General features: G+C 38.7%; 3 protein-coding genes and 1 non-coding gene across 5 annotated transcripts; 2 read left to right on the top strand and 2 right to left on the bottom strand.

Annotated features, from left to right (window-relative positions):
• The first annotated feature begins 14,983 nt into the window (after positions 1–14,983).
• Positions 14,984–96,183, top strand: EDEM3 (ER degradation enhancing alpha-mannosidase like protein 3). Of its 2 annotated transcripts, none has more exons than XM_037825178.1 (20): positions 14,984–15,356; positions 19,966–20,011; positions 34,278–34,378; positions 34,894–34,933; positions 37,073–37,185; positions 42,050–42,203; positions 47,402–47,536; positions 49,766–49,871; positions 55,838–55,935; positions 57,559–57,684; positions 57,873–57,956; positions 59,251–59,334; positions 59,869–59,993; positions 64,569–64,734; positions 64,988–65,142; positions 66,072–66,228; positions 76,919–77,110; positions 78,553–78,718; positions 82,654–82,839; positions 94,029–96,183. In XM_037825178.1, exons 1-20 carry the CDS (start codon positions 15,196–15,198, stop codon positions 94,436–94,438), a joined length of 2,805 nt encoding a protein of 934 aa, XP_037681106.1. In that variant the 5' UTR covers positions 14,984–15,195; the 3' UTR covers positions 94,439–96,183. The 2 variants fall into 2 exon arrangements, with proteins under 2 accessions (XP_037681106.1, XP_037681107.1); XM_037825179.1 differs by having other exon boundaries at positions 14,985–15,356; positions 66,075–66,228.
• A 74,904-nt stretch (positions 96,184–171,087) lies between these two features.
• LOC119528252 lies at positions 171,088–171,194 on the bottom strand. Its single transcript, XR_005215572.1, has one exon. It is a non-coding gene; the product is annotated as a U6 spliceosomal RNA (small nuclear RNA).
• Positions 171,195–180,530: 9,336 nt separating this feature from the next.
• Positions 180,531–428,309, bottom strand: C2H1orf21 (chromosome 2 C1orf21 homolog). Its single transcript, XM_037825181.1, has 6 exons — positions 427,954–428,309; positions 328,711–328,929; positions 297,942–298,036; positions 208,432–208,508; positions 201,597–201,657; positions 180,531–183,095 (listed from the first exon to the last, which is right to left on the bottom strand). The coding sequence occupies exons 2-6, from the start codon at positions 328,802–328,804 to the stop codon at positions 183,057–183,059; spliced, it is 366 nt and encodes a 121-aa protein (XP_037681109.1). The 5' UTR covers positions 328,805–328,929; positions 427,954–428,309; the 3' UTR covers positions 180,531–183,056.
• A 42-nt stretch (positions 428,310–428,351) lies between these two features.
• On the top strand, positions 428,352–436,110 carry LOC119516376 (extracellular tyrosine-protein kinase PKDCC-like). The gene is made up of 2 exons (XM_037812722.1): positions 428,352–429,449; positions 435,792–436,110. Exon 1 carries the CDS (start codon positions 428,595–428,597, stop codon positions 429,105–429,107), a length of 513 nt encoding a protein of 170 aa, XP_037668650.1. The 5' UTR covers positions 428,352–428,594; the 3' UTR covers positions 429,108–429,449; positions 435,792–436,110.
• The last annotated feature ends 140,606 nt before the right edge of the window (positions 436,111–576,716 follow it).

Below are 576,716 nucleotides of genomic sequence, written 5' to 3' on the forward strand. Positions count from 1 at the left end.
GAATATGGACCAAGACCAAAATTATGTCCAGTCTGGAGTATACAATTCAATCCACCACAATTATGTCCATTTTAAAGCAGAGAAAACTGAGACTTAAATAGGTTGAGTAATTTGTGCAAAGCTAGTAAGAGACAGATACTGCTTTTAAACTCAGGTTTTTCTACTCCACTTGACGATACTATGCTCTCTCCACATCATAACTAGTTCTATTCTACAGCCAAGATTGTCAAGCCTAGGTGAAGGTTAGCCAGTGAAAGCCGCATGCATTACTATATATAGAAGTCCTTAAAATAGTGGCTGGCACAGAGAAAATGCTCTATTAACTACTAACATTTACTAAGGACACCTTATAACTGTTAAATCATTTAATCCTCCTAAAAACCCCATTTTACAAAGAGGAAATTAAGGCACAAAGACGTTCAGAATTCTGGTTACGGTCACTTGGCTAATGAAGGGTAGAGCTGGCTCAGAGGCAGAGTTCTTAGCCACTATGCTACCTGTGTGAAATGCTGTTCAATGGTGCTGAATTACAAGCTTGTGGCCAGACCAAAACGCTAAGCAGGAACTTCCTTGGTGGCCCAAAATTTAAAATTTAAAAGTTTAAAAAGAGGGTCCGGAGGCAAAATTCAATGCTTGTGAAGATCCACGTGACTTGGCATCGTTTCTGATATATAAACTATATGTCTACTAAATGAGAGAGACCTGGCCACAAGAATGAGCAAGGAGAAAATTTCTTGCTTGAGAGGGCTAGTGTCACTGAGAGAATTGAGATCATAATCTGATAATCTTGAAGATCCCAAATCATGATTACGAGGTGGAAAAAGCCCTGGAGTCATCCTTGTGGAATAGTGAATCATTTGAATTCTCCATTTTCTTTCTTAGAATTTGAGTAAGTCAGTGAGAAAGCCAGACAAGGAGTCAATCCACAACATTCACTGAGTACCTTCTTCATGAAGTATTCTTTCTAGGGCCTTAATTCCCCTGGTTGTGAAAGTAGAATAAGTACTATTTCTATTTAATGTTTGCCAGACCGGGTTCTTAAGAAAAGTATTCTGTAAATTCCACACACTGTTAAATTACAGGAAAAGTGATTTGAAGAATGACAAAATCACCACTCCCAAATTCCACACCAGAGTTTGCAGAGTAATTAGATCTAACCTGCTAAAGAATTCAAGACATTTAGAGGCGGGCAACTGCTGCTCTGTGACCCTCTAGCACAGCTGGTCCCAGCCTCCTGGGACTATTTCTGAGCTATAATATTAAAGTGGAGTCTCTTCTCTTACGTTTGTGAATCCATACAGTTATACCCAGGGCTCCTACCTCTACCTAACTCCTGACCCATCTTGGCAGGAAAGTAAAGAGGAAGCCAGGTGAGGATACATATTTACATAAGCTACAAGGCTGTGCAAACAAACTCTTAACTGGTTAAAGGGCATTTTATAAACGGCTCTTAATTCCTTCCATTTTCAATAGGTTTTGCACAACTAAAATCTGTTCCATAGTCTTTTTTTTTTTTTTAATCATCATTTTATTGAGATATATTCACATACCACGCAGTCATACAAAACAAATTGTACTTTCGATTGTTTACAGTACCATTACATAGTTGTACATTCATCACCTAAATCAATCCCTGACACCTTCATTAGCACACACACAAAAATAACAAGAATAATAATTAGAGTGAAAAAGAGCAATTGAAGTAAAAAAGAACACTAGGTACCTTTGTCTGTTTGTTTGCTTCCCCTACTTTTCTACACATCCATCCATAAACTAGACAAAGTGGAGTTTGGTCCTTATGGCATTCCCAATCCCACTATCACCCCTCATAAGCTACATTTTTATACAACTGTCTTCGAGATTCATGGGTTCTGGGTTGTAGTTTAATAGTTTCAGGTATCCACCACCAGCTACCCCAATTCTTTAGAACCTAAAAAAGGTTGTCTAAAGTGTGCGTAAGAGTGCCCACCAGAGTGATCTCTCGGCTCGTTTTGGAATCTCTCTGCCACTGAAGCTTATTTCATTTCCTTTCACATCCCCCTTTTGGTCAAGATGTTCTCCATCCCACGATGCCGGGTCTACATTCCTCCCCGGGAGTCATATTCCACGTTGCCAGGGAGATTCACTTCCCTGGGTGTCTGATCCCACGTAGGGGGGAGGGCAGTGATTTCACCTTTCAAGTTGGCTTAGCCAGAGAGAGAGGGCCACATCTGAGCAACAAAGAGGCACTCAGGAGGAGACTCTTAGGCACAAATACAGGGAGGCCTAGCCTCTCCTTTGCAGCAACCGTCTTCCCAAGGGTAAAACTTATGGTAGAGGGCTCAACCCATCAAACCACCAGTCCCCTATGTCTGTGGTCATGTTAGCAACCATGGAGGTGGGGTAGGCCAATACCCCTGCATTCTCCACAGGCTCCTCAAGGGGGCACTACATCTTTTTTTTTTTTTTTTCCTTGTTTGTCTTTTTTCTTTTTTTTTAACTTTCCCTTCTTTTTTCAAATCAACTGTATGAAAAAAAAAGTTAAAAAGAAAACAAACATACAATAAAAGAACATTTCAAAGAGACCATAGCAAGGGAGTAAGAAAAAGACAACTAACCTAAGATAACTGCTTAACTTCCAACATGTTCCTACTTTACCCCAAGAAAGTTACATACTATAGCAACATTTCAGTGAACTTGTTCCTACTACATCCATCAGAAATTAACAGACCATAGTCATTTCTGGGCATCCCCAGAACGTTAAATAGCTTATCTGTTCTTCTTGGATTATTGTTCCCCCTTCCTTAATTGCTCTCTACTGCTAGTTCCCCTACATTCTACATTATAAACCATTTGTTTTACATTTTTCAAAGTTCACATTAGTGGTAGCATATAATATTTCTCTTTTTGTGCCTGGCTTATTTCGCTCAGCATTATGTCTTCAAGGTTCATCCATGTTATCATATGTTTCACCAGATCGTTCCTTCTTACTGCCGCGTAGTATTCCATCGTGTGTATATACCACATTTTATTTATCCACTCATCTGTTGAAGGACATTTGGGTTGTTTCCATCTCTTGGCAATTGTGAATAATGCTGCTATGAACATTGGCGTGCAGATATCTGTTCGTGTCACTGCTTTCCGATCTTCCGGGTATATACCGAGAAGTGCAATCGCTGGATCGAATGGTAGCTCTATATCTAGTTTTCTAAGGAACTGCCAGACTGACTTCCAGAGTGGCTGAACCATTATACAGTCCCACCAACAATGAATAAGAGTTCCAATTTCTCCACATCCCCTCCAGCATTTGTAGTTTCCTGTTTGTTTAATGGCAGCCATTCTAACCGGTGTTAGATGGTATCTCATTGTGGTCTTAATTTGCATCTCTCTAATAGCTAGTGAAGCTGAACATTTTTTCATGTGTTTCTTGGCCATTTGTATTTCCTCTTCAGAGAACTGTCTTTTCATATCTTTTGCCCATTTTATAATTGGGCCGTCTGTACTATTGTCATTGAGTTGTAGGATTTCTTTGTATATGCAAGATATCAGTCTTTTGTCAGATACATGGTTTCCAAAAATTTTTTCCCATTGAGTTGGCTGCCTCTTTACCTTTTTGAGAAATTCCTTTGAGGTGCAGAAACTTCTAAGCTTGAGGAGTTCCCATTTATCTATTTTCTCTTTTGTTGCTTGTGCTTTGGGTGTAAAGTCTAGGAAGTGGCCTCCTAATACAAGGTCTTGAAGATGTTTTCCTACATTATCTTCTAGGAGTTTTATGGTACTTTCTTTTATATTGAGATCTTTGGTCCATTTTGAGTTAATTTTTGTGTAGGGGGTGAGGTAGGGGTCCTCTTTCATTCTTTTGGATATGGATATCCAACTCTCCCAGCCCCATTTGTTGAAAAGACCATTATGGCTCAGTTCGGTGACTTTGGGGGCCTTATCAAAGATCAGTCGGCCATAGATCTGAGGGTCTATCTCTGAATTCTCAATTCGTTTCCATTGATCTATATGTCTATCTTTGTGCCAGTACCATGCTGTTTTGGCAACTGTGGCTTTATAATAAGCTTCAAAGTCAGGGAGTGTAAGTCCTCCCACTTCGTTTTTCTTTTTTAGAGTGACTTTAGCAATTCGAGGCATCTTCCCTTTCCAAATAAATTTGATAACTAGCTTTTCCAAGTCTGCAAAGTAGGTTGTTGGAATTTTGATTGGGATTGCATTGAATCTGTAGATGAGTTTGGGTAGAATTGACATCTTAATGACATTTAGCCTTCCTATCCATGAACATGGAATATTTTTCCATCTTTTAAGGTCCCCTTCTATTTCTTTTAGTAGAGTTATGTAGTTTTCTTTGTATAGGTCTTTTACATCTTTGGTTAAGTTTATTCCTAGGTACTTGATTTTTTTAGTTGCTATTGAAAATGGTATCTTTTTCTTGAGTGTCTCTTCAGTTTGTTCATTTCTAGCATATAGAAACATTACTGACTTATGTGCATTAATCTTGTATCCCGCTACTTTGCTAAATTTGTTTATTAGCTCTAGTAGGTGTATCGTTGATTTCTCAGGGTTTTCTAGATGTAAGATCATATCATCTGCAAACAATGACAGTTTTACTTCTTCTTTTCCAATTTGGATGCCTTTTATTTCTTTGTCTTGCCGGATTGCCCTGGCTAGCACTTCCAGCACAATGTTGAATAACAGTGGTGACAGCGGGCATCCTTGTCTTGTTCCTGATCTTAGAGGGAAGGCTTTCAGTCTCTCACCATTGAGTACTATGCTGGCTGTGGGTTTTTCATATATGCTCTTTATCATGTTGAGGAAGTTTCCTTCAATTCCTACCTTTTGAAGTGTTTTTATCAAAAAGGGATGTTGGATTTTGTCAAATGCTTTTTCAGCATCTATTGAGATGATCAATTGATTTTTCCCTTTCGAGTTTTTAATGTGTTGTAATACATTGATTGTTTTTCTTATGTTGAACCATCCTTGCATGCCTGGAATGAACCCCACTTGGTCATGGTGTATGATTTTTTTAATGTGTCTTTGGATTCGATTTGCAAGTATTTTGTTGAGGATTTTTGCATCTATATTCATTAGGGAGATTGGCCGGTAGTTTTCCTTTTTTGTAGCATCTTTGCCTGGTTTTGGTATTAGATTGATGTTAGCTTCATAAAATGAGTTAGGTAGTGTTCCATTTTTTTCAATGTTTTGAAAGAGTTTGAGTAAGATTGGTGTCAGTTCTTTCTGGAAAGTTTGGTAGAATTCCCCTGTGAAGCCATCTGGCCCTGGGCATTTATTTGTGGGAAGATTTTTGATGACTGATTGGATCTCTTTGCTTGTGATGGGTTGGTTGAGGTCTTCTATTTCTTCTCTGGTCAGTCTAGGTTGTTCATATGTTTCCAGGAAATTGTCCATTTCTTCTACATTATCCAGTTTGTTGCCATACAGTTGTTCATAATATCCTCTTATAATTTTTTTTAATTTCTTCAGGATCTGCAGTTATGTCACCTTTTTCATTCATTATTTTGTTTATATGGGTCTTCTCTCTTTTTGATTTTGTCAGTCTAGCTAGGGGCTTGTCAATCTTGTTGATCTTCTCAAAGAACCAACTTTTGGTGATATTTATCCTTTCTATTGTTTTTTTGTTCTCTATGTCATTTATTTCTGCTTTAATCCTTGTTATTTCTTTTCTTCTACTTGGTTTAGGATTGGTTTGCTGTTCATTTTCTAGCTTCTTCAGTTGATCCATTAGTTCTTTGATTTTGGCTCTTTCTTCCTTTTTAATATATGCGTTTAGTGCTATAAATTTCCCCCTTAGCACTGCTTTTGCTGCATCCCATAGGTTTTGGTATGTTGTGTTCTCATTTTCATTCGTCTCTATATATTTAGCAATTTCTCTTGCTATTTCTTCTTTAACCCACTGATTGTTTAGGAGTGTGTTGTTTAACCTCCAGGTATTTGTGAATTTTCTAAGTCTCTGATGGTTATTGACTTCTAATTGTATTCCATTGTGGTCAGAGAATGTGCTTTGAATAATTTCACTCTTTTTAAATTTATTGAGGCTTGTTTTATGTCCCAGCATATGATCTATTCTGGAGAAAGTTCCGTGAGCACTAGAAAAGTATGTGTATCCTGGTGATTTGGGATGTAATGTCCTGTAGATGTCTGTTAAATCTAATTCATTTATCAGATTGTTTAGGTTTTCAATTTCCTTATTGGTCTTCTGTCTGGTTGATCTATCTATAGGAGAGAGTGATGTGTTGAAGTCTCCCACAATTATTGTGGAAACATCAATTGCTTCCTTTAGTTTTGCCAATGTTTCTCTCATGTATTTTGTGGCACCTTGATTGGGTGCATAGACATTTACGATTGTTATTTCTTCTTGCTGAATTGCCCCTTTTATTAGTATGTAGTGGCCTTCTTTGTCTCTCAAAACATCCCTGCATTTGAAGTCTATTTTATCTGAGATTAATATTGCTACACCTGCTTTCTTTTGGCTGTAGCTTGCATGAAATATTTTTTTCCATCCTTTCACTTTCAGTTTCTTTGTGTCCCTGTGTCTAAGATGAGTCTCTTGTATGCAACATATTGATGGTTCATTTTTTTTGATCCATTCTGCGAATCTATATCTTTTAATTGGGGAGTTTAATCCATTTACATTCAACGTTAAAACCGTGAAGGCATTTCTTGAATCGGCCATCTTATCCTTTGGATTATGTTTGCCATATTTTTCCCTCTCTCTATTAATATCCTTTATTGTACCCATACCGAATCTCTTTAGTACTGAACCTTTCTCCAAGTCTCTCTGTCCTGTCTTTGTTTCTCTGTCTGTAGGGCTCCCTTTAGTATCTCCAGTAGGGCAGGTCTCTTGTTAGCAAATTCTCTCAGCATTTGTTTGTCTGTGAAAAATTTAAGCTCTCCCTCAAATTTGAAGGAGAGCTTTGCTGGATAAAGTATTCTTGGCTGGAAATTCCTCTCACTCAGAATTTTAAATATATCGTGCCACTGCCTTCTCGCCTCCATGGTGGCTGCTGAGTAGTCACTACTTAGTCTTATGCTGTTTCCTTTGTATGTGGTGAATTGCTTTTCTCTTGCTGCTTTCAGAACTTGCTCCTTCTCTTCTATGTTTGACAGTGTGATCAGTATATGTCTCGGAGTGGGTTTTTTTGGATTTATTCTATTTGGAGTTCGCTGAGCATTTATGATTTGTGTATTTATGTTGTTTAGAAGATTTGGGAAGTTTTCCCCAACAATTTCTTTGAATACTCTTCCTAGACCTTTACCCTTTTCTTCCCCTTCTGGGACACCAATGAGTCTTATATTCGGACGTTTCATATTATCTATCATATCCCTGAGGTCCATTTCGAGTTTTTCAATTTCTTTCCCCATTCTTTCTTTTATGCTTTCATTTTCCATTCTGTCATCTTCCAGGTCACTGATTCGTTGTTCAACTTCCTCTAGTCTTGTACTATGAGTGTCCAGAATCTTTTTAATTTGGTCAACAGTTTCTTTAATTTCCATAAGATCATCCATTTTTTTATTTAGTCTTGCAATGTCTTCTTTATGCTCTTCTAGGGTCTTCTTGATTTCCTTCATATCCCGTACTAGGGTCTCATTGTTCATCTTTAGTTCTTTGAGTAGCTGCTCTAGGTGTGTCTCTTCTGGTCTTTTGATTTGGGTGCTTGGGCTTGGGTTATCCATATCGTCTGGTTTTTTCATATGCTTTATAATTTTCTGTTGTTTTTGGCCTCGTGGCATTTGCTGACCTTGATAGGGTTCTTTTAGGGTTTGTAGACCAGTTGAAGTCCTTATCTCTAATTTATCAGATCTACAGCTTCGTGGAGTACACTTTCTCTAACTAACCAGCAGGTGGCGTCCACGAGCCACGTGTTCTCCACAAGCCAGATCTCCCCTGCTTAGCCTTTTTGGTGAGTGGGGGGAGTGAGTCTTGTGGGGCCCAATTGGTGTACCAAGCTTGCGTGTGTAGTTGGTGTTGCCTGCCCTGTATGTGGGGCGTGTTTCTGGGCAGTCGGGGAGGGGGGGTGGCCCTAACAATCAAATCTCCCTGATGATCCTAGAGTTTTAAAGCTACTGCAATAGTCTAATCCTTCAGTTCAGTCCTGCCACAGTTTGTCTCTGCCACTGACCCACAAGTCTTTGGTATTGGCGTATGGCTCCTGAGACTTGCAAGTGGGCCCCTCTTCCAGGCTGTGCACCCCGGGTCCTCTGTTGAGGGATGACTGTGCTATGTCACAGGTGAGTGCCGTCCCCCCAGGGCAGTTCTGGGCTGCTGGGCTGTGTTGGGAGGCTCCCAGTCTGCTCAAATGATGGCTGAATGGGGCTCTGTTAATTCACACTGCTCCCCCTTCCCAGCTCTGGGACATTCAGCTGAGGTTGCAGGGAAGGCTAATGTCCACGCCCAGTTTTGTGTTGTGTGCCTGTTATTTGAAGCACTTCCGTCACACTGGGTTTTCTGGGGCAGCTCTGGGCTATGGGGCTGGCGATGGGCAGGAGTGTTTCCTGTCCACCAGGATGGTGGCTGTGAGCGGACACCCCCCTTTTCTTGGGAAGTTGTGTTGTTTAGTGAATTTTCTCAGCCACTGGATTATTGCCTTTTGTCTCAGAGCTCTCTTAGTTCTGCTCTTGACTTGACGTGCCCAAATTTCAATTCTTTGAAGCTTTCTGTATTGAGCTTCTTAGAGTAATTGTTTTAGAAAAAGCAAAAAGGATTTAAAAAAAAAAAAAAAAAAAAAGGGCCCTCCTCAGAGATCTAATGGGTTATTGAAATGCTAATAGACAAAGCAACCAGGGCCATTAAGGAAAGGTGCACAGGGCAGAGAGATCAGCCTTGCTTCGGGATTTGCATATGCGCCTCAAGGCCTGATCTCCGCCCTTCCCCTTTCTGTGTTCACCAGAACTCCAAAAATCCTCTGCTTTTATTTTGGAGTTTTTCGTGTTGTTTTTTTTCTATGCCTGTCTCCTCTCTGCTGGGCTGGCTGCTCTCAGAGTCTCTGGTGTCTGGTCTCAGTCTATCTATGGTTGGAGTTTGAATCAGTAGAATGAGTTTCCGATAAGAGCAGCCACTGCAATTCTCCCTTCTCCTTCCCGGAGCTGACAGCCCCTCCTCCCCCGGGACTGAGCCTGGCAGGGAGGGGCGCGGGTCCCCTGGCCGCAAAAACTTACAGATTTCGCTGATCTCAGCAGTTCCACGTTTTCATGAGTGTTGTATGAAGTATGCCCAAAGACAGATTGCTCTGTGGTGTCCAGTCCACGCAGTTTCTGGCTTTTTACCTACTTTCCTGGAGGAGTAACTAAAACATACAGCTCACCAGTCTGCCATCTTGCCCCGCCTCCTCCATAGTCTTTTAAAGTCCTTATTTGTATTCTCAAAGCTACCTACCATATTTTCCCCTTGTGTAAGTTTATCTGTCGATAAACTTATCCCCTTGTATAAGTTTATCCTAGTATAAGTTTATAAGTTTATCCTTGCATAAGTTTATCTGTTGATAAACTTCTATATCCTTTTTATTCCAAAGTGTGTAAGTTTTAAAATAATGTATTTAGGTTTATAACGAGTATAACTTTTCCCTAGTGTCCATAAACTGCCAATTAGCTAAGACTTTCCATTAATGGGTTAAAATGGGTTCCCTTTTTAAATGCCCTTTGTGAATTTTCTTTCACTTCCATGGGCTCTACATTAGATATAAGACAAAATATTTTTTAGGCCACACTAGCTTTTCTTCTTATGCTTTTGCAGAGATCAAGGAAAAATGGATTCAACCATTGGGTAGAAATTGAATTTCAGTAAGGGAGGAAAACATGCTTATTATTTAGCAAGTCAACTAAGAACCTTTTCTGTGGTCTCCATATACTTTTAAAAATGCAGTGTTAGCTTGAAAACAAACAAATAAACCAAGGAAAAAAACTCAGAAAATGCTAAACAGTAAAAGCCTATACTTATCTTTCTTGAGTACAATGTTTCTTAATGATAGTTAATTGTCAATTTTGACTTCTTATACAGGTTTGGAACATCAGAAAGGTAAAGAAAACTGAGTTATTGCCAATAATCCACTAGAAACAATTGACTATATTTCAATGTAACTGAAGGTCACTGTTTCTGTATTCTTTGTTCCTAGTTCTCAAATATTGGTTGATTGGCATAGACTTTTAGCTTGTCATGTGCCCAAAGCCAAGACCAACTCACATGTATTTATTTATTTGGCTATCTTCATCATTAAGGTTGCCGAACAGGATCTGAGATGGAACCAATGTAGGGTTGCAGGTCTTTCAAAAGGATAAAATTAAACACTGTACAGAAATGTGTTTTCACAGCATCCATGTAAATTAAGGGACTATATTTTTCCCACTTTATAGATAAGGACATTGAAGCACAAATAAGTATATTTAATATTTACTGAGTATATTCAATATTTACTAGGTGTCTGTAACAGGAGTTTTGGAACATATATGGATAAATAAGCTAAATTCCATTCTCTCCAAGTGGTCAAAATCTAGTAGACATGACAGACTGAAAAAAACAGTAATAGAGATACAGAATACAATGGAAGAACAGGGGAGAGGGTGACTTCTGACTGGAAGTTGTTGTTTTTTTTAATTTTATAAAGGGGGTTTATTTGATTACAAATTTACAGTCTGTGCCGGTTTGAATGTATTATGTCCCCCAAATGCCATTATCTTTGTAGTTTTGTGGGGCAGACGTTTTGGTGCTGGTTAGATTTGCTTGGAATGTGCCCCACCCAGCTGTGGGTGATGATTTTGATGGGGTGTTCCCATGGAGGTGTGGCCCCACCTGTTCGGGGTGGGCCTTGATCAGTGGAGCTATATAAATGAGCTGACTCAGAGAGAGGGAAGGGAGTGCAGCTGTGAGTGATGTTTTGAGGAGGAGCAAGCTTGCTGGAGAGGAACGTCCTGGGAGAAAGCCATTTTGAGGCCAGAGCTTTGGAGCGGACGCCAGCTGCCTTCCTAGCTAGCAGAGGTTTTCCAGACGCCATTGGCCATCCTCCGGTGAAGGTACCTGATTGCTGATGTGTTACCTTGGACGCTTTGTGGCCTTAAGACTGTAACTGTGTAGTGAAATAAACCCCCATTTTATAAAAGCCTGTCCATCTCTGGTGTTTTGCATTCTGCAGCATTGGCAAACTAGAACAGGGGGTTTATTTGGTTACAAATTTACAGTCTGAAGGCTATAAAAATGTCCAGATTAAGGCATTAACTTGAGTATACCTTCACCAAAGGAAGGCCAATAGTGTCCGGAAAACTTCTGTTAGCTGGGAAGGCTTGTGGCTACATCTGCTGATCCTGGGTTGTGTTCCAGCTTCTCTCAGCTCCTGTGCTTTCTTCAATATGTTGCTCTTTGGGGCATTTTGTCCCCTCTTAGCTTCTCTGGAGGAAATACTGGGCTAGCATCCCCAAAGTGTCAGCAAAAGTCTGCTTTCAGCTGCTGTCTCCAAGATGTCTGTCTCTCTGAGATGCTCTGGGGTCCTTCTGTTTGTGAGTTCTTTTATAGGACTCCAGTGATTAAGTCAAGACCCACCCTGAATGGGCAGGGCCAAAATCTCTATGGAAATAATCCAGTCAAATGTTTCACTCACAGTTGATTGAGTCACATCTCCATGGAAACACTCAACCAAAGAATTCCAACCTAATCAACACTAATATGTCTCCCCCCACAAGATTGCATTAAAGAACATGGCGTTTTGGGGGACATAATACATCCAAACTGGCACAAACAGCAGGATCAGAAATTTGGGCATCATCCTAGAATGCCTGACCCTCACCCCGGCCCCTTCCATCTGTTGCCCCACCCACCTGCTCATCTCCTAAATGTTATCAGGAACCGTCTTCTCTCCCCGCCCCTTCCATGCTCTCATCCAGGTCACCAGCATCTCTCAGCTTTACCGCTAGGCACAGATTCCTAACTGGCCTCCCCACATCCACTCACACTTTTCTTTCATGGGGTTGGGGGCCTTCAGGATTGTGGTTCCATATTGAAAAGCAGCTGCAAGATACCTGGTGAAAAGTCCCCATCTCACTTCTTCTCCCCAGGCACTGAGAGCTCTCAGGTTACCAGGTTAGCAGCTTCTTGTTTATCTCTCTGGAGATACAGTCTACATATTTGTAAGCAAAATTATATATATATATATATATTTTCTCCATCTCCTTTAAAAACTGAACAACCAACCAGAAAATGGGTTTTATTATCTTCTTCTCCCTCTAATAAATAGTTGTATGTGCTTTTACTAGTTACCCTAGAGATTAGAATATGAATTGTCTATTAAAATCAACTATAAATTAGTTGACCACAAATGGTAACTTACTATACACTCCCTTCTATAGCTTTTTTTTTTTCCCCCAGCTTGGCAATATATCATGGAAATCACTCTATATCAATTCACTGAGTACTTCCTCATTTTTAAATGCAATTTTATTGAGATATAATCACATAAACAATTATTCAAAGTGCACAATCAGTTGTAGACAGTATCGTCATATACTTGTGTTTTCATCACCACAAACTTTGAACATTTTCATTACTCCAAAAAATAAAATTAAAATAAAAAACATCCAAAACATCCCATTCCCCTCCTCCCTACATTGTTCATTTACTTTTTTTAATACCGTTTAATTGAGATATATTCACATACTCTACAGTCATCCACAATGTACAATCGATTATTCACAGCACCATCATACAGTTGTGCATTCATCACCAGAATCAATTTTTGAAATTTTTCCTTACTCCAAAATAAAAATAAAAGCAAAAAGAACACCTACATCTTTCCATCCCCTCCATCCCACCCTATTCATCATCTAATTTTTGTCCCCATTTTTCTACTCATCTGTCCATACACTGGACAAAAGGAGTGCCAGTAGTGACTGGAAGTTTTTGGAAGGGTTTTGTGGAGACAGAATCTGAGCCAAGCCTTAACGGATAGTAGGTGTTCCACAGAGAGATGATGGGGTAGCACAGGGTGACTTATGGTACGGCAAGGATTTAGGATGAAAATTTATTTATGTTAGTTATAATACAGAATTTAAGTCTCCAGAGGATTTGTATTGTCTTTGAATGCCAACTGTGGTGGCAATGTGAAGGAGAGTATGGGTGCAGGGAAGTCTTTCAGGAGGCCACTACAATGATTTAGGGAAGTGGCAATGAAGGCTGGAACTGGAGCAAAAGTGGGAGAAGCAAGAAAGTTAGTGATCTGAAGATAGCAGAAATAGATGCTGTTTAATTGGCAACTGATTGGGAGTGGACCATGAAGGCTGAGTTGAAGATGATTCTGACTGAGGTTGATGTTGTCATTAATTTGAAAGCAAGATCGTAATATGTTTACAGAGCTACTCACAGGCCAAACACAGACATTTCTATTAGGGAGGTGAAAATGTGGATCTAGAAATAGGGACAGATATTGATTTAGAAATCAACCTTAAAAAGATAATGGCTGAATCCATATGAGTAGAAGAAATCACCAAGGGAGAATAGAGTACAAAGAGAAAAAGGACAAAAAGAAAACCTTAAGGGAACCCGGAATTTTCAAAAGTATAGAAGGGTGGTGAAGGAAGGAGTCATTGATGTAGCCTCAATGGTCAGTCAGAGAGGTAAGAGAAAGATGCAAAGTGATAGAAGCCAAGGAAGAAGTTTCCAGAGAAAGCGCTGAATGATGCTGAGGGGAGGAGTAAGTAATTTGCTGTGGTCATAAACGCTGAACTCTGCCACTGAATTATCAAACAACAATTTTTTTTTTTTTTCAAGAGGGACCTAGTTGTCATCTTAACAATTGTTAACCTGGGTCTCAATCATCAAAACTCATCGCAAGATCCACTCTGCATCATGGAACTTCCTTTGATCACTGCAGCCCATACTGTGCTCCCTCAGCATTGAGCTCTTTAGACAATTACTATTTATGTTTTTTTAATTGTATGATACTTTTATTCAGCCCTTAATCCATGATAAAAATAATGGACAAAATAAGAGTATAGAAATAATGAATGACAGGTCAAATTTATAAAACCACATTTAACTCTGGATCCTGAAAATAAATCTTTTCATATGTTCATGAAGCATTCATAAAACAATATTATGCTATACAAGGTCTACAACTAAATACATCTTTGTGAAAATACCTGTAAAACAGGTACAAAAATGAAGTGATAATGAATGCACTAACCACGTTTTAACCCTCGATGCCCTCCTTCATCCGCTGCTGCGCAGTGGTTAAGTGCTCATTGGAATCTAATCCAGCAGTGTGATAAGGCCTTTTTAACGAACTTCTCTACGCCTCGGTTTCCTCATTTGCAAAATGAGGATGATAGTACTTACCTATCAGAGCTGAGAAGACTACATGAAATAAAGCAAGTAAAACTGTTACTACATTCCGTCAGAGGCTCAATTCATTTTGCTGTTACTGTTTTGTAAACTTTCTAAGGGCAGGGGACAACTTCAACACGATCCTTATGGCATTGTAGCACCAATCGGGGGACCTGTGAGCCACATCCTGCCAACTCTTAGGGCAACGTCATTAGCAGAAGGAGGGATACATAGCTGACGGGTTCCAGGGGACTCGGCAACCTACGGAGGACGGACAGGCCGCAGGGCGCCGGGAAAGAGGGGTCCCTGGGACCGCCGGTGACCCTCGGAGGGACCACACGTCCCAGAATGCAGCCCGTCCACTCCGGGTAGAAATTTAGCGAGGCTGCCCCCGAGTCAGAGTGGGGGAAAGAGTCGGGGAGGAAGCAGTGAACGCTGGGACCGGTAGTCCTCAGGTCGGAAGTTCACTGGTCTGGGGAGGGTCGAAGCGACAGGTCCCTCCCCAGTCCCGCCTTTTGTCCACGTCTCACTTCTCCCAGCCAATGCACTGTCCTGTCGCCGGAGCCAACCCCGCTCGGATCCCGGTCCAAATTGGTCCTGAGGCTCCACGTGTTCAGCCCTACCCGGAAGTAGCGTTGGGGGAGGCGGTTTCCTAGACTACGACACCGGAAAGCTGGGGGAGGTGCTTCCAGGTTGTTGAGGGCGGAGGGCGGTGGCAGCGCTGGCGCTGGGGACCGGCTTGGTGGCTTCTGGAAACAGTTCGGTGCCGGCGCCCGTCCGCGTTTCTCTGCATCCTGCCCTCCTCACGGCTTGCAGCCCCCTAGCCACCGGCGTCCGGCGATGTATTCCACCCGCCGGGCGTAGCAGCTGCGCGTGCGCGGAACCGTGGGGCCATGAGCGAAGCCGGCGGAGGCTGGGGCTGCGGGTCTCCGGTCCCCCAGCGACCGCCATGGAGCTTGGTGGCGGCGACGGCCGCGCTCTGCCTGGTATCGGCCACGTCCGTGTGGACGGCGGGGACCGCGCCCATGAGTAGGGAGGAGAAACAGAAGCTTGGGTAAGGATGCTTGGCTCCCTAGGGTGGGTTCTCCTTGAGGGTGACCACTGGCGAGGTGCCTGTCGTTGCGACCTGGGCGCGCAGTAGACTCTGCTGTCGCGACTGGGACGGTCGTCGGTGTCCGGCGACCCCGGCGGGGTTGGCAGGACCGGGAAGCTGGGGGCCGTCTCCCGCGATGTGACCTCGGGGGACTGTCGGGGTGTCGCCCGAGTCGTCAGGAGCATGTGCCAGTTCCTTGATGCCAGCCCCAGTGTGTCAAGACGCCTGCCGTGTCCTTGGCCGTGAAGGGGGCTACAGCCCGTGTCTCTGCGCGGGCGAGTGTTGCGGTTGCCTTTCGTCGGAGGCGTTTTTAGGTTTCTCGCATAAATGAGCTCCGATCTAAGAAAATGATGCTGATCTCACAGTAGTTAAGGGAAATAGTGTTTGCACCTGTTGTAGAAAAGGGACGTCTATTGGAACTTAAACTTTGCACGTTACTGTTTCCTTTCAGTATTTTCTTGCTTTTCGTTTTCATAATAGAACAGAATATTTGATGGTGGTGTTTAGAAGTCCCAGTTAAGTATTCCTATTTACGTAACTCAACATAATTTTTTCAGTCCTGGAGTGTCATCAAAGTTATCAGTTATTGTCAATATTTAATTCAGAGTCGATATTCTTAACATACAGTGAGATAACACAAATGAATAAGAAAAAAGCCAAGAACCCAGTAGAAAATGGGCAAAGGGCATGAACAGTTAATTTACAAACGGAACAGCAGATAGTTAATAAACATGAAAAGTTACTGAACTTCACAAATGTGGAGATGCAGATCGAAACAACGAGAGCTGGATTTTTGCCCATCAAATTAGTAAAAACGAACACGTGTATACAGTATTGGCTAGTTAAGGTGTGAGAAAACATTTGGTGGAAGTGTAAACTGCTATTAACTGGCAGTATCAGCTACAGTTTAAATTGTGTATATCCTTTGATTCATTAGTTGATTCTGTACCCTACAGAAATAAAAAAAAAAACACTATTATTATAGAGATAAGTGTACCAGGATGTGCATTTTGAAAGAAAAGAACTGTTCTTTGGAGGAAAATGGTAGAATATGGTACATCCATATTATGGAACAATAGTCAGAAACTAAAGAGAAAGTGGTAAATCTTTGGAAGTTATCCAGGATATACTCCCAAGACAGGCAAACAAACATACAGGTTCTAGAATATGTATAGTACTATCCCATTTTTTTTTTTTTTTAATTGTCTAAGCTGGGGGAAAAGTGGAAAGATGATTACCTCATGGGGTTAGGATGGAGAGGAGGGGGGACCTTCAGGTTTTACTGTATATACTTCCTTATTTAAATTGTTATAAGAGTGAGTCTTGTACTCACAAAGTTTTTTTGATGGAAAAAAGATAAAGTATCAGCTTTCAAAACAAAATGACCAGTAAACCCTAATAATTAAATATCTTAAATTCTCTTTTTACTAATTGAATGTATCATTGGTAACTTTTTAATTTAATTTAATTTTTTTTATTTTACAGAATGCCCCACTCTGTGCCAGGCACTTTGCATATGTTATCTCTGTAATCCTCACTATTTCTTAATGAGGCAGATGTGATAACCATTTTGCAGATGAGGAAATTGAGACTGAACGTTGACTTGTTCAAAGTCACCTAACTACTAAGTGGTGGAACCAGTATTCAAACCCATATCCGACTCCAGAGCTGATGTTCTCTTCATTGAGTTGTCTTATATTCCATAAGACTTGGAAAGAAAGTGAGCAAGTCTTAAGGACAGCAAGTATCTTATTTGACCACCACTCCCCATTCTTCCCTTGTTTATTAAAAATTGTTATTTGAAAAAAGCCTCTGGATAATTCAGTTTTAAAAGCATCTTATTTTTAAATAAGGATAACTCATTTTTTACCAAATTAATTTTTAACTGGAAAAGTCCAACCAAATTGACATTTCAGCTCAAATTTTGAGATCATATAAGAAAGTGAAATTTTAATTTTTAATTTTTAAAATCATCTAGATTGCCATACTCTAGAGTAATTTCCAACTGGGAATTATTGGGAACATGAACTCTGATTCATTAGGTTTACTTGTGTGCTTTTTTTTTTAAAGCCCAAATAATGATTTATGATAAAAAGGCAAGAAATGCTCCAACCCTTTTTCTAACCCCCAAACCAAACAAATAGTAATGGAATTTCACAAATAGTAAGCAGTTGCTCAGTTGCTTGCAGTTTATAATTGTAGAATTATTTACCTGGTCTTACATAGTCATCCTATCTGTGATATATTGGTTTTTTGTTTGTTTGTTTTTAAATGTTACAGCTGAAGATTTTGCTAATGTTACCTTTTCATTTAAAAAAGGAATTATAAAACAGTCCAATTTCTACAGCATGTTGGCAGGCAATGTAACTTAGAAAAAGCTGACTTAAAATTATTATTTTTAATAATGAAAGAACATAACATTTTACTAACTCACCATAAGTTTCCAAGATTCAGGAGTGACTGTCAGGTAGTGAGTTGTTTTGCAGAGACAAACTCAGAATCAGAATATTTCTTAACAATTCTAAGGCAGATAGGAATAGAAACCAAATAATCATTAGAAAAACCTGAAATGATAGAAATCATTAGAAATATCAAAGGAAAAGAGTATCAGTGTTTGAAAAACCAAAAAAAATGTGAAGCATTTGATATTGCTAAAGCCATTATATGCATAAGTCAGCAACAAATCAGCCTATCTCAAAGTAGACTAAGCTGCGTGTGTTGGTTTGAAGCTGTATGTACCCCAAAAGAGTATGTTCTTTTTTTTAAATGCAATTGTATTGAGATATATTCACACACCATATAATTCATCCAAAGAATACAATCAGCGGCTCACAGTATCATCATAGAGTTGTGCATTCATCACCACAATCAATTTTAGAACATTTTCATTACTCCAAAAAAATATAAAAAATAAAAAATAAATAGGAACACCCAAAACATCCCATACCTCTTACCCCCTATTATTTATTCATTATTTACTTATTTATTTTGTCTTTATTTTATTACTCATATGCCCATACACTGGATAAAAGGAGTGTCCGTCACAAGGTTTTCACAATCACACGGTCACCTCATAAAAGCTATATAGTTATCATCATCAAGAATCAAGGCAATTGGATTACAGTTCAACAGTTTCAGATACTTCCTTCTATCAATTTTAATACCCTCAAAACTAAAAAGTAATATCTATATAATGCATAAGAATAACCTCCAGAATGACCTCTTGGCTCTATTTGAAATCTCCTAGCCACTGAAACTTTGTTTCATTTCTTTTCCCCCTTTTGGTTAAGAAGGCATTCTCAATCCCATGACGCCAGGGCCAGCGTCATCCCTGGGGGTTGTGTCCCATGTAGGGGAGAGGGTAGTGAGTTTATTTGCCGAGTTGGCTTAGAGAGAAAGGCCACATCTGAGCAACAAAAGAGGATCTCTAGGGGTGACTCTGAGGCATGCTTGTAAGTAGGCTTAGCTTCTCCTTTGCAGGAATAAGTGTCTTAAGATCAAGGGCTTGTCTTATTAAATTGGGAGTCCCTAATGCTTGAAAGAATATCTGGAGTTCCCCAGGTGGGGAAGTTAAATATTTCCACATTTTTGCCACAGTCCCTCAAGGGACTTTGCAAATACTTTATTTTCTGCCCCAAATACTCTGGAATGTATCGGGGTATTACATTAACCTGTACCGAAAAACAGGATCTCATTCCTTATTCTAGGTTCCATGTAATTATTTTGTTTAAATAAAGTGAGCTTACAGGTTAAATTAGATAGTGTGCTACAGAAAATTTAAATTTTGTACCAAATAAGCATCTCTTCCTTTGGTCTCACACAGAAGTTGGAGTTTTAAAATACAGTCAATATCATCTTTTACCTTGTATTCTGATTTACCTTAGTTCTAAACAAGTCAATTTCATTCATATCTCTAATTGAAGTCTGATCTCTTTTTTGGCTTCTTTAGCAGTTGCTGGATATAAAATTATTTTTAAATGGAGGACAGACACGTAATTTTTGAACTGTGGGTCTGATTCCCAATACATTTTTTATCTAATTGTTGAATAGATATAAAACTTTATGGAAACATTTTTTGTTTGATATAGTAATTATGCTACCATAGTGCATTTAGATATAGTAAACGCATGCATACCATGCATATGCTTTCTTTTGATAAAGCATGTAGTATAAGCAATAAATGGTACCAATAACTGTTTCTTTTGGGGCTCTCCAGCAATATTCTCCTTGTCCAGACAGGTGAGTTAATTATCTTAAGAGGTCATTGTTTTTCAGCATCAGATTTCCTTCTCTGTGCATGGCATGCATCATTCATCCCTTTTCTTAGAAAAAACAGTAAGGTGAATTAACATAAATTACTAGGAATAGTAAAAGTTTGGCCCAACTCTGTGTGGTGAATTCATGAAAGCTTGTCTACTAACATTGGTTTATTTCTTAACTCCATGTTCCCCTCTAACTAAATTTTAAAAAAATTTTTGTTGGTGTATTTTTATGAGGGAGCAGTAACTTTTCAAAAGAAAACAAATAGAATGTACTTAACTTTTTCCCATTTCTGCTCTTTTAAAATTAGGAATCAAGTACTGGAAATGTTTGATCATGCTTATGGTAACTATATGGTAAGTAGAAAGCTTATCTTTACATATTATTTATGTGAGCTGACAGGGGACACAGTCGGTTTGGAATTTTGAAACCCGAATAGCATTTTAAAAAAACGAAGTCTTAACTCCAAGAACAGCAGGGCAAACATAGCCTAACACAGTATTCCTGATAATGGTTTTTAGGGAACCAGTTTATTGAATAGGTAAGAATAAATTGAAAATAGATTATGAAACTTTGTATTATAAGTTTCCTTTAAAGCTGTGAATAATGTTTACTGAAGGCTTTAGAGTTAGATATTGTGGATGTAAGAATGAGTAAGATGTTGTCACTAACCTTAAGAGAAATTATTCTCTAAAGAGTTCAAAAGGAAGCTTTACATGTAAATGTGTGTAATTTTGAAGAGTATAATCAAATTATCCTGAGAATTACTTATAACCTTATTTTTGCATTTTAAAACATGTCAGCAGATTTTCTTTTATGATTACGGCCTATAAAATGTGGTTAGGAAAAGTTTTGCAGAAAACTAACTTAATTTATTCTGCTTTAAACATTTTCCATCTGATTCTGTGATCTGTTTTTCATTATATATTAACCAAAATATGTTGTCATTATCTTTATCTGTGAACATTTAAGTGAATATACTTTATGCATTTTTGTATTCTTAAAGTCTTATATTTAGTAGTCCTTGGTCCATTTTATAGTGTGCATTTAAGAGCACATATTGAGTTTTTAATAAATGTTTTTAGAAATTAGTGGCAAAATTTTGGATATTAGCTCAATTTTTAATTGAAAACACAGTTTTACACTAATTTTTCAAGATCTCATCCATTCTTTTAATATTTCTTTTAAAATCATTATCCTTGTTTAATTCATTGGGGGCAGTTTAGCACATCTAAGCTAATGGTTTTGAGATGACCAGGTCCATGCAACACCCTCAAACCTTAGCCATGTTATACATGCATACTTTTGGTTCCAAAGTTGAATAAAATGGTACATAGCTGGATCAGTTCAATACATCTTGCTGTGAGTAGGATCTTCTCTTTATAAAGTGCAGTATCTTTAATATTTTGTCCCTTATACAGTAAACAGCAGAAAGTTACAGCAATACATTTTTTCCTACATTTTTTTTCTACTGTAGAATATACTTAATGTTTTATGAAGGGGAGGTGGAAGTCTTCAGAAGTTTTCTTGCCCCAGTTCTGTTGCAACCTAACTGGCTAACTTTCTGCTACAACTATCTGGGAGATCTGAGGGAGAGAGATTTCACCCCCAAAGACTGGGAGCCCTTGGGATTAACAACCCCTTCCATTTTTCCAGGGAGGCCACACCCACGTTTAATCCATTGCAACACGTTTAAAAGTGTTCAACTATTTTACAACCTGAGTGACTCTTGCAGTGTACTTGTGTTATGCTTAAATCATGTGAGGTTTGTAACCCAAGATTTAGTCTAGAATTCACACTTTGTCTTTTCAAGTTCTCATCTAACATGACACAGTTCTAAAATATTAAAGATCGTCCAAGTGGCTTGTATTTGTTATTTGAAGTCAGTTGAAAAAATTTTCCAGTTTTTATACTCAAAAACAGCATTAGCTTGCTATAGAGTAAAAGTGTCTAGGTTAGGGTTGGATGGATCTGAATTCAAATATTATCTCTACTATTTACTAGTATAATCCCTAAACAGATCATTTAACTCCTCTGAGCTGTGTCTTCCTCTGTAAAATGGGGATGGTTATAAATGGTTATTGTAGAGTTTTGAGAGCAGAAACCATTTCTTTTCTTTCTTTTTTCTTTTTTTAAATTCATCTTTATATGTCCTGTGCCTAGCATTGTGTCAGATATATAAATGCTTATTACATGTTTTTTGAACAAACCAAATTGAATTCTTGCAAGATTAAATCAAAGAATGTTTATTTTTTGCATTTAATTATTGTGATGTAGCTTTGCTGTTTAAATAAAAAAATCATTTAATAAACTTTTTTTAAAATTCAAGTTTTATGGTGAATTTTGGGGTCTATAAATCTATTTACTTAGTTGTAGTCAGCTGTCTACTGTGCTAAAATATAAAATGCCTAGCAGAAGGTAGGCTTTTAATAAATTTAGAGCACTTTTCTTCATTTCTCATTAGTACTTTCTAATGTTACTCTCCAGTCTAGTCTACAATTAGAACAATTGCTTTTAACCTTCTTGGTTCCCACCAATGGTATTTCCAAAGATAGGTAATATAATATGATTGAGAAGGAGACCTCTGGAAATGAAGCAGGACAGTCTGAGTGTGACTCTCTTGGCTGTGCTGTCTACCAGCTTGGTTACAATGGGAAAGTTACTGAGCTTCCTTGAGTCTGTTTCCTCCTCTCTGTAAGATGGAGGTAATGGTTTGCCTGCCTCACAATTTCATAAGGATTAAACAAGTTAATATAATTAAAGTGCGAAGAACTGGTGTCTGGCAAATAGGAGGCCATATGAGCTTACTACTACTGTACTATCACTACTGCTATCACTATTCATTCTTTGCCTGAGTTTGAAATTACCCTCCTAATATTCATCTAGGCTTTAACTCAGAACTTGTTTCCCAGATTATACATAGAACATCCTTAAAGTACACACATTCTTTCCTGTTCTGGGCATATGCCCTTTGAGTTTATTTTTGACTTTCTTTTTTTGTGAAGCCCCCAGATTCTATTAATGTTGTTTCTTTATAACACTGCCCTGCTAGCTTTAGGTAGATTACTACCTCTCTGCCATCCTTGGAGTTAAATCCAGGAATTTTCTGTTTGTATCAATTATTGGCATAAGTATTGATATTTTAATGACTGTATTTGATAGATCTCTAGCCCCAGACTGCACAGTTCATCCACAGTGAATTGCACAGATGGCTTTCTCTTTTTCCCAAATAACATGAAATTTAATGTTTGTTTTGGCAATTCTTGTGTGACCTTATTTAACCCTAGACCTTAGCCACTTTAGAGTTCCTATTTGGCATGTTTTGAGTATTTGTGCCTAGTTCAGTTTGCAGATTAATTTAGATAACAAAGTGACATGTATTTGGGCCACTTGAATGAAGAACTTTCTTTGTATCTGAGCTCTATGATTTGATCTTTGTTTCCCATTTTTTTTCTGTCTACTGTAGACAACTTAATTAAAATATTAGACTAGTTAGCAAAAACTACTTTGGTAAAGCCCAGTACCTTACAAATAAACTTGAAAAGAGTTGGTGAGCACATTTTCCTTTTAGTAGGAATTATGCTTAATAACCACTTTTAAGCTTTATTTTTTGAAACACAGTTCAAAGAAACAGTAGATAGGTCTTTATATCATTCAAACCAAAGGAACTGTTTTTTAAAAAATAACACCCTGTGGATTTCTAGAATTCTATAAGTTTTCATGGTAATGTTTCTTTTCTTTTCCTAATGCTTTTTTTTTTTTTTTTAATAGTTTGCTCATCAAAAAAGAATAATCCTAAACCAAGTCATTAGAAGTGGTATTAATGGTTGAAGGGAGGAAAGATAATTTATATTTGACTATTTTTGCATGGGACTACTTTGTATTAGTTGTTGTTCCTTGGCCTCTTCTCTAAGAATATCCTAAAACCCTACCAAAATTACATAAGAAATTTTTTAGTATCCCGTCATGATGTTCTATAATCAGACCCTATTTTCTAAACAAGATTTTTACTCAATAGGACTAGGCCTTTTTGTTTAATCAGCTTTAATGAAGTATGATTTATAGACAATTTAATTCCAATTCTAAGTGTACGATTCTGAATTTTGACAAATATATACAGTTATTTAACCATCACCACCGTCATGATATAAGAATATTTCTGTAACCTCCCAAAGTTTCCTTGTACCACTTTAGAATCCATCCCTTCTACCCACCCCCAACCCCTAGCAACCATTGATCTACTTTCTGTCACTGTAAGTTTTCCCTTTTCTAAGATTTCATATAGATGACATACAGTATATAGTCCTTTGATTTCAGTTTTTTTATTTAGCAGAATGCTTTTGAGATTTATGCATGTGGTTGGATGTACTTTGTTTCCATTTATTGCTCAGGATTATTCAGTTGAATTGATAGAATAACAATTTGTTTATCCATTCACTAGTAAATGAACATTTGGCTTGTTTCTGGGTTTTGGCTATTATGTATAAAGGTGCTATGAACGTGTGAGTACAAGCTTTTGTTTGGACATTTGTTTTCATATATTTCCCATCTAGGAATGGGATCACTCAATCACATGGTAAGTGTAAGTTTAACTTTATAAGAAACTGCAGAGTCTTCTGAAGTGGCATGTAAGATTTTGCATTCTCCACTAGGAATGAATGTGAGTTTCAGTTACTCTACATTGTCTTGAACACTTGGTATTCTGTCTTTTTAATTTTAGCCATTCTAGTAGGTGTATAATGGTATTTCAGTGTGATTTTAGTTTGATTTTCCCAATGACTAATGATTTTGCAGATCTCCATGTGCTTTTTTGCCATTTGCATATCTGTTTTGGTAAAGTATCTGTTCAAATCTTTTGCCCATTTTAAAATCAGGTCATTTGTCTTGTTATTCCTGAGTATAGTGTCTTAGTTTGCCAGGCAGTTATGACAAATACCACACAGTGGGTTGGCTTAAACAGCAAGCATTTATTGGTTCATGATTTTAGAGGCTGAAGTTTAGATGAAGGTGTTGGCATGACTATGCTTTCTCCTGGGGTTGTCAGCATTCCGATGCTGACTGACAACCATCCTTGGAGTTCTGTAGTTTATTAATAACCACCTCCTGACACATGATGATGTCGTCTCCTTTTTCTTCCAGTTTCCCACAGACTTCCAGCTTTTCTCTGTGGCCTTCTCTTTATAAGGTCTCCAGTAATTTAGATTAAGACCTACCCTCATAAAGTTGGGCCACACCTTAACTAAAAATAACATCTTCAGCAAGTCTTATGATGTGTTCACACCCATAGGAATGCAGATTAAATAAAAAATATGTGTTTGTTGGGGTACATGATTCAACCTACCACATATGGTAAGATTTATGAATTCTGAGTATCAGCCCTTTATCACATATATGTTTTGCAGATATTTTTTTCCCAGTCTATGGATTGCCTTTTAGTTTTCTTAAGAGTGCCTTTGCAGAGCATAAAGTTTTTAATTGTGGTCAAGTCCAGTTTAATCATTTTTTCTTTTATGTTTTGTGCTTTTTTGTATCCTACTTAAAATATATTTGCCTTGCCCAAGGTCACAAAGATTTAAAATCTTCTGTTTCTAGTTGTTTTATAGTCATAGCTATTCATTTAGCTCAGTGACCCGTATTGAGTGCATTTTTATGTGTGGTGTAAAGTGAGGGTTGATTTTTTTTACCCGTGTGGCTAGCCATTTATTCCCGCACCATTCATTGAAAAGGATGTCCTTTCTCCTTTGAATTACTTTGAGACCTGTGTAAAAAACATCAGTTGACAATATATGCACAGGTCTGTTTCTAGATATTTTATTCTGGTCCATTGATCTAAATGTGAGTTCATCTGCCAATATCACATTGTTCTTGTTTCTGTAGCTTTATATAATAAGTCTTGAAATCAGGCAGTACATATCTTTCAGCTTTGTTCTTTTTGCATTTTCATGTAAATTTTAGAATCACATCATCAGTTTTTACCAGAAAGCCAGCCAAGCATTTGATTGGAATTAATGTTGACCCTATAGATGAGTTTGAGGTTTGAGTTCTTAACAATATTGAGTCTTCCAATCCATGAGCATTGTATGTCTTTCCATTTATGTAGGCCTTATTTAATGTAAAAAAAAAAAATGTGGTTTTTAGTGTACAGGTCTTGAACATCTTTTGTTAAATTTCTCTCTCAATATTTCACATTTTTGAGGCCATTGTAAGTCATAGTTTTTCAAATTTTAATTTGCAGTTCTCCATTGATGTTATATTGTAATATAATAGGTTTTTGTATATTGCCTTTGCCTCCTGTAACCTTGCTAAACCCACTTAATATTTCTAGTAACTTTTACTTTCCTAGATTCCTTAGGATTTTCTACATGGACGATCATGTCATCTATAGGGTTTTATTTGTTCCTTTCCAATATACCTTCTTTTTATTTCTTTTTCTTGCCTTATTTCAGTGGCTAAGACTTCCCTTACTATGTTGAATAGAAATGGTGAGAGCCTTGTCTTTTTCTTAATCTTAGGGAAAAAGTAATCAGTGTTTCACTATGAAATACAATTTTAACTGTGTGTTTTTATAGGTGCCATTTAAAAGATTAAGCTCCTTTCTATTCCCAGTTTACTGATAACTTTCAACATGAAAGGGTATTGAATTTTGTCGAGTACTTTTTCTGCATCTATTGAGATTAACTTTTCTTTCTAATCTGTTAAAAAGATGGATTTATTTCATAACTTTATTATTTATTTAATATAACATTATTATTTATTTCATAACATTGCTTCATAAGTTCAGTTTATTGTCACTCACCAAAACCAAATTGATTAAGATATACTGAGGAATTTAGAAACGTTGTTGTCATCTAACTTTGAGTATAAATTTAAAGTAGGCTAGCTCTTTACTCTGTGGTGATTAATTTAAAATCTTTGAAACAACTGCATTTTTGTTACTTGTTTCTTCTCAGTGCTGAGAAATATTCCATAAAATATGCCACCTAAAAGAACAATAGATGTTCAGTGTAGGAAGTGCATCCAAAAGATTAATAGTTTAGATGAATGGGATCTTAAACCTGAAAATGATTTGATTAGTGAGTATGAATGGGGAACAAAAATGAATAGGAAAATTTGACTTGGGGGGATGAAAATAGAAATGATAAGTTGCTCAGTTTCAATCAGTAATTAGTATATGCTATTAGTATGTGATAGATGATTTATTAAGTATCATTTAAAGGAATTCTTTAGTTTTGTTTTAGGAAGGAAAGTCTTTTCTGCCTCAAAGAGGAAAATGTTTAAAAATAAGGATCTGGAATAAAACATTTAAAAATGCATATTGGAAATTAAGTAGAGTTTTGTGTTTTTAATAACTCACTTTTCTAATTAATGCTTTTGTTTTATTATTGTTTTCACTAGAATAAGGATTTTTCCTTTGCCTAGTTTTGGAATTGATTTTACTAAAGAATCAATTTTAATGCTGCTTTGACTTTATTATTTAGAGCAGAGTTATATCATCTCAAATACCCAGAAAATATAGAGTCTGCTGTGGAGGGTCTACTATTTTTGTTTTGCTTTTGGTTTTGCTCTTTTGAATATGGCTAGGCATATGTTTTACTCAATTTATGTAGCACTCTCATCACCTGAGTTTCATTTCTGAGTGATAATTTATTAAATGTTTTTAGTGGTTCTGAGTCCTATCAGTAGGAATTACTTCTTCCTAGTTCTTGTAATCCATTGTGAAGAGGAAGTATTACTGTATTTCAAAAGGCCAGAACTTTGAGGCCTAATAAGGCTGTTTGCCATGTATGCATTACACTGGATTTATGCAAACCACCTGTGGTTTGCTTTGTGGTTAACCTGACCAGTAAGCTATGGTTTTATTTTTATCTTTAGTCTTGAAACTGGGGGACAAAAAGTATTTTTACACCTGGTTCAAAACTGCCCCGTATGATTATTCTGGTTTGCAATTGCTATTGATATTTTTCTTATCTGGCTAAGCTCAGGGTTTGAATTTCATATTTAATTTGAGACTAGGTGTTTGTATTTTGTGAAACCCTAAAAAATAGTATGAAGCTTTCAAAGCAGTGGTTTAAATAGTAAGGAAATTTTTACAACCAAATTAACATTTGAATGATCTCTTACAAAGTATCTTTCAAAATATATCAGCAACTTTAAAAAATATTGCTTTTCTTGAGTCACTTCTAAGTGTTGCTTAATGGGTTAGATATGAAACTATAAAGGAATAAAACATGAGTATTCTGGGAAATCACGGTTCTTTTGAAACTGACACATGAAAAAGTAATTATGAATTTATGCTGACAAATTATATGTAATGTTAAAATTGCGAAGTATTTAATACAGAATTTAGTAGCTCTGTGTGAATTCTCAGTGTATCAAAGCATTTGTTCCCTGAAACCTGTACTCAGGAAATGAATCAATATAGAGTGCTGAATTTCTCTAAATACTTGAAGGTTGGTAGTCTTCAATGCTTTTTGTGTTCTTTAGCCTGCTTTTTGTTCATTATTTTTTCCCTTTTCCTTTCTGTTGGTATAAATGACTGCAGTAACTACAAACACTTCCAATAGCAACAAGTCTCAATTCAATTATTACTCCACAGGTTAAGGGCAATCCTCAATAAGATTGCCCTTTGGGTGCTATTTCCAAATTCAGGGTCCCGGGCTTATTATCATTTCTGACCAGTTGGCTACAGATTCGGAGTTTCCACCATCCCCTTGGGTTTGGTAATCTACTAGAATACATAGAAATCACAGAACTTGCTAAAAGCCCTATATTTAGGATTTTTCTAAAAGGATACAGGTAATAAGCCAGGAGAAGAGACAGAGAGAGCCAGGTCTGGGAGGTTCTCAAAGGCAAGCTTCCCTGTCCTCTCCAGGAAAGGTCAGGACTTATCATGGTCCTGGGATAGGGATATATGTTATCAATTGTGGAAGCTCACACCAAAGAGTTTTGTATATCCAGGGTTTATATAGGGTTTCATTATGTAACCATTGGTGGACTCAGTGCCCACATGATTGAACTCAATCTCCAGTCCCTTTTTCCTCCCCTGAGGTCTGTGAGGTTGGGCTGAAAGAAGTGACTCAAAGTCCCAACCCTTTCATCACTTGGTTGGTCTTTCAGGTGGCCAGTCCTGCTTTAAGACTGCAGGTATGGCGCCCTAGCATACTGAACTGTCAGGTGTGATCTAGAGGCCCATCATGAATAACAAAAAACACTCCTATCATGGGAAAATTCAAAGATCAGCCAAGGTCTTTATTACAATACAGTTGGTCATGCCTTTAGTATTCCTGGCCTCTATTCTGTTTTTCTGCTGTAAGTTTTGGATCCAAATGATTGAGTTGAGTGAGAGGCAGTAGGGTAGAATTGGATGTGGAATCGGGAGTAGTTTTGCTCAATTTCAAGAATTAAGAAAGAACACAAGGGCATACAAGTAGTAAAAACAAGTCGTATGCAAGGCATGAAATACCAGATTAGTTTTAGAAATTGACAAAGCACTGTCCAATGAATCTGAGAAGGGTGTAGAAGATTATCTTTAAAGGTCTGGTGGGAAGAAACTATATCTCAAGCTCTTCCTAAGGATCCAGATTGTTCTTCCAAGTATGAGGCAAGAGACAGAGAAATACAATACCCACAACCCCTCCTGTAAAACAAACGAACAAACAAAAATAAAAAAGCTGAGGACAAAATCTAGGTAACCAAAGGTGGCTAAAATGAAAAACTCAGGAATGAAGAAGCAATAGGAAAATTTGTGTGCATTGACTTTTTAACTAGAGTACTAACACCAGCAACTGAGAATTAGGATTACAGACCTCGATGTAAATGTTACAGATGTGGATGATAGGAATGTATAGGTGGTTCTTGCTCTGCATGGTAGTGTAGGACTGTAAAAATGATCTTACAAGCTGAAACAATGCAAAGCGATCTTTATCTGTGGGAGAAATTATGATTGTTCTGTTACCTTTAAAAATCTTTGTCAAAACATTAAAACCCTTTTACTGTTGGTTATAAATGTATGGGGAAATGGAAAAATTAGTAAAACTAACAATTGCTTAGTATACTGTAATTCAACGTTTTAGAGACATTGAGAATTAAAGTGTTTTATTTCTTTGTAAAAACTTAAGTTTGAACAATGCCTTTCTTCTTGTATAACTTAAGATACAGAATGAGCTTCTTTTCTGTGGCCTTTGTGAATTGTCATACTCCTTTCTAAATTTGGATCAGCTTCCAACATTTTGTTCTTTGTACTTTCAAAGTCATGAACTATCTCTGTAAATTCCTCAGATGGGAAAGTTTTTGCGTGCATTGCTTCTTCTAGAACATCTTCATCCTATACATCACAACCACTTTTCATCATTTATGTTGATAATCTCACCTTCATTAAATTTCTCTGGATACATGAGTAGAGTCTCTTGGATGGTGGCAGTGTCGGCAGTCCCATGATTATCTGTTTCTCCTGTAACCCTATTTACATTTGATTAGAGTTTCACTTCCAGTGTTATCACTCTGTTTTTTGTTTTTTGTTTGTTTGTTTTGTTTTGTTTTCGTTGTTGTTGTACTTTCATCTTTTTTGGCTAATTCCTTCTTTCAATTATACACTTTTGTCTTGTAGGTATATCAGTGGGAGACAAGAAGGCATCACAACTGCATGCTTTGCTGTCTGTTCATGAACTGAATAACAGATCCACAGTGATTAATCACTGATCATGATGAACATCGTTGTTTATGTAGTGATTTGTAGACTGAAGAGGTGGCACCAAAGTCTATGTTTTATTCAGTTATTTGCAGTTGTTATATCTTGGTATCTTAGTTTGCCAAGGTTTCTATGACATGTACAACTCAATGGGTTGGCTTAAACAACAAGCATTTATTGATTCATGGTTTTGAAGCCTAGAAGTCCAAAATCAAGTTGTCAGCAAGGCCATGCTTTGTCCTGGAGTTGGTGGTGTTTGGGAGGTGGCAGGTTTTCACATAGTGATCCCTCTTGTACTATTCAGGTTTCTACTGATTTCTGACTCCTCCTGCTTTCTGGTTTGTAATAACTGACTGCATCCAAATTTCTTGTATTTATAAGGCCTCTAGTAATACAGATTAAGAACAGCCTGGTTCAGTTCGGCCACACCTTAATAAATAATAACGTCTTCAAAAGGTCCTAGTTACAAATGAGTTCATACCCAGAGGAATACAGATTATGATTAAGAACATGTCTTTTGTGGGGTACATGATTCAATTCCCAAGGTAGCTGAAATTCAAACCATGTTGTTGTGTTACCAGACTAAGGCAGTGGATTCTTTTGCCTGATGCACTCAAGTGACCAATTCCTGAGACACTGGAGTTTCAAAGAGAGTTTATTGCTAGGTGTGAAGCGGGAGGACAGATGCCCTATGGGTCCAAAATCTGTCTCCCCAAATGGCAGTAATTCTGATAGTTTTATAGCATCAAAAGATGGTCAGGTTTTAGGATAATGATTACAGTAGCCCCAGATGATGTAATTAGAAGTGATTTAATTATTGAGCATGCACAGATTGACTACATGCTTAGTCACAGAACGTATGTAAGAAAATGGCGGCCTTCATATGATAATGGGCATGATGTAGTATTATAATGAGGTATAGGTGACTTGTAGGATAAAGTCAAAGCTGTGCATGTCAGGCGGGCCCATTTTGGTTAGATCCAGCTTTGGTTATTAAGATAGTTTTGGACTTAGGGTAGGTTAGTTCTGGGCTAACCCAAGACCTTTCATTAATAAACATGCCTGTCTTTAGTGATCATAAGACTTTGAAGTCGAAAAACTGGATAAATGGGTACACGTGAAGATAAGTCACAAGGTTTTTACAATCACAAGGGTACAACATAAAGGCTATACAATTGTTATCAGAGATCAAGGCAGCGGGATTACAATTCAGGTTTCAGGTATTTCCCTCTGTCTGCTCTAATACACCAGAAAGTAAAAAGGAATACCTATATAATGATTCAGTAATCATAATCAGTCCTTAAATCCTAACTTCTTGGTTACAGTTGGAGGACTGGTGGTATTTAACTAAATTATGGCAATTGAAACTCTTGCATAGCGAAATCATGCAAAGTGAAGACTGTCTGTGATAACATATCTTGCAAAAATCTTAAATTGACTGGAAAAAAGTATGAGTATGTTAATCCTATTATTCCTGGTAGGTAATCAATAAATACTGTCTAAAGGTGAAATTTAATTAGCACAGTGCTTCTCACCTCTCAGTGTCTCTTCTAATCATAATTTGTTAATTTTAGAGGAATCTTTTAGGGACTTTTTCCTGGCGAAGAAAATATAAAGTTCAGAAGTTTTTTTCTGTTTCTTTCCTTTTCGGTTAAGATCAGGGACCAGTAGGTGGAATATTCCAGCCCAGTTTCCCTGAAGTAAATACCTATCTTACAGAACCTAGTTCTGGCTTCTGGCCATTTATGTAGGACCAACAGCATCAACTCTCTTCCACTCTGGACATTAACATAACACTTACTGAATCTTGTCTTTATTCCTAGTACCCATGTTGTTCACATCACAGCTTAATTTCTTATAATCTACTACTTTCTTTTAGAACTTGCAAATTTCTTTTCTTACTCTCAAGCTCAGCTATATTTTAAAAATGTAGTCAGCATTTCAGTGTGTTTGTAGTGGGTAGGAGGGAAGATTTCTGTATGTGATTCATCACCATCTAGACTGGAAAGGCTATCATGGTCATTCTTAAAAAAAAAAAAAAAAATCCCTTTCATAAAAGTAACCAAGACTCTAAAGTACCTAGTAATAAATATTAATAAATATGTAAGACCTATAGGAAGAAAACTGTAAAACTTAAATCAATGCATAAAAGAAGACCTAAATTAATGTGGTGATACACTGTAATCCTAGCTAGGAAGACTCAATTGTTAAAGGTATTAATTTTCCCCAAAGTAGGTGCTTCCAATTGGAATTTCAGTGGAATTTTGAGGAAACTTTTAAGTTATCCAGAGAAGTAAATTCAAGAAGGTAGTTAAGAAAAATATTAAGAAAAACAATGAAGGGAAGAGGGTAGCATTGCTTTACCAAGTAGCAGAATATGTTGTAAATTAAGAACAATTAAGATAATGTGATATTGGAACAAGAATAGGCAAATAGGTCTGGAGAACAGAATGGAGACTACAGAAATGTGTAAATATACAAAAAATTTTGAACAGTTAAAGCTGGTATTTCAAACAGTTGAGGAAAAGGTGGAGTATTCAAAAAGTGGTTTTTAGAAAATTTGCTTAAATTTTGGGATGAACAAACACACTTGCATCCCTATTTCACATCATAAACAAAAATAGATGCCAGATAGAATAAATATATAAACATAAAAAAAAATCATAAGACTACATTTTCAGAGGCTCAGGGTGGCCTTCTTAAACATACCTGAAATCCACTACCCACTATTAGATTTAACTCCGTAACCAGTGCCTACTTTGAAAAGTGAAGCAAAAGACAGAAGAAAAATATTTACAATATTTGTAACAAAAGTAATCTATAAGGAGTCCTTTTGACCCATAAGGCAACCTACAAAAAAGGACAAAAGGTAGAAATAAACATTTTACAAAGGAAACAGTGGCTAATATAAAAAGTTGCTTATCCTCATTAATAGTAAAACTTCAGGTACCAAATATTTTTTATCCAGGATATTGGTAAAATTTAAGCCACTGATTATCTCCCGTGTAAGTGAAAGTATAGTGACAGTGTAAATTGGTATGCTCAGTTTGGTAGCATCTATCAAAAGTTAAATACCCATATCCTTGACCCCGAGCGTTTGTTTCTAGGGCTCTAGTCCACAGAAATGCTACCATAGGTGCATACGATATATGCACATGGATGTTTACTGAAGCATTGTATATATAGTAAAAAATTGAATTCAACCCACATGTTCATCAATCGAGGAATAAATAATTAAATTTTAGCATGTGCATTGCCTCAGTTTGAATTTGGAATACATCATTTACAAGTTGTATGACCTAGGCAGTTCACCTAACTTCTCTGTGTTTCAGTGTTCTCAACTGTAAAATGGAGGTAATGAGCCTAGCTTAAAATGTTGTTTTGAGATTTAAATGAACTGAAATATACAAAACAGTGCTTAGAACATAAGTACTCAATAAATACTAGCTAATATTAAATTGTCACTTTACAGTAGTGAAAAAGAGTAAATACATCTATAATATCAGATCATAGAAAAAAAAACAACCCTGTGATTTGTCAAGTAAACAAATTTTAGAGCAATATGTATGGCCTGAGACCATCTATAAATAAAATTTAAAAGTTATGTGTGTACGTGTATTTGTATGCACTTGTATATGGAAAAATCTGGAAGGATAAGTCGAATTTTGACAGTAGTTATCTCTGTCAAATGAGATTGTGGGAGGGGGCAGCAGATTATCAGTTAAAAAAACATTTTCTTGTATTGACTTTTTATACAAAGCATGTGTTACAATTGTAATTAAATTAAAAAAAATGATGCCACAGACTAAGGATAGTACAACTTTTAACCAGTCTACATTTCACTTTTATTTTTTGACTGTGAAAAGGTTATAATGGCTAAATGATGTGTGCTTGGTTTTATTTTTCTTAGTGACTTATTAAGGTTTTCCTTGTAGGATCATGCTTACCCAGCTGATGAACTCATGCCCTTAACCTGTAGAGGTCGTGTTCGAGGCCAGGAGCCAAGTCGGGGTGATGTTGATGATGTCTTGGGAAAGTGAGTATTTATACAAGGACTGGTGTGGCATCTCAAATTGCCCAAGTCTTAGACTTCTTGGAGGCAGTTTATGATCTGGGTATTATAATTCCTAGGGATTGGCTAAATTTTAAAGAGTGCTTTAAATACCATATTAAGCTCCGTTGTTCCCTTCTGTTATCTTTTGTAAAAAGTTAGTTTACCTCAGTGAAAAGTTTAGGTAGTTGTTAAACTGGATGCAGCTTTTAAAATGTATATGTAAAGTCAATAACGTATTACAAGGTACTAATGCTTTAAATTTTTCATTTGCTTTAAAAAGAGCTAATGAATATTTCTATTCATTTGAAAAGATATGTAGACATGCTGAACATAAATATAATGTTAAGGCTTTTCAGATTGGTGCTTTATCTGTATATTGTACTAGTTAATAGAAAGTACCAGGCAATAGGATGTAGATAAGTCTGCTTGTACATTCATGGATAAAATATTTAGAATTCTGATGTTTCTCATTGTATCTCATTATACTTGTTTCTTAGATTTTCCCTGACACTGATTGATTCATTGGATACTCTTGTGGTAGGTTTGATTCTTCTTGTATTTATTTTATAAATTTCTCAATATGCATATTAATACATTAAGAAGGCTTTAGAATATAAGATGTTCAGATTTTTGCTTCTGAATAAATCATTCAGACTGTCAGGAGTTCATACTATCAAGTTGATGTCAAGTGGAATATCTGGAATAATGGAGATAAAATAATTTGTAGGGCAGTCAGTTTATGTGTTGGCACCTTAATCAGAAAGTAGTAACTTAGGTTTTGTTCCTGTGGACAAGGAAGTTGAAGTTATTGGAAGAGTACTCAATTACTATTTTAGAAAATGCCATTGAGATTCTTGTTCTGAAATGACACGCCACAATGATACTGAAATTTTTAAATTAGTATCTTTGTATGCTATACTCATAAGTAAACATTTATTTTTCCCAGCAGTGATTTTTAGCACCAAGTGATCACTTCTTTTTTTTAATTCAATTTTATTGAGATATATTCACATACCATACATACCGTGCAGTCATACAAAGCGTACAATCAGTTGTTCATAATACCATTATATAGTTGTGTGTTCATCACCAAGATTAATTTTTGAACATTTTCATTGCCACACATACAAAAATAATAAAAATTACAGTGAAAAAGAACAATTAAAGTTAAAAAGAACACTGGGTGCCTTTTTTTTTTTTTATGTCCCCATTTTTTCTACTCATCCATCTATACACTGAACAAAGGAGAGTACGGTCCAAATGGCTTTCCCAAAAAGAGATCACTTCTTGGTGTTCCTTTTCAACCTCATGGGGCACAAAGTCATTTTAATTAATTCTGGTTGGAGATGGTTTGTGATGGCAGAGGAGAAAGATTGAGTTCCAAATGTCATGGTTTCTAAATATAGTATCTTTCTAATTTCTTACTCTTAGGTCATTTGTGGTATAAAAATTGAGCTTGTTTCAAGATTTTCCTTAAGGCATAATTCTCAACTCTGACTTAATATCCCAAGAAATGATTAATAACAAAACAAAAACAAAAACTTTGGGGTGTCATAAATTTTTCAGATTTTTTGCATATTGTACATGTTTTGGATATTTCAGTATTGTTTCTACATTATTTTTTCACTGGGACACTTGTTTTTGACCTGAGAGTCTCAACTCTACCAGCACCTGGGAAGTTATGAAAAACACCCCTTGCCTCTAAGATATTCTGATTTAATTTTTCTAGAGTGAACATGAGCATTATTATGTATTCTTTTTAAAGCTGCTCTTATGGTTCTAAAATGCAAACATAGTTGAGAAACCATTGTTTTAGATCTTTCATTTTCCAGAGATTAGTGGAATGTGCAAATTATGTTCTAATAATTATGGGAATGAGAGAGAATATGGTATATCTTGTTTTTGATTTAGTGGTCCTAGGCATTCAATGTGTAATAGGGAAAGACAAAAAAAAAATACAAAATATCCTGAGAAGCACAAATTACCACCTTGGGATCCACAAAATTCTTGGCTTAATAAGATTCTAGACCCACATGGTAATAATAATAGTAATAGGCCTTGTACTATAAGCACCTTATATAAATTATCTCATTTAAGAAAACAGCCCTATGAGAGCAGGTATTTCCTCTTTTTTGTAGATGAAGAAATAGGCTCAGAGACTTGGCTGGGTTTACATAGATTGTGAGTGAAAGGACCAGAATTAGATCAGAGCTTGCTCTTAATCACAGCATTGTACTGTCTCTTTAGTTAGGGGGTGGGGCATCCAAAGGCAGGTGGGATGTGGTTTAAGATCAGTTGATGATCCCCTGAAGGATGTGCTTTCTTCTGAGTAAACATCTTTTAAAATTACGTTTTGTGAATAGGATGGCTTTTTGTTCTGTTTTGACTAGGAAACCAAATCCCAGTAGAGCTTACCTCACGTAGCTTTAGGTCATGAGTTATATAAAGAAACCAGTAACTATTCCGATGTTGACTGTTTTGAAGTCTTAATGATATTTCGTTAAGTCTCAAAAAGATGCAAATAAAGATTCCATATAATATAATCAGGCATTTAATTGTTTTCAGTTTTAGATAACACATTTTTTAATATACTTGAAGAAAATATTGTTTTGTATGTGTCACTTTTTAGAAAACTTTGTAGAAAAGAATTTTATTTTAATAATTTTCTTCTCCTAGGTATTAAATAAAACTAAAGAATTTGAAGATGCGGTGAGAAAAGTTTTAAGAGATGTTAATTTAGATAATGATGTAGTTGTATCAGTCTTTGAAACAAACATCCGAGTTCTTGGGTAAGTGTGTAAGATACTACAGCTGTAATTTAATAACAGAAAAGTTTAGGTAATACTGTTTATTACTTGATGGTAAAAAAGCAAGAAGTTTCTTGTGTATAAAAGATTATGAAACATAGGCTGTGGGATGCTTTTGCATTGTATCCGTCACACAACAGCAGACTTTGGAAGTACTTGCAGACCCAAATCAAAGGTAATGTATCTGTGTCGTTAGGAAGGGCCTATAGGTTAAAAATTTGTCATATTCGCTACATCACAGGTTTGGGTTTTTTTTGTTTTTTGTTTTTTGTTTTTAATTAGTTTACATAGTTTGCTAACCTGAGTAAATATCTCTTCAGAGAATCTGAATGAAACTGAGCTTACAGGATTACCTCTCCACTAAACAGTTTGCAGTGTTCTTGGATGTTTAAAAATGTAGAATTACAGGATTTATTAATTCAAGTTTCAACATTATTAAATTTTATATTTAATGATTATTTTTATGTTATTGTATCCTGTTTCCTTTTTTCAGGCAAATAATTAAATTAAAAAATAGCTTTATAGCTTTTCAGAGTTTGTCTATTACATTTAATTCAGGGTAGGGTTTTATTTTTGTTTTTTTGTTTTACATTTTAAGAGAGTTGTGGGGTGATATGATTAACTTTGTTAAATTAAATTTAAAATTTGTTAAAATTAAATTTATCTAATTTGATTTCTAGGATGTTCATTTTAAGAAAACTTAAGGTATTCAAGATTATCAAACACTTTAGGTTAGGCATCCATTTTTTTTTTTTTTTTTTTTTTTTTTAATCATCATTTCACTGAGATACATCCACACACCACGCAGTCACACAAAACAAATTGCACCCTCGATTGTCTACAGTACCACCACACAGCTGCACACCCACCACCCAAATCAATCCCCGACACCCCCACCAGCACACACACAAAAACAACAAGAATAATAATCAGAGTGAAAAAGAGCAACCGAAGTAAAAAAGAACACTAGGTACCCCCGTCTGTCCGCCTGCCTCCCCTACCCTTCCACACATCGACCCACAAACCAGACAAAGTGGAGCCCGGTCCCCACGGCACTCCCAATCCCACTGTCACCCCCCATAAGCCACACCTCTACACAACTGTCTTCGAGATTCACGGGCTCCGGGCCGCAGCCTAACAGTTCCAGGCATCCACCACCAGCCACCCCAACCCTCCAGAACCCAAAAAAGGCCGTCCAAAGTGTGCGCAAGAGTGCCCACCAGAGTGATCCCTCGGCTCGTTTTGGAATCTCTCTGCCATTGAAGCTTATTTCATTTCCTTTCACATCCCCCTTTTGGTCAAGAAGATGTTCTCCGTCCCACGATGCCGGGTCTACATTCCTCCCCGGGAGTCATATTCCACGTTGCCAGGGAGATTCACTTCCCTGGGTGTCTGATCCCACGTAGGGGGGAGGGCAGTGATTTCACCTTTCAAGTTGGCTTAGCCAGAGAGAGAGGGCCACATCTGAGCAACAAAGAGGCATTCAGGAGGAGACTCTTAGGCACAAATACAGGGAGGCCTAGCCTCTCCTTTGCAGCAACCGTCTTCCCAAGGGTGAAACTTATGGTAGAGGGCTCAACCCATCAAACCACCAGTCCCCTATGTCTGTGGTCATGTTAGCAACCATGGAGGTGGGGTAGGCGAATACCCCTGCATTCTCCACAGGCTCCTCAAGGGGGCACTACATCGTTTTTTTTTTTTCTTTTTTTTTTTTCCCTTGTTTGTCTTTTTTCTTTTTTTTTTTATTTAACTTTCCCTTCTTTTTTCAAATCAACTGTATGAAAAAAAAAGTTAAAAAGAAAACAAACATACAATAAAAGAACATTTCAAAGAGACCATAGCAAGGGAGTAAGAAAAAGACAACTAACCTAAGATAACTGCTTAACTTCCAACATGTTCCTACTTTACCCCAAGAAAGTTACATACTATAGCAACATTTCAGTGAACTTGTTCCTACTACATCCATCAGAAATTAACAGACCATAGTCATTTCTGGGCATCCCCAGAACGTTAAATAGCTTATCTGTTCTTCTTGGATTATTGTTCCCCCTTCCTTAATTGCTCTCTACTGCTAGATCCCCTACATTCTACATTATAAACCATTTGTTTTACATTTTTCAAAGTTCACATTAGTGGTAGCATATAATATTTCTCTTTTTGTGCCTGGCTTATTTCGCTCAGCATTATGTCTTCAAGGTTCATCCATGTTGTCATATGTTTCACCAGATCGTTCCTTCTTACTGCCGCGTAGTATTCCATCGTGTGTATATACCACATTTTATTTATCCACTCATCTGTTGATGGACATTTGGGTTGTTTCCATCTCTTGGCAATTGTGAATAATGCTGCTATGAACATTGGCGTGCAGATATCTGTTCGTGTCACTGCTTTCCGATCTTCCGGGTATATCCTGAGAAGTGCAATCGCTGGATCGAATGGTAGCTCTATCTCTAGTTTTCTAAGGAACTGCCAGACTGACTTCCAGAGTGGCTGAACCATTATACAGTCCCACCAACAATGAATAAGAGTTCCAATTTCTCCACATCCCCTCCAGCATTTGTAGTTTCCTGTTTGTTTAATGGCAGCCATTCTAACCGGTGTTAGATGGTATCTCATTGTGGTCTTAATTTGCATCTCTCTAATAGCTAGTGAAGCTGAACATTTTTTCATGTGTTTCTTGGCCATTTGTATTTCCTCTTCAGAGAACTGTCTTTTCATATCTTTTGCCCATTTTATAATTGGGCTGTCTGTACTATTGTCATTGAGTTGTAGGATTTCTTTGTATATGCAAGATATCAGTCTTTTGTCAGATACATGGTTTCCAAAAATTTTTTCCCATTGAGTTGGCTGCCTCTTTACCTTTTTGAGAAATTCCTTTGAGGTGCAGAAACTTCTAAGCTTGAGGAGTTCCCATTTATCTATTTTCTCTTTTGTTGCTTGTGCTTTGGGTGTAAAGTCTAGGAAGTGGCCTCCTAATACAAGGTCTTGAAGATGTTTTCCTACATTATCTTCTAGGAGTTTAATGGTACTTTCTTTTATATTGAGATCTTTGGTCCATTTTGAGTTAATTTTTGTGTAGGGGGTGAGGTAGGGGTCCTCTTTCATTCTTTTGGATATGGATATCCAACTCTCCCAGCCCCATTTGTTGAAAAGACCATTATGGCTCAGTTCGGTGACTTTGGGGGCCTTATCAAAGATCAGTCGGCCATAGATCTGAGGGTCTATCTCTGAATTCTCAATTCGATTCCATTGATCTATATGTCTATCTTTGTGCCAGTACCATGCTGTTTTGGCAACTGTGGCTTTATAATAAGCTTCAAAGTCAGGGAGTGTAAGTCCTCCCACTTCGTTTTTCTTTTTAAAGTGTCTTTAGCAATTCGAGGCATCTTCCCTTTCCAAATAAATTTGATAACTAGCTTTTCCAAGTCTGCAAAGTAGGTTGTTGGAATTTTGATTGGGATTGCATTGAATCTGTAGATGAGTTTGGGTAGAATTGACATCTTAATGACATTTAGCCTTCCTATCCATGAACATGGAATATTTTTCCATCTTTTAAGGTCCCCTTCTATTTCTTTTAGTAGAGTTATGTAGTTTTCTTTGTATAGGTCTTTTACATCTTTGGTTAAGTTTATTCCTAGGTACTTGATTTTTTTAGTTGCTATTGAAAATGGTATCTTTTTCTTGAGTGTCTCTTCAGTTTGTTCATTTCTAGCATATAGAAACATTACTGACTTATGTGCATTAATCTTGTATCCCGCTACTTTGCTAAATTTGTTTATTAGCTCTAGTAGGTGTATCGTTGATTTCTCAGGGTTTTCTAGATATAAGATCATATCATCTGCAAACAATGACAGTTTTACTTCTTCTTTTCCAATTTGGATGCCTTTTATTTCTTTGTCTTGCCGGATTGCCCTGGCTAGCACTTCCAGCACAATGTTGAATAACAGTGGTGACAGTGGGCATCCTTGTCTTGTTCCTGATCTTAGAGGGAAGGCTTTCAGTCTCTCACCATTGAGTACTATGCTGGCTGTGGGTTTTTCATATATGCTCTTTATCATGTTGAGGAAGTTTCCTTCAATTCCTACCTTTTGAAGTGTTTTTATCAAAAAGGGATGTTGGATTTTGTCAAATGCTTTTTCAGCATCTATTGAGATGATCAATTGATTTTTCCCTTTCGAGTTTTTAATGTGTTGTAATACATTGATTGTTTTTCTTATGTTGAACCATCCTTGCATGCCTGGAATGAACCCCACTTGGTCATGGTGTATGATTTTTTTAATGTGTCTTTGGATTCGATTTGCAAGTATTTTGTTGAGGATTTTTGCATCTATATTCATTAGGGAGATTGGCCGGTAGTTTTCCTTTTTTGTAGCATCTTTGCCTGGTTTTGGTATTAGATTGATGTTAGCTTCATAAAATGAATTAGGTAGTGTTCCATTTTTTTCAATGTTTTGAAAGAGTTTGAGTAAGATTGGTGTCAGTTCTTTCTGGAAAGTTTGGTAGAATTCCCCTGTGAAGCCATCTGGCCCTGGGCATTTATTTGTGGGAAGATTTTTGATGACTGATTGGATCTCTTTGCTTGTGATGGGTTGGTTGAGGTCTTCTATTTCTTCTCTGGTCAGTCTAGGTTGTTCAGGCATCCAGTTTTTAAAAATATATATATTAGGTATGCAATTATAAAAGTTTGCCATAAAAAAAGTAATCAGGGTTAGGTAAAGAATTCAGTTCTTCTGTAGTCTTTCCTTATGTGTGCTAAATTGTTGATAACAAAATACCGTAACTCTTTTAGGTGGTGACTTTTAAGTGTCTGTAAGATGTGAATACTGTTTCATCTCTACAATCATAGGGGCCTTTTGGGTGGACATTCATTGGCAATCATGCTGAAAGAAAAAGGCGAGTACATGCAGTGGTACAATGATGAACTTCTCCAAATGGCAAAGCAATTGGGTTACAAACTATTGCCAGCTTTCAATACTACCAGTGGCCTTCCTTATCCAAGAGTAAGTAAATTCTGAAAAAATATGACTGTCTTTATGTACTTCCTTAGCTGTCTTTATATACTTCCTTAGCTGAAAAAAATGCTTCAAAGCTACATGACAAAATTATATTGATGTTTTGATTAGTTTATGTTTAAATGATGTGAGAATTTAGATTAGTGTAAGTTTTTATGTGTCACTGTGTAAGAAATTAGATTATGTTGCAGAAGGAAGAAACAGATGATAGACTAGAACTTGGGTACAGAAGATATACTTGAAGCTGTGAGAGTAGGTGTTAACTCTCCCAAGGAGAGGATATACAGAGAAAAACACAGGACAGAGAGTATGAGGAAGAAGTAGAGGTGGTGAAAAGGAGAGGAGTCAGAGACTTAAGAGTAGTGTGTAGTAGCATAAAAAGTCCAAAAGGAAGTACTATGGAAAACCTGAGAATTAGGTGCAAACAGAGCCTTGAAGGATGATGCAGTGTGGTAGAATAAAGGGGAAAGAAGGGTTCAGAATAGGTAAAAAGTAAGTAGGTATGGACCACTCATTTTGAGATTTCTTCTATGTTGGTAGTTAATGGAGATTTGGCAGCAGAGTCAGTTGAGAGAGATAAATAAATACATAGAAGTGGGAGTCTGTATATATTTAAAGCAGAGGGAAAGAAGCCTTTGAAGATGAAAAGAGCTCTTTCCTGATTTATCTCATTTCTTATTAACACTATTACTCTTTCTCTGTTATCAAAGTCAGACACCTCAGCTATTACCAAGCATTATCAATTTTTTTCTTTTCATTCTTATTCCTTCTATACTAATTGAGGCCCATATAATTTTATTCCTAAACTACTGTTACTAACTAGCTTACACCTCATGGTTTCTGCTTCAGAGTACTCAAAAAGCTTTTCTTACTAAGGCATAACTTTTTATCAAATTACTCTACCCTCAAATGTTTCACTGACGCTCTCTGTTGCATTGAGTGTCCTTTTACTTTCACAGTTCTTTGTGGTTTGGCAATAGATTACATTTCTGACATTCTATCATATTCTTTACATGAATGTTCCATTTCATCTGAAATGATCTATTAGCTGTCCCCCGAAACATCTAGGGTTTTTTCATTTCCATGCCTTTAGGCCAGTCATCTGTATTACCTATAATAACTTTTCTCTCAGTCTAAATCAAAAGTAAGGTGCATTTCCTCTGTCAAGAAGTCTTCTCTGACTGGAGATACACCATGATATGGGGTATTGCTTTTCAAATAAGCGGTCACAGTTGGTTGGTGTACCCATCAATTTAGTGGGTCATGATGAGCCCTTTTTATTTTTTTAGTGAAACAGAATAGAATTGCTTTTCTTAGTATTTAAATTTCTATTTTTGATATTTTTGAATAGCTTTTCTGTGAACATTTTTTGTAATAGACATCTTTTTTTTTTAAATTCAGTTTTATTGAAATATATTCACATACCATACAATCATCCATCGTTCACAGTACGATCATATAGTTATGCATTCATCACCACAATCTATTTCTGAACATTTTCCTTATATCAGAAAGAATCAGAATAAGAATAAAAAATAAAAGTGAAAAAAAGAACACCCAAACCATCCCCCCATCCCACCCTATTTGTCATTTAGGTAATACACATCTTTTTAGATATTTCTTATTTCTTCCTTAGGATAAATTACCAGGAGAAGAAATAATGTCACAGGGTAGAGAATACTTTTTAAGACTTTGGGAAATTATTGCCCAGTTGCCCTCCAGAAAGTTCTGCTTTTATACTTTTTCAGTGTTGCATAAGCATATGTGTGTCATTGTACTCATTCTTTGTCAATTTAATGAGGAAAAAAATGAAACCATGTTTTAATTAAAATTTGTGTGATCATTAGTGTGGTTAAATTTGTTGAGAATTTATTTTTTTCTTAGTGTTAAAAGCAGAGTTATTTAGAACAATATGTACAAATTTATTTAATTGAATTTATTTTTATTAAATAATTTTAGCTTTTGTTACAGATGGAGGTGCTGCATTTTGATGAATCAAGCATTTCTTAACTTTTGCCAAGCATAAGAAGCAGGCAAAGAATTAAAACGAGATAACCATGAGCATTACAGTAAAAAAAAGTTATTTTATTTTCTTAATATTCTCTGAAGTGCCAAGAAAATTTTAAAAATTCATTTATAGAAAAGTGCTACAGGAAAAAAATAACTGCCTTCTTGTCCTTCCTTATGCACACTTGATAAATATTTTTGACCATGAAATTTTGTGGTAATCACTCTCTTAACGCATACATACATAATTGATAGTATTTGCAATGTGGGTTTTAACTCAGAAGAATTTACAGACAGAAATACTGTAGTAATGGTTAATGATCTTTTTTTTAATGCAATTTTTTATTTAAAAAAATTTTTTATCTGTATTTTTTTATAATTCAGTTTTATTGAGATGTATTCACATACCATACAGTTATCCAAAGTGTATAATCAGTTGTTCCCAGGATCATCATATAGTCGTGCATTCATCACCACAATCAATTTTTGATCATTTTCATTACTCCAAAAAATAAAAATAAAGGTAAAAAAGAACACCCAAAACATCCTGTACCCCTCTTCCTTCTCTATTATTTACTTTTTGTCCCTGTTTTTCTACTCATCTGTCCATACCCTGGATAAAGGGAGTGTGAGCCACAAGGTTTTCACAGTCACATGGTCAATGATCTTTTTTTTTAAACTCACATATAAACCCATACTTAGAGCCAGTCCACATTATGTAATGCCATTCACTTAAAGTTAATTGAAAGCAACTTGCCAGCTTTTGAGGTTAAACTTCATTGGTCAAGTTGATTAGGTGATTATTACCATAAAATATAGGGCTAATAGGAATTCAGTTATGATTTATACACATGATAAATATTTGCCAATGTAGCAAATACATAGTGTAGGTAAATCTAAGCTTTTACCTTTCAATAAAAAAAGTGTTCTTTTTAAAAAACTCCTTGGCGACTCTAGAACATAGGGCCAGGAGGAACGAGGCTCCAAATTCCTTTCAAGTGTGAAACCTTAATTATACTTTCATCCCTTTCTGTCTTAAGCCTGTTGAAGAAGCAGGGCGATAAGCTCCTTGTTTTGATTTCTACATGAATAAATGGATGCTTCTACCAGTGCCCTCTGTACACTAGTCATTTGAGGCCTAGTCAGGATTACAAGAACCTATCTACGAACCTCTACATCAAAAGTCAGCAAGAGAGCACACATAAGAAAAAAGGCACTGAGCCCTTCTTCCTTGCCTTGTGGAAAAAGGGGTGCCCCTGCAGGCAGAAATGCATTTTGGGTTTGAATTTGAAAGTTGTTTAATGTCACTTTTACCTTCAGTGTAGGGGATTGAAAGGATTGAAGTGACCTTATACTATAGATATAGGTATGTTAAATCGTTGTTTTGTATAATTTTAGATTAGCAAAGGCTGCAATTTATTATACAACTATCTTAAATATTTTTAATGTACCAAAATTTTGATGATTCAAAATATTTCCTTTTTTCTAGGGAAAAGATGATAAAAATGGGATTAAGTTGTTTCTTCTGTTTCTCTTTTGCTTTCCCATGACTACCCCCTTCCATTCTTAGGTCTCAGCTACCCCCAATCCAATGATATTTCCTCTTCTGAATTTTAGATATTTGCATTTATTGTCTGTTCCATTATTTATTTATGACTCTGTTATTAGTTATCTTCTCTATTTATATATCTGTCTTATTTGTTCTGGATTTTAAGCTTCTTGAGGGCAAGGATATCCTGTATTCCTTTGTATCTTTACCATAACACATCACATAGTAGATACTAAATATTTATCATTGATTGCAATAAATAATAGAGCTAACCAGAAAATATTTTTTCACTGTTGACTCTTGTTGCAAGTATTTGTAAAATTATTATACTTTACATTAGTTTAATTAATGTAATTAAATCTTTATTTCATTATTGAGGAGCGATTCATTTTAAGTTCATTATTCTTAGCATCAATTTTTAATTACAGTTCTAGTAGATAAGACAGCAGGGGATGATTTTCAATCTTGTTCATGGTACAGAACTAACTAAAGTTAGTTCTTCTTCCAGAAGTGCAAACAGTAGAGATAATTATGAACTTGGTATAAATGCCTCAAGTGACATTCTAAGAAGATAGAATCGCAGTGCAGAATCCATCATGATTATCCACTCCCTATGTCTTACCTACATTTTACTTGTTGTGGTGGTGGAGTGGGTATTTTTCCTTTCTCCTCATTTAGAAATGCCTAAAGTTTGTTGATTGGACACTGTAAAGGTAATAGGCATACCCAGCAGTTGCATTCTGAATATTTCAATTGAAATATAAATCTATTTGAACTTTTCTCTGTAAGAGTTTGAATAATAACTGACCTGAAAACATACCCTTGACATTTTGTGTTTGATCTTTTTGTTTGCTATTAAGCTAAATCCTTGGCATATGCTTGCTTTTTTGTTGTTTATTTGGACTAGTTTTAATTAGATTCTGGTCAGTTTTGTTCTAGTTAATTCAGGTTTTTACTACAGTATATTTAGCTGTCTTTAGAATGTTAATAGTAGGATGGTATGTGGGAATCCTGTATTCTATTCATGATTGCTCTGTAAACCTACAACTTACCTAATCAAGGAAAAAAATGTTTACAAAAGAAATACTCCATTGAAAAAACTTTCCTTGTGTTGTTAGCCTGCCAACAAGACAATATAACTCTTTATTTCAAAACTTTTTAAAACTTGTAAATGAAATTTTAATTTCCTTTTAAATTCATATCGTAATAAGTTTTTCTCTATGACAAACTATTTAATATAGTCATGGTTTTTCACAAATTCTCAATTAAACCTAATTTTGTTTAGGGTTGCTGTAGTGCCCTGTTCTTCTGTTAACCAGTTCAAACTATCCAAAGACCAAAAATGTTATAGAAGGTATTTTTTCCATGTAATTGTTATATAATAATATTGAATTTTGATATTGTCATGGAACCAAAAAGAAATTTATTTACCCTATGAATATTATGTGCTTAAAATATATATCCCTAGATGTTGGAAAGCCACAAAGATCATCAGATTAAATTTCAGTGTTTAGTTATTTTATGAATTATTTTCATAGTTTGATAACAAGTCTTGATTGAAAAATAGCTTTTTATCAGAAAGTCATTTTATCTGAATAATTGCAAATGATAATCTTCTAATTTTGTTTAGATTAATTTAAAGTTTGGCATCAGAAAACCAGAAGCTCGGACAGGAACTGAGACAGATACCTGTACAGCTTGTGCAGGTACCTTGATCCTTGAGTTTGCTGCTTTAAGTCGATTCACAGGAGCAACAATATTTGAGGTTTGCTTTTCATGGTCTTTGATATTCCTGGGTGTTGGGTATAGCTAACTTTATATCCTTTGTTCATTGGTCAAGTATTAGGATTATCACTTGGACAATTACTTTTTTTATGTCTCTGTTTATTTGCTAGGCTTCCAGATGGCCTATCACATTTCTGAAACCTTCTAAAACAATCTTCTAAAACACAGTAAAAGTTTTGTACATATGTCTTGATTGAAAGTATAATCTGTAAACCTGTTTACTCCAAGGGAAATGCTACTCATTATCCAGAAGACTTAATATCCCCCAAATAGCTGGTTGTGGAATAGCTATGTCTCACACTTTTTCATTCTATGTAATTGCTTAAGCATGTTGTTAAAGTGCAGTGGTAACAGAAAGCACCCTCTTTTTCAAACATATGACTTAAGAGAATTTTTAAAATTCAACAAATGGCATGCAGGGGGCAAGAAGAAATAGGCAAAATATGTCAGTATTACAAACATTGAATCTGAGTGTAAATAAACCAAGTCAAATAGTCTTTGTGTGTATGTATGCATCTGTATAAATGTCTGTGTGTTTAAAGTGTCTTGACAGATTTATCATGTTTGACTGGGTAATCTTTTATACTTAAATTTTTGTTTTATAGCTTGCTGACTAATATTTTTTATTTGTTAAAAAAATGGATGCATTTTTACATACTTTCTAATGTAATATGTACTATATACTTTGTGAGATACTGATGATTTTACTGGTGAGGAAAGTGAAGCTCAAAGAGGTTAACAGACCTGCATAGCTAATGAGTGAATGAGTGGATTCAGAATCCATTCTTTATGAATTTAAAGCCTATACTCTTTACAATGAGCTATCCTGTAATTAAGAACAAATCTTTTAAAAATCCCATTTTTTTTTACTTTTTGATGTACAGTGATTTATTATCAGAGAAGCAACCTCATGCAGTTGAAAGAGCATCAATCTAATACAGGGTTGGCAAACTACAGTCTGCAGGCCAAATCTGGCCACTACCTATTTTTGTAAATGAAGGTTTATTGGATCACACTCCTGCTCATTAGCTTACTTTTGTCTGTGGTTGCTTTGTGCTATAATGGCAAGGTTGTGTTATTGTGACAGACTGTTTGACCCACAAAGCCTAAATATTTACCGTCTGGCCCTTTTCAGAAAAAGTTTGCTGATCCTTGGTCTAATAGAGATCTGAATTTTCATATTAGTTGTCTTATAATTCACTTTTAAACTTTGAAATTAAATCTTTAATTTCACTGGGGCTGTCTCCTCATCTGTAAAATAAGAATAGGGAAATACAATCTTTGTGTTGCTTTTCAGCTTTGAAATTCTACCATTTAATTAGAGTTGTAATCTACTTTGTTTTTAAAAAAAACTAGCATAGATAGGTTGAGTCAAGAATTAAAACTATTTTAGACCATACTTTTAAAGCTACTAAGTGACACATTTGTTTAGGAATTTTTTTTCTTTTATAGAGGTACTTCTACAATGCTAAAATATGTTCCTGCTCTGAAATTAATTTTATTTTAGAAAACATCTGTACATGCCCTTTACTTTTACATTTTGTAACATCTCTTCATCCACAGTTAAGAATTTGATCAGAAATAACTTTAATTTAGTGTCCAACGGATAAAAATAAATAAAAAAAAGAAAAGGAAAAGAAAAAAGAAAAATTTTATCATGAAGTTATAAGTGTGGTATTATCAAATCAGTACTCATTAGCCTAGTTGATTTACTAACCCTTCACTAACATGGTTGCATGCCATTAACAAAATAGGATCTGAAATGCCTGCTTGTATTTCAGAGATGGCATACAAACTTTGAGATCCTTGCTGATTTTCTAAATTAGAGTATCTAAGGAGATTTTCACTTTGCATTTAAGTTATAGAAATTATTTTAAGAGGCATGTTTTATTATGCCTGTGATTAATATAATTTAATAATACATAGTGTGTAAATGTGAACCTGTACTACAAGAGTGGATGAACATGGGTGATCTCAAAGTAAGATGATTGCCACTGAATAGCATTTTCAGTCATTTTTCTAGCTAGACTTGATTGGCCAAAAAACAACCAAGATTTGATTGTAAGGAAAATTTAATGTGTATTATAATTGGTTGTCTTAGGAATTTTACTTAGTCTTTAACATCCTATGGACCTTTGATTTTTGTTTTCTGTTTCCTATTTGCCAGTGACATACAATTCTTTTTTTTTTTTTTTTTTTTTAATTATAGGAATATGCAAGAAAAGCTCTTGATTTTCTCTGGGAAAAAAGGCAGCGAAGTAGTAATTTAGTGGGTGTGACTATTAATATTCATACTGGAGATTGGGTACGCAAAGGTATGTAAGTTGGGTGTTTAAAATCCAGACTTCACATCCACAGTGGTTGGGAAATTATGGATCTTCATTTGTTAAGATAATTTTGGGGACAAAATAGAGCATAGTTTCTCTCCAGATTGCTGGAATTTTTATTTATTTAGCCAAATTTTCTTCTTTGGTGCCAAAGAATCGCACAGATAGCTGATTTAATTTTCTGTTCCATGTCTTAATTGATGAAATAATAGGGTATATATGAAATACTAGAACTAATTACCTTTGAGGACTAGAGGATCACAAAATACCTCAGCCATCTCACATCAAGGTGGTAATCTGTATTTAATAATACTTTCTCTAATCCTTATGTTTTATCCTTCCTCCATAGATAGAGCATAGCGTAAAAGCTAAAACCCATGTTGTTGAAATTCAAAACTCAGCTTCTGCAGCTTGTTGGCTGTGGGATCTTGGGCAGATTTAACCTCTGTGTGCCTTTCTATCCTTATCTGTAAAATGGAGATGATAATAGTACCTGCTTCATAGAGTTATTAAGAGGATTAAATGAGTTAACCTATGTAAAGTGCTTAGAGCAGTGCCTGGCATGCACTACATTCACTATGAAACAAGTGCTCACTAATGTGAGCTGATATTATTATTATTAATAATGGTGTTTCCAGTATAAAGTCCATTGTTGGAAAACATCCTCTTATAGGAGATAAATTGAATAGACGACATTTCATCCAAAGTCAGGAAGTAACTTGTATACCGAAGTACTGTGTAGCTATAATGATTTGGGCCAATAATGGCAAATGAATTACTGCTGTTACAGCTTATTCCAGGTAATTAGTGGAAGCTTCATGCAGGGCTATGCTGAAGATTCTGAGGCTTTCTTGGAAAAAAGTTTCTATGATTAGTTAGAAATGTCTGAGGCTTATTGTCTGGGTTTATTGGACATAAAGTGCTATTATCAGTTATCACTGTTTATCATGCCATATTTGTATCCCTTTATAATAATATTTCTCCCAAAATGTACTGATGAATGAGGTTAAAATATTTAAATATAACACCTTAAGGATATATTGGTGAGGATGAAAGCCGTACCTTTTTATTTTTCTTTTTTACCTAATTAATTAGATTTTTTTCTCTTTTTTGCTTGCTTGTATGTTTTTATTTGTGTTTTAATTGGGAACACTGAATACTGGTGAAGATAAAGAAATGGGCACATTCATAAACATCTTGAAGTATACAATTCATTTAGAAAACAATTTTGGCAGAATGAGCTGGTAGCCTTAAAATGTTAGTGCCTCTAATTAATTATTTTACTTATTACTTATTGAGAGTCTTGCATAAGGAAATAATACAAAATGCAGAAAATTATTTCTTTCCAAAGGTGTTCATCACATAATTATTTATAATAGTGGAAAACTTGGAAGCATTCTAGGTGACCATAAATAAAGGAATAGCTAAGAATATTACTTTACATCAATGTTGGAATATTAAGTTATTAAAATGAATCATGAGGAGAAGCATAAAACTGTGTTATATGAGCAAACAGGATATAGGATTGTAAAAGAGTATGATTTTTATCTTTATAAAATAAGCATAGAAGAATGAAAATAGACCAGAATATTAGTAATGAAATTATCTTATTTGTACATTTCTCTACTTTCCAGCTAACCTTGTTTAAATATAAAAATATAAAAATTGCCTATTTTTAAATAAAAGTATTATGATTATTAATTTGAACATATTAAAATAAAATTATTTCCTCTATTCAGTACTGTATAAAATTTTAAAAAAGTTTTATCTAAATGGTTTCTAAACAAATGTAAATCCAGACTTCAAAATTCTGCAATTTGTTTTCCTTTTTTTCCATACTCACTTTAATCCTCAGGTACAAATTAATTGTAATTAATTTTTAATTAATCATAATCCTTGGCCTATGGCACTCATCTTTAGTCCATACAGAGTCTCTTTTATTTGGTCATTTTTAGTAATGTAATAAACACCCACAAATGGAACATCCATCATAACAGCAGCTCTCTTGTGCATATGGTCCTTAACTGTCCCCATCTCTGCAGTCTCACCCCTCTGTCTATCCCCACCTGAATTGACCATCATCCTCCTCCTGTGTTGATCATTCCCTTGCTCTCCTTTTAATAAAGTTTTATTATGTTACATCTATTTGTATTCCCAAAACCTATATATATATTATATACATTTGTTTTAGTAGTTTTAAATGTTATAAAAGGATATCATGTAATATGTAACTTGTTTGAGACTTCTGCTTTTATGTTATATTGCCAAGATTCATGCATATTGTTGCTGAAGTTGTAGTTCTTTTTTATTGCTGTATAATACTCCACTGGATGAATAAATTGCAGTTTGTAGACATTTAAGTTGTTTCCAAGATTTTGCTGCCATGAACAGCAGTGCTGTGAATGTTCATGTAGGTGTCGCCTGTTGTACATATGTAGGAGTTCCTCTGGCTATTTACCTAGGGGTGGGACTTTTAGATCATAGGAATAGCTAATGTTTAGCTTCAGGAAATAATGTCCGATTGTTTTCCAATGTTGTTATACCACTTTATATTTTCACCAGCAACACGTAAGAGATCCAGTGGATCTACATCCTCCCCAACACTTCAAATTGTCAGTCTTAAAATTTTTGTCAGTCAAATGGGGTACAAATAATACCCCTTGGTGGTTTGGTTTTATTTGTATTTCCTTGATCACTAATGATGTTGAACACTTCGTTTTTGTTGGCCATTTATGTTTTCTTTTCTTTGATATGGATGTTCTTGTCTTTTGTCCACTTTCTATTGGATTAGTTGGGTTTTATTGATTTGTAAGAATTCTTTATATATTTTTGATAATAATTCTGTCAGTTGTGTGTATTGTAGATTTATTTTGGTTTATATTTTGGCTTTTCACTTTCTTTCTTTGTAACTTTTAAAATAAAATTTATCAATCTTTTATGATCAGTGCCTTTGTGTAACTTAAGTTTAAGACTCCTTCCTTACTCAGAGGTCTGAAATGTATTCACTTTTACATTAAGGATTTCAAAGCTTTTTTTTTATTACTGATATTGAAGTCCTTAACTCATCTGCAGTTTTGTTTATATTGTGAGGTAAAAAAAATATGTTGAGATATTTTAAGACATTTTATATTTCTAACTCAATGTTCTATATTATATTTATAGTCTATGTGGTACCTATCCTTTGAAATTTATTGGGGTTTTCTTTTTCGCCCAGAACAGATCCATTTTTGCAAACGTCCCATGTATATTTAAGAAAAACATGTATTTTTGAATTGTTGGATGCAGAATTCTGTGTATGTCTGTTAGCTCAGTTTTAATAATATTGTGCAAATCTTTGCTGTTTTTATGTTCCCTTGACCCATCAATAACTAAGAAAAATGGATAACATCTCCAACAATGATAGTGGACTTCTTTATTCTCCCTTTAGTTCTACTTTTGCTTTATAATATTTTGGAGCTATTTTGTTTAGGTGAATTCATTTAAAATTGCTGTCTCTTCTTTGTTAGTTGAACCTTTTGTCATTGTGCAGTGACCCTCTCCATCTCTAGCACTCTTTGTCTTAAAGTCTATTTTATCTAATCATTATATAGCAACATCAGCTTTGTTTTGTTAAGTATTTGCCTGATAGATCTTTTTCTCTCCTTTTGCTTTCAGCCTTTGCATATGCTCATGCTATAAATGTATCTCTTGTAAAATGTTTAAATATTTAAAATCCAATTTGTCAGTCTTTGCCTTTTAATTGGTGAGTTTGGTCCATTTACATTTATTGCTGCTTTGAATAAATTTGGACTTATCTGTGTTTATTATTATTTCAGTGAGTCCCACTTTTTCTGTTTTTTATTAATCCTTTTGTGTTTAATTGATAACTATATCTAGCTCCTAATAAGACAGGAACTTTCGCATGTTCTTCCATAACTTTGTTTCCCCCACTCCAATCTTTATCCCCTGTTATGTTGATAGTATATAGATATTTGATTTTGATAGCAACTATGTATTCTCTTTTTTCTTTTCACCTTAGCACTCTCACTCTATGTAAAGATAAGCTTTATCAAAGCTTTTGATCATTTGTGCTTCATGTGTCTCTTGCAACACCTCCTGACTGTGTTTCTCTTCTTATTTGATTATTTCATCCCAGACTATTTTCAGTAGCTTTTAATAGCTTTTGAGGCTTATATGCCTAAAAAATATTTTTATCATGCTTTCATATTTTAGTGGCATTTGACTAGATATAATTTTAGGTTTAAGTTCTTTTCCTTCAAGTGTTTGAAAATACAACTCTGTTGTCTTCTTAAATCTTATTAAAAATCTGCTATCAGTCTGATTTTTATGCCTTTATATATGATCTACTTTAAATACATAAAAATATGACAAAAAACAAATTTCTAAAAATAATCACTATAATTTTTTTTTGTAGGTTTTTGTTTATTTCTCCTTTTTTGATATTCTGTGGACCCTTTCAATCTAAGATCTTCAGGTTTTTAATTGCTGAAATTTATCTCCTTTATTTTTTAAGATATTTTAACCTTTTTATTTTTATTCATCTCTCTTTCTGTAATTCCTACTACCTAAATCACTTCTACTTCTATTCTCCATATATCTTAGCTTGTATTTTATACTTTTTTATTTATTTGTCTTTCTTTTCTCCTTCTGAGAGATTACTGCATGTGGTGTTCCAGTTTGCGAATTTGTTTCTGAGCTTATCCTTTCTGCTATATATCCCATCTTTCATATTTTTTGTTTTAACTGTTGTATTTTTTATACTATATTTTTCTGCTTAAATTTTTTTTTTCTTCTTGTTTCGTATTGCTAATATCCTCCCTTATCTCTTAAATATGTTTTTTGGTCTTAATTTTAAATTCTCGGTTTGTCTGTTCTAATATTTCTTCTGCTGGAATCTTATGGCAGTACCTTGTTTTCTTTTTAAAAGTCATGCTTCTTAAAATCTTGTTTTGGGCCTATGAGTTCATGTTCCCTTATTACCTACTTTGTGGCAGGACCAGACCCGATTCCTGTTACCCCCAGAGATCTTAAGGATGAATTCTAAGTAATATGAGAAAACACTGATACCTGGAACCCTCAGAGTTTCTGAATTAATTGACATGGGGTGTGCACTGGGTGTAGGGATTTCTAAGATTGTGTAATCAAAATGTAGAATGTAATCTACCTGGCCTACAGTTTGGAGGGAAAACTGCCTAAAGTTAGTTAGTCCCCATGTCTGCCTTTCAGTTCCTTACACTCAGCTTCTGCGCTGTCCTGATTTTACTCCTGAGGATGCCTGGAGCAGAGATCTGAGGCATATCATGTGTTGGAGGAGACATTGTGATCCAAAGCAGTGGCAGAGGAGCCCCAGCAGCTTCCCTTCTCTTTTTTATCCTTCCACAGCCATACCTGGCTGCCATTTTTCCAGATGTTTCCTACAGTTTTGTTATAGTTGTTTTCTTACTTTGGTCATCTATGATATTTGATATAGAAGCCAACAGTTGTGCTAATCTTAACAATTACTGGAACCTCCAAACAGCAGCAGCCCTATTTTCATATTTTCACGTCTATTATAACTTTAAGATTAATGTCTTACTGGTTAATGGTCTAATCAAGAAAAGACATAATGGCAGCCTTTTGTGTTTATTCTTTGAAGTTTCTCACTGAGAAAATGTGCTTTTAAAAAATTCTTAAAGCTAGTATCTCGTTTTTAAATAATACCTTTCTAACTAATTTTTCAAAGTAAAATTTGTTTTAATATATAATTTGTTTTTAAAGCACATTTATCAGCAAACATACTGTTATTCATATAATGGGGTGAATCATTCTGTAAATGTGTAATTTTTACTTTAAACAGTTTCATGCTTAGACTGATTTTTCATTCTTAGTGTACTAGTAGTATGCTCACTTATACTATGTAAAGAATTTTTAAGACTTGTTTAATAAAGAATCACATTTATATGTATTTTCTGTAGATAGTGGAGTTGGAGCAGGGATTGATTCATATTATGAATATCTTTTGAAAGCCTATGTCTTGCTTGGAGATGACAGTTTTCTGGAAAGATTTAATACAGTAAGTTGATCCAGTTTTGTATTATTTTAGAGCTAATTTAATTTGCCAGACTGTGATAGAGGTTTAGTTATCTGAGTGACATTCTGGAAAATGATTTGTTTTTAAATATGTAGTAGTTTTCTGTCAGTATTCCAGGGTATACCGACAGGGACAGGGTAAAAGTTAACATACTTTCCAAAAATTAGTTCGCAGTTAGTTTAGAAAGTAGTTTTATTTTCCTCTCTTATCAGTTTTTCCAGATCTGCCAATAAATGATAAAATACGTAGATCTGAGTTTTACCTATTCTTTTGTACTAGGAAGAGAATTTATTGGAATAGGTTACTAGTTAACTTTCAAATTCCAGTTCTTTTTGAAATCTTGGCAGTTTGACCTAGTCCTTGATAACACCAAGTATTCAGGGCCTTAGACTTGGAGAAATTAGTGAGTATTCATTTCAAAAGCAGGTCTGTAAGTCTAGATTGGAACCATAGGCATATTTCTTGGATGGTGGGAAGGATTATTGAACCTTATTACATTGTCCTTTTCTGTAATTGAAGCAAACTGCGATTAATATAGCAAACTTACTAGCAATATCACTGCATTCTTTTTGAAATAATTTACCATTTCTTTGCCTGCCCATCAATTTGTCCCATTGCACCTATGAGACAGTTTGATATAGTGATTAAAAATATGGGAGTTGTTCTGCTTGGGTTAAAACCTGATTCTTCCACTTAGTAGTTAGTTGTGTGACTTTGGGCAGGTAACTTACACTATATGCCTCAGTCCCTTATCTGTGAAAGGGGAATGCTGTTACTATTTATAGGGTTATAAGAGGATTATGGGTTAGTGCATGTGGTGATCACAACTGTGCCTAACATATAGCAGACATGAGACACTTAATAATAGTTATTAAATAACACGTGTTGGTTAAAAAATAGTAAAAATACTAAAAAATCAATTGAATACTTTAAAAAACACTATCACATATATTGTTTATTAGATTTCAACAAGATTTTCTTGAGGTGAATGGGGACAGATATTTTTGGTAGCTTGTTACTATTCACTGACTTTAACAGTTCAACCTTGTGAAAGCTGAGAAGTATCTAGGAGAAAAAGACAAAAGAAGAGGAAGAGTTTCTATGCACATAAAAGTCAGAGATAGTGGACCTTAAAAGTCACAATAGTGAATAGTTGCATTAATTTAGGTGCTGGTGAATATTAGAATATTACTTCAGCTGAGAAGGAAAACACACTGCCTAAACAGGGGAGAAAACTAGAATAACTGTAAAATAGAAGCCTGTAACTATATCCTAAGAAGACCTAAGAGCATCATTGGGCCACCAAGGCATTCTGATCATTGCCTAATTCCACAGGTTAGGGATATTCAGATCTATTCTCAGAAGGGCTTATATTAAATATAGTGATTATTATACTGCATCTGAGTTAAAGAACATGGGGGAGGGGGAGTTATATATTTTAGAAAGATTTCCATCTAAAATAATGTAAGTATTTAAAAAGCTAATTGATGATTACTTAGTAAATTTATTTATGTATAAATAAAGGTTGAATTTCTATTTAATAAAATGTTTTGAATATACATCTTTTTGCATCTACTTTCATGAACGCATATTGTAATCTTTTAGCACTATGATGCCATAATGAGGTACATTAGCCAGCCACCTCTTTTACTTGATGTGCATATCCACAAACCAATGCTAAATGCTCGGACTTGGATGGATGCTTTGCTTGCCTTTTTTCCCGGTTTACAGGTAAAAAGAACTCTGCTCTTTTCTTAATAATAAAATGGAATGACTATTATTAAGTACATTTGTGATCTGTAAAATTAAATTACTAAACTCACATTTTGAAACTAATAATATACATTTTTCTGTTTATATAATGCTTACAGTTAAAATCAACTCATATTTTATTAGATAATTTTGTTATTTACTTCTAGGTTTTAAAGGGGGATATTAGACCTGCTATTGAAACTCATGAAATGTTATATCAGGTGATAAAAAAACACAATTTTCTACCAGAGGTAAGCAAATAGTAGTTGGAATTGTAATATACATATGTCATATTAATTGCTAATTTAGAGATAGAAAATACCATCTTTAAAACTTGTTTGTTCTTTTTAATTTATTTTTTCTTAAGTTTCTTTGATTAATTTATTTTTGGTTTGTACAGTATTATATAGCCTTTTCCTTTTCCTTGCTTATTAAGGGAAGGCTACTTTAGGGTAATGCTGTCATTTCATTAATTTTACATTAAAAAAAAAAAATCCCAAATCCTTTCTAATCTATGCCAATTGCAATATTGTCTCATTCTAACTTTTACATAAATGCACCAGTTAGGAAGAGCTTGTCACTTTTTATTTTCCAAAGTTTGTTTTATAAAAATGATATACATTGAATATAGTGTTGCTAATCACACATCCTCCTTGCAAGTTTGGTAAATGCCAGCTTTTCCTCATTCTGATTGAGAATTACTCTTTCTGGTTTTAAAACATTATATTAGTAACAAATATTCCTGTGATGGCAAGGTTTATACCATGTAAGATATAATATGTTCCAGAAATGTACCATGAACATTTTCCAAATTTGTGTATGGCTTCGTTCTATCACTGCTTATTGACTACCCTCTGAAATACCTAAGCATTCCACCAACTTAAGAATGCTTCCTAAAATGTTTGTTTTGGAAAATAAAGTTTTATGAGCCGTAAAGGGAGTAGGATTGTTAGCTCCAGGATATTTACATCAATACAGAATAAACTGAAGTTTCAACTAAATACATCTTATCACAACTAATGTTTTTATTTTGTTCTTATGAAGATTTTTGTTTACTCATTTTTATCCTTTTTTTAAAGCGCTGTAATTTAATAAAGTTGAAGTAAGACTAATTTTATATATTTTTAAAATTATACCCTTTCTCATTCCCCAGAGGAGTTGACATTATATAAAGAAACATGCTAAAACAGAAACATGAGAACTGGGAAAGTAAAAGTTAAGAGGAAAAAGTAAAGATAAGGAAAAATAAGAAAACACAATTATATAGACCTTCAGGGTCCATGTACTGGCATTACTGAGCTTCTGAATAGCCAAAATGATGATTTTAAAAAGTAATTCAATTTAATTGGTAAAAATAGCAGCCTTTGCAAAAATGAATTGTGATTTTAAGCCATGAGAATTGATGTTTTTTTAGATGAAAATTATGTCATGATTGACATTTTAATTACCTGTTAATGATCTAATTTATGTACTACTGAATATTCTAGAAGTACTTGTTTATTTCTGTAAAACCACATTTTTTTATGCTTAATTTGTTTTATGTAGGCATTTACAGCGGATTTCAGGGTACACTGGGCCCAACATCCTTTAAGGCCAGAATTTGCAGAAAGTACCTACTTCTTATATAAAGTAAGATGATTTACTTCTTTTTTGTTGTTGTTAAGCCCCTGTTCTCTGTTGAACACTTCACTAATTTATAATAGTAACTGGGTTTTCAAAGTCCTCATTTAATGTTATAATGGTTGTATATATCACAGTTCTTACTGATCTAGTCAGTTATTGAGTTCTGCAAGAATTGGCAACTAAGTTTTTTTAATCTTTTCAAAATATTTAACCATGTCTTTAGAGAGAAATTTTATATTCTAGAGCTGTTTTCTAAAGCATGTTTCTTGCCTTTCTTAAATCAGGCAACCTCTCTGGGCATTAGAAATTTAATCAAAAAGTCAAGGTATACTGTTGGAAAGCTTTCCATTGTATAGTTAAGAAGTGCTGTAAAGCAGATACACAGCTTATTTTCAGAGCTAGGTTCTGTGTAACACGAGTTCCAGTGCCTGATCGAGTACCTGGCACCTAGTAGGTACTCAATAAATATCTGATAAATGAATGGGTATATGGTAATATGTAAGCTATATATACATATATGTATATTCTCCTTTTTAATAGGCTACAGGAGATCCTTACTACCTTGAAGTAGGGAAAACACTTATTGAAAATTTAAATAAATATGCTAGAGTGCCTTGCGGATTTGCTGCCATGAAGGATGTTCGTACTGGAAGTCATGAGGACAGGTAAAACAACTCCTAACATCACCTTTCTTCAGGGTTAACAACTCAATATGACTACTAGTTACCATTCGGATAAGCTTAATGCTTTTACAAAGGGTATTTGAGGAAGCAAACCTTAGTTCATTATGTTTAGTTTTTTCCAGGCTCTCTTGAATACACTACTTTTAAATTGTTTAAAAAGTTATATTTTTTTTCATAGTGGCTGGCATATAGTAGGTGCTCAAATGATTTTTAAATAGGTGAATGAATAGAAATTAGATATCAGAACCTTGGCATTAGGAATCCAGTTTTTCCTGCTTTGTTAATAGTTTTTTATATTATATAAGTGTTAGAAATTATCCAAATGATGATGAATAATTTGGATTATGATTCATTTTCAGTCAAAAACTCCTCAAAAGCAATATTGTGGTTAGTGTGGTGTTCTGTTGTTAATTTGGAAGAGTGGGGAAGACCAATGGCAGTTTCTGCTTCAGTGGATACTGGATAGGTGTGGTTGACATTAAGTACTAAACTATAAAAATTATGCTTTGGTCAGTATGATATTCAGTAACATGCCAGTTATTCAGAGGTCCCTTGTCTGTTATTTTAACTGTCCAGAATACAGCAACACATCAAGGAATCCAGAAATAAGGGAGGAGAGCGAGAGGGGGTTGCTTCTGAGTAACTAGAATTGCATAACAAACCTCTAAGTGAGCACTAAAGCTCGTTTGTTCATTTGGTTAGCAACTGTTTATTCCACACAAATTTATTGAGGCTGCTTATGTGCTAGGAGTTATACTACTTTTTTAGGATTAAGGATATGAAGACATGTCCTTTCCTGTGTTGAATCACTGAGGACAGGCACATAAACAGACCTTTAAAACATTGTATCAGTCCTGTAAAACCTATTAAGGGAGCAAGAATTGCAAGTTGGAATCTGATACTCACTGAAAGTTTCCCAGACGAGGAGATCCTGAGTCTTGAGTGATGAGCAAGAATTAGAAAGAAGAAAAATGTCAAAGGAGTTTCAAGCAGAGGGACCAGAGACATGAGAAACACAGCACTCTTCATCTGCTCATAGAGTTGTCCTTTAGTCTGTCAGTCAGAGTATTTAGATAATAGTCAATTAAGCTTGGTACCTCCTTTCTTGATGACAGTGGATGAGAAGTGGATAGGTTTCTGGAAGCAGTCACATGATAACAGCAAAAAATGAAAGAGATAGCCTATTTCTTTGTAACATTTATTGGCTGCTGCTTATTTTCCAGAAACTTTTTCTAGGCACTTTATATGTTTAACTCATTTGATCCTTACAATATCCCTCTGAAGTGTAAGTTCTTTTATGACCCTCATTTTATAGATGGAGAAAACAAGGCACAGAGGAGGTTAGGTCACTTGCCCAAAGCCATGCAATTAGTAAGGTAGATTCAAAATTCTAAGCAAGGTAGGTTGGCTCTTTTTTTTTTTTTTTTTAATATTTTTATACTCCCCAGTTTATTTTGAAAACAACCTTTTCTGATATAGCCAAATGAATTTGAAATTACAGTTAAATTACACAGAAATTAATTACCTGTATTTTCCTATAAATGAAACAGTGATAAGAGAACACTTGACATATTATTTAAGGTCTTCAACATAACAGAATTCTCTTTTTCCAGTTTTTTAAACTATGTTTTTCAGTCTAACCCAATATGTAATATTTGACATTTGGGTTATATGTGCATATAAAGCAGACACATTTGTCAGTGAGCATAAGATGAAACAGCATACAGTGTCCTTTCTGAATATAAATTTTCAGAGACAAGGTGGTCCAAATGGGAACAAAAAACTAGAAATAAACTAGATAAGCAAAAATTAAGAATAATGCTAAAGATTTATTCCATACCATGAATCATTTTCTTTCCTATCCTTCTAACATACAAGTGTGCGCTCTGGGTATGTGTGAATCAAAATACTTCCAATCAAGATTATGACTAAGGATTTCTAATTCAATAAAAGGCCCTGGGGTAAAGAGAGAGTTAGTCTAGGTGACTGGAGGACATTCATACATCTAGTTATACATATCTAAGGTAGGTTAGGTCTTGACCACTTTGTTACATAGTTAATTCAAGGAACCATAATTAAACACCTCTACTATATAATAGGCACTGCACTTAGGTGTGAGGATGGAAAGAGAAATTGGAACCAGACCTTGCTCCTCTGTGACTTGTACTTAGTGAAGAAGATAGAAGGGTAGAGAAACAATCATGTGTGATAGGTACTATAGGACAAAGGAGTAAGAGGTTGAGGAATTACAGAGAAAGACATTATTTACTTTTTAGAGAGCGCCATTTTTCTAAACTTAACATCCTTTTTTATTTTCTCCATCAAATATTCCTTACATGACATTGTTTCTGAACCTCTTGCCACTGTCTTTGCCCCATGCTGACTTTATTCCAGTATATAAAGTATCTTTTGAGTATCATATCCAGAATTAACCATACACAAGATGTATCCAGCACAACAGCACTTTTACCATCTGGATTTAGATTGCTAATTCTCTGAAGGACTAAAGGGCTTATACAACCTTTTTTCAATTGAGAATCACTCCTTCATCAACTCACTGTTCCTCATGGGAATATTGTACCTCCTGGATGCATTTGGCCCAACAAAATATTGAGAACTACTGATTTCCATCATATTGTTACTAGATGTACTTTTAATTTCTCAGCAGTGTTATTATGTTCAACTCGCAGTAAGCTTGTGGTCATTGGCTGATCTCAGATACGTAATTATGGCTTGCTGAGAAATGGATATTTTCCATTCTGCTCTTGAGCTGCTGATTTATTTTTTAATGTAAACTTATAGCTTTATATTTATCTGGGTAAAATGTCATTTTATTGATTTCTTTTTTTTTTTCTGCTTCTAGACCAGAAAGGGAGCTTGACTCTAATCTCAGTGATATGATGTATTAGCTAAACTACCGGTTTTAAGTGATCTGCGGTTTGGCTAAGCATGCCTTGTGAAACTTTCCTCTAAATTGTTAGGAAGAATTTTGGATAGGACCGTGACCAGTGTCTCATGGCAAGGCACTCGAGAGCTTTCAGTTACAGACCCTTTGCAGAACTACTAGCACTATCTTCTGGCTCACCACATGCATCATATGCACACACTCAATTTTCAAAATAGAAATATCTATTTATTCCTAGTAAAACATGATCACTGAAAAGAATTCAAATGGCAAAAAGAATATGAAAATCTTTCTTGAGTCCCTCCCCCCTACCTGCCCTAACCACTGTTAGCAATTTGATAAACAGGCTGTCAGACATTTTTAATGCCTCTGTATTTGTGTATTTGATGCCCATTATTGTATAAATTGCTAGCTTTACCCAACTCATATTGTAGTTATCTTACCATGTCTCTATTTTTTTCAAAGTGTTTGAGAATCATCTGTTTCATAATCAGTTCTAGAATTTGCCAAAAACCAACATCCTGCTCATCAGTCTGCCATTCTCAAGATAGCAGTTGCCCATGATAATAGCTGTCAGTCGTCTAGAAAAGGTTAAATTATGATAAGTGTATGGCAAGTTGGCAGGGAAGTGTTTTATCCATTCTAAAAAGATTAACATCCAAAATGAGCAAAAAAGTTTTGAAACATTACAGGTGAGTTTTTGTTCCAAAATAAAAAACATTTATCGGAATGAGAATAATAGCTATATTTTTTGAGCTCCTACTGTATGCCAGGTGCTATACTAAACAGTTGATATATGGTATCTCATTTAGTCTTTGTTATCAGTGTAGTTATTTTTATGTCCCTTTTACAGAAAAATAAACTGAAGCTCACAACCCTTACATAATATCCCAACAATCACACACTAAGTGGAAGGGTTTTCTATTTCCAAAGTCCCCATATTCTTTATCATTGCATTCCATGGCCTCTCCAGCTCATTCTTTAGTAATGCTGTTTAAATTTGCTTTCAATTTAATAAACATTTATTGAGTGCCTGCTATGTGCCAGGAATTGCACTTGGCCAGAGATGTGAAACTGTATAACCTGTCCAGTAAACTACAAGTTATTGATTATAACTTGGATGTGCTGCTCTAAAACCTAGCATGCCTTGGGAAGCAGTAAATCTAATTAAATCTAATGCTACTTTAACTGTAACAGCTATGCTCTTGCTCTTTTCCTGCCACTCTTAATTTTATTAAAACTTTATCTTTAAAATATTTATTAAAACATTATAACATTAAATTGTTTTGTAAAGTAATGCATATTTTTACCCCCTTTATTTCTCTATATTCTTTTCCTGACAGGTACATAAATATTTGCAAAGTTAATAGTACATATGTGATTTTATGTTGTAGTGTTTTCATGTAACATTTTAAAAATAAAAGATATCACTTGCTTATCACTTAAATGGTTGCATAATCAGCTCCATCAAAATTGTATTACTTTACCAAGTTCAGTTAACATTAATTGAAAATTCCTAAGTGGTTCTCAGTGGTAAAATTCTTCAAAGTTAGCTCCTTAATGTTGATTCTCTGTAGAAGGATATGGTTTTCAGATAGTTGGCATTTGGATATTTTTATGTTCTTAAATTTATGTGTGACCCTTTATTTTAGAATGGATTCTTTCTTCTTGGCTGAAATGTTTAAATATCTTTACCTGTTATTTGTGGATAAAGAAGACATTATTTTTGACATAGAGGATTACATCTTTACAACAGAAGCCCATCTTTTACCACTTTGGCTCTCAACTACAAATCAAAATACGTCTAAGAAGAACACAGTGAGTTATGTTTTTGAATTAAATGTCTTACTCTTTTTAACATCTGTTTGTTTGTTTTCCCAAGTGAAAATAATTCATAATTAGAATTCAATGAATATAAGTATGGTAAGAGGAAAAGTACATTTAATGTTCTCTTATTTAGCTTTTTTGTTAATTGCATCTAGTATATACTTACATTGCATTAAATGTTTCCTTTTAACAAACCATAATGTTAAGTAAAATAATAATTTCATAAATTTCTTTTATATCATAGACTTCAGATTATACGGAATTGGATGACAGTAATTTTGATTGGACTTGTCCAAATACTCAGATTCTCTTCCCTAATGACCCATTGTATGCTCAGAGCATTCGTGAACCCTTGAAAAATGTGGTGGATAAGAGCTGTCCTAGAGGCATCATCAGAGTGTAAGAGCATTTTTTTACATTTGTTAATATCGAGGTTAATTCTTAGTAAATCACAGAGAACTTAAGGAACATATAACAATGGCCAGGAAGACATTCATTTAGACCAAAAATATTGAGGTGTATGTAGTTATCACTGATTAAAATAAAAATTATTAGTGAAGTTAGATGTAAAGGTTATTCTGTACTAATGTCTTTTTAAAAAATTATTATGGAAATTTTCAATATAACTTTTGTTTTAATGAATTATGTAGTAATAGTCTGGGCAACATAAAACAGTTTTTAACTTCCATAGCACATTTTTACCTAGATAAGTTTCATCAAATATTTCCATGTCTTGTATGTGTAGAAAATATTATCCTTATGCCTGTAGTTTCTGTATTGTGGAAATACAGTTTTTTGTTTTGTTTCATTTTGTTTTTTGAGCGATTGCTTGTTCTTGGTTATTAAGTAAAATTTTTTTGACTTAATAAGTGTATTTTCTTTTCCTTTGCAAATAGTTACGTTAGAAAGGCCATTGCAAGGAAATTAAAAAAAAAATTTTTTTTAAGTGAGCCTTGCCATTCACTGATATAAATATTGTTTTGCTTTTAAAACATCAAGAGAAAAATCTGTATTTTTAGAGCAAAAGATCAATAGTAACAAACCCCCAAACCAACCTGTTCTGTATCTTCATATAGTTTTAATGTTGTTGACTAATACTAGTTTATAGATGGTATGCGTTTGTAACTATGTAAGATATTGAGTTTGAAAGCTATACCACTTATTAGTAACCTAAATTATATGTAGGAAAATAGCTGTTTGTGGTTATTTCAAACAGGTTTCAGTTCTAAACCTGGCAGTGTTGCAAGTATCTAACACTATTTTTATCTGGCTTATGTTTTTCACCAGTTCTGATACATAGTTTTAAGTCTTGCTTATATTACTTTTAGCAGAGAGGAGAGTTTCAGGAGTGGAGCTAAACCCCCTCTGAGAGCCAGAGATTTTATGGCCACTAACCCTGAGCATTTAGAAATTTTGAAGAAGATGGGGGTGAGTTTGATTCACCTCAAAGATGGGAGAGTCCAGTTGGTCCAACATGCAATCCAAGTAAGACATTGCTATACTAATTAGATACCATCTCTTCTTTACCCTTTTGGTCTCATTAGCTTTAATAAAATAATGGCATTTGGCTTTTAAAAAATTTTTTTTTCCTGTAACAGTTTCATTGAGATGTAATTCACTATACAGCTGAATATCTTATTGTGGTGATGGTTATACAAGGCTACACATGATAAAATTACATAGAACTATACACACACAATGAGTGCATGTAAAACTGGTGAAATCGGAATAAGCTCTACGGATTGTACCAATGTCAATTCCTTGGTTTTGATATTGTACTCTAGTTGTATAAGATGTGAACATTGGGGGAGGCTGAAAGGAGCACAGGACTTCCCTGTACATTTTCTTGCAACCTCCTGTGAATCTGTAATTATTTCAAATTAAAAAGGTAAAAAATTGTTAAATGCAATTTTAACTGCCTCATCCAAAGTTCCACTCTTACCACCACTATAACTGCTTAGCCTTCTTTATTTTTTCTTCCAAGTATATGTCTCTACCTGACATTATACTTACATAATGTAATTTTTATATATAATATTAAGTGTAAGTAATTTATAAGAGGTAGCATATATTTGTATTACTCTGTCTTCTCCAGTAGAATTTAAACTTAGGAGGGCAGTATGTTTTATTTCTCACTGTATCCTCAGTGCTAGGATAGCTCCTGGCATATTGTATTCACTGAGTGAATGCATGAGTTTACTTGGTTTCTTGTAGGTATCCATTTCATTTATCATGTCTACACATAAATTGGCTCTTATATCCTCTTGCTAAAAACATGTTTATCAAGGTATCCATCTCATGCTCTCAGTTCAAAGGGTATTTCAGTTGTCTTCTCTGGTAATTGCAGTTTTTTAAAAAAGGCAGTTTTATTCACACTCCATAAAATCCATCCAATGTGTATAAGCAGTGACTCAGTAAATCAGGGTTGTGCTTTTATCACCACAGTCAATTTTAGAATGTTTTCATTGCTCCAAAAAGAAAAACCCTATACCTTTTATACCCTACCCCTCTTATTATTGACACTTAGCATTGGTCTGGTACCTTTGTTAAAACTGATGGAAGAATATTGTTATGTTACTGTTAACTACAGTCCATAATTTGCATTTGGTGTATTTTTTCCCATATTATTAACACCCTATTGTTTATACCTTGTAATAGTGACATACATTTGTTCTAAGCTTTTTCTTCTAGTGACATACACAACCCTAAACTTTCCCTTTCAACCTCAATCACACACATGATTCAGCGCTGTTAATAACACTCATAATAATGTGCTACTATCACCTCTGTCCATTTCCATACGTTTACAAAGTAAAAATTCTGCACAAATTAGGCATTAGCTCCTCATTCCATGCCCTCATCTATCCTCTGATAACCTGTATTCTAGATGTTAACTCCATGAGTTTGCTTATTATATTTAATTCATATTAGTGAGGTCTTAATACTATTTGTCCTTTTGTGTCTGGCTTATTAACTCAGTATAATGTCCTCAAGATTCATCCATGTTTTCATATAAATCAGGACTTCATTTCTTCTTACAGCAGCATAATATTCCATCATATACTTCATTCTGTTTATCCATTCATTAGTTGATGGATGATGAGGTTGTGAATAGTGCTGCTGTGAACATCGGTGTGAAAATGTCTGTTTGCTTCCTTCATTTCAGTTCTTCTGGGTACATACCTAGTAGCAGGATTGCCAGATTACATGACAGTTCTGTTCGTAACTTCCTGAGGAACCACCAAACTGTCTCACACAGCGGCTGTACCGTTTTACATTCCCACCAGCCCATTATGAGCACATTATTGTAAATGTTCCTATTTCTCCAAATCCTTTCCAACACTTGTAGTTTTGTGTTTTTTTAATAGTGGACTTCTAGTAGGTATGAAATTATATTGTGTTTCTGATTTGCATTTCCCTAATAGCTAGTGATATTGAGCATCTTTTCAGGTGCTTGTTAGCCATTTGGAAAAATGTCTATTCAAGTCTTTTGCCCATTTTTAAATTAGGTTTTCTTTTTATTGTTGAATTGTAGAATTTCTTTATATATTCCTTATTGGATATGTGGTTTCCAAATAGTCTCTCCCATTGAGTAGGCTGCCTTTTCACTTTTTTGAAAAAGTCCTTATCTCTGCCAAAAGTCTTCAGTTTTGAGGAGGTCCCATTTATCTATTTTTGAACACTACCTACTACAAGGTCTTGTAGATGCTTCCCTATAATTTCATCTAGGAGTTTTATGGTTCTGGCTATTATATTTGGGTTTATGATCCATTTTGAGTTAATTTTTGTATAAGGTATGAGATAGGGAGCCTCTTCATTCTTTTGAAAATGGATGTCAAGTTCTCCCAGTGCAATTTATTGAAGAGACTGTTCTGTCCCAGTTGAGTGGACTTGGCAGCCTTGTCAAAAATCAGTTGATCCTAGACCTGAAGGTCTATTTCTGAATTCTCAATTGGGTTCCATTGCTCAATATGTCTGTCTTTATGCCAGTATCATACTGTTTTGATCACTGTAGCTTTGTAATATGCTTTAAGGACAAGAAGTGTTAAGTCTTCCAACTTTGTTCTTCTTTTGCAAGATGTTTCTGGCTGTTTGGGGTTCTTTACTCTTCCAAATAAGTTTGATAATTGGCTTTTCCATTCCAGCAGAGTATGCTGCTGGAATTTTGATTGAGATTGTGTTAATTCTGTAAATCAATTTGGGTAGGGTTGAAATCTTAATGTTTGGTCTTCCAATCCATGAACATGTATTGTCCTTACATTTATTTAGGTCTTTTTAAAATTTCTTTTACAAAACACAGTGTTTTTTAGTTTTCTGTGTCCTGGCCCTTAACATCCTTGGTGAGATTTATTTCTAGATGTTTGATTCTTTTAGTTGCTATTGTAAATGGAATTGTTTTCTTGATTTTCTCCTCAGATTGCTCACTACTAGTGTGTAGAAACACTACTGAATTTTGCACATTGATCTCATATCCTGCCACTTTGCTGAACTCTTTAATTAACTTCAGTAGCTTTGTTGTAAGTTTTTCTAGACTTTCTAAATATAGGATCTTGTCTTCTGCAAATAAAGAAAGGTTTACTTCTTCCTTTTCAACTTGGATTCCTTTTAGTTCTTTTTCTTGTCTAGCTTCTCTAGCTAGAACTTCTAACACAATGTTGAATAACTGGTGACGGTGTGCACCCTTGTCTTGTTTCTGATCTTGGAGGGTTTTAGTTTCTCAGCCTTGAGTATGGTGTTACTGAGGGCTTTTCATATATGCCTTTTACCATGTTAGAAAGTTTCCTTCTGTTCCTTTCAAAGTGTTTTCATCAAGAAAGGATGCTGGATTTTGTTAAATGCCTTTTTTTGCATCAGTTGATACGATCATGTGGTTTTTCCTCTTCTTTTTGTTAATGTGGTTTATTACATTAATTGCGTTGAACCACTGTTGCATACTTGGGATAAAACACACTTGATCATGCTATTTAATTCTTTCAACGTGCTGTTGGTTTGATTTGCAAGTACTTTGTTGAGGATTTTTGCCTCTATTCATTAGAGTGATTGATCTCTAATTTTCTTTTCTTGTAGTATCTTTATATAGTTTTGGTATTGGGGTGATGTTGGCTTCATAGAATGAGTTAGATAGTGTTCCCTCCTCTTCAAGTTTGTTGGAAGCATTTGAGCAGGATTGGTATTAATTCTTGGAATGATTGGTAATATTCCCCTGTGAAGGCATCTTGGTCCTGAGGTTTTCTTTGTTGGGAGTTTTATGATGACCGATTCATCTCTTTACTTGATTGGTTTGTTGAGGTCTTCTATTTCTTCTGGAGTCAGTGTAGGTTGTTTTTGTGTTTCTAGGAAATTGTCCATTTCATCTAAGTTGTCTAATTTGTTGGCATACAGTTGTTCATAGTATCCTCTTATGAGCCTGTTTATTTCTGTGTGGTCACTAGTAATGTCCCCTTTCTCATTTCTGTATTTATTTATTTGCCTTTTCCCTCTTTTTGTCTTTGTCAGTGCAGGTAAGGGTTTGTCAATTTTATCAATTTTCTTAAAGAACCAGCTTTTGGTTTCATTGCTGTTTGTTTTTTTTTTTTTTTTCTTTTTTCTTTTTTTTTTTTTCATTTTCATTTATTGCCCCTCTAATCTTTGTAATTTTTTTTTCCTTCTGCTTCCTTTGGGATTATTTTGCTTTTATTTTCCCAGTTTCTTCAGGTGTTCAATTAGGTTTTTGATTTTAGTTCTTTCTTCCTTCTTAATATAGGCATTTAGGGTTATGAATTTCCTTCTCAGCATGCCTTCATTGCATTCCATAAGTTTTGATGTATTACGTTCTCACTTCCATTCATCTCAAGATATTTACTGATTTCTCTTGCAGTTTTTTCTTTGACCCACTGATTTTTTAAGAGCATGTTGTTTAACCTCCATGTATTTGTGAATTTTCTAATTCTCCAGCTGTTATTGATTTCCAGCTTCATTCCATTATGGATAGAGAAAGTACTTTTTATGAATTCAATCTTTTAAAATTTATTGAGATTTGGTTTGTGATCCAGCATGTGGTCTATCCTTGAGAATGATGCATGAGCACTTGAGGAGCATGTGTATCCTGTTGTTTTGGGGTGCACCATTCTATACGTCTGTTAGGTCTAGTTCATTTATCATATTATTTAAGTTCTCTTTTCCTTATTGATCATCTGTTTAGATGGTCCATCTATTGAAGAGAATGGTGTTGACATCTCCCCTATTATTGTAGAAACATCTATTACTCCCTTCAGTTTTGCCCTGATTTACTTGGGGGTACCTTGATTAGGTGTATAAATACTTATAATGTTATTGCTTGTTGGTGAGTTGCCCCTTTTATTAATATATAGTGTCCTTCTTTGTCTCTTATAACATTTTTACATTTAAGTCTATTTTGTCTTGATACTAGTATAGCTATCACAGCTCTTTTTTGATTATTGCTTGCATGGATTCATCCTGTCACTTTCAACCTATTTGTATCTTTGTATCTAAAATGAGTCTTTTGTAAACAGCATGTAGATGTATTATATTGTTTTATCCATTCTGCCAATCTGTGTCTTTTGATTGGGGAATTTAACCCGCTATCATTTAGTGTTATTACTATAAAGGCAATACTTATTTCAACCATTTTATCTGTTGGCTTTTATATGTTCTAATATGTTTTGGCTCTCTTTTTACCCTTTTAGTTTCCCTTACTGATAATCTTCATTTAGGTACTCTCCTCCAAGCCCCTCTCTTCTGTTTTCTTTTCAGCCTGGGCATTTGACAAAATCCCTTTAGTATTTCTTGTAGGGCAGGTCTCTTGTTAACAAACTCACTTCGTTTTATCTATGACTGTTTTAAACACCCCCTCTTCTTTGAAAGATGATTTTGCCAGATGATGAATTCTTGGTGGGCAGTTTTTCTCTTTCAGTACCTTCAATATCATACTACTACTGCCTTTCACCTCCATTGTTTCTAGATAAGAAATTGGCATTTAGTCTTATTGAGCATACCTTGTATGTAATGGCTCACTTTTCTCTTGCAGCTGTCAGAATTTTCTCTTTATCTTTGGCAGTTGATAGTCTTATTAGTATCTGTCTTGGAATGGTTCTGTTCAGATTTATTCTGTTTGGAATATGTTGCGCTTCTTGGATATGTATATTTATATCTTTCACAAGAGTTGGGAAGTTTTTGGCCATTATTTCCTCAAATATTCTTTCTGCCCCCTTTCCCTTCACTTCTCCTTCTGGGACCCCCATGATGTGTGTTTGTGTGCTTTGTGTGTCATTCAGTTCCCTGAAACCCTGCTTAATTTTTTCCATTCTTTCTCTTATCTGTTCTTTGTTCGGTTTTGGATGTCCTGTCTTCTAGGTTGCTGATCCTTACTTCTATCTTTTTTAATCTACTGTTATATACCTCTAGCTTATTTTTTTAATTCAGTTTTATTGAGATATATTCACCTATCATATAATCATCCATGGTGTACAGTCAACTGTTCACTGCACCATCATATAGTTGTGCATTCATCACCCCAATCTATTTTTTTGAACATTTTCCTTATACCAGAAAAAGTAAGAATTAAAAAATTAAAGTAAAAAAAAATCATCCCCCTCCCCCATTTTTCATTTAGTTTTTGTCCCCATTTTCCTACTCGTCCATCCATACACTGAATAAAGGAAGTGTGATCCACAAGGCTTTCAGAATCACACAGTCGTCCCCTATAAGCTACATTGTTATACAGTCATCTTCAAGAGTCAAGGCAACTAGGTTGCAGTTTGATAGTTGCAGGTGTTTACTTCTAACTACTCCAGTACATTAAAACCTAAAAAGGGTTATCTGTGTAGTGCCTAAAAGTGCCCACCTGAGTGTCCTCTCAACTTCATTTAGAATTTCCCAGCCACTGAAATTTTATTTTGTTTCATTTTGCATCCCCCTTTTGGTCAAGAAGGTGTTCTCAATCCCACGATGTTGGGTCCAGATTCATCCTTGCAAGTCATATTCTGTGTTGCCAGGGAAATTTATACCCCTTGGAGTCAGGTCCCATATGGGGGGAGGGCAGTGAGTTCACCTGCCGAGTTAGGTTAGCTGGAGAGAGAGGGCCACATGTGAGCAACAAAGAGGTACTCAGGGGGAGACTCTTAGGCACAATTATAAGTAGGTTTAGCCTCTCCTTTGCAGCAATGAGGTCCATAAGGGCAAAGCCCCAAGATAGAGAGCTTGGTTTACCAAACTGCCAGTCCTCAATGTTTGTGAGAACATTAGCAACAATCCAGGTGAGGAAGTCCAACATCTCCACATTTTCCCCTGGCTCCTCAGGGCCCTACATATGTATTTTTATTCTCTGCTCAAATTACTTTGGGATGTGTTGCTATTTCACACTAACCTGTACAAACCTACCAGGTCTCACTTCCTATTCAAAGTTCCATGTAATTATGGTGTTTGAGGAACCTGTGTGAGTTAGATTGTTTAGGAAATATAGATCCTGCACCAAATAAACATCTCTTCCCTTGGTCTCACATGGAAGTTGAAGTTTTAAAACACAGTATCGTCCTTTACCCTTTGGCCCAATTTGCCCTAGTCCTAACTAGGTCTGCTTCATTCGTATCTCTAATTGAAGTCTGGATTCTCTTTCAGCTTTTTTAACAGTTGCTGTATGTGCTAATACTGGCATTCATATCTGCTGAGCTCTAGCTCTGAGTTTCAGGTGTCACACAGATACCTAAAGTTCCAGGGATTGATCAGGTTATACACAAAGGATTCAGCATCTCAGAATCTAGAGATAGCCATTACAGTTCAGGTATAGATGTGACTGCTGTAAGAGCTTACAATCTAGGGACCATTACAATAAACGTTCCCCTAATAAGCTGTGCTTTAAGATTCAATTATGAGTTTACACATTGTAGTTAGTCCATATTGGTGAGGCATTATAGTGTTTGCCTTTGTTTCTGGTGTAGTTCATTCAAAATGCTGTCTATAGGATCTTTTTACCTCGTTGCGTGTCTCACAGCTTCATTCCTTCTTGCAGTTGCTCAATATTCAATTGTATGCACACACCACAGTTCACCATTCTGTTCCTCAGTCGATATACCCTTAGGCCACCTCCACCCATTGCAAATCATGTATACTGCTTCCATAAACCCCAGTGTGCAACTGTCCATTCATGTCCCTGTCTAGGGTATTTTTAATCTCGCCTATTATGCATTTCATTCCCATAAGTTCTGTTATTTTTCTTTGTATGCTTTCAAATTCTTTATGCTTACCTAAAGTCATCTTATCTTTTATCTATTTAGCCATATTTTCCTTCATCTCTTTGGTTTAAGAGATTTGTTTGAACATTTCTGATTAGTTGTTCCAAACTTTTTATTTTCTCTGACTTTTTAATTTGTTCCTTTGACTGGGCCGTATTTTCCTGTTTCTTAGTATGGCTTATTAGTTTTTGCTGATATCTGGGCATCTGATTATCTTGATGAGATTATTCTGAAGGTCAGTTTCTCTTTTCTAGGATTTTGTTGTTGATTGGGTTTGTGTTAAGGCTCTTCTTTGACCCTTGATTTGTCAGTGTTTCCCAGCTCAAACAGAGCTAGGAACCCACAGTGGAGACACAGTTCCAAAGGTCCCTGGAGAAAGGGTCAGGAAAGACACCAAAAAGCCTTTATTTTAGGTCCCCATGGGTGCACTTCCTGGTTTTCCCAGCAGATGGTGCTCTTTGCCAAGAAGCCTTTTTTGCCAGCTCAACTTGTGCTTTTGCAGTCTGCCCTGCAGGTAGCGCCCTTTGGCGACATATTCCCCACAGTCCTAAGAAGGCAGGGTATCTTAGCCCTCTAGTGACTCCACCTTTGACATGGGTTGAAACAGTGGCATGGCAGCACCTGTCTGGGACAGGCTAAAGCAGTGGGACCCAGCGGTCTTGAATTCACCAGCCAATACTAGATCCGTACTGGGCCTTGTCCCCTTCTGTTCTTTGGGCGGAGGGCTTCCATGGCCCTCCCAGTCTGCAACAGCCTACTGGCCAGGGACCCAGGCTACCCAAAGCTGCTTCTTTTGAGGGTGGAGGATGGGTGCCAGGAGCCTTGGCCATGGCAAGTTTCTCAGTCTCTTTGTCTCTTCCCTGGATGCTCTGCAGTACTCCCTGGTTTCTGGCATCCCAGAACAGTTGTTTCAGATAGTTCTGCCTGTTCATTAGTTGTTTTTGGAAGAGGAGTGTGCCCTATAACTCCCTATACCATCATCTTCCTAGAAGTCCTAATCTCGTCTTTAAAAACTTTCATTGTGTGGATTAGAATTAGAGAATGAGAATTTTAGGACTGAAAATATCTTGTAAAGCCGTCTAAATATCTTGTAAAGCCATCTATTCCAACCCCTTTGTAGTATAAATAACTAAATCAGATAGGTTGGGAAATTTGCTCAAGTTAATATCTGAGAAATATAAAACTCAAATCTAAGTTTTCTGTTCCTCAATCTGTTGCCTTTCTTATATTTTATTTATAGGTTAATCTTAAAAGCTAGTAATCAGTTTTAATATTTTCATCTCTGTATTTAACATTATTTTAGTTTTCAAAGAGCTACTGGATCTAAGTATTTTATTCATCATAGAAATAAAAATTTGCACTTATTTATCTATGCCTAGGAATGATAACATTGCTTTTGTGAAAATTTCTATTGATTTTATTTTAAGTTTTCCTTGTGTAGGGCCTTTAAATTACTTACCTTATCAGCACATTGATTCTGAGAAAACTACATAGTTTGTGATATAGTCCTTCAGCCTAGAACTATATTCATGTATCTCTTAATCTTAAATTCAGCCTTCCTACAACCTCATCATCTTCTCAGATTTCTATCTCATAAATATTCTTGCCACATCCATCTTTCATTAGAGTATTCTGCCTGCTTCTTTATGTTTCACTCATTCTCATGCCTAAGTAGTGGGAGTGACATCTCTAAAGAAGTTGCTTTCACTTGGCATACCAATGACATAATTGCCTTCCAGAGGCCTCTTAATCTTTGTGTGATTTAACTTTTCTGGAACTGTTGACTGGCCTCTTCTTAAAAATTTCCCTTTCTTGGCTTACAGGGCATTTCACCAATTCTAGGGCATCCCAGTGGTTATCTTTTCTACTTCTCTGTTCATTGCTTTGTAGATTTCTTTGTAACTCTCCTTCCTTAGCAAAACTACAAAGTGTAGGTAGGCACCTACCAAAGAGTCTGGATCATAACCTTTCCTTTCTGTCCTTTTCTTCAACAGTCTCATCTACTTCACAAGCTCAGCTATCATGTTTGTACACATATTTTCTTAGAGTCCTAGACCCTACTTTAATCTCTGTTATACATTGCAGTATCCCAGTCTCAAATATGTCCAAACCTGAATTATCTCTTCCTTCTTTACTCCTTCCCTACTTCCACCTCAGTGCATCTCTTTTCCTTGTGCTCTTCATCTCAGTAAACAATATGTTCATTCTCTAAGTCATTCTGGCTAGAAATCTCAGGATAGGTGTTAACTCCTATCTTCTAGTACCTGTCCTGCTGATTTTTGTATAAAGTGTCAGGAATCCATCCTCTTGTTTTCTCCTATAGTTAAGCACTCTTTAACTTTTCCTCCTTTAAGGCTGAATTCAAATCTCATTCTCAATCTTTTCCAGGTCACACAGGCAGAATCAATCATTTCCTTGTCTATATTCCTATTCCATGTTCCCTCTTGAGGAATTTTATCATAGCAAATTTTACATGTCTTTCTCCTCTAGATACAAACTTCTTAAACTTAAGGAATGTCTCCTCAGTGCCTAGACAAGTGCTAGGATATAAAGATGCTTGATACTTATTTTTTTAATTGGATTTAATTTTAGGGAGAGAAAGTATGAGTCAGCTGTGAAGCTTATTTCTTTACAAAGGAAGCCAGTGGACAAAATAAAGAAGCATTTGAGTGTTTAGTAGAAGTGCAGTAGTCAATGTGTATCAAAAGTGGTTTATAGAATGGTCAGATATTGATAAAAATCACAGATGAGTTATTTTCAGAAAGTGTAAGATCTGGAAGTAATGTTTTTGAGAATAAATTAGGCTGTATATATTTGGAAGGGACCTAAACTGAAAGGAGACATTTTAGTGTAGAAAATTATATAGGTCCAATAATATTTAGGAAATTAAAAATCATTGAAAGTTTCCAGAAAGGAATGATAAAATTAATCTGTTTCTTTTGTAGGCTGCAAGTTCAATTGATGCTGAAGATGGATTGAGGTTCATGCAGGAGATGATTGAATTGTCAAGTCAGCAACAAAAAGAACAGCAGCTCCCTCCTCGAGCTGTACAAATTGTTTCCCACCCATTTTTTGGCAGGGTAGTATTGACTGCTGGACCAGCTCAGTTTGGTTTGGATCTGTCTAAACATAAAGAGGTGGGTGCACTTATAATGTGCTTGTTAAAACTGTTTTTGAAATATTGTTAAATATTACCCAGTTTTTAGTCTCTGACAGTTTTATTTTAAAAACCTAAAAATCAATCCTACATATTAGATTAAAGAAAAAGCCTATCTTGAAAGTTGAATCAAAATTTATGAATGTATAATAATTTATGTATAATTTGCTTTTAGAATTTTATTTAGAGTTTCTTTCAGATACTGTCCAATTTCTTGGTGTCTTCCCTAATATACTACCTTTAACTTATTTTAAAATGGTTTTCAGACTTTCTGACAACTATCAGAACCTTTCTTTGAACAGAAATCTAATTCCAAAGTTTAATGTAGGAAACATTTGAAAGCAGGGGTGCTCTGGCTCAAGTGGCTGTGGAGGGCATGGGACCTGGAGGTTCCACCAAGTAAACTATGAAGACCACTAAGCTAGTCCATCCTCCTGGTTATAATATAGGAAACAAAGACCTACAGAGCTAAACATTGTACAAGTTAATCCAACTAGTTGCTTGCAGAGATGGGAGCAGAACCCAGGTATCCTGACAATCAAAAGTCCATGTACTTTCTGCTCTATTTCCTTTAATTACACTTTTTTCTTTAGGGTGTATTTTGAAGCTATGTAGGTTTTTAGATTGATTCATTCATTCCACAGGTATTTATTGAATGTTTATTCTGAGTATATATCCTGTATTCTGTATAAGATCTTGGTATGTTTCAGTTAACCAAACCAGTGAAGATCCATGCCTTCAAGGAGTTCACATTCTGGGAGAGAGAGGGATATTAAAACATGTTTACACTAACCTCTTTAAAATATCAATTATGTGGTAGAGTTAAATTTTCTAGAAAGAAGAACTGCTTGCAGTTTTATGTATGCTAAATCATTTTTTTCCTTTCAAACATTTTTCTAGCCACAAGTGATGGTTTAAAAATGGTTCCTATGGTAGGTATATTGGAACTGTGTACTTTCTGCATGATTTTTCTATAAACCTACAACTGCTCTAAAATGTAAAAAAAAATAAATCAAAGTTCCCAGCTGTTGTGTGGGCGTGGGTATAGAAAATCTGCTTAGAAGTCTCAACTTTACCACTTACTAGCATTGTGTCTTTGAGCAAATTACATGAGTCTCAGTTTCCCCGTAAGTATGATGGAAATATTATCTATATTGTTTGACTCAGAATAGTTATGAAGATCAAGCTTAGTAATTTACATAAAAATGTTCTATAAACTGCAAAGCACAGTGAAAATATTGGTTGGGTATTGTGATATGCAAAATAAAAAATATTAAAATAAAAATTTATGCTACATATATATTGGATATATTATCATTAGAAAAGAAGTGAGTTCTAGTTTCCTTAAAGTACTAGGTATTGAAGTTTAATGTGACTAGTGGTTTGAGAAAGTAAAAGAACATTTATTTTTCTTTTTAACAGACAAGAGGATTTGTTGCAAGTAGTAAACCATACAGTGGTTGTTCAGAGCTTACCAACCCTGAGGCAGTGATGGGGAAAATCGCTTTGATACAAAGAGGACAGTGCATGTTTGCAGAAAAGGCACGCAACATCCAGAATGCCGGAGCCATTGGCGGCATTGTTATTGGTAAGTAATCCTCCATGTCTTTGTGTTGACTAGCAGAATGTAATTTTTTCAGAGCTTTCCTTTTCTTTTCCAAAATTTTATCAAAGGATTTATCTTATTATTTTTAGGTAATTAAATGACTGTAATAATTTCTATATATCTAGTATCTTTTTTAAAGCGTAGGTTTAGGTTTCTGTATATTAATGTAGGTAAAAATACTTGGAAACAGGTGTGAGGGTGGGGTGGGTGGGGGATGGGAGGGAGAGAAGAGGTGAAAACACCCAGTACCATGCATAAGAAAATATGTCCATGAGATCCAAAAACCCTGTAAGGGAAGGAGTTATACTCTGCCATCTCCAGTGAGGGGCCCTGGAAGATTTCCATTTCTCCACCAAGATGCAGGCTTTGGAGTCAGATACATTTGAGTACAGCTCCTGCCTCTGCCATAGATCTTTGGCAAACTTCAGTTTCTTCAGCTGTTCATTCAGTAGAATATTTTTTGAGCTTCAGTGAAAATGGTAATAAATATCTTTTCCGTCATTGTAGGCTTTAAAGATTGTATGTATCATACAATATATATAATATATAATAGTATAATATCTATAATTTCTTAGCATGGTAGCTGACATATCATAGGTATAAACATTAGTTGATAGCAGACTTTAATCTCCTTGAATTTTTTGTATTAAAACTATAAATTGCCTTAAAGTCATAGTGCCCATATTTCAGTCAATAGATTTTATATATATTTTTTTTTATTTTTGAGGTGGTGGACTTTTTAAAAATAAATTTTTATTGTGGTATCATATATACAACATATTTCCCATTTTTACCATTCCCAAATATATAATTCACTGGTGTTAATTACTTTCAGTTGTTGTGCTGCTGTCACCACCATCCATTACCAGAACTTTCCTATCACCACAGAAACTGTACACATTAAGCATTAACTCTCATTCCCCACACCACCCATACCCCCCATAATCTACTTACTAGCTCTATGAATTGCATATTCTAGTTATTTCATAAAATGGAGATCATAAAACTCTTATCTGTGTGTGCTTCTTTCACTCAACATGATTCTTCAAGATGGGCTTTACTATTTTTCTTTCACAGATAAGAAAATAAGGAAATCACTTAATCATGATAAGCAGGTCATGACTATCAGGGGAAATATAAATTTTCTATTCTTTAAGTAAGGAGTTTACATTCAATAAGAACTGGGAAACCTGGAGTCACACCCTAATTTTGAACTTATTTCTTCTGAATACCTTCTCTAGCAGGGACAATCCATTTTGATTTAAAAAAAGTTTTTTTAAGGATGAATTTCCTATCTGAATTCAGGATAAATAAAAATTAAAGCATTTAAAATGAAATATTAGGACTTATTTCAATGAAAGATTGTTCACTAGTCCTTTTGCTTATTCCATACGTGTACTCCAGTGTTGATTGAATGTGTAAGTTTCATTAGTTAAGAAAGTATTATGAGAAATTTTGTTAATAACTGAAATCAGTGTTTGGCACATTACAGTTTATGGGTCAAATTCAGCTCACTGGTCTGGTTTTGTAAATAAGAATTTTATTGGAATACTGATTCATTTGCATGTTGTCTATGATCACTGTTGAGCTATAATTGTGGAGTTGAGTTATTGCCACAGTATGTCCCCCAATGCCTAAGTTACTTATTTTCAGGCCAATTACAGAAAATGTTTGCTGATTCCCAAGTTATATCATCCTTTTTACTTGGTTATCTTGCACACTGAAATTATTTTTATTGGAGAATCTAATCTTTTGCCATCATTGTCATCTTGAACATGTCTTACTTACTGAGACTTTAAAATATTTTATTTTATTATTCATCTGCCCATATACTGGTTAAAGGGAGGGTCAGTCACCAGGTTTTCACTATCACACAGTCACATGATAAAAGCTACATAATTATACAATTATCATCAAGAATCAAGTCTATTAGATTACTGTTCAACAGATTTAGTTAGCTGTTTCCTTCTAGCTATTCTAATACACTAGAAACTAAAAAGGAATGTCTGTATAATGCATAAGAATAATCTCCAGATTGATCTCTTGACTGTTTGAAATCTCTCAGCCACTGAAACTTTATTTTGTTTCATTTCTTTTCCCCCTTTTGGTCAACACAGCATTCTCAGTCCCACAATGCCATGGCAAGGCTCTACTCTGGGAGTCTTGTCCCTCATTGCCAGGGAGACTTACACCCCTGAGAGTCATGTCCCGTGTAGGGGGGAAGATAGGGAGTTTATTTGCAGAGTTGGCCAAGAGAAAGGCTGCATCTGGGCAACAAAAGAGGTTCTCTGGGGGTGACTTTTAGTTATTAGTAGGCTTAGCTTCTCCTTTGCAGGAATAAGTTTCATAAGGGCAAGCCCCAAGATTGAGGGCTTGACTTACTAAATTGGAATTCCCTAATGCTTGCATAATGTCAGAAAGTCCCCAGGTGAGGAAGTTTAATATTTCCACATTTTTTCCCAGTCCCTCAAAGGGACTTTGCAAATACTTTTTATTTTCTGCCCAAAGTACTCTGGGGTGCATCAGGATATCATAGCAACCTGTATGGAATAACAAGATCTCATTCCCCATTCTAGGTTTCATGTAACCATGTTGTTTAAATAAACTGACCATACAGGTTATATTAGAAAGCTGCTACAGAGAATATAAATATGTACCAAATAATAGTCAAAACTTAGGAATAGATGTGACTGCTAAGAGCTTACAAACTGCAGACCTTTACAACAAGCTTCATTGAACACTCTGTACTCTTGCATCGTCGATTGCCCACTCTCTGTCACATTCTATTCCCAGGTACCTATGCTTTCAAATTCAGTTCTATTAGTGAGGCCTTAAAATATTTGTCCTTTCGTTTCTGGCTTATTTCACTCAACATGATGTCTTCAGGGTTCATTCGTCTAGTTGCATGCCTCATGACTTCATCCCTTCTTGCAGCCATTCAATATTCCATATATACCATATTTCCCGCTTCTTTGCTCATCGTTTCCAAAATTGCAGACTCAGCCCTGTGTCTGTGTCACTTAACTGGACCACTACCCATAGCTAACTGAAAGTCTTTCTGTGGGCCGATTTCAGGTTCCCCAGAGAGACTGATTGCTCACTTTAGGTCAGGTAGCCATCCTTTGTCGAATCACTGTTGCTAAGAGGTGGGTCATACATTGTTCTTTCCATTTAGCAGGGCCTATGAGAGCAAGTGCACTGAGATGGGACAGGCAGGTTTTCCAAGGAGCCTGGCATGTGTAATTGGGAGTGGACATGATAGACATCTCCAGTAAAAGAGAGTATCAATTCTACTACCATTATTTAGCCAATGCAGAATAACAGTACTGTTTATTTCAGCTTAGAGGGAAGACCACTGTAGTCATAATTATTCTTTGTGAACATTATATAAAAAAACTTACCTGTTTATAGTTGGTAAAACAGTATAATGCCATTAGAGGAAATCATAAACAATAACAAAAATTCATAGTTCTATTATTGCAACCCAAGCCTTTGAATTTTTCCATTTCTAGGCTTTTTAATATGAAATTTTTAGTCATAATCATGGAATTTTGTGTTCTACTATTTTCATTTAATGTTATATTAATCACTTTTTTATATGTTCCATCAATTAGTTCATCATTTACTTATATTGGTTTACAGTTGTTCACAATTATAAGAAGCACTCCAGTAAACTTTGGGCATAGAACTTTTTGCTTCTTTTGAATTATTTCCTTAGGATAAATTTCTAGGAGTAAAATGAGTGGATCTGAAAAGTATGTTTGTTTTTATGGTTCTTAATACATAAAATTAGGGTTATATATAACAATTTAATTCAGGTTAATATGCCATCAAGAGGTAAAAACAGTAAAGATTGGTAGATAGAGCTTTTTAATGAAGGAATTTTTTTTATGTTTGCTGTATTTGTTTTCTGCTAGATGACAATGAGGGGAGCAGCAGTGATACTGCCCCTCTGTTCCAGATGGCAGGTGATGGAAAGGACACGGATGACATCAAGATCCCCATGCTATTTTTATTCAGCAAAGAAGGAAGTATCATACTGGATGCCATCCGTGAATATGAAGAGGTGGAAGTGCTCCTTTCTGATAAAGCAAAAGATCGAGGTAAGAGTAAAAACCTTTTCTTTTTTTCTTTTTTTTAAATTCTGCTTAGTATTTATTTTAGTAGTTTGATACCAAAAATGAGTTACATTTTTTTTGTTTGTTTGTTTCACTGGTAAAATAAGTAAAATTTTTATGAGATGGTTTTAAAATGTATTTTTCTTTTGGAAATAAGGGTAAGAAAATATTTATTTTGCTTTGCTGAGTTAGGATTTTTAGAATTATATTTTTATATGTAATTTAGTTTTTGCCGTGATTTTTCCCAGTGATAAAAATACAAGAGATTACATCAAGGGAATCATTTTAACAGCCAGAGATGTTTACCAATTTCACTATATTGCATCTTATATTTATCTTCTAAGGAAAAAAGAGATTGTATAGAATGGTGTTATATACAATGCAATAGTAGTTGGGTCTCACCAGGCTACTTATCATCAAATGACCACTGTCTTGGTTAAGACAATAGAAATCTAGTAGCTTCTCCCTACTGAGATCTAAGTTTATCAGACATATATTATAAATAACAAGAGTTATCAATGGCTGATGTCTAAAGAACAAGACAGCGTACTGTAATTCATGGGTATTTGTAGTCCTCTCTAGGCCAAAATATTTGTTAGTAATCTGAAAGCTCTTTGAAGCCCAAATGACTATATAAATGTGAGCTCTTAGTAATAGTGTTCTTTTGTTACTTTCATGGCCAAAGGATAGAGGAGAAATGCAGGAAAGTGAGCCATCAGACATAGGCTTTGATCCTGCTGATCATAGCAGCCTTTCTTATCCTTGGAGATACCTGTTGAGTGTGGTATTCCTCCCACATCCTTAGATGGATACAATTGTATAGTTCATACAGGGTTGTTATTTCCCCTGGGGTGTTTGATAGATATGTAGAAAACTGATTCAATTCAGTACAGCTTCCAACTGGGACATCTTTTTAAAAATCCAAATATTTAGTGATAATCTAGTGCTATCCTAAGCAGTGTTTTGTCTCAGCTCATCATCTTGTATTGCTTTACTCTTCTTTGAGTCTTTCATATGTCAACTATTTAAGAGCAATGGAGTGAGTGAGTAGGATGTATGTATATAAGAATGTGTAGATGAAAATGGAATAGACTACAAAGGTTTTCTTATCTTCTTAAATCCCTCTGTTGTACCTTATGTTTTTATCTATGCCCTTTTTCTAAATTGTGATCTTCTTTCCTACATATATGCATTTAGACACATCAAAAACATAGGCAAATTATTATTTCATATAACTCTTTAATGCCTTTGCTTTTTTCCCCCTACTTTGTGCTACCATTGGAATTTCAGCAGCAATATTAAAAGGTAAAATGATTCCAAACTACATTATAAATAGTAGTAAGTATCTTGTGTTTAATAATTCTTAAATTATATATTTATATATGTGTATGTGTATATATATATACATATATATTTATAGTTTTCTTTCAATGGATATCATGATAACATCTGGTTTAATGTAACTATTTTCCTGTCTAGTTAGCTGTCCCATAATAATAATTCTTTATTTACCCTTTCATAACAAATTCTATTATACATCCCATGTAAAAGAATAATTCACTAGTCCCATGTCCGTGCAAGAGTTACTCTAACAAAGCCATTGTTGTTTTGGCATTTATCACTTTTGATTACTTCCTTATTTGAGTGCAACATAAAATATTTTAAATATTGACTTATTTTAAAACCTCACGTATGTGGAGGTAGGACATGTAGGGTTAGGACTAGGAGATTATGGTCCTTAACATGCCAGAGAAAGGGTATGAGAAATGGGGAATTTTAGTAGGGGAAAAAAAAAGGTTCTTTGAATAGTATTCCCTTAAGGACCTTGTCGTAAAAGGACTTTTATCTAAATGATATTTTTAAAAAACTTTGTCTGTAAATCTGTTGAAATGTGATTCCGTTTAAGAGTGGTCTTTTGATAAAAGTCTTCAACAATCCCCTTTGTTTTTTGTGTGTTCTTTTGAGAACTTTACAACTATACCACTCAGTAACAAGTTGTAGAATAACTATGAATATTCATCAGTGTAGCAAAAAATCAATAATAGTTTTATGAAATCAACTCTTTATTCACTTAGGAAACTATCCTAATAAGTTTGTAGTGGTTATCGTTAATTTATTCTATACCATTAGATATCTGTTTCTCATCTGCATCAGAATCAGCTGGAGTACTTGTTAAAAATATAGATTCCTGTGTCCTTCTCTAGAATATTGAATCAGAATCTCTGAAGGTGACAAGAGGAATCTGAAATTTTAAACAAGGTTCCCAAGCGATTGTGAATTTAGCTGGTTACTCAGCTATACTTTGAGAAACTCTGAACAAGACCAAGAAGGCATCCCTTTTCTTCAAGCTATGTATCAGGCCATCTTATAACATCAGGGGTACTAGGTAGGATTATACAAGTACACCAAATAATAATATCCTTAATCCTCTAGATTACCCTCTCTAAACACTTCATTCTAGAAATACATTATTCCTTATAATGTCACACAGTACTGACTGACCAGTCCTTCTTCCTATATATGAATACAGAAAAATAGAAGCCCCAAAACAAGCTCCCACCCCCATCTTCTTATTCTGGTAAGTTCTTGTTCCAGTTTCCTAATGCTACCAGAATGCAGAATACCAGAAATGGATTGGCTTTTATAAAGGAGGTTTATTTGGTTACAAAGTTACAGTCTGAAGGCCATAAAGTGTTCAAGGTAAGGCACCAACAGTCTGGTACTTTGACTGAAGAATGGCCATTGGCGCCCAGAAAACCTCTGTTAGCTCAGAAGGCACGTGGCTGGCATCCACTTGCTTCCAGGCGATGTTTCAAAATGGCATTCTCCAAAATGTTGCTCTTGGGGCGTTTTGTCCTCTCTTAGCTGTGGCTGCTCTTGAAAGTATCACTCTCAGTTGCTCTCCAAAATGTCACTCTCAGCTGCTTTGAGGTCCTTGTGTCTATGAACTCCTTTATAAGACTCCAGTGATCCAATTAACACCCACTCTGAATGAACGGGGTAACATCTCCATGGAAATTATCCAATCAGACATTTCACTCACAGTTGATTAAGTCACATCTCCGTGGAAACACTCAAAGGATTCCAATTTAATCAACACTAATACATCTGCCCTTGCAAAATTGCATCAAAAAACATGGCGTTTGGGGGAACATAATATATCCAAACCAGCACAGTCCCAGCCATTAGTATAGGCATATCTAAAACAGTCCTATCTGCTAGCAAAAGTTTTCAGGTATCTCTTCACACATTCTTCAGAAGCTAAAGCCTTAGTTATTTATGAAGTAGAGATGTTGCTTCCTTGGGTCAAACCAGTCACACTTCTAAAAGTCAAGGTAGCTACAGTCTGTTGTTGAACAGAATTAATATCCTGCCTCTCATATGTCCCATCTTTCCAAAATTGTTATTTTCATTTATAAAGGTACTTACTTATAATTCCAAACCTGTGCCAACAACAAAAGAAAATATATTATTACCTTTAGATCTCAGTTGAAGCAGCTTACAATTAAGAATTAAGCATCAATTTTGTTATCTCAGTAACATTTCTCAAGGAAAAAAAAATCAGGATTTTTAAGTTCCAGTACATTATCATGCTTTGACTTACAGTGTAAGCCTACAGTGCTTTTAAGGGCTACAAACTAATGTTTTTAGCACTATTCCTTTATCTGTGTCTACCTGGTAAAGAGGCAGAGAAAATGGGGGAGAGAAAGGTCCCATGGGGAAGTCAGGCAGTGTCAGTTTTCCTAAGATTACCCCTACTTAACTTTGTTGGGTGAGTCTGTCCTTGAGTTGAACTGTGGCACTTAGGTTGCTGTTGGAAAGGATTCAATTCTGAGATGAAAAATCAAGTACAAATGCAGATAGATGGTCTGTTTGGTGAGGAGCATTGAAAACATTCTTAGCAGAATTGATGCCACTCTTCCTGTCTCCAACCATGCCATGTTTTCTCACACATTTTTGCATTTGCACATCTTTCCTGTCTTTTGGGAAATGCCTTATCAATCCTGATCCCCACCCTCATGGCCCTTTTCCTTTGAGAATACCCAGTTTCTCTGAGAATACACAGTTTAAATGCTGCCTTCTTTATGAAATTTTTTCTTTTTCAGCTAAGTAAAATTAAAGGAGTTTAAAAAATATAGCTTATAATACTTCTATTGTATCTCTTTACCTACTTCTCATCTCTGTATTCCTTATTGTCAGTAATGCTGTAGGTACGAATGAATGAATGAATGATTGTAAAAGGTTCAATCTCTAAGTCCTTACCTAGGATCCTTTTCCATTGAATAGCTTTCCTAAATATTGAAATTTACTAATTTTCTTTTCTTTGTATCTTGAGATTTTCTCCATTCTTTCTTTGCTTCCTGAGTTTTTCATATACCATTCCTGAATTTAACATTGTAGTTGTTATTCTCCTGTAACTCTGATACATACTCAGAAGGAAGATTTGTAGCAGTATAGCAGCCCCTAATTCCTTTTTTCTTTTTTATACTTCTCTAACTGCCATTTTTACTTTCCTGATTGCTGCTTCTATTTCTATAGTTCTTGAAGCCTGTGAAAACCAGAATATTATCTTCTGTGGGTATCTTCTTCAAAACCCTCTTTTTATTTACTTATTTATTTTTGCATTTGAATTCAGTTGCTCCTTGATGACTTTTCTTTGTATAGTGCCTCATTGCTGTCTTGATTTTGTTAGTTTTATAATTTAAAAATTTTTAACTTGTAAGAAGTTAAATAATTCAGAGATATATTAACAGAAGTTTAATAATCTCTTTTTCCTGTGATAACCAACAAATGTTAATAGTTTGATATGTAACCTTTCATACTTTTCTCTGTGCTTTATGCATTTTCAAAGTACAGATTTTTCTTTTTCTTGTCACCAAAATGGATTATATTATACGTCATTCAGTAACTTGCCTTTTACAGTTAACTCTCTTAATAAGACATTCCTCCAAGCCTGTAAGATAACATAACTTATTCTTTTGAAAAGTTGTATTACATTTTATAGTATGGTTATACAGTAATTTATTTAACCATTTCACTATTAGGCATCCAAATTATTTCCACATTTTTTTGTTTTGCTAATACAAACAGTGGTACAGGAAATACCCTTGTACATATCTTCTTATATATTGATACTTACCTACAATTTTGAGATTCCCTATAATGAGAATGCTGGGGAAAGGATATGGGTCTTTTTAATTTTAATAGCTGTTGTAGGATACATTCTGAAAAAGGTTGTGGTAATTCACATTCCTTCCAGCAAGGTACATGATTTGTACTAATTCTAGTCTATCCTGGATATTATTGCTGTTTTAAATTTTTGCCAATCTAATGAGTGAAAATAGTAATTTATGTTAATTTACATTTTGCTTTATAGGAATAATTTTCACTTGCTTTTTCTCTTTTCTGAATTGCCTATTAATAAGATTTGCCCTTTATAACATTTGTCTTTTTCTAAATAATCTATAGGACCTCTATTAGATATATATACATATATATAATATTTTCCCAATAGATTATCTTTTTACTTTGTTTATGATACTTTTTTTCATTTAAAATTTTGTGTAATCAGAAATATTAATTCCTTTAAGGTCCCTGGGTTTTCTTTCTTACTTCAGAATATCACCACCCGACCCCACCCCACCCCACCCCACCTCATTTTTACATAGTGTTTTCCTAAATTTTCCTCTGAAATTTTTGCCATTTTAATTTTTGCATTTTGGTCTTTAATTCATATGGAATTTATTTTTTTATGTGATATGTTAGGCTTCTAACTTTCTCTCCAGATAAATTATCATAAACTATCTTTATTTTCCTTTAGTTAAACTGCTATCTTTGCTATATATCAAATATTCTTACATAGTTGGATCTGTTTCTGGACTTGTTTTCCTGTTTCACTAACCTGTTTGTTTAGTCCTATGCCAGTATTAAAAGTTTGCTGTTTTTAATAAATTTTAATATCTGACCGGGTAAGTTTCCCCTTACTGATTCTTTTCAGACTTTCTTGACTTTTCTTTGAAGTATGTTCTTCCTTAGGAACTTTAAAATAGTTGGTCTGGTTCCAAAAAGAAAAGAAGAAGAAGAAATGGGATTCATTTTGGAGTTGCATAATTGCATGCCTTATATATAAATTGGGAATTTTTTTTTTTTTTAATTAAGACTTTCTGTCTAGGAACACACACCTACCTATAAATTTAATCAGATTTTGTTTTATATTCTTCACTAAGACTTTATAGGATTAAGCAATATGGGTCTTGTACCTTTTATAATTTAATTCTCTGTTCTATAGTTTTTATTTTTTTATGAAAAAGATATTTACTTGATTTCATTTCTAACTAATTATTGCTATTATAGAGGTGTTCTTGGTATGGTCTATACTCGTTATTCATGGATTCTGTATTTTCATATTTGCCTACTTGCTAAAATTTATTTGTAATGCCAGAATAAATACCTGGGATGCTTTTGTGATCATTCTTGGACATGGCAGAGTGGCCCAGTGTGCACGTTTCCAGCTGAAGTTGAACAAGGCAATACTCTGCCCCTTCTTGTTCCAACTCTCCTGTAAACAAGTGCCCTTCTCATGGTATATTTTAGTACTATGTTTTTCACATTTTTTACTTTTTATTGGTGAATTTGCTGTTTAAATTGGCCCTCAAGCATAGTGCTGAAGTGCTGTGTAGTGTTCCTAAGCTCAAGAAGGCTGTGATGTGACTTACAGAGAAAATATGTGTTAGACTTCATTTAGACATCAGTTATAATGCTGTTGGCTGTGAGTTCACTGTACATAAATGAACAATATATATTAAATAAGGAGTCTTTAAACAGAAACAAATATAAAAGGTTATGTATTTTTATGTTGATGAAAATGTTGTGACTAGAGGCTTGTAGAAACCTAATGCTGTGTATCCCCTAGGAGCAGTGGTTCAGTATTCACTAATTCAGTGTTCATGGAATTGACTATATTTGCATAAGTTGAACTTTCATTTTCCTATATTTACACTATTTTATTTTCTTATCTTATTGAGTTAGCTAGGTTTCCAAAATAGTATTGTATAATATGTATCCCTAGGAGACTTTTTGGCCGAAAGCACAATCTTTGTTACTAGACAAAACAACCCTACATCTTTACCTATCCTTCTGAGCTAGATTAATATAATCTAGAAAAAACTTGACGATTTTTCTTTTTGTTCTTTCTTTAACTCAGGGTAACCTAGCATAAATAAGCTCTAAGCAGACAGTTCCCTGTTTTCTCATCTTGGCTCCCTACCACCACCACCACCACCTTAGTTTCCCTAACTGTCCAGAAAAAATGCACCCCTTCCATCGCTCAGAAGAGAGAGAGAATGAATATGTAGTACTTCTTCTTCCTTCGCTCCACCCCCCCCCACCCCACCCCCCCAAAAAAAAGCCTACTAACTGAAACTCCCCTAGGTTAGGTAAGACTTCTGCCTAATCTGGATTTGTACATACGCACTCACCTGTACCTTCCTGCATGCCCACATTCTCTTCAGTTTGTCTGATTTTAAATGGATCCATCAACCGTCTTATGACCTCATCTGCAGGATGGAGTATTTTCCCCCTTTCTTCAAATCTTTTCCTATCTATTACTGATGAATAGGGAATATACTAAATTGTTTGATATATTAGATTAGCCCTTTTTGCATTTCTCTGCAAACTCCTCACTGCCTCAGCACCCATTGTGTGCTCTTGCTGTTAACTAGAACCTTTCCTGGGGAACTCTGGAATAAAGTGGAGTATGAGATAGGAGATCAGCAGTTTCTGCCGTGCTAATTCAATTTGGAATTACCAGTTCAGTTTTCTGGTACTTTTCAACTTGTTTTTGAAAACCATGAGGAAACAGTGCTGCATTATTTGCTACCTTCCATCTTTAGCCAAGTATCTTAACCTTTAGGTTAATCATAGATTGATTTTTGCCTACTGTTTGCCAGTCATATTCCTCGTTCTGAGACACACAAAACAGACAAAATCCCTGTTAGGGGTTGGGAGGGTAGGCTGTGCATGTTAGATGGTGTTAAGTAAAATATTTAGCATATTGAATTATTAGACTATTAGAAGTTATTAGCCATATTAGAAAAATAAAGCTTGTTCTTATTTGTGGTAGTCTTAATTATAATATACCTTTAGCTTTCTATTTTTAAAGTTAAATGCTGAGGAGAAATCCATTGTTTCAAGTTCCATAATTTTGTATGCATTAATATTCCTTGTTTCTCCATTTATGTAAAATCATGTACTTTGTGTTTTCTGCTTAGCACTTACTCCTGACTGAATTTTAATCACTACCAATCTAATTTCCTCTCACTCCACTGAGATGCTCTCATGATGCTTTTCAGTGGCACTAATGCAAGAGTGTTTTCTGGTCCTCATGTTACTTGACTCCTCTGGCACTCTCCCTCCTTTTTGAAACACCCATTACTCTTCACTTCATAACTCGGTGTTCTCCTGGACGTATGCCTGTTATTTCTGGCTGTTCCTTTGCTCTTCTACCTTGCTATTAAATATTGATGTTCTTCAGGTGAGATCCTCTCTTCATTGCATTCTCTGGCTGGGTAAATCCTGTCCTTGCTTGTGGCTTTGGTTACTGCCTTTACACAGTTGATTTTCAAATTTTTATCAGCAGTGCAAACCTGTCTCTGATCAACAGACCTATAGATCCAACTACCTATTTGGCATCTGTTGGATCTATCAAAAGTATCTCAGTTTCACCTAGCCAAAGCTATGCATCAAGTCTTTCCCTTCTCTTTCTCACATTCCTCAGAACAACAGCCACTACAAAAATAAATAAACAAAACACCACCCCCATTCACTTGCACAAACCAGAAACTTGGGAGTCATCCTTTATACCTCCTTCTCTCTCCCTGCCATCACCTTCCCTACCTCCATATGTATAATCACTAATTCCATTTACCCTTAAAAATCAAACCCACCCACTTCTGCCATCACCATCCTCATCTAAATTATTATTTCTGGATTTCTTGCTTCTCTTTAATCCATTCTTCACCCTTCAGCCATAGATATATTTTGAAATTATAAATTGGATCATATCATGCCTTTGTTTAAAATTCTTCAGTAATTTCCTGTTTCTCTTAGGAAAAATAAAAAACTGCGTATAATATGGCCTACACAGCCTCATGGTGTGTTCTGGATTGCTAAAGTTGCCATTATGCAGAATACCAGAAATGGATTGGCTTTTATAAAGGGGATTTATTAAGTTACACATTTACAGTTCTAAGGCCATAAAAGTGCCCAAACTAAGGCATCAGCATGTGCATACCTTCACTGAAGAAAAGCTGATGGTGCCCAGAACACCTCTGTCAGCTGGGAACAGATGTGGCTGGTGTCTGCTAGTCCTTTGCTCTTGGCTTATGTTTCAAAATGGCTTTCTACAAAATGTCCCTGGGCTTCTGTCTTTCTCAGCTCTCTGCTTGGTTCTCTTGGGGCGTTTTTCTCTAAGTGTCTGGGAGTCCTTTCTTAGCTTCTCCAGGGCAAACTCTGGGCTTCATCTCTTAGCTTAGCATCTCCAAATGTCTTTCTGTCTGCATCTCCAGTTGTCTGGGTCTCTCTTGGCTCTTAGCTTCTCCCAGGGACAAACTTTGGATTACATATCTTAGCTTCTTTCCAAAATGTCTCTCTCAGCTTCTCTGAGCTCCTTCTCTCTGTGAGCTCTTAAAGGACTCTAATGAACTAATCTCTGGATGGGTGGGATCACACCTCCATGGAAATGATCTAATCAGAAGTTCTCACCTACAATTGGATGGATCAAATCTCCATGGAAACAACCTAATGAAGATGTCCCACCCTAATCAAAAGACAAATAAGTCTGCCCCCACAAGATTGCATTAAAGAACATGGCTTTTGTGGGGCATATAATAGATTCAAACCAGCACATGGTATCTGGCTCACAGCTGTTTCTCCATTTCTCTCACCATACTTCTTTTTCTTTGCTCCAACATCTCTGACTTTCTTGTATTCTCACCCACCTTCTACCTGCCATAACACCTTCATACATTCTGTTCCCTTTGCCTGGAGTGCCCTTCCGTCTCTTCTTTGATTAACTCTACTGATCCTTTAAATCTCAGTTCAAGGGTCACATCGTGAAGGAAACACTTAAATCTCCTTATCATAAGCTTTCATAATACCATATAAGTCTCTTTCATAACATGTCACAGTTGGAGTTTTTCATTTATTTTGTGTGATTATTTGGGATTTTTCTTCCCAACTAGACCATAAGCTCCATAAAAGCAGGTATAGTATTTGTTTTTGCTCCTAATTTTATCCCTAGCACTTTGCACAGCGCCTGTCACACAGTGGACACTGTCGATACTTGGTTTTTTGCTGACTGTTGCAAAGGCAGAGATTAATGCAGGATGTAGCACATGGTCATCAGTGCTATTTTGGCACCTTTTTCTAGGAACCCTAAATAAAATGTCTCTCTTGGTTTCATTGTATATTCATTTCAGCAGGTTTACTACTAGTTAGCCTTCCAGTGGATGTTAGAATGACTATTATTTTATAATTCACAAACCTAAAATAATGAAATAGAATTTTTATAAAAGACCTCGGTTCTTTCTCTGTGAGAAAATTTTATTTGATCTGTCACATTAATACCCTTAAGTCATCCAAAAATCTTGTATTGTCTGCATCTTTATAGTTCACTGAGTGGCAATTTCACTTTTCAAAAGATCATTATCTTAAAATATAGCAATGATATGTTATGCTTAAAATTTATTCTATTTAGTATGTTCTCATGTTCAAGCTTTCCTGAATTTAGGTACTTAATAAATTTTAGATCTATATTGAAATTTTATATGCATTTTACTATTATTATTTATTGTATTTGTTGGCATTCATTAATAGCCATGGAAGGCAGTCTTGTCAGTTACTAGAGTCATTCCTTTCAGTTTGGAAGATCCAATTTGAATATGTATAGTCTATTTCTGATGCACATTATAAAACTATATACAGAAGAATGTAATTCCATTACCTTTAAGATAATTTTTTTTACTCCTCAGTGTTAATGTTCACCATTCTGCATTAACGTGATGCTCTGAATTTTTATTGCTTCATTTATTGCAAAAACTTGTATGCTTTTGAAAGTGTAGCAGTACATTTTTTTGAGGGGGGAAAGTAGCATAAAGTTTTTCTTTCTTATACAGATCCTGAAATGGAAAATGAAGAGCAACCACCCCCTGAAAATGATTCTCAGAATCAGAGTGCTGAACAGATTACATCAGGTTCTCAGGACGTTGATTTGGTTGACCAGGAGTCTCCTGAGGAAAGTTCTCTAAACTCTCACCCAGAATCATTATCTCTAGCAGATATGGACAACGCTGCAAGCATTTCTCCTTCCGAACAGAATTGTAATCCCACAGAAAACCATGAGACTACAAGTCTTGATGGTGAATGTACAGATTTGGATAACCAACTTCAAGAACAATCAGAAACTGAGGAAGATTCCAATCCTAATGTTAGCTGGGGTAAAAAGGTCCAGCCTATAGACTCCATATTAGCAGACTGGAATGAAGATATAGAAGCATTTGAAATGATGGAGAAAGATGAACTATGACTCTTTAAAGAATTTGGTGGTAGGTATTTAAAAAGAAAAGGTAAACTGTGGTTAATAGACACCCTAATTCCTCAGCAGGCTCTCTAATGGGAATATGGTGATGGGCAACCTCGTTCTGACTGGGATAGGCATCATCAGAATCCAGAGCATGCTGTGTTAGAATTGACCTTGTTTAAAACTGTCCTATCAGAAATGGAAACTCACGGTTCCCCCCCTCAATTGGCAGCATTGCACCACCCTGCAATACCTCAGGCTAGGAGACATTGTCGGGCATTCCTGAGAGCTATGTTGCTATAATCTCTTGATAGACAAGAAACAAATGCAGTTAATAGTGGAGTGGGAAATAGAAATTTATAAAGCCTTCTAGATAGAGGAAGGTCAGCTTTCTTGATTTGGGGGTTAGAGGCAATCTTGGGAAGACACATGAGTGTTGTGGGCATGCTGGTTATGCTGCCTTCACAAAAACAGTCTGAAGTGCCCTCAGTGGTCACGAAGCAAAAGCATTCTTGGTGAAAGCAGTCTTTGCTCATCACTTTCATTTACTTCATTCAGTGACAAATGATCAAGGTGGATTGGTTTTTCCCCCCTTCACAGTGTCCTTTTCCTTTAAACCAAAGGTGAAGCCATTGTACTTTCTCAGTGAGCTCTCTGCGTAAAAACTAAATCAGTGGGACTAGGTAAAAAGGTCATATATATTGTGGAAATTGGTTACTTAATGCTATGGAGCAAGGGAGAAATTATAATGTTGCAATATGAACTTCCCATTGGGCCTTCCATAGGGAAAACTATGACTACTCTGAAATGGAACTTTGTGTTATATCCTTGTAGGGTATTTTATAAAGCTTTTTCAATTCATTTCTCTTAGAGGAGGTTATCTCTAGCCATCAGCCTTACTCCATCCCATGTTTAGTATGCAATTTGAGCCACAAGGCCTGTATCGCCAACAGCTGAATACATTTTGTTCTGCTTTTCTATGTTTTGGAGCCATGATAAAACTGATAGTGGTCTAAAAATCCTGGGGGCGACTACTATTTTTTCTCCTTTGAAACTTGGTTTCTAAAGTTGTACCTAAGGAGTCTGTCACATTTTCTGTTGAATCATGGTTTTTAGGTTTGCCTTTTTAAAAAAAAAAAAAAAATATTCCTTCTGATATGAACCTGAAAAGTAGTCTCTAGTGACCTGTGTAAAAAGCTTATACCATTGCAATTAACGTATAGCTTAATGACAAGTTCTTTCTTTCTTTCTTTCTTTCTTTTTTTTTTTTTTTTTGGTGACAGTCTGGTGCTGGCCACGTTTAAGTTTAAAAAACTGTTGATATCTGTTAACAGCCCTGTAGTTGAAATCATGGCTTTAGTCATTTTATTTATTAATTTTTAAAAAACTTATCTGAATCACTTCTAAAAGAATATTTGAGAGACTTACTTCCTTTCTCTTTACCATTACATTACATAATAACCTTTTCTTAAAATACAGTTTTGAGGTACTGATGAACTTAAATTGTATATGGAGCTGACAAAAGAACAGCAGTGCTGTATTATAGTTATGTATATTCATGTACAGTATGTCTTAGATCCCAGGTAAACATATGCTTTTATAAGGGGATGAATAGCTGCTTTCAAAACTTCCAGCTAAACATAATTGGGTCAGTGAATAATAAATCTAATGGAAAATTCACTTTGGGGTTAAAAAAAAAAAAAAAAGAATAGTAGTACACAACATTTTTATCGGCCCTTAATTAAACCTAATGCCAAAATGAATATTTTTAATCTCTCTGCATGTGAAATTTGGTGTAAGAAGATAGAACTATAATACATACAGTATAAGGAAGGATAGACATAGTGCTTTGTTCATCTTAATTGCAAAGCTGCCAAAATAGCTGAAGCTTAATTACTTGACTTGCCTTGATTTATAGGACTGGGGCTTGGAGAAAAGGAGCAGATGTTCTTCTAAGACTTTGATTACAGAAGCCTTATATACATTGATTTGATTTTATATTTGTAGCTCATAGCCTTTGTTGTTTAAATTTAACTTTTCTAAGTCATCAAAGCAGCATAATTTTTTTTTCCAACAAGGAGAACTTAATGTCTTGAAGAATCTTGTGACGTGCAAGGAAAAGCCAGTTTACTGCCTTCCTTTGGCCATTAGGGGGAGCTATTGCCTTTCACTGAGGTCTAGAAGCAAATTGTTCACTTGTTTAGAAAAAATGAATCCTTAAACCAAATAAAGAAAATGAAAAAAATTAGCAGAGTACACAGTACACTTTATACCCAGAAGGAATGATACTTGATTTTTCCCTGTTTAAGAGAGTATAACGTTCAGCCTCAAAACCCCAACATTGTAATTGACTCTACATTCACTTACTTATTTGACGTACTGCCACAAATAGTTCACTATAGAACTCCCAAGAGCTTTTTAATTTTATTTTTCATTTTTAAAATAGTTTCTATAAACATCTTTATTTGCTTCCTAAAAATTCAGGGATTCTGTGAGACCCTGAATTTAGAAACATCTGGTCTACCTCAGTTAAATGTTGAGTGCTTAGAGATTGCGCTGTAGTGATCATCACAGCCATAAAATGGTTTGATTAGGAAGGATTTATACAATGTTTCAATGTTTACAAATCTAGAATCAAGTAAGGATTTTATCTGAAAGTTAAAATTTAGATATTAGAGCAAGTATTTAATTCAGGTATTTTCAAGTTTTAAAACTTCTTTACCTACTAAAAATAAAATAGCTATAGTTTTTTCTGCTTATCTAGTTCATTGAAGTGATAGACCCTAATTTTGCCATACTTTTCCCATAAAGTTTTAAGTGTGAAAGAATTATAATATATCAGAATATGTTTGGGGTGGGATATTTTGTTGGGTAGGTTTTTTTTTTCCTTTTTAATCTTTAATAGGCTTCCAGCGATTGTTTCAGAATAAATTATTTATTGATATTATGCTTTTCCATTTTTTTTTAAATTTTAGCTTTCCTAACATAATTACTTTCTGAAGAATTTTTTTTTAATTTAAATTACCTTCACACAATCCTTTTTATAGTAAAATCAGCATTTGTTCTCTCACCAAACCCCATGCCAAATTCATCATAAAGAAAGAGCATAAGTTATCATTCAAATAGTGCTCATAATTTTAGGGGGGGCAGGGAAGAACTTAGTAAATATTCCAACCGGTCGTTTTCTGCACAAGGCTTCAGTCAGAACTTAGGAAAAAAAAACATTCTGTGAATGAAATATTGTATGTTTAGATTTTATAAAAGACATTTTTAAAAGCCCAATTTACAGCCGTATATTTTCTTATGATGTAATTTATGAAAAAGATGTCTGTACTAACAGGTGCTGTAACACTACTGTTTTGGATTTCATTGTTTGGTGATAAATGTATACAATATTTCTAAGGGAAACTATGTACTGTGATGTAAAAGTCTGGGCAAAATGTATATAATCCTTGTATATATAATTGTGTATTTGATTATAATTACTGATTGTAAAGATTTAATAAAATATGTAAATATTCTGGTCTGGTTTTAATTTGGATTTTTAGCATCAGTGTGCATATCCTTATTCCTTAATATTTTAAAAAAATTTTTCCCCATTTTGTCTTCCCTTTTTAAAAAAAATTGCATTTTACTCCAGGGGTGTGAATTTGGGGGACATCTTACGATGTAGAAACTCATGCATTGAACTGTTCCACAACTCATCTAGTGCACAAGGGTCCTCAGAGTGGGGTTAGAGAAGTATTAATAATGCACAGTGTCAACATTGGTAACATTTTTATTATTCGGGTTTCCTTATATTTAATAAAATCAGTTGCCATCTCAATATTGTCATCAAAAATAAAGCCAGTCCTTCCTGTCAATTCCAGTGAAGCCATTTCCTTTCAGCCCATTTCAGATACTGTGGTACCGTGCTTTTCATTGTACTGTCCCAGGGTTTCTGAGCAACAGATACTTGAAAGGCTTAATAACAAGTCATTATCATTTAATGGTAATTGCTGTCTTCAAAGATGAGCAGACTGAGTCTTGAACAGTTCTAATCATCCTACAGTCCCACATTTAGTGCCTGTGCAATGGGATGGGAACTCTGGTCTAAATCCAGAGCCCATGCTCTTTCTAGTGAGCCGCACACACTCTTCCTTTCTCAACCCCTCCCACCACTCTTCCCGCCCCCCCCTTTCAGTTTCTTCTCACCTTTGGCCCAGCCGCTAGCTTCCCACCTGACCACTTTCCCCGTATAGGATTGAAGTTTAGAGATTGTGGCATCCATTCTTAGGCTTTGTGGGTATTAATCCCAGTCTCATTCTCATGTCTCTTCCTCCAGGGCGATACGCCAGTGTTTCAGAAAGAGTTAAAGGATCTGATAATGTCTCTTAAAAGATTTCAAAGGCGAGGTTGCTTTCTCCTCTGGGTGAAGCAAACTTCAGAGGCTTGTCTGCTAAGAGGGAGCTAGGTAATGTAAGGGTTAATTGAGAATGTTAACTTGTCAGTGTGTGCATGCTAGCAAAACTTAACACTTCAAATCTAAGGAGGTGACCTTGCTCTTGGTATATACCCTTATTAGCCTAGAACTCTGTACATCTACTCTCTTCAATAAAATGGTAGATAAGAGACCACCACTAGACTTCTGGAGATTCTTTTAATCCGTAATAGAATGGACTCATCATCCCAAATGGCAGTTGGAGAATTGCTTAAGTGCAGAAGTACTATGGTGTGTGCACATTCCCACTCAATTCACTCTCAGTGATACTGTCCTTAAGAAGTGTCCTGACGATAGTAGCAGCAGGTAATGCTGATAAAATGCCCACCCTGGGTCTAATAGTACAATGTGATTTCTCAATAAAACAAACCAAACCAAAAAATCAACTTTTTCTTCTGATTGTTAAAGAGACAACCAGTCCCTAAATAGTAGAATAGCCGAGATATAAGTACTTAATACCAAAGGACTGACTCCCCTCATACCCCCACTCCAGAACTGGAGGTTCACAGCAATATGGGGCATGTCTTACATAGGAATCTCCCCACCTTTATCTTCCAAGTCTCTTAAGAAAAGCCATTGACCTTAGGGTTCAAGAGGCAATCTGACAAATACTGCAAGCTAGCTTATCAAAGCTCCCACTTCTTACTCTCCCTTTCAGCAGTCTCCATCTGGAGAGTGGATGAATCTCTCAGTCAGTCCCAGACAACTGCTATTCTTAGAAGGACTAAACTGTCCATGCAGCTAAGCCACTCTCCTGCCTCAGATGAGGACTATTGTGCTAATTTTACTCAACCTCCAATCCCAATTATTTTATTGCATAATTTAAAAACATATTAAAAGCCCTGTGATCTCAGTCTCTAATCACTAACTTCCAATCTTGTCCACTCACTTGAACAATTGTTCAGGACCTCCAAGCTGTTCTACTCCTACTTTCTCATAATCCATCAATCTGACTCATAGCCTAACTTTGCACTTAACCCACATTATCCTCATCTCTATCGAATTAACCTGGCAAAACCTTAGATCTTATTAAACCCAGCTACCCACTGATTCTGCACCTAAACTTAGTAGCTAATGGAACTGGATGAAATCACACCCCACTGCTGAGCAGCCTTTCTCAAATGGGTTTAATGCTTTTGGAAATTCCACCCACATCTCTCTAGTTAATTTACTTTCCCACTTCACAACAGATTCACACCAACTTTCTTTAGAAATCTCCCAAACTCCCCTGTCCCTCACCTGATGACCTCATCACACTTTGTTGAGAAAATAGATGAGAACCACCTCAACTTCCACCAACCTTTCTGCCTGCTAAATGCACATAACCTATATTTGCTCTTATTCAGATAGGTTTCCTTGCTCATATTCTAGGTCAATTCCTCTACTTTTTCTACTTTGATTTTGGAGAACTGGAACCCCAGACCGAAACCAGATGGACTGAAAAGTGGAAGAATCAGACTGTCAGACTCAACCTGACTACAAAGGTGAAGGGACACTCCCCTCCCCCTACTAACTACTCCCTCCCTTGGAGCATGAAATTGCCTCCATCACTGGGCCTTGTAAATACAAATACTGGGTACCATACAAAAACAAGGATGCCACATCTGAGATCCTATAATTTGGAAAACGTGCTGACTTATATTTCTTTCAGAGAAATTGGGCAGTAAAATATTCACCAAAATGCTATGTAACAAGCTCTTTTCCTTATACTTTTTGTTTTTGTTTGTTTATTTTTAATTTATTTTTGCTAGCAGAAGTATAAGTTGGTACAATTTTTCTAGAAATTAATTCAGCAGCACATAGCTGCTCTTTATTTCCTTTTAACTCAGTCATCTATTGCTAGGCATCTAAGGAAATAGAGATGCAGATACAGATTTTCATACTAATTTTGTAAATAAGAGCAAAAATTTAGATACAATCCAAATGTCCTTAGAGTAATAGTTATGAAAAGTATGGCATATCAGTAGAAATTCATGTGCATTCATTTAAAATGAGGTTTACAAAGATTTTTTAGTAACTAAAAGCTTGCTTTTTAATGCTAATTAATTCAGCAGATTCATTGCCTTTCCTAAGTGCCAGGCACTGAACTAGGCCCTGGAAACACAGTGATGCTCCAGACCTTGTTCTCATCGATTTACAAATTCAGAAGCAAGAGATGGGAACAGGTAATACAAGTGTGATGAGGGTTATGAAAAGGGTAGGGTACTGATACTATGGGAGCATCTAGCCTGGGATTGCTAGCCTGGTGTGGGTCAGGAAGGCTTGTCTGAGGAGTGAGATTTAAGCTGAGATCTCTAGGAAAGGAGGTGGGACAGAAGGAACATCTTGTTTCAAAGGCCCTCAGACAGGAGATGGTCTGTGTTGTTGTATTGGCAGAACTTGAAAGAAGCCCAGCATGGCTGGAAGGAAGAGAATCGTGGGAGAAGGCTGGAGGTGGGCTGTGATGGTCACTGAGGGTTTTGGATGCTTTAGCTCCAGGGGTGAGAATGGTTGCCTTTCCAAAGACTAATGGCTTGTGACTATAGCAGGGATTTGGGACTTTTGTTCTAAGGGCCAATCAGTGAGAAAATCACTGAGGTTTTAAATAGGTCACTAGCATGATGAAGTATAATGCTAAGTGAAAAAACAATCTAGAATTGGTCTAATAAAGTATGATCTCAGCTGTGTTTTTATATATATTTATATTTATATTTATGTTTATAAATGACATTGACTCATTTATTCAACCAAGTCTCCCTGAGTACCTCTTGTGTACCAAGTGTTATTTTATAGCATCTGGGGGTTGCAGCAATGGACAAAACATAATAAAGAAGATAGAAAATAAAGTAGTAAGTAAATAGGAGAACCAGTTTTAGGAAGAAAATGAATTATGATGAGGGGATAGAGAGGAGGGATGGAAGTCCACATGGAGGTGAGGTTCTATTTTAAATAACCAAATATTAACAGTGGTTATCTCTAGACTGTAGCAACAGCTATTTTCTTTTATAGTTTTTCTGTATTTCATAAGTTTTCCAAAATGAACATTATGAATTTAATAATAAAAACACTCAAAGTTGGTTAAAGAGTTAAAAAAAGAAAAAAAAAGAAAAATACCACATCAGAACCCTCCCATCTGTGCTTCTGCACAATGGCTCCTCTGGCTCATTTTAATTCAATTCAATTTAGTTCCATATGTACTGCACATCTGCCATGTTCCATGGGGTCAGGTGCTGGGGGTAAAGAGAGAATCCAGTTCTTGGCCCCAAGAAGATAATCTACCACTAACAAAAAGTGTGCCATAATGCAATAGGAGCTGGGCTAAAGGTAAGTCTGAGGTGCAGGAAGCACCTCAGAGGAGCCCTGCATCTTGGAGGTGAGGGATGGCTTCCTGCAGCAGGTGCTGTTTGACCCGAGATTTGAAGAATGAGGTAGGAGTCATCTGGAGAAAAGTGCAGGGTGGGAGGGCCGAGAGGGAAAAGGAGGCTTTGCTGCCAGGTAGAAGGCAAGGGAAGCAGGAATACTTGTTCTAAGGAGCTGCACAGGGTTCAAATGATTGCAGTGGAGGGTGTGAAGTTTGGAAGAGGGGAGGCAAGAGGAGAGAGGGAGGGGGCACTACTTCCTGTGAAGCTGGACTGCTTTGGTAAGGAGACTCAATGGTAGCCCAAACACGGCGGGGAAGCTATTATGGGATTTAAACAAAGGAATGGCATAATAAATCCATGTTTAAGAAAGAGCTTTCTGACAAGAGCTTATAGCAGCATATTTTTTAAGCTTATAGGTTTATTTTATTTGCATTTTTTTCTAAACTTTACTGAGGAATAACTTACACACCATAACCATAAGTGTACAGTTTTGATAAAATTTTGGCACTTGTATAAATACAGTCATGTAACCACAACCACAATCAAGATATAAAATGTTTTCATCACCCCAAAAAGTTCCCTCGTGCCCCTTTTAGTCGATACCTCTCCCATCCCCAGCACTGGCTCTTAGTGATCTGATTTCTATTCTACTTGCCTTTTCTAGTCTTTTATATAAATGGAATCATATCGCATGTAGCCTTTTGGGTCTGGCTTCTTTCACTCAGTACAATGCTTTTGAGATTTATCCATGTTGTTGCATCATGACTGTTCATTCATTTTTATTGCTGAGTGGTATTCCACAGTATGGATATACTATAATGTATTTATCCATTCACTAGATGATGGACATTTCCAGTTTTTAGCTAATAGCAAAAAGCTGCTATGCACATTCATGTCTGAGACTGTGGACGTACGTTTTCACTCCTTTAGGAGTGGGACTGCTGGGTCATATGGTGCGTGTATTTTTAACTTAATAAGAAACTGTCAAGCTGCTTTCCAAAGTGGCTGTACTATTTTGCATTCCCACCAGTAATGAATGAACGAGAGTTCCAGTTGCTCCATATCCTCAGCAACCATCACTTGGTATCTATCTGCTAGCACAGACAATCAGGCAATGAATGTCAGCAAACATCTACCCTTAGGTGTGATTACTTCATTGGGATATATGACAGGAGCAGAATTGTTGACTTATAGGGCGTGTAAATAGTTTCTTATGTTTTCTTCTATTTACTTTATACGTTTTATAGTTTTCATTTAGGTCTAAAATCCATTTAGAATCCACCATGAATGATTGGGAAGAAATCTAATTTTGTTTTCCTCTACGTAGTGATTCAATTTTCTCAATATCTTCAACCTAGCAAATCACTCCCCCCCCATCAATTTGTGGTGCCATTTATGGCATATTAAGTATATAGATATCTGTCTCTGAATTTTCTATTCTGTTCTTTTGGTCATTGTCAGTTATTATACCAAGGCCATCATGTTTTGATTCTACAGCTTTTTGCATGACTTCATATCTGGTATGGCTATTCCTCCCTTTTAACTCTTCTTTCCTAGGTTTGACTTATGATTGATGGACCTTTTATCCTCTACATGACTTTTAGTGCACTTTATCAAGTTCCTGAAAAATAGGCAGCTGGAATTTTGATTGGGATTGCACTGAAAAAAATATGTATGTATGTATTTGAGAGGGAAGGAGAAGGGGGAGACACCTTTCAAATGAAATGTAACCCTCTGATACTGTGCAGTGTCTTTGCATGTATTCAGCTCATCTTTTATTTCCTTTATAAAAGTTCTAAAATTTTAAGTCCTCATGAGAGCTAAGGGTTAAGTCCTCATGAGAGCTAAGGGTTAACTTAGCCAGGATTGATTCCCTGCTTTAACCCTCCTTCACAGCTCTGTGGAAACTCACTACAGGGAGTGATCCGAGGCAATCCATTCTGATAGAATGCTGATTTGACATTTAGGCCACAATTTCTGCTACATTGAGATCAATGGCAATCACGTGGCATGAACCCCAAGCCCCCAATTTACTCTATGCTAGGGATTGGCATAGCCCTAATCATGTGGCTTAAGAGATGGAGTCCCTCTCCCAAAGTCTGACATCTGAACCTGCTAGATCCCAAAATGCTATAGCACACCTGACTCTCCCAATAAATGCTGCCCCCACAGGCCTAGGGAGCACCATCTGCTGAATTGCCTTTTTTGTACAATCAATGCAGATACTGTACAGTTTTTGTGGCCATTGTGAATGGTATCTTAGTTTTTATTAGGTTTCTTTCATTGACCTATTACTGCATAATAAATTACCCCAAACTAGTGGCTTAAAACAATAATCCTATTTTTGTACCTCATGATTTTGTAGATCAGAAATTTGGACAGGGCTCAGCTGGGTGATTCTGCTGCTCCACATAGCATCAACAGAGGCTGCTTGGTAGTATTCAGCTGACAGATGGACAGGTCTGGAGAGTCCAAGATGGTTTTTGTTCACATGTGTCGGTACCATGTCAGGGAAGGCTGGAAGGCTGGACGCACCTGAGATTGTCTACTGAAGCCACCTATGCCTTAAACACTGGCCAGTTTAAGAAGTTAAGACCTTAACAGCAGCTCAGGCTCCAAGAACAAGTATTCCAGTAAATAATGTGAAAACTGCATGGACATTTGGAAGTCACCTAGTGTCTTCTCTGCCATACTCTACTGATCAAAGCAGTCACAAACTCACCTAGATTCAACGGGAAGGGTAAGGAATTTGCAGCCATGTTATAAAACAGCCCTAATATTTTTGGTTGATTATTGCTGGCATAGAGAAATGCAATTTATTTTTGTTGGTTGATTTTGTATCCAGCAAACTTGCTGGATTCTCTTATTAGTTCTAATTGTCTGTCTGTTGATTCTTTGGTTTTCCAAGGGAGGTGATCATGTAATCTGCACATAATGCTCTTTTGTCTCTTCCTGGGCTTAGGGCACTCTGGTAAAGCAAAGCAGTCAGAGTGAGCATCCTTGTCCCTTCCTTGTCCCTGATTTTAAGTAAAAAGCATCTGAAATTTTTCCCTTAATGTGTCATTTACTGAAGTTCACTGTGTTAAGGAAGTTGTTCTCTTCTTAACTTGCTAAGACTTTATTTTAATCATAGATGGGGTTAAACCTTACCAAATACCATCTCTCCCCCCCCCATTTATTGATTTTTCTATTTTATCTAATGTAAATTATATTTATCCTTGAACTCCTGGAATAAATTCTATTTAATTGTGATATGTTATTTTTTAATATGTTGCTGAATTATTTGTTAGTATTATATCTAGAAATTTTAATCTCTGCTCTCGGTATAATGGGCCTAAAATTTTCTTTTCTCATATTATCCTAATCTGGTTTTGTAATTAAGATTATACTAGCCTCATAACCTGAGATGAGCAGTTTCATTCTTTCTCTTTATATTCTTGAATGATTTATATAAGATAAGAATTTGCTTTGTGCACTTGTGCGTTGAAATTTGGCAGAACCCACTCATAACCATCTTGGCCTGAAAATTTAGGGAAATGGAGGTATTTAAATGCCATCTAAATTTCTCTAATATTGGTTGGTCTAGTCAAGTTCTCTATTTATTATGTCAATTTTGGCATTTTATAGTTTTCCTAGGAATTTATCCACTTTTATCTGGGTTTTCAGGTGATTAGTGTTGGGTACGCATAATGCTCTTTTGATAATTTAAAATGTCCATGCTGTACCCAGTTATTTCCCTCTTTCCATTTTGTATTTTGTTTCCATATTCTAACCTTTTTTAAATGATAGTCTTAATAAAGGTCTGTCTACCTTATTAATTTTTTCAAAGAATCAGTTTGTGGCTTTTATTCCTGTTGTCAGAGGTCCCCAAGACCACCCTCAGGTTCAGTGATCTGCCAGAAGGAGTTGCAGAATTCAGAAAAGCTATTATAGTTAGAATTTATTACAGTGGAAGGATACAGATTAAAATCAGCAAAGGTAAAAGCACACAGGACTAAAGGAAAAACTAGGTATAAGCTTCTAGTTGTCCCCTCCCACTAGAGACTTACAGACAGTGCTTAAATCTTCCCACCACCTACTTGTGACAACACATACAGAATATTGTCAACTGGGGAAGCTCCTCTGAGCCTTGAGATCCAGGGTTTTCTTTGGGGTCTGTCACAGAGGCATGAAGCGCCTGCAGGCTGACCTTAGCTACTCAGTCTCCAGCCTATCCGAGCTTAAACAGACCTCAGGTAATAAAAGTTTCTCTCCTGAATCTAGTTCAGACTGTCCATCTTCTGGTCTGGCCAGACTGCCAACTCCGCTTTACTACAACTTTTTCCTTCTGTGGTTCCTGTGGGTTCCTTGTCTCTAGGAGCCACATCAGAGCTACATACCCATCTAAACTTCTGCTCAGCTCAACAATGGCTCCTTCAAGTTTCAGCAACCCCTTTAATAGACTACACAATAAATAATACCTTCCACACAGGCCTGATAATAAAAGGAACCACTAATTTTTGAAACCTCACAATGCAGTAAACAATTATATGGAGCACTCTATACAGATGATTCCTTATCCATATGACAAACTTGCAAGATATCTGTAATTTCATTTTACATATTGGGAAAAATAAGGTTCCGCAAAGATAAGTATTTTTCCCCAAACCATAAAGCCACTTAGATGGATCTGGGATTTAGCCCAAGATTAACCTGATTTCTACTACACAGGCTGCTTCTCCTAACCATCTAGAATAATTAGTTTGAACCAAGTGTAGTTTGGCTACCAATGAAGTCTAATTCAGAGATGCTTAAAACAACGTCCTGCTACCAACCAGCTTGCCACAAAGTAGATCCAGGAATTTGAAGTACCTAGCACTTATCAAAGAGGTGGGAACAGAAAAATAGACTGCTGACATCATCCAGATTTGGCCTTATGGTCTCTAAGCCAAATGGTATTTATCATCAACCCCTTAAAATGGTGGATAGAAGAGGTTGGTCTGCCTGTTTCCAAGACACCTATGAGCTTCTCTGGTCTTTGGCTCAAATATTTCATCATCACCTACAGTTAGAATAGCCAGACATAGGCAACATCTAGAAACCAAACAAGAAATCCACTCACAGACCATTTTATCAAAAAGAAAGAGGCATGTCTCACTTGTCACTGTCTGAGAAAAAGGAGATTGACCTATTCATTTTTGTCTTGCCTACACCAAGCACATACTTGGCTCTTAAAGCCACTCCCTAAACACCTTGTGGGATGAAACTGCATGAAATACCTGGCTCTGAATGTTCCCCAAATCACATTTATCCTAAAAGGGCTAGGATTTGCAACCACTGAGAAATTTCAAAGAAATGATGTAGCAACTTTGAAGACAGTTATATGAAGGTAATCCTAAAAATATATTTTTTGGAAGTCAACATTGAAGAGAACACAAATCATGTAGTAGTCTCAGAATTTTAGACCCAAAAGAATTTTGTGATCATTACACCACCAATTCTTCTCATTTGACAGAAAAGAGAAGAGAATCCAGAGGTGGGGAGTTAATTGACCAAGTTCATACGTAACCAGGATTGATTATGCCTTTAGGAAACTTAGAGGTTCTGGTGCATATTCTGCTTCAAAATCATTGCCAAGGGCTCTATAGCCTCAGTTCATCCATTTTTTTGTGTGTGTGTGAGTTTAATTAACATGCAGCCAGTGAGATAATTACTAACTTCAGAGCTGCCCCTGAGGTGCCTCTGAAACTCCAAGGCTCCATAGAAAACAGTTTAAAAACTACTAACTTAGATAATTTATTGTTCATTATTTAAACTTTTAGCACATTCAAGCAAACATTGCTTTTAATTCCTTGGAAAACTGGCCTGTTCTCACTAGCAACATGTATTCTTCCTTTCTTTCTTGGTGAATAAGCCCATTAATGAAATGAATACACCCATATACTTTCTTCGTGCCGTTATTGCTTCTGAATTAACTTGTGGGTGGGGGCAAGCTTAAAACAGCGAGGCCCAAACAACGGTCCTTCTCTGGGTGGAGGACACTGTGGGTCACAAACCAAGTGTGCTGGTTTGGAAGCTGTTGTGTACCCAGAAAAGGCCATGTTCTTTTAATCCATTCCTGTGGGTGCAGACCTGTTGTGGGTGGGACCTTTTGATTAGGTTATTTCAGTTGAGATTGTGACCTGTCTCATTCTGGGTAGGTCTTGATCCTCTTGTTGGAGTCCTTTATTAGAGGATAAAACACATACAGAAGCTAAGAGGTGAAATGAAGAGATGAAAATCAGAGAAGCACCCTAGAGAAGCTGAGAGGCAGAGCAGCCAGAAGCTGAAGGCAACAAAACCCCAGGAGAGAAGACCAGCAGATGCCACCATGTGCCTTCCCATGTGACAGAGGAGCCCAAGCTCATCAGTAGCCTGTCTTCAGAGTCCAGGTATCCTCCTGTCGATGCCTTGAGTTGGACATTTTCAAGGCCTAAGAACTGTAAATTGTAAGTTAATAAATCCCCATTGTAAAATCCAACCCTTTTCTGGGATATTGCATTTTGGCAGCTTTAGCAAACTGAAACACCAAGCTTTGTGGTGATGGCAGAAATTGTTCACTTTAGAAGCAACTCACTAAATTGGACAACATTTCAAAATTCAAAATTCTAAGAGAGAGTGCTCCAGGAATGAATGCTGAGCAACCTGGTACCATCACTGTTCCCCTTAACAATGAGGCTTAGCCGTTAGAGTTTTTAACTGCAACCAGAGAAAAAAACTCTGGCTGATTTAGGCAGGACGGGAAAAAAAACAGGATTTGGAGAGAGAGAAGTCTCTTGGAAGGTGTTAGTGGTGGCATGAAAGGAAGCTGAGGGAGGGCAGTTGATATTTTCTCAATCTTTATTGTGTATGATGTAGAATTAAGAGTACAAACTCTGGAGCCAGACTACTCAAGTCAGAATCCTGGCTCCACCCTTTGCTCCCTGTAGGAGCTTGAACATGGGGCCTCTCAGTTTCCTTATCTGTAAAATGGAGGCAATAATATTGGAATCTATCTCAAAGGATCACTGTAATTCAAAGCAGTTCGCTCAGTTGCCTCACTCATGGTAAGAACTCAACACATAGCTACAGCAGCTTTTATATAAAGGGCCATGTCAGTGTGCTTCCTTCTCCTCCCACTCCCCACTTGCACTCAGATGCTGTCCTGGCGCTTCTCACCTGTAAATTCCAACCATGAGAATGAACTTGTGTCATCACTAGGGCAGCTTTGGCGGGTGAGAAGGGCACCAGCTCCTGATGTACGCAGGTGGAGATGCTCAGTGAGTAGCCCACCAGGGAAACAGACCCAATTGTCTCAATCTCGAGGAAGACAGCAGAGAAAGATCCCTTGAAACAATACCAAGCTTTCAGAAGCCAAGTGTTTGGGGGAGAAACAATAAAGGAACAACCTGGGTTGTTTATGTAGGTCATGTGTGTCTGGAGACTGGAGTAATTGAATCTCCGAGTGAAACAAATGCACAGAAGAGAGGGCCTTTTGGCATGTCCTCAGGACATCTCCCTTTGTTCCTGATGCAGTTACTATCCTAAGAATCTCCAGGAGCAGAGCTGCCAAGTGGGGGTGTAGCTCTCCTAAAGCCACCTCCTAATAATGCTGGCAGTGATGAACAAGGCTACAGCCCAGGCAGCCTTCCAGAGGAGATCCTGTCACTGGGTAAAAAGTGTGCTATAGCAAGTGTTGTGTAGCCAGTGCTTGAGGGATAAGGCTGCAAAGACAAGTCTCTTTGCACTTTCTCCAAAACCAGAGAAACAGTTCGGAATTTGTCCAAGACCCTTATGGGGACTGAGGGGGAAGGGGCTTTAAACACAAATAAAGCCATTATTCTGATAAAGCACTGACTTCACAAGAAAAAACAAAGAAAGCTGCTTTCCTGGAAATTCTCACCTTACGGTCACAAATGGCCATTGCACAACACCATTTCCCTGGAAAAAGTGGGGGAAAGGGGCTGGGGGCCACACAGAGCCTTATGGATTCACAATGGGACATCATTTTTCCCAGTTCTTGAGGGCTGCCTCTTTTGTTGTTGTTTTTGTTTCTTTTTGTATTTTCACAAAATTTTCTCTCTGAGGTATAAGAACCAAAATTCTTAATTGAAGCCTCTAGTTCCCAGAGCTTGTGTAGGATTTGAACTTGGAGATGCAGAGCCACTTACTTGCTGTGTGAATTTGTCAAGTTGCATAACGTCTCTGAGACTTGGTTCTCTCTTCTATAGAATATTGGCTTTGTTTTGACCTGCATGCTTTCTTCATTTCCTCAGTAGCAGCCACCCCACTGACCACGGAAATGTCACTATAGAAATAAAAGCTATCAGATGCAGTCCTGCTTTGACAGCCTTCCTTGCAGCCTTGGGACAAGCTCATAGCTTAAATTCTGCCCTTCGGGTGCACATGCCCTGGGCCTTGCTTGAGTGAGGAGCTTTTGCATGCGAGACAGCCCCACGCAGAAATCCGTTTGGGTGACAGTGGTCCACCACCATGTTCAGTCTCCGGATACAGTGACAGCACCTGAGCCTAGGGATGCTGAGGGCAGTGGTAATATGCTGGGTCTATACCCAGTGTGTCAGTGTGTGTGTGTGTGTGTGTGTGTGTGTGTGTGAACACTTGTTTCTTATTCCACGTGGCACTCAGTTTCTCCCTGGCTCTCTGCTCCATCCATCTCTAGGTTACCTGGGTGGTGGGTTGGGAGCCATTCTGTCTTCAGAGAACCTACCTTCTGATCTACTTTCTACTATATAGTAGAAGGAGTCCAACCCTCTGAGAGGGAGACATGGTTGGGTGGGTTGGGAAGAGCCCGGGTTTTCTGGCTCTGCCCGTGATTGGGTAAGTTGGCCTAAATTTGGAATGAGGTGTTATCAAGTCCCACTTGGCCAGAACTCTAAGGCAGATTCCCCAGAAAAGCTTCCTCTGGAATAGAAGTGGTATTTTCATCTCCATCTGTCTGATTTCTGTGTCCTCCCTTTATCAATTGGTTTCTGATTGGAAGTGGAAGGAGGGGGTGCTTTTTATTGTATCCTTAAAACCTCAATCGGTAGTAGTGGAGTAAGTGTGTTTTCAACAAGGAAGCAATTCCCATAGCGTGATTCTGGGCTTTTTTTTCCGGGTAGCCAGCAAAGCAGGTTCTGTAAGATTCAAGTGAGCTGCCCCATCTTTTAATAACCCTCTTGTTCTGCTTAAAGTAGCCAGAGTTGGTTCTTGGTAGGTATAGCTAAGAGCTCTGATTCATAAGAGCACTTCTTCATAGATTTGTGAGGATTAAATGAAAGGGTATATTTGAAGTGCTCAGCAATAAAGCTCTGGCATATGGTGAACACTGAGTAAATGTTTGCTAAAGTGAATTTTCTCTGATCATTTCCAACCAGGCTATAATAATAGCTGATAATTGTTTCATTAAGAAAAGAACAGAGATTACAATCCAAGTCACTCTGATTCCCCGGGTTTGCATTTTAATTGCTGTGCAAATGTTTCCTAAATTCCATTTATTTGTCTACCACTGACATGATTTTTGCTATATTAATGCATTCTCATGTTAGTCCATAAATCCACCTGCTCTTTTAAGACTTAAGTTTATTTCAGAAGGAAATTTTATATGACCATCTTTAATGGAAGAGGGGCCTTAGTAACTTTAAGTAGGGGATAATCTTTAAATAAATACATGATATTAGGAAATAAACATAATCCTCTTCAGACCAGTGGTAAAGAATTTTACTGTGGGAAGTATTGTGTTATGCTATACTGCTTCTATACTGCTTCTGCTATTTTTTTTTTTTGTAATAGAGATGTTTATTCTTTTCCTGAGTTAAGAAATGGTCAACTGCATTGAAATAAGCCTTAAACACTATTCATACAACAGCATCAAATTAGTATGTTCTCATGGCAATTATGCAAAATCTACTCTCTCAATTATTAGTTTCCAGTAAATGTTGAAATCAATTAGACAGTGCAAGCCCTCCAAATTTCTTATTTCCCAGATTGTTTTGGATATTCTAGGTCCTTTGCATTTCCATATAAATTTTAGAATCAACTTGTCACTTACTTTTAAAAGGCATAGGCCTTTTAACAATATTGATTAATCCATTCTATGAATATGGTATTTCTCTGCATTTAATTAGGTCTTCTTTAATTTCTCTCAACAATATTTTGTAGTTTTTAGTGTAGAGATTTTGCATATTTTTGTTAAATTTATTCCTAAGTATTTTGTGTTTTGTGATGTTAGGGAATTGCTTTTAAATTTTATGTTCAAATAGTTTTTTGCAGTATATAGACATATAATTAATTTTTAAAGTATTGACCTGTCCTGCAAACTTGTTAAATTTACTTATTAGTTCTAGTAACTTTTTTGTAGGTTGCTTAGAGTTTTCTATGTAACTTATCATGCTGTCTTAAAAAAAAAAAAAGAAGACATTTTGGCTTTTTCCTTTCCAATCTTGATGCCTTTAATTTCAAATTTTGTCCTTATTAAACTGGCTAGAACTTCCAGTACAATGTTGACTAGAAGTGTTGATAGGGACATTCTTGCCTTGCTCATGATCTTAGGGCGAAGTATCCAATATTTCATCACTATGTATGATATTAGCTGTGGATTTGTCAGGGATGTCCTTTTTCAGGTTAAGAAAGTTTCCCTCTATTCCTATTTTTATTATGAATGGGCATTGAATTTTGTCAAATGCTTTTTCATGCATTTAAGGAAATGCACATGTGGTTTTATCCTGTATATTATTAATATGTGAATTACATTGATTTTCAAATATTAAACCTATTTTATATTCCTGGGATAAATTCTACTTGGTAATGATGTGTTATTCTTTTTATATATGGCTAGATTTGACTTACTAATATTTTGGTAAGGAATTTTTGTGTCAGTATTCATGAAGCATATGTCTGATTTTCAATTCTTATACTGTCTTTACCAGGCTTTGGTATTAGGGGTATGTTGGCCTCAAAACAATTGGCAAATGTCCCAGTCTGTATTTTCTGAACAAGTTTATTTAAGGCTTAGTGTTATTTGTTTCTTAAATGTTTGATAGAATTTATTAGTGAAGCCATTTGGACCCGGAGTTCTCTTTGTGAGAAGGCCTTGATAAATTCAATTTCCAAAAGAGATATATAGGTATTCAGATTTTCTATTCCTTCCTTTGTCAGTTTTGGCAAGTTATATTTTTTAAGAAATTTGTGCATTTCATTTCAGTTGTCGAATTTATTGACATAAAGTTGTTCACAATGATCCCTTGTTACCCTTTGGTCGTCTGTAAGATCTCAGATGATGCTTCCTCTTTAATTCCAATATTGGTAAACTGTGTCTCCTCTTTTTTTCTTTTAAGTCTAGCTAGGGGCTTAGCAATTTTATTAATATTTTTCAATGAACAAATTTTGGGCTTTGTTAATTTTGTCTATGGTTCTATTTCATTGATTTCTGTTCTTATCTGTATCGTATCCTCCCTTCTACATCTTTTTTTTTTAATTATTCATTTTATTGAGATATGTTCACATACCACGCAGTCATACAAAACAGATCATACATTGGATTGTTCACAGTACCATTACGTAGTTATACATTCATTACCAAAATCAATCCCCGACACCCTCATTACCACACACACAAAAATAACCAGAATAATAATTAAAGTGAAAAGGAGCAACTAAAGTGGAAAAGAACACTGGGCGCCCTTGTCTGTTTGTTTGTTTGTTTGTTTCCTTCCCCCACCTTTCCACTCATCCATCCACAAACTAGACAAACGGGAGTGTGATCCCTATGCCCCCCCCCCCCAATCCCACTGTCCCCCCTCATAAGCCACATTTTTATACAATTGTCTTCAAGATTCATGGGTTCTGGGTTGTAGTTTGATAGTTTCAGGTATCCACCACCAGCTACCCCAATTCTTTAGAACCTAAAAAGGGTTGTCTAAAGTGTGCTTAAGAGTGCCCACCAGAGTGACCTCTCGGCTCCTTTTGGAATCTCTCTGCCACTGAAGCTTATTTCATTTCCTTTTACATCCCCCTTTTGGTCAAGAAGATGTTCTCCATCCCACAATGCCGGGTCTACATTCCTCCCCGGGAGTCATATTCCACGTTGCCAGGGAGATTCACTCCCCTGGCTGTCTGATCCCACGTAGGGGGGAGGGCAGTGATTTCATCTTTCAAGTTGGCTTAGCCAGAGAGAGAGGGCCACATCTGAGCAACAGAGGCATTCGGGAGGAGGCTCTTAGGCACAATTATAGGGAGGCCTAGCCTCTCCTTTGCAGCCACAGTCTTTCCAAGGGTAAAACCTATGGTAGAGGGCTCAACCCATCAAACCACCAGTCCCCTATGTCTGTGGTCATGTTAGCAACCATCGAGTTAGGGCAGGCCAATACCCCGGCATTCTCCACCAGCTCTTCAAGGGGGCTCTGCATATTTTTTCCTTGTTTTTTTTTTTTAAAAAAAACACTTTTTTTTTTTTCCTAAATCAACTGTATGAAAAAAATAAAAATAAATAAAAATACAGTAAAAGAACATTTCAAAGAGACCATAACAAGGGAGTAAGAAAAAGACAACTAACCTAAGATAACTACTTTACTTCCAACATTTTCTTACTCTACCCCAAGAAAGTAACCTAATATAGCAACATTTCTGTGAACTTGGTCCTACTATACCCATCAGAAATTAACAGACCATAGTCATTCCTGGGCATTCCCAGAACATTAAATTTACCCATGATAGCTTGTCTGTTCTTCTTGGATTATTGTTCCCCCTTCCTTAATTGCTCTCTATCACTAGTTCCCCTACATTCTACATTATAAACCATTCATTTCACATTTTTTCAAAGTTCACATTAGTGGTAGCATATAATATTTGTCTTTTTGTGCCTGGCTTATTTCGCTCAGCATTATGTCTTCAAGGTTCATCCATGTTGTCATATGTTTCACAACATCATTCCTTCTTACTGCCGCGTAGTATTCCATCATGTGTATATACCACATTTTATTTATCCACTCATCTGTTGAAGGACATTTGGGTTGTTTCCATCTCTTGACAATTGTGAATAATGCTGCTATCAACATCGGCGTGCAGATATCTGTTCGTGTCACTGCTCTCCAATCTTCCGGGTATATACCAAGAAGTGCAATCACTGGATCGAAGGGTATCTCTATATCTAGTTTTCTAAGGAACTGCCAGACTGACTTCCAGAGTGGCTGAACCATTATACAGTCCCACCAACAATGAATAAGAGTTCCAACTTTTCTACATCCTCTCCAGCATTTGTAGTTTCCTGTTTGTTTAATGGCAGCCATTCTAATTGGTGTTAGATGGTATCTCATTGTGGTCTTAAATTGCATCTCTCTAATAGCTAGTGAAGCTGAACATTTTTTCATGTGTTTCTTGGCCATTTGTATTTCCTCTTCAGAGAACTGTCGTTTCATATCTTTTGCCCATTTTATAATTGGCCCGTCTGTACTATCGTCATTGAGTTGTAGGATTTCTTTATATATGCAAGATATCAGTCTTTTGTCAGATACATGGTTTCCAAAAATTTTTTCCCATTGACTTGGCTGCCTCTTTACCTTTTTGAGAAATTCCTTTGAGGTACAGAAACTTCTAAGCTTGAGGAGTTCCCATTTATCTATTTTTTCTTTTGTTGCTTGTGCTTTGGGTGTAAAGTCGAGGAAGTAGCCACCTAATACAAGGTCTTGAAGATGTTTTCCTACATTATCTTCTAGGAGTTTTATGGTACTTTCTTTTATATTGAGATCTTTGGTCCATTTTGAGTTGATTTTTGTGTAGGGTGTGAGGTAGGGGTCCTCTTTCATTCTTTTGGATATGGATATCCAACTCTCCCAGCCCCATTTGTTGAAAAGACCTTTATGACCCAGTTCAGTGACTTTAGGGGCCTTATCAAAGGTCAGTCGGCCATAGATCTGGGGGTCTATCTCCAAATTCTCAATTCGATTCCATTGATCTATCTGTCTATCTTTGTGCCAGTACCATGCTGTTTTGAAAACTGTGGCTTTATAATAAGCTTCAAAGTCAGGGAGTGTAAGTCCTCCCACTTGGTTTTTCTTTTTTTAGGGTGTCTTTAGCAATTCGAGGCATCTTCCCTTTCCAAATAAATTTGATAAATAGCTTTTCCAAGTCTGCAAAGTAGGTTGTTGGAATTTTGATTGGGATTGCACTGAATCTGTAGATGAGTTTGGGTAGAATTGACATCTTAATGACATTTAGCCTTCCTATCCATGAACATGGAATATTTTTCCATCTTTTAAGGTTTCCTTCTATTTCTTTTAATAGAGTTATGTAGTTTTCTTTGTATAGGTCTTCTACATCTTTGGTTAAGTTTATTCCTAGGTACTTGATTTTTTTAGTTGCTATTGAATGGTATCTTTTTCTTGAGTGTCTCTTCAGTTTGTTCATTTTTAGCATATAGAAACATTACTGACTTGTGTGCATTAATCTTGTATCCTGCTACTTTGCTAAATTTGTTTATTAGCTCTAGTAGCTGTATTGTCAATTTCTCGGGGTTTTCCAGATATAAGATCATATCATCTGCAAACAAGGACAGTTTTACTTCTTCCTTTCCAATTTGGATGCTTTTTATTTCTTGGTCTTGCCGGATTGCCCTGGCTAGCACTTCTAGCACAATGTTGAATAACAGTGGTGACAGCGGGCATCCTTGTCTTGTTCCTGATCTTAGGGGGAAGGCTTTCAGTCCCTCAACATTGAGTACTATGCTGGCTGTGGGTTTTTCATATATGCTCTTTATCATATTGAGGAAGTTTCCTTCAATTCCTACCTTTTGAAGTGTTTTTATCAAAAAGGGATGTTGGATTTTGTCGAATGCTTTTTCAGCATCTATTGAGATGATAATTTGATTTTTCCCTTTTGATTTGTTAATATGTTGTAATACATTGATTGATTTTCTTATGTTGAACCACCCTTGCATGCCTGGAATGAACCCCACTTGGTCATGGTGTATGATTTTTTAAATGTGTCTTTGGATTCGATTTGCAAGTATTTTGTTGAGGATTTTTGCATCTATATTCATTAGGGAGATTGGCCGGTAGTTTTCCTTTTTTGTAGCATCTTTGCCTGGCTTTGGTATTAGATTGATGTTAGCTTCATAAAATGAATTAGGTAGTGTTCCATTTTCTTCAATGTTTTGAAAGAGTTTAAGTAAGATTGGTGTCAGTTCTTTCTGGAAAGTTTGGTAGAATTCTCCTGTGAAGCCATCTGGCCCTGGGCATTTATTTGTGAGAAGCTTTTTGATGACTGATTGGATCTCTTTGATTGTGATTGGTTGGTTGAGGTCTTCTGTTTCTTCTCTGGTCAGTCTAGGTTGTTCATATGTTTCCAGGAAATTGTCCATTTCCTCTACATTATCCAGTTTGTTGCCATACAGTTGTTCATAGTACCCCCTTATAATTTTTTTAATTTCCTCGGGATCTGCAGTAATGTCACCTTTCTCATTCATTATTTTGTTTATATGGGTCTTTTCTCTTTTTGATTTTGTCAGTCTACCTAGGGGCTTGTCAATCTTATTGATCTTCTCAAAGAACCAACTTTTGGTGTTATTTATCCTCTCTATTGTTTTTTTTTGTTCTCTATGTCATTTATTTTTGCTTTAATCTTTGTCATTTCTTTTCTTCTACTTGGTTTAGGACTGGTTTGCTGTTCATTTTCTAGCTTTTTCAGTTGATCCATTAGTTCTTTGACTTTGGCTCTTTCTTCCTTTTTAATATATGCGTTTAGTGCTATAAATTTCCCCCTCAGTACCACTTTTGCTTCATCCCATAGGTTTTGGTATGTTGTGTTCTCGTTTTCATTCATCTGTACATATTTAGCAATTTCTCTTGCTATTTCTTCTTTAACCCACTGATTGTTTAGGAGTGTGTTGTTTAACCTCCAGGTATTTGTGAATTTTCTAAGTCTCTGATGGTTATTGACTTCTAATTGTATTCCATTGTGGTCAGAGAATGTGCTTTGAATAATTTCAATCTTTTTAAATTTATCGAGCCTTGTTTTATGTCCCAGCATATGATCTATTCTGGAGAAAGTCCCGTGAGCACTACAGAAGTATGTGTATCCTGGTGATTTGGGATGTAATGTTCTATATATGTCTGTTAAATCCAATTCATTTATCAGATTGTTTAGGTTTTCAATTTCCTTATTGGTCTTCTGTCTGGTTGATCTATCTATAGGAGAGAGTGATGTGTTGAAGTCTCCCACAATTATTGTGGAAACATTAATTGCTTCCTTTAGTTTTGCTAATGTTTCTCTCATGTATTTTGTCGCAGCTTGATTGGGTGCATAAACATTTATGATTGTTATTTCTTCTTGTTGAATTGCCCCCTTTTATTAGTATGTAGTGACCTTCTTTGTCTCTCAAAACATCCCTGCATTTAAAGTCTATTTTATCTGAGATTAATATTGCTACACCTGCTTTCTTTTGGCTGTAGCTGGCATGAAATATTTTTTTCCATCCTTTCATTTTCAATTTCTTTGTGTCCCTGTGTCTACGATGAGTCTCTTGTATGCAACATATTGATGGTTCATTTTTTTTTTATCCATTCTGCAAATCTATACCTTTTAATTGGTGAGTTTAATCCATTTACATTCAACGTTATAACCGTGAAGGCATTTCTTGAATCAGCCATTTTATCCTTTGGTTTATGTTTGTCGTATATATTTTTCCCTCTCTCTATTAATATCCTTTAATGTACCCATACTGAATCTCTTTAGTACTGAACCTTTCTCCGTGTCTCCCTCTACTTTCTTTGTTTCTCTGTCTGTAGGGCTCCCTTTAGTATCTCCAGTAGGGCAGGTCTCTTGTTAGCAAATTCTCTCAGCATTTGTTTGTGAAAAATTTAAGCTCTCCCTCAAATTTGAAGGAGAGCTTTGCTGGATAAAGTATTCTTGGTTGGAAATTTTTCTCACTCAGAATTTTAAATATGTCATGCCACTGCCTTCTTGCCTCCATGGTGGCTGCTGAGTAGTCACTACTTAGTCTTATGCTGTTTCCTTTGTATGTGGTGAATTGCTTTTCTCTTGCTGCTTTCAGAACTTGCTCCTTCTCTTCCATATTTGACAGTGTGATCAGAATATGTCTTGGAGTGGGTTTATTTGGATTTATTCTATTTGGAGTTCGCTGGGCATTTATGATTTGTGTATTTATGGTGTTTAGAAGATTTGGGAAGTTTTCCCCAACAATTTCTTTGAATACTCTTCCTAGACCTTTACCCTTTTCTTCTCCTTCTGGGACACCAATGAGTCTTATATTTGGACATTTTATATTATCTATCAAATCCCTGAGGTCCATTTCGATTTTTTCGATTTTTTTTCCCCATTCTTTCTTTTGTGCTTTCATTTTCTGTTCTGTCATCTTCCAGGTCACTGATTCGTTGTTCAACTTCCTCTAGTCTTGTACTATGAGTATCCAGAATCTTTTTAATTTGGTCAACAGTTTCTTTAATTTCCATAAGATCATCTATTTTTTTATTTAGTCTTGCAATGTCTTCTTTATGCTCTTCTAGGGTCTTCTTGATGTCCTTTATATCCTGTTCCATGCTCTTCTTGATGTCCTTTATATCCCATGCCATGGTCTCATCATTCATCTTTAGTTCTTTAATTAGTGGCTCTAAGTACTGTATTTCTTCTGATCTTTTGATTTGGGTGCTTGGGCTTGGGTTATCCATATCTTCTGTTGTTTTCATATGCTTTAAAATTTTCTGTTGTTTTTGGCCTCTTGGCATTTGCTTAACTTGGTAGGGTTCTTTTAGGATTTGTAGACCAATTGAAATCCTTATCTCTAATTTGTCAGGTCTACAGCTTCGTGGAGTACACTTTCTGTGACTAACCAGCAGATGGCGTCCGCGAGCCACCTGTTCCCCTCAAGCTAGTTCTCCCCCACTTTGCCTCTGTGGTGAGTGGGGGAGTAAGTCTTGTGGGGTCCAGTTGGTGTACCAAGCTTGTGTGTGTAGTTGGTGTTGCCCGCCCTGTATAAGGGGTGTGTGTCTGGACGGTCAGGGAGGGGGGTGGTTCTAACAACCAAATCTCCCTGGTGTTCTGGAAGTTTTAAAGCTGCTGCAATAGTCTAATCATTCAGTTCAGTCCTGCCACAGTTTGTCTCTGCCACTGACCCACAAGTCCTTGGTATTGGCGTCTGGACCCTGAGACTTGTGAATGGGTCCCTCTTCTAGGCCTTGCACCCCCTGGTCCTCTGTTGAGGGATGACTGTGCTATGTCACCGGTGAGTGCCGTCCCCCCAGGGTGGTTCTGGGCTGCCGGTCTGTGTAGGGAGGCTCCCAGTCTGCTGAAATGATGGCTGAATGGGGCTTGTTAATTCCCACTGCTCCACCTTCCCAAGTCTGGGACAACCAGCTAAGGGTGCAGGGAAGGCTAATGTCCATGCCCAATTTTGTGGTGTATGCGTGTTATTTGAAGCACTTCCGTCACACTGGGTTGTCTGGGGCAGCTCTGGGCTGTGGGGCCAGTGACAGGCAGGAATGTTTCCTGTCTACCAGGATGATGGCTGTGAGAGGATGCCCCCCTTTTCTTGGGAAGTTGTGGTGTTTAGTAAATTTTCTCAGCCACTGGATTATTTCCTTTTGTCTCAGAGCTCTCAGTTCTGCTCTTGTCTTGACCTGCCCAAATTGCAAGTCTTTGAGGCTTTCTGTATTGGGCTTCTTAGAGTAATTGTTTTAGAAAATGAAAAAAAGATAAAAAAAAAAAGAAGAAAAAAGAAAAAAAAAAAGGGCCCTCCCGGCAGATCTAGGCATTATTGAAATGCTAAGAGACAAAGCAATTAGGGCTATTAAGGAAAGATCCAGGGGGCAGAAAGATCAGTTTTTCTTTGGGTTTTGCAAATGAGCCTGCTGGGCCTGAGCTCTGCCCTTCCCCTTTCTATGTTCACCAGAACTCCAAAAACCCTCCGCTTTTATTTTTGAGTTTGTCTTGCTGTTTTTTTTGCTATGCCTATCTCCTCTCTGCTGGGCTGGCTGCTCTGAGATTCTCTGGTGTCTGGTCTCAGTCTATCTATGGTTGGAGTTTGGATCAGTAGAATGAGTTTCCGATAAGGGCTGCCACTGCAGTTCTCCCTTCTCCTTCCCAGCGCTGACGGCCCCTCCTCCTGGCAGGGACTGAGCCTGGCAGGGAGGGGCACGGGTCCCCTGGCCGCAAAAACTTACAGATTTCGCTGATCTCAGCAGTTCCACGTTTTCATGAGTGTTGTATGAAGTATGCCCAAAGTCAGATTGCTCTGCGGTATCCAGTCCACGCAATTCCTGGCTTTCTACCTACTTGCCTGGAGGAGTGACTAAAACATACACCTCACCAATCCACCATCTTGCCCCTTCTACATCTTTTGAGTTTAATTTCCTTATATATTTTTTAAGGTAGAAACGTAGATTATTGAGTTTAAACCTTTGTCTTCCACTTTCTGCCTGCTTTTTGTTGTTCTCTGGTGCCTTTCAAATGGTTGGGTAAAACATTTTGTCCATAGTTTATAACTGTTGTCTGCAGGATGATTAGTCTGGTAAACACTATTCCACCATTACTAGATCTAGATCTAAAGACGTGACTTTTAATCTAAGTTCTAAGCTTTATAATTTTGGGTAAGTATTGTAACTTGTGCAATTTCTGGCAAGTGGGGATAATATAAGATTGCTTGCCATGGAGAATAAATGAGGTAATGCATATGGAAATACTTTTGAAAGAATAACGTGATATATAAATTATATTTATTATCATAAGTGCAATAAAAAGAATTGCTTCCATGGCACACTTATATTTCCATGAAAAGTTAAGAAACAACACTGAGGCATTAAATTGTGTAGCCTGGCAGATGGGGAAAATAATCCTTATCCTCTTCTAGGTAAACTTGTAGTTGGATGCAGATTGATAGTCAACTGATACTGATCAAATGCCTATCATGTATGCATTAGGCACCTTTATATGCACTATCTCATTTAATTTGTTTCTCCCTTAAAAATAGTGCAGTCCAATTTATCAACATGTAACAATAACTTTAAAATTTCCTGCACCTTGATTCCACTCTTAGATATTTATCCGAAGGAAATGATCATATGGCATACAGATTTATGTGCTTACTGAAGCCTTATTAATAATAACAAAAAATTTGGAACAGCATAAATAAGTGTATATAAAGAATTGTATATAAAGAATTAGTCAAATAAATTATAATGTAATACTATTCAGCTGTTAAAACTCATATTTTCAGAGATTATTTTATCATTTGTGAAAATTTACATAATATAATATTAAGTGTAAAGAAAAAAATTACTGTTTAAACATCATGATTATAATTTTGTTTAGAAATATGAATTAGAAAAAATAATTGGAAGGAAATATACCAAAATGCTAACAAGGATTATGTCTGGGGTGATACAATTAGGGATGATTCTTTTTTCACATGCTTTCCTGAGATTTTTAAATTGTTCACAATGAATATATAACTTTGCTTTCTCTTTTCCCTAAATTGCGGGAAATATTTGGGGCACAGTATGTGATGTATAAAGTTATTGCTCCACTGACAGTTTTTCAAAAGCTTCCAGTTCTAGAAAGCTTCTTCTAGCAATGAAATGGGACAATGCGAAGGTGTGAGAATTTAGAGAAACTGTAGATTTTTGTGTCATGGGGATTCTTTCCAGCAGATGGTGAAATTATGCTGCAGTTCTGAATTAGACTCTTATTACCCACCCCCTCCCTTTCTCCCTCCTTCCCATTTACTGCCCCCCCCCACTCTCTCATTCCTAACTATAATACAAAACACAACCAGACACATTTTTATTTTTTGCAATGTGTACCTGAGATACATTCTTTGCAAGCTTCTTGCAAGCCTCAGAGAACTTTCCCCTTAGCTAGTGTGTTTTCTTTTTTCGTGATTACAAGGTGAAGACCTGCCAGTTACAGTAAATGGGGTGAGGGGTTCCCTGCACAAACACTGCAGAGAAAAAGAAATTCAGAACCATAAGAACTGGGAAGACTGTTTCAATAGTGGCACCCTGCTTGCCTCTCCTTTCAAAATTGAGCCCTAGTTTCTATCACTTCTCAGTTGCCTGGGATGTAATACAGAACACCAGATGGACATGAGGATGTGTGATTTTGCCCATCTAATCTAAGAAAGGTAGGCAGTCCTTTTAAAAATATATAGAAAAACAAGGGACAGAGCTGAAAACTTGAGAGCCAGTTTGATTCTCAGCCAGGATTATCATTCAGCGTACAGGGTGGGCTACCAGATGCTGAACTTCAGGGCAGTTTCCCAAGGTATATCAGCCAGTTCTGCTTAGCCAGGAAGCCTGTTGATTACCCACACCAGGGGGTGCTCACCTGTTGGCATTTTCCCTGCTGCAGCTCTCTTTGACTAGCATCACAGCATGGGACAGTGGTTTTCCAACTAGGTTCGGCAGGGTTCTCTCAGGTTTCTGGTGGGAGAGTTGGGTGGGGAGGCAGCTAGCATCCCACTCTATTTTAGACAGAGTAGCTTCAAAATACTCTATTTTACATATTTGGTTTCCAAATCAACTCTCCTTTGAAGAAAATGTCCTCTGCTTTAAAGAAAGTTTGGAAACCACTGATGGTGCTTTGGGACCTTGACGAGAGAAAGTGTAACAGAGATGTAGATCCTAAATCCCTTTTGGGACAGCAGAGTAGCATGGAATGGGATTAGATGTGGACTCTGTGTTATCAAGATGAGTTTCAGGTGTTTTCAAACAAATGAATTGGGAAGTAAACTTGCATCCTCTGATAAAAATTAAGGAGTCAAACCCAAGTCACTTGCCTCAGTAGGATGTAAGATTAATGAGGGCAAGGGTAGTACCTATTTTGTTCACCATTGTTGTCTTGTGCCTGCACAGTACCTGGTGTTGGGTATTAAATAGGATTTAATAGACTAGCTACTCACTTTCAGTTGACTAAGATAACAGCATAAGTGCTCCAGGATTCTTTTCCATCGCAGAAGCTTTGAACAACTAGAAAAAACTGACAAAGCCAACTTCCTCAAAACTCCAGAAAACAGTTAAAGAATTGTGGTAATTGGGTGAATACTGAATCAAGAAAACCCAGCTTTAAAAATAGTAGGAGAAGGAGGAGGGGCAAGATGGTGGCATAGAGAGGAGTGGAAGCTAAGTAGTCCCCCTGGAACAACTACAAAAAACCAGAAACAACTAGTAAATAATCCAGAATAACTGCGGGGGGACAAACGAGACCATCCACTCATCATACACCAACCTGAATTGGGAGGAATGCCCGAGAACACAGCATAAAATCTGTAAGTAAAACCTGCAGAACCAAGTCGTGAGACCCCCTCCCCATAGCCCGAGCTGCAAAGCCTCGTGGTGCCAGAGAGAAGCTCTCTCCCAGCAAGCGAATATAGCTCAGCTGAGCTCCAACTGGGGTTTTAAGTAGCGAGTGTGAACTGCTCACTACAGGTACGCATCCCCAAAAAACAGACAGAGGCTTTGGGTGACGACTGACCTGGGAGAGCCGGAGGGTCGCCTTGGACTCGGTCTGAAGGGGACTATCTGTTTCTTTTTTGGCTCAGTGGAGAAAGTCCCAGTCATTTTCAGTTTCCAGGGCTGTGACTCTGGGAAGGGTGGAAACAGCACAAGCAGAGAGCGAGACCATTGAAATGCTAATGACCTCCACCTGGGGGCTCTGTCTTCTCTAGGAGGAAAGGGGTGGGGCCCTTTCCATTCAGAACCAGACCCCAGAGCCTGGGGGAACATGGCCATACCTCCTCACACCAGTCAAGAATTATAGGCTAACAGGCATCACCTGCTGGGCAGAAAAGCACAGTGACCCGAGGCATCAAAGGGTGGAGCAATTTTCTAAGACACACCCGCAGGGAAATCAGACACTGAATATTTCTTCCCTCTGGGACCTGAGCCTATTCTGGTCTGGGAAAACCTGATTTGGATAACCAAGGAAACCATGCCTAGACAACAGAAAATTACAACCTACACTAAGAAAAACAAAGTTATGGCCCAGTCAAAGGAACAAACAGACACTTCAACTGAGATACAGGAATTTAAACAACTAATGCTAAATCAAATCAAAAAGTTTAGAGAAGATATTGCAAAAGAGATAGAGGCTGTAAAGGAAGCACTGGACATGTATACGGCAGAAATCAAAAGTTCAAAAAAACAACTAGTAGAATCTATGGAAATGAAAGGCACAACACAAGAGATGAAAGACACAATGGAAACATACAACAGCAGATCTCAAGAGGCAGAAGGAAACACTCAGGAACTGGAGAACAAAACACCTGAAAGCCTACACGCAAAGGAGCAGATGGAGAAAAGAATGAAAAAATATGAGCAGCGTCTCCGGAAACTCAAGGATGAAACGAAGTACAATAATGTACATATCATTGGTGTCCCAGAAGGAGAAGAGAAGGGAAAGGGGGCAGAAGCAATAATAGAGGAAATAATTAATGAAAATTTCCCATCTCTCATGAAAGACATAAAATTACAGATCCAAGAAGCGCAGCGTACTCCAAACAGAAGAGATATGACTAGACCTATGCCAAGACCCTTAATAATCAGATTATCAAATGTCAAAGACAAAGAGAGAATCCTGAAAGCAGCAAGAGAAAAGCAATCCATTACATACAAGGGAAGCTTAATAAGACTATGTGCGGATCTCTCAGCAGAAACCATGGAGGCAAGAAGGAAGTGGTGTGATATATTTAAGGTACTGAAAGAGAAAAACTGCCAACCAAGAATCCTGTATCCAGCAAAGCTGTCCTTCGAATATGAGGGAGAGCTCAAAATATTTTCTGACAAACAGACAATGAGAGACTTTGTGAACAAGACACCTGTCCTACAGGAAATACTAAAGGGAGCACTACAGGGTGATAGAAGACAGGAGTGTGTGGTTTGGAACACAATTTGGGGAGATGGTAGCACAACAATGTAAGTACACTGAACAAAGGTAACTATGAATATGGTTGAGAGAGGAAGGTGGGGAGCATTTGAGACACCAGAAGGGAGGAGGAAAGATAAAGACTGGGACTGTGTAACTTGGTGAAATCTAGAGTATTCAACAATTGTGATAAAATGTACAAATAAGGTCTTTTACAAGGGAGAACAAGCAAATGTCAACCTTGCAAGGTGTTAAAAATGGGGAGGCAATGGGGGAGGGATGCAATCAGCATAAACTGGAGACTGTAACTAATAGAATCATTGTATTATGCTTCCTTTAATGTAACAAAGGTGATATACCAAGGTGAATGCAGATAAGAGGGGGAGATAGGGGAGGCATGTTAGACACTTGACATTGGTGGTGTTGTCTGATTCTTTATTCTACTTTGATTTAAGGTTATTTTTCCTTTTGCTGCTTCCTAGCTGTCTTTTTTTTTCCTCTTTCTTTTGCCTCTCTACCTTCTTTGACTCTCCATCCTGCCTTGTGGAAGAAATGTAGATGCTCTTATATAGATAATGGTGAAGGTGGTGAACACATAAATGTATGACCATGCAGAGAACCATCGATTATTTACTTGGGATGGAATGTATGGTGAGTGAACAAAACCATATTAAAAAAAAAAATGGGTTGATGACAAAACCTCGAGGGCAATATACTGAGTGAAATAAGCCAGACACATTAGGACAATTATTGCAGGGTCTCACTGATAGGAATTAATTATAATATGTAAACTCATAGACATGAAATATAAGGTACCAAGATATAGGACAAGGCTTAAGAATGGGGAGTGGTTGCTTTGTATCAGCAGAATGTTCAATTAGGATGAACTTAAATGTTTGGAAATGAACAGGGGTGTTGGTAGCAAGATGTGAGAATAACTAACAGCACCGAATGGTGTGTGAATGAGGTGGAAAGGGGAAGCTCAGAGTCATATATGTCACCAGAAAGAAAGTGAGAGGTCAAAAGATGGGAATGTATAAAACTGAATCCTATGGTGGACAATGTCCATGATCAACTGTACAAATACTAGAAATCGCTTCCATGAACCAGAACAAATGTATGACAATACAATTAGAAGTTAATAATAGAGGGGCATATAGGGAAGAACTATATACCTATTACAAACTATATACTACAGTTAGTAGTATTTCAACATTTTTTCATAAACAGTAACAAATGTACTATATCAATACTAGGAGTCAACAATTGAGGGGGGTTGGTTAGGGATAGGGGAGGATTAGAGTTTCCTTTTCTTTTTTTCTTTTTTTCATCTTTCACTTTATTTCTTGTCTGGAGTAATGAAAAGTTTCTCAAAATTGAACAAAAATTAAGTGTGATAGATGCACAGCTGTATGAGGGTACCCAGGGGCAAGTGATTGTACACTTTGGATCTTTGGATAATTGTATGGTATCTGAACAATCTCAATAAAAATGAAAAAAAAATAGGGGAAGCTTACAGAGCCCTTGCTGTCCCCTCCCTGTCTCCCTGGTGCACCTGGATGACTTCTTTTTCTTGCCTAATTGCTCTAGCAAGAATTTCCCACACAATGTTGAATAACAGTGGTGACAGTGAGCATCCTTGTCTTGTTTCTGATCTTAGAGAGAAAGCTTTCAGTCTTTCACCATTAAGTATGATGTTAGCTGTGGGGTTTCTTATATGCCCTTTATCATGTTGAGGAAGTTTCCTTCTATTCCTAGGGTTCTACATGTTTTTACCATGAAGGGGTGCTGCATTTTGTCAAATGACTTTTCTGCATCAATTGAGATGATCATGTGTTTTTCCCTTCATTCTGTTAATGTGCTGTATCACATTAATTGATTATCTTATGTTGAACCACTCTTATATACCAGGGGTAATTCCCACTTGATCATGATGTGTAATTCTTTTAATGTGCTGTTTGATTCAGTTTGCTAGTGTTTTGTTAAGGATTTTTGCATCTTATTCATAAGAGTTATTGGTCAGTAGCTTGCTTTTCTCATGGTATCTTTATCTGGCCTTGGTATGATGGTGATGTTGGCCTCCTAGACTGAATTAGAGAGCATTCCCTCTGCTTCAATTTTTTGGAAGAGTTTGAGCAGAATTGTAGTTAAGTCAGTTTTCTTGGAATGTTTGGTAGAATTCCACTGTGAAACTGTCTGGTCCTGGGCTTTTCTTTGTTGGGAGGTTTTTGATGACTGACAATTTCTTTACTAGTAATTAGTTTGTTGAGATTTTCTATCTTTTTTTTCTTGACTCAGTGTAGGTAGTTTGTGTGCCTTTAAGAATTTGTTCATTTCATCTAGGTTATCTAATTTATTGGTGTACAATTTTTAAGAGTATCCTCTTATTTTTATTTCAGTGGGGTTGGTAGTAATGTCTCTTTTCAGTTCTGATTTTCATTATTTGTATCCTCTCTCTTTTTTTCTTTATCAGTCTAAGTAAAGGTTAGTCCATTTATTGATCTTTTCAAAGAATTAACTTTTGGTTTTGTTGATTCTCTCTATTGTTTTGCAGTTCTCTATTTCATTTATCTCCACTCTCATCTATGTTATTTCCTTTCTTGTGCTTACTTTGGGTTTAGTTTGCTCTTCTTTTTCTAGTTCTTCCAGTTTTGAGGTTAGGTCTCTGATTTGAAGTCTTTCTTCCTTTTTACTGTAAGAATTTAGAGCAATAAATTTTCCTTTCAGCACTGCCTTCACTGCCTCCCATAAGTTTTGATATGTTGTATTTTCATTTGCATTTGCCTCAAGATATTTCCTAATTTTGCTTCTGATTTCCTCTTTAACATATTGGTTGTTAAAGAATATGTTGATTAATTTCCACATATTTTTGGATTTCCCATTCTCCCTCTGTTATTGATTTTTAGCTTCATTCTGTTGTGGTTGGAGAAGGTACATTGTATGGTTTCAATATTTTTGAATTTACTGGGACTTCTTTTCTGACCATACATATGGTCTATCCTGGAGAATAATCCATGTGTATTTGAGAAGAATGTGTATTCTGTTTTGGGTAAAGTGTTCTTTATATGTCTGTTAGGTCTAGGTGGTTTACAGTATCATTTAAGTCTTCTTCTCCCTTATTTATCTTTTGACAAGATATTCTAGCCATTATTGAGAATGGTTTATTAAAGTCTCCTACTATTAATGTAGAACTGTCAATATCTCCCTTTAAATCTGTCAGTATTTGCTTCATATATTTTTGGGCTCTGCTGTTAGGTGTGTATATATTTATAATTGTTTCATCTTCTTGTTGAGTTGTCCCCTTTATCAGTTCATAATGACAATTTTGTCCTTCATAACTGTTTTTGTCTTAAAGTCTAGTTTGTTCAATATTAGTATAGGCACCCCAGCTCTCTTTTGGTTACTACTTGCCTGGTATATATTTTTCCATCCTTTCACTGTCAACCTGCTTGTATCTTTGAATTTAAGGTGAGTCTCTTGCAGACAGCATATAGTTGGGTCATGCTTTTTTTTTTTTTAATCCATTTTGCCAATCTCTGCCTTTTGATTGGAGAGTTTAAACCATTTACATTTAAAGTTACTACTGATAATACAGGACTTTATTCATTTTTCTTTCAGTATGAAGAACTCACTTTAGCATTGCTTGTATGGAAGCTCTAGTGGTGATGAACTCCCTCAACTTTTGTTTATCTGAGAATGTCTTAATCTCTCCCTCATTTTTGAAAGAAAGTCTCACTGTATATAAAATTCTTGCTTGGCAGTTATTTTCTTTCAACACTTTAAAGCTTTAAACCCAGTGCCTTCTTGCCTCCATGATTTCTGATGAGAAATTGGCACGGAATCTAATTAGGACTCCTTGTGTATAACTTCTCGCTTTCCTCTTACAGCTTTCAGAACTCTTTCCTCATCCTTTGCATTTGAAATGCAAGTTCTCTTGTCACTATTTCTTTGTGTATTGCTTCTGCCTGTTTCTCTATTTTTTCTCCTTCTGGGACTCCCATAATGTGTATATTGGTGCATTTGGCATTGTCCAAGAAATATCTTAGGCTATTTTCATTTTTAATATTTCTTTTTTCTTTCTGTTCCTCAGTCTGACTCACTTCAAGTGTTATTTTCTTCAAGTTCACTGATTCTTTCTTCTGCCAGCTCCAATCTGCTCTTGAAACACTCTCGGGCACTTTTCATTTCAGTTATTGTGGCCTTCAACAGCAGTAGTTCTGTTACTTACCTTTTAAAACTTCTATCTTGTTACTAAGACTCTCATATTGTGCATTCATTGTTTTGCTGACATCCTTTAGTTCTGTCTCTATAGTTTCTTTCATCTCCTAGAGCATTTTTAAGATCATTTTTTAACAGGCTTTGTTCAGTATATCCAAATTCACATCTTTTTTGTTGGTATTTCTGGATTTTTATCCTTTTCCTTTGGACGGGCCATTATTTCCTGTTTCTTTGTCTTGTACACTTTTGTTGTACACTGTACATTTTAATATTTTAAAATGTTTACTCTGGGATTTATTTCCTGGGATTCCTGTTTCTTATTTTTTTAACTAGCTGGTGATAAGACAGAGGTTTTCTTGAGCTTCAGCTCTTCTGTGAGGAAGGTCAGCCCAAGGTGAATGTAGTGTGAAGTTTTCCCTGTCTCTCAGGGCCTCTGCCTTGTCCTGAGCTTTTGCTTTTTGGTTGTTTTGGAGTTCCCCTTTTTACATGAATTTTTTTGTCTCCTTTTTTCCTAGGGACAGACCTCCATCTCTGTGTTTGAAGTCATCAGGCCTTTGTCTCAGACTGTCTCCCTCTATGGTTTTTTACATTCCTTCATTGTCTTAAGCTGCTTTTGCCTGGAGGGTAAATTCTGGAAGCAGGGCTCACTGGAGAGGACTTTCCTGAGTCATTCTTACCCAGCCAAGACAGGGCCAGGGACCCACCAAGGGTGCACAGACTTGCTTCAAAGTGCCCAGAACGTATCAGCTTCTTCCTCCTGCTCTTTCTGGATGCTGTATAGTGTTCTGGTCTCTGGAGTTTCAAAATAGTTGTCTCACTTCCCCAACTGGGGAATTATTAGAAGGCTCACAAGCATTGGGGACTACTAATTTAGAAGGCCAAGCTCTCAATCTTAGGGCTTGCCCTTTTGAAGCTTGTTACTGCAAAGGAAAGGCTAAGCCTAATTATAATTGTGCCTAAGAGTCACACCCAGAGACCCTCTTTCTTGCTCACTAAGCCAACACTGCAAAAACTCACTGCCCTCCCCTCTATGTGGGACATGACTCCCAGGAGTGCAAATCTCCCTGGCAACATGGGACATGAATTCCAGGGATGAGTCTGGTTCCAGCACTGTGGGATTGAGAAAGCCTTCTTGACCAAAAGGGGGAAGAGAAATGAAATAAAATAAAGTTTCAGTGGCTGAGAGATTTCAGATAGAATCAAGAGGTCATTCTGGAGGTTATTCTTATGCATTATCTAGACATCCCCTTTTAGTTTTCAGTGTATTGGAATAGTTAGAAGGAAATACCTGAAAACATTGAACTGCAACCCAGTAGCCTTAATTGTTGAAGATGATTGTATAACTATATAGCTTACACTGTGTGACTGTGTGATTGTGAAAACCTTGTGGCTCTCACTCCCCTTCATCCAGTGGATGGATAAATGAGTAGAGAAATGAGGACAAAAAGTAAATGAATAATAAGGAGTGATGGGGGGGATGGGATGTTTTGCGTGTTGTTCTTTATTTGTATTTTTTTTCTTGTTTTTATTTTGGGGTACTAATGAAAATGTTCAAAAATTGATTGTGGTGATGAATGCACAATTATATAATGATACTGTGAACAATTGATTGTACACAATGGATGAATGTATGGTTTGTGAATATATCTCAAGAAAATTGAATTTTATAAAAAATAGTTGTTTCAGACAATTCCTTCCTGTTTAATAATTTTTTGTTGTTGTTATTGCTGGAGGACTGAGTCCTGGAGCTCTCTACTCCACCATTTTATGACAATCCAACAAATTACATTTAAAAGAACATATGCCAAAAGTGATTTGGGTTTAGCTGTTATTGTCCTAAGCCATCGTATCTGAAGGTAGAGAGGAAAAGCTCCACTCTTGGTCTCTCATGATCATCTGAAGTGTAAGAGAGCTTTCATCTTTCTATTTTTAACAGCAGGTAGGTGGGAATACAGGCATTCAGTTGCAGTGATCAAAAAGGGGCTGGATAGCAACACCCTTTATAAACAAAGGGCATAAAGCATTGCTCCACCTGGCACCACTACAGTCACTGACCCCAATTCTGCAGGTGGTATTATGTGTTAGTTTGTTATAGGGATCAATTATTGGGCTTATATTTTGAGTACAAACAGCTAAATCCAAAATTAGTTTCAATTCAGAGACAAAGTTTGAGGAAAGTTCAACATAGTGACAGAAAAGCATCTTGCATATTGTTCATGAGAAATCCCTGCATGAATTTATAAAGAGGCTATCAATTCTCCATAGGCCTAGAATCATGCCTGAAGTCTACTGACTTCTCAGGCAAAATAACCCCCTGTTAACTTCAGATTGGCCCTCACCAAGAAGGAAATGAGCCACCATTTATGTAATATGTTCAGTAAAATGATAGGGCAATAATTCGAAGGAAGTAGACTACACTGGTAAGCAAATTTGGAACCTACTTATCACAGCAGACCATGAACAGTTGTTGAGCAAAGAAGTCTTTATTAGATGATTAATAAAAAAACTTTTGAAGTTTTAAAATGAAACAAACCATGAGAAAACATGACCAGATTCCAATCAGAGAGGAACCTGTGATCTACAAATTTTAAAATATTTGTGCTTAGGTTGAAGAACTGAAAAAAGAAGGGTGTCAGTCTGGATTTGGACTTTTATATTGCAACTCAATAAATTCTTGCCTGGTTGATTATGTCCCCAAATCTTACCTCATTCACAGCTGTAATTGCCAAAGCCTGGTTCTCCTATGAAGATTTGAGTATTCTGGATGTAGTAAGAAGTTTATATAAAGATTTGAAGCTGATAAATCCTAAAGTGGACTCTTCCAGAATCTATTAATTCATGACCTCAGCAGTTTAGCCCAAGTTTTTGGTTTTGTTATTTCCCCTGCCTTGACAAACCAGCAACATGTGGGTACAACCTACATTCACCCAGACTGAGATAGAGGGAACTATGCATCCATTCCACACATGTATTTATGAGTTTATACTCTGTGCCAGGCGCTCTTCTAAGTACTGACCACCAATGAACAAAGAAAAGGCCCTGTCCCCTTGGGCCTCCTTCTTGTTTTAGTCAACAGTTCATTGAAAGAATAAAGAGAAAAGCAGAATGAATCTTGAGAGACCTGCGATGGTGTTTCTAAAGACCCTCATTTGGCAAAAATCCACCCTGAAGATTAGAAGTTTCTCTCCGCAACTTATTCTTCTCAACTGCTAATTTCACTAGTCTGTGGGAACAAACAGGCCCCAGCACAGCTGTAACAATGACAATATTTACCTGCTCCACATCTAGACCCTAGAAGAGGTAAGTAGAGATGGATTAATTATAATGCTGACCCCAGTGATAATGATAAAATTTCCTCTAGAGAGTCCCCCATTTCCAGATTATGTTCATTAATAGATTTGCCATAGACGAGAGATTTTTAGGTATAGAAGGTGCAAGTAGACAAGACATGATCCTGGGAGAGCTTCAGATCAGAAGCAGGGTAACCAACTTGAAAGGTGAAATCTCTGCCCTCCCCGCTACGTGGGATCAGACACCCAGGGGAGTGACTCTTCCTGGCAACGTGGAATATGACTCCCGGGGAGGAATGTAGACCTGGCATCGTGGGATGGAGAACATCTTCTTGACCAAAAGGGGGATGTGAAAGGAAATGAAATAAGCTTCAGTGGCAGAGAGATTCCAAAAGGAGCCGAGAGGTCACTCTGGTGGGCACTCGTACGCACAATTTAGACAACCCTTTTTAGGTTCTAATGAATTGGGGTAGCTGTGGTAGATACCTGAAACTATCAAACTACAACCCAGAACCCATGTATCTTGAAGACAATTGTATAAAAATGTAGCTTATGAGGGGTGACAATGGGATTGGGAAAGCCATAAGGACCACACTCCCCTTTGTCTAGTTTATGGATGGATGAGTAGAAAAATAGGGGAAGGAAACAAACAAACAGACAAAGGTACCCAGTGTTCTTTTTTACTTCAATTGCTCTTTTTCACTTTAATTATTATTCTTGTTATTTTTGTGTGTGTGCTAATGAAGGTGTCAGGGATTGATTTAGGTGATGAATGTACAACTATGTAATGGTACTGTGAACAATCGAATGTACGATTTGTTTTGTATGACTGCGTGGTATGTGAATATATCTCAATAAAATGAAGATTTAAAAAAAATGAGGGAGAGATTAACACATTCCCAGATAAACAAAAAAAAAAAAAAAAAAAAAAAAAAGAAGCAGGCTTACGATGTGTCCTTAAGAACACTCAATACTTATTAACGGGCAGGTCAATGAGGAGCCCAATAAGAGAAGCGGTGACAGAAGCAGGATATATACCAGCCACAGGTTGTTTTCAGAACCCAGTCTCCTGAAAAGTTTCCAGCCATAGTTAGTGGCTAACCATGCAAGGGGGATATAAAGGGCTCATGAGCTAAAACTTAGAAAGTGTTCTTTGGGTTTGGCTAATAGTTCCTTTGTGACAATGGAAAGAACAGTTTCAGCCAAGAGATGGAAGGAAAGCTTGGATAGCTGCGGATAGAGGAAGAAACAGGTGTTGAGGCAGCAAGGGCAGTGAGAGTAGATTCCCTGAAGGATGATTGCTCTCACCTTCTGACTGGCTTCCTTGCCTCTGCACCATCCTGGACACCACTAACTCCTAGCATACAGTTGCCTAGGGTCAAAATTCTTTGACAGCATATCACTTGCACAATAAATGCCACATTTCGTGCAGAGACAGCTTTCACCCCACTGTAACCCAAACCTGAGGTTATAGTTACTTGCATAATTGCCAGTCTTTGCCACTGAATTATTCTCTAGCAGACAGTGTCCCTTAAGGCTATGTAACATTTCTTATTTGGCATTATGTGTCACCCCACCTCTGTCCATTATAATATGGCATATGATAGGCAATCAATGCATGTGGTTGAAAGAATGGAAAAATAAGTGAGAGATGGGATGAATGAAGGAACTAAACCGACACTGACTGACTTTGTAACAAGGGATTTCTTAGTCACAATATGGAAGTTGAAGATAATGCCTAATTCTCCTTTGTGAAATGTCTCAGCAAGTTGAAGGAAAGATTCCCTCATAAATCCAACATTCTCTTGCTGCTTAGTCACTATTGAAGCATTTTATTTTGGTAGTTCAAGTTACCTTGATGTTTCCTCATCATAACTAGACAAGTTCAGTTGACATGGAGTTCTCTGATGGGAATAGGATTCTCTCTGTGATATGACAAATGCTTCTGGAAGCACAACCATTTAGCATGACACTGAGACATAACACCTGCCCAATTCTGTCAAATCTCTGACTAGCACATGTGGAATTCCCGGATTCACCAGGATGATAATTGACTTTGCTTTGTGATTCCTCTGTTGGCACATTTATTTTAGCTCTTCTGGCAAAGCTGGAGACTAGCTCTACTAATTCACTATGAAGTTGTTTTCTAATTAGGTGTCTTGACACAGCAAGCATTCCAGTCTTGAACACATTTCTTTTGTTTCTGTAATGTGCCAGCAAGCTGTCTGACTTTTAGCTGCCCCATCTTTCAGAAAGAAATGTATAATGTACCTGCACTATAGAATGAGATAACACACATAAAATACTAACACAGAACATGACACCTGAGAAGTGCTTGAGAAACGTTGATTACATTCTCCTGTTTCACCTCTTTGCCTTCTCACATTCTGGTGCTTTAGTTATTCTTGGAGAAAAAATAAGATATTACCTTGTTAAGGCTAACATTTTCTTCATCCCAGAAAAGAGTCCAGCAATTCTATAAAAATAATGGTCAAAATTTATTGACTGCTTTCTATGTGCCAGATGTTTCAACATTTCATTTCCTTTCATCCTCAACAATTCTGATTCTTCTTTCATTTTAGAGGAAGAAACATTAACTGAGAAGTCAAGTAGCTTGCCCAAGGTTACAGAGTAGGTCTCAGTGAGAGAGGTAAGACAATAACCCACATCTGCCTGTCTCCAAAAATCATCTGCCTGAACCACTACTCTCTACTGCCTTCCACAAACAGTCTCTCAGTGGCCAGCACTGTAGCAGGTACTGTGCATGGCAGAAAGATTGAGAAGCCACAGTCCTGCCCTAAAGGCATTTTCTGGGCTGAACAGAAATATGACTGGCCCCTGGTATAAGTGCCAACACTCTCTGGGCCTGGAAAGATGCCAAAGTCTTCCCTTGCCATTCCTCTGGGACACCGTACTGACCCCCATCTGGAACATGGAGGAAGAACTTCCTACAGTAAATGCTCAGCCGCACCCCCTCCCTCCAAGCCCTCTCTCTACAACCTCATCCCCACTTGCAGCCCAGAGAGGAGAAAACAGCGGGTGCTCCTCCTGCCCTGAGTGTTCTGGAAGCCGATTGTCTAAATTTGTTTAGCCCGGCCTGCTTCTTTTTGAGTCCTGGGTGCGTGGGCTGAGTACAAGCTAATTGGCGGGGCTGCTCCGCGCACTAAAGAACGTGGTGCTGCCTGTTCACCAGCGGGAGGCCCGTGTTCTCAGCGTGCGCTCTGACATTTTCTGGGGCCAGGGCGAGGCCACCTGCCTGAGAAAGGGTAAACACGGAAAATCAGGTCCTGACAGCTTGGCAGAGATAACCCCCAGAGGAAGGAACGCAGCTGACATCCATTTGCCCAAGATGCCTGGTCAGCAAGGAGGAGACGCAACTTGGGAAAACGGAAGAGTCCCTGAAGGGACAGAGGAGAGCTTGTCCTCCAGCTGCCTGCCAGGCCCTTCTGGAGCTCGGCAGAAGGAGTGCTGATCCCATGGGTTGCTAGGAGACAAAAGGGCAGACCAAGGAGAAGGCAGCTCCCAGCTCCCCCAGCAAGCACGCTCACTGCATGAAGACAAAAATGAGATGGGGCTGAGGACTGTTGGGGACGTTGTGCTTCAACTGTAATCAAAGTTCCCTGACCTGGACAATGAAACTCCTCACAGAGCAGAGAGCCCGGGTGGAGAAAAGAAGCAGTTTTGCATAGCGGAGACAGAGTGTGGGCTTTGGAGCTAGATTTATGTGTTCAAATCTTGGCTCTGCCCTTGCCTGCATGACTGTGCCTGTAGCTACCCTTTACTGGGCATTGTACGAAGGACTTTTTATCACTATATCATTTAAGGCTCACAACAACCTTGTGAGGAAAATCATCTTTTCATCCTTATTTTATAAATAAGAAAATATAAGCTTAGTTCACTCCTTGCTCACAGAGACAAACCGGGAAGTTGCCATGCCTGGCCTAGAATTTAATTCTGCCTGACAAAAGCCCATGTTCTTAACCGTTAAGCTGCCCATAAAATGATGCTTGGTGTAGGGACAAGATACATAGGACAGGACCTGTCCTTATGGACAATGAGTTTCTCAGTTTTATCTTCTCTAAAGTGGGAATAATGATATGCATTGTGCAGGGTTTTTGTGAAATATTGTAGAAAGGCACATGGAAAAGGTCCTTGGTGGGTTAAGCTACAGGAGAGACCTCAGCCCCTCCCAGGGCACTTAAGGGGATGTGCATTACATAAGAGTCCGTGAGGTAGGTTTCTCCGTCACCTCTGCAGACTGAAGAGCCAGTGCTTATTGCTGTTATTTCTTTTAAATCAAATCTGTATTTAAAACATTAATTAAATAAAAATGGAACAGTTGTTAAGTCTGAATGGCAAGACCATGGGTTTTATTTTTATTTTTACATTTTCCAAATAAAAATAACATGTTATAATTTCTCATTATAATTATATTGTGTTGTATTAATTATGGAAAATATAGAAACTAAAAAAGAAAGTGAGAAAAACCTTTACTTCCTGCTGTAGAGAGACAACTACGGTTAACATTTTTTATTTTCAGTGTTTCAAGAATATATTTGCTTCTTTCTACATGTGTATGCTATATCTTGCTTTTTAAATGCAATACACATAAACATTTTACTGTGACATCAAATAATATTAAATGAGATTTAGTCATTGCTTTCCAATTTTCTTTGCAAACTGGTTCATTACTTTTTTTTAATTTTATTTTGAAATAAATTCAAACTTACAGGAACAGTTGCAAAAACAATACAAACCCCTACACAGAACTCCAGCATACCCCAACCTCCCTCCCCCGACACCCTGAGCCACCAACTTTAACATCGTGTCATGCTACCATTTCTTTCTTTCCCTCCCTCCCTATCTATCATCCATCATCTACTGCTCATAACATATGAGAGCAAGCTGCACACATCCTTGAACAAACAATATAATTCACATATACATTTCCCATGAACAAGAACATTCTTTTATGCAATCCCATTAAGCGCAGCTAAGAAGTTCAAGAAATTCAACATTGATACAAAGCTTACATTCTATATTTCCTATTTTTTTTTTTTTTATCTTATGTCCCATTTGTGTCCCTTTGAGCCTACTCTCCTCCATCCTCAGATCCCATCCAGGATCATCCTTGGCATTTAATTGTCATCTATTTAGATTGTCTTTTTTTTTTTTTTTTTTTCAATTGTGGAAATATGTATACAGCCTGAATCTTCCCATTCCAACCCCTCCCTAGCATTCCATTAGTGGGATTAATCACATTTAGAATGTTGCAATGCTATCGTCTTCCCACCATCCATTACTAGATATTTCCCTTCACCCCAAACAGAAACCCTACACTCATTTCTTAACTCCCCATTGCCCTTTCCCCCACTTCTCGTAACCCATACTCTACTTTCCATCTCTATGGTCATATTCTCTGATACTTTCTTTGTGTTTACCATGTGGCTTAAATTTAACCTCTTAAATCTATAACAATGTTGTTTTTTTTGATACCAACTTAACTTCAATAGGACACGTAAACTATGTTCCTATACTCCTCCACTTCCCCCGCCTTTATGTAGTTCTTGTCAAAAATTACATATTTTACACTGAGTCCAAAACCACTGATTTATCATTACAGTTTATGTATTTTAGATCCTGTAGAAGTAAATAGTGGAGTTACAAATCAAATATACAGTAGTATTGATATTTATATTTACCATGTGATCTTTACTGGAAATCTTTATTTCTTCATGTAGTTTCAGTCAATTGTTTAGTGTCCCTTCCTTTCAGCTTGTTCAACTCCCTTTAGCATTTCTTATAGGACTGATCTACTGGTGATGAAATCCCTCAGCTTTTGATTATCTGGGAATGTTTTCATCTCCCCCTCATTTTTACCCCCCAGGTGTTATGAACTCTCCAAGTCTCAGATGGTTATTGACTTCTATTTGTATTCCACTGTGGTCAGAGAACATGCTTTGAACAAATTCAATTTTTTTTTTTTAAATTTATTGAGGCTTGTTTTATGTCCCAGCATACAGTCCATTCTGGAGAAAGAGCCATGATCACTAGAGAAGAATGTGTGTCCCGGTGACCTGGGATGTAATGTTCTATATGTCTGCTAAATTCTCTATATCTCTCTCTCCTTTCTTTGTTTCTCTGTCGGTAGGGCTCCCTTTAGTATCTGAAGTAGGGCAGGTCTTTTATTAGCAAAATCTCTCAGCATTTGTTTGTCTGTCAAAAATTTAAGCTCTCCCTCAAATTTTGAAGGAGAGTTTTGCCGGATTAAGTATTCTTGGTTGGAAATTTTTCTCTCAGAATTTTAAACATGTCAAGCCACTGCTTTCTTGCCTCCATGGTGGCTGCTGAATAGTCACTACCTAGTCTTATGTTGTTTCCTTTGTATGTGGTGAATTGCTTTTCTCCTGCTGCTTTCAGAACTTGTTCCTTCTCTTCAGTATTTGAGAGTCTGATCAGAATATACCTTGGAGTGGGTTTATTTTGATTTATTCTATTTGGAGTTTGCTGGGAATTTATGCTTTGTGTATTTATATTGTGTAGAAGGTTTAGGAACTTTTCCCCAACAATTTCTTTGAATACTCTTTCTAGACCCTTACCCTTCTCTTCCCCTTCTGGGACAACAATGAGTCTTAAATTTGGATGTTTTATTTTATCTATCATATCCCTGAGATCCATTTCGATTTTTTCAATTTTTTTTCCCCATTCTTTCTTTTGTTCTTTAATTTTCCATTCTGTGGTCCTCAAGGACGCTGAGTCATTGTTCAACTTCCTCTAATCTTGTATTATGAGTATCTGGAGTCTTTTTAATTTGGCCAACAGTTTCTTTTATTTCCATAAGATCTTCTATTTTTTTTATTTACTCTTGCAATGTCTTCTTTATGCTCTTCTAGGGTCTTCTTTATGTCCTTTATATCCTGTGCCATGCTCTTCTTCATGTCCTTTATATCCTGTGCCATGTTCTTGATGTCTGTCTTTAGTTCTTTGATTAATTGCGCCAAGTACTGTGTCTCTTCTGATCTTTTGATTTGGGTGTTTGGGTTTGGGTTCTCCATATCATCTGGTTTTATCATATGCTTTAAGATTTTCTGTTGTTTTTGGCCTCTTGGCATTTGCTTTACTTGACAGGGTTCCTTCAGGTTATAAAAAATACCAATCTCTAATTTGTCAGATCTACAGCTTGGTGGTGTACACTTTCTTTAACTAACTAGCAGATGGCATCCATGAGTCACCTATTCCCCTCAAGTCAGTTCTCCCCAACTTTGTCTTTGTGGTATGTGGGGATCTGATTCTTGTAGGGCTCAATTGGTGCACTAAGTTTGGGTGTGCTGTTGGTGCTGTCTGCCCTGAATGTGGGGTGTGTGTCTGGGTGGTTAGGGAGGCAGGGCAGCTTTAATAATCAAACCTCCCAGGTGTTCCTGGAGATTTAAGGCTGTTGCAAGAGTCTAAGCCTTCATTTCAGTCTTGCCACAGATTGTCTCTGCTGCTGACCCACAAGTCCTTGGTATTGGTGTAGGGTCCCTGGGATTTCCGAGCAGGTCCCCCTTCTCAGCCATGCTCTTCCAGGACCTCTGCTGAGGGAAGGTTGTGCCACATCACAAGTACATGCCAGCCCTCAGGGAAGCCCTGGGCCTCTTTGCTGTTCAGGGGCATTCCAAGACTGATATAAAGATGGTTGAATGGGGCGTGTTAATTTCCTCCTTTTCACACAGCTCCACTTTCCCAGCTCTGGGACAATTAGCTGTGGGTGCACTAAAGGCCACTGTCTATGGCTGATATTGTGGCATGTGTGCAGTGTTGCTGGAAACACTCCCTGTCCCACTGGGACCCTTGGCGCGGCTCTGGGCTGTGGGTCCGGCCCCAGGCAGGAGTGTCCCCAGACCACTGGGGAGATGGCTGCAAGGGGTGTGGTTTCTTTCTCCTTTTGGCTCCTTTGGCCCCTGGCCCCAAGACAATCAGCAGCCGGTGTGGGAAGGGCTATCCTCCATGCCAGACACTGAGACGTTGGTACAGCCCACTCCTGCCGTGCTTCACTGCGCGGTTCTCCCTGTTGTATCTGCAGCTGCTCCTGGGTTTTTGTTTTTTTTTTTTTAAAGAACTAGTCTATCTCCAAACACCAACCCACCATTTCCCCACACCACAGTGCAGCTGCCAGACTTTCCATGGCTCACTCATGTGTTTCAGAACGCAGACTCCCGGTTTCACCAAATGCACGGTCCCTGTGGATTTAGCAGATCTTGTCCGGCTGGTGCATCACTGGAACTGGTGTTCTGGGTCACTTTCTGGCTTTTATCTAGTATTTTTCATGGAGGTGCTTTTTTGCCCTGTCTCACCTAGCCGCCATCTTAGGTTCCTCGGTCCCTATGAAGACTCTTGGGGAGCCAGAGGGTCGTCTCGGACTATCTCTGTTCCTTTTTTGACTCAGTGGAGAAAGCCTCAGCCATTTTCAGTTCCCAGTTCTGTGACCAGACAAGGGGTCATTACTCTTTATAATGGAAAAAAATCAAGAAGAACAAGATAGGTGCTGGCTGGGAGTGAACTGGAGAACTGAAGGACAGCTGTGCCAGTGGTGTGCAGTGGCCAGCTTATACAGGCTCTTGAAAGCCAATTGTTCAATACCTGGGAACTTTGCAAGCTGGTTATTAAAAGTTGTTAAACCATTGGTAGCTTCAAATCTATCACAGTGGACATATTTATACCATAGAACTCTGAAATTGGCAAATGCTATAAACCAGAGCTAATTAATTAATTGACTAATTTTACAGAGCACTGGTTTATCAGCACAATGCTGGTAGGGATAATCCAAAGACAGGCTTTGCTGCTTCTCAAAGTGGTGGAGCCCTGCAGAAAATTTGTCTGAGGGCTTGTGTGGCCATAATAGGTTTTGTGAAGATGGTGAGTGATAAACATGAGCTGAAATCCTGGTCTGATTGTTCCTGCTTTAACTGGAAGGTGGCAGGGCAAAGCATCAATAGCATTGGGAACCTAAAAGGACCAAACAAGGAAGTTTTTGTTCATGCTCCTAAAATAGAAAGAACTGGATTAGGGGTTGAGACTGTAGGAGATGGTAAGACTTGTCCCCTGGAGTGAAAAGAGCCTATTAGTGTAAGCGAAGAGGAAGTTTAGGCCTGGGGAGATGCCCTTGCCCAAGATAAGGCTGCGGGAAGGAGCTGAAGAATGGCTGGATGCAGACGTCCCACTCCCCAGCTGCCGTAAGGAGCCACCTGGTGAGGATCAGTCATAGGGTCTGGGTGCTAGAAGGGCTTCCAGGTCACTGGCCCACCTTCTTCATCTGATAGGTAAGGAAGTAAGACCTAGAGCAGGTAGGAAACTTTTCCCAGATACAGAACCAAGGGCACTGGACTCCCAGCACAAGGCTCTTTTTAGAGCTGCCAACTGCCTAGTGGGGCTGCATACCTGGGACTATAAATATGAGTGGAATTTAAGGGGCCTTAAAAGCAGCAAAACCAAACTTTAAGGTCTCTGCAGGACAGTGGAAATGAAACGGGGGAGGAACCGTTGAAAGCTATACCATAAAAAGAAGGAAGAAATAAGAGAAGGAAAAACAATGAAAATTTGGTTTTTAGGTGTAAAATCAATATGTAATTGGATATTGGAAACTAGGTCCAGGTTTACTAGATAACATCCTATCAATACCCAAATTAAGATCTTCAGCTCCTGCTTGCTCCTGCTGACAGGAAATTTGCCCCTGTAGATTATGTCTAGGAGCCACCCAGGTACTTCAGGAACCAGCTATATCCTTCCTCTCACACCTCCTGTCCCAGCCAACACACCACAGCTTCTGTGCCCACTGCCTTGCATTTGGGTTCTCGGGAAGCAGAAGCTAAGGCAGAGTTTGGACTTCAAGATGTTTGTTAGAGAGCAACACCTGTGAAAGAAAGGGAAGGAAGGACAGTGCAGAGGAAGAACTTGAGTGCCGCCCCAGTGAAGCCTGAGTGAATCGGCAGCTCTGGAGGAGTAAAATAGAAAGAACTGGATTAGGGGTTGAGACTGTAGGAGATCGTAAGACTTGTCCCCTGGAGTGAAAAGAACCTATTAGTGTAAGCGAATAGGAAGTTTAGGCCTGGGGAGATGCCCTTGCCCAAGATAAGGCTGCGGGAAGTTGCTGAAGAATGGCTGGATGCAGACATCCCACTCCCCAGCTGTTCCCATGTAGAGCCACATCAGTCAGTCCCCAGGTGAGAGCTGCCCTGGGAGGAAGGCGGCTCCCTGCTGCTGAGGCAGACCCCGCGGGAGCTGACAGCTGGAGGCTGCGCTCCCACAGCCAGTTGCCTCAGGGGAGGCGGCGGGGAAGCGACAGCTCTCGCCTTTTCTCCTCCATCCCCAGGCAGGGAGCAGCCTCCTTCACTCCCCTCAGCATTGCTGGGTGGAGTACAGAGGTCTTTCTGAAGGTTGGGGACATCAGAAAGATATAGACACGTTTGTGAATATGTCATAACTGTCGTTAGATATGGCCATTCAGAGCACAGACGCCCCGGCTGGCCTCTCCGGGGGCTCCACAGCCTCCGCCTGAACGATGCCTTCCCGCCCAGGACCAGCTACCCCGGTCCAGGAGAGAACAAGTCGCTCTCTGCCTCACGAGCTCATCCCGCAAGGCCAGTTTTCCCAGGCTCCTTTTCTTGTCCTAGGATCTCTCCCTTCCCAGTATTATCCGACTTCATGGGGGAGCTCAATTTTACACCCACAAGCTGGGGGTGGAGGGGCAGATCTAGCTCAAAGGAGTTTCTCATCAGCAGGTTCTGGGTGTTTAAACTTACAGGCTGTCATTTTGCTGTCTCTTCTCAAGCATGATGGGAAACTTGTACCTGCCGTTTGGCCCTAATGCTTTAAAAGAAAAAATAATAATAATCCCCAGCAGTTCGTAGCAGGGTGCATTCTAAATTCATATAGGGAAGAGAAACATTTCTCTGATGTTTCTCTTTCCCTCCCTCTCTCCCTAAAAAACACAAAACACACTGCCCCCCCCCCCAAATGTAACCATGTCTCCAAAAACTGAGCTCTGGTTAGTGCAGATATGTGTTTGCATTACCCTGAAAAACACTTAGCTTAGTAGTGGGAATATCTGTATTTGGGAAAAGGATGATTTTGCAATTTTTTTCTGAATAACCTTTTATGAAAGCAAAGGGTCTATTCAGGTTATTTTCACAGAATGAAAGGATAGTCTACTGAAGGTGAATTTGAATTTCAATCTTTCCAGGAAAAAGTGCCTTACAATTTAAAAATCATTGTTTCTCAGCTTTTATTCACCAAATTAAAAAAACAAAAAAAAAAGGTGGACCAAAATCTGGCTACTGGATACCATAACAAATACAAATAAGTTTTAAAATTAAGGAAAAAATACCATGACTAAAATAAGAATAACTTGTGTGAGGAAGCTTTAAAAGTTTAAAGCAAAAGAATACTATAATTTGATCATATCAATAAATGTAACTGCAAAAAAATTGAAGAAAACATGAGCAACTAGAACAATATATTATAATATTCTTTGACTGATATTCTTTGACCAAACCCTAGAATAGGGTTTATTCCAGGAATATGAGAATGGGTTGATATCATTAAACCTATCAATGTTTCATGATATCAGTGAATTAAAGCACATTTTTTTAGTAAAAAACAAAAACAAAACTCTAAATTAAATATAAATAGAAGGAAAATATGTAAATATGATCTCAAGATTATCAAATATCAATAGCAAACAGCATTAGACTAGTGAAATGAGAAGGCCTTTTCTGTGAAATCAGGAATGAAAAAGACATGCTCATTGCCACCATTATAATTGAATGTTACTTTGAGTTTTGGTAAATAAGACAGTAAATTGAAATATTTTGTACACATATTGGAAAAGATATGAAATGTATCATTCATTAGTAATATAAATTCACACCTAGAAAATCCAAGAAATTTCATAAAACTATTGGAATTAGCAAGAAAATTTTGTAGGATGAATGGATATAAATATAGACAAGAAAGGCACAGATGCCATATGAAGAAAATGATAGTATTTTATGAAAGGATATAAAGGAAGATCAGAAAAACAATCAAAAGATATAGTATGGAAGGGAAAACTAACTCCAAAGAAAGGACATTTTTCTCAGTAGTAACATGTATAATTAATGAAATTCTAATTAGAATCTAAGTAGAGTTTTAATTTAATTGGATAGATAATATTAAAATTCATGTGGAAGATTAAATTTCCAAGAATAGCCATAAAAGTGATGAGGAAAGAATAGCGAAGGAGGAACTTCCTATCAGAAAATAAATCATTTGCTAATGCCATTGTAACAGTACAAATAGTACAGTGTGGCATAGGAAAAAATAAACAAAACGTAACATCACTGGAACAATGTAAAGAACCCAGAAATAGATCTCAATATATGTAGTAATATACTATATGAAAAAGGTACTACTTCAATTCAGTAGGAAAAGGATGGTTGATATACTGTACTAAATGGTGCTGGTACATGTACTATACATCTGGGAAAAAATAAAGTTGAATCACTATCTCACAGCATAAAATAATGAAGTTCTGATTGATTAAACACCTACAATAATTTTTAAAAATTTAAAAAGAAATTTAGGCATAGATATCATTATTATTATGCTAAATTATATTATATAAAATAATGTACAATATTTTATAAAATGTATATATCTGTGTGTGTGCGTGTGTGTGTGTGTGTGTATGTGTTTAGGGAGAACTTCTTTTCACATGGTAAAAAAAATACCATAAAATCAAAAGACAAAAGGTAAATTTAGGAACAAAGTGTTTGCAACAAAGATAGGTAACAAGTTTATAGTTAATATCTAGAAGAACAAAAAGCTCTTTAAATTGCAAAAAAAAAAAAAAAAAGACAATCGAATAGAAAAGTGGGCAAAAGATACAAATAAGCAGTTTATAAAAAAGCTATTCCAGAGTATCCAGAAAAACCTGAAAAGTGTGCAACCTCAGGAGTCCAGTGTAGTGTTTAAGAATAGGTAAGCTCTTCTAGAGCCAGAACACCTGGTTACATGATTTTGGAGAAGTTATTCAGCTTTCCTGTGCTTCACATTCATCATATTACAAATGGGGATAATCATGGTACCTGTCTCATGGGATTGTTGTAAAGTTTAAGAGTTAATATATGTAAAGTGCTCCAAACAGTGTCTGGCACACAGTAAGCCTGGTACAGAGTAAAGCATTATGTATGTGTTTGGTAATACTGTGAATCAGGGAAATACAAACTAGAACAGTGCATTAGCCCTCCTTGCCCATCAGGTTGGCAAATATTAGACTGCTGGTGGAAATCAACAGAAAAGGGTTCATTACTGGTGGAAATATACAGCATCACAATTGCTTTTGGAGTGCAGACTGGCAATACCTCTTAGCATTTTAAATCCACATACTCTTTGATTCAGCAATTCAACTCCTGGGAGTCTATCCCATAACCACTGGTACATGGATGTTGAAAAAAGATGTTCCCTGCAGCATTGTTTGTGGTGGGAAAAAAAACAGGAAACAAAGTGAGAACCCAATGAAAGGGGAATGAGTAAAATTATAGTTAATTCCCAACTTTGTAATAGTAAGCAATTGTTAACCAGAATGACTTTGAACTTTACCTGTTGGCTTGGAGAGATTTCCACAATGCATTTTTAAGTGATAAAAGCAAACTTCAGAGAGATGTATAAGGGCAAAACAGTTTTGTAAAACAAATATGGACAACTCTTATGTATATGTGCATGTATTTATTGTTATACGAACATGAGAAAGACTACACGGGGGTTGTTAATTGATTTTCTGACTTTATTGTATTTTCTGTTTATATATTTTTTGGGATAAATTCAAATGCAAAAGTGTATAAGGAAGAGGACTGAAATTATCTGAAATCCCACCATCTGTAGATCATCACCATTAAAATTTTAGAGACCATCTTTTATACATCTCTTTATGCATATTCCCAATTTTATGTAGAGGAGGTGAATGCTGTTTTGTATCGTCATTCCTTTATATACACAGAACATACAATAAATCTAGTTTCATTTGGGGGAAATCCCAATAAAATCTCACACTGGGTGTTTACTGCGCAAGTAGAGGTCTGGACTAAAAGTCCAAAGATGCTGAGAAGTGATGGCACTTGTCACTTAAATAACTATGTGACTTTAGCAAGTCACTTCACTTCTCTGGGCTCCAGTTCTTCCCATAAAATGGGAGTTAGGTAGATAATCTCTGAAGTTCCTTTCTGTTCCAGAATTTGATGTTCCCATAAATAGGGAAATAATAATTATAGAATTATAAGGATCAACTGGAAAATATATCCAAAGCACTAAGCAATTCTCTTGCTGATCTAATGCTAATAAAGATAAATTATTTTTAATAAAGAAATTAAAATAATGGACTATATAATTTCCAAAGGACTGCTTTGTCATCTTAAGGCAAAACAACATAAAAATAGAATGTGAAATTCAATGGGGGAAAATCAGCAATTGATGAAATAGCAGAATAACTTTGCAGCTTGTACAGAGAGCACATTTCTGAGCACTGTCTATTCCCAGAACAAGTTTGCTAATGGAACTTTTCTATATTGGAGAAGCTTGTCAAAATTTACTCAAACAGGTGCAGCTGAATAAAGCCTTTCTGAGTTTAAGCAAAATGAGACGACACATTTTCTCCTTTGTGCTAATGCTTCACATTTTCCATGAAAATAAAAGAAAAAGTCATGAGTGAAATTTCACCCACCAGGACATTTTATAAATGCAGAACTTGGACTTTAGATTTTACACCATTAATAAAATACAGAAAGCCATCTTTTCCACATCATGCTGCCGTCATTATGTACCTTCAGGGTTGCATCTTGCCCTGGGAGGAAAGCTACTTCATTTCTGGACAATTGTTTCCTGTGAGGAAGCCCAGCTACTGCTGAGAATGAATCTGTCTGAGAAAGTCCTTCAAAGTTAGGTCACCAATTCAATCAGAATCTGAAATATTCTTAAGAGTAGAAACAGGTTTCATCCTGCAGACTCAATATTGGCCCCACAGCTTTATTTATCATTAAAGATATAACCCTTTAAAAAATGAAAAACATTGTACTGGAAGATTTCTTAGACTGTATACCAAAAGCAAGAGCAACCAAAGAAAAAATAGACAAATAGGACCTCAAAAAAATTAAAAACTTTTGTGCATCAGAGTAATAATCATGAAAGTAAAAAGTCAACCTACACAATAGGAGAAAATATATGGAAACCATATATTCAAGCAAAAGGGTTTAATATCCAGAACATATAAAGAAATCCTACAACACAACAACAAAAGACAAACAACCCAATTAGAAAATGGGCAAAATATTTGAATAGACATTTCTCCAAAGAAGATATACAAATGGCCAAAAAGTATATGAAAAGATGCTCAACGTCATTAAACCATTAGGGAAATGCAAATCAAAACCAAAATGAAATTGTTTCACATCCACTAGAATGGCTCCTATTAAAAAAAATGAAAAATAACAAGTGTTGGAGAAAATGTGGAGACATAGGAATGCTCATTCATTGTTGGTGGGAATGTAAAATTGCGCAGCCTTTGTGGAAGACAGTTTGGCAGTTACTCAGAAAGTTAAGTATAGAATTACCATAGGACCTGGCAATCCCACTTCTAGGTATTTACCCAAAAGAATTAAAGGCAGGAATTTGAAAAGATATTTGCACATCAATGTTCATAGTGGCATTCCTCACAGTTTCTAAAAGATGGGAGCAAACCAAGCATCCATCAACTGATGAATGGACAAACAAAATGTGTTATAAACATATAGCCATAAAAATGAATGAAGTTCTGATACATGTGACAACGTGGGTGATCTTTGAAGACATAATGCTGACTGAAATAAGCCAGACACTAAAGGACAAATTTGTACATATTATGCTGATATGAAATAATTAGAATATGCAAATTCATAGAATCAGAAACCAGAATATAGGTTTCCAGAATAGAAATAGAACAGAAATAGAATACAGGGAAGGGGGTAGAGAATGGGAAATTAATGCTTAATTGATCCAGAATTTCTGTTTGGGGTGATGGATGAGTTTTGGTAATGGATCATGGTGATGGTAGCACAACATTGTGAATGTAATTAATAATACTGAATTATATATTTGAATGCGGTTATAAGAAGAAAATTTAGGTTGTATATATGTTACTAGAATAAATTAAAAAAAAACCCATAGGACTGTACAACACAAACAGTGAACCCCAATATAAACTACGGACTATGGTTAATAGCACAATTATAATGATATTCTTTTATCAATTGTAACATATGTACCACACTAATGCAAGGTGCTAATAATGGGGAGGGGGGTATATGGGAACTCTGTATTTTCTGCATGATTTCTCTGTAACCCTACAACTTCTTTCATTAAAAAATTATATTTAAGGAAAATATAGAAAAGAAAAACACTGCACAAATGGAGGGTATTCTTTTGAGCTGGCTGAGAGGTAGAGTCATGGCTTGGGTAAAGACCAAGAAAGAAAATAAACACAACACGATGGATGAATTTGTGGTATGATTTTTTTCTCTTGACATAAATTTATATAATTTATTATGTTCAGAGGACAGGAAAGTGTTGTATGGGCCAAGATGACCCTCTTTTACCAGCTACCAGAATGAAAAGTGAAAGAGAAACTTTATTTGTACCCAGGAAGAGAGCTGCTCTGAAGGAGTCAGGACAATTTTTTGTCTCCTGCAAAATTGTGTCTTAGGACTGTTTTCTAACTTGCTGTATTGGAATTCAACTCTTTTCAAAGAATTTTTTCCTTCTAAGAGTCTTCCTTTGACTTTTGCTGTGCCTTTATTTACCTACTAGGCCACAGCACTGAATAAAAAATCGTAAACTCATTCAAACAGAGGATTGCTTCATAGAACAAACCATCTAGTTTGTTTATTTATTTATTTATTTATATTGTAGTAACATACATACATGTATAATAAAATGTGCCGTCTTAACCATTTTTAAGTGTACAATTCAGTGGTATTAATTAAATTTACAATATTGTCATTTGTTTTTATTTTATTTGCCTACTTGATCCAAACACTGGGTGAAGTGAATTGAAAAGTATCAATTGGAAGAAGGGGAAGAGGGAATTTAAGGGATCTGCTCCATTTAAAAAATATGCATCATTACCACTAAAGAATTAATAACAGGCAGAGCTGGGAAAAACAAGTTCCCGGTATTTTGACCAGGTGATTAGCAATTGTTCAGATTACGCTCCGAAGTCTTTTGTTGGTGGTTGTTGTTCTTTTGTTTTTACTTTGTAATAGTAGTAGCTAATATGGGCATGCTGAGTTATAATTTACAAATTATTTTTGCAGGCAATACTTCCCTAATTTGATGTTCACAGAAGCATCTTGATATAGACACTATTTTACAGCAGGCCGACTGAGACTCTCCGAGATTAAGTGCATTCTTACTTCAAATTTCTTGCCTCTTGAAGAAGTTCTAAAACCATGGGCTCCTTGAGCTGAAAGGGACCTTAGAGATATTGTGGGCCAGCATTTCTCAAAGTTCGTATTGAGAATCCCTAATTCTGCTGGATGTTAACACTCGTTTCAACACAGCAAGGTTTGGAAACTGCCAGATTAATGGATGTTAAGTGGATTTCTTGACCACAGAATGTCCCAGAATCTTTATTATGCTAACACAATCATGGTGTCTTCTCCAGATTATTTGGTCATGAATCTCTTTTAAGGGACTGTCTATTTGAGTCCCACATCCTCAACAAACAGCCATTGAGATTCCTTTGAAGTCTTTTGTGTGGATCCCAGAGCGAGCAGAACTAGGTAACCCTCTGGTTTTAGACAAAACTAAGAAGAGTGGTGAAGTTCCCTCTGGATCTTTGGGCTTCCTTGTTAATGCTGCCTGTCATCCTGGGGGCTCCCTTAACTAGGACTGCACACACCAGTTTCCACAGCCACCTCGTGGCACTTGCTCTCTTCTAAATCCCCTATATACCAGGCTCCATAGTGAGGTGCTCTGTATTTCCCAGTCTTAAATCCTGGTTCCCCCATTCACTGTCTCTGTGATCCTGTGTCTCTGTGCAAGTCAAATAATAGTAGTACTAGCAGTAATTGTTTCGGGGATATTGTAGAGATTAAATTAGTCATGCATTTAGAGTATCAAGATTATTGCCTGACACCTAGGAAGTCTTCAAGAAAACTCACACTATTATTGCTCTCTTAATTTCGACACTGCATAAAAATTGCCAGAAGATATTCAGGTCATCTTCTTTTCAAGCCTCCAGATATCCCAAGCAGTCTCGACTCTTGCAGAAATGCAATTATTGAGCAGTGCTTTAAGGTCCTGCCCTCTGTATGTTCATGGGGTGTAATATACTTTATAAAAGTAGTGACTGTACCTCCCAAAGGGATGGTCTTACATCCCTCTGTGCTCACTATGAAGAGCTCTTCATGAAATGTCCCTTTCAGAATCAAGTTCTAGGAAAAATGTTTAGTGTCTCCTTATGAATTTGGTCATGTTTCTTTGCCTGCTTTGGACCACTTGGAGCTGAATTTTGGTGATTTGGAGCTGAATTTTGTCTCACATTGTTCTTATTTTCCCCCTCATTTTAAACATTTTTCTTTTTTGACTTGTGCTTTGCATTTTTCTGGGATTTTGTTTTTGAGTTTTTTAAATTTTGTTTTTAATATTTCTTTATTTTACAATTTGTATTTTGTAAGTGATTTTAAAATCTTTGGAGAAACAGGATACACACACATACACACACACACATATGTATAATATCCTAGAAGCACAAGTTGAGTATTGAACTAAAATCATTATATTGGATAAGCATCCATTATCATTTACATGATATATTCTTCATATCTTAAGTGACCTTCTTTAAGCAGTTTATCCATTTTTCTACACTGTACAGAATATTGATTTATAATTCTTCTAAAAATAAGGCTTTGCAGAGGTGTCATAGCATAATTTAATAGTACTTGCCATTTGTTAAGCCCTTAACATTGGCCAGAAGAGAGACTGACATGCATTTTCCCTATTTCTCACAGCATTTCAGCAATTCAGGAATATTATCTCCATGTTAAGCAAGGGAAAACTGAAGCACAGAGAAAGTCAGTGTCTTCCTCCAATTCACCCTGCTGGTAGTGGTGGGTTTGAGATTTGAGCTCCAGAATATCTAATTCATCAGTCTATGCTCTTTTCAGTATATCAATCTGCTTCACATAGTCAAGAACTCTCTGGCTCGTAATGGCGATTATGCCTATTTCTCCTGCTGAAGCTACTTTATCCACTTTAGATGGATGTGGTGATTTTAAAACATGTCCACAAGCTCTTTGATTCTCTTCCCTTTAGGAGGTGGAGTTAATACCCCTTCATGTGAGTATAGCTTTAACTTAATGACTCGCTTCCAACAGATAGAATGTGGTGGAGTGATGATGATGACTCCTGAGACCAGGTCGTCAAAGGTATCGGGGTTTCCTCCTTGCTCCTTGCTCTCTCTTGGAACTCTGGCTCTGGGGGAAGCTGGCTGCCAAGTCATGAGGACATTGAAGCAACTCTGTGGAGAGGCCCTGGTTGTGAGGAATTGAGGCCTGCTGCCAATGGCCAGTGTGGAACTGTCAACAGCCATGTGAGACAGCCATCTAGGAAGTAGAATCTCTGGCCCCAGTCAAGCCTTCAGATGGTGGCAGACCCAGTCAATGTCTTGACTGCAACCTCATGAGAAACCCTGAGCTCTCAAATGCCTGATCCACAGAAACTGTGAGAAGATTGATGTTTGTTATTGTTAATGTACTAAAATTTGGGAGTAATTTTTATGCAGCAACAGATAACTGAAGTAGATGATAGAGAATTCTGAGGTACTCCTTCTGCCCATGTTTCTGCTGAAGTTGGCTGATTTATTCTCTGGATGACACTAAGTCCAGCTCTTAAATATTTGTAGATGAATGATACTGCACTTCAATTTCTAGTAGCTAAACCCCAAAGCTTTCATTTCAAGCAAACTTGGAAACGTTAGAGTACTTGCTGAGGAGTCCAATGAAGAATTGACCCTGAATGAAAATTTGCCAAATCTCACTATAGGCCTCTGATGTTTGAGACCAGTGAGAGGATTTAATCCATTTTTAAATCCTCCATGTTCTGTCCTGGTATGAAAGTCTATATAAAAAGGCACATTATTTCATACTCATCAGAGTGTCTTCATGATTACAAGAGTCTCCTTTTTAAGCAGTGTTTCTGTGTCTTCCAAAAATCCTGGTTGAGAATTCATCCTCGACTCACAATTCAACTAATACATATTTAATGCCTACTAGGTCCAGGTACTACTCTAGGGCCTGGGGATACAGCAGTGAACAAAACAGACAAAATCTCTGCCCTCATGAAGCTTACAGTCTAGATGGGGGTGGGGGGAACGGACAACAAGCAAGTAAACAAATAAGTAACATACTTTAGCAGGGGTAAGTGCAATGGAGAGAAATAAACGAAGGTAAAGAGACAGTGCGGTAATGGGAAGGGGAAGTGCTGGGAGAGAAAACAAAAAAGGCAGGGATGGCAGCGCTGGGAGAGAAAGGAAAAAGGCAGGGATGGCAGCTGTGAAGGGGACACGTAGGCCGAGGCGGAAATGCTGAGAAACTCTGTGGAACATTCCAGGAAGGGAGATAAGTCCTGTGGCAGGAATGAGTCTGGCTTGTTTGAGGAACAGCAAAATGAAACTTGATGATTTCTGTGAAAAGATTTACAATAAATCCCCATTGAGTTGCTGGGTTTCAGGAAATGTTTGTCTCTGCAGACCAATTTGTGTTCTTTTTGTCTCCTTTTTGGCCTGGGCTTCCAGAAAGCTCGGAGCCAAATTCCATACCCACCAATGGTTGGTCATCAGCTCATCTGAGAGGCCTGAGAGCAGCTGCCCACTCTGCTCCTGTATAGTAATCAGTGGATTTCCCATTTGTCCTGGACTTTTCCAGTATATGCTGTGTGTTCACACATATGCCACCCCAAGTCAACTTGGAAGTGGGTAGAAGGATTAAGTTTTCATTGTCATTCCAAGAGATTTACCATTGGAAATAAGGAAGTAACAAAGTGGCAGATTTTATAATCTCATGAATTCCTTGCACAGACATTTATTAAATACCCACTGGGTTCCAGGTACCAGGTGAGGATCTGTGTTGACAGATGAAGAGGATGGTTCCTGCACCCAAGGTGTTCCCTCACATTCAAGGCTGCAATGCAAACAAAAAAGCAAATAACTACGAGTGTCTGATGTAAGCTGGCACAGGACGGAGCCCAAACAGGGTGACTCTGCAAGAGGATGGGATCTGTTCCTGGAGTCCTTGTCATGTCCTCATGGTAGCAGAAGACCACACAGGCAACATCAGTTCCTCCTGTCCCCCCTGTACACTCCCCACCACTCTCCCTGACTTCCCAGCCTGGCCTCCACACCTTCCAGGATCAATCCCAGCCACAAGGCCCTGGGGTCTGAGTACATGGCAAGAGCTTTCCTGACAGAAAGAAAAAAAAACAGATTAAAAATATCTCAGGCCCACATGTCCTATTTTTTAAATTGATTTGCACACAGACTCTTCAATCAAGATGTTAATATTTAATTGACCTGTCAGATCCGATCCTTCCCAGTCAGACAGTTAAAAATGGCTTGGCACAGAGGAGGAAATGAGGTTGTGGGACAGGATGAAATGAAGAAAAGGCAGTGTTTGCCTGGAAGGGATTTAACATACGAGGATGAGGAGGCCATAGACCCTGGCCTTCAGCTCCTGAGAGAAAGCACATTCTGCCCTCTTTCTGTCTGTCCCTGTCTCTTCATCACACACTTCTCTAAGCCCAACGGCACTTGTTCTAAAAAGCCACTTAATGAAATGTGTAAGAGTTTAGACAACACCACAGCCTGCTGAGAAAATGAGGTGTTTCTTCAACAAGAAGCCAGGAGGCTAGACTCTGCGGAAGGTTCCAGAAGATGAAGCGCCCACCATGCCCCAGGCTTCCTGAGTCTGGTGGGGGGCTGACTGGTGCACTGACTCTGGACCTCACTCCAGTGCACGTGAAACCTGACTTTACATACCCGTTTCTCTGAGAAACGGTGTCTGTCTTGGCTGCCTCAGTATCAAGAAACATAGAAAAATGGCTTGGGAATTATTTTAGGTAAAACACTTTCAGGAAAGGGGGAATAAATGTCTCAATGTGACTCATACAAAGAGGCTATTAATAGGTGGGAGAAGAGAGGGATAGGAGAACTGAATTCCATTCAGTTTCAACCTCTTGCTTTATGTCTACCTTCTTTTAAAAAACAGATCAAGAGGTAAAGTCTGTCTTCCCAGGATTCGAGTGGAGTGGGGAGAGCAGGGCTTGTCTGCTGTGCACCTCCTCCTCTTCTCTGAGAGTTGAAGGGAAAAAGCAATAACTGGACTCATCTGGGATGCTCTTTACAGCCTTTTCTGAACATTTGTGTTAAAAGCCTTTACAAGTCCACAGTCACAGAAAATCAAGTTTGGAGATGCCTCATTTTCACCAAGCTATGAATTAGAACTTAGAGTCCTATTCACAAAAGCCTCAGTATCCCCTTTTGCTTCCCTGTGTGTCTGCTTGGTTTAGAGCAGCCATTCTCATTGGTGAGCATCTGCCCCAAGGCGCCTCTGGAAATGTGGTTGTCTTAGTGGTTGGGGGTGGGGTGGTCCCGACATAGAGTGGGCAAGGGCAGAGATGCTAGACAGCTTGCAAGGCCCTGCAGGGTTTCACCTGACAAAGAACTGCTGTCCCCACTGTGCGTTCTTGACAGCAGAACAGGTCTGGAATGATCTGAGCCTAAAACCCAGCTCCAGTTTGCTCATAAATATAAACTATTTGTTGTATGTTTTCAAATACACTAATTTTTCCAGGAAAGCAACTGCTGTAGAAATCAAGAATGAATTTTGTTTTGTTTGGGACTTTACCAAGGGTTGTCCACTATATTACTGTATTAGTCAGGGTTCTCCAGGGAAACAGAACCAACAGGATATATATATATAAATAAAATGAGATGTATGTGTATATATATGTATGTATGCCAGGAGAGTTATTGCAGGAATTGGCTCACATGACTGTGGGGACTGGTGCGTCCCAATTCTGTAGGGTGGCTGAAAAGTTGGAAATTGTATGGAGGTTTCACTGAATTTCCTGGAAGAAGCTGGCTGGCTGAAGTAGAGATAGAAATTCTTCTTTCTAACTGCTGAAATCATCAGTTCTTCCTTTAAGGCCTTCAACTGACTTATTACTGAAGGCACTCACCGTTGTTGAGTGTAGATGTAATCAACCATCGATGCAATCAACTGACTAATGATTTAAATCCATGAAATACCTTCACAGTAACAATCAGGCCAGTGCTCACATGACCAAACAACTGGACACCATGACCAAGCCAAGTGGATATGTGAACTTAACCATCACATTCACCTTTTGGAAAATATCACATCCCCGATGGCAATGCCAACTTGCCGTATTTGAGTTACCAAGATTACATACCTGTGTCAGTCTGCATTTATAGCTGTCAGATTCATGGTGATTCTATTTCTGGATATAAGCATCTGACTACTCCATGATGTCATCTAATGCTGTCCTATCAAACATTTATATATTGAAACATTTATGTATTGAATCACATATGAAACCTTATCCAGTTCTTTCATTTTATAAAGGGAAAAACTGGACCAGAGAGCCAAGGTAACACACCATATATGCTAAACTGGGCAAAGAGTCCAGGTCTCCTTTATCTTTCAATGAGGACATTATAGTGATTTTTAAAATTGTGTGCTTAGGTGGGTTATATTAGTTCAATTTCAGGAATGTAAAGGGGACATTACAGAATATTTGTTTGCAGGGAGCATTGGTTTTGTCCAGATCCTAAACCCAGGTTTAGGTTTTAAAATAGCCCATACTCCTGGGAGGAGAGCCAGTTGGGTCATCTGCAATTGGACTCCCTGAGTTGTGTTCTTCTCTGAGTTACAAGTGCTTCAAATGAGTTTCAGGGCAGTTTTGAAAACACAGCTGCCTACAAGAATCAGGCAAAGCATGGAAACAAGTGAAGTGTCAGGAAAGCAACAGTGCCAGGGCCGTGACAGGGACACTGGCTCTGAGCCTCACTGGGGCATCTGTGGGTTCTGTGGCAAACAGGGATTTGGGGCCTGCTGCATGGCGCCTGGGAGAACTGCAGGCAGTGTTGCGAAAGTGTCTGTGTTTTCAGCGGAAGTCGGAAATCCACCGTTGACATCTGTATTAGTTGGGGTAAGGCTTGGCTGCTCTAAGAGAGCCAACAATACAGTGACTTAAGGGACCAGGACATTTATTTCCTTTCCAGGTCACGATTATAATAGGAACGGTCACATGGTCAAGGCTGGGCCAGCACCACGTCCAGGTTTCAGCCAGTAGAAGGGGGATGCAAGCATCTGCAGCATTACCAAGGCCTCGACTCCAAGCTGGCCCACCTCAGCTGCACCCACGTCCTGTGATTGGTGGGGAAATGTCCCTAGCTGGGTGGCCATGTGCCCAGCCACAGCACTGATGGTCTCTTCCAGAGCACCTCATTTAAACATTTAAAATACACCACCTGGACCCAACCTGTGCAGACCATGGAGCTGGACTTGGCTCAAGGGCTGCTAGTCCTGCCAGGATGGAATTTATAATTTAGTTGGAGATTTAAGTTCCACACATGGAGAAACAATTCAGAATAGAGGAGTGGAGTAAGGAGGAAGGTGGGTAATTAGGGCATATGAGTTGGGGGAGGGGTGGATACCCAGCAAAAACACTCTTAGGGGGTACAGCTTGGGGAATAATGGAGACATAGACCTTGAATGCAGGCAAGGGAGGTGGTTTTTTTTGGGTTTTCTGTGTTTTTTTCTTATTACTTTTTATTTTGAAATAATTTCAAGCTTGTGGGAAAGTTGCAAAAATAATACAGAAGCATTATGTAGAAATCCAACATATCCTCCAACTAGATACCCAGATTTACCAACTTCCAACATTTTGCCACGTTATATCATGCTATCATCTATCTATCTATATCATCTATCTATAGCTATCTAATCTATCTGTGTACCTATGTATACCTATCTGTTTTCTAAACATTTGAGAGAAGGTTTCACACATCATGCTCCTCTGCCACTTAATATTTCCATGTATATTTCCTAAGGAAAAGGATGTTTACTTAGGTAACCATAATAAATATGATGATCAAGTTCAAGAACTTTAACAGTGATATAAAGCATGCAGTGTACATTCCAATTTTTTCAGCTGTCCTAAGAATGTCCTTTTGGGCATTTTCTCTTTCATTATTAGAACCAGTCCTGGATCATATATTGTATTTAATTGTCATTGTCTCTTTAGTTTCTCTCTCTCTCTCTCTCTTTTAAAATTGTGGTAACTTATACAACATAAAATTTCCCATCTCAACCACTCCCAAGCATACAAATGAGTGGCATTATTCACATTTGCAATGTTGAGCCACCGTCACCACCAGGCAAGGGAGTTTGTATTCCATTTAACTCTTCCACCTCCACAAATCCCTCCAGGCTAGTTGAGGTGCTCCTATTATACACTTCCAAAGCTCCCCATACGTACTTTTCTGATAACAGCACTGATCACACTGCTTTTGCATACTTATTTTTGTCTGCCCACCTAGGTTACAATAATATATATACACACACACACGTATATATATATATCTTTTTTATATCATTTTTAAAATTAGAACTTACAGGTTTACATAAAAATCATGCAGAAAATACAGAGTTTCCATGTAATCCACCCCATGCCCCCATTAAAAAAAATTCTGTTTTATTGAGATATTTTCACATATATATTCATACATCCAGTCATTCACAGTGTACAATCAACTGTTCACAGTATCATCATATAGTGGTACATTCATCACCACAGTCAATTTTTGAACATTTTCCTTACTCCAAAAAAAAAAAAAAAAAAGATTAACAATAAAAGCAAAAAGGAACACCAAAAGCATTCCACCAGCACCCCCATCCCACCCTATTTTTCATTAAGTTTTTGTCCCCATTTTTCTATCTGTCAATACACTGGATAAAGACAGTGTGAGCCACAAGGTTTTCACAATCACACAGTCACACAGTGTAAGCTACAGTTACACAATCATCTTCAAGAATCAAGTCTACTGGGTTGCAGTTTGACAGTTTCAGGTATTTTCTTCGAGCTATTCCAATACACTAAAAACTAAAAAGGGATATCTATATAGCGCATAAGAATGCCCTCCACGGTGACCTCTCAACTCCAAGTGAAATCTCTCAGCCACTGAAACTTTATTTTGTTTCATTTCTCTTTCCCTTTTTGGTCAAGAAGATTTTCTCAATCCCATGATGCCAGGTCCAGGCTCATCCCTGGGAATCCTGTTCCTTGTTGCCAGGGGGATTTACACTCCTAGGAGTCATGTCCTATGTGGGGGTAGGGCAGCGAGTCCACTTGCCCAATGCATGTTCCCATTTTTAACACATTGTATTAGTATAGTACCTTTGTTACCATTGATGGTAGGTTGCAATATTATTTTGCTCACCCTTATATCCCCAGGGTCTTGCAGAGTAATTGGTAATGGTAGGTGCTCAATAAATATTTGATGAATGACAAAGAATCCTACAAACAGTAGAAAATTAATGCATTTTTTGAGTCAGTGCAAGGCATGGTCAAAGACATTAGGAAAATTAATCCAGTGATAATGTTCAGAAGACTAGAGAAAGCAGGAAACAGACTGGGTAATTTCTGAAGTATTTTGAGAGTGAGGAAGGAGAGGTCTTGAAGGAAGTGATGGGTTAGAAAGGCTGATGGCTTGGAGGGTCTGGGTGAGGGGTGGAAAATAAGAACATATGATTCTGAACATTTCAGCTGAACTTTAGTCCAGTGCTAGCAGAATTAGCTGCAGTACCAGTCACCAAGGGGAGCTTGAGTGAAGGAGACAGTAATAAGCAGTGATCATCGAAGGGCTGGATAAGTGCTGTAGCAGTTAAGAGGACATGATGTCTCCCAGAAGGGGTCTTCCAGAATTTGCTGAGTTCTGAGGGCCAAGTAGGGAAGGTGAAGGGGATCTAGGTATCGATGGGCTCAAGGACCTTTAGGACCTTCCAATGGCAAGAACCTGTGAGTCTGGGTGACGGAGAGCCCCAAAAGGAGCCACCCAAGTTGTCGAGGCTTTAGGAATACAGCATGAAAAAGACATCAAGACTGGAGATGGATTTAGAAATCACCCTCATCAGGAGGAGGCTGAGCTTAGGGAGCCTTTAGAAAGCTTGTCCAGTTCTTTCATTTAATAAAGGGAAAAACTGGACCAGAGAGCCAAGATCACACACCATATGTGGCTAAGCTGGGGAAAGAGTCCAGGTCTCCTAAAGCCCACAGATCTTTCCAGTGTCCAATTGGAGGTTTTCCATGGACCATGAGCTTCTGAAGGCCAAGCTGGATTCATACATCATAGTACCCCTGTGCTTAACACTGTTGTTAGAATATGGTGAAACCTCAAAAATACTGAGAACACAGAGGCATGAATAAATGAACGGATGGATGGATGAATGTCAACAGCAGTCAGAATTGCTTTCCCTCCCTCCCATCTTTGCAGTTTCATGGCTTTGTGCGTGTTAAAAATGTGTACATGATTGGAAATTGTATTCTTCAATCAAAAATTATTTGTTGAGCACCCACTCTGTATAAGTAGGAGGTCAGTATTTGGGTACCTATTTGCTCAGTGATGTCTAGTCCAGGAACATGAGAAGCCAATAAGCCTTCTGCTAAAGCCCACAGAGTGAGCTGGTTCAGGCTGGGTGAACAGAAAGTTCTATCCAGTGCAATTTGATTCCACAGACATTGACCAATTACCAACCCATGGCCAGGTACTGTGTGATTAAAAAAAATATGACTCCTGCCCTCATATAACTTTCTACATTCTAGTATATGGGAATAAGACCAGGGCATAAATCACAGTACTACAAGATAGAATATTATTGCTCTTGTTATGTATTACTCCATAATGAATCATGCAAAACTTGGTGGCTTAAACCAACAGTAGTCATTTTATTATTATTGTCGCTCATGGTTCTGGGGCTGACGGGGCTCAGCTTGGTAATTCTAACTTGGGGTCTTGTGTAAAGTTGCAATCAGATGGTGGCTGGGTCTGCAGTCAGCTCACAGGCTTCTTTACTCCCATGTATGGCAGGAGGTGCTGGCTGTCAGCTGGACATCAGCTGGGGCTGAAACACCTACATGTGGCCTCTCCATATGGCCTCCCTGCCTTTTCATGGGTTCCAAGAGTGAAAGGCCCAAGAGAACAAGGTGGCAGCTCTCTTGTCTTCTATGATCTTGCCTCAGAAGGCACATGACAGCATTTCCACTGTTGTAATTGGCTTGTGCAGATAACAGACTCACCTCTTGATGGGAGGAGTGTTAACTCACATTCTAAGAAGAGCATGTGAGTTGGGAGATCTGGTTGCAGCTGTGTTGAAAAATACAATCTGCCAGAGTTGCCTTCTCTAAAGAGCCAGAAAGCAAAGGCCTGTGGGTTCAGAGGTGGAGAGATTATACCTAGGTGCCTTTGCATACACTGGTTCCTCTGCCTGGGATGTCCTTTTTCAATCACCCCCATCCTGCTCTGTGTGGCAAACACCAGTTTGTCCTTCAAAATCCATCTCCAACAACACTTCCTCTGGAGAGCATGACTGCTCCTCTCCATCCTGCTAATTCCTCCTTTGTTTGTCTGTGCCAACTTTGGATACCCATGTACCCAAGTTTTCACATGCATGCATTGTCCTTGTCCATGCCATGTTAAACTTCACTTTATTTATGTATGCACCTGTCTTTGCTACTAGACTGTGAGCACTTTGATTTGTTTATGTATTAGCGTGGTTCTTCTGTGTTATATATTAAATATAACATATGTTTATATAACACAACAGATAACACATATATGACATGTGTTGTACATATACATAAATATATGTTCAATTGAATTAAAATAGAAATTCTAGGAGAGGTTTTCTGGATGAGGGAGCATTTATGATTGAGGCATGGCTGGAATGAGAAAAATGAATATTCTAGAAAAGAAAACCAGCTTTATTAATTTGCTAGGAATGCAGTAAGGGTTCAGGGAATATTTTTAAGAGTAAAAGGATAAATGAACAAATGGATGGATGGATGGCTATGACTTATACCAGACTTCTTGGAAATATGATTGGTGACAATCAGGGTTCTTCTCGAGTTAGAAAGCTTTTGGTGGCTATATCAGGCTGCAGCCACTCAATTCCATCAAAGAAAGCTGTGATCTCTGAGGAATATGGTTTCCCAGGGAAAGTAAGGGGCTCAAGGAAGAAGTATGGTCACTCCGGGCCTGAGCCAATAATCTCAGAGACACCAAGCAGGTGTCAGCCCCTGTGACTCTGCCTGACCTTTCCAATCACACCAGCCAGACTGTGAAGACTTCCTTAGCCCCAGGGGCTGGCAGGTAGCCCCGGCATCCACGATCACATCCTCAGTTGTGAAAGAGAGACACAAGTCTCCTATTGTGTGGTGGTGAGTGGGACTGTGGGTGGTGAGCCCCAGACAGAGAGCCAGGGCACATATGAGAGAAGGCAGGCCCCAGAGTCAAACAAAGGTTGGCTGTGTTAGAGGATCCCTCAGGGATTCAAAAATTTAGATTATTAGGCTTTTTGTGTGAACAGAGGAGTAGGTGCCCGGAAGTCACAGTGCCAAATCAAGATGTGTTTGGGAAGGCAAGATTGTGAGGCTCAGTGTGGCTGGTGGTTGGGTCTTGATGCAACCTTGGAGGTCTCAGGACTGGGATGAAGAAGGTTGAAACTTAGATTTATATCTTTGGGAAGGAGGCTTTGAGTGTGGCTGGTACCGAAGAGGAGATAGAGCACGATCATGCTAAAGGAGAGCTAGACTGGAAGTCAGAAGAGTTGGATTTTAAAATTGAGTTTTACCAAATAGCTGTTGACTGATTGTGCCCTCTTTTCTGAACCTTCTGGCCCAGTTTGTTGGGTGGGTGGAATGTAGAGGTGCAGATGGACATGCTTGGAAGAGGCACAGTGTCTTATACCACCATGATAGGCTAATGCCACCCTCTATTTTGATTTCCCTGTACTCACAAGCACATGGTGGTTACTCAGTAAATATGTAATAGCAACAGTTCCAGGCTCAGAGAATCCAACCTGGAATATTCTCTACTAAAATCAAATAACATCAAGGAACAATGGTTTCCTTTCTTGCAGCTTTAAGGATCAACTAGAAATTATGAAAGTTTGCACTTGAAAATTAAAAATTGAGATCAAAAGTTCTTGCACCCCAACATAGCTCATTCTTCCAAAGGAGATGAATTAAATAATCCGGATTCTGAATGAGACTGACAGAAGAACTTGGGAAATAGAATGGATTCCTTTGCTGAACTGATCAAGTATTTTTGAAATGACTATGAATGACATAGATAAATACCCAAACCTACTTCATGAATTAATCAACCAAAGAAACAGACATTTCCATTATCCAAGTCAGTGAGATTTGAAATTTAAACATCTCAGAAATACTAAAATGTCGCATTTGGAAGGGGCCTTTAAAGGTGAATTTAGCCCAACATATTTATTTTACAGATGAAGAAACTGAGGCCCTAAGAAAAGGTTTGAGTAAGACAAGAAAAATGCGTGATCAAAGTTTACCTCCTTCTATGACTAATGAGAACAGGTGGATGTGTCTAAAATGTGTCTAGACATGGCACCTGGCTGCCGGGGATACCTGCAAGGTTGATGTGGTGGGATCTATGGTTTTTATTTGCCCAGAGTCTCTTCCTTTGGAGGAATTTCTCCCCTTCTCCTGGGCCTGTCATGGTCTGTCCATCAGGGGAGGACACATGACCCAGGCTGGCCAATAGTCAGAGGGATTGGTCTGGGGCGGGACCTGTGATCCAAGCAGAACAAAGTCCTATCCTGTGATTTTTATACAGATGCTATGAGGGGTAACTTTTGTTTTGTTTTCCCTGTGGAGGTCCGGAGCCTATTTCCCGACTGGAAAGTGGAAGCTGTCTGAAGTGGGAGTAAATGAGACTACCTCAGAAGGAAGAAAGACTAAGATACGTAGAGAGAGGGAGAGATGGAGAATCAGCTCCTACACTTGGCTAATTCTTTTGCTTGAATTCATTTGAATTAAGTTTCTGTCACTTGCAAACAAGAAATTGTGATCAATAACAGCAGAAACATATGGGCCCTATGACTTTGCTAATGATCAAAAGTAGATAAATGGTGGTAGAGTGGGAAAAAGTGAGAAAGCCTTGGTGATCTTCTTCCACTTTCCTGAAAAACCTTAATTAAACTGATTCTTAGAAAAAAATCCACTTCCAAAAACTATTTCCTAAAAGCACCACCCTCTCACATGCTTTTGCAAATTCACCATCTCTTCTTTTGAGTTTTCTTGCCCTTTCCTTTCATGTCCCCTATCTGGTTAACTCTTACTCATTGTTCAAACCCAGACCTGACCCTCCCTCATTTATTCATTCTTCTTTTAGCAAGAATTTATTGAGTGTATCCAGGGTTCCAGGGGAGACCATTTTGTCCAGCTTCCTCCCTTGGGTGTGCTCTGCTGTGGTAGGAGCTGCTGATAAGGCAATGAACATGACATTCATTAATTTAATAGGTATTCCTTGAGTGCCTATTATGAGCCAGCTGCAGATTAGAAATGGAGAATCCAGTATAAGTGAGCAAGACAAGTTCCCTGCCCTCTGGGAGCTTATATTCTATTGAACTTTTTGTGTCTTAGCTAAAAAATCTTTATTTAATCCAAGGTCACAAAGGTTTTATTATCCATTTTTCTTCCAGAAGTTTTTAATTTTAGCTCTAACACCTAAGACTACAAACCATTTCAAGTTAATTTTTATGTGTGGCATGAGATAAGGGCCAAGGGTACATTTTTTTTTGCTTTCGGATATCCAATTATACCAGCACAATTTTTAAAAAAGTTTCTGCTTTCACCATCGAATTACCCTGACAACTTTGTCCCTTTGTATAAAGTCAGTTGACCATATATGTGTGGACCTATTTCTGGACTTTTATTCTGTTCCATTAATTTACATGTTTTTGCTTACTCCAGTATCACATGATCTCGATCACTGTAGCTTTATAGTAAGTCTTCAAATCAGGTACTGTTAGTCTCCCAACTTTGTTTTTCTTTTTCAAAATTGTTTCGGCTATTCTAGAAGCTTTGCATTTCCACATAAATTTTAGAATCAGCTTGCCAATTTCTAGGCAAAACTTACTGAGACTTTGATTGGGGTTGTGTGTATCTATCAGGAAGTTCATTTTGATAAATTAGATTAGTACCAACTTTGAGAATAATCTTTGAAACAAGTTTCCTGTTTTTCCATAAATTGGTCAGTTTTTGTTAGGTCAGTTTTGAATGTTTAGAAGCCTATGATTCTCACTTTCTCTCCTGATCCTAGGATGCAGTAAAATGAAGCATTGCTTTCTGGTGATAGAAATGCCCTGGAGTGTATCCAGGGTTCCAGGGGAGACCATTTTGTCCAGCTTCCTCCCTTGGGTGTACTCTGCCTATGTCTGCCATGGTGAGGTAAAAAACTGTTGCAGGCATTCCCAAACATCCACCCTTCCTCCAGTTGCCCAGAGCAAAGTTCATCTGGTTTAGAAAAAGTGGTCTCTCTCACAGCCCAAGAACACCACAGGCCCCAAGAGGAGAGTATTCTGGGAAGGGTTTGAGGAGAGGCGAGAAAAAGCCGGGACAAAGGCACAATCTTCCAGAAGTATTGTCACCAGCAGTAGAGGGTGTGCCAGATCAAATATCCAGACCAGGGGCCACAATTTCCACACAGGCAGCTCCCCACAAGGCTCCCCTCAGAAAACCAGCATTTCAGCAGCATAATTGTTGCCTGTACTTTATACTGTGAATTGTTAGCAGGTTCGAAACAGACGATTAATTTTTCCTTTTAGCACAGAAGGGTTTCACAGCTCCAAATACCACCACAGGCCTGAATGTTTCAAGTCAAAACATTCCCCAAACCACAGCGCTTGGGTGACAAACAGGGCTGGCTAAAGGCTTTGGAGAAAAAACAACCACCTACCAGCCTGGAAAGCACTGGGTATACAGGCGGCTGGGTTGTCGCTCTCACGCTGGCCGGGAGACTGAGAATTCTTACCTGATAAAGTCATCTTCCCGTCCAGCGCCTGCCGCCAATTCGCCGCCAATTCGCCTCTGTCCCAGAAATAAAACTAGTCCACCGAGTGTGGGCAAAACTGATTGGCTACTAGTCGTCACGTGGCTGCCTGCTCTCAGCCAATCAGCAGTGTGAGCTGCGCAGTCTGGAGGTGTAGGGCGGAGGTGGTTCTGTGGGTAGAGAGGTGTCAGCCCTCACTGTCCCTCAGCCCAATAAGGCACATGGCAAATGGAAACAAATTCAGTGAGACCACATTAACCAGTCTCTGCAAACAAGCCGACGGTGGTGGGAAGCCTCGGGCTGACACTGACTCTGTCATCGGAACAGGCTTCTCCTGATGGTCCGGGGCAGAGGGGGTGAACCCATAAGCCCTCCTTGGGGTGAACGATAAAGATCCCCATTGCCTCCGGGTCATCTGGCCGGTAAGGAGTGAGCAGAAAGCTTAGGAAGGCAGGGAGGCAGGCAGGCAAGGAAACCCTCAGAGGCTGGTGGTCGGATTCAAGCCAGTTGAGACAAATTTAGGATGGCTGTTTCAGCTGAGGGAAGGGAAGGCTAGAGCATAATGGAAGGAAGGTGGGGAAGGTGGCTCAATAGTGGGCAGAGTATAACCAAGGTGAGGTGACATGGGCATGCTGACCCAGCACCTGCATGTGAGTACAGGACAGCAGAATGGTCAGGAGCCAGGCCTCTGCATCACACGGACCTGAGTCGGCATCCTGACCGTACCACTTGCTGTGTGACCTTGGGCAAGTTACTCAATCTCTCTGAGGTATGGTTTCCCCAACTGTAAAGTGAAAGATCAGCACTTACTCTATAGGGGTTATCAGGGGGGTTACATGAGGGAACACTTAGTGCTTAATAATTGGTCCCAACTATTATGAGGGACGATAGTTTGAGGACCAAGCAATGGCTTTGATGCCAAATTTCCTGAATGATATAGACTTTGCCAGCTTTCAGCAGACTCAGCTTCTGCCAAGAAGCTCATTTCATTGGAACTCAAGGGCCAGAACTTAGGGCTGATCATGACCATGTTTCAGTGTATGACAAGGCTTTAGTTTGTCTCAGTATTCCTGCTTTTCTTGATGGCCCTACTTACTTATATATCAAAGGTTCTTCAAGCTTTTTCCTTCCAATTGTGGATGGGGGGATTGTTTGAGGCCACCTATGTGGCCTGTGGCAGGAGCCAGAGTGGCCTAGGCCATGAGAATCCCACTGCATTAGCAGAGAAACAAATAACAGACAGATTATCCTATGGATAAAAGCTGATTTAGTATGACTTGATTTAAAACTTCCCTTTTTTCTTCTTTTGGGCCATGGACTGGGGGGTGGGGGGTGGGTGGGAACTAAAAACAGACAGGACCTTGTTAGTGACTTGAATTTTCACTTGCAGAATGATGAAGCTTTGGGAAGGGATTTCTCCTCCCGCTTGCCCCTCCTATTATGTGCTGTCAAACCTGATCTTTATATCTAAAGCCCTATTTGTATTCCGGTCTGATCATGGGAGACTTGCATCCCCTTGGGCCCCAGCCTGGGTTTGTGACTGACAAGAAACATCCAGGAGAGTGTTTCAGTAGACACAAAAAGACTCTGGGGAAACCAGCCTGCACCCGCCCCAGCATCCCCACACCACAGCTGATCCTCTGCGGAGACGGATGGTGGCAGAGCAGCCTTTACAACAGTTTTTTATTTGATCTTCTCGGCATTGATTGTTTTCAAGGCTCTCGTCCCTGATAGGACAGCCAACCACAAGAATCCAGCGTCAGATCAGTGACCAAGGGAACCACTGCTGAGCATACCAATGACTAAAACTCTGCTAACAATGAAGCAAGTGCCTGGAATTCCAGCCTTGAGTCTGGCTGCTCCTCCTGGGGAGACCATCATGCCTTGGGTAACATACCATTTGGCAATTCCCAAACTCACCATGATGATCTTCCCAGGGTCTCCAGGAATTTAACCGCTGCAACCTTAATTATAATAATTATAATAACCCCCCCCCTCAAGGCACTTGGTGTAAATTCTGCTTTTTTGTTTGTTTGTTTATTCAGTTGAGAGTGCCCCAGCAGAGAGGATGAGCAGCTATTTCCCTCAATCCCTTGAAACCTGGGACTTCCCTTTACACTTAGGCTTTCCTGGGAACAGGTCATGTCTTCCCCGAGGTTTGTCTTGGGGGGAAGGGACTCGTTCCCAGGATGCTGTGTGCTAGCCAGAACCTGCCTCTCACAACTGGGGGTGTCCTGAGGGATGGGGAGCAGCTGGTTCAAGAACAGGGCAAGGCAGGAGCTGTGTTAGGTTGCTCTTTTGCGGTTGGATAAAAGAGGGATAAATGTCCTGCTCAGAGTGGGCCGACTGGCCTACGGGATGACAGGTCTCCTGTCAAAATATCACGAGTGTCTGTTCCTGCAGAATGGCTCAAGCAAAGTTATGGCTGGAGACCAGATGAACCCTTGAGGTCTTTCCTTAGCCTGAGCTCTTGGGTCTTCCAGGGAGTGACTTTTTCTGTTGTTCCACATGTGCCATTGGAGAGTCTCTAGGAGAACCTGCTCATTCTTGCCACCTTTCCCTGAACCATTCTCTCCAGGCCAAGTTGAGTGTTTTCTTTTCCGGGCTCTCATAGCCCTTGGTGTGTGGTGTTTACAAACCTGCACAACTATTCAGTAACTCCTCAGGGGCAGGGCTTTCTCTGTTCAGCTTTGTTTTGCTGGCACAAAGCTCGGTGCTGGGCAGAGCAGCCAAGTGGTCCTCGAACCCTCACTGTGCCCAGGGATCACCTGGGGAGATGTTTAAAAATGCCAATGGCTGGCCCTACCCCCCAGGGATTCTGATTTAACTGACTTGAGGTCTGGGCATTGGTCTGATGAAAAGTTTCCCTGGGTGATCCTAATGTGCAGCTACGGCTGAGGCCCGCTGCAGTAGACCGTCAATGAAAGCTTGCTTTTTAAATGAACCAATGAGGCAGCTTGGCCCAGGTGCCATCTTATTTTTTTATTCTTGGACTTTCAGCCCCTGCCCACCCCTAGCATTTATCCACTGTCCATACCATTTGTTGGCACCATAAAACTCTTGGAATTCTGGAAGGGAGTTACTGGTGGACACTTCCCCTCTGGTGTGTTTGGAACAGCACTGACCAACTGACTACGTCTTCTGAGATCCCTGCCCCCAAAAGATTGTATTCTCTCAATTGTTCTCTAGGTTTTCTCTATACCTGCCAAACCTCTTCCTCAACCCTTTTTCGACTGCAGACCATGGTTCCCAAACTTGGTGCCAGTCTGAAACACCCACCCCGGGAGTAACAAATCAGACCTTTCTAGGGGTCAGATGTGAGTCAGTTATTTATTTATTTATTTTTTAATCTCCTCAGGTGATTCTGACGTATTACATCTCAGCAGGTTAGCGTGCTTTTTGTCAAGTTCTGGAATCTTCTCCGTCCTGAGGGCCTCAGAGACTCTGTGGAAAGTGGTCATGGGCAAGTCTGAAGGTGCTGTGTGTGAAAGGGTCCAGGTGGGCCAAGCAGCCCTGAGGGGACACCCTGTGGGGAGGGGGTTTTGTGCTAAACTGGAAGATTGGAGACAGCCTCATCTAGGGCAAAAAGGATGAGAGAAATCCCTTCAGAAAGCACTTGTTGTGATTCACTTCCAGCCCAGCTCATTTCTCACAGCTGTGGAGCTTCAAAAGAAGGCAGAAAGCAGGACTTTAGGGAATCTCGCTATCATCTGGATGGAACAGTAGAGAAAAGAACATAGAATTATGAGAAGCAGCAAGATTTTAAATGGTACCAGAGCACTGGGAGGGGTTATGTGCATTTCTTGTTCGTACCTTTAATTTCTCACCCCTGGCGGACTTTTTTCCCTGAATCTAACCAGCTATATAGCAAGCTACTGACATGACAATGTGCCTTTTGTTCCTTTAAAAAATGATAAATTATTACAAGCACACAGAAGAGTATAGAGAATATTGTCCAAATATATAAATACTCTATTTTCCCATATCTGCTTCAACTAATGTTTAGAAAGACTAAAACACTGCTAACCACACCCCCACCCCGTGCCATTTCTCTCCTCCCTACATTCCCAAATTTGGTGTTTGTCTTTCCCGTGAGTGCTTTTATACTTTTTTTTCTGAAATTTCTATTTTATTCAAATGATGTTTTAAACTGTGTTGTAATTAATTTGTTGGTTTTTTAAAGAACGTGCATCAATATTTTTGAACACTGGCTTTAGTACACAACCAGTTAATGTCACAATAACCCCAATTACTATAAAAATATGGTATACTTCATGAATTTGCACATCATCCTTGTGCAGGGCCCGTGCTAATATTCTCTATATTGTTCCAATTTTAGTATATGTGCTGCTGAAGCGAGCACTATACTTTAAACTATACATGTAGGTATCTCTACACAATATATTATACAGTTTTACAAGTTTTCAAACACTATATAAGTAGCATCATATTGTGTCATCTGCATGTTTTTAATTCACTGCTGTGTTTTGAGTTTTATCCATGTTGATATGCAATTGACTACATTACAATTTATTACACATTCTTCTTTTGATGGAATTAAGGTTGGGTCCAATTTTCCCCTATTATAAATAATGTTACACTATTATTTATGATGTATATTCTGGAACATATTCTTTGTGCACGTGTTCCACTCTTCCTGAATCCCCCTCTCCATTACCATCACGGCTCTGGACCCACTACTCACCTGGACTAGGCGTTGCTGTGTGGTTATCCTCTCCACAGCACTGCCAGCTCTCAGAGTCAGGGAGTTTTTGAACTTGGCTTGGCTTCTAGGCCTCGTTTTGTGCTTGGAAACGCAGTCTTCCACCAGTACTCTCCCTGGTTGAAACCTTGTCGTGGATTCCTTCTACTCCATCTCCATCTCCCCACTCTCAGCTGGCCCCTCCTGTAAGGGAATGCTCTTTGGCAGGGAACATTGATGTGTCTTCGGGTCCCAGGACAAGGCCTCATACAAGCCATAAATTTTAACTGGATCATAAAGGATACTCAATTTACGGTGAGGAAGAGAAGAGGAAGTTTCTCTCGGAGGAGGAATAGCAGGAACCAGAGTAGGGAAATAAGCATGGCAGAGAAGTATAGAGGTGAGGAAGGGGCAAAGAGCAGACTGGTGGACTGGAAGCTGGATTCTGTTGGAGAAGAAGGTATTGGATTGGTAGCATCATATTAGTTGAACAAGTTAAAGCTTTGTCCCTACTGCCAGATCACTTCTTTTGAGCTTTCAGGAAGGAACATAGTGGATGGGCAGTCATTGGCAGGGACAGTGACAGTCTGGAGACCCCATATGAGGAGAAGCATCCATCCTTCAAAAGTTACTGGATGGATGAGGCTGCGTTAGTACTGACTCATTCGTCTGCTTTCATGGTTTGCTCCTTTATTTTTCTCCAACCCATTGAGTGTTGAGCTTCTGTTGAGTTAAGCTGGGCTTTTCCCTCTCTCCATCACTTGCGTCGTACTTCCCACCATTCTTGCTTCCAAGTAAGAGAGCTCCAGGCAACTAGCCTTGGGTTTCAGTCCAACTATTGCCAATAAACTGGAAACTGTTTTCTCTAACAAGAGCTTGGAGTACAAGCACTAAGAGGGGTTCAAAGGTCTCCTCCTGAGTCTGATGACTCTTCAGCATGTGGTTAAAGGAAGATCCCCAAGTCCTAATCAGGGGTAAAGTGACCAGCGTGTGTGTGCGTGTTGCGGGGAGTGGGGAGAGTTAGGGACCTCTAAGCTTGGCTGGCCTTTACGATTTCAAGTGAACCACTGCTGGGAAAGACAGGTTTGTTGTTTTTCAAAGAATAAGCTTGGGTCCAGGGTTTACTTTGGGCAAAAGTTTGGGCTTACTGCCTTGTTTGGCAGCCCATAAAACTCAGCAGCAAATTTGAACTTCTAGCTTTATTGCTTGGGAGAAACAGTCAGAATTATTATCAACTTCTTCGCCCCTTGCTGGCTGGCCCTCCTCCCTTCTCCCACCACCATCCCACCCTCACTCACCACCACACCATTGGGATATCATGAAGCAAATCTGTTCCAAAGAGGAGGAGTGGAGGGAGGAAGGCTGACTGGGCTGGCTCGTGGACCAACACTTGAACAGTCTGATGCCACAGGGAAGACAGAGCAAAGGCAAACTGAATTTGGTTTCATGCTTTGACAAAGTGCTCTGTGAATGTGTGTGCATGTCTGTGTTTCTCTTCAGTAGATCCTGGAAGGCCAGTGCAGTGGGAGAATGAACCATTTCAGCCTCCAAAATGTGCTGCAGGTGGCTATCACAGAATTTGAGGGCTGGGCATGTACAGACGTCATTATTCATACTGTCCCTGTGACCTCTGACTTTGGAGTGAGGAATTACTTCAATCTTCACATCTCTGACCCCTAATTTGGAAACACCAGTGCTCGGCACACACTATGCAGTGAACAATGTTGACTGGCTACATACATGAGTGGAATAAATGAACAAAAAAGACCCCTGGTGAAGAGGGGAAAGGGAAATGAATCATATTTCTGTTTACTAAACATTACTCTGGGATCTGCTAAAAACAGAACAGTGAGTATTTATTTTTTTACTGGTAAGATACACTAGACTCAGTAGAAAGGTTAAGTAACTTGTCCAGGGTCCACAGCTAGGACCCAGTGGGTGGGGCGGGGGGAGAAGGAGAGAGACACAGAGAGAGAGAGAGAGAGAGAGAGAGAGAGAGAGAGAGAGAGAGAGAGAAAGAGATAGAGAGAGAGGCTGAGCGGGAACATGCAAGGAAAAACATTCAGAATGGCATCTTTTTTTTTTTTTTAAATCATTGTCCATTCCTGCAGCGTCATGTTTGTGAATTTGAGGAAGTTGATGGGACAGACTGGGCTGTCCCTGATAGAGCCAACGAACACAAGGCTGAGGCATTCCAAGTGGGTGCCAGATGTAGAACAACATCTGTAAAAACAAACCAGAAGAACATAAAGGAAGGGAAAGGATATGCTCTTATTACATAGACTAAGAAAGAAGGGAGAAGACAGGAGGGACAAGAAAGTCTTTTTCATTGATGTAGAAGAAACCCTCTCCCGTCCCTGAGATCCAGAAAAGAAGACAGACACTGAAAACAACAAAGCCAAACCAACTGTTAAAAATTATTTAATAGAAAGTTCAATGTCAAAATGTAACAATAAACAAAAATACACATGTATAAATATGTATTTATAATTAAACCTGTACACTTTCTCAGACCCTTTTCAAAATGGAACAGAATCATCATAACATCTTGGTGGTCAAACCAAAAATAATATTCAAGCTATGTGGGCCCACTGGTGCTGTGGGGAGCAGTACTGCTGAAGCACTTAAAGGATTCAAAGAATTCAAATCATGAGAGCTGGAGACATGGCAAAACACCCTTTTCTGTAGACCCAGGAAGGGAAGATGAGCTTCCTCCTGGACGGACAGTCCCCTGCTCTGTATAGCATGCCCTGACCTTTCCTCCGCTCGTGTAGCTGCTGCTGTCTCTGGGCAGCTCTCCTGGTGGGATTTTGAGTTATTTAAATTTATGTTGTCTGTGATTTTGCTCGCCTGTCTCCAAGAGTAGGAGCTCCCAGGGGTGTTGCCTCCTACCTTACAGGCCTAGCACTGGCACAGCGGTTTGGGACGCCTCGCCGGTGTGCTGATTTGCTCTAAAGCAGTGATGTCCAAAGTGGGGTGTGCACACAACAGGGGGTACTCCAGGTCCCCCTTCAGGGTGGAAAGAGAGAGAAAATATCAGAACTTCTGTCTGTAATATTTTGTCTCTTATTCTTTTAAGATTTCTATGTTGTATACTGTTCGTAATTTACCTAATATGTTAGTACAGGGGAACATGAATATATGCTATAAACAAACAGACAAACCCAGTTTGTTACGGGGGTGCATCCCACAAAGATTTTGCTGATAATTGTGCACAATCAAAACAGACTGGAGCCCACTGCTTTGCAGAATTCACATGCAGGCAGAGAAGAGGGAGGCCGGCTTCAGTGCTCACACGCCCACTGGCTGACGCTCTTTCCTGGGCGGAGAAGTGCGATGCCCGAAGCGACCTCCCCAACCTCCTTGGGGAATGGATGCCTTTTAATTCCTGCCATTATATTTTCCAAGAAGATAAGGCCTTGCTCCTAAATAAAATGTAAATAGCCTTGGGTGTCTTTGATTCTTTCCTGGTGAGAAGGTGGAGGTGAGTGAGCAAGGGGCAAAGATCCCTGAGGGGGGCGGGGTCCGGCTAACTGGCCTGGGCAGGAAAGGGGGATGAAGCGCCTGAAGGTAAACTGTGCCTATATTCCTTGACCACATGCCCCTAAGGGGAACTTCCAGGGTCCTAATTTTAAAGAGAGTGTGTGTGAGGCTAAATGTTGTGTTGGTTTCCAGCATCAGGACTGCCACAGGCCAAACGCTACTGGGATATTAGAATGGAAGCCACAATACACAGAAATTCCAGAGCAGTATCTAGGAAAAGAGTGGGTGTCGGAGCCACAATACTTGCATGGATGCAGAAGGCCAGTGCTCCTGCTGACTAGACCAGGCCGCGCCCAGAAGGGAAGGTGAAGGGGCGGGGAGGGTCAGTCCCAAGCAGCAAGGGCCTTTTGGGGCACCGGAACAGAGGCCAGAGTGACTCTGCTAGGAAAACTGCCTTCAACCAAAAGTTCCTCCAACTTTGTAGGGGACTTAGGTTGCCTATTTGAGCCCTTTCTAGCAACTACATCAGCTCACAGCTAGTATATTTTGAAGCACTGAATTCTTTTTCTTCCTCCTCATAAAGTTGTTAAATTATTTTTCTAGGAAACAAAAAAGGAAAAAACAAACATTGCTCTAAACTGTGAATACAGACAGGTTCTCTGGAAAACCTGAAAGGCACTGCAAGTTGTCTCTATAAAGGGTCTCGACTTGTCTGAACCTTCTCTGGCTCACACCCCCCAAGCTCCAGTGACCTCCCCATCCCGGGCACACACCCATCACGAGGTCCATGGCAGCTGTCTAGGTTGTGGGTGTTTTTCATTTGCAGGCATTTCATGTGTGTTTTAGAAGTTTTTTTTCCAAATCTCCCCTTCTTTGGCAGGACTCAGTTGTGCACTCTGGACATGGCAGAGGCCTGGACTCAGGGTGACCTAACTTGGAGTGCTGTCAAAGGGCAGCTACCTTTGGTTCAAATGAAGGCATCACACACTAAATAGGGAAGTCGTCTGCTGCTTCCCATGTATTTATTTCAGGGTGTACCCTCGTCCCTGGGTCTAGGTCAGCCTGCTCCCAGGAGGTATTTTTAGTCTTGGTGGCTCTGAAGACAGGAGAGGATGACCCAGAAGTTGTCCCCTTTATGTCTCCAAACCAGATCCAACCCAGGTTAGAGCCCTTGAATTCAAACAGTTTATGGCCAAAGGAAGGAGTTGTCCCCTCAGCAACGCTCGACCTGACAAACTTGAGCTCTGATGTCACCTCTTTCAGGTAGGCCCGCCGGTTCTCCCAAAAGCCACTCCGAGATGCACCCAGAACTCCCACAGCACCCAGAACTTATCCCTCCAGTGCCTAGAGTGGCACTTCCATGCGGCCTTCCCTGTAACTGAGGCTCCGGAAGGGTGGGAGCTGTGTTTGGTTTAACCCTGTATTGCTGGCGATTAGCTCAGTGCCTGGAGTGTATCAGGTGTCCCGTAAAAAAAAAATCTGTTGAATGAATGAATCCTTGAGACCAGGACTGGCCCAAAATGCCACTCCTGGGCCCACTGAGGTCAAGGGGCTCCAACTCCACACACTGATGTCGGAGCCTCCTGTGGAGCTGCTGAAATGGCACAGTCACGCCCACAAGGATGAGTAGGAGTGAGCGAGAAATGCTGTGGCTATATATGGCTGTACCCGACACATATCCCAAAGGACGTGTCCTTATGCACCCGGGACTGGGGAAGGATGCCAACCACAGTGCCCGGGCTAGAGGCTCGGATGAGCCAGGGTCAAACAGGCGCTCATGCAGGACACCCTGGCACAGGGGGGCACAAGGCGAGATGGCGGGCCAACCTCGATTGTCCCATTCGAGTCTCTGCTCTTAACACTCTCAAGCATGATCACTAGCACCTCCTGTTTCAGTACTATGAGGGTTCCATTAATACATTCCAGGACATTATCTCTGAGATCACATGAAAGCAAAATACAAGCTTTCTCTTGAAGTATTTTAATGACAAAATAGTTATATTTTCTTTCTCCATGTATCTTTGTGTATGTATGCATGTGTATGTTAAAGAAATGGACTCAAATTTAGAAAACTAATAAGGCAGTTGCCTGGTTCTACTCCAGGAAAACAGATACACATTTTTATGAATTTGTTTCTTGCTTTGGACGGAAAAGTTGGCTCAAAATCTGTTGCAAAACTTCCATTGCTCACTTGACTGTCAAAAGAAAATAGACTGAAATGCCAGGTGTCCAGCAGCTGTTCTATCACTTCTGGGTCCAGGCCAAGCTGCCCTCCAAGGTTCTAGAGCTGTTTGTCACCCTAGGGACCCTAAGGCAGTTCTGGCTGAGTTTATGGGGTTCTTTTTACTGTCTCCAAGTTTTACTAAACCAAGTTCAAAGCTCTAGGCTAAAAATAAACCCTGGGACTGGAAGAAGGGAGAATTCAGGGCAGAGAAGACAGGCAATATCAGAATGGGGCCTTCTGTTTGGGGAAGAATCTTGTTGAATTAAAGCAATTCTCTGGCTTCCAAGAGACAAGAGTCATTTTCCATACCATCATGAAGGAATTTGGCAGCTGCCAGGTTAGAAAGAGGCAGAATTTGGGGAAGAGTTTTCAAAGGAAAACTGGACTTGGTGCCCCTTTTATCCAAGGAAATTCTTTTGATTCTTTCAAACTAAGTTAAGTGGGGGTGGGGGCAGGAGCCCGTCTAGGCAGCACCTTTAACAGCTGCTATGGACAGGTGAGTCATCTTTAGAGGATGAGCCTTAAGAAGTAAGGGGAGGACCTCTAAGGAGCTCTTATGTTCTTCCGACCTTGGAACAAGCTTTTTAAACGACTAACCAAATCACTATACAACTATTCAAAGAAACTCGTATCTAGTTTCAGTGATTAAGCCTGCCTGAAAAATACAGATCCCCAGTCCAAAGATCAAAAAAGAGATCTCAAACCCCACCCCACAAGAAACAGGCAGTGGTTATGTGAGAATTTCAGTGCAAGTCAATGGTCCAGACACTATCTTTCCTTGACTGTTGGAGAGCAGATGCTCCCAAACCTCTCTGCAAGGTTAAGGCTTCTGAAGGTCACCGATGCAGGCTGTGATGACACAACCAGCCTCGGGAAGCCAGGAGAGAAATCGCAGCACCCAAAAGCCTGTATGGCTGCAGCTGGTATTTAACTGCAGAAAGACCAGGTTCCTTTTCCAAGTGCCGAAAGGATTTCGAGGGGAGGGACATGTGTCTACATTTCCAAAGCCCTTTCCTTTGGGCACTGAAGCCCTCCTGTTAGCCAGCGGCCTCTCCTAGTTTGTGTGTAGCTCATCAGAGGCAGGATGGCCAAGCAAAACATTTCCCAAGAGGAAGCCAAACTGGCAATGAGTCAGAGATTCTGGAAGGTAGATGCCCCCGGAGGATTGTTTTCACAGTGTTGCAAACGGCATAATGGTAATTTGGAAAATATTTAAATGACATTTTCCTTCTTTCAACATAGGCATTTAAATTGGATAGATGAATTTTACACTGAAGATACACTTCTTTGAACATGGGGGAAATAGATTCACTTCACAGAATTATTGTGAAGATTACATAAAACAATTATAAAATGCCTAGCACAGTATCTGGCACATAGTGAGTAAGTAATAAACATTAGCTCCTTTTTCCTCTTCCCCTAAGATTAGATTAGATTAAAGTACAAGAATCATCTGAAAAACAGCATAGCTAGGGTCCCAAGGTGTGTGACAAAATTAAATACAGTCACCCACAGCCCTCATTTTGTACCATAGTTTTGACTCTTTTCCAGAGACGTACAAAAAGGTGACTGCTGAAGTTAAGGACATTTTTTTGCCCCTTGGAAAAATATGTTCATTCATTGGCAAAGGGCAAGTCATAGAACTCATTCATAAAGTCCCAAAAGGTTTATTGCAGGGATATTTGCAGTGTGAAAGCCAATTAATTGTCTCTCCCACTTTACATGGGTGCACTGGGGTTCTGTAATCCACCTGAAATATCACAAACCCAAAGTTTCTGCTTCAAGCCACCTTTTCACTACATCCTTAAATACATGTTCTCACTCTGCCCTCCTAACCTTAAATATACATTCTCACGTTATTTTTCTATTTGGTTTTAAGTAACTTAGTGAAAAGTCCAATTTTTGAGAGGCACAAAGAAGTAATGCTCTGAGAAAGCCTTTCAGAAAGACAAGCATAGAAAGCAGATTTCATGTAAAATTATAGAGTGCAATCTAATACTTTTGTGAGGAGGTGAGAGGAGGGAAGTGTAAGGAGGAGGGAGAGAACCTTGAACACTGATTGTTTTGCCTTTCTAAAGAATATTTCAGAGTCCTAGAGTCCAAGACTCAGAGTCAGTATTTTCCTGGGTTAAGAGTTTGTTCTTTCCTACAAAAACCAATCTACTTAACCAAGTTTCCTTTCCAGAAAAGGTAGAACTGGAGCACTCTTTTAAATTCTTGTTCAGTGTCTAAGGAGGACTTGGGATCAATAGGCCAACCTGTCTTGCAGGCTACTGAGGTAAAATTCCTAAGAGGTATAATCTCTGTTTTTAGCGGGCAGACCCTGGCTCATAGGAGGATCTGGCCCTAAGAGAAAAAGAGTGTTGATGGGGTTAGGAGTTAGAACTCAAAGCCGGATGGGATGGCAACAAACGGAACCAAGCAGTGGGCGCCTTCAGCCCCAGCCTGTCAGGTTGCAAGGATGAGTGCTTTGGACACAGCATGGCCCTCGGTCAGCTCGTTGTGGAGGTGCTTCCCGGCCATAGGGGCGGAGGCTGGGGCCAGCGCGGGGAGCCCAAGAACCCAAGAACCCAATGACTCCTCAGTCAGGTCCATTCTTACTTTGAGTCATCAAAGCCTCATCTCAGACCACGTGTGATGCAGACGAGGAGAGACCTGTTCCCAGCAGGCTGTTGGGGGGCGGCTGCTGTTTCTGGGGGCTGACCTGGTTTTCCCGTCTTGGGACTTTGTACCTCCTTTGCCCCTAAATAGAGCACAACACCACTCCATGTTTGCTGCTGGGTCTGGGGCTCAGAGGCATCACGGAGGTAAAAGCTTCTTTTTAAGTTTTCTGCCAGTAACAAACGGATTCAATTATAAGAGCAGTACTCCCTGATCCTGAATCCCCGCCAACCAAAAGAAAGCTGCGTACACACTCCTGAACTTTTACAACTCTACAACTCAAGAGCATGTAAGGTGTGTGTAATACAGCTGTAAATCTTGCCAACAGTCGAGCCCCACCCACTGGCCGCTGGGAAGCTGTGCTTTGAATTGCACCCGGCACACAGCCATCCTATCAACTCTCTGCTAAAAGCCTCTCCATTGCTCCATTTCTCACAACTTTTTTACTTCTATCCTGAGTCCTGCAGAGATAACAGCCACCAAAATTCACCAGCATGTACACTGGGTTTTTCTTTTCACTATATCTCAGACAATCTGCTCCATATTTGGATAAATAGGAAAAAAAAAAGGCAAAAATTTTTGCTTTAGATCCTCTCAGAAGGCATAAAAAAATGAAGTACAAACACAAGTCACTTGACAATTTTATGATTAATACCAATAAATGGAAAACAGACAGTTTTGAGCGTTGCTAACATAATCAAACTTTTCATGCCAACCCGCTCAATCACCCCATTTCTCGGATCTATTTCTAGAGGTACCAGATCTGAAGATGAAATCACTTTTGCATATCAAAGATGTATCCAGGATTAAACACAGGAGATAGAACTCCATGTGAAAAGCCATTGGTTCATGGGAACAACACTTCTGGTTTAATTAAACACTCAAAAATCGGGTGCCCAACAAAACGCTTGGTTTCTGTTTACATGTGTAACATGCCAAAATGTTAAATGTGAGTAGGAGAAATGAGATGAGGCTGTTTCATCTCTGAGTAGAAGGTGGAGATTTTCTGGGAAGACACTGTCTGAGGCCCAAGTAGTGTTGTCAAATGGAAGACGTGTAGGGTTTGCTTCATTCTTGCTTGATAAGAACAAGAAATCCCAGGGAAAAAGGTCATCCACATAAAAATGAACAAAGTCCCCAGTGAACAAGTTTGGGGTGGGGCTTAGCAGTTCATTTTACAGTTGGGGAAAACTATTTTAGTCATTTGGCCAAAAACCGTATGTGGGGAGGGAACTTAAAATGCTAGGCTATTTGACTCTCCCTGCATTTTTCTGCTTGAAGCAGGATAAAAAGCCTTAAATTTTGGCTGCATCTCTATTTATGTAACAACCACAGCTGCTCCCCAGAATAGCTGCTGCTGGCTGAAAGAACTAAGGGCTTTTGTTGCTACATTTGAGTCCATATTCTAAAGCACTTGACTGAATTTCTTTCCCCTCACTTTTGCTGCCCCTTGTCCAACAGGAGATGTTGTCCTGTTAGCACATCAGTGTGCCGTCAACCATGTGGATGGATTTTGAAGTCATGGCTCATCTTCTCAGCAAGAACACATTTAGCTCCTTATTCTATTCTGTGGCAGGTGATGTCTTGACCACCTGAAACATCGTAACTACCCACCATAGGATGGAGGCAGTGTGGCTGATGCAGAGGCCCTTCAAATCCACAATCCCAAAAGAGAGAAGCAGACAGGGCTCCTACAGGGTTTTTTTTCTGGGGACAAACCCAAACCTAGACTGCTGGCGTGGCATTTAATGTGGTGCTCTCCCCTAAAAGTAACAAAGAGAACCCTCGTGAAAGCTATCAAACTTGTTAAAAAAATACAAAAGTTATTTTTTCCTTTTGATCACTATTTACTTGTGACAATATTTGTTAAAAATATTACCTCTGTCTTTGAGAAGAGATCATTCTCTTCATATAACATGGAAAAATAAACTCTACAGAACACACAGTCAACATTCCCCACCCCTGCCCAGGTGCTTTTGGCTCTCGCATCTCCAAATACCACCACCAGTGTACATGGACTATGTTTTCTAGTAGGCAAACACTTTTCCCTGTATCATCCAGTGCTGGAAGAAGGAGAAAAAGGAAGTGGCAAGGATCATATAGCATTTTAAAGGGAATAAACAGGGAAATAGGATGGTCTACTTGCCAATGAAATGAAAGCTACCAGCGCAGTTTCAAGCCCTCCTAAAAAGTCATGGGATGTCCCTTCACCTCTTCTCACCACTTCAAGCCCTGCTGATGCTTGTTAGGATATTAATGGAAGGGATAGGAAGCCATTTAGGCCAATTATCAAAGTCACTACAAAGGGAGGCTCAACTTTACACCCAGGATTATTTTTAAACACTGAGCTGGATGAATGGTAGAAGACAAGGATACATAAAAACAGTAAAATGTTTATTTTCTTAGAAAAAAAAAAGTGGGGAAGAGGGATTCAAATTGATTGTGATCACACTTCCATTTGCATCTGAGCAAAGCCAATGTTGCAAGCTTAAAATCCTTGATTAATATACCTATTAAATGAAACGACCTGCTGCTGGCTCCTGTGTCACTCCCAGGAGTCACGGCACAACATGCTTTTAATCGAGAATAGCTTCTCTACTTCTTCTTAGCAGAGAAACAAGGCTCGCCATAGCAACCATCCCATCTCCAAAGCTCAACACTGCCAGTGAGAAGCAAGGCTCAGTCCGTCTCTGGACTGCTCAGGTGAGACGGGGAGAAAGGAGAGGGCAGGGAGAGACGCTTGTCTTAGAAGCAGAACCTTTCTAGAATAGAAGTTTGATATCTGAGTTCACCACTACCTCATCTTATAGAAAATAGGTTGGAGAGCATCTGTAAAACCAACAGTATTTTTAAGGTGAAACTGCAGAATTTTGCTGCATACCTGGACACAAGAGAAGTGAAAAGTTGCGACAAGTTTTAACTAGCAGCAACAAAGAAAGTTCGATAACAGTTTTTTTTTTTGTTTGTTTTTAGCAATATTCCTTTGCAAGTTCATTAAGAAACACTGTAATTTAATGGGGCATATGGTATGGAACGATCTTCTTTTGCTATAGTGCGCTGCTCATTGCAGAGAACCGACCTTTGCAAAGATTTCAACGGGGTAGTGTAACCTATTTACACAGTAGTAGCTCCTGTTTTGAGTGGTCGAATCGGTGCTATGTGATATCCTCTTCTTCCGAACAGTAATCCCGACCCTTGGAGAAAGAAAAGAACAACGCGTGAATGAGAAATTCAAAGCAGAATCTGAAAGTAACAGTACTTGTAATAAATTTTTTCAGTACATGTTTCTTTGAGACAGAATCCATGCTTTACCAGTGATTAATGCAAACAAGGTTGATTATTTTGTAATATGTGTTGGCTGATCGAATAATCAATTTTATGTTTGTTATGTAAGAATTTATACTATACTAAACACATACAAGACTCAGCCTCTCACCAAGAAACGTCAAAAGGATAACCCATTCAGGAGACCAATTTCTCATCAGGAAGAATGAACACATCCCTTTCAGTTTGAGCTGGGACTGCCCACATTCTAGCACTACATCCCCATGCCTGGAACTTACAATTTTACAGAAGAAGATGATATAATCCAGGGATGTCTTAGTTTTAAATCTATTCTAAATTAAAACGGATGAAAAAAACAACAACCCTGCAAGATAAAAGTGGTGCCTTGTTACTTGTGAGGAAACTTCAGGGAAACCCAAGAACACAGGCTGGATCTTGCGTTTTCCTTTACACCCGTAGTGACTTGGTAAGTGAATTAAAATTAAAAAAGTTTCATTTTTATTATTATCGTTCTGTCAGCAGCTCTGAGAACCAAATATTCTAGTAGCAGAAAACTTGGAAATACAAAACACATCAAGAGTAAGAGCTACCATATGGCCCCCCAGTGCAGATCTAAGAAAGGAGAAGACAAACCCTGTAATCATAGGGTAGCGAGAGAAACTAAAATCTCAGCACAGCACCCCACAGGGGTCCAAGCCTCACATTGGCCCTACCCGAGGGAGAGGAAGAGAGGAAGCTCGCTCCTACAACATGACTTCACATCTCATTTAAATTTTTAAAGAACTATGTTAAAAAGAGACTCTTAAAGCCTCAGGGCCGTCAGGAGGCAGGAAGTGGGAGTGAGCCCGGCTTGGGGGATCTGCAGCAATATCCTTAGCTGGATCATGGCCTTTCCTCCTAAAGCAACCGCAAAATAGAAGTCTTTGTAAAGACCCTTTACACAGTTAGCATTAGGGACCGTTAGGCACAATTCTACTCTTGTGCAAAGGGCACCCTGAAAGCTACAGAGAGCAAGATCCCCAGGAGGCCCCCTGCCAGCTATAAGGACGGAAATGCCTGATGATGCTGACAAGGAAGGGTTGTTTGAAAGAACCACAGGGGCACTTCGGTGCAGCTCAAAAACCCTGAAGGAGCACTTGCCTAGCAAAATTTCTCTGACCAAGCAGGCTTTCATGTTCTCTTCAGCTGTCTGTATTATTTTCCTGTAAAGTTAAAGAAGTTTACATCAACTCGGAACATTCATTTCTAGGGTCCCAAGGTAAGGAGGTTTTATGTTTGTTGAGATGTCTAGGCTGAGAATTGAAGAGTTTAAGGAATAGTGAAGGAAAGGACATTATCCTAATTTTAAATTCTGCTCATTTCAAGAGGAACAACTCAAAGAGTGACTTCAAGTAAAGAAACTCTTCCTCCAAAGGGCCTAAAGTACTCTTTCTCCTCAGGTTTAAAAGGGACAAATATTCTGCAACTGTCCACCCAATTTAGGGTGTGATTTTTTTTCTAGAAATCTTTAATACATTTCTCTACATGTGTGTGCATTTAGCAAAATGCACACATCTTGAGTAAGACCTTAAGAATTTAGCAAATGGCTGTGAAATGAGTATCTTCGCATTGAAGAAGACTAGACTTAAGTTACTGGGGAGAAGCACTAACTTATCAGTTTCCTCATCTGTAAAATGAGGACAATAAGACCTAACTTTTCTGGTTGTTGGGGGAATTAGAAGCAACACACATAAAGCATTTAGCAAAGTTTGCCACATAGTAGTTGCTTAATCAATTATAGCCTTTATGATTATATTGAAAATTGAGATCAACACTTGTAGGTCATTTGTAGGTAAGAAATTGGGTCCACATCTGGAAACATCAGTTATGTACAAGTCCTCAAACAAGCTGGGAGTGCTCCCACCTGAGGGCCTGGGAACTTGGTTTTCCTCCTTCCTGGTTGGCTCCCCCGACCCCCAACCCATCCATTATTTTCCATCTTCTAGATCTCTGCTCCCATGTCTCCTCATGAGAGAGGTCCTCCCTGAACACCCTGTATAAATAGCACTTCTTACATCCTGCTCTATTTTTCTTTATATTACTTATCATTACCTGGCATTATTAATATATCAATTTATTTCTTTTCTGACTGTCTTCCCCCTTGAATGGAAGCTCTGAGTAGGCAGAAACTTTGTTTTATTTACGGCTGCATCCCCAGGACTTGGAGCAGTGTCTAGAACATACTGAATGAAAAATATCTAGACAATTCTGAAATTTTGGAGTTGATAGGACTTAGAGGTTTTCCTGTCTGATCTTCCATTTGCTGTAGGACAGGTCTCCATCCACCATAGGCAGGGAGCTTTCTCTTCCTGCTTGAATATGTCAGATACTTTTCCAAGTCACCCATGAAACTGTTAAAACAGCTGAGCCCAAATCCTGCCTCCTTGTAACTCCCACAGAATGGCCTAGTCTCGGCCTTTGGAACCAGAAGGTGTCTTTACAGACCAACAGCATCCCGGTTCCTTTACTTTCAAATAACATGTTTTCCATCCAGGGCTCCTTCCCTTGGATGTGCTTCCTAAGGCATGTAAGAATTAAGTATCTGACACAGGTGGTTCACCAGAAAAAAAAAAAACATTCTAAGAAACTCAATAATTATAACAGTAAAGAAAACTGAACTTTTGTGAAAGCTCGGAAAAGGGAGATAAATCTTTAAGCCTTGAAGGAGCAAAAACAACAAAAAAAATCACAAAGCTAAAGAGGAAGATTAACATATTTGGTCACAAAAAAAATGAAACTTTCTATGTCAAAAAAATAAGTAAAGCAAGATAAAAAGGCAAGCCTCATACTGGGAAAAATACCTGTAGTAGACAATAATATCCAAATGATAAATGTTAGGAGAAGCTCATACAAATAAAACCTAACAATAAGAGAACCCCAATAAGAGGGAAAGGGCATAATCTGAAAGCTCATACAAAAAATAAATAAATAAAATCAGTGAACACACAAGTGGAAGAAAGGCCTACTCAGTAATCAAAACATAAAAATTAAAGTAATGAGATATTGTATAAAATGGTACGGCTGCTTTGAAAAGCAATTTGGTAATATGTATCATGAGTCATAAAACTGTTCATTCCCTTTATTATAGCAATCATAGAAATCAGTATTGAAGATAAAGCCCCAAATATGTATATTTTATACGTATATGCACTGGAAACCTGGGGCTGGGGGTGGGAGTGGGGACTGTCTGTGAGTGGGCACCAGAGGTCTTATGAGGTGAGAGAAATGTTCTAAAACTGGAAGGTGGTGATAGTTGCACAATTCAGTAAACTGACTAAAAATCACTGAATTGTACGCATAAAACAAGTAGATTTTATAGGATGTAAATTATACCTACGTAAAGTTGAAAAATATACGGACAAATATTTTCATTGCAGCATTTCATTAGGCATGAAAAAAACACAATCTAATATCCCAAAGAGAAAATGGTTACTTCATGCAATCTCTACTACCAAAGAAACTAGCACACAAACAGGACTAAATCACCCTTTGTGTCCCAAACAGGAGGGTCCTCCCTGTAACCCTGTGTTTTCACACACGTTGCTTCCCTCCCTTATTCCCGCCCCCCACTCCGTAGTCTTTTCACTTGGCTGCTTAGTCTCTGTGATCTTGTTCTAGTACCATATCAAGTGAAATCTCCCCCAGTTGCTCTAGGGAGAATCAGTCTTTCCCCTCAGCACTCGAGCCATCACTCCACCATGTCTGGTAATAATTTTAGCCTAAATGCTTGCCTCCCCTACCAGAGTGGGCTGGGCAGGAAAGGTCTCTTATTCATTCTTGTTTCTTTGATACCGAATGGAATCCTTGGTGTGTCCCACATCACAAAGGTCAGGAATACCCCAGTGTTTGGAGGAAAGCAGTGCTGGGGGTGGGGGTTCAGGATGGAGGCTGTTTAATGGGGTTGTAGAGGAAGTATCTTGCTGCTTTAATAAGTGACGCAAACTGTCAGCATTTTGCAGATTACACTGAAAGAGGTAGAGCTCTTTATCAATAGAACTGAGTAAGTTTTAAGCAAAAGTCCAAGCAGAGACTGGGGGTTGCACAGGCCCAGTTACAAAAACAGCCTGGGTTGTAGGTGAAGAGCAGTGGGGTCGCAAGGAGAGAGAAGGGAAATTGGTGTTAGAATTCAACTGTCCATTATTCATCATTTTTATTTATATAAAGAATACCTATGTAAACCACATATGGAATCATATCTTTTTCTCTTTCCATAGATCCAGTCAGGTAACTTAAACTCAGTCTTTTGTTGACATTGTAAGACTCACAAATACTGCTATGGAGTCAGATATCTGAATATTCCAGTCAACATTCTCTTGTTTGGAGAAGGCAAACATGAAATTTTGTAATGAAGTCTCACTACAGAAGTTTGCTTTAATGAGACTCAGTTCTGTCTGGAAGTGTCAGCTGTTACACTTGTCACAAAGCAGGCTCTTGTTTGTTGACTGACTGAGTGACCCACTGAAGCATTCAGCCTATTCTCCTGGTTGTCTCTGGATGACTCCAGGAACCTCTGTTGAGTTTCTGGCCCACGCATTATTTTGGTCCTCCTACTACATCTGCTTCCTTTACAAGACTCCTCTCCTTCCTCCCCCTTATTAACCATGGGCTTCCTGAGTCTGCATTTTTGTACTCACTTATCCCTCCTGCACAGCATTCCACACTGCATTGTGGGCTTTCTGAGAGGCAAAGAGCATCTTGATTCACAAAGCATGATTGTGCTAACAGGATTTTGGTGCAGAGATTTAATGGGCCATCTTCCTTCTCCTCTGCCCACTTAAGACCTTTTCCCAAGTATTACCAGCCAGAGACCACCTCAGATCCAAATTTCTATGAGAACCCAACATTTAAGCTTGGTCCTTGAACCAGGATTACAGGGGCAGGATAAGGACATTCCACAGCTTGAGCACTGTGAATGACTAGCTAGAATCCAGAATAAAAGGAGGCGGAGGAGGGTGCAAAAGGTTGGAAGAGAAGAATGAGTGACATCTGCAGGGGCTGTGGGTTTATTAATTCTTCTCCCATAGGGCGGCAGGGTTGGAAGCAGACCTCCTCCATCCCTCAGGGCTGGAAGTGTCCTCTTCAGCCAGGCAGCACTGTTCAGCAGCATTTTTGTTTATAGTCCAACAACAATTTGTAGCAACAGTTTTGAGGAAATGACGAAGAAAAGCAAAAATAATTAGCCGCGGTGTTAAAGTCTCCTCCCCCAGCTCACTTCATTAGAAACATCAATGGAGACTTTTAATAGCAGTCTCCGTCTCTAATGAGCTTTATGCTAATTAGACTCATGCGTTATTATTTCATCTGGAAAAAGGTCTTGCTTGTAATGAGAAGTGGGAGTGTGACAGCCTCTGACTGTTTCTTTGACCATATATAGGGAGGCTCACCGTGATAATAACTGCAGTGACAACAATCACAGTATACTGGGCTTTTCATTTCCAAGACAGAATAAATATTAACCAAACAGCTTTAATCCCCCCACGAAATGTTTATTATACCCCAAGTCCCCATTCTACCTACAGAAGGAAGATCTTTAGAATCTTTAAGTAGATGTTTCTCAAGCTTTCTCTAAGGATGGCACTTAGATGACTTCAGTTTTGCATCTTCCACAAGGAGGTGAGTGGAGGTGAAGGTAGAGAAATGGAGTACTGGGCCAAGGCCTGGGAAGTACAATTTCTACAGGCCGTATTGAACTGATGGCCTAGAGCAAGGCTCTGCAAACTTTTTCTGTGAAGGGCCAGATAAGAACATGTTTCAGGCTGTGGGCATTATGGTCTTGGTTGCAACTACTCAGCTCTGCTGTTGTCAAGTGTGAAAGCAGACATAGACAAAAGTAAATGAATGAAATTAGCAGTGTTCTAATCAAACTTTATTTGTGGATGCTGAAATTTGAATTTCTTATCATTTTCAAGTGATACAAACTATTTCCTTCTTTCTCCTTTTTTTAAATCTTTTTACATCCACTTAAAAATGTAAAAACCATTCTTAGCTTGTGGGGTGTACAAAAACAGGTTGTGTCGGGATTTGGCCAAGTCTCAATTTGCTAGTGATGGGAGGTCCCTGCCCACAGAAAGAAGAGAGCCATGGACTAGTAACGGAGGAAGGAGAAGGCCCAGATAGAGAGTGGAGAGTAGGTGTCCTGGGCCCAGGGTTGAGGAGGACCCACAGGGACAGGGCTAGAGAGGATAAGCTGTGCCCAGCGCAAAAAGACAAGCAGGGTCCACGGAGCTTCATCATGGATTCTGAGGCTTCCACTGGCCGGATTAACCTAACACATTTCCTGGGAATGAGTGCTGTGGGAAGACGAAAATCGAGGGAGGCCCACAGGACACATGAGAGACTGGGGCAAGCAGAATTGATTGAATTGGTGGGGACTCTGATTAAATGAAAGGTTGTCACAAATCTGGTCAACTACCCAGTGAGAACAGCAATTAACAGAGGTCAGGCAGTTAAACTACATCTGTGACCATGACCATCAGAGTCCTGGGAGATAGGAGTGATCTCAAATGAAATCTAAGACAGGAGCATTTCAGGTGACCTTGAGCATGGCTCAACATCCACCTATTAGTGCTTCCTGAAGGGCTTTCTCCACCAAAACTGCACACTCTGGGCTGCGGTGGAAGGTGTGAGCTTTTGCTTCTTGACATTTAGGCATAAATATATTCCTATGTTTTCATAACTTCTTTTAATTTTCAGAAATTAAAATGATACAAAAAGCATAAAGAATGCACCAAACATTACATTCCTACCACTCACATGTAAGAACTAGTAGTATTTTGTAATATTTGCTTCCAGACTCCCTCCAACCCCCATCCCTAGGGGCAACGATAATCATAGGTTTAGTATGTGTCCTTCCAGCTCATTTTTGATACTTTAATATTCATATCATATCTATACTATATCATATGTAGCATACTATATGTATATAAAAGAATGTTTAAATATATAACAGCATAAATACATGTCATTTATAAATATATCCCATACAAATATACCATACTAATGTGGAAGTGTCTGTGTATCAGTGCTTGGTAAATAGCAGGTGCTTAATATTTGTTGAATGTGCATCCATAAACAATATATGGTATGGTTGTGTGATTTTAATTTATATGGTATCATACAATATTTATCATTCTGCATATTTCTCTGTTAATTTAATAATACAATTTGAAATGTATAATAGTGGCTCATTCCTTTTAATTGCTGCATAATATAATATTCCACTGCAGGAATACAGAGGATTTTGTTTATTCATTCTCTCAGTGACGGGCACTTGTGCTGCTTCCTTGTTTTTTTTTTGCTTTTGAACACACGAATGCTGCAGTGAATTTTATTGTACACGTGTAAGAGAATTTCTAGGATATAGACCGAGAAGTTCAATTGATGGGTTTTACTGATTTGTGTTAATAATACTTCTTTATATATTCTGGCTACAAATTCTTTTGATGTCTTAAGTGTTGCAAATATATTTCAGACTGGTTTACTGGAAGCACTGCAATTGGGAATTATCGGGCTCATTAAAAAGGTGGAAATTTTTTTCCCATTGTTTTGCTTTGTTTTGTTTGGAAATGTTTTTTTATTTGATAAATATGTTTTTTTGTTTGATAAAGTTTTTTAAAAGAAAAAAAAGGTGGCTATTGACCTATGGTATTCACCTGTATTCTTGTGTCTATTTTCAATTTGTTAAGAACCCAGAAGGGAGGCAAGGTATAATTAAGCATCTCCAAATGTCTAACAGCCAGCTTTCTGAAACTGAGTTCAAAATATTTTGTTGTTCTTCTTTTGAATCCATTTAGAAAAATGGGATTAAAATTAAGGTCGTCTAGAAGTGTCTGCTCCAGGACTGCTTTTTCCAGGAATGGAGCAGAAAATGCCCCTGCTCAATGGAATTTCCAAGAGAGAGGAATTAAGTTATCCTCCATACAACAGGATACTTCAGAATAAAAAGTTCAAGACATGTACATAACACAATATGCCTCATAATTCCTTTTTAACTGATATAAATGGGCATATCTCATTTGCCACAGAGGGTTCTGTATAGTGGGAGATGAAAAAGTCAGGGGTAAATTGGAGAAGATACTCCCCTAAGGTTCACTCCTGACAGGTAAAGATCCCATTTTCTAATTTCTCATTATGCACCTCCCAGGGCCCCTGGCTCATTTCTAGGTCCAGAGAACATGTTCAAGTGAAGATTGGTAAATGAATCAAAGAAGTCAGTCTTACAATTTCTGTGATTTGGGGATCTCCCTTCCTACTTTTTTTTTTTTTTTTTTTTTTGGTTGTTGTTTCAAGCATTTTAAGGCAGATATTCATGAATATTTTTTAAAAGGTTTATAAAAACCCCACAAGATTAAAAAAGAATGAAACTTCCAAACAGGAAAAAGGTATCTAAGGTTCAGCTGTACCCATACTAATGACTCACTGACTCATTCTGTATTCATAGCTCAAAAGCCAGCACAGATTATTTAGCTTTATAAATATTCACAAGAATCCTTGCCAAGTTTATATCACATAGGAGAAGGATCACTGCATTGGGAAGTATTCTACTCTAATACTCTATCTACACAGAGACAGCTATATACCCAAGAAATGTACTTGCTTGCCCAAGATTCAAACCATTAAGTTCTGCATTTTCAGTTTCAGTCTTAGCACCCCCAAATTCTTTCTCTATGAATGGCCTTGATGATACAGATATAGGTAAGTTCACCCAAATAAAAATGACCAATTACAGAGCATGTACAACACACCAAATACTATGCTAGAGATTCTTTGTAAATTTTCTTTAATTTCTTAAGCAAGTTTCATTAGTGAGGAAATTGAGGATAAGAAAGGTTAAACAATTAGCCTGAAGTAACAGTTACTACTGCCAGACAGTCCTTGGATGTGGCCCAGGTTGCAAGAGCAGGTTTTGCTGCTACGCAACACAGACCCTTTCCCTCAATCTCTCGCTCTTTTTTTTTTTAATGCATTTTTTTATTGTGAACTTTAGCATATATACATAACAGTGATAACTTTCAAAGTACCATTTAACAAGTAGTTAGAGAGCAAATTTCAAAGAATGTCGCAGTTCCACAACTTCAGCCATTTCCATTATTGTAAAATATAACATACACACAGAAAGGTGTTAACTTTCGATGTACAGCTCAACAAGCAGTTAGTTATGTAGGTAATTTCAAAAATTGTCATGGGTTATAGTTCCACGGTTTCAGTTCTTTCTTATTATGAAATATCGGGTATCTACAGAAAGGTGAAGACTTTCAAGGCACAACTCAATGAATAGCTATAGAGCAAATTTCTAAGAATTTATAGGGTGCAGGTCTACCATTTCAGTTATTTCCTTCTAGCTATAGATACCCTAGCATTTAAAAAATATATTTATATAAAGTTTCAGTATTCATAATTCTTTGTTAAATCCTATCTTGTCTGTTGTGACCCCTTCCTCTCAATCTCTCTCTCCATCTTCAGGGGTGTCTAGCAGTGAGCACCCTAACATGTTCATATTGAAAGGGGCTGTCGATAGTACGGAGAAGGAGGCTGCATCTGATTGTTTCCCTCAATCTCTCTTACTCAAGCTTTCTGGCATTGTACCATCTAAGCTGCTCCAGATTTTTTTATTATTATTTAAAAAAAAGATTTCAAGCTTAGAGAAAAGTTGCAAAGATTGTACAGTGACCTGAGGACCTCCTATCATGGCTGAGCCCTCTGCTATAAGACTCTGCTCAATCACATCTCCTTCCTTTATAAGCTCTTGCCTCTATTTTAAGCCAAGTGGTCTTATTTGCACTATTCGCTCATTCAACAAGTTTATTGAACATCTGTTCTGTCCCAAGCACTTGCTAAGTTGTGGGGAAACAAAACCAAATGAGACCCACTTCTTATCCTTAGGGAGTTCCCAGTTAAAAGTTCTAGTCCTTTTAGATGTTCTTAAGTAGAAAAGCAGGTAGTTACAGAGGTCAGCACCGTCTCTATCCCAGAGTACTTTTGTAGGGCTAAAACCCAACCCCAAAGATTGCAAGGGCTGTGGGGAGGAAGGGGAATGGACAGCTGAAGAAGAAAGAAGCTAAATGGGAACAGGCCAAGGGAATGAAACCTGCCCCATCACTGCATCCGCTGCTCACAGGGATCCCTTGGGTTGCCTTTCCTTACCAAGTGCCTCCATCTATGGAAAATGCCACCATTCACTCGCTGCACCCCTCACTGCTGTTCAGTTTGAGCATTCTCAGACCTCACTCTTAAAAATGGCATGGTTCTTGATGTTTATTGCAGCATTATTCACAATTGCCAAGAGATGGAAACAGCCCAAATGTCCATCAACGGACGAGTAGATAAACAAACTGTGGTATATACACATGATGGAATATTATGCAGCTGTAAGACAGAACAAAGACATGGACCATATAATAATGTGGATGAACCTTGAGGACATTATGTTGAGTGAAGTTAGCCAGAAACAAAAGGACAGATTCAGTATGGTCTCACTAATATGAACAGACATGAATGAACAAACTTTGGGAGTTAAAAGCTGACAACACAGGCGACCAGAAGATAGAAAGAGGGCAGAGACCAGTGATTTGATGCTGAAGGACTACAGAATGTTTAGGATTGATTGCATAGATCCAGAAATAGATAGCATAATACTGTGTGATGGTAGCACAGTATTGTAAGTACACCGAACAAAGATGTCTGTGAGTAAAGCTGAAAGAGGTGGGATAGGAGACTGTATGACACCAGAGGTAAAGATAGATGATAAAGACTGGGACTGTATAACTTGGCAAAAACTGGAGTGGCCAATGACTGTTACTAAATATACAAATATAAAAATGTTTTTACATGTGGGAAAGCAAATGAATGTCAACCATGTAGAGAGTTGAAAAAGTGATGGTATTCGGGAAAAAACATAATCAAAGCAAACTGGAGTCTATGATCAACAGTAACATTGTAATATACCTCCATTAGCTGTAACAAAGGCAATATGCCAATGCTAAATGTATATGAGAGGGGGATATAGGGGAGGAATATGTTATTCTTGGTAGTGGTGTTATTTGCTGTCCTTACTATTATATTGTATTGTATGACGTTATTTTTCTTTTTATCATTTTTTTCTTATTGCTAAAAAAACAATTTTTCTTGTAGTAATCAATATGTTCAAGTGCTGATTGTGGTGATAAATGTACAACTTTATGATGATACCAAGAACAACTGATTGTACACTGTGGATAAATGTATGGTATGTGAATATAACTCTATAAAATTGTAGGAAAACATATATACAGGAGTAAAAGTGTTGCAGAAAACATGGTGACAGGGATGTACCTATCTACTGTTGATGAGCAGGTAGAATGGTGTGGCCTTTCTGAAGGTCAGTGTGGTGGTTCCACAAAAAGTTAGGTATGTGGGGACCAAAACGTCCTGCAACCTCATTATGGGGTATGTCATTTGACGATCTGAGAGCAGAGACATGAATGGACATTTGCAAACTGGTGTTCATGGAGGCAGTAATCATGATTTGCAAAGGGTGGAGTTGACCTAAGGGTACATTGACTGAAGAATGGAATGGTGTACTGTGGTGTACGCATACAGTGGAACATTGAGCAACTACAAGAAGGAGTGAAGCTGTGAGACACACAATGAGGTGAATGGATCCTGTACACAGTATTTGAGTGAAGTACACCAGAAATAAAGGCAAACACTTTAATGCCTCACCAATAAGGACTAACTACAATGTGTAAACTCAAAATTGAATCTTAGAACATAGCGTAATGTGGACATAATTATTGTAAAAGTCCCTAGATTGTAAGCTATTACAGCAGTTAACTCTATCCCTGAATTGTAATGCCTATCTCTAAACTTTGAGATGCTGATCCCTTAGTGTATAACCTGATTGGTCTCTGGAACAATGCATATCTCTGAGACACCTGAAACTCAGAGCTAGAGCTCGGCAGATATGAATGTCAGTATTAGTGCATACAGCCACAGTGAAAAAAAAAAAAAAAAAAGGCTGAAAAAGAGCCCAGACTTCAATTAGTGATATGAATGAAGCAGGTCTGGTTAAGACCAGGGCAAGCCAGGCCAAAGGGTAAAGGTTGAAACTGACAGTGTTTTAAAACTTCAACTTCCATGAGACGAAGGGAAGAGATATCTATTTGGTACAGGATCTAAATTTTCTAAACAGTACAACTCTACAGTTAGTTTGTTCAAACACCACAATTGCATGGAACTTTGAATAGGAAATGAGATACAGTAGGTTAGTATAGGCTGGAGTGAAATAGTGACACATCCCAGAGTAATTTGGGCAGACAATAAAAAATATATTTACAGCCTCCCCCTCCCCAGCCCCAAGGATCTAGGGGAAGGTGCAGATGTGTTGGACATCCTCACCTGGACTGGTGTTGATGTTGTCACAAACATTGGGACTGGTGGTTTGATGTGCTGAGCCCTTGATCATGGGACATGCCCTTATGAAGCTTGTTACTGCAAAGGAGAGGCTAAACTTGCATATAATTGTGCCTAAGAGTCTCCCCCTGAGTACCTCTTTGTTGCTCAGATGTGGCCCTCTCTCTCTCTAACTGAGCCACCTCGACAGGTGAACTCGCTGCCCTGCCCCCTACGTGGGACCCGACCCCCAGGGGTATAAATCTCCCTGGCAATGCAGAATACGACTTCCAGGGATGAATCTGGACCTGGCATCGTGGGACTGAGAGTATCTTCTTGACCAAAAGGGGGATGCAAAATGAGACGAAATAGTTTCAGTGGCTGAGAGATTTCAAATGGAGTCGAGAGGTCACTCTGGTGGACATTCTTATGCAGTATATAGATAACACATCTTAGGTTTTAATGTATTGGAATAGCTAGAAGTAAATACCTGAAACTACCAAACTCCAACCCAGCAGTCTGGACTCCTGAAGACGATTATATAATAATGTAGATTACAAGGGGTGACAGTGTGATTGTGAAGACCTTGTGGATCACACCCCCTTTATCTAGTGTATGGATGAGTAGAAAAATGGGGATAAAAACTAAAGGACAAATGGGGTGGGATAGGGGGGATGATTTGGATGTTCTTTTTTCACTTTTATTTTTTATTCTTGTCCTGGTTTTTCTGACGTAAGGAAAATGTTCAGAGATAGACTGTGGTGATGAACGTATAACTATGTTGTCATACTGTGGACAGTTGATTGTATACCATGGATGATTGTATGGTGTGCGAATGTATTTCAATAAAACTGAATTTAATAAAAAAAAGGCATGGTTCTTATTTGCATTCATATATTATATTACTCCAACACCAGAACTCTCCTCCCCTGTTGCTCCCTAAAGAATAAGGCTGAAAGAACCTCAAAAATCCTCTGAAAAACAAGAACTCCAGAAAAAAGAAAGTGAGCAGAAGCTGAGAGTGTTACATTTCTTCTAGGGTTGTTACCTGATTTGCTTTCCATGGCTGCACCACCTGTTATTGTTAGCTGGATGGGTGTGCTAGGTTCCTTAAAGCCCTGAAAGTGCTCACACGTTGCCAGTGTGAGGGGTTCTTCCACCAGTGTTAACAAAACGACTATTAAGATGTTACTGCATAAAGCTGTGCAGTAAGTATAAAAGCACTGAGTCACATCTTTATCCTTTATGAATGTAGCTTTAACTGGCTGACAGATGAGGGAAGGTACACGTGGGAGAGAGAAGCCAAGACAAGGGGATGAAGGGAAAGGAGATAAAGAAGGGTTTGGTTATTAACCAAAGCAAAGCCATAAAGTGTTTACCAAAGAGCAAGAAATTGTTCAACTGATTGATACTGGCAGCCCAGACCACTTGCAAGAGCACTTTCCACCAGCAGGGAGGATCTTGGTTGTTACTGAAAGTGAGGACTGCCGGTGGGAGGACGACACCAGGGCTTCCTTTGCACAGCGTGGAGCAGGCCACAGAACATTCTTAACAATTTGACACAACAGTCCCAGCTTTTCTCATCACTTGTTGGCACTGAGGAGGCCTTGAAAAACCCAGCCAGAAAGTAAAACCTGTCACATTAGAGGCACCTGCCAAACATTCCATTTGGATCTACAGCAGCTCTGAGGTTAAACAGTCTACTACAGGAATAGTTTAAAATGAAACCAAACATCATAGCTTATAATTACGCACAAGTCACTCTCTTCACCGGCTGCAAAGCAAACACCTTCTGTTCTCTGACACATTGATTTATAACGTGGGTCAGACGGACCTTGATGCATTATAATCAAAGGATCCCTGGAAATAAGTTTATAAATCCAGGCTTACCACGATCTTTCTCACCAACTGGATCAGTTCTGGGGTCCAGGGAGTCAGACCACTTCAGGAACCCAAACATTTTTCTAAGTGTAAATGCTTTTTCAGTAGTTGTAGAGGTCTACAGATAAACATCTTTTAAACTCAGCTGAGATAAATCCACACACTGCTTGCTCTCAGTTCCTCAAGATGTCACCTCAGATAATTCCAGTCAAGAGAGGAGAGATCTCAAAATCATACAGGAGTATGGGAGACACAGTAGGCAAGCTGAAGGCCTGCCCTCAGGGGCAAAAAGAAAGGAAGGAGAAAGGGTTTATGTGGCGCCATCTCACTCAGTTCCCTAATCCTCTTTAAAATGAAAGATATGTAGGGATAAAGTTAGGCTCATGAGTGCAGTTTGGGCCCTGGATCTGAGGGAAATACACCAATGAAATGCATTTTAAACAAATGTACAGGTTCTTTACCTGGGGTTGAAGGACTGGCTACCACCTGCAAATTACATTTTAAAATTTTGTGCATATGTGATTTTGTGCATTTTTATAAAGAAAGTCTTCACAGCGTTTGTAAGATTCTAAAAAGATGCCCACAACCCAACAAAATTTAAAATGCCTTGCATCAGAAAAATTAACCAGATGCAAATGGCATTGTTCTGAAACAATATCGATTTATTTAATATTCATGGTTCACTTTGGGAGGGCAAAACACTTCTTGGTCACTAGCTGTTCTTACATCCTCATAAAGCAAAATAAAAATCCCTGTTCTTGCCTGGGCAAGATACTAATATTGCAGATAATTAAAAAAGGTACTTACTTTTTCTGCTTCTTACAAGTTAAATCAAACCTACAGTAGAAAGCATATCTTAAAGTGTGATATAACCTGTATTTGGTACTACGGGTCAGAAACTCCTCCAGGGAACCAAGCTTTAACAGTCTGGATATCCTTTTTTTCCTCTAGATACAGCGAACTATGAGAGTTTAAATCGTTATCTTGCTCTGGCTTTTCTTAAAGCTGTCAACTCATGCAAATGCCGCTGTTTATATAAGGTTCAGGCGCCCGTGAATTGTGAGGCACAACTACAGGTTCTAATGAAGTAGAGGTTAGATATCAAAGTAAAAAAATGAGGTAAAAATAAACGAGGCCGCCCCCACTGACTCATAGTATTTTCACTCTCCAAAGAGAAAAGCAAAAGTAAATCAACGGAAGTTTATAAAGTGCCTTTGAACCTTCATTACTCTCCTGCAACCTCCCTCCCTTGATGGTCTCCAGATGTAGCACAGAGTCCTGGCCTTCGAGGCACCAACACAGTGAAATGGTCCCAAGTATCCACAGAGCTGTCCCAACTGCCTAGCTAATGGATTTAAAGTTTAAACACCTGACCCAACTTAGGAGGCAAATACTGGTGTTCAGTATAGGAAAACCTGACTCAGTGACAACGGGCTGGGGAATGGGAGTAGGTGATGGAGGAGAGGCCCCTCAATTGGTAAAACAATTACATTTTGAAAGAAATTCACTTTTAAAATTGAATTCCTCAAGGCAAGGGAGTGTTTTCTATTTATTTTTGCATACTTTGTAACCAGCATGTCTGATGGTCAGCATAAAAGAATTTTGAACAAAAAAATTTGTTAAATGCATTTTTGCTCCTTGCTTTTCTTTGTCAGTATTAATTTCTTAGCAAACTACAATCCAGCTGTGGTGGATTTACTATAAATGTTAATCTAACAGTCCTAGTTTCTTTGTGCTAATGGCACTTTTCCATGTATTTTGTGGGAGCCAACAGACATTGCTTTTAGTATCTAAAGGGAAGAGTTGAAGGATCAATTCAAACTGTGCCCTATAGACATTCAATAAATGCAAAGGATACCAGTCAAAGAAAGGCAGGTTTAAATTTCCACAGATTCGGTTAGTTTGCTTCGTATAAATTGAAGGAAGAAAAATTGAATTCCTGGACATTTCTGGAGAGATGAAATCTTAAAATTCAAGGCTCCATTTCTCAGGATGAAGCACTAGATGAGTTTAATCCTTTTTAAAAAAATGAAACTTTAACACCTAAAGAACAGATTTAAATTGCATTTATGGCTGTCTTCATGCCAACTTGGACCAAAGAGCTATTTAGCAATGGTAAAAGCCCAGGAATATAATTTGAAAGAATCCAATTTTCAATTTTGGTTCTATAACTATGCAGAAGATTAAGCCAAACATATGTATTATGAAGGAGCATTTTAAGTTTTGGAGGCTTATTGTTTAAATGATGTATAGGATAGCATATTCAAAATATTCAGAAGCAGAATTTTAGATAAGAAAGGGGAAACAGGAAAACAGGTTCGGAGAGGATAGGAAATTTCCAGTAGGAATCTACAACTGGGTACTTGCCACAGATTAGATAATTTAAGTTCTTCTTTGAATAGTCAATAATGGGAACAATGTTTACATTAAATCTACAAATGCTCCTTTATCCAGGAAGAGTCTATCTGATAAATGATCATGTCATAAAGTTTGCTTTTGTTGCACTGAACACCTCATACTGTATACTGTGGATCAAAAGGAAAAAGGAAAATGGGATTTCAGATGGCAGCAATGAATTTCACTTTTGATTATGGGAATATACAGGAAAAGGATCAGATTATCTTAAATGCCTTGTCAGGGTTTGTAAATGTTGCTTAAAAAGACAACTTGAAATTCAGGGTTTCAACTTTTACTGATTACCCCTAAATACTAAGCAGATCTGTTTATTTACAAAAAGTTAGTGGGGGAAAAAGCCCAAACAAAGATCCTTGTCATTGCAGTGGGAACAAAATGGTTTTTTTAAATGCTTCCTTACTAAAACAAAATGTTATCAGCAAGTTGGACAGCTTATGAACCAATAAGTGAAACTTGGTAATAGTTCCTAGATGGAGTTTTTAGTATGAAAATTCATGGACAATCCACTAAGAAAAAGACAAATTTCACTAAAAATCAATATATCCCACTACACTCAAATAAACATTTATTTGTGCACTGCCAGGGAACACTATAGATGAAACTACCAATTTTAATTCATTACCCATCTCTATTTTTCACACTGGTGATATCTGCTGGTCTTTTAATGGTGTATCAAAGATTATACAGTTATTCTTTGAGTGGATCCACCTGAGAGTGAAGTGTGCTGCTGAAATACTTTGACTTTAAGAACTCCATCATCTTCTGCTGAGTGACAAATATTATAACTTAGCTATTCACCAAAAACTACTCAGAAGAAAGGATCACAAAACGTAAAAAAAGAAATAAAAATTAAATGTGAGGTTATCTCAAAGGTAAAATCAAGTTGTGATATGTTGTGAATGAGGATTCTACTCTTCTTTAGGATAAAACTCATAAACTATAGTACTCATATTTATAACTTGAACATTTAAAATTTACCCCTCTTCAGTAATGGATTTAAATTCTGCACGTACGCAAGTCCTTAATTATTACCATATCCCACAGTTCATTTAGTTCATTAGCATATGGCATTACTGAGATCAAAGTTACGGGTTCCCTTTCCACAAGGATCAGTTTTGTATTTTACTGTCACTGTAAATCCTTCTACTACTAGAGAAGTACCTGGGAGGCTCCGCTGTGGGGTCAGGCAGACCTGGGTGCAAACACCAACTCGACCACCTTGCAAACATGGGTAAGTTACTCAAGCATTCTGAGCCTCCGTTTCCTTGTATGTAAAATGCAGAAAAGCCTCATCTTGTGTTCATTACCTTGAGGTGGGTATTGATTGAAATATGTATGTGATGTATATAAAGGACTCAGGCCACTGGTGGGTATACTAGCAGGCACTTCATAGGTTCTGGAAGGTATTTAGGGCCTCCTGGCAGTAAGGAGATCCGAACATTGCATTCAGCACTCAGTGACACACAGTGATGGGAACCGTGCTTCTAGGCAAAGGCTAGACTCTTGGATGGGTGGTGGCAGCCCAGGATCCCAGGAGACTGTTTTATACATGAAGCATTCTCACGGCCACATTGGGTTTTAATTCTCTACTCATCCTCCTCCAAAAATAGCTTCGCAGTAGAGACACAAGAATATTGCTACCCTAACTCATGAGGCAATTCTTATATTTCCCTTGAAACATGTAGCTAATTTAATTCACTTCTTACCTTCTCAATTTTTTCATCCAGCATTCTGAAGAATTCTTGTTGGCTCTCAGAAATGTGCATGCTGAAAAACAAAGAGTAGTTAAGTACATGTTTCAATGCTTTCTTAAACCTGGCTCGCTCAAGTGAAAAATGCTGTCTCCAAATTTTGGGGCAGACCTTTATTTAGAGTAGACTTTTCCATGGAAACATTCTTAAGTTATATTAAAGATAAATGTTATTCCAGTAATCCTATAAATGTGTTTCACAATGGTCCATCAGCACATATGATTCAAGAAACACATTTTCCTTTCAATGTATAGATGGTATTTATAGAAATGTTTTTGGGAGGTACATGCCAAATTTTGTCTCCACACACACATTCATGATTTTAAAAAAGACAGCACAGGTGAACAGCACATGGCATATTTCAACTCTGTGTGTAACCATAAAAACAAGATATATTCTGATTATTATACTGAAATGTATATTTTACAAAGGTTGTCAGCATCAGCATGATACTCAGTTGACTGTGTAGGTGGAGGCTGGCGGTAAATGAGCTGAGAACACACAAATGACTGAATGTTGCCCCTGAATACTTTCTGCATTGACAGCAGCAACTGCACATCTTTGGAAATGAAATTCTGCTGGAATGTGGGAATAAATCAGGAAGCATGTTTGAGGAGCACCTGTCCTGTCAGTTTGCTTGTCCTACACCCTTTAATAGCAAAGTTGGTAGATGACTGACATGGTTGGTGGGCGGACAGCGTAAGATGAGAAGAATCACAGATGGGAGGGGCATGGGTAGGAAAGGACCTCAATGGTAATATGGACTTTTTTTTTTTAATTAAAGAAGTTGTAGTTTTACAGAAAAATAATTCATAAAATACAGAGTACCCATATAGCACCCTAAAATTAATACCTTGTGATATGGTCTTAATGATGTAGTTTCTACTTAGTAGATACTTGTGGGTGTTTCAAGGAGGTTAAGTGTGCTGGGATAAGAGAGAGGTATTACACAGCGTTTCTTTCAGTTACTATAAGTTCCTATTGGTTGTGGTGGCTGGAGGGGGTATGGAGGTGGAGGGTAGGCTTTGCAATAGCTTCTTCCCTTCAAGCCTAAGTGGGGGGAAAAGTTCCCTGGCATACCCCTTAGCATCATGCCTCATCCCCCCAAGTGACCCCAACCCTTCAGGTCTCCTGTCAGATAGTGGGGCTCAAAGGAGATTTTCTCCAGTGTGTAAAACCAAGATTTAAAATCTGGGAACACAATGACATCGGCTTTGATATAAAAGGAAAACAATGGAAATATCTGATATTAGTAATCAACTTTTACAGTTTAGAAAGCACTTTCACACCCATCATGTAATTTTGCCATCCTCTAAATGTAAATAAGGCAAATTTCTGTTTGAGAGACAAGGACAGCATTTGGGGTGATGAAACTACATTAAACAATCTCATCTCTGTAGAATCCTGGGCAGAAAAGACATTTTGAATAGCTGAACTTTCCCAGGTTTCTTATGATTTACTTCTTTAAGCACCAAAACATTTTGTTTAGCCACTTTGGTTGCAAACCTTTCAAAACAGCCTACTTTTAACAGAGACTATGTAGCAAACATTATTTAACTTTTGCTTAATGATTGGGACCATTATCATAAACTTAAATCATAATACTCTCCTATAATACTGTGATTGGTAGGGCTGGTTCTCCATATAAAATGGCCTTAAACTCCAGCACTATTGTCATTGGCCTGCTTTTGATATTTTCCTGTCTCATCTCTTCTTGTAGAGGTTTCAGCTTTCTTCCCAGTTGCTGCTTCTATCCCATGCTTAGAAACAGCACAGCCAAGTTTATTAGAATTGTGTCTGAAGTTAGTATAAACAGGGACTGAGGGAGAGCCTGGGGGCTTTCTGGTGAGCGCAGCATGTGAGTTTTCTGTCACCCATTTGGCTGCACAGATACCATTTGGATGTCCTTCTAGCTCTTGCTCAAGTTCTCAACAGTTAAGTTTGCAGCACAGCTCTGGGTCCCAGATAAGAAAGGTATTAATTACCTGCATTTATATATTTATTATAAACATAAACACACACACACACACACACATACATATCCCCTTTGGAAATTACAAGAGATCTCATAAAAATGGCAATTTAAGGATTTGGTGTTCACAGTGGAGACTCGCTGGCTATTAGTTTTTTAGCCTATATGGCCTTGCATATAACAGGAGGGCAATAACTATTTGTTAATTAATCAGCAAAGTGCTCTCTATTTAGATTTGTTGCGATTCATGACCCCCACTGAAGTAATACAGCATGTAAGCTTGGGCAGGTCGCAGGGCTCCAGATTCATTGTCTGTAAAACCAGAGGGTTGGTCTTGAGGCCCCTTTCAGTACTAACATTCTGTATTATTGTTAGTATATATTGTCAGTAACTTCCATTAACTCCCTTATTTAAGTATCACAACATGAAAACAGGTGTGTTTGGTTAGTACTCATACATATGCACCTTAGAGGGATGAGAGCGGGAAGTCTTAAGTAAAAGCAACTCTGCAAATGTGTCTGTGGTCTCTGATCAACAATGCACTTAACACGGCCTCAAGTGGTTTCCATCCATCAGGAGCCTGAGACCGGAGGTGATGGCCAAGGGTCTCAAGATGCATCTCTGATAAAACAAGCACAGGAACCTCAAGTGGTTTCAGTTCTGTGAAGTGTAACGATATACTTTCTAAAAACTTAAAAAAAATGTTTCCCTTGATTAAAACAAACCAAACAAAAGATACCCAGCCCAGAATCACTTAGTCAACACAGAGTGTTTTCAGCCCCACCCAAATCCTGAACTAAGTACAACCTGACTACGGGGTAGAGGATAGACTAGTCAGGAGGAAACTGCCATCCGCACAGGTGAGAAGCAGCTCCTACCAAACGTGGGCAACTGGTCCTTCAGTCTGGTGTGTCTCCGAGACCATACCCCAATAATACAGAAATGCTGCCTGCTTTTTTGTCATCTATGAGAGTTAGACCATGCCTGCCAGCCTCTGTCTCATTTCTTAACCTACCAAGAGGAGTCACTCACCAGACTGATTCACTATCTTGCTACCTTGGAATGCAATACGTGAATTGTGTTAGCTGAAAAAGGCTGAATGGAAGAGTGACTTCTTTATTATCAAAGCACAATGCACTGAATTAGCTCTTTCGATAAACTCCGTGTCACTGGAAGAGTGGCAGACACTGCCAGATAGAGCATACGCCCACAAGAGATCCTCCTTGTACGTGCATTGTCTCAGGTATGGCCTAATGTGAAAGCATGAGGTGTGCACTCCAGTGTTCCAGAGAGAAGCACCGTAATCTCTTCAACATGGGCAGATGGAATTTTTACTCTGAAGAATAAATTACCCCACATCAACTGACCCCCACCTGGATAAACACAGATGCTCTCTTCCCAGGTGGAAGCCCTACCGACACAGTGGCATTAATACTACTTTTTACCTTCAAGAGGACAAACTGCATTGTGGGTAACAAGCTGACTCTTAAATCTTTCCTGATGTACAACTGATTGGGGTGGGGGTGGGGGGGAGAAAAGCATGCTGGCTTTCCTTTCCTCAAGGTGTTGGAAAAGGATAATTGAATGTTTTATGACTTAGTTTATAGAGTATGAATATTTGATGCTAGAATTCATTACACTGAAAAAGATTCTTTTTATAAAACCTGTATGATGGTACCTGATTTAAGTATTAAAACTTAACCATTTTGGTAACTCCTATTTCTCTCTAATAACTGAAACTCAGTCTTGGAGAAACACAGTGCTCCACCAAGCACTTGTCTTGCATCTATCAGTTAGCGCTGGCAAAGTTCTCATGAGTTAACCCGGCTTTTCTTTCTGTGACTTTTCAGCTTCATGAAACTAGGGATGAAAACACTATGGAATCTTAATGCAAAAAATCAAATTACTGAATGGTGGACTAAATGAGCTTTTGAGCTAATTGACTTTAATTTTTAGTGACTTAAAAAAAAACAAAACCTATGTCAAAGAAGTATGAAAATCATAGTCCCAATCCCCTAATACTTCACTTGCAAAAATGAAATTCAGTTACCCAATGTGTTCCTGATAAATCTTGGCCTGAACAGTTACTTCTTCGTGATCTTCATTATTATTTTCGATTGGATCTCAGGGAAGTGGATTGATTCTCATTCTTATTTCATGACAGACTACTATTAGTAGTCCAAGCATGGTTCACTTTTATTTATTTAATTTATTAGTTTTTTTTTTTTTTTTTACGTATATAAGCACCCATGAAACCAAATCCAAAAATAAAAGCTAGAACTTTGACAATAACCTATAGCTAACTCAGCCTCCATCCCAAGACTGTGTTTCCCCCAGTCCAAGGTACCTTCCTTGCCTTCCTTTCATAGTTTTACTGCATCACTATGTTTACCTAAGAAGCACATTATTTATCTCAGTTGCTTTTATCCTTATAAAGACTCCAACAATCTAGGTAATCTTTTGGGACACTCTGTTTTTCTAATATTATATTGCTAAGGTCTATTGAGCATTGTGCCCTGCTGCAGTGTGTTCATTTTAACTGTTGTCTAATATTCCATTGTGTGAACATAGTGAATATAGTACAGTTCACTCACCCAATCTCCTGTCAAGGGGCATTTGGGTCATTTCTCATTATTCAGAAACTCTTACCATGCACTGGATACTGTAATAAGCACCGGACACACATTATTTCATTTAATCTCCAGCCCTAGGAGACAGAACTTTTCACCTTCATTTTACTCAGAAAACTGAAGACATTAGGTCACTTGCCTGAGACCACAAAGCCAGAAAGGATATGCTCTACATATCACATCCAATGAAGGTGTGGGGATTATCTGCCTTTATGGCATGGGATTGTCTTTCCATTCACGGGGAAAAAACAAATAAACCTTCATTTCTTTTTTCATAGAGCTGCATAATAATATAAAAATGTAACTTTTATTATATTTATAATATATATACTTGATATATATGATATATATAATATATATTATAATAAATGATAGTTTTCTTGATCCTATGTGTCAATAAATAGGAAACGTAAAACCCTTCTCTTGACCTTTCAGGAAGATTTTTTAGTTGAATTCCAGGCATCCGATGTTCTGACTTACAATTTAAAACATACACACATGCACTCATGCACATAAGCATGCCACTTTATGGAAAACAGTGGATTTTCTTATATAATTTTAATTTAGATGCAAATATAATAAACTTCTCTGAAAATTTCAGCACATGCCAGTTTGCAAAGCATGCAATTTCAGTGTGCTAAAGTTAGAAATAAGGGAATCATGAGAGGGATAGCATATATCAAATGGTTTTGATGCAAAGAAGCTCTGACTGTATAATCAAGTATCTGTTGTCCCCAAAGGCAGATAAAGTTAGTGTAGATAAAGGAGATAATTAATTATTCCCATAATTAATAAGAATACCATACTAGTATTACAAATACTAGGGACAATTAATAAAATTGAGAGCTGACAGGAGCTACAAGATATTTTGGGTCATGAAAATTGTTTAAAATGGAGAGTGATGAGGATTGTATAGCTAAGTGATGAAAAAAAAAGAGAGAGCGATTGGCAGTGAAGGCAATTTTGGAGGTTATCATAGCATAGCATTTACCTAAGGTGAAAAACCAGTTTTAGCATCACAGCGACATTGTAAATAAGTGGATTTTACAATATCTAGTTTTCTTTGAAAGTAAAAATTAAATCACTGATGTCATTCACCACTCCCTCAGTGTCCTCACCATCATATCATGGTGGTCATGGCTGTAGCAATTCCACAGACAATGAGCCAGGCTAAAGCGATTATGAACTAGGTTATCTTTGTTTCAATTCCCGGGGAAGAACCCAGAGATAATTTCATTTATCAGCTACTATTATATACATGTAATACATGTACATATATAATACATATATGTCACAGTCAAATTTATGTTGGGCTGGGGTGACCGTGTCAAATATACAAGTCTGATCAGTTCCTGGGAATTTCATTCATATTAAGGTGGAACACTATAATAGAAATATGTAGCCTCTGGGATAACACAGCCTCTTTGAAGAAAAGGAGGTTTGTTTCAAAGTCATACAAAGTATATTTCATTGCCAAGGTAGATTCAATTCTAGAGCAATCTAGAAAACTACAATTTGCAGAAAGTGGTACTCATTTTTCCTAACTTTTAAATTGTGAAATGCATAACATATAGAAAACATATAATGCTATTTGTACATTTTTGAATAATAATAATTAAAGCCATCCACCCACCATCCAGATTAAGAAATCGAGCCCCTGATCCCATAGTCTTCCTCCCACCAGAAAGAACCACCATTTTGAATTTTATGTCTTTTCATTTGCTTGCTTTTCTTTATTATTTTACAATGTACTTCTATACAACACATTATCTTAGTTTTGCCTAATTTTGAACTTTATATGAATGGAACAATATATGGGCACATACTGCAACTTACTTTGCTTCTTCAACCTTATACTATGGGACTCTTGATCGTGCAGTCATATGTGATGGCTTGGAGCTATGTACCCCAAAAAACATGTTCTTAAACTTAGTCCATTCCTGTGGGTGTGAACCCATTCTAAATGGGACGTCTTGATGAGGTTACATCAGTTAAGGTATGGCCCTACTGAATCAGGATTGGTCTTAATTCTATCAGTGATGGTCTTATGGGGAAGGTCACAGAGAGAGAAAAAGCTACAGGGGAAGGAGCCAGAAGCTGGAAGACAAACAGTAGGCAAAATAGAACTCAGGCTGAAAACATTTTTAGCTTTAAAAATAATATAAAGAAAACAGGAACTAGAACTTACTTTGCTCTGGGTTGATGAACTAATCCCGGAATCTCTTTATTAGTTTTAAGTCTTACATTTGAACTGGCACTTTTTTCCTGAAACACATAAGCACAACACATGTAAAAGACAAGTTCAGAATCAGCAACAAAACAACAGCACGAGTTTTCTTCACAGAGCTGTTAGATCTATTTGGGACTCTCCACAGCTGGTTACTTCAGAAGAGCAAAAGTCCTTCTAAGGATGTTACACAGTACAGGTAGAACCTGCCAGACATTTCAAGGGAGCACTAAGTCATGAAAAGAGGAATTAGCTTTATAACAGCTATGACTCTGTTTAGATAACAATGTGCCACTAATATTAATTCTCAGGTGGGGTTACTGAAAATACAAAGAGAATAACAGAAGATTCTAGTGTCAAACTGAGGAGGAAAAGAGTCAGTGAAACTCCAATGACTTACTGGCTGTTATTTACATGGAACGTGAGCTTATTTGTATGAAGTTAGTACTCTAAAAATATGGTAATTCTGTTAGCGTTTTTCTAGGAAAAGAAACAAGTGTTAGCATTCTCTTGCAATGTATCTTATCTTTCTACACTAAACTCAGGAATGTTTTAAGTATTTTAGAAGTATGAAATATATACTGTTCCCTCTGCTGATGTACTCAGGGAATAACAGATGAAATATTTTATTTTTGATAAAGAAGGTGTAAGAAAGTAGGAAAACTCCTATGCACTAGAATATAAACTCCAGGAGGGCAGAGCCCACAGCCTCTCCTCACCGCTCTATGGGAATCTGGCCTTTTGTGGGAGGTACTCAGCTAATACTGATGGCATAAATGAATGATGTCAATAAATGTTTAACTTCTTTTTAAAAGACAGAGTTAACAGTGGCTCAAATGGAGTCTCTCTGCAGGACTCAAGATGCAGGTTTCCTCCTTTGTGCCTGTTTGGATTAAGCATTGAAAATGGACATACTTGATTTGACAGACTCTTGTACTTCTTCCCTCTTATCACATGACTTCCCAAACTTGTTGAGTTTAAATGAAACACCTCATTTTAAACATTGCTAAGGCAGGAAAGCAGCATCTTATACAAAGAACACAAATGATATACAATTGCATTCTCTTTGTATTTAATTTATTAAACTGTACCCTTGTAATTACATTGCTTCACCAAATCTTCCTTGAAAACCATTTTCTGTGATTGCTGAGGAAAGAATGAAACCCCAAGCAACAAAGAACCAATGGATGGGCAGGGCAGACCCGCCTAAGAAAGGAGAAAAAGTCAGTCCTCATTACATCACCCACTGGCCTGTATGTTCCAGGAAGCCAAAGGCTCGAAGGTGAGGCCGAGGCAAAGGAGGAAAAACAGGTCCAGATTTCCCATTAAATTACACAAATAATTATGAAGAGATTTCTATGTGCGTATAATTTTACAGAGATCTCTATCGCACATTTGTAATGTAATTTTTGTTTTTACAAATTATCACTTACCAAGATAACAACTCAGTGAGCACATACTATGAGCCAGGCACTATTCTAAGTGATTTACATATGAACTCATTTTAATACTCAAAATTATTTACATTTATTAACTCATATATATGTCCACAATACCTCTCTGAGACAGCCACTGTTATCATCTCCATTTTACAATGAGGAAATCATTGTAAAGGTTCTTATCCAAGATCATGTAAGTAATCAGTGGAATTGCTGGGATTACACTGATTTAAACTCAAGCACTTTGGCCCCAGAGTCCATGCTATCAACCACCAGGCAGCAGTTCTCAAACTTTTTAGCATCAGGACTCTTTTATCTTTACTCTCCAAAATTTGACACATTTCATTATAACATGAAAAAAATGCATTTGTTAAAATTGCCATTGATTTCATCAGGAAAGTCTCTGAATATTGAGAAGCTGTCAAACTTATGGTGGTAGAAACAAGTTTGCCAAAATTCTAATTTTCGGTTTCAAGTTTGAATTTTATCATTGGCAACAAATACTGTGAAATGTTTTCCATTTTCCTTGAAACAGCAGGCTTTCTTTGTGCATGTTTGAGAAAATGTATGCCACATACCCAAGTCTGAATATCCATAATTTGTCTGCTAGGCATTTAAAAGAAAATAGAGATGGTGCACCATAAAAAAACAACTGCTCGTTCATCTTGCAACTCAAACAATTGCAGAACTGCTTTTCTTTGAGATAATCATCTTACTTGGGCATGCAGGAGAAATGCTTTATACATACTTCTGATGTCATCACACAGAACATTAAAAAGATAGGCATCCAAGCCACAAGATTTAACAAAATTAATTTTTACTGCTTCATCAAGGACATTCTTAATTGAAACTGGGATTTATTTTTCTACTGTGAGCGCATGGTGGTGTGGAATATAATGACTACCAATAAGGTTTGATGCCACTGCCTTGATTTAGACTCAGGGACCAGAAGTGTTACTGAATGTTGCTTTTGCCTCATCAGAACAAATGTGAACACAGTGAAAAAAGGCATATAACTTCTTTCCATTATTATGAAACAGTTCTGACGTCCTGGCCTCCCTGAAAAGGTCTAAGGGACCCCAGTAGGTCAACAGACCACAGCTTGACCATAGTTATTTTGAAAAAATTAACAGCTTTACATGAGGTATAAAAGTATAATTTATATTCTATAAAAGCCCTCATTATATATGTACAATACAATGATTTTAGTAAATTTAAAGACTTGTGCAACCATTATCACAGACCAGTTTTAGAACAGTTCCTTCAACCTGAAAAGTATCCTCATCCCCATTTGCAAGTAAACCCCTGTTCCCATCCCAAGCCCCAGGCAACCAGCAATATGCTGTCTTGTAGATTTGCCTTTTCATTTCTTAAAATGAAATCATGCAATAGTCTTTTGTGGCTGGCACTTTTTGTGTAGCATAAAGTTTTTGAGGTTCACCTGTGTTGTGGCATATACCAACATTTTAGTTCTTTTAATTGCTGAAAACACCAATATGTGAATATACATTTTGTTTATCCATTCACCTGCTGATGGGCATTTGGATTGTTTCTTGTCTGTGGCTATTATTAATTAATAATGCTGTTATGAACATTCACATACATGTCTTTGTGTGGATATATTTTAATTTCTCTTGAGTAGCTAGCTATTGAGTGGAATTGTTGGGTTCTGTGGTAAGTTTATGTTTAGCTATTTAAGATATTGCCAAGCTGGTGTCCAAAGTGGCTGCACCATTTTACATTCCTATCATGGTGATTCCAGTTTCTCCACATCCCCATCAACACTCAGTACTGACATTTTTATTATTGCCATTCTAGCTGGTGTGCAGTGGTGTCTTATTGTGGTCTTTACTTAGTTTAAATTTATTTATTTAGATTTGTTCTCATATTTCTTTGTACCCTCCACAGCAGCTAGATCTTACTACACGGGAGCATTATATATTTACTCTTTGGCTGTATTTGCATGAAAAAAGTCAGTTTTATATTTATTTATAGCCATCATTAAACTTCTACTTTGGAGTTTGCTTGTTGGGGAAAGAGGAGGGCTAAAAAGATCTGTCTCTTTAAATGACACAAAGAAACAAAAAGAAACAAAACTACCAAGGGCTGGAGGAAAGAGGAAGTTGGAAGAATCTGTGGGGATGTGTGTTCAATATTAGAAGCAGCTCAGATAGAGTAAACCCAATAGAGGGGTGGAGAGCCATGCAGCTACAAGGAGTGGGGGAGCTCCAGGAATAGGAAGAAGGAATTAAATTGGGACATGATGGAAGAGGTAACTAAGATACTGTTTCTCTTAGCAAAGGAAACTATTACAATGGTATCTGATACTTGTAAAGGAAGTGCTCTACCTAAAATAAACTGGGACCAACTAGGACTAAGTTGAAGCTATGGAGTCTCATGCAGCTTTTACAGCCTAGCTTTTTAAATTAAGATCCATCCACATCTGAAACAGAATCATCTGGGGTGCCTGTTAAAATATAAATTCCTCCCCAGTCACGCACGCATGACTTGCACGACTTCCCAAGCATGAATCTCTGGGATTGAGGTTCAGGAATCTGCATTTTAAATAGGAGCTTCTTAGTCAAAAAAAAAAAAAAAAAAAAATTGAGAACTTATATTTCAGAAGAAGACACCTTTGTACTTAGGATTCCCGCATTTAGTCTTCCACAGAGTGGTTTTCAAACAGAGTCTGGGGGTTCTGCAGAGCTGCTTCCAGGGTCAACAGGGAAGCTCACCAGAGTAGCAAACATTTAAACTATTTTAGACTAAGGGGCTCCATCAATTGAAAAAAAGCATCCATCCACTTCTTAAAAATGTTTTCAAACTTCTGCCAGGAAGTGACAGGTTTGTTTAAACAGCAAATCAAACAAATTTCTCCGTTGAAATAATTTTATTTCTTTATGAGTAGAACATGTTGTCAGGGTCTGGAGTGAACTTACTCCTAGTTTCTCTGTTGCTGAAGACAAATCAAACCAACTTTATTTATGCTCTTGCAGTGAGCTCACCAGCCTCCTGGTGGACTCTCCCAAAAGAGAAGCCAGAATCCTAGGAGGAAGCAACACAACATGTCCAGGAGCTGGAAGAAGACACCATCCCTGTTTGTAAGAGAAGCAACTCCTTTTCTCTCTCCACGTCTTTGCATTTTTATCTCACTGAGTCTGAGAGGATTTAGTCAGCCGTAATCCTCTAAGTTTCCCTTTAGAAGTTGGTTCTGGGTTGGAGGTGTGGGAAGGAATCTTGCTTTCTTTTTCTGGGACTGTGCCAGTTTGAATGTATTATGTCCCCCAGAAAAAGCCATATTCTTTGATGCAGTCTTGCAGGGCAGACGTTTTGGAGCTGATTAGATTTGCATGGAAATGTACCCTACCTGACTGTAGGTGATAACTCTGATGAGATATTTATATGGAGGCGGGGCCCCACCCATTCAGGGTGGGCCTTGATCAGTGGAGCCATATAAATGATCTGACAGGCAGAGGGAACTCGGTGCAGCTGTGAGTGATGTTCTGAAGAAGAGCTGCAGCCAAGAGGGATACTTTGAAGAAAGCACAGGAGCTGCAGATGAGAGACAGTTTGGAGATGGCCGTTGAAAGCAGACTCTTTCTCCAGAGAAGCTAAGAGAGGACAAATACCCCAAGTGCAGCTAAGGGTGACATTTTTGAGGAACTGCAGCCTAGAGAGGAATGTCCTGGGAGAAAGCTATTTTGAAACCAGAACTTTGGAGCAGATGCCAGCTATGTGCCTTCCCAGCTAACACAGGTTTTCCAGACACCATTGGCCATCCTCCAGTGAAGGTACCCGATTGTTGATGACTTACGTTGAACACTTTATGGCCTTAAGAAACTTTGTAACCAAATAAACCCCCTTTATAAAAGCCAATCCATCTCTGGTGTTTTGCATTCCAGAAGCATTAGCAAACTAGAACAGATTTTGGTACCAGGAATGGGGTGCTTTTACTGCTGAGTTTGCAAATACCAAACATGTTGGAACAGCTTTTTAAATGGATAAGGGGAAGATTCTGGAAGAATTGTGAGGAGCTTGATAGAAGAAGCCTAAACTCCTTTGAAGAGACTGTTTGTGGAAATATGGACTCTAAAGATACTTCTGACGAGGCCTTGAACAGAAATGATGTGTTGTTGCAAACTGGAAGAAAGGTGATCCTTGTTTTAAAGTGGCAGAGAATTTGGCAAAATTGAGTCCTGGTGTCAGATGGAAGGAAGAATTTGAAAGTGACAACTTGGAATACTTAGCTGAGGAGATCTCCAGACTACGTGTGAAGGATGTACCCTGGCTTCTCCTTGCAGCTTATAGTAAAATGCGAGTGGAGAGAGATAAACTTAAAATTGAACTCTTGGGTTCAAAGAAACCAGAAGCTGATGGCTTGGAAAATTACAGGCTTCCAAGGGGTGGAATCCCAGAAGCTACAGCCCAATGAGTGTATGTTACCAAACATGGAACCCAGCCGCCATTTCAGTACAAGCCAAGACTGGAAAAGGAGTTAAGCATAAAGGACTTGTGGAAAGTCGTATTGTCTGATGGCTTTGACCCCTGGTGCTTCATGTGAAGCCAACAGAATTTTTGCAAGATCTTTACAGATGGAGCTGCTGCCGGTCAGGACTGGAGGAGAAAGACAAGGAACAAATTGAAGGAAAAATTTCTTCAAAGACAGAGCCATGGAGGTTGAGGTCTGGAGTCAAGAGGTCTCAGGCTGAGAGAGCAGAGCAGCCCACATGCATGGAAAGGGTGAGTTTGCCCTGGAGGTCGAGGGTGGGCCTTCCACCTCGATGCTCAGGAAATGTTCTGCCACCTCAAGCCCCAAAGAGGGTGGAGCACATTCCCAGGGAATTGGGGAGAGCCTGGCTGCCACCACACTGTTCTGAAGGGGTTGAGCGTGTGACCCGGAGATGGAAGGGAATCCGGGAGCTGCCCCTATGTTTGAGGAGGGTGGGGCCAAGAAGGTGGTCTCCCCAGTGTGTGGAAATGTTGGAGCACTCGCCTAAGCGTTTGGAGAGGAAAGGGCTGCCAAAAAGGCCCTTAGGAATGGTTAGACTCCCACTCTCTCAAGACCCAAGGATACAACCTCATTCTGTAAATGACTCTCAGACTTTGAAATCTAATGGAGTTCGTCCTGCAGGTTTTAGGAACTGTTTTGGTCCTGTTAACCCTGTTTTCCTTACTTTTTCTCCTTATGGCAATGGGAATGTTTATCCTACGAATGTCCCTTCTTCGTATTTTGGAAGCACATAAGTTCTTCTAAGTTCACAGATCCACAGCTAAAGGAAAATTATGCCTTAGGACCGACCATGCCTATAATTGATTTTGATGGAATCTTGTATTTACCTTTTGTTACTGAAATGATTTAAATTTCTGTGATATTGTGATGAGATGAATGTATTTTGTATTTGGAAAGAATATGATTTTCTGGGGTCCAGGGGGTGGAATGTGCCAGTTTGAATGTATTGTGTCCTCCAGAAAAAGCCATATTCTTTGATGCAGTCTTGTGGGGCAGACGTTTTGGTACTGATTATATTTGCATGGAAATGTGCCCCACCCGACTGTAGGTGATAACTCTGATGAGATATTTATATGGAGGCGGGGCCCCACCCATTCAGGGTGGGCCTTGATCAGTGGAGCCATATAAATGATCCGACGGGCAGAGTCAGATCACTCTGTGCAGCTGTGAGTGATGTTTTGAAGAGGAGCTACAGCCAAGAGGGACACTTTGAAGAAAGCACAGGAGCTGCAGGTGAGAAACAGTTTGGAGATGGCTGTTGAAAGCAGACTCTTTCTCCAGAGAAGCTAAGAGAGGACAAATACCCCAAGTGCAGCTAAGGGTGACATTTTTGAGGAACTGCAGCCTAGAGAGGAATGTCCTGGGAGAAAGCTATTTTGAAACCAGAACTTTGGAGCAGACATCAGCCACGTGCCTTCCCAGCTAACAGAGGTCTCCCAGACACCACTGGCCATCCTCCAGCGAAGGTACCCAATTGCTGATTTGTTACCTTGGACACTTTATGGCCTTAAGACTGTAACTGTGTAACCAAATAAACCCCCTTTTATAAAAGCCAATCCATCTCTGGTGTTTTGCATTCCGGCAGCATTAGCAAACTAGAACAGGGACCAGCTGTAGGAAGTTCTGTCACAGAGAGAAATCCCAGAGGCCAGATGAATGCAGGAAGCTGGAAGCCTGGAGAGAAGCAGCAGGGTTGAAGAAATAAATAGCTCCTGGGACTGCTAATGAGGGACCCGCCCAAAGTGAAGACACAAAAGCTCTAAATAAGAACCCTCAAAGGCCTTCCCTACTCAGAAACTGTGTGTGTGTGCACGCACACACATGTGCATTTCAGAAACTACATAAAAACTAAAAAAAAGGTAAATAATTTGATAACTAAAATCAGGAGATTTGGGGGGGGGACCTGGGCGGGAGGTATAGTCTTTTATTGACTTACAACTGTGTATCTTTAATACAGGGATTTCACTGAAACTAGGTAACTGCAATCAAACCATCTTCTCTAGATAAGAAAACATATATTTTTTTAAGTTATGAGAGGCTATAGTCCATTATGACATCTTTGAAATGAAAACTCTGATTTATTTTGATTGTCGGGTCATAGTTTGACTTTTCCACTGATGCGAGGTTTTGGTTTGCTTTTTCTGAGGGGTGGGGAGAACCTATTTCAAAAACCCAAAATACATGGTCCATAAAAGAATGTAAGCTCCAAGACTGCCATGCCAAGAACAAAAAGTGCACACTAACCTGCATTATTTCCTGGAAACCCCATCGATTGTGTGTATGTGTATTTTTTAATAGGAACTATAAAGTAACTATAAAGTAAATAGAATCATTCCAGCTTTTAGGAAGTACCCACAGGGTGAGAGTATTCTCTAAGGAACCAATCTCATTTGCTGTTCTATATTTGATTTCTCAAGAGTATTTGCATGAGAGAGGACACAGCATCCTTCAAAGACAAAGGAATATTTATCTTCTGTTTTTTGAATGATGCTGATTAGCTGGGCCACCATCACTCTACTGGGTTTTACAGATGTTAACAATGAATGGCAAGATCTGAGCTGCCAGATTCAACTGTTGCGAGAAAGGAGAGGACATCGCCAAGGATTGTCTGCAGGCTGTACAAGAATGCTAGTCTTTGGGGAGAAATCAAGCCTTGCTGATTTCTTGACTTTGGACTTCTTCTAGCTTCAGAACCATGAGCCAATAAATTTCTGTTGTGTATGCCAACCCACGGTATGGAATTTGACACAGCAGCCTGGCAAACTAAGACAGTTAGGGTACATTTAAAAGTGACAGAAACCCAACTCAAATTTCCTCAAGCCAAAAAAAGGAATTTATTGACTTATCTAACAGGAGTAGATCTGATCTCAGAAATGATTGGATAGAAGTAGTCAAGCAATGCCCTCTTTTTCCCTGTCTCTTGGCTACACTTGTCACCTTGGTTTCATCTTTTCATGATCCCCTGGTCACCCTGGATTCAATCCTTCCAACTCTGTGACCCAACAGGAAAGAGGGTCTTCCCGACTAGCCCCAATTACAAGAATCCAGGGAAACCCTGACTGGCTTACCTTCAGCCATGTGCCTATTCCTATGGAAAGGGAGGTGGCATCTGTTACCAAGAAGGTGGCTTGCTGGGAGAAGAAAAGCAATAGCTATCATATCTTTTATTCTTCTGCTTGTGGACTCTATTATTTTTTTAAAAAAGAATTTCTATTCATATACATATTTATAAAACCTTTTTATGTTCTCATATACAGGAATTTCATGTTTTTGACTAGTGAAAGCAATTGATTTTTTCATCTATTATTTCTTCCACCGCATCTGGAATGAGTCCTGGCTGATTCTAAATGTAGCTTCTTGCCCATATACTCTCTTCCACACCCTCTACCCAGCAGCAGTCAGAAGTCAAGAGTAAATGTGAAGTGATGTTTTAATAGTGCCCCCAGGCTTTCTAGCTAATACAAGTGTCAGCTCTGTCATGGTATGATTGTTTTACAATGTAGAGTTGGTCACTAGATTTCTGTACACCATCTTGACAGTCAATAACCAAATCTGGCATTGTTCCATTATTGATGTACTTTTAGCCCAAGGCTACTAGGAAAAGACTGGTTATAACTAGAATGGATTGAAAATGCTCTCTACAATTGAAATATGGTATTTAAGCAGTAAAGAGTAAGCACTACTCTTTTTCTTTTCTTTTAGAGAAATGTGCTTCCAGAAATATCTTCATTTCAAACTTTGCAGGCAGAATTGATCCTGAAATGCATTAAAGGGGTGTGTTTACCATGAGTTTATTTGCTTATCATTTCTACCTTTTAGAAGCTTTCTAGAACAATACCCATGCTGCTCTTTCTCCACATTTGCCTCTGAATTTGGTGAGTATTCCCACAAGGTGCTTGAGCCCAGCACCTGTTGTTGATAGGGGACAGTGGTGGGACTGGCGCCCGTGCAGCGGTCTGACGTCATCACAGCGCGCCCAGAAGAAACGATGGGAGCACGTGAGCTCCATTCCTTGCCTCGCTCATTTCTTTTCTGTCTGAGGTTCTTTTATGAAAACTCTTTCAAATTAGGAGTTCATTAGCGACATAATAAGCCTCAGTTTACTAAGCTTACTTTATGTAAAAAGGCTTCTAAATGTTTGATCTCATTTTCTTCAGGCTTCTCACTCCTAATTTCTACTAGGAAATAAATCTTAGCTCCAGCTGCTTTTTCCTTCATGCCCTGTCTCTCTGCTTAAGTGAAACACTAACTACTACAATAAAAGGCCGGGGGCGGGGGGAAAGGGTGGTATTGGTGGTAGTTGAACTAGTATGATAAAACATGGTCAAATACATGTTTCAGAGCTTTGATAAATCATACACCCTGAATATCACGTAATTCTCATTTTCCCAGAGAGAAGATCCTCAAAAACATGTCCTGGCAAATTTAAATACATAATATTTTAGGGATGTATTGAATCTATCAGATGACTACTTAAAATTTATAGTTAATTTAGCTACACAAATATATTAAATTCATATATTATGTAAAAATCATATTAATGTAGAAATGTTACTTTTTCACACTTATACTTCATGAAACAATTTAAACTTTTCAGATGCATCTGACTTCAAAGTTTTTACAATCGCTTAAAGTCACTAACTTTTTGAGTCTGTTAAAGTTTCCAGGGTATATCCTCTTCACTTCTGATTTGTTTCAAATAAAATGCAGTTTGAATTTTTGGATGTTGCAATCTTGAAAATTTAATTCCAAGCCAAAATACCCATTTTGTAGTGGTGATCTCCACACTGTTCACCACTTACTGTATTATTAATCTTTCAAAAAAATTGTTAAAGAGCTGTGTACAATGACACACAGACTTAGTGATTAGATTAGAATGAATTTTTTTTTCTCATTCAGAAACAAAACTGATTTTGTCAGGCAATCTCTGTAAGTATCCAATGATCACTGACTAAAGCTGTTTTAGGCTGATGTGTCCCCCTCAGTATTGTGTTCAAAATAAAGAAAATGAGAGAAGGCTCAGTACCCCAGAGACTCAAATACAAGGTGTGCCAATCTGAATGAATTGTGTCCCCCAAACGCCATTATCTTTGATGTAATCTTGTGTGGGCGGACCTATCAATGTTGATTAGATTGTAATTCTTTGGGTGTTTCCGTGGAGATGTGCCCCACCCAACTGTGGGTGATGACTCTGGATAATTTCCATGGAGATTTCCACCATTCAGGGTGGGTCTGAATTAAATTACTGGAGCATTATATAAGATCAGACAGAAGGAGCAAGCTGCTACAGCCAAGAGGGACACTTTAAAGAAAGCACAGGAGCTGCAGATGAGAGACATTTTGACAATGGCCGCTGAAAGCAGACACTTGCTCCGGAGAAGCTAAGAGAGGACAAATACCCCTAGTGCAACTAAGAGTGGCATTTTTGAGGAACTGCAGCCTAAAGAGGAACATCCTGGGAGAAAGCCATTTTGAAACCAGAACTCTGGAGCAGATGCCAGCCATGTGCCTTCCCAGCTAACAGAGATTTTCCGGACACCACTGGCCATCCTCCAGTGAAGGTACCTGATTGCTGATGTGTTACCTGGACACTTTATGGCCTTAAGACTGTAACTGTGTAACCAAATAAACCCCCTTTTATAAAAGCCAGTCCATCCCTGGTGTTTTGCATTCCGGCAGCATTAGCAAACTAGAACACAAGGTGACACCCACTTTTCTTAAGGATAATTTCTCAAAAAGCCTTGTTTTCTGGCATATACCACAGTGTAAATTCTTACTACATGAAAGATAATTTAAAGCTGAGCTTTTACCATAATCCAAGGTTTCCTGAAAAAATTGAATAGAAATCTTAAAGGCTTTCTCTATTTCTCAAAATTTCATTTCAGCATGCTACTGAAACAAAAGCTCACAAATGTGAATGCCACATCTGCTGTCAAGTAGTCATTTGGTAGAAAGCATGCTGAGGGCAGAAAACAAACTAAACCAAAACAAAAACATGTCTGCTGGTCCATTTGCCAATTTACTGTCCCCCATTCTCTCTCTTTTATTCAGAGATCCATATTATGGAAGATAAAATTCTAGAGGAGAGAGACAATCAGGCTTAATTCGTTTCTTACACAAGGCCATATGTAACGGAGCCCTTAGCTGATCTTCCTGTGATAATACGACAATGGAGAAATACAGGTTTTGATTCCTTGATACTTATATTCTCTTATAACAGTAGCAACAACAATTAAAATAATAGCTGCCATCAGTGGTCCCCTTCTCAGGTGCAGATGCCACACTAGGCCATAAATGAGTTAGTACAGACAAAACACCAAGCACAGGCCCTGCCATGTGGTAAGAGCCCAACAGATGTTGGCAATTATTATTGTTATGACTAATAACAATAACTTTTTGTCATTTAGTCTTCACAACAAGTATATGTAGTATTATCACACATGAGAACATTAAGGAAACAGAGGCTCTGAGATTTTGTAAGTTATCCAAGGTCAGAGAATTATTGGTGAAAAGAGGATTTTTTGCATCTGCCTCTCTTTCAATAATTATTTTGTATCCTTAAAAAACAACTATATCTATATAAGTTAATTAGAGTGGAGGTAAGGAGCAGTCCACATATCCTCTAACTCAGAGAATTGGAAGAGACAGCCTTCTCTTCCAACACTTAAAGGTAAGGTGGAGGCCAGGAAGGCACATGTAATTTTAGTAACACAATTTGTCATTTAGAAAAGATACTGCAAAGTGATAAAATTCTGGTAGAGCCTTATGCACATAGCCGCTGGAGCCCTGGAAATGCCACCTACCCCCTACCCCATGGCCATGGCTAAGAGCAACTGTCCATCTTAACTCAAAGCAAGGCAAGGCAAGGCAAGTAATATGAAGGTATAAAATGGCAGGGAGCAAACAAGAGGGAACGGTGGGACCAGATACAACTGGTAAGAATATGCCCTCTCCAAAGGCATTCAAATTCAAATTTTCTAAAAGGTTATTTATGCTAGACAAACAACACATTTCCAGTGGTATGCTGGAGCTGGCTCCTACTTTTGAGAGATAATTGTTAAGTGTTCAGGAATTTTGCAAGCAATTGTTAGTAGTCTGAAATCAGCCTTGGTGGGAGCATTTACACTATGGGAATTGGCAGACATTACAAATTGGGGTGCTTTTTTTTTTAACCCCCATAAAGCCAGTTAATCAGCATACCACTGCATATGTATGAATTAGATTTGTTTGCCATCTCTACTTGAGCCCTTGTTCTAGGTTTTTCCATGGGTGTTCCTGACCAGGTTGGGGTGTTCTTACATAATTAAGTGGCAGCTTTTTCCTCAAATAAATACTCTATATGTGGTCAAGAGGAAACCACAATCCAGGGGAGTGTTTTGGATGGGCCAGATGGGGTGTTAGTATGTCTTCTTTTTAAAGATTGGGTTGAGAAGACCTGAATTCTTGGATTCCCTAGGCTCACGTCCTAGGACAAACTGCTGTGCCGTGATCCTCTCCACGTGGCCTCTTCCTGCATTAATGACAGTGGGATCCTTCCCCATCCCTAGTTCCCTGTTCTGTCACCCCCAGCCCCAGTCTCCAAACAAGCACCTGGTTAGTTTCTATCATCATTGTTCCCTGTAAAAACCCTCCAAATCAGGGAGTTGTCTCTTTAAGAATTTTCTTTGTAAAGAGAACACTGTAACCTAGAATGGATCAGTGTTCTTTGTGTAACCTTCCAAGCAGGAAAGTGCAGCCTCTGACCAAATTTGAGGCAAATAGAATTCAGCTCATCTGTGCACAACAGGACATGCAAACCTACTTTAGAAAATTCTCACACTTTCATTTAATGACTGCAGAGGATGGAGATTAGAGACAAGTTGCAATGGGAACTGCTGCTCCCTTGTCCAAATTAATGAACCACCAACTGTTCTGCTGCTTCTGTATCATCCAAACAACTTCAAATCCTTCCAGAGACTATGAACGGGAACTGCAGAAGCCAGTCAAAGTAGCAGGAAACACTCCATCAGCCTTGTGAAGAAAGGAAAGAGAAATAACCATGATGACACCCTCACCCTCTTGGGGAACCACTCTCTCCCTCACTGTTCCTGACACTGTTTACACATGCCTCCTCTTACTGCAGCTTGTTTTAAATGCTTCAACAAAATAGAATGTAAGCCCTTGTAAACAGTGATAGGGTCTTATCTGTCCTTGTATCCAGTTGTTGAAAAGGATAGGTACTCGATAAATGTTTGTTTGAGGACTGAATGAATGAACATTTGCCCTCCCTCACCCATGTGCTCTTCTGTTCAGCAACATCAATCTCACTCAAAAGGAAGGCAGGCACAAAAAGGAGGAGGATAATAAGAGCTGGAGTACTGAGAGGGGCTGCCAAAGGGAAGAGAGAATGCTATTTTTAGCAGCCTTGACCAAAATCACATTTGCACTTCTGTGGGAGAAGAGGAAAGCAAGGAACAACATCCATCCAAGCACATGGGCACCCTCACTTTTTAAAAAAATAAAATATTATTCTGATATACTCACACACCATATAATCCATCACACCCTCACTTTTAAGAAGCTGTGTTGTAAGAACATCTTGGCATTTTGTTTGGTTTGGTTTTTTTTAATAAAGTTATTTCAAGGAAGGAAAAAGAGCTTAACATACTTTAACTCTAAATACCTTTGAAATATTTTCATTATAAATGTTTTGTTAATAACAGTAATAGATGTCAACAGTTACTCTCTCAAATGTAACACTCATCATGTCACGTGAGACCTTCTACGTCACGCACAACAGAGGCTGGAGGGAGTTTTTACTTCCAGCCTCCTCCAAGTATCTTTTAAAAGATTTTCTTGTTTACTTCATCAAATCTATGAAATGCCCTCTCCTTATTTTTATACACACCAAGATCCACATTAAACAGAAAGCAACTTTGTAGACAAAGAGCTGTTAAAATATTTACTTGTAAGTTTCTATGTCTCCAATATATCTTAAAAAAATAATTGGCATGTCACATAATCCATCAAACAACAGTAATCTGCAGATTTAACTGTGTTGGGAAAAACTACACAGCCTATAAAAGGGAGGGCGTTAGATATGTGGGAATTTAACAATGTGTAATTTCACACACGCAGAGCCTTTTACATGCTCATGGACTTTGAGACCTCAGAGTAAACTAGCTTTGTGAGAGGGGCTTGGCTTGTTTATGACTCTAACGGTGCACCACTTTACAGGGGGAGAGACCCACCTCTTCAGGGAGAGGCAATGAGATCAGACTAAACACCGAAAGTGCAAGGGAACTAGGAAGAGTGCAATGGCTTACTGAGGACAGAGCAGAGTTCAGAGGGGGGCACACGGTGAGGTCTGCAGAGCCAGGGCCTGGAGGGGGCCAGATCTTCAAAAACCAGGCTCTGCCTCTCACTGTCAATTTTGCAAGTAACTTAAATTCTCAGAGCCTCAGTTTCTTTTTCTGTAAAATGGGGTAAAAGAATCTATCTCGTTAGGTATCATTCTCTCATGAAATGAGATGAAATAAGATAACACAAGCACCTGGCACATGGTAGATATTCAATAATTCTAAGATATTATTAATAAAATATATGAATTTATCCTCATGACGTATTAATCTGTTGTAAACTTGGTAGTGGCAGTAGTAGTATGTAGTGTCTCTGAGCCATTTTGATTTGAAAAGTAATCAGGTCAACCTGAAAGTTTTGTCCCAAAACACTTTTCTCCTAATGTTGTGGAGTATTAGAGAGCAAGGAAGTCATCTCTAAAGATGGTTTAATCTAGTCCCTTCTTCAGTGGTAACTAATGTCTAAAGAGATTAAAGGACTTGATAAAGGTCATACTGTTAGTGGCAGAATAAAAAACCTGGTCTTTAATCCAAAGCTACTTCCTCTCTCCTGTGGAACTTCTGTAAATGGCAGAGTTACAAAAGCAGCAGAATGTTCAAACCTTGCCTTCTAAATCTGGGCTGTGTGCTCTGTAGCAAGCAGATGAAACATCACATGCACTGTTCTGTGAGAGCTGCTGGATACTCACTCAGCTCACATTTACTGAATGTTGGTTATGTGCCAGACATATTTCCAGGGAAATCCAGGGGTAGGCTCAGAACATGCCAGAAAAGAAGCAACAAATAGATCTTAAAGCACGAATAAATACACTTCAGACACCATTTACAGCATAATCAGGTAACGTGCCTTATTGGGCAGGTCACAATGAGCCACTTCCAGGAGACCTGGGCCCAGAGATCCCTGGCTGCTCAGCTACGAGTGGAGCAGTAGACAGCTTTCTGGAAGCTCTGTGCACAGGGCTGGGGCTGTGGACTGTGGGCTTCAGGGAACTGACAGGACATTTTAGCTATATCACCCCAAGGGCAGGTGGGAATCTCCAGAGAAAGTACATCATGTCTGGTTTGGGGAGAGCCAAACTTCCCGCCAGCACTTTGTGAGTCAGATGGGGAAAGACAATTGAGGGTCTTGGCACCCAGAATGTACTTTCAATTAATAGTCCTGATTTCAGTTTGGCATCCCGACCCTGCGATGTCCCCATTTGGAACTGCCTGGCTTCAAGGAACAGGGAAGGGGACCTGGGAGTCTAACTGCTTCTTAAACAGACTTTCAGTGAATCCTCCTTTTTTAGCCCCACCCTCACCTCCATTTCCAGAGATACCTGGGGATAGCAATTCCTGAGCTTTTTTCATTCCACAGTGTAAATCGACTTTCTTGGGTTTGCTCCTCTGCTTTCCCTCTTACAAAATGTTAATACTGTTACTCTCTTTCTTGTTCTTATTCTTAGAGCACTATTATAATTGTGTCAAGCCCCTTAACTGTTGTTTCATTGGCATTTCAGGAGAGTTCTGCCAGTTCTACCTAATGTAGGCTGGGCATTTTGCATTCAGTGCCTAAGGCTACAAATGTATGAAGCAATGAGGAAACCACATTTCAGCAACTTCCCCAAGGTCTCACAGAGGGTTTGAACTCAGGTCCCTCTGATGTGAGAGCCCGGACTCTAGATCAGGACCACATCCAAGAGACCCAGGCAAAGCAACGGTGTCCAGGACGGCTGGGAGTCACTGAGCACTCATCACGCGCTGGGCACTTTCAAAGTGCTCTAAGTGTACTAACCACCAAAGCTTCCTTGAGCTATGATTATTAACTCCATTTTACAGTGAGGAAACTAAGTTGGGGGCCAGTTAAGGAGTCTGCTCAAGATCACAAAGCTATTAATGGTGGTGCTGGGATTCAAGCCAGAAAGCTCTTAACACTCACCAAAGTCAGAGAGTTAGATATACCACGTCTACCCAGTGGATTTCCATGATCCACTTTAGGGGCATTTCCAGTTCTGCTGTCCCTCTTTCCTAGAGGACTCACTCCAAAAGAAAACAAAAATCCTCTTAAACTCGCCAACCAAAGCTGAGACAATGGGTAGAGAGAGGACAGCCAGAGTTAAAGTAAAATAGTTTTGAAAATATTTGTGCAAGAAATTATTCTGCTACGTTACACTGTCTTCTGTTTACAGTTACCTTCAGACACTGAATTCAGGAGTAATGCCAAGAATGCACCCATATAACTCAACATTAAAAAAACATACTTTTGTAGAGGGGAAATGACAACTAGAATTTGCTTCCGAGTCTGACTGTCTAAAATTATGTAGGCTAGGGGGTGCTGTTGAACAATTTTAGGGTTTTTGTCCATTTAGTGTTCTCAGAGTTGCATGCTAGTGTCTAGGGGTAGGGTGAGTTTGTAATTTTTAATTAAAATTTCCTTAACCTCTGCCTGGTAACTGTTAACCAAAACAATATCTTACTTCAGAAGAAATTTTAAAATAATTTATATTCATTATATGTACAATTAGGTGCTTATTCATGCAGAAGCATTAATCACTCATTATTTTCTCTTTTACTTGCATGTCCCAGAATATAATTAAAAGATAATGAAATGTAGGTGTTCAACCCAAATAACAAGTCAGCACTATCTCTGGAGCATCGCCGATAGTGTAAAGACTTGCGTCTCATGGTGGTTAATGGAATCTGTGATCTAGAGGAAGCACAAAATCAAATGAGTGGAACCAAACCATTAGCAATCAGGAAATCTCAGTTCTAACCCTTTTCTCCACAATTAACCTAAATTACATAAGTACTTGTTAATAAATCATGATACAAGAAATACAGAAGATTATGTAGGTTAGAAAGTACAGCAATGCTTACGCTGAAACTGATACAATTTGAGCCACACAGGCTTAGTCTAAAATAAAAAAAAGATGCAGTTAAACACAACAAAAGCCAAACATGATGCAGAACCATCTCCAAAGGTTATATGATTAGGAATGATGTATATGTATAAATATATATGCTTCTCTGAACCTTCACTAGTGGTATCTAATAATTATTTGGTGTAGAATTATGCATAGCTCTACATAGCATAATTTTAGTTGAACATGCTCAACAAAGTTTTATTGAACAAATAAAGACTATAAGCCATAGAATTTACAAGTTTGCAGTACTTTCATATTTGCTTCTTAAAAGAGGATGAAGAGAAGCTAGTCACCTTGTCAAGTGCATCAATATGATTACAATACTAGTACTAACTTATCTATTTGTTTCTTAATTGTCTGTTAGAAAAAGGGCATTTACAAAATTTATAATGTGAATAAGAGCTTTCCTTGTAAAGGGAATAAAAATTCTATAGGGGGTGGGGAAGGAAACGGATTAACTGTATTTTGAATGGTGCTGGGTAACAAAATAGCAACTTACTAAGATATCACTGTTACCTTGATTATCCTCTCATGGCTTTATACACCAATTCTCCCACATGGTGAGTGACTTGCATATACTACTCTGATATTTTCTGCAGCTGCTGGAGTAGTGCTAGGCAAATAGGACTGTGTTTGATAAACTGTGTAGACATGGACATGTGAGCTAATTCTTTCCAAGTTTATCCAAGCTGATGGGAATATTTCTAGAGTAAAGAGAGAGCTATTATTGTAGTTTAAAGGTGGGGTGAACAGCATGGACACCAATTTGCTAAAAGAAACATTTACCTCCTTGAAAATTACTGTTCTAATAATTTTTTTCTTTCATTTCTCATGTTTGAGACATTTATTAGTTAAGATAAGAAAACCTGACAGCTTTTGGAATAGCAATGTGGAGTGGTTTTTCCTGCTATATACGAAACCAGGTGAGTTACTCCATATACTAGTTTTCCAGAACCATTTGGTTTGTTCTTAGAAATAACTTTAAGCAGCACATACAACACACAGGTCCTTTTCAATTTGCAACTCTGAAACTACTATTCTGGGATACAGACTAAAAGAAGAAAACCCCAAGAGCATTTTGGTGGGTGAAAACTGATTCCTAGATTTTTTTTTATTTTAAAGGAACCTTTTTTTATTTAAAGAAACCCCTTTTTTAAAAGAAAGAAAGAAGGGAAGAAGGAAAGAAAGAAACATTAAAAATACATTCAACCAAGTCAGACTTTTTGGAACAAAAAGTTACTTTTCAGGGAGCAACTTAAAGGATCTAGGAGAGACAATACTTCCAGTGTGCTACTGGGATTAAGGCACATGATCTAATTATGTCCTTTCATTGACTTGACTCACCTGTTGAACCTATAATGTTAAATTTTGGTTTTACTTTGTTGTTGAATGTATGCTGTCATCCAGGGAACATCTATGTGATGATATCTAGGCCAGGGTTTTGTAGCCTGGCTCAAGGTGGCTTGGCAAGGTTCGGCGACCTTCCCGCCACTCCCCACATCCCACCCCCACCGCCATGGACATTGGGGGTGTGGTGAGAGGAGGATGCACAAGCTTGTGTCTTTGAGAAGGACACAGTGTTGGTTGGGAGACCAAGCTCTGAAATATAAAAATGCTTTCTTATTCCAGCACTAGTAGGCTCACCTTGGGCTAGGCAAGTGCACTGCCCTGCAATTTATTCTAAATATGGTAAATGCCTTTGTCAACAGGCTCTCCACTAAAATTAGATTATTCTGCAAAGGCTGGAACCTATCTCTACTTAGCAAAAGTGTTCTCATAGAGAACACTAGTAGCATTGTAAACAAGGCAATGTTTAAAAGAATTAAGAAAATAAACTGTGTTCAAAAGGCCCCTAAGCACATCAGAGAGCATCATTTAGACAGACAATTGGAGCACTAATTAAAAATAATTCCTATCTATTTGATAAAACAGGCAATTTCCGAGCTGCCATTAGTCACCATCTCCTTAATCTGTGATCATCAAAGGATAATTCAAGGTAACGTGAAGAATTAATTTCACTGGGGCATCTTTGCCAGGGACCTGGACCTTTTTAGAGGTTGTGACCCACAGAACATGCCTGTAACAATTGAGGTTCTTGGAGCTCACGGCTTGCCAGTGGAGTGTTTGGAGCTGGTGACTGGGAAGAGGCTTACTGCCCCCTGCTACTTGCTCCGTATCTGCAGAAAAGACATCTTGCAATGACTCTTTTAGCTAATTGCAGATTTTTCCAGGAAGAGAAGTTATTGTAATACTTGAAAGGAAAAATGTGAATTTCCTTAAAAAATATTCTGATTTGCCTTTTCTTCTCAAGACATGAACCACTGTGGTTTTATTATCCCCGAAGAGAAATGGTACCCAGAATTTCTGGGTTTACAAACATCATGCTACACATTCTAGAAATTTAATGTAAAAGGTTTTTAATAGCTAGGCTTGCAAAAAGCTTTCAGTGTCCTTTCTTTGGTTCTGAGTAGCTCCAAACCTGAAATCTTTGCCAATGTCATCTCTTACTCTTCATAGAATGAAATAATAAAATAATCCCAACATCTGTTAAACACTAATTACAGGCACAGGGCTTGTGTATCATCTCCTAAGGCAAAGCAAATATTACCTTCTTTTTTTCTTTTTGCCTCTTCAGCTAAACCAAGAATGTGACTAATCGTGACTGTTTTCTGCATGTCTACTCAGTTCTGGGCACCTTACATGAATTCTCATTAACTCTCTCAATAATTCGGCATTTTACTGATGGCCTGCTCTAGCAAGTACATACTGGGAACTCACTGCCCACATTTTACAGATAAGGAAATTCAAACTCAGAAAATATCAAGCAACTTAATTTTCATGTTCATAGCTAGGTATTGGCAGAGGCTGGACTCCAAACCAGTCAGCCTGACTCAGGTTTATCCTTTTCCTTCCAGTACTCAGTTCTGATTTCAGAGCCAGCATGACCCTCTAACAGTTATTGGGCACTTGCCTCTTCCCAGGAATTGTCCAAAGAGGTTTAAGTGCATTAACTGATTTAATGCTCACAATATTCCTATGAGGATAGTATTATCATTATTCCCACTGCTATTTCAGACAAAGAAACAGAGGGGTTAGGTATATGGTACAAGCTCACACAAAGGATCTGACTCCAGATGCCTAATAACCAGAGTAGGCAGGCTGGTGACTTGGGATTTTCCTCCTTTCCCTGGAGGTTCTCATCAGCTCTGAAAGACCTTGTGTTGGGGATGCTGGAAAAGGGTTCCTACAGTGAGTGGATGGTTGCACTTACCTCCAACCCTCTTCCAACTATAGATTCCTGGATTTTTTGTCCACAACCTAACGAAGTATCTATATTTTGACTGTAGGACTCTTGGCATATAAAATGGATATTGAAAAAAAAAATCCTAGAAACTACTCTAGGAAATAAAAGAAAGAATGTACAAGTTGTCACCTTGCCAAGATCAAACGTTCTGAGAGTCCCGAGTGAAATTAGCAGTCATTGTTCACACAGATCAAGGCCACGGAATCATAAAGGTAATTTATTGATGGGCATTAAAGATTTTATATTCTGTGCCATACCTGGTAAAGGCTTCTTACTGGTGAGTGTTTGGGGAGATGTGATGCGATTGCTGGCGGGAATAGAAAACAGAAAGCTAAGGTGACTTCTGCTCACACAGATGCTAATGAATGAATGGGCAGTGGTGAGGAAGAGGAGTCAGGAAACAGACTGGGTAACCTGCTCCCAGAAGAGCTGACCACGGAATCTGCAGCCAGCTGTCCTTTGCTTTTATCATTTTAAATTTCAAAGAGGTAAAACAGGACATATATTAGACTTTGTATATAGAAATGTGCCTGAACTCATATTAAAGAAAACACAGGGGTTTGTCCCAGTGAAGACTTTTTGAGTAACTGCACACGGGTGAAGCCCACTGGAATTCTCTACTTTACATCTGAACAGCTGTGCCCAAATCACAATGATTTTACCTAGCAGATTCTACTACCATAGAATGTAGCTCCATCAGCTACATTCTATGGTAGAAGTGCCAAGCTATTAGTGGTGGTATTTTAAATTAAAACAAAACGATTAAAAAAAAAAACTAATATATAATCAAAGAGCAGCAAAATCAATGTACCTATTTCCTAAATTGAAATTAAAACTTGAAGGTTGTGATGTTTTAAATCGGGCTTCTCAGGCTAATTCAACACTATACGAGCAATAATGGATTAATTCATGACATGCCACACTGCTAATCATGAGAGTCAGGAGGCTAAGACATCGAAACCGAGAATTCCAGTTTGATAGTACAATGATGGTAGGAGAGGATAGCTTGTACCATGCAAACAAATCAGCAATAATTCATAATTTGATGTAAAGTTTGCCAGTGAGGGCAATACATACTGTTTGCAAGACAAAAACTGATAGGGAAAAAAATGTTAGCCTTTTCGGGAATAGAGTGGGAGGGGAAATGACATAAAGGTTAGTAAGTCTTGTAATGCTCAGGCTGCTTTTATCAGAATGACTCAGTTGGACAAAATTAGAAATGGATTTTCTAAGCCAAGACAGTTTCCATTCATCTTTTCCTTTCTAAAATTATAGTCATCTGCCTAACAAAAAGGATCATGCGTTCACAAAGAATGAACTATGTTTTATTCCTGTGGGCCTGGCCTACCAGCTCTGGTCACTACACAGACGTCACCTTTCCACTATTTCTAAGTCTGGTTCTGTTTTCCCTTCCTTCGTTCTTCCTCCACATGCTGAACTATTTCAAAAGAAAGCAGGCTTTGAGATTTTTGGGTTAAAAGCACAACAGAAGTACACAAACCTGAAAAATTATGGGTAGGAGCACAATGGCAGTGGTGGTGGGAAGTGCTTTCCTTCCTCTTTTTTTCCTTTTCTTTAAACTTTATCAAAAAATTAAAAACAAACAAACATTAAAAATTTTTTTCAAACAAAACCCAAACAAAGGATTAAGAAAAACAAATAGCCTAAAATAACTACATTGCCGTTTTGGTTTTTAATGAATAAGGGGCTGTCTCCGGATTCCTTTTCTTTGGGTTGGTCTGGGCCCTGCTCCTCTCCTCTGCCCACGCCGATGAGAGATGCCCGCTTTCCTGGAACAAAGCTTCCTTTATCAGCAGAGACTCCATGACTTGACTTTCCCTGCTCTGAAAGGCGAACAGATTTTTGAATCTGTTAACATGCAGGGAGCAAACACGTCACAAGGCCATGTCAACAGGCACTGCAGGTTCCTCTTCTAAAGTCAGGAGACCTGGAGCCTTATATTCAAATCCTACCTCTGCAACTTACCTACCCTGTGACTTCATCCAACACGTATCCTCCAGTTTATCCCGCCAAGAAGCTAAATATAGCCCTGTGAAAATATTTACCGTAACAAACACATTGAATGTGTGTGTGTGTGTGTGTGTGTGTGTGTGTGTGTGTGTGTGTAGTTGGTGGGGCAGGGGAAGGGAAGAGCAGAAAGCAATTACTAATTAGGGTAACATCTTCCAGATTTTTTTTAGAGTACAGTTCAAAACAAAGAAGAAAGGAAGCAACAAAGCTTTATCTCCCTCTAGCAGCAGTCCCAGCACGAAGCTAAACAGCTCACCTCGCGGGCCATGTGTCCCACTGGACTGAGAGCCAATGGGCTGTTCCACTCATTAACAATTTGCACGAGGCACAAAGTAGCCTTCAGGGAAAGTATTTTTCCTGAGAGGGAGTGTTAAGTTCAATCAGAAGAATGCCTCAGTGAGGAGCAGAGCTGTGATGAATTTCTCCTCACTCAGATCTTCTTCAGTTTAGTCACACAAACCTTACTCCACCCCACAAAGCTCCCTCCTCCTGATCCAACCCTTTGGCCTGGGGATAAAAACAAAGTGAGGTTTCACAAAAAGAATGAAAAGAAACTGGAGCAGTAGACAGCTCTGGCCCAGGAACCTGCGAGAGGGAAGGTAACCAGTGTCTTGCACATGCACAAGATGCTTGTGTGCTCATTCCACAATTTAAGAAGTATTTAAAGAATATCCACAGCACGGTTTTTCAGAATAGTGGATTTGGCCAGGCTTCTTCCATGACAGCAGCATCTGGCTGAGAGTATCAGGGTGCTTGGCCTGGGCACTGAGGGGCTGCATTGGTGCAGACTTGAGCATCTGCTCAGAGGGGCTCTGCCTGTACCTGATGGCTTCCTGGTTATCAGGGGTCCAGCAGCGGATCCCCTAGGAAGCCAGAGCAGGGTGCATGAGGGTGGGGTGGGGGGCAGTGCCACATGGTAGTGTAATTCTGTTCAAAGTCACCTATTAAATATCTCCTAGAAATCCCAGAAATGGCTTAGGAACCTCAAAATATGGAGGGAGGCAGTCCCACAACAGCAGATAGAAGCAGAATCATTCATTGACTCATTCATTCCTCAAAAATGGAGTTGAGGACTAGCTATGTGCTAGGCATTGATCTTGGTGCAGACCAGGGGGACAAAAGAGAGACGAAAATCCCTGCCCTGATAAAGCTTTCATTCCAGGGAAGGCAAAGGGCAATAAAAATGAGCAAAGACAAACAATTTCATGGCTAGTAGCGAGAAGAAAATATAACAAAAATACAGACCGGGGAGTGGAGGCTACTCTTCAGCTAGAGAAGTCAGGGAAAGTGTCTTGAATTAAATAAAAGCTGTTTATTTGTTTTACGTACACAAACTTACCTAAAATTCCTTAGGATGTTATGACCTGAGGAAGTAAGGATTATTTTTATAAACACATAACACTATATAAATAAACAATAAAAAGCTTAAATTTTTGTTTCTAATTTCTAGAATCTTCCAACGATTAAGTTAAAAGAATCCTATTATAGACCAACTTAAGTTAGAAGGAATTGAAGGGACTGTCCATTTTCATTGTATATAGATTTTTGTGAATCTTTATTATATACAGATTCCCTTGAATGAGCATTTGTTTTATTTACTGAATGAATGAATCAATGAATGAATGAGGCATGAAAGCCCGGTTAAGAGATGGTTCCAAATGCATCACTTTTTAGCTTGACTTCTGAGCCTGTCTTTCTATAAAATGAGAGAAATATCCATAGGGTTGAGAAGATAAGATAAGGTATGATCCATTTAAGCGCTTTGCTCAGAGCTCAGCAGACGCTAAGTAGACAATGATTTTGTTTTTTAAGAATAAATGAATAGGATGTAACTTACGTGAGTCCTAAACTAATTTTTTGTTTTCTTTTTAAAAAAAATTATTTAAAGACAGTCTGTGAAATGACTTGTGTTCCGGTTTGCTAATGCTGCCATTATGCAAAACACAGAAATGGATTGGCTTTTATAAAGAGGGTTTATTAGGTTACAAAGTTACAGCCATAAAGTGTCCAAGGTAAGGCATCAACAATAGGGTTCCTTCACTGGAGAAAGGCCATTGGCGTCAGGAAAACCTCTGTTAGCTGGGAAGGCACGTGGCTGGCGTCTGCTTGCTCCCAGGTTGTGTTTCAAACTGGCATTCTTCAAAATGTCAGTGTCAGCTTTCAACGGCCGTCTTCAAAATGTCTCTCTAAGCTACAGCACCGAGCTCCTTCTGTCTGAGCTCTTATAGGGCTCCAGTGATTTAATTAAGACCCACGCTGAATGGGTGGGGCAAAACCTTCATGGAAATAATCCAATCAGAGTTATCACCTATAGTTGAGTGGGTCACATCTCCACGGAAACAATCCAATCCAAAGGTTGCAACCTAATCAAGACTAAATACATCTGCCCCCAGCAAGACTGCATCAAAGAACATGGCATTTTGGGGGACATAATACATCCAAACTGGATGCACAACTTGTATCTGGCATTATCAGTTGAAATTCAGCAACATTCCCAAGAAAAAATAGAATCAGTTTGTTTTCCTTGGATTTATTAATAAATAGGATTTAAAACTAAAAGGTTTTTACTAAGCAAAAATAACAAAATACACCTTCCCTTGTCTTGGTACCTGTGAAAACCCTATCTGGATTTCGTAAGAATTGAGGAAATTTACTCAGCAGTTTTTAGGGCCCTCTGTCATGTGCAAATAGGGATTCAGGATTTGAATATACAACTGACATTTACTGAGCACCTACTATGAGTACTGAGCACGAACAAGAGCTTTAGATGCATGATCTAATTTAATCCTCTTTAACTAATATGGAAATATATGGAATATATTGAAACAGCCTCACTCCTGAGGAGGCATGTCCCTTCTCTAGTACAAAGCATAAAGGTGCATAATTTACTTTGATATAAATGCCAAATATGTTGTTATTTTTCTAATAACCAAAGTAGTATTTTCCTTGTAGAAAATAAATCATCCATTTTACTACTAAATATGTTCCATTAATAGTTTGGAATATTTCATATGTTGGTTTTACATCCTCCCTCTTTGCTGTTTATTGGGATATGCCGTAAACTGGGCTTATGTAATTAAACATTGTGTGAGTTTGGACATGTTATGTCCCCTAAAAAGCCATGTCCTTTGATGCAGTCTTGTGGGGCAGACATTTTAGTGATTAGGTTGGAATCTTTCGATTGTTTCCATGGAGATGTGTTTCCATGGAGATGTGGGTGAGACCTTTGACTGGATAATTTCCATAGAGGTGTTACCTCACCCATTCAGGGTGGGTCTTAATTGAATCACTGGAGTCCTATAAAAGTGTTCACAGACAGAAGGAGGTGCTGCAGCCAAGAGAGACATTTTGAAGAATGCACAGGAGCCGAGAGTAGAGCTGGAACACAACCTGGGATCAGCTGATGCCAGCGACATGCCTTCTCAGCTAACAGAGGTTTTCTAGATGCCATTGGCCTTCCTTTGGTGAAGGTGTACTTGTATGATGCCTTCTTTTGCATATTTTCATGGCCTTTAGACTGTAATTTTGTAACCAAATAAACCCCGTTTATAAAAGCCAATCCATTTCTGGAATTTTGCATAATGGCAGCACTAGCAAACCGGCACAAACATTCTTTGAAGAAATGATTTTTAATGGCTATATACTATTCCATTATAAGGATAAACAATTAATTGAACCATTAAGGTGACATTGGGGATTTAGCTTTTTTTCCATTGTATCACCATTACAAATAAAGCTGCTATAATAACTATCTTTGTACATATCTTTGACTTCCACGGGACAAACTGCTAGAAGAATAATTATTGGATCGAAGGACATGAGCATCTTTACGGCTTGTGATACCTATTGTCAAATTGCTTCCAGAAAGATTGTAACAAAACTACATCCTCACCAAAGTCCATGTGTCTGATTCATTCACCTCTGCCACCACTGACAGTATTATTTTAAAAATGCACAAAAACACAAAAAACTTCGCCAACTTCCCAAACAAAAAAAAAAATTCTTACTGTTTTCTTAAATCTGTATTTTATGGCTACCAAGGTTAAATTTTTTTTTTAATTATTTTCTTCTTTTGCAAACTGTTTACTTATGTCCTTTGCCTGTTTTAAAAATCAGATTGTTAGCAATACCCCTATTTGTGTGTGTGTGTGTGTGTGTGTGTGTGTGTGTGTGTGTGTGTAGGGGGGGAAAGGAGCCAATTTATAAAATTAAATAAAGTCCACAGAGGGAGTGAAGAACACGGGGTAGGGCACCTCCACCCTGGCTGGGCCCAGAACAGCTGGAGCTCCAGTGCACTGTGCATCTCCCCACCTCCCTCCCCTTCCCTCCCCTCCCCTCCTGGGAGGGGCTTAAATAGACCAGGCCCCAGCCTGGCAGCCAGGGGTCCTGAAGTCTAGAGAGGGCAGAAGTCAGAGAAGCAGGGGTGCTGCAGAGCCTCTTCCACTGAGATGTGCTGGATGGGACAAAACACTTTCTATGTTAAAGCTATTAATCTTTCTTTCTGTACTATTTGTTGCAAATATTTTTACTGGGTGGTATTTATCTTTTAAATGTTTACTGTTCTTTTTGATCTAAAGAGTTTTAAATTGTAAATCCTCCCTGCCCAGAGCTTCTTTCTGTCCAATATGTACCCTTTTGTAAATTTGCTCCTGACCAGAGGAGGCAATGGTTTGAACCGTATATGTCCCAGAAAAACATGGTCTTAAAGTTAATCCATTCCTATGGGGATGAACCCAGTGTACCTAGGACCTTTTGATGAGGCTACTTCAGTTAAGGTGGGGTCCACCTCAGTCAGGATGGGTCCTAATCCTGTTACGGGAATCCTTTATAAGAGAATGAAATTGAGAGAGAGAGAGAGAGAGAGAGAGAGAGAGAGAGAAAGATACAGGGAGCAAGAAACTACACACCCAGAAGAGAAGAGAGAGACCAGGAGGCATTGCCATGTGACAGAGGAGCCAAGGATCACTGGCAGCCAGCCTTAGAACACCGCCATCTTTGGGGAGAAAGCATGGCCTTGATGATGCTTTGATTTTGAAATTTTCCCAGCCTCAAAACCGTGAGCACATAAATTCCCATGGTTTAAGCCAAACCATTTCATAGTATTTGCTTCAACGGCCAAGGAAACAGAAACATTCTCCCTCCTGCCAACCATGGCTGATTGGCACAGGGATGGATGGACCCCTAACCAGAAAGAAGCAGACATAGGTTGTGTAACTAAGCTCCATTAATGATGGACACAGGGAGGAAAAATCTTCAGATCTCTGGTCCTCTGAGAATCTAGAGGTGCTTCTCCATCTAAGCCTCAGGGAGACCCCGCCCATTCGCAGTCCCTGCCTCAGGTCATAGGAGATGCCACTACAGGAAGCTTTTCTCCATTTACCAGTACTAATTTCAGCTGGTCTTGTTCCTTGCACTCAGAACAGTCTTTACTAAAACACGATGAAACAAATAACTCTTTCCCTTGTGGTTTCTTCCACTGCTTTTTAATTTCAAAATTCTTCCCCAACCCAGTATTGGTTAAATCCTCACCCATTTTTTCTCTTAGATTTTTTAAAAACAGAATTCTCTAGTTCATCTGGAGTTTATTTTATGTGGTTTGCTGAATAATCTACTTCTTCCCCATTGGTTTGTTGTGTTCCAATGAACACACATTTGTGCATGTGTGTATTTCAGGGCTACTTATTCTGTTCCATTTGATTCCTAAGCCAGCAACACACTCTTTTAATTACTGTATTTTATTATATTTGAGATAGCAAGTTCATCTTATGGTTTTCAAAAAAATTTCATAACTACCCTCTTCAAAACTATTTTATTATCAGAAGATAAATATTTTTTTCTTCTACATGTTTCTGACTGGAATTTCAACTTCTCATCAGCCGGTTATGGCTTCACCAAGTTCAGTGACTCTTTCACTGCAAAACTAGAACAGACTAAAGTACTTCCGGATGGCCTATCTACTGTCATAACTCACACTCATCAGCCCTGGTAGATTAAATTAAGAAGGTGGTTAAGAGAAATTCAGTCAACATGCTGTGTACAGCATTATAGCTTACCTCTTTTTTTTTTTGCATTGCATGAAGAAAATTGTGTAGTTCACGAAACACGAAATTAAAACAAATTAACTTACTTTCCTTCCAAGATGTTTTTAAAAAGAGTTGTTAACAGGCCTTACAGTCTGATTTAGCATTATATGTGTTCCTTGACATTTAAATTGTTTTATTTTTAATATTTTTGTTTACAAAGCAATATACAACAGTTACTGGGACCTTAAGGAAAAACACTTATAAAAACCCCAACCATTCCATTTTGTCTTTCAGCCATAGTTCTCAAGGCATGTACTGTATACAATTAGGCATTTTCAGTGGCATATACCTTTATCTAAAATTAGCCTTATTAGTAGAGGTAAAAATAAATAGGAAAATTAATCACTTTGGAACTTTAGTGATCAAATTTTCCTTAAAAAGAAAAGGGATGGAGTAGGGAAAAAAAACACCTGCAAGAATGTCCCAGTGTTTTACCCTCTCTGCTCCATTCCTGAATTTTTACACATCACAAAAGCAATCTGTTCTAGTTTGCTAATGTTGCCAGAATGAAAAACATCAGAGATGGATTGGCTTTTATAAAAGGGGGTTTATTTGGTTACACAGTTACAGTCTTAAGGCCATAAAGTGTCCAGGTAACACATCAGCAATCGGGTACCTTCACTGGAGGATGGCCAGTGGTGTCCAGAAAACCTCTGTTAGCTGGGAAGGCATGTGGTGGCGTCTGCTCCAAAGTTCTGGTTTCAAAATGGCTTTCTCCCAGGATGTTCCTCTCTAGGCTGCAGGTCCTCAAAAATGTCACTCTTAGTTGCACTAGGGGTATTTGTCCTCTCTTAGCTTCTCCAGAGCAAGAGTCTGCTTTCAACAGCCATCTTCAAAATGTCTCTCATCTGCAGCTTCTGTGCTTTCTTCAAAGTGTCCCTCTTGGCTGTAGCAGCTTGCTCCTTCTGTCTGATCTTATATAGTGCTCCAGTAATTTAATTCAGACCCACCCTGAATGGTGGAAATCTCCATGGAAATTATCCAGAGTCATCATCCACAGTTGGGTGGGGCGCATCTCCATGGAAACACTCAGAGAATTATAATCTAATTATCACTGATAGGTCTGCCCACACAAGATTACATCAAAGATAATGGCATTTGGGGGGGACATAATACATTCAAACTGGCACACAATCCAACAAAACAACCACTAAAAAAGACAAAAGGGAAAAACCCACAAAGACATTCTCTCACAGGCAGAGAATTGGTGGGGAATGCAATGTCATTCCCTTAACAGAAAACTAGAGTCTGAAATATTCTAAAATGCAACAAGTAAAAAGGTTAAAAATTTTAGAGTATATATGAAACTTTTCCTCATTTTACATATTTAGTACATCTATTTAAATATAAATTTATTATATTCTAAAATACTGCTATTAGAGAAAACAAAACTGACTTGAGGATTTTAAGTGATTTTTTAGTGATCCCAGTTTATTAATGTAAAAACAAAGAACTCTAAAGAAGCCTCACACTTTTCAGTTTTACTAGAGGAGGCAGAACGAGTCCTCTCCTTGACTGAGGTTTTCACTTACTGGATTCAGCTCCCAACTTCCAAGGCCACATCCAGAACCGAGTCCTCATCCTGAACTGCCCCACCTATGAAACATTCTATTTGCTCTCTTGCTCTCTTCTCTCTTTCTTTCACCTTCCGTTCCACTCCACCTCTCTGCATTCCTTCACAACCATTCTTCACTACTCTAAGGCTCCTCTGCTGGAGCTTTCTTGGTTTATGAAAACTAAAGCAACTCTCCTGCTCGTGGCCTCACCCTCTCTGTTCCATCACCCTTCCCTGGAAATTATTTAAGCCTGGGTGAAGCCATCCACTCACTTTTGATGTGTCTACACAGTGGCTGCTAAGAAATCACACAATATGTAGATCTGTACCACAATACATTCGTGGTCTCAAAAGTTTCTCAACACTGCCTGGAATCCTTCAAGGAATAGTTCCCTAGTCCAGTGGTTCTCAAAGTATGGTCCTGAGACTAGCAGCATCCATCACCTGAGAACATATGCAAAATGCAAATTCTGTACTCAACAGTGAAAGACTGAAAGTTCTCCCCACCCTAAGATCAGAAACAAGACATGGACACCGTCTTTCACCACTGTATTCAACATTGTACTGAAAGTTTTAGAGCAATAGGCAAGAAAAAGAAATAAAATGCATCCAAATTGGAAAGGAAGAAGTAAAACTTTCTCTAATTGCAGACGACTTGATCCTCCTGTATATAGAAAATACTGAAAAATCCACAACAAAGCTACTAGAGCTAATAAATGAAATTTAGCAAAGTGGCAGGGTAAAAGATCAACATGCAAATCAGCAGTGTTTCTATACACTAGGAATGACCAACCCAAAAAGGAAATCAAGAAAACAATTTCATTTTACGACAGCAACTAAAAGAATCAAATATCTAGGAATATATGTAACCAAGAATGTAAAGTACTTGTACATGGAAACATTGCTGAAAGAAATTAAAGAAGACCTAAATAAATGAAAAAACATCCTGTGTTCATAGATAGAAAGACTTAACATTGTTAAGATGTCAATACTACCCAAAACAATTTGCAGATTCAACACAATCCCAATCAAAATTCCAGTAGCCTTCTTTGCAGAAATGGAAAAGCCAATCATCAGATTCATATGGAAGAGCAAGGGGCCCTAAATAGCCACAACCATCTTGAAAAAGAACAACGTTGGAGGACTCATACTTCCCAATTTCAAAACTTACTAAAAAGCCACAGTAATCAAAACAGTATGGTATTGGCACAAGACAGGCATATAGACCAATGGAATATAATTGAGAATTCAGAAATACACCCACACATCTATGGCCAACTGAATTTTGACAAGGTTACCAATCCACTCAATTGGGGAAAAAATAGTCTTCAACAAATGATGCTGGGAAAATTGATCTCCATATGCACAAGAATGAAGGTTGTCCCCTACTCACACCATATACAAAAATTAGCTCAACATGGATCAATAACCTAAATACATGAGCTAAAATCGAAAAGCTTTTAGAAGGAAACATAGGGAAAATTCTTTTGGACCTTGCATAAGGCAACAAATTCTTACACTTTAAACACCAAAAGCTTGAAAAAGAAGGAAAGAAAAAAAGAAAGAGAGAGAGAGAGAGAGAGAGAGAGAGAGAGAGAGAGAGAGAGAGAGAGAGAGAGAGAGAGAGAGAAAGAGAGAAAGAAAGAAAAGTAAATAAATTGGGCATCATGAAAATTAAGAACCTTTGTGCATCAAAGGACATTATCAAGGAAGTGAAAAGATAATCTACAGAATGTGGGAAAATATTTGGCAATAGTGTATATCTGATAGGGGTTTAATATCCAGAATATACACAGAAGTCCTACAATTCAACAATATAAATAACCCAATTTAAAAATGGGCAAAGGATTTGAATAGACATTTCTCCAAAAGATACAAAAATGGCCAATAAGCACATGAAAGGATGCTGAACATCATTAGCCATTAGGGAAGTGCAAATCAAAACCATAATGAGATACACCTCACACCCACTAGAATGACTATTGTTAAAGAAAATAAAAAAGGTAAGGATTCGTAGAAATAGGAATACTCATACATTGTTGGTGGGGATGTAAAAGGGTGCAGCCACTGTAGAAAAGACTTTGGCTGTTCCTCTGAAAATTAAGTATAGAATTGCCGTATGATCAAGCAATACCACTTCTAGGTATATACTCAAAAGAATTGAAAGGAGGGACTCAAACAGACATCTGTACATCAATGTTCCTGGTGGCATTATTCACAATAGCCAAAAGGTGGAAGCAACCCAAGTGTCCATCAATACATGAATGGATAAACAAATTGTGGTATACACATACAAAGGAATGTTAGTCATAAAAGGGAAGTTCTGATACACGAGATAATGGGCACCCAGAAAAGATCATGTTAAGTGAAAAAAGCAGACACGAAAGGACAGATATTGTATGAGTTAATTTATATGAAATAACTAGGTCATACAAATTCACAGAGTCAGAAAGTACATTACATGTTATCAGGTGTGGGGGTAGGGGGGATGGGGAACTAATGCTTAATGGGTGCAGAACTTCTGTTTCAGGTAGTGGAAACATTTTGGTAATGGATGGTAATGATGGTAGCACAACATTGTGAGTGTAACTACAGTAATACCAAAACTGGAAACTTGAAAGTGGTTAAAATAGGAAATTTTATGTTATGTATATGCTACCACAATTAAGAAAAAGAAAAAAAAGAAATGCAAATTCTCAGGCTCCACCCTGGAACTACTGAGTCAGAAACTCCAGATAACGAATCTGCCTTTTAACAGGCCATCCACATGATTCTGATATGTGCTAAAGGTTGAGAAACACTGGCCTATTTTAAATAAGAGTAAACAGCTCTAAAGAAGAGACTCTGCCAGCACATCCCTCCCTTCCAACACTGTCCCCCAGCGCTTCTCCCTATCAATTCCCCGTTTTGTTCCTATTCTCAGCAGCTGACTGCGCCTTGTCCTCAGGGTGAATGACAAGCTCTGGCTGGGACTCCCAGTACCTCCGACCATCAGGCTTCCATGCAAACTTACCCGTCCCTCCTCCTCTCTCTCAATCAATGTCCCTCCTCTTGCCCTCTTGATTCTGTCCCCTCTCACCTCTCTCTCTCCCTCCTACATTAGATCTTCTACTCTTATATCTTCAACTTCTCCCTCTTTTTTTCCTAATCAGCATGTAAACCCGCTTCAACCTCTCCCACTTCAACCACACGGGTATACAAATGCATGCACACGTGTGCACCCACAACTGAAAACTAAACAGTGATCATGATCAGTCATACTTCCACTATCTACCAACTTGGTCCTTTCACAACCATGTGGTAAAAACTAATCCAATATTCTCTTTTGATCCTTTCTAAGTTCTCCAATAGTTCAAAAATAGTCAGAATAGATTGTCCTTTATATGCAGTTAACCCTGGCACTAACACCAGCAGAAATTTTTTCTGCTGAAATTTCATTTCTGGGTGTTTTCTCAATCCATGCCTCAGCCTGGATGGACCAGGGGCTCCCCTAAGAACCTTTACATTTACCTCTGATGACAGCATTTAAAACATTCTGCTTGGACACTATTTTTAGCCATTAATAATTATCTGTTTACTGACAGGAGGGGTCATATCTTACTTGCTTCTTTATCACTAGCACAATGCTAGACACACATTAAAGAAAAGGGAGAGTAAAGAGAAACCAGCCTTTAAGTTCTGATTTACTCCGTGTACGATGGTTTGTGTACACTGTCTTCCTAATTACCACTATTACTAAACCATTTTTTTCAGATGAAGAAACTGAGGTTCAGAGAGGTTAAGGTTAAGTAATGACTAAGGTTACACAGCCAGGTGACTGAGTTAGGATTTGACCCCAGAGCTCAAGTGCTTTCTACCCAGGGGTTCTTGACTTTTTGTGTGCTATGGATCTCTTTTGCAGAATACATGTTCCTTACAAATACACTGAATAAGATGTACCAGTGGGTCTGATAACTAGGGTAATTCTGAAGCTGTGATGAGCATTAAAATATTTCAAGTTGTGTAGAACAACTTTAATTTAATATGCAAACATCTGTGATTTCTACTGTTGAACAGTCACAGGTACCACTATTACTACAGGTTTGTTGCCTACATTCATGATTAGCAGGTTGTTTGCTGGAGAATTCTTCTTCTCCAAAATAAGGTACCCTTTAAATCTGTGTGAATCAGAAGACCAAACTTCAGTTAGAGGTTAGTGAAAATAAAGCTGTAAATTTTTTTTCTCATCCAAGTTCATCGACCCCCTGAATTCTGTCTACAGACCCCTTGGTGACTGGTAGACCCTACCCAAATACTCTATGTAGATTCCTGGGACGAGCGAAGAGTGTGTGTCAAATGAATAAACAGATGAAAGTTCTTACCAAAGCACTGAGCTGAGCAAAGAATCATGCACTAACGGTTGATGGTTCATTTCCAAACAATCGTCATTGAGTTTCTTACCTGATATTCACCCTTAAGTCTTCTAGAGAAAAGATAACTAATTTCATTTTGATTATTCACTTCATAAATGGTGGGATAGGTTCATTTAACCTATTCAATGTTTTCAATTAACTGAAAATGGTAGCTAAATTTAGAAATATCTGAAATGCTGCCTAAATCAAACAGACAAACATATTTGGCTTTTCTCTATTGATTTTGAATGTGGGGGGAATACTCCTATGGTTGTGTGTGTACATGTGTGTATGTGTGTGCGTGTACATGTACGTGTGCATGTATGGAGGCAGCGGGAAAGGGAACAGGGCTTCCTTATGGTTTCCTAGGCTCCCTCCTTATTCTCCCAGAAATCAGGTTCCCAGTAGCTAACCCAAGAACTCACCTTGAGCATATATGCCATCTGCAGCTTTTCAAGAAAGTTCGTATGTATTTTAATGGTCAAACAAGGAGGTAGGATCATAAACACAAATTTAAATAAGGCAGAATAATTCAGACCCTTATATAAATAAGAAAATGATAATACTGTTCAAATTCCTTAGCCTGGGATTCAAGGCCTGGCTTCATTTGGCCCTACTGACTTGTCCTACCTTATTTGTCATATCATTCCAGGCCATTCCTCAGGCTTTGCACACACCATCCCCATCACCTAGAATATTCTCCCCCCTTTCCAGCCACTCTTTCAAGTAGATTTTAACACTGCCTCCTCTGTCAAGATTTCCTTGATCATTCCAGCCCTCTGTGCGCTCCCTTTTCTGTAACTTTAACACTTTCTCACATGCTTTGTGCCTTAACCTTCAAATTCTCCAATTGGTTTATGCCGAGTGTGCTGTTTCATATAGGCAGAAGCCGTATCTAATTCTCTGTCTCTCTTCCAACAGGTGATGTGGCAGGAAGGTGCTGACAGGGATACAAACCAGGCATTTTCTGGGTAGAATCCTCTCTTGGCTCCACACTCTGACCTATCCCTGAACACTAATCACTCAAGGCTGAATGTTCCAGGGGCCTGCTCATGAATCACGGCATGGGCAATAAGCTGGCGTGGGCATGATGGTATGTGTGTGTGGGCATGGGTGGGTTGTAAGCTGACCAGGATGGAAGACGGACTCTCCGTGGTCTTTCTTTATGACCACGTGTGCTAGTTGTGGTAATGTGAAATTATGCTAGTCTGCTTTCTTCAAAGAAGAGAGTTGGGGCCTTATTAGATTTAGATCTGCATAGCAAATTATAATGTGCAAAAACGCAAGAAAGTTTCAAATCTTGCTGAATTAGATACTTGAAAATGTCTTTAATTGAATACTTGCTACGTGTAAGTCACCAGGAAGAGAGGGGCTCAAAAATGAATAGTTAACATTGACCAGCCAACAATTTAGTGTACTGCAGGCAGGCAGTTTCTTTAGATTTCAGTACAATAAAAAAATACTATTATATTGAGCCTGAGAGTCCATTAGAAATTAAGCCCTACAGCATCTAAATCGCAGGTTTTACTCTTACATACATATAGCAGATGCAAAGCTGCTTAGGTTGGAGGAGATGGTGGCTAGTGAGAAGACATGTTTCTGTGGACTACTGGGGCTGAGCGTCTGGAAGTTAGAGGGCTACAAAATTAAGGAGCAGGAGGAATGTGATGGCAGGCCTGGGCTACTGCCGCTGTGCAATAAGGAATCACAGGCAGACTTAGGAATGGAAGAGGGGAATCGGTGGTCTTCTAAAAATACTGAGCTTGGTTGCCATCCAGGTTCCCTGTATGGAAGTCCTGCTGGAAGCAATCCTTACGGGGACCAGAAGCTCTAGAGCCCAGCCTCTGCTGGCTGCTCTGACTTCATCTTAACCCACACTTGCCATCACCTTCTTTCTCTAGTCTTAGTTCCTGAATACACTAGGCTCTCTCCTATTTTAGCATCTCTTAACATGCAGTTTTCTCTGCCTGGAAGGCTCTTACTGGTCTTCGCCTTCATTTCTTTCCCATTATCTAGTGAAGACTTATTCATCCTTCATTCTCATCTCAAACTTCCCCTGATCCTCCAGATGGGCAGGTGCCCAGGATACTGTATTCAACTGTGCAGGCCGTGCTCTAAAGCAGGGCTCCTATGGGGGTGGAACAGGTGGGGGGTGGGCTACTGGTCAAGCCTTTGCCCTGGAGCTGGGCTGTGTCCTTCTGGGAGAAGGGATTCCTTTGTGCAAACAAGAAAAAGGGTCTATCAGCTTGCCAAATGGTGTGCCTGCTAGCTTGCAGGAGCTGCCTTTTAATTTGTCCACCTAGAGGGGATGACTTTTTCTAATTTGCACAAAGTTGCTGTTTTTCTAATATTAGCCCTGCAAGTCTTCCTGCTTTTCAAACACAACTGGACTTTTCATTCCTAGCTTTTACGGGAGACTGTAGGCATTTTGTATGTTCCATCCATCCATCAGTTCCTGAATACACTAAGCTCTCTCCTATTTTAGCATCTCTTAACATGCAGTTTTGTCTGCCTGGAAGGCTCTTACTGGTCTTCACCTTCATTTCTTTCCCATCATCTAGTTAAGACTTACTCATCCTTCATCCTCATCTCAAACTTTCCCTGATCCTCCAGATGGGCAGGTGCCTCTCCAAGTAGACTGCAAGGTTCATGAGGGCAGGAACCACACCTTTTTGCTTACAATTGTATCTCCAGTCCTAACCCAGTGGCTGGCACAGAGTAGGTGCTCATGACATATTTATGAAATGAATTAATAAAATGGAGAGCCATGGAGGTATTATAATGAATCACATAACTGGACTTGGCGCATGCTGGCGATATCTACTTTTACTTATGCTTACTGAATAACTGAGGTTTCAACAAACAGTAAGAAGCAGAAGTTGGAGAACTTCACAGCTTCATAGCTCGAAGCAAGATTTTCAATGAAGCATTTTCATCCTAGTGTTGGAAAGAAACATGCTGCTTCCAGAAGAAGCAGAGTCAGGCTGGCAGTGCCTACCTGCTCTGGAATAAAGGGAGTTTTAGACAGGAGAAAAAGCCGGGAGGGAACTTGAGTGAGACAAAAATTGAATGATTCATGAGATTCCAGGTAGACCAGGCATTCTGGAACTTGCAAAACTTGCTGAAACAAAAATTCTTGCCCTGTTGGCTGAAGATACTGGGGCAGAAAGCCTCTATGTGCCACTCAGCCAACACACAGTACAACAAGAAAAGGGGCTGGAAAGGAAAAGTTGAGGCCAACACAGGGACACTTTCAGCCCAAGCAAACTCCTGCAGTCCTCGGGGACTTGATAAAGAAGGGTCTGCATGGTGCAGGGCTGAGGCCTGGGGGATACAGGGCAACAGGGATTAGCTTAGGTGCTCTAATTCTAAAAAAACTCAAACAAACAAACAAAAAACTCCTTAGGGAAATGTAGGGATGAAAGGTAATCACTGTAATCAACAGTTTCTCATTCTAGGAAAAAAAAACTATGTATGCTTACACCAGAACACATATATATATTTAAACATATATCATACTGCACAGTGCTCTCTACTATAATTCTTTTTTTTAACTTAATGTATTTTAAAGGTATTTTCATAGCTGCACATATAGATCTATCTTATTCTTTTTTCACAACTGCAGCACGTTCCACAGTATGATGAATCATTATTTAGCATATAGATGGGCAGTCACGCTGGTGATATCTCAGGGTTGTGTTTGTTTTTGGAGTTATCACGTGTGGTGGGCAGTGTCTGAGATGGCCCCAAGGATCCCTGCCTACTGGTCTTCACGTCCTTGTGCAGCCCCCTCCCACACTGTAGCACAGTTGGTCTGTGTGCCCAGCAGTCTTTGGCAGAAGTGATGGTGTGTCACAGGATGAAGTTATAGAAGACTGTGGCTTCAGTCTTGGGCACTCTCACTTGCTTGTTCTTTCTCTCCCGGATCCCTGCTCTGGGGGAAGCCAGCTGCAGGTCATGAGGACACTGAGGCAGCCTAGGGGCAGGCCCATGTGGTGAGGTATGGAGGCCTCCGCAACCACAGCAGTGAGTTTGGAAATGAATTCTCTAGCCCCAGGTGAACTTTCAGATGACCGGAGCCCCAGTTGACAGCTTGGCGGCAATCTCCCTAGAGACTCAGGCAGAAACACCAGCTAGGCCACTCCTGACTCCTGACCTTTGGCAACTGTGTGAGATAATATTTGTTGTTTTAAGATGCTAAACCTTTGGGGTAATTTGTTATGCAGTAATAGATAACTACATAAGGTACTACATAAGGTGGTCCTAGCAGCGGACTGCCTAGATTAAAAAATTGGAAAGATATTGCTAAATTGTCTACCAAGGAGTAGCAGCAATTTATAACCATATCAATATAGCATGAGACTGCTTGTTTTCTCAAACCCTCACCAGCCCTAGATATTATCAAACTTCAACAATTTAGCTAATCTAATAAGTGAAAAATGGCATCTGGTTACTTTGATTTGCATTTCTTTAATCTCATAATTTCTTTTGGACACATGCCATGTATAATCAGAAATGCAAAGCAAAAGGTACATGGTAAATTCCAAATAATTTCTTAAAAATGAGAGATTGTAGGCTACCATTCTTCAATCCCAAGGCCACTGCCTTATCATTATCATTTAAGATTTCTATTAAATGAGTAATTTTATAAAAGTTATAACCAATGAAGTTGAGTTTGGGACCAGAATTAAGCATCTTATTTTGTTACTTTCTCAAAAACAAACACAGAACATTAAATGATTTTAATAAGAAGTATGACCTTTAACCTCAAGCTATGAACCCCAAACCAGAAGTGATCTAAATCCAAATACTATTTAACTTTAACATTGCTGAACCAGAAGCTTAAAAACAAAAACAGAGTGAGTGATTGGGATCAAATGTGAGCTAGATGTCTGTATTTCCTAAAACTATTTAAATGAAACATCATAATAGCTTCAAACCAAATATAAACTCAACTGATTCTTTATTTGGCTTCAGATCCTGATGAGAATAAATGGTTCTGGAAAAAGCCTTTACCTTCTATAAGAAGCAATAAAGAGGAGTGGAATTCAGTGATATTTGAGAGAAGCAAAAATAACACTCCTTACTAGAGAAAACCATCTGAAATCATTACAGGCCTCCCACTGCCAGCCATCCCAAGTTCCACAATAATGAAGACAAATGTATATTTAGTATTTTAAAAAAAGTTATTGTTGATGCCATTTCACTAAATTATGAAATACATCTAAAAATGTCATAAAAAACATTTTTAGAAAAATCAACCTATCCCTAGTAAAGATACAGTGCACATATCACACCAGGGAAATTCTAAAAAAAACACTTCTGAAATACCCAGGGCAGAAAATCAAGAAAAATTGGTTGCAGATTCTATTAAATTATCACTTTAATCATATAAATGAGCAATTTAGAAGGTCTTATATGGCTATTTAACTAACTAGTTGACTCTCTACTCAGTGCACGATAAGTAAGGGAAAATATAATTTAATTATCAGTGTTCCTTCCCAGGCTACACTGGTCTGAGAAAGGAAAAATCAAAGCGTGTGGGTAAAAAACATGGACATGGTTATGGCCTCTTTTCAGGGCACATACTGGGATCCTCCCCTCCCCCCCCATTTCTCTCTCCCCTGTTTTCCTGAAGGAGAAATCCCGGGGGCCCTGGGAGCACTTCTGTCTAATATGCTGCCACTGCCTCATCTGGCCTGGCTAGTCCTGCCATTGTGTGGGCTCTTGTGACATGACCCTGAGCAAGTTACCTAAGTGCGTCAAGTTTCCTAATCTGAAAAGTACGGATACTAACCACACCTTTTCCATAGGTTGCTGTTGGCATTAAATGAGTTAATGTAGAGTGCTTAGAACAGTGCTGAGCATGTAGTGTTTGCGTCTTATTTCATGAATGGCGCTGTCCTATCCCTCAGTATCTCCACTGTAGAAAGGCTGGGATTTTTGCTCAATTAGTTACACAGGTGTAAGTGGCTAAGTTGATGAGCCTCCCGACAAGTTGTGACAATAACATGCTGACATGCTAAAGATGACTGCACCCTACATGGAGGAGGAATTTGCCTGAAAGCAAAAACAAGAGCACAGTTTGAGCAATTAATCTTCCTCATCTATCCTTTCCCAGAACATTCAGCTTTCGCAAAGTCTGCACTTAAAAAATAGTAAGGATAGCTTGCCAAGCTGACACACCACACCTGCCTGAAGCCACGCAGAACATTGTCACTTCCCACTCAAGTTCAGGCAGTCTGACTGAGCAACTCTAAATACCAGCCTTGCTTCCAGATTATTAAATGAAGATGCACTCTTGGCACACCCTTCTCAGAAAACCAACCAAGATAATGAGCTTCCCATTTGGACTGTCCGGTCTGCTCTGCTTATCATTAAAAGAGGAAAGCCAGGCCACTGCTTTAAAAATTTTAACTGGAGAGCACTATAAACAATTTAAGCTCTTTGGGCCCTTAACATCATCAGAGGACCTTGATGAAATCTCTTAGTAAATATTTTTAAGGTTCAAATATTTTCTCCTTGTCATTTCTGCCAGGGTTTGAGCACAAGATTTATATCCTTATCCTGTCAACTGAAGACACCCAGACAGGCCCACTTGTAAACAGTCCTAGTCCAAGACCTAAGGAAGAGGTGAGTTTGAGACACTGTCTGCAGGGATGGGATGGAGAAGAGTGGGCTATACATATGTTAGACCACTATGTCAAGGCTACTGCTTCTAATGACAGGAAGCATATACAAGTAGGATGATGCTTGAAGTTAATTTTTTAAGCCTTTTACCTAAAACAAACCAACCAACCAAGCAGTTCCGAAGAAAAGATCACACATTGGTTGTGGTAGTCAAATGAAGAAAGGAGTGTAATTTATATTTCATCTGCACTGATACTCACTTGGGAAAAATCAACAATGAACACAAGGACCCCTCTGCTCCTGCTACTTTCCGGGAGGCAGGATGGCACCCAGTGGATACAAGTGGAGGCCTGGGGGCCTGACTACTTGGGTTCAAATCCCAGTTCTTTCAATCAACAACTGTGGGGTCTTTGGCAAATTTCCTAGTTTCTCCATGCCTCAATTTTCTCTTGTAAAAGAAAATTGTTATGAAGATTTAATGAGATAATTTATATGGAACACTCAGAATACTTGGCAAACAGTAAGCATTAGACAAAATTTAGCCATTATTATTTGTCTTTGGAATTGATTTTCAAAAAATGAAATAACTTTAAAAAAATTATTCAAAATTTAATTAGCTAGGACTCACAGACCTCCGTGAAAGCACTGTACTTAGGATTATTGTTTTATTATAGCAGAAGGACACAAATAAGAAGCCAAAAGGAGACACCTAAGGCAAAGTCTGTTACGGTCTCAAACACAAGTTTCTGTGTCCTTTCCAGGTGGAGTCAGAAAGAGTCACCCTCCCCACACAGCTGCAATGTATTTTCTCAATTATGGAAACTCATCATGGCTTGGAGTGTCGTGACTTTATATGGTGTCTCATTATGCACATGTGATTGACAGAATCAGTGTCCACTGTGGTTGAGAACAGAGGTTGGGGAGGTGGGGCTGATACAACCTGGCTCAAAGTCCCAACCCTCTAACCACCTGGTTGCTCTCCCTGGTGGGGCGAGCCCCCACCCTAAAACCGCAGGTGTGGCTGGAGCCTCTCTGCCACCTCGTTAGCATATGAACTAGCAGGTGTGGTTCTGGGTCTTACATGAAAAACAAAGACACTCCTATCACAGGGAACTTCAAAGACACAGAGGCTGCTTCCCCAGGAACTGAAGACAAAGACCAGCCAAGTTTTTCATTATACTGTAGCAACAGAACTACAAATTAAACTTTTTAGCATAATAAACTTTTCTCAAAACTAGAGTAGAAAACTTCTATAGCCCCAAATATTGAAAACTATGAAACTCAGGGATATACCATAACTCTTGTCAGTTTCTCTTACAAACTTGCTACATCTGATAGCCACCATGATCACTTTGTTCATGAGCCCATTGGGCAATGACAGGAGCGGGTGGGAAAGAGGCTGACCAGTATACACAAAATGGGTCATCTTATCCACTTGATTAAAATCTTCCTCTGCTGAAGTCACCCTCTGATGAGCATTCACAGGGGACACAAATATCTTCATGCTTTTTGCCCACTCAGAAAGGTCTATCCACATACCTCTTCCCCAGACTTCTTTGTCACCAATTTTCCAATCAAGTTCCTTCCAAGTTCCTGACCACCCAGCCTAACTGTTGGCAATAGCCCATGAATCAATACACAAATGATCTCTGACCAGTTCTCCTTCAAAGCAAAATGAACAACCAGGTGAACTGTTCGAAGTTCCGCCCAGTGGGAGGATTTCTCTTCACCATTGTCTTTCAGAGATGTCCCAGAAAGGGGCTACAGTGCTGCAGCTGTCCACTTTCACATGGTACCTTTTTATCATGCAGAACTATCTGTAAACCAGGCCCAAGTTTTCTCTTCCTCAGTCAACTGATCATAAGGAACTCACCAAGATGCCATAGTTGTGGGCATTCTGTTGCTACTAAGGTTGTGGGCCACTTCCTCGTGTAACTTCAGGGTCTGCTTGAGCCATATCTTGTATCACTTCCATTTTATGATGGAGAGCTGTTATGTACCCCCAATTTTATTGCTCAGTGGATCAGACAATACCCAGTTCATGACAGGCAACTCAGGTCTCATGTTAACTTGGTGGCCCATGATTAAGCGTTCTGTTGCTACTAAGGTCCAGTAGTGGGACAAAAGCTGTTTCTCAAACAGAGAAATCCGCAGAGGATGGCAAGGTTTTGCTCCAAAATCCTTAGGGTCCACATTGTGATTCTCCTATAGGGACCTGCCAAAGGTTCTGGAGAGTATCTCTATTTTGCCACAGACACTTATGATACACTGGATCTGCTGGGCCACATGGCCCAAGTGGCAGCGCAGCTTCCACAGTACCCTGGACCAGTTGCAGAGCCTCCCCTTATTCCAGTGTCCACTCAAAACAAGCAGCTTTTTGGGTCACTCGGTAAATGGACCAGAGTAGCACACCCATATCAGGAATATGTTGTCTCCAAAATCCAAGGAGGCCAACTAGGCATTGTGCTTCTTTTTTTGGTTGTAGGAGGGGCCAGATGTAACAGCTTATCCTTCTTCTTAGAAGGTGTATCTTGACATGCCTCACCTTACTAGACAACACGAAATTTTACTGAGGTGAAAGGACCCTGTATTTTTGTTGGATTTATCTCCTGCCCTTTGATGTGTAAATACCTTATCAATAAGTCTAGAGTAGTTGCTACTTCTTCCTCACTAGGTTCAATCAATATGATGTCATCAATATAATGGACCACTGTGATATCTTGTGGGAGGGAGAGATGATCAGGTCTCTGCAGATCAGATTATGACACAGGGCTGGAGAGTTGATATACCCCTGGATAGGACAGTGATGGTGTATTGCTAGCGTTGCCCGCTGAAAGCAAACTGTTTCTGGTGGTTTTTACTAACAGCAATTGATAAAAAAAAAAAAAAAAAAAAAAAGCATTTGCCAGATCAATAGCTGCATACCAGGTACCAGGGGATGTGCTGATTTGCTCAAGCAATGATACCACATCTGGAACAGCAGCTATAATTGGAGTCACCACCTGGTTAAGTTTACTGTAATCCTGTCATCCTCCAAGACCCATCTGTTTTCTGCATAGGCCAAATAGGAGAGTTAAATGGGAATGTGGTGGGAATCACCACCTCCGCATCCTTCAAGTCCTTCATGGTGGCATTAACCTCTGCAGTCCTTCTAGAAATCCAGTATTGCTTTTCATTTACTATTTTGCTAGGTAGAGTCCATTCTAGTAGCTTCCACTTGGCCTTTCCTACCATAATAGCCCCCACTCCATAAAGCAGGGAATCAATGTGGGGGTTCTGCCAGTTGCTGAGTATGTCTATTCCAATTTTTCATTCTGAAACAGGGAAAATAACCACAGAATGGATCCAGGGACCCACTGGACCCATTGTGAGATGGACCTGAGCTAACATTCCATCGATCACCTGACCTCCATAAGCCCCTACTCTGACTGGTGGACCACAGTGACATTTTGGTCTCCTGGAATTAATGTCATTTCTGAGCCAGTGTCTAATAATCCCAGAAATGTCTGATCATTTCCTTTTCCCCAGGGCACAGTTACCCTGGTAAAAGGATGTAGGTCTCTTTGGGGATGGCTGGAAGGAAGATTAAAAGCATAAATTTTTGGCAGGGTAACAGGGTTCTCCACCAAGGGGACCCAGCCTTCCCTTCATTCAAGGGGTTTTGGGTCTGTAAACTGTCTCAGGTCTGAGAATCAATTAAGGGGCTGTGACACTTTTTGTAATTCAAGTTAGACTTTTGTCCACTTGACCTGGAAACTTCTGTATATGCAGATCAAGTTAAGAATTCAGTATACTGCCTGTGCAGTTTGTATATAATTATGTCCCCCAGAAAAAGCCATATTCTTTGATGCAATCTTGTGGGGGCAGACTGATTAATCTTTTTGATTAGGGTGTGACCTCTTGATTGGATGCTTCCATGGAGATGTGACCCACCCAACTGTGGGTAATACCTTTGATTAGATAATTTCCATGGAGATAAGGAACCTGCCCATTCAAGGTGGGTCTTGATTTAATCATTGGAGTCCTACAAAGAGCTCACAAACAAAAGGACCTCAGAGCATCTGAGAGTGACATTTTGGAGAGCAGCTGAGATAGACATTTTGGAGACAGCCACTGAAAGCAGACTTTTGCTGACACTTTGGAGATGCTAGCCCAGTGTCTGCTCCAGAGAGCTAAGAGAGGACAAAATGCCCCAAAAGCAACATTTTGAAGAAAGCACAAGAGCTGAGAGAGTGGAACACAACCTGGGATCAGCAGATGCCAGCCACGTGCCTTTCCACTAAGAGGTATTCCAGACACCATTGGCCTTTCTTTGGTGAAGGTATACCCCTGTTGATGCCTTAATTTTGACATTTCATGGCCTTCAGACTGTAAATTTGTAACCAAATAAACCCCCTTTATATAAGACAATCCTTTTCTGGTATTTTGCATAACGGCAGCATTAGCAAACTGGAACATTGCCCATCTGTTTTACTTTCAGGCACCCCACGATCTATTAGGGAAAGCCATAGGTCTCTGTGAGTCAGACTATTTTTATTATTGCTTTGAGTCTGCTGTCCATTATGGTAGCCGTGCACACCATGTCTTTGGCGATTAAGTGCTGCCACTTGGCTTCTGCCAATCCAGGATCTGATCATCCCCATTGTGTTTAGGGATCCAAGTTCAGTGACAGCAGCTCTCACACTAATACCTGACCTACACAGAAGAGCAACCATGGAGCTGTTCAGGGATGATGGAGTTAGTCTCACAAATTCACTCTACAGGGTCCTGGTGAAAGGTATCCTCTGGATATTCCTGGTGTGGGTGAGCAGGTCTTCCATGACAAGTCCGCTCTAACATTCCAATCTCTCTAAGCCTTTGGATCACCTCATCTACATTATACCAGGGCAGTTCTGGTATTTCGACCTCAGTTAATGTCGGCCACCTTCTGGTACATGCTGCAGCCAACCACCCGAACAAACCGTTAACACCCTTTCTAATCCCTCAAGCTACAACCCTGAATCCAGAATCTCTACTTAGAGGGCCCATATCAATTAATCAGCCTGATCCAACTTTATATTCTTTCTACTATTATCCCACATCCTTCATATCCACACACATTCCCCTGAATTCTATGTAAATTGGAAAAATCATGCAGTTCTTTTGGAGTGTAGTTTACTGTACCTCATGGGTCACACTTTGAACCTCACTTTTTAGGGTCTGTTGGGACTTCAGTCTAGTTATAGGTCTGAAAATAAAGAGGGGTAGTGGGGGTGGATTAAGAGAATAATTAAAAATATCTTGCGAGCCATCTACCTCAGGGCATTCCATTGCAGTTTCATCTGGTGAAACAGGATTAATCTCTTCAGACAGAAGAGTGTGGGCTATTTCCTTGGGGGAGGTGGTTACTGGTTTATCAGGCACAGACTCAGCAGAATCTAGGATTTAATGTCCCTACAACCACGATTATCAATTCATATGTCCCCATTCCAATTTTCAGGATCCCATTCCTTTCCAATCAATGCCCTTTCTTTAAAAGCAGACACCATGAAAGGTTGGGAGTTTAGTTTATGTTGTAATTCAGCCAGTCTCACAATGAAACTCTGGCTCCGGTTTTTAGAAATCTCAAGGCTGCAGCTACATGAAACAAGACTTTTTCTTAGGGCACATGTAGAAACTTTTACATTTTTCATGCTATGCTTAAATTGGGAATTTGAAGCCTTGAGTTCATCCCTTTCTTTTACAACTGTGTCCAGCATATTTAGGAACAACCAGCCAATATCATTATACTTACCTTTTAACTCCACAAAACTCTGTTAAGGTGTCAAAAACACTCCCACTCAAAACCTTGCCTCCTATAAGCATTTGAATAGCTGTATCCTATGGGGATATATTGCCAACTCACTTTGACTATCAGTGCCATCTTGATTGTTGGAAATAGTTATTAGTGCTTTTTAATCTTATCAGATTAGAGAATCATTTCTCCAAAACCCTAGAACCAAGGTAGAAATTTCATCCTTAAGATTCTGTTTCTCAAGAACCACCCCACTCTCTGTACCAAACCTCTATTAGTCAGAGTTCTCTAAGGTAATGGAACTGACAGGAGATATATAATATATATATATATATATATAATGAAATTTTTATAAGAATTGTCTCACATGACTGTGGGGATGGGCAAATCCAAATTCTCCAGAGCAGGCCACAAGCTGGGAATTCAGATGAAGGTTTTTGATGAATTCCCCAGGATAAGCTGGCTAGCTGAAGTAGAGATGGAAATTCTTTCTTCTGACTGCTGAAATCGTCACTTCTTTGAAAGCCTTCAACTGACTGGATGAGGCTTCTCTCATTGTTAAAGGCAACCTCCTCAGTTGATTGTAGATATAATGAGCCATAGAGGCAACCAATTTCCTGATGATTAAGTCCACAAAATATCCTTATAGTAATAACCAGGCCAGCACTTGCTTGACCAAACTTGCTTGACTTATGGACACCATAAGCTGGCCAAGTTGATCAATGAACTTAACGATCACAATTATACACTGGATTTCTTTGGCATTTGTTAACAATAATGAGTCTTTAATAACCTCATTTTCACAAATAGAGTATCATCATCTCTATCACTCTTTATCTGTAGGTAGGATATTTTAGTTTCTGTTTGTATCAGCCAGGAGGTTCTGCTGCGGTAACAAATAGCTCCTGAAACTCAATGGCTCAAAACAACAAAGGTTTATTTCTCACTCATATTATATGTCTATCACATGTCAGCAGGGGCTGCTGCTCCATGCCTCACTCAAAAATGCAGACTGAAAGAGACAACACAATTTGGTACTTTACTTATCACCATGGCAGGCAGAATGGGGCATACAGAATTCTGCACTGGTTCTTAAGGTTTCCACTCATATTCCATTAGGAAAAGCAAGTCATGTGGTCACAAAGGAGCAAGAATATGCCCCATATACCCAAAAGAAGATGTAAAATACTGGTAAACAGCCCCAGTGACTACCATACTGTTTAACACAGATTTGCTGGAGTCGTTTAAAGGTTAAATCAGCTGTTTCTAATTCAAACACCAGACATAACATGTCTGCCTTTACATTGCCCCCTTGCTATACATCCATATCCTGAACTATGCAAGGGAGGGCATTAGTGATTTGTATCCAACAGAAACTAACTTACTTCTCTCCTTGATGCAAAACAAAACTTGGTTGTGAAAGTAGTAAGAAGATATCAAGGTCCTACTTAATTTGTTTCTTGTTGAGTTCTAGACAAGTGTAAGGAGGAACAAATAGGTTTCTTATTTTCCCTTTTTGAGTGAAAATAATCATTTTTTTGCCTCACACACAGATAGATTCCTCGGCATCAAGCTATTCTCTAGGGTTTTACAATGTCCACCCCTCCAGGGCTTTCTTCTGCCTACCTCCTTTGCACCACCACTTTCAAACACAGGGACCTGAAGAATAGGGGCATCATCTGAGTTGTTTTCTCAGATTGATGGAAAAAAATACCTGGAACTTGCACTTATTATTTCTTGTTTTTTAAATGCAAAGGACCTCAGATGTTGTGGCAGGAGACTGCTGGTTGTCTGCAGACTTCCTCTCCTTCTACTCTTGTAGTTGTATATGACAATTGCATAACATGACATGACATGACAGCAGTTTCCCACTTCTCTCTCAGATAGGTGTGACCATGTGACTACATTCTGGCCAGAGGGATGTAAGTGGCAGTTTCATGTCACTTTTAGATCACGCAATTGAAAGAACAGGGGCCCTTTCCCTTTTCTCAGTGGCTGGTGTGTGGACATAATGGTGGGAGCTGGAGGAGCATGTTTTTTTTTTTTTTTTTTACCACAGGATGGAAGCTGTGTGTCAAGCATGGCAGAGAAACAAGACAGAAGGAACTTGGGTCTGAAAACCTAAGGAGCGTCCACATAGTCCTGGAATTAGTGCACACTAGGACTGTATGTGAGAGAGAAACAAATATCTATAATAAAGTGGTAACTGTACTGTCTCCTGGTTCAAATCTGTTTTCAGATGAAGAAACAGATGCTAGAGAGATTGAAAGACATGCCCAAGGTCATACAGCTATCCTCTCAGTAGACTGTGCATTAAAATGATGGAAAATTACTCATTTTTTAGATTAATGGCCATAAGAGTGAATTTCTTACAATTCCTTCTTTATTGATTTAATGTCACGCTCAGTGGGGGGAAAACAGAATTGAATGCTTAAGGATTCCATTATTTCAAGTTTCCTAGGATGGGCAACATGTACTATTATTGCAAACTATTTAATTTAGTGTAGATTGCCTAGTTCAAAGCCAATAGGAAATTCTGAAGGTTTTATGACTGAGGAAACAGCCAAACTGTTGGAAGATGTTCTTAAAGTACATTTCCTAATGCTCATGGGAAGATGGTCAGTGAATTGTACTGCATTTGCACTTCCTTCTGAGAAGAAACAGTAAGCCTTCAGATGTGATTGAAATTGGGTCTGCTGGTGTAAGCACCCAGCTTTAAGTCCACATACAAGAAACCACAGCCTTAATTAACTGAAATGAAGTCCATCTATTGTACCACATTTGCTTTTAGTTAACTTTTTCATTGGAAAGGAGGAAAAAATGTTCTCAATTCATCATTTTTTTTCTTTTTTTTTTTTTTTTTTGGTATTCTCATCTGCTGTCTTAAAATGACATTCAACAGGAATTATGCTGTTTGACATACTTCAAGCATCTGATGCTATAAGGAGGTGCGAAATGGCTTCCAACAGTTTGAGAGAGCAGAATCGTTATCTATTGGTTTAAGGTATGGATAAACAAGGGTTCTGTCTCTCCTTCAGATTATATTTTTGGAAGCATTTCTTTTAGGTTCTACTTAGGGTCTTTTTATTTTGAGGGCAGACACTGAGGCACCACTTTGCAGAATTAGGAACAACTCAAACCTCAGAGGACCCGCCGGCTGAATGCAAAGCCATTTGATTCAATTTTATGCACCCCTCTTTCTGAGTTCCTGCACAGCTATCCTGAGTAATTTTTACTACTAGCAGAAACGACAACACTAGTGTTGGTGGGGCTCACTTTCCTACAGCAAATTGCTGTTTCTCTGCTTCACTGTGCTTCCAGTTCTCAAAATCTTCAGTGCGGGACTTGGAATTGCCAGGAGGGAACACATAATGCCAGTTGCTTTAATCTGATGTCACAGACCCCCTTTAAAAAATATCAAGGCCTCCAGGTTGCCTAGAGAGTACTGGAGCAGTTTCCTAAGAACTTCCCCATTCTGCCTCTCCAGATCCATCTTGCACCGTTATTCCACTTTGCCATGACCTCTTGGACTACTCTCCATTTCAGACTTCTCTCCCCACCATCCTTCTGGTACTCTGGGTTTGGAGTGCCCCCCCCCCCATTTATCTCCTCTTTGAAGTGTTCTTGTTGCCTGTCATCTCTCCTACCCCATGTGGAAATGATGATTCTCTAGACCTTCTTACCATGACAACATCACCTGTTTAACGGATTTTAGTTCTTTATGTATCCACGACCCCTGATAAGCGGTGAGTACCTCAAAGGCAGGGATCATGTCATAATTTTATTCCTAGCTTCTGGGGCAGATGTTCAGTATGTTTGCTGAATGACTGCAGAAAAAAAGAAAGAAAACCAAACTACATACCCTAAATCACAAAAACAAACAAACAAACAAAACAACAACAACAAACCCTCAAAAATTAAATGTGTAAAGAAATCACAATTTATAATTGTGTCTTTTTGTTCCATTGTTTATGTTGAGATAGAAAAAAGAGTTGATGGTGCAGAAAAATTGGAGGACAGACAAGCGATATCTTTACTGGGAATGAGAAGACCCAAATTTGCGTCTCAGCTTTGGTATTCTCTGCCTCCTTAACTCTGGGCAATTTACAATCACAAAATTTAAATCTAAATCTGACCTCATTCCAAAGTAAGTCTTAGGCAAGAGCTGGAGAGCTTTTCTTTTCCCATTTTAAATTAGTTTAAAATGGAGATTAAAATGCCTGCTTTACTTTCCTCACACTATATGAGGCTCAAAGGTGGCCCAAAAGCACTTTATAAACTCTACAATGACATGCAAACGAAAGGCATTATTATTAGAGAAATGAAGAAAAGCATACAAGTACCCTTCATTTAATAGTCCTTTTCTGAGTGGTAACTTGGCAAGGTAGCAGGTATTAGGGATTCAGAGACTTGGTGTTGCCCTGGTGGGCGGAGTCTCCAGGTACCTTCCCACCTGCTCTCAGGTGGACTCAGAACCATCCCCTTCACAGAACGCTGTCAACCAACCCCAGTCCCCACAGACATGGCAAAGGGGCAGGATTACTTCCAAGGCAGAGATTTACACAGGATATTGAAGAAAAGTCTTACCAACACTTTCTCTCCTAAGGAACGTTTTCTGGGTGGTTGTCCCAAGCAAGTTCCTGGAGGCCAAGATACTTGCTGTTTGACAGGGCATAACAGAGCTGGTCACTGCTTACTTGAAATGAGGACTGCAATATAATTTAATTTTACTTTTTCCTTGCATGAAAGAACCAATAGCAAAGCAAAAATTACATCAGAATATTTATTTTTAAAATTGTTTATCAAGCATTATTCCTTAGCATCCAGTCTGGTCAAGTCTTAGATATAGACTTTCTTTAATACAGAAAGTATTAAAAAATCAAAGATTATACTTCTATAACTGATAAATTAAGAATTACCAAATGATTATGATTACTGAATCATTATATGGATGCTTTTCTTTCTATATTGTAGAACAGGAAGAAGTTAATAACTGAAATTACTGAAACTCAACTAGTCTCACCCTTGTTTGTACTTAACGTTATAATGGTTATTCTAGCCTAGTCTTAGCCCTGTGTATATTTACTGTTATAATGGTAACAACTCCTTCCTCCTCCTTCTTTGAATCCATAAAAACCCTGAACTCCTTAGACTCAGGGAGACAGATTTTGGGGTTGATAGACCATCTCATCTCCTGCTGCATGCATAGCATTAAAGTCTTTCTCTTTTTGAAATCCCAGTGTCACAGACTGGCTGTTATGTGCATCAGACAGAGAACCCATTGAGTTTGTTCAGTATCAATTTGGCAACCCAGATGGGACAAAGATTCCTAAGAAGGAAGGACTCTGAATGCCCAAAGTTTTGGAGCCCTGGCAAGACAGATAAACACAGTAATTCAGACTTCCGTGGCCACTAGACTCTTCCAGTCTAGACGCTTGGCATCTGGGCTTTTCTCCACTCTACTGGCATTCAGGGCCCTCAACACCTTAAAAAGCTTCAGAGAGAGAGAGAGAAACAGTTTCCAGTTCCAAGTCCAGATATCTGACTGCGTGAGTGGGTCATCAAGGTAAAAGTGGATCAGGAAGTTAGTATGGTGGTTTGAGTTCCCTGGACCTGGGCTTCAGGCCCTGGGTCCTGCTTCCAGAATAATCCTCCTGGCTCTGCCTCTAAACCTTTCTGTTTTCTGGTTACCACTCTGTATGGGGTTCGAGGCCCTGACCTGTGTTTGTCTGTAAAAGTTTCAAGGCCCTGCCCTGAGTTTGTCTGTTGAGTATACTCCTGGAAAATAAGTAATCCAACAATTAACTGGTATTAATGAAATTAAGTATACTTGTTTCACTGTTAACTGGTCTGTTACTCAGGTATAGTAAGTGTTTAATGCTTGCTTAATTGTTAATTGCTGAATTCGATCTAGTTATTAATTGGTGTGTTACATAAATATATAGTGAGCACTAGATGTTTAAATTTGTTAGTTGGTGTGTTACTGCATCTATAACGTTCAAGAGTTTTAATTATGGAAATTCTTTAAATTGGGAAATTCTAACTCTAACAGCATTCCTGAATATAGAACTTTGGACTGTATTTTGAAAAGCTGAAAGATTTTATTTATGAGCTTACAGGAAAAAATAGTTTATTTCTGTAACACAGTCTGGCCCCAGTGATTTAGAATCAGAGAGAAATGACCTGAGAATGGCTCTATGAAAAAGAACACTGTATAAAAAGTTAGAGTTGTTCTGCAAGAGAAAGCAGAAATGGGATGAGATAATATATGTTCAATCCTTTATTTGTCTCTCCCAGCAATCAATGTTGATGAGGAAATGTAAAATTTTACCTGTAAAGACTAGCAGAGAAAATAAAAATGTCCTCTCTGTTTCAAATTGGAGTATCTAATAGAATCTTTATTAACTCCTTCATCTGTTCCACCTGCACCCTGTAACCAAGGGGCCAACAGATCAGGAAAGGAGAAAGCTCCCCCACCTCCTCCTCTGTATCCCTCTTTATCAGAGGTAAAAGACCCTGAGATAGAAATGGGCTCTCCGTCCCATGCCTGCCAGGGTACTGTTTGGACAGGGCTGCTCTTTAAAACCTGCAGCAGAGCCGCTTGCAAGACTTCTACCCCTGTGGGACGTGCCTATAGGAGGAGACGCATAGGGAGGTCTAAGAGAATTTATAATATTCAAGCAAACCAGAAAGGATGTAAAGTAGGTGTGCTGGTTTGGATGTGTTATGTCCCCCAAAACGCCATTATCTTTGATATAATCTTGTGTGGACAGATGTATCAGTGTTGATTAGATCGTAATTCTTTGAGTGTTTCCATGGAGATGTGACCCACCCAACTGTGGGTGATGACTCTAATTGGATAATTTCCATGGAGGTGTGGCCCTGCCCATTCAGCATGGGCCTTGTTTAGTTTACTGGAGCACTATATAAGATCAGACAGAAGAGCGAGCTTGCTATAGCCAAGAGGGACACTGAAGAATGCACGGGAGTTGAGAGAGGAGCTGCAGATGAGAGATAGTTTGAAGACAGCCGTTGAAAGCAGACTCTTGCTCCAGAGAATCTAAGAGAGGAAAAATGCCCCAGGAGCAATGAAGAATGACATTTTTGAGGAACTGCAGCCTAGAGAGGAACGTCCTGGGAGAAAGCCATTTTGAAACCAGAACTTTGGAGCAGACGCCAGTGACGTGCCTTCCCAGCTAACAGAGGTTTTCCGGACACCATTGGCCATCCTCCAGTGAAGGTACCCAATTGTTGATGCCTTACCCTGGACACTTTATGGCCTTAAGACTGTAACTGTGTAACCAAATAAACCCTCTTTTATAAAAGCCAGTCCATTCCTAGTGTTTTGCATTCCAGCTCCATTTCTGGTGTTTTGCATTCCAGCAGCATTAGCAAACTAGAACAGTAGGTTTCAAATTAGTGGGTTTTATATCTCTAGTCTTCTGGGTTTTTGTGTGTCTTAACTTTCTCTTTGTGTGTGTGCAATGTCCATTTTCCCACCTCCGATGATAATATCCAATTGGCAACAAAAATTCTTAAAAGAACTCTATTTGAATTGCTTAAGGATATATAAGCACATATACAAAAATTAGTACTCCTGGAGTCCCAAAAAGTAGAAAAGAAAAACCCTCTAAGTGCCAGGGTTCAAAGCCTCAGTACCAGTAATCACTGTAAAGAAACCTGGGCATTAGGAAGAAACTGCTCCCTGGAATTCCCCTAAGGCAGCAAAGGGCTGCCTTGGGAAAAGGCAAAGACTTTTCCAATTGTTCGGGTCACAGCTTTAGGTGAAATACATCTATAATTGGAAACAACTGAAAGAAGGGCATAGGAACTCTCACCAACACTAGGGCTTCCTTTGGAGTCTTAAATCCCACCACCCCCATTTAAAACTTTTAAAACCATGCCTCATTCTTTCTGACTCACCCACCCATGCCCCAGGGCCTAACCAGCTAAGGCAGCTATGGGTGAAGTACAGGAAGATGCAGGAAGCTGGGCTTGGTTTAGAATTCTTTCTACTGGGCCTGGAGATTAGAAATGATAGGCATAGAGAAAATGATGTGGAATAGGCCATGTCTGTTCTAAGAGAATTACCCAATACAAATTGTTTTCCCCAATAATACCTTGCAATGGTAACCACAATAAACATATCATTATTAAAATATAAATAGCCTTGGGATAAGGGTAATTGAATAAAATATAATTGCCAATTTTCAGTAAGGGAAAATGTCCTTGAGAGGTATAGAAAAGTTTTCCTGGATTTATGCTTAGGACAAATTAAACAATTGTAGTATATTTTCCATAGTTAGATGCTTTTGAGGTTGTTCATAATTTTAGGTTTTTATGAAAAAAAAAAAAGTTTTTTTTAACCTCCAAGAGAAAAAGATGCATTATATCTATTAGATCTTCAAAATGGTGAAAACGTAAGTTTGTGCTTAATGAAATTAGATTAGTAGCTTGACAAACTATTTTAAAAATAATTATGCTTTGTAAGATGTTTAAAGACAGTATCGAAGATCTTTTTGGTAACTTAAGGTATGTGGATATGTAAAGTATGCAGACTGTGTTTTGTTAAAGAAAGCGGTGTAGTTTTGTCCTAGAGAATGTGTAGGACAAAGCCTGGGTGAATACGAAAATTGTGCAAGTTTGTGGAAGTGAATTTTGTTTGTTGTAGTCAATGCTGACTAAAATTTGATAAGCTTGTCTAAGGGAATGTAGTTTTGTAAATGGCTAGTTTTAATGTGTAAGACCTGAATAGATATGGAAAGTTGTAGAAGGGTTGTGAAAGTGAATTCTGTTTGTTCTAGTCAATGCGGACCAAAAATTTGTTAGGTTTGTTTATAATATTTTGTAAGAGCTATTTGTGTCAAATTGTGTATTCATACAAATCTGGAATTTAGTTTACTCTCTGTTAAAATAATGCAGATGGTTGTTCTGTTCTTAATGAAAGGTTATAAAAAGATTTTCTTAACCATTTGAGTATTCTGTCTACAGTACTTTGTCTAGATGACAAGATTCTATGTCGTATCAGAATAATATTCTTGTTGATGTTTATGTTAACCTTATTATCCTTTATTTTAGAAGACTTTTTGTTGTCACTTTGGTTAAATAAGGAATCACATGTTGTTTCACAGTAACCCATTTTCCTGTTCAAACTTGACAACTTTTGACATTTTGCTCTCCCAAAATCGAACCCTAAAGGATGTCTTTTATTTCAAACTGTTGCAAAGGATTTGTTCTTTCACCTTGTAAAAGTGAGGTGATATTACATATGAAGTGTTTGGGAGGTATTACAATAAGTAAAAGAGATTCTCTATCTTTCTATCAGCTAAATTTGTGTGAGTGAAACATTATTCATATATTTAGAGACTGTACAAAATTCCTGAAGACTTGACAACGTTCTCACTGTCCCTGTTATAGCCTGATACAGACCATGGAAACAAACAAATTTACCTGTCAGTAACCCTAACTTGCTTTAATGCTTCTCTAAAACTATATGTGATCAACAAAAACGGACTTTAAAAAAGAAGCATGCAAATTATATTCTACCTGTTAATTAACATAACCCTGGTAAATGTGTAAAGGTGAGACAGTACAAAACTTCTGCTATGGTTTGTGGTTGATGACCCCAATATGAGTCAATTGTCAAATGTTTTTATTTCTGGAAATAGCTTCATTTAGAAAATGCTTATGAGAAAATTAGGGCCTAGACTGTAAGCTCTTAAAGCAGTCACATTTATTTCTGAGCTTTAAGTGATATTTCTAAATTCTGAGATGCTTTGCTCTTTGTGTACTACCTGGTAGCCCCTGGAACTTCAGTTATCTATATAATACCTAAGACTCAGACTCAGAGTTCTCCAGCTCTAGAAGAACTAAAGAAGCAGCATTGCCCTGTACAGCAATGGTTAAAGAAGCTAAAAAAGATTAGACTTCAATTAGGGATGTAAATGAGGCTGATCTGGTAATGACTAAAGCAAATCAGAATATAGAGTAAAAGATGATATTGTCGGTATTGAGACTTTAATTTTTATGTGAGACCAAAGGGGGAAGAGATTTATTTCGTTCAAAATTTAAATTTTCTGTGGCACACTATCTAATTTCACCTGTCTGGTCAGTTTATTTAAACAACCTAATTCAGGTTCATGTGGAATGGAACCTAGAACAGGGAATGTAATCTTAGTATTGTGTTCAAGATGATGTAATATCCTGATGTATTTCAGAATGTTTTGGGCATAAAATCAACAAGTATTTGCAAGGTCCCTTCAGGGACTGGGGAAAGAAAGTGTTGAACTGTTAAACTTCCCCACTTGGGGAATTCAAGCAATAGGGTCTCCTAATTTATTCTAAAATATATGAACCCTGCCTAATATGACACAATGCCTTGAAAATCTCCATGTTGCTCACTTGTGGTCTCTCTCTAAGCCAAACTCTGTAAATAAACTCACTACCTTCCCTCCTATGTGGGACATGTTTTCCAGGGGTAAATTTCTGTGACATTGTGGGATTAGCAATGGATTTGTGATCTAAAGGGGAAAGGAAATAAAGTTTCAGTGGCTATGAGATTTCAAATAGTGTAGGGAGATCATTCTGGAGTTACTCTTATGCAGATCTCACAAGATATTGCCAACACTATTCCTGAAAACCCTAAGGAACATCCAGGTTCCATTTAAAATCTATAAAAAGTTATCTCCTCAATGTAACATAGTTAATTTTCAATTTACTTATTGTCCTAGTTTGCTAATGCTGCAGAATGCAAAACACCAGAGATGGATTGGCTTTTATAAAACGGGGATTTATTTCGCTACACAGTTACAGTCTTAAGGCCACAAAGCGTCCAAGGCAACACATCAGCAATCGGGTACCCTCACCGGAGGATGGCCAATGGCCTCCGGAAAACCTCTGTTAGCTAGGAAGGCAGCTGGCATCTGCTCCAAAGCTCCGGCCTCAAAACGGCTTTCTCCCAGGACGTTCCTCTCCAGCAAGCTTGCTTCTCTTCAAAACATCACTCCCAGCTGCACTCTCTTTCTTCCCCCCAAGTCAGCTCATTTATATAGCTCCACTGATCAAGGCCCACCCCGAATGGGTGGGGCCACGCCTCCATGGGAACATCTCATCAAAATTATCTCCCACAGCTGGGTGGGGCACACTCCAAGCAAATCTAACCAACACCAAAACTTCTGCCCCACACAAGACTATAAAGATAATGGCATTTGGGGGACACAATACACTCAAACTGGCACATTCCACCCCCTGGAACCCAAAATGGCATTATCTTTCCAAATACAAAATACATTCATTTCACAAAAACTTAAATCATTTCAGTAACAAAAGTTAAGTACAAAATCCCATCAAAATCAGTTTAGGCTTGGTCAGTTCTAAGGCATAATTTTCCTTTAGCTGTGGATCTGTGAACCTAGAACAAGTTATGTGCTTCCAATATACAAAGGAGAGACATTCATAGGATAAACATTTCCATTGCCATAAGGAGAAACAGTAAGGAAAACAGGGTTAACAGGACCAAAACAGTTGTTAAAACCTGCAGGACAAACTCCATTAGATTTCAAAGTCTGAGAGTCATTTACAGAACAACGTTGCGTCCTTGGGGCTTGAGAGAGCGGGAGCCCAACCCTTCCTAAGGGCCTTTTCGGCAGCCCTTTCCTCTCCAAATGCTTAGGTGAGTGCTCCAACATACCCACACATTGGGGAGACCACCTTCTCGGCCCCACCCTCCTCAAAGATCGGGGCAGCTCCCGGATTCCCTTCCATCTCCGGGGTACACGCTCAACCCCTTCAGAACAGTGGGGTGGCAGCCAGGCTCTCCCCAATTCCCTGGGAATGTGCTCCACCCTCTTTGGGACCTGAGGTGGCAAAACTCTTCCAGAGCATCGAGGCGGAAAGCCCGCCCTCGACCTCCAGGGCAAACTCACCCTTTCCATGCATGTGGGCTGATCCGCTCTCCCAGCCCAAGACCTCCTGACTCCAGACCTCAACCTCCATGGCTCTGTCTTTGAAGAAATTTTTCCTTCAGTTTGTTCCTTGTCTGTCTCCTCCAGTCCAGACTGGCAATGGCTCTGTCTATAAAGATCTCGCAAAAATTCTGTTGGCTTTGCATGAAGCACGCAGGGGTCAAAGCCATCAGACAATAGGACTTTCCACAAATCCTTTCTGCTTAACTCCTTTTCCAATCTTGGCTTGTACTGAAATGGCGGCTGGGTTCCATGTTTGGTTACATCCTCACGTTGGGCTGTAGCTTCTGGGATTCCACCCCCTGGAGGCTCATAATTTTCAGCTTCTGGTCTCTTTGAACCCAAGAGTGCAGTTCTAAGTTTATCTCTTTCCGCTCGCATTTTACTATAAGCTGCAAGGAGAAGCCAGGTTACGTCCTCCACACATAGTCTGGAGATCTCAGCTAAGTATTCCAGGTTGTTGCTTCCAGATTCCTCCTTCCATCTGACACCAGGACTCAATTTTGCCAAATTCTCTGCCGCTTTAAAACAAGGATCGCCTTTCTGCCAGTTCACAACAAAACGTCCATCATTTCTGTTCAAGACCTCATCAGAAGTATCTTTAGAGTCCATATTTCCACAAACAGTCTCTTCAAAGCAGTTTAGGCCTTTTCTATCAAGCTCCTCACAATTCTTGCAGCATATTCCCCTTATCCATTTGAAAAGCCGTTCCAACATGTTTGGTATTTGCAAACACAGCAGCAAAAGCACCCCACTTCTCTGGTACCAAAATCTGTTCTAGTTTGCTAATGCTGCAGAATGCAAAACACCAGAGATGGATTGGCTTTTATAAAACGGGGATTTATTTCGCTACACAGTTACAGTCTTAAGGCCACAAAGCGTCCAAGGCAACACATCAGCAATCAGGTACCCTCACCGGAGGATGGCCAATGGCCTCCGGAAAACCTCTGTTAGCTAGGAAGGCAGCTGGCATCTGCTCCAAAGCTCCAGCCTCAAAACGGCTTTCTCCCAGGACGTTCCTCTCCAGCAAGCTTGCTTCTCTTCAAAACATCACTCCCAGCTGCACTCTCTTTCTTCCCCCCAAGTCAGCTCATTTATATAGCTCCACCGATCAAGGCCCACCCCGAATGGGTGGGGCCACGCCTCCATGGGAACATCTCATCAAAATTATCTCCCACAGCTGGGTGGGGCACACTCCAAGCAAATCTAACCAACACCAAAACTTCTGCCCCACACAAGACTACAAAGATAATGGCATTTGGGGGACACAATACACTCAAACTGGCACACTTATTAAGTTTAATTTTCAGAAACTTAAAGCCTCCAGATTGTTTCTAAGCCAGTTAAGCCCTGAAACCCAGAGGTACCAGTTTCTCCAAGAATGACAACCAGCTTCATTCCTCTACATCATAATGTTGATGCCCCTTTTTCAGCATGAAGAAGTTAGAACGGTCATTGCCCAAAGATTGAGGAATGAACAAAAACAACAGGGAGGAATTATAACAAAGAAATTAAGAATTAACAAATGATTATGATCACTGAATCATTATGTAGATGTTTTTCCTTCTATATTGTAGAATAGGCAGAAGTTAATACCTGAAATTACTGAAACTCAACAAGTCTTACTCTTGTTTATTCTTACTGTTGTAATGGTTATTCTAGCCTAGTCTCAACCTTGTGCACACTTACTGTTGTAATGGTAACAACTCCACTCCCCCCCTTGTTTGAATCCATAAAAACCCTAAACTCCTTAGACCCAGAGAGAGAGATTTTTGGGCCCATAGGCCATCTGCAATCCTGCTACACTCATAGAATTAAACTCTCTCTCTCTTTGAAACCCTGGTGTCATGGATTGGATATTATGCACATCGGGCAGAGAACCTACTGCTTTTGTTTGGTATCACTTCCTTTACCCTTATGCTAAAAATTAAATTCATTCATTCTACATATGTATTAATCCTTTGGCATGCCAGGCCTTAGGCAGGTACTGGGGAAATAGCCATTAACAACCAGACATGGCCTAAAGCACATAGTTACACAAGTAACTTTAATTTCAGTTGTGATAAGGGTTACAAAAGGGGCCCCTCAGGGTTCCATGCTCTGATGTTGTCTGTGAGAGGGCTGGAAGGTGGGCGGGAGGGGTCAGAGGATGCTTCCCTGAGGCGAGGACCTTCAGGCTGTGACCCAGGGGGTAGATGGAGCAGGCCAGGGAAGGCACTGCAAGCCTTTAGGCTCTAGGTGGGAGGGAGCTCGCCACTGTGTGAGCCAGGAGGAAGAGAGGAGAAGAGCCCAGAGAGGCAGCAAGGGGTCATCCTGTGCATAAGTGACTGCAGCAAGGGCTTGAAGCAGGGGAGTAACATGGTCAGATGCATGTTAAAAAGCAAAAACAAGCACACCAATATTCATAACAGCACCACCCATGAGAGTCAAAAAGTGGAAACAACCCAAGTATCCATCAACAGATGAAAGGATGAACAAAATGTGGTATATCTGTACAATGGAATATTATTCAACCATAAAAAGGAATGAAGTCCTGATTCATGCTACAACATGAATGAACCTTGAAAACATTATGCTCAGTGAAATAAGCCAGAAACAAAAGGACACATATTATAGGATTCCACTTAATATGAGGTATCTAGAATAGGTAAATACATAGACAAAAAGCAGAATAGAAGTTACCATAGACTGGAGTGGGAGTGGGGGGTTGGGGAGTTGCGGCTTAATGGGTACAAAGTTTCTGCTTGGGATGCTGAGAAAGCTCTGGAAACAGTGGTGATGGTTACACAACATTGTGAATGTTCTAAAGCCACTGAATTGTATACTTAAAAACGTCTCAAATGGTAAATTTTAAGTTACGTATATTTTATCACAATAAAAAATCAAAATAATACCAAACAAACAAAATAAATAAATAAATAAATAAAAAGATGACTTCAAAACTCCAAGGTAGTGGTGAGAAGTTGGGCAGGGGCGGAAGTGGAGAATCAATTTCTATTGCACAGTTCTTCATTTCCAAAACTCAAGTAACAAAGACTACACACAGAGATAGTGGCAGAACCTACTTTTTCTCTTGGACTAGTATGTATTTTTCCTACCCCCCAAAATCACTCTCCACTCTGTTACTGTGAATTTGGAGTCACAGGTTTCCAAATCTTTGATTCACATCTACATAATCATAGAACTGACTCTGTGTTCCTGCTACTTTGAACTTAGTAATTAAAAAATAATACCAGCAATCACTTATTAGGAACCAGCCTTGCTAGGTGCTTTCTACTTCTAATCTTTACAACAATTTGTAAGGTAGGTATAATTCTTACTGTTCCACAGTTGAAAAAACAGGCTCAGAAATATTTATTTTTTAAATTCCCAAGATTACATAGGAGCTTGAGTGATCAGGATCCATTGTGCCAACTCTAGATTTTATCATTAGTAAATACTAAATTCTGGGTTTCTAGAAAATCACAACAGGAAGGGGAAGCTTTCTCTACCTGAATTCCTTTGGAATATGTAAGAAATTGTTGGAAAAGTAAAATACATACATAAATACATGCATATATACTCACAATGAGTAATATGAATTAAGAAAACTCAGAAGAAAAATTTTATTTTTAATCTACCACACTAATGATGCAAAATTTCAAAAAATGTTTCTCCAACCTATTTCAGGAGATAAACACTGGCAATAACCACATGGCTGAGACAAGATAAACGCATCCCCTTAAAATGGTCTGATGTACAACTTTGATTGTGGAAAGAGCACTGCTGATTACTGAAAGGGTAGAACAAGTGCACAAGAAAGAGATCATTTCTGACTGACCTGCTGCTGAACCTTCACAATGGAGGAAATGGAATTTAAAGTCAGCTTCCATATGATAAAAGTGCCAAAAATTGGAAAGAAAGTATAAGGCAATGGAAAAAAAAAATCTAGCTCTCCCCAATGAGAAACCTATCCCAAAAGAAAAATGAAGAACAAAGAATATCATAGAAGCAATTATAATCCCCTGAAATAAATGTTGCACGATGCTAGAAATTTTCAGGAACAGCTGTTAATCATTCTCAGAAAGATAAAAAGAAACGACTCCATTATGAAACAAGAACAGACTAGTATGCATTCTATGATAGAAGAGATAAGATCATCACTGCATACAGTAAACATTAATCCCAACACAGTAGAAAATTGGGTTAGTGAATCATAAATAGATACAAGAAGCATATATAGAAGGTTGAAACAATAATCAGACATTAAAAAGAGCATGAGGGAAGATGGCAGACATAGAAAATGGAGTGTAGAGAAGCAAGCAATGGAAGTCTCTAATGGGAGAAGAACAAACAAAAGACGGTCAAACTTGCAGAACTCAATATCAAAGCCAAATACAAAAACCTGTGGATCAGAGATTGGAAATGTTCAGTGTGCTCTACATTATATTTGTGAACAGAAAGAAACACTAAAGCAAACCAGTTTAAGATTCAACGGCAAACAAAAGTCTTCTTCAGTCTTGAAACCAGTTTACTTTCAAACAGGTGAAAATTAGGATGGCTTTAGTTTTTCCCTCTATAAAAATCTAGGGAAAGAAACAGGAGGTTAGGAATATAAAGGCTGGGAGGTGATGGGGAATGAAATCTACAGCATATTTAAATGACTGTAATTCAAGATGCTTCTGCCTCCTAAAAAGGCCATATCACTCTACTATTTTTACAAATGCAGACTGCTGCCTCAAATACCAGGAACTGAATAAAAAGGGAAATCTCTTAAAGGGAGGGATATTGATGTTGAAAAGAGTTTGGGTGACCATTGGAATCAACTTCCCATTCAGCAATAAGTAAGATTCCAGGAGAGGAGAGCTGCTGATAAAGAAGAATATTATGACAAATGGTCCTAAGTACTGATGCCAATGAATCTAATAACTTAAAAAATTATTGGAACAAAACGGAAATATAAATGAAACCTCAAAGGAAAGAACAAAGAGAATTAAGACCTTCAGAATAAATTAACAAAGTATGGGAAAAGAAGAGAGTAAAGCAAAAAAAGTTAAAAGGTACAGAATTACTTATATTCTTAAAATGGAGTAAAGAATTACTTTGTCCAAAGAGGTAGCTATCATCCTCCTCATCATATCACCATCACTGCCACCATCATCATTATCAAAGCTATTCCTGATATAAGCACTATGTGACAGGCACCATTTTAAGTGTTTTAATCCACAAAACAAATCTATGTGGCAGAAGCTATTGTCCCCATTTCACAGATTAGGAAACTGAGGCCCAGTGTGATAAAGTAATTTGCCTAAGGTCCAGAATCAGTTAAGTAGGATTCCAATAGAGCCCTTAACCCCTACACGCTCCTGGCTTTCTATAACCAGTTAGGATTAGAAGAACGGAGCATGCACAGGATACATTTAAAAATAATCAGTATTACATTTAAAGCAATAATAATCACTATAGCAACTACTATTTGTAGAGGATGTATTATGTGCCAGATACTGCATTAAGCATTTTACAGACATCAGCTCATTTAATCGTAATAACCCTGCAAGGTATTCTAAAGGTTAAGATGGTAAAGTCATTGTAAAGATTGTAAAGGTTTTAAGATTCTTGCTTAAGGTCACCCAGCTGGTGAATTGCAAAACTATGATTTGAACCAGCGTCGGTGTGACCCGGAGGCCCAGGCTCCCTCTTCACTATGCTGTGTCCCATGCAGGGCAGGGTGTTTGCATTCTGAATGGCATTAAAAGGTAAAAGAGTATCAGGTCGACTTTATTTTTAAAAGGTACAGTGATTGCTTCTGTCAAGTTTACCAATGACCAACTAGTAGCCCAATTCAACAGATGTTTTTCTCCCAATCGTCTGGCAGCGTTTATCACTCCTCCCTTCTTTAAATTACTTTCTTCCACTGCTGTCTCCCGATTTTCCTTCTGCTTGACTGGCCTTTCCTTTTCATTCTCCTTTATTGGGTTGCTCTGTCTTCGCCCATCCCCTTACCTGTCAGTGCTCCTACCTTTGGGCAAGCATTCCTCTTGTTACACAATAATGATGACCAAGTATTATACATCTCTAGATTTTGGTCCTGACACATGCACACACGCACTCCCATTCACACATACATATATGCATATGTGTGTATACATGTGTGTATCTTCCTACTAAATACACTCATGCATATATGTATACATATAGCATCCATATATCTTTCAAAATAGTTCAACAGCATACCATTCAAGAAACTTTCCTGGTTCGTTTCTTCTTTCCCACATGCTGTGTTCTCATCTCATGTGGACACCTATCATAGCCCTCAATCACATCAAGCTGAAATTGTCTACTTGCTCATATACCTCCCCCACCAAATTGCAAAATTCTACAACTTCCACTTCACTTCCATATCCAAAACACGGAATACAGTGTCTGCTATGGAGGAGATACTCCAGAAATGTTGATTAGTTAAATCTCAAAAAGAGTAGAGAGAAAGCATAGAGAAGAACATTAAATTAAATGAAAATTCATTTTAAAGAATGAAAATAATAACCAAAACATGCAAAAAGTAAAATGGCCTTGAAGAATGATATTTATTCTTAATTAAATCATCAAGAGTTCTAAAGATAACATGCTCATTGCTGGTGAGGCCATCAATTCTGCCTCTTATCTCAGTGCTGGAACTGGCAGTCTCCATACACTGCTGGGGAAGGCAGTAGGCAATGAATGTCAAAAACAATAAAATTATTCATAACCATCAACCCAATGATCCCACTTCTGGAAACTTATCTAAGGAAATAAATCAACAGAAGAAAATGGCTGTGTTTGGGGATATGCTTTATAGAAGCATTATATACTAAATCAAATCTAGGAAATGGTTTAATACCCAACAGCAGGATAAAAGCTAAGGAAAATCAATTTGATGTAGGGTTACACATTCATTAAAATTTAACATGATGCCTATAAAGGAAAATGGAAAATGATATAATATGAAGAAAAAACTGGAATACAAAATTTTATGCTGGCTATGATTATAACTCTGTAAAAACTATTTCTTGCACCTGGGCAAAGATGGAAAGCATCTCACAAAAATTCACAAAAATGAAAACTGTGTTGTGATGATCAGGCTATTTGTGACTTTTCCAATCAAATTTTAAGACACAGCTGCTAAAATACAAAATAACAAGTGAGTTATTGCAGTGGAGTAACAGAGACACAGGTTCCACATTTACTAACTTTACTACCTTAGATAAGTAGCTTAACTTCTCTGAACTTCAGCTCACTCATCTGTAAAATGGGAAAGCTATATTGCTATCCCTTAGAAGAGTGAATTAAATTAAATTAAATTATGTAATAAACACAGATAGCATTTACCATGTATCTGGCACTGTTCTAACCACTTTACAAATATTAACTTGTTTAATCACCAAAACTTTTTAACATGATGCACAAAGAGGTTCAGTAATCCACAGTGACAACAGCAAGAAAACAAGATAATAACTTTCAATAGCTCTCCAATGTCCATGGGATGAAATCCTGCAATAATGTTAGCTGCTACTAACATTTACTGACTGTCTGGCAAGCACTGCGCTAAGTGCTTTTCTTGGATTATCTTATTTAGCACTGGCAACAATCCTAAAGATAGTTACTACTGTTGGTCCTCAGGAAAGTCTGGCTCGGAGAGGTTAAGTAACTTGCAGGCTAGTGAGAGAGCCAAGATTTGAACGTGGGTCTGTCTGAGTTCAGAGCCAGGTTCTTCACCACTACATGGTAGTGTACCCAACTTTGTTAGGATGGGGTAAAACGTCCTTCAGAACCTGAATCTCACCCATGCTCTCCTCACACCAGATTATAGAGAGTTCTGAGCAGACACCAAAACTTTCTTAAGTGCCTGGCCTCTTTTCCTGCTTTTCCTCCAAAGTCCTATTCATCTCCAAGGTTCCATCTTCGCATACCTCCGGAGGCATAATGAATTGTTTCCTATCTGCTGTTCTTTTCTTTTAGAAAGCAATTTGTACTTATAAGTCAACATGTTCCATATTGTTTTAATAATTTTTTACCAGCCTGTTTCTTCCAGACTCTTGAGTTTCACAAAGGCAGAGATCACGTTTTACATAATGTTATATACTTTTGTATTCCTGGCTCTAAGTACAGTTCCCACTACATGTTGAGGACACAATAATTACTTGCTGAATGAACAGACACTTTCCAGTTTCAAGAATATTCACAAGAACCACTTGTCAACACTGGAGCATCATTTCCTACATAGAAAGGATGGGGCCTCAGGACTTCATATTTCTCTATACCGTTTTTTACAGAGCTTTGATGCTGAGAGTAGTTTAGCTAAATGAGATTGTAAAGTGGACTGCTCCACCAGGAAGGCATCCCTGCTGTGCTAAATTTGGGTAAGGTGTGTCCCATATTGGGAAACTTTTTTAGGAAAGTAAAAAATTCTTAATATTGATTATGATATATTTATAAGTTTAAAGACTGAAATTGGAATTAATTAGAAGTTTCAATGGAAAAAAGTATTCTACATATGGTGTTTAACCATAGTGCTTGGAGTCCTCTAGTAACTGGTAGGTTTTGAGGGCAGATGATGCAGATAGAAATCAGGAAAATAGAGATAAGAGGAAGAACAGCTATCTTTCACTAAGTATTTATATGTGCTTCAGTGTACCAGATGTTTTTAAAAACTCATCCAACTTATTCCTTAAAATAACATGGAAAGACAGAAATCATTTCATTTCTTTAATCATCTATTTCATAAATGAGGGATCAAAGTTCATGGAATTTGAATAAGGTCATCCAGCTGGAAAGTAGCTTCCCTACGTTTGATGCCAAAGTCTGCTTTATTGGGCTCATTACAGATGCTGGCTTATATCTGAGAAGATTTTTATAAACAACATAAGTGGTTTTGTTTTCCTGCATGAGATACATTTACGCTTTGGGGTATCCGGTACTCAGAAAGGTGTTTTCCTCACGACACAAGCAGGAGATGGATGTGTTTCTCTGTCAGCTTTCCTTTTAGAACAGAAGTTAGATTTAAGGATGCAGTCTAGGTTTCTGAAGTCAGTGAGATCTCCCACAATGCTTTTCACATAACGTGTCCCCCCAAGATGGCTGCCACAGCATCTCCCATTCCACGCGCTCCTCTGCAATTACCACTCCCTCATCAACAGGAGTCTGCTTTCCACTCTCTTTAATCTGGACAGGAATGTTTTGACCAATAAAATAGCAAGAAGTTTGACTGCCTCCAAAAAGCCATTTACCGGGTGAGAAGTACAACCCTTCTCAGCCTACCAAGCTAAGAGAAAGGCCACATGAAAAAGTCATATGTGGGTGCCTGTCAATGGCCCCAGTTGAGCCTCACCATCAGCATGAATTGTCAGCCATGAATGAACCACCTGCAACCCCAGCTGACATCTTAATGCAAGTATATAAAAGACCCCAGCAGGAACTGTCCAGCTGAGCTCAGTCAACCCACAGAACCATGAGATAAGAATAACTTGTTATTTTAAGTCACTATGTTTTAGAGTGGTTTGTTATGCAATGATAGGTAATCAGAGCAGTGTTGTTGTTGGTGGTGGTAGTTTCCTTCTTAGGCGAAACAACTGTATTTCTTTGAAGCAACTGTTAGTAGCTTTTGGGGGGCATATATTAAAATACCATACATACCTGAAGCAGTGGCTAAGCTGTAGAAATTCTTTAATGAGGGTTATTCCTCTAAGGAATTGAGGGACTATGAAAATTACCTTTTATAAACTTTCTACTTACATTTTTGGGCACTTCTTAACGCATAGGCTATAGAGAGGTGCTATGTTCCAAAGCTGAAGCTTTTATTTTTATCCAGAAAACAAGAGTGGGTTCCCAGCAAAATGATTAGCTATATTTGGAGTTAGTTTGCCATAAGGCTGACAAACAAGTGTATTTGTTTTTAAGGAAATGCAATAACCAAGCGTGATTTAATCCCTGAACAGTTTCAGAGTGCCAATAAACTGATTTATGTTTGTATTACCTGCCAAATTTTACCTAAGTTGAAGACCAAATATCCAGCAGCAATGACCCCACATAAAAGAATATTATAATGCTGGGGACAGAATGATTCTCCAAAATACTCATAGGATAAATATAAGCAGAAAATGATGTTTAGATAAAAAATAAAATATGTTTTAGGGGATGTGCTAGTTTGAATGTATTATGTCCCCCCAAATGCCATTATCTTTGATGCAATCTTGTGTGGGCAGATGTCTTAGTGTTGATTAGACTGTAATTCTTTGATTAAGTGTTTCCATGGAGATGCGAGCCACCCAACTGTAGGCTGACTCTGATTAGATAATTTCCATGGGGATACTGCCCTACCCATTCAGGGTGGGTCTGAATTAAATTACTGGAGCACTATATAAGCTCAGACAGAAGGAGCAAGCTAGCTACAGCCAAGAGGGACACTTTGAAGAACGCACAGGAGCTGAGAGAGTAGCTGCAGCTGAGACAGTTTGAAAACGGCCATTGAAAGCAGACTTTTGCTCTGGAGAAGCCAAGAGAGAAGAAATGCCCCAAGAGCAACTAAGAGTGACATTTTTGAGGAATTGCAGCCTAGAGAGGAACGTCCTGGGAGAAAGCCATTTTGAAACCAGAACTCTGGAGCAGATGCCAGCCATGTGCCTTCCCAGCTAACAGAGGTTTTCCGGACACCATTGGCCATCCTCCAGTGAAGGAACCCAATTGTTGATGACTTACCTTGGACACTTTATGGCCTTAAGACTGTGACTGTGTAACCAAATAAACCGCCTTTTTATAAAAGCCAATCCATTTCTGGCATTCTGCATTCCGGCAGCATTAACAAACTAGAACAGGGGATGTCAGAAGTCTAGCACAGATTTAGCCATATCTCCTCAATTTCTGGATTTATTGTTTCATTTTTGGTGTTTTTAACAATGACTTCAAGGTCAGGCAAGATGCTGAATCACCAAAGAAAAATTTAATATTTAAAATCCCATACTTACTAAGAGAAGGCAAATAAATTTCGGAAAGACTTTCAACAACAAGGCAAGAATAAAGGAATTATGGTACTTGATCAGCATACTCTATGCACTGGGTAATTTGATTAACTCAAGTTTTCTGTCACTAACTCTAATAATAAAATATAAAAATGATTGCCACTTTGCTAAATAATCGGAATAGTTACCCAACAGTACTTTTATTGCATCTTTTAAAGAGCTCCTAAGAAGCCAAAGCAATTTGTCCACATGGTGAATGTATTTACCTTCCTAGTTTACAAAGCTGTGGAAAGTTATACTGCTACAGGCATTAATTTACCATGCTACCTCTTGCAGAGCAAAGTTCCCACTGTAATTCTCAATTGAGTCATAAATTTGGTGAATGTCCCCTTTCCTCTTCTCACAGAGATGCCCATTACAAGAAAAAAAAGCAACTAACTTATGAGTAGGAGTAACAGCATAAAAACGGCAGCTTCTGGCCAGCTCTAAATCCTTATGTTTTGATGCTTTTTGTGTAAGTTCCTTTTCCTGATTTTCAAAGGAAATAAATGTTCACTAGGGGTAAAAAAAAAAAAAAAAAAAAAAATTAAATGCAGAAAAGAATAAAAAGAAAATAAGAATCTTCCATAACCCTGCCAATCAGAGATAATCCTCCATACTCTTTTGGTCAGTTAACATTGGTAAACTTCTCTTGTAGGTTATTCCTTGATGCAATTCATGATCTGATCAGAAAATTCCTGTTTATTTCAGAACTCAGATATGGCTTTTGCTTATACACTTCGAACCCTAAACCAATCTTGATGTTGACCTGAATGAACTCTTTGTTAAAAAACAAAACCTAAAACAAAACACCCAAATGATGAAAAAGAATTATGTTATCAAAGAAAAGGATAAAATTCAAATAGTAGATAAAACTGTAAGCTTATGATCAAATACCTCTGAAATAAAGTAGGAAGAATTCACTGTGTAAATTTTGTGATAATTTGATGACAAATTAAGTTGTTACAGCTGAAAGTCAATTTTCCATGGAAACCAATGATATGAGAATAATTATTACAATAACCAACATTTACATAAAAATAAAATGATGGAGATTTTAATAGCTAACTCTAAGTTTAAAATCAATGCTATTTTTTCCCATTCATCTCTATGGGTATGTGTTTTTGTGCCTAAAAGCAGTGCAAAACATCACCATCTTATAAAAACTCAGATACAGATTAGTCCACTTAAGGACTAAAAAATTAACCATTCCTCAAACTCAGAAAATATTATTGTAAGTAGATCTTCTGGTTTGCTAATGCTGCCATGCAAAATACCAGAAATGGATTGGCTTTTATAAAGGGGGTCTATTTGGCTACAAATCTACAGTCTGAAGGCCATGAAAATGTCGAAATGAAGGCATCAACACAAGTATACTTTCACCGAAGGAAGGCCAATGGCATCTGGAAAACCTCTGTTAGTTGGGAAGGCATGTGGCTGGCGTCTGCTGATCCCAGGTTGTGTTCCAGCTCTACTCTCAGCTGCTGTGCATTCTTCAAAGTGTCTCTCTTGGCTGCAGCACCTCTTTCTGTCTGTGAACACCTTTATAGGACTCCAGTGATTCAATTAAGATCCACCCTGAATGGGTGGGGTAACACCTCCAAGGAAATTATCCAATCAAAGTCTCACCCACAGTTGATTGAGTCGCATCTCCATGGAAACACTCAGTCAAAGGATTCCAATCTAATCAACATTAATATGTCTGCCCCCACAAGATTGCATCAAAGAACATGGCATTTTGGGGGACATAATATATCTAAACTGGCACAGTAGGTAATCTCAATGTATTCCTCAAACTGATGGATACTTTAAGAGGTGGCTTGTAAGGATATTTTCTAAGTAAGTCCAATAATACCCAGTTCCAAGACATGAGCTGCCCTGGGGGAAAGCAGGAGCCTTGTAAGTTTTTATGCTCCCACTCTACTTTGTGCAGTAAGGGTGCTACTCCTCAGAAGTGTGAAGCCTATTGAATGACACAAATCAGCTACAGGCCTGTGAGGCAATACTGTCCAGCTGTGTGTGTGTGTGTGTGTGTGTATGTGTGTGTGTGTATGTTTAATTCAGTGCTGTTGGAATGACTAATGCATATTTCAAAACATACCATTATCCCAATTCCAATAGAACCTAAATGAATGAAAAGATGTACTGATAGATGGCTGGATGGTTGAATCTGGACGAATATTAATCTGGGGCAACTTCAGCTAATGCCATGATAGCCCAAATGTCACAGTTCTTCTCATGTTATGCAGTGCTTTTTGTGGGGCCTTACTGTGGGTCAAATACAAATGCAGAATAATAAAGGATGGACCAACTTACCTGATTCAGGTCCAAAGAGGCCATTACCTAGGAATTCCTCATGAAGATATCCAGTTTATAGCTTTATATTCACTTTATAGATTTAACATGTTATTTTGTTCCACTTTTCTTCTAGATTCCAATAAAGAGATACAACATAACTTTCCAGCAAAAGGGAAATATTCATTTCCTCAGCAAATATTTGTTAGTATCTGCTCTACGTCAGGTACTAAAAAAGAAACAAGGATCTCACCTTCAAGGATCTTACACTCTGGTTTATAAACATATCAAAAAAGTGCAAACTTAGTAGTAGTCAAAGAAATGCAAATCAAAACAAAAAGGTAGCAAAAACTAAAAATTGTAAAATTACCCATAGTAGTAAAGGGGCAAGAGAAATGGGCACTCTCATATTTTGGCAGTGGAAAGACAAGTTGATAAAAGATTTCTGTTTTGGAGGGAAGGTAATATGGTAAATATATCAAAAGAAATTTCTCTATGTTTCAATATTCATATGTACAGGAATTTATCATAACAGAATGATTGGAGGTACAAAATATTATGGAAAATTGTTCACTAGAGTATTAATTAAATTATGGTATAAATAAATGGTATAATCACAATGTGTATAGTACAGATCCAACTTTTTATATTTAAAAAAACTTTATATTTCAGAATAGTTTTAGATTTAAAGAAAATTTGTGAACATAATACAGAGTTCCCATATATCCCACACCCAGTTCCCCTTAATATTAATATTTTACATTGGGACAGTAGATTTGTCATAATTGATGAACCAATATTGATATGATAGAAGGATGATATTCATATTTCCTTAGTTTATCCCTAATGCCCTTTTTCCGTTCCAGGATCCCATCCAGGATACTACATTACATCTTAGTTGGCATGTCTCCTTAGGCTCTTTTTAGCTGAAACTGTTTCTCAAACTTTCCTTATTTTAATAACAGAGGTAAAATGGCCTTCTCATCACACATATTAAAGGTACATGCTATCAACACGACTTAACACTGCTGATTTTGATCTTGTTCACTTGGCAGAGGCAGTGTTTGTTACATCTCTCCTCTCCATTGTAGAGTTATTTTTTTTTCCCCTTTCCATCTGTATCTTTGAAAGGAAGTCATTACGTGCAACCCAAACTGAAGGAGTGAAAAATTATGTCCCCCCTCCTTGAGGCAAGATATCAACACAAATTACTGAAATTCTTCTGCACAGGAGATTTGTCAATTTTCCTCCATTTATTTATTCAGTCATTTAGTATATCAGTATGGACTCATGGATACCTATTTTATCCTTTGGGTTATAATCTGCCATCATTTATTTTGTTGCCCAAATTATTCCAGCTTTGACCACTGGGACCTCTTTGGTCATCTTCCATATCCCTTTTATATTCCCTTATCATTGTGTGTGTGTGTTTTAGCACTTCCTGACTTCAGGATCATCTTGTATATTCCCTGCTCCAGCTCTAGAATCAGCCATTTCTCCAAGGAGCCCTGGTTCTTTTATTGGAGAATGGTATTAGAAACCAAGACTTGGGTGCTGGGTGTACTTACTGCTACTGTGGTGTCATTGCTGTCCTCTCAGTTGACAGAGCAAGGAAATATATGTGTGTGATATACATATATATACACACACATCTATCAATATTTATATACGTATCCATCTGTATTTGTATTAAGCTGAACATCAGTTCATCCTGTCTCAAACTCTAATCCATAGCTACAGAATCACTCTAGCCTCCTCCTCTTGCATGCCTGTAATCTCCCACTCCAACAGTGAGAAACCAGGCTCCCACAATCCACCATCATTATTTAATTGTGCAGTGGTTTCAGAATTGTTAACTTTTCCACCGTGGACCATAGATTATTTAATTGATCAGTTCTAGTATACATGTATAGTAATTTCATAGTAATTCTCATCCCCATAGTAAAAGTAAAGTACAGTGCTATGCATAGTTCCTTTTACCTTTAGTTTCACAGGCTCCATTCATTTCCAAAGTTACTTAGGTCAGCACCTTTCCCCCCGCCTCCATTCTGTGAGGTTATTTTATACTGTTAGGTTCTTTTGTCACAGTCTGCATTCTATCCTGGAATCACTTGAACCTCCTAATTGTTTATTTTTAAAATTTGTGCACATTAAGATTTTTCACTCTTTCTGCAGTAAAGTTCTACGGGTTTTGACAACTGCATAGTTCATCATACAGAATAGTTTTATTATCCTAAAAAATCCCCTGTGCTTCACCTATTCAAACCTTCTTTTTCTACAAACCCACGTCAACTACCAATCTGTTTACTCTCTTTCCAGATGTCTATAAAGGGAGCCATACAGTAGGTAGCCTTTTTATAACTGCTGTTTTTCACTTAGCAATATGTATTTAAGACTTATCCATGTTTTCTCATGGCTTGAAAGATCTTCTTTTTTCCTTGCTGAATACTATTCCTTTGTATGGTTGTTTCTTGAGTTTGTTTATCCATTCACCCATGGAAGAACATCTTGGTTGCTTCCAGTTTTGGGTGATTATAAATAAAGCTGCTATAAACATTTGTGTGCAGGTTTTTGTGTCATAAGTTCTTAAATCAGTTGGGTAAATACCCTGGGAGCATGAATGGTGGATCATATGCTAAGACTATGCTTAATTTTGTAAGAAATTCAGATTCATTTTTGTTTAGAAAAAATATATTTCTACAAATATTAGACATAAAAACATAAACAGCTGTTCTGAGATTTATAGCTGATCTACGTATTTTATTCATTTATTTATTTCCCAAGTACGTTTTAAAGTAATGCAAACAAAAAATACGTTTATAATAAGGGAAAATACAGTTTAAAAAAAAGGGTATAACAGGAATAAATCAAATCTAATAACTCTGTGTTATTTATCTTGTTTCACTGTACTGCCAGCTCCTGGCCCTCTTTGATCTGAGTTTAAACACCGAGGGTGTAAAGGCATCACCGGGACTGTGAAGTGTTTGACTGTAAAAGATTCTCCGTTTTCTTCCTCTAGCCTGACTCTGCTTTCAGGGTCAGCATGCCTCAAACTCCAGGGAAATAGAGGAACTTGGGCTCACATTTGGGAGACCCAAAACCCTATCAGTCCTGCTGCACACAGTTCTAATAATGACCTTTTGCTTTGTTTCCGAGATAAAACTCTACCTTATATTCCAGTTCCAATTTCTTGTCTTGTTTCTGGTCTAAGGGTACTCAGCTGTAAAAATTCATAAAATTATATAAAAAAAGTTTTGTCTCAAATTAAGCAAGCCCTCAAATTATTCAGTTAAAGGCAGAAGTTTGTCTGTAAATGAAAATCTGTAATATACCCATCACACTACGACATGATAAAAGAATGCATCAGTACATTAAGTTTTGGAAATACTGTTGTCATTATCAAGCATTTTACTTTTCAAGGGAGGGAGAAATTTGGCACCTGTTAGCATACTGGGCACTGAGTAAATAAATTAAATTATTGTGAACATGAAACAGGTCATTAGTTACACTGGCATCTTCATATATCTATTATAAAGTTGACAAGCTAAACAATACAGTCCTCCTCCCTCTAAAGAAAGTGAATGAATTTTTTATATCTGGTTATTTCTTTCCACCTTTTCTGAATGACAGGTATAGAATCTGCTCTCAAAATTGCAAAGTACCTTTTAAAAACAAATCATAATATGGTGGTGAATCCTCTATCTCTGTTAGTACTGCACATTATTTACACACAAATGATCACAAAAAGAGACATCTACCAGAGCAGACTCTTGAAAACACTATGGTTTCTTCTAAAACTCTCACCTCCAGAGAATAAATTATTAATTTGGGGTGATGCTACCGCACTGAGTTTTCCATCAGATGAATGAAACTTATATGCTTTGGTTTTATTTTTAGCATCACACAGGAGATAAGGGAGAAATCCGAGCAACCTGCAGAAAAGACATACCACCACGTAATTCTTCTAGGTACTTTAATGACAGTGCTTGAGCCTTAGGTGGCCCTCTCAGTTGTCATTCATTTTCCCCCACTCAGCCAGTTCCATAAAAAAATGCCCATCTTTTAGGAAGATAAAAAAAATCTGACATCTAAAAAGAACATGTGAAACAAACAGAATCTAGCTTTGAAGTGGGCTTCTTTCCACTTTTTACTTAAACATCAGGGTACTGCTGTTTACCTGAAGAAGAGGCCAAAAAGCTACATCCAAGGTATTGTTTGTGTTTGCTGTATTACAAAAGTTAAACAGGGAAAGTTTCAGGGGATAAATCAGAAGCTGTCCTTACTGGGCAGGAGCAGGTCAAGGGTAAATACGTTCAGCAATTTTTAGACTGCACCTTGCATGCAAGGGACACATGTTTAAAAGCAATTACATTTTGCAACAATGCTGGGAAAAGGAAGTCATTATCAACACCCTAAATCTTTAAATTATCCAGAAGAGGTCTGTGCTATTTATTCTGTATTTACAAATGCTGCATAGTGGCTAAAGAATATGCAGAAATTAAAGTGCCAACTTAAAAAAAAAAAAGTTAAACACCCCAACTAACCAAAAAAACACTTCACTATGTACTCCATCAGTCTCCCCAATCCACTCATTATTCGTGACACGTCTCCTTGCTTGGCTCACACTGTTCCTGCCACTTGAAATCCTCTTCCCAACCTCATCCTCCAGTGAAAACCTGGTCTCATTCAAGACCTTGCTCCAACGTCAGCCATCCTGCAAATCTCAGATCTCTGTTAGGATTCACCCACATGACTTCATTAGGGCCTCTACTGAGGGCTTAGAACTCTTAGGAAACCCTTGAGTTTCCTGAGAGCTGCAACTATGCCTCATCAAGCTTTATATTCCTTCGGCGCTGATACCATGCCTAATTAACAGTGAAAATGAGTACATTAAAATAGGAATTTATTCAAGAAACATGCTGCACTGGGAACCTGCATATGGGCAGGTCAGTCCAGTGTACCGGTATGGAAACGAGAAAAAACTATTTGAAATAGGGTTACAGCCATGTTCTGCTTTACCTAGTTCTTTGGATGTCTGTGGTTGTTGCTCCAAAAACCACCTTGGAATCACTGATTTCTGTGTATACTGAAATTGAGTATACCTTTTAATACCACCCTTTCTTTGTGGGAGACTGAGGTGATCCATGACGGTAACTCTTCAAGGGAAGTAGGTACTGTCTCTTGCTTAGACCCAGGAAACAATGCTGTGGGAGGATGGGTCTGGTGCTAAAATGACATTTGTAAAGCTGCTCTAAGAAAGGATGTCTCTTGTCTAAAACAAATACCCAGGACCACTCTCTATTTCCACACTCTTTCTCCATGTCCTCCATCTTCTAGAAGACTTCCAAAGTAGAAAATATTTTCCTCAAGTCCAGTCCTCCCCCCACAACCCTACAACCCAGCCCCAGCCTGAGCTCAAATCCAACCTGGAGAGAGGGAGGTGAAGAGAAGAGGTCTTCCATACAGCTTGACATTTTGTCTGTAATATCAGCCTTATTTTGTCAGTCTATTTTATCTTATTCTCAAGAGTGCTAGGGATGGTTGAAAGGCTTGGGAGATTGGAACAATTCAATGTCAGGGTCTTTTGCATTTTTCCATTTCTAAAAATAATTACTTGACCTTCCATTTGAGGATGGGCACACAAAGGTAAACAGTCATTTGTAAGACCACCAGAACAACTTGATTCTGTAGCTGCTCTACAGAATCACAGGAAAAGTAAACATGGTAGAATTTGTTTAAAAAAAAAAAAAAAAGGTAAGAGTTCAAATTGACTTAGTGAGTTCCTCATTAAGAGAACATCTTTTTAGGAATGTAAATATCTTATTCTATTTACAACTTTTATTCACATGCACATATTCCTCACAAGATAAACTCCAACATTAAAGTAATATGGTGACTGGTCGTGAGCACTTAGCTTTCCTTTTAACTTCCAGTTCCTGAATGGAAATCCAGAATATTCTCTGCTTTGTGTTATAAACGGTCAATCAGTTCAATGCTTTGGAGAACATTAGCCCCTTACCAGGGACTGCTTCAACCTTGGCACATTAGATAGGCAAGGGCTGCTTCTCAGCTTTCAGCAGCTGTGTGCTACTGCTCCAAAGAGAGATCTAGTGGGTCTCTGGAACATTTCCTCTTCACAAGGATGTCTCCTAATCTCCACGACCCCATCTCTAACAGCCGGATGTCCTGACATTTATTGGAAATCTAATGCACTGCAGAAAGGTATGGGAACTCTCATAAACTTGACGGCAGGAGGAGGACTCAGTTATACCCAAAGCTTGATTCCATCCTCCTCTCCTGCAAAAGCACTCTTTTTGATTTGTCTTCTGATTGTACTCAGGAATTGGTGATGTAGACAAGAGTGTTTCAAATCAGCCTTCAACTCTATGGATAAGATTGAAACCAAAAGTTCACCCAACCATGACATATGTCATCTTGTTCAAAAAGAACCTTCTCATTTACACAAATCAAAAATCACTGTAATACATGTAAATCTAGGAAATACATACCCCCCAAAATCCATCAAATGATTTAATAACTCATAAGGGAGGACAATTTGAGAATGACAAATGTAATTAAGGAAAACAAGATAATGTTTTAGTATATGGTTAGAAGGAGATTTTCAAAACTAAAACCTGAATGCTCTTTATTTTGTCAGGATATTAAGTTTGGGGAAACTAAGGGGACTGAATCCTGCTAAGTCTGGAATAAATCTCCCTTAAAATTATTTATATGTAAAACTGTTAACCTACTTAAAGTGAAGCTGGGTAATCAATCCTTGAGCTTCCTTCTAACTACCTTGTCCTTCATCTGTAAATCAGGCATAGGAGATTGACTAAAATGAGGGTATTTACATGATTCATAGATTCCCAAGTAGTCAAAATCGGAGTTCTGTTGTTATCCCCCTTTAAAAAATAAATTTTAAATCACACAAATAAAATATTCATATAATTTCCTTGAAAAAGTTAAAAGAATTATGTTTAAGGATAACGGTCCGGTTTGACCACCAACCCAATTCTCTCATCCCCTCTCACCCATCCCAAATCCACAAATTAAAGTAACAGGAACAAGAGCCAACAATGGCATTTCCTATACCAGGGATTTTGCTAAGAGCTTAATAAGCAATCTTATTTAATTTTCAAAATTTCCTGCTGAGGTGAGTTCAATTATGACCCCCATTCTGCAGAGCAGGAAACTGAGCCTTAGTGCTTAAGTCCCCAAACAACTCAGGCAAACACAGTTATTAGTTTGGGACACATACATCCTAGAATTTTTATAAATTCATGGACATATATAGGTACCCATAGAAAATGTACAGTATTTCTGTTTTGTTTCATTTAAAGAAACATAAATAGTATTATATTACTGATATTCATTCTATAACTTGCATGGTTTTTCCATGACAGGTCATATAGCTCTACTCATTCTTTTTAATTGCAGTCTAGTATAGTACAACTATACCATTCCCTACTGTTCAGCATTGTGCCAGTTTGAATGCATTATGTCCCCCAAAATGTCATTATCTTTGATGCAATCTTGTGTGGGCAGAGGTATTGGTGTTGATTCGATTGTAATTCTTTGAGTGTTTCCATGGAGATGTGCCCCACCCAACTGTAGGTGATAACTCTAACTGGATAATTTCCATGGAGGTGTGGCCCCGCCCATTCAGCATGGGCCTTGATTAGTTTACTGGAGCACTATATAAGCTCAGACAGAAGGAGCGAGCTTGCTACAGCCAAGAGGGGCACTTGGAAGAGCGCACAGGAGCTGAGAGAGAAGCTGCAGTTTACAGAGACATTTTGGAGACAGCCTTTGAAAGCAGACTTTTGCTCCGGAGAAGCTAAGAGAGGACAGATACCCTAAGAGCAACTGAGTGATATTTTGAAGAGGAACTGCAGCTAAGAGAGAACAAAACGCCCCAAGAGCATCATTTTGGAGAACGCCATTAGGAAATGCAACCTGGGAGCAAGCGGACGCCAGCGGCATGCCTCCCAAGCTAACAGAGGTTATCCTGATACCAATGGCCATTCTTCAGTGAAGTTACTCTATTGATACCTAACCTTGGACTCTTTATGGGCTTAAGACTGTAACTGTGTAACCAAATAAACCTCATTTATAAAAGCCAATCAGTTTCTGGTATTTTGCTTAACAGCAGCATTAGCAAACCGGAACAAGCATGAAGGTTATTTTCAATTTTTCACTCTTATAAACGGTGCTGCAGTGAAACAGTCTTGTGCAAATTTCTTCATGCAAACGGGCAAGTGCTTGGATATGGAAAAGCTGGGTCATGGTTGTGCATGTTTAAACTTTACGAGCTACCTGTAAATTGCCTTGCGATACACTTTACCATTAGTATGAGAATATATATTTTCCTACAATGCCAAAATCTGGTATTATCAAAATTAGAGTTTTGCCAATGTAATGTGTGCAAAAAATGGGATCTTGTTTTAACTTGCATTTCCCTGATCACAATAAAAGCCATATTGGACTACACGATCTAGACTGGTAATTAAACAATAAAGTGAGTTAAAGCAGGACATCATAAAAATGAATTCACACATTAAGCATATTATTTTATCTAAAAATATACAGAAGTGTATTTATTCTACAATCTTTTGATGTAAGGTGTTAAATAAGGAACTACTGATTGGGGCGCTATATCCACTTCCTACATAACCACACCCTTAATGCGCAGCTAAGATTCCCTGTTTTGGTTTCTTAAGTGAAGTGAGAATGTAAAAGACTCTTACGAAATAATCTGGGTGCAGAATTCAATTGAATTGAATTTAACAGCAAACTTTTAGTAATTTACCTTCATCAACACTTTCCAAAGAATTCAATTTCATTTTCACCCAAACAGCTCTTTCTACATTCATGTTTCATTAATTTACACATTATTTAACCAAATCACATAATTACAATGGCATTCAAGCAGCTCTAGAGAGTATCCACTAGCCTAGTGATGTGGAATATCTTTCCATGGGCTTACTGCCCAATATCCTCCATTGTGAACCATCTGTTCATTTCATTACTTATTTTCCTAATGGATTTTCTTTTCCTTATGACAGATAAAAGGTACAGGATTAATACCTTGGATTTATAAAGAACTGTAGCCTATCTCTTAGCTACTTTTTTTTTTGTGTGTGGAGTATTCTGTTTTACAGAAGTATTTAGTTTTGATGTAATGAAATAAACTAGTTTTTTTTAATGAAGCTTTTGCTTTCTGTGTCATAAAAAAGTTTCTTCTTGCTAAGATCCTAAACATATTCTCCTATTACTTCTTTCTAATATGTTAATAATTTTGTTATCCTCAGGTACTAGATGAGGAACTTGAAAGTTTAAGATATTTGGCCAAAATTATAAAGCTAGAAATGGGCAAGCTAGGATCCATACCATTATCTATCTACATATAATCTTCCAAGCCAATGCTACTCCTCCACACCACAACTTCCTTAAGTAGGAATTAAAGTCTGAGAGAAGTTAAGTGAAATATATGGACATTAAGTAATGATGAAAACGGGGATAAACACTTATCTTTGTCCTGAGAGTACGCAAATGACTGCCACATAAATGATTCATCATTCACCTCAGAAAACCAAAATGATCTCCACCACCCACAGAAATAGCAGTCAAAGGTCTCTAGTGACTTCTTAACTGTTTAATTGAGCAACGACCAGATGCCATGCACTGTTGGGTAATAGACATTCAACTAAAAACAGAAAAGATAAAGTCTTTGACCTCATGAGCTTATAGCCTAAAAGAGGATCAAACAAACAAACTACTTACAAATAATCATTCCAAAATAGCATGCTGAGAACTGTAAAGGAGAACACAAAGGTAGTCAGAATGAATAAAGGAGAACTAACCTAGTTGGTGAGGTCTGACAGGCTTCCCCCAGATGGTGATAGGCTGTGGTCTCCAGAAGGAAGAAGAGTAAGCCAGGCAAAAATAAGGGAGGTAGGGGTGTGTGCGTGAAGGGAATAAGGGACTCTCCAGGCTGAAGGAACAGCAAGTGTTGAGGGTCCAATGTGTGCAGGCATTCCAGCCTTAGAAGAACTGAAAGAAGACCAATGGGGCAAGGACATTGTGAGCAAAGAGGGCAATGGCAAGACAAGCTTTCTGGGGGGGCACAGACTATGTACAAGTGAACCTTGGAATCCCTTGGAATTTCTTTGGTCATCATCTCTTCTCTTTCTTTTGGCTCCTGCATTCATTCCCATGCGTTTGACTATCAACTCATCAACCTAAATGTACATTTCTAGGTCCAACTTCTCCTATTCATTCATTCATTCAAGCAAAAAATCAAAAGCATATTCAACACACCTAATAGCTTAACAGGTCTCAAGCAATGCTCCTGGGCTCCAGACCCTCATTTCCACACTTTGCTAGTCTTCACCACTTGGATGTTCGGCAAGTTGTGAAAACTTTGTTCAAAACCAACCTTTACTTCACATTATACCTTGAATTATGGTCACATAGGTCACATGCTTTCTAGATGCCACCAGAAAGTGAGCTCCTTTGAGTGGGACCCATGTCTGAAGCGACTTTGAGTCCCTCAGAGCACAGAGCCTAAGAACCTGGTGGCCACAGGTGTTTTCTTAGTGCACTTACCACATTGTTGTGCGAGCAACAGTTTAACTTTCTCTTCTGTGCACAATATTATGAGGTTTTTAAGGGTGGGCAAGAATGAATAATGAATGAATGAATGAACTCCTTACATTTTCCTAAACAGAATCTTCCTACTGTTTCACCATTTCAGTGGGTTCAGTATTTATTCTCACTAACCAGTCAGCCTTCCAGGCACTCAAAATCTCTTGGTATTACCATTGTCTCCTGATTCCTCTGTCTGCATTTAATATTTAACTCGTTCTCAAATATTATTTCTTCTACTTCTACAATCTTTCCCAAATCCTTTCTATTCTCCCTGCCACCACTTTGATTCAGGTCTCACTGACTCTTGCAAAAACTGTTACAGTCTCCCAGTTGAGCTCTCCATACCAATCCACATTACACCTGCTGCTGCCACATAAACTTTCCTGAATCTTGGTCTCAACCTGCCAATCTCTCACTTAAAAACCTCCAAAGGCTCCCTTATATCCACGGAATTAATTTCAGACTTCTTGGCCCAGACATCAAGGCTCTATACATTATTTATGTTTCTTTCTAATTTTCCACTGTTTCTCTACTGACACCTTCCCTTCCCCCACACCCCCCAATCAAAATGGACAATTTGCTTTTTGTTAAACACATCTTGCACTTTCCATCTCTGTTACTTCTGTCTGGGGCACTCGCATTCTGCCCTTAAAGGCCCATCTTAAGAGCCAGCTCTTTTAAGAAATAGGTCCTGACACTTCAATAGACACAATCTCTGCCTCCTCTGAATGTCTGTAGCATTTTGCTTTCCCCTCTCAGACTCAATCTTACCCTGTTTTATTTATAGTCATCTGATACATATCTTGCCCAATGGAACACAAGTACCTTGAGGTGAAGCTCTGTGATTTCCTTATTTTTGTGTTTCCATGCAGTCTAGTAGTACCTTGCACACAGGAGACAATCAATAAATACTGGTTAAATTGAATTGTTCTTGCAGCTTTATTGTAAGTTCCTTGATGTCAGTGACTTCAAATACCCTGTATGCCTCTCAGTATGTATTAAGTGCCTTGTACACTATGGGTGCGCAAAACATACTAGTTTAAATAGTCTCAGAGCAAGGGTTTTCAGAATCCATGTAACACTAGCATTAGCCTAAAGCATCCATTCACAAATCTCTCACCAATTAAAATAAAGGAAAAGGGGAAAAGACACAGACTCTAACACTCTTTATTCTTTCCTTTTGTGTTATACGATATGCCTAACCCTTACTAGGTGTTCTCGTGTACCAGGCACCACACTCAATGTCTTACAGAGATCTTCTCATGGAATCCTCACAACAGCATTTTGAGGCACCGTCCCATCCCCATTTTGGTGGAATGGGAAGTTTAGAGAAGTTGAGTAAGTCATTGATTGGCAAGCGGCAAAACTGGGATGTGAACCCAGGAGGTTTCTGCCTCCAGAGCTCACAGTCTTGACCAGCACGCACGCCATCCTGCCTTGGCTGTGTCTGCAGAGCACCTTGCTTCAGCAGTTTGAGTTTAAAAAAAAGAAGCCTTTTAAAAGACCTCAACTAACATTTAAATATCATTCTTTGTAACATAAGACCTTCTTGACTTAGATTACGTTAAAGGGTGTAAAATAAACAGCTATCAAATCTATTTTATCCACCTTCCAATGTGAGCTTCAAATTCATGAGAGTATTTGTTTTCTCAAGCAACATGAATGGTCAGTATTTGACTATGCACCTCAAAGGATGGGGCAGGAGACACAACACCAGGTAATCGGAAAGCATTTAATTTTTTAAATGCAACTTTATTGAAATACATTCACATACCATACAATCATCCAAGAGTACAAATTATTCACAGTATCATCATATAGTTGTGCATTCATCACCATAATCAATTTTTGCACATTTTCACTACTCCAAAAGAAAAGTAAAAATAAGAATAAAAAGAAAAGTAAAAAAGAACACCCAAAATATCCCACAACCCTCCTCCCCCACTATTATTCATTTACTTTTTGTCCCCTTTTTCCTATTCATCTGTACATAACTGGAAAAGGGAGTGTGAGCCACAAGGTTTTCACAATCACATGGTCACACAGTATAAACTATACATTTATAAACATGTTTTCAAGAATCAAGGATACTGGATTGCAGTTCAATAGTTTCAGGTATTTCCTTCTAGCTATTCTAATAAATTAAAAACTAAAAAGGGATATCTATATAATGCATAAGAGTAACCTCCAGAATGACCTCTTGACTCTATTTGAACTTTCTTAGCCACTGAAACTTTATTTCGTTTCATTTCTTTTCCCCGTTTTGGTCAGGAAGATGTTCTCAATCCCATGATGCCAGGGCCAGGCTCATCTCTGGGAGTCATGTCCCGTGTAGTGGGGAGGGCAGTGAGTTTACCTGCAGAGTTGGCTTAGAGAGAGAGGCCACATCTGAGCAACAAAAGGGGTTCTCTGGGGGTGACTCTCAGGCACAATCATAAGTAGGCTTAGCCTTTCCTTTGCAGTAACAAGCTTCATAAGGGCAAGCCCCAAGATCAAGGGCTCGGCCTACTAAACTGGTAGTCCCTAATACTTGCAAGAATATCAGGAATTCCCCAGGTGGAGACAAAAAGTAAATGAATAATAGTAGGGAAGGAGGGTTGTGGGATATTTTAGGTGTTCTTTTTTACTTTTCTTTTTATTCTTATTTTTACTTTTTTTTTGGAGTAGTGAAAATGTGCAAAAATTGATTATGGTGATGAATGCACATCCTTCCCCAGTCTCTCAAGGGGGCTTTGCAAATACATTTTATTCTCTACCCAGATTACTCTGGGATATATCTGGGCTCCACATTAATCTGAATAAACCAACCAGATCTCACCCCTATTTAAGGTTCCATATAATTATGGTATTTGAGTAAACTAACCACACAAGTTAAATCATATAATGTGCTACAGAAAATACAGATTTTGTACCCAATAAACATCTCTTCCTTTGGTCCCACACAGAAGCCAAAGTTTTAAAACACGGTCGATATCATCCTCTACCCTTTAGTCTGATCTAGCCCAGTCTTAACCAAGTCCATTTTCTTCATACCTCCAATTGAACTCTGATCTCCTTTTCAGCCTCTTTAACAGCTGAAAAGCACTTAATTTTGAAAAACAGTCGTAAACACTCACAATCAAAAAGAAGCATTTATTCCACATTCCCCATGTGAACCATTTCCCCTTCCTGCTGGTGGCCTGGACCCTGTCTGGGTGACAGAGTAAGGGGACATGAGGTTGTCTTGGATAATCTACAAGTAAGTTAGAACAACCAGAGCTTCGATCTGCATAGAAAAGCACTAGCACAGATTCTAACCACAGGGACAATAAAGGATATACTGGCACCAAGTAGCTGACAGACTGCAAAACTGACAGAGAAATAAAAAGGTTACATTGCCCTAAATATGATGAGAGCACATTTAGGAAAAGCAAACTATAAGATAAAGTAGTTGCTTCCTTTAGGATCCCAGATAAACAAGCATATGAAGTGGAGACACACATCAGGGATTAGCTCCAAGGAGCAGCCACTGCCAGACTGCTTACCAATATCTCTCTAACCTCTAACAGGAATATTATTAAATATGAGATTTATAACTCAACCATAAAGTATATCAAGCAAGGAAAAATTTCGTTTTTTTTTAAAATAAAGTAGAAAAATGACTACTGATGTTTTAACTACTCAAGATTTCTATTTATTCATTCAAAAACATTCATGTAAAAATACAATATTAACTATTTAGTCATGTTACCTATTCCTGAATTTGTGTTAATGTTAAAAAATTTCATCACTATAGGTATAATAAACTTCTATGACCTGAGTGATACTTTAAAATCTAAATCCAATTTATGAAGCAAAATTTTATGATATAGAGTATTTTCTTGTCTTCAAAATAATCTAAACCATTCAATTGTTGAAACTTAAGTATTTCAAGGTGTAGATCATATGTTTAGAAAAGGATCGAGGCAAAAAACTAGAATATTATATTCATCAGCATATCATGGAACATGACAAATACTTGTGAACACTGTTAGCTTCCTCTGTTGTGGAAGAAATTAAAAACAAAACAAATCAAGGTGAACTCACTGCCCTCCCCTCTACGTGGGACCTGACGCCCATGGGTATAAATCTCCCTTGCAATGCAGGATATGACTCCCGGGCATGAATCTGGACCCGGCATCGTGGGATTGAGAATATCTTCTTGACCAAAAGGGGGATGCAAAATGAGACGAAATAGTTTCAGTGGCTGAGAGATTCCAAATGGAGTCGAGAGGTCACTCTGGTGGACATTCTTATGCACTATATAGATAACACCTCTTAGGTTTTAATGTATTGGAATAGCTAGAAGTAAATACCTGAAACTACCAAACTCCAGTCCAGTAGTCTGGACTCCTGAAGACAACTGTACAATAATGTAGATTACAAGGGGTGACAGTGTGATTGTGAAAACCTTGTGGATCACACTCCCTTTATCTAGTGTATGGATGGATGAGTAGAAAAATGGGGACAAAAACTAAATGACAAATAGGGTGGGATGGGGAGGATGGTTTGGGTGTTCATTTTTTACTTTTATTTTTTATTCTTATTCTGATTCTTTCTGATGTAAGGAAAATGTTCAGAAATAGATTGTGGTGATGAATGCAAAACTATATGATCATACTGTGAACACTTGATTGTATACCATGGATGATTGTATAGTATGTGACTATATTTCAATAAAACTGAATTAAAAAAAAAAAAACAAAAAAAAAAAAACAAAGCACATAATGGAAAAAGGAGTTCAAGTGATGTGAAAATATTTTATGATATTGCAAGCTTCTTAGCAACACATCCACTCAAATATGATAAAAGATACCAAATAATTAATCTAATAATAAAATATAAAAACAATTTTGCTCCAACCCAACTGAAGAAATGCATATCCTTAACAATTTGTAACCTCTTTAAAGAAAGCAGCTAATATGAAAATTAACTAAATGTTTTAATAGAGATAGAATGGTAAGGTGGAACATGTATATTGATTCATAGCAAATAAAGAGGTTTCTAACTTCTTTCTTCAGAACATTATCATTCTAACATAAACTCAAAACCCACAGTACCTTTGGCGTCATGAATATGAAGCAATGACTCTTTGAATAAAGACCTATCTTAAGACCTTCTTAAAAGTATACTATTTTCCTTTGAAAGACAACTTCCTCAACAATACTGCATGCCCAGAATAATGAAACTTAATCATTTATCCTGACTTGGATAAGAGTTAAATGAGTAGGTGGAGTTAAAAACAAAAACAGAAACAAAAACAAGAACACCAAACAATCCCTATCCCATAAATCTCAATCCTACTTCATACCATAGCCTTTAAATTTAACTATTTTACGACGTTAATAATTTTGCTGTATTTTCCCTGGAGTATTCTCTATCAAGTTTCAAGAAGGGCTTTTTCAAAGGCAAACAGGATACAGGAGAAATGGTGCAGCTTCCAGGCAAGCTATAAATAGCTATAGCATTTTCAAGAAATCTCATCAGTGTGTAACTTGCACTTTAAACGTGCAGTGCAGATTTTATTACCATAGCGTCACCAAAATTCATTATTATATGAGAAATTAAATTCTTACCAAGTTTTCTTGGTTCCTGGCTGCTACTTTCTGCTCATCTTCTGCTCCATTTTTCATGTATTTGACCTCTTCCACCGGTTTGATCCTATACTCATCTGTGTACCAAAAAAGGAAAACATTTTTTTTATTTTTTTTATTTTTTTCACAATGGCAGGAAAATATCAGTTAGGAAAGCCCAACAGTTTAATTCGTTCGAGTCTTTCCCTTGCTGCCTTCATATTTAGTTCATTTGAAACAATGTGAAAAAAGCTTAATCGGGTATATTGGATCTTTTTATGCAGTGCTCTCCTCCGTCTACTGGGAAAAGCTCAGCACCATGAATGCAGGTAGTAAAAATGTCACTGTTTAATTCACAGAGGGCATAAAAGTTGGTAGTGGAAACGGAGGTTATTGTAGATTATTTGGGATCTACATACACTGGGACATATCACATAATGGTCTAATGGAAGATTGAGGATAGTATTCTTACTTTTCCTTGGTTGAATATTAGCTCAAAATACCCATGGCAGCAATTTTCTGTAGTGCATTCACATCTTAATTTCTGTCTTTTGGAAAAATAAAGTGTCATTAAAGACTAGGGGGTTGTATTGATAAACACACAGATATAAACAACTGGAGATGGAAAATTTCCTTTTTTTTATCTTCATATTAAAGTTGGAGCAGCCTCCAACTACTTTATATGTAATACATACACACACACGTATACATACACACACTTTAATCTCTCTGTAAAGTCACAAGTATGAAGAGCCATGTATCGATGTATCTAATAGCCTGGAGAGAATCATTGGTCATAGATGGGGCCTAATCCTCACAACGCCCCTGTAGAGTTCAATAAATTCCTATAGCAATACATTTCACAACACAAACTCAGGAAAACTTGCAGCTCAAGTTCTCCAGGTAGTGGTTTGGTGATGATGATGATATTTTCATCAGATTCTTGTTAACAGGAATTGACCTGGGAACACTAAGGTAAAAAATAGGTATAATTTTCAGTCATCTTTAATCCATCTTGTGGGGGAAAAATCACAGGAACTATGGAATTTGAAAACACTCATCAATCAACAAACTGAGGATTACATATCTCACGGCACTTGGTGATGTCTAATTATGATGTAGGCTTACCCGACAGACAAATGTCTGTCACTAAGAGAGTCTGTACTCCAGTTCAGGAAGTTGTAATATATTTTTCTTAGTGCCTATGATTCACTGGGTACAATGACTCTATTCATATATAATTTCTTGCCTTACTGTTTATAACACCACTTGCTAATGTAGTTTCAAGCTTTCTTATACTATCTTTTAACACATTACCCACAAAGATGGTTGTTACAATTACATTTCTCCAAGAAGTTATGCTATTCAAATGTTTCTCAAAATTATCATCCTTGTGAATGCCTGAATATCTGGATAAAGACTCCATGTCGTGGCTAAGCCAATTGTTTTTTTCCACTGAACAATTCAAGGTAGTTATTGAATCTGCTTTCTTCTAAAGAAATTAGAAAGATTAGTATGATGTTAAGGTAATGAGCCCTTTAGGATTACCAAGTCCTAAATATGTTAGCAAGTTAATCAATGGATTCTGATCCACAATTACAACACAAAAGAATTTCATGTTAGAATCTGGTACTCAGAAGAGAAAAAAAATGAAAGTAAGCTAATAAAATCGACACAGTTAAAATCATTTGCTCAGTTGTTGGAAAAGCAATTGTTAATTAGAAGAAATAAAGACACTGACAAATTATGCTTCCAATATAATTATATGGGAATAAAAATAAAGACAAAAAAATAAAAGTCAAAGATGAGACAGTAATATTTATATCCGCTGTTGACTATGGGAAAATTACTGATATTTAACTAAACTAAATTTTGATATTAATTGCTAATGGAGAGCCTCTGCTATTGAATTATAAAGAATCTTGGTACTTATATTTAACATAATTCCAGTAGAATCTGTGATTTTGCCCATAGGACCCAAGCAGTTGCTTGATACATTGGAGAGGAGCCCAACATTTTAAGACTATGCAGAACTTACTGAAAGACCCGACGGCCCTCTGCCCACTTCAGATCAACAGATCTTCCCCAGGAAGGAGCCGCCTTTGCTGTGCCCACAGTCCGCTCCTATCTGCCAAGCCACAGCCCAGGGTGGACGCTTTCCGAGCAGCCTACCAATACTGAGTTTTCATTTTCTTCTTATTCCTCTGGGAAATGCAACTGAATTGACGGTAGTAGACAAACTATTAATATTTTTCTAATATTTTCTTTTGATGAAATGGAAACACTACTACATGACTTTCAAAGTAGCACTATACCAAACACAGACTTTTCTTACATCAAGACAAAATCATCACTAATTTAGGAGGATGGTTTTAGGGTATCATTAACAACCACACTGACTAGCTAACAGTGTGTTAGAGGAATAACAAAAGAAAAAACAAACAGCCCAGACTACAAAGCCAGAGCTATCATTATTTCTTACACAACACACTGCACAAAATCCATCATAGCATAAAACAAAAAAAGCCAGCAAGACCTTTAGATAAACCACAATTTATATGAGCAAATACTTAAAAAGGGTCTGTCAAATTTTTCAAAGACAGATGCCGGGAATGAATACGTCCATCTGGAAACAGACAACTCATCAACAAATGTGTCACATATTTCCACGGCGATGCAGCCATCAGAAATGGCACTCGCCAGCGGGCCTCTGCGCGGACAAATGGAGCATTTCGGTTTATGACAGTGAAGCGACCATTATAGAAATCCAGTTTTCCTTTTGTTTAAAGCACAGGGGAAGCACTTTGGGACTTGGGGCCCCCTTTATTAAAGTGCACACGGAAGGCAATTAGCACAGCCACGGTTACAAGGCAGAGAGTCCTGTTAGCAGAACAACGGGCCAACTTGATTGAAGGGAAGAAGCAGGACATCTTCCTCCAGCTCCCTCACACCTGTTCACAATCTTTCTTTTCTTTCTTTTGATCTTGTCAGGTGGCTTATTAAAATGCACGTCAGGAACAGGAGGCTGACTCCTCATTCCGAACCTGCTCCCTGTTCTCTCCGTGTAAACAGTTGCAGGCAGTGCTAGTCAAAATAGAGCTGGGGTGGAAGCAATGCTTTGGTGATATTTTCAGCATTTTATTCCTTAGAGAAGGGCAAGAGTATTTTGGAGGCAGCTCCATCTCAATGAAGACACACCATTTACCATGACATGCTTTTGATCCCTGCTCCTCACTTTTGACCTAAAGCAATCCACACACACCCATGCACACACATTTCCAGATTTTAGAGCCAGGATATCTCAAAAATCAATAGGCTAAACCTGCTTTAAGCATCTCAATTTTATTGATCCTGTCGATTTTTCCATTTTAAGAACTCATTGGTCCTATTCTAGTTTTTCCAAGCCTTGCAGACAGAAAATCTGCTGCAAGGTTATATTTATAATTAATAGAAGTGGCTTGAAAAGGAATCAATTAGCTAGAGATGGGGAGCTAGAGCAAGTTTATAATGCCAGGATTATAAAAAGTTAGCAATTTTCTTAAATGTACATATTAGATGAGAATGGAGGAAGAAAGGCAGAAGAGCACAATAAATGCTATTCCAGCCCTATATCTATAAGAGATGTTACAGTTGTTTTCTAATAATAGTGAGAAATTTACATCTACTTTCACACCTGCTCACTCAGTCTTCTTCTGATCAATGACACAAATACGATAATCATAATTCCTATGTTTCCTGGAACTGTTGTAATTTCAAAATCTATGTGCTAATGTCCTCATGTCACAATGGTCCAACATCTAAGCATCTTAACTGGATGCTCTGGATTTCCTCTTCCATCCAGAATTGGCTTGAAAATTCTCTGGCAGATTAAACTATACATGCTCAGGAAAATATGAGGGCTTGGGAAAGGAGAAACAAGAAGTATATGCCAAACGAGCAACAAGAAACAAATTATAGTACCTTATGTCATAAACTCATCACCCTGGACTTCTCCCACTGAACATCCTGTATATCCCAAGTTAACTAAAAATTTAGTCCCAAAGTTTGGTACAGCTTCATGTTCTTGCTTGGGATCTTTATTTCCTTACTTGATGGGGTTTTCATGGTGGCTAAGAGTTTAGCCTCTAGAACTAGACAGCTTGGCCATATGACCTTGGGTAAGTTACTTACCCTTTTTGTGCCTTGGTACCTTCATCTGTACAATGGGGATATTTACAGCACTTCACCTCACAGAGTTCTGATTGGGATTAAAGGAATTAATACATGAAAACACTTGGAACAGAGCCTAACTCATGGTACGTGCTCAATAAATACTAGTTGCTGCTTTAGAAAACTGCTGGCTCTCCAGAGTATACTATTTCCAAGTTCATGTTAATATAAACACTGTAGGGGGTACAGCAAAATAATGACCCTCTTTTAATCTTTATTTCCTCACTCAATTATTGCTAATGACATGCTCTTTTCTTAACCTACTTTGAGAGCACAGTAAGAGTGAACCGGTAAGGTTTCAATTTAAAGAAGGCTAGAGATTGCTCTAAAAACAATGACTGTGGAAGAATAATCCTTGGAAGCTCAGAGGAGGCAGAAGCAGGCACCACAGACCAAAGATAGATAGTTGGGTCAACTGTATTGGGAAAATGTGGCTTCTTAATTTGAATGACTCCGCCTCATCAGTAGGCTCAATTAGCTTTTTTTTCATTAGACAAACATTTATTCAGCATCCCTGAACTTTTCCCAGGATTCACCTTGGAGCAGTTCATTACGCTTGGTTTCTGCATGCTTGGGTTTTTACCTAAAGTGTCTGGCACACAGAAGATGTTTAATAAAAACTTTTTTTAAAAAAAGAAAAGAAAGAAACCATAAATAAAACAAAAACTGTCATAAAATGCAAGTTTCTCTAAAAGTATGCCTTGCAAACAGGAAGCAATCAAGAAATAATTGTTGAATTGAACTTTCCCCCCTCTGTGAGGGCAAATCAGAGTTGGCCTCAGTTCTCAGATGAATAAATATTTCCCCTAATCAGTCCTGCTTGTCTCAGAAGTCCACCACCCTCCCCCCCTGCCCCCCATCCTGCAAAAACATCCAAGAAAAAGGAAAAAAGATCTCCAAAAAAAAATACCAACCACCATTCACTGCATTTTTACATAAAGGTCCAAGTGTACCTTTGGTCTGTGGATATCCTCAATGTAAAATTCTTGGCTAAATGTGTATTATTTCCTTCTCTGGGGTTTCTCTCCCATTCTCTCGATCAATTTGAAGGCCATTTCAGTCCACGTCTCACTACTTTTTTGTTCTCCAGGAAACCTCAGTTTTTGCTTTTAAGGCCTTCAAACTAACAGGATGAGTTCCACTATGTATACTATTGAATATCATCTCCTTTACTTAAAGTCAACTGATTGTAGATGTTGATCACATCTACAAAATAACTTCACAGCAACACACTATTTGACCAAACAATTGGGCACTATGGCCTAGTTGAGCTCACACATAAAATTAACCATCACAGAGGCTCTTGCAGATTTATATCGTTCTGGTTTCTTAACAAAGGATTTTACAGCCACACTCTTGGTGTCTTCTTTAGATCATGTTTTCCTGACATGACCACCTTGGCTTTACTCTCTGACACAAGCATTTTCCTAATTTTAGCATTGTTTGCCCTCTGTAAAAGCTGAGAATGAGAAACCGTTTCATCTTCAAACTCAGCAACTCTAGGATCCCTTATATGTAACAGTATATCTTTAGCTAATCTCTTTCTCTTGCATTCTACTATAGATAATGAGAAGAAAGCAGTCGGCTGCCTAAAAATCTTCTTAGGTAGATCATCCAGTTCATTTGGTATATCTTCTTTTTTCCATGCTTTTGTCAGTGACATTATTGGTAATCTTTATAATAAGGGTCCCTTTTCCTCCACCTTCCAATAATATTTTCCTTTAAACTCTCTCTGGTTGCCTTCTTCAGGGCCACTGGGCTTCTGCTAACAATCTCTTTAAGGCCCTTGAAGCTTTCACTAACCCTATCCTCAAGTTCCTTCCAGTAGCATTCCAGCTCTGGTACCAAATGTCTTTTAGTTACTAGATTGTATAACAAATCACTCTAGACATTAGTGGTTTAAAACACAGCATTTATTTTGCTCACTAATCTGCAATTTGGGCAAGGATCTACAGCTCCAAGGCTGAGGCTCACTAGAATCTTCCGAGGTCTTACCCATTCACAGCACTGACACTCGATGTTGACTGTTGACTGAGACCATGTGTGGGCTGGCAATTTTGTTTTAATTGGATATTTTGGATGATAATTTGTGGAGATTCTGTATTCTGTTGCTTTCTTCCAGAGAGTGTTGAGTTTTATTCTAGCAGGTAAATTCTAGCAGAGAGAAAAGCCACATAAATCTCAATCATGCCCAGTGTCATTCATTTCTTTCAAAAGTTCTATTCCTTCAAGTTTCTCCCTGCTTTCAGTGCTCTCCAGTGCTTTCAAACATTTTATTTTAATAAGAAAGCAAGTAACATATATTTTTAATTTAAATTACTAAGAGATTTATATGATATGAGGTGTGCTTGATTCTGTCTCTGAGAGTTGGAAGTGTTATAAAAATAATTTAGACACAATGAATTTCCAGTATTTTGGACAATTTTTTTCCTTTGGAACCAATTACAGTTCTGAAGTTTAGTCTAACAGGTACCTCATTGAGGCCAAAGCCTCAAACAGTTTTAAATTTCTAAATTATCTTGTCCAGAGATTAGATTTATTATTGGCAGGAGGGTTAGTCCAATATAAGCTACTCTACTTAATCACCAGAATTGCCTCACTCAAAAGTCGCTCTTGTATTTGATCACGTCTTCACTTTCTCTGGCTCTATTCTCTCACATTTTCTAAGTGCTCTAATATGCAATAGCAGGAAGAGAGAGCAAACAGGATGAACTGAGGTTGTTAGAAAACGAAGATCATTCATTTAACAAAAATTTATACAGCCTTCTACAGGTAAAGTATTGTATTAGGCACTGAGAATTTAGAGATGAGTGAGATATGTGGTCTGACTTTCAATAAACTCATAATCTGGTCATTTCTAAATCTAGAATTGCCAGCCTTAGGGTTAGACAGGCTGTTAGCCACTTCTAACAATCTGTTGTTCTGTGCATTCAGAGGTCAAGCTGAACATGTACTTATTCAGCTTGCAGGGTTCATTTGCTTCATGGTCTCCTTTCAAAGCAGAAAACTTGGTACTATCCCAAAAACCTGTCCTTCACATCTCTCTTTCCTTTCATTTAGTGGAGGGAAAAAATGATCTACTATGAGATATTGCTGGAAGGCCCCAATTTCCACAAGAGACTCAATTGCTTTTTCCTCTTCAAAAGAAACTCAGGCCTGATTTACACACATAGGCCAAACAACTGATCACCACTATTATTACCAACAACAATAAAAAACAAGAAACTACTATTTTCTGGGTGCTTTGCACACATAATTCCATTAAATCCTTATACCAACGTGCAAAGTACATAATTATCTTTATAATACAAATGGAGAGAATGTGACTCAGAGACTAAGTAAATTTTTCAAGATTACACTGCTAATAGTGGCAGAATTGGGATTGAATCCAGGTCCACAGGAGCCAAAGGCCTGAGTCTATGTCTAAGAAAACAATAGGGAAGGAGGAGAGGGAGAGTAGATGGCTGCTCCCCAAGTGAACTCTGAATTTTATAACTTCCATCTGTACTTTTGCTCATGCTAATTTCTATATGGGGAACAATCCTCTCTAAAGAAATCTTGCCCATATTATGGGATCCTCTTAAGTCCCAGCTTCTCTATTAAGTTTTCTGATCTTGATATTAGGTGAGATTTCTTCCTCCTTGCTAGGACATTCTGTTACACCTTTCATATACCACTTGAGTAATAGTAAGTAATAGCAATTAGTAATAGTATCAGTAATAGCAACATTTATTGTGCACTTAGTATGTGACGGACACAATAATAAATGCTCATATGTATTAAGTAGATATTTATTATCCTATAAGTAGGTATCTATTATCCCCATCTTACAGATGAGGAAAATGAGTCACAAAGAGACTAAGTAATTTGTCCAAACTCACACAGATAGTAGGGATCCTGACTCCTGAACATAAGTCCTTAATCACTGTCCTAAATTGTACTTTTAATTATAGATGACGATGATCGTAAGGGTGATGGTGGTGACGGTGATGATGACAATGATAATGGTAATGATAACGGTAATATCAACATTCATTGAGCATATACAAAACACCAGGCACGTGTTTCTACTCATTTAATTCTAAAAACAATTCTAAGAAGTGAGTAGCATTATTATCTCCACTTTACAAGTGAGGAATTTGAAGAACAGAGAAGTTAGTTAAGCTGCCCAAGGTCACGCAGCTGGGAGAAGAACCCAGGCAGTTCAACCTGAGAACACACATTCTCTTTTTTTATTTTTTTAACATTTTTTTATTGTGAAATATAACATACATATGGAAAAATGATAACTTTCAAAGAACGATTTAACAAGAAGTTGGAGAGCAAATTTCAAAGAATGTTATGGGTTACAGCTCCACAGTTTATTTCCTTATTATGAAATATAACATATATACAAAAAGGTGATAACTTTCAAAGTACAATTTAACAAGCAGTTAGAGAGCAAATTTCAAAGAATGATATGGGTTACAGTTCCACCATTTCAGTTATTTCTTTCTAGCTATTCTAATACCCTAGCAACTAAAAAAATAAAAATAAAAATAAAAAAATTTTAAAAAAGTTTATATAAAGATTCAGTATCCGTAATCCTTTGTTAAATCCTATCTTGTCTGCTGCTACCCCTTCCTCTCATTTACTCACGTTCTTGATCTTCAGGGATACCTGGGCAGAGATCACCCTAACTTGCTCATACTGAAAAGGGGTGTCGACATTATGGGAAAGGGGGATGCATCTGGTTGATGTTCTTGAAGAGGCTCTTGCCTCTGGGTTTTAGGACTTATCTGGCATAGGAATATTCTGGAGGATTTAAGTTTCTGAAAAATAAACTTAGTGAGTGAAACTTTTATAGAGTCTCAGATAGGGACTAGGGTATTCTTTAGGGTTTCGGGGGCCACTGTTGATTTGGGAAAGCCCACGTTCTTAACTACTACATCATGCACAGTGCTTCTGAACTTGTCTCTTTCCTCCTATAATCCTGATTTCCAAAATACTGTTTGTCTGTGTTTCTCATTTTTGCAGCATCAAGTCAGTGCCTAATAAATATTTTTGGATTAGACAGAATCTTGTTGCAGAGGCATTACAGAGCAGAAAATAGTGAAGGCTTTGCTCACTTCAGCATGTCTAACCATAATTCACTTCTGAACTGTCCCCATCTGCAAAGTGTTTACTGAGTACAGTCTGAGAACCTACAGTGTGATGGGCTCTGTGGTAAGCACAGCAGGGAGTGTGGAGGTGGGGGATGCAGGAGGTCAAGATGCAGTGCCCAAGGTAAACCAGTAGTCTTGATGGGACAGCTCATACTCTTCTACTTGGAGCACATATTTGAGCACACACAGACACATTTCACTCGGCCACAGTTCAACAGGGCTGGCTGACTCTAAATTTAGAACAACCATACGCACCAAGATGTGGTTGAAGGACTTCATATACCATTATCAATTCCCTGAGTTAGACAATCCCTTAACAATAATTAACTCACTTGTAGAAAGTCATTTAGCCAGTTCCAAAGTAACAATTATTAATAAGCAATTTCTAGGGATAATAATTATAAACTGCCCATTCTAGAGGTTGTGAGCATTTCTAAAACAAAGCTTTGGTGCATTTAATATCAAATACTCTCAGTTATTTCCAAAGCTTAACTCAAATTAACCTAATAAAGTAAAATTACTTTGAAAATAAGATTGTTCAATATATTTAGTTCCCATGACATAAAAGTGCAAGCTGTTCAAAAATAATAAGCAGGAACTTTTTTTTTTTAACTTTAAATTTGTGGGTATTAGACATGAGAAGTATCTAGCCACAAGATTTCTACTATGGGAACTCTGAAGGTTGTACATCTTTATACGTGACCCCCTCTATGATACCTCATTATCCAAATATGTTAATGTCACTAAGACAGCAATTCTCAAGCCTTTTGTACCCTTACTCATTAGCAAAACATAATGCTTGTTATTTTTGAAAACCAGAGACAAATAGACTTGTGGTGGTATTAATTCAATTTACTCTTCCCTTGATGGTGTAAGACCATTTCAGTGCACACTCGATAATAAAGGATATTATCTTTTAAAAGGTAGTCAATGAGCATTTTAAAACTTCAAATTCCATGTGAGACCAAGGGAAGAAATGTTTAGTTGGTGCAAGATCTATATTTCCTAAACAATTTAACTCGCACAGTTCATTCAAATACCATAATTACATGTAACTTTTAATAGGAAGTGAGACCTGGTAGGTTTGCATAGGTTTGTGTGAGATAGCGACACATCCCAAAGTAATTTGGACAGAGAATAAAAATACATATGCAGGGCCTCCCTGAGGAGCTGGGGGAAAATGTGGACTGTTGGGCTTCCTCACTGGATTGTTGCTGATGTTCTCACAAACACTGAGGACTGGCAGTTTGATGTGCCGAGCCCTCTATCACAGGACTTGCCCTTATGAAGCTCATCACTGCAAAGGAGAGGCTAAACCTGCTTATAATTGTGCCTCAGGTTCCCCCTGAGTACCTATTTGTTGTTCAGATGTGGTCTCTCTCTCTAGCTAAGCCAACTTGGTGGGTGAACTCATTGCCCTCCCCACCACGTGGGATCTGACTCCCAGGGGTGTAAATTTCCCTGGCAATGCAGGATATGACTCCCGGGGATGAATCTGGACCTGACACTGTGGGACTGAGAACATCTTCTTGACCAAAAGGGGGACACAAAATGAAACGAAATAAAATTTCAGTGGCTGAGAGATTCCAAATGGAGTCAAGAGGTCACTCTGGTGGGCATTCTTATGCACTATATAGATAACCCTTTTTAGGTTTTAATGCACTGGAATAGTAGAAGTAAATACCTGAAACTATCAAACTGCAACCCAGTAGCCTTGACTCTTGAAGACGATTATATGGCAATGTAGCTTACAAGAGGTGACAGTGTGATTGTGAAAGCCTTATGGATCACACTCCCTTATACAGTGTAGGATGAGTAGAAAAATAGGGACAAAAAACTAAATGAAAAATAGGGTGGGGGGGCTTGGGTGTTCTTCTTTACTTTTAGTTTTTTATTCTTATTTTCACTTTTTCTGGTACAAGAAAAATGTTCAAAAAAAAGATTGGGGTGATGAATGCACAACTACATGATGGTACTGTGAACAAGTGATTGTACACTTTGGATGATTCTATAGTATGTGAATATATCTCAATAAAATTGAACTAAAAAAATTTAAAGAAAGAAAAAAAGATAGTCAATGAATGGACAGATGAAAATGGTATCTGATTGTTATTTAAGTGTGATGTTTTAAAATTTACTAGTGAGAGTAAATACTTTGCCCATGTGCTTATCATATCTTGGTACTGCTTTCTTTGTGAAGTATCTATTCATACCCTTTGCCCTTTTTTTATTCTATTGGAGTTGCAGTGTTTTTCACAATAACTACTATGAGGTCTCTATAAATTACACATAACTTTATCGACACAGTTCTACCCAAAAATCTCTGGGCAAAACACCTTTTGATTTTAATTCAGACATGAGGAAATAGAAGGATCTGCTTTCTGCCCTTGAGTCAAGTACTGTGCTATTCCCTTTTGTCCTTTCTGGGTTTCCTTTCTTCCTGTCAATAGTATTTATTGAGCACCTACTGCGTGTCAGAGGCTTCCACTGTGTGCTCAGCCTGGAGTTACATCTCTGTGTTCTGAAGGAGCTTACAACCAGTGAGGGAGGGTATAAGAAAATGAGCAAGTAGAATACAGTGTGTTAAGGGCCATGAGAAGTGCGTGCACACACACACACACACACACACACACACACACACAATGGTGGCGATAGGAAAAGAAAGAGGAGACCCCCAACCAAGGTTAGGGAGAGTCTTGGAAGAGGTGGCATCTCAGTGAAGTCCTGAGGAACACTGCTCTTTGCAGGAAGGAGAGGCTCAGACCAAGGAACAGTGAGTTCAAGGGCCAAAGAGAAGGCAAACAGGGAAACACTACAAATAGCTCAACATGACAGACACAGAATCCCAGGTGATACAGAGAAATATAAAAAGAAGAGGCCAAAAGGGCCATCCCAGGAAGACTTCATATGCAAGTACTGCTAAAGAATCAGACTCTATCCTGAAGGTGATCTCAACTCTCCGGGATTGCCCAACACTAAGGCCAAAATTACAGCTAAGCCTCTGTCCTCCGCACTGCTCTCAGCCACCTCCTCTGGGAGCTTAATCCAGACTTTCTGCCTCTGTCCTGAGATGAACCAACTGGTTGATGAAAAACATGCACAGAAGACTGGAAAGGAGTCAGACAAGACACAGCTATCTCAAAAGGGTGGAATCCTTATCCTGGAGTCAGCCAGTAAGGGCTGGTGGAGATGAAGCTTAAGAAGCTACATCTGCCAGAATGTTGTATCCTGTCTCCCCCAACAGGTATGCCTTGACCTGGAGGTGGGGAAGTGTTGCAGCACTCAGAAGAGGGAGTAGTTGAGACAGGAGTTCATAATCTATCTGTAGAGCAGAAGAAAATCCCATTGAATCCCAATCCAAGCTTCTTCTCTTTTGACTGTCATTGAGCCAAGACGTTAATGAATCACAATGGACAGAGCACTGGCTTCAAGAGGCCTCTCTGGTCTGTACCTGGCCTCCTGGCTTTCCAGCTGTGGGCTGTGCAGGTAAGGTACTAGACCTCTCTGAGTAAACTGAGTGAGTGGAGATGCATATGCACAGGATACTGTGGTCTCTTAGCCTTCATAGGGTCTTGTCCATGTTTTTGAGAAGACTAGATGAACGAGGTGCCCATGGCTGCAAGGAGGAGACGGTGACCTTATGGTTCAGAGGCTCCATAAAAGGATCAAAAATGACAGTTTCTCTCACTACAGCACCTTTAATAATTAAGATTGAACCTGCAGGCCCTATTCCTGAATCATTTAGTCATCTCAGAGACCAGATAACACATTTCATTCAATCATTTGGGATTCATTATTCAGTGACCAGGGGACTATTATCCAGTCATTAGAAGGTCTAGAACATTCATCGTCTGACAAACTCTGACAAAAGACATACAGCCAGATGCAAATCCAGCTGGGATTGCTTTGGAATTGCATATCACAAACCAAGGCCTCTCCCGGCCTTGGTTGTTCCGAGCAGGATTTATCTAATTTCCCAAGAGCCTTGCTCTGACTCCCATAATAGCGCTGGCTCTCCATCCATCACAGAGCTGCCGAGACGCTTGGAAAGTCTGAGGCCAGCTGAATCTGCTCTAGCAGGATTCCTGTTAGCCTTGATAACCATTCAAGATAAAAGCCTGTCCAGCTCTGTATCTTCTCCCCTGCTTCGACTTAATCCTCACGTGAGCCCTATGAGGTGGTTATTAGAATCCCCTTTCCACAGTCGAGGAACTGAAGTGCAGAGATTAGCTCCAGACTGACAGGTCAAGTGGCAGAGCTCGGTTCAAACCCAGGTTGGTCTGAGTCCAGGGTGAGGCCCTTAACCATCAAGTCAGTTGTTTTTTGTTTTTTTTTTAAAGCACAATTTTGGATCAGGAAATAATTTCTGCAGGAGATGGTACAGGCATGAAATATGAATGAATTCAGAAAGGATTCAGACAAATTAAAAAACAGAGAGATACAAATAAAAGTTATAAATAAATAAAATCTCCCTGAGTAACATCAGGAAAACTACTAGACCCTTTTCACACCTGCAGAGCCTTTATTGTTGGAAGAACACATCCTCACGTGTCTTTAAGTTGGGGAGTTAATAGGATGCCCAAAGTGAGTGTTGTGTAACCTTTCATTAAAATGGCATTTGGCTATCAGTGAGTCTAACAGAAGAAAACTGAAGTTTTCTCCAACAAACAGTAAGGTAATTAATGCAACCTCCTCGCAAAAACCTTTTATTTTTGAGAGAGAACCCTTTTAATGCCTTATATTATACTACTACAACTTTGATATATGATTTTAGCATTAAGACCGAACAATAAAATCAAGGATCTCTTCCTTCATTGACGTAAGGAGGAAGAGGGAAAGGAGGAGGAAGGAGAGCTAACATTTATCGAGTTTTTTAATGTTCCAGATCCAGTTCTGAAACCTTAATCTTTATGACACAATTTAATCCCCACAAAAGCCCCGTGAAGCAAAACCATTAATGTTTCCATCACACAGGTACGGAAACCGAGGCACGGAGACCTCACTCCTCTGGCCACACATCTAACGACCCAGGCGTCTGACTCAGGGTCCATGCTCTTATTCAGGTTTCCTCTGAAATCTGTAGTAAAGCGAATTTCTGATAAAAAGAAAATTCTTTTTGTATACTGATTTCCATTGCAAGACCTACAAGACTAGAACGCTTTACAAAATGTATTCACTCCCTCAGTGGAAGACATCCTTAAGAAGATAGACCTTTTCAGGTCAGGCATGAAAAAATACATTATCATAAAAGAAAATCTAAAATAAATACAGTGTTACTCTTTTCAGGGTAAACTATAAGGCAATAAAACTAAATAGGAAAAGATATTAATACAGCGTCTCAAACACCCTCCTTTGTATATCAAGTTGAAACTCCGCCACCATCATGAAGACCAGAAACATGAGTTGTTTTCTCCAGGACTGGAGATAAATTTCTGCTGATTCACCTGGAATCTCTCCTTAACTTCTGTCCAGGATCAATGGGCATGCATTTACAGAGTGACTGGTCAGGATAAGGAGATGATATCACCATCTCAGAAACTCTTCCTCCTTTGTTAGGCTGCCACAGAGAGAGCTACCCCAAACACCTAACAATCTTGCAAAGGTCTGTGTTTGTGTGTGTTATGCTTGTGTGTTAAGGAAGAGGCATATCTTAATGTCAGTCTGAATTAACTCCTTTAATTGGGTTCTCACTTAAGTGAATTTCTATTAAGGAAAAGATTCTTCGATAATAATTACAACAAAGACAAATATTAGCATGCGAGCTTTCCCAGTAGCCCCACCCCCAAGCCACCTTGCAGAGGAGAGTTGCCTGTGGCCAGACGGGCCAGTGTGCTTTTGTGATGCTTTTGTGATGTAGGTCAGCAAAGGGGTGAGGAGGTTAGGGGAGGGTAGCAGTCTAGGTTGACACTGGAAAGAGCAGAGCTAAGGACAGGAGAACAGATACCGTCAGGAGCAGAAAACCCCAGGGCTGGGCTGAAGGGATAGTTTTGCAGATTAGAAAGGGAAAGGGAGAGATTTTTGCAGCAGACAAAGAAAGACAGAGAGAGCCAGAAAGTTAAGAGAATGGCAGAAAGCTAGAGATTCTTGGGGAGAGTGGATTTCAGTGTGTGGTGCTGTGGTTTGTGAATGGGATGCCTCATTAGAATTCTTTGAGGTAATTCAGTGAAGGTTTAAATTGCTTTTCAGTGATCTTTGGTGTCTCTTTTAATGTGTCCCTGGATTGAAGCTGTCTTCCAGGGGAGGGCAAGGGGGGCCTGACTTTATCTGGGTTATGCAAACATTAGAAATAGTTCAGTGACAGAAAAATCATGAACAAGAACAGGAAACCGGATCGAGTCATTTTAAGTTAATTTCTTAATATAAAGCATTGCCACTGAATTTTTAAAATGGAAAACTTACCTAAAATACAATTTATGATAAAACAGTATAGCTTCTCTATGTATGAAAAATACTCATGACTTGACTTTCCCTGCAGACCCCATGAGAGAAGCGCTCAAATTAGTGAAGAAAGCAGGCTCTTGCTCTTTCTCTCCTTTTGACAAGTAAGTACCTCTTCTCACAAGAGCTTCATTCATGTGAAACAAAAGATCATTTCCAATAGATATGAATCACCAAGTTGTTTTCCCCTCAGAGGCTAACATGTGTTCTGATGGCAACAAAGAATTTAGGCATAATGTGCCTGGGTGAGTGGGGAAAAGAGGACATTCTGTGTGAGCTTTATGGCGAGCAGTGCAGTAAACAAGAACTCACCATCTATAATCTGGTTGGTTTGAAAAAGACTATTTTAGGAACAAATTGAGCTAAATTTGTTTGTAAAAGACAGCATCTCTGTTATGAATATTCTTTATGCAAGAGGGGATGAGGATTCATAAGGCATCCATGGTTCAGTTAAATTCGAATCAACTAAGTCCTCAGAGCGACAATTAGAAGGCAGGCTCTGTACTGAATGCCTGATGACACACACAAAGCTGATGGAGACAAGGTCCTTATGGCGCCCTGACCCACCATCTCTTTTATGTGTGTTATGTAAGTGTAGATTAAGATGCACTGCAAGTTCTTACAGTTGAAATTTCCATTTTGCTTTTCAAATGTATGTGTATACACATATATGTATGCTTTTCAAATGTATGTATTCAAACAGATGTGTAGTAGCCAAAAAATTGCTATAATTTCTAAGATTTTGGTTGATTTAAATCAGACATATTCAACCTATGGCAAAGTTTAAAGGCTCATGGAATTCTTATACAATCAGGCTGAAGGGGGGGGGTGGGGGTTGGGAGGACAACTCATTCTGAAGGTGCAGAATGATCCAAGCTCCTTAGCACACTTTCTACAATGCCTTCTCTCAAAGGGGGAGCTATGCCTCTGAGACGCCACTTGTACCCAAAGCCTAAATTAAGTAAAATCCCAGAGTTCAGGGATTGTCAGGTATGAGAGATGACCTGGGCATGGTCCAAAGTTTCTTTTTCTTTGGTTCACATCTGAAGCAGCCAATATGCAGTGCAAAGACTTTCTCTTGATAAAGACTAGAGGGTGAATATGACTCCACACTGCTCCCACTGGATCTGACAAAGGTGCACCTGATGCCTGGGGTTCCTGGAAGTCTTATCTGCCAGATAAGAAAGGCAAGAACTGCCAGGTCATTGCCTTTTATGTCTCCACATGTCAATTCCCAGAAAGAGTCCATATCATCACTTGAGGCAACTGTTCCCTACTGAGCACACCACATCACCCACTCTAAGTTCTGGGATTCAGGACTTGAAAACCTTCCTCTGTCAGGACTTCAGCATCTCCCTCAACTCGGCCTCCACCACAGTCCAGGGCCTACGGATCATTCCTTTGTGTCTCCTTCAGGTTATTCTGGGGGCAGACCCAGCTTTGGCTTAAATCAAGCTCCACTCAGATCATCCCTTTGTTACCTGCTCCCTTTCTATCCCTTCAGCTTGGCCCTCTGATTCTGTTACGATCTTATCTCCCAGGCTCCATCTTCTGTCATCATGTCTCCTCCCCACAATCTGTCCATTCTAAGTCCCCATTCTAAACCAAACTCCCCAAATCTCAACTTCCTACAAAAAGTGAGATGACCTAACAATGAAGGTTACACATTTTACTGTATCTTGTAATGCGCAGTATTTTCTTCTGTAAGATTCTACTGGGGACACAAGAATGTCTTTTGCAAAGCACATGAACAATACTGTTGCTATTTGATGTTGGGGATGTTGGGAGGAGGATGGGCAAATGTGATAATGTTATTCTTTCCTTAAAAGGTAACAACACAAAGTAGAAAGGAGGTTCACAATGGGAAATTAGCTGGGGGCTCAGTTTGCCACCACGGAAATCTATATTTTATTTGTGTATCAGAGAAATCATAAAGCAGACAACTTCCCCCCTCTCTGGCCTTTAATTCTCTCATGTCATAGGACATTGTTCCTACCTTGGATACAAAAGAAAGCAGAATTGGGATGGTAGATACATCCAAGACAACAAGAACAGGAATGGGGACCAAAGCTCAGGTCAGGGAGAGAAGAAACTGGAGCTCAAAGGAAGTAAAAAGTATAGGAGTAAGAACCCATCATGTGAAATTTAAAAAATTTGTTGTTATTCCCATAGTTGTCATATTTGTTGGGAGAAAAGTTAACATGATAAATTCAAGTATCTTCTATCTGTATTATAAACCAGTTTTGAATCATGGTTTTGGTACTTGCAAGATGTGAGACTTTGGGCAAATTACTTTACCTCTCTGAGCCTCTGTTTCTTTGTATATAATATGAAAAATAGTATGTATCTCCAACATTTGGGAGGAATAAGTGATATACTATATGTAGAACATGGTCTAGTTTCAAATGAAGTGCCCATATAATACCTGGCACTTTGGCTGATAGATACTGTTTTTTCTCATGTCTTTTTTTTTTTTTTTTTTTTTTTGAAGCTCTTTGCGGTCTGGCACCAAGTATTGTGTTCCCTGTAACTCATCATAGAATATTTATTGGGTACTCAAAATACACCACTGAAGGAGAGACTCCATTCTATGTTAATAAAAGGACAAATATGTGGGGAAAAAAAAAAAAAAAGAACCCATCATGTGTGTATATGGAAGTGGGTGGGGGGGCAACATGAGCCAAGTGAGGGGCAGCAATGACCATTACAGGAAGGGAGGTGGGACCACAAATGTGCCTCTTCAGTCACCCCTGGCCCTGAACCAACTTCCAAAAATAAATGAATAAATATAAAACAAGCCATGTCTAAAACTCCCTTCATGCTCAGGTGGAATGAAATGAAATAAAACTGGTTTCTATTAGAGAAGATGCAATGCTTAACAGAAGCACAGCAGAAACCTCAGTCCCTAGAGGTTCTAGAGCCCTGTAGCAATTCTCTTCCCCTGGGCCATGCCCTGTGCTGTGCACCAGCTGAGCTTAGTAAGCTGAAGAAAGGATGTAATCACACTGCTTTCATGTCCCCATTTCCCAGCTAAATTTAAACAGGATTGGCCTCTAGAAGGAGAAAAACAAAGGCAAAAAACATGAATGTAGAATTTTGATCCCATTAAACCCTACAGTCCCATCTTGATGCCTAAGTCTTTACTTTCATAGAACTAGAGCTTCCTTTTCATGGCAAGTTGCCAAGCCTCAGAACATGGTCCTTGCTTCGGAACATAAAAAGCTTGCATCCTGTGAAGAAGAGGAGCTTCTGTTGTTATAGAAACCCACAGAGAGGATGTGCTTTAATGAAGCACATATTTAGTCATTCCCCAAATTTATCCCAAACCCAACTATATGTTGCTGTCTCCATTGATATCTGCCTAGTCCAGGCCACCATTACGTCTTGCTGGATGAATGAAACAGCCGCTAACGGTCACCTGCTTCCATGCCTGCCTCCTAGTATGCTCAACACAGCAGCCAGAGTAATCCTTTAACGTAAAAATCAAAATCAGGCGACATCACTCTCCAGCTTTCAAAACCCTCCTCTGCTGTCTTCCATTACCTTTAGAATAGAATCCAGCGTCCTCACCTGAGCTACAGGGCGATAATACAGTCTGATCGTGCGTTGCCTCTCTGAGTTTATAGCCTACGACCCTCCTGGCACATGGGCCTCTGGCTTCTTCCTGAACACACCAGCGGCTCCCTCTCAGGCCTTGCCCTTAGTCCTCCGCCAGAAACACTCTCTCCCTGATATTCTCTAGGCTTGCTCCCTTATCAGGTCTTTGCTGAAAGGTCAGCTCCTTAGAGGACCTTCTCTGACCTTCTAGTCCAAAATAGCCAGCCTGTCACTTTCTATTCCATTCTTTATTTTTCTCACTGTACTCCTCCCTACCTAACAGTATGTGTCTTGTTTACTGCCTGTCTCATCCCCTAGTATGTAAGCAAAATGAGGGCAAAATTATCTTACTACGTTCCCTAGTAACAGCCAGTTTATGGTAATCATTGAGTAAATATTTCTTGAATGAATAATTGTGATTTTTCATAGTCCCGTCAGAAGTGAAAGCATTTTGTTTTTCATTTTAACACTTGGCAATTTTACAGTTGTATCAGGGGAAACAAGGGAAAGAGCACAGGAGGAAAGCCATGCCAAGACTCATGATCTAAATACTTACAAATAAAAAGATGTTTCTTAAGTGAAAGAAGAGAATGAGAAGTAAATGACGGAAAAATTGCATTAAACAGCTGACAACATGAATGCAAAAATACTTGGTACAACATATTAAAAACAAATCCTATTTTATATATATTTGACAATTTCTTCTTTGGTTATGGATCAAAATCAACAGTGACATTTATACAGCAAAGCATGGATGCCTGTAGCTAGAAGAGAAATGAAATGCAATTTTGCTTGTCTTGAACATGGTTTTCAAAATAGAAATGAAATATAGTCGAACTAGAAATTTGGATCAGTTTGGCTTTGTTTTGCAATTCAAAAATATTCATTAGTTACACAAATTTGCTATTTTAACACCATAGTTTTCCACTTCACCCTTAATCTCTTACTCTGAAGTCTTAACGACCATGCATATAAGCATTTGCAAATATATTTTAAATGAAAATGTAAATATCCATTTACCTTATAATTTAAATATATACTATTACTATTAAGGAAGTGGACTAAAACATTGGTTTCCTCAGGCCTTCTTCCCTCTCCAAAGTCCCTTTCCCCCACTATGGCCCTTCTATTGTAAGAATCTTTAATTCCGTAACCTTTAAAAACTTCCTTTTAAAAATCCTCAAAAACAATTTTTATTCATAGTTAAAAGTGCATTTTTGATTATATGCTAACAATATGATATATGCATGTGTGTATGTATGTATGTGCATATATATGTATGTATGTATGCTAGAACCACGACATTCTCTTTGTTATCCTTTAAAATCTGCTTTCTTTAAATTTGACATTTTCCTACCCTTTTGCCTTTTGTAGTCTGGCTGAACCAATAGTGTAGCTACAGAAGTTAATAAATAAAACAACAATCTGAAAGTGACCATATTACAGTTCAGCAGTTCTTGAGGAAGTCAGCAGCCTGGGAAATAAGATATTCCCTTGTCTAGATCTTGTTTAAAGCTCTCTTTTATTATGAATTTCATCATCCCTTTTATATCACAGAACCAATCCACCCTACACTACTTCTAACACAAACTCTGAAGCAGAAAGTCAGTAACTTGAATCACTGACTAGCAGCTGCACAATATCAATTCAAGCATCACTGGATGAAAGAGTAAAAAAAACACAAAAAAACAGCCAGCTGAGCTGAGGCAGGGTCAGGACCCCAGGCCCTTCAAGATTTCCCACCTTCTAGGTCATGATAACTTTTTGAGGCTACTGAAGATATTGGTGATTCTTCTTTCTAAATTTTTAGAAGAAAAAAAATATTACAAAGCAATCAACATCTTGGTCAACTTTGGACCTTAAAGCTGTTGTTGAACACCAGCTTACTTCTTCTACACACACACACACACACACATGCGCACACACACAAATCATCCACACAATATTATATATCATCTTTTCAGTGGCTCCATGACTTGAGAGAAATTGATACCACAGAGTTGAATGAACTGTCCACAGTTAGAAGACCAGGCAAAATAGAACTTTTGAATATTAATGCTCAAAACTCCCACAGTGGTCACCTAACTCAACCTATTCACTCCCCAGATGTGGGAACAGAAGCTCACAGAGGTCACCTTGTTACTCTGTGGCGGAATCCAAATGAAACCCTGATCTCCAGCCACCACAGTCACAGCTTCTCTATAAACTGGGCTTGCCAGGTTACAGCCATTTATTTTGTTTTGTTTTAATAAAACCTTACAGGTTGCATGGCCCACTGTGATCTCTAAAACTAGTTTCTTCCTCAAAGTTACTTAAACAATGGGAGAATTACTTAAGAGCAGAAAATTTGAGAAAAACAGAGAAATTGAGACTCAAGTCACAAAGGAAATGACTTAGGATGGCTCAACCTAAAATTAGGGATTTGTCAACCCCACATCATGCTTCTGGTTTTTCTTCCTAAGAAACTTTATGCTTTGAAATGAGACACAAGACAAGGCCCATTAAGTAAAAATAAACATAAAATAGACAATTATACCATAGTTACTTCCTACCTTTCAGTTCCCAGATTGTTAGCAACCCTATTAGGTACAGGGCTGAAAAGAGCAGAATGAAACTGAACTGTTTCACCTGGGTACCATGAGGAATTACTAGTGGTTATTTCTAAAAATGAGGGTAAGTACTGCATGCTAACAGTATATGCAGTGGCAGAAGATAAATGAAAATATGAAGTTAGTCTTATTAAACTGGAGTCTCAACCACACTGCATTTCATAGTTTATACCCATTCAAGGATGACTTTAAGTAAAGTAACTACCTGAAGGTAAGATCATATGCCAGAGTGATTAAATGCACACAGATTTGAGGCCAAACTTATATGGTTTCTCATTTGTAAAATTGGAACATACTTCATAGGTGTTATGAGAGTTCAATGAGTTAACAAATAATAAAATACTTAAAATAGTGCCTTGGCACATAAAATGTACTATATGAATGTTCTAGTTTTCTAATGCTGCCGGAATTCAAAACACCAGAGATGGATTGGCTTTTATAAAAGGGGGGTTATTTGGTTATTCAGTTACAGTCTTAAGGACATAAAGTGTCCAAGGTAAAGGCATCAACAATCAGGTACCTTCACTGGAGGATGCCAACGGTGTCCGAAAAACCTCTGTTAGCTGGGAAGGCACATGGCTTGTGTCTGCTCCAAAGTTCTGGTTTCAAAATGGCTTTATCCCAGGACATTACTCTCTAGGCTGCAGTTCCTCAAAATTGTCACTCTTAGTTGCACTTGGGGTATTTGTCCTCTCTTAGCTTCTCCGGAGCAAGAGTCTGCTTTAAATGGCCATCTTCAAACTGTCTCTCATCTGCAGCTCCTGTTTGTTCCTCAAAGTGTCCCTCTTGGCTGTAGCTCCTCTTCAAAATGTCACTCACAGCTGCACTGAGTTCCCCCTGTCCATCAGCTCATTTATATGGCTCCAGTGACTCAATCAGACCCACCCCGAATGGGCGGAGCAACACCTCCATGGAAATTATCCAATCAGAGTCATCACCCACAGCTGGGTGGGGCGCATCTCCACAGAAACACTCAAAGAATTATAATCTAATCAACATTGATAACGTCTGCCCACATAGGATTACATCAGAGATAATGGCTTTTGGGGGGACATAATACATTCAAACTGGCACAATGAATAAATAAATGAATGCCTTATAGAAAGTTCTCTAGTTTATTATCTATTTCATGTACATCACATTTTCATCTTTAAATAGAGTAAGGTTCATCACAGTATTTTATAAAAATAATATTTATTTACTTTTTAAAACACTTCTTCTAGAAAACAAGGATGTAGAATATTTGGAAAATACAAAAAACAAACAAACAAACAAACAAAACAGAAAGACTCACTGGTGATCCCAGCCACTTGCGACTTGCCTTCCACCTTCTCATGGAAAACACCTAGAGGCTTTGTTTTCAGTCCATGCACATGTACACTGAAAATATATTATCACTTTATAAATGGAATCATTCTTTATGTATGTTTCATAAACAGTTTTTTCCATTTGACCTAAGAACGTTTTAACTCAATGGAAGCAAACCAATAGAAATAGCCTCAAAAAGGAAAGGAGTTACCGACACTCAACATTCTTGTCTTCCCACCCGAAAGGTCCAGAGAGTTTGGGATTAGATATTAGATACTTACAGATTTGGCTCAAAGGTCTCCTAAGTCTCCCAAGTCAAACATGCAGACAAGCCCCCAGCAAAGCATCTCTAAAACAGAGGTGCCCTTGACCTTCTTTTGGCTCCCACTTAAGTTCTCCAGGCCCTAGTCAACTGGAGCTGCTCAGGAGGCAGGGTACAATATGAGGGGTTGTTTTCCCTCCAGTATTCAGTGATTGCCAATAAAAAAAAAAAATTCCATTTAAAACACGGCCTGTAACATTTGTATGCTCATTCATCACCAAAGTGTGGCCTTGAGGTTCATGTCATCGGACGATTCTAGTAAATCTGGCACTAAGAGGTGGGGGCCAGAGGAGCTCTGCCACCTGGTGTGGGGCCAGAGCCAAAGGAGCCTCACACGTAACAGGGGCTCACTAAGTCAGTGTTTGATGAATCAATAAGGAAGTAGAGAAAGGAAGAGGCAGGAGATCTGCCATTAGATTCAAAGTTCATGGAACAGAGGGACTGTATCTTGTACTTTTCCTTTTCTTATTCTTTTTCTTTTAATGTCTTTACTGTGTCTAAAGTGTGCCTACCTTGCCTCCTCCTTCAAAAGTACACATTTGTTCTCTGGTTCACTAAGGTTTTCAAGTCAGACAAATCTGAGTTCCCAACCAAGCTCTGCAACATATTATTTGCGTAAACTTAGCAAATTACTAAACTTCTTATAGCCTCTGCTCCCTCATCTATAAAGCAGATATAACAGCAACAATAAATAATACCTATTTTCAGTTCACTAAATTATCTACTACATATGTTGGGCACTTTGTTAGGTAATGATGATGTGTGATTAAATTATGTACACTATCTTCAAGGAGCTCATGGTCAATAATCATAAAACAACAATGATTTACTAGAGTGACTAGATTTTCTTTAAGAAGGAAATGTCTTTATTTTCTCATCACATTTTACTCTTCTCCCCACCCCTAAAGCATTGATTTTCCCATTGCCAACAGCAATCATGGACATTCTGTGACAAGGGACACTCAATGTAACACTTTACTACATGTTTTCAAGTCTGTTTCTCGCTAATTATTCCCAGTGCAGGAATGTTTTCTCTGCTAAAAGAGAGTAAATTCGCTGAGTACAAGAGGCCTGGCTTTGTTTCTTTTGCAACCACCACCCCATAAAAGCCCACAGCGCTTACGTTTTCTCCTCTATCAAGTGGGAATAAGAAAAATAATAATTATAACAACAACAACAACAGCTACACATGAAGGTGCCTTATGAAGTATGAGTCAAACAGTCTAGTTTTTGGTGCCAAGTAACAATTCAGGGGCCAAATAAACAGCCACATTTCAGGTTGCAGGTGCAGAAGGCAGGGGCTGTGCTGGTGCCGGCAGAGGGGAGCCAGGGCCTAAAGGAGGCCTGCAGGCCAGGCGGGTGCTGCCAGGCAGGTGCTCAGAGCAAAGCAGGTCCTTTCTGAAACACCAGCCAGAATTCCAGGAAGAAGCTATTGTTTGAATATCCGAAATTTGTGACATCAGCTCAGGAGAAAATAGCTCTGAGGAGAAGTACTGTGGGTAAGGAAACCCTCCTGCCTCCTCTCTTGTTGCCAAGTCACTGTTTTTCAGACCTTCTCCCAGCTCTGTCTCAGCCTGAGCACAGGAGCAAACCTTGCCCGTGGCCCCAATCCTCTGTGACTTTCACTGGATGGTACCCAAGGGGCAGGGAGGCAGCCAGCAACTTCTCCACCACCTTTTCCAGGGCTAATTTGTTCTTATTTTCTGTCTGAGGAAGGGCTTCAAGCAGCTACAGACAATACTAGGCACCTGGAAGGGCAAATGAGCAGCTGAAGGCAACAAACACTCCAGGTGTAAAACTGAAGGGACCCCCAGGGCCCTGTCCGATCCCCTGCCAATGGGCTCTTAGAAGTCAGAGGCTCCCTCGTTTGCCATCAGGCTGCCTTGAAGCAGTGAGTGACAGATAGTCCTATTTCCCATTTATCTCTATATCTACCATTAAAAGAACAGACTCATGCTATCATGTACTCAGTAGTCATGTGGGGCTAATGGCTACTGTAAAGGACAAAATATACATAAACATTAATTTGTTACTGTCTTGCAAACATAGATATGTTTAATTAATATTCACTTTATACAATGAGAAATTATTAGAGGAAGAAACAATGAATTATTATTTTGCCTCTAACTGATTTGAATTTCTGAATGAATCTGATGTATTTTTTCATTTACTCTTCACCATAATCCTGGGAAGTAGGCCCCTATAGCATTTCAGCTGAATAACAGATAAGCATAGCAGCCTACACACACACACACACACACACACACACACACACACACACACACACTCTCTCTCTCTCTCTCTCTCTCTCTCTCTCTCTCTCTCTCTCTCTCTCTCAGTCTCTCTCTCTCTCAATCTTACATCACCATTCCAGAATTTACCCTAATAATCTAAGGGCCACAATGTAGGAGAATGTTTTACAAACACCAGACACTCTTGATTTTTAAACCAAACTCTGCATCATCCAAGCCACCCTATTCATCGTCGGGGAGATGGCACGGTCAGCTCCCAACCCAATAAACCCTGAATAATCTCTCTGCCTCCAGCTCCCTGGCATTTCTGGAGCCCTCTCTCATCTCGAGTATCTGCCTTCAGGGAGCTTACCAGCTTCTAAGAATGATGACACATACTAGCAAATAATGAGAGATTAGACATATAAAGAAATACATCAAATATATAAATACACAAAAATGTATTCTGGGATGGCAAGAAAAACATAATTTCTGAAGGAATAGGAAAAGACTTCATGGAACAGTTTACATTTGTAAGCTGAAGGCAGAAGTCATGGGCTACTGGAGGACCCAGAGGCCAGAAGATGTGTGATGACCTCAGGACAGTAAGTTGTCAAGTATGGCTGAAGAACAGGGAACATGAAGGTACATAGTATGAATTAAGGCTGCAAAGGTGGGTATGAGCCATCTTCATAGTCTTGAATATTAACTAAGGATTTGTGATATTGTTGGCTAAGAACTAGGAGCAACAGAAAGTTCCTGAGCAGGGAAGTTAGCACTAACAAAGAAGTGCTTTGGTAAAACCAATCTGACAATGGTACAAAGAATGGAGAGTAAAAACAAGCAAACAAACAACAAAAAAGGGTGGGAAAAACTATTCATTACATATTATAGACTATATTTAATAATAACAAAAAAAGAATAATACCTGACATACAATAGGAACTGAGGAACTGGAGTGTCTTTAGTCAATTTAAGAATGGGGACACTTGTGAGAGCCCAGGATAATTTGTGGTCATTAACCAACCTCCTCTAAACTAGCCTCAGAGAGATGGCTACCCTGGAGGTTATCTGGGGTTGTTAGCAGAAGAATGCTTCTCTGCTTTCTGGATTCTTGGTGGCAAAGTTTGAATTCTAGACTGACTTCTCTCAGCATCACCTTCCCCTCCCCTGCTATATACTCTTCCTACCACACTAAAGGGATGTGAACTTCTAATATTGAGTCAAAATGTTGAGTCAAATGGAGTTAAGGCAAATTTGTTATAAAATATTATGTAGTACTTTTTAGAATCTCTGTATCAATTGAAGGGGCAGTCACGGATAATCCTAATTAGCAGATAATCCAAACATTAAATGATCAAAATTTCATTTTAGTTTGAATTGAACCTAATATAAGAAGAGGATATACTTTGTGTTCCTAGAGAAAAAAAAAAAAAGGTGGGAGGGAGCTAACAGGAGATAAGTCAGAGGACACTGCAACCCTCCAGGTGATGGATGATCATTAACAGCCTAGACTAGGGTGTTGGTAGGAAAAGCCAAGTTATGACAGAAGACTCACAGGATCTGGGAACCAATTGGAAGAGCCCATGGGGATTCATTTTGAAGCCTACCTTACTGGAAGAATGGTGGTGACCTTCATGCAAATAGGAAAGTCAATATAACTAAAGAGTGTTCCCCCCTTGGGTCGGGCTATAGAAGAAACAATGGTCTCAGATTTTGACACGGTAATGTCCCTAATAATGCCTGAATTTGTTCCATGAGGCTACTTTCATGGTTTAAGTGAACAACAGTTAAAAGAAATCCAATAAGCACTTGGCTTTCCTTAGCACTTATTTAACTGGTTCATGATAACTTGAAGCTGTTGGTCACTTATATTTTGCAAGCTCCTTTGGCGATCTGCTCAGCTGTCCTCTGAATGACCTCAGCAGATCTGCTGACCACTATTCACATCTGCACTAACCAGTGAGGTAAGGAAATTTCCAATCTGGAGATGAAGCTTTCTGGACTGGATTTTATTTCTGAAAGGGCCACAGTATATGAGGCTGAACTTTAGACCTGCAACTGTGTATTCTTCAACATTTAAAGAGGAAGTGCATATATAGGTAAATATCAGTGATAAAGTTCCTCATCAATCACCTCCTAAATTCTCTGAAATCTAGGAGTCAAAACTCCCATTTGTCACTTAATCCTCGATGGCAAAACATTCTCCAGAAATTCTGTCATACACATTTAAGTGGATGGTCTCCTAAATAACCAAAACATCACTGACACCAAACTGCTTTGTACAAATGGAAATTACCGTTTGTAAAAACACATTGCTTATCAACGCTCCCCCAACATGTCTTCAGAAGCTATGAAATTAAATTAACACCTTTAAGAAAAGGATCGAATGTGTGTGTATACACATACCCAGAGACACAGACTTCCAAGCCGTCCCCAGATATGCCACCCTTCACAGACTTTGTCAACTCTTCAACAACACGTGGTAATAACATTTAGCTAAAAAATATTTTTAAACATTTAGTTTTAAAAGTGAATGAGATCACTTTACTCAGTGAAAAAGAGAAGAGTGATTTAGAAAGCAGGACGGAACTGTCCAGGTTAGAACATAATCCAGACATGTGTTTCTAATTGCTTCTCTCAAAGGATGTGGCAGCCAGACCCCAAAGATAACCCCCAACAATTCCTCACCTCCCCATGGGCACATTTGTCAAGGATGAAGTGCCTTTCTACTGTCCTTGAGTGTGGGCTAGTCTTGTGAGTTGCTCTGGTCAAAAGAATGCAGTGAAAGTAACATTCTTAGACTTACAAGCCCAGGTCTTGAGAGGCCTGGAAGCTTCCACTTCCTCTTTTGGAAGCCAGTCACCATTTGAGGAGTTGGACTACCCAGATGGAAAGAGAGACCTCCAGGGGAGAGGCCTGAAGCCATCTTGGACAGTCCAGCCCAGGTGAGCGCCCAGCTGAATGCAGCTGTATGACTGAGCACAGGTGAGATCAGCAGATGAACCCAGGCGAAACCACAGAATCATGAGAAATAATAAATGGTGATTGTTGCAAGCCACTAAGTTTGTGGGTCCTCTGTTATGCAGTAATAGATAACTGAAGCAAATGGTTAAAAGTGAGCCAGACCTACCATTCATCCATAACCATCTGTGACCGCCTTGGGATTTCGTACACTTCATTTTTGCAAACTTATTTATGGGGAGAAACATACAAAGGAACTTCTCTGTCATAATCAAACTCTCCAGCATTTGGTGACATCTAGGAGACTGACACTGATGTTGACATTGAATTTTGACATTTCTACCATCAGAACCCAGAAGGACAAGAGAAAATACCTTTGATTGTTTTCCCCTTTCTTATATTCCTGCTTTACTAACATGATGCCACAAACCTGCAAACATTTTTGTTAGAAAGATGAAAAAGATGATGAATGCTGTAGCAAATAAAGCTTCGACATGGGTACAGGGAGGAGGCAGTAAAGTTAGGAGAGGCCTTAACTGCATTTTGTGGCACCAAGTAAGGAGAGCCACACAGATAGCAATGACTGGGCAGGCAAGCTTGTGGTAGATTGAATGATTGGCCCCTAGACCCTTCCTGAATCCTCTTCCTCGTCAAGGATGCACTGTGATCAGAGTATAATGCTCCACCACTTGACTTTGGGTTTATTCATGTGAATTGCTTTGGCCAACGAACAATGAGTACAAGTGACAGCAAGCTAGTTCCAAGTCCAGGCTCATGAGGCATCATGCATATCCACTTGCACTCTTGCCCTTCTGCCAAAGGAGCACATGCCCCCACTAGCTCACTGGCCCCACTCGGGAAGATAAGAGATACATGGAGGAGACCCACCACAGCTGACCACTAACTCGTGATCAAGAAAGAAATGCTTACTGTTGAATGCCATTGAAGTTCAGAGGTTGTCTGATAATACTCATTATCATTAAAGTAATACAGCAAAAACTGTTCTATCCGCCTTGTATACACTGGAATTTTGTACTAAACACATACTCATGCTTCATCAGAACAATAATTGATCTGCCAAGGAACAAACTCAAGTTCAGGCAAACTAATGCCTGTAAGCAGCCAGGCAGTTAATGTACAAGAGTGAAATGGGCTTGCTGTGCGTTCACTGGAAGGGACAGCAGTTTACCGGAGGTCCACAGCCTGACTGAGGAGGCAAATGCTACTTCCACCCCGACCCTGTCATAGGATTGTTGCTACAAGGAATGAAGACCCAGTGTGGACAGATCTTCTGACCTTTCAAGAGAAGTCAGTGATGTGAGGTTTTATGTGAAACATCCTGATTTTTAAAGGTTGTTTTGCTTTTTATTAAAAAATTCTGTGGGAGCCAAAGAAAATATATTTGCAGGCCAGACGTGGCCATGGATTGGGCAATTTGTGACCTTTGCATTAGATATCGTAAAGTCACTTTGAATCATAGATTATAAAATTCACTGCATTTGTCTTCTTGAATCTGGAGATTTATAATGCCTGTTAAGTACAACCGTCTATCAGCCTAAAAAAAATACCTCACTCTCTCATTTATAAATCCTCACTCACTACACCTACGGGGCCTCTATGTTTTCAGTTCTGCAGTTCTCTCCCACTAGGACTCCCCCAACTCTCACCACCCCACCCAGCCGTGCCGGCTGCTGCCACACATACCCATTTAAAAAAGCTGGATTTAAATTCTCTTTCATAAAAACTTTCCTGATTGTACTCAAAGCCCCCTATAAATAAATTATGATCTATATCGTCCAATGTACAAGATCTGCATTGATATCCATCATCTCATCACCCCTTTACCAGCACCCCCAAAATGCATAACACAAGAATCATTACAGTGCTGCACTCCTCCGAGAATGAAAGACCTAGAATCTATAGGCCAAGAGTGAAGTTCCATGGACTCACCGCCAAACACATCTCCGTTCTGGTAGTTCTTCCCTTTCTGGGCTTCCTCTTCATTTTGAACAGTGGCAACATGCTTGGCGGAGGCACAGCCCATAGTCTCATTCGGTCAGCTTCAGCCAGGCTGAACAGCAAATCATCTCTACAGACCCGAGGACATTTTTTTTTCTTCAAAGGCAAAAAAAATCCACCTTGCTGCTGAGTTGGTCAAGAAACGTGCACCTGCAGGAACAGAAAGCTGGATCAGAATGTATGACTCCAGCAAAACCCGCACCTCAGTGTCTCATTGTGCGAGTGGCCAGCATAACTCGGTGGCACTGAGGGTGGGACTGGGTGCTGAAGAGCGAAACGCAACACGGCCCATTCGCATTTGAATCCCATTTAGAAATTAAGATCAGAAAGCAAGATCAGAAGGCATGCCCTCTGCAAAACACTGGCCTGGAGGGTGAACTTGCTGAGGACGGCACGAAAGATACGTATTTGTTTTATTCAAATAATAATTTTAGCACCAGCACTTGCCACATATATGCTCCGCATACATATAGGTCTGCCAAAATTGCAAAAAATCTTCAGAATAAGGAAAGCACATTCTACAAGTCCACCCAAATCAGGAGGACAGGGAAAAGTTCTCCATTTCCCCGACCTCCCTTGCAGGCCAGGTCTGCTCAGTGCCTCACACTTTGTCGGGAAGCAGGGATCTTCCTCCTCAGACTGCAGAATGAGCCGGTTTATACATCCCTGCTGGTTTTGTAAATCAGTATTTTATTTTACCTGAGGTGGCATTGATTTGGAAGATAAAAGAAGGAGATGGGGGGACAAAGTCTTAAATTTACATTTGTCCATTTTCTGTTTAGCTAGCAGAAGGTTTTAAGGATCAAACCGAAGATGCTGGGAATACGAAGAATGAAAACAAAGCAGCTGTCTAACTCTTATCAGAGCCTTCATGCCTCTACTGACCTCACATAAAAGCTACAGATAAACTACAAAGGAGATAATCCCCAAGTTAACTGAAGTGACCCAGCCTTACCTGCTCCACCCAAGGTCACTGCCCAAATTCTCAGGGTTTGCTGGGCTCACCTGTTCATTTTTATTTATTTTACTCTTTCATTTTCCTTATCCAGCTATTCATCCAGTCTTGCAGATGTTTCCTTTGAATCGTCTCTCCTCTCTACTCCTTCCTCCCCATCCATCTCATTGCAACCCGGCCTCCTACCTCCTCACGCCTATGAGGTGGACTTGCTGACTTTAACTTAAAGATAAACTATAAAACTTCTTAAGATGCAGAAAGTCTTTCTGACCCTAATGAGAGCACTTTGAGAGAGATTAAATTAATACTGCAGAAATCCATTCTGTCAGCCCATGATGGTTTTTGAAGACACATCATCACCACTGAAACATGAGACAAGAGGATGGGAGACGGGGTTCCTCTCTAAAGGCAGGACAGAGAGAAACACCTCTCTAGCCAGAAGCATGTTAAGAGTTGCTGGGTGTGTGTGGTAATGAAAATGCTCAAAAATTAATTTGGGTGATAAACACACAACTATATAATGGTACTGTGAACAACTGAATGTACACTTTGTATGACTGCATGGTATGTGAATATATCTCAATAAAATTGAATTAAAAAAAATGTCTGGTCACACAGTTCAGGTGGAATACTTAGCAAACTGCTGATGGAAGCATTATTATTGAAATACATTGAATTTTTGTAAAAAAAAAAAAAAAAAAAAAAAAGAGTTGCTGGGGTTCTAGTTGCTTCTCGTCTTGGCATTCCCAAGCAGCACTTCCTAAGAAGCAGCGTTCCCCCATCCCTCACTCCAGCACCCAACAGCACCTCCTCAGAGTGTCACGTAAGGGAACGTGTGGGCTTCCACACAGGAATTCCTTCCTTTTCACAAAGGAAATGTGGGAAAACAACCTTACGGGTACCCAGGAAAGAAGACCTCAAGGAGAGGGAAGCCTTGCCCCGCTTGCTGAGCTTGCTGCGGCTGCCTCTTCAGAATAAACAAAAAGGCAAAAATAAAAAGGCACAAAATCACTGGGGTACATTGGGAGTCCAGGGACAACATGCAGTCACCCTCTTCAGGAGAGCTATCTTTTTTCTCTTCCTCATTCCAATTTTTTTGTGGTTACAGCCTCACATGCTATCCAAGAAGTAAATGAAAGTATCTATGACATGATTTATCCTTCGTTAACACTGAAGAATGTTTCATGGTGCTCTTTCTGTGTTTCAAAAGTGGTATTTGAATCAAAAAATCTTATTTGAATTTAAAAAGTTGAAATTATCCCAAAATCAAAAATATTGCATCAGGCTAACAAAAATAAAACATATACAGGTGACCTTTCTTTTGCAGGGACTTCTCTGCTGATTCCAGCATGGGGAGTGAGGGGCACGCTTTGCTCCCAATTCAGATGATGACTCAGGGAATTTCAATTTAATTATACATAAAAATTATACATTTTTAAAAAGCACTATTGCTCAACATGTTCTATCATAAATAGGTGTAAATTTTGTTTTGAAACATTCACACTACATATTTTACAGCAGTAATTTAATTTTTATTGAATAAAATTCATATAATACACAATCACCATTTTAACCATTTTGAAGTGTAAAATTTAGTGGTTTTTAGTAAATTCACAATCAAAAAGTTATGCAACCATCACTCCTATTTAACTCCAGAACAGTTTCCTCAAACAAAAAGAAATCTTGTACCCATAAGCAGTCACAACCCAGTCCCTGCCTCCCACCAGCCCTCTCAACCACTAATCTACCCTCTGTCTCTAAGGATTTGCCTTGTCTGGACATTTGATATAAATAGAGTCATATAATGTTGCCCCTTTGTGTCTGGCTTCTCTCCCTTAGCATATGTTTCTAAGATTCAACCATGTGATATCATGTATCAGTACTTTATTCCTTTTTACACCTGAATAATATTCCATTGCATGCATATACAATGTTTTATTTATTCCATCATCAGCTGATATACATTAGGGTTGTTTCTACTTTTTGGCTATTATGAACAATGTTGCTATCAACATTCCTGTACAAGTTTTTGTGTAGACTTACATTTTCATTTCTCTTGAGTATATACCTAGGAGTGAAATGGCTGGGCCATGTGACAACTCTGTTTACTATTTTCTGTGTTAACTGTACCATTTTACATATTTTACTTTCCAACCAGCAATGTATAGAGGGTTCCAATTTCTTCACATCGTCACCTACACTTGTTATTTTAAAAATTATTATTATGATAGCCAGCCTAGTGGGTGTGAAGTGGTATCTCATTGTGGTTTTGATTTGCATTTCCCTGACAAATGATGTTGAACATCTCTTCATGTGCTTATTGACAATTTATATATCTTTTTGGAAAAATAACTATTCAAGTCCTCCGTCTATTTTTTCATTGGGTTGTTTGTCTTTTTATTCTTAAGTTGTAAGAATCCTTTGTGTATCTGCATACTAGATCCTTATCAAATATATGATTTTCAAATATTATTTCCCATTCTGTAGGTTGTCTTTTCACACTCTTGATAGTGTCCTTTGATGCACAAAAGTTTTCAGTTTTGATGAAGTTCAACTTATCAATTCTTTATTTTGTTACTTGAGCATTTAATGTCACATTTAAGAAATCATTGATGAATCCATGGTCACGAAGATTCACACCTGTTTCCTTCTACAAGTTTTATAATTTTAGCACTTACATTTAAGTTTTTGATCCACTTTGAATTAATTTTTATGTGTGGTGTGAAGGAGGGGATGCATGTGGATAGCCACTGGTCTCATCATCATTTGTTGAAACGACTATTCTTTTCTCATTGAATGGTCTTGGCACTCATGTCGAAAATCAATTGACCACAGATTTACGAGTTTACTTCTGGACTCTCAATTCTACCCCATTGATCTATGTGCCTACCCATATGCCAGCACTCCACTGTTTTGATTACTGAAACACAGTAGTAAGTTTTGAAATTGGAAAGTGTAAATCCTCCAACTTGGTTCTTTTTCAAGATAGCTTTGGCTATTCTTGGTCCCCTGCAAATTTCGTATGAATTTTAAGATCAGCTTTTCCATTTCTGCAAAAAAGACAACTGGAATTTTGATACAGATTGCACTGAATTTGTAGTTTAATTTGGGGACAAATGCCATCTCAATAATATTAAGTCTAGCAATCCACGAATACAGGATGTATTTCCATTTATTTAGGTCTTTTTTTCATTTCTTTCAAAATGTTTTATATTTCTCTAGGTACAAGTCTTGCACTCCCTTATTAAATTTATTCCTAAGTATTTTATTCTTTTTGGTCCTATTGTAGATGGAATTGTTTTCTTAATTTCATTTTTGGTTTGTTCATTGATTGTGTATAGAGATACAACTGATTTTTATACTGATCTTTCATTCTGCACCTTTGCTGAACTCATTTATTAGTGCTAATAGCTTTTTGGGGATTCTTTACCATTTTCTACATACAAGATGATGCCTCCTTCTAACAGAGGTAATGTTGCATCTTTATTTCCAACCTGGATATCTTTTTATTTCTTTTTATTGCCTAATTACCCTATTTAGAATTTCCAGTATAATGTTCAATAGAAGTGGTGAAAGTGGGAAACTTTTTTTTAAACAATAATTTAGAATGATGTTTTGAAATTTTGCCCATTTTGAAGGTAGTAATATGAAGTCAGTAGAGAGATAAAAGTTCTACAATTCACTGTGATTAAAAGGGGAAATCTTAGGTCATATATATGTTACTAGAACAAATAGAAAAAACCACGAAGGACTATAACATAAACAGTGAACCCTAATATAAATCATGGACTATGGTTAATAGTATAATTGTAAAAATGTAGTTTCATCAGTTGTTACCACACTAACGAATGCAAAGTGTTAATAATAGGAAAAACTGTGTAGATAAGGAAGGAGTATATGGGAATGCTGTATTTTCTGCATGATTTTTCCGTAAACCTACAACTTCTCTAATAAAAAACAAAAAAAAGATCTCTAATTCACAGAGTTAATCATGGATAAACAGAGAAAGGTTTTTCACCATGTCATTTGGATTTTGCACATAAAACCCTGTCAAATCATTCATTCATTTAATCATCAGATATTAATTTTGAGCAAGAACTAAGTGACAGACACTGTGTTTGGGAAGCATTGGGCATATTATTACAAGGCAAGATAAGGATTCTCTTCCTATCTCCATTTAAAAAAAAAGTTCAGAGAAGAGATACTTAAAAAGACCAGTTACATGGCAATGCGGTATAGCTATGCTGGTTAAGGGGGTACATGACCCAGCACTGGCGGCAGATGGGAGGTGAGGCGGGGTGGTGGTGGGGGGAGTGGGGAGGGAGTGACACAGGAATTCAAGTTGAGGACCCGAAGACTCTATTGTAGTTTAACACAACTAAAGAAATGTGATGAAAACATCCCTGAACTGCATCTGTTTTAAAGCCTGATATAAGATCAAGTTTTCATTTCTACTGAAAATTCTCTCATTTGACTGTAATCCAACTGAGATATCAAAATGTATCCCTGAAGACTGCTAGAATAAGCTCCTCAAAAGTTTCCCTTTTTATGGTATTATTGTCATATAAATCCTAGCATTTTTTTCGCCTCCATTTTTCCATTAGCCTTGCTCAGCTTTTCTCTCCCACCCCCAATCCTCTATTCATTTGCCATTTAAAGAGGTGAGTCTGATGGTGCAAACGAGCACGCAGAGACTGCAGCACAGAGCAGATCTGAGAGCTTCGTTTTCTCATATTGTTAGCAGCATGCTATTTCTGAAGTCATAGATCAATCACAGTGTGAGAATTTAACTGAAGCATCTCTTTGATGTTTGATGGAATCTTCTAATATAAAGTTTCATAGAAGATGATTTTCTTCAGTGAAGTAATAATCTATGTGATAGGATCGTCTGCCACCTCTAAACAATTGGAGTCCAATTAGTCACCCATGGTTTTATGTAAAACTCGCCTAGAATGGTTGCATGGTGACATTATTCTGTCCCAGGTAATCAGAAGTTGTAATCCCTATCCACAATGTCATAAGCTAATTTAATTTAAAAGTTGTAACCCCTATCCACAATGTCATGAGGTAATCTAATTTAATGCCATCTCCATGAGACATTTTCCCCACGTTTGATAAAATACACTAACAAATTTGTAAATTCAATTCAAACTCGAAAAAAGGATTTAAAACTCTGTAAGCATGCATATTTATCCTCCTCCTCCTTACAACATGCAGCAAGTCTCTTTAGGCAACACTTCAGGTACCACAGCACAGCAAGCTAACCTTAGGGGAATTATTATTCCCCAACACTTCAACTTACGACAAAAGAAAATTCTTCTCTCCACATAAGTAAGCCTATTACTTTATATGAATGCACATTACACATGTATAACACCTTTGCCCTTTTATAAGGAAAGATTATGGCGGCTTTTTTCTTTATCTTAAATTTTTGAACTAGAACTGTGCAGTCATGGTTTTATCAGAAGACCCACTTTTGTAAAACTGGGAAAGAAAAAATAAGCAAAATATGTTTTTGAGAAAAATCAGAGATATTTGATCCTTTTTTTAAAAAAAGTTATAGGAAAATCTATACACTATTTACATAATATTATGGCTATGTTTCACTAATTAGTCATAGACCTTTTCATTTTGGATGGGAAAGCCAATAATACTGCAGAAAATTCCTTGTAATAGTCAAGAATGACACTTTTAAAACTGAATTAAAAGTGATAAACTCCATAAAGAAATTCTAGGCCAGAAAGAACATGAATACACCACATGTGGCTTGGAGGATTTGGAGAGAATTCAAAATCTGATTGCAATGGGTACATAGAGAGCTATGAAGTCAGCAATTAAGGAAAGGATATAGCCACATTATTAATAGATCAGGAGCAAAGTGGCTCCTTTCTTCCTCTGATTAAAAAGGGAAATCAAGAAAAGGCGTCATCTAAAATCTCCTTTCTTTAACTGAAGGAAAAGCCAACAACTAAGTTCCACAAAGAAAAAAAAAAGAAAAAAAATATATAAATAACTAATCAGTCTGTTTGCCCATCTGCTCCGCTTCGCTGTAATGAGTGTTAATACAGCAGCCCACTGGGGGGAAGAAGAAAGGCAGCTTAAAAGTGTTTTCTAATCTTGAAGCTTTGGTATCCTTGGGCTACTGTTAACACTATTTCACATTTCATTGTGAATATTAAAAATAATGCATAAAGAGATGTCACAATTGACATGATGATAATATGGAAAAGTCAAACCTTCCTTTTACCCAGCAATTGCTGGCATTATGAAATATATTCACTCCTCGCCTCACACTCATTCTAGCAGCATGACAATCGACAATATGCTATTAATGCCAAAGTAACATGAATTTTGGCTTCTGCCTTCTTTATGGGAAAACTCTCACTTCTATGAATAGTAATTACACAGGGGTATCTCTCAGAAAAATAGCAATATTAAGTCCTATGCCAGATGGTACATTTCTGCTGGATTTCTGCAGTGAGGTGTGGAAATGAGGTGGCAAGGAGGCAAGTGGAAAGAGCACTGGAGTGGGAGTAAGAGCCCTGGGCTCGCATCTCAGCTGTCACACGCCTGCCTCCGTGCCAAGGCAGGGCTTCATCTCTCTGAGCCCCTTTCTTTGATTCTACAAGCTACCTGAACATAAGTCCAAGAAGTGATTCTAAGGATGAAATTACTGCTCACAAAGAGGCCATTTCTTACCCAGATTCAGTTTGATTACACACTTTGTTTTCAGCCATCACCCAATTCAATTATACTTCTGCAAGCCTCAAACCTCAACATTTTCAGGAAGCCTGAGGAGACCCAAAGATCACTACAGATGATGTTTTGGCCAGAAGACGTTGATTTCAATTGTCTATGAAGTAAAGAAAATGAGCAAAGCTTAGCTCTCCTATTTCCTGTTTTCTATCCTGACTTTAATAAATAAAATTAATTTTAAAAATGTTTCTCATAGGGAGATGGTTAAAAAACATTTGAGGACATACACTAGATAATTGTTCTTTAGGTAAGGATTTAAGAGTCTGGTGTCTTTACCCTATACCTTAAAACTTTACTCTTGTATTACCTGTATTTGTTCACATACGTTCATGCACAGCTGACTGTATTTCTAAGAAGCCAAGAGGGGAAAATACCAGTTCTTGATTAAGTCACTCATCCATATTAGTGTGAACCCCATGCAGAGGAGTTATACCATTTCTAGATTTGTTGCTTAGTGATCAAGGCTAATGGCATATATTTCTGGACTTTGAGTTCTCTTTCTTCTTTCCAATTGCAAGACCTAGAATACCAGGGGTATTTGCAGGAAGTTCTTGACTCATGTCACTGGGAGGCCTGCTGTACTGTGTGCTTTTTATAGGAAAGCATCCTTGTCTGGGATCTCTGACAGCTGTGTTGCTGGTTCACCATGTCACTCGGGACAAATCCATGTGATTTCCTTGTCAGCATCCTAGAAATAATTATAGCAGCACCCGTTTCCCTTCTTTTTGGGGGGATTATTTTGAAAATCCAAATAGATAAGGAAAATGTTTTGAAAAGCACTTATAAATGCAAGGTACTATTCTTCTGTGCATAGTCTGCTATGCCAGGTGCAAGACATTACCTGCCAGACCCAAAATTTTTCATGAGCATTGAGTAGACTGGACCTCCTGCAGGTGGCTCTGCTGGCCTAACCCAAGCACATCCAGACCACTGGCACTCAGAAATGGACAGAGAAAATGAGAGAAAACAGAGGGAAAGGGAAGGTAAAAACTAAGAAATAGCAGAAAGTGAAAGTGGAATAAGTACTAATTACTAAAGAGCAGAATTTGATTTTAATGTAGGCAAATAAGTGGCCAACACTCCTGAATGGTCAGTGAAGTACATCCCAGGTGCTCCGTATGTTGAGACATTATCATAAAGAACAGATATGACTCCTGTCCTTGAAGCACTAGCATTCAGATCGGCTAACATTATATACACAACATAGTAAAATAAAATTCAAGTGACTAATGTACACTGCAGGAAAAGAAAAGATCAGACATGTTCTTGAGTGTCAGAGGATATATCAAGCTAATTACTGTTTGTCCAGCTTTATTTTATGCAACAAGAGATATATGGACATCAAGCGTAACGTGCTACTCTTAGCAGACCCTCAGTAAGCATTTGCTGAAGAGTGTGAAACAGGTGCCACATCAGTTTTGAGCTTCTAATTCTCCTTAACACCATAAATCACAACAGAGAACTGCAGCTGGAGTAATCCCTCAAAACCTGAATGTTCCTTTCATGGTGCCAGACGACAAGAGTTAATGCCACTGATCCCTTGTCCCATGTATACATCTGAAACGCAAGTCTCAACTTCACGCAAGTCTAATGTGCCCGAATTTTTTATTCAATTCAGTCCCCAAATTTACTACCGATATGAACTGCATCTCAGCCTTAAGCAGGTTACTGTGATCGATAGAAAAAAATATAACCAATAGTCATGAAAGATATGGATTACCTAAGCTAACCATGAGTAACAACTGTGAGAATAGCTTTAAAAAACAGAAAAGCTTGCTTATGTTTTGTCTGAGGACTTAATTTGGTCCTGATATTTGAGTATAGATATATTTAATATTCATAGACTTTTAAATACTACTAACAAAACAAAGAAGTCAAACTTTGAAAAGATCTGAATCCTAGAAATTGAAAAACAGGGCTACCCTCAAAATTTAACACACATCCCTCTTCCCCCAAAAGAACTCTTTCCTCCTTTATCCCCTCCCTGCTAAAATAACTAATAGCATGAGAGGCCAGTGCAAACTTTGGTCTAAGATTTCTCTCCCCCTTGCTCTATCTTGGGCCGTACCATTTCAGCTGTAAGAAGTCAGAGATAATTCGGTAAGCCCACCACCACCCTGCAGGGCAGAGGGCTGCGTACTGAAATAAGCCTCTATACGGAAAACCCTTGGCTTATATGAGATTCTGCCTTCTGAAACCTTTAAGCTCCAGAACAGCTCAAGATCTAAAAGTGTCCTGAAAGCTTAGAGAAAGCAAACAGATAAAATATCTTTGTTGGAGAAGGTTTCTGTCTGTCTCTCTGTCTCTCTAGCATGCACACATACACACACCATAAAAGTTCCAAAGATGCAATTTTCTGCAATATTTCGTGACCGATGCATCCTCCTTAAGGAGTGAAAGGAGTTGTGTAGTCTTGAGCAAGTTACTAACTTCACAGTAATCTGTAAATTTCATCTTCACATTTCATCTGTAAAATGGGATAAGACCCCATGAGTTTTGTGAGTAGATGAGCTAACACATGTAAAGTGCTTAGGACAGTAGTATGTACACAGAAAGCAATCATTACCCAAGAGCTATTGCCATTATCATCACCACTGTCATGATTACTTAATAGGATGGTGATGAGCTTTAAGAAGAAAGAGGCAGAGGCAAAAGAGACTAGAAAGAAGAGAAGGAAAGAGAGAGGAAAGGTGTGGCCGCTTGGTGGTTCTTAGGAATTGCACTAAGGATAAGCAAGCAGCCTGGTCAGGGGCACTAAGAAGAAGACAGCAGTACTGAAGCTGGGAGAAGCACATGGCTGATGGGCAGCACCTGCAAACAGAGCCCTGGGAAGTGCTGGTTGTTTCTGCAGCGTTGGGGGTAGAGAGATCAGACTTGTATGCCACATCCCAGGGCTCCGAAAGCAAAGGCTGCTGTGGAGAAGTTGAAGGTCAGTGAGCTCTCCAAACTTTGTCAGAGCCTTGATGAGTGTGTGGCTCATGTCTTCCTGTGATTACAAATTTACGTGTCTGTTTCCATCACCAGGCAGATTTGAAAGGTTGTAACCATATCCTAATTACTCCTCTCTCTATTTCCTCCAGCACTGTTTTGGGCACACAGTAGGTCTGCAATGTGTTGAATGGATATATTCTCTCAGAGTCCTCTTTTCACAAGGAGATATGGAGGACTTTCAAGGAAGGAAGCTTTGCTCAGCCCCATGCTGTGGGCCACCTGCATGGACAGGGACCTCTTCAGTACATCACAAATAACTAAAGCTCAAAATGTTAATCTGAGTCATCTTAGAAAATTTAAAATTTTCAGTAATATCCCCTACAAAGACAAGGATAGAAAATACTTAATATTATAGCATCATAATGAAATTTTGAAAGTTTTTGGCACTTATAAGCTTGGCCCTAATCTGCCCCAGAAAATTGAGCTGTTTGTTTATTTCAGCAATCATTTTTGGAGAAGTTACTTTGTTTTCTCAACATTCCCTTAGGGACCCGAAATTCCAAAATTGATAAGACAGCGAGCCCTTGATGTGCACCTTGACTCTAGAGATATTTAGCAGTGCTTCTAAAATTCACCCATCTGAAAACTGAAGGGTTATTTTTCATGGGGTTTTATTTTGGCTGAAATTTAAATCTTTGATTAGCTTTCCATGACTCAGGATGATGCCCTTAGAAGGCCAAACAAATTGAAATTATAAATATCATTTGCAGGTAGCACAAATCAATGCTCCTTTAACCTACTGAGTTGTTTTGTTTTTTTTTGTTTTTTTTTTCCTAAGGCATCTCAAGTTCTCTTGCTGCTCTGAAGAAAAGCACAAGACTCTTGGGAACATCCATTGATTTTATAAAGCTCAGTCAAAAACACATTCTGTGCAGTCATCTACTTAAAGAAATAAAAAAGTAAGAAGCTGAGAGAACATACCCAGGAGGACAAAGCAAAGTCATCTGAGTAATGGCCACTCTTGTCTAATGTACCAACAGATTCTGTTCTCCTGCCCCTGATGAGTCTGCCCATGACTCTTGAGTGAAGAGTCTTTCCACTGCACCTACCATAATCTCTGATGTTTAGTGCATCTGGAGATGATAAAAAACATAAAAGTGAGAGCAATCTGCTCTTCCCTAGCTTTGCTGCTGTTCTTGAGCCACTGAAAAACTATTAAAGAACATACAGGGCTACAGGTCATGAGCTATTATGACCTCATAAATGTTACCAAAAATTGCAGTCTACTCTGAAATAATTTAAAATCAGCCCAATATTACCCCACTGAAGTAGCATAATTAATGAACATTGTGTTCTTTCCCACTTGTCCAGCAAAATGCACTTAGAGAAAGAGGCCTGAGTGACAAGCCCAGCAGAACTGGAGAGCACAGGCAGGGAGCAACACGATGGTAGCCGGCCAACAGGAGATGACAGTTCAGCAACAAGACACATTAGCCGGTGCCTCCCAGAGCTAACACTCTCCAACAGACCCACGTTCAGTTCTATTCTGAGACATAAAAGTTTGACGTCTTTAACTGAATAGAGCATTAAAGGCGTGGCTTAATGGTAAACTCAGAGAAAAAGGGTATAACAGAAATGGGTTAAATTTGGGGGGTGGCCACGTTCTATCCTGCCAAGGACTTTGCCCAAGCTGCTACTTCTGGGGGACCTCCATGAGTGGCCAGACTGGGGCAGTTACATTCCTGGATATCATAAAAGTACATCTGACAAATGCATAGCATTCCTGCATCTGAGAAGACTGCTTCCCACCCCACTCCCACACCCATCACCTCCCCATCATACCACCCCAGGAAGAGTACAGCAAAAAAATAAAAAAATAGAAGGCATTCATTTTCTAGTTCCAAGATCTTACTAAAAATTTTGAGGAATTTTAAATAATCCAAATAAAAATGTATATTTGTAGGCCATTTTCCAGATCTGTCCTCAAAAGTACTTATTCGTCAGCTTTTTCCCAGGCTATGATCTTGTTTGGTTTGGTTTTTTTTTTTTCGCTTTTTTGACGGAGCAAAAAAACTTTCACATAGTAATGTTCAATGAGCATCAGGATAGTCTCACTGGCGGTTTTAAAAGCATCAGGACATGATTAAGGTTTTTAGTAAAAAGTTCTGCTTCTCAAAAATTCATAATTATCTCATGAACTTCCTACAGCAGACAAATTAAGATTCTTAATGCACTGATCTGTTGGGTTCTTCCCTTGGTTCACATTACACCATGACTCACCAATGCCTCTAGGGTAAGGCCCAAGATATTCTGGATTTTCAAGCTGGACATTTCCTTAGGGACCACTGAGGTCAAGAGTCCTAAGATTATAAATGACAAAACTGAAGGCCAAGGAGTTTATGTGACTTACTCAGGGCCTACTGTCTCTTACTCTTATTGCTTGCAGGCAACTGGCATCCTCTTCGTTACCTCAGGTGGGTCTCACAGGCACATTTCTCCCTGCATAGTTTGCTCACATCCCCACCTCTCCACTTCTGCTGAAGCCCATACTCTTCCAGGAGGAAGCCTTCACAGTATTCCATGCTTTCCCCTAATTTTCTGATTCCTAAATGCTTACTTATAGAGTTATGTGCCACCACTGGCTGAGAAGACTCCCCCTCCTCATCTTTGCCTAGAAGTTACCTTCTTCTGGTCTGGGTGAGTTGTCTCTCCCAAACAGTTCCAGAGCCCCTGATAATTTCCCCATCATAGTCCTCCTTACAGTGCGAGATACTTTCTGTCTATTGCTTTCACAAGTTTAGACTGTAAACTCTTTGAGGGACACAGACTGTTTGTTTCTTCTTCCTTATTGTTTCCCCAGCTTCTAACTGTGCTGAGCTCATAATATATGCTCAATTAAATAAATAAGTGAATGTATGAATGCCTCCAGAAGAAAGTTTAAACTCTTTCTCATGGAACTCAAGACTTTCCAAAATATGACTTCCACCTACATTTCCAATCTCATCTAGCTTTCTATAGGCACCTGGCTCCACCCAGGCTAGCCTCTGGCTACTAAACCCTGAACAGATTCTCATATTCTAACTGCCTCTGCTCACAGTCTTCCTTGAAACAGAAAGCAGTCCCCATTAGTCACTGCCTGTTACTGAAATTCTAGCCATCCTTCAAGGTCCACAAGTCTAAGTCCTCTAAGAAACCTTGCTCCAGGCCACACAGATTGTCCGTTTCTCTAAATTCATCAGCATGTGTCCATCTGGCCCATTCACCACCTACCCATGTTGCTGCAGTCTGCAGGTACCCTTTCATCTCAGTCTATGTTGGTCCTGTCACTCCCCCTCTGAAGTTAGGATTCAGCTCTCATTTAAGAAATAACTATATATACAACCTTGGGACACCCCTGTACCATGTTTCATATTGTTAACTTTGGTGCATTTTTGTCTTGCTGTCTTAATTAATTTATAAATTGTTCAAGGTAAGTCATGCTTTCCACATCTCTGACCCTGTGCAATTCTTTGCCGAAAGGAGAATTTAATAAATATTTGTAACCTGACATTGGTTAGAAAGCAAAAGTCTGTGAGATGAGGGAACTATGGAAATTATTAAAATAACAATTTTTGCCAAAAGTGCAGCTGAAAATTTCTGATTATTTGAGGCTGTTTAGAAAGGTCAAATGCTGATAGTATAATTACACCATAATTTGGTAAAAATACTCTCTGAATAAAGGATATTTTTAGATAGAAACATTTTGTCCAGACCATAAAAAATTATGAATAGCAAAGAAAATTTAGTAGAAAAGGAATAAAAAGGGAAAGAAAGAAAAATATATACCCATGCTTGACACCCCCACCCCCGCCACAGCCCTGGATCAGGACAGCTGGCCGGTACCATCCACAGTTGCATCAGTTGACTTTTTATTATAAGGTCTAGTTCATAACTGAGTTAACACCATTCAACTCTCCTGAACATGAACGCAGTAATTTTCCCAATGTTGCTTATCGGGGCAAATGGGAAGGGAGGGGTGTCAATCTTTGTATCTGATTTGCCACAAAAGTTTCTCTATAATTTTTGATGTGCTATGTCTATTTAGTTTTATTTATTTTATATCTCACCATAGCACCCCTCCCATATTTACAGTAGCTGCTTTCAACTATAAGTAATAATTTTAGAAAACAAATGTTATGTTCAGCATTCAGTAACGCAGCCACAGAAAGTCAAGAGATGTCCTCCTGATCTGGGTCCTTGATTGCAAAATACCCACAGAGCCGCAAGACACAGCCTGTACACACACTGCCCACGTCGGGTCTGGCTCATTACAAATCGATTTTGGCCTGCAGTGGAAAATCACAACACATGGAAGCCTTTTTGCCAGGCTCCCAAAACCTGAGTGTCAAGGAATATAAAAAGGAAGCACACATTACTCGGGGCTTGAGGCATCCAAGTTGCCAATTAAGATTTTTGCCCAGGGAAAACCCAGAGTTGCCAGCATCATAACCCTCTAACAACCAACAGCTAATATATGTTTTATATGCCATAGTCTGAACACACGTTTCTAATGGAAATGAACAAATGTACCCATTACTAGGTATGTTCTATCAAAGACAACAACAAGGAGAGAAGGGGATATTATAATGTTTTGTTTTAATGAATTAATGAAAGTTGACTCACTTCTGTGGCACACTACAGACAACAAAATAAAGGCTCAAGTCCTCTTTCCTGTTATTTTGTTTTGTTTTGTTATCAGCTCATCCATCTCGCTTTAATGGACCCTGGTTTCTACGGGGTATTTGTGGTTAAGGGTTTTTCATTTCTTAAAAATGTAAGCATATTTTATTGATTTTCCTTCCCTATCCTTTAGTGAAGGTCATGCTATAGGAAACAATGTGTTTTATTTTTTAATCAACCATTCTAGCAGAGGCAAAAATAAATGAAATGTGGGAGGCTGTTTATTGGTATGTCAAAGAAAAAGTGAAATTCTCCATAGGGTGACATGATCATTTGTTTTCCCCAATGAAGCAAACAAATCAAATAGAAAAAAAAAATAGGAACCCAGACTTCATCATTCACGGTGTAATGAGTTCCTGCTAGATTAACCATTCACCTTTCCCGCTATACTCACTCTCCAAAAAAAAAAGAAAAAAGAAAAGAAAAGAAAAAACAGATGTGGAATGACATCAGCAAAACAGCCAAGGATCATCAATCTACAAGACAGGAAATGCAGCAGCCAGAGTCACATCTTTTTTAAACATTAGCTGACTCCTGGCTGGTGGCTCTGGCTCTGTTGTGCAGAAAATGGGCTCACCAATATGACACGTCTCAGGTGGCCTCAATGATCAGGAGCAGGTTTATCAAACACTGAGCCCAAGGAGAAGGAGACCCAAACCTGCTAAGGCGTTCCAAGATCAGTAGGCTACCTAGGTGGAATGCTTAAGGCTGAGTATCTCAGATGCACTGAATTTTGTGGTACTTTCCTCCCCTCTGGTCCAACCACTCATTATTAGAAGGTGAACACCAGCAACATTCTGTCAAGATGACCAAAGACAAGCTGTGTAAGGCCTCTTAGGGAGCCTCTTCCACTGGCCTTTGAAAGCCCATTAGATGGATTAGGCCTCCACGTGGCATATAAGGAAGTGGTCAGTTCAAGCCCTGGTTGGCTGAGTGCTCTGAAGTTCTAAGCAAGAGACCTGGGCAACAGAGTGGATGGAGCCGGTGGTTCAGGGTCAGAGAGATGGTTGCAGTGCTGACACCAAAACTGCTGTTCCAGCAGGGATGCTCAGAGGGCTCTTTAAGATATTTGCAGGCATCCAAGCATCAGTATTTTCTTCACAGCTGGATACAAGGAAGGACACCTGTGTTCCAACAGTGATGTCCAACAGTCTAACAGTGCTGGAGAGCTAGGGAATTCAGAGTGCTCTCTGTCTGGCATCACACACGCAATAATAACTGGTGTTTACATCATTTTACCATTTGCAGAGCCCTTCACACACATTAGCTCTGTTGAACTGCCAGGGTCTTAACTAGATGACTTTGAAGATACAGCTCTCCCAACTCTAGAGGCCAGTAAAGTTAACCCAGATCTAGGAAGCCCCTGGTGAGGTAAAAAAGCAGAAGTACCACTTCTAGAATAAAGGGTAGTTACCCCTACTTTTATTTCCTCTGCTCAGAGCATAACAGGGTTTTAGTGAGGCAAGAATCAGTAAGAGTAACAAAGCATATTCAATGGTGTTTATAACATTTCCAACCTCAGTTCCACTTGATGGCACATTCATGACTCAATTTCTATTGAATGTCTGTTGAAGCTGTGTTCTATTTTGGATGTAAACATCCACAAAGGGGCCCTGCCTCACCTGACAGTGGTGGCAGTTGCTTGAATGAGGGGGTGAATGTGCGGATGTGGAGACACACAGAGTGACTTTCCTCATATGTCTTGCTAGACTCCCCACACCTAATTCCAATCACCAGTCCTCTGCAGAGGAAATGTCTTTTTCCCTCATGGTGCTTGCTCCTTCTGCCATCCGTGGTGTGGAAGGAGGCTGTCTGTGGAGTCCCAATGCTGTAAAATCCTGAAGAAATACAAAAAAGAGTGGGAGAGAAAAGGAATGAAGGGAAATGGTGTGCTGAGCAGCTGCAGGGGGCTGAGAAAACAGGAAAAGTGGAAGAAATGAAAATGAAAGAGAAGATTGAATGAATACAAAAGCTTTTACGTGTTCCCTGCCAGGTCAGCTCAACATCTAGACTCAGCTCAAAGCATGAGATTTTCTATAAAGTCTCTGTTGACTTGCCCCATGCTACATGCTTTTGGGCTCTTCACTGCACCTCCCATGTCTCCTCAATGCCTGTTCAGGTGTTTGAATCCCCAACTAATCCATCAGTGACAAAAGCAGAGACTCTCTCTTATTCATTCACTTCTTAAAAAAACAAAACAAAACTATACCCAACCCCTAGCAGAGTGAAGGTGCCCAACAGATGTTTGCTAATTAACAGATAAATCTTAAAAATGCAGAAGACGTTAACAGATATTGGCCATAACAACCCTGGGTTGTCTGTGATAAGAAAGGAAAGTCAGTCACTCACTGGGAAATAAAGAAGGGAAGCTGTGTAGAGTTTTTCTCAATATTCCACAGGGCCACATTAGATGCTGTTATAACTGGCATCAATTCCTCACAGGTACAAATTTACACTTGGTCCTCTTTGGCCCTAAAAGCAATAAGGCAAACTTTAAAAGAGTCTGATTTACCCTTTGCCTTCTCTAGGAACAACTTATACATTGGGAAAATATAGCCCGTTATGTTAGAGTGATGAACTCCTTGAATGTCAGGCAATTTCCTGAATAAATGACTCGAGACCACTTTCTAATCTCCTCTTCTAGTGAAGATGGTAGAAGCTGACATGAAAAGTATAGGAACCTGGAAAAAGCTCTGTAATGTCAATATTCCCCAGAAATAGATCAAGATACAGAAACCAAAGTACTTCATAATAAACAGCAAAATGTGATACAGAAAGCAATTAAGTATGATTAAGTAAATATGATTACTACTAGGCTATACTGGTTTTTTTTTTTAAATATACCCTTAACTTTATTCAAGGAATAGGGAAAAAATTGATAGAATTAACTCTAAAATACAGAAACTTAATACATATGAATACTACTCTAATTCTTATTTATTTGAATTTGCCTCAAAATCATTTTGACAAGAGTTAATTTCTCACTCTTTTTGGAGTTCTAGCACTCTAACATAATTTTTCCCCCAGCACAAACATTAATGTCCCTTACGCTCTGAATTCTCTAAGTTTGATTCTTGTAAAAATCTTTTTATGGCATCTAATAGAAATGAATTAAAATTAACTTTATTATGAGAAAATTCCAATCTCTTGTGATAACAGGCATCAAGCCAGATCATTGTAAAATCCAGAGTTGATGTAAATGAATGAAAATGTTAATTTGAAATACTTTTGGAGTTGTTTCAAATGTAGCAGAGTAGAAACCATATCAATTTACTCCTCAGTTGGCATGTGCCAGGCATAATATATAGTTTTTAATTCCTTCAAATAATCTAGATCCAGAAGTATGTATGTAAATTCCTTCAGGAAAGATTTCATTCCTCTCTGTGAGGGACCCAACACAATAATTTGTACACAGGACTCAGTAAATAAGTTTAGTTGAATGATGAATGAATGACTGAGAATGTGACACATCTTCTCTTACCTATCCTTGGTTGGACTCCTGAAGAGAAGCAAATATTAGCAGAAGATGGACAAAAAGGGCAAGCACCATTGCATCATAATCTGAACATTACATCATAAAATAGTGATATTTCCTTTATGGGATCAGTTATCCAGCCCCTCTAATACCTGGTCCCCAGCCATAGCTCTGGGAGGGTAGGAACAGTGTCCCCTCAGCCAAGCATATCCCACACTTGGTACAGGACACTCAAAACCATCTCCAGGAGTGACAGAATGGGACAGGTGAAAGAACCTAGGCTTTGGATCAAACTGGGGCAGAACCAGGCTCTGCTACTTACCAGCTATGAAACACAGGGAAAGTTAATTCTTCCTGGACCTCAGTTTCCTCTTCTATAAAATGGGTATAACACTAATCACCTAATAGGATAGTCTGGAGGATTTAAAACAATGTCTTTAAAGCAACTGGCATGATGCCAAGCAATTAGTAGGCACTTAATAGAGGCCAGCTGTCATTATAAATAAATAAATAAATGATTAGGAAATAAACACACCTACAAATGATAAAAATGGCTATTATTCCCTAAATGATATACTAAGGTTAACTCCCCTTAAAAAGCCTCCAGATACTTAAAGCGGATGCAATCTCAATTTTCCTTTATCTGTGCTACTCCCCATATCAGACTGAGGATAAAGAATGGGGAAGCAAGTACAATGAAAGCCAGCAGTCTACCCATCAAAGAGGTGCAAGAGAACCACGGTCAGATCAGGAGTTCAGAAGAGTCTGGACAATGCAGTACAGGGACAGCACTTTCAGTGACAGCCCCACTAACCAAAGGTCACATGAATGATCACAAACAGGTCAAACTACCCATAGCAGACTGATTCCACTTAAGAAGCCAAGAGAAACAGAGGCTACGTAAAATATATTTCTATCCTACCTCCAGATGGAATTCATGTTTCTTTCCCTTTGGTTCTCCAACATTTTGCTTGTTCCTTCACAAAAGCACTCAGCAGAGTGTTTTTCATCTATGTGTCTGTATAGCACAAGCCTCTTGATAGCAGGTAACCACTGTTATCCATCTTTGCTCAATAAGTATTTGCCATATACACAATTTCAAGAAGACAGAAATAATTCTAGTTGCTTCTATGTCCCCCAACAAGCTCTTTATTATCAACAAGATTTACATTTAGAGTACTCTGTATCTTCACAGTTTATTGCTTATACAGCAACGTCATCATCATATGGAACATTTATGTACAACTCTAAAATATCAAGGCAATGTCATTATAATTATAGGGCAAGAGATAATGTCAAACCAAATGATCACCATGACCTTCTCCAGGAAGCTGTCCCAGATAACTTCTTCTGCCTGGTTTGATCTTCTCTTCCTAAATGCTCAAACCAGTCATTCATTCTTTCAGTCAATATTTACTGCTGCTATGAGTCAGCATTATACTCAGCACAACTACGCACATAGAAATATATATATGGGAGGTATTTGTCTTCAACGAATGGATCATTGGAGGGTAAAAAATAAACAAGAAATTTCAATACAACAAGGTAATTGATACAGTTAACATAAGACTGAAGTACAGGAGAAAAAATTACAAAGTATGCCTGGATAGATTCAAGAAAGACTATACAGAGAAGGCAGGGTTTGAGTTGAAACCTGGAGAACTTTAACATGAAAAATACCATAGCTTGGACTTTTGCAATCATAACTGTTTCTAAATGACAAAGAGTGAGAGAATATAAACAAATCGAAACTTCTCTGAACATCATCAAGTTTCTCTCTCAAAAATAAACTTTTCTAATTCCCTTTCCTCTATTCTAAAACCCAATAGGGAAAATATTAAAACTGCTAGTCATGATAATGAATTTACCTAACTTGATTAATTAAAGACAGTTAAATGTAATCAGGAAGCTTTGAAAAGAGACCATATCTCAATCTGACATCCCACACTAAGCAATAACAGGGTTTAGTGTACACAGAGAATTATACAGATTCTTAATGTGTTCCCAGGGACTATTAAAAAAACTGACAGTGAACACCAAAAACAAATAGTACTCATAATATCCCAAAGTCTAAATGTTATGTATTCATCCATTCATGAACCCATTAAGAAAATATTTATTTAGGGCCCACTATGTGCCAAGCACTGTTCCAGGAGTTCAAGATATGATGTGAAAAAGAAAGACACAAATGGGAATCAGAATTCCCATACATTGCTGGTTAGAAAGTAAAAAGGTGCAGTCGCCATGAAAAAGAGTCTGGTGGTTCTTCAAAAGTCAGAATTTCACCATATGACCCAGCAATTCCACTCTAGGTATATAGGAATGAAAGAAAAATGAAAGCATATATCCACACAAAAACCAGTACACAAGCGTTCATAGCAGCATTTACTCATAATAACCCAAAAGTAGAAAAACTCACATGTCCATCAACTGATGAATAGATAAACTAAATGTGATATATCCATACAATAGAACTTTCTTCAGCCATAAAAAGGAATGAAGCATTGATTCGTGTTCCCATGGGACAAAACTTGAAAACATGCTACGTGAATAAATGCAGACACAAAAGGCACATATCATATGATTCCATTTATAGAAATGTCCAGAATAAACAAATCTGTAGTGACGGAAAGTACTTTAGTGATTGCCAGGGGATGGAGGAAAGGGGCGATGGGGAATGACTACTTAATGGGTACAAGGTTTCTTTTTGCAATGAAAATGTTCTGGAATTAGATAATGGTGATGGATGCACAACCATATGAATATACTAAAAACTACTGAATTGTACACTTTAAAATGATGAAATTTATGGTATGTGAATTGTATCTCAATTTTTAAAAAAGAGAAACATGAAGCTTTAAGTTATAATTTGAAAGTTTTACGATACACTTTAAAATGAGCAATCCCAGAAAAATGTAAGTAGCCATTTATAGCTGAATTTTCATTGCTGTCCCCTAAGGGAGAAAACATTCATGGTCAACTAAACACCCATAAGGAAGAGTGCCTGAGTCGGGGCATGAGGGGAAGTTGGATGTCTCACAAGTACCTTCTCTAATACTTTGCTACTCAAAGTGTGGTCTGGGGACCAACATTGGGATTCCTGTGGGAGCTTATAAGTAATGCAGAATCTCAGGCCCCACCCCATTCCTCAGAACCTGTATTATAGCAAGATCCCCAGGTGATTTCTATGCTATTGAACTACCAAGATACTGTTCTAATAGGTTTTATTTTTATTTTTATTTTTTTATATTTTTTTTATATTCATTTTATTGAGATATATTCACATACCATGCAGTCATACAAAACAAATCGTACTTTCGATTGTTTACAGTACCATTACATAGTGATACATTCATCACCCAAATCAATCCCTGACACCTTCATTAGCACACACACACAAATAACAAGAATAATAATTAGAGTGAAAAAGAGCAATTGAAGTAAAAAAGAACACTGGGTACCTTTGTCTGTTTGTTTCCTTCCCCTATTTTTCTACTCATCCATCCATAAACTAGACAAAGTGGAGTGTGGTCCTTATGGCTTTCCCAATCCCATTGTCACCCCTCATAAGCTACATTTTTATACAACTGTCTTTGAGATTCATGGGTTCTGGGTTGTAGTTTGATAGTTTCAGGTATCCACCACCAGCTACCCCAATTCTTTAGAACCTAAAAAGGGTTGTCTAAAGTGTGCATAAGAGTGCCCACCAGAGTGACCTCTCGGCTCCTTTAGGAATCTCTCTGCCACTGAAGCTTATTTCATTTCCTTTCACATCCCCCTTTTGGTCAAGAAGATGTTCTCCGTCCCACGATGCCAGGTCTACATTCCTCCCCAGGAGTCATATTCCACGTTGCCAGGGAGATTCACTCCCCTGGGTGTCTGATCCCACGTAGGGGGGAGGGCAGTGATTTCACCTTCCAAGTTGGCTTAGCCAGAGAGAGAGGGCCACCTCTGAGCAACAAAGAGGCATTCGGGAGGAGGCTCTTAGGCACAACCATAGGGAGGCCTAGCCTCTCCTTTGCAGAACCGTCTTCCCAAGGGTAAAACCTGTGGTAGAGGGCTCAACCCATCAAATCACCAGTCCCCTATGTCTGTGGTCATGTTAGCAATAATAGGTTTTATTTTATTTACAAGTTTAATCATGAAACAGATCACCATAGATTTGTGGCTGACTCAGACCTTTATGGCTCCTTTCAGTATCTGAGACACCCAGGATTTCAGAACTTGTCTTTGATAAGTCGTAACAGCAAAGAAACACTATGAAGTGAGTTTACACACAGGCCTGAGTGTGATTATGTCAGTTCCAGATGGCCCAAAGTGATTATTCACTTTGAACAGAATTGGTCCTCATTAACAGATGGGTGAGGAGGTCTCTACAGAGGGCCAGTTTCTGCAAGAGAGATAGCATGAAGGATCCTGAGAAACCACCCAGGATGAGCTCAAAGTTCCATGGAACCCAGTGTTCTGACATGGCACAGAAACTCTGGAGAGGATTTGTTTGCCCTTTAAATTGGTAGGTCATGAGATGAGGGACAAACTACAAACCTGTTTGTTGCCTTTAACAGTGGAATCTTAAGAAATTAGAAATTCAGATGACATTTTTAAAAAATGTCTATTGTTAGACATATATGACGTCACACTTCATTAAGCTCTAATTCCTACTTCCAAAATCTGGACTGTTTAGATTAATTTACAACAGCCTATATAAAAGAAACATATTTACTACCTCTAATTCTTCCAAAGAATGCAAATGTCTGAGAAAACAGAACCTACCTTGGCAAGTTTTGCATTTCCTGGGATCAGTGGCTTAAATTCATAAGGAATTCAGGGAAACCACACTGTGGTACTGGGTATCTTTTGAGGACCCTATCTGTTCAATATGCGATTGGTCAGGGGGTTATATTGCCGCATTGCTGTTGGACCTACCATTAAATTTACCTCTAAATATCTGTCTCTATAATTACTAATTCTATTTTATACTCACTCTGATAATACATTATCTATACAAAATAAAAAAGTTTCTAATCTACTCAACCATACCAAAGCAAATTACTTATCAATTTCAATTACTGGATAAGGATTAGGTTTTTTTTAATGCATTTTTTAATTGTGAACTTTAACATATATCCATAACAGTGATAACTTCAAAGTACAATTTAACAAGTAGTTACAGAACAAATTTCAAAGAATGTCGTGGGTCACAGTTCCACAACTTCAGCCATTTCCATTATTGTAAAATATAACATACATACAGAAAGGTGTTAACTTTCGATGTACAGCTCAACAAGCAGTTATATAGGTAATTTCAAAAATTGTTTTGGGTTACAGGTCCAAAGTTTCAGTTCTTTCCTTGTTATGCAATATAGGGTATCTACAGAAAGGTGAAGACTTTCAAAGCACAATTCAACGAGTAGCCATAGAACAAATTTCAAAGGATGTTATAGGGTACAGTTCTGCCATGTCATTTACCTCCTTCTAGCTATTCCAACACCCCAGCATCTAAAAAATATATATATTTATATAAAATTTCAGTATTCATAGACCTTTGTTAAATATTATCTTATTTGTTACTACCCTTAGATACCCCTGCCCAGACACCCCTGAAGATGGAGAAAGAGATTTAAGTGAGATGAAGGGGTAGGATTAAGGTTTCAATGTACAAAATTCCTCACTCACTGACTTTCCCTAAGCAAATAAACAACATCAATTTACTCTCTGTATGTAATTTTTAGTATTTTCCTTATGGAGCTGCTGCCAATGATACGCATTTAGCAAAAAAACAAGGGGCTCTCCATGAAATGTGATCCTTCTGTCCACATAATGTTTTGTTTCTTGTTTTCAAGTTTAGGAACAAATTTCAATCAATTTCTTCAACAACTGGAAAAAAGATTAAATATAATCTCTGTTCTTTCAGAGTTCACTTTTCAAATCTGCAATTTAAAAGCACATTCAGGGCAAAGCAGGAGAGCAGCTTCATTCAACCTTTAACTTGCATAGATAAAAGCTGTAGAATGTCTGGAACCCACTGTCCTTTAATCCCTGAAGTTTCACACATAAAAACAAAGAACAAGTAATATACAGCAGTTATAAACAAATAACCTAATAAAGAACCAATTTAGGTTGAGATTTCTTCAGAGATTAAAAACTAAAATAGGTGGCAATATCAAGCAAAGCCAAGGCTTTGGGACATAAGAAAGGATATTAACATCAGTACATTCAGTAAACTAATAAAAAGGTTAAACATTGAAGCACAGACCAATGTTTATACTGGGTTACTTCCTTTAGGAAAGCGAAACACTAGTTTTCTGAGAAAGGCAGATCTACCAAAAATGTGTAACAAAACTATGTACGAGTCAATACTGTAAATTAAATTTTATGAAAAGTAAAAGAAAGAAGTGCAAAACAAAATCAGAAGCACTGCTTTCTGCTCTGGCTGCACCAGAGGCAAAATACTGAATTTACCTGGGACTTCACAGATGCAAAAGGCAGTCAGTTCAACCTTTTTTAGGTTCTAAAGAATTGGGGTAGCTGGTGGTGGATACCTGAAACTATTAAACTACAACCCAGAACCCATGAATCTCGAAGACAGTTGTATAAAAATGTAGCTTATGAGGGGTGACAATGGGATTGGGAAAGCCATAAGGACCAAACTCCACTTTGTCTCGTTTATGGATGGATGTGTAGAAAAGTAGGGGAAGGAAACAAACAGACAAAGGTACCCAGTGTTCTTTTTTACTTCAATTGCTCTTTTTCACTCTAATTATTATTCTTGTTATTTTTGTGTGTGTGCTAATGAAGGTGTCAGGGATTGATTTAGGTGATGAATGTACAACTATGTAATGGTACTGTAAACAATCGAAAGTACAATTTGTTTTGTATGACTGCGTGGTATGTGAATATATCTCAATAAAATGATGATAAAAAAAAAAAAAAAAGAAAAGCACGCAGAAAAAAAAAAAAAAGGCAGTCAGTTAACACTGGGTTCTCTCCTCTGCCCAGCAGAATTCCCTGAAGGGGAAATTTGGCTATAAAACACAAGCCTGGCTTCCTCTCCCCAAAATGATACAGGCTGTGGTCCTGGGTACTTAGAGATCTTTCACAGTGTGCTTCTCAGCCATAGGGTCTTTCTAGACACAGGTTGTGGCTCCTCATTAGCCAGCTTGTTTACCATTTAGGAGGGAAATGGCCCTGCCTGAAAAGAGACCAGTAGCCCCTGGAACACAGCAGTGCTCCCAAAGAAAGGCTTGACACCTCCTTCTGACTCGAAGTTTTCCATTCACGAGGCCAGGGAAAGCTTCTAAGACACAAACAATAGAGGTGAGGCAAAGCTACTAAATTTTCTAAAGTCCTTAAAAATCTCTCATCAAATAGAGCAGTTAATAATAAAACTACACAGGATCACAAGAAAGACCGAGAGAGCACAAGAGGAGACAGGCAGTAAGAATAAACAAGAAAGATACAGATTTCTCTTCTAACTTGCTTAACCTGAATAATTTCATCAACCCTGTCTAATGCCATAAAAAAAAATGATTCACAGAATTCTTTGTTGTTTATCTATTTAAAAAAAGACCAACCAAAGTTGGTTCTCAGCCATCAGCCACACAGACACATCATGAAAAGGTACAAAACATGCCCTTCCTATATGCAAATAAACAAAGGTAAGTGGTTACACCCTCTTCTTACCACATAGCCACGGTGGGGTCAGGCTGATATTACATGAAGCAAATATGACCTTATTTCACAGGCAGAAAAACACAGAGCTTATTTCTGGTGCATTCCTTAATTCTGCTGTTTCTAACAAACAATCGCATCCAATGACCCATAGCTAATGGTGACCCCGCTGATGAGATGAGAAGCATGTTCTTTCTTCAAACTAACAACAAGTTGTTCCTACACCCACACCTGCAAAAAGGGAAATTTTGCTCTGCACCAGGGTTTGGGAACCAAATCTTTTCAAAAGGAATAATCCCTTCATAGGCAACATGGTGATATCATGTCACCCAAACTTTCTATCCCCTAAACAAGAGGTAAAGAGAAAGTCCCCAAAGAGATTTTCACAACATTTACACAACTTTTACACTGCACATGAACATGTCAGGAGTTTAAGAAGCATTCCATAAACTGCCAAGAGGGAACTTGCGTTAAGTAGTTGGCTTTGGGCTTTGACTTCCGATTTCAATGTCACAAAATATTCTGCCTTCCAGGGAAAGCAAAATATCACTTGGGGATGGATAAGCACTTTATTCATCTCTAATGACAAACTACATTAATATTTATTTCTAAAAACAAAATTATTTAGAAAGGATGCAATCACTCAATGGCATTTGGTCATCAAGTTTTTAACATGGAAAACTTCAGCTTTCAGATACATATAACTTGCTAATTCCCTTTTTGTTAACTTGGAGCAGAAAAGACCACCAATATGCAAGATACAGACCACAAATATGCATTTGGGGGGATATTTGCAGTTAACTTTTAACTCATTTGTTTTTGAGCATGCTGTGCAATCATGCTTAAGTCTGTAGAAAAAGTATGTACATATGTGTGTATATATATTTGTGCACATGTGATTATATATATATATTTATATACACACATATCCAAAATTCTTAGAGCCACAAGCATAACATTACAACTGTTAATGGATGGCTGAGAGTAAAACCAATATCCCAAAATTGGGTAAAACGATAAAATTTTAAAAAGAACACCCATGCAATTATTTTTATGTGGTTAATTTTTTTTAATTATAGCTTAATTTGCAAAATTTATACTGGTGAATTCAGAGATCACCTGAAACTTCTGTTTTCTGATTTTAAAGAATGACTTAGGTTCTCTCCCTGACCTTAACAAAGCCTTTCATCCATGTGAAATTTAATTTGGAATAATATTGATATGGACATGGCAGAACACAGGAAAGTTAAAGCAAAAGGATAGGCAATTTGACTTTATGTTTATTTTGATAGCCTTCATCTGGCTCTGTGTGTGTGTTTGTGTGTACACATTTTGGGCATGTCACATCTACAAGGCAGGGACCTCATGGAAATAGCCTCTCTGCTACCCGTCACCATGAAACTCACAGATTCCTCACTCTTTGTATTAAGACATTGATGACATCTGTTAATATGAATATTTTATTGGGCAGACAACATATTCTATTAATAACTTCCCTAATTTAGTACTACAAGTTAGCTGGGTAGTCCCCTAGCAAGTTCTGTCTGGGGTGAGTGGAGTCCAGCAAAGGGCAGATCTTAAGAATCTCGCTTGGAGGGGAAACTAGGCTTGGAGGGTTCTGAGAAACCTTTCTAAATCCTCTCCATTTCACTAACCCAGTGACTGCAGGAAACAGGTGCTTCTCTGATTGAACTCCAAATGACAACCCCTTCATGCAGCCTCCCTGCAGGATGCCCCACACACCATCCCCTCAATGACTGCACCAGGCATCCACCTACAACCTCCTTGTGTGCTACTCCAAACAACTGACTCACATGCCTGGAACTGAAGACACCACACACCACCATCTTACCATAAAAATACCTCCCTCCATCTCGCGTTCTGTCTGTTACCCATACTCTGCACACCCAGCAGGGAGTTTTCTGTGATTTCCAAAATCCAGTGCAAGCCTTCCTTTCCTATTTTCAGGATTGATAAGGGCTAGCACACCTGCCTTCTCCACCCCAGACCTGATGTGATGAGGTTACTAAACACTGAAGGAGAGCTGAATGGAGATACATGGTCAGAAAATTAGATACAAACTCACAGTTGCTAACCTGTAGACTTATAAGTATATTAGAGATAAAGATCTTCATTTTGACTAGGATTATATGTATAATGTTGAGATCACTGGCAAAACTTTGGACTAAAACTTTTCTCAGAAGATTTCAATTTTAATTTCCTTGGAAAATAATATTAAGAGTTCAGGGGATCCTGGGTATTCAGAAATCTAGTTGAACCCTCATTTTCATTGCTAAAAAGACTACAAAATAAAGATAAAATTTGACCACCTTAATTTTAAAATACACACACACACACACAAAAAGTGAATTCTAAGCTAATTCAGAGATATATAGCTTGAAGAGTCTTCAGGTAAATGGTAAAACTGTTCACCAAAATGTCATATTTGAGGTATTGGTGGAGATAAAGAGTAGACACATGAATGGACAGGGCTAAAGCACAGCACAGAGCTCTGGCCTAGAGATCCAATATGAGGTATCAAACATGCATGTAGATGGAAGAGTCATGAATGTGATTATTCCAAGACAGTGTGCAGTGAGGTGCTTAATCTTGAAAAACCATGAGCCTAGTTCCTAAAAAATGCATATTTGCGTATACATAAAAAAATGTTGTATTTCAGAGGAATTATACCTTCTGAAGCTCATCATGAACTCAGAGGTTAAGAATTTCTAGTCTAAAGCAAAAAGAAAAGAAGGTTTAGGAAGGAGACAGACAGGATACCGAAGAAGAAACTGCAAGAACAGCCAAGAACTGGAGCCAGACATACTTCTAGACATGGATGCAAACTACTGGGCAGTATAGACAGATGGGACTGGGTTTAAAAGAGTTCGGGTTTGTTTGGTTTTTAAAAAATTTTTATCATGGCACATTTCTAATGTTCAAAAGTAGAGGAAACAGTAACATGAAGTCCCTTGTACCTATCTCTAAACTGCAACAGTTACCAACTCATAGAATTTCACCCCTAAATATCATTATCTATCTCAAAAGCACCACTAAAAAACATAACCACAACACCATTATCATATCCACAACACCATTATCATATCTTAAAAATAAACAAGTCCTTAAAATCATCAAATACCCCAGTTAATATTCAGCTTTTCCTCTAATTGCCTCATATATTTTTATTGTAACTACAATGATCCACATAATCACAGAACTGAAAAGGATCCACTTACAGATTAGCCCTAAAAGGATTTCATTCATTTCCAACAGCAATAAGCCTTATCATATTTTTAAGCATTTTTGTACTCAAAATAGCACTATCTTAGAAATATTAAATGCATATCCTTTTAATACTTGACAAGGAGAAAGGACCTAAAAATACTATAAGAATTAAAGGTAATTGGTATATATACAGCATGAGTAGTATGCAGTTTGATATAAAATAACAAGGAATGGATACTCTCTATATAGTGTTACATGTGATATGATGTTCATATTGAAAGGGGGTGTCAACATCATAGGGAAGTGGGCTGCATCTGGTTGCTATTCTTAAGAGGCCGCTGCCTCTGGGTTTTAGGACTTGTCTGGCATAGGAACACTCTGGTGGATTTAAATCTCTGAGAGATAAACTTAGTGAGTGAAACTTTTATAGAATCTCAGATATGAACCTAGGCATTTCAAGACTACTGTTTGTTAGGGCTGGGATACTGTGGCCATTTGGGATATCTAGCTGGAGCGTGCATAAGAGTAACCTCCAGGATAGCCTCTCGACTCTGTATGAAATCTCTTAGCCATTGTAACCTTATTTTGTAAACTTTCTTTTCCCCCTTTTAATCAAGAAGGCATTTTCAATCCCTTGATGCCAGGGCCAGGCTCATTCCTGGGTGTCATGTCCCATGTCACCAGGGAGATTCACTCCCCTGGGAGTCATGTCCCTTGCAAGGGGATGGTTAATGAATTTATTTGCTGAGTTGGACTTAGAGAGAGAAAGGCCACATCTGAGCAACAAAAGAGGTTCCCTGGAGGTGCCTCCTAGGCATAATTATAGGAGGGCACAGCCTCTCATTTACAGCCCTAAATTTCAAGAGCAAGCCTCAAGATGGAGGGCTTGACTTATTAAGTAGAGGGTTCTTAATTTCACATAGCATATATTCTGTCCAAGACAAACAAACAATCAATGTCTCACATTATCTTCACTTAGTTGTTCCATCATCACTCTCAATTTTAAACAATTATCATAACACAAAACATCCCAGAGCTCTTATCAGATACTAATTATTCATCCCTAGTATTAGTGTAGTGTTGGTAAGGTATTCCTATTAAATATGGTCTATAACATGTAATGGGTAGTTTGTCCATATACCACTCTGTTGTTTGTTGTTAACTCTTTGTGTACCAGTGTCATACTTTAGAAGTACATCATGCAAACATGTATTTATATTTGTAGTACTACTCTGTGAGTTACATGTCTTTAAACAACCAATTTTTTGTTTTGTTTTCCATTTGTGTAAGTCAGGATTCAAATAAGCCCCATGTATTTTAACTGTAACTGGTTGATAAGTATCTTTAGTCTCTTTTAATCTATAGGTTCCCCCTGCATATCTTTGATTCTATTTTTTTTCCTTGGTCATTTGTCTTGTAAAGTTTTTCCTGGATTTGCTGATTGCTGATTGTATCCTTGAAGTGTCATTTAATATGTTCATCTGATCATTCCAGATCCTTTAAATTGGTAATTGGATATGGAAGGTTGATCAGACAGAGAGGTTCAATATATTGGCAAGAATACTTACTTCATAGGTGGTGCTGCGTTCCATCAGGAGATACACAAGCAGGGTTTTTTAAATGATGGGGTTGACTGATCATGCTACTATGCCATTGGAAATAAGTGGGGTTGAAGAAGAAAGCGCAGCAGTAAAAGACAGTCAATAGCAAGAAAAGAAACTAAAATATGTAAACAGCAATTGCCTACTCTACTCCTAAAGCACAATGCTCTGGGCCCATTTCAAGCATCTCTGAGCATTTTTCTAGAGCATCTGAGGTAATAACTGGCACTCATGACAATGACTCTAAAGGCCATCAAGAAAAAAGACTAAATTATTATGTATTTACTTTGATCAAAATAGTGTGAAGTTACTTCCTGAATTTAAAAAAGTCTACCATTAAAATTGTCAAAATTAGAAGTCTCTGTCCCTAAAGAGTTAAAATCTCCCTAGAAAACTCACTGAAGTCGAACCTTGCCCACATCACCCTTCTGAGTAACTATTTTGTCTTGTAAACACAGTCCATGCAATTACATCCCTCTATTCTCCAAGGGAAATATTTAGCTAGTAATATAACATTGACAGTAAAAAGAGATCCAATGTTATGTATCCTTTCAAATTTAATTTTCACCATGGTCTCCACCTGACATTTTGTTCTAGGGACCCAAATTTTCATTTTACAAAACGGACCTTCAGGAAACACAAGTCCACAATAATGTCCTCCATCCCCACCCAACCACCCACCCCCCGGCGCCACCCCAGGACACACTCATCCCATCAGCATGCCTTTATTACCCATGAATTTTCTCCCATCCCTGCCTGAAAAGAAGAAAGTTTATTCCAACATCAATGGCAAGTATGTTCCAATTCACTGAGATTTCCCATAATTACTTTGTCACTAAACCAACACTGAGTCAAAAAACCAGGTACTTTTTAATTTAGAGTGCAGTGATATCAGGTAAAAAAAAAAAGACCCCGACAAATTAGTAAGTTTTCCATTATAAAATATTATATTCTAAAAACTTTAATCTGAAAAATAAACCTGTTTTTAATACATTTATAAACACAACTGCGAGGTGATTTTATTACAATGAATGGACAAGTTAAAAGTCAGTGAGTTACCCTCTCCCCTACATGGGACATGACTCCTAGGGGTATAAATCTCCCTGGCAATGTGGGAAATGACTCTGAGGATGAGCCTAGACCTGGCATTATGGGATTGAGAAAGCCTTCTGGACCACAAGGGGGAAGAGAAATGAAACAAAATAAAGCTTCAGTGGCTGAGAGATTTCAAATAGAGTCAAGAGGTCATTCTGGAGGTTATTCTTATGCATTATATAGATATTCCTTTTTAGTGTCTAGTGTATTAGAATAGCTAGAAGGAAGATCTTGAAACAGCTGAATTGCAATGCAGTAGCCCTGATTCTTGATGATGATTGTATAACTATTTAGCTTTTATCATGTGACTATGTGATTGCGAAAATTTGTGATTAGCATTCTCTTTATCCAGTGTATGAGCAGATGAGTAATAAAATAAAGACAAAAATATATAAATAATGGGGGCTGATGAGGGGTATGGGATGTTTTGGGTGTTCCTTTATATTTTTATTTTATTTTTTAATTTTTTATTATTTGGGGAATAATGAAAATATTTTATATTCATCACCACAATCAATTTCATAGCATATCAGAGCCATTGATTGTATATTGGATGGATTATATGGTGTGTGAATATATTTCAATAAAATTACATTTAAAAAAAAGTCAGTGAGTGGTTCCCAGATGACAATCCAGTGTATGGTTAACAGTCCACTGTGGAATTAGAAAAATAAGGGCAACACATTAAGTTTTTCAGAAAACTTTACGCATCTATCAAGGCCCACCTCAAACACTACCTCTTCTGGGAGTTCTTTCCACATCATGGAAGGACTAATCCACTGTATCTCTTTTCCCACATTGCTTCACAGTACAGTTACAGCACGAAGCACACTACATATGACTATTGACCAATTACTATATTCATACCTAGTGTTTAGACACTGAGGATACAACAAGTGAGGAGAACATCACTTGGAAGTGTCCTCTTTTCTGTCTCCCTATGAAGAAGACAAGGTCATGCCTTTGTTTTTAGCATAAACCCCTATTTGGTGCTTATTGTCTACTTGTTGAATGCTTAGATGGAGCATTTTCTTCACTTTCCACACAACAACCTTGTGAGATAGATGGGAAGAATATATATTATATATCCATTTTTATATAAGGAAATCGGAGTTTGAATATAACGTGACTTCCTTGAAGTCTCACAGCTATTAAGTGGGGACCCTGGAACCCAGTCCATTTTGAGAGTAGATGGGTGAGAGAGTCAATGGACCTGGATAGCTACTATAATAACCCTGGGGATAAAGGACAAACATAGAACAGATTCAAAACCCTCCCCTGCTGGGATCTCTTGCCAGGACAGTCCTTGGTGGGAAGGAGAGCCCTCTAGGAAACACAGGCTAACCAATTTGGGAGGAAAGGCATTTTAGGAGGCTGGACTCCCCCAGATGCAAGAATTTTTTAATTGCAAGAAGTTTCAATTACCAGCTCATTCTGAAAGATCATGGTTTACTTCCAAACTCTATGGAAAATGCTGCAATATTAGGTCTTCTCCCTTCCTGTCCATGCAGAACAAGTCTCTAAAGACAGTGGAACCCAGTACTCTTCTGGTTTTGATTGGATTTCTGTGCCTGATACTCCCATTTCAAGAACTCCACACCAATGGGAACCCACCATTGCCCTGTCATGCCTTCTGCAGCTCTAGAAAGGAGAGCTGGTTAAAGAGAAGTAATGGAATAATAAAGTACTAGAGACTTAAGTTCTGTCCCTCTAGGGAAACATAGGGGGTAGGGGTAGAGGGTAGGGGAGAAGCCAATCAGAGGAATAAATCACTGGCAGTGTAATTAGTGGGGAAGATAACTTGGGGGGCAAGAATTCTCCCAACACCCTTTAAATAACATCAAATAGACAAACTCTATCTTTTACAGGTACTGTGTTTATAAAGGAAATTTTGCTTTGAGGGGTCCAGCAGCCCACCACATGGCATGTGTTCATGATGATTGTTACAGGAGATGAAGCCTCTCTTTAGATTTGGTGAAGTTTCCTTCTATGAGACAAGGGAAGAAAGTTAACATGGTATTTATAGACTTGTTAGCCAGTGGAATATAAAATCTGGCATTCACCAGTGAACAAAATTTTGGGTTTAAACCAGATAAGAATTCACATCAAAATAGCTTTTGCACTCCCAGTTCCAAAACAGTGAAAAGGAGGTTAGGTAAGGTCTAACATTACATATAATAATCTCACCCAGAGCTTTTCATGCAGGGCACACAGGAGCAGCCCACAGAAATAAAACAAATTTGCACATAAGGAGCAGAAATGCTAACTGTGTGATTAATGGATTTTGCACCTAAACCTCAGGGAAGATCCTGCAAACGGGATATCCCTTCAGGAAAATGTACAGAAAAATTCTTTATTTAGCTGCTTTGTTTACATTTTCTTCACAAGCAAAGCTCAGCATATTTCTACTGGTATTACTAACTGCAAATTACAGTGCTTCATATAAAAGTTGGACAGGGAGGGAAAATGCAGCCGTGATAAAATAAATTAAAATGTCACACTTAACATGAAATCATTTAAAATGCTAATGATCTCAATATTAAATTCCAAATCGCTGACAACAACCATACAAAGTGCTGAACAATCCAATTCACACATTCATGTAAACTGGTATACTGCCTGTCAGACTCCTTTAATTTATAACTTTTTGTTCCATCTACAGAAATATTTTTGTCCAGCACAGAATGTACCCAGGGATAGGGAGATAAAGATCTACTGTAGAAGAATAAAAACTTTAATCTTAACAATCAATTATGTGATTTGGGACCTTTATGGTGTTCCTAGATTTAATCAAAATCACTACCCAGCAAGGAAAAATAACTTTCTTAATCGTTAAGATCATAGGATTAGAGCCAAATTGGTAAATGTCACAGGAAAACTAATGTTCGATGTAAATACAGCTTTCTACCAATTCTAGCTCCCCAGAGTTGCCCTGTCCCTAGAGGATGTCAACCAAAGAGGGGTCACCACCATTTATGTGGGTCAAATAGCGCTGGATACTTTACACATGTCATATTCCATATAACCTTTATTTAAACCTGTGTTAAATATTATCTCCATGATACAGATAAGGAAATGGAAACTCAGAGAGGCAAAGTGGCGTGGCTAAAGTTACATTGCTGGTAGAACCAGAACTTGTACAAGGTCTGTCTGATCCTAAGATCCTTCCCAACTCAGAAATTCTATGGTCACAATTATTAATAGCTACCATTTTATTGAGTATTTATAATGCGTATGGCACTAAGTATAATTTGTATACACTTTTCCATTTAATTTGAATCATCACCACAGTTATATGTGGTATTATGATTCCCATTTCCCAGATGAATACACCGAGTCATAAAAGGGTTGAATAGTTTGCAAACTCATGTAAGAGCAGGGAAAAAAGTCAGAATTTGAATCAAGTCCTGTTTGACCCAAAAGTCCAAAATGCTTTTAACTTCAAGGCTTTTCCACTGTTTGACCACAACATGGAGTCCAAGAATTTGTGACATTCACTGATATCCATTCATAACATTACCAATGAATATCAAGCTCTATAGACATCAATACCTGCTGGACACAAACCACTGCAACATGGGCTTACTCATTTCTTTTATTATTGTTGAATTCTGTGACATGCTTCTAAACCAGGTCAAAAAACTTAAAGAGTACCTTGTGCTTAAATACATTAATAAATTTCCAATTAGCTCAAAGTTGTCCCATTGATATACAATATTAGCAGACAGTGTAAACACAGTGGTTAAGTTTACCAGCTCTGCCTACTCATCTATAAAATAGAGATGATAACCACATCTTGTTGGATTGTTCTGTGAGAATTAAATGAAGTCGTGCATGTCCTTAGCAGAACATTGGCACATAGTAGTAAGCAAACAATAAATAGTTTCAATTACTATCATTGTTATGCCTCCTATTTTGGAATTGGGTCCCAAAGCAAAAAAGTTTTTTAAGGTCGAGTAAGAATAAAAGAACTAACTACATACCTAGTGAATTTGTGTTGTGTTCTAAGACACAAAAAGACAAGCCCAAATTAAGGATCTGATTTGGGGGCCCGTCTGATTTCTCAACAAATCAGATGCTCCCTCCCTCTTTTTTTTAAGAGGAACATAAAAATAATTAAAATACTCTCAGTGTGGGAAAGTTTTAGGGAAGGAGCTGTGGGGATTAATTAACGGAGAAATAAAAGATATAGCATAGTTAAGCAGGGAACAAGGAGAAACTTGGTAACTCAATAAAAATAATCACAAAAACCAAGAGGATGATGTACTGAGGTAAAAATGCATATGTATCCTGGAAATGGAAATTTCAACTAACCAAAGAGGAAACTTTCTTCTATTAGAAGACACAGAATTTTAAGAAGGTACTTCTCCTTCATGGTTCTCCAAAAGGAGTAGGCAGAATTTCAGTTTACATAGGACACTGGCTCTAACAAAAAAAAAAGAAACATCAAATACTACCTTTTAGTTCAAAACACAGGGAAAACTGTAGGATTCTTCCCCTGTTTTTCATGTATCTCTGGCACCAAAATTCAAAAGGAAATGCAATTTTTCTAGGACTTGATATTCTTGGAAAACACAGAATCTGGATGGCCTCTCAGACTCCTTTAATTGGAAAAGTTAAATCAGGTGTCCTAACAATATTTCTTTAACATGAATGCTGAATGCATACCTTAAAAATACTTTTTAAGTGACACACACTTCTCAGTCTTTATAAAACCTCTCTCTCCATATATATGTTTGATTTTCATGTCATGGTCTTTAAACTACTAATGATGTTTTCCAAACTTACTACACTGAAAACATGTTTGCTCACCTTCTTAGTAAAATTCTTTCAAAGAAGGTTTAAGAATCATCAGATTTCCCCAAAGCAAATATTCAGACAGATTCCTCTAATATTTTTTTTTTTAAAAAAGGGGGAGAATCAACATATTTTCTGGCGCTATTCATCTTAAAGCAAGCCTCGATCATGCTAATTTCTACCAAAGCATTCAATATCTATTGTGGAGAAGTGGGAAATTACTTCCTAACAATCACTTTCAAATCCAATTTAGTGGCTGGACCATTTTAGCCTTGCCCCTCACTCTCATGAGACTCAGCCCCAATCAAGTAGAAGCAAGAAATATGTCTAATAATATTGGGGTTTGGAGTCTTTAGAGAAATGTATTTATTACCAAGCTGAATTTCTTATTTCATTTTAGTGTTTTCTGAGTTAACAACCAAAAAAACCTTAAGAAATCATTAAGCTCATTTTTTTATCCCACTTTTTCATGCCATCTGTTTTGACCACTTTATAACTCCAAAACATAAAATGAAATACAGTAATGCATATTGATTTTACAAATCTAGATTTGTCTTACAAATCCAGGCATTGTCGTCCAATAAATCACACATTTTTTGAAAAATGTAATTTCTGATTTCTCCAGTGTCTTATAAATTAGATTGAGCTGATAAAAAAAAAAAAGTATTCTACACAAGGAGCTCAACGGAGTGATTTAGAAAAAGGGTTTTGGAGTCCTGGTGTAGGGTCTAGACTTTGTCACATATTAGGTAATATTATCATCCTCATTGCACAGATGAGAAAACTAGCCTCAGGAGATAAAACAACCTGCTCAAAGTCAAATAGCCAATTCATGGGAGAACTGGGACTCAAACCTAAGCACTGTGTCTACAGAGCCAAACTGAATAAACATGACAGGGACAGATAAACAACAGTAGGCACAGTATTGGGATTATAAGTAATAGTGCTGAATTGTAGGTGAATATGGTTGAAAGGGGTTGTTTATAGTCATGTATGTCACCATGGGATTGTATAACACAATGAACATTGTGGTGGATAATGTTTATGATTAACAGCACAAATATAAACAAGTTCTTTCATGAACTAGTGCAAATTTACAACACTTGTACAAAGAGGTAATTTTAGAGTGGTATATAGGGAAAAAGTACCTATTGCAAACTACAGACTATACTGAACAGTAATATCTTAATATTCTTTCATCATTAGTAATGAATGTACCATACCAATACTAGGGGTCAACAATGGGGGGAGGAGGAATAAGGGGTATAGGGTACTTGGGATTTTCTTTTTTTATGTCTATTTATTTTTCTTTTTGGAGTAACGAAAATGTTCTAAATTTATTGTGATGATGACTGCACAACTAATGATACTGTGAGACACTGATTACATACTTCGGATGGATTATATGGTATGTAAATACATCTCAATAAAATTGTCCGTTAAAAAAAGGGAAGAGCAGGCAGTCTGCAGATATATCTGCAGTTATCAATTAACGTTAGAAAGAATTTTCTGTAAATAATTCCCACTGAAGATATCCTTGTTGCATTCTGAGACAACCATATTCACGGGCTCCCTACCAGCTGTAGAGAACTTTTCAAAGGCCTCTGAGGTATTTAAGAACCACCAAAACACAGCCCCTCACCTCAAGGGGCACACAAACTAGTGAAGGAATAATATCTATCAGGAGAATTTCCCAACCAGGGAGCCACCAGTGGATTTTAGGTGTACTGAGATACCATCCCCAGAGGAGATTTCTGCTCCCCTCTGAGAACCTGCTGGCCTTCTGCCTCTGGCCTTGAGCAACCTTGTCTTTACCCCAGTGAGCCTTACTAACACTATCACTTTCTTTGTGTGCTGTGGAGGGGTTGCACAGTAAAAGGGTTAGTCTGCTCTTCCTGCACTAAGTGGTACAGATGAAGCACTGTCACAGAAGGAGGAACCGAGAGTCCTCCCTAGATGAATCCCCCTTTCCCCAGACAAGTTCTAAGACTGCTCCTGGCTCTCATATTCCTGAAGGAGAAATATAATTGGCAAACAAAACTCTTTTTCTAAGATAATGGCAGCTGCTCAGGACTCCCAGGGCAACAAAAAGTGCAAATGAGCTAAATTCTTTTATTACATTCATCAAGATGAGAAGGAGTGTAGATTTTTGAGAGCTGCTAGGAACCTGAACTCTTTAGTCTTCCTCTTTTTTTTTTTTTTTCCCAGTGGTTGAAGGTCCATAAAATGGTTTATGACTATAGATTAAATACAGTGACTTCTAGGTCCCACCCAAGAGCACACAAACAATCTGACACCGCAATCTCTCCTGCCCATCTTTACTCCACAGGTACTTGCTGTCTTTATGCTCAGGGTGTGACACCAGGAATAAAAAAAGTTCTCAGGTAGATAAGAACCAAAACATATAGAGTTAAGATAGGAGGAAAAATGAGAGCTAAGGGAAGGTCTGGGTGAAACTTCTTACTAGAGACAGACTTCCTTATTTATTGCTGTTTGTTTGCTTTGCTGAAACAAAAGACTTGATTTTGTGTTTCAGGTCAACTTTATGAATTCTTTTTGGAGTTGGCCGGATCAGTATACCCAACCCCTTTTGATGCTTTCAGGATGATTTATTTCCTTAAATGAAGAGTTGTTGAAATGTAGGAGACAGAGAGAGAAAAAAAAAGGCTCTTTTTATGGTAAGATTCAAATATTTTAACATTTTAGTCATCTGAACAAAAATATGTCAAGAGGATTTCCCCATTCCAACCACAATAGGTCCTCTCACTCCGCTAGTCTCCTCTCCTTCACAATGAACAGAAAAGGATCCTGGTGATCAAAGATTCCCCAGGGATGGCTTTTTCCTATTCTTCAAGTTGCAACTCAAATGTCATATCCTCCAAGGGACCTTTCTAAAGTACCTCTTTCCCCCAAACTTGGTCCATCAATTACACTGCATTGGTTTATTGACTTTACAGCACTTAACAGTATCTGAAATTATTGTGTGCAATTATTTCTTCACTTGGTTTTGCTGCTGCCCCTTCTTCGAACAAGGATCTTGCCTCCTTGTCACAGCGGCACAGAACAGTGCCTGCCACTGGTTATGTGTTCAACAAACATTTGTGGAGCAAATGAATAACAGAGAGCTAGGCGCCCAAGAGAATAGGAGAAGTTATTGGAAGAGCACCTATCATCAGCATTTCCTTTTCTATTGGATCATTCTCATCTTTGTTTTCTATTCTCTTCTCTTTTTAACACTGTTGGGCTTTGGTCTAAACCATGAAGCTAAAACCATTTTACCTTTTACCAATAGCAATGGATCCTTCTTTATCACGTGTTACTCCACCTCTATGCACCTTATTCAGTTGCAATTTGATCATCTCTCCCTCTGTTTAGTTTGGGAAAAACATTTTCCAGATTTCAGACTTTGTTCTTAGTATAATCCCTTCTTCTTAAACCACTTTCTTTGCTTAGCCATTGTGATACCACACTCTCCTGGTTTTCTTCTTATCCCAACTGGTTGCTCTTGCAGGTTCTTTTGCTATCTCTTCCTCCTCCGCCAGACTCCTCTAATTTGGAGGGCTTCAGGGCTCAGTCCTACCCCTGGGCAACTGCATCCAGTCTCTTACATCAAAGCCATCTATACACAAATGACTCTCAAATGCATCCTTCAAGTCTGGACCACTTCTCTGAGCTCAGGACTCAAATCCAAGAGCCTACTCAACCTCTCCCCATCCCAAACTTAACATGATCAAATCAGAGCTAAGGCTTCTCCTTTCCCCAAAATCACCTTAAGTCTTTCTCATCTCAGTCAAGGTACCCAATGACTCTTGATTTTCCTCACGTCTCCCATCAGTAAGTGTTCTCTTCTCCCTTCCAAATATATCCTGGATCGAATGAGCTCTCACCTTCTCCCCTGCTCCAAACTTGGTTCAGGCTACTATCTCTCTCTTTCATATAGTACAGTGCAATCGCTCCCAATAATACAAACCATCTTCCACACAGTGGGAAGAGTGATCTTCCTAAAGCTTATATCAGATCATGCCATTCTATGGCTCAAAAGCTACCAAGGGCTCCCCAGTATACTTAGAATAAAATCCAAACCCTGTCAATAAACTCTTACTAGGCCTTGCCTCCCTCTTTGACCTTAATTCCCTCCACACTTCTCCTTCTTTACTACAGTCCAGGAGTGAAAGCCTAAGTTCTGTTCCTTAGACATGCCCAGCCTATTCCCAGTAACATCCTGTACGCGTGTTGTTCATCCTGTCTCCTGCCCCAGACCTCTGTACCGATGCCTCCTTCTCATCATTCAGGTCTCAACCCAATGTTGCCTCCTCAGAGGGGCTTTTCTTAGGTGGCCACCAAAGTCACATCCCACTCCAGCCACTCTACCAGTTACCTTCTCCCTGGCAGTTCTCAGTTACCTGAAATGATCCTATTTCTTACGTGAATATAGCTTACCTCCCCCAACCAAATATAAGCTCCCGAAGGATCGAGACTCTGGCTCTTTTGTCCACTGCTATTAAATTCTCATATATCTAGAACAGTGCATGGCATGTAGTTGGTGGTCAGTCAACATTTACTGGCTGGCTAAGCCTCGGTATCTTCATCTGTAAATAGAAATAATAGTACCTACCTGCTGGGGATTGAGTCATTTACCCCACAGAATACACGTTCAAGTCTTAATCCACATTCCTGTGGATGTGGACCCATTTGAAGGATCTTTGAAGATGTCATTAGTTAAGGTGTGGACTTACTGTCAATAGGCTCTTTGAAGATCCTATTCAGAGGGGGCCAAATTGATTTGGGAGTCTTGATCCGTATGACTGAGTCCTCATAAGGCAGAGGGAATTCAGATACAGTCAGTCAGAAAACAACCATAAGAGGAGACCAAGGAGACAGATCACCATGTGACAGAGGCAGAAATGCAAAGAACCCCAAGGATTATAGCAAATCAGCACCAGAAAGCTATAAACTCTGGGAGAAAGCATGGCCTTCTGAAACCTTGGTTTTGGACTTTTGGCCTCCAAAACCATGGGACAATAAATTCTAGTTTAAGCCAATCCATTGTGTCATATCTGTCATAGAAACTCTGGCAAACTAACATACTACACCTAATAGAGTAATAGGATCAGGTAACACATATAAAGTGTTTGACACTCCATGGGTCCTTGTCAAGTGCTCAATAGATGCTATTATTATAATCAGCTACAATGACACTTTTACCCCAGCATATATTCTAAAATCATCGAAGGTCAACTGTATTCCAACACTGGGCTAAGTGCTGGCTGAGCAAAAATAAACGGGAAGCAGCCTCTGTCATGAAGGTTTTCACAGTCTAGTGAGGGAAGGATCCATAATCAGAAAAATAACTACACCACAGGAAAAGGAATCCTGAAGGAGAGCAAGGGGTATGAGAACACTGGGATGGGGCATTCTCTCTGTCTGCTCTTGTGAGCAGCGTGGGCAGGGAGGGACTCTTGGGGAAGAATCCTCAGAAGAGGTGACACGTGAAAAGTCTTACGAAAGGATAGGAATTTATCAGGCATAAAACAGGAGTAGCCTTTGCAAACATTCCAAAGTATGAAACAGGCAAGCACTGCGCCTGGGATTGAAAGGCAAGAAGGGGACAAGGTCTACAGGACAGCTGAAGGTTGAGAGCCTAGAACTGCTTGGTTCCATGTGGCAGCTACTAGGCACATGATACTTCTGAGCACACAAAACACGGCTAGTGCCACATGTCGAACTGATAATATTTTGGACATACTGGGCTAAATACAATTTATTACAAAAATTAACCTCACCTTTTAATTTTTATATTTTATCATGTGACAACTAGAAAATTTTAGACTATTGATGTAGCTTGGATTATATTTCTGTTGGACAGCAATGGTCTAGAAAGATAAAAAGATACAGGTCATGAAAGGCTTTACATTTTATTCTAGGAAACTGGGTTGATTTCACAGAAATTCCTTCCATAGTTAATGGGACCCACCAAAAGCATCGATGTGGGCAAGTAATATGTTCAGATCTGCACTTTACAAAGGCAAGCATGCCAGTGAAACCAAAGATGCATTGCATATTTTAGACCAGTCCTCCCTCGGTCCCCTGTAAAGAGGGGGTTGGGAAAGAAAACCTTCTGGACACCTACTCTTTTCTCTAGCAGTTTCAAAGAGCCCCAAGCACCCCCTGTGGCAGCCTGAGCAGAGGGAGAAAGGATTTTCCATGGCTATGGTTTGGGTCCGGAGCAAAGAAGACTCCAGTGCATGGCTGACCACCAGGCAAACACACCCCACTCCAACCCTCCTACCAGGGAAAGGGCTGCAGGTCACCTGAGGCCACAAGGAGACGGCCACATCCGGCTCCTTCAGGTTATGGCAGCACCTGCCTAAGAAAGATCCAGAGCAAGGTGACTCCAAATCCTGTAGACTGCCCACGGACCTGTGTTTGGGGATTGCTCAGAAAAAAGAGCTACCTATGTTTCCTCATTCCACAAACCTGCGAGAACAAAAGCATGTACCTCTTGGGTGTGACTTGAATATGAATGATCCTGAATTTCACTGTCAAAAAATCTGCAATTGAATGAAGGTTGAAAAAAAAATTCTGGGGCTTATCTTTTGATATCAACTACAACATGAAAAAAAGCAAATTCATAATTTATATTCTCCTTCTTCTCATACACACATAAATCCCAGCAAAAGCAAAGCAAAGATATTTGTAATAATCTTAAGGATTTTGCAACCTCTCATAATCTTAGGACTTCAGCAAACATCTCAATCCATGAAATGTCTATAAACTGTGCAAGAATATGGGGCTGTATTTTCCTTCACTCTCACAGAGGCAACAGATCTCAAAAGAAAGAATGATGAATGGATATAGTTAAAAATATTCCAAAGCTAATGAAAATCAATGATGAATGATACAAAAATCTGGTATTTTGGGTACAGGTCCTTGAGTTAAAAGGGCCAGACCCACATAAATTCCAGAGCTATTTTATAAGACAGGGAAACAAAGCCAAAAAAGCACTCATGAATTACTGTAAATTCTAATTTTACCAAATATTATTTATCCAAAAAAGCTGTTTTTTTAAAAGAGAAAATAACTGACTGCTAATTAAGACAATATTTATGAACATTTGAAAGATTTTAATAAAATTACTATTTTTCACTTCATTGATAGTGGGAGAAGGAGAAACATTTAAATCAAAGTCTTACCATCAGTAAAATGTTTTAAATAGCAGATCCTCAGATCCAGCATGATGGCTTAGAGTGGGGGATACTCAGTGGAACATCACAAAGGGTTAATTGACTAAATTAGTTCTTTACTGTCTGAGAGATAATTTTGTGCAGTATTAATACCTAAACTGATATGTTCCAAGATCACAGATTGTAGATGGGTGCTGCCTGGGGTTGTCAGATTTAAGAAAAAAAGAAAATTTGAATTCCAGAAAAACAACGGGTAGTTTTTTAGTGTAAGTGTGTCCCAATAATATTGCATGGGACATACTTATATTAAAACATTATTTGGTGTTATTTATAATTGAAACAAAAAGCTGTTTCTGGATAAAATACATAGTGTTGCATGGTGGTTATGCTAAGCTGTTAGAACATTTTTCAACCAGATATCAGGAGAATAGCAGTTACTTCTAAGTACCTTGAGTTGCCCTAGGATCAAAATCCAGAAGTCCCTGTACACCAGATGGTGCCAAATGTGACTAAGCAGGCACCTCAACACAGCATCCAGTGTCCATGGAGACACGTTCAAACTATCTGCCTGCTTTCCTAAATTAATTTAGAATCATACAATCCCAGATTTTAGAATTGGAGACTTGCATAGATTCTTTTTTTAAAGAAAATAAAATTATGCGAGCACCAAGCACTTTTCTACAGTGAGTTACCAACATGAGGACAAAGAGAATGGCACAAGCACCACATTTAACTACAGAAGAACCAAGAAGACGCCAGTGCCTCTCTAATCACAGAACGTATATATTCTTACAAGGTTAGCTACTTGTTAAGGTCCATCTTTACAAGTGATAATATGACTAGAAAAGAAAAGGACTGCGAGTTCCTTGAGGACAGAAGAGGAGTCAAATACATTTGTGTAACCCAAGTGTTTGGCACTTGGTGGGCATTTACTTAATGAACGTTTGATGATGAATAAATGATTGAGTGACTGGGTGTGGAGTCTTGAGTCACTGAGACACCACCAAAGGTGGAGGGGGTGTTCAGATGGGGAAAAGTATTCAAGGAGGGTAAGTCTGAGGGCAGAGCTGGGGGAGAAAGCAGTGTTCCGGTTTGCTAATGCTGTCATTATACAAAATACCAGAAACGGATTGGCTTTTATAAAGGGGGTTTATTTGGTTACAAATTTACAGTCTGAAGGCCATGAAAATGTCCAAATTAAGGCCTCAACACAAGAATACCTTCACTGAAGGAAGGACAATTGCATCTGGAAAACCTCTGTCATCTGGGAAGGCATGTGGCTGATGTCTGCTTGCTCCCAGGTTGCATTTTAAAATGGTGTTTTCCAAAATGTCAGTGTCAGCTTTCAATAGCTGTCTTCAAATGTGTCTCTTAGCTGCAGCAGCTCGGAGGTCCTTCTGTTTGTGAGCTTTTATAGGGCTTCAGTAAACTAATCAAGACTCATGCTGAATGGGTGGGGCCACACCTCCACAGAAATAATCTAATCAAAAGTAGTACCCACAGTTGGGTGGGTCACATCTCCATGGAAACAGCCTAATCCAAAGATTCCAACCTAATCAACACTAATACATCTGCCCCCACAAGACTGCATTAAAGAACATGGTGTTTTGAGGGACATAATACATCCAAACTGGCAAAAGCAGGTTGACCCTCAGTCCATTTTCCTAACTGGATCCTTCTGTCTGCTGCATCCCCAACAATGATGCAGAGATGCCATCACTCCCTGCATTTGGGTCCTCAGGAAAGCAGCCTGACCTTAGCCTGGGTGTCAGCTCTGACCAAGCCTCTTCCATTTTTGGGTCCATTTTATCCACCAAGGGCACAGGCACAGGATCAGGGGCCCATAACAACTTGTGGAAACATTCACTACCCAAGAAAAAAAATCAAACTGTTAGCTCCAGAATACAAAAGGAAATCAGACCTATGAAAATTAACCAATCTTTGCTTACATGTCTACAAAATATTATGTTATGCCAATAGTCAGCTGCAACTTGATGCTCAAATGGTTAAATATAAATTATATTTAATGTGGGATGTGAGCACATTTCATTAATTCTGATACAACGTGAGGCATGACCAGCCTTGTCCACTTGTCCACGTTCGTTTCTCTCTTCCCTCTTAAGCTGTTCTAATTACAATGTAAATCACAACGGGGGACCACTCCTGGCAACATTTAGAAAAAGAATCACTTCTTCCGGGCCCTCCCTGCCTCATTTCTTCTTCCTCCTCAAAGTGGCTCATTACAGTGACACCCTGAATTTTAAATGCTTCTTTATGCAGCGAATTTGTTTTAAACCTAGTCTCCCCCCAAGAACACACAGTGATGTACTGTATGGGACATATAAACAATTCATGTAGGTCTGCTGTGAAAAGTTCCAATGGTTGGAGAATGAAAAGAGGTGCAAATATTAAAAATGCTAAGTTTTAAAGAGTGCTCACCACCCACTGTGCTCAGTGACGTTCTGACACCTCACAGCACCTGCTCAGGTTGGCTCTATCATTACCTCATTTTACAGACAAGGAAACTGCGACTCGGCGAGGTTAAGTAGGGGGCCCAAGGCCACACCGCTGTTAGTGGAGAGAGGATTTAAACTCTGGCATTCTGATTCTGTTTGAGATAAGTAATTGAGCACTCCAGCAATGGAGTCCAATGGACACTGGATCATTCAGAAGTGGTTCAAACCTGTAACAATGTTAGGATGGCCATGCCCAAAATGAGCCAAGTCTGGGAGGCAGGGGGCAGAGATGCAAGACAACTAAAACAGATTTCTCCAAACAAGGAGTATAGAAAGAGGGAAAAGTTCAGTTGCACACGCCTCAAAGAGAAAGCAGAGCTACTCAGCCTATATTTTGGAGTGGAGGATCACAATATTAGGATCTGGAACTTCCTAATGCCAGGAGCTGAAAGGAGTCATTGAATTTATTCATTTCAACCATGTCATTTAACAGATGAGGATCCAAGGCCAAGAAAGAGTAACTAATTTGCCAGATATCACCCAGATGAAGAATATTCCACATGTCCAGACTCTACTGCAGTACTCGTTTTCCCACACCAATTGTCTCCTTGGGCCTGCTTCATCACATGATCTATGACCCAGGAAGGAAAATGGTTATGAGAAGCAAAAGGCAAAATAATAGTATTTTTAAAAAAAGGAGGGAGGGAAGCAGAGAGAGAGAGAATATGTAATCCAGAACAGATAAGGAGATCCTGACCTCAATGTCCTTCTGAGAAATCTTTGGGGATTCACAAAGAATAAGAGAATTACCTGCAAACAAAACGAGACATGTCAGATTTTGTTTTTTCAAATGAGGTAGATCCAGGAAACTAAACTAGGAGATAGATTTCTGTCAAAGCTGAAAAGTGGCTTTAGCAGATTTTTGTAAGCAGTAGGCACTAACAAGGATTCACTAAGAATATCATGTCAAGTTAAATTTATATCCTGTTTCTAAGTTCTTGGTAAGCAGGAAAGTCTGGTACATTTAGGGCATAAAGATTTTGGCACTATATATGGGCAGTTTTGATACCTGGTGGAAAAAAAAATGGCAAAATAGCTTAATTTAGCTCCTTCTTATAACACTTTTGCCAGCCCCAAGGCAGATCTGGAAACTCCATCACTGATTCTGCTGGCTACTGTGATATCTTCTTATGGTTTGTTTACTCGTTGGAATCACCTAAGAAGACTGTGAGCTGACAGATCCCTAGCCCCACCTCCCCATCCATCCCCAAAAAGAGGATCTCAATAAGTGTCAGCCAAATGAATTAATTGATGCTTCCATTTATTTAGCCATTATCTGTTGAGCATCTACAATGTTTCAGGCATGGTGCTAAGCACCAGGTGTGCCTTGGTTATCAAAACAGATTTGGTCCTTGCCTTCAGGGAGCTTAGAATCTAGTGGGAGGGACTGGCATTAAGCAAATAATCATAAAATCAATTGTAAGTGTATGAAGGGAAAGTACCAGATGCTATGAGAGGGAGCTTCAATGACATTGAAGATAAGAAGCAAAAGGGTAAGAAAAAGTTAGCAAACTAAAAGATAAGGCGGGAATACTTCTGTAAGAAGAAAGAGCCTATGTAAAATCCCTGAGGCAGAAAGAAACAAGAGCACTAGGAGAAAGGAAAGAAAGCCCAAGGGGCTGGAATAAGGCTGAGGGCGCCCTGGGACGGCTGGTGAGAGCTAGGAAGGCCTCACCGGGGAATCCTGCCCTGAGCGACATGAGACCGGCTTTTAAAAAAGGCTGCTCTGGCTGTGTGTGCAAAACAAATTGGAAGGGAAAAGTGGAAGAAGCAACCAATTAGGAGGCCCCTGCAGGAATCCTGGCAAGATTTGAATGTCCAGACAATTGGATAATAGTACTGTTCTGAGGAGTCACCATTACATAACATTAACCCAGGCAGGCGTTAACTCATGCTCCGGCAGCAATTTGGAGGAAGAGCTGCATAGCACAGGGCCACAATTTCTCCTTGGCTCAGCTCTTGGTCTCTGTCCTTCCCAACATTTTTATCTTGATCATGACGACACCAGGAGGGAACCTGGCAAAGCTGCAGATTACATAATGGGAGGAATGGTCAATGGCAACATCCCAATTGAACCACTACTTGACTCTCTGTTGGCTTTGGGGAGAGAAGATTCGTAGAGATGAAAGCTATATTGTCTCCATTCTCAAGGAACCCTCAGGCTAGTGGGAGAGGTCTGGGCATAACAAATCTTAATTCAAGGCAGACTGAGATAAGGACTGTAACAGTGCTGTAAACAAAGTTGTATGAATGTACATGACAAGAAAAACTAATTATGGCAGGGAAGTAAGGGAAGGTTTTCCAGAATTGGCCTCTGACCTTGCCTTGTCCTTCAGACTGCGTAACATTTTGAGGGGTGGGAAAGGCAAGGGAGAGGGCATTCCTAGCAGCCAGAAAAACCTGCTTAAGGCAAGAATGGAGAAGCGCAAGTCAGCTGGAGCTCCTGGGCAAGGCACGCCACAATCAGCATTTTAAAATATCAGGATGAGCACAAACTTATGGTTTTACAAAGTCCTTCCACACATATTGTCTCTTTTATTCTCTCATGGACACGGAGGTCCTTACAAATGATCTTGATTGATATCTAAGAACACTGGTGCTCCACTGGCTCAATCACATGGGATAGAGCCAGGGGCCAGAAGCATGTGTCCTGACTTGATTCATGAGCCTTGTTCCACTCTTAACCAGGAGAATGAACAAAACCAACTGTGTGACATTTAATAGAAATAAAATAAAGAGCTCCATTTAGGTTAAAAAAAAATTCCATAAGGGCACAATGGAGAACACACCTAACTTTGCCCCATCAGTGGGATAAACGGCTAGGGGTTTCGATGAGCACAAACTCAACACATGCTGACAACTACTCTGCTTTGAGCCATGCAGTTAGAGACCATGGTAGACAAGGGCTCTTAGGTGGGTGGGGGTCACTTGGGGTCGGATAGTCTTCAGTTTGATTTCCAGCACTTTCATTAACTCTTTGTGAGGCCTTGCACCAGAAATCACTTCACGGAGGGGACTCGGGCAAGATGGCGGCACAGAGAGGAGTGGAAGCTAAGTAGTCCCCCTGGAACAACTACAAAAAACCAGAAACAACTAGTAAATAATCCAGAATAACTGCGGGGGGACAAACGAGACCATCCACTCATCATACACCAACCTGAATTGGGAGGAATGCCTGAGAACACAGCATAAAATCTGTAAGTAAAACCTGCAGATCCAAGTCACGAGACCCCCTCCCCCATAGCCCGAGCTGCAAAGCCTCGTGGTGCCAGAGAGAAGCTCTCTCCCAGCAAGCGAATACAGCTCAGCTGAGCTCCAACTGGGGTTTTAAGTAGCGAGTGTGAACTGCTCACTACAGGTATGCATCCCCAAAAAACAGACAGAGGCTTTGGGTGACGACTGACCTGGGAGAGCCGGAGGTCGCCTTGGACTGGGTCTGAAGGGGACTATCTGTTTCTTTTTCGGCTCAGTGGAGAAAGCCCCAGTCATTTTCAGTTTCCAGGGCTGTGACTCTGGGAAGGGTGGAGACAGCACAAGCAGAGAAAGAGACCATTGAAATGCTAATGACCTCCACCTGGGGGGTCTGTCTTCTCTAGGAGGAAAGGGGTGGGGCCCTTTCCATTCAGAACCAGACCCCAGAGCCTGGGGGAACACAGCCATACCTCCTCACACCAGTCAACAATTATAGGCGAACAGGCCTCACCTGCTGGGCAGAAAAGCACAGTGACCAGATGTTGGGGACGATTAAGGTAGCATGTATAAAATCCACCCTCAGCGATGCCGGAGATATTCAACATGACCACTAGGGCTGATGCAATAGCGGCTTAAGTTGCCCTCAGCCTTCTACGGAAGTGATAGCCGTTCGCGCCTAAGATTTGCGCCTAGAGTGCTAGCTTTACTACCTGCCTTCTACCCCAGCAACAGTAGCCACCAATCCTGTGCTAGCCTTACATCTGCCATCCGCCCTAGCAACAGCAGCAGCCAATCCTAGACTGCCACCCACCTTTGCAGCCACCAATCCTAGGCCGCCACCCGTTCGTGCTAGCCACTCCCTCTACCTTAGAGTATATATACCCTGCCTCTTCAATAAAGTTTTGCAGCTTGATCAGAAACCTGTCTTGCTGTAGTTCCTCGCGTCTCTTGTCCCATACCATTCCTCCCTCACAGGATTTGGAGCTTCCGTTGAACGTCCCGCCGGCCGGGACAAACTGGCGCCCAACGTGGGGCTCGAAGTTCTGTGAGAGACGGAACGCCGCACTCAAGGAGAGAGAGGCCTCTCACACTCACCGCACCCGGGATTGCCACGGGGAAGCGCGCTCGCTAGACAGATCCATTCAGCAGTCGATCAGTGCCGGCGAAAGGAAAGAAGAAGAAGGAAAGAAAGCAACGAAAGGTAAGCCCCCACCCTCATCATGGGACAAGGAATTTCCCAACACGAATTATATGTTAGTCAAGTTAAGCAATCACTCAAGGCACGAGGAACACGAGTTAAGAAAAAAGATCTCACGCGCTTTTTTAATTTCCTGTTACAAACCTGCCTTTGGTTCCCTCGAGAAGGTACTGTAGATCACCAGTGCTGGCTAAGAGTTGGAGATTGTTTAAAAGATTATTTTCGAACCTTTGGTCCTGAAAAGGTCCCGGTTACTGCCTTTTCTTATTGGAACCTAATTAATGAAATTCTAAAAGTCCACTCTTCAGCTCCAGACGTTCAAAACCTCTGTAAATTAGGAGAGGAAGCTTTGAGAGAGCACTCTCGCCCTGCTTCAGCATGCGGCTCAGTAGTCATTAACATGCCTGAATATCCTTTAAACGAAAATTCTAACAGGGATAGGCCAAATACCCCAACCAGTCAAGTCAGTTTGTCGCCCGATCAGCACGAAATCGAACCAAAGGCTAAAATTTCTCCCTCTTTGGAGGAACCGGAGGTTAAAATTTCTCCCTCTTTAGAAAATAATTCCCTTCCTCCGTTTCGGCCACCCCTTTACGCACCCGATTTTCTCAAACCATATTCTCATTTTTATCCAGTCACGCCCTTATCTCAGTTTCGCGCTTTAGAAGAAGCCACAGAAAATCTCTGGCTACACGCCGATAATTTTAGAGAAACTTTTAAACAGGAGCAGCAGCATACCGCCGATCTGCTCGCCGACCTCCGGTCGGCAACTCAAAGCATTTCAGCCCTTTCGCTTCCAGAAAATGCCCGCTCATCGCGCCTCCATTGTACTCGCCACGCCTATGCTTTTCCGGTTACGCGTAGTCAGACTCGAGATTCTCAAAATGGCATCGCCGGCTCCCAAAAGGGCGCCGCCGGTTCTCAACATGGTGTCGCCGGCTCCAAAAATGGCGATTCTGGTAGCGATAGCGAGGAGAGTAATAAATTAGATTCCCCCGACTCCAGCGAAGGAGAGCAGGAGGAAGCTAGTTCCACCTCAACAGCTAAATATAAAAAACTTAGTGTAACATATCTAGAGAAATTAAAAAAGGCAGTGAGTGATTATGGCGCTACCGCTCCCTTCACGCTCGCCCTGCTGGAAAGCCTTAGTGAAAAGGAACTTATTCCTAACGATTGGTTCCAGCTAGCCAGAGCTGCCTTGTCTGGCGGTGATTTCCTGTTATGGAAATCTGATTATGAGGAGCATTGTAAAAAATATGCCACCCGCAATGCCCGTAAGGCCACTTCTAAAACTCGGACCTTAAATAAATTTTTAGGTCAAAGTCCCTACCATCAAAGTGATAAGCAGGCTCAATTCCCCCCAGGTCTCTTAGCGCAAATACAAACGGCTGCGCTTAGAGCATGGAAAAAACTTCCGCAAAAGGGAGCTGCCACTGCCTCTCTCGCTAAATTAAGACAGGGGCCTGATGAGCCATATACCGATTTCCTTAGCCGTCTGCAAAACATGGCTGAGCGTTTATTTGGGGCTAGCGAAAACGAAAGTGATTTTATTAAACACCTGGCCTATGAGAATGCTAACGCTGCCTGCCAAGCAGCAATCCGTCCCTTTCGTAATACTAATCTTAATAATTATATAAAGCTCTGTTCTGGCATCGGGCCCACTCAAACCCTTGGAATAGCTATTGGCGCCGCTCTTCAAAATTTTGCAGGGCAGCACAAAAAATTTCGCGGCACAAGCAAAGCCTCCAACATGCTATAATTGTAAGCAACCTGGCCATTTCTCAAGCTAGCTTGCAAACAGGAGAAGCTTCGAAGCATGTTATTTCTCATTTACTACACTGCTTCGCTATTTTAGGCCAACCTAAAATCATTAAAACAGACAATGGGCCTGGATATACTGGAAAAAATTTTCAAACCTTCTGTCAACAATTACAAATTAAGCATATCACGGGAATACCGTATAACCCCCAGGGGCAAGGAATGGTAGAACGAGCACATCGCACCTTAAAAAATGCCCTGTGCCGTTTAGCCGAAAGTACTCTCAATCTCACCAAACAACGACCTCGAGACCTTTTACATCATGCTCTTTTTGTTCTTAACTTCCTAACTCTGGATGATGAAGGACAATCTGCAGCTGACAGACATTGGCATCCCAAAACACAAACGCAACAAGCCACTGTTATGTGGCGTGACCCCTTAACGTCAGAATGGAATGGGCCTGACCCCGTGATTATTTGGGGACAAGGCTCTGCTTGTATATACGATCAAAAGAGGGAAGGTCCTCACTGGCTTCCAGAACGGCTGATAAAACATATTAATTCTTCATTGCCGAAACAAACCCCTGAGACACTTCCTTCCCCTCCTCTTAATAATAACCTTTCCAGGGTAGAAGCCTCTCCCTGAGAAAAATGTCTTTCTTTTCTCTTCCAGCGCATCAATAACTCCTGCTATAATCCATCCGGAGACAACCAGTCCGCACACAACTGGAAGTGAAAAGAAGTCCTGCTTACAGGTTTATTCCATCACTAATCACATGAATTACCACTTGAATTACTATTGGCTTTTATTAATTGGTTTTCTGGCTTTGCTGTTTGCAGCCGGATTAGCAACCGTTGCCCCAAAAGATTGGAATCCGTTAGAAAGATCCCTGCTTACTATAGCATATTTGTGCGTTGTAGGGTGTATTACTTTGCTAGCTTGTCTCCCTTAACAGGGAAGAACCTATAGCCTCTATTAGTATGGCTTTGTTATGCCTACTGCCATTTAAAGTTGCCGCCTTATATTTTCTCCTGCAAAGTGTGCATGCCACCTTCGGCAACTCCAACCCCCATCAGCCTTGGAAATGGACCTTGGCACGATGGGAAGATTCCACAGTTATACAAACCCAAGTTACAGCAGGGCGACCTTCCTTTCTTGTCAACGCAACTGATCTATTTCCCACTCCTTCCGTACGCCCCACTGGTTGGAATCAAGCCCAATATTACATGTGCCCATCCTCAAACCCCGGAAAACCATACTGTAATGCTCCCAACCAATACTACTGTGCATATTGGGGATGTGAAACATTAGCCACTCATTGGAAGCCTTACGCCACTGATCATTACCTAACTCTAAAATGGGCCCCCTTGAACTGCAAACCACCTGAAGAACCCATTACCTGGGGTATCTATGGAAGTCATCACCACATTGCACCTACAGGTAGCTGCTCACATTTAAATCTCACCGTGCAGCTCCCTGCTGATCCCTCTTGGCTCCTCGGTCGAACTTGGGGCTTTAAGATTTACATGAAAGGGACCGACCCAGGAAGCCTTATTCTAATAAAGAAGGAAGCAGTACAGCAAAAACCTTCTGCCATTGGACCAAATATAGAACCCACGCCTCCAGCTACCCCTCCTATCCCGAGCACGCCAAGCAAAAATCTTTCCAAAATTCACCCCACTACTCCCCCTTTTACTAACATTCCAATATTGTCGTCCTCAAGCCCGTTCATATCGTTTGATAGCCCACTTTGGCCACTACTCCAAGCCACCTTTCTCTCTCTAAACTCCTCCCAGCCTAATTTTACTCGTAGTTGTTGGCTGTGTTTCTCTGCCAAGCCTCCTCATTATGATGCTATAGCTCTTAATGTTACATTTAATACTTCTAATGAAGACAATCCTTCCCAATGCCCTTGGAATGCAAGAAAAATCGGTCTCACTATGCAATCCGTTCTTCACTCTGGGCATTGTATTGGTAATATTTCTGCCTCCCTAAAAACAGTCTGTGCACAGTCGTCCTCTCCATCGCCTGGTAGATTCTATGTCCCCCCAACAGGGGCAAGGTGGCTGTGCTCTTCTACGGGGCTTACTCCTTGCGTATCAGCAAAAGCCCTAACTGAAACAGGGGAAATGTGCCTCTTAGTGGCTGTGTTACCCCATGTCCTCTTCCATACAGAGGAAGACCTTTATCACCACTTGGTCGCGCAATCTCCAGCCACGCTGAGAAAGAAAAGAGAACTTGTTACGGTTGTTACTATTGCTTCTCTTTTAGGTATTACTGGCCTAGGCACCGGAATTGCCTCTATCGTTCTCCAAAACCAAGGCTTCTCCCACCTAAGAGCTGCTATAGACGAAGATTTAGCCCGCATTGAAACCTCCATTACCCATCTTGAAAAATCCCTTACGTCTCTATCGGAGGTTGTTCTCCAAAACAGGAGAGGCTTAGATCTGCTTTTCCTTAAGCAAGGAGGGCTTTGTGCTGCGCTAGGTGAGGAATGTTGCTTTTACGCTGACCATTCTGGCATAGTTAAGGATTCCATGACCAAACTTAGGGAAGGAATTGAAAATCGCAAACGTGAGCGAGAAACCCAAGGGGGTATCTCCTGGGGGCTTAATGGAATCCTCCCCTACCTCCTCCCTGTATTAGGCCCCTTAATAACCATAATCCTTATAATATCTTTTGCTCCTTGGGCCATAAAAAGAATAATACAGCTAGTTAAGGATCAACTTGACTCTGCCCTAAGCAAGCCTATTCAAGTGCATTATCACCGGCTTCACCTTGCTGACCAGGGTTTGGATCCAGATCATCTGACTGCTACCCACCCTTAACGGGTAAGAAACCCCCTCCTACGGGAGCAGCATATAACTCGAAAGTATGCTCCTAGAGTATGCTATGATTGATACCGCTGGGTGCGAGGCAAAGCACTGCAAAGGAGGGCCAAAGCAACTAAAGGCCATTTTCGAGCTCCTTGAGAAATATGCCTCATTTGCATAGGGGTTTTGCTCTGCTAAAAACTCCCCTCCCCAGAAAAACAGAGCCACAAACAACTTGGGGAATGAGGCCTCTATTTCCCCCAGCAGGTTAATGCCAAAAGAGTGCTCGATCAGCATTCTTCCTCCATCCTTTTGAAAAACAAAGGGAGGAGATGTTGGGGACGATGAAGGTAGCATGTATAAAATCCACCCTCAGCGATGCCGGAGACATGCAACATGACCGCTAGGGCTGATGCAATAGCGGCTTAAGTTGCCCTCAGCCTTCTATGGAAGTGATAGCCTTTCGCGCCTAAGATTTGCGCCTAGAGTGCTAGCTTTACTACCTGCCTTCTACCCCAGCAACAGTAGCCACCAATCCTGTGCTAGCCTTACATCTGCCATCCGCCCTAGCAACAGCAGCAGCCAATCGTAGACTGCCACCCACCTTTGCAGCCACCAATCCTAGGCCGCCACCCGTTCGTGCTAGCCACTCCCTCTACCTTAGAGTATATATACCCTGCCTCTTCAATAAAGTTTTGCAGCTTGATCAGAAACCTGTCTTGCTGTCGTTCCTCGCGTCTCTTGTCCCATACCATTCCTCCCTCACAGGATTTGGAGCTTCCGTTGAACGTCCCGCCGGCCGGGACAACCAGAGGCATCAAAGGGTGGAGCAATTTTCTAAGACACACTCGCAGGGAAACCAGATACTGAATATTTCTTCCTTCTGGGACCTGAGCCTGTTCTGGTCTGGGAAAACCTGATTTGGATAACCAAGGAAACCATGCCTAGACAACAGAAAGCTACAATCTACACTAAGAAAAACAAAGTTATGGTCCAGTCAAAGGAACAAACGTACACTTCAACTGAAATACAGGAATTTAAACAACTAATGCTAAATCAATTCAAAAAGTTTAGAGAAGATATTGCAAAAGAGATAGAGGCTGTAAAGGAAGCACTGGACATGTATACGGCAGAAATCAAAAGTTCAAAAAACCTACTAGTAGAATCTATGGAAATGAAAGGCACAACACAAGAGATGAAAGACACAATGGAAACATACAACAGCAGATCTCAAGAGGCAGAAGAAAACACTCAGGAACTGGAGAACAAAACACCTGAAAGCCTACATGCAAAGGAGCAGATGGAGAAAAGAATGAAAAAATATGAGTAACGTCTCCAGGAACTCAAGGATGAAACAAAGTACAATAATGTACGTATCATTGGTGTCCCAGAAGGAGAAGAGAAGGAAAAGGGGACAGAAGCAATAATAGAGGAAATAATTAATGAAAATTTCCCATCTCTTATGAAAGACATAAAATTACAGATCCAAGAAGCGCAGCGTACTCCAAACAGAAATCACTTCACTGCTCTGAGGCTCAGCTGCCCCATCTTGAAATTAGACTAAACCCCACCCAGAGAGGCTGTTGGGTGACTGAATGAGAAAATGCAGGTAATGAGGCTGGCACAGAGCCTGGCACACTCTGTTAAAGCTGGCCTTTATGAAATCTCATTGGAGCTCTCTGCCAAGGTCTGACATACGAGATACCATGCTCAAATTTTGGTTCCACATTTTATGAGAGATATTAAAAATTTACAGGATGTTTGGGAAGGATTATCAGGATAGAAGGTTCAAGGAAGAACTAGTCTTGCAAGTCTGGATACCTGAAAGCCCGAGTTCTTGTCCTGGTTTTGTCACTAACTAGCTCTGTGATCTCGGGCAAGTCACAACTTATTTGTGACTCAGATCTTACCTGTAAAATAATGAGGGTTGAGATGTGGGTTCAAAATGAATTCTAAAGTTCCTTAAACTCTATGAATCCTGCATTATTAGGACTCTTAAGGGATCTGGGGGTGATTTTCCAAAATAAGAGAAGATTAAGAAGCTCCATGATATTGTTTTTAAATACAAAAAAGGGAGCCACATAAAAGAAGGGCACACTTAGCATGTTTTACAAGAGAAAATTAGGAAATTAGGACCAATAAGAGAAAAGGCTTAAAAGGAAGCAGACTTTGGCTCATACTAGGAAAAAAGAACTTAACAAAAAAAAGAATTATTCAATAATGGACACCAGATGTGACTACTAGATTGTGAAATCCTCAAGGGCAGTACTATATTGTATTCTTTACATACCCAGCACCTAGCCCAGCAGAAACTGGCAAACAAGGAAACTCTTATGAAATGATGGATGGATGGATGGATGGACATGAGGAAGGCATGAAAGACAGGCAGGAGGAAAGAAGGAAGGAAAGAGGAGCTTCCTCAGGAGGTAGTGAATTTCCCATTGCTGAGTGAGTTCAGGCATCAGCTCGATGACAATCTGTATGGGGTGTTACAGAATGGATTTCTATCCCATGTAGGAGGTTCTACTAAAGGTCTATGTGATATTTATTTCCTCACTTCTCTTCCCACTAACTCATCTTACATATTTTTGTCAGATTACTCGTCCTAAAGGACAGTTCCGTTGATGTCACCCTCCCACTCAATAAAATGCGATGCCGCCCCATTGCTTATTCAGTTAAGTCACAAGCCTGGTATTTGAGGGCTTCATTCCTGCTTTCTTAAGGACTTTTATTTGTTTTTTTAATTTATCATATTTTTATTGTAGAATGTAACATATATACATAAAAGTGATAACTTTCCAAGTGCAATTTAACAAGTAGTTAAAGAGCAGATTTCAAAGAATATTACAGGTTACAGTTCCACAGTTTCAGTTATTTTCTTATTAGAAAACATAACATATATACAAAATGGTAATATCTTTCAAAGTATGATTTAACTAGTAGACATATAGGAAATTTCCAAAGTTATTATGAGTTATAGTACCATAGTTTCAGTCATTTCCTTATTTTACTCATTTCTAAAAACCCAACTTAGATATCTCCTTCATCAAGAAGCTCACTCTTCACCTCTTTTCCCCCATACAATTTATCTGAGCTATGTTTATTGTTGCATATTATTGAATACATTTATAATGCTTTTGGTTATGGTTCTTGTCTTTCATAAGACTCTCATTTACCTGAAAGAGACATCTTTATCTCTGTTTCCTCAACAAGTAGCAAAGTACCTGCCTTACAGCAATAGCTCAATAATAATAGTAGGAATTATTTATTGTTTACAATGGACCAACCATTGTGTTAAATTCTTGGTATGCATTATCTCCTTGCATCTTTATAACAACTCTATTGTCCCCATCAAACAAAGAAGACAATGAGGCTTAATGGGGTATAAATAGTATGCACAAACACAAAGCCAGTAGTTGGTGGAAGCTGGAATCAAACCTAATACTGCATGGCTTAAAGGCCTGGACATGAACCATTTCACTGTGTTGTTTTCCCCGAAGCCAGAATGTTTTATTGATCACTCATTCAACAAGCATTTACTGTGCCTTTAGGCGACGGGTACTGCATATAGAGTTCCAGCCCTCAAGAAGCTTACAGTCTCAAGTGTGAAACACACAAATCAACATTTACAGCCCAGTACAACGAATGTTTTCAGAAAGGCAGGTACTAGAAGAAAAACATCTCAAACTAAAGAGACAGGAAATATCAATACTAGCAATGACTTCCGGTTATCAAGCACCTACTGCATGATGAACAGTGTTATAAAAATCATAACAAAAGACTTTACAAGTAAAGAAATTGTGGGCTCACAAGGTTATAGTGTAGTGGTTGAGAGCACAGGTTCTGGAGTCATAGTGCCAGTATCCGACTACCAGTATCTTTCTAGCTGCATGTCCTTGGGCAAGTTACTTACCCGTTTTGCACTTCAGTATTTTCATCTGTAAAATGCAAATAATAATAGTTTCTACCTCACAGGGATGTTGTAATGATTAAAAGACTAAAGCACTAAGAATGCTGCCTGGCATATAGCATTACATAAATTTCAGTTATTAGTAAGTAACTTGCCCTAGAGCACAGCAAGTTAGGGTCTGATTCCAATGCCCATATCCACATCACTAAGCTACATAGCCTTCGTCAGGAATGCACCTAAGACAAAGTGATGCTTGAGCTGAGGTTTGAAAGGCAGATGAAGGGATAAGAAGGAAAAGAGAAAGGGCGGGCTGGCAATGGGAGCAGCCAACCTTCCATATTGCCCTATTGCTGCACCATTACTTGCTCACTTTTCTGCCTGGTATTCCTTCTCCAGCAATCTCAACCCATTGAAATCCTATCCATCAGCCAATGAAGCCATCCCATCAGACTTCTTTCATGAATGTTCCCCTGGTCTTCCTCCCACACCCTTGGTTGATACTTCTCTGTGGCTCTTGTCAGTATTTACACACGTTCATCCATATAAGAATGCACACACATGCTCACATATGAACAGATATCACAGGGCTCCCAGAATGCCTCACTCTCATTAGCAGCATACTTATAAAGTACCACTGACAGTGACCATCAGCTCAAGTTCAGAGATTTTTGTTTCACTAATTACTGTTACAAAGCTGAATTTAGAAACCATCCCCAAACTGCACAGCTCCACTGTAAACAATATTTCCTACTCATTCCAACCCATCATCCTGAATTTCTCACAAATGGGTGAGGTAAACTGTGATTTATTATTTAAAATCTGCAACACCGTCTAAGTAGTTAAAAGACAGAAAAAGAATTTGAGACAAATAAATCAAATACATATTTATCAGAAACTGAAACATTTGCTTTCTTGGTTTAATTGTAAAGATGGGATGGAAGAAAGTGGGAAGGAATTTTATATTAAAAACTATCAGAAATAAAATTCAAAAATTTCCTGGTGCCAGCATATGTCAAATGTTGGTTTGTTTTAAAGCCTGAAGGAATTTTATTTTCATCATGGCCAACTTATGATCAAACAGAAATGTAATAGCAGGTCAGGGAGGAAAGACAGAGAAAATGCACAAACAAATGGTGAAATTGTGAAGTTCATGGATGGAAATGGACAAATATTAATTTCATCCATTTTCCTTTTTTCAGACCAATTATCGAAGGGGAGGCAGAATTGTGGTGACAAGGTAAGCAAAGTGACAGAAAAAAAGCAAAAAGACCAAGATGATCCAAATATTATATAATCACTCCTCCCCCAAGTAATTAACTTGGCCTATGAGTACTGGTTAACCTTTAATTATTATAGGCCCTCTTATTAAAAAAAAAAAAATCATGGGCTTAAAAATACTTAGAAAATTATAACTGAGGGGGATTAATTTTTTTTTTTTAGGCATTAACTTACTTTTAACGATTTCTGGTTAAGCAATGGGGAGGATAAAAATACATTTTGATGACAAATAAGGCATCTTTCTGGGATCCCCCAAAGCAGAGCTAAGGCTGAAAGTCTGTAGGGATTAAGTAATTGAGTACTGATCAGGGTTAAAAATGAAAAGGCCTAATGGGAAGGCAAGCTCCCAAAATAAGTTATTTTGCCTCCTAAAACTGCTAATAGTGGAAAATTGGACTGATAGTCTAATGGTATATCAAGAGAGAGAGCACTGGCAAAGTTATCTTTCTGTAGGTAAAATGATATATTATAACAAACCTCACTTTTTAACACCTCTAAAGTATTTTGGTTCCATACTGCTTTACAGCTAACTCCACAGCTACCAAACCCAGAGAATTTAAGTCTAATAAAATGTTACAGCCAACTTAATAAAATCCCATCTCTTATTTGAAGTACCCATCTATAAACCTAAATCTTTGTGGACAAACACCCCTAAAGTAATCTTAGGTTATACAAAAGCCTCAGCTTTTATCACCTAAAGATACAGTGTTAATAAAATAAGCAACATCAGCATTTTTTCCCCTTCTTGCACAGCCTAAATCCTGGCTCTCAAAGAGTAATAGGGTATTTTTAACATTTCCTTCAGTTTGGGAACTCTGATGCCTAGGGTCATACAGCAGAGACCCTGGATAGAAACCTGACTCCAAATTCCATGGTGACCTCCAAGATCCACACACCCCATATCCACTGCTGTTTCCAAGCCACAGCCAGAGTGATCCTATTAAAACCAAGTCAGACCGTGCCACTCCTCTGCTGGAAACTCAGTAAAAATCAAAGCCCTGAGAGGACTTGGGCAAGATGGCGGCATAGAGAGGAGTGGAAGCTAAGTAGTCCCCCTGGAACAACTACAAAAAACCAGAAACAACTAGTAAATAATCCAGAATAACTGCGGGGGGGGACAAACGAGACCATCCATTCATCATACACCAACCTGAATTGGGAGGAATGCCCGAGAACACAGCATAAAATCTGTAAGTAAAACCTGCGGAACCAGGTCGGGAGACCCCCTCCCCCATAGCCCGAGCTGCGGAGCCGCGTGGTGCCACAGAGAAGCTCTCTCCCAGCAAGCGAACATAGCTCAGCTGAGCTCCAATTGGGGTTTTAAGTAGCAAGTGTGAACTGCTCACTACAGGTACGCAGCCCCAAAAAACAGAAAGAGGCTTTGGGTGACGACTGACCTGGGAGAGCCGGAGGGTTGCCTTGGACTGGGTCTGAAGGGGACTATCTGTTTCTTTTTTGGCTCAGTGGAGAAAGCCCCAGCCATTTTCAGTTTCCAGGACTGTGACTCTGGGAAGGGTGGAGACACCACAAGCAGAGAGCAAGACCACTGAAATGCTAATGACCTCCACCTGAGGGGTCTGTCTTCTCTAGGAGGAAAGGGGTGGGGCCCTTTCCATTCAGAACCAGACCCCAGAGCCTGGAGGAACATGGCCATACCTCCTCACACCAGTCAAGAATTATAGGCTAACAGGCGCCACCTGCTGGGCAGAAAAGCACAGTGACCCGAGGCATCAAAGGGTGGAGCAATTTTCTAAGACACACCCACAGGGAAACCAGATACTGAATATTTCTTCCCTCTGGGACCTGAGCCTGTTCTGGTCTGGGAAAACCTGACTTGGATAGCCAAGGAAACCATGCCTAGACAACAGAAAATTACAACCTACACTAAGAAAAACAAAGTTATGGCCCAGTCAAAGGAACAAACGTACACTTCAACTGAGATACAGGAATTTAAACAACTAATGCTAAATCAATTCAAAAAGTTTAGAGAAGATATTGCAAAAGAGATAGAGGCTGTAAAGGAAGCACTGGACATGTATACGGCAGAAATCAAAAGTTCAAAAAACCTACTAGTAGAATCTATGGAAATGAAAGGCACAACACAAGAGATGAAAGACACAATGGAAACATACAACAGCAGATCTCAAGAGGCAGAAGAAAACACTCAGGAACTGGAGAACAAAATACCTGAAAGCCTGCACGCAAAGGAGCAGATGGAGAAAAGAATGAAAAAATATGAGCAACATCTCCGGGAAATCAAGGATGAAACAAAGTACAATAATGTACGTATCATTGGTGTCCCAGAAGGAGAAGAGAAAAGAAAGGGGGCAGAAGCAATAATAGAGGAAATAATTAATGAAAATTTCCCATCTCTTATGAAAGACATAAAATTACAGATCCAAGAAGCGCAGCGTACTCCAAACAGAAGAGATCTGAATAGGCCTACGCCAAGACACTTAATAATCAGATTATCAAATGTCAAAGACAAAGAGAGAATCCTGAAAGCAGCAAGAGAAAAGCAATCCATTACATACAAAGGAAGCTTAATAAGACTTTGTGCGGATCTCTCAGCAGAAACCATGGAGGCAAGAAGGAAGTGGTGTGATATATTTAAGATACTGAAAGAGAAAAACCACCAACCAAGAATCCTGTATCCAGCAAAGCTGTCCTTCAAATATGAGGGAGAGCTCAAAATATTTTCTGACAAACAGACAATGAGAGACTTTGTGAACAAGACACCTGCCCTACAGGAAATACTAAAGGAAGCACTACAGGGTGATAGAAGATAGGAGTGTGTGGTTTGGAACACAATTTTGGGAGATGGTAGGACAACAATGTAAGTACACTGAACAAAGGTAACTATGAATACGGTTGAGAGAGGAAGATGGGGAGCATGTGAGACACCACAAGAAAGGAGGAAAGATAACAACTGGGACTGTGTAACTTGGTGAAATCTAGAGTATTCAACAATTGTGATAAAATGTACAAATATGTTCTTTTACGAGGGAGAACAAGCAAATGTCAACCTTGCAAGGTGTTAAAAATGGGGAGGCATTGGGGGAGGGATCCAATCAGCATAAACTAGAGACTGTAACTAATAGAATCATTGTATTATGCTTCCTTTAATGTAACAAAGGTGATATACCAAGGTGAATGCAGATAAGAGGGGGGGATAGGGGAGGCATGTTAGACACTTGACATTGGTGGTGGTGTCTGATTCTTTATTCTACTTTGATTTAAGGTTATTTTTCCTTTTGCTGCTTCCTAGCTGTCATTTTTTTGTTTCCTCTTTCTTTTGCCTCTCTACCTTCTTTGACTCTCCCTCCTGCCTTGTGGAAGAAATGTAGATGCTCTTGCTTAGTATGAGCAGAATGTTCAATTAGGATGAACTTAAATGTTTGGAAATGAACAGGGGTGTTGGTAGCAACATGTGAGAATAACTAACAGCGCCAAATGGTGTGTGAATGAGGTGGAAAGGGGAAGCTCAGAGTCATATATGTCACCAGAAGGAAAGTTGGAGGTCAAAAGATGGGAATGTATAAAACTGAATCCTATGGTGGACAATGTCCATGATCAACTGTACAAATACTAGAAATCACTTCATGAACCAGAACAAATGTATGACAATACAATTAGAAGTTAATAATAGAGGGGCATATAGGGAAGAACTATATACCTATTACAAACTATATACTACAGTTAGTAGTATTTCAACATTTTTTGATAAACAGTAACAAACGTGCTATATCAATACTAGGAGTCAACAATTGAGGGGGTTTGGTTAGGGATAGGGGAGGTTTAGAGTTTCCTTTTTTTCTTTTTTCATGTTTCACTTTATTTCTTGTCTGGAGTAATGAAAAGTTTCTAAAAATTGAACAAAAATTAAGTGTGATGGATGCACAGCTGTATGAGGGTACCCAGGGGCAAGTGATTGTACACTTTGGATCTTTGGATAATTGTATGGTATCTGAACAATCTCAATAAAAATGAAAAAAAAAAAAAAAGAAAAAAAAAATCAAAGCTCTACAATGGTCCTAGATCCCTACACATTCTGGTCTCTGTGTCATCACCCCTGTTCTTCCCTTCACTCAGGCTCTCCTGCCACACTGGGCTTGGAGAGGATCACATACGAACCCGGATGCCCAGGGCGCTCTCGGCACTGGCTCTTCTCCCTGCCTGGAATGCTCTTCCCCTAATATCTGCACTGGCTAACACCGTCACCTTTAAATCTCTGACCAAATGTTTTCCCTCCCAATTAGATGTATTTAAAATGACATGTCCTTGACTCCCAGGGGTGTAAATCTCCCTGGCAACGTGGGACGTGACTCCCAGGGATGAGCCTGAACCTGGCATCACGGGATTGAGAAAACTTCTGGACCAAAAGGGGAAGAGAAATGAATCAAAATTAAGTTTCAGTGGCTAACAGATGTCAAATGGAGTCAAGAGGTCATTCTGGAGGTTATTCTTATGTACTTTATAGATATCCCTTTTTAGTTTTTAGTGTACTGGAATAGCTAGAAGGAAATATCTGAAACTGTTGAACTCCAATACAGTAGCCTTTATTCTTGAAGATGATTGTATAACTATATAGCTTACATGGTGTGACCATGTAATTGTGAAAACCCTGGGACTCATACTCCCTCTATCCAGTATATGGACAGATGAGTAGAAAAATGGGGACAAAAATTATATGAATTTAAATAGGGGGTGGGGCAGGGGATAGGATGTTTTGGGTGTTCTTTTTTTACTTTTCTTTTAATTCTTATTTTTATTTTTATTTTTGAAGTAATGAAAATGTTCAAAATTGATTGTGGTGATGAATGCACAACTATATGATGATACTGTGAAAAACTGATTGTGCACTGTGGATGATTGTAGGGTATTCAATAAAACTGAATTTAAAAAAAAAAAGCATGGAGAGAGCAACCACATGAAAGCTGGAGTGGCTAACCTAATGTCAGACAAAATATACTCTTAAAAGAAAAAACTTACTGAAATATTTATTTATCAGCCCATAAAAAGGAATGAAGTACTGATATATGCTACAACCTGGATGGACATTGAAAACATTGTAAGTGAAAGAAGCCAGACACATAAAAGTGAATCTTACATGAATCGAATCCACATGTGCATTAAGAAAAGGGATATCTATAGTTACAGAAAGCAAATTGGTGGTTGTGTATGTCTGGGGGTGATGAGGTGGGCAGGGTGGTAATAGGTTAAGGTATGGCATTTCTTTATCTTTGACTAATAGAGTTTATCTATTTTTGACTCAGAGAAAAATTGAGCAAAATGCACACAGAATCCCCATATATCCACTCTCCTCCCAACACAGTTACCCTATTATTCACTTCTTGCATTAGTGTGGTACATTTATTAAAATTGATGAACCCCTCCCCCCCAAAAAATGACATGTCCTTTAAGCCCTGTTTTAGTTTGCTAATGCTGCAGAATGCAAGACACCAGAGATGGATAGGCTTTTATAAAATGAGGGTTTATTTGGCTATACAGTTACAGTCTTAAGGCCATAAAGTATCCAAAGTAACACATCAGTAATCGGGTACCTTCACTGGAGGATGGCCGATGGCGTCCGGAAAACCTCTGTTAGCTGGGAAGGCACGTGGCTGGCGTCTGCTCCAAAGTTCTGGTTTCAAAATGGCTTTCTCCCAGGACATTCCTCTCTAGCAAGCTTGCTCTTCTTCAAAACGTCACTCACAGCTGCACTCCGTTCAGTCTCTTTGAGTCAGCATGTTTTATATGGCTCCACTGATCAAGGCCCACCCTGAATGGGTGGGGTCACACCTCCATGGGAGTAACCCACCAAAGTCACCACCCACAGCTGGGTGGGTCACATTCCAAGCAAATCTAACCAGCACCAAAAAGAAAGACCACAAAGATAATGGCATTTGGCGGACACAATACATTCAAACTGGCACAAGCCCTTCTTGTTTCCACCGTACTGTATTACTTTCCAACAAATTACATAATTGATTTATTTTTTTGTGTTTATCGTCTTGTTTCCCTGGCTCCTTGAGGGCAGGGATTTGTCTCTTTTATTCACTGATGCACCTCAAGAGCATGGTATAAGGTAGATACTCAATAAATACTGTAGAGTTAATGAATAAGGATCTTTTCCTTAAAATATCTTTAGCAGTGGAACAAAGTCTCAGTTGACACCAAATCACAAAGGAGACAGGGTTCATGAGCAAAGGTTTCCGGAAGGGTCAGCATCGCTGCAGGCTGAGGTGGAAAAGGGGAAAACCGTCTAAACCAGTCACCTGCTAATTTGGCTTAAAATAGGCTGGGTGATGAGGCAAGTCTGGGAATACCTAACTAGAAGCAACCGTCAACACCTCAACCAACTCCTGAAACAAAGGCATTGGGAAGACGGGGAGAAGGGCCAGTCAAGGGACCATACAGGGAGCATGTCAGTGCTTCCTCACCTGTCAGAACTGGCCTTACACTTACAGAATTCCTTAGCTCTTCACATCCAAATACAGCTGGTGGTTTCTCAACCAGCCACAGCACAAAAAAAAACAATTGCTTTCACATTTCTGAGATGAGAAGTAGCAACCTCGGTGACCAGGGACAGAGGTGAAAGGAGAATCTAGCATTCTGATATTTGAAATTGCCGGATTCAGATGAAATATCTGAAACTTAAAGATATCACGCAGATAGCTGAAGCCTTTCTCTTTTATTTGATATTGCAGTATTTTGAGTTCAAAGATCCAAACTTAGATTACACATAAATGCCAAGACTCCTTTTGTGAGGATAACTGTTAAAAATTCCAAATTTTAAATCCCTGCTTAATCTGCTTTAATCAGTTAACCATCCTAAGGTCTTAATTTTTGAAGTTCGCAATTTGCAGAAATTTCACCTAATTAGTAATGTAAAATAAACAGGCTATCCTTAGGAGAAAACTAAAATTGAAAGATTTCACAAGTATTCCATAACCACTTTGAGAGCTGTCTTGACACATGGATGTCTTTGGGGGAGGGGTGTACTTAGGATCTAACTGTACTTGAAAAATAGCATTGTCGCTATGGAAGCAGGTCTAAATTTTGACTGTTTTTCCTTATGCTAGCAAAGGCCATATTCTTATATTCAGCTTTTCTTTTCATTGCAAAGGGCTTCGACAGTACTCCAACTAGTTTATAGCATGCCCTGCCCTGCCTAGAGTGTTACCTTTCCCTCTTACAGCCAAAAAATATGAAGGTAGAGTATAAATCTTCAGCATCCACACGTGCACACACACGACTTTCATTCATTTATTCCTTGAAGGAATCATGGACAATGCCTATTCAGGACCTTGTCCCTGGTTATATTGGCCTAATTCCAATCTCCTTTTCCCAAACCTTTCATTGGTGACTGGTCAGTCAAAATCATTACTGAGACCAATTTTTTTTTAAATCAAATGCTTCAGGAATTTTTCATTTCAGAGTGCTGGACTTTCAACTGGTCACCTATATAAAGAAGCACTTCTTCCAGTAACACAGTGATGACTATTTAAATATGCTTGGAACTTTTCTTTCTGAATTGCTTCAGTCTGTGTCCCATTCTTATTGCTCAATGACAGTAAATTGTCTTTGAAGATGTATTTGATTTGGGGAAGCAACCAACAGGCATTCAGAGCCAAGCATGCCAAATAAGGTGGGTTATCATATTAGGTAATATGTTTTCATAAAAGTGAGGTGTAAACATTAAGTAATGGAACTGATTTTCTTATAAGGATCATAAAGGAAGGGTTCTAAAAGCATTTGGTGATGGATAGTCTTGGGTTTTTTTGTTTGTTTTTATAATGGTTTCATCTCTGGAATAAGTACAAAACTTCCAAAGCTACTTTGAAGACTGAATACACACATATGTGTATCCATAATAATTTAAATTAACGATTTATGCCAACTGCCTCCTCATTTAACATTTGATTAATTTTCACAAAACTTTACTTTTTTCCCATTTTCATTCTCATAAATTAAAATCACTCACTGTGATAGAAACAAACTGTCAAAATAAACAATTCTCTCAAGGAACAAATGGCTAAACAAATGAAAGAAAAGTCTTATAATTGTATAACTGAAGTAGCTTTAGAGGGCATTCAAATGTTGCTCAATATTTATTGAGAAAATACTAGCAAAGAAAGAGAGATGTTCACTCTGTCAGCAGTAGCCATTTAGATCTTTCAATAAATCCCCTCTTTAGAAAGATTATTTTGTTCTGTGGAAATACAGTTTATCCCTGGCAATCTTTTTAGCCTGGGACTGAAAATTATTTGTATATTATCCAAGTTGTTTTCATTAAGTGGAAAGGAGAAGGGTTTCCTATTATACACCTGAAGGAAAGACTTAGTAAAGACCTTACTCTATGTTTGATACTGAGAAAAAGTTTCCTCTGCAGTGGTGGGATCAACACTTCTATCCTGTGGCAGTTCTGGTAATGCTCTCAGTATTAAAACCTCTACCATGAAAACTTCCTAACTCATTCTTTGAGGCCAGCATTACCCTGATACCAAAGCCAGACAAAGACATTTCAAGAAAAGAAAACTAAAGATCAATGTCCCTTGTGATAGATGCAAAAATCTTCAACAAAATACCAGCAAACTGAATCCAGGAGCATATTAAAGGTATTACATACCCCATGACCAAGTGGGATTTATCCCAGAAAATCAATCAATGTAATATACCACATTAGTAGAATAAGGGAAAAAAATATATGATCATCTAAATAGATGCAGAAAAAGCCTTTGACAAAATACAACACACTTTCATGATAAAAACACTCAACAAACTAAACCCTAAACATGAGGGTACAAAGGGTACATATGAAAAATCCACCGCTAACTTCATACTCAATGATAAAAGACTTAAATATTTCTCCCTTAGATCAGGAACAAGCAAGATGTCCCCTCTCACCTCTTCTATTCAACACTCTACTGGAAGTTCTAGCAGCAATCATTCAAGAAAAAGAAATAAGAAGCATCCAAACAGGAAAGGAGGAAATAAAACTATCTCTATTCACAGATGACATGTTATCATCCATTTAAAAAAAAGTGTCAAAGCTAATAAATGAATTTAGCAAATTTGCAGATGCAAAATCGACATGCAAAAATCAGTTACATTTCTATACACTGGTAATGAACAATCTGAAAACGTAATCAAGAAAACAATTCCATTTGAAATAGTATCAAATAGCAAAATACCTAGGGATAAATTTGTCTTTGAAGATGCATTTGATTTGGGGCAGCACAAGACTTACATACTGAAAACTACAAAACACTGCTAAAGAAATTAAAGACCTAAATAAATGGAAAAACATCCTATGTTCATGAATTGGAAGATTTAATATTGCAAATATGTCAACACTCTCCAAAGCAATCTACAGATTATAAAGGGACTCAGAATAGCTCAAATAATCTTGAAAAAGTGTTAGAGAACTCACACTTCCCAACTTCAAAACCCATCACAAAGCTATAGTAATCAAATCACTGTAGTACAAGCATAAGGATAGACATAGATTAATGGAATAGAATTGAGAGTCCAGAAATAAATCTATAAATCTATAGTCAACTGATTTTATTTTATTTTTTGGTCAACTGATTTTTGACAAGGGTGCCAAGCCCATTCAATGGGTAAAAAATGGTCTTTTCAACAAATGGTGCTGGGACAACTAGATATCCACATGCAAAAGAATGAAGTTGAGCCTTTATCTCACACCATATACAAAAATGTAAGACCTAAATATAAGAGCTAAAACTATATTATCACTTGGAAGAAAATCTTCATGACCTTGGGTTTGACAATAATTTCTTAGAAATGACATCAAAAGCACAAGCAACAAAAGAAAAAAAAGTAGACAAATTAGACTTCACCAAAATTTAAAATTAAAGGACACTATCAAGAAAGTGAAAAGACAATCCACAGAATGGAAAATAACATTTGCAAATAATATATCTATAAGGGTCTAGTATTCAAAACATATAAAATACTCCCAAAACTCAACAGGAAAGACAACTAACCCAATTTAAAAATGGACAAATAACTTGAAAAACATTTCTCCAAAGAAGATATATAAATGGCCAATAAGCACATGAAGAGATGCTTAACTTGGTTAGTTGTTAGGGAAATGAAAATTAAAATTGCAATACCACTTCACACTGACAAGGTTAGCCATAACTGAAAAACAGAAAATAATAAGTGGTGGGGATATGCAGAAATTGGAACCCTCATTCATTGTTGGTGAGAATGTAAAATGGTGCAGCTACCATGGAAAAGAGTTTGCCGGACACTCAAAAAGTTAAACAAAGAATTACCAAATGACCTGACCATTCCAATCCTTGGTATATACCCAAAAGAACTGAAAACAGGTATTCAAACAAATGCTTGTACACAAATGTTCATAGCAGCACTATTCATAATAACCAAAAAGTAGAAACAACCTAAATACCCATAGACTGATGAATGCATAAACAAAATGCTGTATATACACACAACAGGGCATTTATTATTCAGCCATAAAAAGAAATGAAGAGATTCATGCTCTAGGGTGGGTGAGCCTCGAAAACATTACGCTAAGTGAAAAAAGCCAGACACAAAAGTTCACATAGCAAATATAATTCCACTTATATGAAAAATCCAGAATATTCAAATCTATAAGAGATAAAAAGCAGACTAGTGATTGCCAGGAGCTATGAGAATGGAGAATTGGGTGTTATTTCTTATGGGGTGAGAAGTTTCCTTTTGGGGTGATAGAAATGTCTGAGAACTAGATAGAGTGATGATTGTACAACATTTTGAATATACTAAATGTTACTGAACTGTACACTTTAAAATAGTTAATAATTTAACTATCATTAAATAATAACAGTTATTGTAATTAATAATAGTAATAAATTCACCTCCTCGAAATAACCGGTGCTCCAGGAGAAAGGAATTCCAAGTCTCCTATTAGCACATTCAAGTCAACTGGCTTAACAGATTTTTCTAGATACCTGGAAGTGGGGTGCTGCTGTAATAAACATCTAAAAATGCAGAAGATGGCTTTCTAACTTTACTTATCTTTACCTTATGATGCCTCTGATACTTTCTCTTTTTTTGTCTCATTTTTAAAAAGGCTTTTCAAAATCTACTAAATTGATTTCATGGCTCGTCAATGGGTAACTCCCTAATGGGTCTAAGCACGGACTTAGACCACGCGTTTCTGACAGTGTGGCCCACAGACCACCTGCATCAGAATCACCCAGAACATGTGCAAAAAACAAATTCCTGGGACCCAACCCAGACCTCTTGAATCAGAGTATCTGTTGGAAGGGCCCAGGAATCATCATTCAATACATTTCCCAGATGATTTTGATATGTACTGAAATTTGAAAACCATGGTGTAGTCTGGACCATTATCTAATCATGAATCATAAGAAAAATAGGTCCAAAGAGTCTAAGCGACTTGTCAAGTCCACACTACTAACTAGTACCAAGCTAACGCTGTCTTCTTGGTCAGTGCACTTTAAATAAATCAAGTTTTTTGACCACCTGTGCCCATCTCTGATCCAGAATCCCACAACCTTACTCCTCCATCAAGGTATTTTTCCTGCATCAATAAATTCCCAAAGTAATTAATATTAGATAAAGAAATCTGGATGTAAACAAGCGAATCACAGCCTCCATGAGAGCAAGCACCGTGACTGTCAAGCTCACTGCTGTATATCCAGTAGCGAGAACAGTGCCGAAGCTGGGTGAGAGTTAAAGAGAACCATAGAACTGGATGTCTTATCATTTTTAAATGAAATTACAAGTTAGGAGCCAAATCGCACATATGGCCAAACAAAAATCCAATAGAATTAATCTTCATCAGATGCACTTTGACCTAACAAATTACTTAAAAGGTTGAAAATGAAACAACGGAAGCAAAGGTGCTTTGCTTTCCCTCCACAAACCTAAGAAGAAAACAATATGAAAATGATCCCAAGTGGCCAAAAGAACCAATAAACTAATAATTAGCAACACTGTTAGTTCCTAAACCATAAACTTACAAATGGTTTTCCCACATTTTAATAAAGAAACAATATCAACAAAAAGCAAATCAGTCCAGGATGCTGAATAAAACTATGTGTAAGAGAATGAAAATAACAGACCATGGAATTGGAACATTTATTGCCAATTCTATAATATTGTTTTCTAGTATCACTTTTTCCATTGGAAGAGTTTCTCCAGTTAGTTTAGGTTCACATGCTCAAGCTTTGGCATCACTGCAATTCCCATAATATGATTAGTGCTTTTGGGTATTCTGCTGGTTTATGTCTGTCCTCTCTTCCAGAAGAAGGCCAAAGATGGTTTTTCCAGGATCTAAAGCCACACTAAAACAATACACATTTACTGAATTCCTATTATCTTCCGGGTCCAGTGGTAGGCTCTAGGGGAGTAAGTAAAGATATAACTAGACTCTGCAGTTCTCAAGTCACATTTTCTACTGCAAAAGCTCTCAGTGTGTACGTAAATATTCCATCATCATTATAAATCACACAAGAAGGTACGCAATGGTCTATAAGATTTAACTGGAAGGAAGGAGGAAGAACTGTAATGTGTATGCAAAGGAGACTTTTTTCTAGGAAATTACACAAATTTGGATGCAGTATGACCCTCCCTTGTCCCTGCTCTCTGACTCTGGGACTCCTCCATCCTCTTCCTTTCAACTTCTCTGGCAAAGTGCAGGTGAAAAAGGGGGTTTGACGATGCCTTCAACACACACATGCACAAACATACGCGTGGGTCCTATTTTCAAGGGCAGAGGCACTTCCTCACAAGGCTATAGGAATAAGGGTCAGGCCGACACACCCTCTCACTTCATTTCCTGCATCCCTCTCCAAGATTCTCCGCAATGTTCTCTGTAAAGTAGTGCTCAGCCAAACACACCCACACACTCCATGCCTCAGGTTACCGGGCGTTTTTCAGACAGCTACTCCCCTAGGTACTTAGCTCTGACCATAGCAACTTCCGAGATCTACTGCCAAGCTCTGTAGCTAGTCAAAACAAGATAGAAATAGACTACAGCTTTCAAATGCATTTATGAACTCAAAAAGCACATCAATTCTGGCATCGTTAACATATTAATATAGGCCATCTATTCTGATCCTAAGCAACTCTTCACCCCCTTATTTTGGTCACCAGGAGCACTGTGAGATTTAATTCAAATAAATTCTAGAACTGACTGCAAATATACTGTGTAATTGTTATTAGGATGTGAAGATGAAACTCATGTCTGGAGTCTGATTACAAAGATTAGCATTTTAGTAATTTCTCCCCCATACATGTTGTTATAAATGAACATCTGTATTCACTGCAGCATGCATAAAGCCCCAATCATTCCTTTCACTGAAGAATTTAAGAAAATAATGATGGTGGACAGTGCAGGGTCAGCCCAGCAACGCGAGTCCACAGAAGAGGTAACAGGAAGAAGGCAGAGATAAGAATTTCTTTCAGTTGCTGTTGCGGTCTTAAATGACGTTATCCTGAGAGCGAAGTCCTCTAGATGCGTAAAGTACAGCATCTTACGCTGCCGTCCGCCTGCAGTAATCAACAGAATTGTTTCTAAAAAAGGCTCAGGAAGAAATTGGGATTTTCCCAAGCGAAGTTAAACTGTCATTACTCAGAGTCCCCTGCACAAGGAGAAATTTCTCTCTGTACGAGTAGCAGAAAACAGTCGCAGTTGTCCAAAGCAACGCTATATTTTTAATCTTATAACAGAATAGTGTAACTGATAGTTGCTACTGTGAAATTCGGGCCAGATTTGCAGATTGCCTTTCATGTGTAAGGCAGGGCCTGACAAAATGCATTTATGGATATTAACTCTCCCGTGGATTCATGTGTTTGATCTGTATACCATTTTTGTTATCATTTCTTCATTTGTGTTACTGAACTACTTTACAAAACAAACAAATAAACAAGGAGCAAGGCATTGTTTGTCCTTTAGGAGGCTTCTCCTAATGGGCACGCACCACCTCTGGGTACTTCCCCAAGCATGGAAACATGTTCACATCACCCTGAATCCATAATTTGTATCTTCAAGCACATGTTCCTTACACAAGAAAGCCCACTGCTGGCCTGCCCATGAACACTGGGGGTAAAGTCCCCGCAGCCTAATGGTGGAGTGGTGATAAAATCTTCGTGTCAAGTGGCAATTAAACCTGGCTTCATTGTTTCCTAGGAAAATTTTTGTTTTATCTGACAGGAATACTGAAAAATTAGAGAAGTAAGATAACTAAACTAAAATTAGAAAAGATAACTAAACTAAAAAGTAAAAATATAAAGAATACCTGATGATATAATCTGCACCGAGAGATCCATCACATTAAAAAGCCACCAGTACTTCTAAGATAAAGACAGAAGTAGATTGTAAAACCATTTCATCCCAGTTCTCTTTGAGATTTTATTAGATGACAAACAGCTATAATATATAGTTTTTAAATATACAATCATCTTTGCATAATTTTAGGTACACCAACTATATTATCAACACCAAGAGGGCATCAAATAAGTTTTGTATCTCTCACTTGGGTTGCCCTGCAAGGCAAACATGTAGAACTGGATTTCCTAATAATCTTTTACAATAAATTCAGGACGAGGCATTCTAAAAGAAATGCACCTAACCAATAACCTTTGGTTAAGTTGGCGTAAGGAAAAGACAGCATGGAAATGTCCTCACCTAACCAATAACCTTTAGTTAAGTTGGTGTAAGGAAAAGACAGCATGGAAACATCCACACTCTAATTTGAAAGTAACATGGAAAGTCATGTGGAAACAAACTGGCTCACGCTGTTGTTTCAACCTCACACAACGAACCATAGATCAAATCTAAGATATCGTTCGTACAATTATCAATATGGTCAAAATCAGTCAGCATCTTCAAAAGTTATGATGAAAGTATAAAATCCAACACACCACCTGAAAAACATCTTTTATCTAAGCATAGTCATTTCTCCCAAGATAAATTCTAATGTCCTGATAAATAGACACAGCTATTTATCAGAACATTGCTTCCAAAGCCACATATCCTAGATACATAAACTATTCACAGATCTTATATCTAATGTACTTTTTTTCTTTTACTGATCAGAACAATAAATTTTAAAATAAGAACCATGCAGTATATTTATTAGATGTTATTTCAAAATATGGGAACAGACACTTTATTTCCACTATATTGAAATGATAAATTTCCTACTGTCCCTACATTTTCTTCTTCATAGAGCACTTCTAATCGATCACTTTTATTTCTCCTAAGTTTGCCAATTTTTCATACTTTATCCCTATTCTGCTATATGTCCCTGCCACTATAAAAATCTATATAAATGTTTTTATTCCCATCTGTTGGTAGAGATTCTTTAAGTGCTGCTTGGGGAGAGACATAAAAAAGAGCAAAGCCAACCGGGGCTATAGCTTAGAACAATAAGATATTACTCATAACCCACACAGAAGGGAAATGAAACAATGAATACACAGACAGAGTTCCTGGAATTGCCATAACATTTATTTCAGCTCAGCGCATACTTGCCAAGGCCCACAGTGAACCAGGCTATGTGCTAGGTAGACAACGACGTTGCAAGACAGCATGGGGCATAGGGCCCTCGCTCTGTAAGTTGTTGCTAATTCATGTTCTGTAAGGAGCTATTAACTCACGACAGAGAGCTATGTTATATTGATAAAGATCACTTTCTTTCTTCTTATACTTTCTGTTTTAATTCACCAAGATCGATTATGAATCCCTTTATTCCAGTGGCACAACTGAAAGAGGGATTGAGTTTAAAAACCCACCTGCCCAGATTTATATTTTCTTAGCACATTAGATAATGTAACCTGTACAATCAGTTTGTTTGAACACCATAGGTACATGGAGCTGTGAAAGGGAAGTGGGATTTGATGAGTTTGTATAGGCTGGGGTGAAATCAAGATACATCCCAGAGTGATATGGGCAGACAGTAAAAGTATATTTGCGGGGCCGCCTGAGGAACTGGGGAGAAATGCGGAGGTGTTGGACTTCCCCACCTGGGTTACTACTGATTTTCCCACAAACACTGAGGACTGCCAGTTTAGTGGGCTGGGCCCTCTATCTTGTAAGGCTTGTTGCTGCAGGGGAGAGGCTAAGCCCACTTATAATTGTGCCTAGGAGACCCCCCAGAGAGCCTCTTTGTTGCTCAGATGTGGTCCCCTCTCTCTCTAAGCCCACTCAGCAAGTGAACTAACTACCCTCCCCTCTACGTGGGACGTGTCTCCCAGGGGTGTGAATCCCCCTGGCAACACAGGAAATGACTCCTGGAGATGAGCATGGACCCAGCACTGTGGGACTGAGAGGATCTTCTTGACCAGAAAGGGGGAAGAGAGATGAAACAAAATAAGGTTTCAGTGGCCGAGAGATTTCAAATGGACTCGAGAAGTCACTTTGGAGGGTATTCTTATGTGCTATATAGATATCACCTTTTAGTCTTTAGTGTGTTGGAATGGCTAGAGGGAACTATCTGAAGCTGTGAAACTGCACCCCAGTGACCTTGATTTCTTGAAGATGATTGTATAACTATGTAGATCGTATAGTGTGACTGTGTGACTGTGAAAAATGTGTGGCTCACACTCCCTTTATCCAGTGTATGGACAGATGAGTGGAAAAATAGGGACAAACGTTGAATGAAGAACAGGGTGGGATGGAGGGAACGGAAAGTTTTGGGTGTTCTTTTTTGCTTTTATTTTTATTTCAGAGTAAGCAAAAGTTCAAAAATTGATTCTGGTGATGAACGCACAACTGTATGATGGTGCTGTGAATAACTGTATGCTGTGGATGGACTGTAGGTGTGTGATATATCTCAATTAAACCATATTAAAAAAAAGTAAATGAACAACGGGGGGAGGAGAGCAATGGGATGTTTTGGATGTTCCTTTTTATTTTAATTTTTATTTTACCTTTTGGAGTAATGAAAATGTTCAAGGTTTGATTGTGGTGATGAAAACACAGCTATATGACGATACTGTGAACAACTGATTGTGTACTTTGAATGATTCTATGTTATGTGATTATATCATTATATCTCAATACAATTGCATTTACAAAAATCTACCTGCCCACCATTTTCTGCTCTCTTCCCATCTTCCACCACAAGCCCACCCTCTCATACCCCACATACCTGCCATCTTTACCTCATTTCATTTAATTCCTCCCCAAGATGAAAGTTCATTCCTTCCTACAAAAGTTGAAGATCAGAATCCTTCAATCACAAGAGGGACCTACCTGCTCACCAAAAAGTACAAATAGAGCAGATTTATTTCTGGGCCTCTCATCTCTGACTCACCTGGACCAAGAAGAGACCAAGAAGAGACAATGGCAAGATCCCGCCCTAGTCTGGCCAACCGCTGGCCTGAGCTTGTTCCAACTTTACAAAGCATTCTGAAGGAAACTTTCTTTGAAAATTGAGTAAGCATGAAAAAAAAGTGCTGAATAAGAGATGGAAATGTTGGAAACTACCCATATTTCACCTTCTCAGCTGAAATAACTCTTGACAGTCTAATGTAGAAAGAACGCTGGCACCCAAGCCCACTAGGTCACTGTGAGAATAGCTGTGTGATCAAGGCACAGGCTTGGTGCTAAAAATTTTCTGATGCAACACTCTTAGAATTAAATAAAAGGACCCTAATTTGCCATTTTTGTTATGCATGAGACTTCATCAGATTGGGATGGAAGAGAAAAGGCAGTGAAACCTGATTGCCTTGCAACTGCTTTTTCAAATGTCTGACTGTCCTCAAAGGATTGCAGAGCCTTCAGGGGAACATGCCCTGGTATGCTGTTATTTAACAGCTGAGTGACTCTTCCTATTTCTAAGCGCTTATCAGGGAGTTCCCCCTTCCTCATAAACAGCTCATCACAGACAGACATTCTTCCTTAATGGTAACTATTTGAACTTACAGCTCACTTTAGCAAAGCTCACTGCAGGCCCAAGCAAATGACCCAACGGATAACACCTTGTTGATCTTGAGTCAAAATAATGAATGAAAAAAATCAAGACAATAAAAAGTCCAGTTGAGCAGTGATTTCTCTCTGATAGGATGGGTACCACTGGTGGGACACAGAAGTCTCTCTGGAGGTAGGGTTTGCTACAAGCACAAACCCTCCATTCTCCATGATTGCTGCTGCAGAATAAATTCACTCACCTTCTCTGTACATTCAGCTGTCATTAAAAGTAATGTTTCAGTTCAGTCTTTATGTCTGATTTGCAAAGAAGCCACCACCAACAAAAATAAACCATTCCCAGCTGCAGCATAATAATATTAACACTTAAGCACTTTCCAGTTTTAACAGAGCAATTTTAATAGCCTACCAAGTTCGCTAAATTCTTACCTACTCAGCAAGGAAATACTGAATTGCTACAACTTCCATTCTCATTCTTACCTGCCTATTTCAATATTATTATCATTGAGTTATTAACTCTCTAACTGCTCTTTCCTATGTCGATCACCTCAGGTAACAAAGTTAGAGGTCACGTTAGTAAAAGGTGAAAGTGAGAACTCGGACTCCCCTCCGCCCACCTGATGATTTTTACCTTGGTAGTGGAAGGTTACCTCTTCCTCCTCACCTGATAAACATGAGCACATCTGCAATGGTATCTGTATGTGCATACAGTGCAAAACCCAAACCCTGGGTTCTCCTCAAACTACTTCCTGTTTATCATGGCTATACAGTGCAAGAAATACATATAACTTTTAATTTTAGCCTTCTCTACACATGATTTTTAAACAAAGATAAACAGCAACCTCAAATATAATTTTCATTTTGCATTCCAACAGCCATGAATGATTTGCTAAAGACTTGGTAGATGTCTGTATATTCCCCAGTTAAAAAAAAAAGGCATTATGCTTCAAAGTTAAGCAGGTAAGGGATTTATTGTAACTATCAAAATAACTCAAGATGACGTATTTTATTTGCTTCAGGGGCAGGGGGTGGCAGAAAAATGTTTGTGTATTTCTGAACCAATGTACATTCATTTGTTTAATCGATGCATATACTGAATTAAGTAGATGGGAGGGAGGCATAAGATGTGGCCCAGGGGGAAAGTTTCATTTAGGTTGGAAAGAAAATCTTACCTGAGAGATTTTCTAAGGTTTTCATATTAAATGTTACCAGGCAAATGCAGCTGTATATTCATTCAATTATGGGAAATACCATTTAAGTACCTATTTAATTTTTTCCCATTCATTTAGACATGTGAAATGTGATAATCATAGTAAGTTCCACATAAAAATTCCATTCCACAGAGAAACAGGGATGGGTGGCAGTGTGGAAAGGAGGAAAAACCCACCTGACCACGCAAATGCATCCAGATTTAGACCACCATGGCCTCTTCAAGTTTCCCTTACTCTTTCATACACATGCAGCTGGCCCATTAAAGCACAATGTTACAGATGGAACGAGGCCTAAGTCCTTCCTGAATAGCCCTTTAAAGGGACAACCAGGAAAATATATTCTGAACATATTTCTGTAAATTATGAGATTGTCTTCAGGCTGTATGGCAAAGACAAGCAGTGATGATAAAATTGAATTCCCTTTACAATTCTAATCCTCTGCACCTCTTAACAAATAATCTGCCACAAATCTATAAATTTTCATTTTCTGAAGAACAACTCCTTATCATAAATATCAGTGTTTCTTTTAATTCTCTTCCACGGACATTACTCCCTTGCCATCATTCTAATCCCCACTTTTATGACCAACCACACCTTGATCCAAAGAACCCAGAAAAATTATTGCATGAGCTGACTAAGTAGCTATAAACCATGATAAGACTCACATGTATTTCATTTCTGGATATACTCATTTCAGTTCTTGCTAATCACGGAAGTTTATTTTATTCTATTTGATGTATTTTTAGCTTGATTAGTATTAGATACAATGATTTGAAACAAAAAGTGAAAAATCAAAACACTTGTAAGGGATTTTACCTTCAGAGCATCATAAACTCTCATTTGAGATTTTATGAAGAGAAAGTATTTTCCTTGACATACGAACCTACAGCAAACTTGGTAGAAATTCAAATACAATGAAAATAGAAGACAGATATAAAGAAATCATCCTCCTAGGCTTGGGGAGACACACATGCACCTACAGATCAGAAGATGAGCTGGGGATTTACTCTTAAATTGGCCTTCTCGTTTGGGTTAGGAAAAGCCATTTGCCACATACATTCCCTTGAAACAGCCAAGTGTCACAGGCCTCAGGGAAAGAGGCTGAGTAGCTTTAAAAGTTTCAGTCAGCTCCAAAGCAGGAGGCACACCAATCTGAGAAGGAATAGGCAATTGGACAGAGATTCCTAGTAGCTGTGTCATGATTTCTACTAACTTTGGGAAATCACAGTACAATTCCTGAGTAAGCCCATTCCCTAGTAACCAAATGCTCATTTGAATGCTCCTTCCCACCCTGATTCCCTTCATCAGACAGATTTGCTGGTGAGAATACCAATAGAAAGAAGGGGAAACAGGAACGGAGGAATTGTGAAGATAAACATGATGTAACTTCAAAGCATGATAAGACTTATTAGTGCTGGATCTCGTAATAACTTGTCATATAAAGACTCAGATAAAAGACCAGGTATTCCCTGGTTTCATATTGCTGATATCACAATCTGGGATACACAGGGTAACCCTTGGAGAAACACAAAAGAAAAAAGGTCTTCAAATTTTGACAAATTAAGAGAAAAAAGACACAGAAAAATCTTATTGCAAGGAGGGCAAATGAGCTGCAAAGATTTTGCACAAGCATGGCCAAGAGAGGTTTTAGGGTTTGGAGTAATCTTAATGATAGAAAACTGGAGAATGCTTCATATCAGAAACCAAACAAACAGAAAACTTAGCATGCCTTCCACTGCTCAGTCAACTGAATTATTTAAGGTAGCCAAGTCTATGAAAGAACATAGCACACACAGGGGTAGAGAGCAATAGCTTAATGCTACTAAAGAGAAGCAAATTTAAAATCTATGTATGAACTTCAGGTATCTGTGTGACATCTGAGTCTCAGAGCCAGAGTTCGGCAGCTATGAATGTCAGCATTACCCCATACAGCATTAAAGAGTCTGAAAAAGAGATCAGACTTCAATTGGAGATATGAATGAAGCTGATCTGGTTAGGACTAAGGCAAATCAGACTAAAGGGTAAAGGATGATATTGACAGTGTTTTAAAACTTCAACTTCTGTGTGAGACCAAAGGAAGAGATTTTTATTTGGTGCAAAATCTATATTTTCTGTAACACACTATATAACTTAACTCGTGTGGTCAGTTTATTCAAATGCCATAATTACACGGAACTTTGAATAGAGAGTGAGATCTGGTTGGTTTGCTCAGGTTAGTGTGAAGACCCGATACATCCCACAGTAATTTGGGCAGAGAATAAAAATGTATTTGCAAAGCCCCCTTGAGGGACTGGAGAAAAAATATAGAAATATTAAACTTCCCCACCTGGGGAATTACTGACATTCTCACAAGCACTGGGGACTACCAATCTAGAAGGCCAAGCGCTTGATCTTGGGGTTTGACCTTATGAAAATTTTTACTGCAAAGGAGAGGCTAAGCCTACTTACAATTGTGCCTAAGAGTCACCCCTAGAGAACCTCTTTGTTGCTCAGATGTGGCCCCTCTCTCTCTAAGCTAACTTGGCAGGTAAATTCACTGCCCTCCCCATTACGTGGGACATGACTCCCAGGGGTATAAATCTCCCTGGCAACATGGGACATGACTCCCAGAGATGAGCCTGACCCAGTCTCATGGGACTGAGAAAGTGTTCTTGACCAAAAGGGGGAAGAGAAATTAAACAAAATTAAGTTTCAGTGGCTGAAAGATTTCAAACGGAGTTGAAAGGTCACTCTGGAGGTTATTTTTATGTGTTATACAGATATCCCTTTTTAGTTTTTAGTGTAATGGAATAGCTAAAAGGAAATACCTGAAACTGTTGAACTGCAACCCAGTAGCCTTGATTCTTGAAGACAACTGTATAACTATATCGCTTACATGGGTGACAGTGTGATTGTGAAAACCTTGTGGTTCACACTATCTTTATCCAGTATATGGACAGATAAGTAGAAAAATGGGGACAAAAATTAAACAAATAACGGGGGGGGGTGTTTTGGGTGTTCTTTTTTACTTTTATTTTTATTCTTCTTTTTTTGGGGGGGTAATGAAAATGTTCAAAAATTGATTGCGGTGATGAATGTAAAACTATATGATGGTACTGTGACAACTGACTACACTGTGGATGATTGTACAGTCTGTAAATATATCTCGATAAAACTGAATTTTTTAAAAATCTATGTTAAAAACTTAACTTTGTGAAGAACTTCCAGAATTTATTCAAGACTTTCCTTCTCTGGAATCTTAAGACAAGAGAGAAATTCCAACCTTCTGGGAAGACCCAGCATTGAACAAAGGGACAGTTTAGTACCTTGTAGTTCTTACAAAATAGTCTGGGATAGAAATTGGAAGCATGGACTTTAGGGCAGACAACCCTGCACTGAAAGCCCATAATCAACTTTCTGAGTGACCTTGGACAAGCTGCATAAACCTCTCAGAGTATCAGTTTATTCACTGTAAAATAGAAACCGTATCTAATGCTTCATTGGTCAAATGAGTTAATATGCATTCCACATGTGGCATAGAATATATGCTTAATAAATGTTAGTTATTCAAAATGCAGTCCCTTCAAAATCTTCTCTCTCTGAACGAAGTTTACATTTGGCCATGATGATATTTTGCATAAATGGTACAAACAAAATTACTTAGTTTTAAAGTACCCATGAAAGTAGTTGTGCCTGCTGACGTAGTGGTCACTTGTGTGTGTATATTTTATAATAGCATACTTCCTGATGCTAAACTCAGACACTAAAAGCAAATATCTGCCTTCAATCTTTCGTGTTACCAATGACAAAGTCATTGCCACTAAACAAGAAATGAAAAAACCCAAGTATTTCATATCTAACAGAAGTTTTTCTCAAGCATAAATTTAATTATTTGACTTTTGGTTAGCCTATTTCTAGGTCTGGCTCTTTGATTGTTGTTTTGTTTCTCTTTTATTATGAAATAATTGGATAACACATTTACGGTTTAACATGTAAAAGCAAAATAAACATCTATGCACCTTTGAAGTCCCATGTGTAGCCCTCCCCAGTCATACTCTATCCTTTACACCCAGAAGTAACCACTATCTTCCTGCGTTACATGGTAATCATTCCCTTGCTTTTTTAAAAATAGTCTTCCCATACATGAATCTATCTTTAATCAATATGTTGCTTTACTTTAGCATTTTCTGGACTTTACATAAATGGAATCATTATATAAATGGAATCTTACTTTACATAAAGGGTATTTTGCATTTCCACTCAACATTGTGCTTCTGAGATTCATCCCTATTGATACATGTGGTTGTAGTTCACTCTCAGTGCTATTTAGTATGAATGAATCACAATTTCTTTATTCAGTATACTGTTGACAGACATATAGGTTGCTTCCAGGGTTTTGCTTTTATGAACAGTGCTGCTATGAGCATTCTTGAATTCATGCAAGAGTTTCTCTACAGACATATTTCCCACCTTTTTACAACCCAACTTACATGATAACATTGGTGCAGCAAAACTGAAGTTATTAGACAAGACTGTTCCTGCCCCAGGCCACTCCTGCTACCCTGAAGTCTACAGGGAGAAGCACCATTTTACAATGTATTCCAAAGTTCCTTCCAAAGTCACTGTGCCAATTTATACTGTTTCCAGCATTATTTGTATATTCCTTTTGCCCATGTCCTTGCTCAACACTTTATATCGATGGGCATTTTGCCAATCAGGTAGATGTGAAAGGTATCTCACCGTGCTTTTAATATGAAAACATATAATACAGCCTCTATGATTAAAACAGTACGATGTTGGCACATGAAGACACAGACCAAGAGAACAGACTAGAAAATCCAGAAATACAGCCAATTACTTTTGGAAAGTATGCATATGATAGGGGTATATCTCAAATCAGTGGGGAAAAGATGGACTTTTTAATAAATGTAAGTGTGATATCCAGATAGCCATATGGAAAGAGATAAAGTTGGGATCCATTCCTCATACCATATACCAGAATAAATTCCAAATGGGTGGCAGACATAAATGTTAATGATAAAGCCACGAGTAATAAAAGATAACATGGGCGACTCCTTTCTATACTTGTGCTGTCCAAAATGGAAGCCACTAGCCACATGTGGCTACTGAGCTACTGGAATGTGGCTAGTGTATCTGAGGAGCAGAATTTTAAACTTTATTTAATTTTAATTGATTTAAATTGAAACAGAAAAACTTACATGCAATTCAGTTATTAGAAAACTTTTGCTTGGAACAACTTGGTAATGTAAGCTTACTTTCTCAACTGTAAATTTTATGAAATCTGAATAGAGATCAAGTATTTATGATGAAAATCTAGTGACTGAATTGAGATGTGCTAAATGTATAAAACACACATTGGTTTTGGTAGACTTAGCATGATAAAAGGATGTAAAATATCTCGGCTTAAAAATATTGATTATTTATGAAATGATAACATTTTTGATATATTGGAATAAATAAAATATCTTATTAATATATAAATATTAATAATTATTAATAATTATTTTATATAATTAAAATTACATAAACCATAAATTATTAATGATTATATAAATATTATAATTGTATTAATAATTATTAATTATAATTATATAAATATTATATAATTGTATTATATAAATATAATTTAAAATTATACATAATTATTGTAATACTTATTATTATAATAATTATAATGAATATAATTTATTTAATTTTTATTAAAATTTTCACCTGTCTTTAAACTTTTTTAATATGGTTACTAAAATATGTACACATGTGGCTTGTAATATTTCTATTTGACAGTGCTGTGCTACGACCTGGGAGGAAGGAGAACTTTTCTAGCAATGACTCAAAACCAAGAGGCAATAAGAAAAAAGATGGTAAAACTGACTTTATCAAAGATAAAAATGCATATAAACCACCATACACAGAATAAAAAGAAAAATGATGCACTGATAAAAAACTGGCAAATACTAGATTTAATATCCCCAGTACGTAAAAAGCTTCCTTGAAAAGAAGGGAAAAGATACCGAAAATCCTATAAAAGGGGCAAACCTACAAAGAGTCAGTTATGGAAAAAGAAAAGCAACTGGCCCCTAAGCATATGAAAAGGAGCTCAACCTAGCTCATAATAAGAGATGCAAATTAAAATTACACTAGAGTATCATTTCTCACCTATAAGAAGTATAAAGACCCAAAGATTTTGCAACATATCTATTGGTGAGGCTATGGGGGAAGAGGCACTCTCATACTCCGCAAAATATTAGAGTAGCCACAGGGGAATCTGGCAGTATCTAGCAGAACTGCAAATGTATATATCCCTTTACCCAGCAATTCCACTTCTAGGAATCTATCTCAAAGATAAACTGGCAAGAATATGAACACAAACATGTACAGCACTGTTTGTAATAGCAAAAGACTGGAATAAATCACACGTATAAATGAATAAAGTTTGGTAAATCACAACGGAGTCTCTGCAGTTGAAAAAAATAATGAGAAATTTCTATATATGGCTCCAAATATACTATTAAGTGCAAAAAGCAAGTTGCAGAACAGTTTATAAAATATGCTATCTTTTTTCTAAGAGGGAAGAAATAAAGATTAAGATACATTTGCTTACATTAAACAGAAACAATGGGAGGATAGACCAAAAACTAATAATAAATCATTGTTTTTATTATCATTAGGAGGTGGAAGAGAACAAGGTAGAGAAGACAGGGACAAAAGCTAGACTTCTCTGAATGTGCCTGATTTGGGAGATTTAATTTAGAACCAAATGCTTCACATAATTATAAAAATTAAATAAAATTTTTTAAAGAAATACATATCTTTAAACTCAAAAACAAAATGAAACAAATAGACCTAACTGTTTCCAAATGATGGCTTAACCACACTGACAAGAATTATTTCAAATGACTTTAAAACCTAGTAATTTCATTGTACATCCAAGTGGGATATATCCTAAAGAAAAAAGAACTGAAAAGAGACCTTAAACTTTTTTCCAAAATCATACTATTAGTAATATTATTGTCATTATTATTTGGAAACTATTTCATAGATATAAAGATAGAATGTACATAGTAAAATTTGGTAAGATAAGTAATTATGTTAAGTTCATTAGAAACCAAGATTTTCAGTGTAAGAATAAGGAAATTCAAATATAAATCAAAGAAGTTAAGTAAAAGCTTTATAATTTGAAATTAAAATAGCAAATAGAATAAATTCTTGATTCATCATTTAAAACTATTTCACCTATACATAAAAGATGTATATATGCATATAAATGTACACACACGAGTCCTATATGTACATGTACCACCCCAAAACATACATGTATATGTTTATATCCATATGTTAATAGACAGATATACTTGCATATACATTTTCCTAATTCTTCCACTGAAAAAAACCAAAACAATGACCAGCTCAGAAGCAATGAAAACCCCTGACACCCAGACTGTGGTCTCCAAATACCATTACCACTAAAACAAGAGGCTGATTCCGGCTTTGAGGCAGGAAAGATACAAGAAAAACCTGAATATCTTGTTATATCAGAAAGTAAAGACGGTATCAAAGACTATGATAGTGATATCGAAAGTACTCAGAAGCAAATTCAAAAGAGTCTTGCATTGGCCAAAGATGGGATAATTTGAGCTTCAAAAGGAATAACTGCAAGGCATTGGAACATATCAAATATGTTAAAATCCATGAGTTCACAATGATTTTTTTTTAAAAAAGAAAAAAAATCCCTCACTGGTCTCCTTTGAAGGATACTAGAAAACCAACTCATTACTAAATAATTACTAAATAATAAATAATGCTCATTAAAATAATAATAATAAATAATAATAAATAATGCTCATTACTAAATAATGAGCATTGGTAAATAAAGGGAAGAAAACCAAGAATCCATTTTCCCAAATGACACCTCAAGATAACCAAACCTGGTGATAGAAAAAGACAGAAAAACAGAAATTTCCTGAGCATTCCCATATCATTAAGTTCACCCTCAATGTCTTATCTGTTCTTATCAAGATTATCTTTCCCCCTTCACTAGCTGCTGTCTATCTCTTTTTAGATGTTAATTTCCTTTTGGTATGGTGGGAACATATTGGAAGGAATGAAGTTATTTTAGGATATTTGTTTTTCCAAATGCTTTGCTTTGTTATGTTTGGAAATGTTTTTTTATTTGACAAATAAAGCTAAAAAAAGAAAAAGAAAAAGAAAAATTTCAGCTAATAAATGCATAAAAGTCAATAAAATTTTATCTTTTCGCAACCCTTACTGAAATAATACATCTAGCCAATGACAATCAATGGCTTTCAAAGGTCCCTGAGAAACTTTATAATAGAATGATCAGGCTAACAACAACTAAATCCACTGATTAAATGTAACCTTACAAAAGAAACAGAAGGCAGTGTGCCCTTCCTGATGTGACACAATAAATGTATTAAACCACCTATGATGCAGTCTTGCCAAAATATTAAACCTGAAACTGATCAAGTTCTAGTCTAGATCAAACTACCAGTTTACAGGAAATAGAGGAAACAGAAGAACTTGGTCAAGGACACCAACAAAGAAGATGTGATCAGCAAACTCCAGAATGCAGGGAATTCTACAAGACAAATTCTTGCTTCCTCAACAAATAAACTGCTAGAGCAAAAAAAAAAGAAGATGGAAAATAGGGACGGAGACCTATAAATAAAAGACAAATGACAAATAGATGTGTCTCTCAGGTGTGGAACATGACTCCTGCATCCAATGAATTAATAATTTTTAAAAATTACTAGTTGATAATTAAAAGTCCAACTTTAGAGTCTGAGAGCCCAGACCAATGTCAGACCAGTCTCAATACCACTACTTATTATTAGCTATGCCTTGGTCAATGTCCTAAACAATTCTTCCTTTTCTATGAAGTAGAGATAATAGCAGTAGGTTCCTCACAGTGTTGTTGCAAGCATTAAATACAATAATGTATGTAATATATTTGGCACAGTCCCTGAGCACAGAGTAACCACTCAATACACATTAGCTTTTATTATTACTATTGTTAATTATTGCCACTGTTATTCAAGATCATAAAACTAGAGTTAGGAAAGTAGTGGAACTGGGATGGAATCTGTTGAATCCAAAGCCTGTGTTCTTTCCAGTATATTATGATGCCTTCCCCACCTCTACCCTGAGTCTCCAGAAGTGGAAACTGAGGACAGCTAACAATTATCCTCTGCAAAAAGAGTCAATACTACAAACCTTTGATGATACTCCTCCTCAGCCTTTACTTCTGGAATGGGACAGTTAGCCAACCTCTGTAGCTTAATCTGTTGTTACCGCTGATGGCCCTTCATCTGGGGAATGTAAATACCCAAGTCCTCTTATAAATATACACTCATAAATTCACAATGATTAAACATTGGGCTGTTTCTTCCATCTCTCAAAGAATGGTCCTAATTTTTTAGTACATCTGGCAGTTGCATAAATTATATAAGGCTAAAACTCAGATTCTAAAAGTACAAAACTAATGAAGTGATAAAACATCAAACTTTGTATACAGTACCATCTAATATAACACTGTGCCAGTCTGAATGTATCATGTCCCCCCAAACACCATTATCTTTGATGTAATCTTGTGTGGGCAGACTATCAGTGTTAATTAGATTGTAATTCTTTGAGTGTTTCCATGGAGATGTGCCCCACCCAACTGTGGGTGATGACTCTGACTGGATAATTTCCATGGAGGTGTTGGCCTGCCCATTGGGTGGGTCTGAATTAAATTATTGGAACACTATATAAGATCAGACAGAAGGAGCAAGCTGCTACAGCCAAGAGGGACACTTTGAAGAAAGCACAAGAGCCGCAGATGAGAGACAATTTGAAGATGGCCGTTGAAAGCAGACTCTTGCTCCAGAGAAGCTGAGAGAGGACAAATATCCCAAGTGCAACTAAGAGTGACATTTTTGAGGAACTGCAGCCTAGAGAGGAACGTCCTGGGAGAAAGCCATTTTGAAACCAGAACTTTGGAGCAGACGCCAGCCACGTGCCTTCCCAGCTAACAGGTTTTCCGGACACCATTGGCCATCCTCCAGTGAAGGAACCCAATTGCTGATGTGTTACCTTGGACACTTTATGGCCTTAAGACTGTAACTGTGTAACCAAATAAACCCCCTTTTATAAAAGCCAGTCCATCTCTGGTGTTTTGCATTCTGGCAGCATTAGCAAACTAGAACAAACACTAAAATGCTAAGTACCTACACAATGTTTTTTCAATAGTGAGGAAACACCTTGATATCTTTCACACAGTAAATATTTCACCTCTGTTTAATAACAGGGACTAAAAAGACTGAGAAAATCTCTTTGCTTGTTCATTCATTCATTCAACAAATGTTCCCTATTGTGTCATGGGAATACAAGAGGATCAAAAAGAGACAGAGTTCTGCCATTGTGGAGGAGATAAACAGTCATCAAAGAATCACACACAATCATAATGGGATGTGCACGCAGGTGAGGTGTATGGTCCTGTAAGAAAACAGAATATGGGGGTTTGGCCTCATCATGGATATTAGGAAATGATTCTCTGAGAAAATGATGACTCAGCTGAGATCAAACTCATAATTCTATCCCAAACGTCTCTTCTGCATTCAAGACCAGACTTTCAGCCACCTATTAAGTATCTCCATCTAAGAGAACATAAAACGTAACCCCAATCTGAGCTAATAATCTTCCCCGCCAATGCCCAGATCCCCTCCCTCAGAATGTGACAATATGACCCATCCAGAAATTTGGAGATATCCTTTATTCTCAAGGCCAAATTTGTCACCAGGTCCTGTCACTGGGGTTGGTACTAGAGTTCACTCACTCTGACTCAAGTGTCTGTTCCCCTCCAGTCTCTTATGACTCACGCAGGAATCATCCATCCTGCAAATTGTGTCTCTCTCCTGTTACAATCCTTCCATGCCTCCCACTGCTTATATTCTGGGCAGTAAGTCCAGACCCTTTAGCATGACCCACAAAGCCTTGCAAAGTTCGTTCAGCCTCACCTCCCTTCACTCTCCATCACATGCCAAAACTCCAGCCACACCGACCCATTGTCCGGGTGTCTTCACATTTCTGCGTGACATCTGTCTGAAATGCCTCTGCCCCCAAACCCTGCCATCCCCAAACGCCAGTCTGAACTTGTCTGTGGACAGTAACACTGTCATTGAGTCCACAGAAAATGAGAAAAATTAAAAATTAGAGAACCAACATTAGTCCCTCAATATTATCAGAAATAAAATCAGGACCCTAGAGAATTCTGGTGTCTCTTTCAAATGTCAGCCCAAATACGTCCTTCTCTGAAGCCTTCTATGACTGCTTTATGTTGGGATATCTTGTAATTTATTGTCCAAACTGGGACCCTTTTGAGAGTGACTATGTTGAGTAACTGTATGGGCAGGAACCAGGACTGTCCCAGGGAAGCTGGGATGCATGTCAGCCACCTCCAGGTTGGGCTGGGTGCTTTCTTCTCTCAGCTCCCAAAGCACCTCTGTGTGTTTGCCACACACCATGCATTTGCATTTCAGTTCCCACACCTGCCTGAGTACTCCACAAGGGCAGGACCATGCGTTTTATCTCTGTATCTCCAGCATTTCTCCAGCGCCAGGCCCAGAGATGGCACAATGTAAATATTCAATAAATTATCTGAGTTGAGTAAGAAAGATTAGGTGCCTCGACTTTGGCCAACAAAGGAATAAAATAATCCCCATTGGCTTTCCTCATTCCATCCTACACTTCCCCCACTTGGTAAAAGAGAACTTTAAATGGATCAAGATCTTCACAGATAAAAACTCCAACCCTCAGACTATCTGTCATTGACCAGCTATCAATCAACCAAAAGCTACTTATTTAATTCAACCTACTCTTACGGCCCTGTGGGCATGCTAGAAGAGGTTATAATTTGGTAGGAGCAAAAAACATACACAGATGAAAATCGAAACTAATAAAAAAGTAAACATCAAAGTGTTATAGGAGTTCATAGAAGGTGAAACCACTCTACAGTCAGAAAAAAGGCTCCCTGGAGGAGGTGAAATTTGAACTGAGATTGAGTGATGGCTTGGATATCAAGAAGAAGAAGCAGAGGGAGGATATCTCAAGGTGGAAGGGGGTAGGTGTTGGGAGGCCACGAAGGGTAAGCATAAGATTTGTTTGGGGAGCTATATCTAGACGGTCATGGGTTCCTGGCACAGAAACCAGAGCATCTTAATTTTCAGCAAATATTAAGCAACTCAGAGAGGTTAGTGGTTTCTCATTTCCTTCATCAAAATAGTATCTGCCTGAGACATATAATGAGATATATGTTGCTTATTCCTTCAAAACTTTTTAATTGTAATAATGGTCACAAAATTATCTTAGGAAAATAGCTTTTGGTGGAATTTTCAGGGAGACATGCAGAGGTTACTCCACAGCATGTATTAACTATTTGTGCATTTGAAAAATTGCAGTGAGGGTCTTGCAAGCCACAGCCTCACAGTCGGCAGCAACCTCTTTACTCTACCCCTGGCCCCTCAATCTTCTCACAAAGGAAATATTAGAATTAATATAGAGACTCTGCTGCACTATAAACAGCCATGTGTAGAACTCCTTGCCAACTCTGGGGTTCAGAGAGACGCTTTGAGCAGTGGCTGCGATACACACTGAATTCCTGGAGTTGTTGAGTATGCTTCACCCACCGCTGGCATCTGTGGTAATGGGTATGAAAAACATCTCCACGCTGCTGTGAAGACCATCAACTTCTCATTCCCCTTCCCAGCTCATGCAAGCAAAACCCTAAGCTACCAAGTGAGGTGGAATATGTCCTAACATAGGATTTAACAGTTCACTAAAACTACAGCAAAACCCACCATATAAATATAGACCCAAAGAAAGAGAATTCTTACATAAAAGCCATCATCTCCCTTCTCGGTTTTAAAGCACCTTCTTCCAGAAGCCCTGGGGCTCTCAGGATATTGCGTAACTGGTGTTGGATCTGCTTTTGAAGTGCAGTTTTATAAAGACCAACCCTAACTCATAAGTAATGAGTCAATGGGATGTTTTCCCAGTAGTAGTTTCTTTCTACCACTGACCCTACTGACAGGGCCAACATAGGCTACAAACTTGTAGGGGAAGCCAACAGTGATAGCTCTTAGCTAAAGAATCTTTGCTTGGCATTAATGTGTTCTATGAACTTACAAAAGTCTCAAGGAAAGCAATAAAAATCACAACAAATCAGAAAAACTTTTGGTTCAGGTTAGGGTAACATTTATTTAACCAACACTTATTTAACTGAAGGAGAATAAAAACATAAGGTAATGAGGATGACAGTGGGTACACTAGAAATTAAATAAACCATTCTACTTCTATGATTTTAGATATAGTAAACCTTTCATAACGGTGCTATTATGAAAATCTCTGAAATGATTTTCAAGATTTGTTGCCCAAATCTTTAAAAATAACAATAATCATCAAGATATTTCCTTTTTCTATTATTCAACGGATGATGCAATAGTTAAGTGAAGTGAAGAAGCAAGATAATTCAGCTATTATTAAATGGTTTAAGAGGCTTGAAAAGTCATACAGTAGAATCAAAAAGTAATTAAAAAGGCAGAAAGATCTCTAAACTTGGGGGTGCCCTAATTCCATTTTCCTACAAGGTATAAAGCATGTGGACTTCAACTCATGAATGCTCTAAGCACATCTGCAAAGATGGCATGAACCTGTGAAACAGGCAGAGGCAGGTACGTGCTGGAAGATCTAAAGGTTTGATGGAGAGAAGTGGGTGGGAGTAATAAGGGCGGAGGTGTAGGACAACTGCAGAGGGGCCCTGAAGGCAGAAGGGAGAAGCTCGGCTGGAGGCAGGAAGTCTATAGATGGGCAGAGAGAAAATGGGTCTGGAGATGTGGTTAAAATATTTGAAAAGGTCACTCAGACACTTAAAGCTGAAATCTTGCAGACAAAAGGAAGCTGAGGGGACAAGAAGCAGGAGGGTCTGTGGATGAAAATGTATGGGACAGAAACCATGAAAAGGCTTCAGAAAGGATAAGAAGGTGAAAGGGGCAATTGGCAATGGAGGGGTAAGAGAGAAGACATTTAAGAAAGCCTCCAGTATGCCAGGAGACAAGTCTTGACTTGACTTTTTTTTTTTTTTAAGTTATTTTAGAGGGAGCAGCAGTGGATATTGATTACAGCCTCCCTTGGGAAAATAGAATAAATCAAGAGATGGGACTACCTGAACTTCCCAGGGAACTCTCCAGCACTCCTTGATCCAGGCACATTCTTGGAGAAATCCCAGAATGGAAACCTGATTGCTATGGATGTAGGAGAATGTCAATCGAGGCAGGGTACATGAAAGGACTTTGAAATCCCCAAAGCACAATATAAATGTGAGGCACTGCTATTCACTGATTCCCTCAGACAAAAAAGATGACGACCACAGCTACCATCATCAAGGAAGAAATACCCGTCAAGTCTGGAAATTATATATATTGCAAAGCAAAATGCCACTAACTAGAAATTCCAGTAATTTTAGAGGCCATCGCACTGGCATGTTTTTACTTTCCTGTCAAATATTTTTCAACATTTAAAAATATTCAATATTTTTAAAAATATGTATTTAAAAATTCTACAAGGCATAATACAGAGCTCTTAATAAAGTGCCATACAGATTTATTAAAAATCAAGTCTGCATCTAATGTAATTCCAAAGAGCTTTTGACACTTACAGATCCTAGCTAATTAGGTTAATTCCATCCAATTCAATCACTCCTTGAGTGACTTCCAAGGCCTAGGTAGTGTGCTTGCTGCTGTGGGGGTCGCAGAGATGAGCCCTGCCTTTCAGTAGCTTGGTCAATTAATCTTCCCAGTCTCCATTTCAGATTGAGGAAGCTGCATCTCCATTCACAAGTATAGAGAGAAACTAGTTACATCAATAGACCACAACATAGGAAATACATTTCCCAGGAATACAATTTAATAAAAAAGTAAAGGAACTCCTTACTATCTGGTGACTGCAGACGCTGTGTGTGTTAACTTCTCTGACTTGGGCATCTGAGCCCAGTTTACATCCAAACCACTCCTGTCATAATTGCATAACCACAGCATGTCATGTTGTTGCTTGCTGCAACTGTAACTTGTAAAATTAAACTTCAGAACAGAGATAGGCAAGCTGAATAATTGCCTACTTTAAAAATATGCATATATATATAATTTACATGCCACTTCAGATAAGCTCTTGAATTATGATCTCTTAAAGTCACAACTGTCACTGTTTTCTTTAAAATATAGTTTCAATGTTGCAATTCTTCCAGCACACAAGCCCTATCCCTGTCTTCTCAGTTTTCAAAGCAATAATTTATACTGGTCTATTGCAATCTGCTTTTCACATTTTAATGAGAACCTAATTGAGCACAACTTTTACTTCCCCCATGTAATGGGACTTCTAAAATTGAAGCTCACAGAAGGGCCATAAAATGGGCAAAAATGCACCTGCTTGCTAAAACATATTCATAAAATAAAAATATCTTTACAGAGTAAAGTGGAATGAAGCTCACTGAATACTTCTAAAGGAAACATCTGAGTATCCTGTATACCCTCTGGATCCTCACACCTCTATTATCTCCTGTAACCCTCCCCTTAGCTCTGGGAGAGAAGCTCCACTATACCCATTTACAAAATAATATTTTTTAAAAAGATGTATATTTTCATGAAACTAGGACTGATCCTTCTTATTGGAAGGAACCAATAGGAAGAATCTGAGGAAATTATTATTTACTAGAGGTAGAACTTGATTTACCCAGTCAAAATGTTCCTGAAAAGTAGGAGGCAAATTATATTTTATATATACATTATTTTCACTTAACCTTGCGTTATGAGATCAGACATACCATACCCACACTTCTGATTGATGACCTATAAGCAATGTGCTATTTGAAGGGCTTGCTGGGGCTCTGCAGCCCTTCCTATTGTATACATCCATCCCTAACAACTGTCTGATAAATTTGGAATTCATTCTACCCTTGTGGAGGTCCAGAATTAAACAGTCGAAACCACCTAAAACGTGCAGTGCTCAAACTCTGAGACTATGGGTGCTGGCAAAACAGTTGGAGGGGAAATACATGAAATGTAATGCAACGCCCTCTTCTTCTGCTCCCTATATTTAGTTTATATTTAGTTCTAATAAGATGGAGAAAAACTAAGTATCACAGACAATGAGGTCTGACCAATTTTTCTGTCAACTGGCATTCTTCTACAGTTTCCCTCTAGAACTACTGTCATATTATCTCCTTAGTGCCACCCTGGAAGTGGAGCTGGAAGCTTCAAAGATTATAGAGCCCCATGGCCTGTGCACTTAAATGTATGGGTCACAAAAGGTGCCTCACAGGGCTCCAGATTATACCAATAAGTTCAGGGGAAGCTGTTGATACTTATCAGACTTAGGATCCTCTGCAAATGAGAACATCCCTAGTTTACATCATGCCCTAATCAGTGGTACCATGACACTCTCTCTTCCAGCCTGGGTGTCTCCTTCTCTCACACGAACATCCAGCAGGAGAAGGGGGTCACTAAGAGGGGGGAGCAAGTCCATCAGGATGTAGCACTCAAGGCTTGCCTGGTCTCAAACCCAGAGCAGTGCTGAGGCACTGTCAATCTGGAAATGATCCTGACAATAGTGCAAAAGACCTTCCACCTTTGTAGGGTTTTCAACTCCGCCATAGTAAACAGTACCAATTAATAGGCAAACTCTTAGTGTATATCCTTTGCTTCTCCCAGATCAAACCACTTCAGACAGTGGCCTATCAACGCCCAGAAATCTATGTTAAATGATAAAATGAGATGGGAAGGAGTGCAGGATAAATTGCTAGCCAGGAAACAAAATCATCAGTTGTCTCAACTCACAGTGAAACTCAGTGCTGAAATAGGGAAACTAGAACCTCAGAGTACTTCTAGGATGAACTTTTTAACGGGAGGATATGAGACCTGCCTACCAATCGAAGTCATTTTCAGGGGAACCCTTTTCATTTTTTTTTTGGAGGGAAGAATGCCTGAATGGAGATAACCTGTGACAACAGAAGCACTGCAACCCTCCTCAGGCATCTACCCAACCCAAGTGCTGAGTGCACTTGTCTTGGTTTCTTTTCCCAGGAGCCTTGCAAGGCTGTTCTCTGAACCTGGTCTACACAGCAGGAAACATCACAGGAGGATACATTTCAATGCTAAACTTGTTATCTGTGAAGTGCTAGTCCCTGCTTTGGTTTAATGCGGATAAATCCACGCAGTTGTCCTATCACTGGCACTTCATAAGTAACAAAACAAAATTAGGTGATCAAACCCAAGTTAATTTCCATGCCTGGTCAATTACATTTCCAAACAGCCAACACAAAACATGTTCTAGGATCCAACAACCTGGCTGTAAGTATGAAAAAGCCGAGTTGTAAGTGTATGAAAAACCTGAGAAAAAATCCAAATTGAGCATCATGGATTTAAAGATTCTTCAGAAACATCACCTTCACCCCTCAACAGAGCTGAAGTAGCCCAGGCGCACTCAACCCATGTTTTTTTCTACCCGAGAACATCCCAATTCTACCAAACTGAAAGGTTATTATCATTAGGTGGAAGGTGAGCCCACACTCTTGAATAGCAGGTGTTCGATGCATTTGTCTGTGTAATGTACTTATCATTTCCCCCAAACCGTCTGTACTGTCTCCTAAACAAAAAAAAAAGTACCGCATGGACTCTGTGTTGTGCCAGCCCCACCCCCACCTCCCTTGTCGGAGTATGTGTGTCTTTACTGAGGTTCTGGGCGACCAGGGTGTATCACTTCCAGAGTTGCTCCAATAGCTGAACTTATGGCTGTCTTTCAGCCACACACAACAGAAGCACTATCTATTTTAAAACAATTTCCACACCCTCACGCAATGGAAGATACCTCATGGGTCATCAACTTCCTATTGAAAACAAATCACTTGTCTTTCAAACCGTGCTTGCCATCCCTCAGGTTTAAGACGTGTTTACGTGCATATATTTATATCTTTGACGAAGCAACTCTTGGATGCAAAAAAGCCACCCAAATTTTATCAACGTTCCCAAGCCGATTCAGAGCTTTAGAAGAGGAATGAATGGGAGATGAGAGCCCTTAAGACCGGGGACTTCTCTCACACAAACAGTAAGTGGAAAGAAAAAAAAAAAAAAAAAATCCTTCAGTAGAGGGAGGGGGCAGGGTGGATGATAGAGGAAGGACGTTAACCAGCAGACCAAAGGCAGCCGCGGTGGCGGCACTTCGCGAACTGCCTGCAGAGGGGAGTGAAATCTGTAACACACACAATTATCAAGCACCCTCAGGCTGCCTTGCATGGACACGAATAATAAATACAGCGAGGCAGGCAAACAAATGCACCGAAACACGCCACCCCCAAAAGGTCAAAACTTCAGAAATCCCGGGGATCACACCACCCACACAAACACGTTAATCAGTCGGAGCGGGAGAAGCAACTTGGAGACTTAGCAAACGATTCTGAATTTTGTTTTTTCTTTCAAGCTCTGGCTTGCAGAGTACGGTGGCTGCATGCAATGCTAGAGAGGAGCAGGAAAGCTGAGGGTGGCGGGGGGTGCTGGTGGGAAGGGAGGGGTGTCTAACACCAGCCACCCAGGCCCCAGTGTGACGAAAGTCGTCAGCAACCCCAACCGCATCCCAGCCTCTCCACCCCCGGCGAGCAGAACCCACGCCGGCAGCTCTCCCCACCCCTGCTTCCGTCCCTTCATCAACCCCACCAAACCCGCACCAGCACCAGCCCCGGCCAGGGCCTCGCGCCGGCGGCGTCACGATCGCGGATCCCATCCCTTCCGCGCGGCAGACACCCCGCAGGCCTCGCTCCCTGCAGACCCGGGGATGCCCGGGGAGAGGAGCCAGGGCGGGCTGCGCCAACTGCCCCCGCCCCAGGGCTGGCGATGGGTTCATGCTTACCTTGGCTGCTCGCGGTGGGGGGGCTGAAGGTGGCAAGCCTCCCGCCCCCCGCCCCTTTCTTCCTCGCCTTTTTTTCTTCCTCCCTCCTCCTCCTCTTCCTCCTCCTCCCCACAGTGTGTCTGGGTTTCTCCCTCCTCCTCGCTGTTTGGAGTAAAAGCAGAAAACACCGAAGCCGGGCTCGGGTGCGTGTGTGCGGGAGGCGGCCGCGTGAGGCCAGCTCTCCAGTAACTGAGCGCGGCGCGCAGCTCCCAACTAAAGTGTGAAAGAAGCTGCGGCCGCGGCGGCACGGAACGTCCCCCCGGGAGTGGGCAGGGAGCGAGCGGGAGCTGGCGGAGAGCGGGCGAGGGAGGGGACCGGGAAGAAGGGAGGGAGGGAGGGGACCTCCTCGCCCAGTCACTCACTCGAGGGGCGGGGGCAGACAGACACTCCCCCACAGCCGGTCCCTCCCTGCGCCCGGCTCCCGCGCGCGTCCCGCTCCCCACCCCCGGGGAGGGGCCTGTGCAGGCCGCCGGGGCGCTGCGCACCGAGGAGGAAGGGACTGGACGAGCGGCGGGCTCGAGGGTTGCCTGGACTGCAGGGAGGGAACGAGGGTGAGGGCGTGTGTGTATGTGTGTCTGCGCACCCCGCCCCGGCGGGCTAGCATGAGGAGAGACCCGAGCGGGAAGGCAGCTTCTTGTCCGGCCTTCCCGGGTCTGTCACCTGGGCGGTGGCGTGGGAGCGGCAGGGCGCGCCGCCGCGTGAGACAGAGACTCAAGAGGCCAGGCGGAGGACCAGGACCAGCCCCTGGGCTCTGTGCGGGGCTGCGCCTGCCAGGAGGGAAACGACGGAGAGGGCCGGGCATCCTCGGCCCACCGCGCAGCCCCTCCCCTCTCTGGCCCGGCTGGAAGAGCAGAGCAGCTGAACCGCCCGGGCCCCGCCAACAAACAGCCTCCGCCCTGCTCGGGAGCGGCTGCGCCTGCAAGATGAATGAAACATTCGCCACTCTCAGCACAAGGGGAAAAGAGACCTTGCGCCCTGGGTCCTCAATTCCCCTCTCTCCAGCCTCCTGGGACCAAAGGGCCGAGGCCACGCCTCTTGGGCGCATCCTGGATGGTTGGGGGTCCAGGAATGTCGCCCTCCACCACTTTATATCTCCAGTTCTTTGTGGACTCTGAAAAGAGGTCAAGCAATTTCCCACCCTGTATGAGAGATTATTTTCCTCTTCTTCCTGGTTATACTGGATGTTTCATAGACATTCCGAACTGATCTTTGTACACTGACAGCGTTTGGATGGCTTTTGTGCGGCTTCCCCTCGCTTCGCTGCTCCTTCATTGCTCAGACACGCGAGGAACGTCAGAAACCCAGACTGAGGATACCCAAGAAAACAATAGAGGCAAAAGTCCTTTCCCGGGCCTGGGAATTACAGACAAACAAAATCATTTCCCACTTTCGTCCAAGATGAAGCTGGAAAATGAACACATCAGAGCTGTGACCGTGTTGAGATACTTCATTGAAAAGTAAATTCATAATTTGGTTTAAAGAAATGATTTACTAATTACCCATTACTGGCTAGGAAGTCAGCCTTTTAAAAAAAAAAAAAGGTTTCTCAGTGCTCTCCCTCTTTTTACTTAAAAGAACGATATCACATTGTTCGTGATATTCACTTTTATTTCATTAAAACATTATCCATATTCTAGTTCATTTTTCTTTTTGGACACGGAAGTCTCTTTGTAGTCGAGCCTTGAAGAGAAGTGGTTTAGAAGGGAGGGTAGGCAAATAGGGATTGCAATCAGGTGCTGCCAGCAATCTGTTACCTCAGGCAACTTGATTTCTTTTAGCCTTTCTTTCCTCGGCTGTAAAACAGGATCGATGGTAGTAGTTCCAACCTCATAAACCTCATAGGCTTGTTGTGAGGGTAAGAGGAAATGAAATAAGATAGCAACACATGTAAAATACTTAGCATGGTGCCTGCACATGGTAAATATGAGCTATTATTTGAAAAACATTTTTAACCCAAAATTTGGTAGGGTTTTTTTTTTTCTCTCTTTATATTCATCCTTAAGGTCAGGGGAGACAGCTGCTAGAGTCATCCAAATGTAGTCAACCCTTCTTTCAAGTTTTTAGGCCATGTCTGAACGCTCTTCTATGGTAAAATTTTGTGAGTATATCTATATAAAAGGAGACTTGAGAACAAGCAGCTTCATCCTCTGTCCTTCTTTTACGTATGTAGACCACCCTGAATAGACCAAGCTCTCTACACATGCTGACTTGCATTCTATACCTTTAGGGCCAAGAACAGTCCTTGGTATTGTAGGTTTCTTGAGGGCAAGAACTATGTAGATCTGATTTGACTTGGTATCCTCAGAACTAACAGAAGGCCACAGAGCAAGCACTACATACATGTGTAGTTGAAAAACATCCATACTATGCACTTTAAAAGCTAGTTTTTCATTATTAAAAGCGATACATGTGGATCTTTGGAAAACTCAGCAAGGTACGAGGAAAATAAAAATCATAGTTTCACCACCCAGAGAGAAGCACTTACAATAAGTGATTCAAGTATTTCCATTTTCTCTTCATTCATTTCATCATTATTCAACCAGCAAACATTTATTAAATGCCAAGTTACAGGCCAGCCAGTTTACCAAGGCTGAGAACAGTCTGCATGTTGGCAGTCAGTGTCGTTTGTTTCTCAGTAGAAACTATTCCTTAGAAGTGATATTTTATATAGTGGTGAGGTTCTCAAGATAGCCCACAAACGCCCATGAAAATAGTCCCACAACTAAACAACAGTGTAGTTAGGAAGAAATCCAGGTTTTGTAAGGCTTGAAGCTCTTGCAATTTGGGGAGCTGCCATCAGAAAGAAAATAATAAAATTACAAAATCCTCTTAGAAGGGCTCATGTAAGTGAAGGACCTTGACTGAAACTTAAGCCCAGTTTACTTCTCAGTAACCCCTCTTTGGTGTTGGTATTTCTCTAAGTACTTAACTGCTTTGATAAACATTATTTCAATGTAAAAATTCATTCCTCATTTCACCTGGATTCCTGCCACACTCTCCTTCCATTTCCCCACTAAATCTAGAAGCAGTGGGAGTGGGAAGCTACGACCACCATCACCTACCCACTTACCTCCCTCCCTTCCCACTCCCCTCCCCCTCCATTTCTCCCTCCCCTCCCCCTCTTCTTTCCCCTCTTCTCCTCCCCCTCCTCTTTCTCACATACACACTTATACACACACACAATTTCTTGTACCTGGTCATATCAGGGGCAGTGGGACTGTTGGAACTTCTGCAGCGCCAGCAGAAGAGACGGTGGAATAGAATTTGGGGGGGCAGGCAAGATGGGCACGGAGACTGAGGGGCTGGAGAGGCTCCTAAGGAAGGTGAGTGCCACACTAACCATGAAGCAGGAGTTGCCGACAAATCTATTTGGTTGGCACAAACTAAACCTACCAGACATTTTTAGCATGAAATAATTTCTCTGGCTCATCATAATTATTAAGATGACTATAAGCATACTTACATAAAAAGAATGGAAAAGAAGATTTTTTTTTCCGGGTCTCAAGTAATAAATCCACCAACTCTTTGCCCTTCTGCCCCACCAGAATTTCTGAATTCTGTATATGCACTCCACCTATAATTTGCAAAAAGTGGGTATTCTTTTTGCTCAGAAAAGTTAAGTTTTAATCTTAAGGGCACCACACCATTACCGTAATAAATTATCTTTTATTCCCCAACTTTAGCTCAGAAATACTTGGCTCTATCAGACCATTCAACATGTTAAGTCTGAATGTTTTGTTCCTTATTTTTCTTTTAAGTGTAGGTTCTCTTTTCCATTGACTATAAAAAGAAAACCAAGGAAAATGGAGTTTAATTGAAAAAAATAATAATAGAAGCAATATACCCCCTTTAATGTATCTTCTCATATAAATCTAAATGAATTAAATTTAATGTGGCTTATTTTTCAAAAGTTTTCCAATCAGGTTAATTTTTACGAATAATCAAGTATAAAGTAGTTTTGACAGGATTACTTACAAAGAAGTGAACCTAAGGAAAGCGCTACTCTGAAATGCACTTTCTTCGCAGTTGCTCCATGCAGTAATACCTAACACTGATTAAGTGTCTCCTGTGTGTCAAATATAAGATTATGTAATTCATAATCTGTATGAACTAATTCATTTCATCTTCTCAATGATGTAATCAGAGAGACTTTAATGTTACCATCATTCCCATGCAGATGCAGAAACAAGGCACAGAGAGATAAAGTAATTAGTGTAAAACAAGGTGGTAGAACTAAGATTCATTCTCACTAGTCAGATGCCAGAGCCCACATCCTTAACTATTAGGAAATATCTTCTGTTCAATATCCTCCAGTTTCTGCCTCAATTTTACTCATTCTTCAAGGCCAGGCTCAAACCGTAATTCACTTAAAGGCTGGTCTGAGCAACCTCAGCCTCCTGATCTCCTGAACTTTTGGAGCACCCATAGTCTTCCTCACTTGCTGGATTTATACAGCCATACCTTGTTGGGGATCCTTCCATATCTCTCAGGTTAGCTCCACCATCAAAATCAGTAGCTGGAGTCCCAATACTCAATAGTGTCTGTGTGCACACACGTGTGTATGTGTGCCTGTGTGCAGGCATATGCACACACCTCCAACAGGGAAAATACCTAATAAGCAGTTGTGGATTGAGGGTTGTTTATGTATTTTGTTAATAATAGTTAATTCTGGTGACACCACATAGCTCCTTAGGAATCCTTCCCTACTAAATCAGAGCAGATCATTTAAGTCAGTGCTAACAACTTGCTGACGGTTCTAATTGGTCTCAGTGAGGTGTGAATTACTCTCAGTAGCCTGCCTTTCTAGGTCTGAAAATTAAGGTTCTTTCTTATATCTATCTGCTTCTTCGTTGGGTTTCTCTTTACCTTACGTATTTTCTTTTTATCTCATTGTTAAAACTTAGAAGATGAAAACATAGAATGCTATCACATGAAGCAGGAATGAAAAGAATCGATAACCAAGTAGTGAGACCATCACAGGAAGAAGAATGAAGCAGAGGGAGAACTCCAGACACCCCTCAGGTAGAAGCTAGTCTCTCAGGTTGTCTGCATCCTCCCTTTTACATTTCTTCGACTTTGCTTTGCCCAGAGATTAGAATTTAGCTTTCTGGTGTGGGGCTCTATTTCCCCAGATCACATAACAGCTCCACCACTGTGTGTATAATAGAAGAATCCCCAGAAGCTCAAGTCATCCAGTTCTTACTGAGGTCTGCATAGAGTAATGTCCTGCTCCTAGCTTGTATGTGCTACTAGTGTGGCTATTTCATGTGTTAGCCTCCTGTCTCCAATGATGGGAAGCTCTGTGAGAACAGGAGGCTTTGCTATTTCTACAGGGCCCAAGCGGGAGAGCATGGGGTCAATACATCCTGCGGGGTTGATGGATCAATCAGATAAGGTGCTATGTGGGCTCCTGTTAGTGGTGATGGAAAACAAATATCAACATCCAGTAACTAGCAACTTGTGATGTAGCCAGAGGAATGTGGATAAAGAGGGAGAGAGAAAGAAATACAGAAACAGGAAAAAACATTATTTTCATCTGTCTCAACTTTTCCTGTTTGAAAACATTCTGTCCTTCCCCTACTCCCTTTCAGAAAGTGAAAGAATATTGAGAAATAAACACAAGGAGTAAAGTTGCACCTCCATTCACCATAGTTAAGCAATAACCCACTGAATATATAGATATTGAGAATTAGAAATAAAGGCCTGGCTCCTTGCACATTTACAGAGCAGATATGGATGTTTTGTCAGCTAATAAGTCAGCACTAATGATGATATATTTTTCAAAAGCTGTACTGTTTCTTTTTTTTTTTTATTAAATTCAGTTTTATTGAAATACATTCACACACCATACAATCATCCATGATATACAATCCACTGTCCACAGTATGATAACATAGTTATGCGTTCATCACCACAATCTATCTCTGAACATTTTCCTTACATCAGAAAGAACCAGAACAAGAATAAAAAATAAAAGTGAAAAAAGAACACCCAAATCATCCCCCCATCCCACCCCATTTGTCCTTTAGTTTTTATCCCCATTCCTCCACTCATCCATACATTAGATAAAGGGGGTGTGATCCACAAGGTCTTCACAATCACACTGTGACCCCTTGTAATCTACATTATTATATAATTGTCTTCAGGAGTCCAGACTGCTGGGTTGGAGTTTGGTAGTTTCAGGTATTTACTTCTAGTTATTCCAATACATTAAAGCCTAAGAGGTGTTATCTATATAGTGCATAAGAATGTCCACCAGAGTGACCTCTCGACTCCATTTGGAATCTCTCAGCCACTGAATCTATTTTGTCTCATTTTGCATCCCCCTTTTGGTCAAGAAGATATTCTCAGTCCCATGATGCCGGGTCCACATTCATCCCCGGGAGTCATACTCTGCATTGCCAGGGAGATTTACACCCCTGGGAGTCGGGTCCCACGTAGGGGGGAGGGCAGCGAATTCACCTGTCGAGATGGCTCAGTTAGAGAGAGAGAGGGCCACATCTGAGCAACAAAGAGGTACTCAGGGGGAGACTCGTAGGCACCATTACATACAACTTTAGACTCTCCTTTGTGGTAATGAGAAAAGCTGTACTGTTTCTGATGTGATGGACTGATTTCAAATACAGTCATTAAGAATTAAATTGTTTTAAGAAGTAATGGAAAAGATTGCCTCCATAGAGATGTAAACAAACTACTGTATTCAGATGCTGTCCTAAATGGGGGAAGGGAAGGAAATGGGAAATTCCAGAACAGGAGTTTCTAACAGTTTTTGGGTATTTCTATATATCAGGCAGTTTTCTAAACTCTTTGGTCTGTTTTAACTGATTTAAGCCTCCCAACAATGCCATGAAGGCACTGTTTTTATTTTCTCCATTGTACAGATGCAGAATCTGAGGAACAGCGAGGTTAAGTAATTAGGCCAAGGCCAAGGCTACACAGCTAAATGAGGAGCTGGGATTTGATCCTAGTCTGCGTGCTTAACTACCATACCAATGCTAACTACCAACCTTTGTGACTCTGGAGGATAGGAATAGAAAACAGCTTTATCTCTGGAATCTGCTGAGTGGTAGATATTCTGGGCACACTTTCCTTCTTCTCAGTTCCCCAGTGTGGTCTTTCTCACCTGTGAGGGGCCAGGAGGAGGAAAAGATTAGCTCTGTCAGAGCATGACCCCTCCTTGCTAAGCAGATGCTTCTCCTGGCCAGCGGACTACTAACCCAGGTAGGAGATTACAGAGCAAAGGTGGCTGGAAGCTTAGAATAAGGTAGCATTTCCATGTTTCAACGCTGGGTTAGAATCAGTCCTTGGTCCAAATTAGTCTGCCAATGAAGAACAATGTTGTCTTATTCAAAACAATGGAAGGTAAGCATTGGAACAAATGTTTTAAACACTTTGAACATTTAACATTTGAAATGGTGGTTTTGTTAGTTTCCTCCTTTCCTCCTTGTTTAGTTTTGCAAACTCCAGTCCAGGCCTTCAGTTCCTCTCTTCTGGTCTCACAACTGTTTCCTTAATTTCAGGCTCTGTGGCTGCTCATCATCCTTTTGGTTGCTAGAGTCCTTTCTCTAAAGCATAGTCGAATGTTCTGGCCCAAAGTTTGGCCTCCAGTCTTCAGTGAATCTGGAATGAAGTCTGGGTTTCTGTGTCACATGCATAGAACCTTCCACAAGTTGGCCTCTGCCTCCTTTTTCAGACTGGTCATCTCCCATTCCAAATCCCAACTCCATGGATAGTCCAACTGGTTCCCATCTATATTCTGTTGTATACTCCTGGGCCCTTACACATGTCTTTCTCTCTAGGAGGACTACTCCATCCCTAACACATTTCAAGAACTTTCCTCTCATCCAATCCTGCTCCTTTTCTGCCACTCACTAGCTCTTGCAAGCCATCGTGACCTCTCTGAGCCTTGGCTTCTTCAACAGCAACAAGGGATCATAATATTTAGATACTGAGAATTAGAAATAAAGGCATAGATCTTTGCACATTTACAGAGCAGATAAGGATGCTTTGTCAATGGCTATTTGTGCTGGTTTGAATGTATTATGTCCCCCAGAAAAAGCCATATTCTTTGATGCAGTCTTATGGGGCAGACATTTTGGTGCTGATTAGATTTGCATGGAAATGCACTCCACCCAACTGTAGGTGATAACTGATGAGATATTTCCATGAAGGCGTGGCCCCACCCATTTTGGGGGGGACTTGATCAGTGGAGCCATATAAATGAGCTGACGGGCAGAGGGAACTCAGTGCAGCTGTGAGTGATGTTTTGAAGAGGAGCTACAGCCAAGAGGGACACTTTGAAGAAAGCACAGGAGCTGCAGATGAGAGACAGTTTGAAGATGGCTGTTGAAAGCAGACTCTTGCTCCAGAGAAGCTGAGAGGACAAATATCCCAAGTGCAACTAAGAGTGACATTTTTGAGGAACTGCAGCCTGGAGAGGAACGTCCTGGGAGAAAGCCATTTTGAAACCAGAACTTGGAGCAGATGCCAGCCATGTGCCTTCCCAGCTAACGGAGGTTTTCCAGACACCATTGGCCATCCTTCAGTGAAGGTATCTGATTGCTGATGACATTTTGGACACTTTATGGCCTTAAGACTGTAACTGTGTAACCAAATAAACCCCCTTTTATAAAAGTCAGTCCATCTCTGGTGTTTTGCATTCCAGCAGCAATAGCAAACTAGAACACGATTATTATATTTTCACTTGTTCTTCATGTTCTGGCTTAAAAGCCATCTCCTCTAAGGAGCTTTCCAAAATCTCCCTTGGTCAGAATCAAGCTCTTTCTTCCTCATCACCTGTTGAAGTTTTATTTTTTAAGCCTTTCAGATTTGGGTTATTTGTTATAGTAGTTAACCAATTTGACTAATATAAGACAGATATATGTTTAAAATTGTACACATTTCAGTGTTTTTTAGTCTATTCAATTAACTGTGCAACCATCATCACTATCTAATTTCTGAATTTTTATCACCTCAAAAAGAAACCCTGCACCCATTAAGTAGTCACTCCCCAGTCCCCTCTCTCCCCATCTCTGGTAACTACTAATCTACTGTCTGTCTTTATTGATTTGCCTATTCTGGACATTTCATATAAATAGAATCATGCAGTATGTGGCCTGCTGTGTATGGCTTCTTTCACTTAGCATAATGTTTTCGAGGTTTATCCATGTTGTAATATGTATCAGTACTTTATTCTTTTTATGGCTGAATCATATTCCATTGTATGTATATACCACATTTTGTTTATCCATTCATCAGGTGATGGACCTTTGGGTTGTTTTTACTTTTTGGCTGTTATACATAATGCTGCTATGAACATTTGTGTACAAGTTTTTACATGAACATATGTTTTCAGTTCTCTTGAGTATACCTAGGGGTGAAAGTGCTGAGTCATATGGTAACTCTATGTTTAACTTTTTGAGGAACCACCAAACTGTTTTCCAAAGGTGCTGTACCAGTTAACATTCCCACCAGCAATGTATAATGACTCTTATTTCTCTACATCCTTGCCAACACTTTGTCTTTTTTTATTTTGGCCATCCTAATGGTTGTAAAGTAGTATTTCATTGTGATTTGTATTTCTCTGATGTATAATAATGTTGAGCATTGTGTCATGTGCATTCTGTTGAAGTTTGCTTGTAGTTTTATGACAGCAGTTGCTATAACCAGCACCCTGTTAACTTTTACAAATCCTACAACTCTTTGCTCAAAACTTTGTAAATTATGGGGCTCAAAATGTGTTTATTGAATGTTATTTATTCCTGATATCAATTACTACCTATCTTGATATGAACTGACTGTAAGAAAGAAGATACAAAATAAAGTGTAGAGAAAAGAATACAGCGAAGAATCAGTAGAGTGTTTCTTAATGCCACAAATCACTACCCCTTTTCCACTGAGTCTTACTGAAAGGCTACAAATCTTGCTGAGTTATGTGATTTTGGTTAAGAATCTGTCTTGGATAATAAAAATAGGCTGTCCTAAGAACTGAGGTTTTGAATTGGAATCTCAACAGTCTTAGGAAGCTGCAGGATGATTTTGAGAAACTTATTTAACTTCTGTGCGCATTTTTCTGTGTGTGTGAAAAACAAGGCCATTTGAAGCAATGCTCTCAAGTTTCTTCTGATTCTAAAATGCTATGACTTTTAAGAACCGTTAATGTTTCTTCAGGACACTTCTCTACCTACGGACATATCATGATTAGCAGAACAAAATACTTTTTCAATTTTGCTATGTATTTTAAAAACTTAACTTTTAAAAGCCACACAAATTGCAAAAAGTTCAGGCTAAAGATGTTATTTAATTCAAAACATGAAGTAATGTTTTACAGTAGTTTTAAATTGCCACTGTAGCGATTAACTCCATTTGTTTAGTAGTTTCACATAAAATCTTTGCTATTTTATAATATAAAAGCAAAATTATATCTTGCTTTACAAAGCATTTTTCAGTTATATTATTTAAGTGGCTTCCCATAAGAGATAAAGCATCTGGGGCTCAGGAAGATTAAGTAATTTGCTCAAACCCAGCTCTAGGTTTCTAATCCAATGTTTACTTTACCCCAGATCTCCACTGTCAGTCAGAATGAGGGGTTCTGGTGTAATGATTGAACTACTGTATTCTAGGCATTCTACCAAGTTTTAAGGAGAGAACATGGGACTTCTGCTACTGCTTCAGCTGCTCACAGTCAAAAAGATGCAAGCAGAAATAATGTGACAGAATCTTCCAACAATAGAGAAAATATATGGTCCGTGGCCCACAATTGGTACTCATAAATTGTTGAATGAATGAATGAATGAATGATTGAATGGCTATACAAAGAGCTATAGGAGTACAGAGGAGGAAGAGAATAAATCTGCATAGAGAAGGTGGCATTTGAAATAAGTCTTGTTGGATAAGTAGGAGTTTAACAAGAAGAGAAGAGGGGAGATGATGACAGGAAGTCAGGGAAATGTGGATGTGATTGATTTTTATCCTGCTGTTAAATTATAGCTATGTGGAGGAGAAAGTGTGTTGTAGAAATTGTCTATGTTTTCCTCAGTCTAGTTATCTAAATATAATTAGTAAACCTAGGTAAGATTTTTCTGACATTTTAATTTTTCTGTTCTTCCACATCAAAGGACAGTGGGAAACCCAGAAAATTACTAGCTCTGAAAATTGCTAGCTCTGAAACTCTATGATCATTTAAAATTTACAAGCATTAAACTTCCACACACACACATACACAGAGATGACTAAATGATTTCATTTGGCTACTCACTGTTTGGTTTTTCCTTTAGTTAGACCCAGAATCTGGTAATACATTTGGTCCATTTTAATCAGACATTAGTTTAGAGATCTTTAGATCACTAGTTTAGAGATTTTTAAATGCTCAGGTTTAAAAATTGATCAGGAAATTGATAGTGGATAGTTCAGCATCCACAAGAAACAAACCACAAGAAAGACATACTTTAGAGAAAAGAGGCACTAAGAATTGGGAAGGTATCAACTGTGATTCTAAACTTTTGATTCCAAGGTCTTCCTCTGACCTTGAAGGAAATACTTAATAAATCTGTACTGGGCTTTTTACCATTTGCCCATACTGCTTTCTGTCCTGATACGATTAGAAATTCCTCTGAAGCTACTGAAAATATATTTTGAAAACTTGTTCAAATTACTGAACTTTTAGTGTTTGAACAATAAAAAAGGAAAATTTTGGTTTCACATAATATGTGGGAATAAAGGTTAATTATAGATTACAATGAAAGTAACCAGGTGTACATCATGTCTGAAATTCCTGTTGTTTACTGTTATATTCAAATTACATAGAGATGTATTTTATCTCACTTTCCTGGCACCTTCAATCTGACTGTGTTAGAAAATAGTGAGTTATACAAAAGCAAGGCCAAGATCAGAAAAATAATAAAATGACTTTTGGCTCAGTGTTCAGATTTATCATTATTCTGAGAGTACCCAAGTTATATGTTTAATAATGCTTTTCATCTATTAAATAATGTCCTGCTATTTCTGCCAACTGATCCTCTTTTGTTATAAATTTTTGTGGATTACTTGGGCAGATTAAATAGTGAGGTATTATTTTAAAATTAAGACATATTTGTTGTGAATGAGAAAAAAATGATTTAAACTGGAAAAAGTAATTTTCAACTTTTAATGGTAATTGGAGCATAGGGGTTTAACTCCCTTCAAAAGTCCATTTTGGAAGGAATTAAAACAATAGGGGTAAAATGTGTATGCAAACTAGAAACTCAATGTGCTACCACATTCCAGAAAATCTAAAGAATATTTGATAGATACTCTTTTCAAATGAAGACAGTTTCATTTGCAAGAAAGGGAGAGCAATCATCAATTCATTAAATGCAAAAGGAAGACCCAGGGAGCAAGAGAAAGGGACTTGCAGTGGCATCCCACTGTAAACCAGGCCAGAGAGGCTAGAGTAGATAGGGAGGAGATAATCGGTACCCACTAGAACCTTCCGGAAGTGTCCCCAGCAGCAAAGCGCAGAGTGCAGACATCACTGCAGTGCTCACAACCTAAGGGGTCATGTTGGGGAGAGGGCCCGGCTAGCTAACTGCAGGCCACCCCACAACCGGCAAAGGGCCGTCTGCCTTAGAGATCCATAGGAGCCCATGCCCCCTGCTCAGGCTACTGATCTGGCACAGCACGTGTGAACTGCTCCCTTCTTCTAGGCCTGAAGGATGTGCATGGTATTTTAGTCATGCTTTTCAAATCTGTAGTAACTTGAAGTTATGTGTACCCCAGAAAAGACCATGTTAATTTGATCCATTCCTGTGGGGTGGGTCTTAATCCATTTATCATAGTCCTTTATAAGAGGATAAAACACATAGACATGAAATTCAGCAAAGCACACAGAAAAAGACACTAGAGTTGAAAAGGGAAGCAACAGATCAGAGAAGCCAGGAGCTGAAAGCAAAGAACCCTGGGAGAGACGGACCAGCAGACTTCACCATTTGCTTGGCCATGGGACGGAGGAGTCCCGATGGCCAGCAGCCTGCCTTCAGGAAGACAGCATCGTCCTGTTGATGCCTTGAGTTGGACATTTTCATGGCCTAATTACTGTAAATTCTAAGTTAATAAGTCCCAGTTGTAAAAACCAACCCATTTCTGGTATATTGCATTCTGGCAGCTTTAGTAAAATGAAATAAAATTGTAAGGACCAGAATCCTCTGGGACCAGGGAGAATTACTGCAAGCTCTCTGCAGTATCTTAGGAAGCAGAGTCCTTCTGGACAGTCAAGAACAGGAACTCTAGAATAACCAGACTTCATAGACACCAATGAAGGGACCTCAGCAGCCACAACCCAGCACTGACATGATTCCATACAGCTTCCACCTGAAATGGATTGTAATGCTAATGAATGAGAATGATATTATTATTGGTGACACATCAAATACAGTCTAATTTATAAAAAGGTATGCCATTCACAATTTAAATATTTTGATAAGTAGTAAAGATTTACTTTCCAACACCCTCAAAATAGTCCACAGTGGCTGAGACTGACTATTCTTGGCAACAGATAAAATCTCCATGTATTCCCCCAAAGTGGAAAAATGTATAGGCCACATTCTCTGATGACAATGCAATAAAACTGGAAATGAATAACCATGGGATAACATACAGAAATTTTAGAAACATATCCTTGTGTGTAATGAAAGAGAAGAGTCAAATAGGATAGGAAAGGATAGATTATGCAATAAATAGTGTTGGAATAAACTGTAACAATATGTAAAATAACAAAATTAGATTCCTACCTTGAGCAATATATAAAAATAAATTTCAGTTGGATGACATATTTAAATGTATAAAGCAAAAGCACTTTTATTTTCTTCTTAGTAGAAGAAAAAATATAGGTAAAATTTTTATATACTCTTGAAATAGGCAAAGTTTGTGTAAGCAGAAACCATAAATAAAAAGATCGCTAGTTTTGAGTGCATAATAACAGAGTTTTCTATCAGAAAAACAAACAAAATTGAAAAGTAAATGACAGACTGGAGTAATATTTGCAACATAGTTGATAGACAGTTAATACACAATACGTAAAGAGTTCTATAAATCAATAAGAAAATATGCAAATTCAATAGAAAACTGGTCAAGGATATGAAGAAATAATTCACAAAAGAGGAAATATAAACTATTAATAAATAAGTGAAAAATCAATATTACTAGTAATCAAAGCAAATGAAGTAAAAATATGATGCCATTGTCTACCTATCCAGCTGGCAAAGGTTTTTAAAAATTACTGTCTCTAAAGTTGAGGAAACTTCAGGGAAACAGACACTCTCATACCCTGCTGATAGAGTAATTTATCAATATATTTCAAAAGCATTCACTGTTTGTATGCTTTTTGCCCTAGCAATTATCACCTTCTCAGGAATTTATCAGAAGGAACTAATGGGAAAATGTTTATAATACACTATACTATACATAAGGATATAAAATTGCATATACAGTGTGAACACAAATAAGTTAAAATATTATGAATGTGTATACTTTGAAAAAATATTAAAGCATTAATAGTGGCAATTTCTATTTGGTGGGATTTGGAGTGATTTCTTTTTAAACATATTTTCCCTATTTTTCAAATTTTTGCACAGAGCACATTTTATTTTTATAGCCAGAGAAAAGATTATTGAAAACAGAGTCTGCTTCTTTAAGTCTTTCCCTGAGAACAATTAGAGAAGCATAACATATTCAGATTGGAAGTGACTTTTAAGATTGTTGGTTCTAACCCCATTCTGTTCACTGCATGTTCACTCTAATTAATATGCTTTGGGGTTGCCTGTGTTTTTTAAATTTAAGCATGTATATAGTTGTTCATATAGGGAGATAAATATTTATAGATCATGTCGTTAATACTTGCACCTCTGTTATCAGTATGCCTGCCAAAGTAGTATTTTAAAAATGTGTTCCAGTGAAGAACACTGAGGATATTTCAGTGTTCTTGTTGCTGTGACAACCATGAGGGTGTTTATCATTATACCTAAGGTTGATTTGACACCATCACTCAAGTAGTACTGTATGCATTTCTGGTTTGAAAACTTGTTCTGGGAGCTGAAACATTAAGAAGAGTATTCTGAGAATAGTCATAAAGATAATTAAAGGATAAGGTAATGAAGCTGGTAATCTGAGGATGCGAGAAGGGAGGAGTGGCTATTTTGTTGTTACTTTCTTGCAGGGAGTATTCTGGCCATGCTTATTCTAGATTCTCTAACGGTCGTGAGAGACTACAATGGCTTCTGTGGTGGCCATGAGAATGTTCCTTAGAGACCTCCAACTAGAGAAAATGCAGATGACCAAGGGCCCCAGGTGCTGCGTTGGAAATCCATTGCTATGCTTATGCACAGACCACTCTCCCCAGTGGCCGCTTCTGGCCAGTGACAGAGTATGGCAGAGATAGGATGGCCGACTGGTACCTGGGAGACACAGGACTCCATGGCCGGCCAACTGTGCCTTGCGGACTCTCCCATTGCTTTGTCCAGTCTTCCTTAGACTGTCCTGCAGTCTAGGACACTTCCACCCAACCTTCTCTCCCTCTCTCTTTCACTATGGTTCAGACTTGCTCTCCCAGCCTTCTCCAGCTTCTTTCCTATTTTCTCTTACACAGGCATTTTCCCCTAAAAAATCCTTGCACATTTAATCCCATCTTGGGGTTTGCTTCTCAGAGAACCCAGGCTAACACAGCTCCCCAGCAGTTATAAAATGCTAAGCCTTGCTGCCTCTCCACTCCTCAGTGTCAGTTAGCATCATTGCAAGTGAGTGTCAGCAAAGGCAGAATGAACAGGGTTGGAATGAGATTAAAAGACAGACATCCAGTTGCATTTTCAGGTTGTATGAGGCTGTACACACAGATCTAGTCACATGTCATCTATTCAGACTCATGTTTGGATTCCATTAGGGTACATTTTTCACCCTAAATTCTAATAGTTTAGGCAAATTTCTGCTGAACACACATTTACCGATGAGGTCAGTGCTGTCCAATAGAAGTAAATTGTGAACCACATAAATAATATTAAATTTCCTAGTAGACACATTGAAAAGTAAAAAGAAACAGGGAGAACTACTTTTAAAAATAGATTGTATTTAATTTAATATACTAAAATATTATTTCAATATTTAACCAATATAAAAATTATTAATGATATACAGTTTTTATAGTATGTCTTTGAAATCCAGTGTGGATTTTACACTTACAGCACATCCTGATTCGGATTATATTTTGAATGCTCAGTAGCCCCATGTGGCAACTGAGTACCTAATTAGGTGGTCCAAAACTAAACTATATGTGCTTTGAGGATAGGGAGTGAGTTTTTTCCTATTTTTAGGTTAGGAAACCAACCAAGTCACTAATGGGCATTTAGTAGATGCTTCATAAACACTTGTTAGTTGGTTATTTTGCCCCAAGATGGTGTGGAATGGTCCTATACTCCCAAGCCTACAAGGGCCAAGAAGGAACTTGGATGGTGGAGTGGGCTGGTGGGAACTAGGTCACCAGGCAGCACAGGCCCACCTGAATGAGCAGCCACCTCACAACTCCAGGAGGTTACTGACATCTGCAGGGCTTCTTCAAGAGAAGACCAGAAATCTGGATTTTTATATTGAATTTTCTGATTTTTAATATCGGCAATTAATTCAAATGTAAAAAGTACACAGATTAATGTTACATTATGGAATACATGTGTTTGTGACTAGTACTTCCAGTGAATATATATATTCCTTCTGCAGTATATAACTCCTTTGAAGGCAAACAAAAATTCAGCGACAAACTAAACAACATTAGTAAGAGAATTAAAAATAAATCATAAAAGCTGTTATATTGTCTTTGGCAGGGAGGGGCGGTGTCATGTTCTTCAAAACTTAGGTTAACCTATTTCAGAAATATTGAAATCCTGTGATTTTAGGCAAATGGCATGCATAGAGAGAGATGTACACACATGCATACATATATATAAACACTGCACACACACACACATATATATTTAAATGTTCCTCTATAGAAGTATAGCTAGATCAGGCACAAAACCTTTAAATGCTTGACATCAACATTGCTAACAGAACCCAAAAGCAGAATATGCCTATTGAAACATGATAAGTCAAAGTCCTTCCCACTCTGCCTACTAAAGAGCTGCAATGTTTTATAGGCAGAAAGAGCCTGTTAGGCAGTCACCTTGTGAGGCACTGTCACAGCACCACAGCTGGAACCTGCTCTCCCAGGGTTGCCTGAGGGTCAGAGTGGCCAACAAGATGAGGCCCCAGCCCTCCGTGGTGTCAGGTCCAGACAGAGTTGAAGGAGCACATTGCAGAAAGAGTCCTCGCCACCCCCAGCACACACACACTCACACACACACACACACACACACACACACACACACACACACAGTGATCATGGGGCTCCAATATGAAACATGTTCTAGTGCTATCATTGGGTACCATAAACATTCTGGCATCACACAGGTTAACTCGACTACATTCCTAGGGTTGAGGATTCAACACTGTTTCTGTGGTTTTGGCTCTAAGTGAGTGGAGCTGCCAATTCCACTCTGTGTAACTACCCTGGAGACATACACTGACAAACTTCTATAAAGAGTGTTGGGACCAGTGCCCCCTACACCCCCGGGTCTGACCTGCTGCCATCCCCTCTCCAGTCTTCAGTGGAAGAGTCCATAAAGCCAGTCAATGGATTAGGGATTTGAGTCTGGGGTTTTCTGATTCCAGGGCTATGACTCATCTGTCATGCTCGCTGGACGAGGATCCAGAGAGAGACTAGCCTGCAGGTATTGCCCCTCCCTGCTGCTGTCACCCTCTTTCAACACAGCCTTCAAGCTATTTTAGATCAACGGAACTTTGCCATTGGCTACGGAGGTGGACCAGCAATGACTACAGCAGGTTATATGCACTGAGGGCTGTGTTAGGGCTCTGTGCTAAATGTTTGTTCTGAATCGTTTCTGTTTGATTGTCACAGCATCTCCATGAGGAAGGTACTATTATTATACCCATTTAACAGACAAGGGCAAGGAAGGACATGGAGTTTATTTCATTTACTCAAAGTCACAAAGGTAATGAATGGCAATTCAGACTTGAACTAGGTTTATTTTTTACATTTATTTATTATTCATACACATTCAAAAAAGGATTTGGTGGTGGTATTGCTAGCAGCGATAAATCACAGAAGCTACCTTTATAAGAAGAAATGATCTCAGTGGAAAGTGAGGATAAGAGGGAAGACTCAGGGCAGGGTCAATCAAATCTTCTTAGTATAGGAGATGACACATCTGGGCTAGTCTGTGTCAAAGACTAGTTTAATTTAAGGTTGTTAACTGTAAATTAAGGTAATATTTTACTGGGTTGCCCAAGCTTGGAGCAGTCAATCACTCCTCCCTTTTCCTTCATTAGCCCAATCAGTTAGAACTTAACTCTCCACAAATTTGCCCGTCTTCTCTGCTCCCACTGCTGCTCCCTCAGTTTGGGCCCTCATAATCTCTTGATGAATATTGGAGCAGTTTCCCAACAGTCCTCCCTCCTTCTGTCCCTTTATTCACTATGCGGCCACCAGAATCCTACTACTTTTACCTCCTAGACAAGTCTTCCTTTCCATTCCTCTATTTGTTTCGGTTCAGACCCCCACCATCTCTTGCTTGGATATTGCGGCAATCCTCTAATCTGTCCCCCTGCCGTTCACCTTCCCCACTCAAATCCACCCCACCCCCTGCCAATACACATCAATCTGAAAAGTGCTAATTCTCTGCTTAAAGTCCTTTACAGCCAACAGGATAAGGTCCAGCCTCCTCAGCATGGCCAACAAGGCCTCTTATGACCTCACCTTTGCCAACAACTCCCACCCTCACCCCAGCTTCATCTCCTGAGTCTCTCTGCCTGGCATTTTACCGTCCAGCTGTGATAAGGCACTTGAACTATCCTCCTTTTACCATGGGTTCCATAGCCCTTTCTTCGTTCAAATCTCAGCTCAGACTTCCTCCTCTAAGAAGTGCCCCCAATTTATCGTGCTAAACTCAGTACCTCTTGCCAGTGCTTTTCTTATTACTTAAAAGGACAAACTCCTACTCATCCTTCAAGATGAAATTTCTTCATCAAGGCTCTGTGAAACCCTCTCCTCCCCTTCCCCAGACAGGGTTGTTTTTCAAAGAGTCATATTCCTAAATCTCTCAGCGTTCTTTTCCCTTTACATGGCAATTATTAGTTACATCATCTATCTCTCTAACTGGCTTGAGAGCTTCTCCAGGGAGGAGACCACAGTCCTCCCACATGCAGCAGTGTAATGGAGTAAACCCTTAGAACCATTGCTGAATAAATGAATGGCTATGAATGGCTATATCTCACACCCAGTGCTTTTAAATTTGGACACCGGAAGAAAAGGCCCTTGCTTTCTAGGGAAATAGAGGAAAAGTTTACTGTGCTTTTCCCACTAAGGCCATAGAAGTCATTCCCAACCTATAAAAAAAATAAGCTCTTGAAGACATCCGTGCTTTGTTTGATCTCAGTTTTGGTTGGGCTGGTTCTCTTTTAGTTCCAAGGATATAATGTGAAGAAAATCTCAGTTGTCATTACTTCTAGCTTTAAGAAGAAGAAAAACACTAGGAAAAATAAAGAAACTTTTGATAACTTCCAAAAATGTTGGAAGAGGGACGTGACATTTTGCTCAAACCATGTAACTTTCCTCTACTTAATACCATTTCTTCACATTTTTTTTCTCTGACCCCCTAACATAAAATATCACATCATCACCCTCTACTGATTTCAGTTGTTCCCACCATCATTAAAAGCTTTCCCATGATCATCAAATGCTTACCTGCAGCCAAAGTCATTCTTATACATAGACTTCCATGAAAGTCTAACACAAAGAGAGAATAACTATAGATTTTGAGTACCTCCTACCCCAGGCACTGCTCTCTCTATGTACTGTTTATGCTACTTCGTTTAATCCTCCCAACACCCATGAAAAAGTTGTCCTTACCCCATTTCATGGAGAATGAAACTGAGGCTCAGTGAGGGTAGGGAAACAACTCAAAGTAAAACAATCAGCGAGTTGCAGAGCTGAGATTTGAAACAAGTTCTGTCTGATTCCAAATCCCAGTCTCTTCCATTATACAAGCAAAATACCTTTACCTCCTCCACCTTCTGTCTTCTAGGTTTAGTAAATATCTGTCAACTATTGAGTCTGGGCCTTTTCACTATTACATAATGATTTAGTTCAATTTCCAAACATTTACTGAGTCCCTCCTATTGAAAGTAAGTATTTCAGTCACTGGGGTTCAAAGACAACTTGAAACATGGATTAGGCTTTAAGGCACTTAGAAATTAATGAAAGGGACAGACATATAAGCCAGTCACTATTTTATAAGGAAACATTAAGTAAGCATTAAGTGGAGATTCAGGCAACTCTGAGGTTAGCGGATTAATACTAATCATTGGGATTTAGTCACTAAGTTTTGTGTCCATGCACACCTGACAAGGGACTTCAGGAAGTACACTAACACACACCTATCCTTTGCTTTAGCACACTCTCCTCCTTCATGGGCCTATTGCAGAATTGCTATCCACCAAGAAATAAATTTCCAAAGCAGAATTAACCTCAGAGAAGTCTGGTCTCAACATGATGCTCCTTTCTCCCTGTTGAGGTCATTCAATCTCTCTTTCTGTGTAGGATCTGGTTCTGGAGACATTTAATCTTAGCATGAAGCAGCCTTCCTTCTCTGAGACAGATGATGAAATTTCAACAAGAAAGCAGGAGGACATTTTCTTCCCTGCTGGGGCTCACCCTGAATGTCACAAATCTGCACTTCTCTGGGGAAAGGTACAAGAAGGTGAACAAAGGCAATCTTTTCTTTATCTAGCTACTGAAGTCAGTCTGCTGGATGAAATATTTCCAATGAAGGTACTTCTTCAAAGCAATGTTATATACAGTCCCATACCTTTGAAGTCATCCAATAAACTAGTTACTGTAGAACTGACATAACTGAATATCCTCTCAAAACACACAAACACACACACACACACACACAATGTCAGAAACTCATAAATGAAAATGATGGAATTCCTTGAGCTTCAAAGAAAGATCTTGCAGACCTGAAAATGTCTGTTTTAAAAATATTCACAGGACAAGAGATCACTTAGATTCTGAAACTTCCAGACAGAGCAAGCATGAGAGTTAGAACAAGAAAAAAGGAGAGGGCACCACATTCTTAAAATTAGAGTACAATGCATTTCACTCTCCAGTTTTAGCTAGATGTGGCAGAAATAGGTTAGGTTTCTATCTCAAAAATAGAGCCTCAAATATTCTCAAGCTCTCTAAAACCTCCTTGACATACTATTTGCAAATAATTAGAATTCATTCATGCATTCATTCAACAAACATTTATTGAATGCCTACAATGGGCCAACCACTGCGTGTATAGACAAGCCTTTGAGGAGCACAGACTGATGGTTGTGGTGATGACAATGACAGTGTTGACAACAAACAGATAACAAAAATGCCTGCAACTGAGTGGGTAAGGCTGGTCTTTCATTATATCTATGTCTGGTGCAGCTGTGATTCCCATTCTGTTTTCGGTTAATGGCTCAATCGGGTCTCAATGGGTAAGAGTGGTAGATATAAAGTACTCAGTAAGACATTACCATTTGTTGGAGAAAAGCTGTGTCAGTAATGGGGAAAACTAAGAATGGAATGAGTAAGAAATCTTTCTCTCAAAGCAGAACAATTCCAGTGCTAATATGCTTGTTCTTGGAGTAATTAGATAACTATGATATTCTTTCACATCAGTTAAAAATGTTTTAATTAGCATGTTTTAGGCTATAAGAACAGAAAATCCACCAAAAGTGGCTTACATAATAAGGACATTTATTATCCCACATAACAATGAAGTCTGGTGGTTAAGTGGTTCTGGGGTCTGTAATTCAGCAGCTCAACAAGTTCATCAGGGACCCAGATTCTTTCCATCCTTCTATTACACCATCCTCATTGTGTTTTGGCAACAGAGATATTCTCACATAGTTGCAAGATGGCTGCAGCAGCTCTAAGCATCATATCCTCACAAAACTGCATCTGAAGGCCCAAGAAGAAAGAAACGTCCTTCTTTGTGTCCTTTTGAACAGCAAGGAGAATTTTCCAGAAGCTGCCCCATCCCTAGTCTCTGCAGATTTCATTTCAGGTTTCATTTGCCAGAATTGTGGGTTACATGTTTATTCCTAAGGCAATCACTGGTGAAGGAAATGGAATTACCATGATTTGTCTAAACCATCAAGATTCATCCTCTGGGGCTGGAGTGGAGGCCACCCTCCCGGAAGAAAATGGCTAACCGATTCCTGAACAAAATGGAGATACCTACAGCAAACAAGAGGGGGCAGTGGTGGGGTAGGAGAGAATGGATATAAGGTAGGCAACCAGAGGGTCCCCTACAGCAGAGTTACAAGTAGAGACATCCCAGGCAAGGAGCAGTTCCAGTGAAGATAGCCTTCTTTGATGACCACTGGGCTTGGGCTTGACCTTGCTTCACATATGAGCTCCTCTTACAGGAATGAGTTTTGCTGATCTTTAGGATAGCTGCTAAGGACACACTGTGCTGTATATTCTGCTGGTTCATATTACACCACCTTGTTCTGAAGCCAAATTATGCATAAGAGGTCTAAAATGGTTTATGGCTAGGGCAGGCTAGCTGATGTCATTTGTAAAATGTGGCACTCTAGAATTATCTTACCAGTATAAAACCATACAAAGACTTTCCCACAGGATATTTATAGGAAAATGTGTTTTTGAAACAAGAACGAAACACCCTGCAGCTTCTTCCAAGTGGAGCTGAGTTGCTGAGACCCAGCTTATAGTAATGTGAGATAAGTAAGAGAATGGTGACCACTGAAGGTATTGTTCAGGCTTAACCTCGGTGTAAAAGGAAACATGGGTGGCACCTCTTGATTTGGTCCTTCCTCATAAAAGTGAAATTATGACCTTCTTTAAAATGAAGACGTTTCCTTTTTTTATGCAAGTTACTCGAAGAAGGAAGCCCCACTGATATACTTTTTTTTTTATCCCACTGTCCCTAACATACGGAGTACATATGTATATACTACATATATGTAGTACAGAATAGCTATCTTTTGATTAATTGATTGTAGTGAAATTACTTCCAGAAAATGATCAAAACAAGAAGATGCTGTCAAATAATGACTACCTTGGCAATATCATTAGCATGAAATCTTCCTTTGCCCATGCCAAAGCCATCCCCCACGTTTGCACCCAAGGTTCTAACCTGTGGCTGTACTTCAAATTACCTGGAGGGGTTTAAAACACTTGGATGCCTGGTTCCCACCCCCACTCCCTGAGATTCTGATTTAATTGGTATTGGGTGAGGCCTGGATACTGGGGTTTTAAAGCTCCCCAAGGGATTTCAAAGCACAGTCAAGGTTGAGAACCTGCATCAAACTCACATGGAGGGCTTATTAAAACACATTGCTGGACTCAACTTAAGAGTTTCTGAGTCATTAGGGGTTGAGGAAGGGTCTGAGGGGAGCAAGAATCTGCATTTTTAACAGGTTCCCTCCTGATGCTGATGCTGCTGGTCAGGGACCCCACTTTGAGAAGCATGGTCAAGAGCAGGAGTTGGGAAACTGCAGGCTATGAACCAAATCTGGCCGGAGGCCCATTTTGTACAGCCCATGAGCTGAGTATGGTTTAACATTTTTAAAGGGTTGTAAAGAAACAACCACCACCATCAAAAGATAGGAGAACATACAATAGATACCATGTGGCCCACAAAGCCTAAAATATCTGGCCTTTGACGGAAAATGTTTGCCCACTCCTGCTCTAGAGTTTCATGAGGTCTGACTGAAAAAGTAAGAACCCTTTAGGACAAGAAAAAAATGCTTGTGGGAAAATTTGTTCTGGATAGGCACCGGAGAAACTAAACACAGCTGAGAGATTAAACCCCTACCATGTGCCAGGAGAGTGGCATAATTCCATTTAATCCTGACAACAATACTATTATTATTATCCCCATTTTTGGGATAATTGGGCTCAAGAGACATTAACTTGCTAGTATACAAAGCTAGTAAGTGACAGAGGGATGATTTAAACCTAGGTATGTTATTTCTACTAAAACACATGTCCTAGAAAAAGCTTTTAAGTTCTGTTTAGAAGTTGCTGTAACTCCCAGAGTGATTTAAAAAAATATAATAAAGCATTAAAATATAATAAGCATTAAAACATCCTCTTTTTTTCAGTGGTTCAATTCATTACTGATTGTGTTTCAGGCACTGTGATACAAAAATATGTGAAATATTATTCCTGCCCTCAAGAAACTTAGAGTCTACTGAGAGAAGCAGACATGGGAAGAAACCCATACAAGGTCTAATGGGGCTCAAAGGTAAGTGATCACTATAGGTAAGTAGGACAAGCACGGCTTCAAGAAGAAAGGGGTCCTTACAGATGCTGGTTCTCCACATGGAGAAGGCATGGGAAGGTTTTCTAGGGATAACAAATATTGCTGATGTGCCAATGCAAGCAATCCCCAAATAAAAGGATTTTATTTGCTCAAAGAGTCTCCCAGGATTCCTTCAAACAGTTAAGATCAACATCACCCCCTCCTCTGGCTGTACAATAAGAGACCACTAGGCAGCTCTCAGAGAAGAGGCCAGAACAGCCTGTGACCACAGCAGTTAGTGTGTGCCAGTGAACGTTGGTCCAATTTCAGTGAAATGAGAAACCTCCAATTCTATTTCATGGCTTTGTGCAGTCATTTCCAAGCAAAGCTATTAAAAGAAGGGCTTGTTTAAGTTAATGATTAGTCTGTTGATGGATGGCGGGAGCTGTAAGGGAACATGTGATCATGATACAAGGGTTGGGTTTCATGCAGCCACTTTGGGCCAGAACAATCTGAAACCATATGTGTGTGATTTGCCATGCTGAGTTGAGGAAGCAGACAGGATTCGGCACCATTCACTGATCCTAGTTTCAAGAGACTAATATTTTCACTTCTCATTTGAAGTAGCTTTTAAGGGTCGAGGTTCACAGGAAACCACTAAGGCAAGAAAAAAAAAATGTTCTGGTTGTCCAGCACTGTGTTCTGAGGCTGCAGAGATGAGTAAAACAGAGACTTGTGCACAAGGAATTCATAGCCTATGGAGGAGGAAGATAAGTGAATGGTTTACCTCAGAACAGGGCAGTGGAAGGGCAGTGGAAGGCAGTGGAAGGCAAGTCAGGAAGTGGAGGTCAAGTCAGGACAGCACAGAGCCCAGAAGAGAAACTCCTAACCATCAGGTGGGTGGGAGATTCAAGGAAGACTTGCAGGGGCAACCATAGTGAGCAGAAAGTTTGTTTCTGAGGTCTGATGGTAATCCCTTTGACTATTTCTATGTGACAGACTGTTTTTTTGTTTGTTTGTTTTTGTTTTTTTCTTACTACAAACCACAAATCTAACCCCTCAGGTTTGACATGGCTTTTTAGTAATTTAGGTATACTCTTAGAGGAATCTTATCATCCATCACTGGAAGTGCACTTGCCCCTGGGGAGGTGAGTTGAGAGCGGCTTATGAGCATGTAACCACCACACCAAAGAGCCCAGAGCATGGAGTGGGCGATAACTCATCTAGGAAAAGCTGAATGTTCATATGGAAGCATTCTACAATCAGCCATTTAGGTCAGGCATTCCATGTTTTATTTCACATTCTACTTTTTAAAACTTTAGACTAATATATGGACATTGTAGCAAATTTAGAAAATAAGGAAAAAGTACAAAGAAGAAAAAATTATTTCTATTAGCACAACTTAGAGTTAACATTTTAAAATGTGGGTATATTTCTATCAAAAATTTTTCTATACTTATTCAGATATATAGGTTTTAGGTAACTGAAATTACACTGTATATATAACTATGTACAAATATTTTTTTCAGTTAATATTATTTCATATGAAATTTCTCATGTTTTCTTGATGTCATTAAAATTTCTTCCATTGTATGGTTTATTTTATAGCTTATAAAATTTCTTCCATTATATAATTTATTTTAACCATTCCCTTTCTTTTTAGACATCTAGATTTTCCCCCAGTTTTTAGTCTTTACAAATAATGTGATGAGAACCATCTTTGTACATACATCTTTGCCCTGGTTTGGGAATTTTTAAAGGGTTTTAGTACATATTGCCAAATATTTTCTAGAAAATCTATACCCTGGCCAGTATTATTATGTTTGAAATATGTGCTAAAGTGATAATCAAACTGAGTATGTCATTTTAATTTCCATTTCTTTGGTACTGTTAATACAGACAATTTACAAGTGTTTTTAGTGGCTATTTTCATCTTTTCTTCTTAAAATTGTCAGTATCCTTTGCCAACTTTTCTATTGAGGAATTAATTTTCTCACTGATTTAATGAATGCCTTACAAATGAAGGCTTTTAAATCTTTACATATTGAGAAAACATGTTCTTACTTTTTGTTTGTTTTTATATTTCTATGTGAAGTGCTTAACTTTTATGTAATAAAATCTACATTTTTTTCTCAGTGTTTTTATGCTTAGATTCCTCTTTCAAGGTTAAGATAAACATTCACCTAAATTTTCTGTTAGGCTTTTAAAATTGTTTCATTTTCTACATTAATTTCTTAAATCCCTCTGGAGTTTATTTGGATTTATGGTGTGAGGTAAGGATCATGTACCTACCACTAAGAGAGGAACTCCCAAACTAAGGTAATATTTCAAGAACCAGAAAGTGTCTTTCATTCTTTACCTCACTCAGTGATACGTGCATGATCCTTACCTCACATCATAAACCAAAATAAAAACTAGTTATCTTAATATGAAAAAGCAAATTTATTATTATTCAAATGCAAGTTGTTTACCAGAAAAAAATCTTTCAAAACCTGGAGTATGTGTAAGACAATATTTCAAAAGGGTCCTTGATATTCACTAATTCAATGCATATTTACTGATAGTCTATGTGTGCATGATACTATTCTTAATTGTGAAGCAATTGGAATTGCAACTGCTATGCCTGAGGACACAGCACCTGGACATCCTACACTGTGGAGTAGAGATACATTGTCAGTTTAATATGTTGCATATTGCAAGAAGCAATTCTTCTAAAATATAACAAATGCAGAAATGCCTTAATACAGGACAGAGCAATGTTATGAGAGAATGAAACGACAGAAGTTTCTGGCAAACCCTAAAGACTACTTAAATGGAAGAGAGGAAGAGTAATATTTTGTCAGGGCTTACCAAAAGACGATGTTATTTTTTTTGGCATTACAGTCATTAGAAAATTATATCATACCGTGGATTTGCAATAATACAACAGGTTTAGAAAATATTCTGCAAAACTCAAATTCCCTTTGGTATTATCTTGCCAAATTTCTCAGGAGTCTAGGTTCTTTCTCTTGGATCAAATTAGAATACATTATCTTGAGCTACTATGGGAATTGCCTTCATTGAATTCTGCCTACAGCTTATGCCCTAGGCATTTACTAAGGGATGGTCCAAGCAATAGCCTTATGAAATTCATTGCTGTATTTGTCTTAGAAAAAAGGACATTGTCTAACAAATCATTTGTTGTCCCTCATGTGACATTTCCACAAAATTTTTCTTTCCTTCTTTTGTTCTTTTATTCCTTTATTCTTTTGTTCATTTGTTCTTTTTCTCCTGTTTTTTTTTTTTTTTTTTTTTTTTTAACTTCTGATGCCAGGAAACTTAGAATTTATTAAGTTCTAAAAACATTAATTATGTAGCACCTCCTCCATCTTGACTTCCACTCCTTTTTATAATTTCCTGGGTTTAATTTAGTTTCACTTGTGTTATTTTAATTTTCTAACTGTACTTTGTTTTTATAATTATTCATTTGCTCTGATTCCATTCTCACCAAACAATATTCTAATAAATTATTATTTCCCAGGTATCTTGGTATCAGAAAGAAGCAATGACAGAAAAGGTTTCATTTTGCATGCCAGCACAGATGGATGGTAATGCCTGCCTGGAGTGGGTATTAAAAAGGAAAAGAGCACTAAGCTCAATTAACAATGTCTGCCCTAGGCATGGTAAGAAAATTCATTGGTTCTTCTCTCAGGTATTTGACTTAAATAAAATACATGAATACTCTAATAACAAGAAAGACATAAACAAGTTAAATTATTTTCTGATTTATAAATCAGTGAATTTTGTTAACCTAAAAACATTCCCAAATAAAATTTATACCTATTTAAAATGAAAAAAAATGACTAAGCTTCGCATAGAAATGAAATCTTTTTCATAAATCTCACTAACACTGGCCTTATGGGTAGGTAAAATAGACTTCCCCTTAAAGGGTGAGATCTAAGGAAGGAAACTCATCCCCAAACCTCTCTCCCACTGTGTTTTTTCAAGATGCAAAAGTTTACAATTAGAGATTCATTTCTTTAGATTCTCAAAACTAGTTCTTCAAGAGTCCTTTCCTAAAAGCAAGCAGTCCTAGAAAGCTGTTTTACTTTCCTCGGCTGCTCAAAGCAGATACCATAAAATGGGTGAGCTTTAAACAATGGGAATTTATTAGCTTACAGTGAGAGTCAGGGGAAATTCCAAATCAAGGCATCATCAAGGCAATGTTTTCTTTCTGAAGACTGGCTGTCAGAGATCCTTGGCTCCTCTGCCACATGGTAAGGCACACGGCGGCATTTGCTGGTCTCTCCCTTCTTCCCCAGTTTCTTGCTTCTGTGGCGCTCTCTTTCTCTCTCTTTCTCCATTCTAAAGGACTCCAGTAAGAGGATTAGGGCTCATCCTGAATGAGATGGCTCACACCTTAACTGAAGTAGCCTGGTTAAAAGATCCTACTTACAATAGGTCCACACCCACAAGAATGCGTTAACTTTAAGAGCATGTCTTTCTGGGGTACATACAGCTTCAAACCATCACAAGCAGTCATTGGTTAAGCAGGAGATGGCAAAGTGGAGCTGAAGGCATAGAATAGGAGGAAATGAAAAGTTCTAAGAAGGTGGCATCAGAGCTAGAGTTTGCTTATTTTGCAATCTTGCCTGGGTTAGGCCAACAGCTTTCTTGAGATAAACAATGAGTGAGTTTATAGATGATTCACTGTTGGCCCTAAATTATGTGACACAGAGTAATTCTCTAACAAGTAGTTAAATGGAACATACATGCAACTGTTGGTGACACAAGTAAGAGATCTTTCTATATTTGGATTCAGAAATCTTAAGTTTTTTGGTAAATAATTTGTTATTCAACTCCTCTCAACTCAAATCCAGTAGACATGTTTGTGGTGAGTTTGTTTCTTAATTTGCATATTAGGAGAAAAGGGCACCATTATTCATTCATGCATTCATTCACTTATTCACTCATTCACTCATTCACTGCAGTCTGTGAATAAATAAACAAATGTTTCTTTTGTGCTTACAGTGGTCTGGCATAGTACAATGCTATTCAGGATCCAAGAGTAATGGAAGACACAGTTCCTGGCTCTGAGGAGGTTACATGTGGGCTGCGAGATGAGAGATATGTACATGAAACAACTGGTGAATAATTCCAGGCAGGATAAAATCAAGTGTGAGGGTGTTTGGTTCAGACTGCCAGGACTATAGAAATTCAGAGACAGGGAGAGATCCTACGAGGAGAGAAATCAAAGAACAGTCACATTGAAAAGGTTTGCAAAGAAACCGCTCTTCCTGTCTCAGGTGTCAGCAGTAAACTCTGTGGCTGTTATCACCTTGGGAAAGATTGAAATCATTACTGTATGATACTTCATACAAGCCCCAGACAATTCAAGCATCCAACTCCAAGAACATCTATCATCCACCTAGAGAAGGAAAAATCAGCCATGGACTCTTGAAAGTTCCAAAATCATTCACAATTGGAAGTCAATGATTCCTATTCTTGGTGTGCAAGTTCTTGGTACTGAATTATGAACTTTAGCAAGGGCTGCACACCATGATTCTGGAGAAAGCATCAAATATAAAAGCATATGTATATGGGTGTAGTGTGTACAAATCTCAATCCACAAAGTCATGTTCACTTTTGTTCAAATTTAGGTAACAGCTGATAAAATTCCACAACATAATATGTGGTCAATATTTAAATGTGCAGGCCAATTGTTTGGTAGAATGTCCTTCAATTTGAGTTTCACTGATTGTTTCTTCATGATTAGTCATTTTATGTTTTACAACTCAGCTAAATTTCTGTTTTATGCCCCCATTGGGCCAGTTCCCTGATGGGGTAGGATAAGCGAAGTGGCCATTCCAGGCTCAAGCTTTCACAGTTTATCATGAGGCACTGCACCTTACCCATGTTCCTTAAGCATCACTAAAATTAAATTTCAAAATTCCTATCTTTCACAACATCCCAAAGAGCTTATAATAGATGCTAACAGGATGGTTTCCTTTCAGATGCACTACCTGGGTTGTGTTCTTCCAGATGTTACACTCTTCCATGAAGGGCCTTGGCCTTATTCCTTCATGATGGTGAATACAATCTAAGTCCATTTGGAGATTCCCCCACTTTTCACCAGTTTATAGCTGAGCTCTGGAGGCCTCCAAGGGGCCAGGTTTTCAATGAGGTTCGTGTGAAGAGAGGAATCGTCTCCATGAACTAACCTCTGAGCAGATAGCTACTGGAAGTGTCAGTAGATGTGGGTGGGCCTTGGGCCTTGGCTCATGCAGGCCACTTTGAAGATTCCCTTGTTTCTATCCAGCTGGTACCTCTGCCTGCTTGTTCTTTCTACTAATTTCCTACCATTTTAACACCTAGAGAGCAGGAAACTCAGTGAGTCCACCTAAGGCCCTGACTGCCTGGGTTTTGCTGCCTTCCAAAGAGGGCAGTGCCTTTCTCTATATAAATCACCAACATGTCTATGTGGTCATCACTTCTCCTCTTCTCCCTCCCCATTCAGCCCAGAAAATCCATTTTCTAGTCTGGGACAAGGGAGTCTTGCACTTACTCAAATCTTGTATGTATACCAGTAGTGCCTAAAGTGTGGACAAGCTGCATCAGTATCGCCTGGGAGCTTGTCAGAAATATAAATTATCTTTCCCCTTCCCTGTACCTACCGAATCAAAAACTCTTGGGGTAGAATCTAATCATCTTTGTTTTAATAAGCCCTTCAGGTAATCCTGAAGCAAAATAAACTTTGAAAACCACTGAAGTATGCCTTAGGTTCTCTTTCTATCCCTAATATAGTGGTTCTTGAACTTTAGCATGCATCATTATCATCGGGAGGACTTACTAAAACACAAATCATTTGCCCACCCACAAAATTTCTCATTCACTAGGTCTGGGGAGCAGCCTGAGAATTTGCATTTCTAACAAGTTCCCAGGTGATTCTGGTGCTGCTTGCCTGGGGACCACATTTCAGAGAACCATTACCCCAGAGGTTTTAGCTCTTGAAAGTATCAGTTCTCTTCCTTTTATCACTCCAAATTGGTTCCATCTGAATTACTGATTATCTGATAGAAAATGTTTTCTAGAGATTTGCTTTTATACAGATTTTTCCAATTCAGAATCATCAACAATTTGACAAGGACATTTATAAATGTTTTTGAAAGCCAAGGCCTTAAACTTTGTCATGCCAGGTCCCTCCCCAGATCCAGGGCTCCCATAGATAGTCTACCTGTAGGGCATCCCACAAGACTCAGAAAGATAGAGCAGAGAAAGTGACCTCTGCTTTTACAACTAACAGTCAGAGCACCACTGGCTTCTGCCCAAACGCAAGAGGGAAGAAGACACAGGGCAAAGTCTGGCTCTTGGAGACACACAGAGGATCAGAGAAGAGGGGATGGGCTGGAGGTCAGGGTCAGATCAGTGAGGAAATGCTTTGAGAACCAAATACTGTTTCTTTGAGGTGAAGATTTTTTGTTCTGGTTTGGGACAGAAGAGAGAAACAACTTAACCCTATGAATTTTTTTTTTTTTTAATCATCATTTTATTGAGATATATTCACATACCACGCAGTCATACAAAACAAATCGTACTTTCGATTGTTTACAGTACCATTACATAGTGGTACATTCATCACCCAAATCAATCCCTGACACCTTCATTAGCACACACACAAATAACAAGAATAATAATTAGAGTGAAAAAGAGCAATTGAAGTAAAAAAGAACACTGGGTACCTTTGTCTGTTTGTTTCCTTCCCCTATTTTTCTACTCATCCATCCATAAACTAGACAAAGTGGAGTGTGGTACTTATGGCTTTCCCAATCCCATTGTCACCCCTCATAAGCTACATTTTTATACAACTGTCTTCGAGATTCATGGGTTCTGGGTTGTAGTTTGATAGTTTCAGGTATCCACCACCAGCTACCCCAGTTCTTTGGAACCTAAAAAGGGTTGTCTAAAGTGTGCGTAAGAGTGCCCACCAGAGTGACCTCTTGGCTCGTTTAGGAATCTCTCTGCCACTGAAGCTTATTTCATTTCCTTTCACATCCCCCTTTTGGTCAAGAAGATGTTCTCCGTCCCACGATGCCGGGTCTACATTCCTCCCCGGGAGTCATATTCCACGTTGCCAGGGAGATTCACTCCCCTGGGTGTCTGATCCCACGTAGGGGGGAGGGCAGTGATTTCACCTTTCAAGTTGGCTTAGCCAGAGAGAGAGGGCCACATCTGAGCAACAAAGAGGCATTCAGGAGGAGACTCTTAGGCACAAATATAGGGAGGCCTAGCCTCTCCTTTGCAGCAACCGTCTTCCCAAGGGTAAAACTTATGGTAGAGGGCTCAACCCATCAAACCACCAGTCCCCTATGTCTGTGGTCATGTTAGCAACCATGGAGGTGGGGTAGGCGAATACCCCTGCATTCTCCACAGGCTCCTCAAGGGGGCACTACATCTTTTTTTTTTTCCTTGTTTTTCTTTTTCTTTTCTTTTTTTTTTAACTTTCCCTTCTTTTTTAAATCAACTGTATGAAAAAAAAAGGTAAAAAGAAAACAAACATACAATAAAAGAACATTTCAAAGAGACCATAACAAGGGAGTAAGAAAAAGACAACTAACCTAAGATAACTGCTTAACTTCCAACATGTTCCTACTTTACCCCAAGAAAGTTACATAATATAGCAACATTTCTGTGAACTTGTTCCTACTATATCCATCAGAAATTAACAGACCATAGTCATTTCTGGGCATCCCCAGAACGTTAAATAGCTTATCTGTTCTTCTTGGATTATTGTTCCCCCTTCCTTAAATGCTCTCTACTGCTAGTTCCCCTACATTCTACATTATAAACCATTTGTTTTACATTTTTCAAAGTTCACATTAGTGGTAGCATATAATATTTCTCTTTTTCTGCCTGGCTTATTTCGCTCAGCATTATGTCTTCAAGGTTCATCCATGTTGTCATATGTTTTACGAGATCGTTCCTTCTTACTGCCGCGTAGTATTCCATCGTGTGTATATACCACATTTTATTTATCCACTCATCTGTTGAAGGACATTTGGGTTGTTTCCATCTCTTGGCAATTGTGAATAATGCTGCTATGAACATTGGCGTGCAGATATCTGTTCGTGTCCCTGCTTTCCGATCTTCCGGGTATATACCGAGAAGTGCAATCGCTGGATCGAATGGTAACTCTATATCTAGTTTTCTAAGGAACTGCCAGACTGACTTCCAGAGTGGCTGAAACATTATACAGTCCCACCAACAATGAATAAGAGTTCCAATTTCTCCACATCCCCTCCAGCATTTGTAGTTTCCTGTTTGTTTAATGGCAGCCATTCTAACCAGTGTTAGATGGTATCTCATTGTGGTTTTAATTTGCATCTCTCTAATAGCTAGTGAAGCTGAACATTTTTTCATGTGTTTCTTGGCCATTTGTATTTCCTCTTCAGAGAACTGTCTTTTCATATCTTTTGCCCATTTTATAATTGGGCTGTCTGTACTATTGTCATTGAGTTGTAGGATTTCTTTGTATATGCAAGATATCAGTCTTTTGTCAGATACATGGTTTCCAAAAATTTTTTCCCATTGAGTTGGTTGCCTCTTTACCTTTTTGAGAAATTCCTTTGAGGTGCAGAAACTTCTAAGCTTGAGGAGTTCCCATTTATCTATTTTCTCTTTTGTTGCTTGTGCTTTGGGTGTAAAGTCTAGGAAGTGGCCGCCTAATACAAGGTCTTGAAGATGTTTTCTTACATTGTCTTCTAGGAGTTTTATGGTACTTTCTTTTATATTGAGATCTTTGGTCCATTTTGAGTTAATTTTTGTGTAGGGGGTGAGGTAGGGGTCCTCTTTCATTCTTTTGGATATGGATATCCAACTCTCCCAGCCCCATTTGTTGAAAAGACCATTATGGCTCAGTTCAGTGACTTTGGGGGCCTTATCAAAGATCAGTCGGCCATAGATCTGAGGGTCTATCTCTGAATTCTCAATTCGATTCCATTGATCTATATGTCTATCTTTGTGCCAGTACCATGCTGTTTTGGCAACTGTGGCTTTATAATAAGCTTCAAAGTCAGGGAGTGTAAGTCCTCCCACTTCGTTTTTCTTTTTTAGAGAGTCTTTAGCAATTCGAGGCATCTTCCCTTTCCAAATAAATTTGATAACTAGCTTTTCCAAGTCTGCAAAGTAGGTTGTTGGAATTTTGATTGGGATTGCATTGAATCTGTAGATGAGTTTGGGTAGAATTGACATCTTAATGACATTTAGCCTTCCTATCCATGAACATGGAATATTTTTCCATCTTTTAAGGTCCCCTTCTATTTCTTTTAGTAGAGTTATGTAGTTTTCTTTGTATAGGTCTTTTACATCTTTGGTTAAGTTTATTCCTAGGTACTTGATTTTTTTAGTTGCTATTGAAAATGGTATCTTTTTCTTGAGTGTCTCTTCAGTTTGTTCATTTCTAGCATATAGAAACATTACTGATTTATGTGCATTAATCTTGTATCCCGCTACTTTGCTAAATTTGTTTATTAGCTCTAGTAGCTGTACTGTCGATTTCTCAGGGTTTTCTAGATATAAGATCATATCATCTGCAAACAATGACAATTTTACTTCTTCTTTTCCAATTTGGATGCCTTTTATTTCTTTGTCTTGCCGGATTGCCCTGGCTAGCACTTCCAGCACAATGTTGAATAACAGTGGTGACAGCGGGCATCCTTGTCTTGTTCCTGATCTTAGAGGGAAGGCTTTCAGTCTCTCACCATTGAGTACTATGCTGGCTGTGGGTTTTTCATATATGCTCTTTATCATGTTGAGGAAGTTTCCTTCAATTCCTACCTTTTGAAGTGTTTTTATCAAAAAGGGATGTTGGATTTTGTCAAATGCTTTTTCAGCATCTATTGAGATGATCAATTGATTTTTCCCTTTCGAGTTTTTAATGTGTTGTAATACATTGATTGTTTTTCTTATGTTGAACCATCCTTGCATGCCTGGAATGAACCCCACTTGGTCATGGTGTATGATTTTTTTAATGTGTCTTTGGATTCGATTTGCAAGTATTTTGTTGAGGATTTTTGCATCTATATTCATTAGGGAGATTGGCCGGTAGTTTTCCTTTTTTGTAGCATCTTTGCCTGGTTTTGGTATTAGATTGATGTTAGCTTCATAAAATGAGTTAGGTAGTGTTCCATTTTCTTCAATGTTTTGAAAGAGTTTGAGTAAGATTGGTGTCAGTTCTTTCTGGAAAGTTTGTTAGAATTCCCCTGTGAAGCCATCTGGCCCTGGGCATTTATTTGTGGGAAGCTTTTTGATGACTGATTGGATCTCTTTGCTTGTGATGGGTTGGTTGAGGTCTTCTATTTCTTCTCTGGTCAGTCTAGTTTGCTCATATGTTTCGAGGAAATTGTCCATTTCTTCTACATTATCCAGTTTGTTGCCATACAGTTGTTCATAATATCCTCTTATAATTTTTTTAATTTCTTCAGGATCTGCAGTTATGGCACCTTTTTCATTCATTATTTTGTTTATATGGGTCTTCTCTCTTTTTGATTTTGTCAGTCTAGCTAGGGGCTTGTCAATCTTGTTGATCTTCTCAAAGAACCAACTTTTGGTGATATTTATCCTCTCTATTGTTTTTTTGTTCTCTATGTCATTCATTTCTGCTTTAATCCTTGTTATTTCTTTTCTTCTACTTGGTTTAGGATTGGTTTGCTGTTCATTTTCTAGCTTCTTCAGTTGATCCATTAGTTCTTTGATTTTGGCTCTTTCTTCCTTTTTAATATATGCGTTTAGTGCTATAAATTTCCCCCTTAGCACTGCTTTTGCTGCATCCCATAGGTTTTGGTATGTTGTGTTCTCATTTTCATTCGTCTCTATATATTTAGCAATTTCTCTTGCTATTTCTTCTTTAACCCACTGATTGTTTAGGAGTGTGTTGTTTAACCTCCAGGTATTTGTGAATTTTCTAAGTCTCTGATGGTTATTGACTTCTAATTGTATTCCATTGTGGTCAGAGAATGTGCTTTGAATAATTTCAATCTTTTTAAATTTATTGAGGCTTGTTTTATGTCCCAGCATATGATCTATTCTGGAGAAAGTTCCGTGAGCACTAGAAAAGTATGTGTATCCTGGTGATTTGGGATGTAATGTCCTGTATATGTCTGTTAAATCTAATTCATTTATCAGATTGTTTAGGTTTTCAATTTCCTTATTGGTCTTCTGTCTGGTTGATCTATCTATAGGAGAGAGTGATGTGTTGAAGTCTCCCACAATTATTGTGGAAACATCAGTTGCTTCCTTTAGTTTTGCCAGTGTTTCTCTCATGTATTTTGTGGCACCTTGATTGGGTACATAGACATTTACGATTGTTATTTCTTCTTGCTGAATTGCCCCTTTTATTAGTATGTAGTGGCCTTCTTTGTCTCTCAAAACATCCCTGCATTTGAAGTCTATTTTATCTGAGATTAATATTGCTACACCTGCTTTCTTTTGGCTGTAGCTTGCATGAAATATTTTTTTCCATCCTTTCACTTTCAGTTTCTTTGTGTCCCTGTGTCTAAGATGAGTCTCTTGTATGCAACATATTGATGGTTCATTTTTTTTGATCCATTCTGCGAATCTATATCTTTTAATTGGGGAGTTTAATCCATTTACATTCAACGTTATAACCGTGAAGGCATTTCTTGAATCGGCCATCTTATCCTTTGGTTTATGTTTGCCATATTTTTCCCTCTCTCTATTAATATCCTTTATTGTACCCATACCGAATCTCTTTAGTACTGAACCTTTCTCCAAGTCTCTCTGTCCTGTCTTTGTTTCTCTGTCTGTAGGGCTCCCTTGAGTATCTCCAGTAGGGCAGGTCTCTTGTTAGCAAATTCTCTCAGCATTTCTTTGTCTGTGATAAATTTAAGCTCTCCCTCAAATTTGAAGGAGAGCTTTGCTGGATAAAGTATTCTTGGCTGGAAATTCCTCTCACTCAGAATTTTAAATATATCGTGCCACTGCCTTCTCGCCTCCATGGTGGCTGCTGAGTAGTCACTACTTAGTCTTATGCTGTTTCCTTTGTATGTGGTGAATTGCTTTTCTCTTGCTGCTTTCAGAACTTGCTCCTTCTCTTCTGTGTTTGACAGTGTGATCAGTATATGTCTCGGAGTGGGTTTATTTGGATTTATTCTATTTGGAGTTCGCTGAGCATTTATGATTTGTGTATTTATGCTGTTTAGAAGATTTGGGAAGTTTTCCCCAACAATTTCTTTGAATACTCTTCCTAGACCTTTACCCTTTTCTTCCCCTTCTGGGACACCAATGAGTCTTATATTTGGACGTTTCATATTATCTATCATATCCCTGAGGTCCATTTCGATTTTTTCAATTTTTTTCCCCATTCTTTCTTTTATGCTTTCATTTTCCATTCTGTCATCTTCCAGGTCACTGATTCGTTGTTCAACTTCCTCTAGTCTTGTACTATGAGTGTCCAGAATCTTTTTAATTTGGTCAACAGTTTCTTTAATTTCCATAAGATCATCCATTTTTTTATTTAGTCTTGCAATGTCTTCTTTATGCTCTTCTAGAGTCTTCTTGATTTCCTTCATATCCCGTACTATGGTCTCATTGTTCATCTTTAGTTCTTTGAGTAGCTGCTCTAGGTGCTGTGTCTCTTCTGGTCTTTTGATTTGGGTGCTTGGGCTTGGGTTATCCATATCGTCTGGTTTCTTCATATGCTTTATAATTTTCTGTTGTTTTTGGCCTCGTGGCATTTGCTGAACTTGATAGGGTTCTTTTAGGGTTTGTAGACCTATTGAAGTCCTTATCTCTAATTTATCAGATCTACAGCTTCGTGGAGTACACTTTCTCTAACTAACCAGCAGGTGGCGTCCACGAGCCACCTGTTCTCCACAAGCCAGTTCTCCCCTGCTTAGCCTTTTTGGTGAGTGGGGGAGTGAGTCTTGTGGGGCCCAGTTGGTGTACCAAGCTTGCGTGTGTAGTTGGTGTTGCCTGCCCTGTATGTGGGGCGTGTTTCTGGGCAGTCGGGGAGGGGGGGTGGCCCTAACAATCAAATCTCCCTGATGATCCTAGAGTTTTAAAGCTGCTGCAATAGTCTAATCCTTCAGTTCAGTCCTGCCACAGTTTGTCTCTGCCACTGATCCACAAGTCCTTGGTATTGGCGTATGGCTCCTGAGACTTGCAAGTGGGCCCCTCTTCCAGGCCGTGCACCCTGGGTCCTCTGTTGAGGGATGACTGTGCTATGTCACAGGTGAGTGCCGTCCCCCCAGGGCAGTTCTGGGCTGCTGGGCTGTGTAGGGAGGCTCCCAGTCTGCTCAAATGATGGCTGAATGGGGCTTTGTTAATTCACACTGCTCCACCTTCCCAACTCTGGGACAATCAGCTGAGGTTGCAGGGAAGGCTAATGTCCACGCCCAGTTTTGTGGTGTGTGCCTGTTATTTGAAGCACTTCCGTCACACTGGGTTGTCTGGGGCAGCTCTGGGCTATGGGGCTGGCGATGGGCAGGAGTGTTTCCTGTGTACCAGGATGGTGGCTGTGAGCGGACACCCCCCTTTTCTTGGGAAGTTGTGGTGTTTAGTGAATTTTCTCAGCCACTGGATTATTGCCTTTTGTCTCAGAGCTTTCTTAGTTCTGCTCTTGACTTGATGTGCCCAAATTGCAATTCTTTGAAGCTTTCTGTATTGGGCTTCTTAGAGTAATTGTTTTAGAAAAAGAAAAAAGGATTAAAAAAAAAAAAAAAAAAAAGGGCCCTCCTCAGAGATCTAATGGGTTATTGAAATGCTAATAGACAAAGCAACCAGGGCCATTAAGGAAAGGTCCACAGGGCAGAGAGATCAGCTTTTCTTCGGGATTTGCATATGCGCCTCAAGGCCTGAGCTCCGCTCTTCCCCTTCTGTGTTCACCAGAACTCCAAAAATCCTCTGCTTTTATTTTGGAGTTTTTCGTGTCGTTTTTTTTTTTCTATGCCTGTCTCCTCTCTGGTGGGCTGGCAGCTCTCAGATTCTCTGGTGTCTGGTCTCAGTCTATAGATTTCGCTGATCTCAGCAGTTCGACATTTTCATGAGTGTTGTATGAAGTATGCCCAAAGACAGATTGCTCTGCAGTGTCCAGTCCACGCAGTTCCTGGCTTTCCACCCACTCTCCTGGAGGAGTAACTAAAACTTACAGCTCACCAGCCTGCCATCTTGCCCCGCCTCCTCTCAACCCTATGAATTCTTGAAGTTTAATTCTTGGTTCCAATATCCCAGGCCTAAAGGAGAAAAAAGAGTGGCCACCACTTCCCCTTCCTCATTTGTTGTATTTAAATCCACTTCCTTGCCAGCAGTATCACCATGGTCCCCAAAGCTCTTTATTCCTGTTCCCCTTTGCTAATGCTGCCAGAATGCAAAATACCAGAAATGGATTGGCTTTTATGAAAGGGGTTTTATTTGGTTACAAAGTTACAATCTTAAGACCATAAAGTGTCCAAGGTAAGGCATCAATAGGGTACCCTCACTGGAGGATGGCCATTGGCATCCGGAAAACCTCTGTTAGCTGGAAAGGCACGTGGCTGGCGTCTGCTTGCTCCCAGGTTGCGTTTCAAAATGGCATCAGTTTTCATTGGCTGTCTTCAAAATGTCTCTCAGCTGCTGCAGGCATCTTGGCTTGTGTGGCTGTTTTTAAAGTACTCCAGTAACGAATCAAGATCCACACTGAATGGGTAGAGCCACACCTACATGGAAATAATCCAATCAAAGGTATTACCCATAGTTGGGTGGGACACATCTCCATGGAAACAATCTAATCCCAAGATTCCAACCTAATCAAATCTAATATGTCTGCCCCCACAAGTCTGCGTAAAAGAACGTGGATTTTTCTGGGGGACATAATATATCCAAACTGGCAAAATCCTCTTTATTTTTTGTTCTCCACCTGGCCTTCCAAATAGACACAAAGTCTTTCTTTGCTTGATCACCACAGAACAATTACTTCAAGTCTGTAGGGCATAGCTGCACTCTTAGTCACGCAAGGTGCCACATCAGAGAACTGATTATCCTTGATTTGGTCTTTGTCTTATTTTTTTTGTTTATTTTCTTTTTTTAACTGAAAATTGTGTTTTGTTATGTGGCCCACATGGCTCTGAAATGAAAGTGCCTCCCAAAGAAAATGCTGACTATTATTTACTATTAATTATTTGGATAATTCAGCATCATTTATTAATATTTCCAAGCACTGCTATTATTATTATCTAGGTCCTGAAGGTTCCTAGAACATAAATAGGACTACCTCACTTAAGGCAAAGCTGCAAATGCATTTCTGCTGAAACAACTCTCCTATTCCTGCATTGTGATTGGTGAGAATTTCTTTCCTTACACTCATATTCCACAGAACAAGATTGCATGTGTTCTTCAAATATTTGCCTTAATTTTCTATCTCCATCTTTATGCTGTCCCCAGCACTCAGCACAGAAGCTGATTCTTCGTGGGCACTTGATATACACTTATTGCGTTAAATTGAATTAAAATAAATAGTATAGACTTCTAATTAAAGATTGGAATGAAGACTTTCTACTCCACTGTTCTCTGTTAATCAACCACACTCAACAACAACAAAAACAAAATAGCAAACCACAGAGAAGACATTGGGAAATGGAAGGAGCTATGTCAAGGAACCATAATCCATGAAGAAGAGCTATCAACTATAGTATTATGTGGGCCAAAGACAAGGAGTGCAGCTAGAATGGGTACGTACCTTGACAGATCTTGGGGTGCACATGGACTTCTTTAATGTAGTTGGCCCATGTTGAGGGGCCAAATCGTTATTTATTCACTTGTATCAATAGGTCTGGCAGGGTGGAGGAGGGTTGTGAAAGCATCTCAAGCCTGGTAAACACCATAAAGTGGCAGAAGAGGAGAGGCTAAATGATTATAAGTGGGGACTAGCATCTCTAGAAAAAGCTGTCAGTTTGACAGGGTGCATGAGAAAAGGTAAGTGACAATCTGTCGCCACTGTTAACAGATAAAGAAAAAATAATCATAAATAATAATCCACTACATCACCATTGAAAACCATGACATACAGGATGCTAAAGAACTTTCTGCTTACTCAAAAGGTGGCTCCAGAACATGGAATTTGAAAGTAAATGTGGAAACATATATATGGTAAGGAAATGTGAGATGGCCCTAAAACCATACACTAAATCCAAGCTACATTCTATTTCCACTCACTTCCCAAACCGTTTCTGCGTAACTTTTTTTTTTTACTTTTATTTTGAAATAAATTCAAAGTTATAGGAACAGTTGCAAAAACAATACAAACCCCATACACAGAACTCCAGCATACCCTGACCCCCTTCCCCTGATACCCCGATCCACCAACTTTAACATGCTGTCACACCGCTATTTCTTTCCCTCCCTCCCTCCCTCCCTCGCTATCTATCATCCATCATCTATTGCTCTGTCTTCTGAACATATGAGAGCTAGCTGCACACATCCTTGAACAAATGCTATAATTCACATATACAATTCCCATCTGCATAACTTTTTGCAAATAACTGGACCAGAAAGGATTGGCCTCAGTCAAGTTTGAGTAATAATCAAAAAGCAGCCACATTAAACAAACAGGAAACTGCAAATGCTGGAGGGGATGTGGAGAAATTGGAACTCTTATTCATTGTTGTTGGGACTGTATAATGGTTCAGCCACTCTGGAAGTCAGTCTGGCAGTTCCTTAGAAAACTAGATATAGAGCTACCATTCAATCCAGAGATTGCACTTCTCGGTATATACCCGGAAGATCGGAAAGCAGTGACACGAACAGATATCTGCACGCCAATGTTCATAGCAGCATTATTCACAATTGCCAAGAGATGGAAACAACCCAAATGTCCTTCAACAGATGAGTGGATAAATAAAATGTGGTATATACACACGATGGAATACTACGCGGCAGTAAGAAGGAACGATCTGGTGAAACATATGACAACATGGATGAACCTTGAAGACATAATGCTGAGCGAAATAAGCCAGGCACAAAAAGAGAAATATTATATGCTACCACTAATGTGAACTTTGAAAAATGTAAAACAAATGGTTTATAATGTAGAATGTAGGGGAACTAGCAGTAGAGAGCAATTAAGGAAGGGGGAACAATAATCCAAGAAGAACAGATAAGCTATTTAACGTTCTGGGGATGCCCAGAAATGACTATGGTCTGTTAATTTCTGATGGATGTAGTAGGAACAAGTTCACCGAAATGTTGCTATATTATGTAACTTTCTTGGGGTAAAGTAGGAACATGTTGGAAGTTAAGCAGTTATCTTAGGTTAGTTGTCTTTTTCTTACTCCCTTGTTATGGTCTCTTTGAAATGTTCTTTTATTGTATGTTTGTTTTCTTTTTAACTTTTTTTTTCATACAGTTGATTTAAAAAAGAAGGGAAAGTTATAAAAAAAAAAAAAAAAGAAAAAAGACAAACAAGGAAAAAAAAAAAAAAAGATGTAGTGCCCCCTTGAGGAGCCTGTGGAGAATGCAGGGGTATTCGCCTACCCCACCTCCATGGTTGCTAACATGACCACAGACATAGGGGACTGGTGGTTGGATGGGTTGAGCCCTCTACCATAAGTTTTACCCTTGGGAAGACGGTTGCTGCAAAGGAGAGGCTAGGCCTCCCTGTATTTGTGCCTAAGAGTCTCCTCCTGAATGCCTCTTTGTTGCTCAGATGTGGCCCTCTCTCTCTGGCTAAGCCAACTTGAAAGGTGAAATCACTGCCCTCCCCCCTACGTGGGATCAGACACCCAGGGAAGTGAATCTCCCTGGCAACGTGGAATATGACTCCCGGGGAGGAATGTAGACCCGGCATCGTGGGATGGAGAACATCTTCTTGACCAAAAGGGGGATGTGAAAGGAAATGAAATAAGCTTCAGTGGCAGAGAGATTCCAAAACGAGCCGAGAGATCACTCTGGTGGGCACTCTTACGCACACTTTAGACAACCTTTTTTAGGTTCTAAAGAATTGGGGTAGCTGGTGGTGGATACCTGAAACTATTAAACTACAACCCAGAACCCATGAATCTCGAAGACAGTTGTATAAAAATGTAGCTTATGAGGGGTGACAGTGGGATTGGGAATGCCATAAGGACCAAACTCCACTTTGTCTAGTTTATGGATGGATGTGTAGAAAAGTAGGGGAAGCAAACAAACAGACAAAGGTACCCAGTGTTCTTTTTTACTTCAATTGCTCTTTTTCACTCTAATTATTATTCTTGTTATTTTTGTGTGTGTGCTAATGAAGGTGTCAGGGATTGATTTAGGTGATGAATGTACAACTATGTAATGGTACTGTAAACAATCGAAAGTACAATTTGTTTTGTATGACTGCGTGGTATGTGAATATATCTCAATAAAATGATGATTAAAAAAAAAAAAAGATCCAACATTAAAAAAAAAAAAAAAAAAAAAAAAGCAGCCACAAAGAAAATGGTACATGCCAAGCAAATGTCAGGTAAAGTATATTCACTGGGATAAGACTTGTGCCATAGAATGTGTCTTCTGATATCAAATAAATGAAAGAAAATATGATCTCTTGAAATAAAATTTAAAGAGGAGATAAAAGTGCTCAAATATGAGGTGGAAAGATAAATAAAGGAAATGAAGATTAGTAAAGCTTTGGAAAGAACAAAAGAGAAAAAACCATTATCGATATAGAAGTCACAAGAGAAATAGGAAAAAGGAATCAATCCTGTGGAAAACTCTGTAAGGAACAAGAAGACAGGATAGAGACAAATAAAAGAAAAAGAACAGAATTAAGAGGTATAAAAAGAAGATAAAGAGAACGCTGACAATGGAGAGTTACCATTGCTATACTTGAAGAACAGAACTGAATACCTTGGAGAAAAAAAAAAAGCATTAAAAATATAATACAAAAATTTTCAGAGGGTGGCAAGGCCCTGAATCTGCTCATGATCCTTGCAATCTTCAGGTCCCTTCTCAAATTTCACCTTATCTGTGAGGCTTTCCCTGACCACCATATTTAAATGTGCAGTATTTTATAACTACTTTCTATCTCCCTTCCCTACTTTAATTTTCTTAATATATCTAAAAATTACACTGAAAATATGAGCAGCAGCTTAGACACCACAGAAAATAATATCAGTCATCTCAAAGGCATAGCATTAGAAACTATACAAAATGAAATGCATTAAGTGTAAATGACATAAAGATTTCTACAAGAAACTTTAAATATATAGACACAGATAGAAGTAAAAAGTGAAAAACACTGATCCAAAGAATGCTGGAATGTCTATATTAATATCAGACAAAACAGATTTCACAACAAGGAATTACCAGGAGTAAGTAATGCTTCTTAATTATGTTGTATGCTTCTGCTTAATTTCTGGAGTCCTGAAATTATTGTTTTTGACATTTTTGTCCAATTTAATCATTGCTTTTAAGGGAAAGTATTTTCTGGGCTTCTCACTCAGCCATTCTGAAGGTCCCTCCCCTTATTTAGAGTTTTAAAGGAATGATTGTTGAATTTATCAAATGCCTTTTAGGACCTTTTGATATGATTGTATGTTTTCCCCCTTGTTGTTCTAATGGATTACTTTGATAAACTTCCTAATGGGCAGCTACCTAGCATTCTTCAAATAAATTCTAGTTCTTCATGCTGTATTATTCTTTAGTTACAATGCTGGACTCTATCTGATAACATTTTAAAAAGGAGTTTTGCTTCCATACACATAAAGTGAGATTACAGTTTTCTATTTCTGTACCTTCTTTATAAGGTTTTGGTATTAAAGTTGTTCATGCTTTGTAAAATGAATTAGGAACTTTCTGTATTTTTCCTATGGCTAGGAAAAATTAATATATTTAATTAATATAGGAACTAGCTGTTCTTTAAAGGTTAGATAGATTTCAGATATTAAACCAATAGGTACCATTTTTAGTGATATGTCTTTTTGACCTTTCCAGTGTGTTCTGTGGTAATTGGTGTATTCAGAGTTTTTCATGTCTTCTTGGGTTAGTTTTTGTCATTCATGTTTTACTAAGAAATTATTCATTTCCTCTAGATTTTCAAATTTGTTTGCCATGGAGTTGCATGTAATTCTTTCCTATAATTTTTTAAACTCTCCTATATTGTAGTTTGTCACTTTTTTTCATTCTTAATCTTCTATATTGTTACTTTCTCTCTTATTTCCTTAATCAAGTTTGCAATAGGTTTTTGCATTTTAATTGGCCGTTTTGAAATACTAGCATTTGGATTCATTTATCTTTTTACTAATTTTTGTTTCCCATTTGGTTAAATTCAGTTTTTATCTCTATAAATTCTCTTTTCTTAAATTGTAAAGAAATATTTTTCTTTTCTTTTTTTAATTTCCTAGGTGGATGCTAAATTATTCATTTTTTATCTTTCTTACTAACAAAGGCATTATGGCTATGTATTTTTTTCCCTCTGAATACATCTTTTTTTGTGTTCCATGGGTTTACATATGAAGTGTTTTCCTTTTTCATTGCTATCTATCAAATTTATAATTTTAGCTTTGATATCTTTTTCATCTGACTATTTAGAAGTGTATTGCTCAAAATCCAATTAGTTACTGTTTTTCTTTATTTTGGTCACATTTCAGTATTTATTCCTAATTTTTGGATTATTTATGAACTTCAATTTTAGTTTTTTAATGGATATGTTTATGTTTGATTTTTTAATGCAATTTTATTGAGATACATTCACATAACACAATTCTTTAAAGTGTACTATCAGCTGTTCATAGTATCACCACAATCTTTGAACATTTTCATTACTCCAAAAGATAAAATAAAAATTAAAATAAAAAAGAACATCCAAAACATTCCATTCCCCTCCTCCCCCATCATTTATTTACTTTTTTTCACACTCATTCATTGTTGTTGTTGTTTTCCTTTTTAATTTTTATTGGGATTGTTCAGATACCATGCAATTATCCAAAGATCCAAAGTGTACAGTCAGTTGCCCCTGGTATCCTCATACAGCTGTGCATCCATCACCGCACTTAATTCTTGTTCAATTTTTAGAAACTTTTCATTACTCCAGACAAGAAATAAAGCGAAAGATGAAAAAAGAAAAAAATAAAAGGAAATGCAAATCCTCCCATATCCCTAACCAACCCCCCTCAATTGTTGACTCGTAGTGTTGGTATAGTACATTTGTTAGTGTTTAAGAAAAAATGTTGAAATACTACTAACTGTAGTATATAGTTTGCAATAGGTATATATTTCTTCCCTATATGCTCTGCTATTATTAGCTTCTAATCGTATTGTCATACATTTGTTCTGGTTCATGGAAGCGATTTCTAGTATTTGTACAGTTGATCATGGACATTGCCCACCATAGGATTCAGTTTTATACATTCCCATCTTTTGACCTCCAACTTTCCTTCTGGTGACATATATGACTCTGAGCTTCCCCCTTCCACCTCATTCACACACCATTCGGCACTGTTAGTTATTCTCACATCTTGCTATCGACACCTCTGTCCATTTCCAAACATTTAAGTTCACCCTAATTGAACATTCTGCTCATACTAAGCAACCGCTCCCCATTCTTAAGCCTCGTCCTATATCTTGGTACCTTATATTTCATGTCTATGAGTTTACATATTACAATAAGTTCCTATCAGTGAGACCCTGCAAGAATTGTCCTTAAGTGTCTAGCTTATTTCAGTCAGTATATTGCCCTTGAGGTTTTGTCATTAACCCACTTTTTTTTTTTAAGATGGTTTTGTTCACTCACCATACATTCCATCCTAAGTAAATAATCGATGGTTCTCTGTATGGTCATATATTTATGTGTTCACCACCTTCACCACTATCTATATAAGGGAATCTACATTTCTTCCACAAGGCAGGAGGGAGAGTCAAAGAAGGTAGAGACGCAAAATAAAGAGGAAGAAAAAAAAAATGACAGCTAGGAAGCAGCAAAAAGAAAAATAACCTTAAATCAAAGTAAAGAGTCAGACAACACCTCCAATGTCAAGTGTCTAACATGCCTCCCCTATCCCCCCCTCTTATCTGTATTTACCTTGTATGCCACCTTTGTTACATTAAAGGAAGCATAATACAATGATTCTGTTAGTTACAGTCTCTAGTTTATGTTGATTGCATCCCTCCCCCAATGCCTCCCCATTTTTAACACCTTGCAAGGTTAACACTTGCTTGTTCTCCCTCGTAAAAGAACATATTTGTACATTTTATCACAATTGTTGAACACTAGATTTCACCAAGTTACACAGTCCCAGTCTTTATCTTTCTTCCTTTCTTCTGGTGTCTCACATGCTCCCAACCTTCCTCTCTCAACCGTATTCATAGTTATCTTTGTTCAGTGTACTTAGATTGCTGTGCTGCCATCTCCCAAAATTGTGTTCCAAACCATGCACTCCTGTCTTCTCCTATCACTCTGTAGTGCTCCCTTTAGTATTTCCTGTAGGGCGGGTGTCTTGTTCACAAAGTCTCTCATTGTCTGTTTGTCGGAAAATATTTTGAGCTCTCCCTCATATTTGAAGGACAGCTTTGCTAGATTTAGGATTCTTGGTTGGCAGTTTTCCTCTTTCAGTATCTTAAACATATCACACCACTTCCTTCTTGCCTCCATGGTTTCTGCTGAGAGATCCACACATAGTCTTATTAAGCTTCCTTTGTATGTGATGGATCACTTTTCTCTTGCTGCTTTCAGGATTCTCTCTTTGTCTTTGACATTTGATAATCTGATTATTAAGTGTCTTGGTGTAGGCCTATTCAGATCTATTCTGTTTGTGGTACGCTGAGCTTCTTGGATCTGTAATTTTACGTCTTTCATAAGAGACAGGAAATTTTCATTAATTATTTCCTCTATTATTGCTTCTGCCCCTTTTCCCTTCTCTTCTCCTGGGACACCAATGATATGTACATTATTGTACTTTGTATCATCTGTAAGTTCCCAGAGACATTGCTCATATTTTTTCATTCTTTTCCCTATCTGCTCCTTTGCGTGTAGGCTTTCAGGTGTTCTGTTCTCCAGTTCCTGAGTGTTTTCTTCTGCCTCTTGAGATCTGCTGTTATATGTTTCCATTGTGTCTTTCATCTCTTGTGTTGTGTCTTTCATTTCCATAGATTCCACTAGTTGTTTTTTCAAACTTTTGATTTCTGCCTTATGTATGCCCAGTGTTTTCTTTACAGCCTCTATCTCTTTTGTGAAATCTTCTCTAAACTTTTTGAATTGATTTAGCATTAGTTGTTTAAATTCCTGTATCTCAGTTGAAGTGTACGTTTGTTCCTTTGACTGGGCCATAACTTCATTTTTCTTAGTGCAGATTGTAATTTTCTGTTGTCTAGGCATGGTTTCCTTGGTTACCCCAATCAGGTTTTCCCAGACCAGAACAGGCTCAGGTCCCAGACGGAAGAAATATTCAGTATCTAGTTTCCCTGAGGGTGTGTCTTAGAAAATTGGTATACCCTTTGATGCCTCAGGTCACTGTGCTTTTCTGCCCAGCAGGTGATGCCTGTTAGCCTATAATTCTTGACTGGTGTAAGGAGGTATGGCTGTGTTCCCCCAGGCTCTGGGGTCTGGTTCTGAATGGAAAGGGCCCCACCCCTTTCCTCTTAGAGAAGATAGACCCCCTAGGGGGAGGTCATTAGCATTTCAGTGGTCTCTCTCTCTGCTTGTGCTATCTCTACCCTTCTCTGAGTCACAGCACTGGGAACTGAAAATGGCTGGGGCTTTCTCCACTGAGCTGAAAACAGATAGTCCCCTTCAAACCTAGTCCAAGGTGACCCTCCAGCTCTCAAGGTCAGTCATCACCCAAAACCTCTGTCTGTTTTTTGGGGATTTATACCTGTAGTGAGCAGTTCACACTCGCTACTTAAAACCACAGTTGGAGCTCAGATGAGCTATATTCGCTTGCTGGGAGAGAGCTTCTCTCTGGTACCACGAGGCTTTGCAGCTCGGGCTGTGGGGGAGGGGGTCTCACGACTTGAATCTGCAGGTTTTACTTACAGATTTTACGCTGTGATCTCAGGCATTCCTCCCAATTCAGGTTGGTGTATGATGAGTGGATGGTCTCATTTGTTCCCCTGCAGTTATTCTGGATTATTTACTAGTTGTTTCTGGTTTTTTTCAGTTGTTCCAGGGAGACTACTTAGATTCCACTTCTCTCTATGCTGCCATCTTCCCTCTCTCTAGCTATGATTGATTTTTGTAAATATTTTATTGTCATATGAAAAAACTGTGTATTTTCTACTAGAGGTTTCTAAAATTGCTCTAAATGTTTATTAATTTGGATTGCTTGATGTACTATTCTCCATGTCCTTATTTTTGAGTACCAGAGTCTCTGACTCTGAAAGAACTACATTGGCATCTTCTACTCTAATTGCCTTTTTAAAAAATACCCTCCCCTTTTTTTATTAGTGACATGACGGGTTTACAGAACAATCATGCATAAAATACAGGATTCCTATATGCCACCTATATCAGTTAGGGTTCTCCAGGGAAACAGAATCAATGAGAGATATCTATAAATATAAGATTTATAAAAGTGTGTCATGCAACTGTGGGTATGCACGAGTCCAAATTCTGTAGGGCAGGCAGCAAACTGGCAACTCAAATAAAGATGTTTGATGAACTCCTCAGGCAGCGAACTGGTGACTTGGATGAATGTGTCCGATGAACTCCTCAGGAACAAACTAGGAACTTTGATGAACTCCTCAGGAAATGCTTCACTGGTCAGCTGAAGAAGAAGTGAAGGTCCTCTATCTGTCTCACTTAAAAGTCTTCAACTGATTGGATTAAATCCAGCTGACTGCATTCTCTCATTGTGGAAGACACGCCCTTCATTGATGTCATCAGTCACAGATGCAGCCAATTGACTGATGATTTAATACACCAGCCTGTTGGTTTATTAACCAGTCACAAACATCCTTACAGCAATGGTTAGGCCAGCACTTGCTTGACAAGACAGCTGGGTACCATCACCTGGCCAAGTTTACACATGAACCTAACAATCACACTACCCTATTATTAACATCGTGCATTGATGTGGAACATTTGTTGCAATTGATGAAAGCACATTTTTGTAATTGTACTATTAGTTACAGTACTAAACCTATAGTATAGGTTTAAATTAGGGTTCCCTGTGTTGTGCAGTACCACGGACTTTTAAAAAAATTTTATTCTTTTACCTTATATACAACCTAGCATTTCCCCTTTTAACCACATTCAGATGTATATTTCAGTGCTGTTAATTACATTCACAATGTTGTGCCACCCATCACCACCATTCATTACCAAAACATTTCCATCATTCCTAATAGAACTCTGTACATTTTAAGCCTTAACTCCCCTTCCCCACCCCATCCTTCTGGTAATCTGTATTTTAGATTCTGATGCTATGAGTTTGCTTATTCTAATTATTTCATATCAGTGAGATTATACAGTATTTGTCCTTTTGTTTCTAATTGCCTTTTAAATACACTCTCCTTCATAATTCTAATAGGTTTGGTTTATGTATTTGATGCCTATGCTATTTGATGTAAAAAGTTTGGGACCCTTATAACTTCTTCATATATATGGTGCTTTGTGTCATCACAGTATGCTCACGTATATCCTGTTCAGTGCATTTAACCTTACATCCTGCCTTTCCTGGCTTTAACATTGCCACTACCTAGTTTTTATTTTTAATTTGTCATGTAACTCTTTGCCCATGTCTTCATTCACAACCTCTTGAAATCACTTTGTTTGAAGTGTTCTTACCATGTGTAGGATATTCCTAGAGCTTTGGGATATCCCATTGTGACAGCCACAGTCTCTTTTGTAAATGTTTTATCAAAGTACAATATACACTCAGAAGTGTGCACAAATCATAAGTGTATATACAGTTTGTTGGATTTTTACAAAGCGAACACACCTTTGTAGCCTCTACCCGGATCCAAATGTAGAACAGTCTCAGCAGTCCAGAAGCCTCCTTCACCAGCCACTGCCTTTCCCAAAGTAGCTACTATTCTGACTTCCATAACCATAGTTTAGTTTTGCCTGCTTCTAATTTTATATAAATGAAATCATGTCGCATGTACTTCCCTGTGTCTGGTTTCTTTGGCTTAACATTAAGTTTGTCCATTTTATCCATACTGTTGTGTGTAATTGTAGTTTATTCTTTTTTATTGCATATAGCATTCCATAGTATAGAAATGCTAACATTTCATTTTCCATCCTATTGTTGATGAACGGTTAGGTTATTTGCAGTTTGGGGTAATTGTAAATTATGTCGCTGTGATAATTTCTGCACATGCCTTTTTTTGTACATGTGTATGCTTGATCCAGTATTTCTTTTCACAGATACGTGTCTAAAAGAAATGCATAAAAAATCCTAGAGCTGTATGCTTATGATATGTGTACTTTTCTGCATGTATGTTACATTTCAATAAATGATTTACTTAATAAAAGATAAAAGAGAGAAAGCAAATGAAAAACAAAAACAAAAAACAATAATATTAGACTCAACAGAGATTTTTAAAAATAATAAAAGAGTATTTTACAACATTTGAAAATCTATATGAAATAGACAAATTCCAGGAACATAAATGATGTCGATATTGGCACAGGAAGAAAGAGAGAACTTAAATAGACCAGTAAATACCAATCATTACTAATTGAAATGGTATGTAAAAGACAAACCATCCCCTTAAATCCCAGATACAGATGATTTTACATAGTAGTGTTACCAATATTTTAAGGAACAATTCTTATTTCATCCAAGTACTTACACAATGTAGGAAAGGAATTGCCTGGCTCATTCGGTGAGGTTAGTTTAATCTTGACTCATAAGTAGATAGGGATAATACACACAAAATCACACAAAAGAAAATTAAAGACTGTTTTACTTTGATCATAGATGCAAAAATCTTAAGTGAATGATTAGTTAGCCTTTTTATCCCTGGAATGCAGGAATTGTTTAACATCAGAAAATCTAAACATAATTCCACATATTAGTAACTGAAGTAATAATATTATATGATAATTTCAACTGATATAGAAAAAAGTGTTTGATAAAGTATAAATAAGCAAATACCTGTTTAGGATAAACTTATAATAAATGAGAAACTTAAGGGAAATTCTTTAATATAGTAAAGTTTTATACAGAAAATCCACAACAAAAGCCTGTACTTTGGAGAAACACAAGATGTAGTACCTTTAAGATTAGAAACAAGAAAAGTATAATCACTATCAGGGCTACTGTTTAACATAATACTAGTGGGCCTTTCCAATGCTAAAGAAAAGGAAAAAGAGAGGGGTAAGCATTGGAAGGGAAAAAAACAAAACCTTCATTATTTGCATCCTAAGGGTGAGAAAGGACTCCCTAAAAAATTTCGGCACAAACCAAAAGGCAAAAGAAATTGGCAAATACAATTTTTTCAAAGTAAAGGATTGCTATTCAATAAATAATAACATAGTTAAGGTCAACAGACAGATTAAAATTTGGGAGAGAACATTTTCATTGTCTGACACCAATGAGGGACCAACAGCCAGCACTCACAATGAGTTCTTGCAAAATCAGCAAGCAAATTCCAGAAATGCTAGTGGAAAAAATATGCAAAGGCCATGAAGAGGAAACCTAATAGGCTAATGAGCGCCAAGAGATGCTCAAATTTATTAACTATCACAAACTTTACACCTATTTAAATGACAAATTCAGAAAGCTGGACAACATCTAACGTTGGAAGGGATATTGGGTGAGGAGTATTGGTGCCCTATCCACTCCTGGTGGGAATGTAGGCTGCCAGCATTCTGGAGAGCAATCTGCCAGTATGCTTTCAAATTAAATACATGAGACTGAGACCAATCAAAAGCAGGGGATCCCCCCTACGTGGGATCTGACACCCAGGGTTATGAATCTCCCTGGCAACATGGAATATGACTCCCGGGGAGGAATGTAGACCCAGCATCGTGGTATGGAGAACATCTTCTTGACCAAAAGGGGGATGTGAAACGAAATGAAATAAACTTCAGTGGCAGAGAGATTCCAAAAGGAGCCGAGAGGTCACTCTGGTGGGCACTCTTACGCACAATATAGACAACACTTTTTAGGTTCTAATGAATTGGAATAGCTAGCAGTAAATACCTGACACTATCAAACTACAACCCAGAACCCATGAATCTTGAAGACAGTTGTATAAAAATGCAGCTTATGAGGGGGACAATGTGATTGGGAAAGCCATGTGGATCACACTCCCCTTTGTCCAGTGTATGGATGGATGAATAGAAAAATGGGGGAAGGAAAAAAAAAAAAAAAAGGCACCCAGTGTTCTTTTTCACTTTAATTTTTAGTCTTATTATTTTTCTGTGTGTGGTAATGAAAATGTCAAAAATTAATTTTGGTGATGAATGCACAACTATATAATGGTACTGTAAACACTTGAATGTATGCTTTGTTTTGTATGACTGCATGGTATGTGAATATCTCAATAAAAATGAATTAAAAAAAAAAAAAAGGCAGAGAATCTTTGCTCAATATGTGCAAATGACCAATTCCTGAGACACCAGCATTTCAAAGAGAGAAAGTTTATTGCTAGGTGGGAAGCAAGAGGCCTATGGGTCCAAAAATCTGTCTTCCCAAACTGCAGTAATTCTGATAATTTTATAGTATCAAAGGATGGACAGGTTTTAGGATAATGAGCACAATGGCTCTAGATGATGTAATTAGAGGTGATCTAATTATTGGGCATGTGCAGATTGATTACATGCTTAGTCACAGAACATATGTAAGAAAATGATGGCCTGAATATGATGATGGGTGTGATTTTTAGTGTTATAACGAGGTATAGGAGACTTATAGGTTAAAGTCTAAGCCACCATGCATGTCAGGTGGGCCCATTTTGGTTAGATCCAGCTTTAGTTATCAGGATAACTTTGGAATTGTGGTGGGTTAGTTCTGGGCTGATGCAAGACCCTTCATTCACAAACATTAGGGGCTGTCTTTAGTGGTCATGACTTTAAAGTAGAAAAACCGGATAAAATGGGTACAAGTGAAGGTCAGTCACAAGGTTTTTACAATCACAAGGGCACAAGATAAAGGCTATACAATCACTATCAGAGATCAGGGCAGCTGGATTATAGTTCAGAGATTTCAGGTATTTCCCTCTGTCTACTCTAATATATATCAAAAAGTAAAAAAGGAACATCTATATAATTCAGTAATCATAATCATTTTTTAAGTCCTAACTTTCTCAGTTACAGGATGACCCAGCAATTCCACTCCAATATATATTGCAAAGTAATTCTCACACAAGCCCACAAACAATGGGATGTTTATTATCTGTGGTGATGGGAGTGGGAGACCATTTGATCTGAGTGTCCATTATTCCTGGGAAGGAAGTCAAAGGCGTTGGATACTCCATACAATACCACGTAGGAGTGGAAGTCATGGACTAGAGGTACAGAGAGCAACATGGATGGATCTTCAAAACGTGACATTTAGTGAGAAAAGCAAGAAGCAGAATGAGACTCATTACACAATATCATTTGCACAAATCAAAAATATATGTATCCAAAACAGCAACACACAACTTATAAAAAACAGACAAACAAAACACATTAGAACAGGCTGCTTACATAGGAGAGAAGAAACGCAAGTGGGGAATTTGGATTAAAAGAAAAACAAACAAGTCAACTGAGTAACAAACATGAGAGGGCTCTTAAGTGGATCAAAGATGATAATTCACCATGAACTTAGGAATATGATTGACTTAACCCTCTTATTTTGGGTGCCCTGTCCCAAACAATAGCAATAACAATAACAAAAAGACAATAACAAATTATGTGATGTTAAAAATGGTAGGGATTTCAGATTAAGTATAATTTTAAAGGTTGTGGTCAGTTTGGCTTTCCTTCTCAGGGTAATTGGAAGAAGTCATTGGAAGGTTCTAAGGAGTGAATGATAACTTTTTTATAAGGCCCAGTATAACCACTGTATGATGAAGGGTGAGAGGAGACAGGGAGGCTGGTCAGGAGGCTCTTGCAGTAGCTCAGGTGTCAGATGAAGATACCTTAGATACTAACAGTGGAGACGGAGAGAAGTGGGCAGATCCAGGACATATTTGGGGGAGAATTGAGACAGGAGCTGCTAAGAAATTGGATGGTGGTGTTGAGAGAAAGACAGAAAATAAAAGATGACTCCTAAACTTTTGTCTTCCTCAACTGGACAGTGCCATTGACTGAAACAGGGAAGATATGGATGGCTAGGGGGAAATCATAACTTTTGATTTGGACTTACTTAGCTTGCTAAGTTTGATACACTCGTTAGATATTCCAGTGGAGATGTCAGAATGGCAGTTGGATATATGATCTGGAATTCAGGGATGATATACATTTGGGTGTTAAATCAGTACAAAGAGGGTTAAATATCTGGATCCAATAATCAGTATCTACGTCACCTTGGCCAAGTTACATGATTTCTGGGCCTCCATTTATTTATCTATAAAATGGCAATAATAACATCTCTAACTAGGACTGTTTTGAATATTAATTCAGATAATGCATCTAAAGAACTTGGCACAAAACCTGGCGCACGGTAAGGGCTTAATAAAGGTCCCAGTGAGTGGAGAATAGTGAAGAAAGAGACAACATCAGAAGAATGACACTGCCAGTGGGAATATCCTGTTGGAATTTTTAGTCCACAGTAAATATTTTGCTACAGGCAGCCATTAGGGGCTGTTATGCAGAGAGTGACATGATCTGTCATTAATAGTATCAGCAGATCATTTAAGTATTAGCATTTGACATTGTTTTTTCAGACTCTATATAAGCAAGTTGCCATAAACACCAAAAAAAACAAACAAAAACCTTTCAGTACTTAGATTCTATGAGAGTATGCTTAGAATTATAACAAATGGAAGTATGTTTCTGTGAAAGGCATTAGGAATTATCCTGACAATTCTTGAATCTGCAGCATTGTCAAGGTCTTCTTTGCCAGCTTACACATAGTTCTATTTTGTTCATTGGCTTCATTCTTGGGAGTAAGCAATTGGAACCTCAGGGACAGCTGGCATTTTGTAGCTAAGCAGAGTTCCAGTACCATAAAGTGAAGCATCAGTGCTTTATATTTATCATAATGCATTAACACAGATGCTGAAGTCAGATGTTTTCCAGTGTTTCAGAAAATATCTTCATTCTGACACATCCAATGGATTGGCTGCATCCAGTGGGCGATGCAGTGTTTCAGAAAAGGTTGTCTTTTAAACACCTAGTTACTAAATGAAGACTTGAGATTATTTAATTTTTGCATTAGATAAGCCACAGATTACCTATATCTTATCTTAAATGCAGACAATAACCATCAGCAGCCCAGATGCTGTACCATGGGCAGGAGATGCTAGTGGCTCTGATTTCACTTTTCTCTTTATTCAGACACTTGATGTAACCAGTGAGGATGAGTCTCCATAATTCTTTCAGCTGTTCATCATCTATTAAACCCATAAGTGGCACAATTATGGCATCACATCTGGAAGACCAGAGAGAAAGGTTGCCTTGAAGCATTGGAAAATCCCAGAAGCAAAAGAAATAGGAAAGCCTTTTGATACGTTTTCCAGTTAACTATAGCTGGGTAAAAAATTACCCCCAAACCTAGTGGTTTAAAGCACAATCCTTTCATTATAACTCATGATTTTGAGGGCTCAGCTGACTGGTTCTTCTACTCCATGTGGTACTGCCTCGGGTTGCTCAATAACATTCATCCAGTGGCTGGTTTGGGCTGGGGGATCTGAGACATTTTTCTCAAATACCTGGTGTCTTCTGGAGGACAGGTGGAAGTTGGGCTCAGTGGGCCCTCTCCTAATCCATGAAGCTCGGGCAGTTGTATTTCTTATAAGACAGCCTAACACTCCAAGAGACCAGAGTGGACACTTCCAGTTCCTCAAACTGAAATAAATTCAGTTCTGCTGGACATTCTTGGTCAAAGTAGGCCAGTCTGGGCTCACAGGGAGGAAAAATAGACCCCATCTCTTGAGAGGAGGAGTGCAAAAGAATTTTAATCCCCACAATCGGGGTCAATTATTTGGGTTCCAGTGCCCACATAACACTGATAGGTAGCGTTATGTAGTGGTGAGACTCTAGAGTTGGACTGCCTGGTTTCAAACCCCAGACCTACCTCTTTAACTGTGTGACTTCATAAATTTTTCAAAATAAATTTTATTGAGGTATAATCTATATTCATTGAAACGTACTCACTTTAAGTGTACAAGTCTATGAGTTTGACAGATTTATATACCTGCATAACCACCATAAAATCAAGATGAATAATATTTCCAACATCATAAAATGATCTCTTGATCCTCTTTCCAGTTAATCTCCCCTACCCTCCAATCCAAGCAACCATGATCTGCTTTCTATCAGTATAGGTTAGATTTCTTTCTTCTAGAATTTTAAATAATTGGAATTATAATGTATATACTCTTTTGTCTCAGGCTTCTTTCACTTAGCATCTTTTCAGATTCATCCATTTTATTGCATGTTTCAATATTCCTTTTAATTGCTGAGAAGTAATTCCATTACATACCTGTCAATGGACTTCTTTTGGTAGAGTCTCCCCAAATAAAATAAAATTATTATTATTTTTTAGTTTTAAAAACACACACTCCTATTTCCCTAAATTCCACACAGATCTCACTTGGCTAAAATCAAAGTGTTGGCAGGGCTACATTCCTCTCTGTAGGCTCCAAGAGAAGATCTGTTCCTTTGGTTTTCCACATAATAGAGGCCTTCTACATTCTTTGGCTTGTAGCTCCCTTCCTCCATCTTCAAAATCATCAATGGTGGGTTGAGTCATTCTCACATTGGATCACTTCTGTCTCCTTCTTACATTTTTAAGGACCCTTATGATTAAGTTGGGCCCAACTGGATATCACAAAATTCTTTCCCTATTTTAAGGTCAGTTTATTTGCCACCTTAATTCCACCTGCAAACTTAATTTCTCTTTGCCATGTAACCTAGCATATTCACAGTTTCCAGGGATTAGGATGTGGGCATGCTTGGGAGGCTTTCTGCCTACCACCCAGAGTAAGTGTTATATAGGTGTTATTATTGTTGTTGTTGTTAAAGAGCCTTGGACTTAGAATTCAAACCTAAGGACTTACATTCAAACCTTGGCTCCTCCATTTTTCAGTTGTATGGTCTTGGGAAAGTGACTTATTCTGTTTGAGCTTTTGTTTCTTTCATGGTGAAATTTCAGATAATCAAATTAGGCATATTTACAGAATTCTCATGAAGAATACAGGAGAAAGAATAAGTGAGAGTGCTGTACATCCCACACAAAGCAACACATCTGACTTTCAGTTAAACTGGTGAATTAAATGCACATGGTTATCTTACCTTCCTATGGGAACCATACTAAAATAAAGTAAAGGAATAAAAAAGTGAGCAATGAAGGCCAACAAATTGTCTCTAGATAGAACAGATAGTGGAGACAGGAAAGCAGCAACCCAAGTCCAGCAGAAGGGAATGCCACTGAGAAATGAGCCCATTTGCCTGGCAGAACTCTAGGAAGGCTGGGGCTGGGGAGGGTGGGGGTGAAGCCTGAGGCTGGACATAGGAGACTGGTGGAAACTCTGTTCAACCCCTAGGCCTGTCTCTGGCCTGTGACTGCAGGAGATCAAAAGTTTATTACCTGGAGAAATTGAACCAGAGAGGTGCACATTAGAAGGCCAGAGAAATAACTAACAGTGGAACACCTGGAGGGTCAGCAGCCAGATATATTATTCCCACCCTCTCCACACACACAGACACAAACCAGGCTGGAGTTTGAAGAACTTTTCTCTGCAGAAACTGGGTGCCTCCAGAGAAAAGGCTTTATGATACTGACATATGAGTTTCTCTAACAAAAGGGCCAAATGGCCTTATCACCCTGCAATGATACAAACTGCCACCCAACATTTTAGTGCCTCACTCCTAAATATGAACAGCCAGTCAAGGATCATAGACATGAAGGACAGAAGCAAATACATCAACAGGAGAAAATACTTTGGAGGAAACAGAGGCAAGGTGGGAGCAGAATAAAATTTAAAATAATTGTAATTTACATTCTCACAGAGAGAAGAAAAGATATTGCATCTACTCATGAGAACAGCAAACTGTAAAAACACAAAAGTTTTCTAAAAATAGAGCTAAATTGTCATCTACTATATTAGAAGTTAATAGATAATATCAAAATTTATATATCGATAGATGACAGTATATTGTAAGCATGTTATTTGGAAATATGAAGAAAATTTCCAAATAATCAACCACACACAAATAAAATGGTTTTAAGTGGGAATCCCTGGACAGCAGAACTGGGAGGCAGAGGATGGTGGGGAAGGACTCTGATATTTTACTACATTTTGACTTTAACAATGTTTTCTTTCCATTTGTCTTTCAATGGAACTAAAAACTTATGGAACTTTTAATGGAACTAAAAACTGTGAGCTTGCAGAACTTGATAAAATAAAATAATTAAAATCATAAAGTGATATCATTAGTAACATAGGCACAAGAATGAGAGGAAACAGGATTTGGGGACTGTCAGAGACTTACCAGGTGTATTAATTTCCTATTGCTGTAATAAATGACCACAGATGTAGTGGCTTAAAACAGACATTTATTCTCTTACAGTTCTAGAAGTCAAAGTCTGAAATTGGGCTCACGGGGCTAAAATCAAGGTGCTGGCAGGGTTGCATTCCTTTCTGGAGGCTCTAGGGGAGAATCCGCTTCCTTGCTTTTTCTGCTTTTCAGAGGTCACGCACATTCCTTGGCTTGTGGCCCCCTCCTCCATCTTCAAAGCCAGAGATATTGTTCTTCTCTCCTTTCCAACCCCTGCCTCAGTCCTTACATCTCTCTCTCTGACTCTGGTCCTCTGGCCTCCCTCTTATAAGGACCCTTGGCTTACACCGGGTCTACCCAGACAATACAGAATAATTTCCCCATCTCATGATCTTTAATTTGATCATGTAGACAAAGCCTCTTTTGCCATGGAAAGTAACATATTCACTGGTTCCAGGGATTAGGCTGTGCACATCTTTGAGGGGCCATTATTCAGCCTAACACACAGAGAAACTAGCGTGGTCTAAGGTCTTACAGAGAAATGGCCAGAAGGGCCCTGCCAAGTGGAAAGTGGTACTGTGACTCAGAGTAGTGCAAAACCTCCCAGCCTTTAGTTTTCTGTTTTGTAAAGTCAGGGTGGTAATTATAAACATGCCATTTACTGTATGTTTGGTTGGGAAGATAAAATAAGAAAAATGCTTACCTATGCTCCTCAAGTTTATCCACCAATCAACCATAATGCTCTTGGGAGATGGCAGGCAAAGCTCAAGCTGCAAGTTTCAGACATGACGTTTCTTTGAAGTCACACGTTTTAGCTGAGAAATCCATGTGAATTATACATTATACTTCATAATGCATTTATGTTTGTTTTAAGGCATAAATATCATTTTAAATGTCTTACAATAAATTGATACTCTTTATTCTTTGGGCTTGCAAATATCCTGTAGCATCTCTGATTATCTCTGATTAAGAAACAAGGCTATAAAAAAGAAAGGGTGTTGTAACTGTAACAAGCAATGAAAACTCTGTATTGTTAAGATTCAAATATCAAATATTGAAAGGATCACACTGGTCTTAGTGCCATGTGGTGAATTTAAGGGGAGAAAAGGCTATTTTCGTTTTTTTTTTAAGCTGGGCAAAGCAGGACTCTGCAAAAACATGTAGTTCCTGGAATTCAAACTGTGGTGAAGTTGTGTTATTTTGTTGGTTTTATTTTTTCCATTCTGACTGATTGTGGGGAAGTTGGGGGGGGGGAGTACTGTTAGCAAGGAGAAATAGATAAAGAGGAACAAAAGCCAGTGTCTTTGAGTGTGGGAGATACTGCTGTCTCTAGTATCCCCATAATCTCCATGGGCTTCTCAAACACCATTTTCTGTGGTAGACAACAGTTATTTTTTCAATCTTCTTTGAAAATTCGTGCAGCTTCAAGAAGCACCACTTTCCCCATCCAGGTTACCACTCTCTTTAGAAATCTTGCAGTCATAATTTTTAAGACCAGCATTCACAAGGGCACTTTGAAAAGACAATCTGAGTTCTCAAACACCTCCTGGGTAATAGCAAAGGACTAGATGATTAGGAACGTTGGACGCTCCTCTAGAGATCTGTGGAAGAGTTGTGTTGTGTTTCCTTCACCCAACTCATAAGATGGCCTTTGGTCTATTCATCCCACAAGCCAAGAAAGCAAGTGAAATGGGGTAGATTTCATCAGGGCCTCAGAAATAATCGCCATAATTAATACCACCGGAAAAACATCTCATCTGTTTATAATTTCTTTTTATCTCATCTATTTCTGTTAGGGAATGTAATAAGGATTCAGGACATGGCCTCTTCTAAAGAAATTTTTAAAGAAAGTAACAATGCCCTGTTCCTCCATAACAACTGCATAAATGCCTGCTAATATTCTCCTTAGCAGAATATCACTTTAACACATGAAAATGGTGGAGGTGTCACAATAATTGTATCTTTTATTGAGAAAGTTTCCAACTAATTTCAGTCAGGGTCTAAATGGCTGAAAAATTGAGGTCTAATGAAGTTTTGTTAATGGGTGGAAGAAGGAGCTTGGATGGTGCACATGGAATTGTTAAAGGGACAGTGTATAAACACACACTCATGAGCGCTGGATGAGGCTCTGCAGAATAAAATATGTGGACACTGGTCTTTGTGGTTCATGTGATTAAACAGTTGTAGAGGAACTGGCTTTGGTATGAGAGGCCAGGACTGCTTAAGAAGGCAAAAATGATGTCACTTAAAGCAGGAATTTAAAAATAATATTCCTCCTAAACAACCCTTTATTTTTTTAAACAGGAAAAATGGTACATGCTTTTATTCCCATGCCATGTTAGAAATGGAATGCCTTCAATAAATTATTGGTTTGCTTTTATTTCTTTTTGGGAAAATGAACAAATTCTAAAATGCTATGAACTCCATTCTGAGTCAAAATCTGTCCTCAAGCAAAATAAACACATTCACTCTCTGTCTGCAAATAAAGCCAGTACTCTATTTTTTACCTCTTAGCCCTAAAATGACTTTGGCTCTTAATGTGAATTTTCCTCATCTTGTACACGTTCTACATGAGCTTTGGAGAAGTCTGCATTTGGTTCACTGGTCACACTACGATTCTTACAAACTGGTGACACTTTTGAACTTCAAGTTTCCATTATTCATACATCAAATGGTTTGTAGTGGTATGACACTTTGGACGTGAGGGGAAGGCTAAGTGAAAAATATTTAGTAGTCTCACATGACAAGGCCACTTGGACAAAAGAATGTAGTATATGTGACTTCACACAATGGGAAATTATGAACTTTTTCTCACCCTGTAAGTGGCATGGTGCCAGAGTAAACTTAAAAGCTACCCTCTGGCATGATTCTGGAAATCTTGTTGGTTCTGATATCTGGAGTTTAAATACTAAAACATAGATTAACATTGGGAAGAAATTTTTTTCCACAGATTAAAACTATACAAGCCATGGGCTCTGGGGTGTGGGGTGGGGGTAGTGTCTGGGTTGGGATTGCACCCTTTCCAGGGAGGATGGCTGGATTCTGGTTTCTGTGATGCTCCTTACTGAGGAACTAACTGGCTTGCCCCCTTGAGCTCTAATTAGGATAGAGGGGCAATGTAGCAAGTCAAAAAGCAAATAACATGACTTTCTCAGGGCCTTGTTTTACCTCCCCTGTGAAATGGGGTTGAAATGACCTCCCTTGCAGATGGACCACTTATTGGTTATCTTGGACAAATCACTAATCTCCTCTGATTTTTAGTGTCCTTGTCTTTTAATTGGGGATAAATGATGCTTGCTTTGCAGGGTTTCTGTGTGGGTTAAAACATAGGATAATTTTTTTGTGTTAAACCCTTAAATATTAACATCAGTGAAGAATGAATTTAGCTACTATGATATCCAGCCTCTTGCCAGAAGTCAAGTTATTTTGATCCAGAGCCTTAATCTATTTAAAAGTGAAATGGGTATAATACCTCTTTTGCAAGGTTGTTTTGGAGAATAAATGAATGTATGGAAAAGTATTTGGTGAAACTCTGAAGAGCTGTACAAATGCTGGTTGTTTGTTGTTACCAGAACCTCTGGATGGACTATTCCTGGGAAACTTTGCTAATTTGCAGCAGCTGGACAATATTCCTCATTACTATGTGTCTGTCAGCATAATCATCACACACACTATGGTGGCAAGGACTCAGCTTTGGAATTCTGTTTAGAAAAAGCAACTGGATTCTAGTCTTTTAATGGCTTTGAGACAACCTAAGTACCTGAAACTAAAGCTAACGAGTGGAGAGAAAATAGAAGAAGAGATGCAGCCTGCATCAGCCCAGTCTACTCCTAGCAGCACCCCCACTCTTCCCCTAAGCAGAAACTCAGAGGCTGGCTCACTTCTGGTTTCTTCCACAGCCTTACCTGGCTCAAGTTCTAGCATCATGGATTCCAGAAGAGGGGATAAGAACAGAAACTCATGAGAAGAATGGAGCCCCTTTGGGACAAGATGCCTCCAGAATTCTGATTCGGGAGGCTCAGCCACTCAGGCCTCTAGAGGAGCCCAGACGCCCTTTACAATGGAACTGTCGATGTCCAGACCACCCGCATGCCTGAGGACCCACAGTCTTCAAGTCGCCTGAGATGGACACGCCAGTGATGGAAGAGAAGAAACCATCAGCACGGACCCATAATCCCAAATCCCACGACTTGAATGTGCTCACGCCCACAGGGTTCTGGAGTGCTTTCTATTCCAGGGACTCTGGATAGAGGGAGTCTTGCTCCCCACCCCATTTTACCTTGGCTCTGATATAAGAAAGGCATAGTTTTTAAAAACCTGTCAAACTGAAGCTAGAGCTGGAGACATAATTGGCTTTTGAGAAACAGGGCAAAGCTTGTCTTTATTGTATGGAAGAAGCCATTTCGTACTGCTTTAGCATAAACTTAGACTAATCTCAGCAGTGATGTACTGGAACCCTCAATACTTATTTTTGTATCATGTACCCTAGACAAGAACTTTAATTGCTGTCTGCTAGGTAAATGGTGTTTGTGATGTCCCGAAACCCAGCCTTCTGGACGCCTTTACCTCCGGTAACATGGGAATTGACAAAACATGGGGTAGCCATGTTCCCTGACTAGTTTAAACAACGCTGGCTCTCTGGATGCTGTGCTGGTGCTGTGCTCTGGCCTTGTCAGTGAGGGGGCCTAAGATCTGATGGAGCTCTCGGTACGTCAAAAGCCAGACTCAGCAGGGACCCTGCTTCCTGTTGTTGAAACTGGACTCTCCGGGCCATTTTGTGAGACCTAATGGATGTCTGAGTCCTGCAGCTAGTCTTGGGCCGGTGCTGGTGGAGGGCTGCTTCTCTCTGATGTGTCACATAGAGCAAACACTATTCTTGCATATCCTTTCTTGCACTTTAAAGTAAGATTAATTTAACTCCAATTTTGCTGAAAACTTCATAAGGGAAAAAAATTCAGTGTACTAGTTTGGTATAGATAAATGGATGTTAAACTTTTCTGAAGTAAAGAAGATAGTAACCACAGTTAGATTACACAGTCTTGAGGTTTGTGTAAAACTCTTGCCACCCTATTTTGATTTCCTTGTTCAGCCCAGAACCTGAAATTAATTTTTCTAGGGTGTGGAGGAAATTAAAGTTTTTCTACATGAAAGCATTTTCCCTCAAAATGAGCATCAAACCTTTGTACACACAGATACCTTACTGAGGAAAGGAGAGGGAAACTGCCTTTTTATTTCTCCCCACTGTTACATGTTCAGCCATTGTCTTGAGCCCTGACTCAAAGACCTGCTGTTTATGTTTTGGATTTTATTTTGAGAGCTCTTGGAGTCTAGGATGAACAGAACGATTAATTTATTCGTGTCTTCTGTTATGCTTTTTTCTCTTACTTGTTTTGAAATAAAAATCCTTACTACTTACACACACAGTAAAACCTATATAAGCCTTTGAATCTTCTTCAATAACACTACCCTCTTACAGGCTAGAAATCTCAGTCATTACTAACATTTTATTTGTTTATGTAATATTTTGTCACATGTGGAAATGTATATAAAAGATAGGGGCATGAGAAAGGAAAAAACAAGAGAGATTTAAATTCCTTGTTCACTTAAGTCAACGTTGTCCTTCCAGAAAACAATCTTTTTCACTCAAAAAAGTAGTTCTAAATCTCCCATTCTGTGCTCTCCCCTGTGTTGGGTGTTATAGAGGACATAGGGAATTGATATAATATAGTTCCTACTTTCAAGGAGAGTTCAGTCTTGTAGAAAGAGGCAGTATAATAAAACTAGGAAAGAAATGGGATCCTACAATTAAATTTATTATGTCAGACATTTTATATACTTTCACTCTTATCTTCACAATCTTGCAAAGAAAACATTATCCTTTCCAATTTAAAAGTAAGGAAAATGTGGTTCCAGAAGGTATAATAACCTGTCTGAGGTGACTCAGCTAGTAAATCACTGGAGCAGGATTCAAATTCAGATGTGTAATGTTAGAGAACCAAGTGCTTTCCACTATGCCCAACTACCTCCTATTTCCAAGCTTACCAGTAGTTTCCTGAAACAAGTCACTCAGTTGTTCTAGACATTGGTTTCCTGGTCTGTGAAATGGAAGGTTTTCCTTTCCAGAAGTGGACACGCATTCCCACTGTCCTTAGACTAACCCCTGAAGCACTGAGAGTCTGACACCAGACGGGACATCTGGGTGGGTCACCACCCTCCACACCCAGGTCAGGGACACTGGCATGTCCTACACTCACTGAGGGCACACTGGGCAGCTGGGTCCTGAAAGAAAGTAGGATACAGATGGGTACCGAGGAATTGGAGGCTCTTCCAGATTGAGGGGGGAGCCAGAGTCACATCATGGAGCCGGGCATGATACTGGCCTGTGTGGAGATACTTAAAGGTTGGAGCGACTGGAGCATAAGGGAGAGAGGATTTGTTGGGTCCAGATGAAGAAGGACCTTAATGCTAGGTGCTTGTACCCAATGCAGCCTGGCTCAGAGAGCCATTTCAAGACTTCTGCCAAATCATGGTGTCACTATTTACTGCCTTAGACCTTGAACTTGATAAATAAGCTGGCTGAGGTGCTCAGCTCCCATAATAGAAAAGAGAACTCTTGGATTCAGAAATATTAATGATTTAATAGCACCTGGCAAGCCATAGGAACTTACAAATTCTTGGTAAATGAATAAATAATGTCGGTGAGACACGCAGATTGACTCAATCTTATAGGAGGGTAATGTATTTACCATGGGCTATCCATTATCACCCCTGGTTCTCTTAGGCCAACTCTCTAAGACCTATACGTGTGTGGGAGGGACTTTGTAGAGAGTGTGGAGTGTGACAGTGATTGCTTTCCTCCGTGTGATGTGACTGGCCCATTTAGGAGCTCAGCCTGGTGCTGGTCTGATGACCGCCACGCTCTAGCCAGCTTAGTCAAAGGACCTGCAGGTGGGCAAAACCATTCGGTAACGAAGTGTCTCTGTTCATGCAGTCACAGGACCCCTGGCCTACCCAATCAGAGAGCAGTGGAGGAGAACTAAATGTGTAACACTTTGTTCTTTGGGGTTCCCACAATGCAAGGAATACTTGAGAAGCAATGCCACAACCACTTAAACAAAAGCCAATTGTTTATGTTGAGGAACTAAAATGTAAGTGAACAATAATTATCCATGTCAACATTTGTTGTACAATGCTTTAGAACTGATAACTCCAAGGCTTTATCATTAAACTGATAAAATGCATTGGCAAGTTTGCTCTTTATAGTCAAGGTCCAATCTCATCTACCATCCTCCACCCTTCAACCATGAGCTCCTTTCAGCTCCCTGAATGGATCATGCTCTCTCTAGCCTGCAGTTTCTCTACTTGGGGTACTTTCTACCCCCCATTCATTTTTTCTTTTTAGCTGGCTAGGTTCTACTCTTGTTATATGTCAACACATGCATCCCCTCCTCCGGAAAGCCTCCCCTGACACCCTTCTTACCTGTCTCCCCCAGAGGTATGAATACGTCATGCCTGACATATTCACCTTTGAATCTGTAGTGTGCCTAGCACATTTATGGAACAGTGTCAATGCTCAATTATGTTTGTTGAGTCAATGATGGAGTCAATGAATAAGATCCTTTTAACTCTTTAGCAATCATTTTCAGGGTTAGTTTGAAGGCAGAGGATTATGAGTTTTTAGATGCTGGACTCAGGTCGGCTCACTCACGTATAGTTCCCCCCAGATCTGCTCGGTTTGTATGTCAATCAAGGATAAACCAACAACTCAAGATAAATAGGAGGGTTATGCATATACATAGCATAGTGCTTAACAGTGCTTAAAGATCCAACAAATGACTAATAAATGATTGCATGCATTAATGCTGCCAAATGTGTCATAGATGCCACCTGCAAGCTCTGCCTTTCACGACAAACCCTGATTTACATCTGGGCACTCTGCTCATTGCTAGGGGTACATGCATGAATAAGGCCACCTTCCTGGATCTGTGAGGGGCCACTCACATGAAAAAATAAGAAAATAGAAATGCCAAGTCAATTTTTAGATGTTTGAATTTTGACTTCTTGATATCAAACACTAGGATATTAGAAAAACAAATATAGTATTCCTTGTGTGTGTGTGTGTGTGTGTGTGTGTGTGTGTGTGTGTATGTGTATGTGTATATATATATATATATATATATATATATATATATATATATATCGAGAGAGACAGAGATTTTTTTTTTTGCGATTTCAAATATTGACACTGGAAGCACAGCACAGATCCATGGAGTTTCATTTTCCAGACTTGTTTCACCACTATTGTTAATTCCATCTGTTTTTGAAGTGTAATAATCCAATTATGACCAATCGTTATACTTTTTCTATCTAATATTTGGTGAAGTATTTGATTTATTCTCTGCAACTTGTTAACATTTTATGCATACTACCCAGTTAATCTTTGCAATTATTTATGAAGTAGGCACTATGACCATCTCCATTTTAAAGTTCAGGAAATGGAAGCACAGAGAGTTTAAACAACTAGACCCAAATCACACAGCTAGCAAGTGCATTCTGACTCCAGAGCTGCACCCTGAAGTGCTGTTATGTTGCTTTACTGTGACTGGACTAATAGGACAAGAGGCCTTTTTTTAAAAAAAAAACAAGAATTTTCTTTGGTTGGTCACTAAGAAAGCACATCCAAAAACAACTTTATATGCTAAAGGCATTGAAAAATAGAATGATATTATTGGAATTGTCTTAGGGAAAATTTGCATTGAAATAAATCCCCATGGGATAGTACTACCTTAATCCAAGTTCTGAAAAGAAAAAAAGGTGATCTCCTTTACTTTGTACATCAGATTTACTCCTATGTTTTTATGGGTTGAATCATATTTTAATGTAAATATTGAAGGAAACCTGTGATTTTTGCAGTATTAAAAGGTCTTTAAAATAAATAAGTTCCTCACTTGTTTGTTTTGGAATTTTAGATATTTTCATGTAGACTTTAATTGAAGGGGCATACAAATGTAGGAATTATTGCCAAATAATTCCATCTGGCATTCAGCTACCATCTCGCCACATTTAGTTTTGGTTGACTTCCTTCTGCTTCGAAAAATATAAAAAAACACAGAGAAACATTTTTTCCAAACCTTCATGGACATTGTAATGTTGTGTTTCATAATAATAGGGAAAAGAAAATAGATACAATCCCTGCCCTCATGGAGCTTACATCCTAATGAAAAAAGACTGATAACAAACAAATAAAAATAAAATTTTGAAGTATATGGCCCATTATCTCAGCACCTTATATCCTTTCCCCACTGTTTGAAAGCCAGTTGTGTCACATACCAGTTTTCCATATATGTATAGGTCTATAAATGAAATGTCTGTTCTATTCCCTAATTCTATTTGTCTATTTCTGTTTGCCTACATTCTTTTTTTTTCCTTGTTTTTTTTTTTTAACTTTCCCTTCTTTTTTAAATCAACTGTATGAAAAAAAAGTTAAAAAGAAAACAAACATACAATAAAAGAACATTTCAAAGAGACCATAACAAGGGAGTAAGAAAAAGACAACTAACCTAAGATAACTGCTTAACTTCCAACATGTTCCTACTTTACCCCAAGAAAGTTACCTAATATAGCAACATTTCTGTGAACTTGCTCCTACTATATCCATCAGAAATTAACAGACCATAGTCATTCCTGGGCATCCCCAGAACGTTAAATAGCTTATCTGTTCTTCTTGGATTATTGTTCCCCCTTCCTTAATTGCTCTCTATTGCTAGTTCCCCTACATTCTACATTATAAACCATTTGTTTTACATTTTTCAAAGTTCACATTAGTGGTAGCATATAATATTTCTCTTTTTGTGCCTGGCTTATTTCGCTCAGCATTATGTCTTCAAGGTTCATCCATGTTGTCATATGTTTCACGAGATCGTTCCTTCTTACTGCCGCGTAGTATTCCATCTTGTGTATATACCACATTTTATTTATCCACTCATCTGTTGAAGGACATTTGGGTTGTTTCCATCTCTTGGCAATTGTGAATAATGCTGCTATGAACATTGGCGTGCAGATATCTGTTCGTGTCACTGCTTTCCGATCTTCCGGGTATATACCGAGAAGTGCAATCGCCGGATCGAATGGTAGCTCTATATCTAGTTTTCTAAGGAACTGCCAGACTGACTTCCAGAGTGGCTGAACCATTATACAGTCCCACCAACAATGAATAAGAGTTCCAATTTCTCCACATCCCCTCCAGCATTTGTAGTTTCTTCTTTGTTTAATGGCAGCCATTCTAATCGGTGTTAGATGGTATCTCATTGTGGTCTTAATTTGCATCTCTCTAATAGCTAGTGAAGCTGAACATTTTTTCATGTGTTTCTTGGCCATTTGTATTTCCTCTTCAGAGAACTGTCTTTTCATATCTTTTGCCCATTTTATAATTGGGCTGTCTGTACTATTGTCATTGAGTTGTAGGATTTCTTTATATATGCAAGATATCAGTCTTTTGTCAGATACATGGTTTCCAAAAATTTTTTCCCATTGAGTTGGCTGCCTCTTTACCTTTTTGAGAAATTCCTTTGAGGTGCAGAAACTTCTGAGCTTGAGGAGTTCCTATTTATCTATTTTTTCTTTTGTTGCTTGTGCTTTGGGTGTAAAGTCTAGGAAGTGGCCACCTAATACAAGGTCTTGAAGATGTTTTCCTACATTATCTTCTAGGAATTTTATGGTACTTTCTTTTATATTGAGATCTTTGGTCCATTTTGAGTTAATTTTTGTGTAGGGGGTGAGGTAGGGGTCCTCTTTCATTCTTTTGGATATGGATATCCAACTCTCCCAGCCCCATTTGTTGAAAAGACCATTATGACTCAGTTCAGTGACTTTGGGGGCCTTATCAAAGATCAGTCGGCCATAGATCTGAGGGTCTATCTCCGAATTCTCAATTCGATTCCATTGATCTATATGTCTATCTTTGTGCCAGTACCATGCTGTTTTGGCAACTGCGGCTTTATAATAAGCTTCAAAGTCAGGGAGTGTAAGTCCTCCCACTTCGTTTTTCTTTTTTAGAGTGTCTTTAGCAATTCGAGGCATCTTCCCTTTCCAAATAAATTTGATAACTAGCTTTTCCAAGTCTGCAAAGTAGGTTGTTGGAATTTTGATTGGGATTGCATTGAATCTGTAGATGAGTTTGGGTAGAATTGACATCTTAATGACATTTAGTCTTCCTATCCATGAACATGGAATATTTTTCCATCTTTTAAGGTCCCCTTCTATTTCTTTTAGTAGAGTTATGTAGTTTTCTTTGTATAGGTCTTTTACATCTTTGGTTAAGTTTATTCCTAGGTACTTGATTTTTTTAGTTGCTATTGAAAATGGTATCTTTTTCTTGAGTGTCTCTTCAGTTTGTTCATTTCTAGCATATAGAAACATTACTGACTTATGTGCATTAACCTTGTATCCCGCTACTTTGCTAAATTTGTTTATTAGCTCTAGTAGGTGTATCGTTGATTTCTCAGGGTTTTCTAGATATAAGATCATATCATCTGCAAACAATGACAGTTTTACTTCTTCTTTTCCAATTTGGATGCCTTTTATTTCTTTGTCTTGCCGGATTGCCCTGGCTAGCACTTCCAGCACAATGTTGAATAACAGTGGTGACAGCGGGCATCCTTGTCTTGTTCCTGATCTTAGAGGGAAGGCTTTCAGTCTCTCACCATTGAGTACTATGCTGGCTGTGGGTTTTTCATATATGCTCTTTATCATGTTGAGGAAGTTGCCTTCAATTCCTACCTTTTGAAGTGTTTTTATCAAAAAGGGATGTTGGATTTTGTCAAATGCTTTTTCAGCATCTATTGAGATGATCAATTGATTTTCCCTTTCGAGTTTTTAATGTGTTGTAATACATTGATTGTTTTTCTTATGTTGAACCATCCTTGCATGCCTGGAATGAACCCCACTTGGTCATGGTGTATGATTTTTTTAATGTGTCTTTGGATTCGATTTGCAAGTATTTTGTTGAGGATTTTTGCATCTATATTCATTAGGGAGATTGGCCGGTAGTTTTCCTTTTTTGTAGCATCTTTGCCTGGTTTTGGTATTAGATTGATGTTAGCTTCATAAAATGAGTTAGGTAGTGTTCCATTTTCTTCAATGTTTTGAAAGAGTTTGAGTAAGATTGGTGTCAGTTCTTTCTGGAAAGTTTGGTAGAATTCCCCTGTGAAGCCATCTGGCCCTGGGCATTTATTTGTGGGAAGATTTTTGATGACTGATTGGATCTCTTTGCTTGTGATGGGTTGGTTGAGTTCTTCTATTTCTTCTCTGGTCAGTCTAGTTTGCTCATATGTTTCGAGGAAATTGTCCATTTCTTCTACATTATCCAGTTTGTTGCCATACAGTTGTTCATAATATCCTCTTATAATTTTTTTAATTTCTTCAGGATCTGCAGTTATGTCACCTTTTTCATTCATTATTTTGTTTATATGGGTCTTCTCTCTTTTTGATTTTGTCAGTCTAGCTAGGGGCTTGTCAATCTTGTTGATCTTCTCAGAGAACCAACTTTTGGTGATATTTATCCTCTCTATTGTTTTTTTGTTCTCTGTGTCATTTATTTCTGCTTTAATCCTTGTTATTTCTTTTCTTGTACTTGGTTTAGGATTGGTTTGCTGTTCATTTTCTAGCTTCTTCAGTTGATCCATTAGTTCTTTGATTTTGGCTCTTTCTTCCTTTTTAATATATGCGTTTAGTGCTATAAATTTCCCCCTTAGCACTGCTTTTGCTGCATCCCATAGGTTTTGGTATGTTGTGTTCTCATTTTCATTCGTCTCTATATATTTAGCAATTTCTCTTGCTATTTCTTCGTTAACCCACTGATTATTTAGGAGTGTGTTGTTTAACCTCCAGGTATTTGTGAATTTTCTAAGTCTCTGATGGTTATTGACTTCTAATTGTATTCCATTGTGGTCAGAGAATGTGCTTTGAATAATTTCAATCTTTTTAAATTTATTGAGGCTTGTTTTATGTCCCAGCATATGATCTATTCTGGAGAAAGTTCCGTGAGCACTAGAAAAGTATGTGTATCCTGGTGATTTGGGATGTAATGTCCTGTATATGTCTGTTACATCTAATTCATTTATCAGATTGTTTAAGTTTTCAATTTCTTTATTGGTCTTCTGTCCAGTTGATCTGTCTATAGGAAAGAGTGATGTGTTGAAGTCTCCCACAATTATTGTGGAAACATCAATTGCTTCCTTTAGTTTTGCCAGTGTTTCTCTCATGTATTTTGTGGCACCTTGATTGGGTGCATAGACATTTATGATTGTTATTTCTTCTTGTTGAATTGCCCCTTTTATTAGTATGTAGTGTGTTTGCCTACATTCTTGATTACTATAACTTGAGAGTAAAAATTGATACCTGATACAGCAAGGCCCCCAACTCATTCTTCTACAAAAGCTATTTTTGTTCTGTGTTTCTTAATATAAATCTTAGAATCAGTTTGTCAAGTCCCGTGAAAACTCTCCATTGAGTTTTGATTGGAATTACATTGCATTTATAGATTAATTTGGGAAGAAATGCATCTCAATGATAATAAGAATTCTCATATGGAATTATGGAAAATATCTCTGTTCTTAGGTCTTCTTTAATGTCTTTCATCACATTTTAATAATTTTCTTAAGACTGTCCTTGCATGTCTTTTATTAGTTTTATTCTTTGTAATTTTTGTTGCTATTAATGATATTTATTTTTCAACTACATTTTATAAATATTTATTACCACTGTATAGGAGTGTAATCTTTTTGTTTATTGATTTTATATCTATTAACTAACTGCTGACCTCAACTAATAAATCTTTATTATTAGAGATAAAGATAATAAAGTATTTAAATAAATAAATACTTCTTCTGCAGATTCTCTTGGGTTTTCTATATGGACAATCACATCATCTTAGAGCAGTGGTCCACAACTGGGGCTGACTTGTTCCCAAGAGGACAGTTGGCCATGTCTGGAGACATCTTTGGTTGTCACAACTGGGGGTGTCACAGTTTTGTAATAATTTATTCACCAATTCTTTAGTGAAACCCTACTGCACCTCAGGTCTTGTTCAAAGAGCTGGGTATTCAATGGTAAGCAAAACAGATACATTCCCATCCAAAACAACTTTGAGAGTCCAGTTTATAGCCTGCAAACAGAAAATATAAACTCTCAAATTATTTGTGGAATATTTAGAGAAAATAACCATACGATAGTGCAAAATAAAAAAAAACAAAAACAAAAATGACCAAGTTTCAAAAGGTGGAAGTGATATAAGGTACATTGTTTGACCACTCTGCTACAAATGTGGAAATTAATACAAATGTTTAAACAAACAAACAAACCCTTGCCAGCTGAAGGTCATGTGTCCTTAAATGCTTGAAGTATTTTTTAAAAAAAGGAAAATAAATTGGATTTCATTCAAGAAATTAGAAAAAGACCAGAAAAGAAACTTCAAGCATGATACAAGGAATTAACATAAAAGCCAAAGTTAATTAATTATAATGCAGAAAAACAGTAGAACTGACAAATAAATTATAAAGCCCCTTGTTTGAAAAGCAATAAAGAGAGGAAAAGAGAAAATTTATAGAGGAGAAACTGACAAACACTACCCAAAGCCAGATGATCAGGTCAACATTAAAAGTGATGTAATGTTGATCATATGTCTTTGAGATGATTGGATGAGAATGCCACTTCATCGCTGTGGTCTTCCTCCCCCAAACCCATAACTCCAGTCTAATCATGAGAAAAACTGGGGCAAATCCTAATTGAGGGACATTCTAACCATTACCTGACCAACATACCTGAACCTGTCAAGGTCATCAAAAACAAGGAAAGTATGGGAAACTGTCACAGCCAAGAACAGCCTTAAGTCATGTCATGTGGCATCTTGGATGGGATCCTGGAACATAAAAGGACATTAGGTAAAAACTAAGGAAATCTGAATAAAGCATGGACTTTAGTTTTTAATAATTTGTCAATATTTGTTCATTGATTGTGACAAATGTGCTGTACTATTATAACATTTTAACAATAGGGGAAAACTGGGTGTGGCATATGTGGAAATTCTGTACTACATTTGCATGTTTTATGCAAATCTAAAACTATTTGTATTAGTATCCAATTGCTGCTGTAATGAATTATGCAACCTTAGTGGCTTAAAATAACACAAATTTATTACCTTGTATTTCTGGAGGTTAGAAGTCAAAAATGGATGTTACAGGGCTAAAATCAAGGTGTCAGCAGGCTGCTTCCTTCTGGAGGCCTCAGAGGAGATTCTATTCCTTCTCTTTTCCAGCTTCTAGAGGTCTCCAGCCTTCCTTGGCTCGTGGCTGCATCATCCTAATCTCTCCTGTGGCTGCATGCCCTTCTGTCTGACCTTCCTCCATTCCTCTTAAAAGGCCTGTGATTATACAAGGCCCACTCACATAAGGAAGGACAATGTCCCCATCATAAAATTATTAATTTAATTACATTTGCAAAGCCCCTTTTGCCATTTAAGGTAACAGTCACAGTTTCCAGGGATTAGGATGTTGACATTTTTGCAGAGCCATTATTCAGCCCACACTATTCTAACACAGAAAATTTATAAAAACAAACAAACAATGAAACAACAAATACTTAGAAAATCTAAGACAAAAGGGAGTTCACAAACTAAATGCAAAAAGACAAAAGGGATATAACAGATGTGGAGATTTTAAGACTAGAAGAGGATAATATAGTTGACTATCAAATAATACATTTCATTATCTAGATGAAATAATTTGGGGGGACAACAGGGTATTCTGGAAAAAATATTAGAAAAAAGAGCCACGGCAGAGATAGGAAATGTCAAAGAAGGCTCTGGGACAAGATATTTCTTATAATGATTATGGCTTTTACTTATTGAGGGCTACTAAGTAACAAGAATTCAAATCAGCATTTGCCTGGCTTCAAAGCCCATGTTTTTTCCCAGCATCATTTTGCCTCCTGTGCATATATGGGTCAATCTTTTCATAATTTCGAGGAACAGATTTTTCCTGTTCTATACACTCTATTCCAGAGCATGGGAAGCTATCTAACTCATTATTAGCTTCCCAGTACCATGTAGCACAGGCTGTAGTGGGGTTCCCCTCTAGAGTTGTGTGACCTTAGACAAATTAAAATCCTCCTTGGCCTCAGTCCTTCATCTGCAGAACACAGATAATGTTATATCTAATTTGTAGGATTGTTTTAAGAGTTACATGAGAAAATTCTTAGAAGTGTTTTGTCTAGTTTTGGGAACATGGTATGAGCTTGAGAAATGATCACAACTGCTATTATTACTGATAATAAAACCTAACAGGATAAAAAGAAAAGAAATGAATATATTTAAAAATACTAAATAATTTGCTGGCCAATTGAATTAGAAAATATTTGAAAAGAATACTCTACCACAACAAGTAGAAAATATCAGTTTGGTTTAATATTAGAAAAGTTATTGTTACATCATATTACTATGCCAAGTAAGAAAAATCATTCATTAAATTTTGAAAGGTGCTGGTAAAAGTATTACATCCATTTCTAATGGAAAGAAATCTCTTTGTTATCCATGAATAGAAGAATAATTCCTTAACACATGAAAGACTATCTCATACTGACAGCTCATATCATTATTTATTGGGAAAATACCAATAGAGACAGTTCCATTGCCATCAGGAACAAAACAAGGATGTCTGCTATCTTCCCTATTGTTTGGTATTTTTAAAAATAAATGTTGGTCACAGCAGAAAATAGAAATAGGGAGTGTGATTACTGGAAAAGAGAGAAAAAGTTGGCATTATTTTTAGATGCCATAATCATATACTTAGAAAACCCTAGAGACTATGCTAAAAAATAATTAGATGAGAGTTCAGCAAGATGAATGAATACAAGTGTCAATGGATATCAAACATACCAACAACAATCAAAGAATATAATGAGGAAAATTCTCTTTCACAAACAGAAATAGAAAACACCTAGAAATAAAAGCTTACTAAGAAATGTGTCAAACTGAAATGAAAAAAAAATCACAGAACTATTCTAAGAAACATAATGAGCCTTAAATAAAAGGGAAAACATATAATGTGTCTGTGTGGACTCATAAATATATCAATTATCTCCACATTGATTTAGAAGTTTAATGCAACCCATTAAACTCCCAATGGAATTTTTCTTTGGCAGTTTTGCTGGAAGAACAAATGTATGAGAATAGCAAAAGAAAATTTGGAAAAGAAGGCTAATGATAAGGTGTGAATTTGTTCACCAGATAGAGAGAGGGTGTGAATTTGTTCTACCAGATAGAATATATATTGCAAGGTTACTGTAGAGAGTGGCACCAGCACAAATAGGGATCAATAAGAGAGAATAGTCCTGAAAAAAAAAAACACAACACCCTATTAGATATAATGACTTGAAATACTATCAAGGGGACAACACAAAACAAAGGAAGAGATAGATTTTTCAATAAATGGAATATGGAAAATTGGAAATCTGGAAAATATCAAGCAGATCCTCACCTTATCCCATATGTCACACCTAATATTCAATTCCAGATATGTCTAAATAGCATAATGTTTGTAGCAAATGAAACAACAATATATTAGAAAAAAATAAGGTTGACCCTCAGGAGAAGGACCTTAGAGCAAGAAAAAGATCAATAGATTTGCCTATATAAAGTTTTAAACTCTGTATATCAAAAGTGCCATTTCTTAAACTAAAAAGAAAATATCATGAAAAACATTAAAATGACAGGTTTGGAAAATTGTTTGCCACTGATGACAAGCCAAGAATTAGTAACATATATTTTCAGAGTGCTTATAAATCTGTAAAAAAAATACTAACAAATCTAAAGAAAAAAAATGGGTAAAACAACATGGATAATTTATGGAGAAATTACAAATGGTCAATAAAGATGGGGGAAACTCAATTTTCCTAATAATCTAAAAAATCTAAATATCCTGTTTAACTGATTTAATTGTCAGCTCAAGGCTAGTGAAAGTCAGGTGGATTCTGACATGTAATGCTGGGGAAGTGTCCAGTGCTGCAGAATTTGGCAGTATATTTCAGGTACCTAAAAATTTTGATTCATTTGCCCCAAGAATTCCACATCTTGAAGTCTGTCATTATGAATGAAAAAGATGTGAACAATATTTTTTGCACAGGGACATTCATTAGATTCTATGAATGGTATCAAAAACTGGAAAGAAAGGATAACGTATATTGGAATGGCTAAATAAACTATGGTACATTGATGAGATGGAATATTTACTGTCAGAAAAATTTTGATATTGGAAAACTTTAATATTGGTAAATAGTCACACTATAATTTTTAAGTACAAGTGTAGAATTTAAAACTATATCTTAGAGAAATCATCTCTGATATTTAGGTTAGGGTATTTTAGTTGGAGTCTTTATATATATTTTTAGTACTTTTGGGTTTTATGTAATGAGAAGCATTGTGTTCACAATTAAAAAAAATAGTGTGCATGTATAAATATGTATTTAAGATGTAATATGCTTAGCTGGTCAGTATGCTTTTCAAGGAATTAATCAAATTTTGAAAATTAGAAATGGATTATATTAGAGGTTCAGAATTTTTTTTGTTCTATTTTGAAATAAGCATTCTTTTCTTGCTCTTCAAATTGTTTTCTCCAAAGAAACATGCATATATGAAGCCCTTTATACTTACTCCCTCTTCTCTAAGAGAAAAGAAGATATTTAAGTTTGACTTTTATTTTTGCAAGTTTATTATAAGATTTTAAGATTTTACTTTGCTAAAAATGAAAAGATGCTAGTGGCAGGACCATTCTTTGTTGCCTAGGTAGCAGAAATGCTAATGATGCTATCAAATATACCATTTTAAAAGAAACTCATGTCTAAATTAAAGTGGTATTTCCAAATGGTTGAAGAGTTAAAGGGATGTGGAGAAAGCCAAAGAGGAGAATTTCATTGTGACTTGGAATGCAGAGAAAGTACTGAGCAGTTCACATTGCACAGCAAACACTGGGATAATCCTCACTGGAGCATAGTGAAAATATATTTGTTAATTCTTAAATTTTTGTAAATTTCTGTAATACACATGAAGAACTGAAAAGTACAGGAAAATAAAGAGAGGATTAAAATAGTCACCAATAATACCACCATCTGTTTAAGTGAAATACCATACAATGGATTGGCTTAAACAATGCAAATTTATTGGCTCATGGTTTTGAGGCTATAGAAGTCCAAAATCAAGGTGTCAGCAAAGTGATGGTTTTCCCCAGAAGACTGTGGCATTCTGGGGCTGGCTGCTGCCTATCCTTGGTCCTTGGCTTTTCTGTCACATGGCAATCCATGGAGGCATCTTCTTCTTTCCCTTCCAGGTTCTGCTAATTTCCAGCTTCTGACTGCTCCCATGGCTTCTCTCTGTGAGACATTCACTATGCTCCAGTAATCCAGATTAAAGCCCAAGCTGATTTAGCTGGGCCATGCCTTAACTGAAGAAACATCTGGAAGAGCTCCTGTTTACAATGGGTCCACACCCACCAGAATGGGAACCAAAACCAGGAACTTATACAACCTGGCATACACAACTCTATACACCACAAATGGAGTTACTTCTGATTTCTATTCTTTCTCTCCTCTCTCTACCCCCCACGTTATTTTTAAGGATATTTACTCATAGCTTTAAATAAAATTTTGTATCCCAATGGTTTTTTTTTTAAATGAACTCTCTGGGGAGAATTCGGGTATTTGCACAATCCCAGGGTAATTTCTTCTCCAGTTTCTTCTGGGGGTCCCCAGTGTGATGGCTGGCTCCCCTCAAAGATAGCTGCCTATACTCTCAACTTACAGTTAAATCTGACAGTTTCCAAGTCGTGCACATGAAGAAGGAGCTTTCATTGCCTCTTTCTTAAATACAAAGCGAAGATTTAGTAAACAAGTATACAGTGAGCACACACTGTGTGTAAGGCAGAGTTCTTGACACTGGGAATACAACAGTGAACAAAACAGACCAAAATCCCTTCCCTCTTGGAGCTTACATGCTGGTAGTAGAAGAGAAAAAGAAATAAACACAATAAGTAAGTGAATTAATCTGTATTTTAAAGGTTTATATGTGTTATGGAGAAAGATAAGGCAGGGAAGGAAGAGAAAGAGGGGTGGGGCACTTGTATAACTTTCAGTTGGGTGGTCAGAGGCCTCACTGAGAGAAGACACTTGTGCAGTTATCAAAGAATCACAACATTGTCATTAAAAGAGCCTATTGAGTACCAAGAAGATTATGAAAGATTATCTACATCTAGACTTATCATTTTGAAATTCAGGATATCAGATCATAAAGTTTCCAGCAGTAGGTACAGGATTGGGGGATAGGGAAGAGGTCACATACAAAAGGATGAAGGCCATATTGGCATCATATTTTTCAACAGTAACAGTGAATGCTGAAAGAAAATGGATCAATGCTTTTGAATTAAGAGGGACATGTTTTCAATCTAGAATACAATACCATGCCAAATTAAAATCAATCCAATAATGAAACTTATTCATATGTGCCAGTACACTGAAAACCTACTTCCCATATATCCTTCTTAGGAAGTTACTTGAGGATGGACTCCAGCAAATTAGGGATATGCTCTATCTAAGAAAGGCTATTGATGTAAAAACAGATTTAGTTGTATCCAATAGAGGAAGTAAAAATAATAAGTATATAGGAAGGAGTGAGGATAAGAAGTTAGGAAGATGGTATAATTAAACTGAAACATAGCCCTACTTTAACAGAAAGCAAATAACTAAAGTCTAATTTTGATCAATCAAGAAAATAATGATATAAGCTGAGATACAATGGCAACCATCTCCATCTCCAATGTCTTTGATCTTGTTAATGGAGGCAATAGAGCAATGCTTAACCATCCAACTGGCTGTCAATAGTGAAAGGACAGGCAAAACAGGAGAATATAGGATAGGGGTGAAGCAGAAACTGGGCATCAGATCAGGAACAGATGGTTTGAAGTTAAGTAGAACCAGAAGAATTTCCTGAACTAGAAAGGGAGCATTCTTGCAAAATTCTTTTATAGAGAGTGTGGGGCCTAGAGAAGGAAGGAATTCTTTAGGGTGTTCAGTTTGGCCTTACGTCAGCTCATAACATCCTCAAAGATCCTATTTATAAATGGGATCACATCCATAGGATTGGGAGTTAGGATGTGTCATGGATATGAGTCATTTGATAGCATATAACACACTCATACATTTTGCTGGCAGTTTAAATTTATACAATATGTTGAAAGCTAATTTATTAACATTCAACATTTCATTCATATATTCATTCAAGATATATTATGTGCCTACTATATATCAGGCACTATTGAGCTGAGGGAGCAATAAAGATTTTAAAAAAATCTCTTTCAGTAAAGATAAAAAGAATCTTCTTAGGGATTCACAGGTGGAGTCTGGTAGGGGGAGATAGGCATGTGACAATTAAATTCCATAAAGTGTTATAGGTGCTGTGATGGAGAGGTCCCAAAAGGGACACCAAGAAGGGAGTGATCCATTCTGTTTGGGGGATGATAAGTTTAGGTACACCATGATAGCTGGAGTGAGAATTGTAATGCCTGGGTAGAGTTCATCTTCATATCTTTGAAAATGAAATTATCTTCTTGTAAATCTAGCCTAAGAAGTAATTTTAGGTAAAGAGAAAGAAATAAGTTAAAAACATTTTTGAGGTGACTCAGCTTTGAAAATATCCCATAAAACTCATCTCCAAATTAATTCTCAATGTTGAAAAGCTCTTGAACTGGTACAGTTTCCTCCTTAGTATATTGAAGATAATGCTTACCTTATGGATTACAGTAAGAATTAGAAATGATACAATACAGTTTTTCATACATAACAGATAAACAGACACTCTGTGAAAGTGATAGGAGTGATGATGATGATGATGAAAATTTGATATATAAATCTTTCTCTACACTGATACAGAAAAATCAAGAGTGTGTATACAGCACTCCATAAACCGACCTTTCAGAAAATCACAGAGGTGTAGAAGGCTGAGCTGGCATGGGCCTTACAGATCCAGTCTAGCTTCTTCATTTTATTGTGGAAGAAACTGAGGCACAGAGAAGTTAAATGATTTGCCTAATGTTCTCCAGAATAGTCTGCATGAAGCATTGGAACATTATATCTGAGACACTGAAAAGAGAATTGTGCATCTTGAGGCAAGAGACACTGGTGAATTTGAGATCCCTTCACTGTTTCTCAGTTATTTAGATAATGTGTTAGCAAAGCTCTGCATACAAATTTCAGACACAATGCACTTCAAGAGTCTTCTCTCTTCTCCTTAAATAAGTTACTAGATCAATCATACATATCACCAATTGTTCTAGGAGCATATACCAGAATAATCAAAATTCACATCTTGGGTTACACTGACTGGACCAAGGAGATGCTTTTCTCCTTTTTAGCATTACATGATGATATTAGGCTATTTCCTATATGTTTCTGTAATCTGCTTACCAACCACAGTCAGTGAGGGGTTAATGGAGACATCTCTGCCATAGTTAGAACTTGTGGAAGGAAAACACTGTATGTCCTACTATCACTTATTCCTTTGCCAAATAACAAATAAGGAAGAAATGGACTTCTGTCATTATCAAACCAGAGCTACAGACAAGCTGTGCAACTCCTTGGCCCAGCTATGGTCTCTCCACTGCAGTGCTGTAGTCAAAGGTAGGAAGCATTTGATAAGTGTGAACCTGTCACACACATCCTTTCTCTGGCCTGGGTCCCTTCAAGAAGAATTTGGTCCCTCCTCTCAAGACCTCCTTTCCCACATGTACTAAAAAAAATGTATGAGTTTACATTCTTTGAACTTCAGTCTCCTCAACTCTAAATATGGGATATTAATACCTTTATTAGTGGTTTGCTGAGATAATTTAATTAGATAATCTAAGGAGGAAAGGCTATTGAAAAATATATATGCTGGGGGAGTATACTAGAAATCTGTACTTTCTGTGCAATTTTTTTAAAGCATAAAACTGCTCTGAAAATAAAATTTATTATTTAAAAAAATACATATACCAATTTTGTACATACATAGCACAAAGTTATTGTCAAATTGATATAAAGTTTCTAAATAGTCTAAAAATAATCTAAAAATTACCACTTACTGTCCTTCCCCCATTCCTTCCTCCTTCCCTTGACCCCTCTATTCTACCCCCTCTTTCCTTCCTTTCTCTCCTTTCTGTTCCCTTACTTTCATACTGTCATCTACTGCCCCAAAACACTGATCCTACTCCCAGCATCCTACAATGAGCAGGGGTCACATAAGCTACAGTCCCTACTCTTTTGGGGGTATTTCTGCCATATTGTGAACTAGAGGCAAAGATCTGATGAGAAGTTTGGACCAATAGCCTTCCATCTCTAAAATTTTGCAATTCTTTTTCATGGACCCACCATCTAGCCTTTATGGTAGAAGGAAGTGTTTTTAGGTAGAAGGAAGTGTTTTTAGGTAGAAGGAAGTTTGGTTATACAAAATTTTGCTTTAGGACTTGGGATTTAAATAGCTTCTGAATGAAATCTATTCATTCCCTTTAGAGAAAGTGATCCCTTATGGAATTTTCTTAAGAATTAGAGATGTTTAGGTTGGGGAGAACACAGATTTCCAACTGTGATTTCTTACATTGCTCTGAAAGCAAGAAACTAAGGTTGATTTTTATTTCTTCATTTTTCTAAAGAGAAGGATGGACTCTCCATGTGTTGTTTACACTACAAACAATTCTTCAAAAAGATACATGTTGTGAGAAGTAACTTGGAAGTTTAATGTAAGTGGGTTGTATTTGGCACCAAGTTTTCCATTATTTCAAATTCCTATTGAACTACACAATATTGCATTGTGGTATTTAGTGCTTAACAATTCTTTTTCTCCTGGGATTTGAAGATCTCGAGATACAAAACAAGATGAACAAAAAAGAATTCTCAGGAACATTTCTGAAGTAGAAAAATTATTTTGTTTGGTTAATCCCATGTTGCTTTGCATAAACCCGCTCATTTCAGAGAAAGAACGTAGACTCAAGTACATCATGACAGCACAGAAGTGTCATGAGCACTGGACACGAAAGAGTGAGGGCTAGAAAGAAAGAAAGGCAGGGGAGAAGGGAGAGAGAGGACACAGATGATTGAAGGTCAGTTCTTTTCTAAATCTCTCGGCCATGTAAACCCTGAACCACCCAAGTCTAAGCTTTGCTTAGGACAGATTTCTAAACTCACAGTAAATACTATTTACCTTTAGTTCATACTACAGGATTGTCTAATGTTAGAATGAAAAACTTAGGGTTAGGGTTAGGCCAAAGCTATTTAAATGGCACACATAATACAGAAGAAGTAAAAGACTATAAGGGAAAAGTTCTGGGAGACAGAGAGGTAAAAGGTGGGGCTTGAGGACAACAAAACTTTGCCCACCCACCATGGCATTCTGAAGGCACGTGGTCCCAGTCACATTTTGCCTGAGTGCTCATGTAATCAAAATTATCTGTCTAGGTCAGACAGAACAGCTGAACTCTCTACAGAAAATTAGGGGCCTCTAGGTTAACTAACACAGGAAGTACAGAGAAAGGGAACAACTTTTTATTGTGAAAGGCGCCTACTATCTCATATATTATGTTAATGTTATCTCATTCAGCAAAAATTCTGTAGGGCAAATACCAGGAAACTGAGGCTCAGAGGTTAAGTAGCCTGCTTTTTCTTACAATCTGGGGGAAGGCCAGATGAATTTGATGCCAATTATGTTTGTTACAAAGTCCACACCCTGCTGCACACAGCACTTTCTTTAAAGGGCTAGTTATCACTGAGCTTGAAAGAGTGAAGATCATAACTCCTTAAGTAAGAATATTTAAGAAAATGCAAACACTGCTTGGTTGCAAGAAGGGAAAGCAGGAAGAAATGATTCCTGACAAAATGAGAGAGACAGATAATCTATACGGCAGGATTAGAAAGTTCGTGTTAGCTCCTGGAGATCATTGTGGGTTTCTTACATACTTTGACTTCTGAATTTGAAGCTCAATAGCAGATATGCCTATTTTATTCCTATACCTCCTAAACTGGCAAAAGGTTAAACAGGGGCTTAAGCTGGCCTTTTCTGGCTGGTGTGATGATAATGGAGGGTTTGGCAGTGGTTTCAATTTTAAGAGAAAAGAAGTCCAGTTCAAATAAAAGACAGCATAGCTCAAAATTGAATTAGAAATGTAGGGACAAGGACTTGATATATGAACCTTAACGAATATCAGCTATCCTCCTGACTGTCTTAATGGAATGAGTAAAATAACATATGGCAGAAAAAGCACTGGCACTGGAATCACAAGAATGAGGTTTGAGCCATCATTTGCTGCTTTCTAATTGTGCCACTTTGAACTCCTCTCTCAACCCCTCTGAGCCTCAGTTCCCTGATACATAAAATGAGAAGTCAAAATGCATAATTTACAGATTGTTGAGGTATTGAAATACATTTAAGAAGATAGTACATGTTAGATTGTTTGGCACATTTTGATTTAATATGAAGTGGTTGATAATTCAGTGTGAAAAAACAATAGATTTTTCAAGAAACTGGTCTCCTGTGTGTCAGAACAAGGTAGGCAAGTTCAGATCACTCTAGATCTCAGATAGAAGTTGCTGGTAAGGAAGGGAACTGTTGAATAAAAAAATTAAACCTTTCCGTGCCTTGAAGCAAAAGAGACACTGAAAGAATGTCAAAACTGATAAATATATCAGGAGGCCCAATGAACAAAATAAGAAGTTGCCTTGCCATCACAGACCACTTCAGGCTGAATATTAAAACTAAATAACTAACTAAAATCTTTAGAAAAGCTGATGGGTATTAACTAATTACATTTACAAGAGAAATACTTGGTAGCATAAATATTTTATTTTCTTAGCATTCCACATGCATAGCAAGGGAAATTATTTACTTGGCTTGAGCCAAATAGCAGCTGGGCTGATTCAGAACACATTTATTAATAGTGAGATTAATAATTAAAATATGAAACTAGTACTTCTTTTTAAGATAAAATTACTGGCTTCAGTGGAGTGAAAATTCTTTAAGCAATTGGCCTTTAAAGTCTCTTATCAAATTTTTTGGATGTTTTAAAAAACTAGTTTTTAACTCCAGGTCAGAAATGGTCAGTCAATGTCACTGTACCTGATGGGGTTGAACTGGAGACTTGAAAAGCTTCTGCATTTTTTTCTTCTCTTAAGCTGTTAAATATCTGCACCCCACAATGTGTACTTGAGCTTTGGGATAGGCACAATCACAGATTCCACCCAGTACTGTCAGGCAATCTTCCACATCACTAACAACTCATCTTAAAAATCATGGATAAGTTGGAAAATCACATCAAACCTGTAGAAATATGAGAAAATGGATCTTTAGTTCCATAATGCATACTTGTTTGCAGGCTTACAATCATGGAAATCATTAGCTGTTTACAGGCAATATGTTTTGTTTTATTGTCTTCCTGGAAGAAAGTAATGATGCTATAGTCTTCTAAGTGTGAGCAAAGCCAGCTTGTCAGTACATTCAAGAGAGAGGAAGCAGTTCTGTCTTTCTTGTCAGTGTGAAAGCTTTGACCCACTGGACCTCTGGCTCAGAAAGGGCTTTAAAACTCTTCTCCCCTCCACCCACCCCACACACACAATTTCAGTTATTTCCTTATTAAAGACAAAATAGCAGAAGACATTTTTTTTTTCTCTTTTGTCAACAAACTTTTAGCATTGGTGCTAATCAGAGGGGCTGAATACAGAGGTGGAAAATAAGCTTTTCTATGAGTAATGGTGAAGTTATAATGTATTTATTTACTGATAACAGCCCTTAAGACCAACTGGAAATTTGGTAACATATTGGTGGCTATTTTTTATGAAAGTATCTCAGTTACATTCAGTTTTCACATTCTTTATTCCTAGGAGTTATAGGGAAGGAAGAAAGCAAGCAAGAAATCAAAACTGTGGGCCTTTTTTCTCCCTGATGTCTAATTTTTATATGTCAGAACGTTCCTGATAAAATTAGGTCCTTCTTTTACCGCTCACTGCCTGCCTGTTTCATGCCCAGATATAGACTGTAACAGTTCAGTACCTGAGTTGAATGTGACGTCTTAATTTGATCATTCAATGTCATTTGGAATCTGCTGACTGCCAAAATTCCAGAGATGATTTGTATGTATTAAAACGCCACTAATCAGGAGATAATTTCATTTATTTCTTCTTCTCCTTCCCTTTTGCCTAACTGGCCATTCAGCTAATGGTTTTTACATCCGTTCCATTCTAAGACTTAACAGTCACACTTAACCCCACTGCTCTGGAATCTCTCACTCCCTACTCTAGTTTACTTTACTTTTAAACAGACCTCAATGATTTCCCTTCTTCACCCTTGAAAGAATTTGTGTTTTCAACTAGAAGCCAAATGAAGAAACTTAATGAAGAAACTTAATGTCACCAGCCTTTTTTTTTAATGTTAACTGCTCATGCCTTCTTGTAGTTTGATATTGTTATTCAACTACTGCAAATAAACCCTAATTAGCAAAATGTCAATTGACTTTCAAAGCAGCTGCAGATGGCTTTTGTTTTTTTCAAAAAACAGTTTCATCTTTATCAGCAACAGATGAAGAATCACCATATCTGAAAACACAGCAATACATTGTGGCTCCAATATATGCATTTTAAATTAGACTCAATGCAGTATCCACTGAATGATGTATTTTAACTGATTTAATGATGCCTAATGGAGCTGTAATAAATGGGCCTCATTGGATAGATTCTAAATATAGTTAAAAGATAATTTTTAAAGGAACCACAAACGAAAGGGAAGGATAGTAATGCACACAAGAACAGATTTCCATTGAATCGTCTCAAAGTTTCCTCACTCTGAGGCATTTTGTAACAAAAGAATAGGCTCAAAAAAAAAATTTCCAAGAAACTGTTGGATGTAGAATAGCCAGAAAAGCCTCACTAAATTGGGGAGCTTAGACATTCTCAGAGATTAATCAGAGGTTTGCAAACACAGAATAAATAAATATGTCTTCTCAGACATTGGACTAGAAGCCCACGGCTCAGGAAACATGTGACAACCACATTCTCTTACTTGAAGGACTTTACATATTAAGAAGGTGAACTTGGGAGACTCAGCTGTAAAGCAGTGATGCCATCAGATAGTGAAGCAGTATTGATGAATCTTATTTATCTGAGAAGGTGACTAGAGCCAAATTTTCTTGAATCTGACACAAGAAGAAAGAAGGGAGCAGAGATATAAAAAGAAATGTGTTTCTGTTACAGGAAACTACTTCTGGTTATGATGGAGCATCTCAGAGCAGACCAAGTCTCCGGCTTAGAACACCTAGGAAATCCATATAAAACACAAAATACAAAAAACCTATTTTATAAGCATCAAAAAAGCAGCCCTAACAGCCAAGACTTGAGAAGCCAAGATCTGAGAGGAGAGAAAATCACTGAAGTGAGCCCAATATTCTCTGTGTGGCATTCAGGGAACTTGCCAAATTTTGGCATGAAAGAAAGAGGCTGTGAATCTGGGCAGAACTTGGATGCTAAGAGGCAGAGAAGACAACAGAACTTTCAGCAGTCCCACATGGCTCAGGAGATACAAACTGGAGTCCAGGACTGCCAAGGGAGGCAGGACCCGAAGGGCCAAGATTTCTGAGAGGTGCAGAGTACACTCTGGTTTTCACCTGGAGGCATTTGTTTAATTCTTGAGGTACACAGGGCAAGAGACTAAAAAGTCAAGCAGAAGGCAGGCAAAAAGCAAAAAAAGACTTTGAGGGTAGCATTATGGGGGTGAGGAGATAAAAATTGTAGCTCAGGACCTGGCAAGGAGGATGGGCTCCACTTAAGACTTTAGGCTCTCACCTGGTATGTCAGAGGTATATAAACCCTCACAAAGATTACATATCACTCGGGTCAATCCAGTCCCTGATTTCATTAAGGTAATCTCCTTTACGATAACTGCTTATCAGAGGAAAGGATAAATTTCTCTGGAAAAAGATAACAGCATCCTGAACCCCTACAATTTTTGACAAATAATATGTACATCCAATAAAAACATTGTCAGACATTTATAGAAACATAATTAAAAAGAAAAGCAAACCTTAGAAACAGTTCCACAGTTAATACAGATATTAGAATTATGAGACATGGATTTTTAAAAAACTGATAAATATGTTCAAGAGAAAATTTCACTAGAGAATTGATATCTATAAAAGCATCAAATGGAGCTTCTAGAGCTGAAAAATGCAATAATTGAAGTTAGGATTTCAATAGAGAATTTAACTGCATATTAGACAAATAAAAATGGGAGAATTTGTGAACTAGAAGATATGTCAGTTAAAATATTTGAATTGCAGAACGAAGAGCAAAAGGATAAAAAAACATAGAAAATAATATGTGTTATACACAACATACAGAAAAAGTCTAACTTACACATAACTGGAGTCACGGAAGTGGAGGAGAAGGATAGTAGTGCAGAAGCAATATTTGAAGAAATCATGGCTGAGATTTTTCCCAAACCGATGAAAGATATCAAATTCCAAGATGGATACATACAAGGAAACCACAACTTGGCCCATGATTGTAAAATTTCTGCAAACCAAAACCTTAAAAATACCCAGAGAAAAACGACACATTATCTTTAAAGGAGCAGCACTAAAACTGCTAGGTAATTGCTCAAAAGGGAAATAAAGCCAGAAGGAAATAGAATAGCATCTTTAAAGTAATGAAAGAAAAAGCAAACAAACCAAAAAACAAAATTGGGAACCTGGAATTGTTTATCCTTAAAATGCACAAGTAAAATAATCATCTTTTTAGACAAGCAAAAACAGAGAATTCTTCACCAGGAGACCGGCACTAAAAGAAATACTAAAAAGAGTTCTTTGGACACATGGAAAGCTACCCTAGAAATCCAGAAAGGGATATAGAGCAATAGAAAGAGAAAATGGTAAATATAATGAATGTTGACTGTCTTATGGAGCTTAAAATATATGTAGAATTAAAATACATGGAAACAGTAACAAAATTGGGAGAGTGTAGCTCAGAGTTGAAGTTATAGGAAGTAGAAAACCAAAAAAAAATCCTCTTGAAGTGGTCAGTTCATTCCTCAGCGTCCTTGTGAAGACATCTGCACAGATCTCCCAAGTGAAGTTAGTCACAAAAGGGATCAGGGGACCTTGGGGGCTATGAAAAACATCAGGTTGACACTGAGTTCCAGGGCTGTTTGGGAAACGTGCTTAGATAGCCCTCTCCCTGAGCAGTGGGGCTACAAAGTGGAACTAAAATTCTCATGTATAAGGGTTTAAATCATGTTAGATAAAGAAATAGTTTCCTTAATACTCCTCTCATTTTTTTTTTCCCCTCTAATTTCAACTTTGTTCATGTTTGGTTATTAAACACACAGGTTCTTTGATCAGTAACATGCTACTCAATTTTCATTTCTTTATCTAGAACAAACTGAAACTAAAGGTAAGAACTTGAATTCCATTGTGGTAGATGATGTGAATTTGGTCATAGGACCAAAATTCCTAGATAGGACAAATTCCTAGATTCCTGGGAAACTTTCCTGTTATGTCCAGTAACATAATGGGGAGTCTGTAGTTAGGAGGCAGAATGTGGCTTCAAGGCTGGATTGAAAATTTAATGTGGGGAAGAAAAGAAGATAAGTTTTCCTTTTTTGCACACATATTACTAAAAAAACTGGCCACATATTGAAACATTTATGGGATTTTAGGTCAGAGAAAATAAACTTGCCATTTTTTGGACTTTGTCACTTGCTAATTCTGGGATATTGAGCACTTTTTCTCTTCAAAAACTGGGACTAATAATATATAATGCTCTATTTTGTCATGTCTATTTATTATTTAAAACAACTATTATGTTTTTGATATTTTGGTTATTTCATTTTCTTTTTCTTAGAAGTTCCATTGGCTCTTCAAAAAAACTCTACTCTGTCACATTTTATAGTTTTCTGCCACTGAGCCTGCTTTTTTTTTTCTTTAGCTATAGTAAACACTCTTGCTCTTAACTTGGGTCCAATAATTCTAATAACTGAAGTATTTGCAAATCTGTTTTAATTGATTTCATGGTGCTTTGTTTACTTGTGTACCTATTTCTTTTTTACTATAGTCTTGGTCCCTGTGTTTGAAAAATCATTTGCAGGAGTAATTTCCTCTTCATTTGTAAATGTAGCTTCCTCCAGAGAGGATTTATATGTGCTTCTGAAGATACCTGGAAAAGCTACCACCTTTTACCAGGTTCAAGGCTTGAGGGTCCTCAATCCACCTGGGAATGTGACATTTACCTGTTTATTTGCAGGAAGTTTGGTTCTTTTCTGACTTTCCCCCACTCCAGTGTATATTCCTTTGAGCTTCAAGTTGATTATGGGGAGTATTTCTTAGTAGACTTTCTACCTTGTACAGGTCTTGGGCTTTGATTTCTTTCCTGCTCACCTCACAAAGTCATCAAAATGAAAGTTCAGCTTTGTCAGGATCAGCAAATATTGTCAGGGCAAAAGTGGCTTCTGTGCTTGCCTAATGTTTTCCCCTCCATTTAGGTATAGTAATTTCTTTCTACCTTGTTAGGTCTGGATGCTTTTGGTAGATGTTTTTTATATTATATTCAGCATTTTTGGTTTTGATAGGATGGTTGGCCTGGATACCTTACCTGCTATTACCAAAAACTAGAAATCTAGGATTATAAATAATCTGCCTTATGCTGATATTAGTTCACAGAATTTGAAGTTCAAGTGAATAATATGCTCTTTGAAAGCTGAAAATAGCTGTAAAACTGTTAATAACTGTTATTGTTATAAAGTAGAAAGAAAAAAATATGTGCTGGCTACCACCTCATGCAGGAATGAGTTTGGTGTTGCAAGCTCCCACTTGCTAGTTAGCCAAAGGAGGCGATTTATTAGGGCTTTACTATAAAGCAGGGCTTGGAAAACTACAACCTGTGGGTCAAATCTGGTCTGAGGCCTGTTTTTATAAATAAAGTTTTATTGGACCACAGGCATGCTTCTTCCTGTACATATCGTCTATGGCTGCTTTCATGCTGCAAGGGCAGAGCTGAACAGTTTCAACAGAGACCATATGGCCCACAAAACCTAAAATATTTACTCTTTGGCCCTTTTGTCAAAGGGTTTGTCAATTCCTGCTATAAAGTATTATTCCTCCAAAGTCTTGCTTGACCAATTTAAGTCCTGGGAGCAACTCAACTCTCTTAAATTATTTTCTGCATTATTTTCATGCGGTTTTCAATACTGGAATCTTAACTTTGTAATGACAGACTCTTCAGCCATGTTGAGAAATTTACACAATAAATAGCACTAAAAAGAAAAATTAGAATATCTTCATGTAGTAGGACGGTAATTAAATTATCAGTCTTAAACAGTCTTTTTTTTTTTTTTCTGCACTGCTAAGAAAGCATTTTCGTCTTCATTTGTAAAGTTTAGCTCTTCATTTTTTTTTTTTTTAACCTGTAATTCTTGGGGCTATGTAAAGACCAGAGGGCTTAAGGAAATGAAAATTCATAAGAAACGAAATTCACAAGCAGCAAGGAAAGGCAAATGAAGGCACAGATCACTGATTATGTAGTGAACTTTAACAGACAAACAGCTCTCTTCCTCTACAAAGAGGAGGATACTTTCTGAGAGAATTCCAGCTTCTCAGGCTGAAAGATGTAGACCTAAGCATAAAAATCAAAGAAAAAGAACCTGGAAGAGGGAGGTAAGTTCAGTATCACCTTTCTTTCTTCCTCAACAGCACCTCTAATTAATAGATCCTTTATTTCTGTTTATGATGTCAATATAGCTGCTCCACTTTCCAACCACGCAAGGGCTTTCTGTACATAAGCTGGTAGTATGCCATTCAAGCTACCCTGTTAAGACTGCCTCAGTATTTCTATGCAGAATTTTGGCTTAACAGAGAATGCCATTGTGTCAACAAAATTACCAGGTTGAAATGTGTCTTTCTGAGCTGAACTGGGAGTCACATAGCCTTCAGTATCCAGGGTTGTGTGTTTGCTTTACTGGATAAAAACAAGGAGCTGAATAATTTTCCCCAATGTGGAACCCTGTTAGACAGATGCCTTCCAAGATGTGAAGGAAAGTGTAAACTAAGCACTGGGTCTTTGATTGAGGAGTAAAGGAAGAATGAAATCATTTCTTTATACAGAATCAGCTGTCTTCCATGCACGTTGCTTTATTAATCCATCTGAAATTCCCTGGGGATTTCAAGTTGGCTCTTTGCCTGCAGATGAGTCTGTAACTCTGTGACAATTAACCGTAATGATTTTGAGACAGATCCCTCTAAATCACCACCGGGTCTTCAGCTGCCAAAACCCATCTGCACCTGGCTGGCTGGCTAACAGCACCCCCCTTTTACTCGGTTTTTCTTGTGGAGTCCACTGTCCTCTGTCTCAGCTGGAGAGCCAAGAAGGCTCTAAATTCCCTTCTGTGATGTGGTGGCAGGAAAGCAGAAGCTGCAGCCACGGAAGGGGGTGGTAGGTGGGAAAAGCTGAGGGGCTCCCTTCTCTAAGACCAAGAAACAAAAAGCCCCTCTATTCCAGACCACCTGGGCTCACCAGGCTCGTTATGTGAGCAGGTGAAGGTTGACCAGGCAGCCCGAGGACCAAGCAGGGGCAGAGAATAGAGCTCCTATGCAGCCAGTTCCTGGTTGCTGGGACTAGAGAGGGAGGAGCCTCTGGTAATTTTCCGGGCAGTCCGCATGCTCCGTGGTGCAAGCACAATGGCAACCTGGCCAGGGAGCCAGATGGGCCCTATTCCAGGGAAGCCAGAGAAGGGACGCTGGAGTCTGGATTTACTGAGTGAGCTCTTTAGCCCTGCTGCTGGCCCACTACCTTTCGACACTGGATCTACCTTTCCATAGTACCCCAAAGGAGGGTGCATCCCAGCTGGGTCCTCTGTAAAGCTGTAGATTTGCTGATTTGCAGCCTTTTTGTGCATATTTTTATGTGGGCTACAGAAACAGATGGCTTCATCCAAGTTGCTAAAATCCCAGCTGGTTATTGCTGTACTAGGATGACCTGAGTTTGGAAATCTGTGTTTTCCCTGCCAGAGCCTCGGACAAATTGGGAAATGTGTTTGTCTTTGAATTAGAGCACAAGCAATATGAGGTCTGAAACTCTGCATCCCCACCATGTCTCCTGTGCTGTGAGGAGTACAGGAAATGCAGCATCAAGCCAGCACATCGCACAGGGCACTCCTGCTCCCTTACATCCTTTTTGTGAATTTGGCAGGTTAAAAATGAAAAACAAACAAACAAACAAAAAACAAATAGAACAGACCACAACATTCCCAGAGAAGGAACAGGGGAAAGAAAGCTTTCTCTGGGGGTTGAAACAATTGCAGAAATAGTGTAATTTCAAAAGTTGTACTGTACATCCAGGGCAAGAATCAGATGAATAAGAGGTAAAAAAAAAATCTGAGCAGTTAAACACAAGCTATTCTAAAGGTTTAGAATAAGTTGAACCAGGTATCGACAAAGTGATTAGCACAAAGGCAATCAATAAGAAAACTCTAGGCAAGAGAGAGAAACCGACCTCCACTGTAAACTCATCAAGATAATCAGATGTCCAGAGAGAGCAAAAAATAACAAGCCATACTAAGAAACAGGAAGATATGGCCTAGTCAAAGGAACAAATTAAAACTTTAGGGGAGACACAGAATATGGAACAACTAATCAAAGATGTTCAAACAAATCTCCTTAATTAATTCAATGAGATTAAGGAAAATATGGCTAAATACACAAAGGATATAAAGAAGATACTGTGTGAGCACAAAAAAGAATTTGAATACATAAAAGGAAACAAAACAGAAATGGTGGGAATGAAAGACACAATAGAAGAGATTAAAAATACACTAGAGGCATACAACAGTAGATTTGAAGAGGCAGAAGAAAGAATCAGTGAGCTAAAAGACAGGACAGTTGAAATCTTTCAGAGACAAGAACAGATAGAGAACAGAATGGGAAAAATAGAGCAGGGCCTCAGGGATTTGAATGACAGCACAAAGTTCAAAAACATATGCATCATGGGTGTCCCTAAGGAGAAGAAGAGGGAAAAGGGGCAAAATGAATATTTAAGGAAACAATGGCCTCAAATTTCCCAACTCTTATGAAGGACACAAATATACATGTTCAAGAAGTGCAATGTTCTCCAACCAGAATAAATCCCAATAGACCAATTCTGAGACACATACAATCAGAATGTCAAACTCCAAAAATAAGGAGAGAATCCTGAAAGCAGCAAGAGAAAAGTGATTCATCACATACAAAGGAAACACAATAAGGCTAAGTGCCAATTTCTCATCAGAAACCATGGAAATCAAGAGGTAAAGGTATGATATAGTTGAGATACTGAAAGAGAAAAATTTCCAACCTGAAATTCCTTATCCAGCACAACTGTCCTTCAAAAATAAGAGAGAGTATAAAATATTCACCAATAAATGGAAACTGAGAGAATGTATCAAAAAGATGCCTTTCCTACAAAAAATAATAAAGGAAATTCTGCAGGCTGAAAGGAAAATACAGAAGAGAGAGGTTCGGAGGAGAGTGCAGAAATGAAGATTATCAGTAAGTATAACTAAAAGGGTAAAAGGAGAGACAAAAATAAGATATGACCTACAAAAACCAAAAGATAAAATGGTTGGAGTAAGTATTGCCTATACAGTAATATCATTGTATGTTAGTGGATTAAACTCCCCAATCCAAAGACACAGATTGGCAGAATGGATTTTTAAAATAGTATGATCCATCTATATGCTGTCTATAAGACTCACCTTAAACTCAAGAACATAAATAGGTTGAAAGTGAAAGACTGGAAAAAGATTTTCCATGCGAACAGTAACCAAAAAAGAGCTGGGGTAGCTCTTTTCAGACAAAATAGTCTTTAAATGCCAATATGTTATGAGACAAAGAAGGGCACCATATATTAATAAAAGGGTAAACTCACAAGGAAGAAATAACAATCATAAATAATTATGCACCTAACCAGGGTGCCCCAAAATACTTGAGGTAAACATTGGAAAAACTCAAGGAAGTAATAGATTCTCTGCAATAATAGCTGGAAACTTCAATACACCACTCTCATCTATAGACAGAATTTCTAGACAGAGGATCAGTATGGAAACAGAACTTGAATAATACCATAAATGAAACAGACCTAACATATATATTCAGAGCATTGTACCCCAAAACAGCAGGATGCATTTTTCTCAAGTGTGCATGGATCATTCTCCAGGAGAGACCACAAGTTTGGTCACAAAACAAGTCTCAATAAATATAAAACAATTGAAATTATACAAATCACTCTCTCCAACCATAATGGAATCAAGCTGAAAATCAGTAACAGGTAGAGAACGAGAAAATTCACAAATATATGGAGGTTAAACTATACACTCTTAAACAATCAGTGGGTCAAAGCAGAAATTGCAAGAGAAATCAGTAAATATCTGGAGACGAATGAAAGCAAGAACATAGCACATTAAAACTTATGGGATGCAGAAAGGCAGAGCTGATGTAGCTAATGCAGCCCTAAATACCTACATTAAAAAAGAAGAAAGAGCTAAAATCAAAGACCTAACTACACACCTGGACGAAGTAGGAAAAGAACAGCAAGCTAATCTCAAAACATGCAGAAGAAAAGAAATATTAAAGATTAGAGCAGAAATAAAAGAAATTGAGAATAAAAAAACAATAAAGAGAATCAAGAAAACCAAAAGCTGGTACTTTGAAAAGATCAATAAAATTGACAAACCCTTAGCTAGACTGACAAAGAAAAAAAGAGAGAAAATGCAAATAAATAAAATCAGAAATGAGAGTGGGGGAAATTACTACTGACTCCACAGAAATAAAAAGGATCCTAAGAAGATACTATGAACAACTGCATGCCAACAAATTAGAAAACCAAGATGAAATGGACAAATTCCTAGAAACAACCTATGCTGACTCTAGAAGAAATAGAAAGACCTCAACAGACCAATTACAAGTAAAGAGTTTGAATCAGTCATCAAAATCCTCCCAACAAAGAAAAGCCCAGGACCAGGTAGTTTCACAGGTGAATTCTACCAATCATTCCAAGAAGAATTAACACCATTTCTCCTCTAACTCTTCCAAAAAATTGAAGAGGGAACACTGCCTAACTAATTCTATGAAGCCAACATCACCCTAATACCAAAGCCAGATAAAGATACCATAAGAAAAGAAAATTACAGACCAATTTCCTCAATGAATATAGACGCAAAAATCCTCAACAAAATCCTTACAAATTGAATCCAATAGCACATTAAAAGAATTATACAGCATGTTCAAGTATGTTTTATCCCAGGTATGCAAGGGTGTTTCAACACAACATCACATTAACAAATTGAAGGGGAACAAAAACACATGATTATCTTGACTGATGTGGAAAAGGCATTTGACAAAATACAGCATCCTTTCTTGATAAAAACACTTAAAAAGACAGGAATAAAAGGAAACTTCTTCAACATTATAAAAGTTGTATATGAAAAACCCATAACTAATGCCGTACTCAATGGTAAAAGACTGAAAGCTTTCCCTCTAAGATCTAGAACAAGACAAGAATTCCCATTGTTACCCCTGCATTCAACAATGTGCTCAAAGTCCTAGCTAGAGCACTTAGGCAAGAAAAGGAAATAAAAGGCATCCAAATTGGAAAGGAAGAAGTAAAACTTTCACTATTTGCAGATGACGTGATCTTATATGTAGAAAGTCCTGAAAATTTTACAACAAAGCTACTAAAGTTAAAAAATGAGTTCGGCGAAATGATGGGATACAAGATCATCATGCAAAAATCAGTAGTGTTTTTATGCACAAGTAACGAGAAATCTGAGGAGGAAATCAAGAAAAAAAATTCCGTTTACAATAGCAATTTAAAAGAATCAAATACCCAGGAGTATATTTAACCAAGGATGTAAACGACCTGTATGCAGAAAACTACAAAACATTGCTAAAAGAAATCAAAGAAGACCTAAATAACTGGAAGGACATTTCATGTTCAAGGATTGGAAGAGGTTTAAGAAGTCAATTCTACTCAAATTGATTTACATATTCAATGCAATATGTAAATTTCAAAATTCCAACAACCTACTTTGAGGAGTTGGAAAAGTCAATCATCAACTATATTTGGAAAAGTAATGGCCCATGAATAGCCAAAAACATCTTGAAAAAGAAGAACAAAATTGGAGGAGTCACACTTCCTGACTTTAATGCATATTACAAAGCTACAGTGGTGAAAACAGCATGACACTGGCATAAAGAGAGATATATTGACCAATGGAATGGAATTGAGAGTTCAGAAATAGACCCTCAAATCTATGGTTAATTGATTTTTGACAAGGCTGCCAAGTCCACTCAACTGGGACAGAACATCTTTTCAACAGTGTTGGGAAAACTGTATTGTTATATCCAAAAGAATGAAAGAGGACCCCTATCTCCTACCTTATATAAAATTAACTCAAAATGGATCAAAGACCTAAATATAAGACCAGGACCGAAAACTCCTAGAAGAAAATGTAGAGAAGCATCTTCAAGATCTTGGGGTAGGCAATGGTCTTAGACTTTACATACAAAGCACAAGTAATGCAAGAAATAATAGATAAAGGGGACCTCCTCAAAATTAAACATTTTTGTGCTTCAGAGGACTTTGTCAAGAAATTAAAAAGGCAGCCTACTCAATGGGAGAAAATATTTGGAAACCACATATCCAATAAGGATTTAATATCCAGAAAAGATATCATACAACTCAACAATAAAAAGACAAACAAGCCAATTAAAAAATGGGCAAAAGACTTGAATACTTTTTTCCAAAGAGGAAATACAAATGGCTAAAAAGCATATGAAAATATGCTTAATATTAGTAGCTATTAATAAAATACAAATCAAAACCACAATAAGATATCAATTCACACCTACTAGAGTGGCCACTATTAAAAAAAAAACAGAAAACTAAAAGTGTTGGAGAGGATGTGGAGAAATAAGAATGCTTGTTCATTGCTGGAGGGACTGTAAAATATTGTAGCTGCTGTGGAAGACAGTTTGGCAGTTCCTCAGAAAGCTAAGTATATAAGTGCCATATGATCTGGAAATCCCACTACTAGGTATATATCCAGAAAAACTGAAAGCAAGGACCCCAACAGACATTTGCACACTGATATTCATAGTAGCATTATTCACAATTGCCAAAAGATGGAAGCAACCCCAGTGTCCATCAACTGATGAATAGATAAACAAAATGTGGCATATACATACAATAGAATATTATTCAGCTATAAGAGGCAATAAAATCCTGACGCATGTAACAACATGGATGAACCTTGGGGACAATATATTGAGTGAAATAAGCCAGACAGAAAAGGACAAATATTGTATGACCTCACTAATATGATTTAATTATAATAAGCACTCTCATAGAGTTAAAATCTAGAATATAGGTTGTCAGGAGATAGAACAAGGGTAGAGAATGGAGAGCTGATGACTAATTTGTGCAGAATTTTAATTAGGTTGATTGTAAATGTTTGACGATCCATAGAGGTGATGGTAGCACATTAATGTAAGTGTAATTAACAGTGCTGAATTATATGTGTGATTGTGGCTGAAAATGGAAGCTTAGGGTTGTGTATGTCACTAGAAGGGAAGCTAGAGGATAAAAATGGAACTATATAACACAGTGAACCTTGTTGCAGACAATGACTGGGTTAATAGTACAACCGTAAGAATGTTCTTTAATGAACTAGAACAAACGTACATCACTATTACAAGATGTTGTCTATAGAGTGGCATGTAGGAAAAACACATCTAATGCAAACTATGGACTATAGTTAACAGTAATATTTTAATATTCTTTCATCAACTATAACAAATCTACCACACCAATGCTAAGTGCCAGTAATAAGGGGGTATAAGGGGCATGGGGTTTTTCTTTCTAGAGTAATGAAATTGATTGCAATGATGAACACGTAACTGAATATACTGCAAGCCATGGATTGTATATTTTAGACAGATTGTATTGTGTGGGAATATATCTCAATATAATTGCTTTAACAAAAGAGAAGAAACCATATGAAGACCCAGGGCTTTGCTGTGGAAGCAAACTTGCTGTGTTCAAGGGACCAGTGAAGTGGAGCATGGTAAGTCCAGGGGAGACTATTCAGAGATGAGTCAGGGAGGTAGACAGAGCCAGAGATGATGGGCCACGTCAAGGCCTTAGGTTTTGTTCTAAGTGCATGGGAGACAACAGGAGGGCTCTCAGCAGGGGCATGATACGATTTTATTTGTGGGGTTAAATGTGCATCTAGAAATTCTGTACCGATTCTGTTTTGGTTGATGGAACAATTTTGGTAACAGATAGTGGTGATGGAAGCCCATAATTGTGATTCTGCACTGAATGATATATTTGAATGTGGTTAAAGGGGAAATTTTAAGCTGTATCTATGTCACTAGAATACATTTTTTTAAACAAAGTCATAGGAGGATTCAACACAATGAAACCTAATGTAATCTAGGGACTATAGATAATAATATAACAATATTCTTTCATCAATTGTAATAAAAGTACCACATTAATGCAAAATGTTAATAATGGAAGGGTATATGGACACACTATATTCTGCATGATTTTTATGTAAACCTACAACTCCTTTAATAAAAAAAGTTATTAAAAATAAAAAGGTGTAGCCTGAGCATGAAGCACTGGAAAGTGCTGGAGCTGGACTGGCACTGCCTGCTGGGGGTGGAGTATGAAGACCTTGCATGCATCAACCTTCTGCTTTCAGGCTAGGTGGCATACAAAGTAGTCATGGCCATGGCATGATGGCAAGGAGCATCTTGACTCAAAGTCAACTTGTTGTGGGTATAGAAAACAGTACAGACAGATGAGATGGTGCAGCTATAAGCATGGGGGTGACTCCTTTTTTGAGCTAAGAGTCTGCCAAAATAGCACCATCCATGGAACCCCTTAAACTGCCCACTAGTCTTTTCAGTCACAACCGTATACCTTGGTTGTCATCACTCACCACTGAAATAAAACGTGTAAAGGGCTTCTTTGTATGGTATCATGAATGTGGTAAGTGCTCAGTGCACGTTAGATACCAGTATTATCATGTACGGTGAGAATCATTTCTAGATGCCAAGGATAACATAAAAATCGATAAAAATAATCCCAGGAGGATTTGTCTCCACCTCTTTGCCAGTTGGGAAGCTGGTTTGCCTAGTTGTATTTCTAGTTCATTTCTAATACACAGCTTATTTTTCTTATAATTTTTTCCTTCTTCTCTTTGGTCCATTGGGCTGGTGACTCCAGCTCTGCTCTGGCTGCAGGCTGCATTTGGCCTGATGGATCCAAATACTCCAATTTAGGTTGCTGATCCCACAGGCATGAACTTCTTGGCTCAGAGTCTGGGCCTCTCTGCTTTCTGTTCAACAGGAAACGGGGGCTGGGCCAGCCTCCAAGGTTTCAGATTGGCCTTCTGTTCAGATAAGCTTCTGAGGATGTTTCTACTCAGGAACAGCAACAGCTCAAGTTCTTTCCTGGGCTTTAACTTGTGCCTTTCTGACATACCGACAGATTTAGAACTGACGTTACAATTGGAATGAAAATGCCCACATGTGACTTGAACTAAATGACCTCTGCTGATCAGAGACACTAACTACTCACAGGGTGTTAGGCTGAAGTTCTGGAGTCCCCAAGTGCTCCACCCTGGGAGAGATGAGTCAAGGAGAGGAGATCTTTCATTTAAGTGTTTATTTTTAACTGAGGTCAGTTTATGTTGACATACAAAGCAGTTTCTACATGAGGTAGCACAGTAGGGTGGGAACATGGGCTTTGGAGTGATTTGGTCACAAGTTCAGATTCCTGCTCCATCCCTTATTAGCTGTGGCCAAATTATTTAATTTCTCTGATCTTCAGCATAGGATTATTGTGAGGATAAAATTAGATATGTGCCAAATGACTGGAATTTAATAAATGCTCAGTAAGTGCTGGGTATTATTTCTAAATCCCTAAGGAGATTGCTATTGTATAAATTTACTTTAAAAGATCAGAAAAGTAATATTAATAAAAATAATGATAGCTAGCATTTATTGAGAACTTACTATGGGGCAGCCTCTCTTCTAAGCATTCACATGTATTCTCATTGAGTTCTCACAATACTTACTATCCCTATTTACAGATGAGGAAACTCGGGAATGGAGAGATTAAATAACCCCTCTATTTAAAATATGCCTAAGCATTTAGTACTTTTGATGGACCAATTTGCTCAAGAGAACAAGTTCTTTCAGACATTCTCATTAGTTCTTTCTGGATCTTTCATACTGGCAACCCAGGCTTAAGAGTTTCCCAGCGTCCTCTATAAGCAAAATATTAGGGGGAAGGTCTTTTGAGCATGGCTAAAACTAGTAATAGTGTTTTCCAGCTCAATTTGGAAGAACAGACATAGCCTTGTGGAAAGATGAAATTCTTACTTTACCTTTGAACCCTAATTCAGCTTTATAAAAAAAATACAAGATAAAACAAATGTTTAAAAAACAGATAACTATGAACAAATCAACAAAGACAGAATCTCTGTCGGCATTCAGCTTTTAGTGTCTGTTGGAAACAAGGCAGGGACCAGTGACAGACATAGTGTCCTCTTCATCCAGGTTCAGATATGCTTAAATGTGTAAAGCTGAAATACATGTGAGTATTTGTTCACGGATTCATTCAACAGATGATCTTTGAGCACCTGCTATGTGTACAACATGGCAGGGTGCCGTGATTGTAGAGAAGAAGCATATATTTTAGGTCAGACTTGAACTTGAGGACTCTAAGATGAGGCTTTTCCAGCCAAGAATCTGTATTTCAAGAACAGCTTATTCCAGTCCCAGTGGACCCAAATTGCTCACTTCCAAGAAGCACCACAAGCCCAGACTCTGGGGTTGACACTCTCCAAAACCTACACTTGACCCATCTCTCACTGATTCTTTAACCTTGTCCTGTTGCCTTATTAAATACTATCTTTCAATTTTGCTTTAATTTATAAGTTACCTGAGAAATAGCTCTCAAAATATAATTTACAGGACTCTGGTAAGAAGAGTTCCTTAAAGTTTAAAGTATTCATGCTTAAAATTGGACAATAACAATATGATAATGAATAATTGCTTATTTATTCTGTACCTTCAAATCCCATGCAATTTGCTCCTCTTAGCACTACTACTATACTCTTTCCCACATCACCCAATACCCTGCAAGGTCTTACCACTTCCTGTCAAAATCCTGTGTCTTGTCTCAAGGCCCTGATTCCATGAGTCCTTTCATAAACATAAACCAGAATAATTATTTTTTTTACCAGTTTTATAATATTACCCTGTTCTCCCCACTAATTTAGATGAGATGTTGAGATGCTTTTGAGGTGGAGCAATAGCACTGCAGCACACTTTCACCCTCAAATCTGTCAGAAGGTGGAAACCATTAAGAACCACTAGTCTAATACCTGCCAGCTGCCAGGATTGTCTTTAGGAACTGTATTGAAATGAGCCCCTGTGGAACACTAGAGGAGCGGTGTGATGCAATTATCACTAACCAGGTTGTTCCGGTTGATACCTGGGCATCCCTGGCTTAGTTTATGGCTCAAATGACCACATTTTAATGACCCAAAGAAAAAGAACACAAGTTTTCATTTCCAGTAAATATTAATTCCGAATGAATAAATGCAAATTGAATTGTAAGTGAAAATGCATTCCTTTTGATTTCAGCCTCCCTGATTTACTATTACTTTAGCAGGCACTATTGCTAAAGGTTGAAAGAGCTGTTTGCATTGGAGGAGATGGCCATCTTTCACTATCAATCATTTTAACCCCCAAGAAGGGGAGGTGCAGGTGCTTCCCAGTTAGGGCTCCAGACATCCAATCCCCCAAATGAAAGCACATTCTCAAAAACATGCTGTTTGTGTCTATGACAATGCTGGAAACATGCAAATATTATACATTTTAGCAAAATCCCATATATTAGAGAGCAAATTCCTGCCTGTCCGAGATGTTTGACAGTTTTCAGTTTTATTTGACATATTTCTTTCAAGTCTAGAATTCCAAGCTAAAAGGAAATTGGTTGCCTTAGGCTAAGCTTTGACTTCTCCAATCTCCCAAAGGGAATTATGCCACAAAATTCTGCACGAATTAGTTATCAGGACTTCGCTCAAAAACTTTCAATGGCTTCTTTTTTTCCCATATAAAAAGTCCAAACCCCTGAGACCTACACTATCTGGTACCAATGAACCTCTCTACCCTTGTATGTTTTCTGCCATCCACTCTTTCCCCTTTCCCTATGCCTTGTGCTCCTACTAAATGGCATATAACTGACAATTTTCTAAAAACATACTGTATTTTCAAATCCCATGCAATTTGCTCCTCTTAGCACTATTACTCTACTCCATGCTTTCCCTCATCACCCAACAACCTGCAAGGTCCTACCTCTCCCTGTCAAAATCTTGTATCAAGGCCCTGATTTCATGAATCTTTCCATAAACCATAAACAGAAATAAAATTTTAAAAATCTTATCATTATTATAATATTATTTACAGTTTACCTGATGTTATTATTATCTGCTTAAAGTTTATTCACTTTTGAGATTCTCCACCTCTCCCCCTCCTCTCCCCCACCCCTAGGCTGGAACATAGTATAAACTCATTAAACAACCTCATGTGTGTTTAATTGAAATAATGGTTATAGTTTATTACTACCATTATTATTCAGGGCTTCATAAAAGTAATTTGTCTAAAAAGTATTTTAATTATATCAAAATAATCATATACATGACACTTCTACATGGACTAATTTTATTTTCCCTAAATGAATTCAGAACTTGTTTCTTAGTGTTTTATACCCTTTCAAACTGGCCTCTTGTGATATTACTATTAGTCAGAGTGAATAAGGCATGTTTTCCTTCTAAAGAGACAGTTCGCATCAACAACTTTGCTGATGCACTCTGATAGGCAATGTGGACACAAAAGAAATATTAGACATTGTCTCAGGAGCCTACAATCAAGTTGGGGAAAAGACTAAAACATACGCATCAGAGAACAATAAGCCATCATGTTACCAGCTAATAACGTAGAAGGAAACCAGGGAAAGAAGAGATGAGTGGGGGCTGGAGTAAAAGTCCTGGAGGAGATGGAGGAGGGATGACTCTGGCAGGATAGATGGGATATCAGGCATACATATCAGGTGAGGGCATTATCTGCTGAGTGAGGAATATGAACAAAGACTCACATGTGAAAATTAACCCTGGCTTGTCTGGAGTGAATGGAATGAGAGGGTTTTGGGTATGCTGACGTGACGGAAAGGGAAATAAACAGCAATATTGGATGGAAAATGGATAATCTGTGATATTTGGATAGAGCAAGAAGGAGAAGATCAAGTAAGTTTAGCATGGGTAGACGGGATCAGGTCAGATAATGAATACAAGAGGTATTTTAGGAAAATAATAAACTCCAGAAGGGAGCTATTGTAGGTTCTTGAGCAAGGGCAAGGCAAGAGCAAACCTTTCCATATATGAAGATTGGTATGGAAGCTGACTGGAAAATTGGCTGAAGGCAAGAGAGAGACTACAAACAGGAAAGGCAAGTGAGAAGGTCAGTACTGTGCTGTAAGGGACTGGGGAGGAAATCATGGCCTAGAATTGTAGGACGAGGAATGTAGAGTTGAGTATGACTACAAGGCATTCCAAAGGAAGAGGGGGGAGTCAAAGAGGAAAACAGATTGACTTTGGTTTTCTTTAGGGGATAGAGAGAAAATGTTTTTTCTTGGACCATTATATATTTGAATAATGGCTCCTATGTTCATCAAATTATTGAGCTCATATGTTCATCAAAAAGTTATCAAGTGTCTATAATCTGCTAAGTGCTGTGAATTCAGAAGTGAATAAGCACAATTTCTGTCCTCAAGGAATTAAAATTCTGTGCTAGCTGTGGTCATAGGAAAGAGCAGTGGATATTATCAGTACACCAAGGTTCTAAAGAAAGCCTTCTAAAGGAGATGGCTTAACGAATGATGAGGTGAGATGAACAGGGAGTTGTAAATAGAACCTTTCAGATAGAGGCAGAAGCTTGAACAAAGATGAACAGGGGTGAGAAACAGGGGTTCTAAGTGGATACTAATGATTGTCATATGTTTTGCAATCTGTAAGCAGTACAATGCTTTGATAAATTGCAATGTTTCCTCATCTATCATCAAGTACCTATAGTAGGACTGAAAAGGAATGTTAAAAAACAACAAAAGCCAGGTTTAAATGGAATCAAAGAACTCAGCTCTCAAATTTGCCTTATAGTGAAAAAGACTGATATTTGAATCTCATGCAATTGATCTTAAATTATTTAATGATGCATATATAGACAAGGTGAAAACATTCTGCAAAGAGAATACAAATGTGAGTCCTTTGTCTGAAAGATGGGGTAGTTCAGGAAAACTGTAGTAGGAAATGAAATTCTGTAAATCTATACCACAGCCAGTAACCCCTATGGATAGGAAATATTGATTTAGTGCTATCACCATTCTAGGTTCTGAATAAGTTACTCTAAGACCATCTAAGCATCTAGTGGGATGAAATTTTCAGGGGGTAAGATTGAGAATGTCTATCAGTTAAGAAAAACAAATGGAGCCCCTACTATGTGCCAAGTACTATGAAGAATTACAGTGGTTGGGAGAAGCTGCAACAGAGTAAGTGGATGTCTAGAGCGATATGCAACCGATGTTGTTGTTGTTGTTGTTGTTGTTTTTCAGACAATTAATCGAGGGCAGATGTTCCAAAGGTAATCAGAGGATATTGCAGAAAAGCCCATTTAACATAAGTGTGAACATGGCATTTCCACAAGAGTGTTATGTTTGTTGGGGATATGATATTGCAAGCTGGGGTTTTTCTGATCCTTTGTGATTCTTCTAAGGTTTTGTGTGTGTTAGGTTATATGTCACTGATATTGTCTGTAGTGTAAGGAAATTCTCCCTGGATTCTCAGAGACTCTGACTTAATTTATTTCAGATGGGACCTAGGCATCAGTATTTTTTAAATAGCTCACCAGACAATTTTAATATGTAGCTAAGGTTGGGAATCACTGGTTCAGAACAAGACTTCTACTAGAAGGTGGACATTTGGACCTAGAGTGTTAGCCCCATAGGGGAAGATCTGCATGGCAATGATCCTGGGCTCCCACATTCCATCCAACTTGACCTTGTGCCTTTGAATCAGCCTGAGTCACTCGCACACCAGGCAGTGATGAATGGGAGCCATTGGCTCTTGAGTTCCGTTTTTCAACTATTGTCTCAGACCCTTCTACTTTTCTTCTGCTGTAGCTCCCAATCCTTAGCTCCTCCAAAGAGGTGTGGAGGTGGAGGATGGAGGGATGGGGGTTGGAACTCTAAGAGACAGTGTCAACTTTTAGGGCTTCTTGAGGATAAGCAGACTGTAGCCTATAGGTAGTCTTTGATTAACAATGCATCATCATCGGAAAGACAGGTCTTTCAGTGTGTGCTTTTCTCCTTCCATTTTCACATGGGATTTAATGTCCTAAGAGCAACTTGTAATCAGTATATGTGGGCATAGATTACTGTCATCTTTTTGAGAGCAGCATTTATAGACACCTACAAATTATCATTCCCATCTCACCTGACCCGAGCGGAGGAAACAAGAAGCTCCCATGCTAACATGGATGAAGAAAGATGAAGGGGACTCTAGGTGGGAAAGCCAGCTCATAATTTCTGAGTACATAAGGACTGAAATAACATTTTAAATTAAGATTTTAAAGGTTATCTACATTTATTTTTCTGAACACCTCTTTCTATGTTTGAGTGGAATAAGCCCTCTATTGTTTTGCTTTTGTGTCAGCAAAATATCTTAATCTGCATTTCCAGCCTTTTTCTCTTATTCTGTCTCCCATAAGGATGAGAGAGATTACACAAGATAGATAATTGAAATGAATTTTGAAGTTACTGCTTAGCTTTCTCTACTTTTGGATTATAAAAATACTCTTAGACCTGAAAGGACCTGACTGTTTGGCCGGGCCACCATCCTCATTTTACAGATGAGAGAATGGAGCTCTTCAGAGTTGAAGTGACTTGTCTAAAATGGCACAGCTGGTTGGTGCCAGACCAGTCTCCTTTAACCTTCTCTTGTAGGTATTATTTTCCAGCCCTTCAATCATCATGACAACTTTCCTCTGAAGCCTGTCCAAATTTGCTGCCCTTCTCAGCTGTAGCTCCCAGAATTAGACACATGACCCCAGAGGGGTCTGATTTTATCTGAGTATTAAGAGGAGATTGCTTTAGTATTTCTCCGTTCAAGGTATGCATTCCAGTACTGCACTTGCTCCAGGGGTTTATTTCTGACTATGACCCTCTGGTCTATTTCTGACATGCTTGAACACTTCTCCCATCTCCAAGTCTCAGGTCTAGTTTTCTTTCCCAAGTGTAATGCCCTTATTGAGTCACACGGCAAAAGATAAAACCTCGGATTTTCAAAGCATCTTTCTGGAAACACAAAGGGCCTTTCTATGACTATCAGCCTCCTTGATATTTTTGTAAGGGAGGGTAGGCTGCCAAATTCCAACTTTGTGGACAAGACAGTTTGAAGCCCCAAATTTAACTGATTTAGTATGAATCACTTATGAAAACAGATGAAAATTATTCTGGAAAGCAGAGATGACAGAAATCTCAAGTCAGCACTGAACCAATTAGTCCATGCTACTCTCAACCCCCATGGATAGCAAGTGCCACTTTCTTTACTATTACAGTAGTTCCACTGCATTCAATGTTCACATGCCCTCAACTCCATGATAGATACAACGCAATCAAGGATGCCTAATTCTTGCCCTTGTGGGGCTTCATTTTATAATATAACATTTTTTTTAAATCTTTGGGGGAACTTATTTTCTAGATCCCACCAAACTACATTCTCATAATAAGAAGGGATTTTAGGCCTCTTTGGGTAGGGTCAGGAAAAACTGTCTCCTCCACTTTGCTCACTGAGCCCTTTGTACATTATTTTCTGTTATTGCATATATCCCATTTTCTTATACTTACCTCACTTACTTCTCTACTCCACGTTCTGGTGTAGGAACCACATAGCCCACAGGGCTGGCATATAGGGATAGTCCATTCAGGTGTATAGAATTGATGCATGTCCCAAGGAGCTTCCCTTTGCAGGCCCCTGCCCCTGCCTGTGTGGGACACAACTCTGCTTTCCTGGGTGTGTCTCATGGCTCCAAACATCCCCTGTCATGGAGCTTATGGGTTCTGCTTTATCTTTGGGGCAAGGCTTCTGGTTTGTGTATCTGTGGTCAACTCTATTGGGGAGCAGCCATTTCCAACACTAAGGGCTGATGCCTGTCCCTATTATCCCAGATCAGAGGACCGTGGATGGAATATTAAGCCACTGTAACCACAGAGCAGAGGAGGGAGTAAGTAGATGGTAAGCCATCTCCAAGGAGAGGATGATTTGGGAACCTAGCAAACAGCCCTGGAGACAGGACATGTTCAGTAAATGCTTGTTGCTGACAGTGATGGTGTTATCCTCATGTTCTCTCTAAAAACACTAGAAGGGAGGCTCCTGTCTGCTGCAGTTTCTCTTGCCTTGCAAAGTCTGAAACCAGACTGCTGGGGACACAGCATTCTAAACACTGAGCTCCCTTGGGACAGTGCCCAGAGTGATGTTCTGGGAACACAAAATATTTATATAATTCCCAGAGTGCAGCTACTGAAGGAATCAGACGAGGTAAAATCCCAGCAAGGAGCTTGTGATTCTCCAGCCTTCTTCCCCAAATCCTTCCAGCAGGGATAATAAAGCCAGCAGCCTAGCTCTCCAGAGCTCCTTCTCAAAGGGAGGGATGACTATTACTGTTGGCCAAAATGATGATCCTATGCTCAGGACTGCCACAGATTCAGATATGAGAAGATACTATCACTAAAATCAGCCTACAAATAGTTAACACTCATGGAACAACTGCTATGAGCCAGGCTTATTGCATAGGTTATCTTATTTACTACAACTCTAAGAAGTAGATATTTTTATATTTGATTACAGGCAAGGAGGGCACCTGGATTTCCCAGCATTACACAGTTTTAGTAAATTGTAGAATCAAGAATTCTAACCTATGATGGGCTAAGTGTCCAGAGACCATTATGTTTCCATTTTACAAAGTTGCCTCTTTGATGGTTGGTGGGGGCATCTAGGGAGGATCAGACCCAAAGGAATCACCAAGGAAGCAGGATGGAAAAATAACCGAGTCAACAGTTCATATGAAGAAAACCGGAAAAGAAAAATGAATGCTTTCTCCAACACAGGCACCAGCTCTAACATGTGACATGATACAGATTAAACTTCTCAAACAAAAAGCTTTCCTTGGGGTGGGGAGCACTGATGGAGCATGCAACCCTGACAGGATCCACAGGAATCTGAGATGTGTGAGCACACACACACACATGCACACAGACATACATACAGCATAAAACAGAGTTCAGTGACATCAAAGGTACAGACAGCCTTTTGTTCCCTTCTGTTTTCCGGATTTCTAGCTGTCTGCAATGTATCCCATACAGAAAAGTTCAATAGACTGACATTACAAAACTAAATTAGTGGAAAGATCCAGAGGAGATACCTCAAATGAGAAAAGCACCTAAAGAAAAAAAAATTTTTTTTTCAAGCCATTTGAGTTAAACTCAGAGCCAGTTAACTAGACACTAGTTGTGAGAAAGGATTTTACCAACTGCAAAGAGCCATAACCTGTCTTAGAATTAACCACTTCCACCTTGGCCCTCCACTACCGCTCATAGATTCTTCTTTAATGATTCCTATAATATTTCATTGCACATATTGGTCAATATCCATTTTTCTTCCTTTACATAAACCACCCAGGGCATGAGTTTGTGCCTCCAGTACTTCTCAAGGTACCCATGAGCATAGGGAACATAGGGACCTGATAGACATTTGTTGAATTAATCCATAAATTTATTATTTTTGTTGCCCTTCATCTATCAAGCCAGATAGAATACATTGCTTCTTCCTATACTTGAAACCCATATTTCAGTCTTCATGAACTAATGTGAACCTAGAATGTTCTTTCAAGGCAGTTATAAAAGGAACCCAGGCTTGGAAGTCAGGCATTCTTGGGTTTGACTCCTGGCTTTTCCTGTAACATAAAATTACTTGCTTTTTCCATCCCTCAACTTCTCATTTCTAAAATGAGAAAAATCCTAGGAGCCTCAGAAAACTATTGCATGAAATGAGATAACATAAGTAAGGCAGATTATTATTCTCAACACAACAGCCACAGTGATTCTACAATTCTTCAAAGCTCTCCTAAGAATTTCCACTTCACTCACAGTAAAAGCCAAACTCCTTCCACTGGACTGCAAAGTGCTACAGGATCTGGCCCGAGTTATAGCTCTGACCTCCTCTCCACTGCTCTCTTCTTCCCTCTACCCAACCACAGTGGCCTCCTTGCTGTTTCTTGAACTTTCCAAGCATCTTCTTGCCTTAGGCCTTTGCGCTGGCCATTTCCTCTGCCTGGAGCCCTCTTACCAAGTCTCCACATGGCCAACCTCTTCAGCTGCGTCAGGTGTCACCTTCTCAGTAAGACCCACCACCACCACCTGAACCTCGCCCCCACAATCCCAATCTATTGTACTCTGATCTATTATTTTTCACAGCACTTAACCCCTTCTAACAAATGATCTAACTTCCCTATTTTTTTTAAATTCAGTTTTATTGAGATATATTCACATACCATATAATCATCCATGGTGTACAATCAACTGTTCACAGTACCATCTTATAGTTGTGCATTCATTACTCCAATCTATTTTTGAACATTTACCTTACACCAGAAAGAATCAGAATCAGAAAAATAAAAAAGAACACCAGAATCATCCATTCCCCCATCCCACCCTATTTTTCACTTAGTTTTTGTCCCCATTTTTCTACTCATCCATCCATACACTGGATAAAGGGAGTGTGATCCACAGGGTTTTCACAATCACACTGTCATCCCTTGTAAGCTACATTGTTATACAATCGTCTTCACGAGTCAAGGCTACTGGGTTGGAGTTTGGTAGTTTCAGGTATTTACTTCTAGCTCTTCCAATACATTAAAACCTAAAAAGGGTTATCTATTTAGTGCGTAAGAATGTCCACCAGAGTGACCTCTCGACTCCATTTGGAATCTCTCAGCCACTGAAGCTTTATTTCATTTCATTTCACATTCCCTTTTGGGTCAAGAAGGTGTTCTCAATCCCACAATGCCATGTCCAGATTCAACCCCAGGAGTCATATCTTGCATTGCCAGGGAGATTTACACCCCTGTAACTTTCCTGTTTTTATGAGTATTGTCTGGTAGTCTCCACTACCACCCTCATCCCCCAATGTAGCTTCATGGGGCAAGGATTCATTGCTCATTGATTTATCTCAGGTGCCCAGAACAGTGCCTGCACACAGTAAGAGCACTCAATGCATGGTTTTTGAATGAATAAATGTTAAATGAAGATAGTATAGTGCCTAACACAGAGAAAATGCTTAATAATTTGTAGTCATCACCACCACCACCATCACCATTATAGGGATGCTAGACCAACCTTATATAGACACTGTGGAGAATAAAAGACTTAAGGTATATAGTACATTTAGCACAGGGCTGGTATACATTAGGCATTTGGCAAATGTTAATTCCTTACCTCTTCCCTTTTGTCCTCCTTTTCTATGGAGGACCTTCAAGAAATAGCTTAAAAGTAAAACCAACTACTCAGTCCACATATAAGGGTTATGGAGGGTTATTTGCAGAGCATATTAAATCCATTGATTAATTTTATCACTAATATTATTACTAATTGGACATCAAAGTAGAATTTTTATGGCTTTGCATCCTCCTGACCATAATTCCCTATATTAAGCACACTTTCTTCTACTCTTATTCTACACTTAAAAAAATAAAAAATATACAGGAAGAAAACAAACATATAAAAACATACATTTTTGCTCTCATGATGTCTGGATTTGCATTTATGCCAAGGGGAACTAGGACCATAGGAAAAGAAAATTACCCATTTACAGCTAAACATTCTTTAGAAAATTTGAAAAATTCTGTAAGCATAAAAATGATGCAAAGGAATACAAAGGCAGATATTCTCCTGCTGGTGTCTAGAAATATCAGACTACAGATGTTCTCAAGTCAGCAGAAATGTTAACTTTTAATTTTACCCTTTCTTTTTGCTTTCTTATGTCAGCCTAAAGGGAAATAGGCCAAATGTTAAACATATGTTGGTGCATGAATTCTGCCTGTTGATCAATTTACGTAAAACACAGTAATGATAACCCATTTTCCCTGCTTCTTGGAGATGCAAAGAATGTGGCTGAGATCTTAGGTAGGAACGAGCCTCGGGATGTCAACTCCAGTGTTCACCTGAGGCTGCAATGCACCCCCATCATCCTTCTTTCCTTAAAACTCCTGAAAAATCAGCGTATGTTACTCTCATCCTTACACTTCCGTATAGCTTGTTTCATATCATTTGTTTTTCCAAATCAAGCAATCCTTGTTGCATGGAACCGCTCCAGCAGTTGTTAATGCAATTGTCTTTACTGTCAGCCTGGTGTTAGGCCATTCTGGTTTTTCTGTAACATGCTTTCACAAGAAGGCATGACTATCATGTCACATTAGAAATCAAATCCCTCTCTTGTAAATTCCATACTTTGGTTGGAAATCATGCCCAGATGCCAACTCCTTTACCATGCCAATTATATCTTCTGCATAAAATGTGAATCATCTTCACTTCCTGTCTGCTAACCCCTTCCCCAACTTGGAGGGTAGCCAGGGTTGATGCTGCCATGGTGTTATGTGAAGGTTGTCAGGGATGGTTTCCTGGGATCCAAGCTAGGATGGAATTCCTACCCAAAGGTAAGTACATTTAAGGTTCAAATAGCAAACAAATATATACATTGGTCCTAAAGGTCAGAGGCAGGGCTGATAGGGGGTCCTAAAGCCAGGAGTCTGATTTATGTGGAGCAAGGGTGAGCCAGGGAATGAGGGTGTGGCCTGGAGAAGTAATTGCCTCAAAAGCCAGATTGTCTAGTGAGTGGGTGGGTCAGGCTGACTCAGAGGCCAGGAGCCAACTCCAGGAAAGACCAACCCCGTAGCAGGGTTTAGAACTGATAATTGACAGACTTCAGCTTTTATTTAGAAGCATTGATTTTCTCACCGTATATGCATAATCTTTATAGAAAATTTGGAAACTACTGTAAGCACAACAAAGAAAGTTAAAATAACCATAATTCTACCCATAAACCCAATCACCAAAGAAAGCTACATACACCATTTGAAATATTATATACCTCTCTATAAAAGCATCACCAGGATCACCATCGTGATTTATTGAGCACTTACTGTGTGCTGGACACTGACTTAAGGGCTTTACATGTTATATAGATAGATAGATAGATAGATAGATAGATAGATAGATAGATAGATAGATATAGATATGTAATATATATACATTTATATATCCTCATTTAATTATCAAAAACTCCTGTGAGATAGGCATTATTAAACCCATTTTACACATGAGGAAATTCAGGCACCAAAGAGTTAGGTAACACTACACAGCTAATGAATGGTGGTGCCCAGAATCAAAACTAGGTGGTTTGACTCTAGTGCACCCACTTTATATTATTTTTAGAATGGATGATACATTCACATGGCTCATTCAACAAAACAGTATTAAAATATTATATAATGAAAGGTCTTACTCCCACTTCATCTCCATCTGCCCCATGTCCCCACCCCCTTCACTGCCATACATCACCACTTTTGTTCATTTCTTGGGTATCCTTCAACAGTTCTTTTGTGCAAATACAACCAAATGCAAATACACACTTTATTTTCAATTTTTTTTTTTACATGAGTGGTAGCATTTGGTATACATTTTTCTGGACCTTTTTCCACTTTATATTGTGTTAGAAATCTTTGCCTATGAATATATAAAAGGTTTATTGTTCTCTTTACAACCACATATTATTCCATTGTGTGGATGTATCTTGTTGTAGTTATACAGTCTCTTACTAATAGACACTTGGGTTGTTCCTAATCTTTTACTGGGACAGATAATGCTGCAATGAAGTCTTGTGTACATGTCTGTAAGAGAGAGACCATATTTCACCACCATGCTGTGCCTTGGGAAGTGGCTGCTTATAGACTGTCTGTCTAATAGTGTGCGGATTGCAAGTGTTTCCTAACTGAGGTTTACCTCTGTGTGGTAATAGAAGTCTGAGTCTACCCGGGGACCCCAAAGGAAGAACTACAGACTCAGCTTTCTGTGCTCTGCTCTGGATACATTGGCTTTCTCTCCAGTTCTTTCTCACCTCTGGGCTTTCACATAGGCTGGACTGCTCAGCTCTTCCCTGGTTAATGTCAGCTTAGCCTAAATGCTACTTTTTAAGGCAAAACTTCTCTGTCTCCTCCAAGCAATCTTGCTTCCCCCTGTTACCTCTCTGGAGGTATGGCAATTCTCATACCTTTCTGGACCTTGCTTTGTAGCACCTACCACTCTAATTCATGTTTATGTGCCTAACGATTTCTCTGCATTTGCTCCATACTGGCAACGACCCTGCTACCCTATTCTGCTTACTCCACTGTATCCCTAGCACCCAGCCCAGTTACTTGAGGTGGTAGGCAACTAATGAATATCTGTGGAATGAATGAATGAACTTCAGATTCATTGGACAAATGGCTCCTTGTTCTTCAGATTGATTGTACCTTTCAGAAAAATGTTTAAAATTTAAAATTTTTTCTTGTATTGAGCCAGGCGAGAAAAAGAAAACATCTTGGTGTGGCTCTGGTTCAGGGAACATGCCACTCTGAAAGCCTAAACATTAGCATCTGGAGTTTAGAAAGCCTTGGCTTGTATGTTTCCCCTAGACCCTAAGATTGACCTCCTACTGAAATGGTTTCCAGGCACTACTCAGCCTTGGTTTCTGTTTGGTTTGCTAACGCTGCCAATATGCAAAATATCAGAAATGGATTGGCTTTTATAAAGGGGATTTATTAGGTTACAAATTTACAGTTCTAAGGCCATAAAAGTGTGCAAACTGAGGCCTCAGCAAGCAGATACCTTCTTCACTGAAGAAAGGCCAATAGCATCCAGAACACCACTTTCAGCTGGGAAGGCATATGTCTGGCATCTGCTGGTCCTTTGCTCTCGGGTTCTGGTTTCAAAATGGCTTTCTCCCAACTGTTTCTGGGCTTCTGTCTCTCTTAGCTTCTCTCTCTCTCAGCTCCTGTGCATCCATGCTTGTTCTCTCAGGGTGTTTCTCTCTAAGCATCTGGTGGTCCTCTCTTAGCTTCTCTGGGGCAAACTCTGGGCTTCATCTCTTAGCTTAGCATGTCCAGACATCTTTCCATCTGTATCTCCAAGTGTCTGCATCTGTGTCGGCTCTTAGCTTCTCCTGGGGCAAACTCTGGATTACATACCTTAGCTTGTCCCCAAAATGTCTCTCTCAGCTTCTCTTAGCTCCTTCTCTCTGTGAGCTCTCTTAAAGGGCTCCAGTGATCTAAGTAAGACCCACCCTGAATGGGAGGGTTCATACCACAGTTGGGTGGGTCATATCTCCATGGAAACAACCTAATCAAATGTTCCACCCCAACAAGATTGGATTAAAAGATCATGGCTCTTTTGGGGTCCATAACAGCTTCAAACTGGCACAGTTTCCAAATGATCTTTACACGTCAGCCTTTATCCATTCACAGCTCAATTCTAAAGATTGGGATTACCACACTGTAATCTGTAGTAATGACCACTATTTTTGGTAACTTCTGATGGGGTGAATCGAGGTAAGTGAATACCATGTTATGGCAATATGGGCTGGTGATAGAAAAGACTAGGAGAAAAACAAATGGAATTTTGCCTCCAAATAACTACACTATTCCTGGGGGGAGAGAGAGGGTCATGTATTCAATTCCTGGGCAAACCCTAACACTGTGATAAAAAGCTTGAATGCAAGGTTTTATCTGTCATGACAAGCAATCCTTGATGAGCTGCATGCAATGCACAACAGAATTACAAAAACAAAAAGATGGCATCTGTTATTACAAAAGTTCATGTTTCTGAATATTGGAAAAAAGAGATCACAACATATGCTGCAGAAGCTCCTGCATTTCTGCCTAAACTGATTTATAATGATTATGGGCCAATGACATTTTCTTTTCCCAAGACCTTTTCTCTCCTATAAAGAAAACTGAATCATGAGCTACTCCAGAAGAGGTCAATGATTTCGTTTAATTACTTCTCCATGGGGAAAATCTGAGGAGAAGCTCAGATAAATAAAGCATTGTTTTTCTATAAGAGAGGAAGCATGCCTAGGTTTATACATTACTTTCTCTTCTACAGAGGCCCTAAATGACATATTATAAAAGGGAAAATAAAAGACTTGCTATGTTCTGCCTCCTAATGAACACTTGCGTTTCAAAGATGAAAATGCAACTGATTATTAGAGCTCCACAGGGTCAGGAAATTTCAAGTGAAATAAAAGGTATGATATTGACAAACAGCATGCTTCCTTCCAGGAAGATAATTTCAGAATGTATGGGGCCTCCTAAACCCTGCACAGCCATGCCTTTCCATCACCCATTAAGGAACACATATCACATGACATGGCATGAGATTTTTCTTACCTATTTTGTATGTGTAGCTCAATCAACTGATCAATAGCTATTGAGCATCCTCTATGTGTTAGGCACAGGCAAAAGCAGTCTAGGGATGTGAGAGAGAACACAGATTGTGGCAGGCAGATGTGCCCCCTCCTATGGTGGACCCTGGACTGTTTACATTGTCTCTCTGAGATTTAGTGTCCTCATCTGTAAAATCAGGTTGTGTGCATGGATTAAATGAAACAATGGATATAAAGTGCTCACCATTTTATTGACATATAGTGTACAATAAAATGGCAATTATTATTGTTATTACTATTAGGCACTGATGAGAATAAATGGTCCCTTTACTCAACAATCCTAAAATACAGTCGTCATGTATTGGTATGTACAATGATAAATAAAAGTACAAGGCAATGTGTGATTCCTGCTGCAGATTATTTGGACCAGGTAGTGTTATATCTCTCTACAAAATCTGACAATTTTATGCAGTAGCAGATAATAGAGAATCATATTTTCAGGTACTATCATTATTCCATTTCATCTCTTAGAGGTATCAAAAATTTTTCCTTCTCTAAAAAGTTCAGGGGAAGGTGCACCTAGCCCCCCTCACTTACCTTTTTCATGGGTTGATACCATCCTCTTTTCTAGTTAACTTCAGCTTGCTGCAATGCAATCCACTTGAGCCTACTAGGTCTCTGCCCTAGGTAAAATGCACTCTCTTAAACATATTAGGAGTTATAAGAATAAGTAAAATACATTCAGAGAGATGTGAAAAGATAGTATATTCATAAACCAAGAATAGGATACTATACCGGTTCTGGTCCTCTGGGAAGCAGAAGCCAAGAAAAAGTTAGAAGATTAGAAGATGTATTATAGGCAATACTTACGAAAGAAGAAGGGACAAGTAAACAGGCGTGGTCAAAGAAAGCTTTCAGACTGTGATCTTCATCTAACAGCTTTGAAAGGAGAGGGGAAAGGAAATGGGATTAGATAGGAAGAGCCGCAGACTGTAGTGCACCTCTGAGAAAGTTGCGGCCAGACCAACAGTGAGATCTAGCACAAATACTACCCATAAAGGAGTCCTCCATTGGGCAGAAATGGCCAGGCTCTAGAATTTCCACCATAATCAGTTATTGGCTGGGAATTTCCCAGGAAGTGCAGGGCTTTAGCTCAAATGCTGTGGTGGATTGCAAAGGAACGCATGTGGCTGTCAGCTAACTGCACTCTTTTTCAGAAGATTCTCTTTGAAGGGAGATCTGAACATTGCACCTCCATGCTTGGCACTGATGGTCTATCAAATGGAACAAATAGAGAAGGAGAAAAAGTTCTGAGCAATTAGAAGAGTGATTATTGAAATTCAACATTCAATTGAAGCACCGAAAGTTAAATTTGAGGAAATCTCTCAGAATGTAGAATAAGTCAAAGAGATATAAAATGTAAAATATATGAAATGAAAAATGAGACATTAGAAGCACAATCCAAGAATTCAATTATCCTATTAATAGGAGTCTCAGAAAAATGGAAGACACATAAGGAAGGAAATCATATGAAAAACAGAAGACATGTTTTCTAGAACTGAACACTATATTGACTGTTCAGCTCAATGAATTAAAAAACGTATACCTGGACACATCCTCATAAAATTATGGGCACTACAGACAGAGATCCACAAAGCTTTCATAGAGATAAAACAGTTCACATACAAAGAATGAGAATCAGACCATCATAAGACTTCTGAAGGAGTAGCACTGGATGCCAGAAAACAAAAGATGCAATGCTTTAAAGACTCTAAAGAAAATTATTTTCAACCTAGAATTCTACATCCAGTCAATAATGAGAGAACATTAAAGATATTTCAATCACAAAAGCACTCAAAATGCAATTTGCAGCAACTTGTCTCAGAAAGTTACTGGAAGATGTACTCCAGCATAACTAGAATGAAATAAGAAAAAGAAAGACATGGGATTCAAGAAACAGCGAATCCATCCAAGGAAAACAATGATGGGAATGACATTTGCAGTAGACCTAGAGAGCACCAGTCCAGATCAGTGCAAGAGACCACAGGGCACCAGGAAGGAGGTCTCAACAGAATGAAACATATGATTGACACTGTTAATTACTGAGGATGTAAGACGAGACTGACATGATCCGTCACAAAAAATAAGAGAGGGGCAAGGAAAACTAAAACCTGTAGGAAAAATAAAAACTTTATAAGAAAAGTATGGTGCAATATTAAGCAAACCAAAATGTGGTATTGATTAGGCAAATGATACAGTGGGGAAAAATCTATTTGGCTTCGTTGATAGGAATAGTTTCTTTCGAGTGGCTCAAGAATCCTGATGTTGAACCTATAGAATGAAAAGTAATCCTAATATACTACTTGGCCAAACAGTAAACAATATTTACGTAGTTATACTAACATAAACACAATTTATTCAGTTTCAAATTTCAGTCAGCCTGTGGACAAAGCAGGGACATTGGTGCAATGCAGGATGAAATGTAATTGTTATAAATGTTTGACACTATAAAATGATATGCATCTGACAAAGATGGAATGTGGGGTGGAGGGAGAAATATAAAGGAAAGGTTAAAAAAAAAAGGAAAGATTACGGTCACTTTTCAAATTGGAATGATACAGTAGGAAGTTGATGGAAACAAATAATGTTAATCATATTATTTAATGTTACAAAAGTACCTAATGGGTCCAAAGGGATGTTATTAGGACATATGAGAAAACTAGAATATAGATTGTAAGCTATATATCAATGTTAACTTGCTTGAACTTGATAAGTATACTTAAGATGGTTACATTAGTGAATATCTGTTCTCTGGAAATACACCTAGAGGTATTAAGTGTTCAAAGAGCATGATATATATAAATGACTCTCAAATGTTTAGAAAATAGATAAATATGTAGCTAGATAAACAGAATGATATTGCAAATGTGGCAAAATGTTAAAAGTTGGTAGATCCAGGTATCTGGGCGGGAGGTATGTTGGAGTTCTCTGCATGGGTGTTTTTTTGTTTGTTTGTTTGTTTGTTTTTTTTTAATCTTCATTTTATTGAGATATATTCACATACCATGCAGTCATACAAAACAAATCGTACATTCGATTGTTCACAGTACCATTACGTAGTTGTACATTCATCACCTAAATCAATCCCTGACACCTTCATTAGCACACACAAATATAACAAGAATAATAATTAAAGTGAAAAAGAGCAATTGAAGTAAAAAAGAACACTGGGTACCTTTGTCTGTTTGTTTGTTTGTTTCCTTCCCCTATTTTTCTACTCATCCATCCATAAACTAGACAAAGGGGAGTGTGGTCCTTATGGTTTTCCCAATCCCATTGTCACTCCTCATAAGCTACATTTTTATACAATTGTCTTCGAGATTCATGAATTCTGGGTTGTAGTTTGATAGTTTCAGGTATCCACCACCAGCTACCCCAATTCTTTAGAACCTAAAAAGGGTTGTCTAAATTGTGCGTAAGAGTGCCCACCAGAGTGACCTCTCGGCTCCTTTTGGAATCTCTCTGCTACTGAAGCTTATTTCATTTCCTTTCACATCCCCTTTTTGGTCAAGAAGATGTTCTCCGTCCCACAATGCCAGGTCTACATTCCCCCCCGGGAGTCATATTCCACGTTGTCAGGGAGATTCACTCCCCTGGGTGTCTGATCCCACGTAGGGGGGCAGGGCAGTGATTTCACCTTTCAAGTTGGCTTAGCTAGAGAGAGAGAGCCACATCTGAGCAACAAAGAGGCATTCGGGAGGAGGCTCTTAGGCACAATTCTAGGGAGGCCTAGCCTCTCCTTTCTGCATGGGTTTTATATTGTTTTTGCAACTGGCCTATGTAAGTCTGAACTTATTTCAAAATAAAAAACTTTATGTACCTAATGGAAGATTTTAAAATGATATGGATACTAAACATTGGGAAGGGGAAGAAGATGGGAAAGAAGAGGTTAATGTGAGACAAATTTTCATTTCTCATGAGTTAGTTGATGCTGGCAATAAGTGATATAGAATTATGTTATCTATATATGTGGAAATAACTAGCTGAAGAACTAATACAGAAACAGTTAAAACAGATGAGAATTTATCAATGGCTGGGCAGTTTTCATAAGTTCTTCTGTATTTGATTTTTACCAAATACAAGCATTGTTTGGATAAAAATTAAAACTGAAAACCATAGAAATCCTCAAATCTTATATCATTTAAGGAAATAGTGGTTGCCATAGCAATTTTATAACATGTACACACTAGAACACCCTAAAAGAGTAGATTTTAAACATTTTCAATCTCTAGCTCTCTTCGGGTGGGCAGAAGATTGTGTGAATATTTGTCCATTTTTTTCCAGTTCTCCCCACTGCCTGCCTCTCTCTCTCTCTCTCTCTCTCTCTCTCTCTCTCTCACACACACACACACACCATTCCAGAATGGATGTGAAAATTGGCATGTTTCTTAAGGAGTCATAAATGTAAGTCACCACTTTTAATTGCCTGTCATCATACCAGAAATAAAAATGTGCAGACATTGACATATTTTAAGCATTAAATTTAATTTCTAGCAACATAACTATTAGAAGGGTACCCTATCATCACTGATGAGGACATTATCCAGATCTCAATCCCATTCCTTTTCCCAGCCCTTTCTTCAGGCTTTTCAGAGATTAGAAAAAAAAAAAAAAATGTATAGTTTCCATCTCACTTTTGAGTCAATGGTCAACCTGGTTAGCGAAACTGGTGCCACTGTTAACATCATCATCACAGCACATAAGAACAGCTTCCCTGTTATTCAGAAGCAGCTCACTTTGCTCTGGCTTCTTCCTACAGCCTACATGGTTGGCTCAAAGAAAATCTACAGTATAAACTTCTCTTTGAGTCATCTGGGCCTCTTGAGGTGTAATAAGCACAATGACAGTCATCCTTTCCAGAAATCTTGACTTCTACAAAAGAAATTCCTTTGCAACACTATGTACCGAGATTTTATCTACTAAAAGGATATCTATCATTTTCTTTTACTGTACTGCTGAGGGATGTGTAAACATTTATTAAGTGTCTATGTGCCACGTACCATGTTTGGCAATTTGCACATATTATCTCATTGAATCTTCACAATAATCCTGGGAAGCAAGAACTATTATTAGAGTCATTTTTCAAATATGAAAACCGACAGTTAAAGAAGTCATACAGTTAATAAGCAATGAAACCAAGATTTCAAGCCTGTCTTCCTTGTCCCAAATCCTGTGCTCTAAAGACTCCCTAATCTTGTTTGAGCTTATCATTGCTCTTCTGCTTTATTTTTTTTTTTTTTTTAGGGAAGAAGAAAATGAATTTATTTTGGAACATGAGACGTTCGTGTGCTTTCTTAACTACTAATCTTGCCCAAACTGTCATCTTGAATATTACCATGACTTCACCACATCCATTTCCCCAAGTCTTTACACAGAAGTCAGCCTGATGTTTATAAAAGCAATTCTAATCGTCGTGTCATTCCCCTGCATAACATTATTTGATCCTTTTTGATTGCTCTTAGGTAAAAGCTAAAATCCTTAACATGGTCTACAGGATTCTACAGGATCTCACCCCTATCTATCTCTTCAGGCTTTTCTTAAATTTCTTTCCTCCTCTTTGACTGTGCTAACATTGTTTCCACAAATGCCATGTACTTCAGGATCTTTGAGCATTTTAATTTGCATAGTCTGAAAAGCTGCCTATCCCTTCACCCATGATTTCATTAGATCATTTCAATCCATCCTTTCTATTTCAGCTCAAGCAACTTTTTCAAGGAAGTGTTCTTGTGCCCCAAATAAGTAAGGTCTCACTGAATCCTATACTTGTTCTTTTTAGCATTTATATAATTTGCAATTGTATTTCTAATTATGTGTATTTGTGTTTCTAGAGACTTTCCAGTTTGCCCTTTATACTCTAGTTTGCCCTGCACGCCTATCATAATTAGCACATTGCTTGGCCTAGAGTGAGTACTCAATGACTATTTAGCGAATGGATGAATGAAGAATTGTTTGTTTCCTAGAGCTGTCATATATTACCACAAACTGGGTGGCTTATAAAACTGAAATTTATTCTCACAGTTCTGGAGGCCAGAAATCTGTAATCAAGGTGTTAGCAGGGCCATGCTCCCTCCAAAGACTCGAAGGAGAATCCCTGCCTCTTCTGGCTTCCGGTGTCTCCAGGCAGTCCTTGGTTTGTGGCTACAACCTCCAGTCATGTCCTTCTCGCTCTGTGTCTCTTCTCTGTGTGTCTCTTACAAGGATACACCATTGGATTTAGGGGCCACCCAGATAATCTATTTTAAAGATCTGAAGATCTTTATCTTAATTTATCTGCAAAGACCCTTTTTCCAAATCAGGTTACATTCACAGGTTCTCAAGCTGGGATGTAGATATATCTTTTTTTGGTGGCCACCATTCAATGGAAGAAACCTAGGCGATAGCCTTTTCTGCAGAGGTAGAACACTCCAAGGTTGGCCTCCTGGAAAGTCTGAACTTGGGATTTCTCCATCTCTTATCCATGGCTCTTCTCCATGCTCCAACTTGAAGACCACATCTGGTTTCATAACTTCATACCCCAGTGATACTAGGCTGCTATAGTTCTCCAACATGACATCCTTGTAAAAGTCTTTCTGATAGGGGTCCAGTAGCTGCCATTCCTTCTGGGTGAAGTCCACAGATAAATCTTCAAACGATAATGACTCCTGTAATGTATTCATTTTCTGTTTTCCCTGGGAGATGATCAGCAAATCTGAAATCTGTTCTATCCTATGTCTCTTCTTGCTTGGCCTCAACGTTCCGGGGTGAGGTCCTGAGTAGGTCTTCTCCATTGGGATTAAATTCCTGGCTCCAGGACCTTCTTTCTTATACCACGTGAGCAGGGTTATTTCTAGTGAACCAGGACCTTGGCAGCTCCTGCAGAATGCTGCAGCTCTCCCTTTACCAGCTCTTACATTTCTCTTCAGAAGGAAGTTCCCGTGGCTCCACTCTGTCATTCCCCACAGGCCTCGGATCCTCAGTCAAAGCCAACCGAGCCCCTCGACAGGCGCCCGGCAGGGCCACCCCTGCCCCGCAAACATCACCGTGTGCCGGGCGTTTGTCGGATCCGAACCGTGCCCCGCCGTCTGCTTTATTTTGCTTCACATAAAAGACCTTCACCTCAGCGTACTATTCTTCTTTGCTTATATTACCTTGTTTTACTACTATATACTCATTCCTCTTTTTTTTTTTTTTTTTTTTTTGTGGCACTAACCAAAATAACCTCACAGGCTTAGTTGCTACCACTTCCACTGTATTGTGCATTGGGACTATATGCCTTCTGTCTTTTGCTAGCATTTTATTAATCATTAATTTTACATCACAAAACCTCAACCAGGATCTACCATCATCAACAGCTAACACACTTCTTTGGAAGGGAAGAACTAATTCCAAAGAATTATAGCTATTAAGTGATTTAAAACATTTTACTCCCACATGAATTACCTTAAACTTGCCTGTAATGAATAAAATTCTCAGCACTTTTTAAAAATAAAATGAAATTTTGCATCATACACAAAAATAGCAAGCTTTTAATTTTTAAAAAATAATTAGGCAAAAAACAAAATGGCAAATTATAAACACAACATGCTGTTATTATGGCACATTAGTATTCATTTATAATGTATGAGTAGTTTAAAATATGGCATTTTATTTGGAATTTTAAATAATCTGCATTTCAATGTACAGTAACAGGAATATATATGTCCAGTAAATAAATGAAGAAATCAAGGCATCCTATTAAGAGATTAAAGATTCAGTGATGGGAGAAATTTGTAGTACTGTGGATTTTTTTGAGTGAACTTGACTAGGCTGAAATCTATTTAATAAGGGGAAAAAGCAAACATAAGTCATTCGAGTGTTCACAATTTATATTGCTGAGGATTTTCACACCTCTGTTCATGAGGAATATTGGTTGGTAATTTTCTTATAATGTCTTTGTCAAGTTTTGGCATCTGGTAACTCTGGACCCATAAAATGAGTTTAAAATGTTTCTTCCTTCTTTATTTCCTTAAAGAGTTTGTGTAGGTTTGGCATTAAATGTTTAACAGAATTCACTAATGAAGCCATCTGGACCTGAAGTTTTCTTTCCTAGAAGGTTTTTAATTACAAATTTTATTTCTTTAACGAATATAAGCCTAATCAGGTATTTCCATTTCTTTTTGCATCAGTTTTGGTAATTTGTTTCATTCAAGGAATATGTCTATTTCATCTAATCTGTCAAATGTATTGGCAGAAGTTATTTATATATTTTTCATTATCCTTTAGGTTTAATTTGCTCTTGTTTCTCTAACTTCTTAGGGTGGAAAATTAAATCAGTGATCTTATCCCTTTCTTCTCTCCTAACATTTTAAGACATTTAAAACTATAAAATTTCCCCTAAGTACAGCTTTAACTGCATCCCCCAAATGTGAATATATTGTGTTTCCCTTTTCCATTCTATTCTTCAGTTAAAAACATTTTCTAATTTCCCTTGTGATTTTTTTTTTTTTTTTTTTGACTCCTGGATGATTTAGAAGTATGTTTTTTAATTTCTTATTATTTTGGGGTTTTCTAGATAACATTTTGATTTTTTTTAAACTTAATTTCCTTGTGGTTAGAGAGCATACACTGAATTATTTTAACTTTTTCAAATTTATTGAAATGTATTGAAATTTATTTTGTAATACATCAGATGGTCTATCTTGTTGAACATTACTTGTGGACATAAAAAGAATTATATGTTGCAGTTCCTAGATATAGTGTTCTGTAAGTGTCAATTATGGCAAGTTGGTAGACAACTTTTTTCAGATATTTTATGATCTATGTATTTGCTGGTTTTCTGATTCCTTGTTCCTTCAGCTGAAAAAGAGATATTAAAATCCCCATATATGATTGTAGATTTTTCTTTTTCTCCCTTCTGTTGTGTCAGTCATTGCTTTATCTTTGGTAGTATTCTTCAACTTGACATCTACTCTGATATTAATATAGGCACTTCAGCTCTCTTATGATTAGTGTTTGCATGGTATATAATTTTAATCTTACAAATTTCAGCCTATTCATATCTTTTTAATTTAAAGTGCTTTTCTTGAAGAAAGCATATAGTTTGGGCTTGCTTTTTTATACAGCCTTACAACCTTCTATCCTCTCTTTTTAATCCAGTGTTTAGTCCAGTTATATTTAATGCAATTATTGTTATGTCTGAATTTAGAGCTGTCATTTTGCTATTTGTTTTCTATTTAGCTAATATTTTTTTCTTCTGTTTCTCCTTTCTTGTCTTTTAGGTAAATTGCATATTTCTTGTGTTTCATTGTATTTCCTGTATTGATTTTTATAGCTACAACTCTTTTTTATTATTTAGATTTTTTTGTAGTTTCTCTAGTGCTAACAATATTCATCCTTAATGTTTCAAACTCTAGTTAGTGTAAAAATTTTATCACTTCATCTTCCCATGTGACACTTTTCTATTCTCAACTCTCTTCCTACTTGACACAAACAACTTTTCTCTTCATAAATATAATAAACTTTGAAAAGTATAATTTTCCTATCTTCCCTGTACTTTGTACTACTGATGTCAAGTCCTTGATTCCTACATACATTATAAAACCCATTTTCATCTTACAATATTATTTTTGCTTTATCAGCCAATTATCTTTAAGATAATTATGAGAAGAAAATGCAGATAATCTTTCATATTTCCCAGTTGTTGAACATTCCCTGTGCTCTTCATTCCTCCTTATTTCTAAGTTTCCATTTGACACTATTTGTCTTAAGTTTGAAGAACATCACTATGCCTTTCTTGTAGGGCAAATTTGCTGGAAGTGAATTCCTTCAGTTTATATATTTGAATATATTTTTCTTTCACTCCTGTTTTTGAAGGATATTTTCTCTGGATATGGAATTCTGCATTAACACTTTCTTTTCCTTCTGCACTTTAAAGATAATGTTCCATTATTGTTTGGTCTCCATTGTTTCTGACAAGAAGTAAACCCACATTCATAGTTATCTTGTACGTAATACATCTTTTTTCTCTGTTTTGATGATTTTCTCTTTAGCTTTATTTTTCAGTAGTTTTGACTATGATGTGTCCATGTGTGGTTTTGTTTACATTTATTCTGCTTGAAATTCACTGTGCTTCTTGGATATTTCCCATTAAATTTGGGAAATTTTGGCCATTATTTCTGGAAAATTTTCTGCCTCTCTCTCATTTTCTCCTCCCTCTGGGATTCAATATCATAAATATCAGACTTTTTGATATTGTCTCATGCAACCCCAAGACTCTATTTGCTTTTTTCAAAATTTTTATTCAATGTTCTTCATCATAGATAATTTCTATTACTCTGTCTTAAAGTTCACTGGACATTTCTTCTTCCATCACCAATATGCTATTAATCCTTTCCAGTGAACTTTTCATTTTACTTAGTGTACATTTTAGTTCTAGAATTTTGGTTGGCTCTTTTTAAATAATTTTCATTTCTCTGTTGAGATTCCCTATCTGATCATTCGCTAAGACCATATTTGATTTTAACTCTTTGAAAATATTTGTTATTGCTGCTTTAATTCTTTGTCTACATATCAAATATTTGGGCCAACTTTGGGTTAATTTTTACTGATTGCTTTTTCCTTGGCTATGGTTTACATTTTCCTATTTCTTTGTATTTCTAATAATTTTTAGAAATTGTATAATAGACATTTTGGATAATGTATTGTAGTTTCTTCAGTTACTATTATCTTCCTCTCAGCTGAAATCAACTGAATAGTGCTGATTTTTGTTCCAAGAGGCAGTTCAGTTATTGGCTGATCACCTTGAACAGATATGGAATTGTTTTACGGTTTAAGTCAGATATGTGGAAAGAGCAAGGTGTTTCCAAGCCCCTATAACATGGGGAGACTCAACTTCCAAACTTAGGTGCCCGTGTAGACCTTAAGTCTTGGTCTCATTTTTTGTTAGGGTGGGCCAATAGTAGTCCTTGCTGTAGCACTGCCCTTATTCCTGAAGCAGGGCCTTAATGGTTTCTAAGCTGGATATTCAGGATACTAATGAGGTCTCCACATAACATCTTCCAGCACTGCTCAATCTTTGATATCCCTTTCTTCTCTCAATTGCATAGCAGCCACTCTCTGATAAATCTAGTGCAATCTTAACTTGAATATGCACAGCTTAGTCCTTAGCCAAGGACTTATGGAGAACTCCCATTCAGACTTTCAAGTCCCCCCTCTGTAAAGCCCTTGCCTCTCCAGTACCCTTCCCTGTCCTGAAGATTCCAACCAGTTCAAAGACATCCCAAAACTCTGAATTTGTCACAAGGCAAAGAAATAGGCAATCATGGGGCTTACCTTGTGATGTTTCCTCCTCTTAAGCATCACAGTTTTGTGCTATATATTGAGCAATGCCTGAAAATAGTTGTCTCATATATTTTGTGCAGTATTATAGTTCATTATGTCTGAAGCCTCCCTCCATTTTTAAAGAGATACCTAATGTAATCTGAGGTCCATTAGTAATGACATATGAGTGTTTATGGTGATATTTAGGTAACTGAGACAGGAAAGTATAACTAAATTTTTAAGAAAGAGAATTATAGTCAAAATACAGACCAGATAATTATGAACTCCCTAAAATGGAGATTACATTTTCCTCTTCCAGTGTGTCTCCCTTAGAAAAGTTCGCTCCCCACTTCATGGGTTCCTGAGTGGCTTTCAATTGCACTGCCTTCCCAACCACTTCCAGTCACAAATGTGGGCATGTTTTCTCAGGCTAAGTCAATCAAAATACCCCATTCCCAGCACTTCAGTGACTCATGCAGGCATTAGCACCCAAACAGAGCCAATCAGAATCTTCCTGGAGCTTAATAAATGGATATTGGTAGAGTTACATTCTCTTTCAGCTCAGGTTGCTAAGCAAGAAGATATGAGCTGTACCTCTTGACAGACACCTTGCTCACTACAAAGAAAGAGTCTGTATATTAGGTGTTTGTCTCTCTTTGACTGCCCAGGATCCAAACCCTCTTCCAATTTGAGACCCCTATTGTGTTACTCTTGGCATGAGACAAGGTCCTGCCTCCCAATTTAGCAACCAAAGGGACCAAACATTCTTTCTCCCCATCATCTGTAAGCTATGACTCAGTCAATCAGACTAAGCCCCAGTCAATCAATCTCCTACCCAGGGTGTCAAACAGGAAGGCTATGATGTGAAAATCCAGAAACAGTAATGATTATTTGCCAGAATAGTGGTGGAGTAGAAATCTAATGACAGCAGGACTTTCAGACATATCAGCAACATATCATATCTGGTGGTGTCACTGGCAGATACTAGATAACTAGACCCTGAGAAACGAAGTTGGCTATGTCCACAGATGTCTGGGAACACTTGGATGTTGTCGGTTTGTCTATTTTCTATTCCTTACTTTCAAGCCTTCTCAATAATCCTGTAGGTTACCCAAAACCCTTCTAGAAATTCTTTATTTGCTTAAGTTGGTTTGTCAAACTGCTATTTGTCCCCCAAAATACTTCCTCCCCTTCCTCCTAAGAACATGATCACCAGATATAGAACACATTTTGTGGCCTACTTTGCAGTTACATCTGACTATATAAATAAGTTTAGTCCAATGGGATCCAATAAAAGTAAGATGTGCAAGTCCTGGGTTAATTTTAATTGAAAGAGAAATTAATATCCATGGATTTTGATCTCTCTCCCCTTTATTGAAGGCTGAATACCAATATGCCTGTGACCCAGTTTCTACCTCAGAGATGATGCCCTAAACAAAACAAAAATTTTATGCCAGAGATTCCTTGGAATAATGTATAGGATAAGCACCCAAAGATTTAGGGGGTTTAGGATACTGCAATGAATTTAGACTGTGGACATCCCCATCCATCTTCTAATTATATTCTCCAAGAGGGTCCAGATATCATCAAACTCTTGAGAAATACATTTCTACGAGCTGCTTGGCCAACACCTTTGAAAAGCAAGTAGTGGCTGTTCCCTGTAATCTAGGGATAACCATTGGTGGGATGGAAAATGCTGGAATTGTTATGGGTGCCACAATTTCAGGACCCTGGAATGATACAACATTTAACCCACACAGGAAAAGTGGATGTAGCTACCATATTAGACAGCAGGTAAGTAGAGTAATCTGAAGGTTTTGACCAGCAGTGGTTAATCGATCAGAGGACCCTTAAGCTGAAATACATGGGCAACCCATCAAGGTTCAATTTGCTTTGTTTAACCAAACCTCCAGTTCTATTGGAATAAGGACTCACTTGAACTACAGAATGATTCTCCCGTATTTGAATCAATTAAAAAATCCCAGGGCATCCTAAATAAATGGGAGGCTTAGAGCCCCTAATGAAGCACAAACTGTAAATCTACTTCTAAGCTTTCCCCAAAGGTGCTTGTGACTGCATACCAGGGTAACTGCACAATAATTCCAGGGCAGGGTGTTACTGGACCCTGGCTCTGAACATTCATTCATGAGGACCCAGAATGCCACTATTGTCTACTGGTCAAAGTGGGGCTCACAGAGAAAATGTATATAATGAATCTCAAACTAGGTCAATTATAATAACTTCAGATCCATATCATGGTTGTTTACTGTGTCTGAATAGAGACGTGAAATAGATTTTGTCAGTGAATGTCCAGTGGTGACAGAATAGCTTGCTCCTGGTAGTACTCTCTGCTTCCCAGCCTCCACTTCATAGCAGATGAGGAATTATTAATGGTTTAGCCTTATTCCTGTTACATGATTGTGGGTTAGAAATGTATCACATAAAGAGGCAGAGTTGAAAGACTGAGAGGGCCTGAATGTTTGGGGCAGTCTAACTGGAGAAAATAGAACCCATAATGGGCTAGAAATGATTGTATTCTCACTTAACGAAAAAGATAAGAGAGGAAAGAAAGAAGGCAACACCCATCCTTCCTTTGGAATCAGGAAGAATTCATTGTCTCTGTGGCAAAAGTACAAAAGTGCTTGCTCCTGTGTTTTATATATTCCGAAGAGTTTTGAGAAAGGGGTAAAGACATCAGGAAGGGGAAGTGTAGAAAGTATACCACCCCAAATATTTCAGGAACTCAACTGTCTGGTAAAGTCTCTCTCACACACAGAAACACACGCCCCCCACACACACCTACCAATGGAGATGCTACACTTCTAATTTCTCTAATGTCGCTGAATGAGGGACCCTGTATGAACCAGTCAGCCATTTGCTACCCATTTTGTATGCTCTAACACTTCTTGTCTTTTCTTAAACAGGCTCCCTTTATTTGGCATTCACTGCTATTTGATTAGGCACTAAATGGGAGTTCTACCCCATCCGTAGGAACAGACTCAAGGGAAGATATTCTTTGCTACCCTCAGCCTTGCACAGTCCTTTCCTTTCCCATTCAGGAAATTGACTTTCCTAATTCTATTTTCTCTCTGTCAGTGATTGATACTAACATTGAAGAAGTTTAACACTATACTGAAAAATTCATCTTTACGGAACGACAGCTCACTTCTGGAATTCTAACCAAGTCAGCCCTGACTTGGACCTGATTCCACTAGGTAAGGATAACTGGAAGCTTTGTTTCCCAGGAGTATTCCATAGTTTTCTTCTTTCTTCTTCTTTTTTCACTGAATTAGTACCAAGACTTTTTTTCAAACAAATTTTTTGTAGAGCATCTATTCAGAGTCCAGCTCTGGAGGAGAGACCAAAGGTACGTCAATAGAAAACAAAAGAATCATGTTTTTTCCACCCTTGTAAACAAAAGGATCATGTTTCTTTCCACTCTTGTACTTAGACAAAGGATTTTTAAATTTCTCTACTATCTTCCAGGGTCTCCTCTTTGGTGAGGAAAGAAAACAGCTGATCTCACAGCTGATGACTGAGCCTTTTCATGGGCAGTTGCCAGAGGACCCTGATGTGGGTAGCAGCTGTTCTCATCCTCTGGGAAATTTACACAATCCTGATGGGGGAAAGGAGGAGGGAGAACAAGCAATACCTGCCTCTCCCAGCACAGGGATAAAGAGACCATCCAAGCCCAGGGACTTGATTTGCCCTCATTTCGCCTTAGTCAATCAACGAGTAAGGCAGGACCTTACACGTTGATTTCAGTTCCCTATCCTGCACATTTTTTCCTCTTTTCAAGTCTGTACATGGCCTGGAGGAGGAGAAATACCTGTACAGGCCCAAAATACATGATGACAGGAAAACTGGGGGTTAGCTTCAAATAATATATTCCAAAATAGGTTTCATTTCTTACAAAATAGCTGTTTGTTTCGTATAGCCACCTAAGTGCAATGGACAGGAAATGTTTGAAGTTGTCCTGGGTAAGGTTCTCCTGTAGAATGTGATTGGCTCCCTAGAGCACATTCTATGCTCAGGATGCCAGGAACTTGGGAGGATGAATTTCTAGACATTGAGCTTGGTAGGATTGGGGCTTCCTGGGTGAGCAAGACAGAATTAGGACTTTTTTTCCCATCCTGCCCCCCTCCAAGTAAAGGTGCTAACCCTTAGACTAACAAGATAGTTGTCCCAAATATCACTGGCATAACATCATTCTTAGAGCTCTTGCCGTAAAATGGCTGAAATGACCAGAAATACCAAGAGATCAGAAAGTGTCAGGAGGTTTATTTCATGCACCCTTCTACATACACTCTGGTCTAAGGAAGAGGAGAGGGCCTGAAGAGGGCCTCTCAATGCAGACTTCTGGTCAACCTCCCATAGACAGGGACAGGGCAGGTCATTAATGAAGTGATTAAATAGATAAAGCTTGTGTTCAGCATCTGCCCACTTCCCTTTCCTGTGACTCATCCCTTTTAGAGACATCCCAGATGCTCAGGGACACCTGCTTTTCTGACCATTGGGGAAGTCTCTCTCCACAGCATACTACACCATGGATTAACTTTCCTCCACCAACCAGATACATCCCTCTTCAAAATGTGCCTATCCTGATCAGCAATTTTGAGCCAAATATTGACAAATTTAATGCATTATCCTTTTGTGGGTTAATTGCCATTTTAATGGAAATCTTTCTTTTCCTAAGGTATGCTTTCCTAATGGAGAGAATGTTTTCCAGGCTGCGGGGAGGACTAAGACCTAATCTACATTGCTCCAAAGACCAGAATCGGGGCCAATGGTATAGAAATGACAGTAAGATAGGCCCATGCTGAATGTGTATAAAGTCTTTCTAACAAACTGAGCTATTCAAAGATGGGAGGCAGCGCTTTGAGAGTGATGAGACATCACTCCACAGTGGGTATTCCTGTTTGGGTGAAACTTTGGACTGGCTGAATCCTACAATTAGGATCAAAGTACCAAAATATATACCAAGTGAACTGAGAGTATATCTTTCAGAGGTCATTAAAAATAGTGCTAATATTCATGGGACTCGCCCTTATGAAGCTCATTACCACAAAGGAGAGTCTAAACTTGCATGTAATGGTGCCTAAGAGTCTCCCCCTGAGTACCTCTTTGTTGCTCAGATGTGGCCCTCTCTCTCTCTCACTGAGCCATCTTGACAGGTGAACTCGCTGCCCTCCCCTCTATGTGGGACCCGACTCCCAGGGGTGTAAATCTCCCTGGCAATGCAGAGTATGACTCCCGGGGATGAATGTGGACCCGGCATCGTGGGACTGAGAGTATCTTCTTGACCAAAAGGGGGATGCAATATGAGACGAAATAGTTTCAGTGGCTGAGAGATTCCAAATGGAGTCGAGAGGTCACTCTGGTGGACATTCTTATGCACTATATAGATAACACCTCTTAGGCTTTAAAGTATTGGAATAGCTAGAATTAAATACCTGAAACTACCAAACTCCAACCCAGCAGTCTGGACTCCTGAAGACAATTATATAATAATGTAGATTACAGGGGGTGACAGTGTGATTGTGAAGACCTTGTGGATCACACCCCCTTTATCTAGTGTATGGATGAGTGGAAGAATGGGGATAAAAACTAAAGGACAAATGGGGTGGGATGGGGGGATGATTTGGGTGTTCTTTTTTCACTTTTATTTTTTATTCTTGTTCTGGTTCTTTCTGATGTAAGGAAAATGTTCAGAGATAGATTGTGGTGATGAACGCATAACGATGTTATCATACTGTGGACAGTGGATTGTATATCATGGATGATTGTATGGTGTGTGAATGTATTTCAATAAAGCTGAATTTAATTTAAAAAAAAGTAAAAAAAAAAGTAAAATGAAATTTATCTAGGTGAGGTTTTTTTCTCCTCCTTTCTTGCTCATTGTAATCCTGTAATATAGCATTATGTTAAAATAAAATAAATAATAAAAAAGAAAAAAAAATAGTGCTAATATTCATCTAACCCAAAGAAAAGGAATGACATGACAGTTTCTAAAGTTTATTATTTCACTGGGAAAATTTTATGGAGTTCTTACTAGGTGCCTGGGGTTGGATGATACAATGAATAACTGAAACACAGCCCCTGTCCTCAAAAGGCTTATAGTACAGTGAGGGAGAGAGACAACCGAGGCAACTGTAATACATGGTAAGTAGGAGATTCTTAAGGTTCTGGGAAACCTATGCAGGAAACCCAGTGTAGCTGTAGCCTTGGGGTTGGGATGGGGAGTCAAGGAATTTTTTGTATAGGAGGTGGTGTCTAAGGTCAACCTGATAGAATAGTTCAAGGACTTAGTCTGTGGAGAATTGACCCTGCACAATGGAATGGGTTATATACTGTTTACATTTAACTATATTTCTGACTTGAGAAGGGTTTTCTCCTGAAGTCTGGTGGGAAGGAAAGAGATCTTACATAACATGGGAAAAGAGGCAAATATGTGTTAACATGAGAGAAGTAAAACCAAGGTCCTCAGCCTCCTTCTACTAAATACCTTATGGAACAACCAAGTGTGTAGGCCCACTGGGACCTTCCCAGATGTAGCTAGGAGCATGTTCCACTGGATGGGGGGCAGGGGGTGGGGAGGTAGAAGTTGGGAAAACAAAGGGGAATAGTTTTCCAGGCTACCAGTAGAAGCTGATTCCATAAGGACTAAACAGCTACCAAGTGGTGAACCCAGGTGCCATGCTGTGAGGAGGCCCAAGCCAAATTAAGAGGTCACAAGTAGATGCTCTCAGCTCACAGCCAGCATCAATGGCCAGACATGTCAGCAGGATGACTGTAAGATGACTCCAGCCCCAGCTATCATCTGACTGCAAGCACATGACCACTGAGCAAGAACTACCTAGATAAGTACAGCCAACCCCTAAAACCATGAGAATTAATAATGAAGTGACTGGTGTTGTTTGAAGCACTAAGGTTTGGGGTGATTTGTTTCACAGCAATAGAAAACCAGAATACTCCGTTGTGCACCCTGTGGTCAATAAAATTTCCAGAAAGGAAAAAGTTCTATTAGTAGCTGATCATGAATACCCTTTTACTTATTATTGTCCCCATTCAGTTGCTGCTTAATCCTTATGGAATCAGCTTCTCCCTTTGGTATTTCTCACTTAGAGTGAGAAAGCCACTACTTTTTGTAATGCGCTATCCTTCCAGACACTTTGGAGGTAAGAAGTTAAAGATCTCTGTGGTTTCAGGAAGAAAAAAGAAATTCTTCTGCACTGAGTTTTCCCTGGAAGATTCTCCTGTTGGCTGAAATGTTCTTTCTTTACAACAGTGTCTGTCTCTCACTAGAAATGTCTCCACTGTGAAGGAAACTCACTTCCCTGGGTTGGCATTTAGTTAAACTGGTGAGGGTTTTTTTTTGGGGGGGGGGGGGGGTGTAATTTCTTCATGAATGTGGCATGTGAGTGACTGACACACCTATGTTGGGTTCCCTTGCTTTCCCTTCTTTTGAACTTACTTCTGCATTTTAGTTACTGGAAAATGTGGTTCTGTGTATTTGTATCTGGGGTAACCACTAGCAGGATGAAAGAGCATTATATAACCTATGTGCGCTGCCAGATTAGCATTTCTTCCTGAATGTGATGACTGCCACTATGTTTATTTATAAAATCCTGGTGAAGTGATGAGAAAATTATGACTCCATCATAGCTACACCCTGTGAATCAGTGGGATCATCACTGTGAGGGAATGAAATCCCTTCTAGTCCGTGGTAGTAGAAGACCAAATCTATGTAATTCTTCTATCATAAAAAAGAATGATGTAGATATGGGTAAGAATCAATCCAGGGTTTGAGAGTTGCAACATCAATGTCTATTTTGCTAAGGTAAGGGCTAGTGGAAGGAATGGGACCTTAAGACATGCGGTGAGAATATTTGAGATCCCATGATACAGACCAAACTAAGAAACTTTGAACCCCTAAAACCTTTTTTCAGATAAGGAACTGAGCACAGCAGAGGGGCTGGAAGATGATAAGGAGAAGATAGAATTTATGGTGGATGAAGGGAGTTATGCTTAAGAACTTAATTCCTATGATCAGCTTTAGGAACAGGGCTGTACAGCTAAGCCTTATGTTAATTGTTCATTTCTCTACCTTGTTTCCCTGTTACCAAACAGAAAAGGCACTGGTAGTGGCTAACATTTTAGGTTCAGGTGGGATTTGACTGAACTCATATCACCTACATCAAAATGGTAGCTGGTGGGACTTTGTGGGTAATCTCTGTTGGGGTTGTGAGTTTTTTACCCAGACAAAAGAATGCTGAGGTGTGTCTCCAGGTTAATCTTTACCTTTCTTCACCCTGCTTGGAAGCTGACCTGTATGGACTGCATCAGGCAGGCTTCCTTGTCCTCCTCCTGCTGATTAGGTTTGGCCAATTAGAGGCACTGGCTGAGAGAGGAAGAGCAGGGTATTTGTTTTCTGGCTCCCTCCTTCTGAGACCACAGTTGACTGTGCCTGTCATAGCCACTATTTAGAAACATAGAGAATCCAGCCATTGCCAGGCAGCCCTCTCCTCCTCTCCTACAGCTTGCTGCTGTTTCTAGCCCTGAGCTACTTCACCCATCTCATGCCAGTTTCCCTTAATCCTGCCCTCAATTTTTAAAATAGTCTCTTCACTAAACTCTCTTTAAGCACCCCTTTTTTACTCTTGCCAGAACCCTGACTGATGATATTATCATCTTCATCACAACTAATGTTTATTGACCACTTATTATATCTTAGGCACTGTGCCAAATGTCTTACATAAATTAGTTTATTTTATACTTGCTTCATCTCTATGAGATAGATTCTATTGTTACTATTGATTTTACATATCGGGAAATTGAAATTTAGAAATTGGCACATAGATTACCTAAGCTTATGCAGCTAATAAATTCATGAAGCAGGACTTGAACCCAGTCTAGAGAGGTTAAGGGAGCATAGTGGAATAAGTGTAGGAAAAGGTGGGTTTCGAAGTTCAAGAGCCTTGGGTGAAAATATCAAATGGTGACTGTACTGGTTTGGTTGGGTTATGTCCCCCAAAACTCCATGTTCTTTGATACACTCTTGTGTGGGCAGACATATTAGTGTTGATTAGGTTGGAACCTACTGGTTCAGTGTTTCCATGGAGATGTGACTCAATCAGCTGTGGGCAAGACCTTTCATTGGATTATTTCTATGGAGGTGTTGCCCCACCCATTCAGGGTGGGTCTTTATTGGATCACTGGAGTGCTTTAAAAAGAGCCACACAGGCCCAGATGCAAAGCAGCCATGAGTGACATTTCGGAAGAGCTGCAGCTTAAAGAGACATTTTGAAGATAACTGTTGAAAGCTGATATTTTGGAGAATGCAACTTTGAAATGCAACCTGGGAGCAAGCAGACTCCAGCCACGTGCCTTCTCAGCTAACAGAGGTTTTCCAGATACCAATGGCCTTTCTCCAGTGAAGGTACCCCATTATTGGTGCCTTACCTTAGACACTTTATGGCCTTAAGACTGTAACTTTGAAACCCCTTTATAAAAGCCAATATATTTCCTATATTTTGCATAACTGCAGCATTAGCAAGCTGGACCAGTTACCCAAGTCAAGACACTCAATCCTTCTGAACTTGTGTTTCCTGATTTCCAAAATGGGAATTACATTGCTTCTGTCAGGTAGAGTTCTTTGTTTGAACAGAAGCAACAGAAGCAATACTGGCCAATCAAAATTACAGGAATCAAGAACGTTCTAAAGGATCCAGGTAGCAGAAACTAATGACTGCCTTCTTCTAGGTTTCGATATTGAGATGAATCAGCTCAAACCATTTTTCATCCAGGACTGACTATGCTCAAGATTCAAGTTCCCTAGATAGGGTGTCTACTTGGGTTGGCTTGTGTTACTTGTCCACATCCTTAATCAGGTAGGGTAGGATACCAAGACTGCATTCAGTAATGCAGCGTTAGTCTCCCTAGGAAAATCGGTGCGATTTTACCTGAAAAGGGGGTAAGAGATGCTGTGAAAGCGAAATATAAAAATGCTACAAAATCTTCTTTCATGCTTTTTGCACAGAGTAAAGGAGATAATATAGGGAAAGCACTGGATACAGGGTTCAGGTTTTTCTCTTCCCTCCTCCCAGGGCTTTCAGAGAATGGGAGCTTAATTATAGCGGGAAGAATGGCAGTAGAGGGAATTTATTTTCCAACAGCTGAATCTACTGTCTACCTTCTGACAGTCTCTGACAGGTACTATTTGATGTCTACTTCCCATTGTTCTGCCCAGTGACAGCTGCTAACCCCCACCCCACAATGCCATTGCTTACATAGGTTTCCCTTCTTTTGCTCATAGTCATCTTCTGAGGGTCTGGCTCATCTCATTGTGGTTCAAGACCTTGCTTTTTACCCAACATTTCATTTTGAAATTTTTCAAACATACAAAAAATTGGAAAAAATTAAACTGTGAACACCAACAAATATACTACCCTAGATTCCACCATTAATATTTTAATTTACTTGCTTTATCACATACCTATTCATGCATGCATCTGTCCATCTATTCAAGCCTCTGTTTGACAATATTGTGTCTTAATGAGTTTATATTTTTTTACAATGAAAATATTTTATATTATTGTTATTTTATATTAATGTTAGCAAAGAACCAACTTCTAGGTTCTATTGTGCAGATCCCTCTTGGTTAGTACTTTGAATAGAAGTTTTTAAAGTTGTGTTTCTCACAAAAAAGCAGCCATCTGTCCTTTCTGATGGGTTCCCTGACTCCTATCATTCCTAGCTGTCTCTAAAATACATTTTTTCAGAGAACTGCATTTGGAATAATGTGAAAGAGTTCTCAGGAAAAATTCACAGACTGAAATGATCTCAAAGCAGAGAAGTTTCTAGATGGAGTATTTCTTGGATGATAATAATAATACATTTTGGAAAATGTCTGAAATATCTTACCAAAGAGATTTTCATACCTGATCACTAAATCCTTGAGGAGTTTAATATCCTAAGAGGGACGCTTTTAATCTCAAGCATCGCATAAGCATCTCAACTCCTCAGGGCTGTTTGAAAACCAAAGTACTTTACATATCCCGCATTGCATTAGATTTTTATGTGACTAAGATTTCTGGTTCTCATTCAAGTCCCTGAATTCAAGAATCAATAGTTGGGTTCTTGTTGATGGGCTTACTTGTGGAAAGGATGTTTTGAGCCAGAGCTGGTCAAATTTTAGGTGCAAAGGTGATGAAGTGAAGGAAACACAGCAGCCACTTCTGAAGTATAAACGCATGTCAGTTTACATTTAACTCTAAAATTTGGAGCGTCTAATTTTAGTGCCATTTGTGTGTCTTCTGACATGGAACTTTGTTATCCGCATTTCGTCTTGATGAATGAGTAGGGATGGAAGGGTACGTTTTAGGAGTACCATAGAAGGTAGAATTGGCAGGTGGCTGAGGGAAAAAGAGGAGACGGAAGGATAAACTTGGGAGTAGGGGAGAGATGGTCTAATTTGTATGGCAAAGAATATCAGAACATAACTAGAATCCCATGTCAAAGAAGAGGAAGTATAGATGAAAAAATAGTTACGAGTATGGGAGAGAATCACGAGCAAAACCTAAATAAACAAATACAGACCTAGTGGAGAAGAGGTATCAGTGAGTTCAACTGGGAAATTCTCAGTTAAACCCAGGCATAATGTGATAAGGCCTGGCCTGGGGTGGTGGGTTATGATAAAGAAGGGGTGGGTAACAGAGACAACTGGTTTGTTGGTGGCCTGCAAAGACTTTCCCCCCTCCCTCCACCATCTCTTCCAAATAGTATCCTAGACTACTGTTCAGTTACTCACCACTCCCTCATGCAGTCATATAACTCAGGAGAAGCTAACCACTATCCTTCTTCCCAGCTCTAGGGATGGGCTTTGATTTTCATACTAATCAGCACAACTCCCCCACCCCCATCCCCAAGCAACAGTCATTGGTTCAGAAATGGCAATGTGAACTTTATTGAACCGTTTGGATAAAAAGTACTCTTTCCTTCTGGATGACATGCTCTATAGCTGTAAAGCCTGGAACTGCTACAGCCAGGTTGACACCATGAGGGCAAACAGTCTTAAGATAAAACTTTTTTTCATGGAAGGCAAAATGGAGAAATACCAGATCATTGAGGACGACACTGAATCACTGGGTCAACTTCCTCTGAAGTCCAAAAAAGCCCTGGGCTTACCAAATTCAACCTCATCTTTAAATAGCAACAACATGATAGTGACGCTGAGATAGCCCAAAAGTATTACTAACATAGTTAATTGGTGCAGACCTCCCATCTTCCACATTAGAGAATAATCTCCCAGCATATCAGACGTAGGAGATGCTCAGACAAGATATATAGGGTGGAGAAAAAGTTTCTCACTTCACCCAAAACATATTATTACTAAAAAAAAGGATTAGAAGCAAAGGTAAGATATCTCATATTTGTGCTGTTAGCAAAGTGGTGGCCCTGGGAGGTCAGGAGGAGTTGGGGGAAATTTTTCTCCCATTGACCCTCTGTGACCAGGTATAAACAAAAAGCACCCAAGGAGGCAGAAACGGTGGCCAGTAGACAGGTTTTGTCACATTGCATTGGCTACTTTTTCAAATTATTTCTATTCCTGACAGCTACCAGCTCTCAAAAGGAGGAAGCTAGTGTACTTCTCTTTATATTTTTCAGGGTACTGGGAGCTACGTAAAAAGGAAATTATAGTCAGTGCCATATTAGAGCTCAGTTCTGAGACTCTACCAAGGAACCATCATGGCCCCAAATAGTCTCTTTCTACTATTGTCATCAGTCATCCTTTTCCAAGGTGGGGATAATAAACTAACACAGTCAGGCTGAGCTGTTTGGAAACCTGCAAGTACAACCCACTCAAGAAATATTCGGGTACTAGCTAGATAAGAGAGAAGAAACTGTACCCTAGAATAAATAAAAACAGCATTTTCCTTAGTCTTCATTTGTGTGCAAGGCTAGTGGATAAGTGGTCAGTAAGTGACAACCAGGAGCCCTTCGCTGATGATCCTAAACAAATTTCAGAAATCAAACAAGGCATCTTGCTAATAAACAAGGTCATAAAGTGGATACACCAATTTCCAAGCTACTATTGTGGGAGGAGTTTTTTTCTTAATAGACCAAACACATTCTCTTTTATGGTGGCTGATTTCCTTTTGAGAGGAGTAGTGCATCCTATTTATCAAGATTATGAGTAGTCTCAAGGGGTGTGTGTTGTGTTATTGGGAGACAGAGAGTTAATAAATATGGTGTAAGTTAGAAAGTGTCTCACCTATGGGGAGGAATAAATGAGATGAATAGGGCAATTAAACAAAGGAAGCTGCTTACTCAATGCCTTCAGTATTGTGGCAAGAGTCTCTAGAAGCTAAAGGAGGCACTGGTGTCACTACGTGAAGGTAAACAGAAGAAATGCCAGAGATTATTCACACACTAAATTTCTGGTGACTTCTAGGGCTTACCCTGGGAGAGCACGGGTCAAGGCTCTCACTGAAGTAATTTGTCAAGAGCCTGGCCGTACATGCACAAAGCACATAAAGAGGTAAATGAGAGGATCTTCTACCCTCCTGGGACTTACATTCTATTAAGGGAAACAGATGATGCACATGAAAAGATAGCATATGATGCCCAATTTTGACACCTAAGGGCTAAAGAAGTTGAAGTCAGTCCTGATGTTGCTGGAGCTCAGAGAATCTGTGTGGGCTTGGGTGGTAGGGGAGAAAGAGGTGGTTTTGAGAGGGGCTTTGCAGACAGTGTAGTGCTGACTGGGTGGGTGGGTGAAAACGTGTGTGAAGGGAAATCAGAAGGATAGAGGGAAAGGACAGGTGAGGTGGGTCCCTGTTGATTCTCAGACATCCACAAATACCCTGCATGCCCACAAATTATTCCCTCATCTCATCTTGTCAAGCAAAGATGTTACATGTAAAGGAAGGTGATCTGAATGAATAAAAAGAATGCCATGGAGGCTTTCTAGAACTCCTTAAAGAGAACAATTCAATTGAAGTGGGGCTTTCTATTACTTTTGTGTGTATACTTTTTATGTCCACGAAGAAGATAAGAAAAAAAAAAAAAGGAAAACATCAGCTCTAGTTATAATAGCAGTCATTAGCTGACAACAATGCAAGGGCAGTCACTCCCAAGAATTTAAGAAGAGCTGTTAAGAACATCATCTGAGATCTGAATTCACTTCAGGTACCATTTAAAATACTTTAAAAAGAATTTTCTGGGTATCTACTTAGAGAAGATTTCAGATCAGAAATTACATTAGGGAATTAGTCATCAGGCACCAGGAAAAAGTCTGTCTGTGTTGTCATCTGCCGTATTTCTAATCTACGCCTCAACATTGTCATGTGGACAGAAGGAAAAAAATGATAATATGGGAATTGATGATGACATTTTCTATAAGTGTCAAAGATCCCAGAGATCTGGAATTGCTGAATGGTTTCCATTTTCTTTATGAGCAGCACCTCTTAATGAAGGCAGTAGTTGATGTCATCTGGATGGTAGAGGCCTATTAAAGATGAGTTCAACTTCAACTCAAATGCCTTTTAAGGTAATAAACTGCTCATCACTGGAAATGCTCAAGTACTGGGTCCAAAACTCCAAAGCTAAAACCATGATCTTATTTTTATTTCTTCCTCAGCCATAGGCCAACATCTGCCAATCTCCTGTCTTGGAGAATGGCACCATCACCAATCCAGCGAGCCATGCCAGAAACTCTGAGTCATCCCAGACCCTATCTTTTCCCTCAACTGCTTTCCTGTTTCTCTCATTCCTCCTGAGAATTTCTCCTGGTCTGATCCTTCCATCCCACCCCTACTCGACTGCCATAGATCAGGCTCTCACCATCGCTCAACTGGAATATTACAACAGCCTCCAACAGGACTCCTTTGTTATCCCATGATCTATTCTACATAATAAACTAGAGCTATCCTTCAAAAACACCATTCTCTTCATGTTACTTCCCTAACTTAAATCTTCCACCCTTTGTAGGATAGGGTTCAAACAATTCAGCTGGCATAGAAAAATCTTCATGATTTCGCTCCTGCCTACCTTATCAACCTTATCTCTTGTCACATCCTCCATTAATTATGCTCCACAGTCCAGCTATACCAAATTATTTTCATGTTCTCTGAATGCATCCCACTGTTTCATGTTTCTATGCCTTTGTTCAGGTTGCTTCTCCTGCTTGGAATGTTCTCCACAGTGACCATATCTACACGGCCCACAAAGCTCATCTTTGAAAGCTCAGCTCAAGAATTACCTATGAAGTACTTCCTATCTGCTCCCTTAAGAAGAAGAATTTTGAATTCAGAACCCCTATAGCCTAAATAGTCTTCTACTATCACAGATAACTATTGTGCTTTCTGGTTTACATGTCTGTCTTCCTTTTTAGACTGAAGATGAGGAATGATGTCATATTCAACTCTGTGTGGTATTTCTATGCATCTTTGTATATTGTTTTTGCCAGCCTGCTAGTCTCTGCCAAAGGGAGAGCTAGAAAGAGGCTGCAAGCCTGGAGGAGGAAGCAGGGATTTGCTCCTTCCTGTCTGCTTTTCTTTGGCTTCTTGTCTGTTTCTTGGTCCTCTGAGCATCATTCCAGTCATTCTTCTTCACCTTCCCACAGCAGTAGTTGAGTCAAGTTTGCAATTTCTCTGACCCTTACAGAATGAACTTTTTGTGTTCCCAAGAGATACCAGCTTGGGCCAGTGCCCTAGAGGTCTGAGTCCCAGCCCCTGAGGGCCCCTTTTCTAAGCTTATAGAATTTTAAAATTGCAATATCTTCCCTTGTTCTCCCAGCCCTTGAGGTGGGAGCTGCTTTTAGCAACTGCTACTTCAGTGATATTGGATAGTTCTTTTGTTACACTTTTAGTTACCTAGTTAACAACTATACCGAGTTAATAATATTTTATATTAAATTTACCCTGTTAAACATACTGTTATAGTTTCTGTCAGACTGATACACTTGCCAAACTAAAGTGGAAATCCTTTACCATGAGGGAGTCAAATTCAGACTTCTTCCCATAATAATACTAATAGATTAAAGAATATTTTACAAACCATGGAGCCATTGCCTAAAGCTTACCTCCAAAACATCTATTGAATTTGTAATGTTTCAGCAGTAATGTTTTTTACCGGGACATCCTCACCTTCTAGGTCATAAACTTAACCTCTCTGCTTCGGAGAGCTCCTAACTAATTTATGCTGGTCCCTTCCTGCAGGACCTAGACAAAACTCTTGTGACTAGTCCAAACCTGGACCGACCACACTCTTAGCTCTCATTCCAGTCCTGTGTGACTGGGCCACTCTCTTAAGCATCTGATCATGTTCTCTATTGGCTGCCATGTTTTCAGCCCTCTCCTCCACCAGATTGGGAGCAGGATCATTTCATCAGTTTCTGTGAATCCCCCTCAGCTCAGTAAATATTATACAAACAAACAAACAGTGAAGAAATGAAGTGAATAATCAAGCAAAGGGAAAATCCATTTGCTTTGAGTTGTCACTGTTCATTGAGTGGGAAACCTCGGACACAATGGCACTCGATAAATATTGCTGATTGATCACCTAACCAGTTAAATTTATGATCTCGGTTTCCCATGTCTGCTCCTGGCTGTTGTGCTATTGATATTTGGATACAGATCTCCTATGGGTAACATTATTTTAATTTCCATTAATGGTGATGGAGGTAGTTATAGCAGGAAGCTTAAAGTCAGAGAAAGCTGGGTTCAAATCCCAAATCTGTTACCCACTACCTCTATGGCTTTGGGCAAGTTACTTAACCTCTGGGAGCCTTGATATCCTCATCTGTAAATTTGAGTTATAACATTAATAAGTTTTTATTGAGTGTTATATGACAAGCTTGTTTTAAATGACATACATGCCATTCAGAATAGTATAATCATCACAACAACCCTATTAGGTATTTATTAATATACTTCCATTCAGTAGACAAGGAGACTAGTAATACAAAGGTTAAATAACTTGCCTAAGGTCACCCAACTAGGAATGTCATGGGGTCAGCATGTAAAACCAGGCAATCTGGCTCCAAAGTCCAGCTTCCTAACCATCTGCTCAACTACCTCTTTACTTGCATGGTTACCAGGAATCTTATTCAATAAGCCAATATGATTTGAGGGCAGGGCCCACGTAAATGCTGCATAAATGGTTGCTCTCCTGGCATCCTGGAAGGGGATTCAGAAAGAGCTTGGATTTGGCAGTGTCAGTTCAATTTAGATTTACTATTGAAATGACTTGGCTAGTATGGACTGTTATTTTTGTTATGAACAATTTGGCACAAGCCTCTGCCTTGAATAGGAGCAGAACATTTTCCTGCCATCCTTAGTGGTCAACTTTGTGAAAAGTGTTTGGTTCTGTAATGTTTATCCTGTGTTCTGTTGCTAAGTAAAATGTGATGTAGCTAGATAAAAAGGCAAAAGATGAAAGTTGAGCCATGTAAAGGAAGGGGGTTTCCTGTAAGTCATCTAAAATAGCACACACTCTCCATTTGCCTTGCTTCACTTTTCTTCCTGAAACTCATCACTACTGGAAATATTATCAAATATTTGCTTGTTTATATGTCAGCTGTCTCCTCCACAAGAATATAGGCTCCATGAGGACCAGAACTTTATCTGTTTGGTTTTCTGCAGAGTGCTCATTGCCTAAAATAATTTCATGATTAGAGTGGGAACTAAGTAAGTGTTTTCATTTGCTAAAGCTGCCAAAATGCAGTATACCAGTAGTGAGCTGCCTTTTAACAATGGAGATTTATTAGTTTACAAGCTTACAGTCATGAGGTTGGGAGAAAATGTCCAAATCAAGGCATCAACAGGACGATCCCATCTTCCTGAAGACAGGCTGCCAGCAATCCGGGACTCCTATTTCTGGTTTCTCCCTTCTCTTCCAGGTTGCATTGCTCCCAGCCTCTGGTTTCAGTGGCTTCTTCTCTGTCTTCTGTGTCTTTCTCTTGCTAGGACCGCAGTAAGATGATTAAGACCCACCTGGGGCATGCCTCAACTGAAATAACCTAATCAAAATGTTCCCACCTTCAGTAGGTCTACAGCCACAGGAATGGATTAGCTTTAAGAACACGATTTTCTGGAGTACATATGGCTTCAATCCATCACAGTATTTGTTGAATGACCAGCAGACAACTCCAATAGCAGTTTTCCATTATTCTGCATATACTGTTGATCACACCTATTTATGACAGGAATTGAGGATATACTCTTAAATTTTAACCACAAGAAAGCAGGTCCACATGCAACATGCAATCAGTGTGTTTCCTTTAGCTCTGAGCACTGGATTCCATTTTAGACTCAAACAAGGCAGGGCAGGTCAGGTTGGTGGCCCTGGAAGAATTCCTCCCCTTCCTAGACCCCCTGACCACCTCCAACTCTGGTCCTTGCTCTGGATTGGCAAGAAGCATTCTCACTCAGCACATTCTTCTCCTTCTACTTCCTTTGCCATGTCACACGTACCAGCCACACATCCTGTGCTCTTCTATTTAAACTCCTTCCTTCATGAGAGAAAATCTGAGACGAATAAACTCACCAGCTACAATCCATGTCATCCTCCCCCCAAATTTATGCAAAATAGTATTAAATTGCCTGAGTCCCTTTGCCTACCATATTATTTCATACTTCTGAGGTTTTTCTATTTTGCCTGCTTGGAATGTTTTCCTGTCTCTTGTCCATCCGGGAAACACTTTCTCCTGATATCTTCAGCTTAGCCAGTGTGATTCCATTTATAAGAGTCAACTGAATGCCTGCGCCACGCCTGGTACTGCGTCCAGGGTAATAGAATTGTCAAGCTTAGCTCCCTCTGAGAAGCATCTTCAGCCCCCTAAACATAATCACTTCTCCCTGCATGCTACCTCACATCTCATAATTCCTCTATTATTTACTTTATTCTACACCATTGGACAGGGATTTGCTTATATTTATTTCCTAGGCTTGATCCTGAGCTCATGGAAAGTATTGAGATTTTATATTATTTATAATAAACTAAGGACATGAGAAACCGAAAGAGCACACAGAATAGGACCTTTCACATGGTATGTGCTAAGTATTTGTTTAATGAAAGAATAAAAGTTCAGAGATACCCAGTTTTATGGGTTGAATTATGACCCCAAAAAGATATGTTCAAGCCCTAACCCCCAGTCCCTTGCATGTAACTCTACTTGGAATTTGGGTCTTTGAAAATGTGATTAGTTCAGATGAGGTCAAACTGAATTAGGTGTAGGATAGGCCCTAACCCAATATGACTAGTGTCTTTATAAGAAGGGAATTGGGTACAGACATGGGGGAGAAAACAATGTGGAGGTGGAGGAGGCAGAGATTGTGGTGCTGCATCTACAAGCCAAGGAACACCAAGGATTGCCACCAAACACCAGAAACTAGAAGGGACAAGGTAGGATTCTCTCCTACGAGTTTCAGAGGGAGCATGGCTCTGCTGACACCTTAATTTCAAACTTCTATCCTCTAGAACTGCGAGACAATAAATTTGTGTTGTTTTAAGGCACCCAGTTTGTGTACTTTGCTACAGCAGCCCTAGGAAACGAATACACCCAGTAACCAGATGTGGGAAATGGGAGAGAGGGGCATGGGATACACGGATGATCAATGCATGTGTCTGAGAATCGTGTGTTTGGAATGAAGATGCAGTGACTGAAGTGTATGTTTTGTTTTAATTTGATAAATATTTGTTGGACATCAGCTGTAAAGTGAAAGCTGGCTGAGTGGCT

This window comes from Choloepus didactylus, chromosome 2 (assembly GCF_015220235.1).
Source record: "Choloepus didactylus isolate mChoDid1 chromosome 2, mChoDid1.pri, whole genome shotgun sequence".
NCBI classification, from domain to species: Eukaryota; Metazoa; Chordata; class Mammalia; order Pilosa; family Megalonychidae; genus Choloepus; species Choloepus didactylus.

What these genes read in the sequence shown, in the direction of transcription:
- C2H1orf21 (XM_037825181.1), bottom strand. Translation starts at nt 328,804, where the DNA reads ATGGGCTGTGCCTCCGCCAAGCATGTTGCCACTGTTCAAAATGAAGAG. An exon ending in GAACGGAGATGTGTTTGGCG is followed by an intron (nt 298,037 to 328,710) that starts GTGAGTCCATGG and finishes TTTGGTACACAG; the next exon opens with ATGAGTATAGGATCAAACCG. An exon ending in CCAGGAACCAAGAAAACTTG is followed by an intron (nt 208,509 to 297,941) that starts GTAAGAATTTAA and finishes TATGTGTTTCAG; the next exon opens with GAAAAAAGTGCCAGTTCAAA.
- LOC119516376 (XM_037812722.1), top strand. Translation starts at nt 428,595, where the DNA reads ATGAGGAGAGACCCGAGCGGGAAGGCAGCTTCTTGTCCGGCCTTCCCG.
- EDEM3 (XM_037825178.1), top strand. Translation starts at nt 15,196, where the DNA reads ATGAGCGAAGCCGGCGGAGGCTGGGGCTGCGGGTCTCCGGTCCCCCAG. An exon ending in CCTAGAGGCATCATCAGAGT is followed by an intron (nt 65,143 to 66,071) that starts GTAAGAGCATTT and finishes TATTACTTTTAG; the next exon opens with CAGAGAGGAGAGTTTCAGGA. An exon ending in TGATAAAGCAAAAGATCGAG is followed by an intron (nt 82,840 to 94,028) that starts GTAAGAGTAAAA and finishes TTTCTTATACAG; the next exon opens with ATCCTGAAATGGAAAATGAA.